General features: G+C 41.4%; 9 protein-coding genes, 1 long non-coding RNA gene, 1 other non-coding gene and 1 pseudogene across 36 annotated transcripts; 7 read left to right on the top strand and 5 right to left on the bottom strand.

Moving 5' to 3' along the window:
• Nucleotides 1-129,777: 129,777 nt before the first annotated feature.
• Nucleotides 129,778-263,812, top strand: STAB2 (stabilin 2). 3 transcript variants are annotated; one of them, XM_074375157.1, is made up of 69 exons: nt 129,819-130,194; nt 132,586-132,719; nt 134,662-134,777; nt 147,642-147,727; nt 148,561-148,630; nt 153,622-153,717; nt 157,648-157,773; nt 158,608-158,804; nt 160,027-160,160; nt 164,248-164,381; nt 165,462-165,544; nt 166,774-166,923; nt 168,878-169,021; nt 169,590-169,646; nt 169,771-169,896; nt 173,673-173,726; nt 173,990-174,070; nt 176,324-176,476; nt 178,301-178,363; nt 181,231-181,317; nt 182,061-182,147; nt 183,276-183,387; nt 185,813-185,993; nt 187,750-187,843; nt 189,075-189,233; nt 193,088-193,183; nt 194,803-194,898; nt 197,989-198,036; nt 199,476-199,612; nt 200,038-200,152; nt 202,681-202,758; nt 204,840-204,938; nt 205,026-205,133; nt 208,151-208,282; nt 211,010-211,138; nt 212,554-212,607; nt 213,666-213,761; nt 215,478-215,673; nt 217,070-217,165; nt 221,063-221,108; nt 221,982-222,058; nt 223,289-223,414; nt 225,320-225,393; nt 227,799-227,870; nt 230,799-230,918; nt 231,857-231,904; nt 232,725-232,808; nt 234,076-234,222; nt 234,999-235,139; nt 236,205-236,264; nt 237,235-237,411; nt 238,011-238,100; nt 238,845-238,991; nt 240,315-240,371; nt 241,470-241,596; nt 242,939-243,088; nt 244,800-244,904; nt 246,203-246,310; nt 247,940-248,133; nt 249,218-249,359; nt 252,010-252,143; nt 253,865-254,030; nt 254,176-254,282; nt 256,262-256,381; nt 257,170-257,310; nt 258,603-258,710; nt 259,581-259,709; nt 260,781-260,897; nt 263,309-263,812. In XM_074375157.1, the coding sequence occupies exons 1-69, from the start codon at nt 130,117-130,119 to the stop codon at nt 263,357-263,359; spliced, it is 7,647 nt and encodes a 2,548-aa protein (XP_074231258.1). In that variant the 5' UTR covers nt 129,819-130,116; the 3' UTR covers nt 263,360-263,812. The 3 variants fall into 3 exon arrangements, 2 of the variants coding, with proteins under 2 accessions (XP_074231258.1, XP_074231259.1); XM_074375158.1 differs by lacking the exon at nt 173,673-173,726; XR_012510696.1 differs by lacking the exons at nt 247,940-248,133; nt 253,865-254,030; nt 254,176-254,282; ... (4 more) ...; nt 260,781-260,897; nt 263,309-263,812 and having other exon boundaries at nt 129,778-130,194.
• Nucleotides 263,813-265,652: 1,840 nt separating this feature from the next.
• On the bottom strand, nt 265,653-321,570 carry NT5DC3 (5'-nucleotidase domain containing 3). Its single transcript, XM_010970440.3, has 14 exons — nt 320,932-321,570; nt 297,990-298,174; nt 290,192-290,266; nt 289,676-289,731; nt 287,436-287,526; nt 286,168-286,305; nt 284,566-284,626; nt 284,035-284,137; nt 283,790-283,891; nt 281,564-281,645; nt 280,407-280,493; nt 275,820-275,960; nt 271,982-272,046; nt 265,653-270,134 (listed from the first exon to the last, which is right to left on the bottom strand). The coding sequence occupies exons 1-14, from the start codon at nt 321,392-321,394 to the stop codon at nt 269,882-269,884; spliced, it is 1,902 nt and encodes a 633-aa protein (XP_010968742.2). The 5' UTR covers nt 321,395-321,570; the 3' UTR covers nt 265,653-269,881.
• Nucleotides 321,571-322,685: 1,115 nt separating this feature from the next.
• LOC123612963 (putative tetratricopeptide repeat protein 41) lies at nt 322,686-390,189 on the bottom strand. Its single transcript, XM_074375166.1, is given in 21 exon segments — nt 322,686-323,433; nt 323,436-323,635; nt 323,731-323,860; nt 336,052-336,185; nt 340,143-340,227; nt 340,230-340,291; nt 340,850-340,997; nt 344,317-344,488; nt 349,624-349,763; nt 352,895-352,911; nt 356,820-356,889; nt 356,892-356,992; nt 357,839-358,058; nt 362,290-362,440; nt 362,443-362,507; nt 365,030-365,468; nt 367,467-367,627; nt 375,883-376,109; nt 379,028-379,202; nt 382,667-383,671; nt 390,095-390,189. Coding segments are annotated over 20 exon segments (3,948 nt in total). The 5' UTR covers nt 383,454-383,671; nt 390,095-390,189; the 3' UTR covers nt 322,686-322,969.
• On the top strand, nt 336,921-336,993 carry TRNAN-AUU (transfer RNA asparagine (anticodon AUU)). Its single transcript has one exon. It is a non-coding gene; the product is annotated as a tRNA-Asn (tRNA).
• Nucleotides 390,190-390,815: 626 nt separating the features above from the next.
• HSP90B1 (heat shock protein 90 beta family member 1) lies at nt 390,816-407,005 on the top strand. Its single transcript, XM_010970442.3, has 18 exons — nt 390,816-390,983; nt 391,934-392,036; nt 392,646-392,787; nt 393,333-393,449; nt 394,470-394,801; nt 398,672-398,783; nt 398,995-399,114; nt 399,906-400,022; nt 401,556-401,693; nt 401,778-401,855; nt 401,979-402,044; nt 402,511-402,780; nt 403,063-403,308; nt 403,811-403,947; nt 405,525-405,603; nt 405,695-405,850; nt 406,108-406,230; nt 406,708-407,005. Exons 1-18 carry the CDS (start codon nt 390,935-390,937, stop codon nt 406,735-406,737), a joined length of 2,415 nt encoding a protein of 804 aa, XP_010968744.1. The 5' UTR covers nt 390,816-390,934; the 3' UTR covers nt 406,738-407,005.
• A 1,672-nt stretch (nt 407,006-408,677) lies between these two features.
• UQCC6 (ubiquinol-cytochrome c reductase complex assembly factor 6) lies at nt 408,678-421,738 on the bottom strand. Of its 9 annotated transcripts, none has more exons than XM_074375164.1 (4): nt 418,443-418,852; nt 418,060-418,182; nt 410,578-410,770; nt 408,678-408,873 (listed from the first exon to the last, which is right to left on the bottom strand). In XM_074375164.1, exons 2-4 carry the CDS (start codon nt 418,165-418,167, stop codon nt 408,851-408,853), a joined length of 324 nt encoding a protein of 107 aa, XP_074231265.1. In that variant the 5' UTR covers nt 418,168-418,182; nt 418,443-418,852; the 3' UTR covers nt 408,678-408,850. The 9 variants fall into 9 exon arrangements, with proteins under 9 accessions (XP_074231265.1, XP_074231264.1, XP_074231266.1 ...); XM_045507001.2 differs by lacking the exons at nt 408,678-408,873; nt 410,578-410,770; nt 418,443-418,852 and adding exons at nt 411,464-411,611; nt 418,885-419,012; nt 421,639-421,738; XM_074375163.1 differs by lacking the exons at nt 408,678-408,873; nt 418,443-418,852 and adding an exon at nt 418,282-418,415 and having other exon boundaries at nt 408,887-410,770.
• Nucleotides 421,739-421,827: 89 nt separating this feature from the next.
• On the top strand, nt 421,828-438,549 carry TDG (thymine DNA glycosylase). 2 transcript variants are annotated; one of them, XM_074375160.1, is made up of 10 exons: nt 421,828-422,039; nt 427,486-427,628; nt 429,650-429,891; nt 431,210-431,279; nt 432,396-432,531; nt 432,731-432,813; nt 432,893-432,987; nt 435,474-435,645; nt 436,046-436,120; nt 436,572-438,549. In XM_074375160.1, exons 1-10 carry the CDS (start codon nt 422,017-422,019, stop codon nt 436,631-436,633), a joined length of 1,101 nt encoding a protein of 366 aa, XP_074231261.1. In that variant the 5' UTR covers nt 421,828-422,016; the 3' UTR covers nt 436,634-438,549. The 2 variants fall into 2 exon arrangements, with proteins under 2 accessions (XP_074231261.1, XP_074231260.1); XM_074375159.1 differs by having other exon boundaries at nt 421,831-422,039; nt 436,046-436,171.
• A 122-nt stretch (nt 438,550-438,671) lies between these two features.
• On the bottom strand, nt 438,672-476,505 carry GLT8D2 (glycosyltransferase 8 domain containing 2). 3 transcript variants are annotated; one of them, XM_074375161.1, is made up of 13 exons: nt 476,364-476,505; nt 472,135-473,704; nt 468,088-468,223; nt 465,365-465,843; nt 454,062-454,108; nt 451,415-451,507; nt 450,339-450,510; nt 446,565-446,682; nt 445,261-445,345; nt 444,550-444,662; nt 441,652-441,818; nt 440,744-440,856; nt 438,672-439,282 (listed from the first exon to the last, which is right to left on the bottom strand). In XM_074375161.1, exons 5-13 carry the CDS (start codon nt 454,078-454,080, stop codon nt 439,110-439,112), a joined length of 1,053 nt encoding a protein of 350 aa, XP_074231262.1. In that variant the 5' UTR covers nt 454,081-454,108; nt 465,365-465,843; nt 468,088-468,223; nt 472,135-473,704; nt 476,364-476,505; the 3' UTR covers nt 438,672-439,109. The 3 variants fall into 3 exon arrangements, with proteins under 3 accessions (XP_074231262.1, XP_074231263.1, XP_010968747.2); XM_074375162.1 differs by having other exon boundaries at nt 465,365-465,765; XM_010970445.3 differs by having other exon boundaries at nt 465,365-465,736.
• On the top strand, nt 451,443-469,828 carry LOC141579414 (uncharacterized). 5 transcript variants are annotated; one of them, XR_012510702.1, is made up of 6 exons: nt 451,443-451,580; nt 452,608-456,259; nt 456,352-456,489; nt 457,341-457,432; nt 467,844-467,988; nt 469,690-469,828. It is a non-coding gene; the product is annotated as an uncharacterized LOC141579414 (long non-coding RNA). The 5 variants fall into 5 exon arrangements; XR_012510700.1 differs by lacking the exon at nt 451,443-451,580 and having other exon boundaries at nt 454,092-456,259; nt 467,920-467,988; XR_012510703.1 differs by lacking the exons at nt 451,443-451,580; nt 467,844-467,988; nt 469,690-469,828 and adding an exon at nt 463,615-464,087 and having other exon boundaries at nt 454,093-456,259.
• Nucleotides 476,506-476,660: 155 nt separating the features above from the next.
• HCFC2 (host cell factor C2) lies at nt 476,661-518,382 on the top strand. Of its 2 annotated transcripts, XM_010970446.3 has the most exons (15): nt 476,661-476,862; nt 478,318-478,466; nt 479,589-479,749; nt 488,502-488,710; nt 489,471-489,555; nt 491,056-491,162; nt 491,269-491,457; nt 496,024-496,191; nt 496,737-496,789; nt 500,732-500,909; nt 504,233-504,436; nt 505,000-505,073; nt 506,985-507,122; nt 508,848-509,033; nt 509,727-518,382. In XM_010970446.3, exons 1-15 carry the CDS (start codon nt 476,700-476,702, stop codon nt 510,039-510,041), a joined length of 2,379 nt encoding a protein of 792 aa, XP_010968748.2. In that variant the 5' UTR covers nt 476,661-476,699; the 3' UTR covers nt 510,042-518,382. The 2 variants fall into 2 exon arrangements, with proteins under 2 accessions (XP_010968748.2, XP_045362961.2); XM_045507005.2 differs by lacking the exons at nt 508,848-509,033; nt 509,727-518,382 and having other exon boundaries at nt 504,233-504,339.
• Nucleotides 483,245-483,421, top strand: LOC123612991 (U1 spliceosomal RNA; annotated as a pseudogene).
• Nucleotides 518,383-525,184: 6,802 nt separating the features above from the next.
• On the bottom strand, nt 525,185-541,015 carry NFYB (nuclear transcription factor Y subunit beta). 8 transcript variants are annotated; one of them, XM_074375154.1, is made up of 8 exons: nt 540,866-541,015; nt 538,212-538,302; nt 531,888-531,981; nt 530,480-530,610; nt 528,436-528,633; nt 527,061-527,142; nt 526,225-526,304; nt 525,185-525,623 (listed from the first exon to the last, which is right to left on the bottom strand). In XM_074375154.1, the coding sequence occupies exons 2-8, from the start codon at nt 538,215-538,217 to the stop codon at nt 525,591-525,593; spliced, it is 624 nt and encodes a 207-aa protein (XP_074231255.1). In that variant the 5' UTR covers nt 538,218-538,302; nt 540,866-541,015; the 3' UTR covers nt 525,185-525,590. The 8 variants fall into 8 exon arrangements, with proteins under 8 accessions (XP_074231255.1, XP_010968751.1, XP_010968749.1 ...); XM_010970449.3 differs by lacking the exon at nt 540,866-541,015 and adding an exon at nt 540,022-540,695; XM_010970447.3 differs by lacking the exon at nt 540,866-541,015 and adding an exon at nt 540,053-540,695.
• Between the last annotated feature and the right edge of the window lie 35,701 nt (nt 541,016-576,716).

Genomic DNA, 576,716 nt, shown 5'->3' with positions numbered 1-576,716 from the left:
TCCTTTATTCAGGCCCTTCTTTATGTTCTTAAGTAGTGTTCTGTACTTTTCTTCATAAATGTCTTACAAATGTTTTGTTAGATTTAGTCTGAGCTAACTAATAGTTTTGGTTTCAATAATTTATAAGTTTTAATAATTTGGAGATAGTTTTCAAGGTAAATCATCAATATTGTCCTTTTCCCCCAATTCTTGTGGTTCTTCTTTTTTTTCCTTATATTTCATTGCTTTGTACCCCCAGGACACTATTGAACAGAAGCAACAATAGTAGACATTCTGGTTTTCCCTACTTTAATAGAAATGTGTTCAAAGGCTCACTCTTAAGTCTGATTCTTTTTTCTGTAAGATTTTTACACATTTTTTTTTCAGGTTAAGGAAGTTTCTTTCTATTCCCAGTTTTCTAAAATGTTTTGCTCTCCCATGAATTACTGTTGAAATGTTTATTGGGATGCTTGTATGATTTTACTCCCTTAATCTATTAATGTACATTTCATGAATTGATTTCTTTTATATTAAGCTATTCTTGCATCCCTAGAATAAGCCCTACTGGATTATGATGCATTTTATTGTCTACATTGCTGAATTTTATTTTGCTTGTAGTTAATTTAATATTTTCCATAAATGAAATTGATCCATAGTTTGTCCCACTTTATTCTCAGAGTTTTACTAACTTCAGAAAATGACTTCGGTAGCTTTTTCTTTTTCTCTATAGAAGGATTATCTGACATTCAAAGTTTTGCTAAAGCTCAGCTACAACACTCCCCAGGCATGCTATTTTTGAGGAAGTGAAAATTTCTGAATGTTGATTCAATAGTGTTTTTAATTTGTTCATATAAGTTACTCATAGTATTGACTCTTAATATTCTAAGTGTCCATTGTATTTGTAGTTACAATTCTTTTTTCATTCATAATGTTGTTTCTCCTTTATTTTTCTTAATCACCGTTGTTAGGCTTGACTATTTTATTCACTCCTTCCAATAATAAGCTTTTGGCTTTGTTGATTTTCACTAATTTCGCTATTTTTGTTTTCTATTTTGAAGATTTCTTATCTTAATATGATGAATTCCTTCTTTTTGCTTCCTTTGAATTTATTCTGTGTCTTGAATAATTCACCATGTTGAATGCTTAGCTCTTTAATTTTTGACCTTTATTTTTCTCTAATATGAGATTCAGGCATAAATTCACCTCCAGTAACCACATTAGGTGCATCTTTGTTGCTGTTTTTGTCATTTAATTCTGAGTATTTTTTTCCTTTTTATCATTAATTCTACTTTGACCCAGTAGTCAGTTTGAAGTAATTTTCTGGCAACTATACTTTGGATAATATTTTTGCTAATGATTTCTGTGGCAGAGATGTTTAGTCCCCTACCCCAACCTCCTCCATTCTCTTCATTCTTTATCAGAGAACCCTGAGTTTGAGGTCACAATGTGCCCAGGTAATGGACATTTCCCAGCCTCTCCTGCAGCTGGGTCTGATTGTAAGACCAAGTTCTGACTAATGAGATGTTAAGTATAAAGCGTTTCAAACTTAACATTCTCTCAACACAACTGTTAATGATCGCCACCAAAATCTATCCTCAAAGTCCCCACCAACTCCACCATTATCCATTCTAGTTGTTTTTTAAGCCAAAACCTTCTTGATTGCGTTTTTCTTCATACATCACATCCAATCCATTACCATGTCCTATCAGCTCTGTCTCCGAGATGTTTCTGAAATCTGACCACCTCCCACTCACTCAACTGCTATGAACCTAGTCTTAGCACCATCTTCCCTCATTGGAATATTCTAATAACTTTTTAAAGGGACTCAAGGCCTCTCAACTTCCCCCAAAATTCATCCTGCATAAGCAGCCAGTGAACCTCTTACAGAGTAAATCAGATCACTGCACCCCCTGCCATAAAATAAACTGTCGTACGGCCTCTGCCTTGCAACCAGAACAAAAGACAAACTCCTTTCATTGTCTGCCACTGGTCACCCAAGGCCCTGTTTGATCTGGCCCCTGTCCACTGCTCTGTCCAGTCCTGTGCTCTCCATTCCCGCTGCGCCTACCTTCTGTCAGTTCGCAGACCTGCAAAGCCCAGCCTGCCTCAGGATGCTCTTTCTGCTTGGAGCAGTCTGCCTCCTAGAACGTTCTGCCAACCAGAACTTTACTTGGGTGCTTCCTCACAGTTATGGACTTAAATGTCACCTCTTCAGAAAGGTCTTCCCGGGACACCCCACTCTAGCTAAAGCAGCAACCTCCTCACCACTCCCTGTCACCCTCAACCTCACTACCCCAATTTACCATCTTTACAACACTGCAGTTCTCATTAACTGCCATCACTTTTTTTTTTCCCTTATTTTCCACTATTTATTTTCCTCCCTATATGACAGGCTCCTAGAAGGCAAAGATTTTTTTCTTTTCAGTTGCTTTTGAAACAGCCCTCTGGCCACCACTGTTGGTCAGTTAATACAATATATAATGTCTAATATTGGAATATACACACACACCATATGATTTTGATGTATAATACATGGTCACATATTATATATGATGTCTAACATATAAAATATATTCTATATAATATATAATGTACCATGTATAATATACAATGTAAAATATATACTATGTAACAAAGTGTATAGTAGTAAATAAACTATAAACAATGACAATAATACAAAAGTCTCTCAAAGACACACATCTTAACATTTTTTAGTCCTACTTCTGTAACTCCACCAGCCATACAAACACACAGAGAAATAGACAGAAAGAAGAAGAAAGGGGGAAACATGAAAAAGGAGATGGGGGAAACATGAAAAAGAAGAAAGGGGGAAACATGAAAAAGGAGATAAAACCATTTGAAAGAGGATCCAGCTGATGCCAAGGAGTGGCAGGTACCCAAGTGGCACTCGTCTGTAAGTCTGAGAGGCATTATATGGCTGTAGCACAAGCTAATTAGCATCGTATGATTCTCACCATCACCTGCATCACTCTTGCCAAGTGAATGGACCTGTCGTCCCCCATCAAGAAGCATCGTGTTACTATATATAGAAAACCCTAAAAGGTCCACACAAAAGCTACTAGAGCTGATTGAAGAATTCAGCAAGGTAGCAGGTTACAAAATTAACATTCAAAAATCAGTTGCATTTCTTTACACTAACGATAAATCAACAGAAGAAGAAGGTAAAGAAACAATCCCCTTTAAAATAGCACCCAAAGTAATAAAATATCTGGGAATAAATCTAACCAAGGAGGTGAAAGAATTATACACAGAAAACTGTAAACCATTGATGAAGGAAATTAAAGAAGACTTTAAAAAATGGAAAGCTATTCCATGCTCTTGGATTGGAAGAATCAATATTGTTAAAATGGTCACACTGCCCAAGGCAATCTACAGATTTAATGCAATCCCTATCCAATTACCCAGGACATATTTCACAGAACTAGAAAAAATCATAATAAAATTCATATGGAACCATCAAAGACCTAGAATTGCCAAAGCATTACTGAAGAGAAAGAAAGAGGCTGGAGGAATAACTCTCCCAGACTTCAGACAATACTATAGAGCTACAGTCATCAAGACAGCATGGTATTGGTACCAAAACAGACATATAGACCAATGGAACAGAATAGAGAGCCCAGAAATGAACCCACAAACTTTTGGTCAACTCATCTTTGACAAAGGAGGCAAGAATATACATTGGAATAAAGACAGTCTCTTCAGCAAATGGTGTTGGGAAAACTGGACAGCAGCATGTAAAACAATGAAGCTAGAACACTCCCTTACACCATATACAAAAATCAACTCAAAATGGATTAAAGACTTAAACATAAGACAAGATACAATAAACCTCCTAGAGGAAAACATAGGCAAAACATAGTATCTGACATACATCTCAAAAATTTTCTCCTAGAAGAAATAAAAGCAAGAATAAACAAATGGGACCTAATGAAACTTACAAGCTTCTGCACAGCAAAGGAAACCAGAAATAAAACAAGAAGAAAACCTACAGAATGGGAGAAAATTTTTGCAAGTGAAACCGACAAAGGCTTGATCTCCAGAATATATAAGCAGCTCATAAGACTCAATAAGAAAAAAATAAACAACCCAATCCAAAAATGGGCAGAAGACCTAAACAAGCAATTCTCCAAGGAAGACATACAAATGATCAAAAAGCACATGAAAAAATGCTCAATATCACTAATTATCAGAGAATTGCAAATCAAAACTACAATGAGGTATCACCTCACACCAGTCAGAATGGCCGTCATTCAAAAATCCACAAATGACAAATGCTGGAGAGGCTGTGGAGAAAGGGGAACCCTCCTACACTGCTGGTGGGAATGCAGTTTGGTACAGCCACTATGGAAAACAGTGTGGAGATTCCTCAAAAGACTAGGAATAGACTTACCATATGACCCAGGAATCCCACTCCTGGGCTTGTATCCAGAAGGAAATCTACTTCAGGATGACACCTGCACCCCAGTGTTCATAGCAGCACTATTTACAATAGCCAAAACATAGAAACAGCCTAAATGTCCATCAACAGGTGACTGGATAAAGAAGAGGTGGTATATTTATACAATGGAATACTACTCAGCCATAAAAACCAACAACATAACGCCATTTGCAGCAACATGGATGCTCCTGGAGAATGTCATTCTAAATGAAGTAAGCCAGAAAGAGAAAGAAAAATACCATATGAAATCGCTCATATGTGGAATCTAAACAAAAACAAAAACAAACAAACAAACAAAAACAAAGCGTAAATAAAGGACAGAAATAGACTCACGGACAGAGAATACAGACTTGTGGTTACCAGGGGGGTGGAGGGTGGGAAGGGATAGACTGGGATTTCAAAATTGTAGAACAGACTACACTGTATAGCACAGGGAAATATACACAAAATGTTATGATAACTCACAGAGAAAAAATTGTGACAATGAGTGTGTATATGTCCATGAATAACTGAAAAATTGTGCTGAACACTGGAATTTGACACAACATTGTAAAATGATTATAAATCAATAAAAAATGTTAAAAAAATAAATAAATAAAATAAAATAAATACCTTAATAGAAAAAAAAAAAAAAAGAAGCATCAGCTTCTCAGGGCCTTCGTGTACGAATGGTGGAACAGCAGCAACAAGGGGACTTGGTTGGAGTCTGTTTCCTCCACAACACAATCCATGCTGGGAGTCATGGAATCCCTTAGTTGCAAGGATTCTTAAGAGATCAATTACTTGAAGTCCAAATGGAAAAATAACTAATGGAACAGTATATCATAGATGCCTTATTTAGACATATTTCGGGGCTTTAGTGATATAAGAACAGCTAGAAAACCAGGTCATCATTTTCATCTTCCCACAGTGGCCTTTTTCTTTCATCTTAACATGTGATTTTCTGCATCTCTTGATTTCTACTCTTGAATTCTATTTCCAGTCACCATATGCTACTTTTCAGTAAGCAGCAATCTGAAGCAATTCTGCCCACCAATTTTGGAAAGTCAAGACTATAGAAGAGAAAATGAGAAGTGCCCCCTCCCCGTGTGCTTGGGACTTTCTGATTTCATCAGTGTCACTGAGCTCTGTGGTCCTCTCTAAAGGACAGTGCCATTCTCTTCATGGTAAATAGGAAGGAAATGAAGGCAGTTAGAGCCCTTAGGATATAAATTTCAGTGTTGGCTGAAAGATTCTTTTTTTCCAAATCCTGCTTCTTAAACAAAGCCCTGGTGGGACTAAACCTGGGAAGCTACCACAGCTCCATGACAACCGGATGGGCCAGCCATGGCGACCATCTCCATGTGCACATCACAATCATTCACAGACATGCATACGCGCTGCAGGATAAACATCCACTTCGGCTCTCACAAACAGGAGAGTATTAACAATCAGTGAGTAGAAAGGTGGGCAGGGGAAGAATATCACTAACACATCAGCCTTTCACTTGATGAACTCAATTGTTTGTTTTTATTGATTATACTAGGATGAAATTATTGTCCTCTTTTCTGTATACTGGGCCACATATAAGCACTGCCCTTCTATTCTTGCTCACCAGATTAATAATATATTTTTCCCAGTGTACATATCTGTGTGTAAAGGAGAAGAGGGAAGTATGATTCTCAAGCAGGGGTCCTAAAGTTCTTCTAGCATTCTCCTTATTTTGAAATTTAAAAAATAAATCTACCAGTTATAAATTTTTTAAAATGAGGGGGAAATCTTCTATTAAGCAACTGACCCCAAAATTACACAATGGACCCAGTCCTACACAGTCACAGTCTGCTTACTCACATTTGCATGGGATATCCTTCTCTCCCACAGGGATGCACTTTTCACAATGGGAATATAGCAGGAGGACTTCTGAAAGATTTGAAACAAGGCATTTAGTATCACTTCAATAATTCTCACAAAGATGTATTTCCATTCCTGAGATGATCTGGGGGCAGATCCGAATCTAATTTCCTTCTTTTTTATGGAATATTACTCAGTCATAAAAAAGAATGAACTTCTTACATTTGTAGCAACATGGATGGACCTACAGAATATTACGCTTAATGAAACAAGTCCTACAGACAAAGGCAAATACTGTATGATATCACTTGTATGTGGGATCTAAAAAATAATACAAATGAATGTATATAGCAAAACAGAAATAGATTCACAGATATAGAAAACAAACTAGTGGTTACTATGAGAAGGGGGAGGGGTAAATTATGGGTAGGAGGTCAAGAAATACAACCTACTATGTATAAAATAGATAAGCAACAAGGATATACTGTATAGCATAGGGAATTATAGCCATCCGCTTGTAATAACTTTAAATGAAGTATAATCTGTAAACACACTGAATCACTGTGCTGTATAATATAGTATTGTAAATCAATTATTCTTCAATTTAAAAATTTTTCAAACAATGGCTGTTCATTCACTGAGTGCCTGATATTGTCAGGACACTGTCCCAGGTGCTAGGGGAAAAATAATAAGGCCAGACATATACAGTTCCTACCATCAAGAGTCCAGAGAAAGACACGGGTAGCAACTATAGAATTATACAAATAAACGTAAAATTTCAACTGTGACAAAAGTTACAAATGACAAAGACAAAGATTTTGAGAACACTGTGATATATTAGAATGAAATGGAATTAAACATTTATACTCTGAAAAGTGCCTTTGAGGTATCATTCACTGGAGTAAATGAAGTTTGTTTCTTTGTCCCACTGATGCTAAGCCAGGCTCCATGATTTGCTCTGACCAATGACATGTTCGCAGACATGACATGAGCAGAGGTTTCAAATGTATATGAAAAGTCTGGCTTTGAGACAGGAGGGAAGGGGGCAGGGCACAACCATTAAAAGAATGACACAGCAACTAGCACCAAGATGGCAAAAGATTCAACTCCCAGTAGAGCTTGAGTTTCATTATATGCTCACTGTAATACATTAACATGCTAAATGGCACTCCAACAGGTGCCATGACAGTTCCTAGGCTGGCCATAAAAGGTTAAAAAAAGTGGGTGATGGCCCAACTCCTGAGAATCCAAGCCGCTTCCCCAAAGTAGTTGGCATAATCCTACCATTTGTTAGCAAGTGAAGTTACCATTATCGAGCCCATAAAAACTAACAACCCCACACCCCACAGCCTCTCTCTCACTCACTCTCTCACCCTCAGAGATAGCCCAAGCTCTGTCTATGGAGTGTGTATCTCTCTTAGTAAATCTACCTTCAACCTACTATGGCTCGCTCTTGAATTCTTTCCTGCGTGAAGCCAAGGACCCTCACTTGATGGGGTGTGTCCCTGGGACTCGCCTGGGACCTGGGACATGGACACCCTCTCACGCCCCATTTTCCTGTATCAGCTTGACCTCTTGCATTTCTGTCTTAGAAAAAAAAATGCCCGAGGCAGCTACTGGTCCTAAAATGAAGAGACACATATAACAGACAAACCTAACCCACAGCCTCAAGCCAACCCAGCAGAGCCCAGCAGACTCATAGGCAATCCAAAGACTTCAGAAAAAGAATAAAAAATGAATACTGCTGGTGGAAAGCCACTGATTTTGAAATTGTTTGTTACACAGAACTATGAAAGAATCTTGACTGACTCAAATATATAATATATACAGTAGATCCATTCAGGGAGGACAGGAAAGGCACCCCTGAGGATGTGACAATGGTAGGGAGCCTTGTAATTTTACTTAAAATAGCAAACCTTAATAAGACAGCATCAGGATTTATTTTCATACTTTTGCTTTTCAATTTGATGGTTTTTATTTGTTTGCTTAGTCATGGTCCTCAAGGTCCCTGACTTTTTGTTGGTCAATATTTGCTAATATAGAGCCTCAACATTTATTAGCCTGGCTAGCCTGGTGTCAAGAAGGAGGGACCCCAGAAGGGCTATGACCAGGACTTGAGCATATGTCTACATACCTAAGAAACAATGTGAGTCCACTACTTTCTTTCCTTAAAGTGATCAGAATCCAAAGCAGGAGATAGTAATCAAAGAATCACACAAACAAAGGCAACATTTCAATGATAGTAAATGTTATGTAAAAGAGATCCATAGGGTCCAGGAATACGCAGAGACAGGTGTATGCATTATGTAGACTTGGCCAGAACTGGAAGAAGGGACAACGGCATCTCTGAAATCAAAGCACCAAGACTGAAGGAAGGTGACAAGAGACATAGAAGGAAATTACAGGTGGAAGAAGAAAGGTAAAATTACTGGAATCTGGAGGAAACCACTGGGGGGCCTAAAACCTTTCAGAGCACTGAAATTGAGTGGTGCTGTAAATGTAGCACACTGGTACTGCCTGGCAGGCACAGCTGGGGGCACGTGGGCCACACCTCTTCATCTTCCCATGAAGTCGGGAAATGTGTCTTTTACACAGTTGAAAAGAGAAGCTACTTTTTACAAAGCAAAAGAAGAATCAGGGATTGGAGTTTTCTGATCCCTGACATCAGCTTTGTGGCGGGCACCTGGTAAGCATCCAGTCAATGTGTTTAAGGAATATAGATGGACTCTGCCAGGATCCTAAAAGGAGTCACACAGTATAAGAACTGAAAGGAATCCTAAATCACCAACATTCTCATTGAGCAGATGAGGAATCGGCTCAAGATCACACAAGCATATAATGACAAGCCAGTCATCAGATTTCAGAGTCTGGACTCCAAGGTCCACCCCATAACCCTATATCCAGTTATCAGCATACATGGTCTTCAAAAATCTAGCTATCAGGTTTGCTTGGAAAAGCAAGCCCATGTCTTCAAGGAGGAGAAGGAGTCTCATTTACAAAGCAAGAATCACCAGATGGAGAGTCAGGCTCACCTCCAAAACCTGCATCTCAGTTCTCCTCAGTGGACTTCCTGCCACTTACTCCAACAATGTCACCTCACACATGTGCCTGTCTTTTGAGCAGGTAACCCTTGCCTAGCATGGTCAGCACCAAGCAGTGAACGCTGTCCTGAACCCAAAATGCTCTGACACATTTCTTATTTCACTGGGGATTTCTCAGCACCACTGCTCAGAGTTATGCTTGATGTGGATGGAACAACTGGATGATATCAGTCACAGAATGCAAGACCAACAATGCCCCCTAAGGTTGTTCAGTGAGTCACTCAAACATCTGTAAGCAGCAGTCTTGAGATTTCTGCTCTCCAAACAACAAGCCGTCATGGTAGCCAGTAGTCTGAGGGACTCATGTGCTTTCTGACTGTTTCATCTTAATAGGAGACGCTTTCTAAAGGGTAAAGGCTCCTGCAAGAAGAAAGAAGAATCAGGGTTGGGGTTATCTGACACCTTAGGAAAGCTCTATCTTGAACTTTTAAAGCAAGCATAGAATGCAGGTAGACTTTTTTTTTTGTAACAAAAAAGCTATTGTAATCAACAAGCAAAAAAAAAAAAGGCTTGAAAGAATAAAGTAGCTGGGATATTCATTGCCAGTCATTAACCTGATTTTCTGATGAATATGGCATTAGGCATTCATTAACAATCATTTGTGTTTATGTTGAACAGTGGATGTATAATGAAGGTTGGTAAATGAAAGCAAAATTAAACCAGGGAATTTTGGACACTTATAAAGCAAGTAACTTGTTTGGCAGTAATTACACATTGAAAGCTAAATCAAGTGCATTTAGAAAGCCACAAGAGTCGCCACATAAACCAGAGGTGCTTTGCTCTAAAATAATGGAAGAACCTCTCTTTCTTTCAAAATGAAAGAGAAAGGCAAAAGTATGGTGTAAATGACAAATAATGCCCAGGTCTAATGAAAAGAAATACGGTTCCAGCCCATTCGTAAGAGAAGAGGCAAGTTACTGAAAAATAGGACAGCTCAGCTAAATTAAAAAAAGAAAGAATTAAAAAAAAAAAAAAAACCTTTTGTAACCACAATGATGTGAAAACAGGTGGTTTGTGGCCGAGAGTTCAAGTTTTTGTTCGTTTGTGCACACAGGCATGCACACATGTGCACACACACACAGGCTACATACTTGAACTACCTCTTAGATGTTGAAGAGTAAAAACTGAATCCACAATCAGGTCCTTGGCCAGCCGCTGCTGCATCCCAGTATGTAGTTACCAGGTCTCTGTCACCGACAATTCTGTAACTTGATTCTGTAAACCAGTGATTGACTACAGCCTTTTTCACTCAAGTCAGCACATGGCATGGACGTCGGTCGTGAAATGCATTCATGGGCTCCTTTGGAAAAGGAGGAGGGAGAGAAATGCGGTGGCAGGGAAAACGGAACTGGTGAGAGAGCAAAGGGAAGGCAACCCAACATTCCATGCAGCCCCAGCCTTTGTAAACAAAAACTTGGCTCCAAAAATACATTCAAAATCCAATGAAGCTTTCAAAATGAGAGGTGAATTTTTTTTTTCAGAATTTTCAATCCAACAACAGTCATCCAAGAAATATTACAGAGGTGCTGGTTGGGTGTATTTCTTTTATTGTTTTGCTTTCCTTGGGCTGCAGTAGGATGCCTGAGTCTTCAGATGAACCCAAAGGTCTGAGCAGGGAACAAAGTTTTCCAAACAAGAGTCTTGAGCATCCTCCTCAAGAAGGATTGAAGACCCACGAGCCCTCCCCACCCGACAAATAGCTCTGCAAACAGAGGCTGTCGGTGCTTGAGGGTTGGTAACCAAAAGAAAGGTTCCCAAGGGGACCCCGGAAAGGGCAGCTGGCTTTGTGGAAACATTTGCGAAGTGCTTGGGTATCCACTATGGTAAAAGCAAATACTTGCTTTGCCTCAGGATTGGAACAGAAAACAGAAACCAGGAGATGGCTTTTGAAATCCTTACACAGGTCATTTATCTGCGACCAAATAAAAAATCTGTTTGCCACGACAGGGTGTGTGAGTTTCTTTCGAGACATGCGGTCTTTTAAGATGATAAATATTTTATTTCCAAGCAGAGGATCAAGACATGAAGCTGAAAAACTCATTTCTAACTTGTTTGAAACCATTTTAAATATGTAGGTCATCTATCTAGTTCTAATCCAACATGGACTGTTTCACTTGAGATTTTTCTCGGTAAGAAAATTACTCCCTGATTTTGACCAAGAACTCATCAATATTTCATTCTCTTTGCAACAGTCTCAACACTGTTTTCTGAGTCTTCATAGACAAATACATTTATATATCAAGAAATTCAGGGAATACAGTATTCTTAAAGGCACCTGCTACCAATTCAGTACTTCTTACATTTTATAGTGCATTTGAATCACCAGGGAAACTAGTTAGAATGCAGAGCCTGATTCCGAAGGTCTGGAGTGGGGCCTGAGATTTAGCTATTATATAACCAGCTCCCAGTCAACACGCTGATTTCCATACAGCAATGTAGTGATCTACTGATCCTTGTAGTAGGCAGCTGGTTTTAAAATTTGTAAGATCAGGACTAGAGGTACAAGGAAGTCTTGGAAATAGATCAGCTCCTCTCCAAAAAGAAACCTGGAGAGTGTGACGGGCCAGAAATTAAGCAATAGAGGAATGAATGCCCATTAGAAATGAAATATAAAAGGGAAGTGGTGTCATCACTACTACTCTTTAATGTGCACTTCCCAGAGGCCAGAGCTCTTTGTCCCTTTCTCCAATTGTTGAAATCTAGACAATTCAGTTTACCAAATAATTACTGATGTGCCATGGGCTATGTTAGGCATCGAGGATGTAAAAACAAATGTTACAATCCCCACAATGCTCCCCCGGTATGGTTACAAGACAGCAGGATAAAAGGACGCATAAGGTACCAGGGGTTGCTCCTGACCCAGAGCTAAGGAGAAGAATGCTCACACGAATTAAAAGTTATCAGGAAACACTTCTTGGAAGAGATGCCAGCTGAGCTGAATATGGAAGCAAGAGCAAAAAAAAATATCCATTTGAAGAAGACTAAGTGTCCTGAGCAGAGGATCAGCATGGAAAAAAATGTCTAGACTGGCAAGACACAGGACATTCTGACCCCAAATAAAACAGTAGGTGTGTCCTGGCAGTAACTCCCTGAATCCTCTACCAAAGGACTCCTGAGAAGCAACTGGTTCTATCATAATTTTGCAGATGAGAAATCTGAAGCCCGGAGAATTCAGTGGCAGCCCAAGGCGAAATCACCAAATAAGTGGTGCAGTTGAGATTCTAGCATGAACCTGCCTAGTTGCAAAGCCTGTGTTAGTTCACTATGTTCTGGGTTCTGACCTAAGTATGTCAGTGTGACTGGACTGTGGGATGTGAGGCTGCGAGTGATCAGAGACTGATACTGCATTTTCCATAAGGATTCCAGCCTTGATTTTTCCTTCCCTCAACTAATATTTTGCTAAATAAACCAAAAAGTAATTCATACCAATCCTATGGTGCTTTAAGATTTTAACAGCCTTGGGTAGACACAGGCTGGCAAAGAATTGTGGACCCTTAAAACACTAATGATTCCACTCTTGATCGCATGCTTATCTATTGTCTTTTAAAAGGTCAAGATTTTGAAGAATAAGATAGGATAGCAAAGGCTGAGACTGGATCAAGGAAACTGTTGACAAAGCCACAGCTAGCCCTATGAAGCCTTTGGGCAAAGTACAAAAAACAAACAAGCAAAAAAGCCGCCCCTCTCTAGACAGATGCAGCCCCAAGACAGGGCTTGGTTTGAGCAGCAAATGAGTCTGAAGTTCAGCTTCCACTTACCCTCTCTGTCTGGAGCCCTTGTGCAGGGTACACCCTTCCAACCTGACATGGTGACCCTGATGCTGATAACTTCAGCTGGGGTACACAGCACATGGCACAGGGGTGGACACAAAAACTAGATTCCAGAAAGACAGTGAAGTGGAGACAAAAGCTGTGTAGTACACATGCTACTTTTAGGAGTTTAACCGTGAATAGAAAACAAGAGCTGAGACAGAAGCCAGACAGGGCAACAGGGTCAAGTGTTGACTTTTTTTGTCCCCCTAAATAATTAGAGAAACCTGGGAAAGCTTAGAAACAGAGGAAGGGGGTGTGGAGGTGAGGAAGAAGGCTTAACACACACAATAGTTAACTTTGAATTCAAAAGCATCAATTCCTTATTCTAATCCTCTCTTCAAGGAAAACAGAGTCATCTCAGGATTAAATGATTCTTTGAACTAAGAAGATGTAAACCTAATTCCCTCCAAAAACAAGCACTAAGACTCAGGCTTGAATAAAATAACTTATTCTTTCTGTGTGTCATGACTATAAAATTGATTCCTCAATTTCTAATGGTCAGCTGCTGATTTCAGAAGCCCAAGAGTAACAATAGGAAAATGGGTTTCTAATCCACTTATTTATGCAGTGATTGCTTTTTATTAAAGTGTAACTTATAGGCCAGCTTCTTATTTAACAATTAACAGACATAATAATAAACTGTCCATAACCCAAAACTGTATATTCTTTGTCAACACCTGTTGTAACAGTTTCCTGACACATAGCACTAAAAATAAATCTGCTGGCAGTTCTCTTCCTCTGCTGAGCAGTGAATCCAGGAGATGGACAAGCTGTATTTTGTGTGGCCAAATACTAGTCACCTCATTCTAAATCTATGATGAGAATTTTTATTTGAGTATAAGTAAAAGTAGTAAACGGTTTAAAATATGAGCCTAAACAGGAACAAGAAGAATTAGGGTTGTAGTTAGTCACATGTTTCATCTTTCATTGTCGTCACCATTTCAGAAGGCTCATTGAATTTTTAGGAACCTGCCAGTCTAGCCAAAAGAAATCACAAATCCTTAACTAACGTATGCTAACTTTTCTTTGAGGAACAAAAGAAGCATCTTTGTTTGTTCCTCACCAGCAAACACCAAGCCGTCTAAAAGGAGTCCTTTCAGTGGCAATGTTAGCAGGGAAATTCAATTGTATTTAATTAAGTTCTTCCCCCCAAAACTGCACACAGAAGCACCAAAGAGGTTATCAGAGGTCAGATGCCTGTCATGACTTTCTGACCCTCCCAAAATGCAAAATAAAAGATAATGGTATCCCTGCTGGTAAGATGGGCTTCCACATTTGTGTCTCTCCCTTTCTGCTTTAATTTAATAGCAATCAGCACAATATATCTGCTTTTTTCAGAACAATAGGACAGGCAGAAGTTAGATTTACAGCACGTCAAGGGGAAGGTGGGAGGCAAGAGAGGCTTACTATGGCTTTTAAGCTTCAATGAGAACATCACTTTGATACCCATAAAAAAAACTTGAAAATCTACTTAACATTCATTGTTGTCAGAAGTAAACATATGTGCACTCTCGAAATTTTGTATTCTAGAATTATTTCAAATTGTTAATTTTCTTATAGAGCCTTTTAAAAAGGATATTCAGATGAATAAGATTTCTTTCCTACCAAAAAATATATACATGATTATCTGTCCAAGCATTTAGGAGTGCCCTGACTTTTTAAATATTAGGTATTTAAGTAGCAATCCTTATTTTCCAAATTTCACAATTTTCACAAGTCTACTAATAACCTTATAATGAGCACATGTACTGAAATGGTCAGAAGTATTGAACCAGACAAAAGTTGCTTAACCAAAATGTTATCTACAGTCTTGAATGTCTAATTACAAATGAGCACCAGACATGGAATTTACTTCCTGAGACATTTGACGTTTTAGAAATTGCATCCTTAAGTGACACTGTGAGGAGAATCTTAGAATCAGAAGCCCAGAAGACATCGTAAGGATGACTGACTCCAACATCCCAGCTGATGTTTGAATGCCCTGGTAACACTCCACCCCACTGTCATCCAAGCTGCGGTTGGGTAATTCCACAAAGGCTTCAAACTCACTGTTACCTGCAGCCAACCCATTTCCAGAGAGACAACCCTTTAATGAGCAAAAACTGAAAACCAGATGAAAAAGAGCCTTAAATTTGAGGTCAAGAGCCCCAGATTTTAATCCTGGTCCTACAACCAAATTAGGATCTTGAGCAACTTATTTAATGTCTCTGTGCTTACGTGAAAAAGAAGGTAAAAATATCTGTATAAGCCTCTTTAAGTCAAGATCTTTGTCTTGAAATTTGTATGTTGTGAATTTTTTTCCTGCAGGGCTCTTAGATCAGGATAGAGAATCAGCTTCAACTTGAACACCAGCTCAGATCCATTGGTAGTGGCTACCTGGATGCTACATTTAAAAGGACATTGAGACTTCCAGGCTTCCTGGGAAAAAGCAGCATGACTGACTGCATGACCATCACAGGAACAAGCAAGTATCAGAGTAGAAGGGAAACACACGTCTGTATTTACCATCTTTGCTGTAGGTAATGCCTAGGAAAGAACTAGAAGAAGGACACTTGGGACTGTCCCAACTTTGTTCCAGCAAGAACAGCTGGGAGACAGGGATGGGTAAGGACACAGGAGTTATTTCCAGAGTGGTTCTGGTCTTGGGGATCAGAGCAGCCAAATCTCTGTGCTTTCAGCAAATTAGGTTAAAAGTAGAAGACACTGTATGTTCAGGTTCACTCACTCTCTTGAAAGTCAAGCACCAGGGTCAGGAGAAAGAGGGATCAGCATTGTCGAGCACGTCTCATCACCTCTGGAAAGTAGGTTGTGTTGGTCTCTAGTCAGATGAGAAACGCTGCCTGGAAGATTAGACGACAGTCCCAAGGACACTCAGCTACTAAACAACGGGGACTGGAATTCAGGTCTGTCCCCAAATGCCTCCAAATACACCCCAATAATTTTTTCTACTGTTCTAGTTGCCTTCAAAACAGGAGTACAGAAAAAAAGGCTATGCTGCAGTGGTTTCCATTCTCCCCTGTCCGTTCTAGTGCCATGCACACCTGCGAGTCACTTAGCTTCACCCATCATAGCAAGCCAACAGGCAGCTGATTAATTTGACATATATACATATATATATGTATATATATATATAAACTAATTAATCTTTTATAGTAATAACACTATTCTAATAGGGTTATATATTTAATCCTATTAACCTTTCCTAATATGTGAAAGTTTTAAAAGAAATAAAGATCACAGAGGACTTGGTGTCAATTTTATTATGAAAAACTATACCAACCTATTCTTTCCAGAACCCTTTCTCTTTCTTCCATTTGCTATAGTATCATTGGGTATTATAAAATATAGTTATTATCCAAAAGTAAAAGCACAGGAAGTAAATTTGTAATAGGGACAATTAGAGAGAGAGAGACTTAAAACCGATCATTTGAATTCTGCACCCCATTCCTACTCTAAATATAAATCATAAGGAGCCCAGTGTTGTTTCCCTGGTAACACTGAGTGATGGATGCAGTGAGCACTTGCAACTAACTCCCGCACTCAGAGTTTGTAGACATAATTAAATAGACTCTGCATACACACAGGTGCCACATCTGGACTTGTTACCAAGGCAGCGCAACACCATCTGATACCCCGGCATTAAGCATATGTTCTGGAACTCTTCCTGCTAACTAACATTTTAACTGGGTCCAAAGTTTTAACCTTTGAATCAGCACAAGTGAAATGTCAGATTTCAGAATCGAAACGAGAAATACGTTGAACACCCGGCCCTTTTTTATTGAACAGCCTTTCAACTAAACACTAAGATAATTTTGCCTCACCTAAACAGTAATAACCAAATAGTATTGTAATACAAAGGCACACTGCAGTGTTTATGGGATGAACTGGAATAAAATTTGAGAGCAACTTGTCCCCCATATCAGAGAGTGAACTTGGATTTCCTTTTCACGTGGAAGGATGTGCTGTGCAAGGCGGTTAACACATGGGCTCTGGAGCCTGAGCTGCTGCATTCATCTCTTCCTCCCTCTGCTAAATAATAACAAGAGTAATCACTTATCAAACATGCACGTGTTTACCTGCCAGGCATCTTACACGTGTTAGCTCTTTTAACTGCAGTCCGATTACGTAGATATTAGAGATGTAGATATTACCACTTGAATTAGTAGTAAGTAAAATGTACAATGATATATATAAATAGGATCAAGTTAAAGTTGTATTTTGCAAATAAACCATTTTAACCATCGGAGGAAAAGCCAACCTTCTCCAAACATAAGAACAAAATATACAAGGACAGTGGAAACCTATGACTGTCAGTTTACCACCAAATGGGCCTTTTAAGGTGTAATGGAATTAAGTGAACGATGGTTGCATGATTCTGACCACAGAAAACATGCATAACAGAGCTGTGTGTTCTTGGTTACAGCCAAGACAGGACTGTGTGGCCAGCGATGAAGATGTCGTAGGGTACCAAGATGATACAGGTATAAAGGTGGCAATGGATATGCCCACTTTGGCCAAAGAGTTAAACAGCCCTGCGAGCTTCCCCTGAATGTGTGGCAGGGCTCCCCAAAGAAAAGTACCTCGTGGGAATCAAAAAAAAGCAATAAAGGAAGTAAACATTTAAAGGGGAGTAACTTGTTTGAACTGTCAATGTGAGCACGTGTGTGTGAACACTTCTAGGTATCAGAGACCTCTTTCTTTTCTTGTGGATTCTGGTCAAGTCAATGAAATTAATAAATCATATAACTACACTTCGCACCATCTCACCTGTCCATCCAACTACTCAACCCTCAAACTGCTACTGGGAGAAAGCCATAGCCTGACACACCAGAGCCCTACAAAAGGCAGCCTGCTCTTAATGGTCTCCCCTTCTCCCAGCACCGTCCAAGAGCGGGGGGCCTGCCAGAGGAGGCCCAGCCAAAGCAGCTCTTGCTTGCATTTTCTGGACAGTGACACAGGTCCTCCATCAGGTCAGCTCTGGCATCTGGTAAGAGGTGATGCCATGGGTTCTAATCCTCGACCCCTTGAATACAAAGCGCATGCCTCTCCCACCGCAATCCCCTAATGCTGTCCCACAGATCAGCCAATACAGCCTCCACCACCTGATAAGCATTTAGTAGCTGGAGCCCTCTGCTTCTTAATTTTTAAAACAGCTGCTGAATAATCTGCCAAATACCATGACAGTCTGCGATGCAGGCTTTACAATAACATATGCTTTCGGAGTTTCATTTGATTTTGAACAGAACTGAAAGTACTGAAAGTCAGGCTGCAAGATATTCCTAATGAGGGACAGAACACAATAGTCACCTTACGTGAAGAGCAATTATTTAACATGAATTCACGAATTGCTTCATGGTGTTTTCTTGTGGAGACGGGCACAGCTGCCACGCTGAGAAAGTGCCAAATTGTATGCATTTTCTCCCCCTGTATCCAGGAAGAGAACTCCTTTGCCTTCTTTTGCACCTCCTCATTCTCCTGACATGCGACAACATCAGTTAGCAGTGATGGCTGAGGCACCTTTGTCTGGGTTTCAAACTGTTTCTTACTGGCCTTTCCTCAACTGAATGTGTGTGCTGGTGTGGAGTGAGGTGTCATTTTGGTTGCTTGTCTTTATTATAATTAAAATGGATGTTATTCAATGGGGGCATCTGCATTTATATAAAATAATACAGACGTTGATTGAAAAGAAATGTAGAAAACAAGAGTTTTGACTCCCAGAGTTGTTCAGTTGACCTGAAGAAGTGAAGCCCTCAGAAACTGAGAAAGGAGCCGAGACTCAAAAAGTTTACTGCATTACAGGGGATGGGGAGACATGGGTGGCATGTGGCACTGGGCAGAGCTCAACATACTGGGAAAACAGGCACATTTTCTTGGGCGATCAGAAATCCAGTGGTAGCTAGAGAACATTTCTCTAACGAAGTTTTAGGTTGGTTGTTTTCAACAGGGCACCGCAGGAATGATACATTGCTAGGGACGAGACATTCCCTTGACACTGAAGAAATCATCAAAGCAGCACATTCCTCCAAAAGGAGTGAGTTTATTCACATCTGTGCTCTGTTTACTGCTGTACACAGGCAGTGAAAACAGAGATTGCTTCAGAAACAGCAAAGCTATTTTTGCCCTGAAGTAACAACTTAACACTCTATCTACTCAGTAAAAAAAGACTCTACTGGTCCATACTTTGCATGATTCTCATTTTGTTTTCTTTGAAATCGGGAACCTTGAGAATTGAACCGGAATTTTTCACCTCTATTTTAGCCTTTCATACCCCAAGCATTGGTTTCAAAGCAGGCTACATCACTAATGAGTCAAATACTTGTTTTCACAGTAGTTACACAAAAGATACTACAACCAGTATGTGTAAGACAAAGGAGTGGTTCTCATGTTGCTGTTATTTTACCAAGAGAAAGGGCCTCTTTTTCTCCTCGCTCTCAAACTTGGACTCTGATAACTGTGTCTTTCCCCTAAGCTTTCATATGTCACTACAACAAAAGCTATCTGAATGTTCTGCTTAAGAACTGTTCTTTTGAATGTACAAATCACCCTCCTCAATGTTTAGAAGAAAATCAGCATTGAGCATAAACCAAAAAGAGTAACATAAACGTAACTTCTTTCTTCTATTCCTGAAACACGACCAGTGCCTGAGTAGTTTTAATAGGAAAGTCCCCTAACTTAACTGTGGCCCCGTCCCTGTGTTGTAAGTGACCCAAATCAGAGTACACCTAATTATCTTGAAGCACTAACCGGTCTTCTCTGCTTCTTCTCTCTCTCTTATCCTTCTCCTCCAATCAATCTCCCAAATTGACCTGGATTGAGCTCCCTAAAGAATAGTTAATTTTATGCTATTTTCCCTGATCAGAAATCACCAAAAGTTCTCTACACTCCTTTGTATGAAATGTAAGAACTTCTGCTCCTTTATCCAAACCACCTCTCTAGCCAGAGCCACCAATCTCCCCCAGACAAATCTCAGCACCCATACCACGAACCTCACACTGTCCCGGCTGCACGGGATCATCATGTTCTGTCTTCTTCCTTGGCACTCTTCTCTTCTTATCCGTATCTGGCTCTCAGTTTTAATGATCTAAGAGACAGCTGGTAACCTTTAAGGACTTTGAGAAGAGAGATGTCCTGCTTATTTTTGAAGCCCTTCAGCAACTAAGAATGCCTTGTACTGGGGAGATGCTTACACAAGATTTACTGGGTAGATAAGTGGATGGATGGATGCACAGATAGGTAGGAGAAGAAATGTTTGGATTGATGGGTGGTTGAGAGGAAGATGAATGAATAGGTAAGTGGATAAAATGGATGGATGATTCAATGGCTGGATGAATGAACTACTGAAGTGTATCTTATTACACGAGATTCAAGTAGAGAAACAACAACTCAGTTGACACTAAAAAATTTCTGGAAAGGATCACCAGTTAAACTCCGATTCTAATCTAATTCAACTGCATTCACAAAGACATTTTTAAAGGCTAACATTGGGACTCAGTCCTACAGCCAAGACCTATTTAGAATAGCTGTTTATTTCTTGTGTGTGTGTGTGTGTGTGTATATATATATTTTTATTGAAGTATAGTCATTTTACAATGTTGTGTCAATTTCTGGTGTACAGCACAATGCTTCAGTCATACACGAACATTTAATTTCATTTTCATTAGTTACTGCAAGATATTGAATATAGTTCCCTGTGCTATACAGTATGAACTTGTTTATCTATTTTATACATATATTACTATCTGCAAATCTCAAACTCTCAATTTATCTTTTCCCATCCCCTTCCCCCACTGGTAACCACAGTTTGTTTTCTATGTTTGTCGGTCTGTTTCTGTTTTTTAAATAAGTAAGTTTGTCTTTTTTTTAGATTCCACATATAAGTAATATATGGTATTTTTCTTTCTCTTCCTGGTTTACTTCACTTAGAATGACAGTCTCCAGGAACATCCATGTTGCTGCAAATGGCATTATTTTATTCTTTTTTTATAGTATTCTACTGTATAAATATACCACAACTTCTTTATCTAGTCATGTCAATGAACATTTTGGTTGTTTCCATGTCTTGGCTATTTATTGTAAATAGTGCTGCTATGAATATTGGGGTGCATGTATCTTTTTGAATTAAGGTTACTTCTGGATGTATGCCCAAAAATGGGATTGCTAGATCATATGGTAAGTCTATTTTTAGTTTTTTGAGGAATCTCCATACTGTTTTCCACAGTGGCTGCACCAAACTATATTCCTACCAGCAGTGTAGGGAGGCTTCCTTTTCTCTACACCCTCTCCAGCATTTATCATTTGTGGACTTTTGAATTATGGCCATTCTGGCTGGTGTGAGGTGATACTTCATTGTAGTTTTGATTTGCATTTCTCTGATAATTAGCGATCTTGAGCATTTTTTCATGTGTCATTGGCCATTTGTATGTCTTCATTGGAGAATTGCTTGTTTAGGGCTTCTGCCCATTTTTGGATTGAGTTGTTTACTTTTTTATTATTAAGTTGTATGAGCTGTTTATATATTCTGGAAGTTAAGCCCTTGTCAGTCTCGTCTTTTGCAAATATTTTCTCCCATTCCGTAGGTTGTCATTCTGTTTTGCTTATGATTTCCTTTGCTGTGCAAAAGCTTTTAAGTTTAATTAGGTCCCATTTGTTTATTTTTGCTTTTATTTCTATTGCCTGGGTAGACTGCCCTAGGAGAACACTGCTGAGATTTATGGCAGATAGTGTTTTCCCTATGTTTTCTTCGAAGAGGTTTATAGTGTCTTATCTTATGTTTAACTCTTTAAGCCATTTTGAGTTAATTTTTGTGCATGATGTGAGGGAGTATTCTAACTTCACTGATTTACATGCAGCTGTCCAATTTTCCCAACACCATTTGCTGAAGAGACTGTCTTTACTCCATTGTATGTTCTTGCCTCCTTTGTCAAAGATTAATTGATCAAAAGTTTGTGGGTTTATTTCTGGGCTCTCTATTCTATTCCATTGGTATATATGTGTGTTTTTGTACCAATACCATGCTGTTTTGATTACTGTAGCTCTGTAGTATTTTCTGGAGTCTGGGAGGGTTATTCCTCTAGTTTCATTCTTTTTCTTCACTATCGCTTTGGCAATTTTGGATCTTTTGGTGATTCCATATACATTTTAAGATTATTTGTTTTATTTCTGTGAAAAATGTCCTTGGTAATTTGATAGGGATTACATTAAATCTGTAGATTGCTTTGGGTAGTATGGCCATTTTAACAATATTAATTCTTCCAGTCAAAGAGCATGGGATATCTTTCCATTTATTTAAGTCACCTTTAATTTCCTTAGTCCATGTTTTGTAATTATAAGCCTTTTACTTCCTTGGTCAGATTTATTCCTAAGTTTTGGTGTTTTTTTTTTTTTTTTTTTTTTGGATGCAACTTTAAAAGGGATTGTTTCCTTACTTTCTTTTTCTGGTATTTCATTGTTAGTGTAGAGAAATGAAACTTATTTTTGTATGTTAATCTTGTATCCTGCTACCTTTCCAAATTCTTTTATCAGCTCTAGTAGTTTTTGTGTGGAGCCTTTAGGATTTTCTATATATAGTATCATGTCATCCTCAATATAATGACAATTTTACCTCTTCTTTTCCAATTTGGATCCCTTTTATTTCTTTTTCTTGTCTAATACTATGGCTAGGACTTCCAATACTATATTGAATAGAAGTGGTGAGAGTCGGCATCCTTGTCTTGTTCCAGATTTTAGGGGAAGGCTTTCAACTTTTTACTTTTGAGTATTTGCTGGTTATAGGTTTGTGATAAGCAGCTTTTATTATGTTGAGACATGTTCCCTCTATACCCACTTTGGTTAGAGTTTTTATCATAAATGGGTGTTGAATTTTATCCAATGTTTTTTCTGCATCTATTGAGATGATTATGTGATTTTTGCCCTTTTCCCTGTTTGATGTGGTGTATCCCATTGATTGATTTACATATGTTGAACCATAGAATAGCTGTTTACTTCTACAGCAAGCATGGGAATGGTATTTAAATTAATCTCAACCCAGATCTATTTCTAAAATACTACCTAACCAAATCTTCCAGTCACTGACTGGGAAAATATCTTGTTTTCTCAATAATCATCACATCTGAAAAATTCAGGTTTCTGGATCCATCAACATCTAGACACAGGTCTCTGAGATTTCAAAACAAGGACAAAGCCCGATACCAGCAGCCATATGCTTCTCCTAGTGTGCAGTCATCTCTGAAAACCTACAGATTCTTATATAATACACAGTGCTACCAAGATAACCTGAGCTCCAACCAGCAGCAGATTGCAAGCAGCTACTTGGATACAGTAAGATGGTCTGGCATAGACCAGTGTGTTTACTGCAATAAATGCTAACAATGAGTAGACAATTGCTAAGCAGGGCACAGGAAAACTGTCTTAATAAGCTCATTTTTCACACGCAAAAGTCCATTAAGTTTTTTGTTTTCTATTGTGTGTGTTTGGGGGCATGCTTTTGTTTGTTTGTTTGTTTGTTTTGGTAGCCATATTCTACAGCTTACTTATATTTTCTCAACTATCAACAAAAGTCTGGTGTCCTTTCCACACGTGCTTCCAGTTCTCTGAGGCAATCAGTGAATCAGAGAATTAAACAGGTGAGTCCCAAACAGTTACACTAGAAAAAGCCATCTAATGCAGTCCTGGGTTATCACGGGAAGCTTCCGAATAAAAATGCTGTCCAAACTTAGCCCTGAATGGAGGATGAGAAAGAAGGTAGCACATACAACAGACAGAAAGATGGTGCCATATTCAGAGAACTGCACGTAGTTTAGAGAGATGGCAGCAGAGGGAAGAAAGGAAGTTGAGTGGCAGATAAAAGCTGGAGAGGAAACAGGGTTTAGATGGCAAAGAGCCTTATAAATTTGTAAAGGAATTTGGAATTTGTTCTGGAGGCAATGGAGAGAGAGGTGTTAGGAGGTTTTAAGCCAAGGTGTGACTTTTCCAGCAAAGATACATTTTAGAAAGGTCACCTTGGCTCCGAGTTGGAGGTCATATGGGTTAAAATAGACCAGAAGCAGAGTGCTGACAGGGGACCACACCACTGACAGCAGTAAGGATCCCAGAAAAGTCCAAATGACCCCTGCCAGGAGTCCTCCAGGCTGGACTCCCAAACCCTCAATTCTGCTCAGTGCACACACCAGTCCTTCAGGCCTGCCCGTGTCCATTCCTTTAAGTGAACTTGGGCTCTCCAATTTGGCCTTTGCACTTTCAGGGAAACTTAGCCAAGACCCACTCTTTGGTTCTTTCCATTCCTGGCCCTCTCTGGGGACACCTTGCTCTGCCTCCTGGGACCCAAACCTGCTATCAGTTCCCTCCAGTGTCCCCTGAGCAGAGGTTTTCTGCCACAAAAGTGAATTTGTACAGAGAGTTTTCTCCAACAGAAATTTCTATAATTATTATTAATTGTACAAAATTATACATATATATATATATATATATATGTCATACAATACTGCATTTTTAGAATCCAAAGGAAATATAAGAAAGGGGGCAAATTGCACTGTTCTTCCCATGCATACCTTTTGCATGGTCGTTATCACCGTAAACATACACTTAGAGGCACAGAGGGAAAAATCCCCAGAGACTTAGAAGAAATGAGAAAAAGAGAGAAGGAAGAAAGAGAATGCAGAAGCGAGATAAAGAGACAAGAAGAGTGAGACCGAATAAATGTAAACTTAGAAATACTGCAGCAAATAAAATGTACTGCTAATCAACATGACCTGTGAGCCAGAAGTAGCAAAAAATCTAACTGAACAAAACTTGATGGAACTAATTTTACGCCATCTCAACACTGTTGCTGGAAAACCACTGTTCCAGTACACACCCTTGGCTCTAACTCACTCTAATAACCGAAGGGTGCAGTACTGCCTGAGGTCTACAAAAGCATTTCTGCAAAAGGTACAAATGAATTGCTAAAACTGTCATGATAACAGCCTTCCAGAAGGAATGATCAATTGCAAAATCCCTTCAGTCCCATTCTCTGGCCCCATACACCTGGTCCATTCATCTGCCAAAAAGGGCAATAAGGTGGTCAGAAATTATGCCATTTGTATCTGAAATATATTCATTGGAGCCAGAGGAATAAATTTATGTATAATGAAGTATTGCACTTGATTAGATTTGGTGTTGAATTATTAAATCATTTCTTAAATAAAGCAAAAAAAAAAAAAACAGAGGTGTTGCTGTGAAGGGCAAGAATGGAACAAATCTGAGTGAAAGCTCTGTTTTTGAACAACCCCTTGTTCTATTCAAATCTCTTTAAATTCACTGAAATGAATTTGAGGCCGGTAAAGGTCATGACTCAAAAAAGAAAAACCCAAAATTGATTTAAAGGGGCTAATCAAGACGGAGATTTGCAGTACTTTCAAGAAACAACCTTCTGAAATGGAAGAGAATTGGCCAACAATTCCATTTACTGAGCCACATGTTAATATAACAGCATTTTATTGTTCAACAAAAGCAATATCCCAATTCATTCTCTTTCACAAGATAACAACTCTGGTCTGTGAGTTGAGAAAATAAAATGATGAACTAGACACACGCCACAGAGGAAAAGTGTGGGGTAGGATTTGGAGCTTTTTACTGGATGCAGTACATTTCATTAGAGTTTCTGAGTCTCCCGCTGGGCTCTTATTTCTAAGCCTTTTGTGTGGGATTTTCCTTTTAAAATGATACCTCAATGCAAACGTCCACATTAGTGTAAGAAAGCACTTAGCACACGCCTAAGAAACCTGTAGAATGGTCATGGAAAGCATGGACATTTTTTAAAGCAAAAATAAAGGGAATAAAGTGGAATATTTTAGGACATCCTGGCAGGTGGGTATTTGGTGGTTATAAAACCTGCTCCAAAACAAGAAGGACTGTAACTGCAGCAAGAGAAAAAAGGACACTTGTTCCAATAATCCCAACAAAACTAAATTGCAGACCTGGGAACATTTTAAACACACACACACACACACACACACACACACACACACACAACACCCTTCAAAAGGAAAATAAAACAATGCTCCCAAAATAGGCCCGATTACGTGGGTCACTGCATACTGTGTATTTCCCCTGTAGCATTTTATCGTGGTTACTGTTGCCAGGGGACACTTGATGTTCTCATTATATATGTTTGTCTTTCACATCAGAGCCAGGCTTTTCCTTTGGATGCTCCCAGAACTGTAACAAAAATAAAAATAAGGAATGGACTCCATTATTACACAAATACCTACAAAGCAGAGGGAGTGACCCCTGTGGGTCACCATGCTGTCCCTAGCAGCATTGATGCCCTTGCCCCAGGGGCCCCCAGCCTTTTGTCACCAGGTCAAAGCCAGGACCTCGGCTGAGTATCCTCTGTGAAGAATTAACAAGTGTGACAATTTGTGGGCCCTCCCCCCTCGGCCCCTGGTCCGGCCTGCCTGAATGCTGTAAATAGAGACATCTGGATAGAGCCCTTTCACTGCAGTAATTGAAAATGAACACGGATCAAGTTCTGGCCTGTTGTATTCATAAATCTTGAGGCTTAATTACATTAAAGGAAAATCTAGGGCCCAGCGCTATGGAAACTGCAGATTCTATCAGGCGTCTGAATCATGAATCTTTAAGATAAGTGGGTTTTCTCTCCCCACCCTACCCCCCAACTCTTTAGTAGGGCTGAATGGGAAATTTTCAAATCAAGCCTTCCAGTATTAATGCACCCAGAAAGTTCTGGGAAGATTTTGTGCTCCACGATTTGTACATGTGCTTCTGCTGCGGGCTCACTGGGTGACATGTGTGGCATCCCTCCGAGAGGATCAGCATTTTGAGGCTTACAATTAGGCACATTTCCATGAGTAATGATGATGGACTTGACAGATATTTAAACTATGTCTTTCCCCCAAGTTGAGCAGAAAGAGTGTGCATCTAGTTAAAAGTTAATGAGTTTCAAAAAAAGCATTACAGCAAGTGAACATTACAAAGTCAAAACTCTCAGCATCCCTTTTAAAGAAACAAGTTGAAAAGTTGAAAATTATGTTCCTGCGTAATTCTACTGAAATATACATATATATGTAAAATATGAAATTTTGTATATGCTAAATATAAAAGTTCACTTAACTTTATTCACTGAGGATTCTGAAAGGAAGGGCATGGCACTGGTAGGTTTGTTTGGATTACGTTTTCGTTATCATTTTATGGATTGTATGACCTTTGGGCCACTTTGGCAAATGGATGGCTGGAAAGCACTGGCACTTAACTTAGTAGAAATACATCTACCCCACATGTGACTCCGGCTTGCCCTGCAGACAGTGCCTTTCCCGGTTTCTCACACACAGTGGGCACAAAATAAATGTTGTTGGGACGGGCTTCTAAATGAATCTACAAACTGAATCTGTATGTCTCAGGTCAGCTGGGATGATGGAACCTGTTACTGCGCCCTCTTTGTCTTCATTCCTTTGTGGTAGCCTCAAATAAGAAAAATCACTGAGTATAAAAACATGTGAAGGGCCGTGAGGACAATGGAATAGTAGCTATCATTTATCTAGAATCTGATCTTTCAATTGTGCTAGGGTCTCCATATACAGTCTCTCAAATGTTCATAATAATCCATCAAGTCACATATCATTATTTCCATTTTCTAGGTTGGGAAGCTGTGGCTCAGAGGAACTAGAAGCCCAAGACCACACAGCTAGGAGTGATGGAGTTGAAAATTAAAAGGCCATTTTGACCCTAGAGTCCAAGCTATAGCCACCAAAGTGCATTAATATCTAACCTTTTATGGTAACCTATCATTTATAAAACACTTTCCCAAATATGGTGGGCAGCATAATATTGTGGTAAAATGCTGAGCTCTGGGTTCAAATCCTGCATCCTACATTTAGTTGTAGAAATGCTTTATCCTTCTTTTCCTGTGGTCCAGGGTAACCAAATAGTTGATGAAAGAAAGTTCTTCTTTATAGGAATATTATAGCTAACAAATATAACAGGAGTGATAAAATTAGGCTTTGCCATCTTGTTATCCTTTAATGCAAAAATCAATCTATGCTGATTACCTTAATACTTAATTCTAAAATTATTAAAAATGGATGTTAAAATTATTAGTGAACGGTTGATGGGGAATTTGTAATGAAAGGATCATGCTGACACCATCTGTGTTCACTGATCAATCTTAAGATACCTAAAAAGAGGATGGCTAGATACCTCACGATGTGATACAACAAGAAGGACATAGTACCAGCTTTGAACGATCCTCCCTAAAAAAACTGTACCAGTGTCAAACTGAATCTCTAGATCTAACTACCTACTTACAAAAATATAGGGGTTAGAATAACAAGTTAAAAGACACATCAATGAAGCAATCTGCAAAATCCAGAATGTGGGACATTTTACAAAGAAATGACCTACTTTCTCTAACAAAACAGTAGCACGGGTTGGGGAAAAGAGGAGAGAAAGAATGTCACAAAATTAAAGTGAACTTTAAAAAGGACACAAATGAACTTACTGACAAAACAGAAAGAGACTCACAGACAGAAAACAATCTTATGGTTATGGGGGGAAGGGAAGGAAGGAATAAACTGGGAGTTTGGGATTGGCAGATACAAACTACTATGTACAGAACAGATAAACAACAAGGTCCTACTGTACAGCACAGGGAATTATATTCAATGACTTGTAATAACTTGTAATGAAAAAGGATATGAAAAAGGATATGCATATATAGGTATAAGTGAATCACTGTGCTGTGGACCAGAAACTAATACAATATTGTAAATCAACTATACTGCAATAAAAAAAAATGGGGGAAAAGGAAAAAAATATGACAACATATGCAGAATGTCCAATTTGTTTGAATCTTGATTCAATCCTATCAAACCTAAAAGTGGCATTTTCGAGACAATCTGGGGGAGAGTAACGTGGACTAACATTCCACTGTGTTGATGAATGTTAAGTTTGTTATGTATAATAATAGCATGGTCTATATGTGCAAATATAGAGAGATGTAAATTTAGGTGTGGATATAGACACCCTTATCAATTAACAAGGCACACTGAAGAATTTGTGGATGAAATAGCATGATGCTCGAGGATTTCCATACTAACTCGATTCTCATAATGCTCCATGAAAGAGGGTAGATTTTGTTGTTGCTATTGTTTTTTAAGGTGAAGACACTGGGAGCTCAATTCTCTTGGTTAAGAGGTTTGCCAAGGTTACTCAGTCAGGAAGTGGCAGGACCTGCTTCTTTTAAGTCCTACTCGGGTGTGTATATTTCACTATAGATCCCCAACTACAAAATAAGGAATAAAGGTGTAAATTTTAAATTCACATTTATTCTTCTGCAATAACCTTGCTGGGTGTTTTATTTGCATTATCTCATTGACATTCACCACAAAACCAATGAGTGTGTGCTATTCGACCCATTTGGCAGATAAGCTCAAAGAAGTTATGTGATTTGCACAGAGTGGCCCAGGATTCCAACCCAGGTCTGTGTGACTCCACATCAAATGAGGAATGCAGGTCCTAGGCCTTAAGGTCAAATTAGTGTGGCAATCACCACACACCACAGCTTCCTTCTTTGTGAGCTGCAACCAGACGTGGAACAGAGAAACTTTTTTACGCTGAGCATCTGTTAGCCTCACATGTGTCCACAGAACACACCTTGAGAAGCACTCCATTACTCCATGTTACCAACATGGGAAATCTTACTATATTGCCAGCATTTTTGAATTTAAGAATATAGATGCATACTATTAAATGGGAAAGGAATAAACCCATCTATTTAGCAAGTAGTCAATTGTATGTGACCAGCATCATTTTTCACTGATAAGCAACTATCTTTACTCTGTCAAAAGCAATATTATTTCCTTCCAAGTGTTTAGGCTCCAAAGTATCATACTTTCTAAAAAGCTCATGAGGTCTAGGATCCCTTCCTTAACCCAAGATCATTTCCTAGAATAGTGAACAGAAGAGGGAGAGGAAATTCCCATTTTTCAAGATGCCCTCACATCTTGATGTCACTTAATACAAGTTGAAGGCTTTTGGCTAAGTTTTACCGAAATGTGTTTGCTAATTTTTTTTCTTCACATGTGAAACCTTTGATCTAAAACTTGATCATGAAAAGAAAAAGGAAAAGTGGGGCAATGACTTCAAACCAGGCTGTTTTAAGAAATGCTTTCTACACATAACCAAAAATGTATCACCTCTTCCTCCCCCATCTCTATGTCCCAGGTTTTCATATATCTCAGTACTCAGACATCCATGCAGACCTGCCACTTGGGAGCACCAGCTTCTGAGGCTGTGAGCAGCCCCTGATGGTGCCTCAGTCAGGTGTAAATATTGACGCCTATCATGGAAAAGTCCTCAGAAGCAATAGCTGTGGGGTGAGGGCTGGGCGCTATGTAAAGTACACCATCTTCAGGGTGTGCACAGCAGTATCCTTTATCTTTCAGGCCTGATACAATTTTCAGATGGGCAACTGTGAACTAGGAAAGTCTTCTCTAAAGAAAAACAGAAGCTTCTGTTGAGAAAGGCAGAAATGTCATTCCACTTTAAAGGAAATCCAATCATTAAAGATAAATTCTTCCCTCTCGAAAATCAAGAATCTGCATCGTAAATTTTAAAACTGCCACTCAAATTTTCACATGTTGATTTTCGTCCACTTTCACAACTTTCCTCTCACTTCTTTTCATATTATAAAATCTGGTGTATATCTATTCCCTAGATTTTTACAAGAAGATAATGCAGCCACTAGCCATAACAAATGTGCACACACACTGCCATTTCTTCAAAAAAGCAAAGAGGAAAGTGACTGATGGTCTCATATCTGCTTTTTCAGTCTCAGAGTCACTCAGGATGACAGCTGTGGGAGCAATGACGTTTGCGAGCACTGGACAGCACAGGGGGGGCAAGTCAACAGATTGCTGGTTTGGGCACCCAAGACCTTCAGCAGACTGAAGATAAGGTGGTTCCCCTTGGGAAGCCCTACTGTTGACATTCCACCCTGGTGGATGGTGCCCTAGACTGCTCCAACCCAGCTCCTCCCTGCTGGAATCTAAATCAGCCCTCCATTCAGCCAGTAACCGCATTTCCAGGTGAAAACTTTTCCATTCCCATCCTTATGTATACTGAATTTTCATTTCTTAACAAATCATCAAATCACAGTTTTCTGTGATTAGAACAATAAAGATCAATTTCTTGAATGAACAAATAAATTAAATACCTTCTGTGTGCCAGAGACTTTTCTATAGGCTTTCCATGTGTTACAAATGATATTTTTAAAAGAAAAAGAGAAATGAATTAAAGAATACTGGATATATTCAAGAGTGAAAAACAAATTTTTCATACTATTTGAAATGGAGATTGCCTTGGAAATTATATGTACACTGTTTCTCTCTCATATATATTTATATAATTATATATTTAATTATATATTTAGATTATATATAACATATAGTATAAATATATGGTATATATTATATTGAAAATTTACCTAATTATAGATGTTTGATTATATATTATAGTTATATACGTATAATTATCTATCTATATATAATTAGCACCTTCTCTCATATAATTTTTCATTCAACAAATATGTACTTACTGCCATGTAGATGCCATGAGGTGCTCTAGGTGCTGAGAACAGAGGAGTAAACAGGGCAGGTGTTAAACCTGCCTAAAAGGAGTTAGTCTGACGGAGAGAGCTGCCAAGAAAAGATGGGAGGCTGTAAAAAGAAACTGAAGTTTTGAGTTTGCAGGGTAGAGAGGAGGGGCTGGCTAGCAACTTCTGCACGTTAGAATGAGCTGACAGCACAAGGTTCATTTTTCAAATACGTAAGCAGAGGAGGTTAGGCATCACTGAATATTTTGTCAGGATAATTGGATTGCTCCTCTTGTTTCTATGACTAAATAACAGGAGTCTATTTTATACAACAGAAAAAAAAGAACAACAGAAGCTAAAAGAGGAAGCTGGTACGTTACTGAGCACCTCAACTCTGCTAGAAGTTTCCACGTTCATTATTTTAGTCAATGCCCGCTAACCTTATCACTTTATAACCTTAATATCTTCTCTACTCTGCAAATAGAGAAGACCGACAAGCTCTGGAGTTTAGGTAATTTTCTCAAAACAACCCTGCTGGTGATGCAGAGTTGGGGTAAGAGTGAGGACTGCAGGAAATGGAAGAGCACAGGCCCCATCTAATCCTGAACCATATCAGAAATCTGGGTTTTTAACTGAAATCTCTTGATTTTTTTTAATTGGCAAAAATTCAAAAAAAAACGTAACACATACACAGGCACACAAAATGCATCTGTAATTAAATGTTGATGTCCATTTGAAATCATCCATTAGGAACCCCTGCTCACCAACATTTTGCTCAGCTGAAATTACCCAGCTGACCTGGGGACAGAGATGCCATAAAGACCACTAAGGCAGCATAAGAAGAAGTCACATTAACTCCTACAGGGAAATACGGGCAGCCATAAAAAAAAGAATGAAATTTTGCCATCTGCAACAACATGGATGGACTTGGAGGGTATTATGCTAAATGAAATAAGTCAGACAGAGAAAGACAAATACTGTATGCTATCACTTATATGTGAAATCTAAAAAGTACAACAAACTAGTGAATATAACAAAAAAGAAACAGACTCTCAGATACAGAGAACAAACTAGTGATTACCAATGGGGAGAGGGAAGAGGTGAGGAAATATAGGGATAGGGGATTAAGAGGTACAAACTTTCAAGCATAGAATAAGCTACAAGGATAAATTGTATAACACGGGAGTATAGCCAATATTTTATAATAACTATAAATGGAGTATAACCTTTAAAAATTGTGAATCACTATACTGTACACCTGTAACTTATATAACATTGTACAGCAACTATATTTCAAGAAAGAAAGAAAGATGGGGAGAGAGAGACAGAGGAATGAAGGAAGGAAGGAAGGAAGGAAGGAAGGACGGACATCATGTTGAGTTGGCATCAGTCCAAGCTTATTCTCTTCAGTGGGTTAGAATGGGACAAAGAGATGCTACACACTTCATAGGCAATATCAAATTAAGGAGGTGTGGCTAAGTCCCTGAAATGTAAGACTGAAATGTCAATTACCTATTTACAGATTTAATGTTGCACATCTTTTTAACATTTTAGTATTTCCAAATCTGTGTATTTTACAATGTCAAACCAAAAACTCTTTATCTATGCCATTTCTCTTTTGCCTTTATTATATATGCCAAAGGTTTATTTTACTGTTCATTGCAGAAGTTTTGGTTTTATGGTTCAACTTTACTAATTTTTTGTTTCCCACTGGAATAATTTCTACTTTTATCTTCACTAACTGTAATTATTAGGGTTGACATTGTTATTCATTGGCTAGCTTCTTAAGTTGAAAGCTTGATCCTTTTTTTTTTAATAAAATGCCATTCAAAGCTACACATTTTTCCCTCGGTGATCATCAATAGGTTTCGACATAAGGGTTGTCATTCATTAATATCTCTTAGTTTATAACTTACAAATTAAAAATTTAGAGTAAAATTAGAAGCATTGTCTAAATTTCTATTGCATAATTTTTGTCATCAGTCAATGTGGCCTCTGATATTAAATTTCTGAAATTTTGTTGAGCATTCCTATGTTCCTTAAATACACAAGCATTAAGTACTTTGTAAATTTTCCAAATATGTTTTAAAATGCTGTTAACTATTTGTATTCATATATGCACACAAACACATATATGTATGCATATATTTGTCAGTTGTGACTCTTATATCCTCTAGGGACATACTCATTTCTGTTTACTTGATTCATTTATTTCTCTCCTGAATACCCATCTACATTTTATATTGGTCAGTTCCTCCTTATGGGTGTTTCAATTACACAAATAATGTACCAATTTTCTCCTCTATCAGTTTTTGGTGTGCACATACACACATATAGATTACGTTGTGTATGTGTATATAATACATCTTAAGTGACTGATCCTTTTATTAATATCCAAATTCTTCTCCTTCTCCTTTTAAATGTCTTTTGCACTGAAATCTGTTTTGTCTGAAATTAATAATTAGTACCCATGCTTCCTCTGTTATGTTACCAAATATATTCTTTTCTACCATTTAAATATTTTTGAAATGTATATATACGATATATAGAGAAGAACATATATAGTCATGCATTAAATCAGCAGGCACACAATAAATACATGTGAATCACAATTCTCATTATAAATTTACCAATAATTTTGACACTTCTAGTCTGTTCCTTGCCGATCCCAGCTCATCTCCTATACCACCCACCCAAGGGAAAAACATTCTGTGAATTTAGTGTTTATCATTCTCTTGATGCTAAAAAAAAAAAAAAAAAAGTCTTACCAAGTGTATCTATAACCCTTACAATATGTTGTTTGGTTCCACTTTGTGCTTTATGTTAGTGGACTAATACTTCATGTTCTTCCATGACTTGTTCTGTTTCAATCTCATGTAACATATTTTTAAGAATCATTAAATGTTGTTTTATGTGGCTGTAATTAATTCACTTTACTGTGATACAATATTCTGTTGTGTGAATATTTCACAATTTTTAATACATTTCCTTAAAGTGCATATCTGGACTCTTCCCAGTTCTTAGTTGTTTTGTTTGTTCACTTTTGCAATTACAAGCAATGCTACAATAAGCATTCATAAACATAATCTCCTCATATGTATGTGCAAGTTTCTCATCTAGGGCATATAGTTGGGAGTAGAACTGATGGGTCATAAAGTCTGCATATATTCAAACTTACCAGAGAATACAAAATTGTGTTTTTCAAACTCGTTGTAGAAATTTGTATTGTTTCTGATTGCTTCAGGTTCTCACCAACATTCTAAATCTTTTCCTTTCAGGGGGAGGTGGGAGAAGGGGGGGACCACTGTATTAGTTTGCTAGGACCGCCATAAAAAGTACCACAGAATGGGTGGCTTAAATAATAGGAATTTATTTTCCCAGTTCTGGAGGCTAGAAGTCCAAAATCAAGGTGTCAGCAGGGTTGAGTTTCTTCCGAGGCCTCTCTTGGCTTGCAGACCACTGTTTCTCGTGTCTTTGTATGGTCTTTCCTCTGTGCACACACATCCTGGATGTCTATGCATCCAAATTTTTTCTTCTTCTAAGTACACCAGTCAGACTGGATTAGGACCCAACCATATGACCTCTTTACCTTAATTTCCTCCTTGAAAGTCCTATCTCCAAATACAGTCACATTCTGAGGTACAAGGGGTCAGGATTTCAACGTATGATCTTGGGGGAACACAATTCAGCCCATAATGTTCAACTACTGCAATCTCATTTTGAACTTAATTTGCATTTTCTTGATTTACTGATGAGAATGGGCCCCTTCATATTCTGACTGGCCATTAACATAGGCCAGTAGGTAAAAATGCTTGTGCAAGTTTTTTGCCCACTTTTCTATTGTAGTGTTTGCTCTTTAAAATCAAATGCTTATAAAGAGTTACTTACATATCCTGGCTATTACTACTTAGATTCTGGATTATGTATATTGCAAATAAACTTCCCCCATTTTGCAGGTTATTTCATTTTCTTTACGGTGCCTAAATGAACAGAAAAATTTTACATGTATTTTGCTTATCAAGACTTTCCTTTTATGGCTAATACTGTTTTGTCTTCTTTATGAAAGTGTTCCCTAGCTCAGGGTCATGAAGGTGTTCTTCCATACTGTTTAAGTTTATAGGTTTGCCTTTTATATTTAGGTCTCTAATATGTCTGTAATTGATTCTTGTATATGAGTCAAATTTCTTTTTTTTCTCTAGGGATAATCAGTTGTCCCAGCATCATCTGTTGACAAGTCCATAGTTTCATTACCAAATGCAGTAATAATAATAACCATCCCAATCTGTTTTCCTTCTTTCTGGAACTCCTCCCTGCAGTTAGGACAGCACTTGAATACAACTATTATTAGTAATAGTTGTAGAAGTATAGGTATTAACATGTAAGTCTTTCTTGTCCTGTGTCATTAGCTCTCAGAGGGAAGGACTCTGTCTGTCTCATCTCTGCATCCTTCAGGCTGCACAGCAAAGAGGCTAGGTAGAGAACAGTGTAAAAGGAAGTCATGGAGACGTCCCTTTCAAGATGATGAACCGAGTACCTGCTGCAGTCTCCCACACCTACAAATGTTTCTTGAATTGACTTCATCTGAATTACTTGTATAAAGCTTATAGAGCAATGGCTCTTAAATTCCAGCTCCAGAGTGACATACATTTTACAAAAAGGTGGCATAAGCAGAAATGTCTATATTTATAACCCTTTCCAAATTTTAAGAGAGTACAAAAATGTGGCCCAAAACAATGTTTATTAAAGATGTCCTACCTTCAGATATAGAGAGCAAACTAGTGGTTACCTGTGGGGAGAGTGGAGGGAAGTAAGAGGTACAAACTATTACGTGTAATGTAAGGTGCAAGGACACCATACAGCACAGGGAATACAGCCGACGTTTTATAGTAACTAGAAGTGCAGGGTAAACTTTAAAAATTGTGAATCCCTGTATTGCACACCTGTAACTTATATAATATTGTACATCAATTATACTTCAATAAAAAAATTTTTTAATATCCTACCTTTTCTAGTCTCCTAGAAGTCTTCTGTACTCCTTCAGATAAGCTCTCATCTGCACCGGCCTGGTCTGCCACTTCCTCTGCTCCTCCCAACACTGAGAAGTGTCATCTCTCTACCACATGTTCCCTAAAGGTGTGAGGTTCCTCTTCTACTTTCACTGATTTTCCTCGTAAAAATAAACCCTTCTTTGTCCTTTTCTCTCCTTAGAGAGGAGAAGATGTGAGCCCACATGTTAATTTTGACCCTGTCAGGCTCAGAATTAGTATTTATGAGTTAAATTGGAGACATTTAAAACACTTACTTGTACAATATTCCTTCTTGCTCTATCCAGGATAATTTCACTTACTAAGAATCCCAGGCCTACATATTCTTCTTTGTCTGCTTGATGTTGGTTGTCAGTGATGTTTCTAGAACAGACCCCTTTGACTATGAAGGCTTTTGACATTTATAGGACACTTTCTGGAAACAAAAGGGGTTTTTCAAACCTTGTCAAAGGTCGGTATAAAGATCTTTCATCCCTGCCTTAGTTCACTAATGTTTGGACTCAAAACTCCAGTTTCAGAACTGCTATATTCATTATGCCAGGAAAAGTGGACTTTCAACTCAGTAGCCTCCATTCTTGTTATGCAAATAACAGAAACATAGCACACATGAGAAAAGAACCAAGAGCAAAACATAAAATAAGCATTTGGAAATTGAACATTGAGTATTTCCTCTGATGTCTGCTTGGTTACACAGTACAGCATACATTTTCATAAAAATCAATTGTAGCTTAAAGGCTGAGGTTTATCAGGAGACCTTTGAAATTTGGTTGTATTTTCCCTCTTCAATCTGAATCCACCCACACTCTTTCTTTTAGAAACTCCTCCCAATTCAAGGCTGTTTCTTACGTATTATTTTATCAGGTAAATTAACAATCTAGGAAAAATCTTTTATGCAGTCATTTGTTATTTATGTTTTCTTTGTCTGATTTTCAAAGTGAAATAATCTGCTTTGAAAAGTTCATCAGAATGATGAAAAGACTTTGCAAAGAGAGAGATTATCTGGTCCAACTATCTGGTCCTGAAAATGCAATTTCTAAAAAGCCTAAATAGTCCATGTGTAACACAGAGGGAAAGAACACCTGAGCCTGATGCTTCCTCTCCCATTTGTGACCTTCCCTCCATCAACTTGTTCACCCGTATGTACTGAAGAACTACTATCGATGCTCACAGAATCTCAGCCTCGTGGCTTTAAGTCACTAGGAACTTGTATTTATTTTCTACTGTGAAACTAATGCATATAATGACAGGGGAATGATTCTGGGAGTCTGCAGTTCTAAATGAATGTATAGATCAGACTGAATCTCTACATCATTTTCCCTCCCAAAAGGTCACTTTTAAAATAGTTGGTAAAAGAAGCCACTGGCAGGGGATATCCTGGTGTTTCTCTAAGGACATTCACTTTTCTCGTTTCAGTGTTTGTGCCCCAGAAATGGTTCCTACATCTGTGGCTTACAGGCACAGAAAAGATGAAGCCAGTGGTACCGTTGTGCTTGTGCAGCAGGAGGGCTGTAAGCTTCACCCAGCTGACCATCTCCCTGAAAGCAATGAGAAAATGACAGCGTGGCGCGAAGGCTGCTCTCCTGGCTGAAGCTATGGTTTCTTAACTACATTCCTTTCTGTAATCCCTCCAGTTGTCACAGCAATGTCTTACTCTGGTGTCAGTCAGGTCAGCTGAATGGGGATCTACATGTGTCTGTTTTTGAAATATTTTTAGTTCCCATACTTAGAAAAACATCTAGTTAAGTTGCCTAAATAGCTTGGTCTTTCAAGCTTTTAAATCAGTTGCCATGGTAACTGATGTTCCAGACAGAAACCCACAATTTTATATGAAACTATGTTTTCCTCAACTTGCCACAAGATTCACATTTACATGCTCTACCTTGGGAGGGGGGTGGGGGTGGGGGTCTGTAGGGTGGAAAAGGCACAAGGAAAATTCAACCTTTGTTTCCCTCTTACAGTATACTTTTTTTAAATAAAAAATTTCATGTTGCACTCAAAAAATTGGCCATAACATAATGGTATTTCATACCACTCTTGGTGTTCAATAAGATCTGAAAACATTAAATATTAGTCATAGTAACTAAGAAGGAGAAGGGGGGAAAAGCATTAGGCTCTGTTGCCTGTTCTCCAACTACACTTCAGATAAAATTAAAACTACACAACTCCATTGACTGGTCATCTTGAAACAAAGAACAAAAGCTTAATCACAGATCTAGACAGGGCAATTAAAGTCAAGACCACAGAAATCTAATTCTCCAAGCACATCCATGCATAATAACCACTTTTGGAAATGTGGTCTATACTGAAAAGCCTCTGTGTCTGTATAGATTCTGTAATTCTAAATTATGAGACATTTCACATAACGAAGACATTGTGGGTGGGGTAGGCAAATCCAATAAACCAAGGAAGGAGGCTTTTCCTTCTCTACAGACTCTGAAACTAGTAGGTTTCTAGCACCAGCTTGTAAGGAAAAAAAAGGAAAAAGAAAGAAACCAGACAGTGCTTTTCCAAGAATTCACTGCAAAACTGCTCTCTGAAAAGGTCTGTGGCCAAGTAGTGAGAATATGATGGTTATGGAACAGAGAAGATCTGGGTTCAAACATCAGCTCTGCCTCTTATCACATGCGTGATGCTGGGCAGATTACTTTCTCTCTCTGAACCTTACCTCACCTTTGGGATAAATATATCTACCTGAAATGGATTTTCATTTAATAATCCAATGAGAGCCCAAATGGAAAACATCCAGTTTAGCAAGCTCTTAGTGAAACCTTTAGTTCATCCTTTTCTCTTTAACTATGTCCATCAGGAATCCTTGAGTTTAAAAGCAAGAAATTATCTTTCCCAGTGGCTCTTGCAACTTGATTATCTCATGTCTTGGATGGACCACAGGGCTCTCTGGAGCCACAGCTTACCCAAGATGCCATGTACAGCCCAAGGGCAAAGGCTCATGTTCTGCAGTGGAATCTCACCTAGTCAAGGAACTAGATGAGATCACCACGGGTCCCTCACCTTTTAAGAGAACTGATCCCTTTTTACACTTCCAACAGAAAGATTAGAATGATTTCAAGGTTAAGGTCAGATCCTCTGAGTAGGGAACATCACAACAGATTAGACATGCAAGATATTTATTTAAGGAAGTATCTGTGGGGGGGGAAATGGATAGGGACAAGTCTGACCCTGAGGGAAAGAGAGAGAAAAGGGAAGAAAGAAGTTCAAGCAGAAGCTTTCTAGACTGTCATGCAATCAAGTAAAGTGTATTCAGAACTTTAGGGAGTCCTCAAGCCAAAGTCATCCTTTGGAGAGGAATCTTATCCCTGAGGGTGGGCCTCCATAATCCTACCAAGCATGGCATCATGACAGATCTGAGAAGTGAATTCTTACAGCTGCCACAGCTTCCTAATTAGGTTTCACATTTTCTCCAGCTGTAGACACAGCCTTAAATTAAAACTTGGATGTTTCCAAAAGGATCACTTAGATATATAAAGCCAATCTCCCAATTAATAAGATAGTTATATGCACAAGCAGAAATGTGGATGACACTGCCTTCTGTCTGCCTGGAGCCCTTCCCATGGCTGGAAGACACTCTTTAATGGCTGAACCAACATCTACTACTAGGACCCTCATACTCCTGCCCTTCTCCATATCGGTGCTGTAAAGCCTTCCTCCTCAGCTACCTTCAGAGCTCCCTGTACCCTGATCCTCCTCCCTGGTTGCCATCCCATCTTTCTGAAAAGTTTAGACCAAAGTGGCTTAAGCCCAAAGACACAAAACTTATAAGGAGTGTAAGTTCATGCTTGCTGATATGATAGATCAATTCCCTAAGCTCAGTAGCTTCACATACTTCAAATTTATTTTTTGTATATCCAACAACCCATACACGTATGTAGCAGGCAGCTTTCGACACAATGAGTCAGGGATATCTGCTTGGTCAGGCCCTAGGGACTGAGGATCTTCTCTTCCAAACAGTGGACAGAAAATAATAGAATGTAGGAATCCCTGGGGGAGATTTTCATGGGCAAAGGCTGGACAGGGAATCTATCACTTCCATACATGTTTGTTGACAAGAACAAACTCCAGGGTTACATCCAGCTGCAAAGGAGGCTGGGAATTGTGGTCCAGCTGTACCCTCCAGAGCAAGAATAATAAGATCTGGTTAGCACCTAGCCATTTCTGGCTAAGAAGGGTCCAGTTCTGGGGCCTGAGAACTGGGTTCTCAGTTAACTGACTTACTATCTCTCTGTGCAGTGTGAGCTGTTTTAAAAGGTTTTGCTTTGAAAGGTTTGTGAAGTTGGCTTCAGCACCTAACCAAAAGACTGTGAACTGCTTGAAGGTTCAGCTTTAGACACTTATTAAATGGTTTTGGGTGGAAATTTTCTACAAGGAAAATGTATTTTGAGTTATAAAAAACCTACTTATAGACAGGCTTCAGTAAGAAAGTCCATCTGTAAATTTGGAGCTAAATGTGTGAGAATAAGTGTATATGTCAAATGTGAATTTGGGTATCAGATCACTGACAACTGGTTCCCATCCTCTAACAAGCTTAAATTCTTATCATCAGATGAGTGGATCAGAGACATGATAGGAAATGACTGTCTGAGATCATTTGGGGATTTTCTCGTGCAATATACAGTCTGTTGAAAACACCACTATGTTGATCTTTACCTCTGTGGTCTTTGGGACACAGCAGACTGACTAAAAATACTGTCTTCCATGAACTTCCAATGAAGCAACATGTTTTATGAGGATAAAATGCTTGGACCTCATTTATTGCATTATGGTGAGATTTTTACATTCTTACACATATGTAAATATGCCTTTCTGAACATATGCATGGAGAGAATGCAAAAGACTTCTGGCAATCTAGCCACTTAGACAATGAACAATAGTATCTTTTTTTAAAGCTGCATCAGAGCTTCCTCTTACTTTGAAGATGACAAATAGCTCTTCATAATCCCCTAACAACCTAATCCTGCATGGCATTGCCCATTTTAGAGGACAGACAATATCGTGTGCTTACAAATTAAAGTCAGGAAATTTTAGATCTGCTAAGAAGTTGAACAATACATTCCTGATTAAAGAAATATGCAAAGACTCCCTTCCAGATGCACTTTGCATTTATAAAATATTTCCATAACACTTACAGACACGTGGACATAAATGATATCATATTTGCCATGTCTGCATTTATGCTCATGAAACTGGATCAGATACCAGAGTGTGGTAGGAAGAGCTCTGATACAGGAGTCCAGAGACTTGAATTCTTGACTCAGCTCTGCATTTACTAGCTGTGTAACCTTGAGAAAGTCATCTAACGTCTCTAGGCTTTGGTTCCCTCCTGTGTAAAGGCTTTGGTTCCCTCCTGTGTAAAACTGATATTTTGATCAAACGACTACACCCACAACCAGTATGCTATATATCTTTCAACTTTCTGAGTCTCCATTTCCACAAACAGAAAAACTCTTCATAAAACTATCTACCCCTTTTTCATGCTACGGGTCTCTCAAGGATTAGATGAAAAAACATATGGAAAAGAGCTTTGGAAATTAAAAAGAGCTATGAAAATGTAGGATGTTTTAAAGAAAAATAATCACATTCATATGTCCAAATCTTTTGCATGTTTATTTAGTCTGTACCTAAGGGTAGATACAGTGGAATTTAAGATTCAGCTATGGTGATCCATCTAAACGTCATGTAGAAACTGAAAGTTATTTCCATTTTTGACAAGCTGTGGAAGATAGACTAAAGTTCAGACAAAGAAACATTGTTCACAGCCAGAAAGTGAAGCATCCTCATGTCACAATATATAATCAGTTGCTGCTATTAAGCTGCCTTCTTTAGCAGCTCAAACTCAAATGTCCCCTAAAAGCCACACACAAAACATGTGCATACAAAGACTAAAACTACAGGACGGTAAACTCTTTATGTAAAAGTAAAGCAGTAATGCTGTTAAAAAACACATTAATTACTATGAGACAACTGGTATGGCATTTTTCACATAACTAGAACAAAGAACCCTAAAATCGGTGGAGAACCACAAAAAAAATTCCCAAATACACAAAGCAATCTTAGGAAAGAAGAACAAAGTTCAAGGTATTACATGCCCTGATTTCAAACTATAATACAAAGCTACAGTAATCAAAACAATGGTACTGGCAAAAAACATACACACAGATCAATGGAATACAATAAAGTGCCCACAAAGACATGCTTATATGGTCAACTAATCTACAACAATGGAAGAATATACAATGGGTAAAAGCCAGCCTCTTCAAAAAATGGGAAAACTGTAGAGCTACATACGAGGAAGGAAGGAAGGAAGGAAGGAAGGAAGGAAGGAAGGGAGGGAGGGAGGGAGGGAGGAAGGAAGGAAGGAAGGAAGGAAGAAAGAAAGAAAGAAAGAAAGAAAGAAAGAAAGAAAGAAAGAAAGAAAGAAAGAAAGAAAGAAAGAAAGAAAGAAAGAAAGAAAGAAAGAAAGAAAGAAAGAAAGAAAGAAAGAAAGAAACTGGACCACTTTCTCACACTATATACAAAACAAACTCAAAACAGGTTAAAGACTTAAATGGAAGACCTAAAACCATAAAACTTCTGGAAGAAAACATAGGCAGTACGTTCTTTGACATCAGTCTTAGCAATATACTTTTGGATCTGAAATCTTAGGCAAGAGAAACAAAAGCAGAATGAAACAAATGGGACCACATCAAACTAAAAAAGCTTTTGCACAGTGAAGGAAACCATCAACAAAACAAAAAGGCAGCCTACTGAATGGGAGAAGATATTTGCAAACAACGTATCCAATGAAGATTAATATCCAAAATATACAAAGAATTCATATAACTGAATATCAAAAAAAAATCTGATTTAAAAATGGGCAGAGGACCTGACCAGGCATTTTTCCAAAGAAGACATACAGATGGCCAACAGACACATGAAAAGATGCTCGACATCACTTATCATCAGGGAAATGCAAATCAAAAACCACAATGAGATATCATCTCACAACTATCAGAATGGCTATAACAAATAACAATTGTTTGTGAAGATGCATAGAAAGGGGGAAGCCTTGTGCACTATTGGTGAGAATGTAAATTGGTGCAGCCACTTTGGAAAAACAGTATGGAGGCTCCTCAAATAAATCAAAAATAGAACTATTATATGATCCAGCAATTCCACTTCTGGATATTTACCTGAAGAAAATAAAAACACTAATTCAGAAAGATATAACACCCCAATGTTTATTGCTGCATCATTTACTATAGTCAAGATATGGAAGCAACCCAAGCATCCATTGATAGATGGATAAAACAGTGTGATATATATATATATATATATACACAATGGCATATTTCTCAGTCATAAAAAAGAATGAAATCCTGCCATTTCCAACATAAATGGACCTAGAGGGTATTATGCTAAGTGAAATAAATCAGACAAAGACAAATACCATATGATCTCACTTATATGTGGAATATAAAAAACATAACAAACTAACAAAATGGAATGAAATCAGATTCATAGTTACAGAGAACAGACGGGTGGCTGCCAGACAGGAGTGGGTGGGGGAATGGGAAAAGTAGTTGAAGGGAATTAGGTACAGACTTCCAGTTAGAAAGTAAATAAGTCATGAGGATATATTATACAGCATAAGGAATATCATCAATAATACTGTAATAATTTTGTATGGGGACAGATGGTTACTAGACTTATCGTTACTAGACTTACTAGTAATCATTCATAATGTATTTAAATGTTAAATTACCACATTATAGACTTGAAACTAACATAATATTGTATATCGACTATACGTCAATAAAAACGAAACTAAAATAATGGAATTCTAACTCAGCCTCAAGGAGAAAAAATGTGTAGAAAAACAATTAATTCTCAAAAACGCAAAATAAATCATATGACATTTCAAAATGTTGCCCCATGTGGTAGGCTGCATTAACAGCCTGTTATTCACCCTTCCCTGTATCCACTCCCCTCTGACATACCATTTTGTCATAACTCCCACTCTGAATCTGGGCTCAGCCATGTGATTTGCTTTGGCTAATGAGATGCTAGCAAATACAAACACAAGCATAGCCTTTAAGGGGTCACACTTTTGGACTTGCCCACTCTTGCCCTCTGTCGTTACCATGAGGGTATGTCCAGGCTATGCTGCTGCAGGTCAAAAGACACATGGGCCAGAGCCAAGTCACCCAGTCAAGGCCATTCTAGATCAGCCAACAGCCAACCCTCAGTCAAAATCAGCAGAGTTGCCTCGCTGACTCACAGCTGACCAGATATGTGAGGGAGCCATGCTGAGATCAGCCAGACCAAGACCACATCAGATGAACCCCTCAAACACCCAAGCAAAATAAATATTTACTATGGTCAATCATTTGTTAAATATTAAATAAAATGATGTTAGGAAGTATTTTCCCTTTAAATGTATATCACTAATGAGATCCTATATATTTACTAGAATTTTATTTATAAAATTAAGTAGAATTTATTATTTACTAGAATTATGAAATATGCACATATAAACCTAATCATTATGTAACCACTGTATACTACAACCTGGAATAGCCATCACTGTATTATTGGGGAGGGTGGGGGTGGAGACACTCCCTAAAAGGAGATTTCTGCTAAATGATCTGATGTATACAAATTTCTGCACCACACAGTGCATTCCAAGACTGCGCTTCATCTCTGAATATAATCAGAGGAAGGCACTAACATCTCCAAGTCAAGCAGCTGGGATCACCATGGAGGATTTCTCCCTATTCTCCAAAGACACTGGCTTGTCCTGGCTGAGAAGTAAACGTGCTTTGCCCTTCTTCCCTCGGAAGGAGTAGTTATGGGGGCCCCCCTCCCATGATCAAGGGGCAAAGACTGGATTGAGAAAGCATCTTTCAGCACAGCTGCTCTTTTCTGCAACCAAGGGACCATAAGCCTGCAGAGTTCCAGTGGTAGGAGATCCACTGTATTTCCTTTGGGCCACTGCACCTCAATAAATGGCCTCTGTTCTAAGAGTCCAGATGTCAAAAGGACTTAAGCTCACCTGCCTTACTTGGGCAAGACCAAACATCTATTTTTGTGGATTTCTGTTTATTTGGGGGAAAACAGGGAAGATTGCTGTTTTTCTGTCTACTTTGCTGGTTTTCAAAGCATGTATTTAACCCACATGTGAGGTAAGCTATCTATACACAGATTAGAAAAAACCCAAGGAAAGCTAGATTTTTTTTTTCTACCTGGGCCTCTCGGACTGCCCTAGCCAGGTTCATCTATTTTAAAATGGAAACAATCTATACCAACAGCAAACTTTAATTAATAAAATCAAAATAGGTAAAGTTTCATACAATGTGCCTTAGAAAAATAAGTTATTTCTGAATGTGACTGCATTACAAGAACAAAACTCTCAACTGGTAATACAAGTTCAGCCTATAAATATTTATGTTGAATACTATTATTATTTAATAAACTTGCTAACCACCCTTCTGATTTTATTCAGCCTGCTTTTAAAGTTTAACTAGGCATAGTGTTCAAACAGAAAATGCTAGACTTCAAAGAGCTGTCAATGGATAAAGTATAGTATTCTTCCTCACAAAGGGGGCCTGCGCTTCTGAATCCCAAACTCAGCCTGTATGCAGTTTCTCAGGAATCACTGGGTTAAGAAAGGTATTTGTTGTCCAAGGAACTACAAACACAATGCATGTGATAGTTATATTCATAGTTTTGTTATGTCATTTTATTAACCAGAAGCTTGAACATCAGAATGCAAACTGCATACAAATTGTAACCTGCGGTTGCTTCCTGTATCAGACTTTTAAAGGTGAAATCCTCATTATTCTTAATTCAGACCTCTTTCACTCTTGACTGAGAGGCAATCTCAGTGTTTAACAGGAGGCAGCAATTTAGGAATTCCCTCCCATTTCAAGTGCCCACAGAACTGCGCCTGCCGTTTACAAAAGTTGTACATGAGCCTGGATACAAAACAAACTCTATGGGAAAAACAGGTCCAGTGAATTCACCCAAAGTGCAAATTACCTCGAGATTCAGTCTTTCCTTTTCTGCACAACTAACAAGTGAATCTTAGGAGTCTGGACAAAAAAAAATACCCCAGTGAAGTGAGCCTTTGAGAGACATTTGTGCTGATCATGACAGCATTTTCATGGTAATTTGTCAATGTCCTTGCAAAGCTGTGGTAATTTACTCCAGGAAAATCCAGCTAATAGCCTTGTAGAGTTGAGGCCTTCTTCAAGGAGGCCACATGCGTGCCAGCCTGCTGCCTAGTGCTTGCAGGTCCCCATAGCCACTCAAAGATCCCAAGCTAGCCTCTGTTCTGGCTGGACCCCTGGATCCTCCCTGCCTGCTTTCCCCATGGTCACAATCTCAAAGCCAGTGACAGGTATGGGAGGCCCAACTTGTATTAGGGGGAGTGGGGATTTGGGGAAGCATGGGGCAGAAGGCACAGTATCAATGGGAGTCAAACTTCGAGAGGCCTTAATCTGACAGCTTTCTCTTCCTGGGCAGTCTATGAGAAACAAGACCAAAAACAAAAACAATGTGTAGAAGGCATTTCCCTTTCTGATTATAAAGAAAATACATATTCAGTACAGATTTCGGAAGAACAGAAAGACCCCAAAAGAGATAAAATCATCAATAATTTTACCCAGATACCATGATTCAGTTCTTTCCAGTTTTTCTCTACATAGATTATAATTACTGCATGCAACATTATTCTGTATGAACACTTTTTTTGAAAATACAATTCTTGTAGCCATATATTATCATTCATTGTCTTTATGCACCTGTAAGTTACAGAATGGTCCTATATCTGGACAACATAATTGGCTTCAATTACTGTATACATAAACATAACATTGGAGCGACCATCTTTGTATAGAAATATTGGCCTCACACTCTCATTATTTTTCTAAGGTAGATTCTCAGAAGGGATGAGTGGTATCGACAGATACGGATGTTTCAGCATACTTGATACATAAAATCGAGTTAAACTGCTTTCCAGAAAAGCTACAGCAGTTTGACAGGACGTTCTGCAGCAAAATAAGAGTCTCACATTAATGTACTTTCACCAACGAGTTTTTAATCTGTGCTAATTAAAGATGGAAAGTCACTCTTGTAGTTCATGCATACAAAATGGCTTGGCTTGCTATAAAATTAACATATTTGGCCCATTTGGAAAGCCACAGAATCAGTCATTGGAAACTGAAAGTGACCTCAAAGAGCATATGATATACCGAAAGCGAAGGAGTTTGTCCCGGGTCATCCGACCCTCTAATGATGAATTCAGAACAAAAAAACCAAAAATTCTTCCAATTCCCAACCCAGTTCCTAAGTAGTAGGGATTTTCAGTAAAAATATAACCCATTTTAAAATGTGGAGAGAATAGAGGGATGGGGAGACTTTTAACTGTTGTTTGGTAAATAAACATTTTCCCCAATAATTTTTCACATCTTTACAGCACTGTCCCAGGCTAGCACTCCTGCCACCCTCCAGTTCATAAATTATTACCTTCCATCTCTCAGAGGGGATCATTTGGGAGAAGAAGAGTCACAAATGCAAATACTTATTAGGATTCAGAATTAACCAGAGTAGTGTTATTAGGAAGCCCAGTCCATCCTTAAGATGTCTCAAGTGACAAACTAAAATCAAATACAAGTAAGTCCTCCCTGCCTCTCTGTACCTAATCCCAAATTGTCTGTGTCTCATGTATGCTGAGAACATGACAGCAAAGGCCACAACTGAAGACCTTCTTTGATATCTCCCTTCACATCTCAAACCTCCCTCTAATTTTTGCATTCAAACCTCTTCTCCATGTGACCCTGTTGTGGCTTTAGAATATAGCCACAAATTCTTCCTGATGAGAAGTCTGTGTCCCCTTCTTCTGAATCTGGATGGGCTTGTGACTGCTTCAACCAACAGAGTGCAAGAGAATTGATACTATGTGACTCACAGGCTTAGTGATAAAAGACTATGCAGCCTCCTTCTTGCCCCTGGGAACACCTGTTCTTCGAGCCACAAGCCATCAGGTAAGAAGTCTGACCACACTGAGCCCAGCATATGATAAGGAGGTCCACATCACGTGCAAAGTCCCCAGGTAGATGCCCTGACTGACAGTTCCAGATGAACCCAGACTACAAGTCAGCCCAGGCACCAGACATGTGAGTGAGGAAACCTCCAGACCATTCCAGTCCCCAACGATGTAAGTCAACTGCAGCCTTCAGGACTTCCCACTAACGCTCCACACGTTGTGGAGCAGAAGCAAGCCATCCCTGCTGTGCTCCAACTGGATTCCTGACTCTAACAATTCACAAGCATGATAAAATGATTGCTGCTTTGTTCACTCTGTTCACAGCATTCACTGTGCAACAATAAGTAGCTGGAATACCCCTCCTCCGTCCCATCCCACTGCATTACTGCTGTGGTCTGATTGCTTGTGTCCCCCACCCACCCACCCCTGGCCCCAGTTCATATATTAAAAATCCTAATGCCCAATATGTTGGTTTGAGGAGGTGAGGTCTTTGGGGCTGGTTAGGTCACAAGGACAGAGCCTCATGAACAGCATTACTGCTCTTATAAAAGAGGCCCCAGAGAGGTCCCCTTCCACCATGTGGGGACACAGCAAGAAGTCAGCAGTCAACAACCTGGAAGAGGGTCTTCACCAGAACCTGGCCATGATGGCACCCTCATCTCAGACCTTCAGCCTTTAGGACTGTGAGAAGTAAGTTTCTGTTGTTTACAAGCCTCTCAGTCTGTGGGACTCTGTTTAGCACCCCAAATGCACTAAGACAATTAGTCTCCATCTTTTCCTTCTGCAGCCCATAATCTATCAGTTTTCTCATCTTCCTTTCAAAAATCTCTGAGGATTGGATCAGGGCACTCATATCAATATTGAATATTAATATTTTTGCTGGTTGCACTGAAAAAGAGACTTGAAAGTCACCTGGGGTACATGGGACGACCTAGAAAAGGACTTTCCAGTTGACATTAAAATGTCCACGATGTTTTCTCTGCTCTTCACTACTTGTCATCTATTTCCTATCCCAGTTGCTGATGTCTATCCACATCCTGAATGTAAAGAATGTTCAGAAACTGTCATTACTCCATCAAGTAAAAGGTTAACAGATGTCAATGTGACTTAAAGTAATAAAATAAGCTACCGTTTGTTGAGTGCTGTGCTAAGAACTTTCTCCACATTATCTGAGCATCATAATTATATGTCTTATTAAACCCATTTTATTGAAGGGTAAACTACGGCTTAAATTAATTCAGCCAGGATTTGAATCCAGGGTCATAAGACCGCAAACCCAGTTCTTAACCACAACATCAATAGCTTTCAAGCCTTTTGGCCACATCACACAGTAAGAAATGCATCTCACATCATGGTCAATGAACACCCACACACATAACTGAAATAAAATTGTCAAGAAACAATAAATACCTTACCAGGTACATGGCACATTGCTCTTCTCTATTCTTTTTGGGCTAGCCCTCATTTTTCAAATGTAGTTAGTAATCCATTCGAGTGATTGCACTAGCTTCTGCTAACCAATCATAACACAGAGACTAAGAAAATCACTGCACCACCTTCTCCAATTTGACTTGAAATCATTACCCCAAGACCCTGTTCTACTTTTAAACTAAAGATTACTACCCACAGGGCTAAAAACAAAAAGTTTTAATACAATCTTTTTTTTTAATTAGAAACAAACCTTAAAATTTCTATCAACTTCGTCTCTTTTTAATGTGAAACTAGGTAACAGAAAGCCCTATTTGGTAAATTTAACAAAGAGTAAAATTGATCCCTCAGTTAACATACCTGCCTAGTTGCTGGACAGGATTCAAGATATAGAAAGATGTTCATCCTGAGTTTGCCCTACTTTACTCAAATACCTTCCTGGGAGAGCAGCTGGCCACAACCCCTACCAGACCCCATGGCATAGGACACATGGCTTCCCTTCCTCACTCCAGCTGTTTGGAACGTCAGTGGACTAGAGAATGGTGATGCATCGTGGCATGAGGAAATTGGCTGGGCCAATGTCAGCAATCAGAATGAGAATGATGGGGAAGGAACCCAAAGAATCAGGAGAGTAGACGCTAAAGGTCATGAGGCAGCACTGGGATTGGAGAGGCCACGCTGACCACGGACAAGCCACACAATAAAGAAACTGAAGAGGCCCCCCTGTAGGGAGAGGAGGATGGAGGGCACATGAAGAGAAGTGGGGAGAGGCTCTGCGCCCCTAGACAGAGTCAAAGAGAAGCTGGTCCCTCTAATGGCGGCAAGTCCCACTGGCTTTCTGGTTCCAACTCCAGTAGAATGTACACTCAACATAAAGGTCTTTCTTTCTGGAGATGTGAAAAGCTTTTAATTCTTTATAATCCAAAGGTCCTTAATCAAAATGAATTCCCCAAATATTCTCATAGCAAGAATCTAAGAGAAAGGCAGGGTGGGACAGACAGAGTCACAGATAAGAGACAACTTCATAGAGGACCATTCCTATGCATTTGCCTCTTGGAATATTAAAAATATTCATTACATGCCTTTTATTTGAATAATATAGTACTTTATAGTCCCCGAAAAAAGTTGATTACACATAATGATTACAAATAATAATTGTACCTGCTTCAAATTTTTGTTGTGGAGGTGAAATGAGAAAACACATGTAAAATCTTTAAACTAGTACCTCCGACATAGTAGATGCTCAATAAACAGGACTTGAGCCTATGATAATACTATGGCATGGGCAGGTGTTATATCTGATAGGTGAAGACACAGGCACTCAGAGAAACCCCAGCCCATGCTAAAGGTTACACAGCCAATAAGTGGTAACAAAGGTCTTTGGACTTGGTGTCATCCATAAATATTCCACAGACGTTTATAGAGTCCAGGATCAGTGCCAGGTTCACATCATATCCAGTGACTAGAACCGATGCAATTCGTGCATCCACCACACATATAGTGGAATGTTTCTTCCCCAAGTCTTACCACATTTGTAAAATACAGGCAACAACTAGATAGCTGTTCTTTTTTTATGTCCTGCAAATGGGATTAAATTAAGCCATAATAAAAAGACCAAGACCAGAAAGGCATGCATCTTCTGGTATCTAGAGAAATTAGAGTTGGTGTCTCCTCTGTGGCTGTGGCTGGCTGTACAGCTTCATAGAGCCACCGCACCATGGCGCTGGGCACACTGTACTGTATTTCTTTGCATCATTATCTGTCCCCATCCTTCCACCCAAGACTATCAGCTCCCTGAGGACAGGAACTATCCTCAGAGTAACAAGAGTAGGTGCTAAATAAATATTGCTTGATTTTAATTGAATAAGAGGGCTCTTATCATATCAGTGCAGGTGCCTTGATTTTTCTTAATACTCAAGTTGGTCCTCATTTTTAGTGTCACTGAGAAGTTTCTATTCCTTGGGTTTTTTAAAGTGTTTGTTTGTTTGTTTGTTTGTGTTTTTTCCTCCCAGGGTAGTTTTTCAGGTTAGGAAGTGCATGAGGCTCAATGAGACCTGGAGGAAGTACCCAGGAACTAAAATGGTTTCCACCACAACTACCAATAACAAATCAGTACATTTTCTAATTAATTATATATTTATTTATTAATACAATACACTATTTGTTTTATATATTAGAGAAACAGAGAGAGATCAAGAAAGATTTGTAAAATCTTAGTGTAGGACCCTTTGAAGTCTTCTATTAGAGGTAAATCCCATTCTAAAAGAACTAGGATAACTGCAAATATAAAGTCCATGGTGTTCAAAGAAATTGCGGTCAAGGAAAATTATCCACCAAAAAACAGACAGTTCTCACTTTTAAACCACTTTGAGTTGATTAAACCTTCCCCAAAGTGGGCTTATCTTCATTATTAGCATATTTCATTCCTATCAATTCAGAGTACAGCAATTTTGAGATCAAAATAGCTTCCCACTAAAGCCAGAGTTTACAAAATCAACAGTGCTAAATGTTAATGGATTCCAACCTCATGAATCAGGGGTATGGGAATGTGGCTAGACCATTTTGAAAGGTCATAAAAACTTCATAAATATCAAATACTGGGAATTAGCTATGAAGAGGTGAAGGTTTAGAGACCCTCAAGATAAACTTCCCAAAGTTAGGCTTCTCTCCTGGTTCGCCTAAGTCAATGGAGTCTCTGGGGAATACAGTAAATTTGAACTTTTGTGTGGCCTTTGTATTTGTATGTGTGTGTTTTAGCAAGCACCCTGGAATGGCAAAGGCTTCCTCGTCAGTGGAACCATGTAGGTTCAGAAAATGCCATCTTCCATTGAGAAAACAATTGTTTTCTATAGAGACAAGAAACAAATGCCTGTGACCCAGGTCACCCCGTCCCAGCAGGCTTTTGCTGCGGCTTCCTCTGAGCAAACACAACAAAGTCCGGGGCAGTCAATCCTGCTGCCCCACACTGGGCCCCTGCAGTTGTGCTCTGCTATTTACCCTTCCTATTAATCTGTCAATGTTCTAGTCAAACATGCAAAACAATATGGTAGGCGCATAGTTTGATTGACCATTGCTAAGTAACTTGGGCCAAAGATGAAGAAATGGAACTTCCAACCAACAAAATGTGAGGCCCAATTTGATTGTTAGAAAATGTTCAACAATACTGGCGCATGACAATTTTTCAGGGTGGCTGTGATTTAGCATCCCTCTCACCAGAAGAGAGTGGTCCCATTAATGACATTCAGTTCTAGAATCTAAATTCAAGTCATGTCACTGTTCCTATCATTGTGGGACAGGACTGTCTGGGTATTTTGTAGAGGAAGGTGTTCCATGTAAGATCCCATCATCCTGTTAATGAAGGGACTATTGGATTTGGTTTGGCACACAGGTAAGCCCCTAGCTAAGAAATGAAACAATCTTTGAACGAAAAACCATTGTCCTTTGATTCATTGATTGAAACCATTGATTCAACACTCCTTGAATGATAAAATGTTATAGGCTCCCCAACTCCAAAATGTAAAACAAATTATCAAACCTTTTGAGCAAATTTAGTAGCTTGTTTCCTCACTCCATTTTTCTCCTCTTCTGCTAGCCCAGAGTAAACTTCAGAATCCTTCTCAATACAAAGATCTAGTAGCCATTTCTAATCATCTGGAATTAGAACAAAAGATAGAGCCCTGGAGTCATTCTAGCCCTGGAGTCTCAAGTAAACAAATTCATTGGAATTTAAGATGAATAGATGATCAAGAACTGTCCAAGACATTTCCTGCTAGTGATACAGAGCATGAATTTCCCTGCTGTGTTTTTAGAAATCACGCACAATGGGACGAATAGGTAGAGCTAATAGATGAATCTGAGAGGCCAGGACATAGTACAACAAAGTAAAAGAAAATATGGATACTGAAGTCAGGCTGACTTGGGGCTCAAATTCCCCCCTTTACTATTTACTAGCCACTCAACCTCTGGCAAGTAAAGAAGTCTGTTCTAAGTTTTTTCATTTGTAAAATGGAGAGAACAAGACAGTATAATGTATAAATCAGCACTTTTTGACTCCTGTCCCTGGTCCATTGTTTCCAGCTATATACTTCTCCATAGACCTTATGCAGTTTTGGGTTCATATCCTTGCAGTTTTTGACCCAAGAGGAAAAGGAACCTTCTCTTCCCAGCTTGAGTTTAAAAATGGAGAAAAAGAATTCTGATTGGCTTAACTGAGGTTGTGTCACTCACTGGACTCCCCCGAGGGAGGCAGGCTCTGATTGGTCCACACTGGGTCACATGCCCATTCACAGCTAAGGTGCTGTGCCCAGTCCCCAGAACCACCTGGTGGGAGTAAATAGGAGTGATTTCCCAAAAGAGGTGCTAAGCTGAGGGGAATACTTTCCTAGGATAGACAAAACAGTAAATTTGGGCTCTATAACCACATGGAGTGGGAATAATAAGATAATACATGTTTAAACCCTTTAGGGCTTAGCAACTGGCACATAGTAAGTATTTCATAGATGGTAGCAAAGATTATGGTAATTATTATTATCATTATTATCATCAATCTCTAGTCTTAAAAGTTACAATCAATAGGAGGGGTAGTCACAGAAAGATACTTGATGCTTCACATTGAGTTCATCACTTCCTGATGTCAGTTTTAAATCTGGCTACTCAGATTATAGCACTCTCAGTGAAATAACTAAGTGCAATGCTCATACTTTTCATACTTCAATTAAAATTCAGCTCAAAAGTCAAATCATAAAGATTTCACTTTGGCCCAGATTGCTAAAGAAAATGTAATGCTAAAGGACACAATTAAGGATTTGATTGATTTGTGCATTTACTTCAGCTCCTATGTGCCAGGCACTGGGCTAGATGCTGGGTGACACAAGGGAGCAAAACTGACCAAGTCTCTGCCCTTAGGGAGCTTACTTTCCAGCAGGAGAGCCAGAGAGTAGTGAGAAGCACCATGGAGAAAAAACAAGCATGGTAAAAGGTTAAAAAGTACAGAATGGATTTTAAATAGAGGCAGGCTTTCTGAAAAGCAGCATCTGGGCAGAGATATGAACAAAGTAAAGGAGCCATGAAAATCCCTGGGGGATGGCATTCTACACTGAGGGAACAGTGAGTCCTGAGTCTGGAATGGAGCAGTGTGGCCAGAGCAGAGCGAGCAGGGTGAAGGGACAGGAAGTGATGGTAGACAGCTTACCCACCCTCCAAGTTGTCCATGTCCTGATGCCCAGACCCATGTTACCTTACATGGCCAAGGGACTTTGCAGACGTGATTAACTTAAAGACCTTGAGTTGAGGGCATTATCCTAGATTATCTAGGTGGGCCCAGTGTAATTACAGGGGCCCTTAAAAATTGAAGAGGGAGGTAGAAGAGGAGGTCAAAGGGATGCACTATGAGAAACAGTCAACCTGAGGTTGCTGGCTTTGAAGATGGATTAAAGGTGACAGGAGCCAAGGAAAGCAGGCAGTTCCAGTGTCTGGAAAAGTCAAGGAAACAGAACCTCCTCTAAAGTCTCCAGAAATGAATGCAACCCTGCCAAGACCTTGATTTTAATCCAATGAGACCCATGTCAGACTTATGATCTGCAGAACTGAAAAATAATAAATTTGTGTTGTTTTAAGCCACTAAGTTTGTGGTAATTTGATAAAGCAGCAATAGAAAACTAATACAGTATCATTCTTAAAATTACTAAACGTGATGTGTCAGTGAAAAGTCTCTGTCTTCCATTGAAAGCCTTGACTCATGCAACTTCTCAGGAATACCACCAGCTGCTTTAAAGTAAGGACATAAGTCCCACCCTAAGTGTCAGGAGTCACCTTATAAACACACAAAAGAATGGCAAAGGAAACTGGGGCTGTGTCTGCAGGTTTTCCTAGCAGAGATGTAATGTGTCCCCAGGGTGGCAAAAAATTTATTTTATGAAGGCATATAGAAATATGCTATAATTTACAATGATGTGGATAAATACAGAAACTAAGAGGACGTTCCAAAATATAAGACCAACAGCACTGAATCAAGTATCAAAATTATTGGCTGAAATGGAGCAAACCTACTGACCTAAAAAATATGTAAGAAATTGCATTATCGGAGTGGGGAAGGTATAGCTCAAATAGTAGAGCATATGCTTATTTAGCATGCACAAAGTCCTGGGTTCAATCCTCAGTGCTACCATTAAAAATAATAATTTAAATAAAGAAACCTAATTATCTTCCCCCAAGAAAAAACATTTTTTCAAAAGAAGATGCATTATCTCTCATACACTACCTGCATCCTAATTGCAAAGAGTCTGATTTGTAGCCAGTGAAAATGCTGCTTCTCCCATTGCTCCATACAAATCACGTTAGACATCCACCAGATGAGTTCAACTCCCTGTAAACGGTGGTTGGAGAAAGAAGAGCAGATTTACAATGCAACAATGCAGGGAAAAGGCATTTTTAAGATACTGAATCATCCTAACTATGAACATACTGCTTTCCAAGGTTTGGCAATAAAATTTTATACTTTTCTACATAAAGTTTTGACCATCTTTTGTTAAGATGTAATCCTAGGTAGTGCTGGGGGGTTTTGTTTGGTTGCTTTTGGTTGTTTTGCATTATAACTGGTATCTTTTTAAATTACATTTTTTTCTAACTATGTACAGAGTATAAAAATGTGATTTAATTTTATACATTGTTTTAAAACAGCAAGTTAGCTAGATTCTCATATTAATTTTGAAATATACATCTATAGATTATTTGGGATTTTGATGTGAATAATTGTACCACCTGCTAATAGTGTTCCTTCCTTTTAATTTTTTGTCTAATGCACTAGCTTACCTTTCTAAAATAGCACTAAACAGTTGTGGTGGTAGTGGGCATCCATGTTTTTCCCCCAAACGTATTTACTGTTCATACTACACTGAAGAAAATTAGGCTTGCTTGCACACTCCCCTGTGAATTCTAGGAATTACTAGGATTTGCACAGCATTCTAGGTAGAGAGGGGAAACCTAGAGAAATTGGAAAGCACTTCTGATAAACTGCTTTAAAAAGTCTCAAAATGACAAAACTAAACACACTATTACCGTAAGACCCAGCAACCGCGCTCCTTGGTATTCACCCAAAGGAGTTGAAAACATGTCCATACAAAAAAACCCTGCACATCAATGGATGCTTAAAGCAGCTTTATTCATAATTACCAAAACTTAGAAGCAGGCATCAATTACAACATTTGCTGCTTGTTGTTTATTTATTCTTTGTAGGTTGCTCTAAACAAGATTTCAAGTTAAACAAGTTCTATTTCTAGTTTGTAAAAGTTTTGGGGTTTTGGTGGGGGGATGTTTTTAATTAGGAAGAGATATGAATTCTATTGAATATCTTCTCTACATCTATCAATATGATCAAAATATGATCCCTTCTAATCTGTTAAAACCGATGTTACATTATTCAAATTTCCAATATTAAACCAACCAGGCATTCGTGGAATGAAAACAATTTGGTCATAATGTATTTTCTTTTTAGTATATTGCTGGATTTCATTTGCTAATATTTTGTTTAGTCTTATTTCTTCAATGATCATGATCGAAACTGACTTTTTCCCCTTTATAATGTTCTTGCCTTGCTTTGGTACCAAATTATTCAGGCCTCATTAAATGACTTGGAGAATATTCTCTTTCTCTAATTGCTGATAAAGTTTGTATAGGATTGAAATTAGCTGTTCCTTAAATATTTTAATGACTGTTTTGGTAAAACTATCTTACTCTGATGCTTCCTTTGTGGGAAAATTTTTAACTACTGATTCAATTTATCTAATGGTTATGGGGCTATTTATGTTTTCTATTTGTTTTGAGTCATTTTTTAATTGTGTTTTTCTAGGAAATTATTACTTTATTTTCCAGTTTTCTAAATTTGCCATTAAAGTTTATGCTATCCACTTACATTTTTAATTTATTCATATGAGTATCTGTTCCTGTTTTAATTCTTAATATATTTCTATTGCATTTCTCTCGTCTTTTTTGACAAATCTTGCCAAAGGCTTATAAATTTTATTAAGTCTTTTCAAAGAACCAACTTTTACCTTTGTTAATCCTTTTCATATGTTCTTTTGCTTATTTATTAGTTTTTATTGTATGCTTTTTTAATTATTGTTTTTCTTATACATTTTTGGAGTTTATTCTGCTGTTCTCAACTCACTGATACTCAGTTTTTGAAATATTTTATCCAGCATTATTGTTTTGTCAATTTAGAGTCATATAGGAGAATTAGTCTGCAAATCCCTTAGAAATAGAAAAATCCCCATTGTAGTTTCTAATTTATCTTTATTAATATTTTTAAATTATTAAATTTTGCACTTGTATTGAGCATCAATTAACTTACTCAACATGATCATTTTTCCATTGATTTTTCTCGGATTTTATTGGTGAGCAATAGGTTATCTGCAATGAGTGATCTTTTTCTTCTTTTCAACTAACTATTCTTATTTCTGCTTCATGTTCTATTTAATTTCCTAGAACATTCGGAATAATCTAAAATAATAGTAACACTGTAGGTATCCTTGTCTTATTTGCAATTTAAAAGTCCTCCAGTGTTTTTTATTCAGAACAATAATGACTCCTACATTAAGATGGGTTCTTTATATTAAATTAGTATCTGTCTCTAATTTATAAAAATTATACAAAGAATACTTGTATGTTATCAAAATGTCTAAATGTCTAGCATTTAAAAACATTCTCATATGATTCTTCTTGTCCAATCAACTATTGTGATATATTTGGTTCCCATAATTCCTAATGCTAAAATTACCCTCAAATAACTGGCACATTGTAAACTGACTATACTTCAATAAAAAAATACAGAAAAAAACCTATCATGAAAAAATATTTACTGGGTACATAAGATATGATGTTGATATTAACTATATATTTATATAAAATAATAAATTTTATGTACAGTGATGAATTCAATGTGTTCACAGGGATTTTAGGATACTGGCATCCATTATTCACAAGTAAAATATTTTGCTCACTTTGTTTTATTTCACTACCTTTGTCTAATTGGCTATCAAATGCATTTTTTAAATTTCACTAGTTTTTATGTCTGATAACAATTTCTGCAATGTGGAGCTCTAGTTCTTTAAAACATTGAAAGAACTTAACTTGTAAAACTGCCTGGCTTTGGAGCCTTTTTTGGAGTTAATTATTTGAAAGCATCTTTCATCTTTGTCATGACTACTGTTCTAGTTAGGTCTTCCATCTCTCTTTGAGTTAATTTCAACTATTTTTGCACATTAATATGATCATTTTGTTGAGGCTCTTAAATGTTTCATCATAAAATCCTACACAGTGGTTTCTTATATTTTAAATATATGTACTAAAGCAAGAGGAAACTGATTCATTCTTTCTATTTCCTTGAAATTATAGGTATAGTAGCTTCTGTTCCACTCCTCAGGAGAAAATATTTAAACAAACACATCTCCCCCCAAGAGGTAACTGGTGAGACTGGAGAAAGGCTTATATCTATTGAGCTAAATTTACCAGGAGTTACACTACTAAAAAGGTAATAAGGGTATATCTCTCACTCTGTTTTTATCTTGCTGCTTCTTCTGCCTTCCTGTGCCCAGACACAGCAGGCCTGGTTTCTACATGGCAAGTCCTGGTGTCTACATGACAAGAAGACCTCACAGACCTTGCAATAGGCCTGCCAATCACTATTTTATGTACTTAGCTTCTCCACTGTGACTTTTAAGTTCTCTTCAGTCAATTCAGATTGGAGAGAGTGGGAAATTCATTCTGGCTTAAGAGTCAAGCCTCAATCCCCAATTTATCTCTATCAGGGAGCCCTTTACTAAGAGAGTAATTTGGCCTACATTAGTACAGTTGCTCAGTCAATGCAAAACAGAGCTTTATTCTATGAAGCAGGACTCTGAAAAGGATGAAGAAATTATTCACTTTCCAAACATCATCCCTAACTTAATTAGACACACTTCTTCTCATTCTCAATTTTATTTCATTTATATTTTTTGATTTATATTTTTTCTTAAATCAACTTTCCAGCATTTTGCATGTCACTGTTATTTCACAGTCTAAAATAGGAAATTCAGTCTGTGTCAAAAGTGACTGTAAAGACCCCAACTGCACAACTTTACACATTTTCACTCTAATGTGACTCTTGGAACATGGCACCATTTCCTTAGAGAAACTTACTTCTCTCTGCCACTTTCTCTTCTCTCTAACCAGTAATTTCCTCCCCTTTGACTATGTTTCATACCTTCTGCTTATTCATGTCATTCATTTGATCATGATCTTTAATGGTTCTTTCTCCAGCTCATGACTTTTCAGTACCTCCTCTGATGCTCAGGATTTCCAGTTCAGATTCAGGAAGTAGGGAATCTTCCTAGCCCAGCTCATGCCTTCATGCCAAACCACATTACAGAGCCCAAGGAACCTAGGGAATGACTAGATCCTAGTGCCTGTAAAGTATCTGTCCCATCAAGTCTGTCCCTAAGCCTACCATCTTCAACTGACATCAACAATAGCTCCAAATTAACATGTTGAAACAGAAATCTCGATTCACATCCTTATTCAAACCCATCTCCCATCTTTGTTCTCATTTCCACCCCCATAATGTGACCACTCTCTGCCAGACCATCAGACCTACACCCTCTCCTTAGTTCCTCCTTTTCTCTCTTCCACTCACTCATGTGTTCCCATTCATCAAGTCTCATCATTCTTTGTCTAAAGTAGATCTCAAAGTCATCCATTCTCTTCATTTCCATCAACATTAGTTTAATCCAGGACACCATTATTTCTAATCTCTATTATTACAACAGCCTCCCAAGCAGGTCCCTAACCAGTCACTATACTCCCGACTCTTTCCATCATTCTCTCCATACTCCACACAGCAGCAGTAATGACCTTCTTAAAATATAAATTCAATCATGTAGCTCCTTCAGTAGCTCCCTATTTCTCTTAGAATCAAATAACAGTCTTTTCCCATGCCTGACACAGCTTTCCATGATCTGATCCTGGCTAATCTCTCCACCTTATCTCACAGTATGCTCCCCCAACTTACAGTGCTCCAGCCATACTACCTTCTTCCAGTGACCCAGGATCCTCAAAGCTCTTTCCTGCCCTAGGGCCTCTACACACACACACACACACACACACACACACATACACACACACACGTCTGCTTGCTTGATCTTTCTTTTCTCCTTCACTTGCTTTAGATATCCAGTCTTCTCCAAGTGTCTCTACTTGGTCACCCTATCCAAAGGAATTTTCTCCCAACTTGTCATTCTTTATTTTATTGCCTTACTTTTTTTTGTTTGTTTGTTTGTTTGCCTTTCTTCCTAAATTATTGGGAAAGAAACTACAAAGAGCAGAGAAAAAGCAAAGCCAAAAAGGGAAGCAAAAAACTTTTTTCAAAAGAAAAATGGGGAAAAGGAAAGAAATTAAAAGGAAATAAGTGTAAAATTAGTAATCTTCCTGGAGAAAAAAGTTGATAGAATGTTTAGATAAATGCAAAGACTGTATGTGCCTCAAGTGAACATTCTAACCACTTTTTCCCTAAGTCTTCTGTAATAGTTTCTAACTTTCCTTCCTTCAAAATTTATGTAAGTTGATTTTCCTTGAATTCTGGCAACTATAATATTCTCTAGTTGGAGAATTTATCAAAATGAAGGCTCAGAATGAGTTAGAGGCATTTGAAAAAGTCATTATGAGCCACTAGAAAAGTCTAATGCTTCTTTTCTCATTGTAAGTTTGCATAGCAAGCATCCAAGACAAGTTTTAAAATAAAACAACCCTCTCTTAGGGCCCTGGGTACATGAGGCATCATTCCCCAACAATAGACTGACTCTCTCGCCTCCCTTTTTCCTTTGCAACGCCTCTTTGTAAATCACAGGTGTTTGTGGGCATAAAGCCCATCAGAAGTGAGTTTATTGTGAAGAGTTCTTTCTTTGCCACTTGTTCTGAACCTGTTCAGAAAGTGCTTCATGCCTTAGACCAAAGCTCCATAAAAATCAAGAAACAAGAAGTTTTCTGTACTCCTGCCCAACAGCCGCACTATGACATCGGTCCGACAGTTCTGTGACCCTGCATTGTCCCAATTTTATTCACTACCGTTTTTTTCTTTCTCCCTCCGTTCCTCTTTTTAAGCTTTTAGTGGCATTTTTTAATCTACTGTAAAGTGAAAAGGAGGAGGATGGTTTTTTGTTGTTTTTTAAGCACCCTATGGTGGCAGCTAGAAAAAGCTATCTGCAGTTACTGTAGTAATCGTTTCAAAAAACACCTGCAAATCAAAGAAAGACACCGTAACACTGTCTTCAGATTTTTTTTCTTCCCCCTAAGTTCCTTCTTGGCCATTATAGAGTAGGCTTGGGAATGAATTTATGTGACAGCTATGAAGTTACTATTAAAATTGTGAATAGTGCCTAGCAGTTTTCATGCCCTTACTATAAGATCGCCTCAATTTGCCACACAGCAGTGAATAGGGTAAAGGGGAGGGGGGTGTCAAATGAATGGGAGGAGGAGGGTCTGTGAATGGGAGGGTTTCCCTTGAGGGAGCAGCACGGTAATCACAGGAGAAGAGTGATTTATTTTTGAAATTTCAGAAAGAAAGGCCTAAAAGTCCTGAAGCACGGGGCTGAGGGATGTGAGATAAATAATACCTCTGTATGCATTTAGCAAGTGTCAACGCCAACTCAAGAAGCAGGGACTGGGCGCGGGGTTGGGAGTGGGGGTTGAGATGGTAAATCCATTCCTCTGGTCCTCCAAGACTGAATATTAAATGCCAGCAGGGAGCAGATGTGGGTAGGGGCTGCAGAATGGGGGTAAGGGGCATGGAAGGAGGGGGTTAAGCGTTTATCTCAATGGAAATTAACCACTTGGAGAGAATTAGAAGTGAGCTGGAGCGGGCTGGGCGGGAGAGAATGTCTCTTCTGGTGCGGGCATTGGGGAAGGCATTCAGAAAAATGAGGTGAGCCGGGCTGCGAAGAGCAAGGCAGGGCGTGCCCTCCGTCGCCCCCGTGGCCCCGCCCCCGCGGCACCCCCACTCCCCCCACCCAACCATTAGCATGCGAGCCGCAGCGGGCAGGCCAGGCGGGGGAGGGCGGCAGTGGGATCGCCGCGCGGGGCTCATTGTGGGCCGCGCTCGCCTCCGCTGGGGACCATCTGCTCGCTGTCAATGCATCACCTGCTCGTCTGGGCCGTCGCCGGGGCAACGGGGGGCGGGGGATTAAGGAGCGTGTGCGTCCCGGTTCCTGGCTGCGGCAGCAGCGGCGGGGGCGAGGGCGGGGCAGAGCGCTCCGCGGCCGCCCCCAGCCCCGGGACAGGTCCGCCGGGCTAAGGGGCCCGGCGACTACCGTGCCGGTAGCCGCGGATCGCGGCTGCCCCTCTGGCTTTGAAAAGGCACCAAAGCCGCCTTCACTCGCTGCGGTGGAGGGAAACCCGAGGAGGAGCAGAGAGCAAAATGACCCGCCCCTCGAGCCCACCCGGAGGGCGAGAACTGCGACCCCCGCGTCTACCTGGAGCTGCGTGGGCCAGGTCCCAGGCGCGCGGCCCGCAGCCTCCTGCAGGAGAGCTGGCCCTCACAGCCCGGGCCCTGGGGCTCGGCGCAGCGTGGTTCTGAGCGCCCGCAGTCACTGGGCAACCACAGTGGGGTCAGCATTGCGCGTAGAACCTCCCCAGCTCCTGCGTGCCATCCGAGTCGCAGATAATTTCCACACCTATCCGCTGACATTCTGATCTGCCGCCCATCGCCAAGACTAGAGAAGCCTTGGACATCAGAATATGAATGACACCTGCTCTTTGAGTTTATCCAACCGGGTTGATTTTCCACAGAGGGTGTAGTTCTGGGGATAAAAACCCCCGAAATCCTGAAATCCCCCTCCCACCTATTTCTCTTCCTTGCACTCCACGTAATTTTGAACGGAGAAGAGCAGTGAGTGATGCAGCCAACAGCAGGGGGCAGAGCTAGGCTGCAATGGGAGCGTGTCCACTTTGGGATTACATTTGATCTAAAGTCATGCTCTCTGGTTAGAAATTTCCAGGAAAATGTCTTCTGCCCTTGCCCATCTCCACCCCAGCCCCCAATTGGCCAAGGACACTAGCTGCATCAACAGAGGTTAGTCATATCTGTCAGAGGAGTCCATACCCCTAAACAAAGAGGGAAGAGTTAACGCCCCCACAGAAACTCCAAAGACTACACAGAACCAAGGAGTTGTTCAGCTTTAATAACAACTCATAATATATCTTTTTTTCTTTCTGGGCTGGTTAATTACATTTATTCCTTTCCAGAATAATAGAAGCCACCGAAAGTTGAGATTCACTGAGTTCCAGGCTGGACCCACTTTCCCGGCCCCGACCCTAGACCCACATCTAAAACATTTCCAGCCCAGTAAAGTCCCAGCTTGTTTCTAAAGATCTCTGAGTCAAGAAAGCCCCAATCTTTTCTTGTTAGATCTCATTCCAGGGTCTGGCAACTCTTGAGGAACCAACAGTCTTTCTTTGACTAACTTATTACTGAAACCCATTTTCTGCAGTTCTACTCTCTGAAGAAATGAAATCAGCCATTTGTTTTGAGGAAATTATTAAATTATCCATTAATCATCTCAAATTTTCTCCTTTTACTACATTTTTCTTTTCTTTAACAAAACCTTTAAAGTTACACCAAATCAAATTTGTGATACTGACCCTATGTGTCCTCTCCAACAAAAATCTCATAATCATCAAATAATTTCTCCCATACTTTTATGATTTCTAGATATGAGCTCCATGAATTGGACTAATTATATGACTAAAATGAAAATTTTTAAATTCACTATTATCATCACTTTAGTTTCCTCTCACTTAATGCAAGAGAAAAAAGTCAACTATAAAAATAGTAGCTATGTGCTCTGACATAAGAGATGAAGGGGAAAAAAAAGTGTGTAATGTATATATTTGCTCAAAAGATAAAGAAAATTTTACCCATCCAAAATTGCTTTTCTGATTTTCAAGAATTAACGTTGGGAGTTCTCAGAAAGCATGCTGATTCACAAGGAACTTCCAAATACAGTCATGGCATCATTCCCACTTAAAGGGGATGAGTGTGAGTCCAACCATCCTGTCTCTAGAAAACGTAACTGAAACCGAAAGACAGACTAGACCAAGACCGCTATAGACAGTGGCTGGGGATGCTCAAGGCATCTTCGAGCCCACTAACCTCCCAGAGGAGCAGCTTTCAACACCACGAACACCTCAAAATGCCCTTAATCCAGTCTATTCCCCCTCCTATAGCTACAGGCTTCACAGCAGAGATGAGACCTCTTCACCAATTCAACACAGTCTTTGAACACCTGTCACATGTAAGGCAAACTAGACAAAGATCCTACCCTCATGGTGCTTACTGTTCAGTAAGGGCAAATAGATTTTTTTAACTCTTTAGTCATTTACCCAATAAAATTTTCCTGAGCACTGAATCAACAACTATAATGGGGGAGATATATTCACAAATAAGATATGGGTATCATCCTCAAAAAAAGAAAAATACCACACCAAAAATCATAGCCTAATGTAGTTAATTAGAAAATAATATCACCACAACAAAGTACCATGGAAATATAGAGGAGGCATCAGATGATTTTGTCTGGGTGGTGCCACAGAGAGTGTCATCAACTGGGCTGTGAAGAATTCATAGGAGTCCCCAGCCCCTAAAACAGGGCCTGGAAAGTAGCATATGCTCAACAAACAATTGTTAAATGAATGATGTATTTTCCAAGTGGTCAAAGGAAAGACATTCCAGGTAAAGAAATCACAGTATGAGCAAAGGCTCCAGGACATATTGTTTAAGGAATGATGAATGAGCAATTCACTGGGAGCAAAACAATACAAAGAAGAGGAAAGAGGAAGATGGAATGCTGGTGTGGAGGCATGTGGAGAAGGGAGTTAAATGTCAAGCCAAGAATGTGGACTTTGTCTTGAAGACCAATAGTTTTTCAAGAGCAGAATACTTGTCTTAAACAGAATCTTCCAAGAAACTCAAATATAATAAAACTGATCAAAATAGAACAGCCTACAAATGCTAAATGCTGGAGAGGTTGTGGAGAAAAGGGAACCCTCCTACACTGCTGGTGGGAATGTAGTTTTGTGCAGCCATTATGGAAAACAGTATGGAGATTCCTCAAAAAACTAAAAACAGACTTAGCATATGATCCAGCAGCCCCACTCCTGGGCATATATACAGAGGGAACTCTAATTAGAAAAGATACATGCACCACAATGTTCACAGCAGCAGTATATACAATAGTCAAGACATGGAAGCAACCTAAATGTCTATCAACAGATGACTGGATAAAGAAATTTTGGGATGTTTATACAATGGAATACTACTAGGCCATAAAAAAGAATAAAATAATGCCATTTGCCGCAAAATGCACAGACCTGGAGATTGTCATTCTAAGTGAAGTAAGCCAGAAAGAGAAAGAAAAATACCATATGATATCACTCATATGTGAAATCTAAAAAAAAAGAAAGACAAAAAACAAGAGGACACAAATGAACTCATCTACAAAACAGAAACAGACTAACAGACATAGTAAACAATTTTATGGTTACACGGGGAAAGGGGGTGGGAAGGGATAAATTTGGGAGTTTGAGATTTGCAAATGTTAACCACTATATATAAAAATAGGTAACACATTTGTTCTGTATAGCACAGGGAACTTTATTCAATATCTTATAATAACATTTCATGAAAATGAATATATGTATACATATGCATGACTGGGACATTGTGCTGTACACCAGAAATTGACACATTGTAACTGACTGTACTTCAATTAAAAAAAAAAAAAACAAGGAAACAAAAAAAATAGACTGGCCTTAGTTGAAACAGGAATAGGGTCTGATACTCTGCTCCCTGGCTACAACCTCACCCTCTAGACACTCCTGGGGAACGCTACTATTCCCCTTGGGACCCTGTTTAAAAACCAGGGCCATGGGCAATGAGCTATCACTGAACACCATTAGACATGAGTGTGTGAGTCTGGGTGGGAAAGAGTCTAGGAAAGCAGTTAGGTTGCTACTGAGATTGTCCAGGCACAAAATAATGAGTATTTAAACTAGATCAGTGACACAGTGAAATGGAAAATAAAGAGATTTTGAAAATGGACTCCTTAATATGTGTGGTCTTTCTGCTTCAGGGAAAATAATTTCACCTGTAGTACATCTGAATTTGGATATTTTAAAATGATAATATATAACAAACTGTGCATCCTAACCGTTACTGTAGCCAACACATTCCCACACTTGCAAAAGTTTTGGAAACAAAACAAATTCCTTTGTAGTAACAGCTGAAAATGTGGCTCATATGTCAGAATATAGATTTTGGGATCCTAAGATGAACAAATGGAAGATTTGTAAATATAACCAAAAGAGGGCATAGATGAGAGATATCTAATGCTCCTTTAATTTAGTAATCAGAGGAACCAATTTCTAAGCAATGATCAAGGTTACAGAGCATGGTGACCCCTCCCTGCACCCCTTCAAATGTAAGCATTCAAGTGTTTTTCTTAAAAGCCACATAAAATTCATCACTGTTCACTTACATCTAGATACAATTACCCATTAAAAGCCCCTCATGGGTAGAAAGCTTGTGATTTAAGGAATCCACAACACTCTTGGACTGGCTAAAACAAAAATGTGTGTTCATGCAAATCAACTAATGGAAGAGAGGCAGCAAAGGGGAGCTGGGAAGCCAAAGAAATTCACAGGATGAAGATAGCTGGCATTTGGCCAAAAGTGAAAACTATAAATATTAATCAGATGAGAATCAGTGTCACTTTACTGCAAGAATGTTCTGTAATTAAAAGGGTGGGTATTGTGTTGTGCATGTTAGCACAATTGCCGCCAATAATATTGGATGCCAGCAGCTCCTGAGTGCTGGAGAGAACACGGATTCCTAAGGATGTCACCTAGCAGAAAGTTTACTACATAAGCATCAGCCATTTGCACCAAATTCAAATAATACCCTAAAATAAAGGGAGAAGAAATACCAGGGTTTCAAAATTGTGTTTCCGTCTGTAAGAGAAAAGGCCAGGAAAGAAACACTTGTTGGGCACCTATGCCAGGCATTTACTATGCGCTTTCCGTACATCACTTAATCCTTACTTCAAACCTGCAGAAAAGGTGTCATAATCACATTTCAAAGACAACAGTTCCTACACTGGCATTGCAGTCCAGGGTGTGGCTGTGGGTGAGTGTGTCTGAAGTGGAGCAGAGGTGAAGTGGGGCTAACGTTGGTGAAGTTGCAAGATCTAACTTAAGAATGCTCAGTGGATCATCCACATAAGCGTCGAGTCTCCTGGGAAGCTGATAACCCTAGAGGGTTGGGAAGGGTGGGAGGGAGGCACCAAAGCTCTCATTTGGGGAAATCAACAGTAACTCAACTCAACTGTCACACAAAGGATGTTTGAGCAGTATACCAAGTGTGTCAAAGAAGAAGGGATTGTTGGAGATCAGAAGAGGAATGGCTGAAAGAGGCAAAGGGGGACAAAAGTATCTTGTTCCTTTCTTTCTTCTGTGTCTGGACGTGGATAAGTGAGCATGAACAGCTTCCACTCCAGAGGGTGCAAAGGAAGTCACTTTTTCACAGGAAAACAGTTTTAGTCAGGTCAGAAGTGGCGGGACCTTTGAATAAAGAAGCCAGGAATGCAGAAGAGTTCTGACTAGGTCACTCTCGTCCCCCTTGCCTACAGTCTAAATTCAAATCCTTAAAGGTTATTGAAGTCCTCCATGATATGACCTTGTCCAGTGGTGCCCTGGTTAATGTTTAACAATCATCTCTTTGGGAGTTTGAGAAAGTCCTGATTTGTAGCATTTGCCAGTTTCCCTGGTGTCAATACTCCTATCATGATTGATTTCAAGCTTCCAATGTGACATTAGTGAGGGCAGAGTTGGGAAAGATGTGCACAATCAGCTTTAATGAATCAGTGTTAGTTGACTCAAACACACCACTGCCCTTGACTATTTCATATTTTCCTGTCACTTCTTCCCACCCTGTATTCTTGTACTAAGAGAGGGCTGCTAATGTAGAAACTCGGCATTGCACAGCTCCAGTAGTGCCATGTTCATCACAGTCCTTGCTGATGTGTCTATGTAATATGACAGTTTTCCTTCAGATGACTGGACGCCTTTCCATACTTTTCACAAAGGCATCATTTGGTGGTTGTGCTGCTCAAAGATCACATACAAGTCACAAGCCAAATCCAGCCTACCAACATGAGGGGCTTAAAAATGTTTTTTTTTTTTAACTACCTTGCCAACATTTAAACATAAGGAAAGAAAAACCCAAATTTCTAGGAACTCTTGGAAAAATCAGAGCAGGCTACATTATTAACATATGGAAAGTGCCAATGCCTACAGCAAGATCATCACTCAAAAGATGTCAGTATCCTTCAGTCCACCCTGGCTGATGTTTTATACTCCATAATTCATGCAATCCATGCTACCTGAACTCCACCTGCCTCTGCAGCTCCTCTCTCACCTTCTATCAGTTTCTAGAATAGTCTTTCTACCTCAACATCTTGTACCAGCCATTCTTCCTGAAACACTTCGCTCTCCACCCCTTTCACTTGGCCAACTCCTACTCAACCTTCCAGAGGCAGAGGGTACAGCTCAGTGGATAGAGTGCATGCCTAGCATTCATAAGGTCCTGGGTTCAATCCCCAGTACCTCCCAGCAAAAGTAAGTAAATAAATAAATCTAATTACCCCCTACCCCCGCCCAAAAAAAACCTATTCATCCTTTCATTCCAACTTAGACATAATCTCCACCATCAGTTCCCACCATGACTCCCTAATAGCCTCCAAATTGTTCATACGCATGCCCTGAGCCACAGAGCCCTCAGAGTGACGTTTTTAAACTGTAAATCATGGCACAGGGCAATTATGGTGAAACACAAACTCCTTAAAATGACCTTAAAAGAGCTCTGTGATGTGGACGCTCTCTTCATTCCGCAGCCACACTGCTTCCCTTTCTCCTTCACAAACACACCACAGTTATGCTCTTGTTCCTTCTGCCTGGAATTCTCCTTCCCAGGTCTTCATAGAGCCCACACCTTTGTGTCATTCAAGTCGAGCGCAAATCGACTGCACAGCCTCAGAGATGCCTTCCCCGGCCATCGGTGTAAAATAGCAGCCCTTCTCCCCACCAGCCTCCCTGCAACCACTATCACACCCCTTTGTGACATATCCTGGATTCCCCCGCCTCACCCCTATGCCTCCAAGCCAGAATTCCTGGTGGTGGGACTGTCAATCTGTACTCTATTAAGCTACCCTTGAGGATTCTGATGTGCACCAACTTAGGATGCCCGGGCTATAGCACAATGGGTGAGGAGAGAATAGTACACATGGTAAGGAGTGCCGTGGTTCATCGTCAGTGTTTTGTTCCTTCTGCGTTTTTGTAGTTCACTACTGCGGTGATAGTGTATGATACCGCAAACCTGCCATAATTTTGAAGCAATCAATTACTAGCAGTTCCCTGCCTGTTTATTAGTGATTCCTTAAAGCCTTAGACATCAAAATTCTAGAGAACCTGTTAGAAATAAAACTAAAAATTCCTCAAATCCCCATGAAGAACAGTTGTGATCATACTAATGAAAGGCTGAGTGAAGGATAGACACGTAGAGGTGAATCCAGCCAACTCACAGAATGAAAAAAAAAAAAAAGAACACAGACACATATTAAAAAGAAAGCTGGAATATTTATGGCTTAAGAATCGTTGGGAAAATAACGTCATGAAGAACTGTAAGATTAAAATCTTACTTAATGGTGATGAAAATACAAAGAATAAAGGAAAATAAATGGAAAGTGGCCACACAATCAGCAAAGGTTAATAAATCTTGTGAGAAGAGGGATTGTTTTCCAGCCAGGGTGAATCTGAGAATCATGGAGAAATTACTTCTCAGCAGCTTTGCAAGCTTTTGAATTTGTCTTGGCAAAATTGAAGCCATTTGGGATGTCATTTCCATGGTAGGCTTCCAATTTTTACACTTAAATTGGAAAAGTGTCCCAAGTCAAATGTGAAAGCCCACAACCAATAACTGGAAATGCAATTCAGTAAATACAAGACTGACAGTATTGCTGCTGTGCATACCCCTGCTAAGAAGAAATATCACTCATCTCCGAAACATCCCTCGTCTCCCCATTTGACAGAATCTCTCCTAGGACTTTTTTTTCCTGGAAATTACAGTTTTTTATATATATATAGATAGAGATATAATCTTCCCTTCTCCACTGTAAGTCCCTGTAGGGCAACATGATATAAAGTAATAAGCCTAAGCATTGGAGATAGAGACACCTGATGTCAAATCCTGGCATGGCCACTTGCCAACTACATGACCTTTCACAAATTATTTGACCTCTCCAAGTGTCAATTCCCTCCTCTATAAGAAGGGGGTCATCATTTAAGAAATAACCATAATAAATAATATTTATAAATGCTTATGTGCCAGGTAAGTGCTAAGTGTTCTAAGCGTTTGACATGCAATATTTTAGTCAATCCTCACAAGAACCCTTGGAGGTAGCTACAGTATTTTCCCCATTTTATATATGAGGCGAACTGAGGCTTAAGGATGTTAAATAACTTGCTCAAGGTCACACAGTCTACAAGGGATTGAGTTGCTAATTAAACATAGCCCATCGGATGCCAGAAAGACATAGCTCCTATAAAGCACTCGGCACAGCAGTTGTATGCTTAAGAGTGATCTTTTCACACCAGGGTTTCCTCATGCCCCTTTCCTTCTGTGCCATTTGGTAGGTAGGTATTAATCCTAAACTACCTTACGTTTCAGTCATGCAATGTTTGTTGCTAAAGAATTGGGAGGAGGGGATGGAAATATAAGAGTAAGTATATCAAGTATCTCACTCCTTCTGAAGTTAATCACCACCCAACCAAGAAGCTCAAGGAAGAACCATTTTCCCGGAACATTTCCAAATCTATCATTTTCAAAAGAAAAAAATAAATAAATCTCAGCCCCTCAGCCAAGACTGAACACAGATAGACAAGCCTTGAACATGCAATTTAAACAACAACCAAAAAAGCATCCCTGTATAAAATACAGATGATACTGCCAAAGAAAAGAAAATGGTAAATCAAAGTGGGTTTCCAAGCCTGAACCAATTTAGCATCACTTCTGAGCAGAGCAAGTACTGGATATTATACATTGGCAACACTGACCCTAACCAACTCACGTTTTTATTCTAAATTTCTGTTTTGAGCAGTACAACCCAGCTAGCTTTCAGAGGTCACACCCGTATACAGTATATAATAAATCCTAACAGAGAAGCTTTCTCTTTTCTTCCCTAAACACATAACAACAATTTCCATGACCTGTTTCATCTTAGACCTTTAGACTTTCTGAACCCAGGCAGTTCTCATATGGAGATATAGTTTTCTTTAAATCCCCCTGAAGCAACTTTTCATTTGTGATAAAATTATAGTATCACAATCCCACTCTGGGCTCCCTTCGTCTGTGCTGTCGGCTCAAGAGAAGCCAGGTCATAGGCATTCAAAACGTGAAATCAATAATGTGATGTTTTGCCCCTTCTCTAATGGCTGCAGCTTGATTCCTGGCCCATCCTTGATCCCAGTTGCACTTCTCACACAGCAATTCTCTTCCGTATCCTGTCTGTGCACATCAGGTCCAGCCTCCTCTTCTACCAGGAGACTGCACATTGTTGGATGTTCCCAAGCCAGTAAGTGCAAGATATTACCCGGCCACTTCAGAGAGTTGTCAAGGGTCCCTTCCATGAGGCCGGGGGACAGGACTGACCACCCTAGCTCTCAAGAGGCTCCCAGATGAAGCTCTAATTTTTAAAGCCCCCAAAGAAATGGAGGTGGATAGGAACACCTTTGAGAAGAGAACAGAATTTCATTCACCCAAGACACTAGTCTCATTATGACCTTCAGCTAGATCTGAGTGATGTTTAAAAAGTATAAATAAAAGAGCCCCAAAATAAATGTTACATATATTTAATGTATATTGAGTAGAATTATATTTTATATAATTCATATTATAATAGTATACATTTATATAACACATACATAATAAAATCATGTCTGTATATATAATATATGTGTGTATATATTCATATATATATATATGAAATATATCAAATATTGTCACACTATAAAAACACCTTTTAACCCTCACTTGGGGGTATAAAGTATTTCAAGATGGTTCACTCCATCACTCAACTCTCCTTTTTCTTCTTTCTCCTAAACTGACTCTCACACTTTCTAGAGACATATATAAATACATTCAATTACTCAAAAGAGCCAATGACATGTTAATGCATCTTCAAAACGTTAGTACAACTAAAAGCAGGCACAAGTAGACATCCATTCCTTGGCCTCCAAACTGGACAATAAAGTAACATCCTTGGTAAGATTGGTAATGCTCTGATGCCTTTCCAGCTACTGTTCTTTAAATATTTAAATGTCTTACACTCCTTTACATTACAATAAGTCTTTAAACGTATAAATATACTTTTTAAACTTAGATGTTTAAAGCCCTCACTTCACTGTATGACTTGGAAAGTTACACTCTTGCCTCAAATGTGCTTTAATCTACTCTGCAAAACAGAAGCCATGGAGGCACCCTGACTGGTCTCCTTTGACAGCAGTGTGGGAAATGAGTGCTCAGATTTAAGCCCGCTCCTTGGGAGTCCTGGCCCCTTCCCAAGTGGACTAGCCATATTTCCATTCATATCATTACCATCCTCTCCATGAAAGGAACCAAAATATCACTCAAACTTTGGGAACCTTTACAGATGGTTGCTGTTGGGGGTGAGGGAAAGCTAGTCTCAACAGCGTGGCAGACACCTATTGCTCTGTCTGCTCAGCATTCACTCCTGTTTCTTCAAGTAAGAGTTTGCTAATATTCCTTTGGGAAGCTTGTGTAGAATTGCCAAGGGACAACATCTCTCAGCTTCTGTCCTTGCCCCCCACTACCTCCTACCTATTTCCTGTAGAGCAACTATTTGATTGCTCCTCCACTCTCAGTTCATGTGTCCAGTGGGCACATGTCTCAGAAATGGCACAGGAACCAGTTCAGAGGACATATGACCCCAACCAGGCCAAGGAGAGTCAGGATGTTTGCATGAAGCTTAAGGAAACAGGAACTCTCTTTCCATGGAGCTTGGTAAGACAGTAGAGGAAAAACACTGGGCCACTTCCTGCTGTCATATGAAAAGGAGAATGAAGTCACAGGGAGGGAGACAGATCCAAAAAAGAAAATTCCTGAGGACAAGATTTCAACTTCATAACTGATGTAGCCATACCTAAAGCCAGTTATGACCCTGAATTTCAATTACATGAGCAAATACCTTCTCCTCCTTGCTTAAGCCTATCTGTATTAGGTTTTTGTTTTGTTTGTTTTGTTTTGTTTATCCTTTGCAACTGAAAAAGTCCTGATTATAAAATCGGGTTCTATCATCAGCCTTTCCCTCAATAACAATAACAAAAAAAAATTTTTTTTAAGGTTTTACCTTGAGATTAGGAAATGAGCTCTTCATCTGAGGATGGATGGTAGTTCATCACTGGATCTGGAGGACTCTAATTTGGGAAGAAACCAAAACCCATTTAAACTAACTTTATTAATAGAAAGAACCTTCAATCTTTTAACAAGCATTTACTGAGCACCACGTGCATGCTGGACGAATCACTGTGCCAGGCAGCATCTGCCTCCTGAGGCTTACACTCTGGCAGAGGAAACCAGCAAATAAGCAGGTAAGTACTGTACCATGTGGTGACCCATGTTTTGGAGAAAAATAAAGCAGGATGAGGGGGATAGGGAATAGGGGAATGGGTTGATAGGAAAGGCTGCTCATCTGAGCAGAAACCAGAAGTATGAGAGGGACCCATACAGCTCCCAGAGGGAAAGGTGTTCCCAGCAGTGGGCAGGGCACATGCAAAAGCCCTGAGGTGGGAATTTCTGGGCAGGGCCAAGGAAAGCCCAGGAGACTGGTGGGGCTGGGGCCAGTGAGGAAGGATCCAGAGGAGGGAAAATCAGAGTCAGGAGAGAGGCAAGATCCTAGAGGGCTCCCCAGGCATTGTAAGGACTTGACTTTGACGCTGAGTGAGGCGGGAACCATCAGAGGGTTTTGAAAACAGGAGAGATCCAATCTGACATCATTTAAGGGACCAAATAGTTGCTCTATAAGAAACAGGTAGGAGGTAGTGGGGGGCAAGGACACAAGCTGAGAGATGTTGTCCCTTGGCAATTCTACACAAGTTTTTGGATGGAAATAGTATAAAAATCTGTAAATCCGAATAGTCTGTTGGAAGTCTACTGTATGCTCTAAAAGGAAGAACTGGGTACTATCGAAAACAACTGTCAATTATACCTGTAGAGAAAGAGTTGAAAACCATAGTGCATAAGTAATTATCATTTGAGTCCCTCATATTTCTAGACCAGTGGTCTTCAATCAGGGGACATTTGGCAGTATCTGGAGACCTTTGGAGCTGTGACGACTGACAGCAGGGAAGGAAGGGAGAGAGTACTCCTGTCTCGTGGATAGAGGCCAGGGAGGCTGCTAAACACGTACAATGCACAAACAGCTCCCCACAACAAAGAACCATCCATCCCTGAATATAAATAGAGCCGAGGTTGAAAAACCCACATCTAGAGAACGCAAAGACTCATTGTTCTTAGTTTTTGTGTGAGTGACTCTTAAACTTGCAATAAATATAAAATCAGAGAAGCACAAAATGAATTTGACTATTTTCCTCATTGGATGATCATTTGAAAGGCAAAGACTGTCATTGCTGTTTTACATTTAAGAACCACTAATTGGGGGAAAAAATGAATAGTGGCCTATGTTCTCGAATAGATCATCACAGGAAAAGTGACATAAGAATATTCCTAAGTTTACAATGGAAGAAAACTTAATTTTTAAAAATATGAAAATGTCATTGCAGGGAAACAAAAGTACCTGGCACAGATTTTGCTTTGGGGAGGAAAATGCCTTTGAAAACCCAACTCGTTGTATAATTAAGTGATAATGAATGCAGAGCTGTACTTTGTATTCCATTCCAGCACACTGGAGTTGAATCTGAGCTTGAAAAGCTAAATCCCTCAGTGTTCTGGCCCCTCATCAGTGAAGTGCAAATCAAGGCAGGCCTTTAACTGCTACAGAAAGGGTGGCTCCAAAAAAAGTGTGAACTACAAATATTATGTTTTCAAACTGCCTGCTTTCTAATGATATGCTAACTGTATTTAATAAAAAGAAATGTTTCATTGGAATAAGAAAGCAAACCATCATATGTGATGTTTTATGCACAATGGAGCAAGGATCTATTTTAAAAAAAAGAGAAAAAGGCTATTAATTTCCATTTTATATGGAGAATAGAAATACTTTCTGGATTTTTAACTTACGGATGACTTCGCTTAGAGAAAAATGAAGTAATATTTTATGTGTGCTCTAGCTAACATCATGTATAAGACAGATGTGTGAGAGTGTTGGAATGAGCTTTTTGCTTAGTTATAAACACACAATATAGTACAGTTAGTCAGTTCTTGGAAATTTGTTTAAAAGAAAGTTGGAGAAACTTTAATAAAGGACCTGCAAACATAAGAAATTTGCAACTTGATGAACTATTTCATATTCTTTCACTATAATTAAAGATCGTAATATACCGACCTGTGGATAGGTAATCATTCAAAGAAGCCACTATCATTTGATGTTTTTATCTTTATGTTTAAAAGACAAACAAAAAGAAAGTTGGAAGAGATGGCAATTTGGTTTTGTTTCTATACAAACTGGTATTTTCACAAAGAGAGACGATAAAAAAAAATTCCACATACAAAGAATTTAGGAGGTAAGCCTGACAGGTAGCCAAACAGACAACCTAATGCATATTCAAGTTCAAGTAGAGTTTTTTTAAATAGGTAAGCTTAAACACCGGAAGAGAAACAGGGCTCTACAACAGGAGGGTAAACAAATGACAAAGGCTGTGAGAATACATACTTATCAGTTTAACAACAACTGGTATCTACCAGATTTAGTAGAGAACCCAGGTTCTCACTTAACTTTGGAGCACGCCATGGGGCATGCTCCCTTGGAGGAGAACCAACCAGCCACAGGTCTGCTAAGGGGGCCAGGCCAGCAGGTAGACAAAGCTGCCCAGACCATGCTGTCCAATCAGTCCATTCCCTGCAGTGGTGACGTGATAACAGAAGGAAGAAGTTTGGGAAAACCAGGTTGGTAACACAGTAAGACAGATCCAATAGATGTTTCCCTTCTGTAAATATACATCCATCTAAGTCTGTCTGCTCGAGAACTTTCTGGATGAGACAAGCAAGTAGCTTCTTCTGCTGGCTCTGGTCAAGCCAGTAGAATTAATTAATGATGGAGCTGCATATGCACGCTGCCCTGCCTTCACTGCAAGTCGACATCCCTGAACCAACAGAACTGTGGACTGGGAAGCTGGCAGCCTGCAGCAAGAGATTCTGGTAGAAGCAGTCAAGGCCACAGCCCCGAGAGCAGGGTGTGAAGGAGGTCTTTGGGATGCCTTTGCTGATGCTGAACACGAAATGTAGTCAGCCTGAATGAAGTTCCAGAGTTGCACCATCCACCGATGGATGGCTTACAGATTAAACAGACCATTTCAGGTGAGTAGTTGGAGAGTTAGATGAGCTAAAACTTATTTTCTGATTAAAAGGTGCCCACAAGACAGCCCAGTGGCACAAGAGAGGCTGGTCACTGGGAAATGTATTACTTGAGCTATGTTTCGAATCATTGATTTTAATAAGGGTATCTTTTCTCTCAAACTGCATTATATATTTCTTACATTTCTCTGTTATCAATCTCCCATCCCTACCATTTAGCTTTTAAAGATAGTCTTTAGCAAGGCCCTGGTCAGAATAAAGAATAAAGAATAAATAGAGGACATTTTTAAAATTTGAAAGAAAATTCGTTGAAAATAATTTTAAATAGTTTCTTGTGAAAGAAGATGTAAAATAATGGTGTGTTTGTGGATTATACTTTCATATTTTTTCCTTTTTTATCATTATAAATCAGAAAGAAAAAAAATGTTTGAGCAATATTCCAAAGGCAATAGAAATACTTCAATGTCTTTGAAGGCCCAGCAGAAATTAGAACACTTCTGTCAGGATATAAAGGTTAAAGAAGCTGTGACTTACGAGAAAGATGCACAGATGTTTCTTAGGACTCTCTCAGTCATAAATCGGCTCACAGGCTTGCCGCAGTCCAATGCTGTATCCATCAGAGTTCTTAGTGACAAACAACAGAATCCACTTCAGCTGGTTCAGCAGAGAGGGGTTTATTAGAAGTTACATAAAGTAGCTCACAGAATCTTCGAGAGGAGCAAGGCTTTAGCACCAAAGCCATTTGGTCAGGAATCCCAGCCACTGCATGAGATTCTCTAGCAAATCGTCACTGCCACCTCTGTTCAGCATCCTTTGCTTGGGAACAGACACCAGAAGCTTGCACTGCTGCCCTAAATGAATTGGACACCACTGGCCCATCACACCCAGAAGACTGACCTTCCCCCGCGTGGGGCCAATTCCTCCCACTACTGTCCTCTGAATACAGTCTCGAGTCTAGTATAGAAGGGCTCAACTGACAGAACCTGTCACACACAGGCATCCCAGGTGCCAGAGAGCCCAGGGACATGGACTTACAAGGTGAGAAAGTATCAAAATGTACAGAGAATGTTCAAAGACAGCAGGCAACCGCAAATGACAGAAGTCCAATATGAATCCCAACCTACCTTTTTCATCCATAGTTCTCCTCCCCAAGCCCCTCGTCCTAGGCACCCTGATCTCTTCATTATTCCCTGTACATCCTACTTCCCAGCTTTACAATATGAGGCGTCTTTTAGTAGCTTACTCAAGAGTGCACAACTACAAAGAAGTAAAAATTTGGATTTGAACCCAAGTCTATTCTGACTAATCTAGAGTCTGCATCTCAGTCATGTGTTGAGAGTAAATTTAAAGCCTACCCTTCACACTGTCCCCAAGCACCAAGTTCTCTGTACTAGCTACTTAGTACCAGGTACTAAGCAGACAGTAATTTAATTCACTTCCACAGTTGCTGTTTTTTAATGCTTAGAATGGAGTCTTAGATCAGCCACCCAGAAATCATGTAATGTTGGGCAAATTACTTAACCCTCTGAGTCTGTTTCCTCATCCACAAAATGTAAATGATGAGTTTCTCAGAGTTGATGTGATGACATTTTTGGAAATGGGCCACAAGCCTGGGCTGGAAGAGACACACAATAACCATCAGGTCCACACATCAAGGAGCACAAGAATAGGCCTTAGGCTTTAATGGAGTGAGCAGGTGCCTAGCAAGGTCCCAGGAAGCCCTCCCAGCCCTCCCAGCCCTCACCCAGGTCTCCTCCCCACCACACACACAGACTGTTCACTGATGACTGAAGTCGGGGAGATGCTGGGATCCAGTCATGGGAAATGAGGTCGACGAGATCATGGGTTTGAATAACCCACTTTTAGAAACAGAAGTGAGGGTTAACAGGTCCCATTCTGAGAGCAGTTCTACAGGAAGAGGAGGGAAGAAGGGGAAGGATGCTGGACCGTCTAGGGGTGGCAGGAGATGGGTACCACAGAGGGCCAACCAGAAGTGAAAAGGGATGAGGCGGCCACCAGTGTGGAGAGTGAGCAGTGAATATCAAGGATCCACAAGACCCAGGATAGGGATCCCAGAAGACCAGAAAACTATGGATTCTGACATGCCTTTATTGCCCTATAAGGGGAACAAACTACCCACAACTCCTGGGCACAGGTAGTGCTAAGTAGAGGCTGGGGGAGCAGAAGAGATTTCACTCTATTTGGACCTCAGGGGCAGAGAGTTGAGTTCATCATCTCTGGCCTATGCAAACCCATCCTATGTGTACTCCCTGATATCCTATGTGTCACCTTACAATAAACACCCCTCCACAAGAACCCTCTATTTCTTCTGATCAAAAGCAAAACAACCAATAAAACCTAACTAAAATAGTGGCCTGAGCCAGGAATCCTTGAGAGAAAGAATGGGGCTTTCCCAAACCACACAGGCTCTTCCATCTCTCTCCGTCCTTGTGTGAATGCCCTTCATCTCTGCCACCACCAGGGAGACTCCTACGTATCCTTCAAGACACAGCTTCATTACTTATTGCCTTCTCTATGAAGCCTTCCCCCAGGACCACAGAGGAAATAGTCACTCCCTTCCCAGTTGCAAGAGGCTTTTATGCTTCCATCTGCTCCATGCTTGCCTGTCTCCCATTCTAAGCAGGAAACTCTTCATTTTACCATGTCATATTTCTCTATGTCCCATGGATTGTAGGCTATGACATGCACTGTGCTCCATTAAACTTTCTAACTCCAGTAGCAAACACAACATATGGTACAAAGACAATGCCCAACAGGCGCTGGTGGAGTGACCAGCACTGACCTCGGTTCTGTTTCCCTCTTTGTTGTGCCTTGTCTCATGGGTTGGGTATCTCTTGAGCTCCACCTCCCACTTTCTTGGTTCATTTTTGTTGACCCAGCCTTTGCTGTGGTGCCAGCTGTGTCCAGGAATTACATGGCAATCTTGTACATCATACACACTCACATCTCTCACATTTCTCCATCACATCCCCATCCAGCCATCTTGACACAAGAGCAAACATAAAAGAAAAAGGGAATGAACACCCCATGGGGCAACCCTTGACCATCAACCATCAGAAGATGGGAGCTGGTAAAAAAAAATGTCCCACTCTTCTGTGTCTCAGGGGATTTCAAGGTGCCTTCTACACAGTTCTTCAAAGGTCCCAACTTGCGTTACAGTTGCCCTCATCAGTAACCAGCTAATAATTCACCCTTCCGTTGGCTTTCCAACCTTCCCAATTTCACTGTCTCACCACCATCCTCCACATCCCTTACTTCCTGGACCACGTCACCTTTGATTTATTTGAAATACGTTATTCGCTGAGTACATGTATTTGTCACAATGGCTCTGGTTGTTTCCTGACAGGATGTCTTGTGATGAATGGCTGCTCAGGAGAAGGACGAACAGAAGTGCTGTACCCAGATCCATCAACAGATAGAACGTGGGTGAAAAGTAAGTGCCAAGAGAGTTGTAGGACATCTCCAGGAAATATTTCAGGGACACCTAGGATGGCACAGTGACGAGAAGCTCAGCACTGCAGTATCTGCATCTGGTTTTGATCAGTGTTGTTTCCTCCTGAGTCCAAGGAATGACAAAACACACCTGATCCAGTTGCTCAACTAACTTAACTACTGGATCTATTAGATTGGGGTTCTTGAGTCTTAAAGGAGCTATGTGGCAAATGCTCTTTGACCTAGCAATTCAGCTCCTTGAGGAGTTTATCTTAATGCATGCAAAGATTTGGCTGCAAAGATGTTCATCACAGTGTGATGATGGTGATGATGATAATGATGGAAGAACAAGCCTGGCACTAGTCTACACACTTCACATCTATTAACTCAGTTTATTTTCATAACAACCCCATCAGGTAAGTGCTATTATTGTTACCACTTTACAAATGAGGAAACTGAAACATCAGTTAATTAATTTCTCAATATCACACAGCCAGTAAAAGGCATGTGGCCTTGGCAGTCTGACCTTAGAGACTGCTCTCTTAACCATGCTACTTGCCAGATGCTGGGCACTCTAGTGTGTTTCATCTTTGAACTATGCAGAACTTTTCATTTTACACCTTATAGTCCTCAACAAAGAACGACAGAGAATCCATAATAATATTCTTGTAACAGAATTACCAAGGTACCTTTGAGAAGAAATAATATATTATCTTCAGGTAGAATAAAACACAATTTGCTTTTTTTTTTCTTTTCAAGTATATTTAAGCTACTCTGGCTTCCTGGCTTGCAGTAGCCACCTTCGTGCTGTATGTTCACATGGTGGAGGGGCATATCAACACTTTCATGTCTCTTCTTCTAAGCGCACTAATTCCATTCTCAAGAGCGTCACACTCATGACCTAATCACCTCCCAAAAGCCCCACCTCTCCAACTACTACTGCATAAAGATTTAGGTCTTCAATATATGAATGTTAAGGGGACACAACATTCAGTCCATAGCAACAGGACTCAGAGAAGTTAAGAAATGTGTTCAAAGTTACATGCTAATGAGTGGTAGAGCCAAAATTCAAATGTTGTGAACCCCAAACTCAACATTCCTCCTAGCATGTATGTTTCTAAAAAAGATTATGAGAGTTTGTACCTTAAAAAAAATAAAGCACCAATGCAAACTAAATTTAATATTTCATCCCATGGTCTTATGAAGACCAATAAATGTCTATCCTCCAAGTACCTGAGAGTTTCCATGAAGGACATGACTTAAAAAGAGAGATGATTCATGTCCCTTACCTGCATCTCATCTCAACTAATCCCAATAAAAAGTAGCTTGAGATCCCAAACTTTGCATCCACTTATTTCACTCTTCTCTTTACCACTATTCATGGCCACAAATATTAAGTTCTAGTGAATCCCCCATGATTTCTTTTGCTAAACAAGGACATAACTCATAGGTGGATTTTCTCAGAATGTAAAATCTGTAATGCTAGATGTTGTTGATGTATTCATGGAAATGCTGTGATGACTTTCGCGGTTAATGAACTGTTTCAAATGTGCCTCAGTGCACCCTCCATTCTCGGGATATTCATTGCCAGGTAAACACTCCATTCTGGAACAATACCACCTCATAAACAAACCGCACTGAGTTAGCACCGTAACCCACGGGTCTGGGCTGGTGGCAGGAGACAGGCAGGGATGGGGGATTTGAGAATGTGAGCTCTACAGACTGTTCTCTACAGTGCTGAGTGGCATGAATTCTGCTCTTCAGAACCCTAGCAGCTGTAATAAGTGCATGTCCACTGAATATTCCAACCTGCAGTTTGCAAAAATCCAACTCCCTTTAGGATGTTTGGCTATTTCAGCGGTGGGGCAATAACAGCCCTCCACTTGGACACTAAAGTCCCATCTCTTTTAAACTTCTGCTTTCCACCCCCACCCTCACACACACCCTGAAAAGCTATTACCCAAATTTTCCTTCATGGTCACCTTTTGTCCTCATTCTTCATTTGATCGCATTACCCCTCTGACACTGTCAAAATTCTCCCCAGAGACCCAGAGAATGGGTCTTAGAAATGTATTTGTACAACCACCCTGTATTGGTTTTGCTGCAATCAGTATGCTGAGGGCAACAAGTTACTCAAAAGTGTATTACTGACTTGACTTTAGGCTTTGAAAGTACAAAGAAGGCTTCTCTTGACACAGCCAGTACAGACGCTGAAAATAATAAAGCCAGGGATGGGAAAATGTCTATCATCCTTTTCAGAGCTTCAGAAGGTAAACGGTGCCAGGCAATCCAAGTAATCGGGCCGTGTGTGCGCAGTTTTCCTGGAGGCCATTCCCTTCTGGAATCCAAACTGTCACCAGCACATGGAGGCCGGCTGACTTATGAAGGGTGGGATGTGGCGGGCGCGTCTGGTATTCTGCAAAGGCAGTGGTGTGCGTTGGGGGCCCCGGGCGTGCTGGCGACTCTGGGGTCTGCCAGGCTTTCACTCTCTCCAGATCGCCCCTGCCTCCCAGCGGGGGCGACCCAGGCTTGGAAGAGGTTAACTAGCACAAACAGCCATCATTTGTGCCGAGTGGGAAAGCCCCATGTGTTGCCCCAGCTTCTCTTTATGTGGCATGCGGGGTGGGTTTTCTCTGTTGTTCAGCCGCTTGGCACAAGGTAGGTACACAGCGTGCTTCTGCTTTAGGAACGGGAAGGGCCTGTCTCCAGGCGAGTGTGCGGGAGGCAGAGAAAGGAAGCCGTCGGAAACCCTCCCACTTCTAAACCCGGGGGAGGTGAGGGGTGAAGGGGGTCGGGAGAGAAGTTGGGGTGGGGTGGGGGGCGGTGCAGAATAGCTCTTTAGTGTGCGCTGAATAAATGCGTTCACCTCGACCTAATCGGTTCAAACGCTCTGTTTTCAGACCCCATCTGCTTATCTCAAGGAAAGTTTGGGGAGCAGCTCCCGTCCCATTGTGATCCCATCATTTTGCAAATCTATTCCCATTATCACAGATGTCAGCGGAGGAATCTGAGCTGTCGGGACCGCCAACCACGAAAAGGAGGGGCCCGGCGCGGAGGAGCCGACAAACAAAACAGACCACCACTCCCCGCCCCAATGTAAACAGGCCTGTTTGTCACAATATTTTCCCACATTGCCCAACAATTCCAGGGGACTTATTTTGAAAAGAAAAGGGAAAAAACATAATCACTGTAACACTGAAGAGGCAGAATACCTCAAGTTCATGTCCTCCAAGTGGAAGGATTTGTAGCCTATTCCAGAAATCATCTTTCTCTGGGACAAAAAATTGACACTATGTTTATTTCCTACAGGAGAGTTTCTTGCTAAAGTTAAAAATGGTGCACTGGCTAACTCTTAGCCTGGGCAGCCATCGATGTAAAGAGTTTAAATTCTTTTTTTTTTCTTTTTTTTTTTTTAAATAAACCTTGCCTCACCCCGGGTTGTGATTAGCAGGAGCCCTAACATTCTGCACATTGTAGGAAGAAGGGTACAGTTTCTTGCCAGCCCTGCCGTCCTGTCCAAACGTCAGGACAACCCCGTGGGATAACCCAGGAGGCTGCCTGTAGCAGGAGGGCATGGTTAAGGGCTGCTTACCTTGGGACTAGTTTGCCTAAACAGGGTCTCCCGTTATCAAAGGAAAAGCAAAGTTGGATTTTCAACTAGAAATACTGAGGGATCTAGGTTTCCCCACTGTGCACGATTTCAGTGGTTAGAGAGCCAAATTTTTCTCACTACATTTTAGGTTATAAGAATATTAACCTGGGAACTATTAAACATTAGCATTCATTAAAACTTACTAATTCCTGGACCCTGAGAGACTTCCTGAATTCCCACCCAATATCAAAGTCCACCCGTGATTTTGTTGGAAGACTGAAGCCCTCACCGTATCTGCAAACAAGCGCTTGAGTCAGTCACACCAGTTCTTTGTTGAAAAGAAGACAAATCCATAAAAAGCAATGGTTCCTTAAACGTTTGATTTTAATCAAAACTTTAGAAGCTACATTAGGAGGAACTGTGGGATTAATATCTTGACACAACTTCAGTTGTGACGTTTGATTGGCTTGTTTTTCTATTTTTAAGACCAAGTTATTAAGGCAGACTCCAGGGCTCAGACCCACCTGGGAAGCGTTACCCGCACGTCCCACAAACCGGCCTGTAGAGAGGAAGCCTGCACCCTCCAACCCCGTCCTGTGCTTCACAGCAACTCACTTCACTGCCATGGCAACATTCCAAGGCAGCCAGGCACACGCTAGCACTCCCATTTTGTACCTGCGGAAACTGAGGCCCTCGAAGAGCGAAGGTTTAAATATGTGTTTAAACCTCTACACCCTATGTGTGAAAAGCCCCAGCAATTTCCACACCCATCTGCATCATGGAGTACCAGACAGACAGAAAAGACACACACACACACACACACACAAAACAGGTAAGAGGTGACTATTTATCAAGATAATAAAATATTTACAACAAAGTGAGAAAAAGCCTGATGCCAAAAGTGTATATAATATGATGCCAATTTGTTTTATAAATGGATTGATACCTAGGTTAGAAACATGTACCAAAACATTCCTGTGGTTGTCACTAAATGGTAGAGAATTTTACTTTCTTTTCCACAGTCACTTTGCATTTAAAACATTTTCTATCATAATTGTGTAAAATAGCTATTTTGTCTGTTGGGGGGGTGCAAAGTACATATTTGTTCTCAATGAGAGAAAATTTGACAGGAAGGGAAAATAGCTCTGTTTTATTTTGTTCAATTCTCCACGAACTCCTGACACAATGACACAGAAACTTCTTGACTTTCAGATCTACGACCTCCATGGCAAAATCAAAGATTGTCATCTGCCGTTTGACTGATATGCTTATTAAATTATCATTAGTATGTGTGACCTACTAACTATGTGACAGAATGCAGAAAAATGAGGACGACCGCTGTCACTGTTCCAGTGGTCTCCAGGCTTGCCAGCCTCCTCTTAACAACAGGGTGAGGCACGGCATTGAGTCTTCAAAGGGGCCACATCAAACCACTCTTGCCCCACAGGCAAGGTGAAGCACAGATCACAGGGACAACAGGGAATTGTGTGTCTGCTGGCAGGACTGGAACCAATGCCAACCAAACAGAAGCTCAACCTACAGTTCAGTCCCCAACAAGATGCGATTCCTTTCAGACTGACTCAACCAACAGAGTGAGCTTCTGAATATTCTCTGGCTGCATTTCATAACGCTAATGATGTAAATGAATATTTAGCCTCGGATATTAACTTGGAGCAACAACGCTGGTTATGTCCTCTAACTCAGTAATTACTGGGCTTATTGAATACTATGGTGATTTGTCATTGCTGAAAATGGCAAATTCGTTTTGGGGAACTTGAATTTTCTTAAATTGTGCCTTCAGATTTCTAGTCAGGAATTCATTCTGACAGTGCAAAGTTTAATATTTGTAATAGCCCAGAAGATGATTTGGCTAATCTGATGTTCACTAGCTCAGTGTTTTCAACGGCTGCTGTCTTCTTCATTAGTGCTCTTTTCCACTGTGCTTTTTGGTCCTTATAGGTCTTAGTGAAGAAACATCCTCTCCCTGGTCCCCATTTTCTATGAAAAAGTCCCCTGGATGACCTCAGGATCAAGGTGAATAATAAAAATGTGGTGCCAGTGGTCTGGGGAACCAAAGCACATCCTGTACTTAGAATATTGAATGATTCTGAAGCTACTTTTTGAAAACAACATTTTCTGAGATGTTTACAACACATAGTTGAGGTGGAAATGTATGAAAGTGACATTTTTTGTAGGGCAAAAAGGCTCAAAGATCAGCAATTTGATTTTATTCAAGCACACAATACTTGTCAAGCTACAAATTTTCAAGTCATAGGATGAGATAATGATCCACTGAAACACATAAAATAGGCTAATATTCTACCACTCTCCTCAGTAAATGATAACCCTCCAACACTAGCACTTTATGGCCAGAGATGCTTTGCGTGGAGTCACGCCTAGGTCTGAACACTAGCCCAGCACCTGCTAACAGCAATGGTCACAGGCGAGTCTTAATCTCTCTAAGGCCTCAGTTTCCTAGTCAGCTTACTGGGGTTAATATAGGGTTACTGTGCAAATTAAATGAAGTATATTAAGTGCTTCACTTCATGCCTAGTCCCTTGCCTGGGCATAGAGTGAGCACTCAATACATTTAATTCTTTAATTCAATCAGCAAAAATGTATTAAGAACCTATTATCTCCAAAAACACCCTCATGGAGCTTCCATTCTGGGGGATGTTACTGTTTTATAAACATTATTTGGGGACTATTTAAAGATTCTTCTTGTACCAGAAATATCTGCCAGTCACCAGCCTTGAGATAGCGTTAAATTTCAAATAAATATCACAGCAATTATCCTGAGACTCTGTATACCAAACTTACATGCTCTGGAAGAGGAAAAAGGAGGAGAAGAGGAGAACTCATAATCACCATCATCTTTCTATTCCTAAAATTATGCTCCCAAATACTTGCCCAAATGTGACCCAGAGAATCCTTGACCCATTAGGAGAACCCTCAGCGTAGCTTCCCAGGTACTGCTCTAGCCTTAGCTAAGAAGAGCTGGACATGGAGCATCAGTTCCAAGTTTGTGTCACAAGTAGAACTGAGGGTGTTCATTCATTCATTCATTCCACAAACATTTACTTCACATATACTATGCTCTAGTCTCTGTCCCAGGGATAAAGCAATGGAAAGAAACTGTAGTCTCCCCTCAAGAAACTTTTAGTACAGCTAGAGAAAATGTCAAATCAGCAAGCAATTACAGTAAGCTGTAATAAATGGTATGAGACAAATTCTCCATAGCTCTCTCAAATTTCTGAATGTCTTATGAGCAGAAACATTAACTGCCCTTTTGTTCAGACTATCTTTTCAAGAATGTTTGCAGAGCAAACAGCCTGGGAAGATAGAAATAGTATTTCCCTCCAAAGAAAGGGCAAGGTTTTTTACCGTCCAGTATAATTAAGATAAAGGCTCTCCTTGGGGTGAATTTCAATCAGGTTTGCTTGCAACCCATTATAGAAGATTCAGGCTGTCTGAGTCCAGGGTTCCCCCCCTATAATACAACCCACTGCACGTGCTAGTGTCACCCAGCCCCCGTTACCTCACCCTGTGGAACCTGAACTCAGGGAACCAGTGCAAGAAAATGATGATATTCTGGCAGCTGCTGTTTCTGTGAGTGATCAGCCCTCCTTTGTCTTTGACCCAGGAGTCTTGCGTCCTCTGCCAGAAGTTAGGATACTGGGGCAGGCTAACATTTTAGAGAAACCTTCCCAGGAGTAGGGATTGAAAAGTCAAATCCTGAAGGCTTCGTAGAGTTCACTTATCAAAGGGGAAGGAAAGTTGCCTCAGATGGAAAGAATGGATGTGGATACTCTGTTTTCCTGAAAGCTCTAAATAGCTTTCCTGACCTTCACCCATCCCCACACCCAGCCCTTCAAACAGTTCTGTGAGCCTCCAATTCCCTGTAATCTTTCCCTCATTGCTTGAAATACCTATAGTGGTTTCTGTTTTCCTGGCCCAAACCTTACTGATACAAAGAGATTGGAGAAGCAAGAGAGGACAGGCCAGTTTATGGAATGAGGACATGGAGATAGTGGGTATGAGGATGGGATCCAGAGTTTGAGTGAAGGAGTCGGCGTCAAAGAGGTAGAGGAATCCTTCATTAATTATCTCTGAAGGGAAAGAAACAAGGATGAGCATGAATAAATCAAAGTGAAAGGACAGGGCACCAAAAGGTCTTTTCTGTCTCAGAAGCAATAATAATAATTGCTAACATGTATTGATCCCCTAGTACATGTCAAACAATGATCTAAGGACTGTCAATGTATTAGCTCCTTCAGTGTTCACCATGATGTAATAAGATACATGTAATGTATTAGCTCCTTCAGTGTTCACCATGATGTAATAAGATACGTGCAATTATTATATCTCCATATTACACAGTAGGGAACTGAGGTGCAGCCAGATTGAGTGCAGAGCCAGCATTTTAATTTGGGCAGTCCATCTCCAGACACATACACATAAAGAGAGAGAAATACAGGTATCGATACAGTTACACAGAACTGAATTTAAATTACCCTTGGTTCTTGTTTATTTATTACTTTAATAAGGAAAAATCACTTGTCTACCCATCACCCAATACATGAACTAGAATATGGACAAGTTACATTTACCTATGTGCTTCCCCAGTTCTGTTCTCCTGCCTCTCCCCATCTGAAATGATCATTACACTGAATCTTGTCATCATCACACCTTTACTTTTCTTTGTGTTATTGAACTATAGTTGATTTACAATATCATGTTAGTTTCAAGTATACAGCAAAGGGATTCAGTTATATACATATATTCTTTTCTATATATTTTATTCTATATGTATACAAAGGATATATATTCTTTTTCAGATTATTTTCCATTATAGGTTATGAGAAGATATTGAATAGAATTCCTGTGTTACACCTTTACTTCCTGAATATAGTCTTAAGACATACATGTGCATTCATAAAAATTGTAGGATTAATTTTTCTTAACTTTAATAAAAAGGTGACATGCTAAACATAATCTGAAACAATTTTTCAGTTTATACTTCATTAAACATGAGATCATGTATATTCTTTTCACTTTTCCAACTCTTTTGTACTAATTATTGATAGTTTTATCTACTTCATCTATCGACTACTGAGGAAGACTTGTTAAAATCTCCCTAGTTTGCTGTTAGATTTGTCAGTTGTTCTTTGTAGTTAATTTTGGTTTTATGCATTTTGAGAGTGGGTTGCTAGGCAAAGGCATCTTCAAAAATTTTATATCTTTCTAATAAATTGAACCTTTTCTTATTATGTAGTAACCTTCATTATTCTCATAGTGTCCTTTGCCTTAAAGTCTAAAGTTATTAATATTGCTACACCAGCTTTCTTATGACTAGCATTTACCAGCTGTAACATTTTCCATTATTCTAATTTTTCTGTATCTAATGTTTTAAATTTGTCTCTTTTAAACAGCATATGGCTATATTTCTCAAAGCCCAGTCTGACAATTTTTGTTTTTTAAGTGGAATATTTATAATTTTTAATTTTTTTGCAATGACAAATACACTTGGGTTTACTTTTACCAACTTATTTTGTACTTTCTTTTTAACCTCACTTTTGTGCTTAATTTTTCTTCTTTCTTGCCTTCTTTTGGATTGATTTTTTCTTATTCCACTGTCTCTTCTAATGATTTAGAATTTATCCTCAATCAGCCACTTCCAATTTGCACAGTATTGTTGTTCCATGTATTTAATTCTGTCTTGGCTCATCACCATCAGTGTATTATACAATTGACGTTTGTTTTGGATTTATACACAGATTTCCAACTTTTTCACTAGTCTCTCCTTCCTGCATCTAATAACCTTCCATCTGGGAATACTTTTATTATTCTTAAAGCATATCCTTTTAGAATTCTCCATAGTAAGAGTCTGTCGGTAGCAAACTTTCTCAGTTTTTATTCTTCCTGAAAATGTCTTTATTTCACCTTGACTATTAGATATTTTGCTGGGTTATACAAGGTTGACAGTTGTTTTCTCTGTACATTCACAAAATTCTGCTTTCTTCTGGCTTTCCTTGTTGCTGTTTAGAAGTCAGTTGTATTCAACTGCCATTCTTTTGTTTAGGTAGTCTTTTTTTTCTCATCAGTAATAGCTTTAAAAATATTATCTTTCTTTGGGGATTCTAAAGTTTGACTGTGAAGTTTCCAGGTATGTGTTTCTTATTATTTGTCCTGAATGAAATGGATTAGATTCCTAAACATGAAGACTGATGCTCTTCATTGGTTCTGAAAAACACTTAGCCATTATCTCTTCAAACATTTCCTCTCCCTCATATATCACTTTTCTTCTTTTGAGACCCCAAATATTAGACCATCTCACTCTGTCCTTGTGTCTCCTCTTTAAACTGTTTTTCATAGCTTTATTTCTTTGTGCTTCATCCTGGGTATTATCTTCAGATTTAGTATTCAAGTCATTAATTCTCTTTTTCATTATGTTTAATCTACTGTTAAAATCCATCCATTGATTATTTTATCTAGTACCAAGTTTCAAGGCAGACCATTTTCCTTGCTGTTCCCTACTGGTGGGGGGTGCTGGCAGCTTTATTTTGTTTACTCTTACATACTCAGCCTGTATGGGCTTATGGGATTCCAGCTATAGTGGGGGTCTCCCTTATGCTTCCCACTTTGGGTGGAATCTAGTTTTTCCCCTTTCTCCCATCCATGAGGTCATTACAATCAAAACCCAACTTCACCGGGGTTTCAGCAAGTGTCCTCAGAATTAAAGTGTCTTAGTAATCTGTTTACCTCTTTGGATTGGTTTCTTCCTAACAGATTGTAAATGCATTTTAGGATTTTTTTAAATTTTATTCTGCATTTGAGGATTTCACTGGGAGGGTAAGTCAGAGTGTATTATCTACTATTCTTCCAGAAATAAAAAACTTGTTGTTTTCAACTGGGAATAAGAACAGACACCAAATCTAGCATATATTCTAAGTTTTTTCCTGAGTGATTCAAGCAGATGTTGGATACACATGATGTGTGAAAAGCAAGTGGTAAGTAAACATGAAGAGTATAACACAATTTTTAATTAAAAATAAATTTTAAGTAAAAATAAATATTTTAAATCCTTCAAATATATATATATATATATATATATATATATATTTGCATATGTGTATGAGCACGGAGAAAGAAAGGGCTACACACAAATTGTTTTGATTAATTCAGAATGGCTAAGATAGGGTGTGAGAAAATAAGGGAAAATATCCAAGTCTTTAAAATATACAACAAAATATCTTCCAAATATGTAAAAATTAATAAGCCTAAGAACAAGGACTGAAAGGTAACATGGACAAATGTCTCAATGATGTAGACATTATTTTGGCCAACCATAAAGGGATTGACCAGATGATCTTGACATAATCCTTTGAAATGCCACTTAAGCAGTCCTGAATTAAAATGGACCCACAGAATTCTCTTCTCTTCCCCAGATTCAGTTCTGGACTACTTCCCTTGCCTTTTTCTATACTTAAATTCCAGACCATCCAGAGTACCCACCATGGCCTACTTGTGACCTTGTAATTATTTTGTCTGTTTACAATTTTGCCTTGATTCTTAAACTCAAAGCTCAATATTAATGAATTTCACTATGGCTTAGATTCTCCATCTGGATAGAGTGCCTCTGGATAGGTGTCCCTCTAGGGACAATTAGTATTTCTTGAGCACTTACTATGCGTCAGGCACTAAATACGTCTTACTGCACATTACTTTAATTGTCTTTACAACAACCCTGTGAGGAGAGGTGCAAATGCTGAAAGAAAGCATCCTAGGGAAATATGATTATTGAGGGAGATTAGCAAAGTCATTCTGAGAAGGTAATGATGAAGCTAAGTCCTAAAGAATGGGTAGGAGTCAGACCAGTGACTGCATATCCAAGAAACTGAATCCACGAAACTCAGCATGTAATGACTCCATACTAACCTTTTAACTGGCAAAGGAAACTATATAGATTTTTTTTAAGACCAAATTACAATTTTGCCCCTAAAGAGAAGCCAACACTTGAAGTCCCAATGAACTTGAGGTTTTGACCAAAGAGTGGTGTCAGTGCCCTGACTTCCTCTGGAAGGACCCAGGGCACATCTTCCCTAAGGGAATGATAAGATCAATTCTATTTCTAAATGACCACTGTTTTCCTGGTTGCTTTTAGGATCTTTGTAAGTTTGTTGTTTAGATGATGGGTTGAACAAAATAAACACTTGAGGGAAGGAATACTTCCCAGAGATCTTAAGGGATACAGGAGAATGGGGAAAAAAATGGAACAGTCACCTGATGGTGAGGTAGTACGGAACGGCAAGGTGTTTTGAAGGAGATCACGACAGGAGAAATGAAGAATGTTGAAGTTTGAAGCTACTACGTGTAATAAGTTATCATCTAGGTTTTCAGTGCTGTCCAATGTGTAGCTGCTAGCCACATACAGCTATTTAAACTTAAATTAAATTAAATTAAAGATTAAATTCCTCAGTCTCACTAGCCATATTTCAAGAGCTCAGTAGATATTTGTGGCCAACAGCTAGTACATTGGAAAGCTCAGATATAGAACATTTCTATTATTGTAGAAAGTTCTATTTGAAGTAAGAACGGTAGTTCAGAAAGGGACATCTCTCTCTAGTGCCCTAGTACACATTTACAGATACAATTTTCAGTGCAGGTTGTGATTGTCTAAAGTTAAATGTCTTATGTGGAAATTCTATCAACCTCAGTAAACATTTATTAAGCACCTTCTAGATACAAGACACTGAACCAACCACTTGGAGTGGAGGGAATTTTAAAAAAAAGCAAATTAGATACGGCCACCGTCTTCAAGAAGTTCATTACCTAGAGAGGAAGAAAGATATGCAACCTGCTTCAGGGGCTGGAAGAACTCAGGAAATTTTTCCTTAAGCACAACTTTTCCTAAAGCTGGAATTGCCAAAAGTACCACATTCCAAATTCCCCAATTTTAGTGTTCAAATGAAGGTTTCTGGACCTTTGGGGACAATGGAACAAGATTTGCACACTGTGAAAACAAAGGTCTCTAACAGAGAATCCAAGATCGAGACTTTTTAAAGCTTTCTCCCCTGCCCACTTTCAAGGTAGCATGAAACTTGTCAGGACAGTATCACCTGGTGCAGTGTAGTTTGCTGCTGTGTGATACTAAATTTTCACGTTCCTCCAAAGAAGGAATGTAAATAGGCTTGTCTCCACCTATTTCCTCATCTGTGAAATGAGCAAGCTGGATGAGACCATCCATTGCAGCCACAAAAAGACCATGTTCAAACGACTAATATTTATGTTCATCTGAAAATACGAGAAAGACGGTTTCACTAACCTGGACTGACACAAGGCCCTCACGTGAGGGCTGTGCCAGAAGGTCTGTGACACATAGAGTATATGAGGAATCCCGAGGGGAAAGCTAGAGCTCCACAGCCTGGCGGCCCTGCAGCCCTCTGCCTTGAACATATGGTGGCATTTTGCAGTTCAGGACCCAGTTTGTAGACTTAAATGCGACATTAACCAGATAATCAATTCTTCCAAGGGGGACAGGTAGTTAAAATTCTGCCAAAGAAAATGCAGACTGAAGATAATGCAAATGATCCAGCTCTAGGTTAAACCACATGAAATTGCCGATATCTGCTCCGTTTTCACATAAGAAAAATGCAATTTAATGCCTGAAAACAACAAGGAAATGGCACTATTCCTGGTGCCAGCCAATCAGCCACATTATTAGGCAAAAACAATGACCATCTAATGAGACTTTACAGAATGTGAACTCAAAGGTGAAATTATCAAGATCATTTGAAATATGAACATATATTTACTCGCCTTAATTATGAACTTCCCTGTAAATATATACTCTGCCTTAAGATATTAACTAACAATAGAATGACGATATCAAAGTGGCTTATTTATTTCACCTTTACATCATTTTTAAATTCTCTTTGGTGGTACATTTTATAATGTATATAATATGTCAGTGTAACAGTACAGGTTGGGCTACACAATTAAAACCACATGGAAATGACTCCATGACCACCAACCACAGGGCCTCAGCGGGAACTCTGTTGGGGATGGCTTATGTTCTACTGCCATCTCGTGGCAAGCAAACTGGGAACATGCCTTTGGGAACAATGGGGAGAAATGGTTTGGACTAGTGAACTCCAAACTTCTGGGGATCTTAGAGCCCAAAGAAAAGAATCTCATGCATGTCACTGCCACAACACATGGAAAATTTCACAACCTAAACCAATCTTACATGGGGATCCTGCAACCTTAGCAGGTAACCTCACTTCTTTGGACCCCGCTTTCTTTATCTGTAACATTGACAGTTTTCTAACTCTGGATGAACAGCAGAAACACCTCCAGTTCTAAAATGTCTATGATATTTATCGTGTCATATGCCATATTTTTATTTTACTAGCTTCCAAATTATTTCTTTACTTTCATTCTTTACTCCATAAAGAGCTGTACAAACTCATAGTTGGTGCCTCTTTTCTGTTTCTGCCACATTATGTATGCATCTGTCTCTCACAGTACTTACTAGTTTTTTTGTTTGTTTTGGTGGAGGTGGTGGTTGGGTTTGGTTCAATTTTACTTTCTATTTTGATATACCTGTAGAGTCACAGGAAGGTGGGCGGGGGTGTACGGGGAGGACCTGTGCATACTTCTCAACCTCCACCAATGGTAACATTTTACAACTATCACACATGAGCAAAACCAAGAAACTGACTTTAGTGCAATCCACAGAATTTTATTCAAATTTCACCAGTTTTATATGCACTTATGTGTGTATGTGTGTGTGTGTGTGTGTGTGAGTTGTTTTTATGTAGTCTGTTATTTTAGAGTTTCTGGCTCCTAGTACACTGCCTGACAGATAGATGACTCTCCTATGTGGGTGAAGGGAGGCAGAGAGGAAGAAAGGAAAGAAGGATGAGGGGAAGGAAGGGAAGAAGGGACTCCTGTCAATTAATAAAGTAAATTAAGCAATCCATAAAGAAATAGCAGTGCTTAACTAAATTTTTCTGACATAACATGGTAGATTAATGTTAAAACCCAGCTTCTCACTCAGAATTTTCTTTTTCTACAAATATTAACTAACAGATCATTTGATAATCCAATCCGCAAGACAACCACGCAAATTACAGACTCTCTTGGCGCTTTCAGTGGCTGTTCAGGTGGCTAATAAGGCCCTAACATGCACCTTCTCTTGTTCTTTTCTTTTTTTTTAAGCCATTTCTAAAAATGCTGCTGAAGGCTTGTTTTGCTGTAGACAGCGACTTCACTCTGAAACTCAGTTTTTACATCTGAACAGTGGCAAGTGTCCCTCTCAGAAATGATATCCAAGTAATTCTGTGGTTCCAAGAGATCAGGCTTTCTTTTTAGAACTACTCTTTTTATTACATAAGAATGTAATAAATATTTGCTTGTAACAAAAATGCCCCAAAAAAGTACTGAAAAAGAAAATCAAATCCCCTATAATCTCATCCACTGATGATACAGTATTAATATTTTTATTGGTTATCTTTGATATCAGTCCTTTCTATACCGGCATTTCATTTTATGTATATATGTGTGTATACACACACACACAAACACACACACACACACACACACACACACACACACACGAATACCTACAGAAAAAGAATATATTTATTTAACTGGGAATCAAGCTGCACTTGGAAGTTCTGGGGCTCCAGGATCCCCAGAAGTTTTAAGCCGTGTGTCTCTATTTATCCTGAAGGTACTGCCTCAGATCATGAAAGTCTTCCAAGTATTTGTAGAGGATTCCCTGATTCTGACATATTGTTAATATATTTAATCCATTTCCATATTGTTATTTATTCCCCCCTTTTTTCCTATTATGAATAAACCTGATATGAACATGCTTGTATGATTATATAAGGTGTATTAATTTCTTTAAGACTCTTGATACAAGACTATACTGAATAATTATATTCCAAAAAGGTAGTTACAACTTACATTTTGCTAAGTACAAGTTCATACATTCATTACGCCTTTGCTAAAATAAATATTTTTAAAACTTTGCCTAAAATTTTATATATAGAAAATTCTCTCCTTGTTTTTACTTATATTTCTTTAATAGCTAATAAAGTCAAACTTCTGTGTGTTTATCAAATAACATCATATTTGTCAAATAGCATAATTTGTCAAATACCATGCTATTTGCAAATTCTCTGTTTTTTGCCTCACATTTCTATTAGGTTAGTATTTTCTTATTAATATCATATTAATATATACATTGTAAACATTTGTTACATTTGTTGTTCAATCTTTGCCCTTAATATTTATGACAACTATCTACAATTTTCTTAACATTTCTTTCATTTTCTTAGTCTCAAAAATCCATTCTCTAGAACTACTTAAATATTTATGTACATTTTTTTCTTTCACTTACGGTTTTATTTTTTATATTCAAATTTTAATACCCAAGAACTTATTATGGTATGAGGTGAGCTGCTATAGTTTTTTTTTTTTCCAAACAGTTCCTCTTCTCAAGAATTTAGGAATCCATCTCTTGTTTCTTTCTGTCATTGTGGCCTGGAACGACACCAATGACCTTCCTGGGCCTCCAGCGGACAGCAGATTATGGGACTTCTCAGCCTCCGTAACTGCATGAGCCAATCCCTCACAATCAGTCTCCTTCTATATATCTATATAGATTCTGTTAGTTCTGTGCCTTCTCTGGAGAACGCGGACTAGTAAAGTAGAGAAGACAAATAATTGCCCTAGAGTGTGATCAGTGCCACAAAAGAGGGAAGTACTTGTTATAAGAGAAGAGTGAGAAGATGTCTCTACAGGGATCAGATGAGATTGGGGAAGGTATCACAGAAGACACAGTGCTCGAGGTAGGAATCCTGGGCATTCAGTACAAAATACTGGGTCCACTCACACCCTCAAAAATGTTGCTAGTTAGCACCTGGGTCTCGACCAGGGTTTCTCAACCTCAGCACTTCTGCTACTGGAGGCTGTGTAACTCCATGGTGGGTGCTGTCCTGTGCATCGCAAGGTGTTCAGCAGCATCCCCGGCCCCCACCCACTAGGTGCTAGTAGCACCTGCTCCCATACACAGCTATGACAACCAAACGTGTCTCCAGACCCTGCCAGACATCCCTAACGGTGGGGGGGGGGGGCACAAAGCACCCCAGATTGACAACGACTCATCTAATCTCTCTCTTCACTTTCTGAGAGCAAAAATGAACATTTAGATAATGTAAGAAAGCACAGGACTCCCAGGCTTTGATTGCTAATCCCTCCTCCCTAGAAAGAGTATAAACAACTGCAGTCCTTAAAACAAAGAAAAGCTTCTTTAATCAACACAGCCTGCAAGGAAGAATTGCATGAAGGAAGGGTTGTCCCATACTCCTGAAAGATTCAGAAACAATTACAATATCAGCTCCTTCACCAGAAGCACAACATAAATAAAAAATGTCTGCACAAAATGTGTGTATCCATAGAAGAAATCCATTTTGTTGAGTTATTTGTAGCATCATGGTGTTCTACTACCAAAAGTTCGTTGGAAATTGATTTGGTCAGTGGTTCCTAAGCTCCCGTGCAGCTTTGGGAATCTGTTTTTGGTAAGTGCCCCCGGTGGCTCTTCTGATCAGGGAAATTTAAACAACACTGATCTAGGGCAGCCCTTCATTTCCCCAGAGGAGACAGCTGAACTGTAAGGAAGTGATTTTCCCAGGATCCCCCAGGTGGCAAGTGACAGACCCAGGACTCTGAGTCCAGAGCTCTTTCCCTAACACCAACCTGAGGCCAGCAGGTCAAATTCCTCAGGAAGAAGGCATAGAAAAGGGCTATCTCAGGTGGGGGTGGCAGGAGGGTTGAGACGTAAGTTAAGCAAATCACCTGTTTTTATGTAGGTTGGGGGTTGGCAAACTTTCCCTACAAAGGACCTGAGAGGAAAGAGTTTCGACTTTACAGGTCATGGGATCTCTGTCTCTTAGTGGATGTCGGTCAAAAGCAGTATAGACAATACGTAGACAAACGGGCATGTCTGGGTTCCCAAAAACACTGTGTTTATCAAAACATAGGGTACCACGGTTTTTGCACGCCTGATATAAATGACATTAGGCCAAGAAAGGAAAACACACACACATCAAGAGTAGCCTTGAAAGGAAAGGGAGGAAAAGGAATAGTAAGGAAGGAATGAACGGCTGAAGTCTGTCCAGTAGTCCAAGAATTGCAAAAAAAAAAAAAAAAAAGTTTGGTGCTACTCAGCTAAAGGTATCTTAAATGATCTTCAACAGGATAAAAAGTCAGTAATTGAGCAAACTAGATAAACTGCTAGCCTTCTTTGAGTTCTCCAGAAGGCAACCCTGAGACCAGGACTGAAGTGCAAACAGTCCATTGGGGAGGTAGTGGGAAATACCCTTAGGGAATTAGGGACATGAGACAGAGAAGGGCCATCAGGTACTGCTGGGCTCCTTTCAAGCTACCACCGTAGGCTTAACCCTGCTGGGAAACAGAAAAGTAGTGCAAAGCAGTGCTTCTCACACTTCAGTGGGCATCAGAATTACCTGGCAGGCTTCATAAACTATGAGTAGCTGGGTCCCACCCCTCAGAGATCCTAATTCAGTAGGTCTGTGGTGGGAGCCCAGGAATCAGCATTTTTAGCAAGCCCTCAGGACCTGCCAATGCTGCAGGTGGCGGGACCACACTTTGAGCAGCTCTGATGGAAAGCAGACTAGTAGCACTGACATCACCTGGGAGCAGGTTAGAACCATCCAATCTTAGGTCCCACCTCGAAGAGCAGAGCAGCCTTTGGCAAAGTGATGCAGGCAAGGGCCACTGGAAGTCAGCCCTCACCACTGAAGTAGTGAGGTCCAGAGATGTGGGTGGGGTACCAGCAGGAATTGCCACTTCCCTTGAAAGACACTAACACAGTGTCCTGTACTGCCCTGAGACACAGCATGTACTGGCAGGAAGAACGAAGCTTTGGAGTCAATCAGGTCTGAGTTCAAGCCTGTGTCACATATCAGAATGCTATGTTAGAGTTTACTTGACCTGAGTTTTTTTTTCCCCATGAAATAAAATGATAGATAGATATCTCACATCTTCTTTATTCACTCATCAATGGACACAGGCTGTTCCCACAGCTTAGGTATAAATAATTCTGCAGTGAACATAGGGGTATGTGTGTATATATATATATATATGTACACACATATATATATATACACACACACATATATATACATATCTTTTCAAGTTAGTGTTTTTGTTTTCTTCAGGTAAATATACAGGAGTAGACTTTGCTGGAACATGTGGTAGTTCTATTTTTAATTTTTGTGAGGAAACATCATACAGTTTTCCTTAGTGGCTGCATCAATTTACATTCCCACTAACAATGCACAAGGGTTTCCTTTATTCCACATCCTCACCAACACTTGTTTCTTGTCTTTTTGATGATAGCCATTCTGATTTTGTGTGTGTGATTTTGATTATTCATTGTAGTTTTGTGAAAAAATGCCATTGGTATTTTGATAAGGATTGCATTGAATCTGTAGATTGCCTTGGGCAGCACGAACATTCCAATATTAATTCTTCCAGTCCGTAAGCATGCTGTACCATTCCATTTAGTTGTGTCTTCTTCAATTTCTTTTATCAATGTCATCGTTTTCAGAGTACAGCTCTTTCACCTCCTTGGTTAAATTTATTCCTAGGTATTTTTTTTAATCATCAGTATATAAAAATGCAACCCACTTGGTATATTAATTTTGTATCCTGCAACATTACTGAATAAATTGCACTTAATTATGGTGTATGATCCTTTTAATGTATTATTAAACTGGTTTGCTAGTATTTTGTTAAGGACTTTTGCATCTATATTCACCAGTGATATTGGTCTGTAATTTTCTCTCTTTTTTTTTTTTCTGGCATCTTTGTCTGGTTTTGGTGTCAGGGTGATCCTGTCTTTGTAGAACGAATTTGGAAGCATTCCTTCCTCTTCGATTTTTTGGATTAATTTGAGAAGGATAGGCATTTGCTAGAATTTACCTGTGAAGCTGTCTGGTCCTGGACTTTTGTTTGTTGTGAGTCTTTAAATTACTGATTTAATTTCATTACTAGTAATCAGTCTATTCAAATTTCTATTTCCTCATGATTCAGACTGTGTGTTTCTAGAAATTTATCAGTTTCTTCTAAGTTTTCCTATTTGTTGGTATATAATTTTTTCATAGTAGTTTCTTATGACCTTTTGTATTTTTGTGGTACAAGTTGTAACTTCTCTTTCATTCCTCATTTTATTTATTTGGGCCCTCTTTTTTTGATGAGTATGGCTAAAGTTTTATCAGTTTTGTTTATCTTTTCAAACAATCAGCTCTTAGTCTCATTGATCTTCTCAATTGCTTTTTAACCTCCATTTATTTCCACTCTGATTTTTATTATTTCCACTCTGATTTTTATTATTTCTCTTATTTTACTAACTGTAGGTTTTGTTTGTTCTTGTTTTTATAGTTCCTTTAGGTATAGAGCTAGATTGAGGTTTTTCTAGTTTCTTGAGCTAGGCCTGTATTGTTATAAACTTCCCTCTTAGAATTGTTTTTGCTGCATCCCATGGATTTTGGAAAGTTGTGTTTCCATTTTTTTGTCTCAAAATATATTTTATTTCCTCTTTCTTTGTTGACTAATTGACTGTTTAGTAGCATATTGTTTAGTCTTCACATGATTGGGATTTTTCCAGTTTTCTTCTTATAATTGATTCTCTAGTGTCATACCACTGTAGATGGAAAAGACACTTGATATGATTTAAATCTTCTTAAATTTATTGAAACTTGTTTTGTGGCCTAACATGTGATCTATCCTGGAGAATGTTTATGTGCATGTGAAAAGAATGTGTATGTTGCAGTTTGGGGATGGAATAGTCTGTATATATCTATTAAAACTACCCACTCTAATGTGTGATTTAAGACCAATGTTTCCTTATTGATTTTCTGTCTGGATGATCTATCCATTGATGTATGTCATGTATTAAAGTCCCTTTACTGTTGTATTATTGTCAATATCTCCCTAATGCCTATTAATATTTGCTTTACATATTTAGGTGCTCCTATGTTGAGTGCACAAATATTTACAAATGAGATATCTTCTTGTTGGATTGACCCCTTTATCATTATGCAATACTCTTCTTTGTCTTTTGTTACAATCATTGTTTTAAAGTCTATTTTATCTGATATAATATTGCTACTCGAGCTTTCTTTTTGTCTCCATGTGCATGGAATCTTTTTCCATCCCTTCACTTTACATCTGAAGTGAGTCTTTTATAGGCAGTATATAGGTAGGTCTTCTTTCTTTATCCATTCAGCCACTCTATGTCTTTTGATTGAAGAATCTCATTTAGCACCTAATCTCAAGCTGACTGGAAGCCAGACCCTTGGGTAGCCACTGTTGAAGTATGCATATATATAGAGTCCTGTGGGGCCACACTTGTAATGCCTGCTGGCCTCCATACCAGGAGATCTGGAGGTGTTTCCTAGATCACAGCTGCAAAAATTGAACCTCCTGATGAGGTTGTATTATCCTTTCTGGGGAGTCTCACTGCACTGTGCTAAGGTCAAGGCGGTGCACAAAGATAGTGTTTCCCTTCTTCTTTCATTCCCTGGGGGCACCTCCTTAGCCTTAGATGTGTGGAAAACATGAAGCCTGTCTCTCAAGGTGAAGCTGCAGGCTAATTAAATAGGATTTTTTTTCATTAAAAGACTGGGATTGTGTTTCAATCTGCTGTTAATGCAGTGCTTTGGGGATGATGACCTGCCAAGAATCATCTTCCTGAGTATTACAACCCCATGCTCAGAAAGGTCAGCCTCCTTGACCACAAAGTTCAAGCAATCAAGGGGTGTACCCTGGGTGGACTGCACATAACCACTGGCTTTAGCCAGGCACCTGGGGAGTCCAGCACATAGGACTGGCTCTCTTGCTTCAGAAAGGCATCAGGAAATGACTTGACTGCATGCACCCATGGGTTTCAGCAATGCAGCACTCTCAGAAGAGTGCCTTGTCTGCACATGTATAGGCTTTAACACCAGCCCCAGCTAGGGAGTTGGGGAATACTACAACCAACAGAGATTTCTGGCTTTAGCAAGGCAGCAGATTAATGCTGCAACTGCTCACCCACGTCAGAGCTCTCTCACCTGTGCTAGCAGGTTAGATGAGAACAGTGGTGTCCACCAGTGCCCCCATCTCCAGGGACCATCTCTACCATTTCCCTCCCATCCAGCCAATGCTTTTAGCTTCACAAAAGACTCTCCTTCATGTACTGTCTCGGCACTTTTCAGACTGCTGCTTTTAAGCTGGGTCTCTGGGTGAGTGAGACTGCAGACAAACCCTTGAAGAGTGAAGTCTCAGTTTTCTGTAGCACCTTGGGATCCTTGGCTATCAGCCTCATTGGTTTTCTAAGCCAGATGTTTTGAGGGCTCATCTCTCCAGTGTAGATTCCAGAGGACAGGGTCCCTGAAGTGGAATGCCAACCCCTCAGTCATCCAGGAGAAGCACCTGTCTGGTGAGATCCCCCTCTATCATGTGCCATCACATCAGGGGTGGGATTTTGGTGAGAGCACTTCTCTGATCTCCTACCTGTCTCAATATGGTCCTTTTGATCCTTTGTTGTGGAACAGGTGTTTAGTTAGTTCTCAGGTTCTTTTCAGAGGGAACTGATCCATATGTAGCTGTATATTTGTTGTATTCATGGGAGGGGGAAGTTCAGATTCATCCTGTGCCTCCATCTTGAACTGCCCCCCTCTAAGGTTTAGTCTTCATCTGTAAATGGGGATATTTAAACCTTCCTTGATTCCTTACTGTCAGGAACATCATAAGCACTCAAAAACAATATCTATTATTATCATTTTATTAATTCTGCCAAGCTATGAACCTCTCAACACTGAAATCACATAGACTGAAAATCAGGACTTAGTCATAATGAATATCTGGGGTAAGAACTCAGAAAACCATGAGTATTAGTCAGGTATCTCAAGGGAAACAGAATTAGCTAGATAAAGAGATATAAAAACAGGTTGATAGGGAGGGATTGGTTCATATGATTATCGAGGCTGAGAAGTCCCACAGTCTGTAAGCTGGAGGTATAGTCCCAGCTCAAACTGAAGGCCTAGGAACCAGGAGAGCTGATTGTGTGAGTCCCAGCCCAAGTTCAAAGGGCCCAAGAACCAGCACCACTGATGTCCAAGGGCAGGAGATAGATGTCCCAGCTCAAGTAGAAAGCAAATTTGCCCTTCCTCCACCTTTTTGTTCTATTCTAGCCCTTAACAGATTGGATGGTGCCCACCCACATTGGTGAGAGCGATTTACTCAGTCTATCAATTCAAATGCTAGTATCTTCCAGAAACATTCTCACAGAGATTTCCAGAAATAATATTTCACCAGCTATCTGGGCATCCCTTAGCCCAGTCAAGTTGACACATAAAGTTAACATCACACCAACCTCCAAGAGGTTAGTTTTGAGTGTTACTTTACCAGAGGCTTCCTCTTCTGCTGGGAAAGCGCCCACCTACATTTTGAGGAAGAGCAAAGGAGCAGTAGCCTAACGGAGTTAAACTGGTGTTGGAGAGGTTATGCAAACGCATCTTGAAAAATATGCATTACCTACCTGTAGGTGAGAACTTTTGGCCCATGTGAACATCAGAGAGTTTAAACTAACAAACCTCACAGGGTCTGTAGGAGGTTATACAGCAGCCTCCCAAAAGAAGTATCCATGTCCTAATCCTCAGAGCCTGTGAACGAGACCTTGTTTGGACAAAGAGTCTTTGCAGATGTAATTAATCTAATGGTCTTAAGACGAAATCATTCTTGATTATCCAGATGGGTCCTCAATCCAACGACAAGTGTTGTTCTAAGAGGCACAGGGAGGAGAGACAGGGAGATCAGAGGAGACAGCCAGGTAAAGATGGGGCAGAGATTGGAGTTATACAGCTATAAGCAGAGGAATGCCTGGAAGAAATAAAGAAGGAATCCCCCCACCCCACCCACAGCCTTCTTAGGGAGTGTGGCCTCAAGAACTAAGAGAAGATAAATTTGTATGGCTATAAGTTACCCAGTTGGTGGCAATCTGTTATGACAATCCTAGGAAACTAATACAGCATCCAAGAGCAAAAGAAACAGTATTTAATTCCAAGAAACCATCTCAATCCTCAAGCTTGCTCAATCAGATGTAATCACTTGGATAATACAATTACAGCAAGACAGTCAAAACACGAGGGGAAAAAATTATCCTAAAGTATTTCAAGCTTCAACTGAAGTTTGCAGATAATTTCCCAAAAGTATTGCCGTAACACATGAAAAATGTAGAATTTATCCTCAGGATGGACTTTGAACTTGCACAATAATTAAAGTCTTTTGTAACTTTCTACTGATTTAAGTAGCATTGGTCACTACTGTCCCCATTTTATAGATGAGAAACTAAAGGTTTCTACTTTGTCCACAATCACAGGCAAATTAGTGGCAGAGCAAAGATTATCCTTCTGGACTCCTAAGTGCTCTTGAAACTGAATTTATTACCTTCGGAGAAGAGGAGGCTGGAGGAGAAGAAAGAAGCTGAGGCCTTGGGTAAGGTGAGGCTCTGACACTCACCAGCTGAGCAACACAAGACAGGTCCATTAACCTTGCCAAGCCTCATGTCCTCCTCTATTAAATAGGAATATTCAAATCTATCCTAAAGCTTCAGTCCTTACTCTGGGGGTTATAGACTTCTAGGGGTCCTTGGATGAACTTCCAGACCCCATGAAACTGTAAGCAAAATTGAAGTTCAAGCTCATGCATACATTTTACTGGTGCTAGGAGGCATACATAGCTTTCATTAGACTCTCAGAGCAGTCTCTGACTCCAAACTGGTGAAGAACATCCAGGATCTGTTTGCATGGTCAGTCACCAACAGGACAAGGAATGGTTGTGTGCAGGTTCTGGAGTGTGACTGGCTTGGAATTCAGCTGAGCTATTACTAGTTATTTCCTGAAGTCTGTGGCTCAGTTTTCTCATCTTTAAAATGGGGGTGAAAGAGGAAAGGCCTCACGGAGTCACCGTGAGGATTCGACAAGATAATGCCTGTAAAGTGGACGGCATACGGCACCATCTCAATGAATGTTAGCTCCTGTCAGACAAGATGAGGTTACCAAAGGGGAAAGGGGTGGGGGGAGGGATAGATCAGGAGTTTGGGATTAACAGATACATACTAGCATATATAAAATAGATGAACAAGGACCTACTGTATAGCACAGGGAACTATAGTCAATATCTTGTAATAACCTAGAATAGAAAAGAATCTGAAAAAGTATGTATATATAACTAAATCACTTTGCTGTACACCTAAAACTAACACAACATTGTAAATCAATTATACTTTGAAAAAAAAAAATGTTAGCTCCTGTCACTGTTCCCACAAGTTATCCAACATAGAAATCTGGGGGGTCATTGTGATCACCTTTCTCCCTCACCCACAGCGTTCAGTCAACAACTATGACTGATTTTCAGTCTGAAACTCCTCAATTCATTCACCTCATTTTCATCCCAAACTTCATTTCTTTAATGCAGGCCCCAGCCTGTCTTCCTTGCCCTTGAATCCTCCCTCCACTGGGGTGATCAGGAGGCATGAAAATTCTAACATGACTTAAGACCCTAAGACCTTGGCCTGAAGCAGGCTCCTCACACCGTGCTTCAATGGGGCCTCTTGAGTGGCCGTGGGGAGGTGAGGCCCCTGCCATCCTTACTTGAGCCAAGCAAGCCAAGTGCATGGGTTCTGTATGCTGGGCTTCCTTCCAGTGTGAAGAAAGGGCTGCACTGCTTAAAACTCACAAAACAAAGAGACAAAATAAAAGACAAAAACAAATAACCAAACCCACCCTCTTTTGAAAAATGGAATACAAGGCCCTAGACACTACTGTAGCATGGCCCCGCTGCATCTCTGCCTTTATCTTTATTTCCACATCACCCCCTACCGCCCACATCATTGATCTAGATGATCCAGGACAGTACTTTTCTAGTTTTCGGGCCTCAGGACCCCTTTCTACTTTTTTAAAAGTGTTGAACCTCAGGATTAGTTTCCTATTAATACTGAAATTACCACAAATTCAGTGCCTTTAAAGCAACATGAATTTATTATCTTATAGTTCTAGCCATCAGAAGTCCAAAATGGGCCAGCAGGGCTGCATTCTTTCTGAAGGCTCTAAAGCAAGTAATTATGGTGTGTTCTGATGCAGGAGATCCCTGAGTCAGGCTTTGCAAAACCAATTTATTAAACTAAAAGCCCCATTTTGCATTTTCTGATATAAATCTTAGCAATGCTCTCCTAGAGCAGTCTACCCAGGCAATAGAAATAAAAGTAAAAATAAACAAATGGGACCTAATTAAACTTATAAGCTTTTACACAGCAAAGGAAACCATAAGCAAAACAAAAAGACAACCTACAGAATGGGAGAAAATATTTGCAAAAGGTGAGACTGACAAGGGCTTAAGTTCCAGAATATAGAAACAGCTTCACACAACTTAATAACAAAACAACAAACCACCCAATCAAAAAATGGGCAGAAGACCTAAACAAGCAATTCTCCAATGAAGACATACCAATGGTCAAAAGGCACATGAAAAAAACATTCAATGTCGCTAATTATCAGAGAAATGCAAATCAAAACTACAGTGAGGTGTCACCTCACACCAGGCAGAATGGCCATCATTAAAAAGTCCGTAAGTGATAAATACTAGAGGGTATGGAGAAAAGGGAATCCTCCTACGCTGTTGGTGGGAATGTAGTTTGGTGCAGCCACTGTGGAAAACAGTATGGAGATTTCTCAAAAAACTAAAAATAGACTTACCATATGATCCAGCAATCCCACTCCTGGGCATATATCTGGAAGGAACTCTAATTCAAAAAGATACATGCACCCAGTGTTCATAGCAGCACTACATATAATAATAGCCAAGACATGGAAACAACCTCAATGTCCATCAACAGATGACTGGATAAAGAAGTTGTGATATATTTATACAATGGAATACTACTCAGCCATAAAAAATAATAAAATAATGGCATTTGCAGCAACATGGATGGACCTGGAGATTATCATTCTAAGTGAAGTAAGTCAGAAGGGAAAGAAAAGTACCATATGATATAACTTCTATGTGGAATCTAAAAAAAGACACAAATGAACTTATTTTCAAAACAGAAAGAGACTCACAGACACAGAAAACAAACTTATGGTTACTGGGAGAAAGGGGATGGGAAAGGATAAACTGGGACTTTGAGATTAGCAGATACTAACTAGTATATAAAAAATAGATAAACAAGTTTCTACTGTATAGCACAGGGAACTATATTCAATATCTTGTAGTAACCTATAACGAAAAAGAATATGAAAAGGAATGTATGTATGTATGTATATGTATGACTGAAACATTATGCTGTATACCAGAAGTTGACACAACATTATAAACTGATTATACCTCAATTTTTTTAAAATATGGGAGAAAAGCCCCCGTTTCGGGGAGTTCTAAGTACTTAATATTAATTTTCACCTTTTTCAACTTACCCAAGTATCTCACTGCCACTGATACTCAACTGCTGACACTAGAGTATCCGTCCCAAGTAGGGCTGCTGTATTCTCTCCCCTTTCTCACTCTGGCTGTTGGATGTACCAAAATCTTACACCTCAGAACTGACGCTAAAGTCATTAGATTTTCTGGCAGTTGGAATCTGGAAATGATTTCCATCTGTCAAGCATTTCCTGTGTACCCAGCATTGTTTTAGGCATCCTGTGCTTTATCTCCTTCAGTCTTCACCACAACACTTTGCCAGAGGAATGCTCATTTGTCCTCATTGGACCAGAGAAAGGGGACATTCAGAGGAGTCATGTGACTTTCCCGCTTATAGTGAGATCACAGGTTTCACTGATTTGGACAACAGAACCTGTTCACCACCACGCAGCTGACTGTCTCTACCAGCGTGACTCAATCCCACCACACTGGGCACCAACATGACTTCACTTGTTCAGAGATGTCTTGTCCAGGAAGGTGAAGACCCAAATCACTCTACTGTTTGTTCCAGGAACTTTCTGAAAATTTGCTATCCAAACTATAAACTCCTTACCTAGCCCACAGCGGGATGAACAGGCTCTTTCTCAGAACTCTCAACTGGGGCCATCAAACCACGGCTGACTCTTCAAAGCTCACTTCCAAACCTCACCACACAAATGTGCAGCAATCCCACAACGTTACATTTCAAAGTGTGTCCCTTCTCAGTCAAGCCCCTGTTTTGAAAGACCCACGTGAACCAGACCTCTAAAACACTATAAGTTCCCTGCCTTTGACACACCACTCCCTCTTCTGTGATGTTACTACCACTGGCAATGAAGTGGTCCCCCTGCAGCAATAAGCAAAGCATTTGCCTGATTAACAAGTTATTCTGACAGTCTCTTCTGAGAGTCAGCAGTCAATCCTTGCTTTCCACGTATCATCTGTGTGTTCCCAATGTGTATCTGTATTCTCTTCAGGTCCATCAAGCAAGTAAACCTTCATAGGCACCTCGTCCAAAAAAGCAGTTAAGTCACTGACAACACATCTCTGGGAATCCTGCCTCCAGGTCAGTCTGGCTCTGGCCCAGCCCTAGAAGTGTATGTCCTAAACTAATCCCATTTATCCTCTGGTCCCCTTGTCAATTTCCATAGTACACTACAGCCAGTTAGAATCTATCCAAGAAAAGATCCAGAATTGCCTCAGAGTTTCCCGTTACACTAAGAACAGAACTGGAATTTAAGGGCTGGGACAGAAATGAAATTCCCTGGGTCCGTATGTCAGTAAGTTTTCACTGCATAACAAATAACCACAATACTTCATTGTCTTACAACAGTAGGCATTTGCGTTTGAGCTCAGCTGGGGTCTGGCCTGGGGGCTCTCCTACCTGTTTCAACTCACACATCCACGAGTCGGCTGACTGACAGCTGATCTAGACTGGCTGAGGCTACTGGGGAGACTCAGCTCTGCTCTACAAGTCCCTCCCCCTCCAGCAGGCCACCCCTAGCATGGTGTCAGGGCCAAGGCAGAGAATCAGGAGATCAAGACCTAGTGTTCAGGGCAATTTCAGGCCTCTGTTTATGTCACATCTGCTAACATCCCATTGGCCAAGGCAAGTCTCAGGCCTGAGCTCGGAATCAAGCAGGGAGGGTACTACAGAGTTCCCTGGCAAAAGGCACAGGTATGACAGGTGAAGAGCAGGCACCAGATGGGGGCTTCTCCTCCAGACTTCCACCTCACAACACCTGCTTCTGTACAGCTCCCCATGAGTTTTAATCCCTGGGTTCTGATTTTATAAACAATTTGTATAACAAATCAGTACAAGAGAGCAGATCCTCTTGCATCGTTCAAGATTTCTTACTCCTGCCAAATGGGTTCCATATTGTTTTTGTCCCTTACTTACCACTTGTTTGTCCTCTCTACAAGAACCATAAGATATAAAAACACAGAACGGGGCCCTGCAGGGGGAAGACACACTGGCAGGAGTCTTCCTTAGCACATGTGATGTTATTCTCCCCTTCTAAGTCATTACCTTGGAGAGCACCCCTCTGATTTCCCCTAGCATGCCCCTAGCTCTTTCTCCCAACACTGGCTCCTCTCAAGTACGAGTTCTCTTCAACATGCCCTGTGGGATTCCAAGCTCACCCCTCACAACCCCCAGGCTACTAGACATCCTTTCACCCAAAGCAGGTGGACTCAGAATGGGAAAGGCCTGCTTCTCTAGAGGTAGGCTTGCCAGATAAAAGAGAAGCTTCCCAGTTAAATGTACATTTCACATAAACAACAATTAGTTTTTTAGTATAAGTACATCCTAAATATTGCGTGATATGAACTTATACTAAAAAAACTATTTGCTGTTTACCTGAAATTTATTTTTTAATTGAAATAGAGCTGATGTGCAGCATTATGTTAGTTTCAGGTGTACTGCATAGTGATTTGACATTTGTGTACATTGTGAAGTGATCACCATGATAAGTCTAGTAACCATCTGTCCCCATACAAATTTATTACCATGTTACTGACCATTATTTCCTATGCTGTATATTACACCCCTGTGGCTTATTTATTTTATAACTAGAGGTTTGTACCTCTTAATCCCCTTCACTTCTTTTGCCCAATTCCCCACTCACCTCCCCTCTGACAACCACCCATTTGTTCTCTGAGCCTGTTTTTGTTGAGTTTGTTCATCTGTTTTGTTTTCTATATTCTGCATGATCATATGGCATTTGTCTTCTCTGTCTGACTTGTTTCACTTAGCATCATGCAAAAGAATGAAACTGGATTACTTTCTCACACCATACACAAAAATAAACTCAAAATGGAAAAAAAAATACAAGACCTGAAACCATAAAATTCTTAGAAGAAAACATAGGCAGTGTGCTCTTTGATATCAGTCTTAGCAATAGTCTTTTAATCTGTCTCCTCAGGCAAAGCAAACAAAAGCAAAAATAAGCAAATGGGACTATATTAAACCTTTGCACAGTGAAGGAAACCATCAACAAAATGAAAAGGCAGCCTACTGAGTGGGAGAAGATATTTGCAAACAATATATCTTATAAGGGGTTAATCTCCAAAATATACAAAGAACTCAAATAACTCAACATCAAAAACAAAAACAACCCAATTAAAAAATGGATAGAGAACCTGAATATACATTTTTCCAGAGAATTTGTGCAGACGGCCAGCAGACACATGAAAAGATGCTCAGCATCACTGATCATCAGGGAAACGCAAGTCAAAACCACAATGGGAAATCACTTCATACCTGTCAGAATGGTTATTATCAAAAAGATAACAAATGACATGTGTTAGCCAGGATGTGGAGACAAGGAGAACCCTGCTGCACTGTTGGTGGGAAAGTAAACTGGTGCAGCCACTATGGAAAATATTATGAAGGTTCCTCAAAAAATTAAAAATAAAGCTACCATAAGAGCCAACAATCCAACTTCTGGGTATTTACTGGAAGGAAACAAAAAAATTTGAAAAGACATATGCACTCTACTGTTTACTGCAGCATTATTTACAATAGCCAAAATACGGAAGCAACCTAAGTGTTTATCAAGATGACTGGATGAAGAAGATGTAGTATATGTACATAACAGAATATTAGTTAGCCATAAAAAAGAATGGAACTTTGCCATTGGCAGCAACATGGATGAATCTAGGGAGTATTATGCTCAGTGAAATAAGTCAGACTGAGAAAGACAAATACCATATGATCTCACTTACATGTGGAAATTTTAATGTAACTGGGTGTCCTGTATTTTTATTTGCTAAATATGGCTACTGTAACCTGAGGAAAAATGAAAATACTCTTCATAAGAGAAGGAGAATGCACACTGGACTACACACACACACACACACACAAAAGAAACAGATCCACTACTGAGAAAAATTGGTTTTAGTTCCATCTCACGTTCCCACTCCTATCCTGAGATTTACAGGCATTTTCAATCCACAGATCTCGCTAGGCATAGGGAGGTATGCTTTCTTTTCCTCTCCCATTCTGATTGCTCTGTGGCAATACATAAAACAATAAAGAATTTTTCCAAGGTTATTTACATGGAGCCATCACATTTTCGAACCAGGAGGGAATTTAAAAGGCATCTCTGTCAACCCCATTATGTGACAGATAAAGGTGCCAGGACCCAAACAGCTGAAAAGACTGATCCAAGGTTACACAGTTCTGTGGAACAGAACTGAGTCCCAAGTTCAGATTTTCTAAAACCTAGGTATTGTAATTTCCACTATTTCTCTGATAACCTTTGCCATAGCACCCAGAAAAAAAGTCATGTGGGACTGACACAGGAACACATTAAATTGAGTTGAGAGAGAAATCTTTCTCATCACACCTAATACAAGCTCTGTGCTCCCCTAGAAAGAGGCACTGCAGCCCAAAAGCAATTTGCTACCCTAGAAGCCAGGGATTTCCTCCAAACATGCACATGACCCAGGGCAACCCTAATTTGCAAAATCAAGGAGAATGTGACCTCTCAAATTCACACTCAGCATCCATCTTAGGTCTAGCCCACTTGGTTCAGCGTGCCTTCCGAGGCAGCCTGCCCAGCTCCTGTTCCTTTTGTTGACAGCAGTCGCACCAGCTGAGCAACTCTTTTGAGCTACACAGCAAAAAGATGCCAAAAGAGGCAGCTTTCAAGATCTAATCTACGGGTAAGACCACCCCTCCCCAGACCAGTGGGGTGGCTGTCAGCTGTCAGGAGCAGGGCCACATTCCAGGGTGGAGTGGCAGCCTGTGTGCCCTCTGCCCAGAGCCACCCCAGCTTGGCCTGATAAACGCCTGGCTCATCACAAGCAACATTCCTCCACAGAGCAGCTGCACTGAGGCTGTAACACGTCCCATTGTGCTGTCGATGTAATGGGGCCTCCTGGGCGCTGTGTTTGTAAATGACAATCATCATAAGGCTAAAGCCAAGGGGACACAAACCATCCTGTGTTCTGCCGTCTCAAAGCTTGCACCAAGAAAGGAAAATGTTTTTAATTCAAAAATAAAACGCAATCATAGTAAAATCCACATGACTGTCTGGAATTTATTAATTTATTAATTCTCCTCTAGTCCAAGCAAGTCGTTATAGCAACATGGTGAAGAACATAAGCTTTGGAGATGGAAACGAGCCCCACTCAATTCATACTTGCTCGATGGCACAAGTTGTTAAACCACATGGAGCTCCAATTTTCTCGGTTGTGAATGGATGTCAAAATTCTACCTTCCTCCCCTCCTGCTGGTGGGAATGTAAATTGGTGCAGCCATTATGGAGGACAGTATGGAGGTTCCTTAAAAAACTAAAAATAGAGTTACCATATGACACAGCAATCCCACTCCTGGGCATGTATCTGGAGAAAACTGTAATTTGAAAAGACACATGCACCCCAATGTTCATAGCAGCACTATATATAATAGCCAAGACATGAAAGCAACCTAAATGTCCATCGACAGCTGACTCGATTAAGAAGATGTGGTATATTTATGCAATGGAATATTATTCAGCCATAAAAAAGAATGAACTAATGCCATTTGCAGCAACATGGATGGACCTAGAGATTATCATACTAAGAGAAGTAAGTCAGAGAAAGACAAATATATGATATCACTTATATGTAGAATCTGAAACAAAAAAGATACAAAATCTATTTACAAGCCCAAAACAGACTCACATACCTAGAAAACAAACTATGGTTACCAAAGGGGAAAGGGCAGGGAGGGACAAATTAGGGGTTGGGTATTAACAGACTCATATTATATATATATAAAATAGATAAGCAACAAGGACCTACTGTATAGCACAGGGAACTGTATTCAATTTCTTGTAATAATATATAATGGAAAAAAAATATATATATATAATGGAAAAGAACCTGAAAAGAAAAAATATGTATGTATGCATATGTATAACTGAATTACTTTGCTGTATACCTGAAACTAACATTATAAATCAACTACACTTCAATAAAAAAAACTTTTTTTAATTCTACCTTCCACAAAGGGCTACTAGGAGGCTGAGGGAGATAATTCATGGATGACACTTAGCCTGACATCTAGTGTTTTATAAGATCTCAACAAGTATTTACACTATATATATACACACACACACATAAACATAAGTGTATATAATGTATCTCACCAAAATACACATGATATTGGAAAACAAGAGCCAAAAATAAGTATACGTGCATACGTATACATACCACTATCAACTAAACCTCCTCCTTACGACGTCTTGATCCCTTTCTCTACCAAATTAGAGAAAATGAATTACTATTCAAAAAGTGATCACAAAGTGACTACAAGCAATGATAAGTGCTGTGGTAACTGTCAGCTGTTACCGCTGTTGTTGTTGATTACATTGTTATTATTATGAACAAGAAATAAACTACAGAGCCCTGGAACTGGAACTCAACCTGACCCACTGATTAACTAATGGGTTTCTTTGCTCTACAGTTTTGGGAGACAAAGGAAGATGAACTCTTATAAAGGATGGAGATGGTCGATGGGTAGAATTAGCCTAGAGCAGGGGCCAAAAAACCACAAGGCAAATCCAGGCCACTGACTGCTTTGGTGAATAAAGTTTTATTGAAACACAGCCCCATTAGTTTATATATTGTCTACGGCTGCTTTTGCATTACAATGGAAGAGGTGAGTAGTTGCCAGAGAGATCTGATGATGTACAAAGCCTAAAATATTTACTCTCTGGCCCTTTACATAGAAAATTTGCTGACCCCTGGGCTAGAAAGAAGGGACCAGGCCTACAAGAGCATTTGGCATATAGTAGGTCATCAGTACATATATTTGTTGGGAAAAAATGAACTGAATAAATGAAAGGCAGGAAGCAGATGATCTATTGTTGGTCTTGACCTATGAAGGTCTTCGTGAAGTCACAACCACTTCATATTGATGTGTCAGCTCTATTCCCATACCGGGGAACTGCTTGAGCCATTGTTGGGAATGAAGAGGGCATAAATATCACTTGTAAATCAGACACAACAGTCCTGGGTCCCTGCCAGTGGGCTCCAAGTGTTCTACCCTCTATTAAAGCAGGAGGGGAGAGGAAGCTGGTAATAGCAGACAATTGAACTTACACTTAGATAACGTAGAGGACAGAGAGCAAAGGGGACAGACTCTGTAACAGGGCATTTTCTCTCTAGTTGTAGCAAAGGAAAAGGATGCAGCTGACTCCCAAACCTGCTAAACTCTACAGAGAGCAGTAAGCTAAGGAGACCTCGATATTCAGAGAGACCCACGAGCAAAGTCATTTTCAAAACAAAAACAACATAAAAACCTGAGTTTAGATTTGGCTAAGGCTTGGGCTGGACTCGATTATTTGGACACAATTGTCTGCTCAAACTTCTATTAAAGTTCCTAGCTGAAATGTGAGCACCAGGTCTTCCCCCTCCTCTGGAATAGGGGCTCTGCACAGGCCCAGGCTCACCTTTGATCTCTGTTTCCACCCACAGAGCTCAGCACCTTGCCCCGTGCAGAGGGGCCTCACCTGTGGGGCCTGAGCAACACCAGAGGAATGAAGAACTGAAGCAGGTCCTTGAAGAAGTGGTAGATCAGCTGTTCCAGAGGGCTGCTGGACAGTAAGATCAACCTCTGAGGACACCCTTGCTTAAGAGATCTGGAGTTGGACTTCTGGCTCCAGAGTTTGTCCCAAGATTTTGTCATTGGCTCAGCATCTCCCTCACCTTCAAGTATCCGTAACCTGAATTTCCTCGAGGAAACTACTCCTTCCCCATTCTCAGCCCTGTAGTTTACCTGCTGACCCCTTTCCCAATCCCAGGGATGGATCCTAATTTATTTATATATATCACATCCCTCTAGCCATGTTGGCAAGCTATTTTATAAGAAAAACACCAAAATCTCCATGGCTTTAATATAATAGGGGTTTATTTTTTGCTCATATGAATAGAGTCCTAATTGGTGGGTGACCTTCCTCCACGCAGTGCTTCAGGGACCCAGGCTCTTTCTGTTTGGTTGATCAGCCCACCTTAACCACATGGCTCCAAGGTCACCCTGAGGGTCATCTCCACTCCATCAGCCAGAAAGGAAAGAAAAGTATCAGGATCACATCACTCTAGCCACCTGTATCAGCCAGAATTCTGTCATGCAGCCACATCTAACTAGGAAGGAGGTTGGGAAATGGAGTCTAGCTGTTTACACAAAGAGAAGTTCTATTTGGTAAACAGTGAGTTTGTCTCTGCCACAGATGCACTTGATCAGAGGCAATGAGGTATGAGAATAGGTTTTCTGGGAATTTGGGGGGAGGGGAAGATACTCTCCTTTCCCATTGCTTGGATGGAGGTAGGAGGAGTGTGCCTGAAATCCTGGGACTATTAAGCTGTCCCTGAGAACGGAGCCAGCCTGGAAAAAGCAGAGCGGAGACAAGGGTACTAAGTCATCATTTGAATCCCGAATCAAGCAATGCCTGAAGCCAAGTCTGTCTTTAGGCTTTTCACCTGTGAGAACCAATACACTCCTTTTTGGTTTAAGCAGTTTGATTTGGATTTTCTTTCACTTGCTACTAAAATTATCTAAGTTTTACCATTATTGTTGGCTATCAACAGACTCTGCCTCTTCTTCTCAGTTCTGGGGAAGGCAAAGAGGCAGCAAAAATAGAGGTTAAGAGTTCAGAATCTGTAGCCAACTGCCTGGATTTGAACCCCAAACTTGCCCTTGGGCACATTACATCTTTGTGCCTCAGTGACCTCACCAATAAATGACAGGTAACAGTACATACCTCGTAAGACTGAAGATTCGTGAGGTATTTTATGTGAATGCTGAGAATACATGATAATGCTTGATAAGACTGTTATAAGACTTGGATTATTACGTGGCGATGTGCCAGACCTCTGCTGTTCCCTTTGCCCTCACCTCCAAAAAGCCATCACCCTCCCAGCTATCTGATGCTTCCCCCAGCCTCTCCCCTCCTTCTCTCTTCCCTCCACAGCCCTCTCTTCCCCACCCTCACCTCTCCTACTCTCTTAATTGGCATGGATTGGGGGGGGGGGAATTATTTTACCACCCCAAACAGATCCCACTAGCTCACCCTGCATGAAATAGACTCTCTGGACCCTACAGGTGTCATATATTAGTAACTAGTGATACACAGAAGCCAAAACTATCAAAGATAAAAATCTGTATGTGACTGAAAATCCTTCCTTGGAAGGTGGCAGGAAGGGACCCAAGTACAAAGTTCAAAATGCCACTTTTACTCTTCAAACGTAAGGGACATGAACTGCTTCATGAACCAGAGGCGACAGTTTATTTTCTCAAGTTATTTGAGAGCTTTATTCTACATGAAATCTAGGAACTCTTTCTAGAAGATTCCACCCCACCCCATCTCCCCCTAGTGCACAAACACCAGGGGATTGCACCGTCCTAAATTGCGGCTCACAGGGCTCCCACATCCAGACCTGGAGAAGATTGGCGTCTCGGGACCTGTCATTGCGCCGTGCCGCCACACGGGGTCACTGTTAAAGACCGAGGCAGCCGCGGCGCGCTCCCCGCCCCGACTGTCCTGAACTGACTCCCGAGGGAAGTATGTCCTCACCCCTGTTTCAAGTGCAGCAAACGGGCCTGCGGCGCTGCCCGAATTACCGCTTTTAGGGATCGGCTCTTTCAGTTCACACGCCGAGCCGCCTTCTAGAACATCAGCTAACTCCAAGCTCGCAGAATCAGGATCCCTTCTAGCATCGTTCTCAAGGACAGAGTCTCCTTCCGCCGTTTCCAATACAACTCAACTATTTTTTCAAAGCGGTCACATTACGCCTCTTTTCTTTCTGAGACCTTCCTGCGTGGCTCCCAGGTGCCGTGCGTTTAGAAGGGGAACTGCCCGCTGGGATTCCAGGAGACACCTCCCTCATGACAGAAACGGGCACCCGACACATTTAAAACCAGGGAGCGCATCCTGCGAAGGGACAAAGTCGGTCTCTTGCAGACTCCTCTTGGGCAGGAAGGGAAGCGCCAAGGAAGGGAACTTGAGTTACGTGCAGGTCCACCTCTGCCCCTCAACCTCGCCAGGGTTTTTGTGGGCTCTCACTTTAAGAGATTGCTTGCCCTGCGTCTCCTTCCGTTATTTTTATTAAATCTACATGACACGGAAGAAAACATAAATGTTGTGTTTATCTTGGCTAAAATCCTTTTGACTCTCCTTTTTGGACCGTTTTGGATTGTGGACTATCGCGGGGTGGCTCATATGCCTTTAGAGCAGACCCACAAGGGACCACAAAGTAAGCTACGACTGAAGGACATGAGATTTTTTTTAACTTTTGCTTTTTTACCTAATCTGCATCCCAAAGCATGTAGCGATTTTTTCATTATAATGTTTTCAGTAACCTCGATGCATACAAAATTTAATCATTAAAATATACACTGTAATATAACAAATGCTAGTAGTGGGTGTGTTTTTTAAGAACAAGATTAATAAATCAGATCTTTGGTTTTTCAACTACCCGAGGTTTCTTTTACTTGTTTTCCCTTCACCTTCTCCTCTGTCTTCCTCATTGTCTCACACTTTTGCCCTCTTGATATTTCAATTTTTCGCTCCCATGACTGTTGGCCATATCCAACTGAAATGTTTTAATCAATGTATTTACTGAATAAAATGTAATATTCCCTGTTCTTTAAGAAATAGCTTTAGTGAAACTTATTTTCCTATGTCCAAGACACAAACATACTAAATTATGAAAATGTTAAGGGCTAAAACTATAAGAAGCTTTCTGAAAAAAAACATAGGGGAAAAGTTTCATGACTGATTTTGCAATGATTTGTTGGGTATTACCCAAAGCAGAGCCAACAAGAGAAAAAAAAAGACAAATTGGACTTCATCAAAATTTAAAACCATCTGTGCCTCAACGGACACTATCAACAGAGTGAAAAGGCTACCTATGGAATTGGGAGAAAATGTTTTTAAGTTGTATATACGACAAGGGATTAATATCCAGAATATGTAAAAAGCTACAACTAGAATCAACCCCCCAAAAAACAACTGGATTTAAAAGTAAAGGACTTGCACAGACATTTCTCTACACAAATGTTCAATAAGCACATAAAGAGATGTTCAACATCATTAATCATTAGGAAAATGCAAATCAAAATCACAATGAGATACCACTTCACACCCATTAGGATGGTTTCTATGAAAAAATTAAAAATAACAAGTATTGGCAAGGATGTGGAGAAACTGAAACACTTGCGCGTGCTCTGGGAAATACAAAATGGTATACAGCTGCTGTGGAAAACAGTATAGTAGCTCCTGAAAAAATTAAATGGAATTACCAGATGACCCAACAGTAGGAGGAGGTCATCCAGAGGATGTTGACCACTCAGTGACCTGGGAGCTGGACCTTGGAGATCGGAAGCTGCTCACCCTCTCCCCTGTCCTTGGAAAGTGCATTCCGCTTGCCTTCCCAGAACTCGAAGCTGCCCCAAGGACACAGCCTTGAGATAGCAAGATGTTGCCGAGACAATCTGGACAGTATAAGTGACTGAACCCTGTTAAGGCTTCTATATAAACTTTTAAGATTCTGGCAGGCAGGCGTAGAGATCTATTCATCTTGCAGCCTCTGTGACAAGCCTCATAGGTAAGTTCCCATGCTTATTAAAACTGCCACTTACCAATCTGGCATGATCTGCCTCTTTCTTTGGTCTCTCTTTGCCCTTCATGTACAGAGGCGGGTTTCAGATTACACCTGCAGAAGCTCTCGAAGTTATGAGTCTACACCAACAGTTCGACTCTCAAGAATGTGAGAGGATTTTGATCTAAAATGGACCCGGAGGACACAAAATGGAGAATCTCACGCATGTGTCCTTGGAAGACGAGAACTTGAGAACTGAGACTGATTTCCAAGAGACTGACCAGTCAACATCCGCCAAGAATCTCTCCCCATCTTCAAGCCACCAAACTCGCTGCTTGGACTCTGGCTGGACTCCCCACTCTTTGCACTCTTTGCTGGTAAATACAACCCGCCCCAAATCCTCAACAGACTCACCTGTGGCTTGTACAGCATGCATTTCCCGAATTGCAATTCCTCTGCTATTCCTGAAAAAACAATTTCTGCTCATTTGAGCTTGCCTCAGTTTACCTCTTTATTTAAGTTGATAGATGTATATCCAAAAGAATTGACAACAGGGACTCAAACAGGTATCTGTAGACCCATTATTCTTCACAATAGCCAACAATCAACCCAAGTGCCCATCAGAGGATGAATCGATAAACAGAATGTGCTATCTACATACAATGGATAATTATTCAGCCTTAAAAAGGAAGGAATCTCTGTCACATTCTTCTACAGGGAAGAACCTCGAAGACATTCTGTTCAGTGAAATAATCCAGACACAAAAGGACAAGTATTGTGATTCCATTTATATTCAGCCCCTAGAAGAGTCAAATTCACAGAGGCAGATAGTAGGATGGTAGTTGCCAGGGGCTGGGGGATGGAGGGAAGGGGGAATTAATATTTAATGGGTATGGAGTTTTGCTTTAGGTTGAAATGAGGAAAAAGTTCTGGAGATGAATAATGATGCCCAGGCCTCCCTCTCTGGAAGTCCAGGCTTATTTATTCATTTGTTCCTTAACATCTCCAATTGGATATCTAATAGTCATCTTAAACGTACAATATCCAAAACTGAATTCCTCAATAGTCCCTTGCAAAATCCTGCTTTACTCACCGCACCCCCCACCCTGCCTCAGAGCATAGCAACTTTAATCTTTGAATTTCTCAGGCCAAAAACATCGGAGTCATCCTTGACTCCTTCCTTTCTCACTCACCATCCCCATGCAAACTACTGACAAGTTTTGCTGGCCCTCTTTGTGAAACAGATCAAGAATCTGACTCCTTCCTCACCACTTCCATGCTCTCACCATGGTTCTAGCCTGGTTTGTTGCAATAGCCTGTTGAGAAGTCCTTTCACTTACTCCTCCAAGGTCTGTTAGCACAGCAGCTGGGATGATGGTTTCCCAATAAAAGCCAGATCACATCTTTCCTCTACTCAGAACCCTCCAATATTTCCCAGAATCCTCACCAAGGCTCTTTACCATCCATCTCCCATTACCACTCCCACCGAAGGGCCTTTGCTCTTTCTGTTCCCTCTGCTGGAAATACTTCTCTTGGATGCCACTCAGCAAATCCCCTCGCCAACTTTGAGACTTTCTCGTATTTCACCTCTGCAGGAAGGATTACCTTGACTGCCCTACTCAGCCTGCCTCTCCTCGCTCTCCAAACCTCTTCACTCAGCCCTGCCATCTCTGTCTTAAAATTCTTAACAATTTTTTTCACAAAGGGCCCTGCATTTTTGTTTTGCACTAGGCCCTGCAAGTTATGTAGCCAGCCTTCCTTAAAGATCTCCACTTGCCTCTGTCTTTTTGATTTGTAAAACAAGGAAAATAATAGTAACTTTCCCATAAGAATTTTGAGAGGATTAGATAATACATGTCAAGTACCTGGCACATTAATGCTTATAAATTCATTCAACATAATCTACTGTTTATTGACTGGAGATCAGACACTGTTCTGGGCAGTGGAGGAATGCCTAGGAAAAATTGCTCTCACAGAACTTGCATTCCAGGGTGGGAAGAAAGCCAGTAACAAACAAGATACTATCATATGGGATAAGCACCACGTGGAGAACTAAAACGGGGTGTGTGATGGTGGCTGGAGGACCACATTTGCTTACGTGATCGGGGCAGCTTCTCTCTGAAGTGACATTTAAGTGAGAACTGATGGCAAGAAAAAAAAAAATCAACTGTGCAAAAATCAGAGGGGAGAGCATTCCAGACAGGGGGAAAGAGCCAAAGATGGAAACTAACTTGAGGTGTGGGAGACACAGTAGAGAGGGAGGATGGGATCTGAGTGCCTTAGGGAGTGCTTCAGGATGAGGCCAGAGAGGAGACCAGAGCCCGCATCAGGTGGTACCCAGAGCCACAGAGACGAGTTGGTGCTTGGTTAAAAGTGTGACGGCAAATCATTCAAGAGTTTTAGGCTGGGAACACGTGGTCTCATTCGTATGTTTAAAAAGTAACTCTGCTGTTTGAAAAACAGTTTTGGGGGGCAAAGGTGGAAGGAGGGAAGTCAAGCAGAACACTACGATGTTACTATAATAATAAGCAAGAGATGATGGTGGCTTGAATCAAGGTGATGGTAGTAGGGATGGAGATAGTGGTCAGATTCTTGACAGGATTCTTCCCAAAGGGGGAATCAATAGGATTTGCTGGTGCTACTGGTGGAGGAAAAGAAAAGAAACAAAAATGACTCGAGCAACTGGGTGGATAAACGTTCAGGATGATAAAGTAAATACCAAAAAGCATTATGTAAATACCAGACAACTACTACCAGCTATTAATTAGTTGATTCATAATTAATCCTAATTAAGAATTAGGATGTTATCCGGAAATAACAGCTTAACCAGAAAGGTGCCCTGAGGATGATGAGTGCCCAGGAAAGGTTGGTTGATGGAATGAATGAACTGGGTAGGAGGGAGATTGCGGATAGGGAGGTAGAGAGAGAAGCAAATAGAAACTGTGCCTACTTGACAATTTTGCCTAAAGCAGGACCTGCTGACTGGTCTCCACAAAAAGGAAAAACAAAATCACAAAAAAAGAAAGTTCGCTGCATGGAAAGATTTAACCTAACAAAGGAAAAGGAAAGGGCCAGGAGGACAGGAATACATGTGTTTGGATACATCCCCTGCTTGGGAGAGCTGACTCCTGAAAGGGCCAGGATCTGATGAGTATGCAGGAAACCCTTTTGCCCTGTCAGTTCCTAGTAACAACCGGGTGCATTCATTTACTCCCTCAAAGCACGACAAAGAGGAACCAGGACGGGTGTTCAGGGCCAGGTGAAGGCATGGACGTTTATTTATCCGTTTGTTCAGCAGAATGGAGAGGCAATGCTGTGACCCTGGGGTATGTGCTACCTGGACACACAGCATTTCAACAAAACTGACAGTCTCTTGAACCCTGGTATCTTATAATCACAAGAATAAACCTTCCTGTAAATTCAGCCCCTGAGGAATAGTAATGGACTAAGAGGGTGCCTCTCAATGAAGATTAAAGTTTAAAATATTTTCTAATCATAATTAGTGCTAGCCAAGTACATGTAGGGCACACTAGGTGAAGTTGCCAGTATTAGTCCATTTTTGACCTAAAAGAGTGGCATTTCATATAGCTCATCCTGATATTTGCCTCTGTAAGCTGATGAGATAGTTTAGGCAAAATACCACCATGACAATAAATATTTGCCTAATTATATCCCCACTCCCCTCTCCTCAAAATCCTTGAATGCTTCTTTTTCCTTTGAGAAAGTAATGTTGAGGGATTTAAGCAATTACAGATTACTTGGAGGAGAAAGTAATTTACCTATATTCCCATGAGATGCAGCCAGAATTCAAGTCAAGCACCAAACATGTTCAAGACTTAAAGAAATTTGGAGGGAGAGATATCTCCTCAGGGTGAGAAATGTGAAAAGAAATACTTCACAATCCTGTAAATGTGGAGAAGCAGAGTGAATACCCTGTCATCCAACCCCCTTGTTTTATCGTAGAAGCTAAAGGGCTTGCTCAAGGTCAGGGTGAGTGGCCTGGGGCAGGACTGGAACAGGATCCTTGTATGTACTGAACCAACCCTCTTTTCTTAACCAATACTCATAACATATGGTAAAAGTCTGGGACTTTGTGGATGAAAACCACTTTGTTTGTAAGAAATACAAAGCTATTTAACCCAAGTTACAAGCATTTGATTTCCCAGATATTCAAGTAATAATCCAACAGAGTAAGATGTGGAAAAACTCACCAAGACACAGGACATTTTAGAATAACTCCTTCAGAGGAGGATGCGATAGCAGAGCTGAGTGTGGCATCAGGAGCAGAAATAACTGACTTGGGCTCAGGGAATGTAAAGAAAGAAGAGTATGTTTAATAACGGTTTTCAGGGGTGTGGTACTTTACTTGAATTATCCAGCCTGTTTATCTCTGCAGCTGAGAAACTTTCACTTCCGGGAGTTATTCTGCCAGGTAACTGCACTGAGTGCTCACTCATGTTAAGCACTCCTTCAGATGTTTGAGATACATCAGTTTAGTAAACAGACAATAGTCCCTGCCCTAAATGAGCATATATTTAAATCAGGGAGATAGGCAGCAAACAATAAACATAACAGAGAATTGTATGGTGATGTGGAAAGTGATATGTGCAGGGGAAAAGAAAGAGATCAGGGTAAGAAGAAACAGGAGGGCTGGGGTGGGAGTTTTCAGCAGAGTAGTCTGCACAGGTCTCAGGAGAGGGTGGATTTGAACAAGGGCTGGAAGGAAATGGAGTTAATCAAATGGCTCTTTAGGAAAAGATCGTTCCAGGCCTAGACTAAGTCACTAAGGTAGAGGCGTGCCTGGCAGATGTGTGATTCATCATGTGCCCTGTAGAGCTTGTGTGATACCTGTTCCTGGAGCATGGCTAAGTCCTTCATACACAAGAGGAAGCCTCCATCCATTCAATTTGTCCATGTCATGCTATGCCATGGACAACAAGACCAGTAGATCATGCAATGGACCATTGGAAATTGGTGACAATTTCGATTCTGGCCCAAGTGTGCCTGGGGTTGTATGCATCTCAACCATATTCTTTATATTTTCTCTTCAGAACTTCTGTGGTCATGGCCTTGTCTCATGTGACAACAAACAGGACTCAATTCAGTTCAGCATTTTAATGATCAAATTAGATGAACCACAGATAATCCATTCATTAGCTTAAGCATCAGATACCAGAATGGTGGTCTATCTTAACAGGCAAAGCATATAATTAGAGGAGGATTACCTGGCATCTACTAGCTCATGCTAACTTACTGACACTGAACAAATCCCTCAACTCCTTTATACCTCCATTTTCACATCTACCAAATCAAGACAGTACATTTTTCCCAGTCTTATTTCACAAGGTTGTAATAAAGTTTAACCAAGATAAGTGCAAAAGTATGATAAAAGTTATAATGCACAATGCAAGGTGACTTACCCACTCCCATGTCCTCAGAGCCCAGTACAGTGCTTGACATTCCATAAATGTCTGTTGAATGAATGAATAAGTGTGAGGGCAACCAAAAAAAAAATTAATCATCCTATTAGATGTGACTTATGTCTACACATCAAGGTATGTGGGAGTATTTGGGACAACTAGCTACCTAAATCAGGCCAAATAAAATAATATTTACACTTGAAGACTTTCTATACAGAACTTATTTCAAAATGTGATATTAAACTATAGACTACTCCCAGTTTAGCTTGTTAAGTCCTTTGACTTAGAAAAGTGAAAGATATTTTTATCCAAAGCAGGGAAGAAAGAAGGGCAAAGAAAAAAAGAATTCAGTATTTCTCAGCAGATGGGTACAAGAAAGAGTTTTTTAAAAAATCAAGAGGAATCTGGCTTTCTTTCTAACAATTTCTATATGTGGAGTTAAATAGCTGTTGAATTGTTTCATTGTTGCACTAACACGTGAAAGAGAGAAGAAAATATTTTGTACTCTGGCCAAGATGTTTCACATGCCAAGAATTCTACCCAGTAAGAGTAAGTACACACACAAAAATATCCAGCAGAATCAACAGCAAGCCATTCACCTAATAAAATTGGGTTTCACTGAAAATGCCTACTCAGTATTAAATCCACGAGCTAAGGCAAAAAAATACATCTCTTCTCCTGGGAGACTACCTTTAATACTACTTGACATTGTGAACTGAGATTTTTAAAGTCTGCTTTGTTAGTTCTGTTGGCTCCACCTAGGCCAGAATTTAAATTTTATTAAGGACTACATTAGGCTTAGAGGGGTCTGAGTAGGGGGTGAGAGGCATTTCCAAATAGTTCCCACTGATTTTGAGACCACCAGTAATCATTAGTTAAATCCATTTCACTTATAACCTACCTTCACGGTACTTTTAACCGGGGCTACAAAAGACTCACCTGTCCTCCAAGCCGCAGATACCCTAAATAATAAGAAGTTCGCCCTGGTTGTTTTCCATCAACTTGGAGTCAGCTGCCTCTAGTATGAGTTAAACTGGATAAGACCGGATAGGACCGCCAACCCTCCAATTGGGCATGCGCGAGCGTCCACCTCGTGACCTTTCCTGCGTGCAGAAGCTGCGTAGCTGAGTTACACCTGCGCAGAAGGACGATTATTACACTTTTCTCCAATCACGTTTCCCCACGCCCGCCACGCCCTGCCACGCCCGCCACGCCCGCCAGGGCTCAGATTACCTTGCTGCTTTAGGCGTTATCCTATAAACACCCGGGGCCCGTTGCCTTCCAAGAGGTGGAGTTGAGGTTTGTTCCCCGGTTTTCTTGCTTGGTTGCCTTGCGAATAAACTTTTTTTTTTTTCCCCTGCAAAACTCAGCATCTCAGCATTTTGGCTTGCTGTGGGTCGGGCAAAATGAACCTGGTTCGGTAACGACTTCTCATATCGGAAGTTTTCAGGGGTTTATTGTTTTCCCTTTTCTATGTGTTTACTTCCCAAAGTACCGCTTTTAATTTGGGAAAATTCTAGGACTTCTGGGATTTGTTGAAACTACATGAAGCAAATTTTTCAATTTTCTAGATAGCTGCTCAGGAAAAACCAACACCTAGCTGGTGTTCTGAGATCTTTTCTTCAGTCTAGCAGAAACTGCAGAAGAAATCTTAACCCGAAAACTAACCTCAGATCCCCGTTTCTAGCCTTTCTCTCTTCAAACAGGTTTGTTCTACTTCAGAAGCATAGGCTCTAACCCTGTTGGCATCTTACAAGGTCTGCAAAGGAGGTGAGTATCAATCGAGGAGGACATGAGGAAGCAGTGAGAGGGAAGAGGAAAGCCATTCCAAGGTCATAGTAACTGCCAACAGCACGGGAGGGGTTATTGCAGTGAACAAACCACCTGCAAATGTTGTTGATTAAAAACTTGTCTTAAAAGAACTTTGAATGGTTATAGACAATACCTGAAGAGAAATACGGACCACAGTAAAGAAAATGATATCTCAGCCCATGAGGGACACACAGATCAGCAAAATTGGCTTAACGCACGACAGAGGAAATCCAGACCCTCCTCACAGCTACACTGCACTAAGAGTAGAGATTTGTGTAGCTGTTGTATATGACATTAGCATAGTTTAATGATATAATGGTTAAGAATGAGCACCCATGATGTGCTAGGCACATTTTAGACACATGTTCATTGCAGCTGCATTGCGGGGAGGCAGAGGTAGGGATTTGGAATAACTTGAAGGACCTTTGTTCATAGTAATCAAACAAGTCTAACAGAAATTTATAGAACTATTAAATTTCTAAACAAAGACATGTTTAAAAATGTGTTTCTAATGCAAATAATTGATAAAGTGTATGAACAGGTCCTGGACCACAGAATCCCCATGGCCTCTGGTAAGCTAGCTTATGCATCCTACCAATTTAAAAATAATCAACCTGCTAAAGTCTAGAAAGGGCAATAGAACATAGATCTGGAGGTGCTGAGGTTAGTTTGCAAAGGGAAAGTATCTCGTGGCCTAAAAATTTTGGAAATTACTGCTTTAAGCAAAGTTGAACTGTTTTTGTTTGGTTATGTTCCCTAATATTTTGCTACAGGACTTCTCAGAACCTTTAATGAGCTAATAAGTATAGTCAATTCATAAGAAAGAGACATTAGAGACAAGGTTTTTCCAAATTATCTACTAGAATTCTTCCCCAGCAGCCCCTGCAGCATCTTCCACAGCTATTTAGGAAGTGCAAATAGGGGTTCACTTTTTTCCCCCAGGAATCTAACCCATTCCAAGGCCCAGATATCATCCATGTTCTTCAGAGAGAAAAGAATCAGCTTCCAACTTCTTTCACTTGTGTATTAGTTAAGGTAACACAGCTGCTATAACAGATAAGCCTCAAAGTCTCATTGACTCCACAGAATAATTTTCCCTTAAGCAACGGTCATCCATGAAAGTGGAATCACCTAGGAAGCTTAGAAAAATAGTACTTCTGTGCCTCACACCCCAGATGTTCTGACTCATTGTTCTGGAGTAGGGCAGACATTGGAAAAAATTTTTAAGCTCCTCCAAGATTCCAAATCAGATTGAAATCCACTGAACCAAAGGATTATAAGAATTTAATCATCTGGCATCTTCTCATTCAGGCCTCTGGGTTAGCCTCTGAAAAACATATCTGTACTAGAAGCTTCTTAGGTTATTGGTCAATGTTATGTAATGTTTCAAAAATTCAAAGAGAAAGATGTTTCAGAGAAAGGATTATTTAACCAAAGCAAGCCACTGTAACTGCATGAGTCTCCCAGTGTCATGAGATGTACCCTTATAATCCTGTCTTGTTGATAAGCCCAGACTTCATCCCTTGTGGTGCTCGGCCTGACACTTTTCCATCATGTCAATGGGGCCAGAGAGCCACCTGCTACTTACTAAATATTGTTTAGGGTAGTGAAGGTAGTGGTTAACAGTACTGGCTCTGGAACCCTCCAGTTTAAAAACTAGATTCCCCACCTACTAGCTGTGTGACCTTAGAAAAGTTGCCTAACCTCTCTGATGCAGTTTCTGCATCTATAAAATGGGGAAAACAATCCTATTTCACCAAGCATTATGAGAATTATGCAAGTTAATCCATGGAGAAGTCTAGAATAGTGACTAGCACATAGTAAGTTTTCAACAAAGGTTAGCTATTGTTATTTTTCTTATTTTCAAATGTAAGTCTCTGCTCTAGGCTGCCGAGAGTACAGAGAAGATGAAGGCTAGCCCACCCCCTCCTCAAGATATGCACAATTGGATATGAGACAGATAAACATTACCAGCGAATAATGATAGATGTGACTTTTGTAGCATGGTGTGCTGCGGGGGGGGGGGGTCCTCCAAGGAGTAGAATAGGAAGCCTTCCTGGAAGAGGTGCTATTAGATCTGAGCTTTGAAGGGTAGGACAGGAATCCTTCCTGGAAGAGGTGCCATTAGATCCAAGCCTTGAAGGGTAAGGTAAGACCTTTAGACTGTTATTTGCTGGTGAAGTGACCTGGAAGAGGGCAAAGGATGAGTTGAAAACCCAACTATTAGCATCTGCAAAGAAACATTTCTTTGTGGTAGGGTTTGCCACCACCCTCCTCCAAGTCATGACCCAGGCATTCTACAACATCCTCTCCCTGTGTGGAATTATGCCCATTCCTGGGCATGCTCACATATACTGCTGGATGGCAAGCTTGGACCTTTGCTTTCAGAGAAAGAGGCCTGTGCTTTTCCTTGGTATGGTTGTGTAAATGTTGGCAGGGCCTGGGTCCGGGGGTAGGCAGGACCAGAGGCGGGATGGGCAGAGCACTGGGAGGCAGGAGCTTTTTCTTGGGAGTTTCACAAGGCACAAAAATTCCAGACCGTGCCTCAGCCTCTTCAGGATATCCTGTCATTCAGTGAGCACATGTATACGGTTGAGAGTGGCCAATTTCACCACGACCCCTAGGTGGGCCATTTTTCCTGTCTAGAGGCAGCTCTCACATATCATCTGCCTCAGTCTAGGAAAAGAAGGGGAAAAGATTTAAAAGCAAACACTGAAATGAGAAAGAATTCACTGGTAATTCATCAAACTAAGTTAAAGTAGCTAAATAGTTCTGACAGGTGCCTGACGTGGAGAAGGAGAAAATATTTCCTCACCATGCTACAAAATTTTATGCTCTTCTTTTTCGGATTGGTGGTACAAAATCTCTGTTCCCCGCCTGAAACTACGGAGCAGGTAAGATGAAACTTGCATTTAAAAAAAAAAATGTGTTAATTTTCATGATTGTGTTCAAAAGCTTTTTGCTTTCCTATGCTGTCATGGGCAAAGAGCTATCTGGGCTTCACAAAATAAAGCAAGCTTGTGGGAGTAGGGTCCTAATGGTGATCTGTCTGAAGATGGCCCAGTGGTTTCTATTCCTGTGTTAAAACGCCAATGCTGGGATGTCTGATTTAGTGCTAACTTTCCTCTATCCGTTGCGGATTTTGCTATGCCTTTTTTTTTTTTTTTTTTTTTTTTTGGTGTGTTTTAATAGTCTCATCACTCTGAATACCTCCTGCTGCATCACTGTAAATGTAGAAAACAACAATGGCTGTAGAGCTGAGTGGGGAGACACTCTAGGGAATTCCAGGTTGGGTGATGCCTGACTGAGAAACACCGTGTTACAAAGTGCAGGAGGAATTCACCCCTCTACCTACCACAAGCCATAGTAAGAGCGCCAGGTGCAGCCGAATCGGTAGCCCTTGTCAAGTACACCAGCACACCTGCCTGTCCAGCAGGCTCACATGAGTTGTCATCATGGAGCAAGTTCAGTACCAGCTCAGCAGCAAGTCCAGACTAAAGGACGGTAGGTGAGCAGCAATGTGGGTAGTTTATTTAAAACGCATTTCACAGTGTAGGATTTCTGCCCCACTAGTACTAACATGTAGGTATGATTCTGCATCTGTGCCAGGCCAGTTTTTATCAATGCTAGTTTTACTCCAGTTGGCTGTCCTCCGATAATGTTTTTCACTAAAACTTTGGAAGATGGTATAACAATTAACTGCTCCTGCTCTGAGGTTAGATAGGGGTGAGTCTAAACTGGGGCTTTTCCTTAACAGCTATCTCTGAGGACCAGTCACTGGGCTCCACAGTCCCTCTGAGCTTCAGTTTCTCCCCTCCCGGTGCTCCACAAACAGCAGTAATCCTCATCCTTATCATCACCACTGAGTGCTCGCTCCAGTACAGAAGTCAGGCCTTGACTGATGTTTAGAGCTGAGTTTACTTTTCAAGTGGGACTGTATGAGAGAGACACTGAGCTGTCCCATTTGAAAAGGATAATTTTAAAGGTCAAGGGGATTTCCTGAAAGGAGAGAATTCTGACCTAAGAAAGAAAACACAAAGCAATGTCACTCCATATACATATCCAAATGGGAAATCCTGCTTTTAAAAAAGGTAGAGGTGCCCTGACCATTACAGGGAGTTAATTCAAATTCTATCTAAGAATGGCTTTTATTATATCACAAATAACATTCCAGTGCTATTTTGATTCATAACGATCACCCAATGAAAACTGCCAGAAAAGACAGATTTTATTTTCTACATACCACACTGTACAGGGTGCAGGGAAGAGCAATAGCTGACCAAGGAATCAGAAGGCCACTAACTTACAGGTGACCTTGGGCAAGTCACCAAACCTCCCCTCACCTCAGTTTTCTCCCCCTAAAATGAGGATAATGGAAAAAAAATAAGGAATTCATTCGAGATTGTGCACTTAGCAAGATACAGAGCTTGATTCCAAGCTCAGGTCTTTTTGAGTCCCAAGTTCAATGTTTCTTCATGATGCAAAGCTGCTGCTTGGTGGGAGAGGAAGGAAACTTGGGAGAAAAATCCATGAAGGATCAGTGCCAGCATCATGAACAGAGGGATCCCAAGACAAGGCCAAAGTGTGTCTGCATTATTCATTTTAGCAGCTAATTCTCTGCTACCTGATGTTGCTAAGTGACTATTTCTAGTGTGTCTGTGTGATTTCCCACCAGTCATTCATTCAATCAGCAAATATTTACTAAGTACTACTATGTGCTAGACACTATTCCAAGTACTTAGGGAAATGCAGTGGACAAGACAGAAGATCGCTGCCCTCATGCCCACATTCTAACTGGATTGTAATCAAAAGATTGCAAACATCTTTGGAGCAGGAACTGTATGTTCCATGGCATTTAGCACCCAGACTAGACTATTCCTATGGAATCAATGCTGAAAGAATATTCCTGAGACCTAATGACCTATGAGCAATTGATGTCAAACAACCTGTTTACAGTTTACCAATTTGAAAAGTGTACCCTGCAGTAGACCTCAGGTTTCCCATTTGGATATGTGTAGTGACGTGACCTTACTTTGCTGGACTTCAGAGTTTGGACCAGTATGGCAAACAGGTGTTACGAGCAGCTCCTTTCCTCAGCCCACCCCCCACAGACATTGCTTGTTGATCCCAGCACTCTTTGCAGATAATTTGGAAAGATGCACCAGTCATTGCCAGTCAGCCTCATTGCCATCCCTGTCGTTTCATTGGTGTGAAGCCAATGGAGAAGTTTAGTCAATTCAGGCTCTGCTAATGGGACTTGATTTCTTTTTTTAATGTTTTCACAGGCAAAAAGATGTGATAAGAAGTCTCTCCTTACAATTAGGACTGAGTGCCAATCCTGCTCACTCAACTTTGGAATTAAGTGCCCAGATGGTTACACCAAGATTACCAATGGCACCGTAGGGATCCGAGACTGCAGGTACTCATTATGAGAAGATATGTGTGCTACTCAAAGGATTGTGAATCCAAATTGAAACTTCTCAACTCTAAAACTACAAAGCATTTCCATGGTTTTCTCTTACGCTAAGGTCACATTGAGCCCAAACTTCAATAACTCACAACTATGACCTTGAGCCTACAAAATATATTATGATTCACATTTTAATACAAAATTGATTACTTTGCATTGCACAAAAATACTCTCCCTTCATCTTCCCCTTTATTTTGAAAAATCTGGGTTTTGTTTCTTTTGGTTCTAGTCCAAGCATGTTAAAAAGCCTCGGATCTGATAGTCACCTTACTAACTAGCTATGCACCCTGATGCTAATTAGAACCCGAATTAAGGAGACAAATGAATTACAGCTTTGCATTTTATGTGAGTTGTTGCATTCTTGAAGATCTCTTATGATTCAAAGCTCTCATAGTATAAGGCTAATCCTTGCAGAGGGTAACAAGCAGTTCTGCCCACCAGCTCGTGGGTTCAACTATGCAGCTCAAATGCAAACACAATTTTTAACTTGCTTAGTCTAATTTAAGAATTAGACAGTACTCAATAACTTTGTTTTTAATTCGGAGATGGAAGATTAGAAGACGCGTATAAGATGAAAATTTAAATACTGCTATATCACACTATTTTAAATTCACATTTGCTTCATGCAACTGCATGGTATTTTAAAACCCAAAATTATCATTTTTAATAGAAGTTTCCCATCCATTAACTGGACTGTAATTAGGAACCACATGCAGCAGTTGGCCACTCAGTTACACATATTTGCAACCAGATTCTCTGAGAAAGTGCATCAGAAAGCTTTAGGGTTCAAGGTTAAAATTATATAGGGACTTTACTGAGAACTTTTTTATACTGCTTTCTTGTTTTCACAGCCAGGTAGGCACTTGGTTATGTGTCCCCCACCCCACTGTGCCCCTTCCAACACACACACACAGGATAAGATAATTGCCCTCATGCTGTTTGTTTTAGAATTGAAGACTTTGATCTGTTATTCAATGATGCTGAAATAAACCCAAGACTGTTTCTCAATGGGACATTTGGTTCTGTCTTTGGCTCTCCCTTAACTTTTGTTTGTGAAGAGATGCCCCTGCCTGTATGCTCAACCTTTCAAAGCAATCATCAACTCTATCTCCAGCTCGACTGCCCATAAAGCCAGCAGCCCTGCAGTTAATCAGCTACATTCCAGGGACTGGTTTAGGAGTACAAACCTGAACTTACCATCTCACTCTTCTTAACAGCCTGATTGAAAAATGATATTCTTGGAGGAATGGCTCTAGATACACTGGAGCCAAATCCTGGAATAAGCCATCCATACAGAGATCCTTATAAATAGAAAAGGGTTTAACCTCCATAGAATAGCTATTCCAGAATTTTTCCTCAGCTGGTGCAAAAATTGTTCTAAGGAACTTATTGTATCTTGAGGAAACCATGACAAATATTGCTCACTACTTCATAGCACTTCTCACAGAAATTTTCTCTCTATGGTATCTGCCAAAAAAAAAAAAATGCACAAATCCTGAACAGTTTATTTTAAATGTACAGATACTGTGCATCACATAACTCTTGATCTTTCCCTTCTTGCATCGGCTGCTAGGACACTCATTGGCAAGTTTGAAGCCCATCTCTAGCATGTACCTAACATCATTTCTTTCATCTACTAACTTCACTTCTAACGTTTTAGGTATTTCACCATTATTTTCATTGTTCCCTGGTTTTTTTCCATCCATTTCTTACAGTTAAAGGTGATTCATGACTAAGCTTTATTTTTACCTAGAAGACAAAATGTGTCCTATCTATGCATTTTTTAATTATAGGCAAGTATAAAGACCTAAATAAAAATCTGGGGCAACCTCACTGCCCAGAGTTAACTGCATTGCTCTAATCATGTGTTAACATCTCTTTACCCTCCAAGGTACACCTTTGAGGTAAGAACATACTCGCTGTCTCTCCCTGGATGCCGCCATATCTGCAGGAAGGACTATCTCCAGCCTCAGTGCTGTCCCGGCCACTGGGGCCCAGACTGCATGGGTAAGTGGCACAACACTTTTCCTAACTTTAATATTTGCTTCTCAGTGTCTCATTTTACAGAAAATTGAAAGGAAGGAGGCCTGATAAGAGAATGTTAACATCTTTTTCAGCTGAAATTTCCATTTCAGTCTATGTGTAGAAAATCTTTCTTCCCTGTCAGCTTTTATATAGATATCTGCTTTCTTCCATTTAGAGATCTATCTTTAAGAGAATTCCTTTACAAGTCAGAAAAAGGGACAATTGAAAGGATATCTATTTTTATTTTTTAAAAAAAAAAGGTTATTGACAATAGAGAGGAAGAATGCTGGGCTATTGCAACCCCAATACAATTTTCGTTAAGAAGACACTTTATTACAATATCTCAGAGACTGTAGTTCCTGTTTGGCAAACAGAATAATCATTAGCTCTTCTAAAAATTTAAGTCTTAGGATGCAACATCAAACTCTATAATGACTAGGTTCCAATGTAAGAAAAACCACTATCCAAATCTCAGTCAGTGATATAGACTCCTGTGGTCAAGTGTAGTATTTGTTAGCTGAAACTGAACGTCTATCATGGTTAAAGATGTTAACAGTCAAGTAGTGACTAAGTCCTTGACATGACATGCAAGTAATGTCAGAGCCACCCACCCTTTTTTTTTTTTTGACAGTGAAAATCGGGCATTTTAATTCATGAATTTACCATTTGTGTTCCATCTTCTACGATGTAATGCAAATATCTCCTTAAGGATCTACTTAAAGAGATTTGTTCTCTTTGGCTTTGTTTTTTCTCATTAAAATAATATAAGCACATTATACACAGCTTGGAAACTTTAGAAAGGTATAAAGAAAGAAAAAAATAGCAACTAGTATTCTGTCACACAGAGGAAATTCTAAGTAGTTTGGCTGATTTCCTTGGTCTTTTTTTTTTTTTTTCTCCCCATATGGCTTCTAAATAGTTGAGCTCATATTACATGCATAACGTTCCCTCCTCTTTTTTAAACTACTGATTAAATGAATAATAGCTTCCATTTACTCCAAATGGCTGACATTAGGTACTAGAGAAGTAGTTGGCCTATATAATCTGAATTAATTCTTAAATCTTGAGTTAGACATTTTAACCCCATTTTGCCTATGAGGAATCAGCTTTGAGTGTTATCTCTTGCCTGCCTCCTTTGGGGTGGTAAGTGATGAAGCAAGTTCAAGTTCAGGGCTGCCTGGCACCAAAGCCTTCTCTCTTTCTATGCTGTCCCACTGCCTGAAGCAGAACTTGTCAAAAGGAAAAAAGAGAGATGTCCCCAATGTGTTTCTAATTTCTCTTTTTTTTTCTATAAATATTTTTTTATTTTATTTTTCCCATGTTTTTCTTTAATTGAAGTATAGTTGATGTACAATAGTATGTTACAAGTATACAATACAATATAGTGATTCACAATTTTTAAAGATTATGCTCCCTTTATAGTTATAAAATGCTGGCTATACTCCCTGTATTGTACAGTATATCCTTGTGGCTATCCTTGTAGCTTATTTTAAACCTAATAGTTTGTATCTCCTACCCCTATCTGGCCCCTTCCCCATTCCCTCTCCCCACTGGTAACCACTAATTTGTTCTCTGCATCTGTGAGGTTGCTTCTTTTTTTGTTGCATTCACTAGTTTGTTGTATTTTTTTAAATTCTACATATAAGTGACATCATACTGTAGTCATCTTTCTCTGACTTATTTCATTTAGTATAATATCCTCCAAGTTCATCCATGTTGTTGCAAATGGCAAAATTTCATTCTTTTTTATGTCTGAGTAGTATTCCATTGTATGTATGTATGTGTGTGTGTGTGTGTGTGTATATACACACACACATGCATATATATGTTTTCTTTATCTGGTCACCTGTTGATGGACCCTTAGGTTGCTTCCATATCTTGTAAATAATGCTGCTATGAACATTAGGGTGTATATATCTTTTTGAATTAGTGTTTATGTTTTTTTCGATTATATATCCAGTAGTGGAATTGCTGAATTATATGGTAGCTCTATTTTTAGTTTTTTGAGGAATCTCCATACTGTTTTCCACAATGGCCGCACCAATTCACATTCCCACCGATAGTATAGGAGGGTTCCCTTTTCTCCACATCCTCGCCAAAATTTGTTATTTGTGTTCTTTTGATAATAGCCATTCTGATATGTATGAGGTGTGAGGTGGTATCTCATTGTGGTTTTGATTTGCATTTCCCTGATGATTAGTGACATTGAGCATGCTAATTTCTCTTTTGATTGGTAGGTCCCTTCAGCCCTCCCAGTCAATGCCTGAATCATTCTCCTTACCCTGGAAAGGTCAAGGTTTGGACCTTAGGATACCCTCTTTATAAACTGCTCTCCTCTGTTTCACCCCAGCATGTCAGCACTGTGTGTTTCTGAGTTTTTCAAATCAGAATCAAGCAAATAGCCTAGACTTCCAGATTTCAAGAACTTGTTTTTTAGCACCAAATAGGGTCATGGTCACATCTAGTTCACGTAGCCATCCTGATTAAATTAATTTGCTGTTCTCTTTCTAACCCACGAAAGCTAATGTGATTCTAAGCTAATTAATCAGACACACCACAGGGAAAGAAAAGGCTTTGTCTAAGATGCAGTAGCGAAGATTAGCAGGTCTAACATAATGACAGACCACAGCCCAGAAAGCAAAAGAACATTGAGTCAGCTACCAGAAAGTTTTAGATTTGAGCCTATTTCCACCATCACTGGTTTGGGCAAATGACTTGCCTCTTCTCCCCCAGTCTTTCTAGCTGTCAAATGTAGAGGTAAAAAGTCTTACTTTACAAAACTCTAGTAGGGATTTTAAAACATCCATACAGAGGAAAGTACCTGGCAGAGTCTATGACACAAAGAAGTCACTTTGTAAACATTTTAGAGATAAATGAATGAGCAAAACAGGCAAAACAGACTTCTGATAATGAAAGGCAAATAAAATGACTCCCTTTCTCTGGGCCCTTTTTAAATAGCAGGTAGGTAATTAAACAGACCCAGCCAACAGGATTCAGTATCTTCTGTGGGTTTCATGTATCCCACTGGGCTATGCGAAAACTGGCAATACTCAAACACCCACAGTCAAAGGAGTCTGAAGGCTCCACTGAATGTTCCTCCTTTCCCTGTGATCAGTCTCAAGGCCAGAGCAGCCAAATGTGAAAACCAGGACATTTCTTTCTGCTGTCTTCTCACTGGGGCAAAAGGGCACTTCCCCTTAACTTTGTCTTCCAAACATACGAAATGTCTCAAAAGGCTTCCTTCCTTTGGCTCAGGAAAGAGATAAGTTCTCTACGTGGCTGTGTATTTCACCTTTCCCAGTTTGTGGTGATGACAAGCAAGATCTTGACAATCCCTTCACACTTCTGCCAAGATAAGACCATTTCAGAGCTGCTGACATGTGTGCATCCTTCTTTTTGAGGAAGCACAAGCCTTCCTCAATAGCCTTCTTTCCAAGGCAAGCGTGGCACCCACTTCCACAGGTACATTCACACTCATCACCTCTGGTTGCCTTTTAAAATTATTTTAATAGTACCTTATTCAAATTTAGAAAATGCTATAATCGATTCTGAAAACTTAGACAACATAGGAAAACACAGTGAAAAAAAAGACTCATCATCTTCCAAAATTAGGAATATGGCACGAATTCTCACCTGGGGGAAAATATGTCCTTGTGACATAAGGAAGGTGGGTCTACCCACATGTAACTTGCTTCTCCCTCGTTAAAACTTGCACTGCTTTATCAAATCTGTGTATGGGAGTCTCTTCTCACTAGCGCAAAAACATATTTTTACCTTGAAACTTAATCACATTTGAACACCCAATAATCTATTGAGAGGAAAGAGGTTTTTTGATTTGAACATCCCAGCTCTTTTTTATCCCACTGTGAACATGAATGGATTTGCCCAGAAACTCTGAGTAATGGAAAAATATTGTGGGCATAGGGTTGCACAGAAACTCAGCTATGGCCAAAGCAGTCCAATTATTTCAAAGGGAAGTGGTCTTGATTCTTTGTGAGGTCAATGTCATCAAATTATGCACGGTTTTTTTTTTGTATCGAGTTATTTGCATCTTCAGACCTCTTTCTGTTTCCTGTTATATGTTCCCTGCCATTTGCTGCACAGGTTGCAAATAATGGACTATGTGGATTTGAAACCACTCTGTTAGGCATGCCCTTTTAGCTCTGAGTGACTAACACTGAGTTCACATGAGGATCCTATTTCACATCAGTTTCTCAGGCCGACCATTCCAGCTGGAGCTATAAATGGAATATTTACCATTTATAAAAACCAGGACATATTCTCTGCCTAGCACTATACATCAAGCTTTTAAACAAAAGTAGTGGCATGAGGGGCCACCTCTGGAGTTCCTCCAGAGATAAAGTTACAGGGAGGTCCCTGGCCTCTTGCTGGGCAGGAAGTTCATTATCTTCCTTTAAAGAACAGAATAGCTGATGATTTGCTGACAGCTTGTCATGGGTACGCCTTCTGCGTGAGCAAAGTCACAATGCAAGAGACCACCAGAGTAGCAGCGAGCAAAGGGAAATGTGATAATGACTGAAAATAGCCTTATCACTGCTTGGCCCTCCACAAGGCCTCAGTAATGTGCCCTTAGAGCACACTCTGTAATAGTTCTTTCAAGCGTTGACTGCTGAGAATGTGATTTTTACCATCTCTTTTCCTTAATGGGGGCCTGAGGTGATAGAAAATGATTTGAGAAACAGGAAGAAGTTTTCCACTTTTACCCTAAAAAATTTTATTTTAGAAGGGAACAAGTTGTGTTCATAAATTGGTAAACTTAAAGCGTTTGATTTAGGACATAAAATGTGGACTCTGTATACTCTCACACACCTGCTATCTTTTTTCCAAAGTTCCTTCCAGGGTTGGCCAACTCCTAAAAATCAAGCATTTTTTGAGACATTCTATATGCTACACATAGTCACTTCCATAATAAGCCACTCCCTACCCCAAGGGTCTCACCAATTGATGAAGGCGAGGGACACAAAAGCAGATAAGGAAAAGCAATCATGCCTGAGAGTCCAGGTGAGGGCCCTGGGGCTTTGAGGGGGTTTGCAGCTCAACCAAAGAGAGCAGCTCAGAAGTGCAGAGCAGACTAGGAAACGAGCTGTCTCACTGCAGAGCCCCAGCTCCCATCCACTGCTGTCTCCTTACCCAAATGCCTGCTATGTTGGCAAGTCAACTGCTGGGAAGGCAGCCTGCCCCCCCCCCCCCCACTAGCCTGCTGCTGGGAAATCTTGCTTCCACCATTACCTGAGTGCCTGTCACTGCCTGGAGTTGATTCCATGAACTGAGTTCCCCCTAGTTCCCACACATGCAGAGAGGCAGTGTGGCTTTACAATAAGATTATCAACTCTGAAGTTAGCCTGCCTGGCTTCCATTCCCAGCTTTACCCCCTTCTCCTTCGGAGACCTTCCAAGTGACTTACCCTCCCTGTAGGGCTGCCAGATTTAGCAAATACCAATAGAGGACCCCTTGTTAAATCAATTGCAGATAAACAACAAATTGCATACAATACTTGGGACACACTTATTCTAAAAAATTATCCATTGTTTATCTGCAGTTGAAATTGAACTGGCATCCTATATTTTATCTGGGAAACTGATCCTTCAGCCTCAGTTTTCTCATTTATAAAATGGAGATGGTGATGCTAACATGTCTACCTCCAAAGGTGATGCTGGGAGTTAAGTGAGCTGGTACATATAAAGTCCCTAGGATGTGCCTAGCAGATGTAGGCATTCAGAATATGCTAGTTATCTTTTCTGTCTTTTATGGTTCTCAGATTAGTGGCTGGCCTCTTTATTTCAGGAGGTGTGTTTTGGTTTGATTTTCTATTCTAAGGTACTGATCTGTGTACTTTGGCTTAGTGGTTAAGCACTCAATCTTGAATCAAGCCTGATTGTAATGCCAGTTCCAACACTTACTAACCATGTAATCTCCAAGTTACTTACCTCTGTGAGCTTCAGTTTTCTTATCTATAACCTGGGGAGAAAGAGGAGGAAAAGGATGATAACATTCTATACACCTGTTGCAAGAATGAGACCATGTGTATAAAGTACTTAGCAATTAAATGCTTAACAAATTCTATTCATCTATTATTGAGCGATAACTATTTTCCTGCTCACATTTTATGTGGCTTATGGTCCCTTGAGTTTATTATTTTTCTTCCCACCATTGTCATCCTTTCTGTGGAACCCATGAATCACCCTGATGTCTCAGGTCAAAGGAAAGGCCTGCCCTTCAGGAATGTGGGCACAGTAGGTGGCTTTGTCTACGCAAGCTGCTGTAACAGAACACTGTTAACAACAGATGTCTATTTCCCATAGTTCTGAGGGCTGGGAAGTCCAAGATCAAGGAGCCAGCAGATTTGATGAGGGCCTTCTCCCTGGCTTGCAGGCAGCCTCCTTCTCTCTGTGTCCTTGCGTGGCAGAGTGGGAGCTCTCGTCCCTCTTTCTCTTTTTATAAGGGTACTAATCCAATCATGGGATCCTCACTCTCATGATCTCATTTAAACCTGATGATCTCCCAGAGGCCTCACCTCCAGATGTCATCACGTGGGAGGTTAGGTCTTTAACCTACGAAGTTGGAGGGCACAGATATTCATTTTGCCCTTTATCCCTCTGAGTCACAAGCCACTGGCAGAGAGGGCTGACCAGGATGACAAATGTGCTACAGAGAAAGCCTCGTGTCCCCTGCAGAATATGTGATGTTGAGGCTCAGGAAGACCCCAGGAGACAGCAAATTCCCAACTAGCAGATGCCCTCACCCTTAGCGCAGCCATAAGCAGACACTTGATGGGCCCTGAATGGAGCAGCTGCTCATTTCCGAGAAGGAGGCATTGGGGCCCCTCTTCAGAAATAAGCCGGCAGCACAGAGGCTGCCTCAGCGGCCCCTTCCTGTCCACAGCAAGAGGCACACGGGCCCCTCTCTGCCCCGACTAAACCTCCTTCCCTTTCTTGTGAAGACACAGAGAAAACATTACCAGCTTTGAAGATAATTGTAGGCAATTAATGAATGTTGAATTAATTAATTAAATGAATAGCTGGTAAAAACGTTTATGCCATGTAAAATAATTATAAGCAATCCATACACAGAAGCCCAACTACAGCCTTTAAGGTCAGATGGGGCGGGGTGGGAATCATTCTCTCTGACCTAATGGCCGTGTAACCTCATTACCCATCCTCTGCCTCAGTATCCTTGTAGATAAAATGCTGCAAATAACCACTTTCCAGGGTGAAGATTCACAGTTCAGAGCTGTAAAGATTAAATACACTGAGATAATATACATAATGCGCTTGGCATTCCACCCTGGTCCTAGGCTGCTAATAACAAGAAGAAGAAGAAACAAGGATAAACACAAAAAGGAAACATGGTCAAGTTGGTCTTTCTAAGACCAACCTCTGGCCCAGTGGCTTGCTAAATGGTTCTCTGGAGCTGAAGAAATGCTTCCTGGACATTGATTTTCTTACAACTACACTAAAGTATTCAAATGAAAAGATTTAGAGACTGAAGGTAGGAGATTGTAAACGCACTATGTGTTTAAAAATAGCCCTTTCTGATTCTAGTGCCTTGGTTTGTTTTCCTTTCCAGTGAGTATAAACTATAGTAAGGACACCTCTGAGATCTAAATAGAAATAAAGATTCATTAATTAATTTTAGGGACATTGTTTGAAATCTATCATTAAGGCATGTGATCTGCTTATGGATTTTTTCTTTTTTTTTGTTTTTTAACATTTTTTATTGATTTATAATCATTTTACAGTGTTGTGTCAAATTCCAATGTAGAGCACAATTTTTCAGTTATACATGAACATATATATGCTTATGGATTTTTTCATTTACTCCCAAGTCATAAATTATATGCAGTAAAATTCGCCCTTTTTTGGTACACGGTTCTATGAGCTTTGACAAACCTCAGTAGTTGTGTGACAAGCACCATGATTAAGATGGAGAACAGTTAGGTCATCCTCCAAATTTCCTTTGTGGTCAAGTCCTCCCCCAACTCCTAATCCTTGGCAAATACTGATCTATTTTCTGTGCCTCTAATTGTGCCTTTATGTTGTATAATTGAAATCATAGTGTAAGTACCTCTGTGAGACTGGCTTCTCTCACTTAGCATGATGCTTTCGAGGTTTGTCCATGTTGTTATGAATATCAGCAGTTCGTTCCTTTATAATATTTCATAGTCTGCTGTTAGATGTCTCTACTCAAGTTTATCTCTTTACCAGCTAAAAGATATTTGGGCTTCCAGTTCTGTGCAACTAAGGATAAAGCTGATGTGAACATTCATGTACAGGTTTTCATGTGAGTGTAAGTTTTCATTTCACTTGAGTAAATACTTGGAAGTGGGAGTCCTGGATTGTACATTGAATGTATTTTAACCTTATATGAAACTTTGAAACTGTTTTCAAAAATGTCTGCATCATCTTTTTTCATGCCTACCAACAATGTATGAAAGTTCCAATTGCTTGGTAGCAATTAGTGTAATCAGATTTTTTTTTTCTTTTAGCTATTCTCATAGGTGCATGGTGAGTGGCATTTCACTGCAGCCCATTTTAATTTGCATGATTCATGTGTTTATTTGCTATTCGTATATTGTTCAGGTTGTTTTCTTACTATTGAGAGTTCTTTATAAACAGTTGAGAATACATGTCCTTGATTTGATACGTGAATCAAATATTTGTAAATATTTTCTCACAGTCTGTGGCTTGTCTTTTCACTCTCAACTGCCTTTTGAAGAGCAAACATTCTTAATTTTAGTGAGGCCAAATATTTCCGTTATTCTTTTGTAGATATTGCTTTTGAATCATATCTAGAACTCTTTGCCTAACCTAATGTCACAAAGATTTTCTTCTGTACTTTCTTCTAGCAGCTTTATAGTTTTAGGCATTATTTTTAGGTCTCACCATCAAGCTAATTTTTGTATGTGACTCGGTGTGGATCAAGATTCATTTCTTTACATTCAGGTCCAATTCCAGTCTCATTTCATGAAAAGACTGTGCTTTCTCCATTGAGTTGCCCTTGGATCATTGTAGAAAATAAATTGACAGTTGATTTGTGGGTCTATTTCTGGACTCTATTCTGTTCCAATTGATCTGTATGCCTGTCCCTTCACACTGACAGTACCACACTATCACGATTACTGTAGCTTTATAGTAAGTCTTGAAATCGGGTAGTCTAAGTCCTCCAACTTGGTCATTTTCAAAATGATCTTGGTTAATCTAGTTCTTTAGCTTTACACTCTGCGAGGGGCATTTCATGGCTTCTGTTCCTGGCAAAGAGAACCTTAGGAATCTGCCCCTTCCAGGTGATTAGAAACAGCTAGTCCAGTGAATCACCCTTAAGGGACCTCTTGCCTAAATTTTTAAAAAGAAAGGATTGCTGATTATCCCCTGCAGAAAAAGGAGGCCCAGACTTTCTGGACACAGTGTCACAGTCTTGGGAGCTAGGATGGGGAAAATCTCCCCAATTCCTCTGTGATCAGCCTGTAGCTAGAATCTGGCTGTATTTACAATAGATGACTCTGCCCCATTTTCTGCTCTGTATGTTATTACAAGGCATGAGCCCAGTGGAGGGGACACCCAGAGGATGATAGAGTTGACTCTACCTCAAAGACAGGGTCCAGGAGAGTAACTTTGAGGGTAGGAAAGGCATAGGCCAGGTGTGACAGGGAGGGCACTCTGGGGCAGCATGTGGTGGTCTTCTGGGGCTGGACAGAACGGATGGGAGGGGAGTTGGCTCAGTGCATGGAGGAGACCATTTGGTGGAATATGAGTGTGGGAGCCTGGGACTCTGGCATCATTGCTGGCAAAAGTGAAAATGCCTGGGAGAGCACTTCTGCAAGGTGGCACTGATGGGCAGCACTCTTGGTGTAGAGGAGGCCAGGTGCACTTCTGAGCCAGCCCAGGAGGCAAGCTGGGGTCATCCAGAGAGCAGGTTGCAACCTAACTCCAGGGAGAGGCACAAGGTCAAGAGAGGGAAATGGTGATGGAGCTGTCATTTCTACAGTGGTTCTGCCCAGAGTCAGGCCTGACCCCCAAAATACCATCTTCTTCCAAGAAGGGCCTCATATCAAAAGGAAATGGGAGAAGAACTATTTGATAGCCCATGATCTCAGGAAACCCTCTCTTGGCTCCCCTTGCTTGGTATTGTGAACTCAGGTGGTTCAGTTGGTTTTCAGATGAGCTTCAAAGGCATATCTGGTACCTGCTTGATTAGACCCTCTCCCTCCTCTTCATCCTTGCCTCCTACTGCTTTTTTTAAGATAAAGAACACACTCTTTAACCAGGCCCTTCCTTAATGATCTAGTTGTTGCCCTGCTGAGAGCAGATCTAAGTGACCTGGTCTCTGCAGGATTAGTAGTTTGGGGTCAGTCTTGGTGACCTCCAGTAGGTGGAGTGATCAGAGCTCTAGGTTTCTTCCCTGGACAACCTCTATCACAGTCTGTAAACCAGTATTTACCTGATTGTCTGTCAATCCATGACTCTTTCCACATGGGACTGGCAGGACCGTGGAAATAGAGACCAGGTCTGTGTGCTCACCTTGTACACTCAGGACTTTCTGTGGTCCTGATTCAAACAAGTGCCCAATAATTTCTCTCCTGAGTGTTGTTACCTATTACATTGCCAATCTGAAAGAACAGAAACTGGAGAGGTTGCAGAGAAGCCACTCCAACAATAACCACCACCACTTATTGGGCACCTAATATTTACAGTCCCTACCACAACCTGCCAGGAAGACAACTGAGCCAAGTCTCAGAGCCAGGCATTGATTTTCTCAAAGGGATACAGCTAGCAAAGAGTTGGGCTGGAGTTCGAACATTCTGCTTGCAAAGTCTGGGCTTTCTCATGACACCACTGCATCTTGTGTAGCCACTGCCCTAGCTGGTGAGAGCAGCCCAAACCAATGAACTGGTTTTCAAGATGATTTGCAAGCAGTAGCTACTTGTGCGTCTTCTCCTTTGCTCACCTCATGGACATACCTGTTATTGGTGCTGCGACTCTGGTACAGAGCAGTCCTGGATGAGTGAAGAGCTCAGCAATGACAGTGTAGCCGACTCTGGAGCACCTGCCAGGGTTTGAAGCCACGCTTGGCCACTGTTGTGGCAAGAAAGACCACAGGTTCAAACTGTGTGATGTGGACCCTGGAGCTAAGATTCTGCACGCAGGAAAGAAACAGAGGAGCCAGAAAGAACACAGTCTACAGGTGTGCATCTTGACCTTCTCACCTTCCCGTTCCTGCCAGTTATAAATGTTCTTTTAAAGAACTAGCCTCTTAACTCAGGTGAGCCATCAGGGTCTCCTTGGTAGAACTGCTGCTCCCCGAGGTTAGACGTCTCTTTTTCCAAGAACTGCTTTTTCATTTTCTACGGATGCTGATTTCTTGGAGGATATATGAGCAGAGCAAGCTTGTGGCCCAGGAGAGCTTTGGACAAGGTCTTTGTCAATAGGGGTAGAGGAGGAGGAAGGGCAGGAAGGTGGAGACATCCAGTAGAGCAAGGGTAAGTGAGTCTGTCATTATCCTTGCTGGCTGGATGACCTTGGGCAAGTCTCTCTGCTACTCTGTGCATCGGTTTGCTCATCTGGAAAATGGAACTAAAAATAGGACTAAACTTCAGGGTATCGCTTTGAATTCTTCATTATTACCTAGAACTCCATATCATTATTTTGTGGAAGGCATTTGCCTTACTAACTTTAATTTGGGGTAACATTTGATCCTGCCTCAGTCATCCTGCCTCACAATTCATGGCCAGTGCATGATTTCTGCTTAGTGTTTGCTAGTCCAGATCCCTCATTTTAACAGTCAAAACTCACCCAAATTGGCTTTAAATCCATTCAACTAGCACTCCAAGTGTAGAACAGCAAATATAAAAAGTTAACATTTTTCCATCCTCATTATATCAGTACCTGAGCATCTATTACTTACCATTATTTTAAATCTTGTATTTGTTGGACATTTAATATCTAGCTAGCTAAATGTCCCTCCACCCCAACATGTAATATAATGCTTGGCATGTAGTACATACTCCCTGAATGTATAGTGAATGACTGTGAAATCCTCTAATAAATGTCTGTAAAAGCTCTGATTCAGGGTTTCACAGCCCAGAAGTGCAAAATGCATGCTTGTGTGGAATCTAAATTCCTTTGCTTTGCATACAAAGCACTTCATTAATTGGCCCCAACCATCCTACTATTCCTCATCAACTACCACTTTTCCTATACCCCAGCTTCCAAGTTCCAGCCTCACCAAACTTCCTATCATTCCCTTTTACAACTCTCAGACTTTGTACTTGCCCTTCCATTTTAAGCATAACCAACTCCTACTGAACCCTTAAAACCCCAGCTTTAGTGACTCCTCTTGGGGGATGTCTCCCCAAAGAAGCATAAGTAGCTCCCTTCCCTGGGCTCCCTCAATACCCTGTCTAGCACACTGATTAAGAAGCCTGGTTTTGAAGTCATGCTAAGGGCTGAGCTAAATTCCCAGCTTTGCAACTTATAACGTGTAAGACCTTGGGTGAGTTCTGTGACCTCTCTGAACCTGTCTCGTCATTTGCCAACCAGCACCAATAGCAACCTCTGAGAGTTGTAATGGGAATGTTCTAATGAGATGGTTGTGAAGTGTATAGAAAATGCTCAAGAAATGGTAGTCTGATGCATCCTAGTGGAGCCGCTGACTGCATTGTGATTCACTTGCCTCCCCTGTGTAAGCCTAGATGACACCAGCAGGGTCTTCAGTTATTTCTCATCCCTTGCAACTAGCACACTACGTGGCACGCAGTAGATAGTTAATGCATCCTTGCAGAAAGCTTGCAAGCTGTCACCAACGAGTGAATTTACCCTTTGATCTTAGAGTGCCCCGGAGGAGCGAGGTCCCCCTGCAGCGGCAGGGGCAGTTGTGCTGAAGGCATGGATGGAAACGGAAGCTGCTCCTGCCAAGTGAGTTCAAAAATGTCTTCTCCTCCCTGACTCTGTTCTTTGTCCTTATGTGTTGTCCCTCTACACACACTGGGTAGAGACTCCCAAAAGTAGCGATATTAGTAAGAAGAGTATGTCGTCTACAACAAAATGACCTCTTAGAGGCTGTGGACCTTGAGTGAGTCAGTTAACTGCTCAGCTTTAAGCGTATCCACCTGTAAAATGGGTTTGATAATAATACCTATGCAGTTACACTTGTTGAAAAAGTGAGATGAGATCATATATTAAAAATACTTTGTGAAACGATGCCGGACTATAGAAATTGTGTCATTGTTACTGTTAAAAATCACCACGATTAGCAGACTAGTCTTTGGTGCTGTCCTCAACCCCCATACTCAAGCACTGGGCCTGCCAATTAAGGAATTTCTTTGTAATCCCATGAAAGAGACTCTTTGCAAGCTTCAAGCCTTAGATGATTAAAATACAAAGAAATCCTTCTGAAGAGGATGGAGCACAACTGTCTTCAGAAATGCAAAACAGAGAGAGTTTGCATTTCACCCTTGGGTGAAATTAGATATGGCTGTTAGTACTTGCTCCCTGTTTATATCCTCTGACTGACAAAGCAGCTTGCTTCTGAAGGGCTCCAGACTCTTAGTAAAAACTGATGCAGGGATGAATGTCCAAATTATAACACAAAAACAGCCAAGAAAGAGAAAGAAGGAGCTTCAGGATGGGCACAGAGGGAAGACACATTTGAGAACAAATGCTGCCCAGGCTGTCAGGTACAAATGCGAGGGCTTCCCGGGTAGCGGATATCACCTGGGTCTAATGTCATATCCCTGGGTGTTCCGCAGGAGGGGTTTGGTGGAACAGCCTGTGAAGCCTGTGCTGATGACAACTTATTTGGACCCAGCTGTTCAGCAGGTATGTCTGATTTTTGTGTAATCAAATGGATTTGTAAAGGTTGAAAGTCAGACATGGTTTATATAGCTCAAGACCCCAGAAAGAAAGTTCTTTGAGGGGAAAAGCATGAAACATTTACATGTAACAAATCTACACAGGCAAAGCAAAGAGCTGACAACAAATCTGGTAAAATGCAGTCTTTGAAAGGAGAAATAGCCTTTCTGTGGTTTTCACACTTACCAGAAATGCTGTCTGGCAAACTCAGGGGTGTGGAATTCCCTCTCTCCAGGCTCCCAACATCCACCTGTTCCTTAACTGTTCAGCTTCTCCCTCATGTCCTTCCAAACCCTGGTCTCAGCACTGATCTTCTCCCCAGGGGCCTCTCCTTCCCCAACAGGTCCCACCACATTCTAATCTGTCCTTGCCTTTTGGGAATTCACAAGTAAGTACCTGAGGTGATCAGAGGTTTTTGGTTCCATTTTGCAGATTAAACAAACCAACCAACCTGACACAGGCTTATCCAGATTTTTGTTTTTAGTTCAACTCAGAAGTAGACCCTGAAACAAGGATTCTAGTACAAATAGCAAGTTTGAGAGGTGACCCAGGGAAACAGTAAGAAAATGGCACAGAAGAAGTAAAGGGTGTATTATCAAGCCAGAAACCATGTGGATGACCGAGCTTAATCCCCTGGGGAACTCTGGAGCCCATGTAGAACACTCACCATGGGGTTATCTTACCTGAGGGGAGAGGGAGCCGTGGCAGAATAATGGCCCACAAAATGTCCACATTCTACTCCCATGGACCTAGGAATATGTTGCCTTCCATGGCAAGAGAGAATTAAAGTAACAGGTGGAATTAAGTTTGCTAATCATCTGACCTTCCAATAAGGAGAGTACCCAGGATTATCCAAGTGACCCAATGTAAACTCAAAGGTCCTTAAATGTGAAGGCATTAGGCAGAGGCAGAAGATGCAGTGTCAGAGTGATGAGATGGGAGAAAGATGGAAGTCCTTACTGGCTTTGAAGATGGAAGGAGGCCACAAGAAAAGCAACATAGTCAGCTTCTAGAGGTCAGAAGAGGCAGTAAAAGGGATTCTCCGTCCAGTAATGAACACAGCCACCAGCACCTTGGTCTTGGTAAAGTAATGTTGGATTTCTGACCTCTAGAAATGTAAGACCAAAATTGGTGTTGTTTTAAGATGCTAGGTTTGTGGCAATTTGTTACTGCAGCAATGGGAAACTAACACATGCAGTCATCCCAGGGAGTTGTTCATTTCCTGGGACTTCCAGTCCCCAATGAGCACCTAAGCGAAGCAGCCTTCCTATGAAGTGTTTACAGGCTACTGGAAGTAGCTGAATGCATGGGATTGGTAGGGGCTTGAGAACATGGACATGATGGGGACAGTGTCTGCCAGATACACAGTCTCCCAAAAAGGGTAGGTGAGGTGTCCTTTCTCCAGCACCACTTCAGATCTGGCTTTCATGGAAGAATCACATTTGGTAGGCGCTGCATTGATTCAAATATTTTTTGCAAGAAAAACACGCACACACAGACATCCTACCCACCTAAGTTTGCACACTCTGTAATAGGTTTCACCCATAACAGCAAAGACATTATCTCATTCTAATCCATGGGGTCCTTGATGGCAGATGCTGTTATGCCTCTTTATCTCCAGTACCTGCCACAGTGCTGCCTGCACGGTAGACGCACACTACACTTTTGTTGGCTGGATGAATACATGAGTGAATGAGTGAATGATCTAATTCACTCCAGCCCTATCGTCCTAACCTAGAAGCATGGTATTGGGAGGCACTGTGTAGACGTGGTTAGAGCTCCAGCTCTACACTCAGACTGGGTTTCAGCCACAGGGCTGCTACAGATTGTGGGAACCCTAAGTTTACTGAGCACACGCTCTGTCTGTCTTCATCTGTAATAACAGAAATAATACTGCCTCCTTTAGAATTACTATGAAGACCTAATGAGGTAATCAGTGCACAACGAATGTTAGCAATTATTATTGTTATTATTAATACTTGTTATTCCTTAGTATCCCCCAATCTTAGGTTTTTCTTCATTCACCACTTTATGAAAGATTATTTCAAAAGAGTGTTAGCAAAAGCAAATTTAAAACAAATGTTAGTATTCTAAGTGTTTTTAACATTATACATTGTGTTAAAGGACAGTAAACTAAAATATAATTAATTGTTCATAAAGAACATCTCTCTCATATTGGCCCTTCCCTACCGTAATACTAGAATTTAAGTCACATTTTAAATAAATATTGAAATGGGGAGGGAAGATAGCATCCAACATTGCTTACTTACTAAGAAAGAATCTGCAGGTAATTGCAGATGAAAATTTAGAAAGATGAGCTCGTGTTGCCCCCAAGAAACTGATGTTGGTTGCCAATGAGCACAGATGTACTTGGAAATTCCAAACATTTCTAAATAAAGTGGCCTCCCTTCACATTTGTTTGTGCCATGGAGAAAGGGCAAGTGAAAGGCCGAGAGATGTTTTGGAAACCTAAATTTTTAAGTTAAGAAAATTGGAGACCTAAACTGAGGCTTGGGAGAAAAAGTTCCCAGTTCTAGGCTCCAACAGAACTTTGTGAGATGATGGAATGTCCTATAGTGCACCATGTAACATGGCAGCCACTATGTACATGTGGCCACTGAGCATCTGAAATGTGGCTTGTCCAAATGAGAAACTGAATTTTAAATTTTAGTTTGTTACTTACTTTAAACTTAAATAGCCCCACGTGGCTAGTGGCTACCGTATTGGATAGCACAGCTGTAGAACACAGTGGCTAAGAGAGAGCAGGCTTCAAGTCAGACTGGCCTGAGTTTTAAACCAAGCCCAGTTGCTGTGTGACCTGGGGCAAGCTATTAACATCTCTAAGCCCTCTTCATCTATAAAACAGGAATAATAGTATTCCTTGTGGGTCTGACTCATAGCAAAACTCCTAGCAGCAAGTCAAAAGCACTCAAGGGAAGCAAGTATTAAGCGAGGATAAAAGTTAAGTGAACGTTCATTCACCTGTGAAGGAATGATGGCTCAGTGATGGCTGGTCACTTCCCATTGGCAAAAACTAGGGGAACTTGGAAGCCTTTTCAGCCGGGCATCCACTGGGTGCCAGTGTTGTTTCACCCAGGAAGGCTCTGGTTGTTCGTGGTGGCAATTCTGTAAGTAGGACAACACTATGAGTTGCAGTTATTTTTAACACTGACTTTAACCTGCTGCTGGAGCATTCTCCCACCTGACTCTTGATTCCTTTAGAGATGATTTAGTGCTGCATTGGCCAAGGCCAATGGTTCATCTCAGCTGCCAAGGCCCTGGCCCACTTGGTGCCTCGCACCCAGAGAGGGCAAAAGGCAAAGCCCATTTTCTCAAACATGACCCCAAATCAATCCCACAATCATGTCTTGTTAATAACAGTAGCTAGCTTTTGCTGAGTTCCTCCTGGGCACCAGGCAGTGCACGAGGCTTGGCATGTAGAATCTCCTTGGGACAATTCTGCAAGCTGGGTTCCTCGTTTTATGGGTGAAGAAGCAGAGAGGTTACTCAAGGTCACGCAGCCATTACGGGGACAGAGGCAGGATTTGACCCCAAGTGTCTGACTTCAGAACCTGGTCACCCAACCACTGCACCCTTCAGCCCCTGGTGGGCATCCATCCACCATGCATTAGATGGGTAATGGGCATCCAAAGGGGAGAGATTAGGTCCCCACCCCAAGGAGCTGGAAACTGGGTGACAAATATGATCCAGTGTGCACAGCACACATAGGATGCTACATGAGCACGAGAGAGGGCAGCTCACTCTGCCAAGGGGCACGGCACAGGGGGCTTTATGCTCTGTCCCTCTGACCTGGATGGACCTGGCTTTGGCCACTTTGAAGTCATACATCCCAAGTTTCACATATCTCTGGAGATTTGCTGAGGCTGCTTCAACAAATACCCGGGGCTCTTTAAATGACATTTGGGAATCCCTCTGCCACTCACGTCTCCTTCCCAAGGACACTTTCTTGGCAGTGCTTGGTGGCCCTGCAATGTATTTCAGAGGCTCCCAGAAGCTCTCCATGCCAGATCAGTTAATCCAGTACAGAGGCTGTGCTGGAAGACAGGACACAGGGAGAGGCTCGTGCCTGGGAGGGAAGCTTAGCGGGAGGATAGCCCTTGCAGTTAGCATCTAAGCTGGGAACAGGGGCCTAGCCACAGTCGACTGCCTGCTCCCACTCCCTCAGCCTCTTCCTTGGTTGCATGACAACACTTAGGACACCCACGGTCATTGTATCTCTTAGAATCTGGCTGCCCCACTACACTGTAAGCAACTTGAATTTAGGTATCGTGAATAACTCATTTGTATACCTAATCCAGTGCCTGCCATTAGGTAGGGGCTGGGTAGATATTTTTCAGTCGAGTTAAATTGAGCCTTCTCTGCTGAGCACATTTGGAACTTGACTGTTTCAAAAGCTACAGCCACAGGTGGCTGTCGAAGTGCTTTGTTAACATAGAAACAACAGCAGATCAGTTTCTGAAGGGAGGATGAAAATTGCAAATCCACTTGAATTCAGTTATTTAAGTGAGGACTGGAGCTATTTTTCATTGTAACGTTGGAGAGGGCTTTGTTCGCCAAACAGAGGAATTTAGATTTCATTTGGTTAGCCATTGGGAGTCTCTGAGACATTTGAGGGGAAGATCATCTTGATGCCATTACTGATCAGAGGAACCTCAGCGCATGCGATACGCCTAGTGTGCCTTATATACATTATCGCATGTAACTGTATAGAAATCCCAAGGGATAGGCATCATTATTCATTATAGATAAATGAATTGAAGCTCATAAAAGGAAACAGAAGCCAAGATTCAAACTAGGGTCTCTAGGACTTCAAGCCCATAATCTTCCCCCTTCATCACACAGAATCTCAGTAAACACTGCCTGAAAACAGTGTCCTTCCAGAATCTTCAGAAGACGTTTATATCAGGTAATGAAGAAGCCCCATTTTCTGTCTACAGTGTGCACCTGTGTGCATGGCGTGTGCCGCAGTGGAATTGATGGTGACGGGACCTGTGAGTGCTACTCTGCATACACCGGCCCCAATTGTGACAAACGTGAGTACTTCTAGTTTCCTTAATGCCGCACTCAACCAGTGCACTTGTATGCATTTCAGTTGTGTATTCACATACTGGGGCTGTACATGGGTGAGGTGCCATCAGATGTTTTGCTGGAAGCTTTGCAAAAATTGAAAGGAGAAGGGGGGAACAGAGAGGAGGGGGAAGGGGAGAAGCGAGGGGAAGAAAGGATAATATAGAGGACTGAAAGTCACAGAAGATTTGGGAACAATGCAGTGACATGGCTTCAGTTATATTTTAGAAAGGTCAAGCTGGTGGCAGTACGAGGGCATGATGGAGAGGAAGACATTGGGGCTGGGAAACCAGTTGTCACTGCAATGAGTTAGCCACCTGGTAAGGGAGATGAGGTATGTTCTCAATTACAGGTCTCAAAAACAGCATATTAACAGGAAATGGAGGCTCAGCAAGGCAAAATGACTCACCAAAGTCCACAAAATAGTAAATGGGAGAGCTGGGACTCAGTTCATTGGCTTTCCTCACACGGTCTATCACACTGAGTTCAATCAAGAGATAGAAACCACAGGGTGATTGCAACAAGAGAAGTTTAATGTAAAGAATTAGTAAGCTATGATAGGAGAGCGGTTATAAAAATGCCAAGTGAAGTTTGGGGCCAGTGGAGCATAACAAAGGACAGACAAAGTTGGAAGGGGATGGCTGCCCCCAAGGCTGGGTTCAGATCTTGTTGGAGAAAGGTGGTGTGGCAGCCCACTTAATAGAGGAGAGGTTTGTTGGTTTGTCCAAGTCACCAAGGGGGCACAGTGACCTAGCAGGCAGGCTACAACCCTCTAGGGCACAGATTAGCTGATGCTGAGGGGCAAGAGCACAGAGGGAGCTGGGGCACTGTGGATGCTAAATCTGGAACCTACAGTGTCTGTGTATGGGGAGGGCTGTTGGAAGGAGGACACTGGGTCCAGGCCAAGGATGCAAGGTTACTAATGGACTGTGCACTCTTAAGTGCACAGGTTTGGCAAAACATCACTGTGTCCTCACACACCCACACCACTGACAGACCATGCAGCAGCAGTAGCAAACACAGCAGAAGCACAGCAGAGCCAGGAAGAGGCTCCCCTTCCTCCTGCAGCGGCCCTCCAACACCCTCTACTGGCCAACCGTAACATCATTATAAAGGAGAAATGTTCAGAGTCCTGCACATTATCACAGAGCAGGTGCGGAAGGGTGAATTGGAGCTTCACTGTTAAGAAATTGGACATTCTGCCTGTAACAGTAGCCTAATTTATCCTCCTGGTCTGTAAAGTGAAGGGATTACACAAGGTTCAAATTTCACAAATTCAGACTCACTTTATTCAAAGTCACTGAGGAGCTATGAGTAGTGGTAGTAAGGAGGGTGAATGAAAAAGGAGACAGACATGCAAACACCAATCTGGATCAACAGCAGAATGAAACTCAGGTGGAGAGGACAACCTCTTCAGACCTCAGTCAGCCTCATTCCCCGGCCACTCCTGTCACCGCCAAATGGATTCAGGAGCAAAACAAAACAAAAAACTTCTTAATAAGATAGGAGACCCACTCAGAAGCCAGAAGCCAGCCTAATGGAGAACATGGATAAATTTGCCTCCAAAAGACAAAATAATTCTGTTGAGTCAAAAGATAACCAGTAGACTGGGACAAAAATACTTGGCAATCCACATGGCAGAAATGTTTTTATAATAATATAAAGTCCATGAACCCACTTTTAAAATTGGCCAAGGAGCAGCTAATTCTCAGGAGAAGAAATGAAGACTGCCACCACCAAGCATAGAAAAGGTGCTTAACCCCACGAGGAATCACAGGAAAGCAAATTAAAACCATAATGAAGTAGCATTTTGGAGTTTGGGAAGTTTTGGTTTGGTTGTGGTTTTTTGCCTGCTAGTTACACAGATTGAAAAGCTAGATAATATCTGTCTGTAAGTGAGAAAAATTACAGTCCTGTCCATGGGGATATGAATTGCTATAACCTGTGAGGGAAATGTATCTATTAAATGTTAAGGGAGGCTCAGCATTTGCTGCTGCAGCCCCAATTATAGGAATTTACCTGGAGTAGGTAAGAATATATGTACAGAGAAATTCTTGATAGTATTGTCTGTAAGAACAAAACAAGCTGGGAACAACTTGAGTGTCCATCAGTAAGAGGTGTTGAGTAAAGAGTGGTATATCCTGTTCTAGTTGGAAGAATGCTAGCTGCTGAAAGAAATCAACACAAAAATCCAAGGACTGAACACTGTTGTTCCAAAACTGCCCTAAGATATCCCAAAGTACCCTCATTGACCTCACAGGGCTGCTATGGGATATTTTAAATATTTGAGGGAAACAGTGATACATCTGTAGAATATGGTACAAAATGCTAACGAGTTAGTACACAATTTCAACATTAGGTAGCACTTTTTTTTTTTCGATGACATATCTTTACAAAGCTGCATTTCCAGTGGTTGCTGTGATGAAAAGCAATTCAGGTACAAAAATAATTTTGACTGGACCAAGGGTGGTGGTTTCCAATCTGATTCCAAGGTTTAAGAAGTTGTGAAGCCTCCAGCAAGCTCACAGTTCCCCTTAATAAGTAAATGTGGTTGTTCAAGAATGAAATAAAGTACGTTTCTACTAATCCCATTACTTTTCAAATGGCTACTAGGGTATCATGACATAGTTACTGGATTCTTTGGTTCTAACGACTAAATAAATGGACCTAGTAGATAATTTCTTTTGGACTGGGGCATCTTGAAAAAAAAATTGAGACACTTAAATTACCTGAGAATTTGGGGAATCTCTGGCTTAACACAGCAGAGGTGTACTTCTTACTCGTGTAACAATCTGGTGCGGGTGTTCCTGGCTGACACCAGCTTCCCACCAAGTGGAAGTCCTAAGGTTTGGCACCTCCATGTGGATGATCCTCCCTTGAGTCCGAGAGGAAAGATTTTCAGCAAGTCTCACCACTGAACCCTTCAGCAACTTCGCCACCATATAGTGACCAAGACCCTGTCCTTTCCAGTGACATCTGGATCTCAGCTCTAGAGGGAGGAGGACTGACTCTTATCTTAACCCTAGGGTAGTGGTTGCTCTTTATTTTTCTTCTGTTCCTTCATTCTTTAGAATTTTTTTTAACTCACAGGGGCCAATTCCCTGTCATTCCAAATCACTGTTCATGATTCTTTACACTAGAACTCTCCCTGTTCAAATTCAAATAACTGTGTGGTTTCGTCTCTTGCCTGGGCCCTAACTAATATATAGCCTATTATTTTTTAAAAAAAGAAAAAGAAAACCCTTAGTTTCCCTATACCTGGGGCTCCTCTTCTGCAATGACCTCCGCTGCCTGCTCAGGTCTCAATCTGGCCCTCTTTACATTGCGCCCAGGGAGCTGGAGCTGGAGGAACTGGTACAAAAGTGCCAGCCCTCTGGCCACTGCTCCTGATGTGAGTGATGAACTCTCCTTTACCTCTGACCCAGGCATCTCGTATCTCCTAGCAGCGCCTGTGACATTGTTTCAGCCCAGCTTGTTGGCTTTGCAAGTTGGCTAATACGTCAGACACTACAGTTTTTAACAGCCATCTTAAGCCCCATCTATATTATAAAATATAGTGGTTATTAGAGATTAAAGTACATCCATAAATACCTCCATAATAATATTGTTAAATTAAATCAAGTTCCTACAGATTTTAACTGGATTCCATTTTGTGTTAAAAAAAAAAATCTTGTACATAAATGTATTATATTGGTTGTTGACACTGGTTATTTTGAGAGTGGGATGGGAGAGTGAGAATAAAAAGACAGCTAATTTTTGCTTTACCCAGTCTGTATTTGTTGAATTGTTACAGTGAAACTTTTTACTTTTTTAATAATAGGAAATACTACGTTTGTTGAGTTTTGTAGAACTGGTTGTTCTACTAATGCAGTTACCTCCACCATCTTCCTTTGCAGCCATCCCTGAATGTGCAACCTTGCTCTGCCCAGAAAATTCCAGATGCTCCCCTTCCAGCGAAGATGAAACGAAACTAGAATGCAAATGCCTCCCCGATTACAAAAGTGATGGCAGATACTGCGAGCGTGAGTACACCTTAGATCCTGCTGGTTTATTCATTAAAATACTTAGATTACTCAACAGAAAAAAAACAAAACAAAACAAAACTCACAAGCTTCCTAATATTAACACAATGACCATGTCTGTTTCTCTCCATGAAGCTGAATGAAATCTATAAAAATTTCTAAACAAAGTGCTCATCATGTGGTGGCTCTTCAATAAATGTCAGTTTCTCTGGTTATCAGAGCATGTATGTAGGTTTTTACACATTTTTGTTTTATATCACCCAAATCAATGTTAAGGTGAGATGTAATTCCTTCCTTCCTCCCTTTCACATTCATTCACTTCAGGAGGTTGTGTATTGGTTGTGAACATGATATTGGAGCCAGACTGCCTGGGAGTAAATCCCAGATCTGCTGGTTATTAACTACATGATCTTGGACAAATTCTTTAACTTGCCTTTGCTTCCATTTATGAAATGGGGATAATAGTGGTAACTACCTTAGAGGAGTGAGGATTTACTGAGTTCATGTGTGGCAAATGCTTAGAACAGGATCCAGGACACATAAATTCTATAAACATCAGTGCTTTCTCTCATGCTGTTTTATATTTAAATCCATACATAGCAAGACATAATAATATCTCAACCCAGTATTTGTGGTTATAATTTCTGATGGCTGTGTACAAGTCTGGTAGGTGCGGGTGATCAGGTAGGGTAAGACACAGTGTTTCTTTCTCTCTCTCCTGAAACTTGAATTGCCTTTGTGGCTTTGATGGGCTATAATTTGCAGTCCCTTCACAGTAGGTTCTCCTTCCCTGAGTGTGATAATTGCCCTTTTTTTTGGTCATTGCTTCTCAAGCCATCAATCCATGTTTGCAAAATATCTGCCACCCTCACGCTCGGTGCACATACCTGGGACCAAATCGGCACAGCTGCACATGCCAAGAAGGCTACCGCGGGGACGGCCAAGTGTGCTTACCCGTGGACCCCTGCCAGGTGAACTTCGGGAACTGCCCTACAGCGTCTACAGTGTGCAGATATGATGGGCCTGGACAGGTGAGCTAAGGGTGCCTTAGAACCAAAAATACTCTATCCCAAAGGGGAGATAAGATGCCAGGCAGCACGGACAGATTTATTCAGAGCAGTGAAGATATTCTGGAGTGAGACACATGTGATTCTTTAAATCACATCATGACCTTGACCGGTAAAATTCAGCCTGATCAGGAGACCTTTGCTGTGGAGTCCAGGTGAAAGAGCCCTCTCCCCCAGTATCTCACTCACCCACCAAAAATTCCATGAGTCCCAACTGCATCCATAACTGCTTGTCAAGTGTCCAGCGGAGGGAAATACATCCGTGCAGAAGGCTGCTGCTGCCTTGGGAGGAGGAAAGTCTTCAGCACTTGACCAGACAGAGTCATGGGTCCCTGGTAGTCTAGTCAGCACCCATGGGAACGCTCCTGGAGTTCACTGCAGAGAATCCACCTGATCTCGTCTCCAAGAAAAACAGTACATCATATGACATTTCTCCTATTAATTTCTGAGGCAGGTTTGAAAGAAATTCAAAGGGCTGCCTTCCCATCCTCTAAGTGAGGTCCCTTATGGGAAAAGTCATGTTACACCATGAAATGAGGTCCCAGGACCTTGGGAGTGAGGTAAAAAATATACTTTGTCCCTTAAAAAAATAGGTCGCAGGGCATATTTTTAAGTCCTAGAAAGCCTCCACTGTTCACACAAAAGCAGTGCATTCATTATCAAAAGAGGGTTCCTTAACCTGACGTGATTAACACGTTAGACCTGATCGATTATTCTTTGTTGTAGGGGGTGTTCTGTATGTTATAGGATGTTTAGCAGCATCCCTGGCCTCTCGTGGCACTGTCCCCCTCTCCTATCATGACAATCAAAAGTGTCTCCAGACACTGCTCAGTGTCCATTAAGCATCACGGTTGAAAATCACTCTTCTGGAGAAATAATACCTCCCATCTGGACCTCAGTCTTCTCTCACATGTAGACATTCTAGAATCAGGAGGTGTGGTGCCAGGGAGGCCCCAGGTCAGCAAACAAGAAAACTGAAAAGGTGGACTACCAATAAGGTATATGAGATTCCAAACAGACAAGATGTAAACATGATTTCCAATTCTAGATAAGTTCACAAATTTTAATTTTAGATCACTTTAGATCTCCCCAAGTTAATTTTTTGTGGCAGAATAAAGATGCGAGTTTAAGAAGAATGTCAGGCTGACTAACAAGAGCCCTCTTTTTCCCTTCCTATCTGCTGAAGTCACACTGCGAGTGCAAGGAACATTACCGCAACTTCGTACCTGGGGTGGGGTGCAGTATGACCGACGTCTGTGAATCTCACAACCCCTGTCACAGGAATGCAGGCTGCACCACCATTGCACCAGGCCAAACCAAGTAAGTCTTTGCAGTTCCACCACCATCCTTCCAAGTGGCGGCCAGTCAATGCTGAAAGTTCTTGAAGGGCAGGAAATGCATCTTATTCAGCCTTGCAACCTTCCTCACCCCCACATAGCACAGTGCAAGGAACAAAGTAGGGGGAACTCGATACATCTTTGTAGAATCAATGAATCATTCAATAATTGCTTCCTTTATAATTGACCTTGCCTGAAAGCATGGTGTTAAGTGGCCAGAGCATGGGGAAAGGAAACCACTGTCGCTGGGAAAACAAATGTCTGTTATGATTACAGGGGTTTGACCTCTGTAATGTATATGCCTGTTTCCTCATCTATGACATACTGCTTGTTAGTGGTGCAAAACAAGACCTGGGGAAAGTGAATGCATACTAGGCGGTGTTTCCTGGATTCCACGTTTCAAAAGAAGGGATTTACCATGAGTGAAAATATTTATGTGACAATTCCTGAGGCAGAGGCAGCTTGCATGGTGGGAAGATGGTATTCAGAGTTTAAAGACTTGGGTTTGAGTCTTAGTACAGGTATCTGTCAGATTCATGACCTTGAGAAAGTGACTCCATCCCTCTGGCCTCAGTTTCTTCATGATTCAAACGAGTACAGTGAAGTCTACTTCATACTGCTGTGGTGAGGACTCATCAGAGAATGTTCCTGAAAGTGCTCTACAGATGTGTTACATTTTTATTAGTGGGTGGACCAAGGCTGGAACCCAAGTCTTTTGGCTCCCAAATCAAGGCTTCCATCTCAATGCCGCTTTCCTTGTCACAGCATCTACAAAGAACCTATTCTGCTGTTACGCGCTGTGCGTCTGCCTTAGCCCAGCCAAGTCGGAAAATGGTCTCACCAAGTCTCAGACTTTGGACCAAGATTTCAAATTTAAAAAAAGATTTTTTAATTAGGGGGAAGGGTATAGCTCAGTGGTAGAGCACATGCTTAGCATGCACAAAGTCCTGGGTTCAATCCCCAGTACCTCCATTTAAAAAAACAAAAAGAAAAAAAAATTGTTGAAAAACAACAATAACAACAAAATGTATGTCTCGTATATTCCATTCAGCACTGAGGCCATTAAAATACAATTCTCCTGTATCGTTAGGAAAGACAAGTCAAGTCTCTTTACACAAAACAGATCATTGTCTTCATAACAACTTAGGGAACTTTTAGAGAGAGACATAAAAAGTAACGTATAAAAGTTAATTGTCTTGCTGTTAACTTCAAATGAAACTTACATAATTTAGAGTTGGATTGATTTCCAACAATGACTATTATATCACTTCCAAGGATTACCAGCCTCCCTCTTTGCCTTCTTAAATACACTGTCTTGAGCACAGTACTTATAGAGGAGGTTGATGTTTAAGTAGGAAACTGTTATTTGATTGCATTAAGTAAGCTATTGCTTCATGGTTGGATCTACTGTAGTGATTCCTTATAACAAGGTTTCTCAGTCCCGGCGTGGTTGGCCTTTGGGGCCAGATCACTCTTTGTTGTAGGATCTCTCCTGTGCATTGTAGGATGGTCAGCAGCATGCCTGGCCTCTACCCACTAGATTCCAGTAGCACCTTCACCCCAACCGTGACAACCAAAAATGTCTCCAGACGTTGCCCAGTGTCCCCTAGGGGGCAAAATTGCCCCTGGTTGAGAGCAACTGCTCTGTAAAAGCCTTGAAAGCTGAACCCGTAAATGATCTCCCAATCATTGGTCTTTCTGGGAAACTTACATGCATCCTTCTATAATTAGCGTAAATGTCACTTTCTCCTAGAACCTGTTCCATACTTCTCCAGGCAGAGTTAGTCCCTCCATACCCCCTCTCATCCTGTTCAATCTTCTGTCACGGTGCTTCCTATGGAATGTAAATCATCTGTTTATGGACATGTCCTGCTCCATCCCAGCCCCTCCTTATTACCGTTGTTGTTACCATCACCGTCTCCATCATCATCATCATCTGCCAAGTGTTGAGCTTTTTCTATGTGTCTGTCACTGTGCCAGCTGTTTTTCATGCATTGTCTCTTCCAACAACAACCCTAAAGGTATTGGTAAACCCATTTCATAGATGAGGAGACTGGAATTCAAAGAGGTTAAGTGGCCTTATCATGTTGCCATAAATTATTTGTTTCAGGTCTTTCTCCAGTATGTGAGATGCTAAAAGTGAAGAGTATCTGTTATCATCCTTTTTATAGGCCTCTTATGTAGCTCAGTTCCTAGAATTAAGCAGGTATTTAGAAAATAATCAACTCAACAATGAGGCACTGACCCAAGTGCTGGGTGGGATAGAATGAGAAATAAGATGAGATACAGGTTCTACGAGAGCTTCCCAGCGAGCAGAAGGGACAACACATCAGGAGGTCATTTTGGTGAGAAGGGTTGTGGTGGAGGTGCCGACAGAATGCTCCTGTCGGGGTTGAGTGAGGAGGTCAAATAAGGCTGCCTAGAGCAGGTCACATGGCCAGAGGAGTGCACAGCAATCTAGAAAAAATCAGTTTGGTGTTGCTGGAATTTGCAAGGAAGGAGACATAAGTGAGAACCCCCCACTTTGAAGCCTTGCATGTATGCTAAGCCCTTACACTGTATCCTGTAGACAAAAGGGATTCCTGAGAGTCTTAAGCACACGTCAGATTTCTCTTTGGGAGAGACCATTCAGGGCTTGTGTGATAGACTGATCTGAGGGGAGGAAAACTAAGGGCAGAAAAACCAGTTAGGGAGTCATCGCAGCGATCCAAGCAAGGGGTGAGGAGACCCTAAAACATTTGTTCAACCAACTTGTTGAAAATATATCTGTTTGCAATGGGACTGGTTTAGAAACACAAGTGAATTAGTGAGTGTAGAATTGTTCTTTGGAATCTTCTCCTAAACATGAGCCCTGCTTGTAGTATGCATGACCACAGCATCCCTTCATCTCTCCTCTCTGAAATGCTTTCCTCCTGTCTCATGTTTGGTTCTTCACTTATCTCCAGGGTGCTGGTGAATGTCGCCTTCCTAAGCATCTTGCCAGTTTCAGCCAGCTGTCAACCAGTCTTTTCCAGGTAGCGGTGGTTTGACAGGCGCCAGGGCTTACCGATTCGTAAGAGTTAATGATTAAATTTTCAGGAATTTCGTCGACTGATTAGTGTCATGGTAGTTTGTAATTGGCCAAGGTGGGAATATGAGCCATGGAAGTTGGCAAATACTGCAAATTAGGGCTATTTTTCCCCCCTGATTCTTTAACATCTACCAGCACATCACTGCTAGTGCATCTTAACTACCTCTTTAACACTCTTTGTCTTTTATGAACCTAAACTATTACATAGGATTCTGTTGTTTTCATTGTTTGTATAGTTCTTTTAACTCAGTTACTACTTATTTTACAACTATTAAGTAGCTACTGTGGACCAAGCCCTGTACCAGATCTTGGGGTTATAAGAATGAATGAATACACACACAGCCCTTGTCCTCATACTTCTCAAATTAGATGGGGAAGCAACTCTTAATCAAATAACCACACAGGTTGGGATAAAATTACAACCGGGACCGGTGCTGCAGAGAAGAGCTACAGGGTCCCGTGAGCTACAAGCACACCAAGGGGGGCCCGATCTAGTGTTGGAGAGGGTGGAAAATCAAGGAAGGTTTCCCTAAAGAGGGGACAGTTAAGCAGAGATCTCAGGAAGGAAGGGGAGGAATCTTCCAAGCAGATCCATGGCTCTGAATCTTTGCTTGAGGCTGGCTGCAGCAGTTTATGCTGACTCAGTGGTTCTGCAGTGGGAGCCGAGACCGAACATGTGCAGTAAGTGCTCCGAGGGCTTCTGATATACATGGTCTCTTGCTCATACTTTGAAAAAGTACTGAGACAAAGAGCATATGGAGATATCCAGTGTTCACATATACACATGTCATTTATTGAATATCCATTTCTTTGGGGCTGCTCTGTGTCGGGCACTGCACTGGGCATGTTCACTGGGTTTGTGCCTCTCCTCTCCTGGCCTTGTTCCATTCCGCTCTGGGCAGCGTTTTTCCCATCTGCACAATGAGGGATTTGGACTGTGTGATCTCAACATTCTGTATGGCTTTGAGACCCTGAAAATGTGCTCTCACTCTCTCTGTAGATGCACTTGCAGGAAAGGTTACACAGGCGATGGCTCAACGTGTTACGGAAACATCATGGAGCGACTCAGAGAATTAAACACTGAACCCAGAGGAAAATGGCAAGGAAGGTTGACCTCTTTCATCTCGCTCCTGGGTATGCAGCCACGGGTGCAGACTTCCACAGAGAGGGCTGCCCTCTTACAGGCAAGGGCATCAGCAAGACACAATCATTCAGAAAGGGGTGTGCAGGCTAGGCAAGTTTTGTCTCTGGGGATCAGCCCTTTGAGAAGGGGCCGTGCAGATGGGAGGAAAAGGACAGGCAGCTGTTCCAAGGAGACAGGACTTAGTGCCAAGAGATCCACCAGTGCAACAGCTGAGGATAGGGTTCTGGGCAGAGAAGTGCTCTGCATGGGTCAGTGCTGTGTTTTCAGCATAAATCTTAATGTGTATCCAACACAGATGTCCTGCTCTTTGCAAGACACCCCGCAGGGGATCAGGCATTACTGGCATGCCTCAGGGCTCTCCTGCCTTCTTCTACGTGCTGTTAAAATAGCAAGTGAGAGCAGACAGGGGTGACAATGTCCTTCACAGGCTGGACCCTCGAAGGTTTCCCTAGACAAATTCCAGTCACCCTTTCATCTGCCTAATTTATGAGATGCTGGGATACATTGCCTCTTGTGTGATAGCACAGAGCCCATCCAGCTGTCTCATCCTCACAAGGGGCATGGAAACAAGACCAGCTACAAAACTTGCAGGGCCCATTGCAAAATGAAAAAGGCAAGAGTCCTTTGTTCAAAAATGATTAAGCATTTCATAAAGGCCACAGCAGAGTGTTAAACCAAGCGTGAGGCTCTTCTGGCCTTCGATGGAGCAAAGGCTGCATCTTTGCTCACGGAGGTGGTGACAGCTTGGAAAGTTGGGCACAGGGGCAGGGACTGTCTGAGGATTTTGTCACATGACCCTCACGGAACCTCTCATCCCAGGGTATCTTTGAGCTAAGACTGTGGCTGCAGGGGGAAATCACACAGTTGTGAGGGATGTTTGGGGGCCATATGTCATGGTGCCTCATGTTCTTAGCTTCCCTGTTTGCTGAGGCTTGCACATAGCAGTTACAACAGAGAAGCTTGGGAGTCAGAGGATCTAAATGGACCACAAGGGCCATTGCTTGATTTTGCTCCTCATGTACCACTGACCGATTTGGTGTTTTCTTTCTTTGTGTATTTTGACTCCTAAGACAAAGTATATGCCTGGCCACTAAGTAACCTGGGAACGTTTACCATGCTGTTGCCAACAGACAAGGGACTGAAAGGATTCAATGTAAGTATTTAAAATAACATTATTTATTTTATGAATAGGGACTAATGCAAAAAATAAAAAACCTTAGTAGACAGTATCCTCTTTATTTAAAGTGGGAAACTCCCATTAAAAATAAACCTACTGATGATAAGGATGGCAAATTTTTGTAAATGTTTTTTAGCAAAATATAACATCCTTACAGATAGTATACAGATTGTAAGTCCACAACTCAATGAACTGTCACAAAGTGCATGTACTTGTGTATCTGGCAAGACCATTTCTAGCTCCTTACAACACCCCCAGGGTCCCCTTCCGGTCACTACCCCTCACGGGTTTAGTAGTCTTAGCCTCAGTAGTCTTCATTGTGAGCAGATATTGTCCAAGATAATGTCAGCCAATAGAAATGAAATACATATGCCCAGTGGAGGTGTCCCATCATGATGGTATCAGTGCAATAATTAGATTTAGTTTAATGTAGGTGGTAGACACATTGCTTTGTATGTAATTGGTTTATCTAAATCCAAGATATTTTGTGATCATAATTTTTGCTGCATTAAATTAACACCCAGTAAGTTTCAGACTGTCTCACCCTAATAGGCCACTACCATTCATCTGTCCAAGACTAATCTGTCATTAATCTTCAGAGATGCATTCACATCTCTCCTGTTAAGAAGGAGAACTGATAAGTATTGAAGGCTTCTGGGCTGGACACCTTGCCTGTGGTCTCTTGATTAATATACAGATTGAATTTACACAGAGTTAAAAAAAAGTTTCTGTTGATGACAATAGAATATTGACACAATGTAGATTTGGTCTGATGGATTTCAAAAATCTTAATTTTGCTATTCAAAACTCCATCGGTCCACTCTACCGGCTCTTTTCACGTAACTTCATATTTCATTCCCATCTGCTTCCTGGGCTTGAGATGATTGATTCCTCAGCACCCGCTACCTTCCTTAGTCCTCCTGGTCCCAGCGTTCTGCTCTCCCCAGGATGACCTGTCCCCTGCTAGAGCACCTCCCGTGGTTTGCGAGTACACTGTGCCTCATGTCCCACTCCCCAGATTTCTGCCCACTTTAAGGCCTTGTCATCTGTGCTCCAGGAAAGCCATCTGTGTCCCAAAGAGCCCAAACTCAACTTAGGATGTACTAGCTTTGATGTCTTTGATGCTGAACAAGTCATGAATCACGAACCTCATTTTCCCTGTCAAATGATGGCAGACACAGAAGGAACCAGCTTTCTTTTCTCAGATTAAAGAGCTGTTGATGGATAACGAAGCTGCTCAGTACTTTGTGAAACTCCACATAATTGCTGGGCAGATGAACACTGAGCAAATGAGTAACACAGACACATTCTACACCTTGACTGGAAAGGCAGGGGAAATCTTCAGTGGTGATAAGGTAAGGGTTTCTGACTTTCCCTCCCATGAGTCAGTGGCCACAGCAGGCTCTCTCTTGGTGTCGCGGGTTGTGAAAGGTTATGAAGCACTTCTTTGCTCCTTTGTCAGAGCACTTGCCTATGTAGGGAAAAGTGGAGAGAGCAACATGGGACAGGGTCAGGTAGGCGGGGGCGGACTGTTACGGAAGGGGGATTATAAAGTGATTCTGCTACAGTCTGAATTAGTTTTCAAGGCAACCATCATTCAGCTGCCAGCCAGCAGGAAAGAGGAATTTTACAGTAAACCTGTTTCCTGGAAGCATCAGCACAAAAGCCACATCAGCACTCCTTGTAGGAAAGGAAATGGATTGTTTATGCATCCTCCCCAACTCAACATTCCATCTCTCCTAATGCCATGAATTCTGTTTTGTTTTTAAATAAAACTGTCTTCCTCTTCTTCCTCAAATTAACTCTTTTTAAGACTTTACGGGGCTGAAGGGCACATAATCAACAGAATGGGAGAGAGTGGGAGGGCTATGCTGTTGCATTTCACCAAATATCAGTAGTTGATAGATTAATGAGTACTTACCACGTGCAAAGTACTGGGGTAAATCTGCATTTATAGTATATAAAGCTCACAACAACTCGTGAAGGTTTTTCCTGTGGGAAAACAGAGGTCACAAAGTAAGGACCAGAGCCAGGATTCAAAAGCAGATCTGCCTGCTGGAGAGGCTATGGAGAAAAGGGAACCCTCCTTCACTGCTGGTGGGAATGCAGTTTGGTTCAGCCACTGTGGAAAACAGTATGGAGATTCCTCAAAAGACTAGGAATAGACTTACCATATGACCCAGGAATCCCGCTCCTGGGCATACATTCAGAAGGAACCCTACTTCAGGATGACACCTGCACCCCAATGTTCATAGCAGCACTATTTACAATAGCCAAGACATGGAAATGGCCTAAATGTCCATCAACAGACGACTGGATAAAGAAGATGTGGTATATTTATACAATGGAATACTACTCAGCCATAAAAACCGACAACATAACGCCATTTGCAGCAACGTGGATGCTCTTGGAGAATGTCATTCTAAGTGAAATAAGCCAGAAAGAGAAAGAAAAATACCATATGAGATCGCTCATATGTGGAATCTGAAAAAAAAAAAAAAGCATAAATACAAAACAGAAATAGACTCACAGACATAGAATATAAACTTGTGATTGCCAAGGGGGCAGGGGGTGGGAAGAGATAGACTGGGATTTCAAAATTGTAGAATAGATAAACAAGATTATACTGTATAGCACAGGGAAATATATACAAGATCTTGTAGTAGCTCACAGAGAAAAAAATGTGACAATGAATATATATACATGTTCATGTATAACTGAAAAATTGTGCTCTACACTGGAATTTGACACGACATTGTAAAATTATAAATCAATAAAAAAAAAAAAAGTTAAAAAAAAAAAAAAAGCAGGTCTGCCTGATCCCAAAGCCTGTATCCTTAACCACTGTGTTGTACTGTGTGTGAGGATGAATAGATGGACAGAGGAAGAGGTGGCTTCCTTTCTTACAAGGACATGCATTCATTCATTTATCTGTTTATTCAACAAATATTTTCTATTGTGTGACTTTTCTGTATAAAACACTGAAGTAGGTGATAAATTTACAATAAATTGAATAGTGTTTGGCCTTTCTGTAGCTTGCAGTCTATTGGGAGAGACTTATGCCTGATTCACATTTAGCAATCACTGATAGTCGGTAGTGATTTCATCTGTTATCTCATTTGATTGTAATGAAAGGCCTGTGAACTCAATTGAGCAGATAGTATCATTGTCCCTGTTTTAGGTTAAGTGACTTATCTAAGATTACATGGCCAATACATGGCAGAACCCAAGGATTCAGGACTTCTAAGCCAGTGCTCCATTTTTCAAGGGCACACATTAACTTGGTTTTGTTTTTCCTTGGTGTTTTAGGACAATCAACTAAAGCTTAAACTCTATGGAGGCAAAAAGAAGGTAAAAATTATACAGGGGAACATAGTCGCTTCCAACGGGCTCCTGCACATTCTCGACAGAGCCATGGACAGGGTGGCACCCACATTTGAGAGCAATACTGAGGTGAGATATTTCAGTGAAAATGCGGTCAACTCAAATCCATCCTCCTCTGTCCCCCACAGAGAGTCACGCCCAAGAAGAAAACACATGCTGGCACTATGTGCTCGTCTTTCATTTGTCCTAGGTCTCCAACCATAGGGAAGACAGGATAATTTCTGTTTTCAGTAGAATTCTGGGCACCTCTGCACAGAGAAAGAAAAGCATGCAGTAGGGTTAGGAAGGATGTTGATGACGTGACCTCTTTTATAGCCACACCTGACAACTCAGACCAGTGCCTAGTTGTCAAGAAAATTTCTCCCTCATGCTTTATGGAAGAGGGCAGTCCTCACTGCAAGAAAGTTCATTCCGTCTGCTCTGTTTGAGGGCCAAAGACTATATCAGAACATGCAGATCTCAACTACTGTTTAAATAATGGCAGGAAACTTCTGTACAATGTCTTGTGGTCCACCAGTTCCTTTTATTGCTCTCTACACATACGTGTGAACTCAGTCATCAGTCTTTTAATATTAGCATGTTTATTTCCTAAACCATGTTTTTTTTAATGATTTTTAAGCAAAGTATCTCTTTTTAGCAAACCATAATGACAATGCTACAACCAAGATACAGCAAGTTCAGATCTTTGTTAGAGGTATGTACTGTTCCTGAAAAATGTTTTATGTCTAAGCCTTTATAAAACTGGCAGGCAGAGGTACTGATTATATATATGTTACTTCAGATAGCTTCAGATAGAAATTTTCATTTCTCCAATGCAGGAAACCAATGTGGGACATGTCTTAGATGAGGATGCTGTTGGTGGCCCACACACCATTTTTGTTCCAAGTAATGAAGCACTGAATAATATGAAGGATGGCACTCTCGATTATCTCCTTTCTTCAGAGGTATTGTACCCTACTTACTCTAATTGTGTCCTATCAGCATCACTCCTTCAGTCTGTGTCCATATAGTCTTTTCTAAACTAGGGATGACAAATAAGTAGCACATGTATCACCACCTTCCCTTCCACAACCAAGGCAGACATCATTAATCAATCACAGTACTCTGGAACTAAGCCTAGATGTGGCTCCGATCTCTTCAGTAGAGTTCCAAGCAGCTATAAGGCCAGTCAATCAGACTGGGCACAGGAAATAAAATCTACTTGCAACCCCAGATCTAAATGGTGGGCTTGATTTGTCTGGGCTCTTCTAATATTTCCCAACAGCAAAATCACTGTCTTAAGTGTCCTACAACTCTAAAACCATCCAGAAAACGAAGCCTAACATAGGCCGTTCTGGGCCAGGTCTAAGCTAAACTTAAAAGGAATAAAAGTTAGTTTTAGGCACTCCAGACTTTCCTTTCTGTAGCTTTCATCTGTCTCCACAATAACCCTCTCCTTGTATACCATTAGACTTCAATTCTCTCACATTCTTCTTGAGGAAGGAGATTTTGTATTCCTTCACACTAGGGTATAAATGACTGAAACCATTTAATGTGTTTCCTCTCCCAAAAATAACAAACTTAAACTGAAAAGGATAGCTAATTATGGGTTTTGTTTTGTTTTGTTTTTTCATTAGAAACTCAAATAGTGGAATTGGCCACAAGCTTTCTTCCAGCACCCTGAGGTCATGCCACCATCTTGGCAATGAGGCAAGACTGCCTATGACCTCATGTAGATCAGTATGGATTATACAGAATTGGGAGTCTGAATCTCTTAGAGTGGGATTCCCAAACTTTAGTATACATAAGAATTACGCATGGAGCTTGTTAAGCACACAGATTCCAGAAGCTCATTCCAAACATTCTGACTTAATGGTACTGGAATGAGGCCTGAAGATAGACATTTTGGTAAGCACCAACTTTCTAACTCAGCGATCCCAGGTCATGCTGCTTTTGACACTCAGAAACGTTTCCTAAATGATTTAGAGGTTCACATGGATCATCCCTTTCTAGAATACCTTCAGGCACCTACAAGGATATCTTTCATTCAGAATACTTGGGATTAAAAATTTAGGTATCGAGGAGATAAGTCAGAAGGTAATCTCTTACACTACAGATCGATTTTATTAAAAGATTTGCTACAGGTTTCCATTTAAAAAGCCAGATCTCCCAGTGCTTTTAAAATAGGATGTTATTTTACAAATATGATTCACATTCAAGGTTCCTGAAACCTAGTTGTTGCAGAAAAAGTAGTATTCCTCTCTTCTGAACTCACACTCACAATTTTAAAGCCAAAGAAGTAGTGTTGCTCCCCTAGGAAATCATTAAGATTCTGAGGTTATATGGCCTCTCTGAGCATATAGCTTCTAATTTGATTCAGGTATTTTAAAAATGATAACAAAGGACTTCTCAACAGATTACTAGAAGAGTAGTTTGGGAATGCCATGTTTCTTTCCAGTGTATCTTTGCTTCTCCCTGAAGCGAAATTTCAGTACTGAACCATCCCATCCCTGCAAAGACCGTGGCTGCTGACTACAAGCCCCAGTTTATGACTTCATTACTGAACTAGATAGAAATCAAAGCAGAGGGAGCAACAGACTCACAAAGACCTTGCAAGTAAAATGGAACAAAGGGAGGTGAATTTACAGAGTTCAAGGTCATAGTCACAATTTGGTCGAAAAACTCCCTTTCTGTCTCTGGCACCAAAAGGCTCGGTTTTTGTTGTTGTTGTTTGTTTTCACCTAAAACAGCAGGTAGGAAGTGAGTGTCCTCAGTGGAAAGAATGCACTACACTGAAAGGCTTATCAACAGCCGCACCTGTGAGCTCATCCTGTTGATCTGAGCGGTACTGGATTAAGTCTAACTGAATGATGGCCCCTGGCCAGAGAAGGTGGCAGGCACATGCAGTGGCAGAGGGATGCTGATCAATTCCTTTATCCCTTTCATTCTTCTGTTTCTTAGAAAAAGGATCCAACACCAGTTAATTCTTGAGGCTTTAGAAGTGGATTATCCTGTTGATAAAGTCTTTGCTAGAGAATCAGAGGGCTGGAAGGAGTCCATATCAAGCTGACTACAGGGGCTAAGTGGCTTGCTTAGCAGAAGCAGAACCAGCGTTAAACTCAGGTTCCCAAGGTCCAGCTCGGTGTCCTTCCCAGGACTCCTCCCCTCATCCTTTTAACTTACTGGCACAAATATTTATGCAGGGCCTGCCATGTGCCCCATACTATGCTGAGTGGGGACACAATGATTAATAAGGCAGACAGACCCAGTTCCTGCCTTCTAGGAGTTTGCAGTCTACTTTGATCTGACATTTTCCAGTGGTTCACAGTTTTTCCCACCCCTTCTGCCATTGAGCATCCAAGGTTATAATGGCATTGGTTCTACCTGCACGTCCTTACTTCTGGGTACCATAAAGGAGCTGCAAAGAGGAGTTAATGCACAGAGACTAAGTGACTTGCTCAAGGTGACCTAGTAACAGAACCAGGGCTTCAGATAGCATCACTTCCAGGGCTGGCCACCTGGCAGTCAACTTCAGTGTTCTGATTGGTAACCCTGCCCTGCACATAATGCCATTGACTTATAGTCATGGGGCCTTAACAATTTGTTGTCCACACCAGGACACTTTTAAGATGAATGGGGCTTCCAGGATGATAGGAATAAACCAGGGTTGTACTTGACAAACTAGGATATGTGGTCACTGTTTGCAGGTAATTCCCTGGGCTTGGGGACCAACGCCAAATGCAGAGAAGGGTCTGGTTGAAAGGGACTCAGTTTTGGCAGGGCTTTCTTTCAGCCTGGGACTTCGTGCTGTTGGAACACGTCCTTAGAATGGCCAGTCTCTTGGAGGTTATTATTATCTCGATTTGTGATCCTTTACCTTTCCAAGACAAAGCGCCTATGGCTATGCCACTTAAGTAGCAGAACTCAAGGGCTTCGCAGCTCGTGAGCCCCAGTTCTGACTCAACTGGGAGACTGCAGACACGCTGCAGCAGACCCCGCTGCTTCTTTCCACAAAGAGGGTGGTCCTTGTACTCCACCCCGATAGCTTCTCTCCAAGGCTCCCCTGTGGGTTCCCATCCTGCTTCAAGTCCCAAGACTTTGTTTTTCCCTCCACTGCTGCTTCAGTTTTCTGAAGCATGAGAAATCTGGGAAAGGACCTTGAAGGAGAGATGAGCGTGTACCATGAGAATGCAGGAGAAAAGATCCTGGCCAGATACTCCAAACAAGGACTGACTGCATAGTCCTAAATAACCAGTACATGGTCTGACGAGCACACGGTTATTTATAGACAGAGTGAAACAGAATCATAAACTGAGGCTGTCTTAGAAAATCCAGGATGTAGCCTTAGCCATTCAGAGAGGTGTGGAGCAGAGACCAAGAGCCTGCGTTAATTCTTCGGCTTCTATCTTCAGTTAATGTCATGACCTTGGACATGGCTTTAAAACTCAGTGTTATCACACATAAAATGAGTCAATAGCATCCCTAGCTCACAGGGTTGTTGGAGGATTAAAAGAGATGGGCATACAGTGTTTTCCAAACATCTCCTGGCACAAAGTAAAAATTCAGTGAATGTTAGCTATTTGGAGGATGGGGTTTTTCTCACTCTGGACTTCCAATAAGGAGATTAGGGGTCACTTATTTTCCTTGGCTAAGTGTCCAGAGTCATTTGAGGAAGTTTGCATAAGAGAGGGAAATCAGTCTTTTCCTCAATGACTGAAGAAGTATTTTGATTTCTTTGCAGGGATCTCGGAAACTTCTGGAACTCGTCAGATACCACATTGTCCCATTTACCCAGGTCAGCCTCAGTTTCCTGCCCTATTTTTTCCCCTGCTTTCAAGGTATCTGAAATGTGCTAGAGAATGTGTGACAGTTGTTCCTTATCTGTAGCTTCGAGCACAAGCTTAGCAGTAAATGAGCCCAATATCAAAGAAATCTTCAAAGCCACAAAAACTCATGACATCAAAGCTCCCATCATTCATTTCATAAGCTTTCAGACCATTTTTTTTCCGGGGGGACTTTGTGTGTTGCTCTCTGTCACTTGTCCTCTTGTCCTTGCAGCTTGAAGTGGCCACCCTCATTTCAACCCCTCACATTAGGAGCATGGCCAACCAGATTATACAGTTTAACACAACCGACAACGTAAGTGAAAATTCTACCACTGGTGTCATTGCTCATATGCATTTTTTCCTCTGCTTGTGATTGGGTTACCCGACCTTGACACTCACCTACAGGTTTAAAATCTTTGATTATTTCATTCCTTTGTTATGTCTTTCAGCAAATATTTGCTGAGCAACTACATGTGTGAGACCCTGAACTAGAAGCTGAGGATAAAGCAGTGAAAAAGACAGGCTTGCATCCCAGCAAGGAAAACAGACTTTAAACAACTACTTAGCGACCAGTTAATTATTTAATTACAATAATAAGAAGTGCCACCAAGAGGAAGTTAAGAGGGCTGTGAGAGCTCACAGCAGGAGGAGACTGAGCAAGTCTGGGGATCTAGAAGTCCTCATTCAGGAGATGATGCTTTGGCCAAGCTTCAGAGGATAAGTAGATTGAACTTGTGCAGAGATGAGTAGGAGAGGGTTCTAGACAAAAGAGAGAGCAAGTGCAAAGGCCCTGAGATGAGAGGGAACATGACTTACTTAAGAAACTCAAAGAAGGCAATACTATTTAGCTAACTCCCCAGAGTTGTAATATCAACAGAAATCTGGCAGCATAGAGATTATATCTCCTGTTGATTCACTGTTAATAGTGGTGACAGTGCCCCCTCATCCTTTGAACAAATTTCTATTGAGTGCCAAGTATGTGCCAGACACCATTGTAGGTCCTGAAGGTAGATCAGTGAGCAAACAGACTGAAGTCCCTGGTTGCACAGAACTTTCATTCTAGTAAATAGGAGGATAGACAATAAAACAAATAAGTAAAATAAATCATATATTAGAGAGTAGTAAGTGCTAAAGTAAAAAATAGCCAAGCAAGGCAGTGGAATAGGAAGTGGGTATGGGGGCTGATGTCTGAGATAAAGGTCTGAGAGATCCTCACAGAGAAGAAAATATACGAACAAAGACCTGATGGAAATGAAGGAGCAAGCAATGTAACTACCTGGGGAAAGAGCATTCCAGGGAGTGGCGAAAGCTTAGCGGTAGAGCACATGCTTAGCATGCACGAGGTCCTGGGTTCAAGTCTCAGTACTTCCATTTAAACAAAACAAGCAGAGAACATTCCAGAGAGAGGAAACGGCAACTGCAAAGGCAGGAAGCAGAGAGCGTGCTGACCTGGTTGAGGCACAGCAAGGGCCTCGTGGCCAGAACAGAGGAGAAAAGGGGGAGAGAGGCGAGGAGGTCAGGGTGATAAGAAGGAGAAGCAGAGGTGTGGTCAAGTCACATGTGGCCAAGAACTCAGGGCAAGGATGTTGCCTCTTACTTTGAATGAGAGAAAAAGCCATTAGAGGATTTTGAGCAGTGGAATGGCATGATCAGTTGTGCGTTTGGGGAGACTGGTTAGGGGACAATTGCAATAACTCAGAGTGATGGTGACTGGTGGGGGGAGGGGCAACATGGGGTGAAGGAATAGGAGAGGAGGTATAAACTGTTGGGTGTAAGATAAGCTAAAAGGATGTATTGGACAACATGGGAAATATAGCCAATATTTTGTAACAACTATAATTGGAAAGTAACCTTTAAAAATTGTATAAAAATTTTTTAATTAAAAAAAAAAGAATGTTGGTGACTCAGAGCAGGGTAGTAGCAGAGACATGGTAAGAAGTGGTTGAATTCTAAATATATTTTAAGTAGATCAACAGAATTTGCTGATGGATTGGATAGGGAGTGAAGAGACAGGAAGCCAAAGGTGACTCTTGAGCTTCTGACTGGGGCCACCAGAAGGATGGAGCTGCCATTGACACTGCAGGTGGAAGAGGTCTGGGGGCAGAGCAGAGCTCGGAATTCTCTGCTAATTTGTTCATCTTCTGCTCCCTCCCCTACAACATAAGCAGGAACTTGTATGGGGTTGTTCACTGATGTCTCCCCAGGAACTAATGTAGAGTCTAACATGAGGCCAATAAATGTATGTGGGATCCCCATTTCCCCACAGAGAGGTAAAACCATTTGCCCAAGGTCTCATAGCAATATATATCACTGAGCTAGAATAGTTACACCTGTTCCCTGGACTGGCACCTGTAAGGACATCCTTGCCTGGAATCAGTCAAGAATTCAATCAACAGATTTATCTTTCCCTGTCAGCCAAGCCCTTCTAATAGCAATCTTCCACTCAGGCGAAGGTTCAGTGAAGTTGAAGCCTCTTTTAAGAGGTCGCCATCATTCAGATCTGCCTGGGGCTTGGCTGGCGTTCCCACTGTGCAGAAAGATGAAACATGTCATTGCTTCCTTTCAGGGACGAATTCTAGCAAATGATGTGGCAATGGAAGAAATTGAGGTTGTTGCCAAAAATGGTCGAATTTACACACTGACTGGGGTCCTCATTCCTCCTTCCATTGTCCCAATCCTGCCCCACCGATGTGATGAAGCAAAGAGAGAACTGAAATTGGTAAGAAAACTAGGAAAATAAATAAGGACACTGGAGAGCCCCTGCAGAGCAGACGCTACTCTCCTCATTTCTGAGGGAGCTGAGTTTCACCACAGGAGCCTGCTTCTGAAGGCATTTCTCCCTTCTTGAAGAGGCTGGGGGGCCTGAGGTCCTGTCTCATCAGATGTGAACCCAAGTTCCTGGGGGAGTTTCCACATTGATAGATGCTACCCTGGTATATCAGTTTCTAGAGCTGCCAATATAAGTTATCACAAACTAAGTGGCTTAAAGCACCAAAAATTTATCTGCTCACTGTTGTGGAGGCCAGAAGTCCAAAACCAAGGTCTCATGTTTCCACTGCAGCTTTTTGGCTCAGCCACTTTTCATCGGAGCACCCCAAATTTCAACAAGCTTTCAAACAACCTGGAACAGAGCAACCCTGAAACAAGGCAGAGAGTTAGGACCACCCTCGTCCCTCCACAGACTTCCCTCCCTTAACCCGAACGGCAGCTGCTTGGGGTGAACAAGTCTAATTACTGACTCCTATTGAGTCTTTTCTGCAAGTTGTTCAAGAACTTACTCCCCGTCTTCCCAAGCAATCAAGATGTGGGTTGGAGCTGCATCACAAAGAATTTTAATTAAATAAGGAAAAGGACTTCCCAATAGCTGCCTTAGAATGAAGTCTTTTACTGTTTTCTCTGGGTTTAAAGTCAAATGAGTCTGCTCTGTGTGGTTTACAGTGATTTTTGATTAGGCCTATTAAAAGTATAAATGCATTGTCTGGAAAATACGGAGGGCCAGTAAACAACGGGAGCAGATGGTACCTTCTAGAAGCCTCAGTTTTCACCAGGCTGAACCCATAGCAGCCTTTGGGCATGTATGTTTGGATTTTAGAGGCTTAATTAATAACAGTCTGTACTAGTTAACATCCCTGCAGGAAACAGAATTTATCCCAATGGTTCACACAAAGAGACTTGAATGAAGAAGCTACTACAGCGGGGGCGGGCAGGGCTGAGGATACAAGCAAGTGATGCTGGGGCATCCAAGAAGAGGCAATGGCAGGAAACCATTACCACCACAGTCAAGGGTGGAGAGGGGTTGGAGTTATCTGAGCCCAGTGAGAGTGGGAGGAATGGAAAAAGAGATATCCATCAGGAGCTGCAGGGATGGTGCCCGAGCAGAGAGGGAGCAGGGAAGAAACACCTTGACCTTGCTCTCCTCCTACCCACCAGTATCCTGCTGGTGCCTCACATTGGCCAGGTGGGAACTGGTGAGGGAGCCCAAGAGACCAACCTTCAAGGTTTAGCTGCTGGAGCACAGAGCCCAGTGGAGAAGGTCAGAGAATGGATCTGGAGAGATTTGGAGAAACACACTCCTTCCTTCCTCCTGAACTCAGAACTGATGGAGGAAGAAGCCCAGGAGACTGAAAGGCAGAGATTCAGTGTTCAGCCTCGTTACTGCTAAGTGAATTGGAGAACAGGGACTTAAGTGTGTAGCTAGCGCTAATACTTCCTCCCTGGCACAGGTGAGCAACTGTAGTGTATTCTCAAGGGAAGATGCCTCTCTACACAGCAGAGGGTCAACCAGAAGCCTGTGGCTAGTCTGACCCTGAAAGAGGATGAAGAAGGGGCTGCTCTGAGCAGGCTTGGCTCCTTCTAAACCGCCCCTCCACCTCACAGGGACTTCACTCCATCTCTCTGGGGAGGAGGCAGCAGGGGGCGGGGAGAGAGGCCAAGAGGGTTATGCTAGTGGAGCCCCCTTCACAGGGAGGAGCATGAACCAGACAGGGGGTCTGTGCTCCCTCTTATAGCAACGCCTGTACTAACCCATGGTCCGTCCTTCTAGGGCACTTGTGTGAGCTGTTCCCTTGTGTATTTGAGCAAATGTCCTGCCAACTCCGAGCCCACGGTGAGTGTGACAGCTTCTGGGAACCACACATCTCCCGAGCAACCCCACTGGTGTGGTTTCTCATCCTTTCTACCTTCCTTCTTAAAAGATACTCACTCTAACTGGGATAATATCAGGTTAGCTCTTAGCCTCCAATCTACGGGGGGAGGTGAAAAGACAACCCACCGATCTGTATTTGAATCCTTGCGCGTTTATCCAAGGTAAGTTGCTTGACATTTTTACTCTAATTTTCTTACCTGCAAATAATAGCAACAGCAGGATTAGCATAGATAAAAACCCAAGCACAATGCCTAAATCAAATAGCCACTCAGTGAACATTGCCTCTCTACTTTCCCTCTTAAGTAAAACCCAGTGTTTATGTAAGAGAGGGAACACTTGACCTCCACCCTGTTGGGGTCTCTGGCTGATCCTGAGAATTAAGTTGACATAAGACAAATTAACAGGAGAAAAACATACAGATTTTTACACGTACACAGGAGCCTCTCTTGGAGAATGAAGACCCAGAGAAATAGCAAAACCCAAGTGTGTATGTAGTAGATTGAACAAAGACAGATAACTGTGGAAAAGTAACTAAAGTGTTTAGGGAAGTGATGGTGTGTTGACTAAACTGACTGATCATCATTTCACAATATACACCTACATCAAATCATTATCACCGTGTTGTACGTCTTAAACTTACAGTGTTACCTCTGTAAGTTTCATCTAAGATGAAGTTACATCAGTAAAGCTGAAAAAAGTAAAAATTAAAATGTACAGGGAAGGTAAATTTCCTATATTCTTCTAAAGGAAGAAAAAGAGTTATTTTAACAAGGTCTGTTTGTACAGATTTTTCTCTGCTTCAGCTCCTGTCTCTGGTGACAAGATGTCTCTTTTCTCTTGGTACAGGGAGGGCACCTTTCACATGGGGGTTTTACGCCCTGTTTTCAGAAAGAAAAGGGGAGCTCAGAGTGTTACGGGTTTTTTGTATCTGTATTTTTCAAGTGCCTTTACTCAAAATAATCCATATGCCTGGGGCGGGGGTAAGGGATATTCTGCTGCCCTTCATTCGTATCTGCTCTTCCCAAGCATCATTCTGGAGAGAAATATAAGAAATACCAAGAAAGTGACCCTAGGGACCATCAAAACCTTGTCAAGTTTGAATTCTGAGCACATCTATTGAGAATTACAGGGCTGGTTCAGGGGGCATACAATGAGTAAGATTTTGTTTTATTTTGTTCTTGTCTTGAGAAGCTCTAATCTAAAAAAGAACAGACTGTTGTACAACAATCCGTAACTCATATGCCGAGTAAGTACTCCACTGGTAGCAAAAGCAAAATGTTCTCAGATAAAATAGATGATAGAAATTTCTGCCTCTAACTTCGTCCTAAGAAAGAACTTCCCAGATAGAAAGTTCATTCTGCACTAGAATAGATCACATGGGAAGGTGATGAGCTCTTTAATTCAGTCCTATTGTGGAGCATTTCATAAAGAAAAGCATGAAAATGAAACAAGCACAGGTGTTCCAATACTTATTTTGCGCAATGAAGCCACCCGCCTGAGCCCTGCAGGATGCTGTCAGCTAGGGGATGCAGAGAGGGAGGAGGCAAGAGGAGAACATGGAGACTAGCACCAGTCGTTGCTGTGTGCCAGACATTGTCCTGAATGCTTCATGCGTCAAATCTCTGAAGGAGACACGTTATCATTATAACCACAGTGTAATCTGGAAACTGAGGTGAGGAAATATAAAATCCCTCACACAAGGTTCGCCTGGTACCCGGCAGACCGTGATCCTACATCGCCTCAACCCAAGGGAGGAGGTGGAGGGAGAAAGGAAAGAAAGAATTGAGACACATGGGTCAGGGCCAAGACAGCTCCCAAACTGACCCTCCCAGGCTCCCATGGTCTATACTTGGTTAATTCTCCTGAAGCCAACAAGAGGGTTGAATATTCCTTCCTCAGTGACCTCAGAATTCCTTTATACATCTAAGGTTTTAGGATTTCACTGCCTGTGAAGCATTTTCATTGCTCTCTTCTTGAGTAAGAGCCTAAGACGAAGGGGTGCCTCAGCATCAACTTGCATCTAACATGAAATTTGAGCCGGGGACCAAATGTTCAGGATGAAACTTGAGATCAGCATTATTGTCCCATTTCACAGGTAGGGCAGCTGAGCCCCACAGAGGCTACATGACTTGCCCCTGAGATCCTAAAGTTAGTAGACGTTAGGACCCATTCTCTCGATCTGCCACTTACTAGCAGTATTCCTCTGAAAACTGATTTAACATGTCTGGGCCTCCGTTTCCTCACCTGTAAAAAAAGGAATAAGAAATATCCACATGGAATTGAAGATTGATGGCCTCATATGAGTGCTGTGTCTGGCCCCAGTAGGTTCTCAGTAAATGGTAGTTATCAATAATTGGGCATCAGGGATTAGAGAATGGAAGGAAATCTGCCTCTCCCCCGACACCACACCTTAAAGAAAAACTCAGACTATTGCTCTTTTGTTTGGTGGATCTTTCCACAAAGTAGAGAAAACTCTCTACTAGCTCCAGAATTTCTATATAGGAGGAGGTTAGGGATGACTACTAATTGGAGGGGGAGGCTAAGCCAGTCCTGGAGTGAACAGGACCCTGTTCCCTGATCAGTGAGCAGTGTCTGCCATGGCCTGAGGGGAGGGAGGGAGACATGTGCCCTATGTCATGTAAACCCTGCTCTGTGTTCTTCCAACAAGGACACGGGGCCTAACGAGGGTGTGCTGTGTGCTCTAGTGCTCTCTCCTGGCTCTGATGACAGAACGGAAGTAGACTGTCTAGTGTGTACAGAAGCCCGGTCATGCCCAGAGGACCCCAGGATGCAGACTGCAATGCCTTTTCTCCTCGGCTTTCTTCCAGACACTCTTCACACACAAGTGCGTCTACACGGGCAGAACCAGAAGCCTGAAGAGCGGCTGTGCCAGATACTGTAACACCACCGTGAAGGTGAGGCATGTGCGTGGCCAGGGTCCTCATCCAGGCCACCAGGTCCCAAACAGAAGCCAGCAGGCTGGGCAGCTCTTGGGCCCCAGAGTCCGTGTGGTCACAGGTTGCCTGTGGGGCCTTGGCAGTGTCTTCCTGCCGGGGGCTCCTCTGCCTGGCAGCCAGGTCACCCCTCCCTGTGTCCATCCATCCCATGGTTCCCTATTGCTCTTAGTATAGAGCTCACCCTCTGCAGTGTCTCCAGCTGGTCTCTTGCCCTCATGCCCACCTCAGAGTGTACTCCTTGGCCATTCCCTACTTGGAATTTTCTTCCAGGTTTGCTGGGGGCTGATTCATCTTTCAAGTCTCCATACAGCTGTCACCGCCTCAAGTGGCCTCCCCATCTCCCCTGCCTCTGCCCCCACGTTTGTCTTCCCAGCACTTACCACTCTCAGAAATCTTCGTATTTTTGTCTAGTTCATTGTCTCTTCCCTGACTAGACAGAACACAGGCTCCATGGGCACAAGCCTTTGTCTGTCTTGCTTTCATGGTCCCACAGCTGGCTGCCGGGGTCGGCCCTCAGGAGATCTGTGGTGAGCAGCAGGCTGCGCACAGCCCTGCCGGCGTCTGCAGAGGAGAAGTCACGCTTGTGAGGGAGGGAGGGGCTGATGCTGTTTATGATCATAATGGGAGGTGGAATGTCTTTCCTTTGAGGAACTGGCACTCTGCTTGGGATTTCAAAAGGTGACATGTGTTTTGTTTCTCAGATACCAAAGTGCTGCAAAGGCTTCTATGGGCCCGACTGCAACCAGTGTCCAGGAGGCTTCTCAGACCCGTGCTCCGGGAACGGACAGGTGATAAGGACTGAGGCTTTTCCACCAATGCCAAAGTTGACCTGTTTAAGTTGAAAAAATAATTTAAAACCACTAAACCAAGAAATGATACACTGCCAATCACTGATCCCAAGGAGTGAAAGAAACAGATCAGTTGCTAAAAGAGCAGAAGGTGTTTGCAGGAGAAGGAGTCTTGCCTGGTGGAGTGGCAGGGGGCTGGGTGTCCAGTGATGTTGCTTCTGATTTCCCTTCCTAGTGCTGACTGCATGACCTTGAGCAACTCAGCAAGGCTCCCACATTCCTCCTATGGGAGATAGCAGGGTTGGCCTGCATTGATCTCCAAGAATTTTTTAGGGGCCAAAATTTTGATTCTTTAAAAAAGAAAAAAATAAAACTGCCCAGTGAATGCTTTTTTTTTTTTAACCCATCTGCAAAACCTAGTGAAGTCTAAGGGCCAAAACTTAACTGTCCCAGCTTGGAGGCCAGAGCTAAACAAACAATGGTAAAAGTGGCTGTAATTCCTAGAGGAAATTGTAGATCTGCACATTTAAGAAATCCACATTGAAAATATGCCTCTTTCAAGGGGAAGGAAAAACTGTGTGACCACCAGGTGGGGACACCACACAGGCAAGGGGAACAGAGCGAAGCTGGTACAAATTAACTACTGTAGCAGGTGGTCAGGTCAGGACCCATGCCCAATTCTGATGTATGTCAATCAATACAAATCTACCCTTGAAATAGCCAAGGACCTGCGGGGCAAGATGCTCACACTGAAGAGAGAAACACTGCAGCTTGGAGTCCCAGAGCCGAGCACGTGAGCATCTGGAGAGAAAGGTGGCCTTCATTTTGAAGGCCAGTGGCTGATCAGGCCATCCCTTAAGCATTGTTTAGACATTTTAGTTCACCATTGTGACCCCCGCCCCCATGACTTCCCGTAAAGCTCTGAATCCTGGCTCAGGACCCCCGTATGTCACTGTCTTAGCTTCCTACCTGATGCCCATGACTCCATTTTCCACAAGGGGTCCCAAAGAGTCATTTAAGGCAGAATTAAATTTGAGGCAAAGAAGCAGGCCAGGAAAGGAAAGCGTCTGGGACTCCTTTCCAGGGCCTGTGTTGGCCTAATGGACAGGGCCCGTCCTTTGCTCACAGTGCGCTGACGGCCACGACGGCAACGGGACTTGCATCTGCCAGGAGGGCTTCCAAGGCTCCCAGTGTCAGTTCTGCTCGGACCCCGATAAATACGGACCTCAGTGTGACAAAAGTAAGTGTCGCTTTCAGACCCACCTTCTGCTGCTTAGTGGAGGTCCCTGTAGCAAGCCGGCGGGGCAGGCCTGCATCGGGTGCCCCTCAGCTTGGTGGATGCGCTCATCACCAGGCGTTTCTTAAGCACTTGGGTCCCAGATGGGAGCACGTGTCACACTGCTGGGCCCCACTCATAGAGTTTGTGCCACAGCAGACCTGGGTGGTAGCTGAGGATTTGCATTTCTAACAAGTCCCCTGGGGTGCCTACGCTGCTGGCCCAGACCATGCTTTGAAAACCAGTCCCATAAGGTTTCCCCACATACCTGAAGTGAGCATGGGTTCTATACCAAGAAACAGACTCACTCCCCATCTTTCAAGCAGTCCTTTTCCATCAGCTCCTCCCTTTGTAAAATGTGTGACCTTGGGCTGGTTACTACACCTCCCTAGGCCTCAATTTCCTCATCTATAAAATGGGGTAACAGTAGTAACTACCCCGTAAGGTTAATACAAGTTTTAAGTGGAAAGCACTTGCCTAGAACAGCGCCAGTCACCTAGTATGTGCTCCCAGTATGCTGGCCGCTGTCACTATTATTTTTACTGTTGCTATTATTCTAAGTTCAGTGACATAAATGTCAAGAAGCTCATAGAACATGTAGAAAGTTCCACAACACTAGGCCCTGAAAAACATGCAGTTATATAATCTTAGAAAATACATTATGTTCTTAAAAATAACATCGTGTGAATGTTTAAGTGTTTCGATAGACATATACATCTGTTTCTTTATCTAAGCTTAGAATTTGATAGGAAAAAAAAATTAATAGATCAGAGCTTGCTGTAGAGTCAGACCAACCTGGAGTTAAATCCCTACTCTGCAAGTTACTGGCTGTATGACCTTAGAAAGTCTCTCATTGAAACTCAGTTTCCCCATTTATAGAATGAAGACAATACTGGTACCCACTTCACAGGCTGTTGATTAAGTTAGATTATAATTTAGAACTTTAGCCCAGAGAAGACACCTAGCAAGTAATCAGTAAATGAAGTCATTCTTATTACTATCACTGCTAACTCCTCTCATAACACACCATGCCTCTCCTCTCTGACTTCGTCTGATCTGCACAACTACCTCTCAAGACAGATGGGACACCAGAGCCCAGCAGAATCAAGGCTGCCGATCCTAGTCCAGTGCGCTTTTCACCAAATAAGGTTTCCCAGGAAAAAAAAAATAGGGGTTTATTCCAAAGCCGGATGACATTGGCATTTTTGCGAGGCCAGAGTGCCACGGCGAGGGCCAGAGAGGTAGGCTTCCTGCTCCAGCACCTCTGGTCTGGGTCTGGGGCTGCCCACGTCTCATGCAGGGGATCCTCTGCTTTGTTCTGGGGTCGTCTTCCTTGCAAACTGACTTGCTTTAAAGTCTATGAAAGGTCTTTTTTGTTTTAAATCTAGCTGTGCTTTTCCAGCCCCACCCTCCCTCACTGTTTCTCTTTCCTGGATGTTGGCTCCAAGCCCCCCACCCCACTAATTCCTCTCTTGTCAGCTCTTTCTGGGGCAAAACCAGATTCTGTTGTTTCCAGTCATACTCTAGCCCCCAACTCCTTACCACCTGCCTTTGAAAATCTCCAGAGTGTTGTTTTTACTCCTGTGTACAGAGGAACCTGCCTCTGATAAGCTGGCTCACGTTGCAGTTTTTAAATACTTGTAATCAAAAGCAAAGTTAGCAGCTGAAGTTTGAGATGGTTAACAGGCCGGTGGAAATGCCAGTGTTACTTGTGGTCACTAACAAAAAGGAATTTGAAGGCCTGAGTTCAAGTCCCTGTTTGGGAACTTACCAGTTTGACAAGTTAGGCAATTTGCTTCACCTCTCTGGGCCTCAGTTTCCTACTCTGGAAAATGGGGGTGATAAAAGAACCTTCCTCTGAGGCTGGTGACTGTTAATAAGAGGATAGAAGTTAAAGGCTGGCCCAAGGCTAGAGCAAGGTCAGTGTGCAGATACTGGCCATGGGTTATCACTGGTTTGCTGTGTTAGAGTGAAGAACAAGTATGTAAGCCACACAACAGAGGCTGTGCTGGCAGGAGAAATCACTTCTGTTTATTCCAGAATGTCTTCATGAAAAGGTGAGAAGTTTCCAGACTAAACTCTCCTACCACGAAGTAGATGAAAATTGAGCCCCTTGGCCTCCTTCACACCACCACAAGCCACCCTCGCCCCTGCACCCCACGTACAGACCTGTGAAGCAGCCCAGAGACCAAGCTCTTCTCACTGAGGGTTGTCCCCAACACACGGGGAAAGGTGCTGAGATATAGCGTCCAGAGCCTTCCCGGGCTCAGCTCCAGATTATCCTCTGACAGGAGTGAGTAGGGGGGAGGACCCTGTCCTCCATGACTCCTGAGCCCCACTGCTGAGCTTGTCCCCCATGCCCTGAATGTCCCTCGTCCTTCCCTTTCAGAATGTCTGTGCATTTTTGGAACCTGTGACAACAGGATTGACAGTGACGGGACCTGCCTCGCCGGCACTTGCAGGGGCGGCTCCACTGGGAGGTTCTGCCACAAGCAGACCTCAGCCTGCGGGCCCTACATGCAGTTCTGTCACATTCACGCCACCTGTGAATTCAGCAATGGGACAGCAAGGTAGGCTTTTGGGGATGGGGGGGGTGCCGCCCTTAACCACCCATGGCCACTTTGTTACCTATAGACAGACCTAACCCATATCTGTAGTCTTTGTCAATTGAGGCTGCCAACGTGGCTTTTGTGGAGAAAACTTCAGACTGAGCTGGGGCCAAGTTGCATCACTCCCTGCTTTGAGACATACCAGCTGTGTGACCTTGGGCAGTTACTGAACCTCTCTGAGCCTCACTCTCCTCATCAGTATAGTAAAGACAATGCTGCCTACCTAGCAGGGCAGTAATGGAGATTAGAAAAACTGAATACCAATGTACCCAGCACCGGGGCAAGCACATCATAGGTATTCAGTCGTGGAAACTACAATTACTATCATCACTCACGTGAAGGAAATGAAAGTTTGCCCGCCAACTTTCCAACTGTTTAAAAGTGGCTTTACCTTCAAGGCCATGAATAATAACTGCCCTGTTAAAGGCATCTTACAGGAAATTGGGTCTCTGCTCCCTGGATCGCCATTTGTTTTCTTAATCCTGTCTAACATATGCAGTGGGCTTGGAGGGGAAATGTCAGAGGAGATTTTCTTCTCTAGAAATATCTAGTTCAAAGGCAGTAACCATGCAAAAAAAAAAAAAATCCTGGGAAATGCAGGTAAACATGTGGAATTCTTGGCCTTATTTTTGCAGCACTTTTCTTAATGTGTCATTCCCTGCTTATTTGCTTACCTGTTCAAGGTCTGTCTCCCCCTCTGGTCTGCAGGTGGCATGCAGCAGAGACTGACTGTGCCCTTCTGTGGTGGTACAATAGAAATGCATCTTCCCAGGGAGTTAGTATATACATCAGTGCATAAGGCAAAGTCACAGGTCGTCAAAATTGCCCTTAAAACCTCTTAGATCACCCACAAAGGACTATCAACAAGGGTCTTATTTACTATATAAACTTAAGTAAATCATTGTTGGAACAGAGCAGTCTGTTTCTTCATTTGGGGACCAGCTGAAGTACTTAGTTCCTCTAGGATTCTTGATACATGAAAAATAATTTTATTTAGATTTTTGTGAAGCCCACATGACTGAATTTCCAGTGAGAGTGACGTGGGATTATGATGGAACCACAGGGTGTCCCCGCACAGTCACAAGGCACTCAGTAAATATTGGTTGAATGAGCCTGCAGACTCTGTGGGCGCATGGCATCAGGCACCTGAGAATGTTGGGCTCTGAAAAGAAGACATCTGAGGGACCAGAAAAGGGACAGAGGGGAGGTCTCACTTGATTGGCACATTCAAATAGTTAGAAAACTTGCACAAAACAGTAGAGTCGTTCTCTGCTGAACCAAAGATAGTAACGTGAGGTATAAAGGGCAACCCAACAAGAGCAGAGAAGCCACCTGATGTCCAGCCCTAGAAGATGCAGGTGGGAGCAAGGGCCCTGCTGACCGCTCCTCATGTGTTAGCTCATCACGATGTACCACAGCTGCAGGAAGGAGACATTAGACCCATTTTCCAGATGAGGAAACAGTCTCCCAGAGGTTAAGGAACTCACCCAGGTCACACAGCTGCTAAGAGACAGGGACTAGATTCTCACCCACGTGTTTCTGACCGCAGAGCCAGACGTGCCTGTGACCACCATGGCACCTGGTTCCCGCAACGAGGGCAAAACATCCAGCCACCTGTCCATGAACCCATTCATCCCTAGCTGGCTGGTCTTGGGAGGGAGGGGTCTCGGTGCTTGCATTTCTGGGGCTGACTTTGTGTACTCACTGTTCTTTGCAGGTGTGTATGCAAAGCAGGATATGAAGGGGACGGAATCCTCTGTTCAGAGATGGACCCTTGTTTGGGATTAACCTCGGGGGGCTGTAGCCGAAATGTGAGTGTTGGTCTTTTGTTTCCAAACTGCCAGGTATTTTAGGGAATCCTGAACCCTTCTGAAGTGTCAGGTGACTTTTCACCACATGAGGCACATTTGCTTCAACCCTGTGTCTTAAAGGCGGCGCCAGGTGCCTTCTGTGAGCCTCCGCTCCCTAAATCCACATGTCTGAGGGAAGTGGTGGGTCCACGTTTACAAAGGCCTTGGGCTTTCAGAAGCACAGCCTGAGAGTCAGATACTGGAGATCATTAGTAATAAACTTTTGGTTCAGACGTTACGGCTTACAGGCAGCTTGAATGTGCATGATCTCATTTGATCCTCTCACCTCCCAAAGAAGCAGATGTTTAATCCTATTTTACCAATTAGAAAACTGAGGCTCAGGATGTTAAGTGACTTGCCCTGAGTTCTTTTAGTGTCAGGTATAGCCCAAACCTACCTTTGCTTTCACTAATGTCTTTTAAATGCCACCACCACCACCTGGCCAAGGTCACCTCCGTTCCTTACTCAGCTTAATAGCTGCTCTCCCTGCTACTTCTCTTGCCTATACTCACAGCCAGAGTGGCTTGAAATGGATCAGGTCATGTTTCCCCCATGCTGAAACCCCTTCTGGAACTCCCCCTGGCTCTGAGAATGAAATCAGATGCACGTGCCTTGCCCTGCCCACCAGACCCCCCCCCCTCATCCTTGGGCCAGCCCCACCCATGCAGTCTCATCTCAACAACTTATCTTGCATTTCACTCCCTACCAACCTGTCCTGCAGCCTCCCACTGTGATCATCCTGAGAGGCCTGGAGCTAGCACAGTTAGGAGCTTGGGCTTCAGCATCATCTAGACCTGGGTTCATGCCTTCTTGTAGCTGTGTGAACTTGGGCAAGTTACTTAACTCCTTTGAGCCTCAGTTTCCTTACCTGTAAAATAGAAATAATAAGAGTACCATCCTCAGGATGATGGCTTAACACCTACACAACATTAAGTACAGTCCCTGGATCAGTAAATGTCAGTAATGTTAGTGGTGGTGGCCAGTAGCTGGCCAACAACAAGCAAATTTGCTCTTAAAATCACCTCCCCTCGTTTCCCATTGATCTCAATGCAATTGTGCATTTTAATCCCTTCCATTGCATTCCATGCAAATTTATGTTTCTATAATGTGCTTCTGGAACCCTTTTTTTGCATTTGGAATCATGTGGCTGGATTAAGGTTTCAGAAGTTACACTGCTTCTTTCCTGCTGCAGGCAGAATGCATCAGAACTGGCAGGGGGACCCACACCTGCGTGTGCCATCAGGGGTGGACCGGGGATGGAAGAGATTGCTCAGAGATCAACAACTGCCTTCTGCCCCGAGCTGGCGGCTGCCACCGCAACGCAACCTGCCTGTACATCGGCCCCGGGCAGGTAGGTGCACCGAGGTGGAGAGCACAGAGGAAGCAGGAATGCTGCAGTGACTTCTCCCCCCTAGACACAGAAGTGCTTTGGCTAGAACTTACTGCAGCTTTTTTTATCATTTGTAGTAATGGGAAGGGGTTAATTGTCATAGCAAACCTCTGACATTGCTACTATTTTTTTTTCACCTTTTGACCCCATTCACCCTCATCCCTGCCTCTGGCAACCACCAATCTGCTCTCTGCATCTATAAGCTTGATTTTGTTTGTTTGTTTTTAGATTCCCCATATAAGTGAGGTTATATAGTATTTGTCTTTCTCTGACCTCATTCTCTTAACATATTGCCCTCAAGGTCCATCCATGTTGTTGCCAATGGCAAGATTTCATTCTTTTTATGACTGAATAATATTCTAATGCATATATCCACCACATCTTCTTTATCCACTCATCTGTTGATGAGCACTTAGGTTGCTTCCACATCTTGGCTATTGTAAATAATGCTGTGATGAACATGGGAGTGCATATATCTTTTCAAGTTACTGTTTTTATTTTCTTCAGATAAGTACCCAGAAGCAGAATAGCTGGATCACATGGTAGTTCTATTATTAGTTTTTTCAGGAACCTGTATACTATTTTCCATAAGGGTTGTACCAATTTACATTCACACCAACAGTGCACAGGTGTTCCCTTTTCTCTACATCCTTCCCAAAACATTTCGTGCCTTTTTGATGATTGCCATTCTAACAGGTGTGGGGTGATATCGCATTGTGGTTTTGATTTGCATTTCCCTGATGATTAGTGATGTTGAGCATCTTTTCATGTACCTGTTGGTTATATGTATGTCTTTGGAAAAGTGTCTATTCAGATCTTCTGCCTATTTTTAAAGTTGGACTGTTTGGTTTTGTGCTGTGAGTTGTGGGTCCTTTATGTATTTTGGATATTAACCCCTTATCATATACATGATTTATAAGTATTTTCTCCCATTCCTTAGGTTGCCTTTTATTTTGTTGATGGTTTCCTTTGCTATACAGAAGCTTTTCAGTTTGATGTAGTCCCACTTGTTTGTTTCTGCTTTTGTTGCCACTTAGGTACTATTATTATTCCATCTTATAAAAGAGGAAATTGAGGCATGGAGAGGCTAAATACTTCACTTGTATTGCACAGAACCCAAGTCATGATGTGAGATTCACCAGTCTGGAGTCAGACTGTCTCCAGAACTGCCCTCTTGGTCACCACCCTTGACCACACTCTATATTTCTGTGCCACTCTACCATTTGTTGATCACTTTCACTTAACCTCATTTAAAGGAGACTGAGGCAGAGAACACTTTCTAAGGAATTAATGAGCTCCAGAGGAGGTGATGACAGCTGTATTAGGATTGTAGCCATGTAAAAGTCCTAATCATGAAAGAACTCCCTGCATTCTTATGTCTCGCCAAGCATTTGGCCAACAATTCCATTAATTTTTGACTCACCTGAGTTGCCAGCTTGCATTTGAGAAAGAAAAACAATTTCTTGGTCCAGTGTTAGTTTGCTAAGGCTGCTGTCAACAAAGTGTCACCATCTGGGTGTCATGGAACCACACAGCACTGTATCGTCTCACAGTACTGAAAGCTAGAGGTCCAAGCTCAAGTGTCAGCAGGTTTGGTTCCTTCTAAGGGCTGTGATGACACATCTGTTCCATGCCTCTCTCCCAGCTCTGGGTGGTTTGCTGACAGTCCTGGGCATTCTTTGGCTTATGCATGCATCACCCTGATCTCTGCCTTCATGTTTGCACAACATTCTCCCTGTGTGTATGTCTGTGTCCAAATCTTCCCTTTTTATCAGGACACCAGTCATATTGGATTAGGGACCCACCCTACTGCAGTTTGACCTTAACTTATTACATGTTAACAATCCTATTTCCAAATAAGGTCACGTTCTGAGGTACTGGGGGTCAGGACTTCAGCATGTGAAAGAGATGGGCACAATTCAACCCGTAATAGCATCTATTCCCTCTCTGCTCTAACTTCCTTTCTGCAGACAAATTTGAAAAGCCTTCTGATGGGGGAGATGGAGGAAGAGCAAGGCCTTTTATATAGTGTTATATGAGAAATAAAACAGACCACATCTAGGATTGCCCTTAGTAGTTACCAGTTAGCTTGAAAACTTGTAGATATTCCAAATAGGCACAAATTCTAATTACCATGAATATTTACCTTAAAAGACAGACCAGGTTTGGGTTAGTATGGCAGGAAGTTGTCAAGGTTGCGGGTGCAGGGAGGTGCTACCCCATCCAAGTAGAGAAGATTAAACATCCTGGTTTATAAGGTCTTGCCCTCCCACATAAAGATGTATACATGTGCTTCTGTATGCATGTATTTGTATATAAGATACCCAATTTACCTTATAAGGCATACATAGCAAATAATACTTATACTCTTAAAGATAAAAATTCATAAATAGAAGTTCTGTTCACTTTTTCCCACAACTTAATGGGTTGTCTTATATCACTTGGATCCACTCTCTAGACCAGTCCCTCAGTAATCCTCCTCCAATCAAATGCTCCTGCTTTCCCACCTCTGTTCATGTCTCTGACAAATGCCCTCAGCTTGCATGAATTCCCCACTCCTCCTGCCCTCTGTCAGGGTCCAGCCATGTCCCACTTCCCAGAAGAACATGCCCAGCTCATCCCCGCCTCCTCTGAAAAGGCGCATCCTTTCAGAGATTTTTCCATCATTCTTCCTCATCACAGAAGCATCTCATGTTCCAGTTCATCCATAAGACTTACAACAACTCTTGTTTTCCAGTGTTTCTTAACATTGGACTCTTCTTATTTACTTTGTATGCTTTGTCTTCCTCTCCTGAGTGAAAACAGCTTAAAGGTTCATCACTGTTTCTGTAATAGTTACTCAATTCCTTTGTTATCTGTTGAAGAGATTACTCCTTTCTAAATTATGTTTTGCATTTCAAAATAATGTTTAATAATGGAAGACATTTTGGAAAATAAAAAAGTAGAGAAAAAATTTAAACCATTTGCAGTGTCCCCCACAATTACCATTTGATATATTTTTTCCTTCTGCTCTTTTTCATACATAAGTTCTTATTTGCTGCTACATTGTTGCAGTTCACTGCAGTTTTGTTTGGTTCCTATACTATACTTAGCACAAACATTTCCCCATTTTGTCATATAACCCATCATCATCATCATATTTAATAGCTGCATGACCAAGGCCACTGCTTCTGGGGTGTAGTTTGTGATCCACATGAAGGACCCAGCCTGTGGGGCAAGCAGGGCCAGAAACCCAGCCTGCACCCTGCTCACCAAGGTATGTACCCCAGAAGGAGGACGTTTTTGTTGTGTGATGTTAATGTCTACCTGCTGAGCCACATGCCATGGGTTGTCCATGGCATCTCAACATGAATTGAGGTGGTTCCTTACTCAGATTTGTTTGCTCAGAGGGGATGCCTGTTCTAAATTACACAATGCACCTTATAGACTCGCAGTGGTCCTGTGCTTGGATCTCCACCAAGTGGATGCCCCATGACTTACTTAATCTTCCCCTCTTAGATGGATGGGCCAGTTTTTAAATGTGATGCTCTTTAGGGTCTAAGTTCTCTCTGAGACAAATCCCCATATGGCCCCTCTAGGGTAATGAATTCAAAAATTAAGTACCGAGGAACTATCAGACTGGGAAATGCAATGTAGGATGTGGAGACCAGTAGCTTTGGAATCCGAAGTGTAACAAAAGAAAGACATTAACGGTGTTCTCTGCAAGGAACAAACAGCTATGTTTTCCATAGTTCATTTCTCAGTGCCATGTGAGGGCAAGACATGGAAGGCAGTCATTTTCAATAATCCCTTTGACTTTGCTCTTGGAATTACAGAATGAGTGTGAGTGCAAGAAAGGATTTCGAGGCAATGGGATTGACTGTGAACCAATAACTTCATGTTTGGAACACACTGGGAAATGTCATCCACTGGTGAGTTACTTGAGTTTTTTTTCAGCCCTAAAAAAAAAAATACTTAGAAGGATGGGCTATTTTAACTCTGGGCTTAACAATGAACAAAACCTCTCTTACCCGCAAAGGGAATCCCTAAGCAGAATGTGAATAATTATTGCAACTTTTTCACCCCATTCCAAAGCTGGGAAGAATCAACATACAATTGCCAGATAAAATACTAGATTTCCAGGTAAATCTGTATTTCAGATAAATGACAATCCTTCAGCACAAGTTTGTCCCAAATATTACACAGGACAAATTTATACTAAAAATTATTCATAACGTATCTAAAATTCATATTTAACCTGGTATTTTTATTTGCTAAATCTGGCGATTCTAAATCAACTGGATGGTTTAAAGGGTAACTAGACTCCCATTGTGAATGTCACGGCACAGTTTTACCCAAGGTATTGCCCATTCAAGGGTAGATTGAGCCTTGTGTCTAAATTGTGGAGGAGCTGGTCATGTCCATGTATGTAAAGGAACACCGTTAAGCATGCAGCATCAGAACCAGTGAAGACGACACCTTACTCACAGCGCTCCTGGTTATAGGTAACAGGATCCACGCAAATCAACTTAAGCAAAAAGGGAATTTGTTGGATGTACACCTTCCCCCACCCCAGCATAGCTCCATTGGCAGGAATTACAACGACCTCCCAAGGGCTTAGAATCCAGATCAAGGCAGCTTCTTCCCTCAATCCTCTGAGAACATGTAACTTCTCACTTTACTTCTCCCTGTGCTTTTACTTTCTTTCTATCTGCCTCTCTGTCTCCCAACTTTAAATGCCGTTCTGTGCATCTTGGGACACGTGACTCCTTGTTCTTAGAGGGACATCAACCCCCACTACCAGTGATGCCCACTAACTTACCGGCAGCCCATGTCCCAGTTCCAACTCATAGGAGAAAGAATCTGACCAGCCCAGCTGGGTCCAGGTGTCCACATAGCCTGTCAGTGATGGCCAGGGGATGGGGTGGCATATGAACAGGACTTCCAGGCCCACCCCTCGTATGTGTTGGGGGCAGTAATTTTCAAAGAAAAGTGGGGGCACATGCTCCTAAAGTATCTGTCATCCAAGAATCAGGCAGGAGAGTACTTCATAAAGCTGAAAAAGCTCCAACACTCTTGCTTCATTTAAGCCTAACCAAGCCCTGACATTCCAAATGTGAGAGGAATTATTACAACTTTCACTTCTTTCCGAAGTGTGGAAGAACCAACATAGAGTTGTCAGATAAAGTGCAGGCCACCCAGTTACATTTGAGTTTCAGATTACAGTGAATCCTTTTCCAGCACAAGTGTGCCCCCAAATATTCCATGAGACATACTCATACAAAAACCTCTTCATTCATCTGAAATTCACATTAACTGGTGTCCTGATTTCTGCTTGCTAAATATGGCAGGAATGAAAAGAAAGAATTTAATTGTGATTACGTAAGAGCTGCACTAAACCTGCAGACAGGACTGCCAGTTACTTCCACCATCTTTCAGCCCCGAATTTGCAGCTCTCACTGTAGACGGACCCTGAGGCCTCACGGATGTACCTCATATCTAATGCTTTAGTTAGGAAAGCAAACCATACCTCTCATCTTCTTTGTATCAGGCAACCTGTCAGTTTACTTCTTCTGGCGTCTGGAGCTGTGTTTGCCAAGAGGGCTATGAAGGAGACGGCCTTCTTTGCTATGGAAATGCTGCAGTGGTAAGTCCTCTGAGTGGAACTCCAGTATAGAATAATAAAGGCAAAACTCTTTCAGTTAAAAAAAAAAAAAAAGCTCTTAGTTAGGATGCTGTTAAAGTGCTCTACCAATCATTTGCTCCAGGAGACTATCTGAAAAAAAGCTGTAAATGGCCTTTGTGCGCTGTGGGTCACAAATTTTCTACAGGTTGAAGGAAAGTAACCTTTATTTTGAAAGTAACCTTTATTCTGTGTACCAAGCAGTCTTGGCTTTCCTTTCTTTCCATTCTGCCTCTTTCCAGTCCCACGTTTCCCAAATAAGCAAATAACTGGCACCTCCTGAGCTCTCTGAGTGATCTTGTCTGGGTTGTGTGGCCACTATAGGTACCCAGGCACCCCGGGTTACCCCGTCTGTGTGTGTGTGTGTGCGCATACATCTTCTGTGTACCAGGCATCTTACTAAGTCCTTAACATGCAAAACCTCATTTAAACCTCAGCCCAACCCTCTGGGCTGTGCTATTATTATGCCCATTTTATAGAGGAGGAAACTGAGAGCTAAGCAGACTTCACCCAAGGTTACTCAGCTGTCTATGTGCAGAGCCCGAGCACTTGGTGGCCAGGATGTTCGTCAGCAGAGCACGTGTCCCACCCAGTTGTCTGTCTCCCCACTGTCACCTGGGACTGTCAGCTCTCGATGACAGGTCTTGGTCTGGCTTCCTACTTCACTGCTACTGTTTATAAAGATGTGTTGAAATGAGAGATGAAATAAATTGGTGATTTTTCTCATTGCTTACTTTTTGTTCAGCTCACTGGAGTTTGGTTCCTGCCCCTCCTCTCAATGGCAACCACTAGCCTAACAATCCCAGGACAACCCCTGCCCTCATGTGCTCCTTGGTGGCTGCAGCCCCTGACCTTGGCCTCCCTGCCTGTCAGAGTCCTCCCCACCCTTCACCACGCACCGTTTTTTCTACTCATCCCATCCAGCCCATCTCCTGACACCCAGACCATGGAGCGTGCGCCAAACATTCTCTCTGAAATGTCCAGGCCACATTTCCTAAAACCCTAAAACCCTGCTTTCACGGGGTCCCTCTCTTGCAACAGAAAAAAGGTAAAGTCCAAACTGTCAGTCTGGTGCTCCAACATCTTCACAGGAACTCAACTCACTTTCCTCCCAACCATCTTGGCTGAGCTGTCACCTGCCCAGCTCAGAGCTGGCTCCATTCCCCTCCCCGCCAGCCTCAGGTCTTTCTACCCAGCTGTACCCTCCTCTCCTTTAAAGCAGCCCCGTGAAGGGATTTACCAAGTGTCTCAGCTCTTGTACTCATCCATTTACTAACTTATTTACTTTCCTGTTGTTGTTGAAAAATAGTTGATTTACAATGTTGTGTTAGTTTCTGGTGTGCACATAGTGATTCAGTTACACATATATACGTGTATATTTATATTCTTTTTCATTCTAGGTTATTACAATATATTGAATATAGGTCCCTGTGCTATACAGTTGGGCCTTGTTATTTATCTGTTTTACATGTAGTAGTTAGTATCTGCTAATCCTAAACTCCTGATTTATCCCTCCTCCTCTTTCCCCTTTGGTAACCATAAGTTAGTTTTCTGTCTGTGAGTCTGTTTTTGTTCTGTAAATAAGTTCATCTGTGTCCATTTTTAGATTCTACATATAAGAGATATCATATGGTTTTTTTCTTTCTCTTTCTGCCTTACTTCACTTAGAGTGACGATCTCCAGGTCCATCCATGTTACAGTAAATGGCATTATTTCATTTCATGGCTGAATAGTATTCGATTGTGTAAATATACCACATCTTCTTGTCATCTGTCAATGGACATTTAGGTTGTTTCCATGTCTTGGCTATTGTAAATAGTGCTGCTGTGAACATTGGGTGCATGTATCTTTTTGAATTAGAGTTTTCTCCGGGTATTAATTGACTTTTTAACCAGTATTTACTAACTTACTCAGTAACCTCAACTACTCCCAAAAAGGAATTGAAACAGCTCTGAGATTTATTGCCTTTTGGTAAATTTGCACATAATAATTGTTACTGCCATTTTCATGGTGTTTAATAGTTTTACAAATGTTTTTATTTACATTAATGAATGTAATACTCATAATCCCAGGAGCAAGGCATCATCATTTTCATTTTTCAGGTGAGCACTTGGGTTCTCAGAGATTTTAAGTGACTTTCCTAAAATCACACAGCTGGTAAATGGCAGACCCAGGAATTGAATCCAGTCTTTTTTAACTCAAAGTCCAGAGCTTTGTTTACTCTATCACCCCTTCAGACATCACTGATCTACTGGCACTGTTGGCTATCTTTTCGAATATTAACTTCCCCAAAATAACCATAAATTGCATGAGATCAGGGGCCATCTTTTCTTTTTCATATCTGATATCCTCCTTCACTCCAACCTGGTGCCAGCTGTGGTGGTTCAATATATATGTTCATTAATAAATCCCATGATGGATAAATTTAAAATATCAGTGGCTGATACTTACTGAGCATGTCATGCACTCCAGCCTCTATTTTGAGCACTTTAAAAACATTAACTCCTCTAATTTCCACCTCAGCCCTATCAGTTGGAGCTTTTATCATCCCCATTTTACAGCTGGGAACCATGAAACCCAGAGAGATTAAGTAACTTGCCTGAAGAACTAGGAAATGGCTGAACTAGAAAGGAAACCCAGGTGGTTTAGGCTGAGTCCCAAGCCCTTGCTCAACGCTGGCTCTGAGAGCAGGCAGTTTACCGAGCTCTGTGACCCTCTGTAGGGTTGGATGGCCATGGTCTTACAACCTAAATTCTAATTTGGAAGAACTTCAAGTTGTTGTTTGTTTCGCTTGAAGTTTCTGGAATTATTTCCTTACCTTGAATATAGAGGCTAATTCGAGCCATTAAGCAGGAAGTAAATGCATGGGTCTGGCTACGTGGGGATTCATCTGGCCCGGGGACCGTTCATGTTGGCGGGAGGCTGGCAGGGAAGACAAGCTGTTCCTGGGGAGGCTAAGTGCGGCTGCCCCGAGATGTGCTGTGGTTATACTTCTCACTGATCCTCCTCTGTGTTCTTTCCTCTCTTCTCCCTCCCTTGCACTAAATGAATAAGGAATTGTCCTTCCTCTCTGCAGCAGCTGTATTTAACGAGTGGATAAATGTGAGTACCTTTGTTGGAATTAGTTAGGATTGGGAATGTATGTCATTTTAGAAATTTGGAATGCATATTATAGAAAACGCAGCTGGTGAGGGGAAGGGCACATGTCTAAAGCAGTGGTTCTCAGCCCTGACTCCACTTTAGAACCCTTTGGAACACATTGTTTTCAATGGCCGTGCCTAGGTTCCTACCCCTAGACCCTCTGATGTGATTGAGCAGAGGTTTGACCCAGGTATCAGTGTATTTTAAAACTTTACCAGCTGGTTCTAACACACAACCAGGGCTAAGAACTTCTGGCCTAGGATAAGCTGGGGGAGCCAATTCTTCAATTAATCCAAATATACAAGGATAGCTCATTCACCACAGAGGTCTTTTTTAAAAATCAGCGTAGTTCATCATCATAATTCACCAAGTTAGATTTGGGATTCATAGTTGTAATACTATAATATTTCATGTGTGTTTCGCTCTCAGCCCAATGTGTCCAGAGGAACTCTTCCCTCTCCCTTGGAGAGTTCTGTAACAAAGAATCCAGTCCCCACCCTCCCCAATTGTCTGAATCTCTGTCATCTTTGCCCAAGTGACCCCAGGTGGCAGGTTCAGCCAGCCATCATGACAGATGGTTTGTCCCCTTCAAGAAGACAGGTGCCCAGATATGTGGTGTCTGGCCAGCACCCACTCCAGGACAGCTTCCTGTTGCTTCTGTGTGGGACCTCTCTGACCCCACCACAAGGAAGAGCAGGGAGGGTCCTGTTTTGTGTGCTGATTTCCATATGAGCTGACCCCACACGCATCAGCTTGCTCAGTGGTGTGCTGGACCCAGTTCATTCTAGCTCATGAGAGCACGTCTTTCCCAGCCCCACTCTCAACACTGTCGTGGTGGTACTTGATCAGCCATGGTGGGAGTACTTACACCACAGGAATCAGTGAAACTACAAACCAGTTGCTAAGTATAAGCCCATCACTTCTTTTACCCAGAACTAGCTGTGGGTGAGTAGATAAAGTTTGATTTCAGGCCTCCAGTCTCTGTTTTATGCGGAAACTGTTCTGTAATCATCTATCATCCTTATTCCAAAAGCATCCAAAGATTCTCAAGATTCTCTGCACATATGCACACATACATATGCACACACATGCATGATTCTATCAAAACTGTTCTCTGCCTTTTCATTTAGACTAAAGGGTAAATGATAATGACTCGAAGTGTGACCTGATCAGGAAAATTTGCCTTTTGACAAGGTTCACACATTTAAATAAAAGGAGTGAGTCTCAGAAGGGAGAATGAGGCATCAGCCGGTAGGTGGGATGCATTTGGGAAAGGGGTCCCTGGGACCTTTCCAGTATCTGTGAAACTGTATCACATGGGAAATTATCATCTCTGTGTTGTCAGCCCTATTTGTCCTCTAACATGAGTCAGGCCACTTTGTTTTCCTTCTGTGATTCAGAATGCTTCCCTCCAACCCATGCTATCAGCTGCCTCAAACCTCACTGTCCTGGTACCTTCCCAGCAAGCTATTGAGGACATGGACCAAGATGAGAAAGCCTTTTGGTTGACCAAGAGCAACATTCCCACCCTAATAAAGTAGGCATCATGTATTTTATTTCTCATGGTAACTTAATGGCATCAATGTGAATGAAGTTCAGTGGAAGGAAGCCACGTGGTCCTTCAGGTCTGTGGGACTGAACATATTCTAGGATCTTTCACCTCCGTCCCCCATTATGGAAGCAGTCAATTTTATTGACAGCCAGCTCTGTGCTAACTGCTTTACAGACAACTTAGTGAATCCTCCCAACCACCCCATGAAATAGATATTATAATTATTCCCATTTTACAGATGTGGAAACTGAGGCACAGGGTAATTAACTCACCCAAGGTGCCATGGCTGATCATTGCAGGGGGAGATTTTGAATCTGGTGTTCTGGCTTCAGAACCTATTCTCTTAATTCAAAATGCCACTGCCTCAAGCACTGATATCTCACGAGAGCCCTCATGGACTGTTGTTTTAGATACCACACGCTACTAGGCACATACGGAGTGGCAGACCTGCAGGCCTTGTCACCTTTGGACATGCTGGCAACGTCTTTGCAGGGCAACTTCCTCCACTTGGCAAAGTCAGATGGGGTAAGAGACCACCATATTTTTTTTTGTTTTGTGGAAACGTGACCTATGTTCACATTGTACTTTTAAATTTTTTCTGTTATGGACATTTCCAAACCTGAGCAAAAATAGACCTAGAATAAAACCTCCATGTAGGTATCAACAATTATCAACATGGGAAAAAAATGAAATAAAAAGAAGAGGAATAGATCAAACAGAGGCCCCTTTACCTGTATAAATATGGAAGAATATGTAAAGAATTTTGATTGTTCCAACACAAATCTAGAGTGACTTTTAAAAATCTGTATCCCCAGATAACTTGTATACAGAAATTTTAAAGTTCACAAATAAAATTAGAAACCGGAGACTTTGAAAATAAAAAAAAAAAACAATATCAACATGTATTGATACACACACACACAGTTACTCTGTAGCAGGGATCCTATAAAATCTGGCTCTCTGCCCACTGGTTGGCCACAGGCTCTTCATGACAGACCACAGACTGATCCAGAAAGACAAATCTTTCAGTTCTTCTGGGTGAAAGCTGTGCAGTTTCACAACGTTGATTTTTGTGGTTTCCTCTCCTCTTCTCCCACCACTGCCCTTTATTTGAAATTCCTCCAGGAACCCTGGGTGCAGAGGGGGACTTGCATCACCCTGAACATTGTGGTTGGGAGCTGGTTACTGGCAACCTTCTAACTAAGTTGTTACAGATTACTACAGTTTCATATTAAGTTAGAGTCGGTCAACATATATCCTTTGAACACCTACTATGCGCCAGGAACTGATCTGAGTGCTGGAGACAGGACAATGCACAAGGAGGAGCAGGGTACAGAAGCTCACCTTGTGGCACTTACTTCAGTGTGTCAGGGACTTGGATTCGGTCTTCCGGGAGGAAGCTGGCTGCCCTGCTGCATGTGGTGGTGTTTCACAGCTCCTTCTCTGAATCTCACAAGATGAAAATGAAGACTGCTGGGAAGGGAGAACTGCCACTTCAGTGGAGCATGTGCCACAGTCAGAATGTTTTAGAATTGCTGCTCTGAAGCATTTCTGCCTTCCTCCTCATCAGTGATGGCGCTGTGAAAAGGCTTGATGCCTAGACTTACCCAAATGTATGTGCTTTATCAGAGCATTCCTTTTAGAAAGCGGAAAAGAGTTACATACAGTTGCAGGGACTTGTGACATCTTATGATCATTCTAGAGCATCGCATACATATATCAGACAATGGCTGGTTTTCCACTGGTGTTTTAAATCATTGATTCTATTAGCAAGCATTAACCGAACACCCACCCTGGTCAGGCTCATCCCAACTTCTGTAGTTTCAAAGGTAAGTCAACCAAGACCTCTGACCTGGAGGAGCTAACCGTCAAAGACACAGTTGTAATGAGTCCTTTTTTTTTTAATTCTTATTTTTTATTGAAGCATAGTTGATTTACAATGTTAGTTTCAGGTGTACAGCCAAGCGATTCAGTTATACATATATGTACATTTTTTTTTCGGATTTGTCCCATTACATCTTATAATGAGTCTTTTATTATGCCTGATATAAATGTCCCCTGTAACCAAAAGAGATGGGCAAGGTGGCCAGGAATGTTTGCTTCAGAGCTTCTGCTGATGTGCTCAGGGTGAGGCAAGTCCCCTCTGCACCCAGGGTTCCCAGGAGGAATTCCAAACAAAGGGCAGTGGTGGGAGGAGAGGAGAGGAGACCAGAGAGAGTGGAGCCCAGTTTTGTCATGGTTGGTGGGTGGCTGTGCGAGTGGGCAGGTTAGGTGTTCTTAGCTCCATTCCCTCATGTAATTAATATTCCTGAAAAGTCAGTAACTGTCTGTATTAGTTTGCTAATGCTGCTATAACAAAGAATGACAGACTGGGTGGCTTAAACAGCAGAAATTTTTGTCTCACCATTCTGAAGGCTGGAAGGCCAAGGACAAGGTGTGGGCAGGGTTGGTTGGGTCTGAAGGCTGTGGGGGCAGCAGCTTTCCCAGGCTCTCATCTTGCCTTGTAAGTGGCTGTCCTCGTATTCACAGGGTGTTCTCCCACAGAGCTGTCTGTGTCCACATGTCCTCTTCTTATAAGGACACCAGTTTTACAGGACTAGGGCTCACCCTGCTGACCTCATTTTAACTTGATGGCCTCTGTAAAGCCCTTGTTTCAAATAAGGTCCCATTCTGAGGCTCTAGTGGTTAGGGCCCCAACATATGAAGCCGGGGGACACAATTCAACCCACAACACTATCTACAGTGTTTTTCCAACTGCAGGGTCACCTTAGTGAGCCTCAGCCACCACTTTTTTTAATGAGGTAGAGTGAAGTGGAAGAGAATCAATGACCAGGTATCTCCCACATGGTGGAGGAAAGTATTGTTTCATTTCAATTTTGTATGTGTATGTGTGTGTAATGTCAAATGGCTCACAATTTTAAAATATTTCTGTGTGTCATGGTCCAAACGTGTGACGGTCACTACTGCTCAAAAAGTGGAACACCCAGAAATAATTTCAGTCCCTAGGTATGCCCTATAAGAACTCACCTTCCCACTGTGGTTTGCATTTACAGAACATCACAATTGAGGGAGCGTCCGTCATTGATGGTGACAACGCAGCCACAAACGGAGTGATACACATCATCAACAAGGTACAGAATCACACCCTCCCACACAGATAGCCCGTCCCCTCCCTGTGTTACTTATCCTCCTGCACAGCATCTTTTGGGGGAAGAAATACTCAGCCTCAATATAAAAGTAACCTGTATTATACTTTATTACTTTTATTTTAAAACCATTTAGAGGCTCTACTCAGTAAGACTCAGTTACTGTTTACTTAGCCTGTATCCTCCAATGGGTCCTATTTAAAGTGTGGCCACATGCATTATATTACTTATTTATGAGAACATCTTACAAGAACCTTAGTATAGGGAAGTCATACATCCTGATGGGATATAATCAAGAACTAGAGGAGAGGTCGCTGGTTATGCATCACTTCTCCTCTCCCCCATCTGCATTAGTGTGCCCTAGAAAAAAATGGGAAAGGGTAGAAAAAGTATTGAGAAATTTGTAAATTTCTTCTAAGATGTGATTCAATAGTATGCAAAGGTATGAAATAGGATAAAAGTTTAATGGGAAGTGAGATTTTAAACTACCCTATAATTTTCAGTTACTATATTAAGATCTTCATTTAAAATTAAAGGAGAATTTAGGATAAATTGGGAAATTCTGAAAAGTGGAAGAATAAAAAAGATAATTAACTAATTTCATTTTAAATAAAATTATTCTCACTTGGCACTTATATACTCACTTTTTTAAGTTACAGAAAACATTAACTATTTCTGTCCAGAAAAGAGGCTTTTTGTAAGACTTCTGAGTGCAATACTTTGTAAAGACATTGCGATTCTCTTGTCTTACCGAAAGGCTCTAGAGAATACAACACTTTTTTGAGTAAGTTATATGTCACTTGCAGGGAACTATGCTGGGCTTATAGCTTCATTTATCAAAAGGCAACAATCCTTATCAGTACTTTTCTCCTCCAATACTGGCTTTCCAAAATACTAAAAAAAAAAAATAAATAAAAAAAAAAAGCTTTTTTTTTTTCCTTTTTCAATCTAAAAAAAAAACTTTTTAGAAAAAACATAAAGTTATGTTTTCTTCTTCTTACATTTACATTTTTGATGATCACAACCTCATTAGTAAAATGGTACCTCAACCCATCTCCTATACGGAGCGTTACTATCACGGGAGCCAGCCCCAGACCCATCTCCTCCAGGAAGCCTTCCCTGATCCCCACAGCCCCTATCACCAAGGTTGACATAGTGCCAAGAGGGTAAGTTCTAGGATCATACAGAATGTGGGTTCAGGCACAGCTGTGTAACTTCGGGCAAGTTACATAAGTTCTCTGAACCTCATTTTTCTTCCCCTGTGAGGATGAAACAACACCTTCTCTCTGAATGTCTACTGCCTAGTGAGACCTCAGTAAATGTTGTTTTTATTCCCTCTTCCTTCCTCTGAAATCCTGTGGGATTTCTTGATCTGGAACTCATTTGGCTGGCATAACTGTGCTCGTTTGGACAGTTGCTCTTTATGGACTGGGTGGTGAGCCCCTGTATGATGGCATGTCCTAGAGGGGTGGAGCCGCATCTTCTCCGAGTCCCTCAGCAGCATTACCACCTCGCCTTGTGTACAGTAATATTGGAACGATTGACAGCCTGCTAGGGCCAGGCATTGTGCCAAGTACCATGCATCGCATTATCTCATTTGATTTTTACAACAGCCCTAATAAAGTACGTGCCATTCTCCTCACTTCTCAACTGAGGGTCCTCTTGGTTAAGTAACTGGATTGAGGAAGAAGTTTATGTGAACACAGAGATTCATGGATGTGTGTCAACTGCTCTGGGTTGCACTGGCTCCCTAAGCAACTCCTTCTGTACCTGTCCATTGGACATTGTGTTCACCCTCATCAGGGCCACCATGAACAGTTGTGCGGGGTTTGCCCTGCCTAGAGGTGTCTGGTCTAAGGGTGGTGTGGGGCTGAAGTCCAACCCACTTCATTCCCCAAGCTACACACCCCTGTTTGGTCTTGCAAACTATCAGAGAAAAGGGTATGATTTGTAAATTTTCAGAGACCCTCATAATCGCATATTGTGATGTGACTTGAACCTGTGTGTTGGAGAGCAGCAAATCCTACCAACATAGGCTAACAGAATTTTGGGGTTTTCTCTCCCAGGTCCTAGTTCCCCAGAGAGGTCTAACTGGCTCCTTACCAAACCTGCTAACACGGCTGGACCAGATGCCTGACTATTCCATCTTCCGGGGCTACATCATTGCAAGTATCATGTTCTCTGCATGGCCCTCTGCTCAGGTTACCTGGGAACGGGAGTCCCTCACACAGTCCTGCCTCTTTCCTTCACAGCAATACAACCTGGCAAGTGTGATCGAGGCTGCTGACGCTTACACAGTGTTTGCTCCAAACAATGATGCCATTGAGAGTTACATTCAGGAGAAGAAGGTCGCAACTCTGGTAGGTATTAGCAACAATACCCTGGGAAATTATTTCCTAGAAATTCAAACACGTAACATTTTTCAGTCGATCAACCATGTACATTTTACTCTTTCATCAAAACTTCTTTGTCAAATCCAGATATTTAACATAAACTTGTGCAGAGACTCTGTGTACGCAAACCTTCCCCAGGCTAGAGCTGCTCATATATTTAGTTCGTACCCCTGGAAGCACACACTCAGGCTGTATACACAAGGAGGCAGGTGTCCCAGGGACCTAGAAGCATCTTCATGGCTGCCCCTCCTCCCGTCCCTGGCTTCTCCCTGGTCTCGCGCAGCAAGCTGTCAGCAGCTGGGACCTAGTGGGAGTGGACTGTCTCTGTCGTCCTCCTATTCTGCCCTCCTCTATCTTCCCTGGTTCCTAACATCTGGGGGTAAACGTCAAAATTTATCAAAGGATTTTGTGAAATAATAAAAAGCTCAGTCCTGCCACTCTGGTTCAGAACCCTTGGAGGGATCTCCATTTTCTGAATGACTAAGTCTAAACTACCTCCCCAGGTACTTAGGGCCTCCAAAGCTCGCCATAATTACCTTCTATTCAGTGCTGACTCCAGAATTTCCATTTAGAAGGATCCCAGGGGTTGTCCCACCCCTAGCCCATAGTGAGAGGACAAGTTTCAAACTGTGTTTGCACAGCTCTATTTAGGGTGACTGAGATGAGGATGCTAAAAAGATGTGGGCTGATACTTGAAGTCCCCCTAAGCCACCCTTGGGCTCACTGATGTCTCCCACCCATTCTCTGCAGAAACCATATGGTCTAACCAGAGTGATATATAGACCCTAAAGAAGGCAAAGGTGTGTTTGGTGCCTTTGCTCCTATGTACACACACATGCACACACATATAGACACACACACCCTCAGGAAGGCTGCCCTTCCTCCTCCTCCACCTCCTGACTCCTCCCTACCCATTCTTCCAGTCCAGTCTCACCTCCTCCGGGAAGCAGGCTCTAGACACTGGAGCTGCAGACAGTCTCTCCTGACTCTGACTTCAGACTGTTGGTACACCTTTCAGCACGTAGACACCCTGGTGTAAGGAATTGTCTTTTCAGCTGGGTGGGTCTTAGCTCTCTAATTAGATTACAAGTCTTTGAAGGGAGGAACGGTCTCTTCGATTTCTGTAACTGGCATGTTGAACAAGCAGAACTCCTGGGATAGAATTGAAAATCATCTTTACTGTGTCTCCCCATCCCTTTGAACCTGTTCTGTGGGGAATATTCTTTTCCTGCCCTGGGATAAAACCTCAGGCAATCCCACAGTCTTTCTGCTTCCCCCAAAAGTTGCAAACACACTCTCACTTAAGTTAAAAAAAAAAAATCCAGCTCCTTGTATTAGTCAACATTTTGAATTAGATTTAAAATTAAATCTTCTTCCCTCACTGTTCCATGCTCAGGCTTTATCCAGACAGTAAACTAGAGGGGGCTTGGTCCTTGAATCGATCAGGGTCCATCAGGAGACAGAAAATGTACCAGGGAGAGTTTAATATTATGAATTGTTTATTGGGTATAAAGCTATATAAGTATAGTTGAAAGGTTAAAAAAAAAGAGATATCACGGAACCATCTATGACCCCAAAGGCTGGGAGATCAGAGGGAAGAGGTCAGGATAACTAAAGCTTAGAAACATAGGGGAGCCCCCAAGGAGCTGTAACTCAGACCTCAGAGGACGGGGTGCCATTCAGCTGGTGTCTCTGACCTTGGAGGAGGGTCCAAGACCCAGGCCTCTAGGATGGGGCATTGCCCAGCGAGTGCTGGCATCTTGGAAGAGGGAGGGACATGATAAATCCAGTCTGGGAGTGACAGGCATCAGCTACCACTGCCTTGGTGAAGAAGTAGGCTGGGGGATGCCCATAGGACCAGAAAGCACAGAGGAAGCAGAAATCCTGCTCCCCACTTCTGCTCCAATGGGCCTCACAGTCTCCTCTAGCACTTAGCGCTGGCAGAACCTAGCAGGAGCACTGGCAAATGGGGAGGGCAGACTGTGGTCCCAGCCCCAGCCGCAGAAACGAGGTAAAGGGTAGCTTGGAGCTGAGAGACAGTAACTTAATTTACCTTCTCTCTTTCCCCATATGAGGCTTCTAGTCCCTTTCCTGATCTCACTGAACTCAGTTTTAGCCTCACCAGGTTTGCAGTGGAGGGGCAGGACCTGTTAGTGATCAGGAGTAGACATTAAGAGGGTAGGAAGGTTGTTACCTCACTGGTACCATCTTGAGATGCCATTGCTCTCTGGGCCTGGTAAGTGTCTCAAAGCTCCCTCGCTCGCTCTCTCTCTCAGGTTCTTTGGAGGCCACCACCATCCCTGGTGGTCTCATACTGTACCTGAGTGCCTGCATCTGTTCCTTCAGCCACTTATTTCCTTTCTTCTGGGGAGGCCTGTCTGCCCTCCTAGACAGCCATCTATAGGATAAGACCTAAGGCACCAGCTGTCTCAGACACAGCCACCCATCTGGTCCATGCACGCCCTCATCCCAGGTCAATGCTGGGGCTGCAGGGCTGTCCCAGGGTGGTGACAGCCTTCCTGCTCCACTGGGGATCAACCCACCGGGAGTCCCTGGCCCAAGACTGCTCAGGCCTGAGCAAGACCCCACAGACCACCCTCTCTGCAGGGGACACAGCTCTAGCCCTTGGCATCATCCCATCAACCCTCCTCTCATGACCCCTGAGATGAAAGGCAGGATGGGGTGGAGACTCTTCACAGCAGTTCTCACCAGAGAAACCAACTTTAAAATCCTGTCCTCGGTCTGGGTTTTAGGGTCACATAATTAGTTCTTCACCATCCGACATGGAAAGTTTGCGAGTCCTGCAAGGTGCTCTGTCTCAGGTTTAGTATTTATTATCCATTGTGCCCTGATGCCTCAGTCAGAACTTCCAGATCAACTGGCTACTGCTCTTGCAACCCCCACAGTGCCCAGCACAGCGGCGTAGCCCAGCTAGTGCCCGGGGCCTGGCCTGTGGTTGACTTTCTATCCTATGTGTCGTCCAGGAGGAGGATGTACTCAGGTACCACGTGGTCTTGGAGGAGAAACTGCTGAAGAATGACCTGCATAATGGCATGCACCGGAACACTATGCTGGGCTCCTCCTACCCGCTCGGCTTCTTCCTCCGGAACGACCAGGTGCGGTCCTCTCCCTGAAACCGGGCGTGGGTGTCTCCCGTCATTTGCACTCACTTCTGAATCGGGCACTCCCACCAGCACTTCTTAAGCCTTGTCAAGGGAAGATAGTTGTCTGTGTCTCGCTGGAAAGCACTGACTCAGCCAGGCCGTGAGGCTCCCCCCAACTCCCCCTGTCGCCAGCCCCCGGATAATCAGTGTGGCCCGACAGATGGCAGAAATGGATCCCAGCAGTCACAGGTGCCCTTCTCATACCAATTCCCAGCAAACCGACAGACAGTCCCCTAGCAGTCTCCCAGATGGACGGGAGCCTGGCAGCAAAGGTTACCTCCCAGGAAGTGCCATTGACTCCAGGGTCTGAGGAGAATGACATACAAACGACCCAACAGCCAGATGGATGAATGTTGTTCTCTCTGCTTTATACATTTGACACCACGTCAATGCAGCACAGACTGCAGTCCTAGGGCCAAACGACCCCCACACCTGTACGCCAGCACTTCTCTCACACGGCCGCTTAGCGCTTAAGATGTTCAGAACCCATAAAAAGGAAGTAGGGAGATTATATAAAAGTCTATTTAATTATTTCAGACATCATGTGGGAGGATCAATCTATGAAAACCCAACAAGAAACAATGTAAATCTAGTAAATTCTTATAAGAAAAATTAATAAAAACTGTTTAATGTAAACTAAACGCTAGATGAAAGTGAATAAAATTTAATTACACATTTTCAAGCTATAATATTCTTTATAAAAATGCAGTTTAAAAACCAATTTTCTCAGTGGTATCGTCATTGAATCACAAGTAAATTTTGTGTACAGTTTTTTTTTAACATGCTTGAGTTAAAAATAAGTCTGGTTCTTCATTACTTAGGGAATAATCTAACTCCAAATATTTTCCTCTGATGCCTGCAAATATCTTACCTATTGTGTCATAATTTTGAGAAGATCCTTTTAAATACATTTTATTATTTTTCCAGGTAAGGCAGGTTTTTGTTTATAAAGATCTTACATTTTTGTTTTTGTTTTTATGTGTATCATCTTTAATTTCACCATGTAGAAATGAATATTCCCATGCAGATACTTGAATCAATTTCAATTCTATCATGTTTATTTTCCATTTGTTTGGAAAGCCTTTGATCTAGAGTTTGTTGGGTTTTTTTTTTTTTTAACAACAGAGGCTTTATCTTACAATAGACAAGTAGTTCAAAGTTACAATATACAGACAACAATAGAAGTTTAGCTTTTACTGATACTCATTTACTCTCTCTTAGGACAATGGAGATATAGAAAAATGCTCTCTAAATGAGTGGACTTGTGTTCAGTTCAAACTTTTAATGCAGCTCGTAATTCTCCAGATACATCTTGCAATAAGAACAATTCAGACTTTTTTTTTAATGCCAAGTTAATAGTATTACTGCATCAGAAGTTCTGCTATTTTGATATTTTGAAATAGCTCAGCATATTGGAATTCTACAGATTTGTGTTGCACTTACCATTTGACACCAGGAATGGCTCCCTGCTTCTTGTCCAAATCTACACAGACCCTGGACCCTTCTGTGGACCTGAGCCATGATTTATCCCAACATCCAATGGAAGTTCATTTGACTCCAAGTAAATCATAAGGGACTTTAACATTCAGTGGAAGTTCAAGTTTAAAACACTTAGGAAGAGTCACTTTAATCTTGATGCAGTGGGGAGTTTGGGGGATGTTGTTAATTATTTTTAAACCCTTGTTAGATATAAACTTGACATCGGTTTAGTACCATAAAGAATACCCCTGTCTCCCAACCTCAGCCCTGGCTGCACCTACACATGCACACACAGCCCCAATTTTTCAAAGAACCATATGTTTTCAGTTATATTAGTTACATTAATGAATTAGTGGCTTTAATAATTTTGCATTAAGCAATCATTAAGACATCCTCCCACGAAAAATCAAAACAAAACAAATTACAACTCAAAGTTGATTTTGAGTTAGCAACATTTAGATACTGACTTAGTCCCTGTGTCTTGGATGCTTACAGACACAATAGGTAGAGACAATACAAACATACCATGAACCTCAAAGAAGCCCGAAGGGAAACATGGGGTAATTGTGACCTCTGAGCAGTCTCCACACACAGGAAAATGATGCGAGCTGGTGGAACACTTTTTACAAACCCTGAAACACTTCAATATGCTAGTTATTTTTATTCTGATGTAACAATCACTTCACCTTACTGAGTGGTGCTTGCCAGTTAACCAAGAAGTAGAGAGATGCTGAAAGGACACTGAGTTTCATTCTCCACGTCTTGGTTTTGGGAGGCTTCCACACCTCCAGGACCGCCAGTGACCAGCGCCGTCAAGCACATCCATGGAGCCATTTTTCCAAGGGCACTCACATCATGATCATGAGTCAGAATTTCTTAACAAAAACCAATCATCTGAAGGAGAGAGAGAAACCTTAGAGATTACCTGGAACAATCTCTTCCTTTTGCAAAAGAGGAAATTGAGATTCAGAGAGGAAAAGCAGCTGGCGCAAGCTCACACAGCTAGAAGGCGCCAGATGCAGGGCTGTTACTCAGACTCCCTTCTCCTGGGCCAGAGCTCTTCCCACTGCAGTATGCCACCTTCCAGGTGAATACTAGAGTACCTCCTAGGCTGTTGTCATACTGATACCCATCCCCATCTTCCCTATTTCCCTTAAAATGACTATAAGAAAAACTTAGAATTAATCCTCTTGTTCACAGCTCTACGTAAATGAGGCCCCGATAAACTACACCAATGCAGCCACTGACAAGGGAGTGATCCATGGCTTGGGGAAAGTTCTGGAAATTCAGAAGAACAGATGTGATATTAATGACACAACTGTCATCCGAGTAAGTTATAGCCAAGGCCAATGATGCAACTGAAGAGTGCTGGCTTCTTGTTTTATAATTTTGAAAGCACAGGACTCATGTCATAGAGTGTCATAGGGTGAATATCCTTGAAAGCTGAGGTGTGTATTCAGCCGTGGCTCTGCAAAAATAAGTGAGACTAGTGCCCTGCATGTCTGGGAAAGGCTGCCCGCAGGGCTGTGTTGAGCAGGATTCTGAAGCTGTGGTCTTCCTCGAAGGAAAGTATGCCAGGCCTGGCAGGAAGGGGGCACGGTGCACCCATGGAAGGTTTTAGCCAAGCCTAGTCTAGTTGGAGTGAAAAGATGGAAATGGATCCTTTCAGTATAATACAGGATGCAGTAATGGAGACTTTTATCTCCATGGGATAGTGTAGGATCTTTCAGTGACATTTATTGGGCACTGTTTACATGCCAAGCACTGCTCTAAGCATTTTACGAGTATTAACCCATATAGTCCTCACAACACCCTACAGAGAAGGTACTATTACTATACCCATTTTGCAGATGGGGAAAATGAGCCACAGAGAAGTTAAGTAACATACCCAGGATCACAGAGCTAGCAAGTGTCAGAGAAGGAGTTTAAGTTCAGGCAGTCTGGCCCCAAAGCCAGAACTGTGAATGACCACACTCTCCCGTCCCATAGGTGCCAAGCTAAGAACTAGTCACATTGGCTTCCCCCTGTTTTAGGAGCAGGTCACACTCGAAAATGTCTGTCATTCTCATCTTGTGCTCTTTGTTTTATAATAGTGTATGTTATCTCCACGCTGAACCCTCAGCTGGACCATGTGCTCCCAAGGCTGAGCACTGTGTGTGATGCATCATTTACTCTCAGAATCTGGCCCGATTCACTAAAAAGTGGGTTTTCAGTAAATGAGGATTGTTGTTAAAGGGATTAGGACTTAAATGAGAGAAGACCTTGACAGATTACAGGATTATTAGCATCAGAAGTATATAGTGGAAGGGGAGGAGGGAACAATTAGGAGTTTGGGATTAGCAGATACAAACTGCTATATATAAAATGAACAACAAAGTCCTACTGTATAGCACAGGGAACTATATTCAATATCTTATAATAACCTATATTGAAAAAGAATATGAAAAAGAATATTTGTGTGTATAGATATGTATGACTGAATCACTATGCTGTACAATGTAAATCGGCTATACTTCAGATTTTTACAAAAGTGTATAGTGAAGACAGCAACGTGCCAACATCCAGGACTGGGAGTAGTTGAAGTGCTTGTCTCAAAGGACATTAAAAGAATTGATCAGATGGGCTTCTGATTTTCAATTCTATACCTTAAAACCTTCAGCTTGGAGGTCTGGAAAATATTTGCAGCCTTGTTTGGAATAATGATAATAACTATGAAATGTTCACTTTGCCTCTGTTTTAACAAGGGAAAGTGTGGGAAGTGTCCTCAGCCAATCTGCCCATTTGGAACTAAACCACTAGTAAGTATTTTGCCTGCTTCAATGTAATAGTTTACAGATCCCAGGGAGGTCCAAATTAGAAAATAAATCTCAAGCATATCTCATTTCTTTGCCCTCATTCCTTCACTGGGTTTTAATTTAATTTTACTTTCTATATCGTATGCATCTTTCTGAAGTCTTGAATCCATTTTTTTGGACCAAAGTAAAATTTTCATTAATAAATAAACAGAAACAGCATTCATTTCAACCAATGCACACGCAGGAAGGGATTTTTCACCCTCTATGTCTTTCATATCTCAGTAGCCAGTTGAGCACTGGAGCAGGAGATCTTATCAGAGGAGGCAGACTTCACATCCACACCATATTCAGCCAGGATGAATTCCACCAGCCTGACTCCCTTTTACAGTGGAAGTTACAACTAACTTGCTCTAAGAAACACGTGACAGACTTGGGGGGAGGTATATGTCTTTGAATTAATTACCCAAGAATAGTGTTTTTTGTAGCTATTTATTGTGAAAGCTACTTCTTTTACATGAATTTACTGGACGATGCCCCAACCATTACAAAGAATAAACGCTCACGCACCCTCCACAGCATGACAGTAATTTACAACAGTAAAAACACTGTCTCTCACTTGAGTTTTCATTTAATCTTGAATATTGTGAGTCTTTGTAAACAGCCTTAATCTTTTCTGAGGCCAAGGCAGAATATCAATCAATCAATCAATAGAAACCAAGCCTCAGCTCAATCAATGTGTGGTGTTAGAAGGACATTTTTATCAGGTTTACACTAGGATTCTATCTGGCTTGAGTTCATCTTCTAGAGAAAAGTTCTTTTTACAGATTACCCCCCAAAGGTATAATTATTTTATATTTTGCCACCTGGTGTTCTGGCAGCCAACATTGTGTTTTGTGTTTTCTGTCTTATGAAGCAACTCCAAGAAGCCAGCCCCCTCCCTTCCCAGAACATTTCAGTTAGCGAGACAGCAATGTATCACCCACCTACTTGCTTTTAGAAACTGAAAAACTTTTTCCTAACTGAGGAATATAATAAATAATATAATCATTCTTATTTCATAGGGTGAAGAGACAAGGAGATGTCTGTATACCATTTATTTCATGGGCAAGCGATCCCTGTTCATTGGGTGCCAGCCAAAATGTGTGAAAACTGTCATCGTGAGTATAATGATTTAGTCAGCCTTGTAATTATTGCGGCAGCATTGAGAAATTTAATGTTGTACTTTGCAAAGTGCCTTTGCCCGTATCCTTTCTGCCATCTCCTCTTCTTCCTCCTCATTATCTTCATTACCATTGTCATTCAAAGTAGCAGTAGTGGTAGCACTGAAAGTCAGGACAGCTCTCTAAATCAGCACATTGGTGAAAGCTGCAGTATTCCATTGCGTGATGAGGAGATCGAGGGACTGAGAGGCTAAGAGGATTTCCCTGTTCTTACAGCAGGGTGAAATGCCCTGTGTGCATGCTTGTAAGCAAAAGAGAAAAGAAATGGGCAACTCCTTAAGGAAAGAGAACATGCATTTAGAAAGTGGGACCCCAGAGCTAGGTACCTCTGAGCTGTTGCTTTGCAATCTGCAGGAAAATTCCTTATGACATCCTGCCCTTCTTTCCCAGATTAGACATAGCCCCTGCTTACCATATAGAGGCAAGGTGGTTTGGCTCTTAAGGTGTGGATCTTGGGGCTGACAGGAGATTTTGCCTGTTAATCCACTCAAGGATAAAGGCAGGCTCCCAGAGCTACCTAGGGGGATGACAGACAGTAAACAAGGAAGTAAACAAGGGTTTTATTTCAAATCAAGGTGAGATCCATGAAAGTAACGTTCTTTAGGTTGAGGGGAATCTAAAGGAATGTTTCTCCAAAGAAGCTGAGATCTGGAGAGGGAGAAGGAATTAGCCTGTTAAGCACAGGGAAGAGAGTCCCAGGAGGAAGGGGAGCTGTATGAAGACCCAAACAGCTGGACGTGTTCAGGGCTGGAGGACCAGTGTGGCAGGAACCTGGTGAGCAGTGAAGCCTTCCTTGATGGGAGACATAGGCAGGCTCATGCCATGTAATACCGGGGAGACCATTTGCTTTTGAGAGGTGTAGCAATTATGAGGATGACTATGCTTTAGATAGATACTACCAAGTTGAGAATTCCTTTAAATAAAAATGGAGTATTCGTGGAAGCATTTTTAAATAGGCCATCTAGCATCGTGCTAAACAGGATCTTCGTTAATACACTTACACATATTAAGATTATGGACCAAGTGGATGTTGCTAGTATCTCTGGGAAATGAGAATATTTTTTATACCTTGCTGTATCGAGTAAATCTTTTATAACTAGTATTTACTGATTTTTAATCAGAAACGCAATAAAACCTGGTTTTCCTTTTGAAAGAAAAAAAAAAAAAAAAAGAACAAAGGCAGGCCCAAGGGCTTCCCTGAACTACAAGAAAGTCATTCACAGAATGTCAGAGGGCTCACCCACCTGGGCCTCCCACCTTCAGCACCAGATGAAATAACATACAACGCAAAGGGTCCGAGTTTGGGGACGGCGAGGGCCCCTCTGGCATTTCTTGGCTTACTCTTTACTTTGTTCCTGCTGCCTCTCCTTTCTCACTTTTATTCATCCTCTACTCCTGCTTGCCTTTTTCCTTCCCCTCCTTCCCACCTCCTCGGCAGAAGCCTCCATGCTGTTCCTGGCACCCTTGGGAATTGCATAGCCTCACCTGGTTCTCAGGGGACTCTGTCCCCAGTCCTCACAATCCCCTCCATGTGGGGTCAAAGCTACAGGCACACATCTAGTCCCACCTGCTGGAGTTGTGCACCTCAGCTGGATGAAACCAGAGGGTGGAAGGGTAGCCCTGTCCCAGTCCAGCCCGGTCCTTCCGTTCCAGACGAGAGAATGCTGTGCGGGCTACTTTGGCCCCCAGTGCCAGCCCTGCCCAGGGAGAGCTGAGAACGTCTGCTTTGGGAACGGGATCTGCTTGGATGGAATCAATGGCACGGGCGTGTGTGAGTGTGGAGAGGGCTTCAACGGGACGGCCTGCGAGACCTGCGCGGAGGGCAAGTACGGCATCCACTGCGACCAAGGTGTGATCCCTCGCCCCACCCACCCAGGCGGGCTCCCACAACCAGCCAGATGTGCAGGAGAAAAGAGTGACTCTGCATGCGCTCCCTAACCGCTGGCCTCCAGGGCAGGCTGGGATCCCCTGTTATCACATGAATCACAGGAGCTTCTGTGTTGTGTAATCTGCATTGGCAGGGATTCCACACAGTTTCAGCCACTAACCTGGACCTGCCAACCCACCCACATTTCTGCATTTGCCTGCCTGCACTGGTCCTCATGGGTATACTCTCAGTTTTGGACATCACTCGATAGTTTGAAAAGCAGCTCTGTGCACATTAATTCATCTAATACACACAGAAACTGTATATACTTGAGTAGTCTGATCTCTGTTTTACAGATGAGGATCTTAAGGAAAAGAGGTTGAATGGCTTCCCCCAGGGTCACACCTGATGAAATGTGAATGCATGCTTGCTTCACTCAAAGCCTTGTTCTTGAATCATGTTCTTTGCATGAAGATCAATCTGTTGATTCATCCTCAGCCAGCCACATGCTCTAAGTTTGTTTTCACAAAAATCGTGATCTAGTTTAGCTGAGTCATCTGCATTCTCTCATCCTGACTTTTTTGTGCCCAGGGACAAACACCTATGAGAGGGTTGACTTGGGAGAAGGGGTTTCGTAATTCATGAGAAAACAAAGTATTTTTTCTACCTTATAGTAAAAACCATACCATTAACCTGGCTATCACTGTTTTCTCATTAGTTAGTCAAAGCCAGACAAAGTCAGTATGTAACTGAATCATTGTAATCAGGCCCTATATTATATAATTGGCATTGTAGTGCTGATTTTTTCTATGTTATATGGAAGAATTATCTACCTACACTTATGCAGGATTTCCTCACCTAGGATCCATAGATGACCCTCACAGGGTCCAGCAAACCCCCAAGGCTGAATGCTTTTTCCTAAGGAAGGTGTCCTTCGCTTTCACTCATGACACTGCTGAGTAACAAAAATCAGCATTTCTGTGTTGAAGAAGGCAGTGCCATGCTGGGTTTATAGAAACTACTAGACATTTTTCTGAAGTCTACTCTTAGGGAACAAACATGGTTCCATCCCCAGGGGTCCCACATAACCTCAGCCAAGGATACAATCACACTGCTTGGGTCATTGCCCCACAGTGCTATATGTTCCCCAAGTGGTGGTTTTGGTTGAAGCATGACCTGGTTCACATATTAGCCCTCTCTATTCTGCCTCCTATGCCCCTGCCCTTCCTGAGAATCCAGCCCTCCCAGTAACAACAGCGACCACCTGGGAGCAGATTGAAGAATTAAGTGCACCAAAGTGAACCTTTGTATTAAGTGATAAATGAGTTGTTGAACACAGGTCAGAAGTCTGACAATGTGTGGGTGTTTTTCCATTTAGCATGTACTTGTGTCCATGGGAGATGCAATCAAGGACCTTCCGGGGATGGCTCCTGTGACTGTGACGTGGGCTGGCGAGGAGTGAAATGTGATAGTGGTAAGAGCCAGCCTTTCGACACTTACGATCTGTTCTTAGCCTCCCTTCTCAGCAGCTACATATTCTTCCTCTAAAATAGAAATGACATCTTTATGTCTTCCTTTGGCAATAAAGTAATTCCTGCTTGCAGCAAAAAAGTTTATAAAATAGAAGCAGAAAGAAGAAAACAAAAATTACTCATACTCCCAAGACAGGGAAAAAACTAGTCTTAGTGTTTTGTTTTAGCCTTGCAACCTTTTTCTAGGCATATAGATGTGTGCGTGGGGCTGTATTCTACACAGTTTTGTAACCTACTTTTTCGCTTCACAATATAAAATCAATATCTTTCCATGTGAATAAAAATAGAGAAATATTTTTTCTTAATTTCTGCATAATATCCCATTATCTGACTACCATACTGCTTAAAATCAATTTTCTGCTATCGCAAACAGTGCTGCAATGAGCATCATATATACGTGTATGTGTGTGTGTGTGTGTATAAATATACATGTATATATTTGTATTTGTCTTATTAAATAATTTTGTTAAATTCCTTCAGATGGGATTTCTGAGTTAGAAGTTTGCACTTTGGGGGAAAAGTTTGCTGCTTATTGCCAAGTTTTCCAAAGATTATATCAATTTGTTTTTTCACCATTGGGGTCTGAGCAGGCCCATTTCCCCCACCCCCACTTCTCTGATGGTTCCTAATGTGCTCCAGGTTAGAGTGATGAGAAGGAAGAGAGTTTTAGGCTGAAAGGAACTCCTGGAATAGTACAAAGAAGTGGGAAAGCTCTGCACATTTACAGAATCCAAAGACTGCAGAGTGAGAGGAATATAGGGAAAAAGAGGGAAGTCAGATGAGGACAGGCTAGAGGTATAGGTGAGAGTCAGATCCCCAAAGGCTAAGGATGGTGGACCTTCTGCTAAAGCCAACGAAAAGCCTGTCAAGGGTTTTGAACAGGGCAGCAATCTGATCTGATCTGTTCTGCATTTTAGAAACATCATTCTGACACTAGTTGGAGAGAGTACCGTCTGGAAGCAGGTATCAGAGTCCCCCTCTTCCGGAGTAGGGGCTGGGGATGAGTCTCAGATGCCTGCCAGCCCAATGAGGGCTCCAGGGATGTGGGGTTGTCAGAGGGAGTGCTTTTGCCCAAAGCCCAAGGTGATGCTAAAATCAAGGGAACACAGATTTGACTGAAACACTCAAGTCAGAGATGCAAATGGCCCCAAGACAAGGAGACATTCTGGAGCAGATATGTCTGGGGTGCAGAGCCAGGGTTTAAGAGGGCCTGGGAAAGGGGATTAGGAAGCAATGGGCTCACATAAACAGGAAGACAGCCTGGGAGAATCCCTAGAATAGATCAACGCATCAGTGACAGCCAGGGATAATCTGGAATAATGTATCATAAATTACCCTTGGCTATCATTTATATGCTGATAAAAGCATGGTGCATGGGAGAACCAACCACATTTAAAGGGACAGGGAACAGCCTGGAGGCTGTGACAGGTTTTCAGGAGGCAGTTAATCAGTCTGAACTAACACAGTGGCCTGACCATGGCAGGGAAAATGAAGGCACTTCATTGTCAGATGAAGTAGAATCAGGAGCACATGGCGACTGGAGCTGCAGAAGAAAGGAAGAGGGAGGGAGGGGTCAACTGTGTGGATGGTGGATCGATTTAGGAAGAGAAAGTTGGGAGGTAGTGCTGTTTGGGGGTGGTTGGGTTTGAGGTGCCAGAGAACATCTGGGTGGAGATGCCCAGGAGGTGTTAGCTCATTCATTCATTCATACATCAGGTACTTGCTGAGCTGGCATTCATCAGAGGCTGGCGGTACACTAAGGACTCTGCACTGAGCAGGGTGTGGTCCCTGCCCCAGTAGTTTGGAGTCTGGGGAAGATGCTGACAGGTCCCAAATGCTGTCACTGTACAGCAGGCAGTTGGATTTGTGGGTGTAAGACTCAGGAGTGAGGTTGAGGCTAGAGATATAAATGTCAGTAAGGAGACAGACATGTATAACTTTGCACCATGAAGGGGAAGAAAGCAGGGCCAAGGACAGGCCACCAGACTGCCGCCCCTTCCTGTTTTCTCTATTGTGAAAGCAGACCCCAGCCCGCCCCCAGCTGCTCACCCTCTCAGCCTCCCCCTCCCTCTCCCTACTACCAGATGTAAATTATTCCAGCCCTCCGCACCCCCACTCCTGCTGCTCCCCTCACCAGTAGCCTTGTGATCCATCTCTTCCACCTGTCCTATTTCCCTCCATTCCAAACTCCATGTTGCTGCCAGACAGAACTTTCTAAAACATAGGCATCTTAGTCCGTTATGGCTGCTATAACAGAGGACCACAGACAGGGTGGCTTATAAACAATGGGAAGTCATTTCTTACAGTTCTGAGGCTAGAAGTCTGAGATCAGGGTGCCAGTGTGGCTGGATTCTGGTGAGGTCTCTTCTGGGTTGCAGACAGTCATGTTCTCATGTTCTGGCAGGAGTGATAAGGGCACTCTCCAGGGTCCCTTTTCTAAGGGCACTAATCCCATTTGTGAGGACTCCACCCTCGTGATCTAATCACCTATCTAAGTCCCCAGCTCCTAATACCAGCACATGCAGTTTCAACAGATGGATTGGGGGGTGAAGGGGTGGAACACAACCATTTGGACTATAGCAGTATTGTTTTCCACCCTCTCCCCAGGACTTGACAACCTGCTATGAGTCTTCATTGCCTCCAGGAGAAATACCTTAGCAGGGTGCAGTACAAAGCAATTCACCAGCTGGCACTCACCCAGTTTTCTAGCCTGGTCTCCAGTGCACACCCTGTACTAGGAGCTTCTGCTCTAGTAATGGAAGTAAATGTTCAGTTGTGTTCCAGAAATTGTGGTATAGGAGTGCAAAGCAAAGTGCTTCTAGACCAGACTAGACAAACTTGTCCACTTACAAACTCAGTCCCAAGCCATGTCAGACATCACTAATTAATCATTGCACTCCTCCGTCTGAGGCCAGCCTAGGGCCACCAACTCCATCCTTCTCAAAAGAGTGTATTACATAGTTACTATCAATTAACTGAAGTTGGCTCACAGGTTTAGAGCAGGTTTCAGAGAGGAGAATCTAAAAAATGACTGGAATTTCAGAGACAGAGAATGGAGAGAGGTTTCCAGTTTCAAGGACTAGCACACATAAAAGCAGAGAATTGCTTTGCACCTACTCTAGCCCATTGGAGCCTGTAAATGTTCCCTCTGACACAAAACAGACCACTTTTGCAGCCAGGTCTCTGTTTTTGGACTTGCTCTGCAACTTGGCCAGACCTAATATTTCTTTTTCAAAAGCTCTTAGCCTGAGCAACCTGTCCAAAGGGTGCTTTTTCCTCATCTCTTAACTATTTCTTTCTGGATCCTTCCCTGCCAGGAAGTATCCATTAGCTGGGCATCCAAGAGCAAGAACCTAATGCTGCTCCAGGAAACTTAGGAATTAATTCAGCAGATAGGTAGTGAATACTTGCTGTATGCCAGGCTCTGAGCTATTTCTGCACATGTAAAAAAATTTTTTTCATATTATAATTAGGTGTTTGCTTATTTGTATCACTTCATAACAAAATGATGACAGACTAGAAAGGAAAAAGAACATAGAAAGTATAAATAAAATAGAAAATCAAGCCCGAGAATGGGTGGTGCATCCTCACCACCTAGCATGGGTCCTGGTACACAGAGGACACTCCATCGGACATTTGACCTACACATTTGGTTCTGAGCTTCCTGGAAGCCCAGGTTAAAAAAGGTTGACGTGGTCACATACATAGTTTTACATAGTTCACATGATGCATGACCTTCTGAGGAAGTAAATCTTTTTCTAGCACCAAGTACTAAAAGAAAGCTCTCTAGTGGGGTTTAGTAAAGGAGGGCTGACACACTACCTGGTTCTCTTTCTCAGAGATCACAAAAGATGACTGCAAGGGGACCTGCCACACCAGCGCCAAGTAGGTACCTTCTGGGCCCCCTTTGGGGGTGATGCAAAGGGGATTTTTTCCTGAGTGTCCACTCAGGCCCTGTCCTTAAGGGAGTTGTTTCCTGAGACCATTTCTGAGGATTTATGGTATATTTAAGTACGAAATGAATAATAAGGCCACTGTCAGCTTGCTAGATCCAGGCTTTTGAGCAAGTTGCCACCTGAATTGCCTGGCATGTTGGCCAAGTACCAATTGTTACTCAAGCTCAAGCCAGAAGGACTCTCTCACAGAAGCACAGGGAGCCCAGTGGGCCTTAATTTTATCAAACCTTACTCGTGATTCACAGCCTAGCCTTATTTCTTTATACTTCAACTGCGTACTCCTGACTCCCAGAGAGGCTTAGTGGACTAATTAATTATGAGCCCAGCAGCTGGAGTTAGACCTGAATTCAGATCAGCCTCTGTTATGTCCATAGACTGCATGACCTTGAGTCAAGTATTTAATGCCTCTAAGCCTTGGCTGCTTCATCTGTAAAATGGGAATAATGATAATACCTACTTGTTAGGGCTATGGGGTATTGTGTGGGTTACATGAAGGAATGTGTGAAGCACAGCTCAGAGCACATAGGAAGCTCTCTAAAGATGGGTAACTACTGTCCTTACACTTGGGCAGGTGCCCACCTACAAACACACGCTCTGCATTTTGCCTGATCGATGACTGCAGCTTTAGCTGCCCTTGGCGGGGCTGTGCTAGGTATAGATTCTCCTCCTAAGCCTTCAGTGAGACCTGTGAGTGCGTCCCAGGGGCAGGAGCTGGGATGCTGGGGATGAAGGGGTATTGTGAGCCCCATGGTGGGGTGGGGTGCATTTTTGTACAAACACCACCTGCCCTTTATCATTGCAGCTGCCTTCTCAATCCGGATGGCACAACCTCATGTAAATGCGCAGCAGGGTTCCAAGGGAACGGGACAGTCTGCACAGGCAAGTGAAGAAGGAATTTGCTGGGAGAAGTGTAGCGTGAGCTGTTGAGAGATCTGTGCTCCTGCAGGCTGCATGGGCAGCTGCTGCCAACAGTTGATACGAAACTGGATGTAGCAGGGCAGCTGCTGGTCTTTCCATTGTTTGGGTCAGCTTTTATTTCTTTCAACGTTTGTAGTTTCCAGATTGTAAGTTTTATACTTTGTTAAATGTATTCCACAGCATTTTATTCTTTTTGATGCTATTGCACTGGGAATTGTTTTCTTAATTTCATTTTCAGTTTGCTTGTTGCTGCTGTATAGAAATACAATTGATTTTTGTCTGTTGATCCTAAATCTTGCAACCTTGTTGAACTTGTGTATTAGTTCTAATTGTTTTTAGTGGATTCCTCAGGATTTTCCATGGCAAGATCATATCGTCTGCAAATAGAAATTGTTTTACTTCTTTTTCAACCTGGATGCCTTTTATCTCTTTCTTGCCTAATTGCCCTGGCCAGAACCTTTAGTGCAGTGTAGAACGGAAGTGGCAAGAGCAGGCATCCTTGTCTTATTCTTGATCCTGGGAGAAAGCATTTGGTCTTTCACCATTAAGTATGATTTTAGCTGTGGATTTTTCACAAATGTCCTTTATCAGGTGAAGGAAGTTCCCTTCTACTCCTAGTCTGTTGAGTGTTCTTATGATTAATGGTCTTGAACTTTGTCAAATGCTTTTGCTCCCTCTATAGAGATGATTATGTTTTTGTCTCTAATTCTGTTGATTTACTATATTACAGTAATGATTTGGGGATATTAAATCACCTTGTGTTCCTGATAAATCCCACTTGGTTATGGTGTATAATCCTATTTATATATTGCTTAGTTTGATTTGCAAGTATTTTCTTGAGCATTTTGCATCCATATCCATAAAGGATATTAGTCTGTAGTTTGCTTGTAATGGCTTTGTCTGGTTTTGGTATCAGGATAATATTGGTCTCAGAATAAACTGGGAAATCTTCCCTTCTCTTCCACTTGTTAGAAGAGTTAGTGAAATTTTGGTATTTATTCTTCGTTAAGTATTTGGTATAATTCACCAATGGAGACATCTGGTGCTTTGCATTCTTTTGAATTGTCCATATTTAATCCAATCCCTGCCATTTTGAAATATCTTCCATTTCTCAATGATTCAAGTAAAAATGCATCAATTTTTCCCCCTCTTCCCCCATCCTGTGCTCTGAATCATCTCTCTCTTCTGTAGCGATCAATGCCTGTGAGATCAGCAATGGAGGCTGCTCTGCCAAGGCTGTCTGTAAAAGAACCACCCCAGGAAGACGGGTGTGTGTGTGCAAGGCAGGCTATGCCGGCGATGGCATCGTGTGCCGAGGTAAGGACCATCCCTCACCCGTCAAGAGCCGTGATTTAAGAGTAGGAGCCCTGTTAAATGATCCTAATACTTGGGCGCTTATTATTAGGACATGTCACTGCTGGGATCATTGTCTGGGTGCGAAGGTTGGAAGGTGTGGAAATGTGATGTGTGATGGTGTGTGATATCCAAAAATCACTTTGAAAGGAAAGAAAGGGGAAACTTTTTCCAATTAATTACGGTGGTGACTGAACTTCTAAATATTTATTTAGTTCTTCTTTTATACAAGTAGCACATTTTCACTAGAAAAATTACAGAATACATATATACTGGGGAGGGGGGTTCTGGAAATACCACTCACCTATTGTTTTATCTCATTTTGCTATATATACACACGTATTTTTTTTAAACAAAAAATTGTATCTCATGCTGCGTAGTGTTTACTGTGCTTAGCAACATAAAAGAACAACTCTACCTAAAAACGTGTACTTCCAGATCATGATTTTAATGGCTATATACTGTTCTAATGTAAAGATATGCCATAGTAAGTTATCTGAATTATAACTTTCTGGTTGTGAAAAAAAATTTACACAGATGTGCAAGAATAGTACAAAAAAAGACCACTTGCTCTTCACCCAGATTCCCTTACTGTTAACTTTTTGCCTCATTTGCTTTTATCATTTTCTGTCTTTAATATGTATATATACACACATTTTTCCTAACTATTTGGGAGTAAGCCATACATATATATGTGTGTGTATGTGTGTGTGTGTGTGTGTATCTCACATTCCCTTTATCCTTAAGTACTTGAGTGTATTTGAGAATAAGGATAGATTCTTACATAACCACAGCACAGTTATCAACTTCAGGAAATTTATTATTGGTATAATAGTTTTATCTAATTACCATTTGCATTCTAATTTTGTCAGTTGACCCAATAATGTCCTTTTTTGACAGTTTTTCCTCCAGTGCAGGATCCAGTTTGGGGCTGGCTGTTGCATTTAGATGCCATGCCTCTTTAGTTTCCCTAAATCTGGGGTGGTTCCTCAGCCTTATTTTGTCCTTTATGATGCTGATGTCTTAGAATAGTATAGTCCACACCCCAATTTGTTTTTATTGAAGCACAGTCAGTTGCGATGTGTCAGTTTCTGGTGCACAGCACAGTGTCTCAATCATGAATATACATACATATTTTCATTTTCATATTCTTCGCCCCAATTTTTTTTGATAGCATGTCCTTCATTCTGAGTTTGTCTGATGTTTTTTTTTTCATGATTACACCCAGATTTTGCATTCCAAGTCACATGAATGATACTGCACCCTTCCCAGGCTGTCACACTGGAGGCTCGGGATTTCCAGGTGCCTCCGTGTGTAGTGTGAAGTTTGACCATTGGTCAAGGTGCTGTCTGATTTCTCCACTGTACAGTTACTTTTTTCCTTTTAGCTACTAATAAAGAGTCAGCCAGGAGGCACTTTAATAGCAAGCCAACATCCTGCTCCTCATCAAAATATCCTCTTAAATTTAGTATCTACTGATGAATCTTCTCTGAACCAATTACATTGTGATGTTACAAATGCTTTTTTTTTAATTCCTACATATCTTCATTCATAGCATGTTGGATTGGACTCCAAAATTCTATTCAAGTCCTTAACTGCAAAAACGTATTTTCATTCAGTAGAGGGACAGAGTCAAGCCCGCAGACATGCTTCTGCTGACACAGTCTTGTCCCAGATGAGTCGATTTTGAGAAACCATATCTGGTACCCACCTGTCAGGTTATTTCTGCTTCAGAGTTGTCAGAAAACTGAATCACACCTGACATCTGCTCCCCTCGGTCAGTTAGCCATCCTGGCTGGTCCCTCAAGATGTCTTTATTTGAAAATGAGGTTTGGTTCTCATGCCACGTGTTGGCTTTTTGTTTTAAAGAGATCAACCCATGTTTGGAGAACAATGGTGGTTGTCACAAGTACGCAGAGTGCACGCAGACGGGACCCAACCAGGTGAGCTCTGCCTCCCCGGGGACCTCAGCTTTCCTAAGAGCAAATTCCTGGGTGTTTAGACCCAGGCCTGAGGGAGAGGAGCTGAGAACAGACCTCTAGGGAACACCAGCATGAAATCAATACATTAGAGGAAATTATGGAAGAATTCCCCTAGAGGCTATTCTTTGGGAATGAAGAGAAATGGCAGGAAGGGGAGGCAGGGGGTAGATGGGGGTGCGGGACAAAAGGTTCTTAGGAGAAGGGACTTCCCTAGAGTGAGGAGAAGTGGGCATCTGCAAATACCACATGGTTCTAGAAGCCCCGAGGCCTCCAGCAATATCTCGTTCCTTTCAGCTTTCTGATGCCCAGAATCTTACAATTTTTCTTTGGCTTGAGGCTCTGAAATGTGTGCAGCACAGCAGCAGATAATGTTTTTTAAGCTGCTGTCATATATTCCCTTGTTGTGGAAAAACGTGTTACAGCTCAGTTGTGACAGCAACCTGGATCCAGGTGAGAAGACCAAGCAGCACTCGGATAGTTGGAGAACTCAGGTTTATTACTCCAGCAGGCCCAAAGGAGTTAACACTCCAAGCTCTGGACTCTGTAGGTCTACACAGGCCTTTATAGGCTGCCAGTTTTACACTTTGCAACATCATATGCAAATAAAGTGTAACAAGTTGACCAATCAGGAACAAGCTTTGTAGAAATAGACCAATCAGGAGTGAGAGAAATAACTAATCAGGAGTGAGCTCCATGCAAATACAGTACTACAAATGGACCAATCATAAGTTAGGGAAGTGGACCAATCCGAAGTGAGAGTAATAACCAATCAGGAGTGAAGGAAATAACCAATCAGAAGTGAGCTCAGGGAGCCAATAGAATTTTAGGGGTAAGCAAGCTGTTTCAGAGGGGAAAAGTGAGATAGAGCCTCTGGGCCAGGGAACCGGATGGTGCGGGCAGGAGAGTAGTGGCTCTGCTTGGGGGCCCTGCCGGTTTTTTTATGGGGCTTCCCGCCTCACCCTAACTGTGGCCCTTGCAGCGCCTCCCTGGGGAGCATGTCTGGGGAGGTGGGAGACACGTGAGGGCTTCAGCACAAGGGAGGGAGAGCTCGAGGGGTGAAAAGACTCAGGTGGGGAAGCTGGAGGCTCAGGGACCCAGGCTTTGCCTCCCTCACTCTCTGTCATGTTGTGAACAAGCAGGAAATTACAAACATCAGAAACTGGGTGATGATGTAAAGCTCCCAGTGAATGTTCTGTTGACTTTGTTGAGCCATTCGGAGACCTCAGTGCCAGGTCTCTGGACAGCAAGTACCTAAGGCGTGCTCCCCCCCCCAAAAAAATGTGTTTTGAAATAATTGTCTCTATGTGTTTACAGACACAGTCATGGGGAAAACCAGAATAGTTGATGTTGGGCTAACTTATACAGATTTGGGGGTTCAGGAGAGTCCTTACTGCAAAGTGCATATGCAGTGGGGGAAACCTGTAAGCTTTCTGGTGCTCAGAGCCTCTAGATTTGGAAGGCAGTGGGTTGGAGTCAATCTCTGAGACAGGACCTTAACCCAGAAAGGACAGCTAGTGGGTGTCCTGTGGGCGACTTGGTAAAGGGTTGAGCAGATATCTGGACCCATAATGAAGGGAGAGGAAGTGGAAACCTGCCGCTTGGCCCTGGCTGACCCTGCCCTGCCCACAAGCTCAGGTTCTTACAGGTAGACATCAGAGCAGAGCCACGGCTTCTGTGTAGGGGGCTTTGGTGTGGGTTAGAAAAACTGCCCCTTGGGTGGACACATCAGGAGCAGGTGCCCCTTATCTGGGCACCTGGCTTGGTGACTAGAGCATAGCTGGGTTTCAGCCCTGCTCATCCTCACGCCCAGGTGGTCCTGAGTAGAGTGCATGTGATGCAGGGGTGAACTAGACAGTCCCCAGCTTCTTCCAGACAGTGTTCCCTCCTTCAACGTGAAGCCCCCCCACTCACTTTCTCAGCCAAACAGTGGGTTTTTTGATTGTTTTCATGGCTGATTCAGCTCCAAAGCCGCCTCCTAGCTTCTCAGAGCACTGGGGCCTCTGGGCTGAGCACAGGCGGAGTGGGAGTGGACCATGGCTTAGCTTCCTTGCACCTGGACCTTTACCAACCAAAGAGAGAAAAGAGGTGGGCACAAGAAGGCAAGGGACCAAATAAGGTGACCAAGTTAAAAAATAAAATTAAGTCCCTTGGCAGCAAAGGTGGGGTGTGTAGGTGAACCCAGTGCGAGTGTAAAGGGGGCCTAATGTGCTAAAATAAGATAACGATTCTCAGTCTAGAGCAGGTATTACCAATACCAAATAGAGGACCTTCTAACATGAGTTACAGAGTTACCATTGTAGAATTCCAGCAGGAGAGCCAGCAGAATGTATCTGTGAAATGACCCATTTTCCTCTCCTCCTGGACAGGCCGTCTGTAACTGTTTATTGAAATACACTGGAGACGGGAAGGTCTGCACACTCATCGACGTCTGCTTAACTGTGAGTGCTCCCTTCACCGCGTCTAGCGTGTGGGGTGTTGAGGTGGCCTCTGGCAGAGCTGCTTCTGGGCCACTTCTCCCTCACATCCCAGTTGCAATGTTGGAGAAACTCCAGTCTCTGCCTTCAGGTGGCCCTCACCTCTGTGTCTGTCTTCTCTTCTAGTGAGTACATTTACCAACCTAAGTTCCCCCAGGTTAGCCCAGGATGATCTCATCTTGAGATCCTTAATTGCATCAGCAAAGACTCTTTCTCTAAACAAGGTGACATTCACAGATACCAGGGCTTATGACTTGGACCTTTAGGGGCTGGGTGGGCACAATTCTACCTACCACAGACCAGGAGGAGTTCAGGTCCCTAACCAAGACCACAGCTCAAGCACACGGTGTGGCCCACATCTGTCTGACTCAGAGGCTGGGCCCTTGACCACTTCTTGTGGTGCTGGTTCCTCCCACAAGGCACTGGTCCCCAGCAGAGGCCGTGTCCACACACCTTCCTTCCTTGTTCATGTCACTGCCCGCCCCGAGCCTCCTGCTGTGAGTACAAAGACGACACAGACACCCCAGAAGTAAAGCCCTTCCTCTTCAAGTGAGGTCCCTACCATCCCCCGTGTTGTCTCCCAGGTTTCTCAGGGGAATGTACCCCGTGTGACATGTCTGTGTAGGAAGAACGAGGAAGAAGCTACAGGGCAGGGAGCTGTGGTGGAGAGCTGAGGAGAGAGGTGAAGGTGGGAAGCATCTTCTCCAGAGAGAAATGAAATGTCCTGGAAGAGTAGAGAAGCGTTGATGTTTGTGTGCAGAACTTTGAAGGGGTCCAGACAGCACACAATCATGAATTTCTCCAGCAATGCTCCGCCCGTCAGGGTGAGCCCAGGGGCGGCAGAGTCTAGCCCAGGTGGGCTGAGGGGAGAAAGGAGCGAGGTGGGGTTTGCAGTGTGCTGCCCGCTGTCTGGGCTGTGCTGAGACAGAGGGCAAGGAGGTGAGCAGGACTGTGGGTGAGAAAGGAGGAGGTGGCCCAGAGGGAGGGGAGGTCCCTGCAGGTCAAAGGAGATTGGAGCCACAGTGTTATAAAAGGTGAATGGAAAGGATAGAAATTGGTGGTCAGAGAGAGCAGGAGGCTTGAAATAGAGCTTTCAGGAGCAGTCCACTTTAATGTGGAACCAAGTCAAGGATGGGTAAGGAGGTGATGACAGGGATAGAGCAGGGGTAGGTTGGCAGGGAATAGGGGCAGGTGCAGAAGACGTCAGAGACAGAGATGTTGGTGCCACCAAGGATGACAACAGGCATGGAGAGAAAGCCAGTGATCCAGGCGCACTGCGCAGACAGAGGAAGAGGAATGGGAGCGTATAGATTCCACGTGCTCTGAGGGAGCTGGCATTTGTAGAAGACGAGGGAATAGAAGTGGTTGGAAGGGACGATGTGCAGTAAGAAAGATGCTATCCCAGCCCCAGCCACGAAGTGCAGGGTAAGGGAGGAAGAGCTTCGCTTGAGGGGCGTAGGGGAGCAGCGTTTGCAGCAGATGGGCACCTCTTAAGTAAGAGGCAAAGAGGGCTTTCTGGGGACAGGAGGAGACTGGGAGTTTGCTACCTGTGAGTCTCAGAAGGCACAAGGTAGGGCCTGTGAGGGCAGGAAGGGTGGGATATGAGGTCAGATCAAAAGTGTATAGAGCAACATGCTGGGGAGAGTCCGAGCAGTGGGAGGGAACCCTGGCCGCCTGAACCCCCGCTTTGACTGAGATGAACTGGACGGTGGGACAGAGGGGATTCATCCTGATGGTCTTAGAGCAGGCTGGGCATCGAGACAGTAAAATCTAGGGTATTTAGCTGCAACATCCAGGGCCCCTAGGAGATGGTTAATGGTTGTGCAGGACTCAGCTTTTTTGCACAGCTAACTGAGCTGCGTCAGCTTGAGGCAGGAATCTGGTGCAGTAAGTCTCTCCTGGGCCGAAATACCATGTTCCATCAATACTTTTGGAGTTGGGGCTGGGAAGGAGGGGAGACTGTACAACTGGCCTTTAAGACTGCTGACCTCCTTCTCTGCTCAACCCCACTGGATTCCTTTTTCCTGAGCTTTATATCCTTTCCCCACTCAGGAACTTGGCTTAGGCTACAGAGCCCTTCTCGGTGTTCTGGTGGGTGTTGGCTTTGAACTATACTTTGCTTTGTTTATATTTTAGGGCTCTGCTCCATCTCCCACAGTTTATAAACTTTCTGCAGATGGTAACAAAGTTCTGCTTTATACTGACTGCCTTCTAGATGATGACTGTTGCCTTTGCTATGTTGGGATTAGAGTTTAGCCTAAAGCTGGGAAATGTCCAACGAGATTGGTGCCTTACTAGCTAACTCCCAGGTGCCAAGACATTCCCCATTTGGCAGCTCTGGGCTGATCTGTATGGGGCTGGAGATCTTCTGGGATGGACCTGCCATCTCAGGATACGGGCATACCTTGGAGATATTGTAGGTTTGGTTCCAGACCATTGAAATAAAGCGAGTATCGCAGTAAAACAAGTCACAAGAATTTTTTGGTTTCCCAGTGCATATAAAAGTTATGTTTACACTATATTGTGGTCTATTAAGTGTACAATAACATAATGTCTTAAAAACATATATACCTTAATTTAAAAAATACTTTATTGCTAAAAAAAAATTGCTAACCATCATCGGACAATGCAGGGTTGCCACAAACTTCCAATTTATAAAAAAAACACAATATCTGCACAGCGCAGTGAAATGAGGTATGCCCGTGTAAGGCTGAGTGAGTCAGATGGCCCTTACAATTGTAAGGAATTGGGGAAGGGCAAATAATGCAAACCAGCCAAGCAGAGAGTGAGACCAAAAGTAAACTTCAGTACAGAATTGCTTTGTGAACATTGGCAGAGCTGGAAACGAACTGGTCTGACTCCTACCCCCCCACTCCTTGGGAATTTTACCAGAAAAACGGCGGCTGTAGTGAATTTGCTGTCTGCAGTCACACTGGACAAGGCGAAAGGACGTGTACTTGCAAACCCAACTACGTCGGGGATGGGTTTACCTGCCGTGGCAACATTCATCAGGTAACGCGAGGCATTTTTCAGTAAAGTAAACTCCACTTTCCTCCCTGTGCAGAATCCAGGAAGCTAAGGAATGTGCAAGAGTTCTCTTATGCACAGAACTCTAGAAAAATGCGAAAGACTGCTTTCATATAAATCAGCAACGAAAAGAAATGTTATCTACCCATGGGAATTCACTTGACCTGGAACGCAGTGATTCCAATCAACAGTTCTAGAGTCAGAAACATCGGGGTTTGAATTCAGGTGTGCCAATTAGTAATGTGACTTTGGGCAGATTACATCACCTCTTGGTGCATCAGTTTTCCAGCCTGTAAAAGAAAATAATAATGGTACCAACCCCAGCAGGTTGTTATAAGGTTTAAATGAGATGATGTGTCTCAGGCACAGAGCACACAGAAACTCGGAGGCATTATCATGATGTGGATTGTTGTTGGAGTGTGTGTTTGCATGACTGCCCATGAGAATCTGTACTGGACGTAGAGGATGAGGCATCGTGATACTTGTTGATTTCTCCTATTAGAAAGTGAACATTCTGTTATTTGGTTTAAAGAAGAACTTAGAGCATACTGGCTGATCAAATACTCTTGTTACTAGAGAAACTAAATCTACCATAAACTTGTAACTGATAATTGATTTTTTTTTTTTAATATTTGAACTACTAAAAATTCTCTTAAAGCTCAGGTGCTTCTGGAAATGGCTGAACCTTTCTGTGGTAAATCAGATGGTGACTCCAGCAAGGTTTTGGAACTCACAGTATGTCCCTGTAGTCATTCTGAACATCAGTTTTAAGCCTATAAATGGGGCTTGAAATTAGCCCAGATTTCCAGCTGAAATCATGGTAGATACTCTAGATCTTAGAGACATCGTCATGCGGTAACCCTGCATTGTTCTTGTGTATAATTCCCAGGCATTAAGTGAACCTTTCCTGTCTTTGTTTCCAGGAGCTTCCCAAGAACCCAAAAACGTCACAATATTATTTCCAGTTGCTGGTAAGAATGTGTGTGTCTGTCTAGCTAGAAGAGTTGGGTCTCAAGCCAGATAGGAGATAAATCTGTAACCCCCGGAGTAGGTGAGGGTAGAAGACAGCCTGGGAGCCTTGATTTCTGAAACAGTCTCTGTGTTGGTCATTTGTGCACATCTCAGGCCTCAGGTAAGCAGCATAGCAGAGTGGCATAAATGCTGCTCTGTTCTGCTGTACACGTGAGAATGTAGTATATGAAACACTGCTTTCAGACAGTGGATGCAAGAAGCATTACTGGGGCCATCGGCTAACTCTTTGGGTGAACATATTAAGTTGGATCTTTCTGCACCTCATACATCTGAATAAGTTCCAGAGATGATACTGAAGAATAAAAAAGTCCAGAAGAATAAAATCATAAACTCTAGAAGGAAATATAAGTAACCGTAGGCTCTTAGCATTGGCAAGAAGACAATTGGAACAGTTAAGTAAATCATCTTATTACTTGTATTTGTATTATTGTCCCAATCATGTAAAACCCATAGTATGTGGAAGAGACACTGGAAAAAAATTTATCTGGAAATAATGGGTTTCTCTGAGGTGTGGGTTATTTTCTTTATGCTGTATTTTTAAATCTTTAATACAGTCAGCATAATGTTATTTTTATAACCAGATAAAAATAAACATTATTTCAATGACAAAAAATCTGAATGAATTTGAATCTGACTAAATAAACCCAGATGTCCCTATCCGGTTTTCACTCCCTCTGCCACTATGTGCTCTCTCTGCTGTTTGTTTGAGCCCCTGCCTGTATTAAGTATGTCAATCTGACCCTCCCCCTCTTTCCACAGGAGCATTCTGTACAAGACCTGATTGGCCCAGGCCCTTTCACTGTTCTTGCACCTTTATCTGCAGCCTTTGATGAGGAACCCAGGGTAAGCATGAAGTGAGAGGCATGTGGAAGAGGTTTGGGACTGGAACACAGTCTTTGGGCATCACCCTGAACCAGCACTAGAGACGTTTCTGGGCAGAAGATTTAGGATCAGTTGGAGCAGACCAGCAATGGAAGGGGCTGCCTCTCAGCATAGGAACCTCTGTCAGGGGAAGCGAATTAGTGGGTTTGGGGTAACCACTGGCCAGAGACTTTCTAAAGGACATTCCTGAATAGGGTAGGAGGTTGGAAAAGAACAACAATTCTTAAAATAATTCTAGCATCATGTAGACCCCACTCCCCGAAAAAGGAATGAAGAGGAATATTGGATTAACAGTATATGAATAGGTTCTTTTCATGCAGGACTTATCAGAGCCTTTACCATCTAACATTCACTCCGACTCTTCATGCTGGATTATTCATTAATATATAATAATGTAGCAAACATTTATTGAATGTGCCAGACATTGTTTCTAGTGCCTGGCTTAGATTAACTCGTTTAGTCTTCATGACAACCCTGTGAGCTGAATGCTATTATCATCCCCATTTTACAGTTGAAGACGTTAAGAAAAGTAACTTCCCCCAGGTCACATGACTTGCAAAATGTGGAGCAAGGACTCAAACATGACTCCAGAACCTGTATTCCTAACCACTGCACATGCTGCTTCTCTCTACATTTATTTTGGACACTAGTAAAGCAGGAACACAAAAATTTTTGAAAAACTTTGACATCTGATGTTTTTTAAAAAGCATCAAAAGAGTTATCATGAAATATTGATAACTTTGTGGGCTTTCTTATGACACTGACTTTGTGGTTAATGTTTTTGTTTTGACCTACAAGTGAAGAAGCATGGTGGTCTCTTCCATACTAAAGTTATAAATCAGCCCAGGCACCCCTGCAAGAGAGGGGCATACTGTGTGGTGTCATCCAGCATTTTGCACAAGAAAACACTTTTTTCAAGTAGCAGCTCGCAGGACTTGGGTGGGGTCCTTGACATGTGTGCTGTGAAATGCTGGACCAGAGGGACTCCAGGTTCCTTCCATGCTGAGATCCTACAGTGGAAGCAGAAGAGGAGCTATAACCACTTTCTCCCTCTTGCCTATACAGTCTCCATCCTGTGTCCCTGACTCCAAGCCAACCCTGACTGCCTGCTCCCCAGGGTCTGGGTGGGGACAGACGTGCGGGAGGGAGTCTGGAGGAGGGGACAGCAAAAGGAAAAGTTGGAGCAGAAGGCTTCTGGCTCTGGGTACAACCCTCTGACCTATTACAGGTTAAAGCCTGGGACGAACAGGGGCTAATGGCCCAGGTTCTTCGGTATCATGTAATTGCCTGCCACCAGCTGCTTCTGGAAAACCTGAAACTGACCCCAAATGCTACTTCTCTCCAAGGGGAGTCAATTGCTATCTCTGTCTCTCAGGTAAGAGAGGCCACTTCAGACTCCCCTCTTCCTTAGAGTGATAATAATGATAACGACTAATGCATGTGGAGGGATTTCTCTGTGCCGGGTACTAGCCTAAGTATCTGATGTGCACTAACTGATTCAATCCTCAAAATAATCCCATAATATACTGTTATTTTTCTCCAATTTGCAAATTAGGAAACTGCGCTCAGAGAGGTTTAGTAACTTGTCCACGGTCGCACAGCAAGTAAATATTAGAGCTCAAATTTTGAAACTCAGGGGGCAAAGCAGCTGCAGGTGGTCAGCAGAACAGCAGCATTGGTCAGAAGCTGAAGGGGGATGAAAGTTTTTGATCAAAGCCACTTGATCATGCTCATCTCCCTCCCCACAAAGAGAAACCAATGGTGTCTGTAGAATTCATTGCATAGGGGAAATACATGCAGTGGGGTCAAAAAGCAGAGGGGTGGTGGGTGGTGTGGAGAACACATGTGAAAAAGAAGCCAATTTGGATCTGCTTGCTGTTTCATTTTTGAGAATCATGGTGAAATGACTGTTTTGGTTGATTATTTGCTATTAACTTCTCCGTGAAAATGACATTCTTTTCTGTTTTCTTTTTATAATCATCATTAAAAATGTGCTCAAGTAACTTGGATCTTCAGAATTTGCCCACAGCTCCACTTAAACATTTACCCTCATGATGATTTAACATGACGGCAGGGCATTCTGAAGGAAGTGATTTTTGTGTCTATTTCTCTTTGTGCTTATTTCTTTTTTCCTTTTTTGGTTAATTTCAGGACACAGTGTTTATAAATAACAAAGCTAAGATCATATCCAGTGACATCATCAGTACCAACGGAATCATCCACATCATAGACAAACTGCTGTCTCCCCAAAACTTGCTTATCACCCCTAAAGATGCTTCTGGAAGGATTCTGGTGGGTACTCACTGTTAGACTCAGCACAGAGTGACTCATAGTACCCATAACTGATTATCTCAATTCTGATTCTGAGGCATTGTTCCAAGACATTTTAATTTTACTGCTTCAGTCTCAAGCTACTATTAAAAGCTTAGTGAATGTTATTCTTAGTAAGAAGTAAGTAGGTAAAAGTCTATTTTAAATAGTCAAGTGGATTTTTATAAGTTTTTCTTCAGTGTCCACAAAGGCAGGTGGTCTTGGATAGATTTGGAAGGTGCAGAAATTACATAGATGGATGATAGATAGATAGGAAGGGAGGAAGAAAGATCTGATGGATAGATTGATGATAGATGATGGATAGATAGACAGGTGATAGATAAATGATAGATAGACAATTATCACTAAAACTAAATCGGGGGTAAAACACCTCAATTGACAGAAAAGACAGTTTCAACTTTTGTTGTTATTTATTAGCATTGGGTTCTTAGCTGGAGACAACAGAATCCACTCTATCTCACTTAAAGAAAAAGGAGTTTAAGATATTATGTATATCACCAAATCTCTTGGAAAGCTAGAGAGCCTAATTCAGATTCTGCACAGCTGGGAATAAAATAAAGCAGCCTGGGGATACCCGCAAAGGAAGGACCCCTGACTTCACCACAGGGCTGCTCTGTGCCAGCTCTGCCAGTGCTGCCTGTCTCCATCACCTAGGACATCAGGGTCTGGACACCAGATGTCTCCACCCTTGTGCTTGTCAGGAGATCTGATATCCGTGCTGGCAGCCACTGCCACCTCATGTTGTTTCTTTCCACCAGTGTCTTGCACAAGCCCTTCTGCTTGGGGGATCCCATATCGCATATGGGGCTCTAGCTGCAGGGCAGTCTGGGAAAATGCAGAGTTTAGCCACCCAACTTCTGTAAAGCAGAAAGACTCGGGTACAAGGGAACTGTGGTGGGTTCTGACAAGCCAGTCTACAGCACCTGCCACGTTATCTTCCTCTCATTTGAGTGACCAAGCTTCTGTGAAAGTGCTTTGTGGGCTGTATAAGGAACAGCTTCATTCCTATTCTTATTATCTTTGCAGCAAAATCTTACGACAGTGGCAATAAACCATGGCTACATCAAATTTAGCAACTTAATACAGGTAAAAACCTAGAAGAAACGTTGCTTCAGGGGAATGTATATCTCAAGGGTTATAACCTACCTAAAGAGGCTTATTTTTTGACAGGTTTTTTGTTTGTTGTGTGGTTTTGTTTGTTTCACTAGCCAGCTGTTGTGGGATCTTTAAGGAAGTCCTAACTTTCTGGATAACAGTCATTCTCTGCCTCTCCGTTCCCAAAATCTTGCATGGCTTATTCCTTGGCTGAGTTAGGAATTGAAGTATTTGAGGCCAGAGCTAGGGAAAGGAATTAGTATGTGCCAGTTCCTGAACTAGGTGCTTCATACCTGGAATTATCACCCCCACAACAGAGATGGGGTAGCCAAAAGGCAGACCTGGGGAATCTCTGCCCATGAGACAGGCAGAAATTGTACCTAAAATCACATCCTTCTTGCTTCAGAGACAGCTCCCACAAATTGAGTAGAGAAACTTCCTGTTAAAACAGAGATTCCAGAGGAGAATCAGGGAGGAGCAGGGTCCTCCAAGGCCCCCCTCTCCTCCATGTATCACAAGCAGTAGGGAAATTTTCTTAGGAAAATTACAAGAAAAAAATGTATATGATGCACCCAGGCTGTAGAAAGTTCTCAAAATGATTCTTCCCCATTCATCTGGCTTTTTTTTTTTTTACGTCTTTGTGATCTCAAAATCTTCTAAATATACAGGAGTATCTTAATATTGTATAGGTTTCACTTTTTAAATGAAATATGAAAAAAAAGATGCCAAGTGGGCCTTCCAGAAATTAAAATACTTGCTTTCTGAGAAAATGAGGATCAGAACGGCTGGAGTGTGATGAGTCTCGAGTTTCGAGCTGTGTCACCCTTGAACCAGCCAGAGTCCCAGTGAGCCCTGGGGTGGGCCTGGAGGGGACCCCTGACTGGCTGGTGTTGGTCCTCCGAGAGACTGTACCTCTTGGCTGGACTGTACCTGTGCATGTGACCGGTTCCCTGCATTTCAGGACACGGGCTTGCTGAGCGTTATCACTGACCCAATCCACACTCCAGTCACTCTCTTCTGGCCTAGCGACCAAGCCCTCCAAGCCCTACCTCCTGAACAACAGGCTTTCCTGTTCAACGAGGACAACAAGGACAAGTTGAAGGAGTATTTGAAGTTCCACGTGATTCGAGATTCCAAGGTATTTTGTTTTCGCACAAACGTGAGATGCAGGGATGCCCCGGGGTGATGGTATCCAGGAATTGTCGGTGTGTCTCCACCTCCCAGCACCAAGGAGGCCTGACCATCCCTGTCCCGCTGTGCCCTCCTCTGACTGGCTGTGGTGAACTGGCCCCTGCAGCTTAGCATATCTGGTTCTGTTTCTCCCACCTGCCATCGGTTTTTTTTCTTGGTTTTGTCCTAACTTTAACCGACACCCAAGAGCATTCTTCCCCTCTTTTTACTTAGAAGGGATACAGTCCAGCCCATAACAGCACCCTATGCCATTTCCCACGGGCTGCATACACCAACACAGCATCCTCCATGGACTGCCAAGTATAGATGGGTACGGACGGGTGATTGACACCAGCTGGAAGAGACTTTCCCCACAGAAAAAACTTCCACTTTCCTAGAGACCCCATGGTTATTCTTCCTTTTGATTACATCTACTGTCATTTTAAAGCTGGAATTAATAGGACTCTTAGAGGAACTTGTATCTGGATTTGGTTTGATGGCAGAGCGCCTTTGGGCCCTTCTTCAGCCCAGACTTGGGGTATTCATGTGGCGCCATCACTCCTACAGATTTTGGCCGTGGATCTCCCCAGATCTGCTACCTGGAAGACCCTGCAAGGCTCTGAGCTGAGTGTGAAGTGTGGAGCTGGCAGTGACATCGTGAGTGTTGTCACCACGTGGGGGTTGGGAGCATATTAACGCACTCCCCAGCCACTGCCCCTTCAAGGAGATGTTCAGTTTTTTCCACATTGAGGAGAAGCTCTTTTCTCTCATTGCCTTCATCGCTATTTCCCCTGAGTAAGTGGATATGAAAAGCCTGATAAATCCTGGCTAGCCCAAACCCTTACCAGGTATCAGCCCCATTGCACTTGTGGAGAGCAGCTTTGGATTGATTTTTTTAGAACTTATTTTCCAGTGTGAGACCCTTACCTGAAGCAAGAAAGTACACTGTCATTCCTTTCCCTTCCTTCCCAGCCCCACTGCAGCCTCACCTCCAGCCCTCTCTCAGCAGTCAGAGCCAGCTCTGGGCTATACCCACCTAGATCAACCCACAGAGAGAAAGTTTGTGATTTTCACCTTCCTTGGCTAGTTCCTGAACAACATTACCTTCCTGTAATTCCATGTGATGAATGGGTCTGATGGGATAATAGTAGCTACATCCTGGGGTTGTTGTGAGGATTAAAAGAATTTGCGCAGATAAAGCACGTAGGACATTACTTGGCACATAATACATACTGAGTGTTTGAGATATCAATATAGACATTGATATCGATATTTATCAGTTCTTTCTGACTAGCAGGTGCTGGTCACATTACATGACCTGGAAAAAGGAGTCTGAGGATTGCTGACTGTTCTCTCCCTCCCTCTCTCTCTGTCTTCCTCCCATTCCCCCTTCTCTCACAGGGCGAGCTCTTCCTGAATGGCCAAACTTGTAGAATTGTGCAGCGGGAGCTTTTATTTGACCTGGGTGTGGCCTATGGCATCGACTGTCTTCTAATTGATCCCACCCTGGGGGGCCGCTGTGACGCTTTTACAGCTTTCGATGTCTCGGTCAGTCTTAAAAATGCTACTCTAGTAAGAGAACCTTGGGCCAGTGAACAGCCCTCATGATCCAGCGTGGACCCTACTGTGAAGCCACTGAGGACTGGTCCTCAGTGAACACAGGACCCGAGCGATCAGAGAACCACAGGACAGCATTCTTTGGGTTCAGAATCAACAGGCATCTACTTCATCCTAGACAAGCCTCACACTATCTCATTTATCCACCCCTTCCCCAATCCATTCATTCCCTCGCGATTAAGGAAACAGTTGATGGAGACAATCTATGTGCCAGCTTTCTGCCAGTCACTTTTAAACCCATCTGTCCATTCAGTCACTCGTTTATTCATTCAACAAACATTTTTTGAGCTTCTGACAGATTAAACTGTTTGAAACTGCCATTTTGACAGGGTATAACTATAAAAATAGCAGTTTCATATGGTTCAATCTAATATATGTCACCCATACCTCCAGTCATGTGCTCACTCATTAATACTTGTTGCACTTCTGTCCTGGGGCCTGCACAATGTGAGGCTTTTGCACATTTCACACTCATTCCTCCATCCAGTACCACTTACTGAGTATGACCTTTGAGCCTGCTATTTGGCTCAATGCTCACATTACCCTTACAATTATCTGATAATAGAAGTAGCTATCATCAACTCTATTATGTAGATTTGGAAACTTGAGTCTCAAAGAGGTGAAGTGACTTACTCAGCAAAGTCTGTCACCAGTTGATTTTAGTACCTGGCAACTTATAGGCATTCACTAAACATCCCAAATTATTAGGATGCCAGTCAGCCAAAGTAGGAGGTGAAAAAACAGTTGTTCTTTCTGCTGCAGAGGTCGTGGCCTTCTTAACTTCCAAAGTACATATACACACATTTTTTCCAGTTGAGCGTTTTCCCTCACCAATCCCCTGAAGATCAAACCGCACCGAGAATTACCATCCCTATTTTATAGATCAGAAAACTGAGAATCAAAGAATGTGATTGGCTAAATTATCACAGTGGATATGTAACAGAACTGAACGTGCACCCACGTTTCCCATGACCACCGCATCATGTGCCTGTGTGACCCTGTCCTGCTCCACCTCCATCTAACAGGGAAATTTTCATCTCAGAGAACTAACCCCAGGAGTTGAGGTACAAGACAGACCTTTGGAATTCTCCATGGCAAAATTGCAGGTGTTTGCTTTTATGTTCCTGATTGTGGCCAGAATCTTAATCAAGATTAATTAAGTTTGAGATCAGCTAATCAAGGCATTAACCAGGGTCATTTTCTTGTGTTTCTTAATACTCTTGACTTACAAGTGCTTCTTTTCTTGCGTACTAGGGGAATTGTGGGAGCTGTGTCAATACGCCCAGCTGCCCCACGTGGACCAAACCAAAGGTAATTATGCACACAGTGATAATGTTTGGAGAGCGGTAGGTTTGTTTCCCTATCAGACCCCAGTCTTCTGTTCGGGGTGAGTATGTATGCATAAGCGTGCATCTGTGGGTATGTTATAACTCTGTGTAACCGTAATTTATGTCTGTCTGTCAACAATCAGGCCAAGGGGTTGAGATGAACATTCTTATCCCAGGCAACCTGTCAACCCACTATCCGTCTTCTAGGAACAGTCTAGAAAATCATGGGATTATGGGCCTAGACAGGGTGGCAAAGAAAATTATAATTATAAAAAATAATAGTTGCATTTTGTTGGCTGCTATGTCCCTGGCTCTGTGCTGGACCCTTTATTTATACATTATCCCTATTCCTCATTATAATACTCATAGGAAGCTATATTACCTCCACTTATGAAAAATGAGTCTCAGAGAGGGTAGGCAGGCAGCCCAAGGCCACACAGCTAGTAAGAAGCAAAGCTAAGATTACAGCCCAAAATGCAACATAAGAGTGATGGTTTAGCCAATGAAATTTGGAGTCCAAGGATATGGGGTCAAATTCTAATGGGTGATCTTTGGCAAGTTACTTAACCTATACGTTTTTGCCTCCATAAAATGGAGCTAATAACAATTCTGTTTGTGGTAATTAGAAAAAGTAAGTTTTAAAATGTGGGTATTTATTCCAAAGCCAGTTTCTTTCTGCTCTACTCTACTAGTAACCCCTCTAACAAAACAGAACAAAATGTAACTCTGTACCTTCTCCTCTGATGATCTTGGCACCTTGCCACAGAACCCTCCCCTGACAGAAAGCTGCTTCTTCCCCACCTCCTCCCCAGGCAGCCAGACCTTTTGCAAACAGCTCTAAGGGTCAGAAAGTCCTTCCTCTTAAGACTGGAGAGAAATCTTTCTGTTGACCAGCTCTGCCCCCTGCCCCATTCATTTGCCACCCTACGCCCCTAAGAATTCCCCATCCAGGGGTCATGGCCCTTGAGTCCCACTTTCGACTTGGGCAGTACCCGAGATCCTCCACTGGAGGCAGACTAGAGCCCACGAGCCCAAGTATGGGTGGTGGAAGGCAGAGGGATGATTTGATCTCTTCCTTTAGGGCAAGAAGCAGAAGTGTCTGTACGACTTGCCCTACAGGAGGAACCTGGAAGGCTGCAAGCAGCAGTGCACCCTGGTGATACAGCTCCCCAAGTGCTGCAAGGGCTACTTCTGGCCAGACTGTCAGGGTGAGGGCACCTCTTACTGCCTCGCAATTCTGAAAGGATTGTACAATCACTGTGGAGCATCTAGAAGTATTGAAAGTATAAAGTGTGTGTGTGTGTGTGTGTGTGTGTGTGTGGTTGGGGAGGGGAAGGCGGTACATCGTGCCTAATGACTCCGGTTGTGTAGTTTCTTTCTCCTTTTTTTTCATTGCCATGTTTTGTTTTTTACAGAGTTGATTCTATCGTGCAAAGATTGTAAATTGTGTACCATGCTTTTGTGCTTAACAATATAGCATTAGACTTTTCCCATAGTGCTAAAAACACCATATTTCCCTGCTGATGCCAGTCCATGACAGTGCTAAGCACTCTAGTTTAAATGCATCTAATTGAATTCTGCCTTGGCAGGTGCTATACCAATATGATATGTGTGAGCCTTTATTTCCTGGGGGGAGAGGGGACCTGCTATAGGATGTGTAACATCACCTTCCCTCCCTTCAGAGGAGGGCTCCTGAAACCCCTGGTTCTTGACACAACTTCTAGCCAATAATGCAGCAGCAACAGCATCACAGATACCGTGGCACTTCCCGTCTGCCATGCATTAAGCAAGCACATTTACTGAGTGCTACTTCGCATGTATGGTAATACATTTAAACCTCAAAACAACCCCTAAGAAGTAGTTCCATTGTCATGCCCATTTCACAGGTAAGGAAATGGAGGCACAGACTGGATAAGAAGCAAAGCCCAAGGTCTCACATTGTGTCTCCAGAAGCCATGGTTTTAAGTACCATGCATACTTCATCACAGTCCAGCTGAGAAAAATCTGGGCTGGGAGTCCGTACAATCACTCAGCCTCCATTCCACTCCTTATCACTAAAGGGTAGACCATTCACAAGTCAGTGCCATCCCTTGTATTTGTTTGGTTTAGTGCTTCATACTCTCAAACGCTCTGTTACAGTACTTCATTTGATCCTCATAGTCACAATGTGGTACAGGCCCACTGGGCACCAGGTCCTCCCCCTCCCCCTCCCCCCCCCTCCTCCCCCCTCCTCCCCGAGAACTGAAGATCAGAGCAAGTTGCTCAGCCCAGGTCAACACAAATCCAGGTCTCCTGACCCCTAAGTACAATGCACAGTGCAGTGTAACGCCCTGACAATCCTATCAGATACGTCTACATTCACTTCCCATAGGCCAGTGGCTTGCCCTAAACATCCAGTGACACTATGTGGGTGTGTCCCCAGGGCCACGGGCCCCTGGGCTAATGGAGTGGAAACCCACAGCTGCGGACGGGCTAGCAGCATGTTCACAAAGGTGCTGAGCTGCTCTGGGTCTGGGGAGACTTGAGTCGCTGCTGTTTTATCTCTTCCAGCCTGCCCTGGAGGACCAGATACCCCGTGTAATAACCGGGGTGTCTGCCTCGATTACTACTCAGCCACGGGACAGTGTAAATGCAACAACGGCTTCAACGGGACAGCGTGTGAGCTGTGTTGGCCAGGGAGATTCGGGCCTGATTGTCAGCGTACGTGGCACCCACTCCCCTGTGCTTTTGCCCGTCATTCGGTTGTGTGCTCCCTGTCCTCATCCACACCATCTGCCTGACCTGGAAGCATCCTTCCCCTTTTTCCTGGCCACCCACCTCCCATCTGCCTGCCCTCACATGCTTGTTTCCTCTTTGGATATACTCCCAGTTTCCATCCACTGAAAGAGCTTCATCTCTAGAAGTGAAACTCACATCCCTGGCAGCCACTAAGGTAAGCTGTGGCCGGCCAACACTCACTCATTCAGTTGTTCAGCTACCATGTATATACCGAGTCCTTACTAACAGTGATAGCTAACGTGTATGGAGTGCCTACTATGTGCCAGGCAGGTATGTTGTACCATTTAATCCTCACAAGAACCCTTTGAGGTAGGGACTGTTATCATCCCCACTTAGCAAATGAGGAAACTGAGGCTCTAAGAGGCTAAGTGACTTGCTCAAAAGCCAGGAACTATTCTAAGTGATAGGGATACAGTGTGGGGAGGGAGGCAAAATCCCTGCTCTCAAGAAGTGTACATTCAAAGGGAGGAAACAAAAATGACATAAACAAAAATAGACATAAAGGTACAAAGAAAAAGCAGCAGGTGAAAGGGAACAGGAAGGAAAGGAGGCACTGTTCTAGAAGCCATCTCACGAAATATTTGAGTAGAGACCTCACAGAGGTGAGGGGGCTGGGCAAGGGGATATCAGCATCTCTGTCCAGTCGAATTTCAGTGATGCTGGAAATGTGCTATAATTCTGCCATCAGGAATGGTAGCCACTAGCCACATGTGGATGTTGAGTACTCAAAATCTATGACTAAGGAACTGATTTTTTAAAATTAGTTTACTTTTAAATAGCCACGTGTGGTGCGAACCTGCTCTACTGGACAGTGCAGACTAGAGGACTGGCTTTCCTGGAAGAGAGATGTGCAAGTGCAGAGGCCCTGAGGCAGGAGTGGGTTTGGCAGGCAAGGAACAACAAAGATGGCTGAGCAGAGTGAGCAAAGAGGAAGAGAGGGAGGAAATGAAATCTGCAGGTCACTAGAGGCCAGATAACACATGAGCTTCTTGGCAGAGACAAGTCTTCAGCATCTAGTCTAAGTGTGATGGCAGCCAGTGGAGGATTGTGAATGGAGCGGTGTCCTGAGGAGATTAGAAAGGACCACCCCAGCTGCCTTGTGGGGGGTACACTGTGGGGCAGCACAAGCAGAAGCAGCGGCAACTTTGGGGTGAGAGTTGGGGTGCCTTGGGCCAGGGTGTTGGTGCTGGAGGTGGCAAGCGGCGTGAGGGTTGGTACACGTCTTGAAGGTTTTACTGTTAAATAGATTTCTCTGTTAGGAGACTTGGATAAGGATTCCCTCCCCCTTTTATTCTAGTACATACTCCATGACACCCTCTGCTCCTGTGTTACAACACGCAGCGTATTTATAATATTCTATTGCCAGTTACTCCTAGGCTGTAAGCTCCACGAGAAAAGGCACCTGGGTCTAAAGTTTCCCCTGTAATCTCGTTGCCTAGTAGTGCCTGCATCATGATAGCCACTGAGTATGTTATTTTTTTTTAAAGAATAATGAATAATGAATGAATGAATGAGTGACTGTCACATCAGCATAGTGCCTCCCATGCTGGCAACGCAGCCAATGGGTGTCCAGTGAGCTGACTGATTGGATTTCAGTCCCTGATCTCTGATCACACTCCAACTTGCTTTCCAGCCTGTGGCTGCTCGGACCACGGACACTGCGATGACGGGATCACGGGCTCCGGGCAGTGCGTCTGTGAATTGGGGTGGACGGGCCGCCTCTGTGACAAGCAGACAGGTCTGTCGTGGGAGTGGTCAGTCACCGGCAACCCCGTGCTACCACAGACCCTGCCAGGAGCACCCAACTGGGGGTGGGGGGTCTGAGCAACACCTGGAAAAAACCAACAAAGCAGAGGTTCCCTTTTCCACAAGGAAAATACAACGCCCCAGGCCCCAGGAGGACTGGTGACTTGAAGGAAACTTGATGAAAAGATTTAACTCAAGCTCATGAAACCAGCACACAATCCTATCAATCATGGAAAGTCCCACCTCAAGCAGAGGATACAGGATTGGGCAGGAATGATCTCCGGGGATCATGGTCATGGTCCGGGCCCAGATGTGTGCAGACACGGAGGTGGAGGGTTTCACAGAAAACGCACAGTTCTGTGGAGTCCAGGGTCTGAACTCTGACTCCGCTCCTTACTAGACAAACGCCCTCAGCTGAGCCACCCTCCTGAGTCCTGATGCGCTCGTCCCTGAAAAGAGCCTTTGCTCTGTTTGTAGGAGAGGATTGTTATGAGGGTTGGGGTCATATTTTTGAAGCGCCCAGCACTCAGTAGCTGCCATTGTCAATCATCCACCACTGTCGTCGTCATGACCTTGATCCTCGTGGAGATGTCAGTTTTCTGAGGCCTCCCTAAAACCCCAAGCCCTATGTTCCTGTCAAAGGTCTGAGGTGTGAAGGATGAATTAGCCCATGTGCATCACTGTGACTTCATCTTCCCCGAGGGCAGAAGGGCAGGACCAAGCTCTTCCTCTGGGCGTCAGCAACCTGATGTTCCAGAATTCCATCAGTCCCCTAACTTCAGTTCTTCCTCCTCCTCACCCCGCCCCTCCCCCCCACCCCATGGCTTCATGCTGCCTCTTGATAACTGCAGTCCCTTCCAATCACCAAAGCTCCAGACTTCTCCCACGCTTAGCAGAGTCCTCAGAAGGCCGTGGAATTTCTCCTCCAATTTAATTAACCACCTCCTTCTGGAACCCCATATTCTTTGGTCAAAGAGCTAATCTGCCAGATTCAGCCTTGCTAGCAAATTTTGAGGTATAAAGTTTTAATTGGTTCCCCTAAAGGTAACATTATTCACATTTTAATCTGGATAATGTTCCAGAGAGAGTGTCTAGATACAAAGGAATGATTCTGGAATCTCAGAATCTCCAGGCTGGGAGGGACCTGAGCAAATCACCCCATCCTCCTGCTGTGAGGGGTCACTTTTGAAACACAGTGACAGGCCAGATCGAGTCTGGGGAAGACGCCTTAGGTGGGGCCCAACACCTCACACCACAGTGCAGGATGAATGGTGGCCTCTTTCTTTACAGTTTTGCCCCCAGTGTGCACACCTCCTTGTTCTGCTCATGCCACCTGTAAGGAAAACAACACGTGTGAGTGTAACCTGAATTATGAAGGGGACGGAATAACGTGTACAGGTAGGTCCCGTTGGTGCATGTGCGAGAGAGCAGCGAGGGGCCTTCTGCTCCGTCCCGGCCCTTCTGCTTCCTGCCTGGGCTGCTTTGGCAATACCTCCCCTCTTTGCGACTCAGTTTCCTCAGTGGGTTTGCTCATCCCTGACCGGCCCACTTCCCAGGGCATGGTGCTGAAATTGCTTTGCAAACAAATGCACTTTGTTTTATAATATGTTTATAACTTCACAGACAACTCAGTCTTCAAAAATTCAGAAAATACAATACTTTAAAAACAACAGTTAAACCTACATATACTCTCAGCACTTGGTGAGAACCACTTTGAACACTGCAATGTCTCTGTCATTAGTAGTGAGAATATGGGTTCAGCTACAGAGACCCAAATGAACACTGGCATAAACAAAGCAGATGTTTAGATGTTCATTTCTGTCTCATGTAGCAGTTTGGATGGAGGGATCCAGGGCTAACCTAGGGTTTCGCTCTGAGAGGTCATCTAGGGGCCCAGACTCCTGTCTTGTTGCTTTGCCGTCACTCACTTGCCTGGCCCGAGGTGGCCACTATCATAAGCATATCCCAGGCCGCAGGATGGAGAGGAAGTAGGCAGACCTCCTTCCCTTTAAGGACACACCTAGAAGTGGCTGAAGTCCTTTCTGCTCTGATCCCATTGGCTGGAACCTCATTATTGGTCACACAGGGAGCCTGGGAAATGTACTCTTCAGTTGGGCAACCACGAGCCCGCTAAGACTCTGCTTCTATGGAGAAAGGAAACAATAGGTTCAGGGAGAGCTCCCCATCTCAGACACGTGGACTCACTCATTTTTTCACTCAATATTCACATAGAGATGCAGAGCTTCCTTCCAGAAATGAGACCATGTTGTGCCTGCTGCTCTGAATCTGCCACAAGGCAGTGCAGAGGTGGGCCAGCAGCAGTGGTGGCGAAGACCCATGCTACTTCTGCTCCACCATTCTTGGGGTGAGGCCTTTTGTCCTCATGTTCCTCCTCTCTGGGTCTCAAGCAGCTGCCACGACTCCAGCCAGGAAATCAGGCGGGAGAAATCTGAGGGCTTTTCAGCTACTCCAGAGGCTAGAGCTAATCTCTTATTATGTTGAAATTTGGGGGGTTGTGAAAACAAAGGTCCTTTAGAAGCAGCACAACACAGTGGGGAAATTACGGGCTTTGGAGTCAACCCAACCTGGGTTTAAATCCCAGCCCCACCACCAGCTGGAGCTGGTTTGCCTTTGTCAAGTTCAGTTTGTTCATCTGTAGAGTGAGGGTAATGATGTCTGTCTCACAAGGTGCTCAGTAGTGCACTAACTCTCCACACACAAAACACTGTCCTAACATTAAAGACCTGAACTCATTCAGAAAGCTACCAAAATGGAACCTAGAGGTATGTGACAAGGGAGGGCAGAGGTGGACAGAGGTCACCAGGCCTGGTCTAGGAGGGTACTAGCCATAGGACACTAGTGTTGGTGAAGGCCAGCACAGAGGCCACCGGGGATGGGAAGGGAAGGGCATGTTGGGACCCATTTTCTCCCCCCACATCACTAGTCCTGGGGAGACCCACATCCCTGATCTGAAGCCCCCTTTACACAGATGGTGCTTCACTGAGCCCCCCTCTTCTGCTCTTGCAGTTGTGGATTTCTGCAAACAGAACAATGGGGGGTGTGCGAAGGTCGCCAAGTGCTCCCAGAAGGGCACAGAGGTCTCTTGTAGCTGTCAGAAGGGCTACCAGGGGGACGGCCACAGTTGCACGGAGATAGACCTTTGTGCGGACGGCCTCAACGGCAGGTGTCATGAGCACGCCACCTGCCAGATGACTGGCCCGGTGAGTCTCTCCTCTCCAAGGAAGTGGGGAGCAGCTATGGTGCCTCGCTCATCCTTGCTTCTCCACTCTGGCCTCTTCTAAGCTTTCTTCCCGCCTGAGTCTATTTCTTGTTAAGTCAGCAGGCTAAATGCAAAGTGGTATCTTAAGCAGAAAAAGACCTTACTGGAAAAAGTGGTGAAATCCACAGAAAGTCTCATTCAGTTGATAGTAAGGCATCAACACTAATTTTTTAGTTTTGACCATGAACTCTGGTTGTGTAAGATGTTAACATTCAGGAGAACTGGGTGGAGAATATATGGGGACTCTCTCTGCTATCTTTGCAACTTTTCTATAAATCTAAAATTATTCAAAATAAAATGCTTATTAAAACAAAAACATTGGTGAGAAGTGGCAGGAGAAGTGCTGTCTGCACACTCACTCAGGTCTTTCTAGAGTGGAATCTGTGCCCTGTGGCCCCATGTCTCTGGGGGGAAGAGAAGACGATGATGTCCATTATGGTTATAAACTTGAACTTAGGGTCAGGTGGCCTTTGAGTCTTGAATCCTGGACTGATGCACTGGGTGTTTTGGGTCTGGTTGCTTAATCTCTCTGAGCCTTATTTTCCTTATTCACAAAGTGGGCCTGATAATACAGACCTCATAGAATTGTTGTGGTGATTAAATGAGATCATTTATTGGTTCAACAAATGTTCGTCAAGCACCTGCTATGTGCTGTTACAGGTGCCAGGGATGTAGCAGTCAAGAGCTTACATATGAATAGAGGGGGAAGGCAACGCCCAGTACAGAAAGGAATGCACAAGATACTTCTAGAGAATGCCAAGAGTCAGGAAGAACAAAAATCAGGCCAATAGAAGGGACTGGAGTCAGGGAGGGTCTCTCCGAGGAAGTGGCATTTGATCTGAGATGTAAAGGAGGATAAGCCTGTACAAAAACAAGCTGGAGCAGCAACTCAGTGACCAGCAGACAGGAAAGGCATGCTTCTTGGTCCTTCTGAGCCTCTCCTACCCCGGAGGGCGACCTGCAGAGCACGTGGGGATCTGGGGACTTAGAGAGGGGCTTTTCCTTCTTTCCCACCCTCCCTGCAGGGCAAGCACAAGTGTAAATGTAAAGCTCACTACGTGGGAGACGGGCTGGACTGTGAGCCAGAGCAGCTGCCCCTTGACCGCTGCCTACAGGACAACGGGCAGTGCCACGCCAACGCCGACTGTGTCGACCTCCACTTCCAAGGTCAGTGTTGCCCAACACATCTGCCCTTCTGGCTTGGGGCAGGGACTGCTGCAAGAGCAAAAGGCAAAAATACTTAAAACCGGGACCAAGCTGCCTGTGCATTGCCCTGGAGCCAGTGGAGGCAGTGGGCCCCTGCAGTCGAGGGGTGAGGGGTGAGGGGCGGGGGAAACTCAGAACTGGACTCTGAGCTTAGAACCCAGAGGGAGCTCCAACGTCAGCTATCATAGATTTTCCTGGCACTTGCTCTTCCCCGGTTGCTTGGTAACACTTGCAGTTGAATTGAATCGGAACCGAATCTGAGGAGCACAGTTTAGGGCACTAAATAACAAAGAGCAAGCGCCTGCCACCAGCAGAAGCAATTTCTTAGCAGTTGTTTTAATAATAGCACATTGATTGGCATACATTCCGTTCACTTCCAAGGATGATTTGAGTGGCTTATCATACACCCACAGGTATAATAAAACTAAGAATTATACCACACAATAAAGTAAAGCCCAAGAGAAGGGCAGAGCTGCAGGTGGTAGGGCATCTTGAAACCTGACGGAGGAAGACCATGGAGGACCCACAAATGCAGTTCTGAGCCAGGACAAAGGAGGACTTCAGTTGGTCAGAAGGCAATTCAGGGCACCGAGCATTATGGACAATCAGAACTTATTGGCTGTCTTTGGCTAGGCTGAGTTTGTTTAGCAGACATGGTAATTTTATTATTTTTTATTATTTTTTTAATTGAAATATGTTGATTTACAATGTTGTGTTCCTGGTGTACAGCATAGTGATTCACTCATGCATATACGTATACATTGTTTTTCCTGTTGTTTCATTATAGGCTATTACAAGCTATTGAAATAGTTCCCTGTGCTATACAGTAGGACCTTGCTGGTTATCTGTTTTATATATAGTAGTTTACATCTGCTACTCTCAAACTTCCAATTTACCCCTACACCTCCCCCATTTCCCCGTAACCGTAAATTTGTTTTCTGTGTCTTTGAGTCTGTTTCTGTTTTGTGAATAAGTTCATTTGTCTCATTTTTTTTAGATTCCACATGTAAGTGATACATGGTATTTGTCTTTCTCCATCTGACTGACTTCACTTAGTATGATAATCTCTAGGTCCATCCATGTTGCTGTAAATGACATTATATTAATTTTTATGTCTGAATAGTATTCCATTGTTTTATATATAGATATATATCTCACATCTTCTTTATCCAGTCATCTGTTGATGGACATTTAGGCTGTTTCCATGTCTTGGCTATTGTAAATAGTGCTGCTGTGAACACTGGGGTGCAGGTGTCTTTTCAAATTGGAGTTTTCTCCAGATGTATGCCCAGGAGTGGGATTGTTGGATCATAGGGTAAGTCTTTTTTTAAGGAATCTCCACACTGTTTTCCATGGTGGCTGCACAGACATGGTGATTTCAGTGAGGCGGTCTGTATACATCTCGATGATAACTATTTGACACCTGCTACTTACTGGCCTAGTCTGTCCGGGTGGCTGCAACACAGACTGTGTGGCTTAGGAATGTCAGGAGTTTCTCACAGCTCTGGAGGCTGGAAGCCCGAGATCAGGGTGCCAGCCTGGTCGGGCTCTGATGAGGACTGTCTTCCGGGTGGCAGACACCAACTTCTTGTGTCCTCACACAGTGGAAGGAACAAGGGAGCTCGCTGGGTCCTGTTCATAAGGGCTCTGCCCATTCGTGGTGGCTCCAACCTCGTGACCTACTTACCTCCCAAAGGCCTGCCTCCTGATATCATCACATTGGTGGGGGTTGGGATTTCAACACACAAGTTGAGGGGGGAAACACAAATATTCAGTCCATAACATGATGTCCTAAGACACCTCAAATCCATTTGAGGGATGAAGCAGGATATATAAACAGGGAAAATACATTGGATATATGACTATATGTGACACTGTCTCTTCTTGGAAGAAGATTCCCAGTGTAGTTGAGGAAATTTTTTTAATTCATAAGGCCAAGGGGAAAAAAGTACTAAGACAGAAGACAGCAATTTATCTCATGCTGTTGGTGCAGCTGAAGTGAGAGAGCGAAACTAGTCAGAGAAAACTTGAAGGCAGGGACTCAAAACAGATGTTTGTACACCCATGTTCACAGCAGCAGCATTCTCAACAGCCAAAGGGTGGAAACAACTGAATCCAACAAACGAGTGGACAAAGCATAGCATATCTGTACGGCGGGGTATCATTCAGCCTATGAAAGGGAGGAAATTCTGACACATGCTACTGCATGAATGAACCCCGAACACGTTATGCTACGTGAAAGAAGCCAGACCCAGGACAGATACTGTACCACTCCACACGTTTAAGGTACCTGTAAGAGGCAAACTCAGAGACTGAAAAAAGAACAGAGGTTACTAGGGGCTGGGGAGAGGGAGTCATTCTTTAATGTGTACAAAGTTTCTGTTTGGGCTGATGTCTTTTATGTATGGCCCAGATTTCTACAGTGAGCACATGCTACTTTCATAGATAGAAAAGAAACAAGTATTTTAAAGGATAGGCTTCCACACATCTCGAAGGGGAGAGGCATCCCAGGAAACCCTGGGATACAACTGGCTTTCCACTTTGAAAGTCCTCCGATGGAGGCGCTGCCAAACGGGGTCTGACCTGGGTGCTCCCTTTCCTTCCCTTCCAGATACCACTGTAGGAGTGTTCCACCTGCGCTCCCCACTGGGCCAGTACAAGCTGACCTTTGACAAAGCCAAAGAGGCCTGTGCCAAGGAAGCTGCCACCATTGCAACCTACAACCAGCTCTCCTACGCCCAGAAGGTGGGTCCCCAGTGAGTGGGCACCATGCAGGCAGGGTCTTCAGGGGAGGAGGTGCAGCTTCCTCTTACAACAGGGGAGGCTGAGGCTGTTGCCTTCCTGGAGAGGAGTGCAGGGAGCTCCAGGAGCAGTAACAGTTTGTCATGTCCATTGGGCGTCTGCTGTGTGTCAGGCACAGTGTGGGGTGTGTCACTGACGTTACTGTCCTTTCTTACATCCCTGGAGGTGGGTGTTCCTACTGCCATTTTACACACAGGGCAACTGAGGCTCTGAAAGGGAATGTGCCCTAAGTCATTGCCCTAACCAAGACGTGGCAGATCCAGTGTTGAAATGTACCCTGACTCCCAAAGTCTGTTCTCAGTTATGACGTTCAACCACCAAGGCAGAGGCACAAGCTGGGAGTGTGCACCTCTCGGCTGGAAACCAGAAAGAGATGGACAACTGCAAGCCCAGGATCTCCCTGAACCCACAGAGCAGTTGAGTGTCTCCGGAATAGCTCAGGCTCTCTGTGTCTGGAGGGGCTGTGAAGGGAGTCAGTGGGAATGGTCCCAGCTCTCAGCCACCAGCAGGTAGGGAATGGAGCTCTGGCCTGGGCTACTTTCTTGGCCTCTAAAGCCAGAGCCTTGCCCATTTGTTACCTGCCAGTGATTGCTTGCTGGGAATAGGGGCGATCACTGCCTACCAGTGTAATTCTACAGCTCCGACTTCCATCACAGCCAGACCTTCAGACCTGAAATTTCTTTACCAAGGAGCAAAAGCCTTTCGTGCCAGGACCCAGCAACTGGGAGGGTCGGAATTTTTCTCTCCTGCTGGCTGGTTGTATGGCCTGGAACAGGCCATTGAAACCTCCGTCCTATCTGGCATGTTTGTATAGCACTAAAGGTAATACAGCACAGTGACTGGCACACAGTAGGAACTCAGTTTTTAAGATTAAGAGCTCTGGAGTAGACTGTATGGGTTTGAATCTCAGCTCTGCTATTTGCTGGCTATATGACTTTGAGCAAGTTCCTTAACCCCTCTTTGCCTCAATTTTCTCAATTGTATGGTAGAGTTTTTTTTTTTAATGTTTCTATCTCAAAGGGTTGATGTGTTAGAGGTGTTGATACATGAAAAGCCCTTGCAACAGAACCCTGCCCCAGAATAAGCTCTCAGTAAGTGTCACAGTGAGGGTGGCAATGGTGATATCTGATGATGGTGCTGATGGTGCTGATGGTAGCAAAGACTGTGATGATGATGGGGAGGATTATGATGGTTATGATGATATTGGTTACAATGGTAATGATGAGGATGGTGTCTTGGCGATGATGTTGAGGATTATGATGGTAGTGATGATAGTGATGGTGATGGTAATAATAGTGTGGTAATGATGGTAAGGATGGTGATGATGATCAATTGGAGTTCTATTAAACCATCAGCAGAAGAATTTGCACCCAAGGGTAAATAACTGACAGCAAATCCTTTCTCAAGAGCAAAAGGAAGAGAAGAGAGTGTGAAGGACTTGGGCACCTAAAAGAAAGACACCACTTTCATCCATCCAGTGGTTCAGTCAACAGAATCTGGTGAACACCTACTGTGTTCCACGCACAGGGATATGATGGGCAAGATGAGCCATAACCCCGAATTCCATGGAGTTTACAGTCTGATGGGGGAATCAGACATTTGCCAAAGAACCTCACAACAAATGTGAAGTTACAGCTGACCCATGTCCATGTCTGTCCCCACAGGCCAAGTACCACCTCTGCTCGGCAGGCTGGCTGGACAGTGGGCGAGTAGCCTACCCCACATCCTACGCCTCCCAGAGCTGTGGCTCTGGGGTTGTTGGGATAGTGGACTACGGGACGAGAAGCAACAAGAATGAAATGTGGGATGTCTTCTGCTACCGGATGAAAGGTAACGGCCCCAACTCCACGTCAGATTCCAGGCTGTGCGGCTGCTGAGCGGTCCTCAGCCTGGCCAGCCAGTCTCCAAGGGTGAGACGGGGCAGCCCAGGCCCCTGCCTCACTGGCGTGGGACCTGGTGTGCTCCTGCCTTCCAGATGTGAACTGCACCTGCAAGGCGGGCTACGTGGGAGATGGCTTCTCATGCAGTGGGAATCTGTTGCAGGTCCTGATGTCCTTCCCCTCACTCACAAACTTCCTGACGGTATGTACCACATCTGCTTGCTTTCACCTGGGGGAGGAGGGGATGCCTCAGAGCAGGTATTAGAGGTGAGTCCTTGAAAGAAGGCAGAGAGGGGCTCACAATCGCGGTTAAGAGCATGGACGCTGAACTGCATTGCCTGAATTTGAAGCTGGGGCTTCCCCCTTACTTGTTGCATCACCTTGAATGAATTACTTTCCCCTCTGAGCCTCAGTTTCCTCCTCTGTAAAATGGGGATGATGATAGCACCCAACTCACAGGGTCATTTTGATAAATAGATGAGTTCATATTTGTAAAGTACTTAGACCTGTAGCCAGCAGATAGAAAACTCTGTGTTGGTGCTGGCTGGTGGTCTTATCTCTGTTGACAACTATAGTAGCTGAACAGTCCGATCTGCGGGAATGAGCTGCTCGTTGTCTTCACAGACAGGGTCGGGCACAGTTAGCTAAGTGGTGATCACCCAGTGAGCCAAATGATCAACATAGAGTCAGCTTGCATTTTACACTGCACATAAAGTCACTTTAATATTCCATAAGTCATGTCCAATGAAGAGAAAGCCCCAATTGGAGAAAGAATTGGTGTTGACTGAGCAAAGAACTGAGCTAATAATAACAACAAGAATAAGAATAGCTAACATTTCTTGAGCATTTCCTTTGCACTAGCTGTTTCACAGCACTTTTCACACTCACTCAGTCCACAGAACATAAGCTCCATGAGGGATCGGATGCTCTCTGCCTTGTGCTAGCATACAGTAGGTGCTCAACAAATACTTGTTAGAAGGAATAAATCCTTATGCAACCTGCTGAAGTCACTTCTGCTGTTATTCCCATTTTGTAGATAAGGAAACTGAGGCTTAGCAATGTCAGGGACACAGCGAAGGAGGGGAGACCGAGCATAAGTATGGGGCTTACAGGATCAGGGCAGAAGCTAGACTAAGGACCCCAAAGTGGTGAGTCTTTGTCCACAGACCAAAGTAGCCACCCAACTGGTCTAAAAATCAGGGTTACTGTAAATACTCTAAAGAACTTAAGAGTATCTACACCCAAACCAGTGTTTCTGCTGCATGGGAGCTTGGCTTGTGACAGCAGTGTCAGAACAAAACCCACTGGCCGTGTGCCCTTCAGCAAAGTAATGAACTTCTCTGGGCATCAGCAGTCCTGTATGCCCAAGGATAAAGTTGAACTGGGTAGTGTGATTTCTTAAAATTTGTTCCATGAGTATTTACTGAGCACTTTCAGTGTGCTTTAAGATGTGTCAATGAACAAAACAGACAAACAACAGAATAAACAAGTAAACAGTATTAAATGCTAGGTGATCTATACCATGGGGGGAAAAGGAGAGCGGTGGGGAGGGGAAGCACCGGGTTCCCATTTTGCACAGAGTGATGAGGGAAGGCCTCAGTGAGAAGGTAACATTTGAGTCATGTGTGAACAGAGGAGAGGGAGTTGGCCATGCAGATTCAGAGGAAGAATATTCCAGGTGGAAGGAATAGCCAAGCAAAGGCTGACAGGCAGGAGCGTGCTGGGCAAGCTGGCGGAACATCCAGGAGGCCCGTGTGGCCAGAGACTCGGGAGCGAGAGGACAGCTGGGCGTGGGCTCAGAGGAGCAGCAGCGCCAGACGGTTTGGGCCTGACGGGCCATTGTAAGGACTTTGGCTTTTCCTCTGAGTGAAGTGGGGGCCCTTGCAGGGTTTTGACAAGAGGAAACTCAAGATTTCACTTCACATTTTAAAGAACTGTGCAGCCTACCATGTTGAGAATGGTCTGTGATGTGGCTGTGACTTGGGACAGTAGGGTTCATTAAGGAAAGGAAAAATCCTAAGGCTTTCCCAAGGAGCAGTCAGGAAAAAGAGCAGATGCATGGCAGCCTGAGTTAGGGCTCCCATCAGGGATACTCCCAGAGGAGTGATGCCACCCTCTCCCGCCACCCCGGTGCCTGCACCCCAGGGCTGACCCATCTGACCACCTCCGTCCTCTCCCCAGGAAGTGCTGGCCTATTCCAACAGCTCAGCCAGAGGCCGAGCGTTTCTGAAACATCTGACTGACCTGTCAATCCGAAGCACCCTCTTTGTGCCACAGAACAGCGGGCTGGGGGAAAATGAGGTGAGTTGGGTTCCTGGTGTCTGTGCCTCAGACTAGTGCTTCTAGATAGTATCAGTTATCTACCACCACAGTAATACCACAATAATGCACTGCCGCAGAGTGCAGGGGCTACACATTTATTTGGCTTACACATCTGCAGATCAGCTGGCGGTTCTTCTGGGCTTGGCCCGGCATGCTCACATGTCTGAGCTGGGCTGGCCTGGCTGGGGCTCTGCTCCACAGGGCTCTCCTCCTCTAGCAGGCTAGCCTGGGCATGTTCCTACAACGATGGCGGAAAGTGGTGAGAGCAAGCCCAGGCCTGCCAGCACTTTTCAAGCCCCTGTCCCGTCATTTGTTATGCCACTGCCCCAGCAGGTCACATGGTTGAGCCCCAAGTCAGAGGAGGCGGCCCTCAGACTTACATGGCAAAGGGCAAGGATACAGGGAGGGGTGAAGAACCAGGGCCACTGATGCAACTGATCCACATCAAATTTCTTCCTGTCACGGCACACACAGGAGCTCGCAGTGTTTGTTCAGCACCCCCACAAGCTCTGACAGCCCCAGGAGCTACCCCTCCTCAGGGCTGAGAGGAGCAATCCCTCTGCTCACATGTTACCCACTCAAGACCCGCTCTTCCCAGGACACCACTGGGAAGCTCTACTTAGACCATAAAAATGACTTTCAAAGTGGAGGCAGAAAAGGCAGGTCCTTGAGAGGTGATTTTTTTTTCAGTGTCATTCTTATTGTTAAAAAGAAAAAATACTGCTTGGCCTTTAAAGACCGTTCTTGTGTCTCTCCCTTCCTCTCAGACTCTGTCTGGGCAGGACATCGAGCACCACCTCTCCAATGTCAGCATCTTTTTTTACAATGACCTTGTCAACGGCACCATCCTGAACACCAGGCTGGGAAGCCGGCTGCTCATCACCTCCAGCCAGGACCAGCACCAAGTGGTATGAAAAGTCTTCTGGGCTAACTGGGAGGACTGGAGATAACACATGGAAAGCTCCTAGCAGACAGTAGGTGCTTAATAGATAGAAACTCAAAATGTGAAAGTAAACGCTAAACCTACAATCAGGGGATGGTATTAGCTGTGCACCCTAACACATCGCACTGACCGTTAGGCAGCCCCTAGCCCTTGGGAAATAAGCCATTAATGACCTCCAGCCTCAGAAGCTGGTAATGAGGAACTGTAAGTGAAACTATTTTAAAACAGTCTGATTCTAGGCCTTTATTTCTGTCAGATTGTCAGCCTATCCTAGGTCTTAACACGTGAGCCTTGAAGTCAAATGACCCTAGTATGAAATCCTGTTCTGCCACTTGCTAGCTCTGGAAACTCAGAGAAGTCATCCAGGCTCTTTGTGTCCTCATTTCCTCCTCTGAAAAATAGGGATGACGACAGTCATGGTGGCGGTGGCGGTGATGGTGGTAGTAACAGTGACATTATTTTTGATGATGATAATGGTGGTGGGGATGGCAGGGATGATGATGGCAGTTGTGTTATTAGAAGTGGTGGTAGTGGTGGTGGTAATGTGACCATGACAACCACAATGATCAAATCATAGGCTTTTATGGAGATTCAGTGAGATTCAAGGCTTGTGATGTGGAGTAACAGGGCCTGTCATATAGCAAGGGCTAAATGAATGTTTTTAATTTTTACCTAATAAATGATCTTTGTTAATGAAGATCAGTAGTTTAGACCACTGCTTCTCAAACTTTAACAGGCACTTGAATCACCTGCAGGTTTGCTAAAATGCACCTTGTAATTCAGCAGGTGCTTTGTGGGACCAGGTTCTGCATTTCTAATGATCTCTCAGGTGACTGCCCACACAAGCCAGTGGCTCACAAGATTAGCAAGGAATTACATCACTTAAAATCCCTTTCTAACAGTGTGGTGTGATGTTCCCAGCAGTGGATCTGGAGTCCAGAGGCATGGGGTTTGCCACTTACGACCTGGGTGATCTTGGACACACTGTTTTCCTTTTGAACCCTCATCTGTTAAACAAGGGGCAGGACAGAAGGACCCCTTAGGTTCTCTGCAGCTCTTAGATCAGCTTGTTGGCCCAAGGGCTACTAATGTGTTCCGAGCTGTCCGGACAGTGAACAGCTGTGAGGATTGGCCTAAAACTCAGGCTCCAGGACCTTGGGGAAATGGAACAACTTTCCTCCATGAAGGGGTTGCCTACATGGAGAAAAAGAGTCAGATGGTCAGAGATCCCCACCAGCCCTCTTTTCATTTCCCTAGGAGACCAGGTTTGTCAATGGAAGAGCCATTCTGCAGTGGGACATCTTTGCCTCCAATGGGATCATTCATGTCATTTCCAGGCCTTTAAAAGCACCTTCCACCCCAGTGGTAAGTATCCAGGGGTCCTGGTGAGGGGCCAGGAGGAGCCCCAATGTTCACCCGCCATGAAGCAAACTACTACTGGAAGCCAGGTCCACCCCCTCCCTCCTCTTGAATACTGGAGGAGCCTTTCCATCTGTGGCATCTGACCTCAGGGATGCCTGGCCCTGCTATATCCCACCCCTGCTCCAGTGCATTAGCAACAGAACACCTGTCATCATCAGTATTTGTTGAACGAAAGGGGCAGGCTGGGCCAATGGAGAAACCACTGGAAGGGGAGAGAGCAATCCTGAGCCCCTCCACTTCATAACCGTGTGACCTTAGACAAGTCCCAGAACGTCACCAAGCCATTTTTCTCATCTGCAAAACAGGTCAGAATGCCTTCCTCCCTGAGTTCTTGGGGGACTACTGAGTTAATGTAAAATAATGAAGATGGTCTCCGGCACATAGTATATGCTGTATGAGAGTTGGTTGCTGGTGGTAGTGTTAGTATTCTTTGTTCTGAAAGTGTGAGCGAGAGATGAGCACAGTTGGCTGCTGAGCGGTTCCACAGCACAGGGGTTGAGCACAGAAGCTCCAAAGCCAGGCTGTGTGATCTTGGGCAAGTGCTTAGCCTCTCTGTGTCTCCACTCCCCCATATAAAAATGGAAACAATAAAAACTGCCCTTATCTCTTTGTGTTACTATGCATTTAAGTGGATTATTTCATGTAAGGGAGCTTAGAACAGACCCTGGAAGTAGTAAGGGCTAGATGTATGTTTTTATCCCAACTGGCACCAGGATGCCTCAAGCCAGCAAGGATGGGGCAGGCTCCAGAAAGTAAACCTCTTTGGGGAAGTCACTAGTTTTGAGTACCAACCCCTCTCCTTTCTATGTTCAGGCTTCAAGCCACACTGGCTTGGGAACAGGGGTCTCCTTTGCCATCATCCTGGTCATTGGAGCCATCATTTTGGCAGCATATTCTTACTTGCGACTAAACCGGAGAACAACTGGCTTCCAGCGTTTTGAGGTAAGACAGGGGAAAAGGGGAACCTGGTGATGAGGGTCCTCTCTGAAATGCAGCTCCTGGCTCTGGGCTACTGTACCAGCTGAGTGGCTGCTTCAGAGAGCTGGCCAGCACTTGGATGCTCGGCACATACTTCCTGTCTCCTGGGTGGGGTCTGTACCCGAGATGAACAGCAGCAGCAGCTCCAAGGCCCTCTTCCTGGCAGGTGGGGTGTGGTGAGGACTGCGGTGGTGGCCAGTAGCCCTTTGTACCAGGGGTTTGGCTTGGAGGCCGTTCACCTGGGAGGAGTCACAAGACAAACACCCAGCATGATTGATTTGGGCTTCCAGTCTGACTCTAAGAGTGGGGGAACAGGGTGGGGGACCTGCAAAGCCAGAGGCCTCACGCCAAAGCCTGCATAACGCATTTGGCCCTATCTGAACCGATGAGCCCACATCCAGGTCAGCGGGTCTTGGCTGACCATGGGGTGACCCTGCAGAGGCACTGGGGCCCGGGTTCGGCAGCAGCACAGCAGCCGAGCACCCTCCCTTCTGTGCTTCCTACTCCTCCCTAGCCCACCCTCTCCTGCTGCTGCCTCTCCCAGACATGTCTGGTGGAGATGTACAGAGCCTTCAAGCAGTATGTCACTGCCTTCTGGCAGATAACCTGCAAATTCCTAAGCACCATGTACATGTGATCTAGAAGAGATCGCATTGAGCAAAAGTGCACATGCTGTACGATGCCTTTCATATTAAGTTCAAGGACAGGCAAAACCACTCCTGGTGATCAAAGTCAGAAGAGCAGTTACCTACATGGGACTGCATATGGTGGTCAAGGAGCATGAGGGCACTTTTTCCAGGGGGATGGAAATGCTATATGCTGATCACACCGGGGTGGACATATTAAGAAGTCATTGGGCAGAACACTTAAGACTGGTGCATGATATTATATGTAAATCAGATCCCAATAAAATAAAAAGGATAAGCTCCCGGAGGTGGGGGCAGGGCTTGCTTTACCTGCCAACTTGGATGAGATGCTCTGCTCCCACCTTGGGGACATCGTGGTGCTCAGCCCTGCACTTGTCTTTCTGAGCAGTCGGATGAGGATATTGACGTTGCAGCTCTTGGCAAGCAGCAGCCTGAGGATATCTCGAACCCCATGTACGAGAGCACGACTTCGGCAACCCCAGAACCTTCCTACAACCCCTTCACGGTGAGTTTGCATTTTTATCTAGGAACAGGTTCAGTCAGGGTGCAAGGGAATGATGTCTTTTAGCAAATCTCAGTGGAAACCTTTGTATCAAGAAATCTCACTTCTAGAACGTGTCTCCAGGCAGCAAGCCTAAAAATGAGTGACACAAGCTGGGTGAAACTGTGCGGTTGTTCAATGCTCCTGCGCTCTTTGGGGTGGATGGCATCCAACAGAGGTAGAAGAGAATTAGGGATTGCCCAGCCCCAACCTCGTGACCAGGTGAGAGGTCACAAGGAGAAGAAATCTGGGGCTGAATTCTGCCACAAACATCGATGAGGTAGCAGGTGCAAAGTAGGACATACAACTGCTTTAACTTGTATCCACACTGTTGCCCAGGATTCCACCGCATTTAGTCAGAGCTGCTTCTTGCTTTAGGAGCTACGTTTCTTTGATGAGGTCTTTTAGGTCTAGAGCACATGTTTTGCTCTGGTCTTCCAGGAAAGGACCATTTATTTGTTTCTAGAGTTAGTGACCCTTGGGCTTAGATGGAGCCTCCACTGGGGTGAGGAGGAGGACCCCGTGGCAGGGCAGGCACCTATTGACACTGAATGTGGAAGATACACCCTGCCTGTCATTTAGTACCAGGTCTGGACTGAGAAGCTGGACGTGAGATAATAGAAAATACACAGTGGTCTCTGCCCAGGTTCCTGGCACAGAGCTCCCAAAACCCTTAGAATTTCCTAAGTGATAAGAACACCAGGAGCATCTTTTGTTCTAATGGGGAGATTCTGGGTGGGCTCCCTGAGTGTCTCCTGGTCACCAGAAAGGCCAAGCCATTACTATCCTGTGGTTCTCAGTGCCTGTGGTAGCAGATTTCATGTTTGCAACAGACTAAAAATTAACTGGATCATAAATCCTGTTTTGTTTTTTAATCAAACCCAGGTAACAGTTTCCAGTCCAGATGGCAAGGGCAAGTTCAGCTAAACTGCATTTACTGATAGTCTGCTTCTGTAAGCATCGTTATGTTGAAATCAACCTCATTTAAAAAGCAGGGGGGTAGGAAATGACACATCCAGTTCAAGGCTCTCCATGCCTTCCCAGCTTTCTGACCTCTTCTCAGGGCTCCATCAGCACTGTGCATGAAAGACTCATCTGAGGCAGGTCACAGTATCCTAGATGCAGGATTCAGCTAAAGCCTTCTAATTGGACCAGATGGCAAACGTGTTCCAGTCACAGGAATCCTAAGCTGAGAGTGCCAGCCCAAAATGTGCTAGATTCTTATGCTTTTGATATGAAAGGTGCAGGTGTTGCTTTCAGACTGTCTGGAGCCACCCTAGACCTCTTGAATAGCCGTTATGCTAATTAACAAAGCTTTGGTGCTGATCAGAGCCAAAGACAGTGAGAAGGGTCGGGGTGGCTGCCTCTAGAGCGTGGCTTCTGGTTAGACCTTCTCAAATGCTCGGGCGTCTCTCCCAGTTAGTATGAATTTTCAAACTGAAAGGACCCTTTCGTAGTCATAGGAAAAGCCACCTTTAGTAAGGTACTTTTACCTTAATGTTGTGTCTGATTTAATCCTTGCACCTCCCCGTCAAGTAAATATCATCAGGACCCTTTACAGATGAGGAAATTACAGCAAAGTTGAAAAGACTTGTCCGGGGCCACACACCTTCAAACAGCAGCGACTGCACCCAGAATGGGGGCCCCAACGTCCATACCGCCCCACCGCCCAGCGTGAGACACGGGACAGCAGCAGACAGAAGCCACACATGTAGTTCACAGGGCACTCGGGGAAGAACTGTGTTTTAGGCTATAGGGAAGGAAAAGGTTTTCCTCAGCTCTCATAGGATGCTGGGCTGAGTCTGAAAAGTAAACTGACCGAGACAGACACAAGAGAAAATATTCATCTTACTGAATGTTGACATGTACGTGGGAGTCTTCACGAGAGAACACAGACCCCAAGAGGTGACCAGAGCAGGAAGCTTTTGTACCTTTTAGACAATAAATTTAAGAATTGACAAGCGAAAGAGGTTTGGGCCTAGGGGTACTGACTAGTGAAGAAATAACTAGGAAGATAACAGTTAGTTAACAAGGTTGGTACAGATTTCCTGGCCCCCGAACTCCCCACCTCTGGTGCTAAGTGTCCTCTTTCCTCCTGGTACAGGGAGGGCACCTTGCCCGTAGGAATGTTATTACCTGTTTTAGGGAGGAAGGGCAAGGGGGCAGCGTGGGTCAGAGTGACCTTCCTGCTTCTGCCATTTTTTAAAAATTCCTTCAGCTGAAGATATTTAATGCACCAAGGTGTCATATTTGAGGGTAGCGCATCCAAACTCCACCAAGGCCTCAGACCAGTAGCCAAAAAGAACGCGAATCGTGGCAGGATTCCCAAGCAGAACGTCCTGGCCTCTGCGCATTTCACAGACCTCTCTTTTCAGGACCCTGATGACCAGCCGCTGGGGAGCAGTGACCCCCTTGGGGCGCTGTGAGGCCGGACCTGCCCCCACCCGATGGCACCGCGGCCCTCTGGGCCCCTAGAACCTGAGGGGCTCTCAGCTGTGAATCCTCAGCCCGGCGCCTACTGGGAGCGTAAGATCCTTTAACATTTCACAGTGTGAAACCCTCAAGCCATACCTCACCTTTTGGGTTGATCCTGGAGATTATTTTGTTCCTGTGGGTGAGAGACCGTGTGTTAAGTCCACCCACCAACCAGGAGGTCTGCTCCCCTCTCTGACCCTCTGCTGTCCTTCTTTCAAGTGGCTCTTACCACTTCCCACCCCCCAACTCTAGCGGCCCTGTCTTACTTCCCTGTTAGACTGCAAGCTCCTGAGGGCAAGACCTTCCCTCGTTCGTCTTTGTATCTCTGCACCCAGCACAGGGTCTGGCCCGTGAAATGTGCTCAACTATTGGTTATGGAACAGAAATAAAGTCAGTGGAACAAATTCAGTGTTTTGGGAAACAAAACTACTGTTCACCGCCAGAGGGGTCAAACGTTGACGGTAAGGTCAGCTTACCAGGGCCTTTTCAAATCACCAACATCTGCCTTTTAAGTGCCTCTTTCTTAATTCTGTTTTGTTTGCTTGTCTGTGCATTTAAGACAGGAGAACCACAATGGGACACCACTTCACATCCCCTAGGTTGGTTACCATCAAAGGCAGACAATAGCAAGTACTGGCGAGGATACAGGAAAACCGGAGCCCTACTTCTCTGTGGGTAGGATTGTAAAATGGTGCCACCACAGCATGGCGGGTCTTCTAAAAGCTAGACATACAGCTACCATACGATCCAGAAATTCCACTCCTAGGGATAGACCCGAGAGAAATGAAACAATGTCCAGACAAAAACTTACAGATGTAGGTTCACAGCAGCATTACTCATAACGGCCAAAATGTCAAAACCACTCCAAATGTCCACCACTTACAGATGCATAACCAAAGCGTCTGTCCATACAGTGAAGTATCACTCACCTTACAAGGGACGGAAGGACTGATACCTGCAACATCATGGATGAACCTTGCAAACATGCTCAGTGAAAGCAGCCAGACACAAAAGACCATGTACTGTATGATTCCATTTATATGAAATGTCCAGAATAGGCAAATTCATAGAGACCAAAAGATTAGTGGCTGCCAGGGAGGAACTGGGGAAGGGCAGAATGGAGTTACTGCTAAGAGACACGAGGCTTCTTTTAGGTGATAAAAATGTTCTGGAACTTTACATTGGTGATGTGTAGGGCCAGTTCTCCACTGTGCAGGACTCCCCAAGCAAGGCAGGATGCCCACCACACCCTCAAAAGGCCCGCAGGGGCCTCTGCATCACTGACAGCTGGGCACCCTCCAGCCCGCCCACCACCATTTCCAAACTGTCCCCAGGGGTGCACTGGCCAGGCTTGGGAGTCCCTGCTGCGGACAGAGGAGTGAAAGGCTGAGTGGAGCACATCTCAGCCTCTCCTCTCTGTCACTCTCATGGCCCAAATAACTTTGCTCCACATCATCAGAGTTTCTGCTCCCCCAAGTCCAAAGTTCTAGAAGCCTGAGTCTCATAAGTTTCCTCACCACTCCAGGAAAGGAAGGAAGCCCAGTTTCAGGCAGAAGAACAACTTACCACCTCCGCTCAGATGACGTGCCACGATGGCAGCAATACCAGGTTTCCAGGAAATTGCTCCCCAGAAGGAAGGCGGACAGATTCACTAGAGAGCCCACCCACGCCACCACCGCAGGCACAAAAAGGCGAGCGACTCAGAGGAGGGCCAGCAGGCCACCCGCAGGAGAAGTGAATGAGATGACATTCCTGGCACAGTGAGAGGTCAAGGATTAAGTTTAAACACACACACAATTAAACAGTTAAAATAGCTCTTCAAAATATTCACAGATTTATCCAAAACCCAGCAGTCACTTGACATCAAAACATGCACTCCTAATTCAGTATTATTTTCCCTTCAAACGCTTCCAGTTTCCAACTTACCTGGTAATTTGACTGCAAACAGGTCACTGTCTTCCTCCTTGTTCTCGAAGAAGGAACTGTCTGTGAGGGATGGAAGTTCCAGGTGGGTTACTGGCTGCCCGCCTAAGACCACGTTCACACCAGTTTTCTGTCCGTGGCTTAACTTCACGGTCTTCAAGCTCTGAAAACAGGCGGCAGTGCTTTGCTGGGGGTGTGGGGACGAGGGCAGTGAGGAGTACACCATAAATCTTTTGCTGCCTCCTCTCAGGGATGTGCATTTTGGGGTGCATTAGAATGTGGTATTTTGCCACTAAAGCACATAAACCAGATGACTTAAAATAAACTGGACAATTCAAAATTTTATTTGGCAATAAGTTCAACGTCGTATGACATAAAATCAACAATTAGAATAAATAGCAAATTCACATTCAGAATAAATAGCAAGTCTACCTAATTTGCATTCATTGTGTCTGAAATTAAACGATCTGTCATTCTACTAAATAATTAGAAAACGGTTTCCTAGGAGTTGAAGCCTGCAGTATAGAAAAGTACAGAGCACAGTTGTGGGTCGGGTTCCCCAGAAAGCAAACACAGATATGGAGGTTCTCATGCAGGACGTTTTCAGGGGATTGTTCTTGGGATCAACACCTGGGAAGGGGAGCAGGGGTGAAAAGGGAAGGAAGCCAGGCCGGTGGGGCAGGAGCTGGGCGGCAGTACAGACACGAGGAGGCCCCAGCTGCGCACCTGCCCCCCAGCTCTGGGGCTGGATGGGCCTTTGAGGCTCCAGGAAGGGAGCCGGGCCACACCCTCGCCCGAGGCAGGACTTTTCAGCAAGGGAAGCTCCCACAGAGGATGGGCAGCTGCAGACTGTGAGCCAGCAGTCAGGAGAGTAAGTCCTTGGGTCCTGAAGGGGATCCTGGGCAGCCAAGCCCACCACACACTACAAGCACAATCACAGACTACTGCGATGAGAGGTATATTCAGTGAGTGCCGAGCCTGGCAGCTCAATTACACAACGAGAGTCATGCCATGTGCTGGAAACACAGTACTTTACCACTGGCCACATGAGGAAATATGCCCAGAGAGGAGCTCATGGGGGAATCTGGCACACTTGCCTACGGACCTCCTAGCTGCACCTGACCGTGAGCGGGTTTGTCTGCACGCCTCCAGCAAGGTGACCTTGCCCCTGCCACCAACACATCCATCAGAGCAGGGGCCAGCACACCGTGCACGGCCCAAGGGCCAAATCCAGACTGCAGGTGGTTCTCATAGACCAAGCTGTAATGGAACACAGGCGTGCCCAGTCGTACAGGAAGGGCCACAGAAGAGGCCCACAAAGTAGACAGTATTTATTGTCTGGCCCTTTATAGAAAAAGCTTGTTGGGCCCTGCATTAGAGAAATTTCACTCTTTCTTTTCCTTAACCCATCAGGGTATTAAAAGTTAGCTGAACTTGGGACCAACCTCCCATATGCTAACAGAAAAAAAGGAGGTTGGGAGGAAATTGGTACTAAAGGAAATCAGTATTAAGCAGGCAAATCATAGGCTTCCTAACACTTGAATAGAGCAATCAAGGGACTGTGCCTCTGGCCAAATTTACTCTGAGAGCATATTTGAGACAAGGGCCCCAGAGTGGGTCTTTGGCAGCTCACGAACATTCTGCAGAGTGGAAACCAATTCCAGTATTTACCGCACACACTACTGCTTCAAAGGCCTTTGGGGAGGAAAAGAAAGGGAAAGCGATTTAGTTCACCCAAAGCTAAATTAGCTCGGAGGAAAAATTATTTTTCATTTCTCCTTTGCAGTAATTAAGAGGACCAGTGCATTCAGAGCAACAAGAAATTCGGTCTGAAATGTGCCTGAATCAGAAACAGGTGGTTTATGTTACGTGGCTTCAAGGGAGCTGAAGAGAATTTTAAAAAGGAAAAAGAAGGCCATATACGTTAGGAGGAAAGTGGGAGCTGTAAGCCAAACTCCTAAAATATTTTAAAAGCCAGATTTTATCTACAGAAGCAACTCTGGAAAAACCAGCTGTGCAGGTCCCCTCCAGAACAACCTGCTACAGGTACGGTGAGCCTCGCTCAACCGTCACACCTGGCAGGGACTGCCCCGGACCATGAATTTTTGTTCACGTCATTCTGAGAAAATCTGTCTAATGGATGCTAAAAAGAGAAAATACTTTTCAGAGTGCAAACTAATTTTATTCTGTGCACTTCCCAAATCGATGTTTTACATGGTAGAGAATAGACTCCCTTCCTCTGTAACCAATACACATTCATCAGCTTGCACCCCAGGGAACGCACCAGAAAGAACAAAACACAGTGCAGCCTGCTGAATCCCAGCCGAGTCATGACAGTGGCAAGTTAAAATCGATCCCAACTGAGCATAGACAAGGAGCAGGCCTGTCCTTCCTACAGAGACGGCTGCCCAGATCTGTGCGCCCGCCCCGGCATGGGCTTGCAGCCCGCCAGGCGTACGCTCGGTGGGCTCTGCTCAGACAGAGGCCACGTGCTGCTGCCCGGCAGATCTCAACACCGCCATGTTCAACAGCCTAGAGACTGAAACCTTAATTGGTAGTAAATCATAAAATTCACTTTTCATACCCAGAAAATGTATTTCTTCCCCTAGGCTTGGGTCACCTAACCTAGACATACATAAAAGCGGGTTTTAAAAATAGTTGTACTTCATTCTGGAGTAAACAAAACACTCTATAACTGGCACATAAGAGCCATCCAATGAATACTTGATGAGATAAAAACTAAGACAAAGTTTTAAAATAACACTTAACTTCCTTACTCAGCTTCTCAAAAGCAGAAACTATCAGCCAAAGGTACCAGCACATCCTTGGAGAACCCCAACACCAAGCGGTTCTGGGCATCTACCTGTACCCCTTCAATGCCAGCCTCCAACACTCTGATGCTCAGAAGTCCCAGGTACTGACAAACAGCGAACCAAATGCCTACTGCATTCCGAGAAAGGAATGGACTAACTGTGTTTATAATAAAATTTAGAAGAAAAAAAGGGGCTAATTGGGCCTAGGAGGTCTAGAGTCCCCTTCACTATTTTAAACATATTGAAAACATCACAAGTACACGCCAATTACAACAGGCAGCATGAGAGCATGCTACAGAACCCATCTAATTTCTGCATCCAGGCAGGTAGCCTGGGAAGGCCAAGCCAGCATCTCATCAACAACTGGCTCCCATACATGAAAAAATTAAAAATACTGAATAAGCAAGTACTCTCTCCACAAGCCCCTCCTGTCCCAGCATCCCTTCGGTTTAAGGATGCATGTCACTTGCCTTGTTCTCGGAAAGAAATGAGAACACTCAGTAGCTAGGTCATTGCCAGCTGTTTCTCTTAGCTTCAATGGTCTTGATCCTCTCCCACATTAAACACAGACACCTAAAGAAAACCACCCAAACTCCCAAAACAGCCACACAAACGTGGCAGGAAAGCAGTCTAAGGGGAGGAGGGGGTGGGAGATGGTAAGCAGTGAGGCCACCTCCCTCCCCTCCTGCTGGATTCAAGCCCCTTTCCTTGGCTGACCAGTCAGGACAGAGACAGGCACCTGCTCACTGCCCTCCAGACAAGGAGGGTTTCTGGAAATGCACACGTTCGCGACAAGACACACACCTGGTGGGGGTCACGGCATGGCGCCTCTGTACAAGGACATTTTCTGGTTTCATTTTTCTCCAGTAAGCACATTCAACCAACACTTGGGGGAGTGAGGGTTCAGGTGTAACGGGCGCCTGGGAGATCCACTGCAGATGCACTGGCTATTCTCACCTGTTTGTTTCTCGCTGCCTTATTCAACCAACCTGTTCTGTTGTCTGGAAATTTAACCAGAAGCTCTTTTCTCCTCACCCTTCTCTTCTGGGAAAATGAAAGACTGCTCGTCACTTGGGGCACCATTTGTCCCTCCCCTGCACAGGGCAGGACACAGGAAACGGGTGCGGAGGACAACCAAAGCCAAGGACTTGCGACTTCTCTCATTCTTTCTCACATCAGGCTTCCGGGGAGGCCAAGTCTGCTTTCAGGTGACGCACCAGAGCACTGAAGCCGTGGAACCAAGCGATTCAGGGAGCGGCTGCTGTCCAGGGCCCGTCCCTGCCGCTGACTGCCGTGTGTGCCACCGCGGGGCTCACGGATACCCAGCATTCTGCCAGCAGTTCACCCCGGCACCACCTGTGAACGTCCAGTGCATTCTTGGTGCAAGAGTCAAGAGGAGTTTCACAACATCACCTGCTGGAATACAGAGGGGGCATGGAGAAGCCCCGCTCCCAGGAAGGCTGGCATGGGCTACAGGACCTCGGTAAACAAGGCCGATCTCCGAGGGTCAACAGGAAGCAGCTGCCGTCCCCACGTGTCCAGGAGGGCAGCCGCAAGAGCTACGCGCTTCCGTCTTCACGAGTGGGGGTACTGTCCATAATGTATAAAAGAAACATCACAAGGCATACCTTATGGTTTCTGAGAGGGACACTCACTCAGATCCACGCCAAGTCTTCCCAGTGTAGGGCCATTGCTGGTTCCAGCCTTGTTTCTTTCTGGGCCGGGGCGGGCCCCTGGCTACTTAGCCTGGGCCTCCTGTAGGAGGGGGAGCCTGGAGAAGGGGGGCTGGGCGGCCCAGGCGGGGAGCTCATGCTGCAGCGGGGTCCTCCGGGGGTAGAACGTGTGGCTGACGTCATAGTTGAGGAGGCAGCTCAGGGACGCCATGTAGATGTCAGCAAATCGTGACAGGCGTCTCAGGAAGTACGTCGGGTTCTGGTCTGTGCGGAACAAGCTTCCAAACTGGGCATTGAAGAAGCCTTTGGTCATTTCTCTGAAGCAGCAAAAGAAGCAACAGAGGATGATTCCAAAAAGGTCTGTCTTTTAAGTTACTGAAATCCACATCGCCGTTTCTTATTTATAGGACTCAAATTAGCCTAGAGCAGCCCCGACTTCTAATTGGGAAAACCAGTCTGTCTGTCCATCCATCAAAACAACTCTGACCACATTCCCCACACAGGCCAGCTGGAGACGGCACTGCTGGAGGCTCCCCTAAATGTGCAACCCCACCATTTCCCAAACACAAAGGGTGCGGGAGCTTCTGAAGGTCCACAGACATGCAGAATGTTCTCAGAGTCTCCAAACGCCCCTTGTCTGCAGAATGGGATCAAGGCCCCGTTTTTATGAGGTTATAGAGAGAAGTAAGAGAAATTAAAAAGCATATTGCAAACTTGAAAGTACTTTATGTCTAAGAGATTAAGGCATAGTTTATAGAGATGAAAATACATCTCCACCATCCATTACAGGGCTTCAAACGCCTCCTCAGAGCTTGGGTTACAGGCAGATACCTGTAATCTTGCAAGGCTGTTCACTCCACCCCAGGCTCTAAGGCCCTCAATACCCGCCTCTGTGCATAAATCCACACCCCATCACACATTCACAGGATATGCACACCATCCAGTCTGGTAGCTGGGACCCCTACACAGAGACCGTTCCAGCAGAATGGATAAACACCATTTGACTGTTAGTAAATCAGTTATAAACACAGCAGAAAACATAATCTTTTATACAAATGTGTGATAAAAGCTACTAGTCTGTCTTCATAAGGTGACAGATGCTACAAGTAGAAGAAAATTAAAAGACCTCAATTAAGTCTGCAGGTGGAGCAACATAAATGGCTTTTAAACTTTTACTGAAAAATCTCATTGAGATGTGAGGTTGTTAGAGATTTGAATTCAAAACAAAATCTCTGACAGGTGAAATAAATCCATTCTCTAATAGTGTGAGGTCCCTGGAGTGTAGGGCTCAGATTTGGCCTTCAGCGGGGAGGGGCCCAGAGTCTAACAGATCATATGCCCATCACCCTCTCACCAATATTTTTATACCCACATGAGAGCAACAACCATGTCAGAATAAGCTCCCAAGAGACACACTGAGAGGGAGAGGGAGGACTGATTCAATACAGCAGAGGCTTCCGCAGCCCCGGGGGATGGACTCTGCTCCCTCTGCACGCACATCGCCCACGTCAGGTGGCCATCTTCTGCTTAGAGGCCAGAACCCAGGCAGTCAGCGCTACTTCCAGACCTTAACACAGCTGCGCCCGTGGCGGGGGAGGGAGGGGACACGGCAGCCACAAGAGCAGAAACAGTCACGTCCACAGTGTCCACAGACACAGCATCCTCTGAGGGATGCACGCCTGTCCACGCGGCCTCTGATGAATAACCGTTCCCTCAGATGCACACCCACTGAACTCCCCTGACAGCAGAAGGGCTTTCTGCGCCAATAAACACAGTGATGCTGATGCACACACGCTCCTGAAACAGCCGTGGCTACAAATAAGCACCGGGGTGGTAGGAGCCCCAAGAGTTCACTGTGGTTCAGAGCTGCCTCCAGTGCTGCCCGCATTACCAACAACTGGGCCACCAGCCACCCAAACGGGAAAGTTAAGTGGCCTGGGAGGAGGGAAGGGAGAGAGGTGTGAGGGGCTCACCGCTGCCTCGAAGAGATGACATTCATCACTAATGGCAGACGGCTGGGTCTGGGTACTGGGGGTCACAGTGACCCCTGGCAGCTAAAACCGGCTGTTCTGAGTCAGCCTCAGGCAGGCCCTGGGGAAGGTGTGCGGCTGAGTGAGCGCAGCCTGGGGCCCGATTCGTGATATTCGAAACAGGCCACTCTTACCTCATCTCCTTCCTCTCCTTCTTCCACTCCTGCAAAACCAGCTGGGACTCCGCGTCTCTGTGAACCTGCAGGACACAAGCTAGTTATTGAGCCGGTTCTCGTTGTGAATAAACTCACCCGGCCGTGAGAATTTTTTAACGGGCAGCTTTTCTTGGAGGAATTTTAGTCAACCCTGAGACAGACACTTGCATGAAATAAAACATTTTCAAACTTCCCAGCTGCAAACTGCCCTTCATCAAATTAACATGGAATATTATGAAGCTATTAAGTAAGGCCCCTATAAACTCAAGATATTAAAGTGTTATTAAAGGCTGTGTATAATGCATATGTATCCACATAAAATACACATGTATATTGTGTGTGTAATGTATCCATCACATGCATGCAACACCCATATAAACATACTTAATACATTCCTATTATACAAGTAAACATGTATACACATTAAAATGGCAGTTAAGTGGAAACAGCCAGTATAACAGCACACCCACGAACTACAAAAATGTAAAAATATGTGCATGTATTTGGAAACTAACATGGAAATTTTTCTTTAATTTGTGCAAGAGTAGTAGAATTATAATTGGCTTTAATTTTTTTCCCTTAGTATTATATTAACTTTTAAAGTGTTTAAAAGGGAAAACAGTTGTTTTTGTAAAACACAAGAAGGCAGAGCACCTCAACCAGATGGAAAAGCAGAGAATTTTCTGGGTGGGCTGAAATGAGAGCAAAAGGCAAAGAGAAAATGACCACTGCCCAGCCCTAACCAATGGAATCCCTCAAGTCTGTCTCCAAGGCTCTTGTGACTAAACAGGAACTCTGGCCAGAGTCAGAGGTGCACATGACCGCAGGGGACAGGTGGGGCTCCCCGCAATTCGCGGTCACAGGAGCAGCCTCAGATCCTGGAGGAAAATACCAAACAGGCAGACCATCTGCTTCGATGAGGCAGCCAAGGCCCCTCTGTTGATCACATCTGCCCAGATCAAGGGATTGACTGAGTCACCCGCTTAGGGTCTCGGCCACCAGACAAAACCCTGAGCTTGTAACGTGGAGTTCCTGCCCGGCGCCGCTGCCTACCCCACCAGGAAGCAGCCACCACTGCGCGACCCCCGGCTGTGTGTTACCGGAGCACCCGAAGACTGACCGGCCCAGCACTGCTGCGGACGCTGATGTAGGTTCTAGGAACATGTTTCAGTTAACTTCCACACTTTAACAAATTACTCGCTACAGAATTTAGGCTTACAAAGTATGTGACTAGATCAAAGCTCTGTAGGATGCCACAAGGAACTGATTCATATCTGTAGATACACACATACACACAAGCACACACACATATACAAGCACATACACACGCGTATGCACATACACACATACAGCTGTGCACACACACACATACACACATATGCGTATTTATATTCAGCACCTACCATGTGGCAAGCACAGTGCTAGATGCTGAAGACACGAGAGCAGACAGACAGAGGCCCAGGTGAGTGAGGGCAGAGCCAGGGAACCAGACCACGAAAACACGATGTGCTACTGCCCAGAATGCGCTCCAAATGACACTGCTGGCCCCAAAAAGAGCACACCCAACCTCAGGAGACAAATCTCTCTCCTCAGAGAATAGTCTATGTGCTCTAAAAGGGGAGAGTTCTAGGAACATGTGACACAGGATCACTGGAATAATGTAGAGCTTTCCAGGCAAACATGGGGGCAGGAGAATGGGAAGGAAACGGAGAGGACAGTGAGAAATGACACTCATCTGGATATTTTTTAAAGTATCAGCCACCCTCCTCTGTGTCCTAGTGAACCCACCCGGACAGCCTGCCATAAAGTGGCCAAAGCCGAGGCGATACGGCACAGAGGTGGGGGTTCTGGGGCCGGTCGTCCCGGTTTGCGGCCCAGCACCACCCCTTACTATGAGCAAGATGGTTTCTCTCTGTGCCTCAGGCTCTTTGTCTGTAAAATGGGGATGATGCCACTGCCCACTTCAAAGAGTTGTTGTGAGAATGAAACGAACGTAAAGCCCCTGGTGCCTGGACCATAGTAAGCTCTTGTTTCTAAATAGCTTGATTCTGCTGTTCACTAACTTTTCTGGAACAGTTACTTACCTCTCAGCCACAGTTTCCACTCCTATAAAATGGGACAGCAATGTCAATGTCAACTCCCTTATCTTCCTTCCCTAACCACACACCTTACAGAATTAACTCTATAAGTCACAGAAATCTTTCCAGCACTTCTATTCTCTAAAACACACACCCCTTATTCACTGAACTTTTTATACAGGTCAGAGAGAGGAAGACAAAAAAACAAAACACAAACAAAAACCGTCCTCAAAGCTAAAATGCAGTGACATCATCTACACGCAGGTTGCATTTCTGTATCTGACAGCTGCCCACATCACAGAGACCGCACCCAAGGCAAGAGGTCCGGCTACCCTCGAGCTCTTGAAACTGCACAGCCAGGAAACACGTCAGTGCAGCGCTTAACAGCACAGACTTGGGCACCACACAGCCCAGGTTCACGTTCTTGCTTTGTCATTTTATGACCCAGGACACATTACCTAACCTCTTAAATACCCCGTTTCCTTCTTCTAAAGCGGCCTAAGCTACCCACACAGGACAGCCGGGACGATGAGTGAACGATGCGGAGCAAGCACTCAGCACAACGCCCGGCGCGTAACGAGTAACCATCAGTACTGCCGCGACCTATGCACAGACTCGAAACTACATTAACCCAGAACTGATGCCTTTTATTTTTAGACAATTATTTCACCAACAAGCACAGTAAGGGAAACAGAACCAGTCCTCGCCAGAGATGAACCAAAGAGCACTGGAGCCAGAATGCACTGGAAGCAAGGCCTGGGGGACGTGCAGGGCCCCATGTTCTGGAATGTGTGCGCCCTGGAGGAAGGACCTGGCCTGCCACTCCCCACAGCCCTGCCTGAGCTCGCTGCCAGCTGGGCCAGGCAAGACAGCTCCCTGCCCATTTCCAAAGCAGGCTGGAAGGCCGTGGGCAGCAGGCCACGGCCAGAGGCTGCAGGTGTGTCAGCCAAGAGGGCAGCCATCCACGCCCCTTATCCTAAAAGAGTCGGCACGCACACTGAGACGGCCGTGGGCCAGGCCAGCAGAACCAGCGAGATGCCCCATGAGATAGGGGAGAAGGTCCCAGCTGCAACCAGGGGCAGCTGCCACAGGCCAGGAGATCACCACCAGAACAACATTCCTCACTAACTGCCCCCAACAGTCTATACAACTGACAGAAAAAACTGCCACAGAACTCCAGTGAACCAGCAAACTGCAGGTATTATCTTCAAAATCAGATGGAGGCTGTACACGAGGATCTTGACTCTTACCTTGAGACTCTTTCCAGTAAGCTGTGGTGCCCAGCCTGAAGTGTTGATCCCATTTTACAGATGGGGAAACTGAGACCCAGAATGGAGCAGTCCCACAGCAAGTTAAAGGCAGAAGCAGGATTGGACCCAAACACTGACAGAGGTTCTCAAATCCCACTACCCACAGAATCTCCCGATGGGCTTCAGTGGGGAAGTGAGGACACTGCATTTCAACAGACACGGGGACATAAGCAAACACTCGTGCTGACACGGGCCCCACAAAGCTCTTTCTCTAGACGGCTTTGTTGGGGAAGGGGGAGACATTTTTAAAGTTCTCTTCAGGGAAAATGGCAGAACTCTTTCAGGGGCAAAATAACCCCAGTAGTTATTCTACAGGATGACTTATACCTCATAGCTTAGAACCACAATTAAACCACAATTAAAATAACTGTGACCAGTGGACTAATCTCAAGCTTAAAGGAAAAAGTAGGAGAGAAAAAAATCCCAAACCTGCATCTGCTCCAATAACCCGGTCAGGGTTTGCAGCCAGGTCATAGTTTGAACATACTGCTCTGTGTTCATGATTTTGAGCTCAGATCTTAATTCTGGGATAATTGCACCAGTTCGCCAGCCGTGCTTCAGAGTCAAGTCCTGATTGCAAAGATCACAAAAAGTCAACATTAATCTCAACAGAACTTAAACCATTTCACTACCTTTCCCAGATGCAACAGGCATTCATTGGATTACTCTTTAATTGTAATGGTTAGTTATTAACCAAGCTGAATTCAACAAATTACATCTAACTAAAGCCAATTTAGCCCCAGGCTTTGACCATTTCACCCTAAGAAAGTTTCTGTAACAGAAATAACTGCTATGAATCCCAGCCCCTACAGAAACACAGGATCTGGCATCGTTAACCATAGTCTGTAAAACTACATTAGGTCAGGGACAGAAAAAAGCTCAGCTGAGATGTTCCTGAAGGTCTTCACTCAGTTCGTCCACAGAGCGCTGGGGGACACCCACTGCGTGCCAGGCCTTGTGAGTTATGGGGAACCACAGAATCTCAGACTTGGAATGGTCACACAATGTCAACATACATGATCGTGTTTTCATTCCAAACATGGCAATCCCACGATTTGACAATAGGCCAGTATACCCAATATCAGTGATGTCCCAGGAAATCTAAGCTATACAATCATCATACTAAATGGTCATTAATGTTCTCACTTGGCAAACATTTACCAAATATTACAACTTGCCAGGCCCTGGCCAAATACTGAGGATAAAATAGTGAACAAAACTAACAAATCCCTGCTCTCATGGGAAATACAGACAAAAAATAAGCAAGTAAATACACAGTGCAGGTGGTGATAAACACAATGGACAAAAATCCAGCAGAATAAGAGGGAAAGGAGTTACCATTTTATACAGCGTGGTTAGGAAGACCAGGCTGATAAAGAGAGATGGGATTAGAGACCTGAAGGGAAGGAAAGTAAAAGTATGCAAATACATGGGAGGAGAAAAATTTTGGCTGGAAAAACAGCAAGTACAAAGGCCCTGGGGCAGGAACATGCTGGGAGTGGGATGGGTTAAGAAATAGCAAGGCCCAGGGGTTGGGGGGGGCAGAGTAGGAGAGAGGGCAGAGGCAGGAGGTGCCTTCAGAGGGAGGCTGGGGAAAGAGATCAAGCAGAGCCTTGAGGACAGCTGTAAGAAATTAAGCTTTTACTCTGAGGGAGAAAGGGATGTTTTTAAGAAAAGAGATTTTAAGGGTTTTAAGGAGAAGACTGGTATATGGTTTACTATTTTGAAAGTTCACTCTGGCTACTCACCTCAAGCTAGAATCCCGGCTCTGTAAGTCCTAAGAGTGTCTACCTTCTCCAGTGGTTGAATTTCTTTAAACCTTTCAATAGTTCTCTCTGTCCTATAATATATGAAACCCTACACACAGCACACTCTTTTAAATAGTCCCAATGGTGGCAAACTTTTGAAGGTGGACCTTATTTCTGAAAATAAGTACAAAGTCCTCTGGAGCATTCCTAAGACTAAAGTACATGGTAATAAATTAATAATAATAAAACTCATTTTCTCCTTTGCCCCAAACCGGCTCTCAAATCTATTCCAAAGAGGGCACCAAAATGCATTTTGAGAAACAGCAGCAACACTGAATGTAGCAACATTCCTAAGGTCATCCCCTTGAAGGGTAACAATCTTCACTGTCCACATAATTTCTGACAAGTTGATGAATTAGTCTTACCACTTTAAAACAGTGGTTTCCAAACTTTAGCATGGCATCCAACTATATGCTGTCTACAAGACACTTATTTTAGATCTAAGGACACACACAAGCTGAAAGTGAAAAGATTAGAAAAGAAATTCCACGCACAGAGTAACCAAAAGAAAACAGAGGTGGCTATACTGATATCAGACGAAACAGATTTTAGGTCAAAAACTTACAAGACACAAAGAATGACATTATACAATGATAAAGGGGTCAGTTCACCAAAACTATATAACAACTATATGTGCACCGAACAGCAGAGTTCCAAAATATATGAAGCAAACATTAACAGAACTGTAGGGAGAATAGACTGCTCTACGGTAACAGCAGGAGACTTCAATACCCACTTTATATAGTGAATAAAACCACCAGACAGAAGATCAAACGGGAAGTACAGGACTCAAGCAACACTAAAACCCAATCAGACCTAACAGACACAGAGAACTCCACCGAACAAAAGCAGGATACACATTTTTCTCAAGTGCTCACAGAACATTCTCCAGGATAGACTGTATGTTAGGCCACAAAACAAGTCTTAATTTTAAAAGACTAAAATCATACAAAGTATCTTTTCTGATCACTAGGAATGAAACTAGACATCAACAGCTGAAGAAAAAACCGAAAAATTCAGAAACGTGGAACTTAAACACCACATTCTTAAACAACCAGTGGGTCAAAGAAGAAATTAGGAAATACCTTGAGACAAATTAAAGTGCAAACACAACCTACCCAAACTTCTGGGATGCAACAAAAGCAGTGCTAAGAGGGAAATTTATAGGTACACCAACAATAAAAATAGAAGAAAGCTCTCAAATCAAAAACTTAACTTTATACTTCAAAGGATCTAGAAAAAGAGGAATAAACTAAACTGAAAGCTAGCAGGACAAAGGAAATAACAGAGACCAGAGCAGAGATAAATAAAATAGAGAATACAAAAACAACAAAGAAAATCAACAAAACCAACAGTTGGTTCTTCAAAAAGATCAACAAAATTAAGCTTGACTAAGAAAAAAAGAAGACTCAAATTATTAAAATCAGAAATGTAAGTGGTGACACTACCAATTCGACAGAAATAAAAAGGATTACTAAAGAAAAGTACTGTGAACTATTGTATGCTAACAACCTGGATAAAATAGATGAAATGGAAAAATTCTCATGAACACACAACCTACCAAGACTAAATCATGAAGAAACAGAAAATCTGAACAGACCTCTAACTAGTAAGGAGATTGAATCAGCAAGCAAAACCTTTCCATCAATGAAATGCTGAGGACCAGATGGCTTCACCAATGAACTCTACCAAACATATAAAGAAGAATTAACACCAATCCTTCTCAAAGTCTTCCAAAAACTAAAGAAGGAGGAACACTTCCTAACTCATCCTATGAGGCCAGCATTACCTGATATCAAACGTAAGTGTGAAAGACTGCTGAGAAAAGACAGCTCGACCCCACCCCGAGAGCTCCTCAGCAGGTCTGGGGTGAGGCTGACCATTTGCGTTTCCAACTAGTTCCCAGGTGATGCTGATGTCACCGGGACCGCACTTGACGAACTACTGCTTTGTGAGCACTTCTCACAGTGCTAAGACCTGTATGTGCGTGTCACCTCAGGGCCACGTACCCATGTGCCTCAAGGGTGGCACACAGTGAGCCACCCCCTCAGAGCCTGCAGACCACACAGCAAGAGGTCAATGCTTGTGATGTTGCATTGCCTGGCTGGACTCTGGGGGTGCCAACATCCTAAGAGGAGCACTTTATATTCCTACTTTACTACGCACTTTTGTATACATTACCTTATTTCACTCTCCTTACAAACGAGGACATCAGGGCTTGAGGGAGGTGCCCAAGGTCACAGAGATAATGACCAGCAGAGATGGGATGAAAACCTCAGTTTCCTAAGTCTGAGCCCACGATTCCTCCCACTAGGCCTCCAGCCACTGGACAGACAGGATTTTGCGGCGTGTGTGCCAGAGTCCCCTGGGAAGAAGGTCACTAGACACAGGCACTGGGATCGCCCTCTACCTCCACCACCTTTGCAAATTCGGGCTCCGTGGCCCTCAGAGGGGCTCGGGCACGTGTGCTCTGGCCGACAGTCAGCAGAACCAGAGGAACACAGACGTGCACAGATGGGGCAGGTCCTGTGTGCACCAAAATTCTCGGAAATATCAACAGTGGAGTCTGACAGCCAGACACAACCTGACCCCTGTCACTCCCGTGACACTGAGCTTCACTCAGACTTTGCGAGACGTGTCCTGTGCAAGCTTGCTTGGAATCATTTACAAACATAAATTCGTTCCATAAGGAACCAAGTGTGGTTAGAAATGTGACTAACTCAATCTTGCTCCAGTTACAGACTAAATCATAATTCAAGTCCTGAGACACTCGTCATTCCAAGGGGCATGAAAAGCCTTGTTTTCACATAATAGCTATTTCCTGGAAATGCCATTTTGTGCTCTTTCAAAATGACTGGCTGGAAAAACCCTGAATGATGTTTATGAGCTTTTATGGTGCATTTGTATGTTTCTGAAGCTTAATAATAAAAGGAAAAGGAAAGAACATTGGCATTATTTCTTACCATTACTCAAATGGAAAGATTTTTTTTTCTGATAAACTCAGTAAATTGCTAATGTCACCATTTCCAAAAAAGTTTATCTTTTTCATGACTGATCAGTAAAATATGAGACATTAAAAAAAAAAAAGTGGCCCACTCCTTGGCTTTTTTGAAAGCATGAAAATGGTCTTAAACAAAAGATAATTTCCTAATAAGTGGGCCTAACAGTATCTGTCCCCAGTAAAGAAACAGGAAGAGAAGTTCCTCACCGCCAGGTCACTGTATATATGGTCACCAAAATACAAGACTTTAGATCCCCTCCATCCAGTAAGCTTCAAAAATTCATATAAATTGCCCTGCAATAACAGAAAAAATATAGGTATATGATAGTAAGACAGAGACTTGTATAATCCATGGCCCAGAACATCTACTTTTTTAAACTTAAAAAAAAAAAAAAGGTTTTTGCTTTTAATTTCAAATATCAAAATATTAACATAAAAAACACCTTTATGTGAAATATTTCAGACCTTTCTTCTAAGTCAAATGTCCTTTTCAAAAAGAATTCATACTATATATACCTCTTTGTAACTAACTTTTTTTTACATTTAACATTCTGTGACCATGTCAATATTCACCTGCTACCTAAATTTAGCAGCTGAGAACCACCATGATTCATTTTACCAATTCTCTGATGTTGGACACTTACCTGGTTATCTATTTTGTAACTTCATGATAAATATTCTTACAGCAAAGTTTTAGCTACATCTTAATAATTTTGTGAGGCTCACTTCCCAGAAGTGGAGTGGCTGTATCAAAGCTGATCTTTCAAGGCTAAGAAAGAACACTTTGTGCCAAATCCAGAAATGTATCAGTATTAAAAAAAAAATTGTACAGTATTGAATAGTACTGTTTTCTATAATTTTATGTTATAAATATTACACAAATATAACAATTTTTAAAGAATGAGATAAAAAAAACAGTAACTTCAGTAACACAATAATGGTCCGCAATTCAATCATTTACTCAAACAATGAGAGCATTCTATGATACCAAAATATATCAAAACTGAACATAAAACACAACTATCAGGAAATTATTACTAATTTGAATGAAATGCCATGTGATCAAATGCTTCTAAAGAGAAATTTTCAAGGCTTACTACTGGCATCTTAAATTTTGTATCTTATGGAAAAAATGCATTGAATTTTGTTTTTAAAAACTGTTCCATTCTGAGTTAATTCAGACAAAGCCCACTGAAAATACATTGACTTAAGCTTAAATTCCGCCACCAAGCTATAACCAGTCAGTTCCGGCAGAGCACTGAGAACCACGCCTGGCACACAGACAGCCTCAGCCAACGCCAGCTGTTACCATCGTAACTGATCACCGAGCACAGCGACAAAAGGACAGATTGGTCATGAGATACCTGTTTGTAAATCTGGCCTTTCTGCAACTTGTGGATTTTATCCCAGAGTAAGACGCCTTTCTCATTCACCTTTCGGAAAGGTCTACCAACAGAAACAGGAAACATTAAGACATGCAGGAGCTGTGCAGGCTGTGGGCTGTATGAGAAACTACACAGTTACCCCCCAAAAACGGAAAGGAGCATCACAAACCAAAACCAAAACCAAAACCCTGCCACCCGTTCCCTGGCCTCATGCAATACACCCCAAACTGTGGACCCCGCTATACAAAGGAGTTTAGTGAAAAAAGAACTCCAGGGTCAAATAAATTTGGAAAACACTACGCACTATACATGTCCCTCTTTAAAAGTTACTGATGGTTCCAAAAAGCCTGCTTATAAAGAAACTTCCTTTAACCCAGAGTTCCCAAGCTGGTTTGACCATGCACAAAAAAAGCTTATGGAAATAAAGCTTAGTACATTTATCTAGCTTTGCACTTGAAATTCAAGCATTCTAGATATAAACCACATCAGAGAACCGGGCATTTTATTTTACGATGGGGTGTAAGACTAAAGGCCTCGTTTCTCACCCTGGAGGTACTAATCCAAAAAAACAAGGTTTGTTTGTCCTTTTTCATTTTAAGGCAACATTTATTTGGATTGCATTTCTGGTTAGAAAAATACAAACTCACTGCAAAAAATTCTGGAAAATACAGAAAAATAAGATGAAGAAAAGGAAAATCACCCATAATTCCAGTACCCAGGTAGAAACACCATTTCCGTGGCTTTCAGTCTTTATGTATCTGTTATCTTTCTCTTTTCTATGAATTAAAATGAGGATCAGTTGTGACATATATCTTCTTTCCTCCAATGCTGTGAGCAACTTCCCCTGTGATTAGGGGGTCTTCATACATCACTTTTTACAGTCATAAAACAATTCCGTTGCATTTTTTTTCAAATACCATACTCTTAATAACTGCATAATATCCCCTCATTAGGAAGTTCCTTTAAGTTGTCTCCACCCTTCATCATTATAAATAACACCAGGATGAACACAGGTGGAGGATTCTTAACCCAGGCACCTCGAGTGAGGGAGAGAGCTGTGCTGGGACCCCCGGGGAAAATAATCTAGGACACTGCTCTGCCACTGTTACAAACATGACAAAGTGGAGGAGGTTGTGGTGAAAGGAGAGATGTGGCCCTTCCCCTGACCACCCCCTGGAATCTAACAAGAAAACGCAGCAGAGCGTTTTATCAGTGACCAAGCAGCAAGCCAGTGTTCACAGCTGGTTTTGATCAACACTCTAGCTTTCCCTGCATTCTCTTGAATTCTCAGTCTCTGCACACAGTTCTTGGGTTTGCCTCCTCTTCCAGGAGTAACTGTGACACTTGGAAAAGTGGAATTTAGCATCACAAGAGGAATTTAGCCCACTCAACACTAACTACAAGGCACCAAATTATGATGCTTTTAATCACCTAGCAAAGAGGAGGGGAAAGCTGCATGACTACCAACTGCAAAATAGAGAAATGAGAGGCAAAAGCGTTTCAAAAGCAGGCCATTATTAAACAAATACGAATTATTCTTATAATTCTAGTGCAGTAACTCTCAATACTATTGCCATTTGGCGGGGATGAACTCTTGGTGAACTGGTCTGTCCCACAGGTTAAAAGACATTTTAGGACCCCTGACCCCAAGTCACTGTACGCTAAGAGCACACCCAGTTACCATCACAACCCAAACTTCCCCATTCCTCTATTTCCCAAGGCTACTATGGCAGAAAGACTTCATCAAAGTTTTGGAGAGTACTTGATGCAAAACCTGTGTTGCAGAGAAGTTTTGCAAAATCCAACCGCAATCGTCAATGAACCATTCAGAGCTCTATTTAAAGAGATACGCACGGGGGGGGGGGGGGGTGCTTGTTGCTGTTGTTTTGTTATGCTTCACAGTGTGTCTGCATCATGAGATCTAATTTACTGTGTTGGTAATTAAGTTTGGATTTTTCATTGCTGTCGATCGTTTTCTTAAAGCTGAACTCCCTGAAGCAGCCTGTGTTGAATTACACCATTTCAATAGGCACAAGCTGTCTGCTATGTACTAATCCCACCTTCCTTGCAATTACTTGCTCGAAGGGTTAAAAATCAAAAGCTATGTTAGGTGCTTGTGATTTTCCAGTTGGATTTCATCTAGACAAATAAGTATTCACAGCAGCAAATGAAGAAAATCTAGACCCTAGAAAGACAGACACTTACCTCCGCTTATCATTAAAGAAGTTTGGCTTCTCGGCCTGCACAATGACCACATCAAACAGGTCCCTCCAGTCTTTTCCAACAATATACCTCATCCCTTTGTCCCTAGAACAACATGCCAGCCGGTTAGTCTAAGGTTAAAGGGGTTAACCATTCTTGTGACTTTTTCTTCCAAATTTCTAGCTTCTAAAATACACAGAATATAGGAAGTGAGCCCGAAGCCAGTAAGTAAACGCAGAAGAACTTACACAAAGCTGCTGGGGCTATTGGTGATGAGAAACATCTTCTTGCCGTGATCAGCCAGCTTGGCCAACACCGCGCGGGTCTGCTCGGCATAGCAGACGTACTTATCTAAGAGCAAGAGAAAAATGAACACTCAGATCCAGGGTGAAATCAGTCCGTGTGCAAGTGCTTCCTAAGTGGGGCAGGCGGGTCCAGCACCGTCTGCGGCAGCTGGGGGAAGAAAAGCCTTCAGGAACTTGATTCAGAGCGGTGTATTGGTACCCAGTGCATCCGTAACCAAGACCCTGTTCTCCTTACTCTAAGTGGAAAAACCTAAGTGGCTGCAGCTGCCAGCTCCTCTCCTTTTGAGTTGGGATTATGTCAAGTTCTGAGACAAAGGGGAGGGAGACAACTGAGATACAAGGATGCAAAGTCCTTGCACTGTACTCAGAAGAGGTCCTGCAGCCCCTGCTCAGCGCGTGGAGTGAGAGTAAAATGCCTGCAGGATGACCCAGCAAAGGGAAAGGCTGGTCTTCACGATAACGTCGGGTACATACCAATGTCTGCTTCGATTGCCCTGTACATGATTCCTTTGATGTGCACGTCCCGAATTGCATCCTGTCAAGAGAGACATTTTCAATCAGTCAGAGAACAGCTAAGATCGCCTGAGTGCAAGTGAAACGGCATTTGGGATAACGTCTGTCGGCTGAAGGCAGACAATCCGAGCACTAAATGAAATCCAAATTCCGGTCCATTTATCAGAGGCAGCCCCTTGGGAAGAAACTTAAGTTTCCATGGTGATAGCAGCAGTTTCCAAAGCAACTTTCAAGAGTCACTTAGAGGAGAATTGGTGTGAACAATTCTGAAAAGAGCCCCACAGGATAAACAGTAATTTATATGCAGTATCACAAACAAATGATTCCAGGTCATGCGGACAAAGGGAATTATTGCTCTTTGCATCTTTGCACCCTTCTCTAGACCCCAACAGCAGGTTCTGTGATCTAGAAAAAGAGGCAGAGGCCAATGATGGGAGCCTCCTCTCAGTGCTACCAGAGAGGCAAGGAACTGTTAAGGAGCTTTCAAGTCAGGCTGAGATGCGGTCCAGCTGGCAGACGCAGGGAAGTGCCCAGGGATGCAGCAGCCAGACGCCTGGCAGATATCAGAGCACAGCCCCTCTCAGGTGGCTCTGAGAAGGCGGGAACTCCTGGAGGCCCAAGGAAACTTTCTGGCGCCTGTAGCAAAGGACAGGGCTGCAGGAAAATCTGGGCCATAAGCCTTCAGAAATTAGCAGAAGCTTACTGTCAGGAATGAGCACCTTTGCACTGGAAGCTCACCCTCCATTACCTGCCAGCACAGGCCTGTTTCAACTTCACATCAGCAGAAGGCAGAGGTTAAGAGCAAGCCAGAGCCCAACTTTCAGGTCTGGAATCCAAGCTCTGCTCTGTACTAGCTTGTATGCTCTTGGGCAAGTTACTCAACCTCTCTGTGCCTCAATTTCTTTATCTGTGTAAAATGAGCATGACACTACCTCAGGGCATGATTGTGAGAATTTCATTAGTTAGTATGGATAAACGATTCAGAAAAGTTGTGCCAGGAACACAGGAAACTACATGAGTTCGCTATTAGTGGTAATAATACTTAAAGTAAAAACTGAACTTTCTAGGAAACGTCTTTCCTCATGAATGCAAAGGGTTATTACATAACTACAAGTGATTCTTAGAGACGAAGTATTTGTGTGAGCAAAAAGAACAGAAACTAAATATTTAAATAGAGTTCAAATAACAACAGACTGATATTGAGAAACTATAATTCATCCTATATCTTCCTAAAACCCATGATTCAGGGCAGTCAATATTTAAAATGAGTCTTAAATACATAATAAAAACATTGTAGTTTGTAAATATGGATCTTTTTATATTACATGTAAATAGATGCTTAAATATATATATATATTAGAAATAAATGAGAATATCCACAAACACATGTGAACATGAATGCAAATTTTAAAACATACACAAAGTTGTATAAGTGGTGTGTGTATATACGCACATGGAAATTCAGATGACAGTACAAGTAACCTCTTCTTTTAACAACAAATTTGACTGATGTCCAGTTCTCCTAACATAACACAGCATCACGACCCCCACTGTCGACCCCACCTTGACATCTTTGTACAGGTGAACAGGCTCGTAGTCAATGTTGTTCTTGAGAAAGTACTCGTTCACACAGGACAGCAGGGTCATCTCGGGCAGGGAGAAGATGTCCATGAACTGCTTCATGGTATTCCCATGAGAACTCTGCGGGCAGGGCGGGACACGTCAGCACCAGAGGCAACTCCGCAGCAGGTGGAGGTGGCGACTGAACCTGCACCCGGGGTGCTGGTTGTCAACCCGGCTCCCTCCCCCAAGAATGGGAAAATTCTAGCAATAAAAAGCTAACAGTGTTCGCCTTGTTTCTTGTCATTCACGGCAGAGCTGACTCTCTCCAGGCATAGCTGAAATAGCCAAGCCCTGACTCTCCCCAGAGTCTAACCACCCTTCGTTTCCACACTCCTCCATCCCACTTCCAGACCACACTCTTTCATCAAGCACAGAGGAAAGCTGGCACATTGATTCTTGGACATGGAATGGCATAAAAAGCCACTGAACTCTCCTGAATGTGAGCCCCCCACAGACAGCCCACATGGGAGCTTAGAAAAGAGTCTTTCTCTGAATGCCTTCGACTTACACTGAGTTTACCAGCTGACTAGGCATCTTCCTTGCTATCTGACAATGCAAACAAGACAGCACATCTAATAGGATAAGAAACAAAAATTCTGAGAGCAAAGAGGACCACAGAATTTAGAAAGGGAGAGTATAGCACAGGGAAATATATACGAGATCTTATGGTAGCTCACAGTGAAAAAAAATGTGACAATGAATATATATATGTTCATGTATAACTGAAAAATTGCGCTCTAAACTGGAATTTGACACAACATTGTAAAATGACTATAACACAATAAAAAGATGTTTAAAAAAAAAATTAGAAAGGGAGAGGTTTCCCTGAGGCACAGGGTACCTGCCGCCCTTAATCTCAGGAGAGGCGACAGCTGCCACGCTGACGACCCCCAGTGACTTAATCCAGAAGGTGGAGACACACCAAGGGAGGTGGCAGCAAACGGGTGGGTCTGATGAAGGTGTGAGAAGCCTTCATCAGTTAGGGACAAAGGGCTGCAAAACAAGCACTTTCATGAATGAACCCAGAGGCGACCAACAGACTAATTTCTCCCAAATCGAGGGTCTCTCAAAACACAGTCCCAAATTCTCTTGTCAATTCCCTATGAGCAGCCAGAGAGTCAAGCAGTTCAAGATCCAAAAGCTCCCAGGCCAAGTTTTGAGAAGGAAAAAGACAGGCTGCTTTAAATAAATAAGTAACGTCTCAGTACCTTTCCGTAGAAGTCGCTCATCTGCTCCAGAGGCACGTGGGAGCCCTCGTACATCTCAATGACTTCTTCATCGGGGACCACACTCAGGCCTCTGGGAAAACCACAGGCGGGGCGGTTAGCGTCAACCAGAGAGAGCAATGGTGAGACTTCCAGCAACGGCTGGGATTTCTCAACTGGGGTGCGAGACACTGTTGTCACAAGGAGGTGGGATGTGCCACCATGGTACCTGCTACGAATAGCAGGTGAGGTGCTGCTATGATGATTACTACCATTCTGCGGGTAAGCCAAGCAGGGGAAAGGGTAGCTGATGCCGCGCGGCACCTGCCGGTGCAGACAGGAAGGCCACACAGTCATTCACGTCACTCTCGGCAGTCCTTGGAGGGAGCCACTATCATTCTTCCCATTTTCCAGCAGAAGCAACCGAGGCACAGAAAGGTCATGACCTTGCCTGCGGTCACCGAAGCAGAAAGTGGTGGGTCAGGACTGGATCCCAGGCCTCCTGGCTCTTCAAAATCCCCACATCACACTGTCTCCTTCCGCAAGGTGCAAGGCCTCCTAACGCCTTGCCTTGGGTGGGTTTTTGAGGGGTTTTTTTTTGATGTTTTTAATACATCAGGGAGAGAAAGGCTTTTTCTGTCTCCATCATCCTCCTGCTTCTGACACTCTACTCTAAGGTCAGTAATGAGGTAGAAAAGGTCATGCACCAGGCTCAGGTGGACTAAACCCCGTGACGCAGGCAGGACGCCTGCCACTGCCTCTGGGATGAATGGCCGCACGTGCATGGAAGGCCAGTTTCCCCGTCCGTAAGGAGTCAGGGTAACATCCACCACCTGCCTGCCTCCAGGAGCTGCAGCAGAATCCACAGCAGAACCTGCAAATGAATCCAGCTCCTCCACACACAGGGAAAAAAAGAAGGCTGGAGTCTGAGTGGCCTGGCTTCTACCCTTGCCTCTGCCACCAGCGCTGTGAGCAGGTACTTCCACCTGGACCTTGACGGTCTCGGATTTCCTCACCTGGAACCGCCCCTCTAGAATCTTATGAAGGGAGATGTCTGTTCCCCCACTCACTTCTCTAGAGGAGAAGGCACCTAAGAAACAGGCACCAGGGGTGAGGGAACCACAAAACGAATAGTGGGAACACCATGCTGTACTACGGCAGGACTGTAAATAATACAAACAGGCTGCTTATACAAAATCTCTTGGCCAAGATTAAAATACATATAAAATAAAATTTATGTTTGACACGTAGCTTTAATGAAAGTATCATTTCAGCCTTCTCCTTCTCCACCCTTATCTTACTTTGAAAACTATCTAAGGGGATTCACTGAGGTTTTGCCCCCGACCTTGATTAACCTGTAACAACTACTGGCCTTTGAAAACAACACAGCACTGAACTTCCCTTTGTCTCTGCTCCAGAAATCAGACACCAAGACTAAACCAGATCATTCAAGACAGTGACCTTGGAAAAAAGCTCTTGCTACAGTAGCAGCAGTCAGGGGTGAACACCCCTACGACTCTAACCCTTAGAAAGAGGATATAAAAATCAAAGGGATTCTGCTGGGTGAGTTACTTTTCTGCCCCCAGACTAGGCACTGCCTAGTCCTTGGGAAGCCATGCTACCTCTAAGACATATCCACAGGCACGTGGCCACAAGAGCTGCGTCGTTAAGACCGAAGTAAACAAATGTCAGCAGCTCAAGAGACACGGTGAGCTCAGTGGGTCACAGTCAGCTGAATTCTGCAAGAGGCTGTGCCCACAGCACACGGAACTGCTAGAGACAGGCTCGGGCAGACAACGCATCTGAATGCAGCCTCAACCAGCGCTGAAATCAAAACAAAAATTATCTTACACGACCCTGTGTGCTTATGAGGGATAGCACTAAGCAGGCTGGCCATCACCTCCAGAGCCGAGAGCCCTCCAGAGAGCTCCCTTACGGTCTGGGCACACGTCCATCGTCTCCTGGGTCACTCTGCAAGGCGCTTACTGATGAGTTTACTTGGGTGGCTTCCCACCTACACCCCAAGTTCCTTGAGGACATCCGTACAAGCCAAAGCATTAGCATCTAACATGGTAATAGGCCTGATAAATACTCTTGAAAGAGGGAAGAATGGGTAAATGAATGAATGATTCACAGATACAAACACTGCAACCCTCCCCCATCCCTAAACAGTCAGTGGGTTTTGAAACTCAAAGCCACTTGGTTACTTTGGGTGAATCAAATTTACCTCCTCTTACTCTTACCTGTAAACAGTTCCTAGCTGGATGTAATGAAAAGCATCGATCTTCATCAACACCGCCTTCAAAGACATAAGCACATCCACAGATAAATAATGCACAACAATTCGCATATTTAATGAGAATTCCAGGTGTCACTGTAAATCCTACCAACATTAAGTTGTCGTAAACAAAGAAGCTCACTGTATGATTCTGAAAGGTTTGCTTGCTGATTTAAGAACTGTGCAACTCATTAAGGAAATGGCTTGTCTGCAAAAAAAAGATATGACAACCAGCTCCTCCTCAAAACATCAAAAATGGCTACTGGGAATAAGCCGTATTTCCCAGGGGCTAAACGCCTTCATGCTCTTCCAGTACAGTCTCTCAAAAAAGACTTCACCCAAAGATGTTTTGGATAATTTAGTTCTGCAGCCCCAAAGAACATAATTTAAAATCCATTACATGTTCAGCAAGGAAAAGCACCAGAGTACATTTTATTCCCAAACAAGTGAAACTGTAGAAAAACATGAGAATCAAACCTACCCGCTGCACGTCATAATGAAGTCCACGAATTGCAAAGTTTGGGTCATACTCATACTTCCTGATTTCCACGGGATACTAGGAAGGAAGAAAGGAAGGAACACGTTGCAGCTAACGATGTACTAAGTTCAAGACAGCGTCCACATCTGGCCCTTGTATGAAGGCCGAGGTGGCTGGTGCACTCTGATGGAAGCTGGGGTCAGAAGGGACAGACCACAGCTCGCCCCTCTACTTCCAGACCAAGTGCCTCCTGGCCGCAGAGCCCTCCCTCCTGCCCACCCCACTCCCTGTTTATCTGCCCCTGCACAGGTGAGGCCTCACCCCCCCAACTTTTCCAGCCTTAACTGCCCCCTGCCCTCAGCAATCAGTACAGCCTCCCTCCCACTCAGGTCTAGAGACACCCTCTCTCAGTGCATGGCTCCCAGTTACAGCTCCAAGGCTGTTTCAGAACACAGCTTGGCTTCCCCGCTATTTTCTAGTCCTGTCCCTCTTCCTACACAAAAATCCCAGCCTCCTCCTTATTCACTGCAGCAGGCATCAAAGTCCTTCCCTTTCTCCCCAAATCCCAGAATTAGAACACCAGTAACCCACTGATAGCACCAGTGTACCGAGCTGCACAGCAGGACCCACCAAGCCCATTTTACAGATGGGACACCAGAGGCTCCAGACGAAACAACCTGGCCTGGGCCACACAGCGCGGGTGCAGTGGGGCAGGCAGTCAGGTCCCCCCACCCCCCTCTGTCCTCAGAGCACAGACCTGAGGACAGAACATCCACTCCTGAGTCTGGGGAGGCTGCATCCCCGGGATCTTCCAGTCACGATGTAAACTGCTCACCTAAAATCCTAGACAACTAACCACTGATGCAGGAAACCTCTCCGTGTGGCTGCCCTGCTAACTCCTCAGGCACGGCCAGGGTCACGTGTGTGCCAGAACACTTCCTGGGCCCACCAGGCTGAACCACACGCAGCAAGTTTTCAAGCTAAGCTGCAGGAAGCACTGAGTCAAATGTCACATTTGGGCTCTTTTATCTATCACCTGCCATGTGTGCCAAGAAATCATTCAGTGCTATTTTCACTCCTGGGTACTTCCAAGAATTCTGCACACTGTGGATGGTCCTGTATTTTTACCAACATACATCACACACACACACCACCAACACACAGCACCACAGTCCTGTTTCCTTGAGTGAGGTTAAGGAACTTCCCACCTCTAGAATCTCCTTTTAAACTCAGGAGTGATGAATAAGGGGTAGGACAGGAGGAAGAAATTTAAAATGAGGCGCGAGAGAGAGGCATTCTGCCTGAGCCATGGCCACGTGCCACATACTGTCCCAGGTGCATTACGGGACTTTACTTCCTGCTCACAACAGCAACACGAAGCCGAATGATCACAGGAGTCGAGTCGAGGAATTTGCCTGGGCTCACAAAGATAAATAATGGTCGGGTCAGTACTTGAGCCCAGGTCCATATCACACCCACATCCACCTCTAACCACCCTGTAATTAATTCTGAACACATCCCGAGCCCCACACAACATGCTCTTCGCTTCTGCGACAGCAGGTGCTGAGTTTGCGGGAAGGATTCCCAGGCACCGGGGAGCTGGCTGGTTCAGCTGAGAGACGGGGCGTGAATACGAGGAACAGCACCCATCTCTGCACGGGGACCGCTAGGAAGTCTGGCAGCTCCTTTCCAAACAAGGCTCATCCGGACTCCCCAGCAGGACACAGATGACACAAGGAGATATGGCCCCGCTCCCACTCACGTACCCTGCCTGTCACTCTCCCTGTGTGTTCTCAGGGGGCCACTCCTGACGGATCCACCATGTTTTTCAAACAGTCCAGAGACTAGAGAGGACGACCCGGAGAACTGACAGAAGCAGCCAGAAGAGCCTTGACAGGACAAAGTGGTGATGAAGAAACAGGCGCCGGTGCTGAAGGACCAGGTGTCAAATCCTAGTCCTACCATGTGCTGGCCAGGTGATCTTGGGCAAGGTCATCTGTCTCTCTGAGCCCCGGTTTTCTCATCTCCAAAGTAAGGACAACAAGAGCCCTAACGATGTGGACGCTGAGAGGATTAAGGCAAAAGACGCACCCGAGGAGTCGGGCAGCGCCCAGCACACGGCAAACGCCCCACAAGGCCGAGCTGCTCTGCTGGACCGGGAACTGGGAGGCCTGGGCTTTGGACCCACTCTCCCGCCTTTGCTCCTCCCCTGGTGGGCTTCGTGAGAGTCACTGAACCTCCAGGCCTCTTCCTTCATATGGAAAGTAAAATGGTCGGACTGGAGTGATTTCTATGCACCACTCCCGCCCGTAAGTTGTGATTCTCCATCACACACCCAGTCCTCATGATGGCCCCTTCCCAGCGCGCACACACGGCAACTCTGGTCGGAATACCGCCAACAGCACCATCCGGTCAAGGAAGCCACAGGCTCCCACATCAGCCAGGAGGTAACATGTGTCTCCAATGACCTATGGCTAGACTTTCTGGACTCCTCATAGTTTAGAAACTTCCCACCAGCCAGAAGAACATGACTCACCCAATGTGTCACGAAAATACCAGTGTCTCTAAAAGCAGGAAGAAATATAAACAATAAAAGACCTTTACTCGGGATTTGTATTAAAAATCTGATTTAGGCGTAGTCTGGTTTCCTTCAGTACCTGGATCTGTTCCAGTTCCAAGTGCAATCTGGACAGGCTAGTGTGTGTAGGCAAAGAAAAATCAAGGTTTCTCCCTTAAATTGCTACAGACATGTTCTTTACAGCTTCAAGCAAAGTTAATACTTAAATACTGCAGAGAACCAAGGAATTCCCCGAGAATTCTGCAGCTTGGCCACATGGCCCCTTCCCAGATAACTACAGAGCTCTGGATAGAGCTCGTAACCTCTACATTACAACACTGCCCGTGAGTTCCCAGGGGCCAGATGCCTGTAAATATATCCATTTTTCAGAGGTCTCAGCTGGACATTGAAAGTAACCTAAATTATGACTCTAACTAGAGGCAGGTCAGAAGGGTATAAAAACAAAGCTCTCCAAAACCCACACAAAATATGAAGCCAGGGCAAAATGGCCTGCATCAGAGTGGCAAGTCCCCAAGAACGATACTCTAACTCATGGTGGAACGCAATGAATATGTCAAGTATTTACTGAGCATGTACTTGTGACCAGGCCTGGGCACATGGCAGTGAACAAAACTGACACTGTCTCTACCCCTAAGAAGTCCCATTCTATGGTGGGCAGGCCAACCATAAAGAAATAAACATGTGGTACAGTGGCACACAGTGACAAGTCCTACAGAAAGAATGCAGCACAGGGGTCCAGAGAGCTGGAAAAAAAAAAGAGGAGCAAGGCTTCGGGCTGCCCGGAGCCAGGCGGGATGTTCCACACCAGAGGAACTGGCAAGTGCACGGGCCGGAAGGCAGGAGCATGCACGGCGGTTCACGGAGAACAAGGCGGCTGGTGTGGCCGGAGCAGAGCGAGGGCAGGTGGCAGGAGGCTGGGAGACCGGAGCACAGGAGGCCATCTACGTCACCCAGGTGTGATGGGAAGGCCGGAGGGGGCTCTGGGTCCAGGAGTGAGATGACTCATGTTTAAATAAAGGTTCCCTGTTGCTGCCAAATGGAGAATGGATGAAGGGGCAAGAAGAGAAGCCAGGGGACCAGCCAGGAGGCTCCTGCACCATCAGTGGCAGGTGATGGTGGCTTGGAGCAGGGTGGTGGCAGCAGGGGAGGTGAGAAGTGGATGGAGACAGGACACATTTCGAATGAGTGAAAAGAGAGCTCGCAGCTGTGCAGTGACTTCCCCCCCAGAAAGTCCAGCACAGACAGGAAGAAAAGCCTAACCTCACAGTGGAGAGACCTGGCGAACACCACCTCTGCCAGATGATCACGGCCAGCATTGTGGGGGAAAGCCGGGCCAGGGGTTGCACCCTTGGTACCACGTGGTGACGATGACACCCCACGTCGGTGCTCCTCCTCCCCAAGTCCACAACCCCAGCCTCAACATGAGAGAACATCAGAAGAATCCCAAGAAAGCAGCAGCCTAAGAAGCACCCAACTAGTTAGTACTCCTCAAACCTATCAAGCGTGCCAAAAATAAGGAGCTTGTGAGAAACTCTCACAGCCCAGAGAAGCCCAAGGAGACAGGACATCTAAGTGCAGTGTGATGTCCGGGATGGGATCCTGGAAACAGACATTAGGTTAAAAACTAAAAAAACCTGAATCAAGTACAGGCTTTAGGCAGTAACAATTTATTAATATTGGTCCTTCAGTGGTGATAAAGGCACCACAGTAATGTAAAATGTTACCATTCGGGGAAACCAGGCGTGGGGTATACTCTCTGCATTACCTTTGCAACTTCTCTGTAAACCTGACCCTCTTCTAAAAGGAAAGGTTTATTTTAAAAAAGAGAGAAAGAATCCGTAGCATTTGCTGAGAGATCAGAGGTAGAACAGAGGAGAGCGGGAAGGGTCAGAGCTGGTTGCTAGGCTTTGGATTTGAAAACCTGGGTGAACATCAGTGCCCACTAACAATTAGGAACGCTGATGAGTGTGAGAATCCAGGCGATAAAATCAAGAACTCCCCTAACACCCCCTTTCTACCCCTTGCTAGACGTATGAAGTGAATACACAGATACAGTTATTACCCGATACTTATTTCCATTTTTGTAAACACTTGTTCTTGTGGAAAAAAAAAGAGAAAGGGTAATTATGAAGGGGTTGGAACTTTTACATTTCCTTTTGGGGAAGATGCTAAATTGGAAACTTACTGCTCTATTACTGTGCATCTCAAAAGCAGATGCCTTTCATCTCTACAAGTACTTGCAGTCTTTGGCAGGAAAAAATGGCACTAGACTCAATGCTTCCAACAGCGTCTTGGAAGAATTATTTTCAAATCCAAAACAAGAGAAAAATCGCATAAGCATAATTGCTTCCATTTATATGCCTGATATAATTAGTGTTATGACATATTTCTTTCATCAAAGCAACAGACATAATGGGAATGAAATTTCAATGACCTTAAATATAGAAGCTTTTCTAATCATAGAGATTGCACCTTTTTTCCATCTATTTCAACTCTTTCCTCCCAAATTTCATAAACTTTTCATCTTCATGAATATTTTATCTTCATATGAATAATAAACCCATAGGGTAGGAAGAAAAGGTGTTATTAATCCCACAAGCGGCAACGCAATTAAAGGAGAAAGCATCTCTGCCATGGAAATAGACAAATCTAAGTCAAATCCTGGTTCTGCCTCCTACTGGGCTTGTGGCCTTGACCTACCAGCTGAACTCCATAAGCCTCAGTTTGCTCAGCTATAAAACAGACAATATCTATTTGCAGGGTTGCCACACAGATTAGAAATAATAGTAGCAATAGCTAACATTTTGAGTGTCTTCTACATGCCAGGCAATTCACATAAATTAACTCCTTTAATTATCACAATAACATTGTCAGAAAAGTACTATTACTGTGCCCATTTCACGGAGGAAGAAACCGAGGCCCAGAGCCATCAGGTCAGTTGCTCAAGACTACCTAAGAAATAAGAGGTGAAAGCCAGGACTCAAACACCTGCAGTCAGGCCCTAGAACCTGAGCTTTTGGCACCGAGCAGACAACCAACCTACGGTGCTATTAGTACAATAAGCTTCATTTTACAAGTGATTGTCAGTCACAGCAAATGCTGCCAACAACCTGGGACTAGAATGCCAGCACGAGTGACACACCCCTTCAGCTGACGCTCTGGGGGGAGATGGGGTACACCGGCGTACAGGAGAGCAAGGGCAGGACCACCTCACTCTTCCTAACTGTTTCCACCCTCAAAGTCCAGGGGAAAGACTGTGTGTTGCCTGGAAGAGAAGAGGCTCTTGAACACAAATGGACAAGCGCAGCTGGATGGCAAGCGGCTAGATGGGTTTACCTCTTATAAAGCGGTCATAACTAAAGAAAGTTTGGTGGCTGAAGGCAATGTTATTTTTGGCAAATTTCTGCATTTTTGAATAAGGACAAATGAGTTTCTTATTAAATCCACTGATAACCAAAAGCTGAGGGGATCAGGAGATAATACTGCATCAAACAGTGAGGATCAAAACTTGTGAAACTTTAGCAGCATTAATAAAAGAATGACACCCAGAACCAGGGAGATGATGGTTTCCCTCTCATCTAAACTAGTCAGACCCCACCTTCAGGAACATCTTCAGTCCAAAGCCTCACATTTGAGAGGGATAAGCCAGAGCACACACAAAGGAAGGTGACCAAGACAATGAAAAGACTAGGAGAGAGGCCGAATGAGGACCGTTGGAAAAACCAGGAATGATCCAACTGGGGAAAGAGAAGTCTTAGAGCGCATAACAGCTGGTCCATATAATACCCAGCCAGTAGCTCAAATAGTCAAGTATAAAACATCAGTTTCCATGATTTAGGTTTCTAGGTGACAACTGCCCCCTTGCCCACCCGCACTGATAAACTCCTTCAAGATTCCTCTGAAATATCACCCTCTTCTTGCTTCCTCAATTCCCCCAGGCAGAGAAAGTTGTTCCAACCATCCTCTGCACACATAGAGCTCTCTGTTCAGATGTCCATGAGGCCTCCAGCAGGTGGCTTCATAATTTACCTGCCTATAGGGTGGAGTCCCCCCTGGACTGTTGGTTCTCCAAGGCCAGCACCTGTGTCCTACTCACCTCCATCCTCCCTGCCTCTGCTCTAGGGCTCAGCACAGAGGAAGCACTCAGTAAAGGGTGAAGGAATGTGTGAAGGAATAAATGAAGAAAAGAGAAGGTATCAGTAGTAAAAGCTGCATGAGGGCAGAACTGTTCAGCCCATGGAAGAATCTCCCCACATCAGAGCACCGCTTGGAGTGATGCCCTCTGGTCACACATCTCAGGACTCCTGTCGGCGGCACTCAAAGGGCACTGGTCCAGGTGACCTCTGAGGAGGTGTCTCATCCTAGTTCCTGGGATACGTACTCAAATTAGACTAGGAAAAACCATGTTTGGTTTTGAGTGTTTCTTTTTTTTACCTCCTTATTATAAGCTCTCAATAATACTACACATCAGAAGATATTAGAATATTCTTTAACTAAGAACACAATTCAGCTCAGTGATGAGGGTAAAATACTGCCTATGTCTTGAAGAATTCTACCAGAACTCAGCAGGCTGCCACTTCACCTGGCTTTGGGAGAAATCATGTCACTGCTCTGTGAGAAAGACAAACGTCAAAAGCTGAATCTCCTCTAACAAGTACACTGGGACAGGTCTTTTGTCAAAGAGACATCTAAAGTTTTTTTTAAACAACTATCTTCCAGGTACAAAGTTTCAGTTAGACAAGATAAGTAAGTTTTGGAGACCTACTATAGAGCCTTGTACCTATAGCTAATAATATCATACTGTATGCTTAAACTTTGATTAAGTGGGTAGATCTTATGTTAAGCGTTCTTACTATACACACACACATCATCCACACAAATAACAATAATGATAATAAAAGAGGCAGGGGGAACCTTTGGGAGGTGATGGATAGTTTATGACCTTGATGGTGGTAATGGTTTCATATACTTGTCCCCAAACTCGCTGAGTTATATACATTAAATATGTACAGCTTTTCACATGTTAACCATACCTCACCAAAGTGTTATTTTAAAAAACTACCTTCCAGATAGAGTCATTTGGAATGGAACCAAATCTACTCATTCATTCAGCAACACTTTACTAAGCGACGCCTACTGCGCCAGGCAGGCGCCAGGTCAGCCCAAGGCTGGTCCCCAAACGCCGACAGGGGTGGGGGGACTGTGCCGTCCCCGCGCTCTTACCCGGTGTTCGTTGATGAGAAGGTCCCGAGCAGCATTAAATATCAGTGTGTGGAGGTGCTTTGAATAAAACACCAAGGTGTAATCATAATCAAAGCCGTAGATTTCAATGTCCGACAGGCTCATCTCATTGTTTGAGAAGATGGCATCTGGATTCAACAAGTTACTCATAATCGAAGGAACTAATTCTAGAAGTAAAGGGAAAAAATACATTATACCACATGACAAATAAAGGTTAGTATGATTCCTGAAAAAAATGAGTAAAGTGCAAGAGTGATGAGCTCTATCTACCTTGACAACACTGTGCAAAATGAAAGACGCCAGTCACAAAGGACTACGTGTTGTATCATTTGGTTTATATGCAATGTCTAGAATAAGCAAATCCATAGAGATGTAAAGTAGACTGATGGTTGCCTAGAACTGGGGGGGACAGGGAGAAACGGAGTGACTGCTAAGGGGCACAGAATTTCTTTTTGAGGTGACGAAAATGTTCTAAAATTGATTAGTGATGGTTGAACAGCTATTCTGAATAATAAAAACCACTGGGAAACTTTAAAGGGGTAAAGATATACACATACAATATCTTAATAAAAATATATTTTATTTATATGTTACAAAAAATATATTTGCTTTGACATCATAAAGATTTGTTTTGTTTAAGAAAGAATACATGCCAGTTACAGATTTTAGAAGATAAACACGTAGATAATTAAATTTAAATATCACCCATCATGTCATCACCTAGGAAAAAAACTATTAACATTCTATGTGTTTACTGCCAATAATGTACTATGTATATAGTGTACACGGTTGACTTCACACTGTATATACAGCTTTGTATGACACTCTAAATATAATGATCTACCATAATGTATTCTATCATTATATACTTTCTGAGGATATGACTTTAAACCATTCTATAAAATTCTGGTATATAATAGGTACATCAATCTGTAACCTACTCTACGTTACCCATTCAGGTTTTTTCCTATTTAAAAAAAAACACTGCAATAAGTATCTTCAGATATCAGTCTTTGTCTTTCAGATTATTTCCTTCAGATGGTTTATAAGAAGCGTGACTAATCCCAGCACACCGTCCAATGTTAGTTTGAGTTTCTTTTTTGAGTTCTATTTATAAGGATTGCTATTTCATGAATTTTATTTTTTTTTCCTTGGAGGTTTTCCAAAACTCATTCTACCTTACAACTTCCATGAGTCCACTGGACTCTTTCAAAACTCTAAGATGCAGTACAGGATGTTAGTGATCTTATTTTCCCAACATCTTGAAACATTTTGCTATTTTATCACTGCAGAAATTATTTCATCGTTACCTATCAATTATTCCCACCTATGATAAAAAAAAAAAAAAGGCTAAGTTAAGAAAGCAGGAGAATGACAGAAGATTGCCCAAGAGCTTAACAACAGTGAAATAAATCATCAGTGCACTGCTCTTCAGTTTCCTCACTGCACTGCCCAAATACATCATTTTCAGGAGGGCATTTAAAGAAGTCTGAAGATACCATTCTTGCAGTCATATTTTTACTTTCATGGAACATAGTTGAAAATTTGTAACTTTCTATTTTCCACCCATAATGGCAAAAAGCATAAAACTGACAGAATAAATTTCACAATTACTAGATGAGTCAGAAGATGAATGCAAAGAGAGAGAAAGCAGCTCACTAGAGTCTAGTATCCAGAGAAATTGATCACATGAGAGAAATCTCAGACTATGGGTCTTCAATGACCATATTATCCCAGATGAAAATTAGAATCAAAGAGGGCACAATATATTTCTAAAGAGAAAAAGGAAATACGATATTCTCATCCAGTCATTGCACAGGAAGTCATTTAACACAAAGAACCTCATCATGCAGCATTTTGTGACAAGAACACAGACCTTCCCATTTTGATAAAAGGATATGTGACAGCATTCTTTCACCTTTTATGATGTTTAGGTACCAAAATTGACCCAAAACAGCTCATCAGTAGACAAATGCTGAAGGCAGTCAAAACCACCAACACACACACACACACACACACACACACACACACACACAAAGTGAGCTGTCCATATCTTACTACTAATATTGAACTGTCTCTATTTTACTACTCTTTACATTACTAAGGACACCTCCTGGCTCCATCGTCAGAGCTAATGTTTATTAAGCCCTGGCTACGCACTACGTGCTCAGAAGTACTTTGTATCACCCCGTTCGATCCTCACGACAACCTAATGAGGCAAATGCTCTATTATCCCCATTTTAGGTATGAGGATGCTAGAGGCACACGGAAATGATGTAATTTGCTGAAGGACACACAACCACTAACTGGCAGAGCTGGGATTTGAACCTGGGAAGTCTGGCTTCAGAATCTATGCTCTTAACAGTCCTCCTGAGGATTATGGGAATGAACAAGCATTTCAGAAGGGTGCGGTTATTTTCTAAATAAAAGGGAGTCAATCCTTCCACATTCCAACACTTAACAGAGTCTACAGGGCTTCTCCTTCCCTCCTGCCCACTTCTCTCTCACTAGGCCCACATTAGCCACTTCTAAGGGGCCACCTGACATATTCCAAAAGTACTACATCTCACAGGGTGACAGCTCCAGGCAGAGGACTGTGCCAGCCACAACGAGGTGTTCTGAGCGTTTCAGAAGGCTCCTTACAGCTCTGGAGCATGGATCCGTTTGAGAAGTTCACAGAGGCCATGAAGAATCCTCTCCCCTCCCCAAAATATACATACAAATTTTGAAGAAAACTTCAGGGAGGTTGACCCCTGAAACCTATTCATAGTCAGCAGGCAAGATGCCATGTTACACTAACTTAAAACCGAGCCTTTACATCCCCACACAGAACGTCCAGAGGAGGCAAATGTATGCATGTATGTATGAATGAATGAATGAATTTCTCTCTCCCACTGACAACCTAGGTATGACTTGAGTCCACTGAAAATCCAAATAGTTGAGATTCACCAAATATTCCATTTCACTAGTTTCTTTCTGTCAAAATCAATGAGATAATAACCTTGGCTTTCATTTGTTTGTTTTGCAAACAACCTCCATCTGAGAATAGGAAATACAGCAGCATTCTAAGAAACTTGAAGGCAGACAGTCACAAGAACTAGCCATGAGGAAGGAAGAACCCGGCAGTCCTGAGCTCTTCAGCACCCACCACCGAAGTCCTTGGGGCCTTACATCATCAATGGGCCAATGCGGATGATGTCATTGTCCAGACAGGACCACAGAGCATTGTCCGTATGAAGTAAGCAAGGCAGGATCACTTACAGGGTGACCAAAAGCTCCACTTTCACAGATGACCTTTCCAAGCGAAGCTCTCACAAGCTGTTCACATGAGAACTTCCATTTAGAAACAGTGCTGGCAATCAAGTGTATCTCCCTTTCTGCTATCTGAGAATATGCGAAGCCCTCAAGGAAACATGACCCTGAAGGCACATGGTGCTAACAGTCAGCACATCTCCAAAAGCTGCCCAGGAATTAATACCCCACTGGAATGAAAGCTCAAGGTGTATCTATCACATGAACATCACTACCGGAAAGCTCAGATGTTTAATTTGTCATCACTCAAAATACACACGAGGAACACCAGCAGCTTAAAAGGATCTCGGCACCCCATGCAACCACTTTAAAAAAGTGCTAAGGATAAAAGCAAGTCATTACAAGGCAAAAGAAAAGAATGCCAACCACTCAGAGAGAGAAACGGTCTGTCTAAACCATGGACTCTAGAGTGTAAACAGAAGGGCCCTTGACCAGTCAGTTACATACTGACCCAAAGCAGAGACAAGAGTGGGTTCGAATGTGGAGAGCAATTCCTTTTGCGCCTAATGGATGATGACAGCAAGACTACACAAGGAGGACAGAGACGCGGAGAGACAGCTCTGCTGCTCTACCCAAAGCTCTGACCAGAGCCGGGCTGCAGGGCAGCCACCCTGAGCCGGGAGGTGCACGCCCTCCCTGGGACAGCGTGGCAGACTGGGCACCACGGCACACACACCAGCGTCCGGTCACCCACCTGCTTACCCCACGGAGTGCTGGGGACCAGGCGGAGACCACTCACAGAAATAATCTGGAAGCATTCTGGGGTTTTGTGTTTATTTCTCTTGTGGTAGGTAAAACATGCAAAACATAAAATTTACCATCTTGACCATTTTAAGTGTACGGTGCAGTGGCATTAAAGTTATTCACATTGCTGTGTCACGGTCATCACCATCCATCTCCAGAATGCTTTTCATCTTGCAAAACTGCAACTCTGTACCCAATAAACACTAGCTCCCCATTCCCTTTCCACCAGCCCCTGGCAACCATCATTCTACTTTCTGTCTCTATGAATCTGACTCATACAAGGAGAATCATACAGTACTGGTCTTTTATGAATGGTTTTATTTAGCACAATGTCTTCAGGGTTCACCCAAGTTGCAGCATATGCCAGAATTTCCTTCCTTTTTAAGACTAAATAATATTCCATTGTATGTATATCCACACTTGGTTTACCCACTCACCTGTGATGACATATGGATACCTGGGTTGCTTTCACCTGTGGGCTCCTGTGAGCGACGCTGCTAAGCACGTGGGTGAGCCCCTCTCCCACTTCTTCGGGGCACACACCCAGGAGTGGGATTCCTGGGTCATACGCTAACCTGATTTTTAATTCTTTGAGGACCCACCATACTGTTTTCTATAGCTGCTGCACCACTTTCTGTTCTTTGGGGCTTTTTTCTTTTTTTCTTTTTTTGTGAGGTCGCCACAGAACTCCTTCCTTGCCTTAATTTTATCTTTACTACCGACAGAGACTATGAATGAAATCAGAACTTAGGTATGGAAGTCAGATAGTTTCCACTTATTTAAGGAAAGATTTTTAGACCATGTAAAGCTCTGAGTTTGGGAAATACAACTCTTGCCAAATACTTCATGCCCCATAATGTTCAGAAAAGCACAACTCTCCCTTAATGAAGGCCTGAAGCCTCAAAGAGCAGCGTGTGGGGACAGTGCCGGTAGAAATCCACGGCCTGGATCGTGTCGAGGAATATTCCTAACGTCCTCAGAAAGGCAACATGACTGTCACTCAGCCCCTGGGGACACAGCACTGGGAAGCTCTAAAGGAACACATCCCTTGCTTGCAGCACTGCCCCAGGAGCAAGTCAGACAAAGACAGGAGGGGCGAGAGGGATGGGCCCGACCAACCGGGGGCCTCGGGGAGCCTGTGGTAAACGGTGACTGTGCGCACCAGCTGCTCACCTTCTCTCCTTCCCGGCACCCACGAAGGATTACAACTCTCCCTTCACCCCCACTCCGGCTCAGACTGTGGGCCGAAGTGACACGCGTCACCTCCAGACCAAACCAGAGCACACTCCCTTTCCCTGCGGTGTCTGTCACAGAAACCTGTGCTATGGGGACACCGCAACATGGAGAAGCCTGGAAGGCTAGGCCACCACACAGAGGGCAACTGCCCCGGAGAGCTGCCTGAGGCCCCAGCAGACTTTGCATGAGTGAGAAATAAACTGTGGTATAGTTGCTATACTAAGCCACTGAGATGGGGGGTGGGGGTGGGCTGGCACTGCCGCATAACCTAGCCTAACCTGACTGATACTCCTTCTGCTTCTCCAGTGTGCTGAACTTCTCTGGGAGACCTCTCCTCCCCAAAACTCAGACTGTACAGTCCTGGGGAAGTTCCATCCCTAACTCCAGGAGGAGAGCACGTGACACAGACTTGGCCGGAGAGAACCCCTGAATTCCCTCACCAACCCAGGTCAGTCTGGGGGTGGGCACGTGCCACCCTCCCGATAATCACCACCACATGTCCCTGCAGCCACAGTGAACTGGTGAGTCCAATCAAGGAAATGTATGGATTTGTAGGAGAATTTCAAGGAGGAGACATTCTTTTCTTCTAAACTTGGACCTAAGAGGATACAAATCTGGAGACATGAGGGGCCACCTCTAAGAACCTGAAAAAGAGGCTGTGGGGAAGAGAGCAAGGTTAAGAGACAGAGAGAAGCCACCCAGCGACACCATCTGAACTTGGGTCAAGTCCTGCCGGAAGCTGGTACCACTTCTGGGTCTCTCAACTGCACAAGTCCATAACATTTCTTTTAAATTTTTTGCTTAAATTAAATCAGTTTGACTTGGGTTTTCTATTTTTATTGCTTGCAGCTAAAGGACTCCTAACTAAAATGAACTAAAGGTTCATTTCAAGGATATCCAACCACTCAAAATTCTTACTGTCTACAAATTTCAACTTTTAACATGCATCAAAGGCAGTCCCCACTTAGACTCTATTCTGTCTTCTCAATGTTAAATTCTCCTTCATATGCCCTAATTTCAACAAGACGGGCAATGTGCTACTCTGTGTTCTTCAGAATATACTGTAGTTGAATAATGACGAATAAAAGTCGATTGGAATATTCTCTTTCCTTGTTTAAGTAAATAAACACTGCTTAGCTATGTGGAAGGAATGTAAGTATAACTGAATCGCTTTGCTATACACTTGAAACTAATATTGTAAATCAACTACACTTCAATAGAAAATAAAATTTAAATAAAAGCATAGAATAAATCACAAAAGAAAAATATCAACAGGTTTATAATATAAAAATTCTAAACATCTGTGTATCAAAAACTCATGAATTTTGGAGGGAAGAGTTATATTAGACAAAAGATAAACAGCAAAAGTTTAATATCCTTAACATTAAAAAAAAGCCATACAAATCCAACAAATAAAAAGATAAAGGCTATATCTCACAAGAAAGGAAATTAAATGGATAAAAAAAATAAATGTTCAACCATTCTAATTATTTTTTAAAAAGTAAATTAAAACAATTAGACAGTTAAGAGTAGCTTTCGCTGAAAGGTGGGAGTACAAATGGTTTTACTGGCTTTACTTCACTTACATTTTTTTCTATGATAAGCATGTGTCACTTGGCTAAGAAGCCATTTTTCTCCTGAGACTGCAGTGGTATTTTTGTTGCTATTGTTGTTATTTGTAAGAGGCTTTTTAGGGGGTGGGGTTTCCCCCCTTTCTGTTGTTAATGGCAGAACACAGAGCTGGTGCTGCTGTTGGGACCGGGCAGCTCTTGGCTGTTTAAGAGTACAAATCAGTTTTGAGTTTCTGTAGAGCAGGTTGGCCATAGGAAACAAGGGCCTTTTAAAAATATTCATGCCTTTTGACCTAGTAATTCTCCTAGGAATGTATACTAAGGAAATATTCAGAGATGTGGATAAAGATTTATATACAAAGATTTCACTACAGTTATATTAAAAAGCAAAACCTGGGGGACAACCTACTCCAACTGGATGCCCAAACACATCTCAGATATGTGAACTCAGGGACCAAACATGGTAAAAGGAAAATGATCAAATGGAAAAGCTGGAATGCACCTGAAAATCCTTGAAGTTCAATTTTTTGAACTTAATCCCAGAGACATTAAGATGACATTTTTCTTTATTTAACTAGCTAGAATTTTTCTTTTCGGCATATGCCCTAGACTTCAAGCTCTTGTCCTAGATAAAAAAGAATATGAAGGTACGAAGCCCCTGAAGAAGAAAAGAGGAGAAAAATGGGGAAAAGAAACTTTTTTTCCCAGAGAATTTCAGAGCTTCAAAAACAGAATAAAAGCCTCCATTTTTCCCCATCTACAGTCAGTCCTCCATATCTGTGGTTTACACATCCACATCTACAAATTTAACCAACTGCAGACTGAAAATATTTTTTAAAAATAGATTTTCCATAAAGTTCCAAAAAGCAAAGCTTGAATTTGCCGCATACAAGCAACTATTTATACAGCACTTACACTGTATTTACAGTTATTTACACAGCATTTACATTTATTAAGTACTGTAAGTAATCTAGAGATGACTTAAAGGGTACAGGAGGATGTGCTTAGGTTAGATGCAAACACTACACCATTTTACATAAATGACTTGAGCATCCGGTGTTCTCGGGCTCCTGGAGCCAATCCCCTGCAGACCAAGGAATGCCTGTACCAATCACCACCAACCCTTCTGTGAATCTTCCCAGCACTCAGTGGACCAACATGCATTTTAGTGGCTAGGAAGTATGTGCATGTGCTGTGTGCCAGGCACCGTACAAAGCGATGCACATGGACCCCACTTAACATGAGACACCAGTTACTATCCACCTTTACAGGAGGAAAATGAAGATGAGGCAAGCCTACCAGCTCGGGGTCACCTTCCTTTGCTCAAAGCATGTTTCTATGTTCCTACATCAACAAAAGTTAGAGCAGATTTTAAATATTTATTTCCCCTAATTTGACCAAATCTTAACTCCTGTTTCTATTTCATAATATTCATGTATTTCATATTGATGAAATATTCATGTATTTCATGAATATTCATAAATATTCAAAATACTTTATGAACTAGTTCATATTTACTTAACATGGCTTCAAATTCTCTTTTTAAAGTCAATATGGATAAGTTTCAATACATAGACTGAAAACAATATTTCAAAATTTCTTTTAAAAGTATACCTATAGACTGAAAATACATGAGAAAATAAAAGTGTAAGGACCTTTTGTTTCTAAGGTAAAGCAGTGTTTGCATCTCCCCCACTGTTTCCACAAGTGAACTCAAGGCTCCATATCTAAGTTTTAAACCCTTAAACTGCTCATCTAAAACTGCCAATTCAAACAACAACAACAACAACAAAGACAACCCCCACTACAGATGATTTTCTCTTAGCAAACTGCACCCCATTACAACTTTCTTCTGTCAAGTAAGACCCGGGCAAAGTCCAGTCACTTACTGCTACTGATAATTCCACATTCTCTGAAAAAAACGTGAATTTGCTCTGGTGCAACTGACATGCTAAGGAGCAATCTGACCATAACACAGGTTTCACATGTATCTTTAGAATGTTGTTTGGTGCCAACAAGTGTTACTTGATGTGATTGTGTCCACTTAATATCCTTTCAGCTGATAATTAGTTACAGTCAGGGAAATAAAATTGAGTAGCAAGTGTGACTTAGAATCAAACAATTCATAAGAGCATGCTACTGTTAGACCTTAGAGATTTTAAAACAACTATTTTTAGCCAGAAACTGTTTTCTCCAGTATCTCCAAGAACGATTCACTTGTAAATCACTTTTACAACAGCCCAATAAAAGATGCCAAGGTGAAACAAAGTGTCCTAGGCATCCTTTTCCCTACAAAGTGAACGTCTATGGGGCTACCTGCCCAGCAACCCCAACCCTTAGATAAGAAATGACCTTTCCCCATGGGTAAACACACACATTCTGGGCTCTTCCAGGACTCCACCCGACCTTCCCACCACAGCTGTTTCAGACGAGAACACCGGACTTGCACTGGGCCACCTCCAGTGTCCCACCTCCACGGGTGGGGACCAGCCTCAAGCCAGGCTAAATCGTAGCCCTTCCCTTATTTCTTTGTCTTTACGATGTAAGATTTATTCACATACAAATGATATATAATAAATTGCACATAGAGCATACAGGTGGATGAGGTTTGACATACACACACACCTATGAAGCCATCCTCAAAATAAAGACACTGAGCACATCTAACATCTCCAAATAGTTCCTCACAATTCTTTGAATCCCACCCGTCTCCGTCCCTCCATCCCTGCCCATCCCCACGCAACTGCTGTTCTTTGGGTCAGAATCATTTACATTTTATAGAATTTTATATAAACGGGATCATACAACAAGCAATATTTTTGTAAGTTGGTCTTCCCACTCACTAAAGTCTCAGGAATTTTTTCAGTAAGCACTTACTGCACACCCACTATGTGCCAGACACTGTACAGGACATTGTGCAAGGATTACGAAAAAAATAAGTAATAAAGCACAGGCCCTGCAGTGAGCAACATCACAAGCAGTGGGCGAGATCAAGAAACACTACACCACCAGGTGGGCGTGCCCCCAGAGGGGGACAATTCAGAAGTCACTTTATTGCATCTATTCATCTCAAAAGCAGCTTTCACTTTTCCATTACTTTAGATATTTTGCACCCTCTCCAGGGAAAAGCAATCCATGACAAATAGAATTACTCATCTGAATAATTAATAATACAGATGACATTTATACTACTCCAGCTAGAAGTTAAAATTATCTCTCTTATTACTTTGTAAGTAATAGCTGTAATTCTGACGGCTCCACAGAAATCCATCATACTTCCTAAAGTTCCAAAAATAAAATTATATGCAATTACATTTGAAATAAAATTATATGTAGTAATGGTTTAATGATAACCTAATCTTTAAGTCATTTAATAAAAAAACAAACAACTGCTCAAGAGACGTACATTTGTTTCAAGGGAAAAAATCTTAGAAAATTTAGTCACATCAAAGGATCAAGTACTAGGCAAACTATCAAGAAATCTTCATCAAATATCATAGAAGAATATTATGAAAAACTATATGGAGCCAAAATGGATAACCTAGAGGAGATGGACAAATTTCTGGAAACACACAGTCCACCAAGACTGAACCAAGAAGAAACTGACCACCTTAACAAACTGATCACTAGAAATGAAATCGAATCAGCAATAAAAAACTTCCCTACAAATAAAAGTCCAGGACCGGACGGCTTCACTGGGGAATTCTACCAAACATGCAAAGAACTCATATTAGTCCTTCTGAAACTCTTCCAGAAGACTGAGAAGGAGGGCATACTTCCAAACTCATTCTATGAAGCCACCATCACCCTGATACCAAAACCAGGCAAAGACACTACAAAAAAAGAGAATTATAGGCCAATATCACTGATGAACATAGATGCAAAAATCCTCACCAAAATATTAACAAATAGAATCCAACAGCACATAAAAAAGATTATATACACCATGACCAAGTGGCGTTCATCCCAGGGACACAAGGGTGGTTCAACATACACAAATCAATCAATGTAATACATCACATCAACAAGAGAAAGGACAAAAACCACATGATCTCAATCGATGCAGAAAAAGAATCTGATAAAATTCAATACCCATTTATGATAAAAAAAACTCTCACCAAAGTGGGTATAGAGGGAAACATATCTCAAATCATAAAAGCTATATATGACAAACCTACAGCCAGCATAGTACTCAATGGTGAAAAACTCAAGTTTCCCACTAAAATCTGGGACAAGACAAGGATGCCTACTATCACCACTCCTATTCAACATAGTCTTGGAAGTCCTAGCCACAGCAATCAGGCAAGAGAGAAATAAAAGGGATCCAAATTGGAAAAGAAGAGGTAAAAGTGTCACTATATGCCCACAACATGTTACTATATATAGAAAACCCTATAAGGTCCACACAAAAACTACTAGAGCTGATTGAAGAATTCAGCAAGGTAGCAGGTTACAAAATTAACGTTCAAAAATCAGTTGCATTTCTTTACACTAATGATGAATCAACAGAAAAAGAAAGTAAAGAAACAATCCCCTTTAAAATAGCATCCAAAGTAATAAAATACCTAGGAATAAATCTAACCAAGGAGGTGAAAGACTTATACACAGAAAACTATAAACCATTGATGAACGAAATTAAAGACGACTTTAAAAAATGGAAAGATATCCCATGCTCTTGGAATGGAAGAATCAATATTGTTAAAACAGTCACACTGCCCAAGGCAATCTACAGACTTAATGCAATCCCTATCAAATTACCCAGAACATATTTCACAGAACTAGAACAAATCATAATAAAATTTATATGGAACCATCAAAGACCTAGAATTGCCAAAGCATTACTGAAGAAAAGAAAGAGGCTGGAGGAATAACTCTCCCAGACTCCAGACAATACTACAGAGCTACAGCCATCAAGACAGCATGGTATTGGTACAAAAACAGACATATAGATCAATGGAACAGAATAGAGAGCCCAGAAATGAACCCACAAACTTTTGGTCAACTAATCTTCGACAAAGGAGGCAAGAACGTACAATGGAATAAAGACAGTCTCTTCAGCAAATGGTGTTGGGAAAACTGGACAGCAGCATGTAAAGCAATGAAACTAGAACACTCCCTTACACCATACACAAAAATAAACTCAAAATGGATCAAAGACTTAAACATAAGACAAAATACAATAAACCTCCTAAGAGAAAATATAGGCAAAACATTATCTGACATACATCTCAAAAATTTTCTCCTAGAACAGTCTACTCAAGCAATAGAAATAAAAGCAAGAATAAACAAATGGGACCTAATGAAACTTACAAGCTTCTGCACAGCAAAGGAAACCATAGGTCAAACAAAAAGACAACCTATGGAATGGGAGGAAATTTTTGCAAATGAAATCAACAAAGGCTTGATCTCCAGAATATATAAGCACCTCATACGACTTAATAAGAAAAAAACAAACAACCCAATCCAAAAATGGGCAGAAGACCTAAACAAGCAATTCTCCAAGGAAGACATACAAATGATCAATAGGCACATGAAAAAATGCTCAATATCACTAATTATCAGAGAAATGCAAATCAAAACTACAATGAGGTATCACCTCACACCAGTCAGAATGGCCATCATTCAAAAATCCACAAATGACAAATGCTGGAGAGGCTGTGGAGAAAAGGGAACCTTCCTACACTGCTGGTGGGAATGTTGTTTGGTGCAGCCACTGTGGAAAACAGTATGGAGATACCTCAAAAGACTAGAAATAGACTTACCATATGACCCAGGAATCCTGCTCCTAGGTGTATATCCAGAAGGAACCCTACTCCAAAATGACACCTGCACCCCAATGTTCATAGCAGCACTATTTACAATAGCCAAGACATGGAAACAGCCTAAATGTCCATCAACAGATGACTGGATAAAGATGTGGTATATTTATACCATGGAATACTATTCAGCCATAAAAACCGACAACATAACGCCATTTGCAGCAACATGGATGCTCCTGGAGAATGTCATTCTAAGTGAAGTAAGCCAGAAAGAGAAAGAAAAATATCATATGAGATCACTCATATGTGGAATCTAAAATTAAAAACAAAGAAACAAACAAAACATAAATACAAAACAGAAATAGACATAGAACACAAACTTGTGGTTGCTAAGGGGGCGGGGGGTAGGAAGGGATAGACTGGGATTTCAAAATGTAGAATAGATAAACAAGATTATACTGTATAGCAAAGGGAAATATATATAAGATCTTATGGTAGCTCACAGAGAAAAAAATGTGACAATGAATATATATATGTTCATGTATAACTGAAAAATTGTGTTCCACACTGGAATTTGACACAACATTGTAAAATGATTATAAATCAATAAAAAATGTTTAAAAAAAATTCTTCATCAAAGTATAGAGGAAGTAGAAAAGAATAAATATGCCTTCCATATGCTATGCATGGGGCACCTCTCATTCGTTATCTCAATTAACGACATGAGAGCTCCATGAGATAAATACTGCTGCCCCCAGTTTGCAGATAAGAAAATAAAGCTGAGAAGTTAAGTAACTGGCCCAAAGTTGCACGATTAACAAACAATAAAATATAAGTCGAAGGCCTGGCAGAGCACTCAGCACACAGTACGTGCTCCATAAATGTCGATCCCTTCTCCTTTTTTCTACTCATCCATTCAATGAATATTCCTCCCAGATCAGCATCATCTGGAAACTCACCCCCACACATGGCTCTTGCAGGGAATCTCAGATCAAACCTATTTTTTATAATAATACTTAAATGTGGTAAGCAGAATAGTGGCTTTCAAAGACCTCTACATCCAAACCCCTGGAAGCTATGAATGTGTGTTACCCAACATGACAAGGGGGAATTAAGGCTGCAGACAAAATTAGGGCTATTTATCAGTAACTCTGAGATAAAGAATATCCTGGATTGTCCTGTTGGACCCCATGTAATCACAAGGGTCCTTACGTGAAGGCAGACGTCTCAGTGTCAAAGTGATGTGATGTGGGAAAGACGGACAGCCACTGCTGGCTTTGAAACTGGAAGGGGCCATAAACCAGAGAAATGAGGGAAGCCTCTAGAGACTGGAAGGGCAAGGAAAACTCCTCCACTAGCTGTCCTGCCAACACCTTGATTTTAGCCCAGTGAGACCCGTTTCAGACTGCTGACCCCTAGAGCTGTAAGATAATAAATCCGTGTTCTTTTAAGTCACTAATCTGTGGTGCTTTGGTACAGGACAGATAAGAATTTAATACAGAGATTGGCTGTCTTTTTCACTCCTGTTCTCTCTCCAATGTACAGGGGAGCTTCCTGGAGGCTACGTGACGTCTGATAGTGCAGAAAAATGAACGCCGAATCAGATCTGAGAAGCTGTCTTCTATCAATCCAGACATTACGAAGTTTTGCAAAATTGTGAAACCATCACATTCTTTTGGTTTTATTTTGGAAAATAGTCACTTTTCATAAAAAGTATGTCACTTATGTTAACAAGGAACAGATGTATTGCTGTTATTTTAAATTAATCAATAAGTGCATATTTTTTAAATCTCTCGGTTTTGACTTCTAATACTCACCACCAGTATAACCTATATAAACAAAAGCTTTGGGATCTTCAATAATTTTAAGTGTGTAAAAGAGATCTGAGAGCAAGAACTTTGAAAACTGTAACCCTAGCTATACGCCTGCTTGTTCACTAACAGCTAAAGTAACCAGCACATTGATGGTGCTCAAAAAATACTTGTTAAATAAATGGATACTCAAACAACATTCTGATATTCTGGTATTAATCATGTTTTTCAAGTAGATTTTCCTGCTCCAAAGAGAGCAGAAAAAAAACACTCCAATCTACTTGGAGAGTTACATTTCTAAATACAAATTAAAAATTTATCCAGGTTTACATAACAGTATCTTGTAAGTTCACTTACTATAAAACAATTCCTCAGAACCCTAGCAAACCGAAAGACGAGTTTCTCAATGTTAAGGTCCAACCCATTATAGGACAAAAATTTCCTAAAGAGTCCAGCCTGAGCAATCAGCTAGCCTCCCTCTGCACCATCTCAACTACATAACATGCAGTACCTAACTTTGAAAAGGAGTTTAAAAAAAAAAAGAAAAAAAAAAAAGAGGTGAAAGACTTATACATGGAGAACTATAAAACACTAATTAAGGAAATTAAAAGTGATTTAAAGAAATGAAAAGGGATTCCTTCTTCCAGCAGAGGACTGGACTCCATGACCTCTAGGGGCCCCTGAGGTTCTCTCCTATTTTAGGAATTTCTTTTCCTATCTGAAAATCTCAAAATTATTGTGTGGCATGTTTCTCCCTTAAGGCCTTTTGCTGTTTTATTTCCTGTGGCCACAGAATTACCAATATCACACACCTAAACAAAAAAAAAAAATGATTTCTAAAGAATGTGTCATGACACCCACGTCCCCACCATGCAGCTTAGCAGTTACACCCTGTAAGCCCTCACCTGCATTCTCCTCCTGCCAAGGAGGTAACCACCTCCCCAGTGTTGGTGTTTATCATTCTTCCTGCATTTCTTTACTTTGACCACATACATGTGTATCCCTACAAGTGATCTATAGCATCTTTTACGTGTTTTCAAATCTTTTACAATCGGTTTACGTCTGCAACTTGCTTTTTTTCCCACTCAGTATTATTTTTGCAAGAATCATCCATGTTGATACATAAGCAGAGCTTTAGTTCAGGAGTCAACATACACTTTCTACCAAGGACCAGTCAGTAAGCGTGGTGGGCTGTACAACATGGTCTCTGTTGCACCTGCTCAACTGATGTCACAGCACAGAAGGACACAAAATATACATACATGGAAATAGACGGATGAGGTTCTGTTCCAACAAAACTTAATAAAACAGACAGGAGGCTAGATCCGGCCCATGAACAGTAATTTATGACTCTTGCTATATAATCATCATTTCCTTTCAATGCCATTTCAGCAGCTGTCTGATATTCATACCTGCTGATATTCTTTGGTTAGCATTTGCCCAAGACATCATCTCCCATTCCATTAACTTCAACCTTTTCTACCTCTTTGTTCTGGAGTGTATCTCTTATTAACCGCATCTAGCTAGACTGTGTTTCTTATATCTGATCTGATGATCTTTTAATCTGAGTTTATCATGATCACTGATCTGTTTGGAATTATTTCCACCATCATCTTTTATGGTATTTCCTGCTTTTTTCTATTTTTCACCTCCTCGCCTGCTCTCCTTCCGACTGATTCCTATATGGTCAATATGTTTAGATTTACTCAAACTCCTACCAATTTCTTTCAAATTCTTCCTTTGGGCCTGGGTCAAAGGTCTATTCATCCAGGAAGAATGTGCATTTGCTTCTGTCAGGAAACCCAGGATGCTATCACCCTGGGACCACTTCTGGTTCACTTCTCATCTTGAGATTACAGAAGCAGACCATGCAAGCAGAATAAATTCAAGCCCAAACCCCTGTGAGAACTAGCCTACGATTACAAGGTCATGGGGAGACTTCTTCCAACCTCCCCAATCTTACAGGAAAAAGTCTAGAGCAGAGACCAAGAGTGACACACTGTCCTGTTGTCCCTGCATGGAAGGCAGCCCTCTGTAGGTCCCAGATATACAGGGTAGTCTCAGACTGTGTGTGTGTGGCCCCTCCCAAGAGGCAGCAGGCACCGCCAATAAGACCCAGCAAATGCTCCCAAGACCATAGAGCCTTCAGGGCTGCTCACCAGTCTTGATTTTTAGTCCCTGAGATTTCTCTTCAGTTTCTCAGAGCTCAGCTACACATGCAAATAATGTCTGTATTTTTCATCCACACGTAGAGTGTCCTTAACAAAAAGGTTTCCTGACTATCTACCAAACTGCTGGAAGCCAAAATCCAAAAGAACTTTAAAATACAGAGCATGTCTGTGTTTCCACATGTCTTCAAGAGTTCAACAAAGTACTGGTTTCCAAACCCAGCGTTACTGAGTGTTGTAAAACGCAGCCTGTAGAAGCCTGTAAAAATACAGATTCCTAGGCCCTGGCTCCATGCCTCATGAACCAAAATCTCCAGAGTTAGGGCCTCAAAATCACTTTTAAACAAGCTCCCAGGTGATTCCGACGTGCTCAAGTTTCAGAACTCTCGAAAAAATATATACTTTTAATTCTACTTACCTTCAAAGACTGGCAACAAAATCATCTTTTAATCTCCTTTCTGTATCTCCTTTCACTTCCTCTTTATGCTACTCAGGATACACAGCAAAAGAGGAAAAAAATTCTAGATTTCAACCTCTCACTCTCTGCCGGTAGGTCACCCCACAACCTCCACAGCAGTTACAGAAAACCTCAAACATGCCATTATTCCAGACAGACTGCTGGATGTTACATGCAAATTTTGATCTCGAAAACAGTCCGCATGCTGAGTTCTGCCTCCATAAGCACCCCAACCCAGTCAGTCATTCACACTTTTCTTGCAGGATAACAAAGGGAATAAAGGAGCTCCGAGTTCACCAGATAAGACAGACGCTCCTGAATTATATCCAAAATAGTCTGTGTGTGCTGTGTGTGTGCCTGTGTTATGTATAATGATGCAAATGTTTGTGTTTTTCTAAAAACAGAATACACAGCTTTCTCCAGATTCTCAAAGGGTCCCTATTACTCTCTCTGCTGCACAGAAAAAGCACATTTCTGGTTATACAGTTAAGTATCTTTGGGCATTATTAATATACATTCTTATTATACATATTCTTAGAACCTCCCGAAGTATTCTTCAGAATCTCTGTTTTGAGCTATTACCTCAAAAAAAGGGGCTCCATGGTCAAATTTCTTTGGGAAGTACCATGCCTACATCCTCCCTCTCAGAGAGTCGTGTATTTTACTAGCTCTAATAAGCCTATCTGTAAAGAAGCTTCTTTAACATATATTTTCCATATTTCTTTAACCAAATCTCTCACAAGATAGAACACAGTCCTGAGAAACGCTAGTCTAATTCTTAAATTATCTCACAGGTATCCCTCGGACTGAGGGAAGGGTTTGCATCTTACCCTTATTCTCTGCACACTACGTTGTGTACACACAGCCCTTACTGAACATCAGTCGAGAACTCTAAGTAAATCCGTCACCACCCTATAAAAGCTGTTTCTAACAATTCGCACTAAACCCCATACTTCCTTCCACAACTCAATTTACTTCAGAGCTCCAGCCAAGGAGTCAAATGTTCTAAAAGGACCAGGCTCTGAGACGACTTCTGAAGTGGGGGGAATCCACCAGGCTACCCAAGTGTGTGACTGGAGCAACTTCTCCTGAAGAGACAGGAATGTTCCACTCTGCATGTAACAGGACAGGATGATTATCTGATGAGCACACAGGGAAGGCCAGGGATTAAGTGCAAAGAAGATGTGCACAAAGATAAAGCACAACAGAGAATACAGACCCCACACAAATACATCCAGCCCTTAAAATTATAATCACTCACTGTCCCAGCCAAGAGGAGCCCGAGGAGACATGACAACTAAGTAAATGCAGTGCGCTATTCTGGATGGGATCCAGGAGTAGAAAAGACACCAGGTTAAAAACTAAGGAATTCTGAATTAAATATGGGCTTTGGTTAATACTGACACTTGTTATCAATATTGGTTAATTGTGACAAATGTATCTAAAGGGTTCTGTATCCAATTCCAAAGTGAGTTCTTCCCCACATAGACAATTCCTGGACACAGCAGGGTGTCCTTCGATACAATTCAATTCTGACACCTCCTGGGAAGAGCATCAGACCCTACAGGTTAAGGGCTTGGTCCTACAAGACTGTCCCCAGCCCAACTTCAATTTCAAGTCCAGGTTGTCACCTGTGCCTCTGACAGACCAGCTACAGATTGCAGGTTCCAATAACCCCCTCCTCAGGTTCAATTAATTTACTAGAGTGGCTCACAGAACTCAGAGAAACACTTCACTTTCTAGATCACGAGTTTACCATAAAAGGAGGTAACTCAGGAACAGCCAGAAGAAAGAAATGCATAAAGCAAGGAGTTTCCGTGTCCTCCCAGGGCGCACCACTCTCCCAGAATCAATCTCCACATGTTCAGAAGATTGGAAGCACTTGGAACCCCACCCTTCTGGGTTTTTACGGAGGCATTTATAGGACCTTCATCACACAGGCATTTATGAAGCCCCCATTACGCAAGCAATGATTAAATCATTGGTGGCTGGCAACTGATTCCATCTCCAGCCCCTCTCCACACTCCAGAGCGGGTTGGGGTGCGAAGACACAAAGTTCTAACTCTCTAATCAAAAGATTGGGTCTCCAGCACCCAGGCCCCAACCTTTGGTTGCCTAGGGCTACTCCAAAAGTCACCTAATTAACATAACCAAAGACACTCTATCCATCTTAGGAAATTCTAAGGGTCTCAGGATCTCTGTGCCATATTTCTTATTGTAAATCACTACCACCATCCCATCATCACGTGGGAGGTTAGTAATAGGAGAAATTGCATATAGGGTTTATAGAAGAATGCAATTTTCCTGAAATCTAAAAATGATCTAAAAAATACAATTTTTTTAAGTTTTAAAAAGTTAAAAAAAAAAAAAAAGGTGGAAGAGAAAGGGTAAAACAAAGAGTAAAAATCATCTCTTGCCTGAGCTGGCTTCCTTCTGGTAGCCTCTTCAAAGAGAAAACACCTGAACGGATTGTTTGGTTTAAGGCAAGAGATAAAACACCAGAAAGCAATTATCAGGGAGATTACAAAATTCTTTTGTTCTCTTGTAAACTGGGGGGAAAATTAAAACTGTATGTTTTGGTATGAATATCAGTATTTCTTCTGAGCTCTCACTCCTACAGACACAGTTCGAGGGTCAGCCTCCAGCCTCCGAGAGCCTTTCTGCATCCCCAGCACTTCCCAGCAGTGATCTGCTCTGGTGTCAGCATCCCCGTCTCCAGTCCCAGGGGCTGATGTTTATCTACCCTAAGCTGAACTGTCACTTCTCTGTTTAGCCACCTCCCTCCCCATCTGGTCAACTGGGGTCTCACGCTTGGCAGGGGCAGGTGCTCAACGACTGTGGGCCCTTCCTTCTCAGACACATCCATCTGTGAATCAACAGCCTTCAAGCCTGCTGCAAGGTGCTTCATAAATGCTTGGTGAACGAATGCAAGTTGGGCATGTGTACTCACATAGACTTCAGCTAAAGGACGGTAGGGGTGGTGCAGCCCCAGGCAGGGTGGAGGAGGAAAGTCCCTGTGTTCTCAGGGGTGAAACAGGAACCACGTGGGTAAGTGCTGGGGGCGTGAAGATGGCATGGGGTACCCCGAATACTGATTCACAGACATGCAACACTTGAAAAGGCTCACACAGTTAGTCCAGTGGCTTCATTCTACAGAGAGAACCCAAAGCCTCGAGAGGCTAGGTGGCTTATTCAAAAGCCACATATGGTGCTGCCCTAAGCTAAAGGAGACCCAGACCCTAGAGCTAACTACCCCATCTCCACTGCTTACTAAGCCTGTCTAAGACCGGAAGAGTTATTTAATAACCAGCCACAATAGCTACTAGCAGCTGAGCACCTGTGCCTGGCGCCAAGCCCACACTAGAAATCCTCACTTCATCCCCACATTACAGTTGAGAAAACTGAGGTCAGAGACAAAAGCAACTTGCCACCAAAGTCGCAGTGCTAATAAGTTCAAAATCTCTCTCAAGCTGTCCTACTCCAAGACCCCTCTGGCATTATCCCACACCAAAGCCCAACTCGGGCCCAAAGCTGATCTTTATTACCCAACCCTTCAGCTGTCTCATCTGCCAGGCACTATTCTAAACACCTTTCGTGGATGGACTCACTCAGTCCTTGCCACAACCCCACGACGCTGGTACCACAAGCATCCATCTGCATTTTACAGATGAGGATACTGGGGCTTTGTGACATCCCCAGAGTCTCACAAACTGCAGCAGCAAATCTGGCCCATAAAATTGAAATGGCAAAAATTTTGCCTGTAAACTAAACACACAATTACCATTCAGCCAAGCAATGGCATTCAGGGAAATGAAAAAACATGTTCACACAAAACCTGTACACAAATGTTTATAGCAGCTTTATTTGTAACGGTCAAAAACTGGGGAGCAACCAAGACGTCCTTCCACAAGTGAAGTATGATTGATCATTTCACTGTGGTTAAACAGTGGTTAAACTTTGATATATATGAGCCATGGAATACTAAGCAATAGAAAGGAATGCACTATTGATATACAATGCATGCAACAATTTGGATAAATCTCCAGGAAATCATGCCAGTTCCAATAAAGCCAATTCCAAAAGGTCACATACTGTATGAGTCCATACATATAACATTTTGAAGTGACAAAACCTGGAGAACAGATAGTGCCCCAGGACTCAGGGAGAGCATCAGGAAGGAGGTGGTTGTGGTTATAAAGATAATATGAGGAGTCTTTGCAGTGAATTGTTCAGTATCTTGACTGTGGTGCTGGACACACAAACCAACATGTAATAAAACTGTACAGAGCTAAACACACACATAAGTAAAACCAGGGGATTCTGAGTAAGATCTGTGGGTTGTGCCAATGTCAGTATACTGTTTGTGATACTGTACTACTGCTTTCCAAAATGCTGCCATTGAGAGAAACTGGTAAAAGGTTATGCTGTACCTCCCTGTATCAATTCTTACAACTGCATGTCATACAATTATCTCAATTTAAAATTTCATCTAAAAAAAAAAGGCTTGCCAGCCCAAAAGCTGAGCTAGATGATCTTTTACATTTCTTTCACCTGAGATCTGCAATTCCCAAAGTCTCCAAAGCCAATCCTCTTGCCACCACACAGTACTTCAAACACCGATGCGAAGTTAAACTCTGAGCAACAGAAAACTACGACACCAACCCCTATTTCACAGAATTCTGCACAGCTAGCCATTTTGAGTTCCCTTAGAAAATTATTCCAATTACCGAAAATAAGCCTCCTGCATTCTTTCATTAAACTGACTTCTGGTCAAAAGATGGAAAATGTGATTCTACAGGATGTTCTCTCCACCAAATAGTCTCTCCCTATCTCTCTGTGCCATCCCCTCCCCCCAAATAAAGTCTGTGTGAAAATTTCTGTTCTAAATCTTCCCTGAAAGAAGCAGCACCAATGAATTATCACTGGCTCTTTACTCCAGTTCCCAAATGGCCAGCTGCTACCGCAAGGCAATGAGGAAATAAGATAATGGGTTAGGGGCTGAGACAGACCCCAGGTCAAGCTGTGACCTTGGCCAGGTTCCTTAAACTTGAGTCTGGCTTCTCTTACTCATAGGATGGGGATGTGGCACCTCTTTCATAGGTATGGGGAAGAATTCAGGGAGACAATTTATGTGTCTGACATTAGTATTTACTCGGTGCTCTTTCGTCCCTCTCCGTTTCCCTTACCAACAACCAAAACAAGCTGATTTTATGTTCATCTGGCCACAAAGCGATCACTCCCTGGAATCCCTTCCGCGCTGAGGTTAGTGGATAACTCGGAACACTCCCAAAATGGACCCATCCTATTCCAAGCACAGCAAATCCTACCCTATCCCCTAAGACAAAGAAGGAAAATAAATCAGCCTCCAAACGCTGCCACCTGCCCCGCAGCCGGAATCCAAGGTAACCCGCCGCCTGCCGGACTCCGGCTGTTACTATTATATCGCTCATTAATAACAATACCTAACGGTGCGTGGGGGTGACCATCTCCCAAACGATGTCTGTGGAACCCTCGGGAGAGCCTAAATCTCATCCAATTCAGATTTCTGGCTAAAAATCTCAAGAATTTACAAAACGGCTTTCCCGATAGGAGAAAAGCAAGAGTTGTAAAGTTTCTGGAGGCGCATTTTTCTGCGTTTCCCGGAATCGCACTGCAGAGGCGATGCCGCCCGCGGTTGGGGTTGAGGACCACCGAGGGTCACGATGGGGGCGGGGGGAGCGGCTCTGGAGGTCACCAGCGGACCCGCGTGGGTCCGACGGTGCCGCCTTCCCCGCTGACCGCGTGGCAGGGGGCCTGGTGCCCCAGTCCGGGGGGAGGAGACCCCCAAGTACTGGAGGTTCAGGGTGGGGGGCGCCGCCGCACTCACCGTCCGTGCTCCTCTTCGCCTCCCGGTAGCGCTCCCACAGGTAGTGCTTCATGCCCGGGGCGGTCCCAGGTGCTGTGCACAAGGGCCGCGCGGAAGCCGCGCGCGACCGGCCCCGGGCCGCAGTTTCGCAGCCGCCCCGCAGGGCCGCCGCCGCCGCCCTCGCACCGGCCCCACGAGCCGCCGCCGCCGCCGCCGCCGCCGCCGCCGCCGCCGCCGCCGCCGTGGCCATGCCTGCCACCGCCCCGCTGCGAGTGGCGCGCCAGGGCCGGTGCTCTGCCCGCGCTCTGCCCGGTGGGCGGGCGGGTCCCTGCGTCGGAGCACGTGGCGGCGCGGCCCGCCCCTCCGGCCGCCGCGGGGGCGGGGCCTGGCCCGCCCCGAGTATGGGCGGGGCCGCGGGAGCCAAGAGAGGAGTCTGCAGCAACCGCTTCTTGACCGTGTGACTGTGCGAAAGCGAACGTCTCATGGAATAAAATGACTCCTCGCGGGCCCTGGTCCACGAGACATGACTCCGGCGCCGCCCGCCGAGCTCCACAGCACATTCCTCCGGCAGCCTGTGACTGCCCCCCAACTCTGGCTGCACGGACAGTGTGCTTCTGGCCCCACCTCCAGGAATTGACCTCTCCACACTAATGGCCTCTGACGTCTGGACCTCCCCTGGATCGCGGGGGCGGGTCTAGGACGTCCCCGCCCCACGCCGCCCCTATCTTGGATCCTTCTAGTCCCACCGGTGAGCGGGCAGCTGGACCCGGCGTCCACACGTGGGCTGATATGCCTGAAGGGCACCCCCATTGCACAGCCTGGAAGGCCAGTGCCCTCCCGAGATTTCTGCCTCGAGAGGAAGGTCTCTGGGGACAGCACTCCGCCTGCTCCTGCCCATAGTGCACCTTTCTTCTTTCAGACCTGCGAGGCTGCACCGGTGCGGTGCATTGTGGTCCCACCAAAGCCAAATAAACAGTAAACGTCACCACGCGACATTTCTGTGTGGACTGAGTCAGACTTAGCTCCTGCAGGAAAGGTCTGATGCGGCCCACCCAGAACCTTTGCCAGTGCACCTCAAGGACTTGCCAAGCTACCCAGTGGTTAGGGTTGAGCAGAGGCCGAAGTGCAAATAACCCTCAAGGCTGACACTCTGCCTGGGAAACTACGCTGCCATGTGTGAAACAGGTGGAGCACGATTTAAGACTAATCAGCCAAAGCATTAGTGTACGCTTAAGTTGTGGGCTGGAGGGGTCCGGAGATGTTTTCATGGGGAAAGGTGGCCTCGGGATTTGACCATGACAGACAACAGCTACTATTTATTGAAAGCTTGCTGTGTGCGTTTTCTCAGACAATCCTTTCAGTAATCCTGAAAAGTAGGCACCACAGTTTCTCCCATTTTACAAATAATGAAACTAAGACTAAGAGAAATAAAATAGCAGTCTTAAAGTCACACAGCTGAGCCCATTTTTCCATTTGGATTCCTAATGTAGTAGATAGGATTTGGTTGGGTGATGAGGAAGAAGGAAGCCAAGAAGTAATCCTTAACAGTGAATAGGTAATATCTTACAGATCACTGATAAAATGAAAGGCAATTAAACTGTTTACAACTGATATCAAATCCATGGACTCTAATACTTTAAAATTACTTTATGGTTTTAGTTTATTCCAATTTATATCTTTTTCTTATTCATGCTACCTAAAAAAGATTTGATGATAGCAAATGCAAGTTTTGTTTATATGAGCATTAATAAGTTCATAGATACACAATAGCAATATAAAATAACACGATTAGAACTTTAATAACATTGGTTCAGTGTACTTTTAGATAAGGAACCCTGTGAGATCAGCATTTTTCTACCTACCATAGAAATGTGAATCACTTAAAAATTGTTCTTTTTAGCTACAATCTGTTACAATATTTTAAGGGGCTAAAAAAAATAAAATCCCCAGAACTTGATCATCACCACTCCTAAGAGTTTTACAAGAAAATATCTCGTCAGAGTTCTAAATAAAGACAAGTAGAAAAAAATTACAGACACAAAAGAGCCCATGATAATTTTTATTCTTTCTTAGTATCATTTGAGGTCTTCATCAGTTTTGTTTCAAACTGAGATCTTCTCTGAGAAAAACACTTCTGAGAAATTGAACTGTAATCTAGGCTATGAAAAAGCCACTTTTCTGAGATGATCTCAGATACAGATTCCCAGGGGCTATTTGTGCTAAGAGACTCTAGCGGGAGATGCTGGTAAATTGTGGTAATTTGGCCTTATTCACTTCCACTTTTAGCTGACAAAATCCTTTGCCATGAAAGCTTTACTATGCCATCCGTTTTACCCAAAGATAAAATCTAAGAGGAATAATCTTTCTTTTTCTTTGTTGCTTCTTTTTCTGGGTGATTCCGTATTTTAACATTACTTTGTCTCTTCTGTCGGGTCTTTTCCTCAGGAAAAATGGAAATAATGGGTCTCAAGACCTTTTTCCCTCTTCCAGATGCACATTTTGATTTATCTGAAATTGTATGAAGTGCCTTTTAGCTCCCTGCAGCTTATCTGCATCTGGGCACATTGCAGAGCTCACTGTGTTAGAATTCTGAGCGCTATGGTAGTTTAATTTAAGTAAGTGCTCCCATAATGAGGCACCATTCCTAAGACCCTCAGAATATTGCTGGCTCATGAATTGAGGCCAACATCTCCTACCCCGGATACGCTCAATTTCCCTTAGGAGGCTGAAAAAGATCAAAAGTTGCCAAGAGGTCATTTATATAACATGAATAGCCTGCAGCATATATATATATATTTGAGACATAAAACAGAAACTTACTGCAGGATTCCATGGATCGATGAATGAGAAGATGTCAGGTAGGTTGCCCTTAAATCAAGTGACCTGTACAAATAGTCCACAGCCTCCATCATAACTTGATGACAGGAGTCACTTATCAACAATTGACCTGCTGGATATTTGAAAATAAGAATATTAGAATTTTTAAAGGACTTCTGGCTTCACACATTTAAAAAAGAAAGATGAAAATATAAAAGGCAGCATTGGAACATCACCTATTGCAGTATTCCTGCCAAAGATGTTTAACCTGAGTCTAATTATCAGAAAACAATCAGATACAAATTGAAGGACATTGGGGCAGGAAGGGTAGGGCAGAACCTGACGTAGGCTCTTCAAAAATGGCAGTGTCATGAAAGGCAAAATAAGCCTACTTAAATGTTCTAGACCAAAGGAGGCAACCAAGTGCGCTGGAAGAGCCTCAACAGGACTCTGGATCCAAAAGTAAACACCTGGAAAGAACATTTACTAGGACACCTGGGGATATTTGCATGTGGATTGTACATTAATCGTCTTTCATAATGGGTAAACTTCCTGAGTTTGATCATTGTACTGTGGTTATGTAGGGGAATGTCCTTGTTCTCATATGATACATGCTGAAATATTTAGAGATAGAAGTGTCCTATCTACAATTTTCAAATAGTCAAAAAAAAAACCTATATATGTGTGTGTGTGTGTGTGTATACACACATGTATATATATGTATATGAATCTGTTGTGTTTGTGTGTGAAATTGAACTGTAATCTGGGCTATGAAAAAGCCACTTTTCTGTGATGAGCTCAGATGGATTTCCAGGGATTATTTATGCTAAGAGACCCTAGCAGGGGATGCTGGTAAATTGTGGTAATTTGGCCTTTGGTAATTTGGTTTGAAAGAGAGAAAGAACACAAATGTGACCAAAATGTTAACAACTGGTGACTATAGAGGAAAGGTACACAGGTGTCCATAATATAACACCAGGTGCCATTGTCAACAATGCAATTCTCTAAAATATATGAAAAGTGAAAAAAAAATATTACAGTCAACTTATAAGTGGTACTCGTTTAATTCATTTTACCCACTTATAAGGCTGCTTTTAAGGGGCTGAATTTAGACCATTGATTATAAACATAATGGAAGGCTGGTGCATGTAGAGAGTAATCTGGGTATGTGATAAGAGACTGCTGGGTATTTAAGGTTTAAAAAAAAAAAAACTTGACAGATGACCCAACCAGCATCCCCAAATTAATATTAATAATAAAAACTGCAATTATGTAAGTAATTACCATCTATCAGGCCTGTGTAATCCTGTAAGGTATAAACTATCATCACTTGTCTCTGTCTTTGTAATTTGTTCTTTTTAATAAGACATACATCCACATGGTTCAAAAATGAAAATGGATAAAGACATGAAGTAAAAAGTATCCTCCCATCCTAGTACCTATCTGTGCCGTCTTCTCCTAAAACAAGTGCCCTTTCAGACAATTTTTTGTGCATGTCCATTGACTTTTAAAAACGGGAAACCCGAAGGAGGTTAAGTAACTTGCTCCAGTTTGTGGTGGAACGATCTTGGGTCGCGTCACCCACAAGCCCTTGTCCTTGACTGCTACACTAGGCTGCTTCTTTCCCTGTGCTGGGTTGTCCTGAGTGTCCACCATGGCTTCTATCTGCAGAGATGTTCTCTCTGAGCTCCATTTCATGGGTCATGTCCCAGATCTCATATTGCCCGCAGGTTGTGCTGAAAATCTGATAGGGATTTTCAGCTGTTGGCTCTGCTTAGCAATCTATGGCTGTTTTCCTTCTTTTTGAATTATTTCCATGACTCCCTATGAGGTTCCCAGTTGCCCCAGTCGAGCTCAGCAGAAGGCACTTGTGAAATACCCTGCTCAGGATGGCCACGTTGCATTGGCCTCAACAGGCTTTAAAAAGTAAAGTGGAGAATAGAGCCAGAATGTCTCATGTGGTGGCTGAGCAAGAACTCATTCTGAGATCCTCTGGATGCTGATAACCAGATCCCACAGACTGTTCATCCTGCCTGAGGCCCTTTAAGAGGTTCTGACTTGCTGGGGGATTAAGATGTCACACACACCCGCTGCTGGTGGCCCTGACACACACCACTGCATGCTTGTGCCCCCTACTCCTTGTTGGCCACCACATTGGCTCCTTAGGTCCCTTTACCCTCATGACCCCTTCTGGACCTGTACCTATAGCTTTGACCTCATAACTTTCTTGAACACAATCTGATTATCTCTTTCTAGCAGCAAATATAGTAGTTGTCGGGAAAAGACATGGGGCCAACCCCAGTCCACGCCATCCTCCCTCAGGCTCGGGACTACCTGGGCCGTACTATCCAGCCTGGTCAGTTCTTTCAGCTGAGGCAAGAGGAAAGACCTGGATGGGTTCATTCAAATTAAAGCGAGGAGCCTCCTCCCACTTCAAATCTTCATTCCAGATGAGGAAGGAACTTAACACTTAATTGTAGACTCTGTTTGTAGTTTTAAATACAGCATCTCATTAAATCCTCAGGATAACCGTATAGGTAGAGATTCCTATCCTCTTTTGGTTGATAAGAAAATTGAGACTCAGAGAGTTTATGTCCATAAGCCAGAAAATAGCAGAACTGGGATTTAACTCCAGGTGCCTAGATCCTAGGACCGTAACTTCCAGAAGTGGAAAAAGAGAACACCATTCTCCCTTTTGCATTGGTTCCTTAAGAGATTTTCCATGGAATAGGAACCATCAGTTACCTTTTCCATTTTGTACATCTGGACAGCCACATTCACCTTAAGTCTGATAGAGTTTGAACTGGGGGCGGGAATGAGGAGAGGTCACACTAACTTGCTTGAAAATCTGTTCTCAGATTTTAAATGGTACATTTTCCTATTCCCCCCCAACCCCCTTTTTTTTTCAGTGCTTAGGATTAAAAATAAAGTGGTATCTTTATTATTTCCTCTGGAAAAAGAAAGATATTTTATCAAAGATAGTCCTCTGTCCTCTTAAGTAATCTAAAGTACAACTTTTTTTAGTCTTTATTCTACTGAAATTTAAGCCTATTACTCTTGCTTCATATAATATTTACTGTTACCTAATGGGTAGATTTTTACAATGCCAGTCCTGTGTTTACTTCCTCCCCAGACCCACACCTGTAATTCAGGTGGTTGTCACCAGGTATCAAGGAAAATCACAGGTGTTGGTGGAGAGCCTCAGGAAGTTTCTCTGAATGAGCCCAGACTCTGCGGACACTGCCCAACAGATAATGAGCTTCCCCACTGTGCTGGGTTAAAAAGTGGAGACAATTACAGGCTGTCCTCTCCAGCCAGGAGACAGGCTGAAAATGTGTCATGAGATAGGGGAATATGCAGTATTTACAGGTTCTTTGTTGAAAGTTTCTTTTTGTTTGATAAGTATGCTATGTCTAAAGTTTCCTTGTCAGGAGTCTTTCAGTTTGAGAAATTGAACTTGTTGGCTCATTCTTTCAATAACTGTCTGTTTATAAACAGATTGGGGAGGGAGATAGCTGTTCATCACTGTCCCAAAAGAAGCAAAAGGTTACAACTGGATATCTCCTTTGGCCTTTGATTTCTACCCTAAAGAAAACAATAAAAACCAGGGGGAATGGCTTTTTACTCCATTGCCTCCACTGAGACCACTGGCTATTCTGCTCAGAGGGACTGGCTGCAGATGGCAGGCAGCCAGCTCTGTCTTCTGCCCCCAGTGCGGCAGGAGCTCACTCGACCAACTCAAGGGGCTGAGCCTCTGCAGAGGCCTTTTTTTGGGCAGAGGGAACAGATTCATCGTTCTCTTACACAGGCCTTTGTCCCTACCATTCCACCTAAATTGATGGTTCCCCATGATCATTTGTTGCTAAATGCAATGGTCTGTTCTCCATCTGGTGGTCAGTTCTCAGCCCTTTCCTTTCTTGGCTTGCATGATTTTACTGATTCTCAGCCTACTTCTAGAGTTATTCTTCATCTTTTGCTACAACTCTTTCCTCTGCTCACCCCTTACAGCATTCTCCCAAGTTCTGTCTCCTGCCATCTTCTTGTCTTGTATTCTTCTTGGCTGTTTGAACTGTTCTACAGGGTTGGGCCACCAATTGTACACTAAGGACTCTCAAATATTCTTCTCCAGCTCAGTCTTCTAGCTACTAAGCATATATTCTTCTGCCTACTGAGTGTCTCCACTTAGGTGAGAAATTCAAACTCAACACGCCCCCAGTTAGCTCATCATGGTTCCCACCCCAACCACTTAACGTGTGCTTCCTACCTTGGAATCCACCCTGTTGCCCTGGCCTTGGGTATAGCCATAAACTGAGGAATGCCTCTGACTCATCCCTTTCCCCCACCTTCCATACTCAGTCAAGCACCAAACCCCGTTGGATTTAACTACTAACTCGCAAATACTACCCCTTTCTCTCTATTTCTGCTGTCCCTATCTTAGTTAACACAGGAGAGTCTCCAGTCTCCCCTCAACCAATTCCATCCTCTATTCAGCCACGAGAGTGTTGTATCCAAAATACAAATCTACCTGTGACCCTCCGTGCTAGAAATCCTACAGCATCTCCAATGCCGAACTCTTTAACGTGGTAGACAAGATTTTCCATGCCCTAAATCTTGCTGATTTGTCCAACATCAGCTCCCAAGCCTCCCCATTCCAGAGGTTCCACCACCCTGATTCACTCTTTCTGGCCTTTGCTCATGCTAGTCTTTTTGCTTGAAGTGCTCTTCCTCACGTTCTTCACCAGACAAACACCTGCCAGGACACACAGCCAGCTCACTTTCTCTGGAATGTCTTACTTGTTGCCCCTTTCCGGTGCTTCCCCACACCCTCTGCCCACGTCTGTCACTGCACATATCACAGTAGATCTCAGTTCTTTTTTATGTGCTTATCTTCCCAACAAGACCACAAACTCCGGGAGCCCACAAACAGTAGAGTGAGTGCAGGATTTAGGGTCAGAGGACTGGATTCCAGATCCTAAATCTACCACTTAGTCTCGGTCTTTCTGAGCCTCAGTGATTCCCATATTTAATTGATAGAATTGAGGTAAGTCATATGGCATATCTGCTATTTCCTCAGCTTGAAAATAGCTGGGTACTGTAGACAAAAACAAACAAACAAACAAACATTGCCTGCCATTTCAGTAAAAAAAAAAGAATGTTGCCCACGCATTGAGCCATTGGCCACTGCAGCCGCCCTGGATGATGTTCCCCGAAGAAAATTCAGGAGGGAGAAAAACAGGATACTGGCCCTAGATAGTCAAGACACATATTAAAGGAATAATTTCAATGAGCCCGGTCTCTTCTACCTACCTATACATAGAAAAGCCCTAAATTCACTAACTTGAGAAGTCAGTTTTTGTAATTAGCAGTAATCTTTTGACATTCAACTACATGGTTTGTTTTTTGGTTTGTTTTGTTTCAGCAAAAACTCCTATATATCCTGGCTCCTCCGTTACTTCTTTGAAACAGTTCCTCAGAGCTATCAGAAAGGCTGTATCCGGGGATATATAGTCCTCAATAATGTCCCCAAAATAAAACTTAATCCTTAACTTTTAGGTTATGCTTTTTCCTTTTTTCAGTCGACAGTCATTTCGAGTCCCTTCCAGGCTTAAAAGTTTTCTAAGCTTATGAGGGCTATTTGACATTCCTGCAACCAAGAGCATTTACAAATTTATAACCTATTAAAAAGTATTAAACATACACAACAAGTGAAAAGGAAGCTCTGCTAACAGACAGAGTTGGATTGCTCAGTTAACCAGGGCCCTCTCTTTCCTCTGCAGAACTTTCCACCTGATGCCCAGGGCAAACTAAATGCCTGCAGCTACCACACTCATCTCCCCACTGTGCTGGCATGCTTCTGTTCCTAACCATTGGGTTCTAGCCTGACCAAGAGTCAAATGGTTTCGTTTAGTCTAATTTTGGTCATTAAATTAAGTATATACAAACTGATATAAGAGTGCAAGGAAAAAGTTGTTTTCTATGAAAAATAGGCTGAATGCTTTGGAATTCTTTCAAATGATGAGTGGACAAGAAAACGGTAAAAGACTGACGGGGAGGCAGAAGGATCTTGTCCAGAAGCATCACAATTGTCTAAGTTCTTGCCCTACAGACATCAAAACTAGAAAGTGGGTGATGCATTTTGAAAAAGTTGACATCTAATTCCAATCAGAAGATTCATTAAAAAAAAAAAGACCTTGACTCTAAATGTTAAAGTTCAGGTAAAGGGTTACATTTACATGTTGAGGTTAAAATTAAAATGTAAAGTTTGTATCACTTACCTGACTTTGTGGATTAAGGGACCTCCTGCCACAGACAGGAGGACTCTGGGTAAATCAAGCATTTAAAAAAAAAGACTGACTCACCCACTGAAAGTCACCCACTTGAGCCTTTGTTTAATTTCTTCCTTCTAAATGTGACTGAGATGCTTGGCGTTTCTTCTGTAAAAGAATCCCAGGGAGAGGGAAGTATCATAACGTTCACCTACCATACTTCATCCAAAATAAACACTTCAGTATAGAACACTCAGCTTGACATCGTGGAATATGAGAAACCATATTTCTGTTTTTTCCTCCCACTGAAATGACTTCTCAATAGGCGGATTTAAACACTTATCAGGGAAGGAGAACAAAAAAAATTGGACTGTTCCAGAGGCAGCATGGAACATAAATCACAAAAACCCTCTTTTTATATCAGGATTAGTACTAAAATCTCTATAGTTTTGTTAGGTTAAGATTTGATTTTGAAGCTGGATTGAAGTTGAGAGGAGAAGAGCTGCAAAGGAAATACTGAATCGAAAGAGATCTCATTTTTTATTAAGTGCCTCACAAAAATGTGATCAGAAGAAACAAACTTTAAGACTATCTCCCTCTCACAAATCCATCATTTTAATACATATTTACCATAATCTCCTGCAAAAAAAAATGTTGTGAGTATAACCAAAATCTGAATGATCATTACTGGAAGCCCACTATTTTCATGCCCCTTGGAAGATGACACCTTTCCCCTATTGCAATAGTCCCGAATAAAACCTGTTTTTAATGCTTTAAGGTGTAGTAAAAATTTGTTGAATGAATTTATAAACAAATGACTGTAATTAAGATTAAAATACCCTTAATAATCAATACTTGCTTTTCTAAAGTGGAAGGGTAAATCTGAACCAGCAAAGACATTTCCTCCATCCTACATTCATTCACTCAGCAACGTTTTATGGAGCACCTACTATGTGCCAGCCACTGTTCTAGGAGCTGGGCATACAATGGTGGAGAAGACAGATCAAGTCCCTTCTTTTAACAAGAAAGCATGTTTTTAAAAAAATGAATACACAAATACATAATTTTAGGTAGTGCCAAGTGCTATGAAAAAAAAGAGAGTTGAGTGAAGAGGTAATGAGGATGGGGGTTAATTTTACACAGGATGGACAGGGAATTCACTTCACCCCAAAATTGTAGACAGAATTTAGACAGCCTTGATGAGTTCTAAATAATTCTAAACAGTTTCCAAAAAAAATCTTCTAAATAGAATAAGCCCATCAGAGGATCACTGCAGCCTTCAGTCTTAAACCTCCACTTGCCCACAGGCAGGACTGCCTTCAAATCAGTGCACCGCCCAGGTTCTCCCACCACTGCCTGTTTTCTTACTTCTTCACTTATTGTCTCACCCTTTCTCATAGCCCTTCTGACAGCTCCTGGTCAGTCTCTTTCACATCTTTGTTTATTCCTACCTTTGTCCATGCAGATCCCCTGCCCAGACATGCCCTCTTCTCTGCCAATTCACACCCTCCATCTTCCTTAAGCGTCCCTCCAAAGAGGCTCTCCCTGGGAAACCTCCGGCTACTGGTCACTGCCTCCCTTAAAAGTAGACATGGAGTAGTAACCCTGCAGAGGGCCTCCCAGAGTGCTACACCCTTATGTCACAGATGGGGCCCAGAGACACACCTGGGCCAGAGCACGTGTGACTTGGCAAAGGTCACATAACTGATTACAGCCAGGCTAAAACTAAAACCCAGTTCAATCTCCTCCAACCAGGCTATGCTTTAAATCTTTCATGTGCTCTATATTTTATTGTAGGTTTGTTTTGCCTCCTAACAAAATAAGAATTTGCTCAAAGGCAGAAGTTGTCTTCTTTTGTTTTTGTACCCCCCAGCTACAAAACCTAGGGCAGTGCTTCCAGCACAGGGAATCTAGTTCCCATCTATGTGCTTGTCTGTTACCACATTCAGAAAAGATCAAGACAGATTGTCATTTGAATTGAAATGGCCATATGGCATTCATAAAGTTCATCTTGAGGGACCTCGGGGACCATTTCAAAGTGGTAAGCAGCCCATGCAGACCACACAAGGGAGACAAACTGCAGACAAAGGAAGCAGTTTCCTACAAGAGCCTCCAATCCAGAGTCACAAACACAGATGCAAACAATGACTTGCAATTGAGCTGCCACTCACACAGGCAGCTTTATGCTGAATGCTCCAGGGGGAGCTCCAAGGTAGGAGGCTTGTCGTCTTAACACAGTGAATGACTCTCCCAGACCACCCCAGATCTACAAACTAGTCAGGTTAAGATAACACATCCTTACGATTCTGTCATGCATTACAGTGTATAAAGCACTTAAACCCTTACTGAGTAGATGCAGTGTAAGCTTCACATCCCATAGTCCTTTTTCTTCCTCAGTGCAGCAATACATAGTGTAGACTTTTAAGAGGATGGCTTTGATGACCAGTGCTTGGTAATGCTTTCACTACAGAGGCCCCAAGACTTCCTTAAAAATGACTAACGATCAGTCCCAACTCCATGTTGCTGTAGCTCCCTTCACAGTGCGTGGAGTCCACACGGGCACACTCCATCTAGAGAGACATTTTCCATCACAGGCAGGTAAAGGGGATCATGACACGTCACCCCGAAGCAGGCCACACTGACATGAGGATTACTATGAGCTGAGGCATTTGAGTTCCTGAAACCCCTTCTGTGCCTAATAGCAGAGCCTCCCTCAAAGGATTCAAGTGTTATAAATCCCCTCCCTGGGAGGACAGGGAGCCAGCACCACACCCAGACACTGTCACAAACTATCATATCATCTTTTCTCCTAAGGGCCTATCTATCCTTCCAAAAAGTCACGTGCTTCTCCATGAACACCTGTCCTCCCCCTCCCTTTCCCCTGCTGAGTTAGTATCCAGACCCCAAGTTCAAGCCGCCCCTTGGTGTTGCTCCTCACTAAGTAAGTGTGAAGCACATGCTAATAAACCTCTGTTTGGTTTTTCTCTTGTTAATCAGTCTTTTCTTAGGCTAACTTTATAGGGCCCCAGCAGGACAACCGAGGAGGAGGGGGGGTGATTTTTTTTTCTCCCCAACAGTTTTGGTGACAAAAGTGGGAATTCCATCATCAAGGACACCTTGCTTGGTCCAGAAGCTGCAGTTAAGAGATCCTGGGCCTCAGACAAAAAGCCACAGAAGATCAAACTTCTTGCCAAAGTCAGCCTCCGGGATTTCTGCCCACAGGGTCAGGTGGAATGAGGGTGGTGAAAGGCTGTCTTTTCAATTTAATTTTCAGGCTCAGCAAGGGACCCCAAGAGGACAGAGGACAAGTTTTTCCATCCCTATGCAGGAAAACTGAAAACATTTCTTACATGTTGAGGAATACTGACCCGGAGGTCTCCATAAACGTAGCCTACTTCCCCTGACACGCTCGTCCTCCTGCGCTGACGTCCCAGCCCCACATGGCTCTGGCAGCCACGTCGCACACCGACGCCTGGGCCCTGCTTGTTACTCTCCCGCCACAGCCCTTACAGCTGTCTACAGCACTTGCATTTACTATAGCGTTCGCATTTTGAAGATAGCCGTCAGCTCTCACCACCATGGGCTGAAACAAAAGCACAAGCATCCTGCCTTGACAGCTGCACTAACCATCCACAATGTTCCTGTGAGCCTGGAGCGGGCCTTCTGTTACAGGAACCAGCGTCAATCACCAGCAGGACAGAAAAGCAATAAAGCGGTGGCAAGAAGGTGCTTCTTACAGAAAAATACTTGATCATAACCACTTCGAAAATTGACTGCAAAATTGAACTGTACCACAAAGACTTCTTTAAGAAGTCACAACACACTGCCGTGGCCGTTACAGATGCCTTCTTACTGGAAAAAAAATGAATATGTTACACTTGCATCATGTATTAGACAATTCACCAGAACTGGTAACAAAAAATTAATATGAAGCAACCAGATCAGGGGTACTAGTTCCTTTTCCATAAATGTTCTCTAGATTTGCATCTGCGTTTTCTGTTTATAAACAAAATCTTTCATGCATTTAGCCTGGAAACGCTTACTGAAAATAAATGTACACGTGTACACACACAAACACACTCCTAAATCTAGAGTGAAAATGGAAAATACCTTTTCCCCGCAGTTATCAAGTATTTTAAACCTTTTTCCTCAGCAAATAACTAGGCTGAAAGCAATTATGTTTCATTGTAAAAAGGACAACAAGCATACATGCTGGAAAGAGTGGTTGGTTTGGGTCAGGATTTCTCAGCCTTGGCACTACTGACATTTAGGGATGGACAATTTTCTCCTGTGAGGAGGGGGTGCTTTCCTGGACATTGTTAGGTGTTTGGTAGACTCCCAGGTCTCCACCCCCACCCCCAGCCATCATAATCAAATGTTTCTCCAGACTTTTTGTCCTGAGGGCCAAAATCATCCTGGGTTGAAAACAACTCTTTGAGGTTGAAGTAGATTATGCCCTATGGCAATGAGACTTCAGGAACCCTTACCGGGTTTTTTTCCCCCAAATTTTTCTAGTTGTGGTATTTACAAAAAATGACATTTCTAGGTAGCCTACTGGAAGAAATAAACAAAGCTGCCCAAGGGCTGAGAGCTCTCTGTTTGACACATTGGGTGGGAACCCAGTTACTGGAGGCGCAAAGGTTGGGAAGTGGTGTCCGTGGGAATCATGTCCCTGACTGTCCCCACCCCACCTTCCAGCTGAAGCCTGTCTCTGGCTCATGGATCAAGCATTACTTGCAATCTTCAATTCTCATCAATTCCCGAGCTTGGCAGCAACGCTCCGGGCAAATGACAGAACCCATTGTAGGGCTGCTATTTGCAGAACAAGCTATTGGGCTGCTGAGAACTGAGGCAGTGAAAGGTGAGGTCCTGTCACCTTGGTCCTTGGAAATAGCACAGCCTTGAAAGCAGAACCTTCTCTCAGGAGGCCTCTGAGCGCTTCAGGGGTGACCCTGCAGCACCGCCCTTAAAACATGAGTAAATTCCACCTGGCTGGGATAGTGCCAAGGACAAAGAGACTCAATAGTCGCTAGAAGCCACAGGTAATAATACCGACATTCTGGTGGAAGAAACGCAGAGAAAGTATCGGAACTCACCCCATGAAGGGGAGCAAAAGAATCACAGCAGAAGCAACAAGAGACACCGGCGGGCCCAACCCCATCCCTCCTGGTAAGATTTAAGGCCAAATTTTTAATTTCAACTTGTAAGTTTTATTTAAGTTTTAAATGTTTCTCTTTAATCAGAAAATGCCTTCAAACCCCTGGGCCAGATCTGGGACACTGAGTTCTATGCCCTACAAGTAAAACCAAAAGCAGGCCTATGTGAAAAACCATCTTGCTATTTCTGGTTACGTGTTACTTTCGTATCACAGGAATAGGAAAGAATGAAAATGCTCTTCTATACAAACAGCATCTTAAAACAGAGTTGGAAGGAAGAAGGGAACCTACACTGATGGGACAGGGGTGTGGTTGGGCGTGGTGCTCTGCCTATGGAAGAATGAGAAATGGGATGGAAAAGACTTCTTAAAATTATCTTCCTGTTATGGACTGAAGTTTGTATCACCCCTAAAACTCTTCTGTTGAAACCCTAACCCCCAAGATGATGGTACCAGGAGGTAGGGCCTTTGAGAGGTGATAAGGCCATGAAGGTGGAGCCCTCTTGAATGGGATTAATGCCCTTACAAGTGAGAACCCAGAGAGCTCCCAGCCCCTTTCCTCCACCATGTGAGACACAGTGAGAAAACCACTGTCTTTAAACCAGGAGATGGGCCCTCCCCAGACACTGGCACCTTGACCTTGGACTTCCCAGCCTCAGAACTGTGAGAAATAAAATTCTGTTGTTTCAGCCACCCAGTCTACGGTATTCTGTTATAGCAGCCCGAACAGACTAAGACGCTTACTTAATGAGGGAAGATAAACAAGCAGCAAAAAAAGTTGAATGTACATGGAATAGGAGTCGCTTGCTTCAAAAATGAAGATTGTTTTTAAAATAAGCAAAGTATGCAGGTGAAACAGAGAAAAGTCATCTGCTTCTAATAGAAATACATCAAAGCAGTTACCTAATTTATACAAGGTATCGCTTAGGCTGAAGCTCAGCTCCTTCCAGGCGAGGGAGGAATTGGCCAGAGTGCCTGCATTTTCCTTTATTTTTATCACTTGTTTGTAATATTCAATTGCTTGCTTCCTTTGGAATCTAGAAAAGAGAAATTTAGTTAAAGTTTTGCATCAAAGAAGCATGGCATTCATTTATTTATTCAACAAACATTCACTGAATGCTGCTAGGGCTCAGGTGCAAAGATGGATAGGACTAATCCTTGTCCTTGGAGAATTCCCCGAGGTAGGAGGGGAGGCTGGAGAGTGAAGTGGAGGACCGACCACTCATGAAGGGCATTGAGTGCAAACCCCAGAGTTCTGACTTTAATACTGAAGGGTTTTCCTTAGGAGAATGATGTGATCCAATTTGCATTTTAGAAAGTTCACCCGGGTGCAAGTGCAGAGGATAAACTGAAGCGGGAGAGGCTATAGGTGGGGAGATCAGTTAGTCTAGGGAAGAATGATGAGGGTCTGAGCTAATGCAGTGGCTACAGATGTAAAAGGAGACCTGCTAAGTCTTGGCATTACATTGAATGTTGTGGTTCCAGTGCTGGGAGCGCTGGGCTTCCACACATGCAGTTGAATGACGAGATTTGGGGCTGGAGCTCTGAAATCAGACTCCCCGGGTGCTAATCCTGGCTCTACCACTTAAAAGCTCGGCAAGCATCCTAATCTCCTAAACCTCGGTTTTTTCATGTTCAAAATGAGGATAACAATTTTGCCTTAAGGATTAAACAACAACAACAACAAAAAATGTATGGATTGGATTTAGAATGGTGACTGATAATAAATATCATAACAATATCATGTATTGTTAAGATGATGCCATGGTTGGGGAGGGTATAGTTCAGTGGTAGAATGCCTGCTTATTGTGCAAAAGGTCCTGGGTTCAATTCCCAGTACTTCCATTAAAAATAATAATAATTTTTAAATAATTAAATAAACCTAATTATCTCCCCCCAAAACAAAAACAAACAAAAGCAAAAACAGAAAAAAAAAAAAGATGATGTGATGGTGTTTGCACTGGGAGAGACAGGAGGAAATGTATTTTGTCAGGGAGAGGGGTGGATGTTCTCATTCTTGGAACGTTGACTCTGAACCGCCTGAATACCTTGAATACCCACACAGAGACGCCCCATAGGCAGGCGGGGCACATGTGTGCAGCTGATGAGAGAAGCCTGAGAAGGCGACGAAGACGAGAAGCCATCACCTCAGAGAATGATGACTGAAGCCCTAGGCACCGGCGAGGTTGGGGCACTGAGGCTAAGATGAGCAGGGAGTCCAAGAACTGAATGCAAGAGAACACCACTGTTTGGAAAAGAGTCAGGGAGAGAAAGAGGAAACTCACGAAAGAAACTGAGAAGGCATAATCAGAGAAGACAGCCACAATGGAGTATCTGGGACGCCAGGAGAGTATGGTTTCAGGAAGGGAGCCATCGGCAGTGTCGCATTCTCCAGTAGGAGAGGACCAGTAAGACCAAAGTGCAAAGAGACACGGTTAGGATGGTGTTCATAGGAGGAGCTGAAGTGGAGCTGACGTCGAATGAGGTCAGTGGGAAGTGAGGCAGCAGAGAGACACGTCTGTGGGGGAGACACTGACGACAGGACAGCTGCTGATGAATGGATACGAAGTTGAGAAAGAGCGATGACATTTATTTCACTGAGAACATACCACTGTTCCTCTTAAGACAGTTTGTTGGTTCTTTTCTGTCCCGGGGGAGGGAGGGAGGTTTACTTTTACTTTTGCAACTTGACCTCATGTATCCATCCCTACCTATCCCCACTCTCCAAAGCCCTCAGGACCCCTCGGATTGTTTCTGGAGTGCATGAGAGCTGTCTGAGGGCCCCTGGCCACCAGGACAAAGGATTGCCACAGGTTTGAGAGGTGAGGTGAATTGCACAGCAAAATAGCTCCTGGTCTCAACCAGCGTGGAGGATGTGGTCACCTCAGGACAAACTTTAACAAGGAAAAAGTCTTCCCTGGTCTTTCAGAAGTTGACTGTTGACAGTGAGGTCTGAGGAAAAGGCATCCGCGTACAGTCAGGTCCTCTGACATAGAGGCCACGTTGTGGAACGAACGGCTGCAAGATTGTGTCTCGTGAGTCACACCCTGCCGGCTCTGGATTTGTGGAGGGGCAGCCAGGGCCCAGAGATGACTCAGTCAGTGGGCTGTGTGTTTAGATTTCTCTCTTACAAGGCAATGGTTCTACTGTCAAGCTTTCTGCTCCCCTAAAGAAAGTCCTGTTCTCTGCTCACAGTGCTGGTCTTAAGAGGAACAAAGGGAGGTTTATATGGCGTCAAGGGCCTCAAAAATTACCTTCTGGGGAGCAAAGTAATCACACTAAGAACTCAATTTACCAGCTCTGCCAGTGCGCCAGGCATTCTGCTTAGCACTGTAAACACAGGCGCTCCAGTCCTCACAGTCACCCTGTGAGGAAGATACCATTACCGCACTCATTCTCCCAGCCAGGACATGAATGAGACGCCAACATGTTAAGTATGTGCCCAGGTTCTCACTGTTACCAAGTGGCAGTAACAAAATTTGAACCCAGGCCATTGGACCCCAGAGCCCACCATCTCGGCACTATATAGCACCAGTAATTTTACCCTTAGATGCTCCTTTATTTGGGTGACTCTTTTAAAGGTACATATTCTTGGAAAGGTTTGATATTGATCTGCAGTTAAGTGTTAGAAATGATCCACATCACGTTCTTCCTGGGAGCAAAAGCCGGAAGAGGTCACCTTCCCGATGAGAGGAAAGTTCTCTCAAGGACAGTGGAAAGCAGAAAGTGAAGGGCAGGACAGGGAGCAGGGGGGGAAGGGAGAGGAGCTGCAAGTAAAGCCTCACAACCTTAGAGTCTCACCTAGAGCGTCCCCGGCCCTTCAGGCAGCTGAACTGGCTGTGAAAGGCTGCAGGCCAGGCCCAAGGAAGGGGGTGGTGGACTCTCTGTGTGTGTGGACCCACAGAGAACCTTCTCCCATAGCAACCCATCAAGAGAAGCAGGCGAGCTTGGCAGACCCAACACTGATGCAATCCGGAGGGTAATACCTACAACCATCTTTAAAACGCAGGCGCTGACAAGAGTCCCTCCTTTACCAAACTCTCCTCAGGTTCTTCTGAGCAATTTTCAACTATTCCTCAACTTTTGGACATCCGTGTTCATCTCTGCATTGTCCAATTTCAGCAAGAATCTGGCTAAGTCAGTTTATCCATCCTTGGTATCTGATCACCCTTCATACCTACTCCGATTGCCCAACCCCCACCCCCCAGGTGATGTCTGATCACCCTGGCCTGCCTTCAGCAAGAAGCCTGTTAGGTCCGTTTAGCCAGAATCCCCGCAGACCCCTGATGTTTCCTCTTAGTAATTTTCCATCCACTCACCCCCACACCTCGCCTTTCCTTATATTCGGACCTGAGTCCAATCTGTCTCTCCCACCGCAGACCCCACTGCCGTGGTCCCTACACCTAACACGAGGGCCTGAATAAAGTCTGTCTTACCTTTCTTTAACAAGTGTCACAAATACCTTTTTCTTTAACAGCTTTAGCGATGCTTTGTGCAGGAGGCTGAGAAAAGCCCCACGTATAGCAAGAGAGCGAGAGGACTTCCCCAGCGAGGAGCAGGGGCAGGAAAGCACGGCCGAGGCACTGCAGGCTCGGGCCTAGGTCTTGCAGAAGACAGACCAGTGGGGTGTGCACTGCAGACACATGCTCCACAGAGGCCTGAAATACATACATCTTCCTCACACAACCTGTGATGCTGAGAGACACTCACGAAGGTGTCGTACTCCTTTGTCACTTTCCTCCTGCCAAAACCTCTACACAGCTTGTGGGCCAAGAGCTCCTGTCAAATATATTATGTTCGGTGTCCTGACAGATAGATCAGGACAGAACTTGCAGGCATGGTGAGTCCCTCCAGTATCTGGACAAGGCTGCAGCCAAAAAGTAAGATGCCCCGATAAGTGACCCCCAATCTCCCTGCCACTGGTGGGGTTTTTTGGGGGAGGGTGGGGGGTGGGGAAACGAGACACCCTACTTGAAACATTTCCTAAAACTAACCTTTCACTATGTCTCAGTGGAAAAAATTGTAAATCTGCTAAAAATTCCAGAATTTCTCTAACTAGGATGCTTTTCTCACCAAACTTCTCCTGATATTTAAGCATTCTTGAAATTTCATTTTTGCAAGAGAAGCATTTCCAGCAGCAAATCTGAAAATAAAATGCTTGTGTGCTACTTACAGGGCACTATACATGTTGGCACCTTCATGGTACTATCGAAAGTAATTCTCATAAACATCCTTTTTCTATACAGGAAGATACAAAACAGCAGAGCAGTTTATATTAGCAGAGATTCAAGACCTTCAAAGTGATTTATAAGATGCATGTACATCTTTATAAGAAACTCAGGCACTATTCCCAACCTCAGCACTGCTGACATTGGGGGCTGGACAGTTTGTTGTGGAGGGTCCTGTGCAGTAGGTAGTGTTTAGCATCATCCCTGACCCCTCCCCACTGCATGCCAATAGCAAAGCCCCTAGGTACCATAGGCAAACATATCTCCAGACATCACCAGAAGTCCCATGGGGGGAAGAGTGTCCCCGCTTGAGAACCACTGGACCAAAGAACGGAAAGGCTAAAATTCAGCATTTCTTAACCCTATCAGTGAGGCAGGAAATGGATGAATGAGTACGGGTTAAGTATAGTAATCATAACAATAACAGTGAGTACAAAAAACAAAAAATTTTCAAGAAGAAAGTACTTGTTTACATCAGAACACCTTCCGTGTATTTCATGGTAGCCTGGTTGCAAAGGTTGTTGTCCAGTAAGCTGGAAATTTCAGCAGCACATGGTAAAATGTGATTTTCTTTCAAGTACTCATCAGATGTTGACTTGGCCAGGTTGCTCAGCACTCTGCCTGGAGGGAATAAACGTTGGCAAAGAAGAGGACGCTCAAGGCTTTTTTTCCACCGAAGAATTAAGACATCAGTAGGCAGAGCATTTAGTGTCATTTCTTCATCACTGCCCAAAGCTGGGTTTTTTCTTAGAAAATCAGTTACTGACCTACATTGCGTGGGAGTTGGTTTTCATATGACAAATTTGTGTGTGTACCACAGTTACAGGGCCAAGGAGCTAAGACAATAGATTGAAACCAAATTCAAGTCTGCTTTGCAAATGAATGGGGTCAGAAACAGAGTGAGAATACCGCTGTAGTGAAACCAGCTGTCACTGTGGTAGCTGAGCCCTGCAGAGGGCAGCCAGTACAGTCTTGCAACGAGAAACAATAAAATGATACAGCCTTACAACAGGAGACATGTGAATAAGCCCCATAAACCTAATTAGCAAATTATGGGCTGTACCTGGATACACACCGCCTTGGGAATGTATCCTTCTCAAAGGCCTAACATTTCGCTAGTTTATTGAGACTTAGATATCCTAACGGTAGCAAGTGTTTTCTAAGCCATACTTTGTTACGTGAAGAGAAAAAACCATAATGATGATCCCAGAAGGCACTATTAGAGTATTGCTGGTAGTAAACAAAGCAGATTTAACTACCTGTGCCATGGAATTCCATCTTGGTTATAAAGGATTACATTAAATTATCAAAAAGCATCTTTCCCACCATCAGTAGCATCCATTCATTACCTAGTGCCCACTGCACTGCCCCCCGACTCCCATCCAGAGCCTCATGCCTTGCATCTGGACATCAGGGATGGCCAGCCACGTACCTGATCTCCCTACGTCCACACTTACCCACCACACAATCCATTCTCTATACAGCAGCAAACGTGATCTGAAATAGAGATCAGGTGATGTCATCCCCAGCCCAATTTACAAAAGGCTTCCCCTCGCACTGAAAATAAAATCCAAATGCCTCCCGAGGCCCTGCAGGATCTGAGCCCAGCTGCCTCCTGTCCTTTGCTTACAAAGGCTTCTTTCCACTGCTAGGATACGCCAAGCCCTTTCGCACCTCAGGCTCTGAATGTGCTGTTCCCTCTGCCAGGACTGGCCCCTCCTCACACCATATGTAGCTCCTGTATCTGTCAAGTCTCAGCTTAAATGTCCCCTCCTGGGAGGCCCCCTGACCATCCTTTTGCAAGTGGTCCCTCCCTGGCTTATGCTCTTCCTCCATCTCTTTGTGTCTCTGCCTGCGTTTAGCACAACCTGTAATTATTGCATTTGTCAGCTTCCTTGTGTGTTGTGGGTCACCTCCCTTAGTAGGCAGCATTGGCGACTCTGTCCTGTCCACCCTGCGGGACGCAGCACAGTGCCTGATACGCAGCAGGTGCTCAGTAAACAGTCTTTGAATGTGTGAGCCTTGGTCAGCCTGGAATCCTCGCCCCGCCCCCTTGATATGTCTGCCTGGGCCCTGAATCCCCACCTGACCCTTGTCAGGAGACCGGAAATAGTGTGCTCCCATCAAAGCTGTTGCTAATGACATTTATCTACCTCTGATCCTCTCTGTTCACCCAGACTCCACTCCACCTGCTGGTTTTGCATTTGGAGAACCACCCTTGTCTGTACCAAGCCAAGGTCTGCCAAACTCCTTGGAACTCTGCACTTTGGCCTGCCCAGCTGGCGCTAGAGGACCAGTCCCAGAACCTACAGAAGTGTCCCTGGTTCCCACAGTGGCTTCTTCTGCTCGCCAAGGCCCCAGCATGTCCATGACCAGCCCTGCATTAGGACGATGACTTGGAAGCTAGACTCTCTGTATGGAGGGTTAGGGCTTCATATGTACCAACACTAGAAGAGATTCTGCACAGCAGGGAGTTATGCGGACAGGCGTTAGGATCAGGTGAACCTGGCTTGGACTCCCAGCTCCAGACGTGCTAGTTGTGGGTGCTGACATAGTTTATTTAATCTCTCTGACCTTCAGTTTCCTCATCTGTCGGGGGGGGGGGTAACAATAACACACCATATGAGGTGTCTCTCACAGTAAAAGACATTGCGAGTATAAAGGGCCTTGTACATAGTAAGTGTATGGCGAATGATAACTGTGACAATAAAAGTGGATTTATAGATGGAATGTATAAGGAGCTTGCCCAAGATGACCTTTGATCTCATAGCCATGGTGGTGGACTCTAAAAACAGCTGTAATTCTCCACGCCAAGCTGTACCCAACTCTCCTTTGCAATGCCACTCTCCACCTCCTCCCATCCAGAGGTCAGAGTCTCTTTCTCCACCCTCAAATGGAGCCTAGTTACTTGTTTTGACCAATCGAATGCAGCGGAAGGGGGTGTTATGTCAGTTCTGAGCCTAGGCGTAACCTTCTGCTCTCTCTCTTGGAATTCTGTGAGCCACCAAGTGAACAGGCCTGGGCTATCTTCCTGAAAGAGGAGGAACACATGCCCAGCCTCCTCAGTCACCCAGCCAGACAACCACCAGACATCTGAGTGGAGCCCTCTTAGACCAGCCAGCCCCACTGGCCCTGCCAGCTGGTCACAGATGCCTGCATGAGCCCGTCCCAAATCTGCTGAGCCCTCCCCGGACCAGGGAGATCCCCTAGCCAGCCTGTAGACCCATGGGCAATAATAAGTGGCTGTTGGTTTTAATCTGTTGAGTTTTGGGGTGGTTTGTCATGCAACGAAAGCTAATTGATACAGCCATTTAAATATGACAGAAGGCTAGTGTCCTTAATTTAGTCTTAGTGTAAATCAGTGGGTCAAAAATGCTTAGTAGCTGCATTTACTGAACATTCTTTGTCTCTGTTCTATTAGTGGTACCAGAGCAGACTCGGGCATCAGATGTCGGAGAATAAAATAACGGCTGCACTCATGAGCCCTTAACTACGTGCCAGGCCCCGTTCTGTGTGCTTTATGGTCCCCCAAGAACGCTTGTAGTCTCACAACAATGTGCAATGTAGACACTATTTTTACTTCTCTCTTACAAACATGAAGACTGTGACGCAGAAAGGCTGTCACGTGTCTGAATGCAAAGAGCCAGTAAGCGGAGAGGCAGGATTTGAACCCAGAAAGTCTGGCCTCGGAGTCAAGCTCTGAATGCCCCCCTAACTGCTCAAAGCCTCCTTTTTGGAGGCACATCGCAACAGCCTTCAACATTCTGAAAGGGTGGTCTGTCACAGGAGGAGTGCTCACGGTCAACCTTCTCACTTCTGCCAGCCCACCAAAAACATCAAGCTAACAAAACACACATATCCATTTCCCGTTCTTCATGGGTGGGAACAGGAGTCTGGCTCTGAAACACAGAGGTCATGCCCCTTCACATGCCCACCATACCTTTTTGCTTCACTAAGGCCTGGCTGTCTTTTAAGTCGCTGGGTGAAAATTCCATCAGGTTTGACCACGCTCTCTGGAAATACTGGAGCCCTTCCTGAGTCATCCGTATCTCAAGACGGAGCTCTCCGACTGCATTCTGGACTTTGAAAAGCACTTCCATCATGGACTGACTCTATACAAAATGAAAGAGAACGCTCTCTCGATGGGACACAGCACTACCTCAGGCACAGCTACCAGACACCTGCCCAAGAAAGGTTCATTTCATAATGGTCTTGCAAAAGATTGCATGCTGTATAGCATTTCTCTGAGAATTCTAAATACTTATAAAATGATGGTTATGGTGAAACATTTATTGAGAGACACTGCAAACTAAAAATAAATTTTGGAAACTGTTTTTCACAGGTTATTAGTTAATGACAATAAAACTTTTTGAAGACAAGAATAACATGACGATGTCTTGCATCTGGTAAAGTTCCCTGAGGAGGTTATTATCTAAAATCCAAATGAACACCTAAAAGCACTGTCTATGTGGCCCCTGAATTCAAGTGTGGCCAGAGATCTGCTAGCTTAATTAACGTTTTACACATTTTTGCTTAGAGACTTGGATTTCAATTTCCTTTCCTGGTTTAGCATACTAATTTCAAAGGTGCTTAAACTTCATTACCTTAAAAACCTTATCAATGCATAAGAATACACTAGTTGGTTATACACTTTTAAATGTCCAGTGCAAGAAATGAGAGCTAGTGACGAGGTGTCTTACAATTACTATCTCATCTCAGAAAACTTAAATATTAACAAGCATGCATGTGAACATGTTTGGTAACTAATAAAGCTTATTCAATGGACAGCATTACCATCATCATTGGTCATGTAATACTTGACGTGGTACCGAACTTTTGCCCAGGACAGGACCGACTGAGCCTGGCTCCCTGGTGTGAACTCTTTCTGCTCTCCTGCACCTACTGAAAGCGCTCTTCCATGTCAAACTGACCTTCCGCTTGAGCCAGAGCTTTCCAATAAGTGTCCTGCAAACAGGTTACACCTACTCTGAGACACTGATCTCAGTCCGGGAGGCAGCTGGGTGTGGTGTGGAATCCCTGGGCCCATAGGCCTTTCACAGCTCACAGGTGTCTTTAAAAGTGCCCCCTTCCCAGCAGTTATCCCAGACCTCACCCCGAGTACTCACCCTGCCTATCTCCACTGCGAGATGGCCTCTGTCTAGACTTCCCGGAAACCAAACCTACTCTGAAAGATTACCTTCTGATGTTGGTTAGGATCGTGATTAGCTTCAAGTAACAGAAAACCCAAATTAACACTGGGTGATTTCTCTCTCGTGCAAAAGTCAGGAAGTGGGTGGCCCAGGGCTATAGACACAATGTCAGAGGCTCTGGTTCTTTTATCTTGTTTTGAACCTTGTCTGACCTCCATTCCCAAGGATAACTCTTGGTCTAAAATGGCTGTTCCACTTCCAGCCATCACATTCACAATCCAACCAGTAAGAAAGGATGAAAGAGAAGAGGGAGGGCACACCCTTCACTTCGTGGAAGCTTCTCAGACGTTAGCCACATCACCTCCATCTACATCCCATCAGCCAAAACTTAGGCATGAGCTCAGATCTGGCTTCATGGAAAGTGGGGGGCTCTAGTCTTCTTTCCAAACAGTCACTACTTACCATGAAAGGGGTAACAGATACTGGGAAAGCACGGTCTCTGGTACACCTCACTTACCCTTTCCTTTAAATTTAAAATTGGTAGTGTTCTCACCCATTTTCTTCCCTTCTGCTTATCCCAAAGAAAGAGATGCCCAAACTCCTTACCAAGGATCCACCCCTTCCCAATCTTAGAGTCCTGTCTTCCTCACAGAGTCCCCACCAGCATCTCCAACCTGCCCCTCTCCCTGGCTCGTTTCCTGCTCCACACAAACACATAGATCCTGGCTCGAACCTAACCTGAACCTGACACTATCCTGACTTTTCTTCTTTCTCCTTTTATTGACACATTTCTCAAACAGGTACCAACACATGCACTTCTCTGTTTCATTATCACACACTCACCTCTTAAAGCCCTGCAGTTTGGCTCCTCCTACACACACTCCCTTCCATCTCAGGGGTTACCACTGACCTCCGCTCACCAGACCCAGGAGCCTCCTTTCAGTCCCCATCTGTCCAGACCTCTAGGCAGCAATCGATGCTGTTAGCCCCTCCCTCCTTGATTTAGGGAAACTAGGACATCCTGATTCTATTCTAATCTCTCACTTCTGTACAAGCTCTTTTCCTTCCCTCGTTTTCAGGGGAAGTAATTTCCCAATAATCAGTTCTAGCTGTCATTCAGAGATCCTGTTTCCTCTTGTGGCTTCAGCATCATATGTAGGTAGATGTTTCCCCGCTCTGTCTCCAGAGTCTCAGTCCTGCATTTCCCTACCTGGCTGGATACTCCACTTGGATGTTTATCCTGAGTTGCAAATTCAGCAGTTTAAATGTTAAAAATTCATCAGCCTCCCTCCAACTCCAGCTTCCTCTTTGAATTTCCCCACTTCCATCAATCAGACTCAAATCCTCAGGGATGCCTTGCTTTCTCCCCATATCACTGCCATGTTTCCAGTCAGTCTGAGTGGGACAGAATCCCCTTTAATGGGGAGGCTGACAGCTCCCAACCCACCACTGGGCCATAGTGGTCCTTCCACACTTGAGTCTCATTGCTGGAAATACTAATCGACATGTCAAATGCAATCATATAGTGTCAGCTTCCTCTTTACAAAGACACATCTTTTATTCTCCTCTTACTCCAGACTATCTGCTTCTTGAGGGCAGAGCCCACCACCAAGATCCAAGCATTGAGCTTTGTGCTCCGTGGGTATTCAGTAAATAATGGTCGATATGCACAGTGATTGCGAAGCATGGATACACTTTCATTTTTAGGTCACGGTCTGAGCTGACCACCAACTATGGAGCTAACCTCCTGCCATGCGTGACCTCAGTGAATATTTACAGGAACCCCAGGAAATAGGGATTATCGTTCCTCTATTTCAGGTGGGAAAACTGAGGCTTGACAGTGTAAATTAAATCACCCAAGCTCACATAGCTATCAAGTAGGAGAACAAGACTGTCCAGCCAGACCGGCCTGTCTCTAGCGCTCTGCTCTGCACACTGTCTTAACAAGTGAGCCTCTGATGCACAAACAGAGGCCCCTTCACAAAAGTATCCTTGGGTCTTCCTGCTGCCTGGCGCACCTGCTGTGAAATACAGAGAGTCATGAGACTTACTTTTTTTCAACAAGCATACTACTTTAAATCCGGGACGCCCAGCCTCAGCGCTGTTGACTCCTGTGCCATATAACATTTGATGTGGGGGCTGCCCTGTGCAGTATAGGATGTTTCCAGCATCCCTGGCCTCTGCCGACTAGATGCCACTAGCAACCTCCCCCCACCCCAAGTTGAGACAAACCAAAATGTCCCTCTAACATTGCTAAATGTTCCTTGAGAAACAAAATTGCCTCCCAGTTGAAAACCACTGCAACGAAAATTTAAATAACCTAATCTGAAGAAATTGTAAAAGTGGTTTGGTGCAGAAAGCATACAGCATGAACAACAAGCTCTTTCCCCTCAAGAGCATTAGGCACATAGTTCAAAGGCGTTGTTATTGCCCAAAATAGCTTTAGAACTTCTCTTTTGGCAGTGCCTTCAGAGCCCAAAGAAAATTCTTTTAATAGTCTCCATGGTGGCTAGCCCCAAAGAACTGTGGCAAAAATATTTTGAGAATAAATAAAATCATAAGATTGGTACCTCCAGGAGTGCTCTGAAGTGGGAATCCTCTCTAACGGCCCAGTTTGCGCACACCTCCTGCGCAGCCACCTTCTCCCTTCACCCCACCGGCCCCACAGGGTACGCTTCATCACTGACGGAGACGTTGGCAGTGACTTCAAGCTAGACTTGGAGCTTCATGAGGGCAGAAACTGTGCTGAGAGAATGAGTGAATGGCTGAGTAAGTGATGAATGAATGAACGCAAGAATGACTGAGTGGATGGCTGCGATCAGGCGCTCAGTGATTACCTAACAAATGCTTGGTGCTTCCTAGAGACACACATCAGTGATGGAAATCTGGACCCCTTGGGTGCAGGGGGAAATTCCACAATCAAAATAAGATATCAGAGAGTCACTGGGCTCTAGGAAGATGAAAGAGAGGTCAAAATAGTTTAAATCAAACTCCTATTATTTCTACTTTATAACTCACCGGCAGTAATAACACAACGGCTGAGGCTTTCAATATGTGCCACTCGTTGTGTGAAGTGCCCTGTGCACCTCCTCACGTCACCCTGTTAACAGCCCCATGAGAGACAGACATCAGAATCCTCAACAATGAGAACTCACTGAGTCAGAGGTTCAAATTCTTGCCAAAGGCTCACAGCAGTCAGTGCCAAAGCACTTTAAATCTGGGTCAGCCTGTAAATAGCCCAGGCCCCATGCACTGCTCCACACTACCTTCTAAGGACACAGAGTATTTGCGAATTCAAACTGATTCATTGATTCATTCATCACACTTATTAAGGACCCAAGGGTTGCCATGAAGGATACAAAAAATGGTAAATGAGCATATTCTCTGCCATAAAGGGACATGCAAATCTTGAGTCTTGCAAATCTCTTTAGACAGAATTCTTTCTAGAAAGATCTATGCTGATGGGGCAGAGACAGAGTCTTACAAAAATCTGAAGGTTTTTGTTTTACAACAAAAACAGCTTTGTCTTGGATTATACTAGGTCCACAAACTCTACTGAAACTGGGAAAAATGCATGATTTTTTAAAGGGTAGTTAAATGCCATCCTAAGAATAGTTACAGTTATATGTTAAGAGTGAAAGTTTCATTGTATTCAACAATCCCAAAAGTTCATATTTCAAAAAAATGTTTATATTTCAGAAAAGTAAGATAATCTGTCAACCTTTCCCAACATCTTTATGAAAATTATAACCAAGTCTTCAACCAGTCTGTGTTAGTTTACTTCACTCCACAACTCTCTTTCCCATTTTGTTTTATGAACATTCTTTTCCCCCAAAATGACATCTACTGATATTCAGTCATTCAGTCATAACCCCCGTCTACTTACTGCTCGTCATCTCTAATACACAGATTGGGGCATGGATTAAAGTCAAAGCTTCCTCACTGATGGACATAAGCAATGATTGTTTACTATTCATTATGCATTAGTTCCTCTGCTTGTGGACTAAATTACTCATTAACAAAGGTAAATGATATCTGAAAATACCTTACACAAATTGAATAACGTGTGAAGGATTTAAAATTATTTCCCAATGTACCTGCACTAACATGTTCTCAACAGTCAAGAAAAACTCTTCTGCTTCACTGGTCTTTTCCAGAAGCTTCAGAAATCTCGCAATTAAAAACACTCATCGGCATTTGTCCGCTGCGGTAACCTCAAAAAGCCTGCACTCCAGCACTAGAATGGAAAGAAAAGTAAATAATCCTAAAGTGTATTTGGAAAGAAACAAAGAGTGCCTATCACTTCATCTTGATACAGGAGTTAAATATTAAATATATTACCTATACTTCACTGTTTCTCTCTTAAGGGATCAACACTTTGCTTTTATTAAACTTTACATATATTACCAAGTATCTTAAACTACAACATGAAATTAACTCTAAGACTTTTAAATAATCTTGGTATGTAAATGTTGAAAACCAGAGAGTCAAAAAAAAAAAAGAGTATTTCTATACTCAATCCCTATATTGCTGTAATTTATATTAGGGGGTGATTTTCAGGCAAGACATAAAAGGTATTTAAATTTCTTACACAATTCTGCCCTCTGTAGCAACTGTCTTGAATTACTGGCTTTAAGAGAAAGAATAAAATGTTAAAAGAACAAAACAGGGAGCATTTTTACGTGTGTGTGTGTGTGTGTGTGTGTGTGTGTGTGTGTGTGTGTGTGTAGTTATACCTTACCATACACAAATGAAAATATATAGAATTTTTGAACTTGAAGACTCAAATACATGGTACCTCAAAGTCATCATTTCCAGAATTTCTCTTTCCAAACATTCCAGTATCTACACATCTACATTTGTCCATTTGTTACGTTTCAAACAGTTACACCTACTATGCCCGACACAAATATCTTCCCTGTTCCTCATCTGTCCCTTTATGCATGCTGTAGGCTACCCAGACCTTGGACACCCTCCTGCTTTCTTTCTGCCGACTTTCCATGGATCACCATTCATGAATGGAAGAAATGTTTATTGAGCATCGATATGTCAGGCAGCATTCCAGGCTCTGAACACCAAGCACAGCAGAGAAGGGTGCAGCCCCCAGATCAGGGAGGCTGCTGGGAGCCTCTGAACCATAGCTACGGTGCCTCAGGTTGGAGAGCAAGATCTAAACAGAGCTGGGAGGGAGCGTGCTGAAGGTCAGAGTCCAACAAGTGTGTCCACAGTGGCCGTCTGAGCAAAGAGGCCTGAGGTGTGTAAGAGAACTGAGGGGGTCGAACCAAGCAATGGGCTACCCTAAGAACCAGATGCAGCTGCTCAGAGCACGCGAACAAGGGCAATCTGGACACACAGCCAAGGAATGGGCTCCTGCCCAGAGGTGGGGCTTTTGCACATTCCAAGGGGAATACTGAGTCCAGATTCCTGTCAAGAGCTCAGGTTTGGACGGATGGTGTCCACCACCAAGGGGCCATTCAGCACCCACACCATGCCTGTGCTGTTCCAGGCACCAGGGATGCAGCAGTGAACACGAGAGGCAGGGTCCTGCTCTCAAGGAGCTTATTTTCTAGCAGCTGGGAGGGTGGGAGGCAGGGGCGAGGGGAGCAGAGGTGGACAATTTTTTTAAGAAAGGAAACAAGACAAAGTCGGGTAGCAGGAAGAGCTATGCAAAGAAATAAAACACACAGACAGGACAGAGAATGACTACATACAATGTTGGATTGGGGAGGCCACCCTGAGAGAGAAGCACTTGGGCTGAGACCTAAACAACCAGGAAAGAGCCGGTACTGCAATGAGCGGGAAGAACATTCCTGGCAGAGGGAACAGCTGGCACCAAGGCTCAAAGGCAAAGTGTACTCATACATGTTCCTACAGTTTTCTTAATATAAAATTTCACTTTCTTATATTTAACTCTAATCCCTCTGGAATTTATTTTGGTGTAATGTTTCAGGTAACTTCAATAACTTTACCAAATAGTACATCATTACCACTATTTATTCCATAGTGCATCTAATTTGAAAAGCTTCTATCATTTACTAATTTCTTATACCTGTACCTGGGTCTGTCTGAGCTTTCTATTTTGTTCCTCTGAGCTATTTTTGCTCCCAGCAGTACTTTTTAAATTATTATTATTGCGTCATAATATGTGTAAATAACTTGACATTCAAATTGCCCTCGTTATCTGAAACTCTTATTGTCACATAGTTTTTTTCTCAAAGAACCCTGGAATCATTCTGAAAATTTAGAAATGTTTTCATCCCTTTGGGATTCCAGTTAGAATTGTCTGTGTCTAGCAATCAACTGGAGAAGAACTGATAGCTTTACAACACTTAGTTGCCCATCCTGGAATACAGTATGTAGCCCTACGTGCTGCAATTTTATTTTCTGTAATTCTCAGTATTTTTTCAAATAAAAATAAAGATTCTGCACATTTCTTGTTAAATCTATTCTTAGATATTTCATATTTTCTGTGGCCATAGCAAATTGTATCTTCTATTCTCTTAATTTTTCTGTAGGGCTGTTTTTTTTTTACTTTTTAATGAAACACTTCGTCCCATTTATCCAAAATACTTAGAAGTTCTGAAGGTATCAAGGGCAAAGCTTCATACATTAGTCATGAAAAGCTGGTATTGTCCCATTTACTGCAACCTTCTGACAAGATCCTGTAATGTAATGCATTTACCCTTTGCCCCAGTAAGAAAGCCTGCTCCTTAAACACAAGATGGTTCTCCCCACCCTACAATGTCCACCACTGGGAAGTGGTCAAGATGGAGGCACGCTGGGGCCCAGTTTTCTACCACATCTTCCTCTCACCTTTGACACAGTCCAAAAATGCGACTGCAGCCACATCTTCACCTTGATGTGACCCAGGGCTCCAGCCAAAAACAAGAGTATCATGTTGATAAACAGATGGAAAGATATACCATGTTTTTGGATGGGAAGAATCAATATTGTTAAAGTAGCCTTAATACCCAAGGCAATATACAGGTTCAATGCAATCCCTATCAAAGTACCAATGACATTTTTCACAGAGCTGGAACAAAAAATGTTGAAGTTTGTATGGAAACACAAAAGACCCCAAATAGCAAAAACAGTCTTGAAAGGAGGAATCATGCTCCCTGACTTCAGGCTATATTACAAATCTACAGTAATGAAAACAATATGGCACAAAAACAGATCAATGGAACAGGACAGAAAGTCCAGAAATAAACCCATGAACTTATGGTCAATTAATCTTCAACAAAGGAGGCAAGAATATACAGTGCTGAGAAAACTGGACAGCTACCTGTAAAAGACTGAAATTAGAACGTTCTCTAATACCATATACAAAAATAAACTCAAAATAGGTTAAAGACCTAAACATAAGACCAGATACTATAGAACTCCTGGCGGAAAATATAGGCAGAACATTCATTGATATAAATCACAGCAATATTTTTGAACCAGCTCCTAGAGTAATGGAAGTAAAAGCAAAAATAAACAAATTGGACCTAATTAAACTCAAAAGCTTTTGCACAGCTAAGGATACCATCAACAAAACAAAAAAACAACCTACAGAATGGGAGAAAATATTTGCAAATGATGTGACTGACAAGGAACTAATTTCCAAAATATACAAACAGCTCATACAGCTTTATATCAAAAAAACGAAGTAACCCAATCAAAAGATGGGCAGAAGACCTATATAGACATCTCTCCAAAGAAGACATCCAAATGGCCAACAAGCACATGAAAAGATGCTCAGCATCACTAATTGTTAGAGAAATGCAAATCAAAACTACAATGACCTATCATCTCACATCAGTCAGAATGGCCATCATTAAAAAGTCCACAAATGATAAATGCTAGAGACAGTGTGGGGGAAAAGGAACCCTCCTACACTGTTGGTGGGAATGTAATTTGGTGCAGCCACTGTGGAGGACAGTATGGAAGTTCCTTAAAAAGCTAAAAATAAACTTACCACATGATCCAGAAATCCCACTCCTGGGCATTTATCCAGAGAAAACTATAATTCAAAAAGATACATGCACCCCAATGTTCACAGCAGCACTATTTACAACAGCCAGGACATGGAAACAACCTAAATTTCCATCGACAGGTGACTGGATAAAGAAGATGTGGTATATTTATACAATGGAATACTACTCAGCCATAAAAAGAACAAAATAATGTCATTTGCAGCAACATGGATGGACCTGGAGATCGTCATTCTAAGTGAAGCCAGAAAGAGAAAGAAAAACACCATATGATATCATTTATATGTGGAATCTTTAAAAAAGACACAAATGAACTTATTTACAGAAACAGACTTATAGACATAGAGAACAGATTTATGGCTACCCGGGGGTGAAGAGGGTGGGAAGGGATAAATTGGGAGTTAGAAATTTGCGCCTCTTGAGTGATGGAAATGTTAGCTATCTTGATTGTGATAATGGTTTCGTAAGTGTAAACAGCTATCAAAATTAATCAAATCGTACATCTGAAATATGTGTAGTTTACTCTACAGAAATTATACCACAATAAAATGTTTTTTTTAAAAAGAGTATCATGTCAAAGAGAATCTATAAAAACTGACCCGACCATAAAAGTTATCTTCTTGACTCAAAGACCTCTCTAGTGGCCTATCAGAGATGCAGCTTCCCCAGCCCAGCGCTGCTGGGTAGGAAGGCAAGTCAGGAAGCACCGGGGAGAAGCGAGTCCCAAACACAGAATTGCTCACCATTCCATCAATCCAAGAAGTTAGGCATGTTGTTCTCATCACAGCCACCAGAGGGAGCCAAACCACACCAGAAGGAGAACGAAGACGCTGGGCGTCCACGCCTTCCTTACCAGAGCAACAGCCTGGAGGAGCCAGGGGAGAGAGAGTCTCTTCCACTTTCACTCCTCAATCAAACGAATGACACTGGGCACCCTTAGATAACTCTCCATTTTAAAGGAATCTTCCAGAAACAGGTAGAAATCAAAAGTATAAGTAGACTATTTACCTTTCAGAACAGAATGGAGATAATGAAGAATGAGCCTCAAAAAGATAATTCCTTTTTTGTGGGGGGTAAATAGGTCTATTTATTTAATTAATTTATTTATTATTTTAATAAAGGTACTGGGAATTGAACCCAGGATCCCGTGCATGCTAAGCATGCACTCTACCCCTGAGCTATACCCTCCCCAACAAAAAGAGAATTCTTAATCACCTCCGGGATGGGAAGGGAGGCAGGCACTGTGGTTGGGAGGATGCTCTGGTGGTCCCCAGGAGTCAGGGCTTTCTTTCTACTTGAAATGTGCTTATCTGGAAAGCTCCCCTCCACCCACCTGGCCCTCCGCTCTTAAAGTCACTTCTCCCTGCTAGTGGATTTGGGGAAAGGAATTTCTGTCTTATATCCACTTCCCAACTGAGCCAGTCCTGCTTATCCAGTGACTCCTGGCTCCACCTGTGCTCTAGGCCCTAAACTCCTGTGCCTGCCTGGGCCCCTCATCCCACCTGGGCTTGTGCTTCCGGAATGTGGTGGCTTCCTGAGGCTACTTGTCGTGCCCTGACCCACACTGCCTTAAATGTGGAACATGATGGAGTCTCCCTCGTGCTCCTGAACAACTTGTAACAGGGGCATCGGAGGAGGGTTTCAACACAGCACAGAGAAGAAAATCATTTAAAATGGAATATTAGACATTTAATAAAGTGCATTTAATTGATGTCCAACCTCACTTTGGAAATTTCTAACTCTTTAGTTTCCTCCAACCTCTCTAACCCCACCTTCTTGTCTCCTTGCTGCATCCTCTTCCTCTGCTCACCCTCAGAGCTTTGTCCTAGGGCTGCCTCTCTTCTTCCTGTCCCTGGATGCTCTCATTCCCTCTCCTGGCTTCAATCCCCACCATATGCATGTACCCCTGGCCCGGCTCTCTTTCTCTGAGCCCAGAGAATATCTCCTCCCGGCATTCCACAGTCATTCCAAACTCAACACGGCTTCCATCTCCTAAAGCTGCTCCTTTGGGCGTGTTTCCTGCTTTGGTGGATGGTAATGTCACCCACCTAATCGATCCAGTCAGAACCACGGGAGTCACCTTTGACAGCTCCATCTCCTGGACACCCCTGATGAGCAAATCCTGTGGATTCTAAGTCCCAACCTTCCCCTGTGTCCCCATTGCCACCCCTTCATTGGAGCCAATACTGCCTGTCATCTGCTGCCAGCAGATGTCCGGGAAGCCATGCTTGTACCTTTTCATTTCATTCTTCACACCACACCCAGAATGACCTTTTAAAACCAAACCTGTCACCATCTTGCTTAAATCCTTGATGGCTTCCTACCGCTCTTAGGATCAGTGCCAGGGCCTTAGCTTGACCTTCCGTACTTAGACTCCTGCCTCTGCAGCCGTGGGACTCCCCCCTCGCCCACCCTCTCCTGTGCCCATACTGGCCTTTCTCAGTCCTTTGGGCTTACCACTCTCCCTCTCAACTCTGGCTCTCCAACCACGCTGCTCCCTCTGCCCTTCATCTGATTAGCTCTCACTCATCCTCCAAGTCTCAGATGAAATGTCATTACTACGGGTGATGCCCATGGTTCCCAAGACCAGGCCACACCTCCCCGATCCAGGCTCTGTGCCACCCCACGTACCACTCCTCTCAGCCAAACGGCAACACAGCTGCTTATCTTTTACAACCCACCATACGCTCCACGCAGGCAGGAACCATGTTTGTCCTATCCATCGCTCTATCCCTGGCATCCAGCACCCTGCTTGGTACAACGCAGGCACTCAGTAAATTCTGCTGAATTAACTCAGAGGAGTGGCAGCATTTGCCCAGACCTCTTAGTAAAGAGGGCAGCTCTCCTGAGAGCACAGACCATAAAACAGGATTTCTGGAAAAACTCTTTGAAAGACTATTCCAGTTAAGGGACTTTCCTTCAGCAGCACTCAGACTGTCGCAGGGCTACATGAGGCTGTAAAACCATGGCAGAAAAAGAAATGTTTGAGGAGACCCAGCCAGCCAGCCAGGCCACTGCAACGCCTTCTGTGGCCATTACGCAGGATTCCTGCTATAACTAAGCCTTGTTCTGATGAATCTAAGACATCTTCTTATTGCACAGGTGACGAGTACTTGGCCTTGGGGAAGATGACAAAGAGGGGTCATCTCAAATTTACCAGTGACATTGCCTGTCTTCAGAAATCATTGGTTCCAGTTATGGGGAGGAAGACGCAGCAGCAAGGGTTGCTGGATCAACCAGATGACGTGTGGAAAGAGAACAGCAACACCGGCCACTCTATATCCAGCAAAATGGACGGCGGGAACGTCACGGCTCACGGTTCCTGAGAGTGTGCATCTCCTCCTCATCTTCTGTCTTTGATCTTGGCCACTGTGAGCAGATAGGCCCCGCAGCATCATATCCAGCCTCTGATAAGACATTCCAGTAGTGGATGAGGCGCAGCCTCGTCCAGAAGCTCAGGCTTTGGGTCTTTGATATGAAGTCTGTGATACTTGTAACACAATGTATTGTTGGTGGTCATTTTAGCATTTTATGCCTTGACAATAGCTATTCAGTTTACCACATCCCATTAGCCTCTTCATAAACTTCTTCTTCGCTAACATGACTTTAGAAGGTCGTCAAATAAATACGAGTCTGTCACTCTTCCGCAGTGAAAGCCCATGCCACTCCTCTGTCCCAGAGGCCCCTCCTCTGAGCAGCCTCCCTGAATCTGCAAGCTCCTCCCTCTTGCTATCTGAGCTAGGTCTGTGTCGTTGCTCTAGTGAAGCATTTACCACCGTGGATAGCAACTCTGGCTCCACCATTCCCCACTAGATGGCAGGCACCTAAGGCTTGGGGCCATACCTCATTCACTCCTGCATCCCCAGGGCCCAGAACAGGGCAGGAGACAGAGTAGGTCAAGAAGAGATGTTTTTCTGAATGAATGCACAAGAGACAAGACAGAGGGGGAAGGAAGGGCAGGGAGAGAGGAGGGGGAGAAGAAAAGGAAAAAGGGAAGGAAAAAGGGAAGGAGGCAGGAGTCTCTACTAGGAGAACATGGCCACTCCTGTATCCCTGCACAAATGCAAGTTCTCCTCTCTCCAGAAGGCCTCTTGACTTTGAGAGGACTCTGTGGGGAGTCAGGAAAGGAAAAGAACACTCTGCAGAGCCAGATGATCCAACGGAACTACCTGGGGATCCATTGGCCATTGAAGCCGATGCCAAATGATGGTCCCCATCCAAATGAATGAACTGAATGGATGTGTCTTGTTCAAGGGAACCACGGGTACCTAAATGCAGCACTCAGCAAAAGGAAAAGCAAAATCTGCCAACACGATATAAAAATGATGAGACTGACCTAGGACTTGAGAGAAAGCTGCACAGATCCTCCCAGCAGCCGCTCATCTTCATGTGCCAAGGCAGTTCCTCATACACTCTCTGGAAAGCCGTTTGCCGTTGGAAGAATCTGATCAAGATTCGGTGGAAATGTGTTTTCTTTTGATTCATGGGGTCCTGAGAGGCATATGCACCGATTTCTCTGACGGGAGTGATTACACCTATTTAAAAATCAGTTACAGCTGAATGCATCTGACTTTTTAGTCTATGGAAACACTATAGCAAACAGACAACAGCTCCGTGGCCACAGAGACAAAGTCAAGGTAGCTTGAAAAAAAAACCAGAAATATTAAAAATGTATCTTTTTTACCAGTAAAATAAAATTTTATTTTGTAGTTATTTCCAAAGTTGACAGAGAAAAAAATGTATCTTCTTATAAGGCAGTCTGAATTTACCAAAGAATTAATTACAGCTATGATCACTGACCTATATTTTGAGAAACTTGTGAGCATGTTGATTTTTCATGTTAAGTCCTCTCCTTCCCCCAAGGAAATGTTTGTAACCTACTTTTCCGTTTCAAATTTACACCACGGTTACTGCTTAAATAAGCACTTTGAAACAGTTGAGGGCAAGCATTTTGGAGAAGTTAATCATCTGCCTGCATCTCATATGGGGCAAGGGGGAGCCGAGGAAATTGATGGTTTCGACTGAAATAAAATCACACAACGTGAAAGTTGTGGGTTAAGTTTTATTTGGGGCAAAATGAGGACTATAGCCCAGGAGACAGCATCCCAGAAAGCTCTGAGAAACTGTTCCAAGGAGGCAGGGGACAACTCAGTATTACATGTGATTTCAGTGAAGGGGTTTGTATGTGCAGTCAAGCACACACCTAGGCAGAGGCTTGCTGCCAGTCGTGAGTAGCAGTTGTCACCGTTGATGAATTTAGTGTTTTTCTAGATAGGAGGAGACACAAGAATCTGGGCTCATAAAATCTTCTCCTGAAATTATCTAACTGTCTGAAGGCCTGTTCAGCCAGTTTTCCCACAGCACAGAGCGCCTCATTCCTGACCTCCATCGTGAACTCCTTTCAGGGCATGCTGGAGGTCAGTGGCTGCAGCAGCTCATGATTTAATCCACGCAGTTAGATGGCAAGTACCAATGTGTTCCAATCCTTGTAGAGGCAGAAGGCAAGTGCTGATTTTTAGTTAGCAATGGCGAATTGGATGTTGGAGCCAAGATTACTATATGGGATTTCCAAAGAGACATGGTTCCAGTAGATCACACTATCCAGAAACCAGCTTATCAGAAACAAAAGGGTTTGGTTTAACTCAGTCTTGGTGATATATATCCTTGAAAAGTGAAATAGAAGTTTGTTTCTTTTTAAAGGGGTTTCTTTTTTAATTTTACTGAAGTATAGTTGATTTATAATGTTGTGTTAGTTTCTGGTGTACGCCAAAGTGATTCAGTTTTATATATATATATTTTTTAATATTTTCATTTTAGGGTATTACAAGTATTTTTAATTTCCTGCTTGACACTTTTTCTTGCAAGATGAATGGGATGCACAGCTGGATAACACACCAAGCCCAGCTCTTCATAAGAACAGTAACAAAAAGAGAGTACACTGTTCAAATTACCATTCTGCATTTCTGCTCAAATGGTTTGCAGGTCATCTGCCCATTTGGAGAGATGCCGTGCTAGCTGGTCTGAAGTGTGCAGATTTGCCCAGATGGCATGTGTGGTGCCTGAGACCCCGGGAAGAAAAAGACAAGTCCCCACCCCTGCTATGTGTGGTAAAGGCATTTTGGTGGGCAGTAAAATTGGGAAAGTGGAGTGGAGAATGAGAGAAAAAGAGAACTGGGACAAACATCACCTTGAGTCCAAGATGTGGAGGGTTAAATGCAATGCTTAAAGGGTAAAAAAACATTTTCATATCAAACACTGCATTTACTTTTTATCTTTTTAGAAAATAACTTCTTGAAGAGGATATGGAAAACCCTGTGGTGGTTAATTTTACGTGTTCATTGCCTGCTCAAAATTCTCTCTGGGTGTGTCTGTGAGGGTGTATCTGGAAAAGATTAGCATTTGAGCATTAGCATTGGCCGACTGAATAAAAAAGATTGCCAGCCCTCACCAATGCAAGTGGGCTGAGGGCCTGAAGAGAAAAAAAAAAAAAAAGGCAGAGGACATTTGCTCTCTACTCAAGCTGGAACATTTATCTCCTCCTGTCCTTAGACAGCAACACTCTGGTTCTCAGACTTTCAGCCTCAGACTGGGACTTACACCACTGACTTCTCTGGTTCTCAGGGCTTTGGACTTGGACTAGAACTGTATGCACTACGGGCTTTCTTGGGCTTCCAGCTTGCAAGTGGTAGATCCCAGGACTCCTCAGTCTTCATAATTGCGTGAGCCAACCCCTCATATTAAATCTCTTTCTATAAACCTCTCTCTCTCTCTCTCTTCCCCCTATTGGTTCTGTTTCTCTGGAGAACCCTGGCTAATAAAATCCCCCTATGACAAATAAAATCTACTTAAAATCAGAGCGACCAAGTGGCTTGTCCCTGGCCAGCACATGACCTGTAAGTGTAGAAGCAGGAGTCAGACTTTCTGTCTTAATTCCAGTGCTCCTGCACTTACACGTGGGGTGTGAGGAGTGGCTCGGGCACGGCATCATCTGTGCACACAAAGCTCAGCACAGTTCTCATGGACAGACTTACTGACCCTAATATAGTGCTATTACCTCTCATGACAGGCAAGACTAGGCCGTGGGGACAAACAACCCCCAAATCTCAGTGTCTTAAAACAACTGAGGTGTATCATGTTCATCACATGCTGGCCAGACCTCCAAATCCAGGTCTCCTCACTCCCGGACTGATGGGGCAGCCATCACCCTGAAAGACACCACCTTGAATGCTACCGTGTTAGTCACCACTCACAACTCATTGGACAGAGTCAAAAGGCACCACCCAACAAGGGAACAGAGTATTAATTTCAAAGGGAAGAAGCATGCAGATGAATGTGGCTAAGAGACCAGTGTGCCTCAAAATGACTGATGTGACATCTGGACAAAAGATGTCAAAGGTAGCCCTTAACCAAAAAATGTCACAGAAGCCTTGAAGTCCTCTAGCCCTAGCTTTGGCATCTTTTTCATTCTTGTGAGATGGGCTCACTTCTCATGCCCAGGCCACGTGGAAGTGAATTACCGTATTTACAATTCCTGCTGCCTCTAGCAAGGACTGGGATTCACAACTTGATTCTGCAGCATGGATTTTTTTTTCTGACAATAGTGAATAATGCCAGCAGCATTTTATCTGGGGGCTCACAGTACAGAGAAAAGGTGCAACATGAACTCAGAATTTTAATAGCCACAGGGACCCTTTAGTCCCTGCACCTCCAAGAGTGTGATTGTTCTTTGACAAGTGGAGAAACTGAGTGCAGTGCAAACCATCATAGACCAAGTGAACAGAAGAGCGGACATTATATCTAAGAACGTTCTCATTCCTCACCCTGTTCTTCTCTGCATTATTTAAGAGGTGGTGGGAATGATTATGATGTGGGAGGGAAATAGTAAAAAGGATTTATCCTTAAAAAAAAAAAAAGAAGTAAAAGGGAACATAGTAAACTTACAAGGACATTTGCACAGAGTTTAGATTCTCCCCAGAGGCTATGATTTAAAGATTTTTAAAGTCCTTAGACCTGAAGTCCTCTGTGTAAGTAACTGTCAGAGAGATCTCTGTTTCCAGGTTGGGTGCCTGTGATTGTCATTTCTCTGATTCAGACCTGCAGTCTTTTTCAGAAAGGGGTAAGAATTTGATTTTAGAACTAGAGCAGAGACTTCCAATTCCTACCCAATATCCATTTCCTTCATCTTTGTTAGTGACAGATCCCCACCTTGGTTTAGGGAAGCAACACACCCAGGTGAAACCTCTAGTCCCCAAATTCCCTTGTAACTAGCTGTGGCCAAAAGACGAAATTCTAGGTCAAAGAGACATAAGTGGAAATGTTGGTAGAAAACTTCTGGGAAAACTCCTTAAAAGGAAGTGCAAGCCCTTCTTCCTCTCTTCTTCCTTCTTCTTGCCTGAAATGTGATGGCTGGAGCACCAGCAGCCATGCTATTTCCAGTAGTCATGAACATGAGATAACCTTGAGAATGCAAACCAGTGGAGCAGACATAGAAGGAGATGGGTCCCAGATGACTTTGTGGAACCAACAGAGCAGCCCTGGAGTGTCAACCTCCAGAAGTCTTTCATATGAGAGAATAAACCCTGGGATATTGAGCACTTGAAGTCAAGTCTCCATTATAGCCAAGTATAAGTCTTACTTACATAACCATTTTAATACATGTTAATAGACTCATTACTACTTGAGAAATCCCAGCTACAAGCTTTCCCTTGGATGGGCCTCTCACCTCCCCTTAACCAGCACGTGTCTGCACAGAGTCACGCCTTACCAAGAAGCTTGGCTCCACAGCACTTTGCAGGGATTGGTGCCAAAAGTACAGGAGGCTGTCAGGCTCCTCCTGGACCCACTGTTTGGTGGCATTGCAGAAAGCAGCCCAGTGCGACGTGGTCACTTTGTAATGGTCCTTGTAGCCCAGCATGTCCAGAAGCTGGATTATCTCATCTACTCAGCCAAACGACAAAGTGAGGCGCTCAACAAGCACACGGTGTCGGCCACCCAACTGTCCAGCCCTGTGCAGACAACAGAATGACGATGACAACAACGGAGAGCTCACATGTGCCAGGCAGCATTCGAGATGTTTTATATGACTAACCAATTATTTCTTTCAGTCATCCTATAGGTAGATCATATTACTGCTCTTGCCTCACAAATGAGAAAACGAAGCACAGAGAAGTTAAATGACTCACCCCAGGTCACACAGAAATCAGTGCAGAATTGGGATTTGGAATGCAGACAGCCTGGTTTCAGAACCCATACTCTTAACTGTTATCACCTACATTGTCACAACATCCACGTCACTTGTGCTTACAAACTAGCAAGCTTGCCGATTATTACACTGAGCATTTCTGCTGAACGTTTTTACTAAGATTTCCAAACATCCAATTTGCACAGATGGGTGTGAGTGGGTTTCCTGTATGACGGCTGTCCTGCCTCACCTTCACAGGCACCATATGAACCAGCTACTCATTACTCACCCAGCACTTAGGTGTCTCCACCGTAGCTGGATTTCCCACTGGCTTTATGATCAACCAACTCTAAAGAGATGCTTAAGACCACAGAGAGAAATGGCAGCAAGGTCTCCCATTCTAAATGGATTTCTTATGCTAGGATTGGGCAATGAGCCCCAAATACTTACAACCTTCAAGCAGAGGCAGCTGTTCAGACCCAGCTATACAAGCTTCCTCTGAGGTTTACCCCAGTTTAACCAAGCTCTTCCTGTACCTGTGGTTGAGCCTGAGTGGGGCAGCGCTGGGAGCAGGAAAATCACCTGGAAAAGGAGCAGTCCCTGGGAGGGGAGGACCTGGGCTTCCCTGCACAGTCCTGGAGATGTGGGGATAGCCAAGGGCATGGCCATGGGAGTTTTTGCCTGAGTGATTCTTTATGGGGCACAGAGACCTTGTTTCCACCTCCTTGCAGGTGGGGGAGGACATACTAAATTTGAGGTTAATTTTCTTTGAAGAAATGTAAACTCTCAAGCAAAAAACGGGACAGAACACTATGTTGCAGGACCAAACAATGTGTCTTTCATTCCTAGTATTCTCTGCTTCTCTCTCCATACACTCACTTCCCCATCCCTGCTCCATTTTAAATTCACTGCCCTTAAGAGATGGTTGTTACAGCAGAAATGAAGAGAGAAAAATTCAAGTTTCAAGAGACTTTTGAAGCTCGTCATTAGCAGAGCCAACGGCTTTTGAGAACAACTTTGACTCTCATAAGCCTGATTGTTGCGTATCAGAAGACAAATTCCTAGACAACTCCTGAAAAAACATTTTTTTCACCACAAATAACAGACTCAGACAATTACAGGATGATATAAAGAGAACGTTTTCTTTTCCACCCAGGAAGTAAAGCGATTTTGCTGAACTGAGAAAGGTGGAGGAGTGAGTTGAGAAAAGAGCAATGAAGATGCTCAAGTGGGTTTCTGAAAAAGGGCCTACGTCCTCCCCCAAACCCAAGCGAGCTTGGGGCCGGGAGACATCGACCTCCAGATGCACCCGGGGGCCCAACAGTAGGCAGGACCTGAGCTTGGCTTCCCACTGGAAGCCTGGAAGGCAGCAGCTTTGCAGATTTTGCAATGCCACCAGGAAGAGAAATGGCGGTGGGGACAACAAGGGGGACCTCTAGGGCCTGGGCCTCCAAGTGGCGCAGTGAGAGGTGACATTCTCTATGGGGAATGGGGAATGCCTACAGGGCTGTGGGCTCAAAAAGAGTGCAGAAGTTAACTGAGGGATGCACGTTAGGATGAAGGAATGTGGCAGCAGATGGTGGCATAGATGGAACAACCCAAGAACAGATGGGAACACAGGCATCCTAGAGGATGCCAAAAATGGGGAGCATCAGTGTCTGTGGACCATCTGGGGCCATGACCACCTCAGTGGAAGCTAGCAGGGACAGATGACAACCAAGGACACCCAGCACCAAGGCCCTCAGATCTAAGCTCAACCCAACAGGGACACAGCAAGGACACAAATCCTCACTTGACTGAAAGAAATCCCAAATCGACTGAAAACAAACTACACTGATGAGATTAACCTGGATTAACCTAGTTTCCATCATCAGTGGGACTGTAGGCTCAAAAGAGAGATTAAAATTAATTCTAGAAATAACAAAGGCTCATTTCTTAGATCCCTAAGAAATGTGACTGCAATTTGTGCCTAAAACATTTCCTGTTACAGTCAACACACAGAGTTCCCCAGGTACAGGGTTGCCAGATTTAGCAAATAAAAATATAGAGCATCCAACTAAATCTGAATTTCAGATAAACAAGAAATTAATTTTTGGTTTAAGGATGTCCCATGCAATATTTGGGATATATTTATACAAAAAATTATCTGTTATTTATCTGTAGTTTAATATCTGAGATACGCATGCTAAAAGATTACTTGTCATTTACTGAAATTCAGATTTAACTGGGCATCTTGTACTTTCTCTGACAATCATTTCTCTAGGCCCTCCTCCCTGGGGTGGGGTCCACCACACATCTTTCTCCCTGCGGACTTGTACCAGGTAGTCAATACTAGCCAAAGCCTACCTTCTTCTAAAGCCACAGTGTCTGAATTTGCCTTTTTTTGTTTCAAAGTCCAACTATAGTCTTCAATCCAGCGTTTCAGAATCAATTCCCAGAGCTCCTGAACAGAGGCCACTCCCAAGTACTGCTTCAGACACTGAAACTCGTTTCAGTAGATTCTGCATTCTCTCAATTCGTTTGCCAAGATTGTGAGTTTTAAAGGACTCAAGTTTGTTTTTTTCCTCAAAGTATGTCTGCTCTGTCGGAAGGGATCTTTGTGGGGAAGGGAGAGACACTGTCTAAAGATGTATAGTTTCACCTCTTCATCTCCGGTGCTAACGAGTTCCACCATCCTCACATCGGGGCGGGCACACAGCAACTTGTAGGACCGGCTGGAGGAGATGGTGCCCATGATAAATTTGCAACGAGGAGACAGCGAGCCTGGCAGCCAAAAGTCTCTTGCCTGATGGAGAGAGTCAAAGACAATTGAAAACTTTATCAACTTTAAAGATACTTTGCGGATGGTTTTTAAACTTAGAGTAGGTGGAATATAGGGAGTAAGTATACGGTAAGTGTTGGGGTTACAGTTAGCAGCTTGGATTGTAAGCAACACGGTGGTAAGAACCAACCAGTTCACACTTCGTAGAACCATACTGATTGACATACTTATCCGTCATGAATGTGACAGTACAAATGTGGACTAGAGGCTCCTACAAGCAGGTACTTGAACAAAATCATCACCAAAGAATGACCTACAGTGATAGACAGAGTAAAACTAAGAGAGAGCAAATCGAAACATTCAACTGAAAACAAAGACACTGTTTTAGGCTGGAGAACTGTCACTCTGGGCAGCAATCCCATCACAAGTTAAATGGTTTTATTTTGAATAAAATAGATACCTAGTAAGCTCTCTCTAGATTCCTTTCACAGCCTCTCCCAGCCCTCCATGCTAACAGCAGCAGCTACCATAGTCCGACTGCCTAGGCTGAGCCACGCACTGCATTGTGGATTGTCAGGTACTAACTGTATTAGTTATGTATTTTTATTTTCTGTATCTTACATTATTTTGACATCTCTTGGGGGGCCTTACAGATCTGGAGACAGACTACTTCTCCTAAGCTGATTCCTAGGACACACTAGCCAATCCACGGCCACACCCAACCCCCACCTTCTTATCTAACTCTCACTCACTATGCCAGTACTTGCCCTGCCCTAAATCATCTACCTCAGGGCCAGGTACCAGACAACTAGGGAGAGCCCCTGTGCCCCAAAGCCCACCAGAGTTATTCACCAAGGGTCCGGCTCCAGAGGCAGGCTCCCAACCACTGCACTGATGCCTCTGGTCCCCCCTCCTCCTGCAGAGCTCCGCTTCTGGCCCTTCTTCCAGGAAGCCTTCCCCTAAGGCAACATGACTTCATTAGAGGCCCTCCCAACGCTACCTACTGATCCTTGGCAGCACTCATCACAGTTGTAATTTTATACTTATTTGTGTGATGATATTAATATCTGCCATTCCCTGCTAGAGTGAAAGCTCCATTTTCTTTGCAGGGACCACATCTGTCTCTGCTTACAGCAATTTTCTCATAGTAAGTGATTGACAATTATTTGTTGAATGTATGGAGGTTATCATGTATTAGATTAAAAAGCAGTTTACAAAATAGTATGACATGTTACTTCATTTATATAAGCACATATATGTGTATATAGATATCTACAAGGAAAAAGAAAGCTTAACAGTAGTCAGGCTGTGAGTATATCTAATTTTCTGTTTTATTCTTCTTTATCATATTTTGTGTGAGAAATATACATTACATACATGATGTATAATTCTGCATGTATAAATTCCAGAGAAAATGCTTCACAAAGTAAGGGCTGATACTAAGAGATATTAGAGGTTTGTTCCACTGATCCTTTATCACTTCAAACAGGAGAAAAACTAAAGAAAGCAATCCATCAATGGGATTTGGTATGTGCAAAATCAGTGTAGATAAGGCAGGTCAAAATAAACAACATAAAAAACATAGTAGGGGCCCAGTAAATGCCTGCTCCAAGTATAAAATAGGGGGGCAGAACCACACAGGAGTAAAGGCCACCGTCTCTAGAACCAGGCTGCCCAAGTCTGAACTCCGAGTCCAGCACCATCTTAGGACCTTCACCAAGCCATCTAGCATCTCCAGCTTCAGTCCCTCTGGGTGAACAGGGGGAAGATCACAGTCTCTCTTTTACAGGGTTATTGTGAGAATTAAATGTTAATATTTCTAAAGTTCCTAGAATGGTGCCTGTCCCATTGTAAGTATTATATAAGTATTTGTTCAACAAAATATTCAGCAGTAACTACAAGCAATGCTGGCTGTCACTGTAGATATACAATGCCATGGAAAGGTGTTATGTACATCCTAAATAATGGGGGTTTCTTTTATTAAATAGTAACAAAATGGGTATTATTTTAAAAAGAGATTACCTTCTGTCCTGAAATCCCATAAATGCCAACCAATTCTTCAGTTTCATCTAGTGCAAGTATACATGGCTTTAAACTGCTGGAAGTAATGAACACTTCTACAAGAAGTGAAAAGGCCAAGACATTTGAGTCTTCGTCGAGAATACCAGTTTCAAGCTGAGTACCTACAGTTCAGAAATGTGCTCAAATTAGGTGAAAATGTTCCCATTATTGCTAAAATATGTTAACGGGCTGGGGAAGCAGAAGGGATTGGGAACACTGACTGAGTGCTACTCACAGCTGTACAGCTGACACATATATTGTATATGTGTGATTAGCAGCCTCAGAATATTCACCCCAAAAGGGGTAATGACTTTTCCCACCAGATGCCTCTCATCTGTTTTCAGGATTTTATATAAAAAAATTTTGTATGAACCAAAACATTACTGTCATTTTCCAAAATGCAAAAATTGATCATGTTACAAAGAGTTGGATGGGAAGAAAGAGAAGTCAGGCTATGTGATCCGTGAAGTTTCTGCATCTCCTTAATAACAGGTGCCTGTTAGGGGTCACGGCCACCACCCTGGGTCGGTGGTCTTACAGTGCATACATACAGCATCTCCCACCCACTGCCCAGTTTCTTTGGCTCTAGCCCATATTAAATCTAACATATATGATCCTAGATTACTCTACTCACAGTATTGGAACTCAGCCCTCAGATTCTGGAAATTACAAGGGAGAATTACGTTATGAACCAGCAGAAGGAAAAAGAAAGTAATCTGAGAGGACCAGCTTGCAGACTACGATTAAGTGACACAGTTGCAGCAACCCAAGATTGTAATCAACTACCTAATATTCTCAGAGCATTTTAGTACATGCAACTTCTGTCTTGCTTTTATTTTTCAAAAGCAGTATTTTCTGTAGAAATTTAGGCATGTTAGGATCTAGAAAATCAAGTTATGCAAAGAAGCTTTAATGGATTACGTATCTCAGAGGCATGAAGATTCTGTCAAAGTCATCAAGAATAATTATGTTTAACAAATATTTATTGGTTGCCTGATATGTACAAGGTTCTGTGCTAGATGCCTGGGAGATAGAGGAGATAAAATTATCTATAATATAAAGTCAAGGAGTTAAGGGGAGTGGAAGTGGGTTCTGAACACAAATAATTATATTTCAAGGCCAAATATGAGTCTGAAGGCTACAGGAGTTTGAGGCAGATTCATCACAATAAAGAAAAGCTTCATAGAGAAGACATTTGGGGTGAGCCTTGGAGAATGCACAGACAGAGCTGAGGGCAAGGGCCTATCAAACAAGATGAGGCACAAGTGAAGGCCTGGAGGTAGGAAAGCCCACGGACATTCGAAAACCAGTTGTTTAGGAAAGTGGTACTCAACAGGGGTGTTCAGGGATTCCAGACTTCCAGCAGCACAGGACAGTCACACACAGTGATGCTCTTTCCCTGGGGTCTACCTGACTTTCAAATGTTCTGTCAGATAGCCACAGAAACGAGGTTGGGGGGGTACTTTATAATTACTAACCAAGAAACCAACTCCATTGTACACGTAAATGCAAAGTACTTCTCACATGGGTTTAAAACATGTTGAATCCTCTAAGAATGCAACTACCATGTAAACTGACGGAAGATTATACATTGTTTCATCTAAAATGATACCAAGATTTGTTCACCATTTCAGAAAATCACAACCCTGAGAGCAATATTGCTGGTGATGTTTGTACCTCGAAATACAACACACTCACGTCAGTCTAGGCCATAGCAATTGCTTTCATCCACGAAGAGGTAGGCACTGGCCTTCTCCACTGAGTCTTCTGTTGGAATCACATCTGAGCATTTACGTGTTGAAATCATATTATTTTTATAATAAATCATTTTATCTTTGTTTTTTGTATTATAGTAGCAGGTCATATTGATATTTTTATTGAGGTATAATTGACATATAACATTATATCAGTTTCAGGTGTACAACCTAGTGATTCAACATTTATATTCATTGGGAAATTGTCACCACATCCATCACCATACATAGTTACAAACATCTTTTTCTTACGATGAGAACTTTTAAGATCCATTCTCTTAGTAATTTTCAAACAGGCACTACAACACAATTAACTATAGTCACCACACTTTACATGACATCTCCAGGACTTATAATTGTTGTACTGATTTTTAAAGATATTTTTGTATCAGAAAATGCCCATAAAATCAATGACTTGAAAGCTCTATATAAATGTAAGACACTAAGAAGGAGAAGGTATAAAAAAAGAGTTTGAGCTTGTGCCACACAGTAAAAAATATTTTTCAATGATGGTAAGAGAAAAATTAATCTTTTAAAAAATATTTTTATTGAAGTATAGTCAGTTTACAATATTGTGTCAATTTCTGGTGTACAATACTTCAGTCATATAGGAACAAATATTCATTTTCATATTCCTTTTTATATAAGCTACTACAAGATACTGAATATAGTTACCTGTGCTATACAGTATAAACTTGTTTATCTATTTTATATATAGTAGTTAATATCTGCAAATCTCGAACTCCCAATTTATCCCTTCCGAACCTCTCCTCCCCCCACCCCCACCCCGGTAACCATAAGTTTGTTTTCTATGTCTGTGAGTTTGTCTCTATTTTGTAAATGTTTGCTTTTTTTTTTTTTTTTTTAAGATTCCACATATAAGTGATATCATATGGTATTTTCCTCTTTCTGGCTTACTTCACTTAGTAAGACAATCTCCAGTTCCATCCATGTTACTGCAAATAGCATGATTTTATTATTTTTTATGGCTGAGTGGTATTCCATTGTATATATATACCACATCTTCTTTATCCAGTCATCTGTTGATGGACATTTAGGTCGTTTCCATGTCTTGGCTATTGTAAATAGTGCTGCTGTGAACATTGAGGTGCATGTATCTTTTTGAATTAAGGTTCCCTCTGGATACATGTCCAGGAGTGGGATTGTTGGATCATATATTGTTTCTTTTTGGTCTTTTGAGGACTCCATACTGTTTTCCATAATGGCTGCACCAAACTACATTCCCACCAACAGTGCAGGAGGGTTCCCTTTTTCTCACATCCTCTCCAGCATTTATTGTTTGTGGACCTTTGAATGATGGCCATTCTGACTGGTGTGAGGTGATACCTCATTGTAGTTTTGATTCGCATTTCTCTGATAATTAGCGATACTGAGCATTTTTTCATGTGCCTATTGGCCATTTGTATGTCTTTATTGGAGAATTTCTTGTTTAGGTCTTCTGCCCATTTTTGGATTGGGTTGTTTGTTTTTTTCTTATTAAGTTGTACGAGCTGTTTGTATATTCTGGAAATTAAGCCCTTGTCAATCTCATCTTTTGCAAATATTTTCTCCCATTCTGTAGGTTGTCTTTTGTTTTGCTTATGGATTCCTCTGCTGTGCAAAAGCTTGTAAGTTTAATTAGGTCCCATTTGTTTATTTTTGCTTTTGTTTCCATTGCTTGGGTAGACTGCCCTAGGAGAACACTGCTGAGATTTATGTTGGATAATGTTTTGCCTAGGTGAGAAAAATTAATCTTGATACTACATCCTTTGAGGCTTTTTCTTAAATCTTGAAAATATGGACAATGTTGAGATTCCAGGCCTCACTGACAGAATTTTAGAACAGAAGGGGTTCTTGGAGGTCATCCAGTCTCATCCAAACCCCTCATGTTACAGATGAGGACACTGAGGCCTGGACAGGTGAAGGGCCTTGAACACACAGATCATCAGGAGCCTTGGAATCATTTACTTTTCCTAACCGTTTTTCTTCAAATAACAAGCAATCATGTAAAGACTACTCCATTTGAATTTTCAAGCTGTGTAGTTCATTAGCAGTCATGTATGGATGGCATGGATTGACCATCTCTTTCACAAGGCTGGTGTAGAAGTTAAATGGCCAAATGGAGGCAAATGAACCTCAAAAAGTACACACAGCCTGACAATCATAATATCACCAATAATAATCAGCAAAAAAAGGGGGGGTGAGTATAGCTCAGTGGTAGAGCACATGAGGTCCTGGTAGCATACATGAGGTCCTGGGTTCAATCCCCAGTACCTACATTTAAAAAAAAAATCAATATTTAAGAAAAAACTTTAAAATATAATCAGCAAATATATAATCTAAGGAAAAAAAATACTCAAGGATGATGCTTGTGGATTTATATCCTTGTATATGAAGGAAAGCATCTGGTTAGTGTTTATAAAATCATTCTTTGGGTAATTAGAATTATTTTCCCTTAAAATGATGTTGAAGGTAAAGTCAGCGTTACTAATATTGGGAAATGACCCTAAATATTTCTCTTTATTCTGATAGGACCAAATTATCCCTACTAGATGACAACAGCCTTTCACCTAATTTACATCTCAAGTGTTTACTCAGTGGGGCTAAGTAGACTTATGGGGAGAGAAAAACACTAACTGATACAATTCCATGATATTTTGTAACAAAATGGCTTAGTGGTTGACTAACTTTTTCACTTTGGGGTGGTATTGTCTCTCATGATTCAACACAGATTTACTGAGAACCTTCAATGTGTCAGGCTGTGTCAGGAGTAAGCGTGACAAGAGCCAAATAAAATAGACAGGGTCCCTGCACTCACAGGACCATAGAGGGAGACAATAAAATGTATAATGACAGGACCATGCGTGAGTCACCTGAGGGCCCAGGAAGGCAAGCGCAGTACTGGCAGGGAGACACCCACGTAAACTAGAACACACTGGGACTGGGGCTATCCTTGTCACCTGGCCAGAGTTGGGGGTGAGGGAGAGAGGCAGCCATCAGCCCCCCTTCTGGAGAGGGTGACCTTTAAACAGGGCCTTAATGGATGAGAAGGAATTCTCTGACCTGAGAAAAGGGAGGGGCATTCCAGAAGGGAACTGAGTGAACAGACATGGAGGGAAGATGTGACTGGCTTTTCCAAGGAGGCCATCTCCTTGGAGTAAAGGGCAAGAGATGAGGTTGGAGAAGTAAGCTGGGCCCTGGGTGCGAGGCTAGGCAAGTATAGCTGAGGATTCCTGCCAGTATTCCCACCTGTCCCACATCACTGACTTGAGTGCAGATTTTCTTGATAACCGATGCTGGGAGAGGACCCCGATGGAAATCATCCAAAAGGGAGAAGTGTCCCTCTTTGGGCTCAAAGGGGCAAGAGAGTGCAGTAATGAGGACTCAGGCTTTGAACTCAACAAAGAACAGAGTCTGATCTCCCCGCTCTGCCCACATGCTGCTGTGTGACCCAGCCATCCTGAGCCTCAGTCTTCTTATCTGGGACGATAATGCTATTGAGGACTTGCTGAGAGCATTAAATGAGATGTCAATATTTTATGGTATGGGACACTTGACAGTACAGTAAACTTCACTGACTAGCATTTTTCCTCTTAAAAATTAAGAGCCTGGCTATGGACTATATATATAGCATGGCTTGCAATGTTATGCCTGCGTGATAATTTAGAATGGGAAATTTACACTTTGCTCTCCAAAAGCTTAGTTGGAATTTTTTTTCTTGATCTGGTTTGTGTAATGCAGAATAATGATGTTAGTTTTATAGCCTCATAGATCCTCACATTTATGTATTTTTATTTTCATATGGTTCAGTAATACTACTTTCAATTATTAAATAGGCTGTTTTATCAAACACAGTTGAGTTGGCTCTAATTATTGAATTGTCCGTGCACTGCCTGTAGAAAGCTTTTTTAATCTATTGTGTGAAAGCAGAACGGGTAACTATTACACAGAAATCTAATAGTGCTATTATTTCAAGAAAGACCTCTTGGGAAAAAAATGAGATGCTGATGAAGCCCTTAGCACAGCACTTGGCACTCAGAAAACTTTTAATAAATGGAACTCCTTGTGAGGCAGGGCTACCACCAGGGTCGGGGTAGCAGAGCGAGGAAACATGGAAGTCGGAACAGGGAAGTCAGAAAGGCAGGGGTGCTACCCGCCTGTGAAGCCTGTCGCTGGAGGGCATCAGCAGGGCAGGCGAGGGCGTGGGAATGGCGAGAGCTGGTCACGGGCAGGCGGTCAGCTCTCCTCTGCTAGATCCATTTATTCTGGTGCGCAGAGGAGAGGAGCAGAAGTGTTAGCTTTACACGGAGGCGTTTTGGTGTCTCCACTGGGGAGGACCCCGGGCTCACGGCCCACGCAGGAGATGCAGCTGCGGACAGTTGAGACGGGCACAGGAAAATGCTCTCTGCTAAGAAGCTGACTCTGCTTTTGACCTCTCAAACCCAGCTGTGCTCTCAGCAGCAGCTCCTCCTCCTCTGCCCACATCCACCTCCCCCAAGTGAAACCCAGCTTCCCTGCCGACCTGGGGCCAGCCAGCCATGCTCTCCTCAGCTTCCTCCTGGGCTGCAGTATAGCTACAGCTGCAAACTCCCTTGCGTTGCCGTCCTTGCCGCCCTAGTCTAACTAATGAATAGGAGTTTCTTGTTTCCCTCTGTAGACCCCTATTCCTGCCTCTTTCTCCAGCTCAGTGAGGGATAAGAACAGCAACAATAATAATAATGGCAACTGTGTGCCAGGTACTCTTTTAAGTTTTTTACATGTATTATCTGTTAACCTTCATACGGTGTCATGGAGGTACTGTTAATCCTGTCCCCACTTTAAAGATGAGAAACTGAGGCACAGATTGCTCAAGTAAACTGTCAGAGATCACACAGCTAATAAGTAGTGGAGCCAGAACTGAAAATGCAGACAGGCCAAGTCCAGAACCACAGCCCGTCCCCTCCTCCTCCTGCTATTAACAAGGAGAGGGATCACCTAGCTGTCAAGTTCTCACAAGCCGTTCCTGAATTTATTCTGTTTCGTCAGCTTAAATATGTTTGGAAGAAAGCAGCTGTTTTTATTAGGAGCTTTCAGCACCTAAAAAAGACTCATTAAAATAATAATTCACTTTGGGAATAAAATCATAATTGGGCATGTGCAACTGAATTTGTATCATTAGCCTGGCCAGACTGAACACCACTGGGACATGCCTGAGTGGGATTAGTCACTTTCTTTTAGAACCTGTCACACCTGCTGCTACTGATTTTTTTAAAGGATTTTTTTTTATTGAAGTATAGTTGATTTACAATGCTGTGTTAGTTTCTGGTATACAGCATAGTGATTCAGTTATACGAATATATTTTCTTTTTTATTATGTGTTATAAGATATTAAATGTAGTTCCCTGTGCTCTACAGAAGGACCTTGTTGTTTGCTGCTATTGATTTTGATATTACCCACTTTATATATGCTTTGGGAAATGCAACCATTGAGAACTCAGCCCACATGTTCACTTTATTTACTCACAGGCAACCCCCCTCCCCAACACACACAGAAGGAAGCTCAAATATCTGTCCGTTCATAAAGAGATGATATACATCAAAACTCACCCGGGCCCCACACATTCACTCAATACCCAGAGGCACACATGGGTTCAAGCCACAGGTGAGAAGGGATGAATTCCCAAAAGCAGGCAGTCAGACACATACAAACATTTAAAAACACAGAAGCCACCTAATAATAATAATAATAATATCTAATATTTATTGGTGCTTAACATATGCCAAGCACTTAAGTGACTTTTTTATACTTTATTTCTCAACTACCTATAAAACGTGCTTTTTTTTCTTATTATCCACATTTTACAAATGGGAAAACTGAGCCACAGAGAGTTAAAATAACTTGCCCAAGGTCATACAGCTAAGAAATGGTAGGGCTCCCCAACTGCTCCTAGGAAAGAAGTAGATCCCACAGGATTGTTCTCTCCCCATACATACCTTGTACCTTAAACACCTCATGTCCAAAGCAGAACTCTTGATTCCCCTCAAAGCCTGCTGCCCCACCCCACCAATGTTGTCCCACTTCAGTGTACAGCCCTCACCGTCCATCTAGTTTCCTTAAGCCAAAGACCAGAAGGCATCCTCAGTCCCTCCCTTTCCTTCACTGGCTCATTCAATTCCTCAGCAAATTCTCAATCCATCCAGAGCCCTCCCCTTCTGCTGCTACTGCCCTCCTCCAAGCCACCACCTCTTGCTTGGACCATTGCGATAGCCTCTAACAAGTGTCACCGCCTCCGTGCTTACTTCTCCACCTCTATTTTCCACACATTAGACCGATTTTGATCTTTGAAAAATATCAATCAAATCACATCAGTCCCTGCTTAAAATCCTCCACTGGACTCCCTCTGCACTCAGTAGGATCCAAGGAAGGAAGGAAGGAAGGAAGGAAGGAAGGAAGGAAGGAAGGAAGGAAGGAAGGAAGGAAGGAGACTGAATTCTGTGAAGGGAAGAGGTGAGTAGATAGGTAGGTGAGACAACACAGGGTTTAGACTGGAACAAGAGAAAAATGACCCAAAATGAGCAAAAGACAGAATGATTACTTTCTAACAAAATTTTCCTGAATGAAGGTAACAGTTTGATTCTATTACCATAGTTTCTGGACTGTAATTCTGTGGTGAAGTAATGTATCATGGACATAATGTCACTGCTCTCACAGGTGCTGCCCACAAAATGAGGGATCATCATGTTCAGATGTTTCTTTCTGAAATAGCTCACCCAGCTGGCAATCAGAGTGGACTTCCCACAACCACGTTCCCCAGATAAGAGCAGAATAGACTTGTAAGTTGGAAGAGGATTTATTCTGAAAAATAAAGGAGGGGAATGTAGTCAAGAGTAATTACAAAGGAAGGGAGGGAGGGAAATTTTTCCTGCAGACATTTGTCTCTAAGAGAGGTGAAATTCTAGTCTCTTAACTGTGACCCCAGTTGGCTCCAAACCATTTGCCCTCTGGGCTTAGGCTTTGTCCTGTGTAAAATTAGGAGAGTGGAAAGATGGTAACCTTGGAAGGCTCTTCCAGCTGCCACAGACTCTAGGGTCCAACATGAACCTGGGGTTACATCAAGAGCCCAACCTGCCCAAAGGCCCAGAAGGGAGACTCTACCTCAGACTCACCAGGAGAGAAGAAAAAACTGAGACACTCATGTGCCAAGGATGCCCAGCAATCCTAATGGCCGTGACGTTAGAGAATCAACAAAATGACCGTAACTGTCAGTGGCTCAGAAGTAGCCTGCTGCTCTACGGGGGTGTCATGGCTTATAGTAATGCAGAAATATGATTTCTGTGAACTGGTGTAAGCACAGTATACCCTTTCCCATTGCTTACTTTAGTGAAAAGCTTCTGGAAATGCAGAGGATTCCCAGGTCCATAAGTGTCACTGCATTTAGAGTCTAGCCCTATTCCTCACACATACATAATTTAATAAACATGTGTCTACTGATTTTACATTGATGGAAGTCCCAGGTAGTTACCAGGCTTATCCTAATCACTCCTGGATAGTTAGTGACTGGCATAGTACCTGATCGTGAATTGCTGATTGACTGAATGAAATAAATAAACCTGACATTCAGGTTCAGCAAAGCAAGAGGATCAGCCTGAAAATCCATTAAAATAGAAAACCTAAAGCAGGATCATTAAATAGTAGTTATTCCATAAGAATTCCGTCTCCATTGATATGAGTTAGGAATCAATGCCCTATTGCTTTAGTCATTTCACCATCAAATTAGAACGGATTTGATTTTATGTCCCATTTCCACCTTTGCCCTCTTTCAGTCTATCCTCAGCCAAGCCGCCAGAGTGAGCTTGTCAAATACGTCATATAGGTCATTGCTCTGCTTAAAAGCAGTAAAAGCCCAAGTCCTTACAATGATGCAAGAGACCAACGAAGACCCACACACACACCCTCCTTTAATCCATTACATCTCCAACCTCACCACTGCCACCCTCCCAACAGCTCTGACTTCCTTCCAGCTGCCTGCCATTCCTCCAGCCTCGCGACCTCTGTATTTGCGGTTCCTTCTGTCTAGAATGCTCTCCCAACTCATATTTGCATAGCTTGCTCCCTCATCTACTCCCAGCAGTTATCCAAATGCCATGTTCTCTCCTACCCGATAGCCTATTCCCTTTCAAGCTTTCACTGTGCTCCACAGCACTTAAAGGCATCTAACCTACTACATATTTTCCATATCATGTTGGTTGCCTGTCTCATTAGTGTAAGCTCCACAGAGGCAGGATCCTTGTCTCTTTTGTCTCAGCTGTATCCCCTGTGTCTAGAACACTTCTTAGCACTTAGCAGGTAAAATCAATGAAGGAAAAATACCAATATAACACACCTACATAATTAAGCTAGGGTCTTAATGACTTCTTTTCAAGAACAAATAGAAAATGAAAACATTGCCAAGCAATCTGTGGCTCCCTTCAAAAGAGAAAGAGAAAAAAAGAATGCTATTGGTCTAGGTGGTTGGTTATTAAGACAATGCTTTGAAACTTCAAAAGAATACCTTTTTCTGTTACTTGCACACACCATTCAGGAACTTATAGTGCAAAGCCCTGTTTCCACACAGCTAAGCTCAAAGGACTTAATTGCTGTGTTTTCACTGGACACAATTGGCATTGTTTAATTGCAATAAAATTCCAGACCATTTTCAAGAACCCAGAAAGAAACTCCAGACCTATTAGGGAACATTTTCCTGGTTCCCCTCTTCTCTCATCCCCCCACAGCCCCTAACTTATGTTTGTATCTCTATGGGTTTGCCTATTCAAACCTAAGATAGCCTATATATTTCACACTCTTCTAGTTTTAAAAACATTGACTGAGCACCATGTTGTTTTAACCCAATAAATTATGTTCTTCTTAGCATGGGTTCCCAGAACCACAAGAATACTGGTAGATCTGTACCTGGTGGTGGATGCTGACACTGGGGCAGAGATGGTGGAGGACAGCCCTGAGCCATCCCAGCCACTGTGGGTTTATTTCCAATCCCCAACTCTACCAGAATAAATGAGATCTGTGGTAAGAACTGGAGGATGAAGATGGAAAAAATACAATGATCCCAAGAACCTCCTATTTCTAAGGTTGATATTGGGAAGGACCACAGATAAACCTAGTTCTTTCTTCACAGCCCTGCCTCTTCATGCCTGTGGGTGGTGAACACAGTACATCACCCCCCAGAGAGGGGAAAGATATGGGGGTCTGAATGAGAAGAACTGGACAAAACAGTGAAGGAGTGCAAACTTTGGGTAAGGTAACTCGATTCCTTACACACAAACACAAATAATGATATGGCCCATGGTAAGCATTTAATAAGTGTTAGCTGAATATCTTAATGTAATTAATAATGAGCTGATGATGTATGTGGAAATTCTTTGTAAAATATACAGTTCCGTACAGATGCATTATTCTTATTTCCTAATCCAATTTCTTCTCAAAATCATTCCATCATTGTCAAGAATTACTTAGACCAACTTTGATCTTGGGGAGAAAAAAAGAAGGCAAGCCCTCTGCCCTCCAGGGCTTACAATCTTCTTGAGGATACTGGAAAAAATAGTGAAATAGTCAGGAAAACTTGGCAGTTTCAAAGTGATATCTGATAAGGAAATTTTAACTCAGGGGTGGCTTTTAGGGAGCCTCTCTTGCAGGAAGGGGTGCACAGGAAGGGAAGACATTCCAAATTTGGGGGATCATATTCACTGAAGGCAGGTTGTTTTGCTTGGTATTTCTTGACATCTGACATGAGAACACAGTCTAACCTGGAACCTGCTGCAGTGTTGTTAACATCAAATTTCACATCCTTTAAGGCAAATCTTTCCAAGATTGCAAAGGTTCTATTTGACTCCTTGGAAATAACAAACACTTCCTCGTACTTTTCAGTGAACTCTTCATGATAAAAACGTTCAAAGTTGTGCTTGTAGTCTTTACAGACAAAGAGAGATGTTTCACTGTCTTAGATTTGCAGTTTCCATTACACTCGGTTATTGTAAATGCCCAAGAAAGTACCTCCCCTTCTGTATCTGTATCACCTTCTTTCCATGTTAGTGCCATATTTCATGGCCCATTCTAAAATCTAATGAAAGGAAACTAGGCAAGCAATTTAATCTTCTTAATGCTATTCATACATGAAATCCTACTTAGGATTCCAAGTTATTTCATGACCTCAGAATGATGAGGGTAAAAAAAAAATTGCATTTGCTACATTTGTCCTTTCATCTTTTTAGATTTTTAGGTAAGTATGAAGTTCCCTAATTGAATCTCGTGGCATATGTGTGTGTTTCTAAGCATTGCAATGGTTTGGAGAGCGGGGTGTGTTTCCAGGATAAGATGCCATAATACAATGACAACCATGGGTACAGTTGCAACTCTGCCATTTTGTCCCTTAAACACTCAGGTAAAATAAGTGGCAAGGCCAGACAACTGGATCTCTGAGATTCCTTCCAGTTTCAATTTACTGTGGTACTAAACTCATTGCCTAATTAAAGTCAGGGTGTTCTGGACGGCCAAAATATCCTCCTGTCTCTGGTGACACCTATATCTCCCCGTTTTGGGGGGTTTGTTGTTTTTTCTAATGGGGTAGGGAAGGAAAATGAACATCAGATAGTTTAACCTGGTAAGATCACAGGGTAAGGCTGCCCTGTGATTCAGGTTAGGGCCAGAATAGAGCTGGACCAACAGATCAGGCTAGGTCAGCCTCAAATTTCAAGATCTTAGACAGACTTAGAGATGATCCCACCTGAACCTCTCCCACTAGTCTTAGGTATCTCCAAGGACCTCAGAAGTGCTTCTAAAAGTCAGGAGTATGAACTGACAGCTCTACATTGCCTTATGATAACCATTAGCTACCCAAATGGCTGATTGCTACCCCAGCTGTGAGATTTTGGAACTACCTAGGTGATAAAGGTTATTGAAGATCCAAAAGAAAAATAATTTAGCCCTTCTTTCTGAAGTTTTTTTAAAATAATAATCCATACTGTCTCTAATGCAGACATGTAGTCCATATATTATATATCCAAAACTAAAGTCTAACACAAGCTAATCTTTCAATAATAACCAAAATCAAAGACTAAAGAGAATATTTTGGAGAAATGATCTGTCTCTAACCCAAATACACAGAAAGGCTTGATCCTTGAACATGTTAGTAAATTTTAATCAATGGATGCAGTTCAGATTGAGATCAGTCAAAGAATACCACTATTAACCATATTTCAGGCTTTAGCCAAATATATACTATATTTTCTCAGGACTCATTTTTTGTTATTTATTCTCATTAGCTTACTATGTGTCAGGCACTGTTTTTACGTGCTTTACATGCATTATTACTCTCAAAGTGATTATTGTTAACCCATTATATAGAAGAAGAAAGCTAGGCTTACCAATATGTCATTTTCTCAAGGTCACATAGTTAGGAACTGAAAAATCTGGGCTCTGAGAACATATCTGTCCTTAGATATTCTAAAACTCCAAGCCTGTAGCAAATATTCAAGATATTCTGGGACTGCTCAATATCCATTCATCCTACCTTAATTTCAGTAACAATCCCAGATTATTTTTGGGGATCCCACCTCGTCCCAACTCTCAGTTCATGTTACTGTGGTGGATATGACTTCCTCTAGGCTCCAGAGGTGTGATACAACGCAGGATTAGCCAATCAGAGCATCACACTCTCTTGGCTCCAGTGATTGAGTCATATACAAGTTTATGGTCCAAGTCTGGCTAATCAGAGACAGAAAGACTCAGTGCCAGGGCTTCGAGCCATGTCTGCAGAACTTGAACCTGGAGCTGCTATAGCCATTTTCCTTCCATAATGGAGGAACCAAGGAGTTGAGGTAACATCAGGACAGCAGAACCACGCAGAAAAACAATGAGAAACCAGGGCCTGGTAACATCATTTGAACCACAATATAAAGTCTGACCTGAAAGTTATATTAACTTATATATCCCCTTTTTGTTGAAGCCAGTTTGAGTCATTTGCAACTCAAAGAGTAATGATTGATACAATATTCTTTTCTAGGACTCCAAAATGATTTGGCTTGTAGGCAGAGTTTTGTTTGACCAGCACAGGTGGGATTTCATGCCCCACCAGAAACAATGAATGTGAATGATTTTTGGTGGGTCAACTCCCTCCCGTTCAGTTGACCACAGATCCATCTGCTCCCTATCATATTACAAGGACTATGCCTGCCTAGTCCCTGAAAGCATTTGAGAATGCACCACCTGCATTTTGCATTCCCACATTAATTGGACCCTTAAAATAGTAATTCATAGTCTTTTTGGGGTCACTGAACCTTTTGAGTCTGATCAAAGACAGAGGCCAGCTTCCCATCTCCCAAAACACACATATGCATGTAAACATCCTATTTTTCATATAATTTGAAGGGCGCCATAGATCCCTCCCAAAGTCTGTCCAGGTAAAGAATCTCTGCCCTATTCTGATATTTTCTTCCCTTTTTAATCCATACATATTCACGAGACACTATTTTCAAAATAAACGTAATCATTTCATTTAGAGGCAAGATGATGTCAGGTGATACTTCTCAAACTTCCATGCATGCAACTCATCTGGTCTTTATTAAAATGCAAATTCTAATTCACTAGACCTGGACTGCATTTCCAGCAAGTTCCTAGGTGATGCCAAGCCTACTGGTCCATAGATTACTCTTTCAGTAGTAAGGATGAAGGCAAAAGAGCATGGATTTTGGAGTCAAAAGGACCTGGGTTCAGTCCTGGAACGATCTCTCACTGATGATGTGACATTAGATTAAGTCACTTAATTGCTATACAGCAGCTTTCATTTGTTTATCTGTGAAATAGGAATTACAGCACTTACCTTGCAGGGCTAAACCTTGAAGATTACATGTGACAAGACACAAAAAGGACTTGACGATTAAGAAAAGTTCTCTTCCCTTTAGATCAGAGTTTCTCAACCTTGGCATTATTGACATTTGGGGTTGGAAAACTCCTTATTATGGGGGGGCAGTCTGTGCAATGTAGGATGTTTAGCCATATCCCTCACCTCCACCTGTTAGATGCCAGAAGCATACCCCCAACTGTGGCACCAAAAATATCTTCAAACGTGGCCAAAAGTCCCTTGGGGCCAAAAATCAGCCCTGGTTGAGAACCTCTGCTCTGGATCTACATGTTAGCTGCCAGATATTTTATCTTCTCAGAGCTCCTTGACTTCCTAAATCATATTCCATAGCTCACTATTTGCTCTTATTCTCAGTTTCAAAAACCTTCAAATGAAGAAGTGCATGTTACAAGCATATGGTAACCATTTTAAATGCTTCAGGAATATTTTCAGTCATTTAAAATTTTCTTTCACAAGAAGACATACAGAACACTTGAGCCTATGACAACAGACAGCTATCTCCATATGTACTCACCTATATTTTCCATCATTAAAGTGGCTGGTGAAAGTGTTTCTATCACAACCGACCAGTCCTGGAGAGCCAGCTCACCCAACTCATGGAGATCTCTATAAAATCTGACAGGGAGCCCTTTGCTAATAATCTTGGCCTTAAGCTTCCCCATCTTTAATTTTAACTCGTCATTTGTCAGAAAACCTGAGGATATTATCTCCTCCTTTTCCTCATCCAAAGTCTTCAGCAGCATGATTTCTGTCTTAAAGTAAAAATACTGAAATTGAGGCTCATTCAGAAATGCTGCTTGGATGACCTCTAATTCCATCAGACTGCAGTTGGCATTCTCCAGGACCCAAGGATAACTGTTTTTTGCAGCAACATAGAGATTCTGTTCCACTATGGATAAAGTTGACAAGTCAGTTGCCTCGGAGAACAGGACTGGCGAGTAGTCAGGGACAAAGTCCCCATATGTCTGACCCAGCAAGTAGATAAAAAAGGGAAAGCAGCTGTTCATGTAGTCGAGACAGAGCTTCAGACGTTGCAAGTGGAGACAAAAATGCTGTCTAAACAGGCTGGAGGGTAAGGGTGCCTGGGCCTTCAACGCTGACCACCTCAGGTCCACAGCTTTGAAGTACGTGCCCCAGGAATTGCAGAGTTCATTCAGCTGAGGGAAGATGTAGTTTGCCAAAAAGTTTCTCTCTTCTTGAAAATCATTCAGAGTCGAGCAGAGGTAAGGCTGAACGGGTTTCTGGGGCTGTAAAAGGAATTGGGCATTCCTGTCTACATTCTCATTTGCCTTCTGGCTCATTTCACTTTGCTCAGAGATGACATCACCCTTAAAACAAAACAATTTTCATCCTGGTGCAGCCACTGACCTCTACTGCTTCTGGGACTTCCTCCTAATTATGTCTGCTATAAACAGACTGGAATCCTTGTCCAAAATTTCTTCCCTATAGATATTTGAAGGTGAGTGATGCCAACCAAGGGACAGATCAGAGTTGAAAAACAATCTAGTTTAAGTAAGGACTGAAAAAGAAAAAAACACATTCTTTTTAGGATTACAGGAAGTCCACATCTCCCCGGTTTCCCCAAAGCTTTTGCTGAAGAGCTGAGAACCACAGATGGTGAACAGGCACTGGACACAAGGCCCTCCCTCTTTTCCTCAGCCCCCCATTCCACCTTCCCAGTGTTCCTTCAGCCACCTGCTACTTCTGCCTCCCTGTGAATTTGGAAACTAGGCAAGGGGACTTGCTGAGAGTGTGAAAAGGAAGACTAATGCAGGAAAGGAGCCTAATAAATCTAGGAGCAGAATAAGCCAAGGCCCATGACTGTGACTGGAAGCAAAACTGAAAATAGGTACGAAGTTGAAGTCAGGACAAGAGGAACAAATCAAAATATAATAAGACCCAAGACCAGTAATGCACCTGCCATCTGAGAGGCAAGGAAGTTTGGATCTAAGAACTTGATGGAGTTCTGTGATTATTTTTATCTTAAGCTGTGCAAGCTCATACAACATTCCATTCACCTACACGTGCTGGGAATTCAGTTCCACTGAGCTAGTGGAAAAACACATGCCCTGCAACAATGAGGTAGATATGTTTGCATCTTGTTCAGAAGCAAAAAATCAAATGGAAACTACGTAGTTTTATGAACTTTATCTTAGATGCAACTCATTTCTGTATCAGATGTTGCTTTTTTGATTCTGTTTGTTGCTTTCATCTATGGAGAAACATACCACGTTGTCATGAATAGGGCAATTTTTCATCAAGAGCACCTGACAAGAATATAATCATGCAGTACCTTTTTAAAAAGTGTTAACCCTTTTGCATTTCACTGTCACAATAATCCTATGATAGATAGATAATATCACCACCCTACTTTATTGCTGAAGAAACAAAAGTTCAGACGGGATAAGCAACGCATCCAAAGTCACTTGGCTAGTAAGTGAAGAGCCAGGATCTGAACATAGGTCAGCCTGACTCTAGAACACGTACATTCTACTACCTCCATATCATAGAGATAAGACACTAGGTCTTGAAGATACCGCAAGTCAACAGGTAGGAAACACAAAGCAATACATGACATTACAATAAATAGGTGACAGTTTGAAAAAATTAATTCAAACCATAATCTCACACCACTGTACCAAAAATAAAATCCAGAAGATGACAGAATAGGTATCATGGGCACTTTATTAATGGACTTTTCACCTATCATGTAGAAGGTGAGAATTAGATTATCAGCCCTTGAAAATATCCACTTTCTCCTATTCCCAAGTGATCAGAGGTAATTTCTATCTTGGTCTCTTTCATGTCCCCAACACTTAGTATAAGGACTGGCTCAAAGTAGGTGATAGGTGAATATTTGCTTAATGAAAGAATTTAATATAATTTTTAAATGAAAATAAAACATAATTAAATATTTATCAAACTTGGAAAGGACTTCTAAAACTTATAAGCTGTAGAAGAAATCACAAAAGAGAAGATGGACAGATAATAATTACATTTTTAAAAGACTTAACGGCAAACAACAGACTGTAAAAAATATTTGCCACAAATAAATTTATCTTTATTCTAAGAAAAATACTGACATCCTAGTAGACACATAAGCAAAAGATACAAATAAATAAAAAGAAAAATAACAAGCACAGTAATACACATAAAAGCATATTTACCTTTTCTAGAATTCAAGGAAATTTAAAAGTAAGAAATAATATAGTTTTTTTTTAAGTATAGTTTTCTAAATATTGGCACAACTTATATCTCACATATAGCTATGGAATTTTAAATTGGTAATTTTGGAAAGCTATATCTGGAGAGTAAATGGCAATATACTTCAAAATATATTAAAGTGCTTTTAAATTTTGACTCAATGATTCTACTTTCTGGGAATCATTCCAAGGAACTATTCAAAAGAGTGAAAAACTAGAACCATTAAGATCTTCATTGCATTGTTTATGATAAAAAAAATAATAAAAGAAAGAAAGCAAACTAAATGGTCTCCATGAAAGACATAATTAAGAGGATAAAAGCATAGCCACTGATGGCAGGTGGTATACATATTAAAAAAACACTTATGGACTTCTGCTTTGAGCCATGATAAAATAACAGGGAACAGACCTACCTACCCTCTTCAAAAAACCAGAAAACTGGACAAAATATATGAATTACCTATTTTCAGATATTATACATCAGGCAGCACAGAAGTGTGATCCCTGAGAGAAGTAAACTAGAGGAGTTATATTATTATCAGAAAAAGGAGACTTTAGAACAAGTGTCACTAGGAATAGAAAGTGACATTACATAATGACAAAGTAGTCAATCCACCAAGAAGACATAATAGTTCTAAGTGTATATGTACCTAACAACAGAGCTGCAAAATACACAAAGCAACACTGGTAGAAATGAAAGGAGAAACAGATAAATCCTTAATATGGTTAGAGATTTCAACATTCCTCTCTTAGTGATTGATTAAGTAGACAGATAATCAGCAAAGAAATAGAAGATCTGAAACAACTGATTTTTGAACATTCTACCCAATAATAGCAGAAAACAGATTCTTCTCATCTGCACACATAATACCAAGATATACTGTGTTCTAGGCCAGGGGTCAACAAGCTACAACCTAAAGGCTAAGACCCAGCTATTGCCTGTTTTTATAAAGAACATTTCCTTGGAACACAGCCACTTCTATTCATATTAAATATTTCATATTACAACAACAGAGTTGAGTTGTGACAGAGATCATGTGGCCCACAAAGCCGGAAAGATTTTCTATCTGGCCCTTTAAGTAACAAGTTTGCTGACCTCAATTCTAGGCCTTAAACCAAAACTCAACAAATCAGAAAGAACTGAAATCATATAAAGTATGTTCTCTAACTACATACAGTTAAATTTGAAACTGATAGCAGAAAGATACCTGAAAAATTCACAAATTTTAGAAATTAAATATTACATTTCCAAATAACTCATGGGACGAAGAGGAAGGCAAAAAAAAATTGAAAGGTGACAGAAAGCAGATCATTAGTTGCCTGGTAGAGGGTGAGAAGGAAAAAACTGGGAAGGATCACAAGGGAACTCTTTAGGGCAAGAGGAAAGTTTTATATCATAATCATAGTGATAGTGAGGGGTAGTTATTCATCAAAACCTACCACCTGAACACTTAAAATGGGTGCATTTTATTATATGTAAAGTAGACCAAAATTAAGCTGATTTTTTTAAAGCTGAGAACTTCACAGCAAGAGGAAAAGGTTTATAAGAAAGACTTAACGAAAAAGGAAAAAAGTAAGTATAAATCATAATAACAACAGTGGTAATAAAACATGGCTAAATACGGGAAACAGCACATACAGAGGTGAAAGGTCCTGACTATAGACACTATGTGAGATAATAAATGTTTATTGTTTTAAACTACATGATTTTGGGGTAATCTGTTACGCAGCAATAGCTAGTGCACAGGGTATGGCACCAGACTCAAGTTCTCCATCTATTTTATACCCTTCAATAAGATTTTATAGTTTTCTTCATGTTGGAGCTATATCTTCCCTGACAAGTTTATTCCTAAGCATTTTATGGTTTTTGTCTTTAATATGAAAGAAATTTAAAATTTTCCCATTTCTATGTTTTTTGCAAGACTAGAGCAAGTCCATTGACGTTTATACATTTCTTATAGTCAAAAAAAATTTCCCCCTAACTAGAGTCTCTGGGATATGTAATAAATTCACCAGTAAGAAGGAATCTCAAAATAAAAGACCTCAACTTTTCTAAAATTAATGCCAATTACTTCCTTTTCTGTCTTAGTGTTAAACCCTCCTAAACAGCGTGGGGCAATACTGATAATAGCGGGCATCTCTGTCTGGTTCCTGCTTCCTACTGAAATGAGTTTTAGTGAGTTTTTGTTTAAATTAATAGTTTAATAGTTGCTAAACAATACAAATTTTATTATAGAAACCAGAAATAGACTCACAGACAGAGAAAACAAACTACAGTTACCAAAGGGGTAAAGGGAAGAGAGATAAATTAGGAATTTGGGATTAACAGATACACATTACAATATACAAATTAGATAAACAACAAGGACCTACTGTATAGCACAGGGAACTATATTCAATTTCTTATAATAACACATAATGGAAAAGAATCTGAAAAAAATGTATATGTATGTATAACTGAGTCGCTTTGCTGTACACCTAAAACTAACATTGTAAATCAACACTTCAATAAAAAATTAAAAATTTTAAAAGTTGCTATTAGTTTTTTGATTGAAGTAAAATTTACATATGACAAAATTCACTCTTTTTGAAGTATATAGTTTGGGTTTTACCCACCACAAAATCAAAATCAAGAGATTTCTGTCACCCCAAAAAGTTCCCTCTCATTCTTACAGTCTTTCTTTTATATCCCTGCTTCAGTTTAGAGACACATGCACTTAAGATGCAACTGCACTATTACTACTGGTTCAAGCTCTGCACAGAGACCGTATCAATATTGCTCACCCCTGTATTGCCGGCACCTTGCGTAATACCTGGCACATACCAGGTCCTGAACACATGCTGAATGAATGAATGAATGAATGAACCAATCAACCAACCAACAAATTCACCTTGGTGCTCAGCCCCTTTCCTCAGTGCTCTCTGATGCCAACTGCTTTCCTGCCTTGATCTCCCTAACTCCTCACTGCTGGACTATACCTGTCTACCAGATAAGCTCTCTATCCTTCCTAACAGCATCCCTTTGCCTGTTTGATTTTTTTCTCTAAGTTCAACTACAAAGGCAGGTCTCATGGGGCTACCTCTGCTCAAGAAAAAGCTTAACAACAACAAAAACAAAAACAGCAAAGGGAGCTGTTTCCAGTAGTGTTCCTGGACATAGAGTATCAAAAGGGAAAAACTAAAATTAGGAAGCAAGGGGGTCGATCCAAAGGTCGGGAGGTTAATAACAGTCTGGAGTGTAAGTTCTGGAGGAGCTTAACCAAGACAGGAACTGTGTATCAATAACGGGTCAAAAGTCAGAAGAGGTGGAGACTACAGGGGAGAAAGAGTGAGGCTAGGAACTGAGTAAGCTGCCCACTCCTTTTACAGGGTGCACAGCCAGGGATCCTGTCTTAAAAGGGCAGAGTTGAGCCCGAGAACAGCCAGCCATCTTTTTCTACCAGTCTATTGTCTTGTGTTCTGCCTGCCTCATACATTCCCACCATCATCTGCAGAAACATCTAGCTACAAGCAATGGATCTATTTTGGAGGGCTTGTCTGATTCTCAGTTCCCTCCAGGTGCAGCACAAACTACCCACCACTGACCAGTTAAGATGGAATCTGCAGTTTCAGAACTGGTTGCTTACTTGTTCGGAACTAGAGAAAAAGGTGAAGAAATTTTGTGAAATGCAGAAAAGTGAAGGAACTCATCTTTTTCTAAAAACAAAAAATAAGAATTAAAACATACAAAAATGCAATTACTTGACATTCCTTAATGAATTTCACACCGTAGAAAACTCAAAAAAAATAAAGATGCAAGAACAGAAGCATAACAAAAGCTTTGTAAGCTACCCTTTGGTTACTAATAAATACAGGTAATTTGGACAGATGTAAATAAGGCATCACCACAATGAGTAAACGCCAACCACAGAATTAATACTGGCAAACCTAAATAGGGAAGCTATAAATATATGTGATAGACTGTCACTGAAAAGCTTGTCTTCAGGAATTCCGATGATTATCTGAAAACGAATTCGAAGTTCATTTAACCTGTAGGAAGCAGTAAGGAAGGCAGTGTCTCTGTTGGAAATGAGGTGAGGGTTGGGGTTGGGGGCGGCGGGTGGGGGTGGTGAGGATGAGGTAAACACTAGGTTAAAGAGACATTGAAAATATTTCCAAAGGTGCAAGCTTAGTATGAGGGACTTCCCTCACAGGAAAGACACCTGGTGTTGCACGTGTCTTTCTGTATTTCTATGAAGTTACAAAGCTGCACTCCCCCTCTCATTTGCAGCCCCACAGGTTTTGCTTTCAAATATCTGCAGGTGTATCCTCCTACACCCGTCAAATTGAGAAGTTTTTTTTCCCCCTGTGCTACACTGCTCTCCACCTGACGTACAGCAGGAACTCTGGGGCCACTGGGTCACAGCACAGCCTTTGAACTTCATGAAGGAGTCGCGGGTATTAAAGTTGCTCGTAATTTCCCTCGAAGAGAAGAGGGGGAAAGCCCCACTACCTTCCTCCGTAAACCGAATCAGGCCTGCAGACTCCGGCCGCGAAAAGCGCAGAGGCTGTAAGTGCTCCTGCTGGCCAAGTGACACAAGAGAAGCCAGATTCGGAAAGGCGCGTTCACGAACCGGAGGCGGGGCCCAGACTCAGAGGCCGACTCCCAGAACACAGAGCGGCCTCGGCCAAGGCGTGGCAGCTTTCTAGGTCCCCTTCTGAAGACTATGTACACTGGAGACACTGGAATAGCTACAAACCTCTACAGCAATGGGGACGAGACGAACATTCTAAACCACGCAGCGCAGAGTTGCCCCAGAGACAAGCTGGGAAAGTGCGGAAAGGCCAAACTACGCAGCTGACCAAGGACTACAATTCCCAGCACTCACTGCAGCGTTCCCCCTAATAAGTTGCATGCCGGGAACTGTAGTTCCTCACTACCTCCATCGAAAAGCTCTCTAGGGGATTTTGGACCTCTCATGTGTCTCTTTTCTGAGAAGCACTGCCAATAAAAAGTTGACTGCGAGAAGTCGCGCTGGAATCATCTAAAGTGACCTCACGCGTGGACAGGTAAGGCGAAGAACGCGTTGCCATGGCTACCGCTTGCCCTTGTGACGCAATAAATGCGTTCTAAGATCCGGAAGTGGTTCCACGCGACCTCTCCACAAGGAGGGATAAGTTCTGCGCTGACGTTCATTGGAAGGTTTCCCTTAGAGGCGACAGCATCCCAGGCAAAGGGGCGGTCCTGCGTGAGAGGGGACCGCGGAACCATTTGATTGGAGAAAACGGGCTAGGACTGGCCAATCGGAAGGAGCCACGCTTCGGGCATTGGGCACCGGACCTGGACAGCTCTGATTGGTGGGCTGCGGTCCCCCCAGCGAGTCCCCATTGGGTGCAGGAGGTGCGTGGTGCGGCACGATTGGTGGGTTCGTGTTTCCCGTCCCCCGCCCGCGAGAAGTGGGGGTGAAAAGCCGCCGGACCTGCTTGCGGGTAGTGGGCGGATCGCACGGCTTGAGGTGTGAGGATCTGAGCTCAGTGGTGGGAGGGTGGAGGCGGCTCCTGCGAACAGAAGGGACTTGAGACTCTCACCGCCGCGCGACATGAAGGCCCTGTGGGTGCTGGGCCTCTGCTGCGTTTTGCTGACCTTCGGTGAGTGATCCTAGAGGAGCGGACACCCTCCCTCCTCAAACGCGGCCTCTTCTCGAAGGTTCTGGGGACGTTGAGCCTGGGAGAGAGTAACGGCCTGCGCTGGGACGACAGGGTGATCATCGATTTTCCTCGAAAGAGGTTCAGGGGATTTCGATTACTCTATCGTTCCTCTGAAAAGAGGAAAGGAGAACGGAGTCGTTTAAATCCCTTACATATCTCCTAGTATCCGCTCCTACAGGTCTCAACCTCCTCCTCGGTCTCGCGGCCCCCGCATTGAGATACCGCTTCCGGAAAACTTTTGTCAGATGCGGCAACCTTTGGCCATCTCAGTTTGAGGACCCCCGCCCCCAGGCTTCCGATTCCTAGCCAACGCGAGTTTCATTTCTTAGGTGCCGGGCTGTGCAGCATGGGGCCCTGGGGCAGAGGGCCAGGGGTGTCAGCGTGTTCGACTCACTTTTTACTCGAGCTTCTTAACGTCTTCAAATCTCTTAACGTCTCTTCCCTTTCTCAGGCCCCTGGGCCCAATTTCAGTTCCTCTCTCTAGAGGTTGCACGAATCCTATTTGTATTCTGACCTGTGATATTGAAGGCCTCAGTTTTGGCATGGTCAGTTTGGAGGCCTGCGCGCAGCACGTGTGAATATAAAAGGGGCCTGGTTATCAAATCTGAACAGTTTTTGAAGGATCCCAGCGCCATCCCCTTAGAAGTGATGGCTGCCTCGGTATTTCAGAATCTATTGGGGGACTTAAGTATCTGAACTTAGATAAGAAATATGCTGACATGGGTTTACATGGATATTTAAACCAGTGGGTGCTTTCTTCTTTCCCCACCTCTCATATTTACCGACTGAATTTTGCAACCCCTACCCTTGACCTCTTTGATCATGTTTCTTCTGAGAAGTACATGAAGCAACGATGTTTAAGAGTTTTCTGACGTTAAACCTTCCTTCAGGGTCAGTCCGAGCTGAGGATGAAGTCGATGTGGATGGTACAGTGGAAGAAGATTTGGGTAAAAGTAGAGAAGGCTCCAGGACAGATGATGAAGTAGTACAGAGGTTTGTGTTCTTCTGAAACTACACACATAAGCCCTTGGGAACCCTGGAATACTGTAGCTTCTTTTGTATCTCTTCTTCAGAGGTGCAGATGATGTTTAAGCCTCCAAATTGAAATATGTAAAAAACAGAGAAAACATTAGGTGTAACAAGTGTGTGCACACATAGATCTCCTAATTTGCTTGTAAGAATGGCTGGTCAAAATGGAATGAATTCCTTTGAAAACTGTTTTTATAACTAGATTTTTGTCAGTTGAGCAGTGTTTTCATTCGGCCTCTTAGGACATTAAATTTTGGAGACTTGTGGAAGCCAGAGTTTACCAGGCAGAGGGACAGCCCCATGTGAGGGAACAGAAGGGTGACTTTGGTTTTTTAGTAAGGGGAGATTGGGTTCATTTTTCTGACAATTTTAAGCACAGAGTATTTCCAGCTTGGTGTTAAAGGTAACCTACTACTGTGGTAAAATAATAATGAGATGGTAGAGTAGTAATATTTTATTAAGGTTTCCATTTTACCCATTAACCCTTAAGAAACCACGGTGGTCTCATCACAGATTTGTATTTTTGGAGGGAACTAAGCAATGCATATTAGTTTATCAAATTTATTTCCTTAGAGAGGAAGAAGCTATTCAGTTGGATGGATTAAATGCATCCCAAATAAGAGAACTTAGAGAGAAATCAGAAAAGTTTGCCTTCCAAGCTGAAGTTAACAGAATGATGAAACTTATCATCAATTCATTGTATAAAAACAAAGAGGTAAGCAACATGATTATCATACTGTTATTTTGCTTCTGTATGCTAGCATACTTGTTTACTTTCATAGTAAATGTGCTTAGACAGTAATTCCAGGCAAGTAGTTGGTGAAGTTTAAAAACTCATTATGTGCAAGAATGGCTACTAGATACCTATGTGTGTGTGCTTTGGTGGGGGTGGAGGATGATATTTCCCCTATTTTCTTTTTCCCTTTACCCTCTAATTATGTTAATGGCCTGCAAATAGTTGTGAGTCTCAAAGGCAGTCACAAACTAAGGCTCACATATTGCAAACATATACATCACTAGGAGGAAAATAGAACATTACTGCTCTTACCAGTGCAGGTGTCCCTTATAGTTGCTTTGTGTAAAGAGCCGTACCTCCTTTTACCAAGAGAGTAAAGCCACCTCTGTACCATAAGAAGTCTAGTTCTTAAAGAGTGCTTTTTCAGAGTACAGAGGATAAATAAAGTAAGTTAGACATTAAATTTTATGTCTCATATATCTTGAGGTTAATCTAAGTGTGTGTTAAATCTGGCTTCCATTTAGATTTTCCTGAGAGAACTGATTTCAAATGCTTCTGACGCTTTAGATAAGATAAGGCTGATATCACTGACTGATGAAAATGCTCTTGCTGGAAATGAGGAATTAACAGTCAAAATTAAGGTAAGCTTAGAACAATTTTCTTTTAAAGTAGAAATAATCCTTAGAAATAGAGAATCCATATCAGTCAAGATAGGCTAGGTTATGAGGCAGTAACAATTAATTCCCAAGTGTTACGGACTTAAATCAGTGGTCAGCAGAGTATGGCCTGGGGTCAAATCCAACCTGCTGCCTGATTTTATAAATAAAGTTTTATTGGAACATAGCCATGCCTGTTTGTGTATTATCTGTGACAGATTTTGAGAGAGACCGTATGGCCTGTAAAGCCTAAAATACTCTCTGGCCCTTTTCCATAAAAAGTTTGCCAACCCCTGGCTTAAATCATTAATCACAGGCTGCCTGTGGCCTTTGGTTTGCATCATCCTCACTCTAGGACACAGGCTGATTGAGCAGCCGCCATCTGGAGTGTAGCTGGTTGCCATGGTGCAGAGAAAGCTTGGAGGGTCTCACATCAATTAAAGGCTCCAGCCTGAAAGCCACACTCCTGACTCCTTCTTGCAACTAGTGACATGGCCTTATCCAACCGTAAGTGGAGGAAGTATGTGCCTTCTGTATTTCTGGAAGGCAGAGGGCGGGGAGTATTTAGTGAATGAACATTGATCACAGATTCCAAAGACAGAAGTCATTCAAGTTTTGAACCCTTTTATTTTCAATCAAAGATACAGGCAAAACATAAAATTTTATTTTTCTTTAATTTTTTTTTGTAAATAACTTGTTTTGTTTCGGTCTGTCTCTGCTCTTCAACTTTTAGACCAGTATCTGTCCTCTTTATGTTGATACTTGATCAAATACACTGAACTTAAAAATTATTCTCTATAAAGAAAGATGCTTGTACTTTAGATGTGCACTTTCTGAAAAGGCCATAACATACTGTATGGAGGAAAATAACTCAGTTTTGTTTTCTGTATTGGAATTGATGTGACCCAAAGCTTAGTAGTTTCTCAACCAGTATTTATTTTTTCGTATTTACTTTACATACCATGAGTATTAAGCATAACTATCTTGTTCTTATCTTGGTTTTAGTGTGACAAGGAGAAGAACCTGCTCCATGTCACAGACACTGGTGTAGGAATGACCCGGGAAGAGTTGGTTAAGAACCTTGGTACCATAGCCAAATCTGGGACAAGCGAGTTTTTAAACAAAATGACTGAGGCACAAGAAGATGGCCAGTCAACTTCGGAATTGATCGGCCAGTTTGGTGTCGGTTTCTATTCTGCCTTCCTTGTAGCAGATAAGGTTATTGTCACATCGAAACACAACAACGACACCCAGCACATCTGGGAGTCCGACTCCAATGAATTTTCTGTAATTGCTGACCCCAGAGGAAACACTCTAGGACGGGGAACGACAATTACGTGAGTATTACTTATTCCTAATCAGAATGATTCCTAATGAAAATTAATAGTTGTAGTGAGAATCTTGACTCTCCAGTTCTGATTCTGAGCGAACTGCTTATCCTGGGCCTTAATTTCTTTGCCTGTAAAATGAGGAAATTGAACAGTTCTCATTACCTGAAGAAATATTCAGAGGACCAGACCCAGAATTATGATGACTGCTATCCAGGGAGGGCGTAAAGTAGGAAGGGTTGGCTCTTCCAGGGAGAGGGCAAATTGAAGGCCTCACAGAGAGGTTGCTTGGTCCAGGTTTTCCAGGTAAGCAAGACTTAGAAACGTAGTGTCAGTCTGTGAAGTATCATGGATAAAGGCATGGAGGCACAGCATGTTTACAGGGTGAAAGGAATTCCTTTCAGATGGTGGCAGTTACTGCCAGAATTTTTAATTAACTTTTCTAAGATTTTCTGAAGGTGGTGTGGAGCATGGCAGGACTGGATAAGAAGAGACTCTGGGTAACTGTTGAATAGAATCAAGATAGTAACCAGAGTTGGGGGCAGCTTGGAGAGATCAGGTACAGATAAAAGGACTCAAAGTTATGAAAGTTCTTTGGAAGAAAATGTCTTATTGAAGGATAGTTATAAGTTACTGAATTTGAAATGGAATTTGTTTTAAGCCAGTAACTTGTTGGTGTAGATAGGTGGATCTTCGGCCCAGTATCTCCTGGTGCTTATAGCACCGTGAAGTGTGAAGTGGACAGGGCGACAGGGCGGCTTTCTGCCTCTCCACGGCCACCCCCACCCCCCCCCATCTTAGAGATGAGGAAATTCTAATTTAGAAGTCAGTTTCCCAGTTCTGCCAAGTGAAAATGTGCCTACAGCCTCAATATTTTTCTTAATTTTGTTTAAAATTTTCTCAACATTAAGGATTTTTAAATATTCAAGTAGAAAACAAGCATATATATCATTTTGACCAATTTTCATCTCAGAAGACATTTCTTGTCTACATTGTCACAGATGTTCCTTTAATGAAAACTAATTAGATAACTGCATTTTAGTACTTTCACTAATTTACTGTTCCAAATTTACCTTTCTCTACCTTTGTTGTTAACATTCACATCTCCTGACCTCTTTAGCAGGCATCGGTAATAGTTATACCCTAGTGCCCTCTGTGTTAGGTGGTAGAATACAGGTAAATCACACCTTAACTAAAAAGAGAGAGAAAACAATGTCCCAGGAGGTGCTGATGTCTTAGGTTGCTAAGAGACAGGTGAGGTATCTAGATGTAAGCTCCATGAGAGCAGACACTTTGTTGACTACTCCATTCCTGTAGCCTAACGCTTGACTGGCAGATGTTTGTGTGAATGAATAAGGGTCATCAGGATGGTTTAATGCAGTAGCGTGGATCCCTCAATGAAACCGTACAACAGGTTCTCCTTTCTTTGGGCAAAATTGCATTTTTTCTCCAACCCCTTTTTGGCCACCATTCACTCACCAGATAGTCATTTGCGTGCCTCTTACCTGCTAGGGTTTAGGCAGTGGAGAATAAGACAGGTGCTGTCCCTGCTTTCACATGGCTCATTCTACTAAGGAAGAAAAACATGAAATAATTGCAGAGTGGCAAATGCCAGAAAGAAAGCTAGGGGCCACTTCCCTTGTTAGGTCTTTCTGAAATGGTGATAAGTTAGGTTCAGATATTCTAGGCAGCCAGCATGGCATGTTGGAAGTTCCAGAGGCAAGAGGCCCATTTGAGAAACTGCAAGTCTGGAGTGGCTAAAGGGAAAAGCAGTGGGAAGGCAAGGAAATGACACGGTCCAGATCTTGCCCTACATACATAAGACTTCATCTTATATTTGTCCAATAAAGTAGAAGCCATCAGGCAATTTAGTTTCCTACCTGCTTCTTCTATTTGTACTCCTAAATTAGCCACCACTGTACCCATCTGAGAGATTTTTGTGAGGATTAAGTGAGATGATGAAATTAGCATCCTGTAAATGCTATGTGATAAAATTGCTTCTGTTCCTCCTAATACCATGAGGGAGTGTTCACAATTCTCTCTACAGCTAGTCTCTGTTTCTCATCTGTTGTCTTTCATGCTGTCTCCTCAGAGACTAAGCATAAATTAATTCCTACCGCATCTTTTAAAGTCAGCCTTTCCCGAGTACCTTCCTCTTTCCCATCGAAGTGTAATGTGTTGGAGTCAGTCTGGGAGGAGAGGCAGGTATGCCATGCCTGTTTCTAAGCTGTCAGGCACACACTCATTTTCTCTCCCCTCTACAGTTGAGCCTCTCAAAAAAGCACACTTGCCTTTGCTGTTACTTCACCTTCTGTTCACACCTTAGCCCACTGTATTTTGACTTTATCTACCACCTTTCCATGAAATAAGTTACCAGTAATCCTAGTTGCTAAATCCAGTGGATTCAGATTTATTTTAATTGGCATTGCTCCCAGCAATAGATTCTCCTTTTTTCATAGTTTTCCTTTTGTGTTTTCTACAGTTTGCTTTCTACTGCTCACTCCTTAAAACAATCCACTCAGTACCTAGCTTCTGTGACCCTGCATATCTTTTTTTAATTTTCTTTGCCTATTTCTTAAATATTGATGTTTTCTTTCTTCAGAAGTTGAGTTTCAGCCCTTTCTCTTTATCATGTGTTCCTTGTACAGTCTTAACCATGGTCATGGATTCAGGTTCCAGCTCCTCCTCAGGGTTCTCTAATCTATATTCTTAGTCTAGACCAGGAGTCAGCACACTTTTTCTTAAAGGGCCAGCTAGTAAATGGTTTAAGCTTGTAGATCTGTCAGATGTCACAACTCCTAATCTACCTTGAAAGCAGCTGTAAACAATATATGATGAGGTTGTATCCCAATAAAATTTCTTATGGGTGCTAGCCAGAGTTTGCCAACCCCTGGTCTAGATCTCTGCTGGGCTCTGTGCTCATGTGTCTAATTGCCTCTTAAACACCTCTAAGATGTCTAACCATCAGCTTCAATTTGCATCCAAAACTGATACAACTCTCCACCAAATCCACCAACCCTGGACCACTAATATGTATGCACCAAGACCAGCGATTTAGTCACCTCAGTAGGCTGTGTCATCATGTACTATCTACTCGTTGGCAAGTGCTGTTGAACTATAAGCTTTTTGAGGCAGGGAGGGAACCATGGATACAACATTCCCCATATTTACTGGGAGCAAAAACATCAAGATATGGGCTATGTTGTGATTTTGGTATTGTAGTTATCTAAGCCAGTGCTGTCCAGGAGAACTCACTCTGGTAGAAATGTCCTACTGCTGCTCTGTCCAGTCTGGCAGCCACTAGCCACATGTGACTGTCGACTTGGAATGTGACAGTGCAACCAAAGAACTGACTTTGACTTTTATCTGAAGTCACAAGTGACTAGTGACTGCTGTTTTGGATAATGTGGATATAAACAATAGTTCAGATTAATTTTCTATCTATTTTTAAGGTACTTTTTTTTAGGGGTTTGCTGTCTACAATAATCATTTGATTTCTAGAGTAGGTATCAGAGTACATATGATTCCACTTTTCTCCACAATATTTTAGTGATTTCCCATCTTGAGCTATCTTAAGATTTCAATTCTTCAAATGAAAAAAAAAACCCAACACATTCAGATTGTTGGGAACATTTTCATTTTCTACTTGGAACTAAAGTTACTTTCCCCTTGAAGTGCAAGGAAGATTCTTCCTTTCACCATACTCATATTTGGTATATTTAGCTCACAAACCTTTACTGGTAATGAGTTCTTCATATGAAAAATGGGGACATTGTGGGTTATATACAGAACTGCTATTAGTGTCATGTAGGTATTTAGACAAATTTACAATCAGATCTTTTAAACCATGTCTCTCTAAACGTCTTATTTTCCTTACAGCCTTGTTTTAAAAGAAGAAGCATCTGATTACCTTGAATTGGATACAATTAAAAATCTCGTGAAAAAATATTCACAGTTCATAAACTTTCCTATTTATGTATGGAGCAGCAAGGTAAAACTATATGAATAAAATAAATATTACTTTGGCATATATTTAAGTACTTAACACTCAAAGAATCAAGGTTAAATGTGGTTCTTTCAGTACAGGATACTCTCAGGGTTTTCTTACTGAGGACCAACTTTTTGAGCTGTAATTTTGTTTCATATTCTGTAGATGAAATCAGCATTATTAAATGAATTTAACCATAATTCTACTTTAATAGACTGAAACTGTTGAGGAACCCATGGAAGAAGAAGAAGCAGCAAAGGAAGAAAAAGAAGAATCAGATGATGAAGCTGCAGTAGAAGAAGAAGAAGAAGAAAAGAAACCGAAAACTAAAAAAGTAAGTCTGGTTCATTTTCCTACTTAAAATATTATTTAGGATTTGTTAGAGAAAACAGAAAACCCAAGTATGCATCGAGTTTTCGAGGTAAGCTTCAGTCCATAGCGGTCTTTTTTTAAGTAGTGAGTCCGTAGGCCCAACTTTTTAAAACGAAGGACTCTGTGCGTGTGTGTGTGTGTTTTCTCTCTAAAGTTTTAAGTAGCAAATGCAGGTCGTTTTTATGAACAGTTTTCTGACTTCTATATATTACCCAGGACTGGTAGCTTATGATATGTTTTGAATTTTAAAATCTTAAAAAGCTTTTTTGCATTTTCTTTTGTCATATAAGTATTAATATAAAATTAGTTCTCTGGCCTGCTCAGGTAGCAGAGAAGATAGAAGGAATGGTGGTGGGTTTTGAGGATTATTTATTATAAGATGTTGGATTTCTGTAAGTCATGAAATAGGAATATATAATATGTGTATCCTTCTAACATCAGCAGGTATTTTCAAGAAATAACATTTTAGCTAGTTAAAAAATAACTTGAAAAAACCTTAATTGGATTTTTATCCATTATAATGATGACCATTTGCCTTTATTGTATTAAATATCAGTCTTAAGTGTTGCGAGAGATACTATTTTGAAAATTTTTGATCCAATTGGCAGGAATCATACTATAATAGAAGTTCCGTTTGGCACTTCATATATTAATTTATTTTGAAATATTCTAAAGCTATGGTTACCACTAGTATAAGTATTGATACCACCAGTATAACTGCTAGGAAAGACTAAATAAATACTGTAACTTCAGGTTGAAAAAACTGTCTGGGACTGGGAACTTATGAATGATATCAAACCAATATGGCAGAGACCATCAAAAGAAGTAGAAGATGATGAATACAAAGCTTTCTACAAATCATTTTCAAAGGTAAATATTACTTTAGAATAATATGACCATGAAACATTATTAAGTCAAATATGTTTTAAAAGTTTTATAACTATTTCAACACAACTGGTTTTCTTTTTAACCCTGTATATTTTATAGTATGGATAAAAAAATTTTGTTCTGAGAAGGAATCTGTAGGCTTCACCAGATCGCATAGGGGTCTGTGCTACAAAAAAAGATTAAGAATTACCTACATAGGTAGATGCTTGATTTCCACTACAGGACCTGTAGGACATAAAGTTATTATTATGAATGATGATTATTCTTTATTATAATAGCCAGGTTATTGAGTGGCTTTTAACATAAACTTAAAGAGCTTGTTTACAACATCAAACGTCTATTTTGAGGTCATATGCTTAGGAATAATTACTTAATCTGTTTCCTTGCCTGGTTTTTTTTCCTTCTTTTACTGCTCTCTTGTAACTCTTAGGATCCAAAACTAGCATTGACTAAATTGTTTGAAGTTAATATTTTCCCAAACAGCATTTTGTACAAAGTAGAACAGTTTAATGGACATAGCATGGCTAAATGAAACTTAATATTCTTTGATTGTATGTTCTTTACTCTTTATTCCATATGTTGATTTGTTACTTAACCACTTTTATTTTCCTTACATGAACATCCAGCCATCTTTTAAGCTTTACCTCTAAAAACTTTCCCTTAGTTCTGTCTCTACTTTTATACATATGAACTCTGAAGTCCTAATGTATATAAAAGGTACTTTCATCTAGGGCAGCTATATTAGAAATATAGTGAGAACAATGTATAATTTTAAGTCTTTTTGAAGCCACATTTTTTTTTAAAGTTCAAACAGGTGAAGGTTAGCTTTTAATAATGTTTTATTTAACCCAGCATACCCAATAGTATTGTTTCCACATGTAACCAGTATAAAAAATTAATAGAGTTGTTTTCTTTTTGTTTTTATTATTTGGTTGGGTGTTTGTTTTTGTACTGTGTCTTCAGAGTCTGGTGTGTATTTTACATTCACAAGCACATTTCAGGTGGACTAGCTACATCTCACGTGCTCAGGAGCCACATGTGGATACAGTAATGGCTATTGCAGAAATTTCTGTTCTTATGCTTTGTAGCTGTTTACTTAACATACCTCTTTTTATCAGCTGCTGCAGTCCAAATTTCATGGAAGAAGTCTGTTCCTGAGTACTTTTTCGGTTGAACAATACACTCGGGGGGTGTTGTATATTATTTTGTCATTTGGACAGGATGGTGGTTTTTCTGTCTTGCTCTCTCACATGTGTGGAACCTAGAATCATCCATTCTTCCTCAAGTTTAGGAAGTAGAATAATATTATTGACAGTCATCATCAAAACAACCATGGTCAGTCAGTTAGAACAGTCAGAAGTGCAACCAGTCATTCTACCCCACTCCCCCTTTTTGGTAAGGCAGCTCTTTTGTTAGTTAAATGTTAAACTGAATGTGTACCAAGGGATAAATTGCTTAGCCTTTGCATTGCCTTCCTCCTGTGTCTTGTTAATGACTAAGATAACAACTTTCTAGGAAAGTGATGACCCCATGGCATATATCCACTTTACTGCTGAAGGAGAAGTTACCTTCAAATCAATTTTATTCGTACCTACATCAGCTCCACGTGGTCTGTTTGATGAATATGGATCCAAGAAGAGCGATTACATTAAGGTGAGTTTTTAAATAATATAAATTGAGTTTAAAATTTGAAAGTAAAATTTCTAGAAAGTAACCTTTTCTTTTTTGGTCTCCTAGCTATATGTGCGCCGAGTGTTCATCACAGACGACTTCCATGATATGATGCCCAAGTACCTTAATTTTGTCAAGGGTGTTGTAAGTATCTGGAGATTATTGGTTGGGGGGCGGTCTGGAAGGGATCTTTTGATTTATTTGATTGGTTAGTTTTGTTTTTCCCTAGTTTCTATTGCTCACTGAACTGTCTTTTGCCATCTGAAGGTGGACTCAGATGATCTCCCCTTGAATGTTTCCCGTGAGACTCTTCAGCAACATAAACTGCTTAAGGTGAGTCTGGGAAGAGACTGGCCACTTTGCTTTTTGATTGGGCTTCAGAGGACAGGCTGCATTAGTGGAGTCACCAGGTTTTGAGACTAGTCCTTGGCTCTTCTAATGAAGAACTTAATTTTACTCTGGAATGATCAAATCCTTAGAATCTGATTCTTTTTACAACATTTTATAATAAAAATTTTTGAACATACAGAAAAGTTGAAAGAATTTGTGTGGTGAAAACCCATATACCCACTACCTGGTCTAAAGTTAGAAGATAAACATTAAAGCAATCTTGTGACTGTTTCCACTGACAACTTAAGTTTCTGCTCAGTCTCATACAGGAATGCTCACTGTTCCTACCCCTTAGTAAATGCCAACGTCGTCGTATCTTTCACTACTGCTCCCCTGCTACCTTACATATTGTAGGTTCTCAAAAGTTTGAGATAAAGTTCTCTAATCAGTTATTCTTTAATTTTGTTAGGTGATTAGAAAGAAGCTTGTCCGTAAAACTCTGGACATGATCAAGAAGATTGCTGATGAGAAATACAATGATACTTTTTGGAAAGAATTTGGTACAAACATCAAGCTTGGTGTGATTGAAGACCACTCAAATCGGACACGTCTTGCTAAACTTCTCAGATTCCAGTCTTCTCATCATCCAAGTGATATTACTAGTCTAGACCAATACGTGGAAAGAATGAAGGAGAAGCAGGACAAAATCTACTTCATGGCTGGGTCCAGCAGAAAAGAGGTGAGGTGAACTTGACCTAGTTCTGGTATGCAGCTGGGGATTTATAGCCAGCTCTTGAGGGAAAAAAAGGAAAACTTAATTGTAATTATAAGCTGAAGTAGTTGAGGCCTAGTCAGTCACTGGCAGGAAAAAAGTCATTTGTATTCTCTGCACCTCTTAATTCTCCACTTGTAAGATGGGGTTGCTAGTGTACACACACACCCCCACACCCACACCCCTACTAGGAAGAACAGGTATACCAAGGCCGGCTTGGAAATTTTTGTACTTCTCTTAATTTTATAGGCTGAATCTTCTCCATTTGTTGAGCGACTTCTGAAAAAGGGCTATGAAGTGATCTATCTCACAGAACCTGTGGACGAATACTGCATTCAGGCTCTTCCTGAGTTTGATGGGAAGAGGTTCCAGAATGTTGCCAAGGAAGGAGTGAAGTTTGATGAAAGTGAGAAAAGTAAGGAGAGTCGTGAAGCAATTGAGAAAGAATTTGAGCCTCTGCTCAGTTGGATGAAAGATAAAGCCCTCAAGGACAAGGTACTCCAGAAATTAGAAGTAGTGAACATTTTAGCAGCTACATTTTAAAAAATTGTTTGTCAGCAAATTAAGCTTTACAACTGGTTACTTTTGTAACCATTAAAAGTTGTACAGAATAACACTTAATGTTGTGGTTAAATTATTGGGAGGACAAACTTCAAGTTTACGAACTACAATGAATTAAAAGGATAGTAGCGATTATTCTGTAGGTGGGTATTATTTTTGAAAGTTTTCTTTGACTTAATATTGCTTTTGTAATAGTTTAAATTTTTACAGGTTAAATTCAAGTTTTATGTTTTTAAAAGTTGATGTTTATTTTTTTCTGACTGAAAAAATCAGATTATTAAATGACAGTTTCCTAGAAATCTGAATGAGAGGTACTTTTATGATCTGCCTGTTTATGCTCTTAAGTGAGGAGTCTTTAAGGAGTTGACGTGCAATTACTTACTGGCCTTAACTATTGATATTTATATATACCTAACTTTTGCTTTCTTATTCTAAGATTGAAAAGGCTGTGGTATCTCAGCGCCTGACAGAGTCTCCTTGTGCTCTTGTCGCCAGCCAGTACGGGTGGTCTGGCAACATGGAGAGAATCATGAAAGCTCAAGCATACCAAACGGGCAAGGACATCTCTACAAAGTAAGCACCCTGGCGAAAGTCCCTGCCAGCATGGTAGCTCTTGTCCAGCCTCCTTTACATAATGCCAGCTTCTGTACAAAGAACTGATGCGGTTCAAGTGTCTACCACTGCCTACTACTGTTTACAAAGGGATTCCTCCTACGTTAGATTGCTAAAGAAAAGGTCTTGGACTTGGGATTTATTTTATAGTAGTTTATATACAGATGGAAATTTTCTTAATCTGTTACACATATTGTCTTTAAGTATTAGATTGTATGCTTGCCTTGGTATCTGGACTTCTTTTACATTTTTAGATAATGGTTACAGATGAAGGTAATGACAATTATATTTCTCAAATGAGTTAAATACTTTTTAACTACCTCTCCCAACGCCAACCTGTATGCTCCATGAAGTAAAGGGTAAAGGATGCTCAAGTTAACAAGTATTTGAACTTGAGGGCTAAGTACTAGAGGTACACTAGGTCTTCAGTACCCTTTATTTAAAAAATAAATATATATATATTTCAAGTTTATATTTTAATATAACAGCAATGGCTTTGAAAATGACTTCTTTGTTGCTTTTATTCTCTTCTACCTGGAATATCTCCGTACAGCTACCTAATCATCATACTTTTTTTTCCCCCAGGCCTAGCTTAAGAGTTCTTCTCATAATTGTAGTTTCTATCACCACAATCCCAAAACTCCATTTAAAAATACATCTGTAATATACTTCATAATGAACATGACTCATCAGTGTGTAATATTTATAAAATAAAATGCTGAAATGCTGTCTTACATGTCTTGTCCCCTGACTAGATGATAATGTCAGGTGGAAAACGGGTTTCTGCTTATATCCCACTGTGACACTATAGTGGCCATTTAAGTAATGTCCATATATTTCAGTCATTTATTAATAGAAAGTTACCTTCTAAACATCTGAGCACCTACTGTGTGTGTATACTGGTGCTCTAAAGTAGACGTCGCTGCTGTCCTTTGTGACATTCAGACTAGTCAGGATGGTCATAATCCTCTAAGCCCTGCATGTATAGCAGGTCTATCAAGATAATAGGGAGAGCTGGTCCTCCTCTCTGTCCTTGGCATGTAGCTGTAGGAGGGAGAACAGTCACAACTGACGGTAGAATGCTAAAGATGAGGAAGGTATACTCAGAATGCATTGGGAACTGAGCTCAGAGGAAAGAAGCAATTTTTCTCAGAACCATATAGGTTAAGGCAGCACAAAGAAGGTGTGATTTGAGCAGCACCCAGAGGCTGCCTAGAAGTTGCAGAACTATGGGAGACACAGCTGCAGTTAAGATAGTGAACACATTTAGAGGGATAAACAAGACATTAACTCAGTTCATCCACTCAACAAAGGCCCTGGGATTCATTAGTAAATAAAAGATTTCTCTTTATTATCCTCTTTCATCTAACCATGCACATTTCCCTTTAAAAGCGAAAGCCTGATGTAACAATATATAATCATGTCTTAATTTTTCGAAGAATTGTTCTCTGTAATTATGAAAGTTAGTAACAATATGGGAAATGTATGGACCTTAAAATTTGGTATATTTGTTAATGTTCATTTTTACTTCTTAACAGTTATTATGCCAGCCAGAAGAAAACATTTGAAATTAACCCCAGACATCCACTGATCAGAGACATGCTTCGACGAGTTAAGGTGAGCACTGTCACAGCCATACTCCTTTGTCTTTTAATTTGAACACTTTGGACCCTTTAATATTAATCAAGTGTGACATCTTCCATTTCAGGAAGATGAAGATGATAAAACAGTTTCGGATCTTGCTGTAGTTTTGTTTGAAACAGCAACACTGCGGTCAGGATACCTTTTACCAGACACTAAAGCGTATGGAGATAGAATAGAAAGAATGCTTCGTCTCAGCTTAAACATTGATCCTGATGCAAAGGTTTGAAATAATTTATTGAATGTTTGAATCCCCAGCGTCACACACTATGCTAGAAATTGAGAAATTCCCTTTTACTTCCTTTTTTTCGGTCTGTCTCCCTTTGTTAGCTTGACTGCTAACTCTAATTAGAGGATTTACTCTGCAGCTCTGGATAAACAGGAGTGAAGTTAAATACGATCTTACACATTTAAGTGAGCAAAGTGAAAATAGATCCAAAGCATCTGATGCGTTAATGGGCTCGTAAATGTTGCCCTTAGGTGGAAGAAGAACCCGAAGAAGAACCTGAAGAAACAGCAGAGGACACCACAGAAGACACAGAGCAAGATGATGAGGAAGAAGTGGATGCAGGAATGGATGAAGAAGAACGAGAAACAGCAGAGGTAGAGCAAACCACCAATGGGACTTGCATTTTTAGTTCCTGCAAATTTAAGACTGTTACTGAAGTCAGATTTACAGAAATCTGCCAAGAGATAGGCATATGATATCAAATTCAAAAGCTGGAGCAAATCACTTTTTTCTTTAAATTGTGTTTTATTCCTAGTTTAGCCATCCATTCTTGAGATGCTTTTAAACAGATGTTCCTTAGCTCATGGTGCTTCCATGTTCTTTGTGCTTCTGCCCTAACTATAAGTACGTTAGAGGATATTTTAAGTTTTTGATTGTTTGTGTTCAGGCACTACTGGTCTTGGTGGGTTCTAAGTTATTTTGCAGATTAGCAAAGTGAGGTTCTAGCCTACAGCTCAAGTAATGGAACCGGGCTGAGCCCATTTCAGTTGTTTTTTCCGTACATGAACCTTCTGTGAGCTAAGGTTTACTGTGCTAGTTTTTAATGTCTTCTGATTTTTCTGTTTTCACAGAAATCTACAGCTGAAAAAGATGAACTGTAAATTATACTGTCACCATTTGGATCCCGTGTGGAGAAGGAATGTGAAATTTAAGTCATTTCTTTTGGGAGAGACTTGTTTTGGATGCTCCCTGCCAGCCCCCTTCTCCCCTGCACTGTAAAACGTTGGGATTGTGGGTCACAGGAAGACGTGGGTTTTTTTAGTTGAATTTTTTTTAACATTCCTCATGAATGTAAATTTGTACTATTTAACTGACTATTCTTGGTGTAAAATCTTGTCATGTGTATAAAAATAAAAAAGATCCCAAATACTCAGTGTCTTGCCTATCTTCATTATTCATTTTAGAACTACCTGATAATTTTTTTCTTCCAGTTTTGTTGTAATAATTGACCTTCAGCACTGTTCAAGGTGTAAAGCATAATGACTTGACTTGCATACATCATGAAATGATTACCACAATAAGTAGTGAACATCTGCCATCTCATATAGACATAAAATAAAAGAAAATATATATATGTATGTTTTTTTAAATCATGTGTCTTGGATATTCCTCCTTACAAAAGAAATTCATACTTAAAAATGGTTTGTTTTTGTTTTTTAGTTATTTTTAAAAATCACCCATAGAAGGAAGAGATACTCTTCCTTACATGAGAATTTCAAATAGTACCTGTAGATGCTTCCCCTTCTAGGAGGTGGAACTTAATCCTCCTTTCCTTTTTGAATGTAGGCTGGATTTGATGACTGTCTAGAAGGGGAAAACAGTGGCTATAGCAGAGAAATCTGGCAGATGCTACCTTAATAACCAAGTGATCAAGGTTAGTATTACCAGTGATGTTACGTACCCCCTGATGTGATGAGGAGGGTACTTCACCCTGGTGTTCTTTTTAAAAAACTCATAACCTCAACCTAGAGTATGTGAAGAGTACTCTTCAAGTTTTTCAAGGTCAAAACCAAAGAGAGTCCCAGACTGGAGGAGACTGGAGACACAGCAACTAATTGCAATGCTGGTAACCTGGGTTAAAGCTTGTGAAATCCATTCTGAGGTATAGCTCACTGGTTTCTTAGCTCTGGCATATGTAATATGGTCAAGTAAGATGACAGCGTTTATGGGATCAGGGATACAGGAATTCTGCTGACTTTGCAGTTTCCCTGTAAGTCTAAATTTATTGCAAAATCAAAAGGCTATCTTAAAAGTCAGCTATAATCCTACCACAGATAAAACTATAGATACTGAGTGAGGATCCTCATTGAGCTGTTGTTTACTTTGTTTTGAAATGTGTTATTTATGGGAGAAACAGTTTCTCTAATTTCACTAATAGCCATCTGAAATGGGGTTTCTGCGTTTTTTTTTAAATGGCTAGGGAGAGAAAATCTTAGTTGCATATTCAAAGGTCATGGTATGTAATAAAGTTCTATGGAACCTAATTTTAAGTACTATAGAGTTGTCGGGCACTTCAAAATTTTCTTGATAATTTAGGACCCTTTCTGGGCATCTCATAATTTTTGTTCACTATGTACTTCCTATCCCTCCCCACCAAACTCTAGGATTAGGTTGTAATAATCCCTTTGAAACTTCTAGATATCTACCCTACTTGACTGTGTGTCTTTTTAACAATCTGTGCTGCTGCTTTTCCCTTTTAAGAGAATGGGAGCTCATTCATAGAGAAACATGCTATTAATTAAGGTACAGTTTCCTTTCATGATCCAGTGTTATTAGTTATTAACTAGCTATTGTAGCATTCGTTTCCAATTTTTTGGCCACTGTAAATGACTACTTTTAATGAAAATTGTTACTATATAAAAGTTAAAGCTATTGGGTTGCATTAAACTTGTGACATCCATCTAAAACTTTTGCTGCTCAGAATCTTCCAGTTACAAATTCTAAATTTCCACTGTTACCATGAGGGAGCATAAAAAGCATCATACTCCCTCAGGTTGTGGTCAAAACAAGCAGCTATTCCACACACACCTTACACCGTCACTGTTTAACCGGTCTGATTTAATTAGCAAACAGGTTGCAACTGGTCTATCTTGGACTTTTTCCCCCCACAGCTTCATTAAGGAATAATATTGGACTACTTTTAATATTTGGTTTTTGTTACAGATTTGGTTCCCCAGGAAGCACTGAGATGGAGTTCCATATGGAGGCTGCTTATTAAGGAGTGCCCATGAATCCACCTGTGGAAGGAAGAGAAATGGAACTGAGCAGAAGGAGAAGCTGAGCTGTAATGCAGGTACAAATAGCCTGTCAACCTTGAGGGAAGCTGAGCTAAAATGAGTCCCCTCAGAGTGGCCCAGTATGTCTGCATTGTGCTGAGTGGGCTGGACGCATAGCTCTAAGCAAGGCTGTGCTAGCTGAGGCCGTCCCCACAGGAGCTGGCAACTGAAGGAAGCTCAATGATAAGCACTCAGCCCTAGGGTGACATGCCTTTCCTTGGGAATCCAGATGCTACATTTCCACACCCACCACAATGTTTATTTTTCACAGTGAGGCTCAACTTTAAAAAAAGAAAAGAAATACACATCTTGGTTAAAATTACTTAGAATTAACATTTACTGAAATGATGGCATTTTTACTTTTGGTGCATTTTTATTTTAATAGCTATAAAGTTAATTTTTCACCTTCATGAAGGTGGGTTCAAATCAATAGCCAGACCACTCTACTTGTAAAAGGAAGGTATAGGGATGCTTTTATAGTATGGTCCACTGCATTCATCCATGGTATGAGGGTCCTCTCCTTGTGCACAAGCTAACCTCAAGGGGCAGGTCCTTTCTTCAAGCAAAGGGTGAACAGTGTCCCCAAGCCTTCATTCTGGAAAGTAATAAAGGGTTCCTCACTGGTATCTACAAAATGTGTATCAAAGCTCACCTATTTGGTGTTCATGTACTAAAGTTAATGGAGAACTAGAATTAGTAAATGTCCATTTAACAAGAAGAAAAACTCCACCTTCCAAATTCAATTGATAAAATTAGTTTGGAGTTAAAAAACAATGTTATTGTTGATTTATAGTAAATCAAGTACCCTTCCTGAAGCCTTTGAGAATTCCAACTCCTCGAGGAAGTTAGGCAACTGGATGAGAATTACTGAATTAATGCTTAAGAAAACATTTTTTAATTCTTTTAATTTAAAAGTCAAAATTTTTCTAGTTTGATATAAAGTCCTTGCAATGACAGCTGTGGCAAGCTTCACCATTTGTGAAGTATACAATTTTTTTCATGAAAAAAGTATACAGTTAATGGCAACTATGGAATTTGATCCAGAGAAGGTAAGTCTCATGCATAAGGTCACAATAAATTAAGTTTCAGCAAACAGCAATCAGTCTGAACTAAAAATTCCATCTTCTACCTCAGAATCCCAGGCCTTTTCCCCCTAGGGTGGGCTACAGCTCAGCTGTCACTAACAAAACTGAAGATCCACTTTGTGCTGGGAGCATGTGATAAGGTACCAAATGACATGCAGTGGAAAAGAAAAATCTTGATTATGAGGTTGGAAATAAACCATTTTGTTTAGTTGCTTTATACTGTTAAACTGAAAGGGGCATTGACTGTGGAGAATAAAACAAAAGCATTTTGTTTGCATTTAGGAATTTAGTATTTAAGATTTTAACACTGACCCTAAAGATCAATGTCATGTAGCAATTTGCTAACTGGCTAAGAAGTAATAGGCTTAGACATGATCTTTAAGAATGCAGAATTCCGAAAAACTTCTTTTGGAAAAATAGCCCTGAATACAAAGCTGAGTGCTTTATAAATTACTCTTGTCCTGCTTTTATAAACTCAGCAAAGGGCTAAAACGTTTGTATTAGTTTCCCAGGGCTGCTTTATGGTTATCCAAGTACCACTGTAACTAGATGGCTTAAAACAATAGAAATTTATTCTCACAGTTCTGGAGGCCAAAAGTCTGAAGTCCAGGTGTTGGCAGCGCCATGCTCTGAGACTCTCGGGAGAACCCTTCCTTGCCTCTTCCTAGCTTCTGGTGGTGACCACTGGCTTGTGGCTGCTCACTCCAATCTTTGCCTCTGTTGTCATCTGGCATTCTCCCTGTGTGTCTGTCTTTCCGTGGCATATTCCTCTTCTTATAAAAAGACACCATTTACACTGGATTAGGGTTCAGCCTAGTGACCTTATCTTTACTTAGCTACATTTGAAAAAACCCTATTTCCAAATACACATTCACAGGTACCAGGAGTTAGGACTTTAAGATCTTTTGGAGGGATACAGTTCAACTCATAATAATACTCATTTATCAGTTATTTTAAAATATATTTTATAAGAAATTAAATGCCAAAATGGTTTCTCAAATTAGGGGTAAAGAACTTGTCACAGTCCAAGTCACAATTGTTAATTTTGTTACATACACAATTCCAAAAGAAATTCAAATTTAAATATTTCAACTGAATTCAGTTTAGTATAAATAGTACTTTCCAATATTTAGAGAAATATTAACTTCACACCATAAGCATTCATGGTCAATGTCACTTTTACTATAGTTAATTTATAATTCCCCTTCGCTGTTATAGTCAAGCTTATTCAGAGAAATAAACCAGAATCATAAGGGCAGGAGACACTGCAAATAGTCTATCTCATATGATCTTCAAGACTAAGTATCAGACCACATTCAGGAAGCTGATATATAAGCTTTGGCAGTTTTTAAGAAACACTGGTCAAACCATAATTAAATCTCAATATGGATTAGTGAACATCTACTGAGCACCTCCTCTTGCAGTTAGCATTGTACTAGTTGCTTAAAAACAAGGAATTTGACTCATTAAATTTTTTAAATATGTATTTAATTCTCATAATATTATTCACAAAGTTCTTGGCAGAGTTGGATTTTGAGGTTCATGCTGTCTCTTTTTCAGTCCCAAAAGCTCTGTTTTGAGTTCTCCAGGCTTTGGTGGAATTTCAGGTATTGTCTATTAAAACAAAAACAAAAACAAAAACACACAAAAAAATAGATACCAGTGCTTTCTTTGACTATAATTAAATGTGACTTGAAAAACATCGAAGTAAAAAGTTAAAAAGAACAAAAAGTCCTCTGATACTCAATGATACATCTTTACTATGAGAACCCATAGCTGATCTAAGTCCCTTTCTAGCCCTATATTTATATGCCTCTATTATCCAGGCTATACCTTAAGTACTAGAGGAGTCAAAGAGGGAAACTTTGCATCAATATTAATGGACAACAAACCTACAGCCAGCATAATACTCAACAGTGAAAAGCTGAAAGCCTTCCACTAAAATCTGGAACAAGACAAAGAAATTAAAGATGACTTAAAGAAATGGAAAGATATCCCATACTCTTGGACTGGAAGAATTAATATTGTTAAAATGGCCATACTACCCAAAGCAATCTACAGATTTAATGCAATCCCTATCAAATTACCCAAGACATTTTTCACAAAAGTAGAACAAATAATCCTAAAATGTATATGGAAAAAGACCCAGAATTACCAAAGCAATATTGAAGAAAAAGAACGAGGCTGGAGGAATAACCCTCCCAGACTTCAGACAATACTACAGAGCTACAGTAATCAAACAGCATGGTACTGGCACAAAAACAGACATATGGATCAATGGAACAGAACAGAGAGTCATAAATAAACCCACAGACTTAACAGTCAATCTTCGACAAAAGAGGCAAGAAAATACAATAGAAAAAAGACAGTCTCTTTAGAGTGGCATTGGGAAAACCGGACAGTCGCATGTAAATTAATGAAGTTAGAACACACAGATCACAAATTTGAATAAGGGTTTCCTCACTGGAAAATTCATTCCTGCGCTATCCTGACTCTCCACCATGTGCCTGGCACAGAAGACAGTTACTAGGAATAAACTCATTTATTCAACAACATTAAGTGCCTATTACGTGGAAAGCATAAAGCTGTGGGCAAAAAAATACAAAACTGCCTTCAAAAAGGTGATCAGGAAAAGCCTGAGAAGGTGACCTTTTTTTTTTTTTTTAATTTGTAACAGCTTTAGTGAGATATAATTCACATACCATACCATTCATCTATTTAAATATTCAAGGGCTTTTGGTATACTCACAAAGTTGCACATCCATCACTACAATAAATTTTAGAACATTTTCATCACCCCAAAAAGAAACCCTAAACCCATTAGTCACCCCCATTTCCATACAATACCCTCCCCCACCACCCTGATCACCAAGCCACTGCCGTGTCTCCATAGACTTGCCTACTCTAGACATTTCATATAAAGGGTATCAAACAATATGTGGTCTTTTACGACTGGTGTCTTTCATTTAGCAGATTTCCAAAGTTCATCCATGTGGTCACATATATCAATATTTCATGCCCTTTTAGGACCAAATAATATTTCATTATAGGACATACCATATTTTATTTGTATAAATAAATATTTTATTTTATTGATTCTATTTATTATTCATCAGTTGATGGATATTTGGATTGTTTCCACTTTTTGGCTCTAATGAATAATACTTCTATGGACATTCATGTACAGGTTTTTGTGCAGATGTTTGTTTTCATTTATCTCGGGTATAACCTTAGAAGTGGAATTGCTGGGTCATATGGTCACTCTATGTTTGAGGAACTTCCAGATTGTTTTCCATAGAAGCTGTACCATTTTACATCCCTAACACCACTGTACGAGGGTTCTAATTTCTCCACATCCTCACCAATACTTGTCATTCACTGTTTTTTTTTTTAATTATAGCCATCATAGTGGTTATAAAGTGGTACCTTATTGTGGTTTTGATTTGCATTTCCCTGAGGGCTAATGATGCTGAGCATCTTTTCATGTGCTTATTTTCTAAAAAGGTGACTTCTGAACAAAAGACATGGAGGGGGATGAGAAAGCAGCCATAGAACTATCAGGAGTGTTTCAGGCAGATGGAACCACAGAAGTGGAAAACCTAAGGCAGCAATGTGCCCTTGTGTTCAAGGAAAAGCAAGGTGGTCAGCACAGCTGGTCCAAGTACTCAGCGAGGGGTTAGGAAGAGACAAGGACAGAGGGGAAAAGGGGCTGCAGAGATGGGAAGTCACTGGAGGGTTTTGAGCAGAAGAGTGACACGACCTGACTTAAGTAAAAAGATGGTGGTTTTGTTGAGAAGAGGCTGTCAGGGTGCAAGTGTGGAAGGCAGGAGATAGGACTGGAAGCTACGGCAATAACTGTGGGAGAGATGACCGACAGTGGCTTGAACTGAGTGGTAGCAATGGAGGTGGTGAAAAGTGGTGAGATTCTGGATATGCTTTCCAGATTAAGCCAGAGAGACTTGCTGTTACGTGCAGTATGAGAGGAGTTAAAGATGACTCCCAGGTTTTGGCCTAAACAACTAGAAGAATGGAGTCACCACCTACTGGGACAGAGCAGACTTCCAAAGAAGAGCAGGCAGAAAGCCAGGAGCCCAGCTGTAAACGTGTTCACCCACTGCACACCCAAGTGGAATTGTCAAGTGTGCAATTAATAACTCAACTGTACACTCACGGGAGAGGTCGAGGCTGAAGGTATAATTTTAGTATACAAGAAATAACTTATGCTTTGAGATAAGACGGGTTCACGGAAGTGAATACAGACAGAGAAAAAAAGTCAAGTACTGAGCCCTGAGGCCCACCAATGTTGGGAGATAAGGAGATGAAGAGGAAATAGCAAAGACTAAGAAACAGTGACCAAAGAGACAGAAGAAACAGGAGTGGAGCCCACAAGCCAATAGAAGTGTGAAAGGAGAGAATATTCCACTGTGTCGATAGATGCTGACGGGTTCAACGACAAAGTCTGCTAAAAAAGACCACAGGATTTAACAACATGGAGGTTGCTGGTGACCTTTAGAGGCATTTCAGTAAGTATCACATGCCTCCATCTCCCAACCTTCATGTGGCCTGTTCTCTCCTCCCTCTACACAGCCCCTCATACTGGCACTACCAAAATTCTTCTCATTGCCCAAGGCTCAAGTGACAAGGAAGATGACATGATTCCCTCCCACAATGCCTTTCCCACCACTGTTCACCCATCTCTGATCAGAATTAACCCAAAGGCCCCATATCATAATGATTTAGAGGCATATCTGTAGCCATCGGCTATCAGCTTATACTGTAAGGTCCCTGAGGAAAGGGACCACATCTTAATCTCCACCTTATTTCTTACAATGCTATGAGAATATCCCTCATAGCAAGAAGCAGTCAAAAAATGTGCTGAATGAAAAAAATCAACAGACTTTGCTCTAGACTCTTACAAGCTCATAAGATTAGAGAAATAAAATCTTTACCCAAATTACTTTACACAAAACTGCAAGATTATTCTGGCATAATTCCAATTATATCAGAAAACATCAATAGCTTTTCAATGCCTAAAGTTCAAAACCTTTGTCCTGGGCTCATTTTATTCTTTTTTTTCCCCCCCTAACAGTTAATTAATCCTACAGAAACACAATAGTTTAGGAAAGGATGTGGGGTTTGGGGATGTGGGGATGCTGGGTTAGGGTAATAGCAGAAGTAGGAAGGTAAAAGATATGCTGCCTAGCACCATTCTCATTTTGAAGTGAAAATGACTTTCTAAAAAGTTCAGTGATAGGAAATGAAATAAAAGCTAGAGTAACTTGTCTGATGATTTCCTCTCTTAAAACCAGTCCTAGGATTTGATATTCCAATCCCTTCACTTCATACAAAGAATGTAGCTTGTTTCATGTTCGTTAAACAGTGGAAACTAATTAATTTAGAAGGGCTATTTTTCCCTTAAGTTACAAAAGCAAAATTTATGCGACGTCACAAAGCCCTATAAAATATAATATCATGTTTCCAGTTTCTACAAAGTATTCTTAACCACCTACTTACGCACAAACACAGGCACACATTTGTAGTTAACCTGAATTGCCAGTATATAGTATAAAGCTAAATGACAATTTGACTTCGATTAAAAAAAAGATGGCACTTCTTATTTACATACTAACTATAAAATCAATTTTTAAAAGACTAGTCAGTGTTTGTTATAAATAGTTACCAATGTCAGCAGAGTTTCTAAGTAGCAGTTTGTGTGTACATGGGTATGTCTGGAGACAACCAAAAATAAGCGCTTTAAAATGAGTCCATAGACTGTGTCCTTTGACCTACTATGTCTCCAATAATAAGTACATTATAAATTAAGGAAAATAGAACAAGTAAAGTAATGAAAAAGTAAAAGGAAGCGCAAAAGGGAAGCTCCAGCAAAAAGCACACTCTATTCCAGGATAGAGCATCTGCTTTGAGTCTGCCTCCTCTCCTACTCTGATGAGCTGTTCTGGATAACTAGAAAAAAGTGCCCTTAAAGCTTCTCCCTTAAGACAGCACTGAGCACAAGCCCTAGGAAGCCCTCAGGGTCTCCTGTGAGACCTTCTAGCTGTATGGACTAAAAGACTCCTGCAAAGGCCTGTGGCTCTTACAACAGCAACAGTAATTACTGGAACAGTACCAATAGACATAGGTGAAGAACATAAATTCCTTAAATGTTAGTAAAGCTTACAGCCTCCTCCACACAGCCAGCCAGCATGGCCTGCAAGTCCCTACAGAGGTGCCCTACTGTCGATGCCACCACCTAATCAGGATGAGGTGGTCTAAGACACTCTGGTGTGCCCTTTCTGGAGATTCTGGCTTCATGCTGCCTTCCCCCAAGGTCCAGGTAGCTGCTGGTAACAACCCTTGCACATTCTCGCTTATGAGATGGGCGAACGAAAGGTCAGTTTCCTGGGGTCAAATCAGAGGCATTCCTTTCTTGGTAAAGCCTGTCTGATGTCTACTCCTGAACAAGCTAGAGACCAAACTGCATTTCTGTGGAAGGTTCTTACCTCTTCTTATCTCCACTATGTACCCTTGATGCTTCCCTAGAATTCAAGAGAAGCAGTCTAAAGTGGCAGGAAAGAGCTACGGCAGCATTGTTTGTACAAAAACTAGATGCCACCTAAACGTCAATAAGGAATTGATTAAATAATATATGGAATATCCATATCATGAAATACTATTAAAATGACCAGAAAGAAAACAGGCTATTAATATAAACAGATCTATTTATTTGGATGTTAACCAAACAAGCAAGTTGCAGCGAAATGTGTAGAACTCCTATTTACATGGGAAAAACACCCCCCACAAATTCTGTGTGTGTGTGTGTCTATTCAACAACAGTAAAAATCTGGAAGGATACACCAGCCAACAAATGGCAGTTGGGAGCAGAAGGGAGCAGACTGGAGAAAGGGAGTCATCAGTGGGGGATTTTCACTTTTACTCCACATGCTTGAATTCAATTTGGATGTTTTACAAGGGTGTTGTATCATTTTATTAATGGGGTCAAAAAAGGGAAACACTAAACAGAAAGCTTGGGCTTCAAATCCTCATTAAGCTATGTAACTTCAGGAAATCACCCACATCCTTCTGAACCTATTTCCTCATCTGAAAGCAAGAATAAACACCTCCAAAACTGTAGTACTAATTCACTGAAATTAGAAACAAACAAATGGCTGGTTCTCTGTAGTGTTACCTGTCCAGAGACCAGACAGAAACGACTGTTCCCTACACTGTGCTCCAAACCACTCTATATATTCATGGCAATCGCACAACACCCAGCACATTCTTGTAGTTATTTGCACTGTTTCCTTACATCCACCTCCCCAATGCCATAACTCCTCCAAAGAACCTCTAATTCCAAGTTCCAGTTTAGGGAGTGCTTATCAAAATTAATCTAAATTTCTCTCTTTTGAATGCCTATATTCACTCATTCTTCATTCAACAAATACTTATTGATCATCTACTACAATCTAAGCTCTTTTCATGGTGACTTAGATACAACAGCGAACCACTCGGGGAAAGTCCCTTCCTGGAGGTTACATTCTAGTGGAGGAAACAAAAGAACAAGTAAAAAGACAAATGAATAAAATAATTGCAAATTGTGACAAGTTCCAAGGGAAAGCAAGGACTAGGACAGAACAGCAGAGGAGGAATCCTTTAGGAGCTGTCCAAAGGCCCCTCACTGCTGGAGGAGACATTTGAGCAGACACTTGAAATTTTGAAGAAAAAAGTCAAGCCAAGATCTGAGAGAAGCATTCCAAGAAGAGAAGCATGACCTTGAGGTGGGGACAGGCTTGATGAGATTGCGAAACATCAAGGAAGCAGGTTGCAACAGAGGTGAACAAAGGGCAAAAGGTGGAAGATAAAATTCAGTAGGAGGTAGACCGTGTAAAACCTTAAAAACGTGTAACACTGTGTAAGAGCAGGGCATGCATTCCTCTAAATGCAGTTGGATGCCATCCCAAGGCTTTAGAACCCGGGGAGACGTGCTCCTAATTTTAAGAGTACTTTGGCTTCTTTGAGAATGGAGTGGTCCAGGAGTGAGGCACGAGGACCCTCCTGCACTCACCAGGTCCGGCTGATAGTACCTGTGCACCGCTTGGGCGCCGGCGCACATGGCCAGGAGGCTGGCGGCGAACATTTTCAGGTAGGAGGTCCAGGACACGCCCGCAGGCATGGTCGGCAGGCTGGACTGGAAGGGAAAGCGGGCGGTGTTAGAAGGTGCCCAGGTCCGGGCTAAGCTGTGCGGGGAAACAAGCCCCTAAGCAGCGCAGGGGCGGAGTCAGAACACCTGGGTCCTCTTTTGCGAAACGAGGGCGCCGAGCGTACGAACGCCCTTTGAAGGCGGAAGACCAGCCTTCGTTGGGTTCTTAGTGTGCGGGCTCGGCCTTCGGAGTTTAAAGACAGCACCAGCGGAGCGAGAGGAAGGGCGCACCGGACGGTTTCCCGCACCTCGTCAACTCTGGGAGGAAGGGGACTGCAGACCGCACTGCCTGGCCTAGAGGCGCGCCCCGGGGAAGACTGTACCGCAGGCTGTACCGGCGCTGGGCAGCGGGTCAGAAGACGGAGGAACGGCGCTCGGTAAACCGAGCCGGCAGCCGACCGGACAGACCGGAAGTGCAGGGGATGCTGTCCGCGTCGGACCGGAAATGGGGATGTCACTGCGGCGCGGATACGTGACCGGGGGAAGTGGGGCTTTGATCCAGAGCTGGAGTCTTTTCTTTCTTTTTTTTCTTTTTGAACAAATTCCCAGAACTTTCCCAGCCCCAGGCTTTCTGCACCCTCATCACGCTCCCTCTAGTTGGATTTTCCTGGCAGATGTTGAGTCTCGGGTCGGCTCTGGCTGTATTCTTCCATTATTTGTCCTTTCGCACGCATAAAGGAAGTTACTCACGTTTACCGCCTTTTAGGAGCGGGTGGAGACTAGCACACTGAGCCGGCCCGCTGGTGCTTAGGTGAGGGCACTGTGGAGTGAGGTTAAAAACACTCTTGGTCGTAGTGCCCAGCGCGTCCTTTTATAACCTGAAACAGAGCCACACCCAGACAGATATGACCTTGTGCTGTGGTGCTACTGGAAAAGAAGAATGAAATCGACATTATTTAATCTACGCGTTTTTAAGATTGTGCTTTGATTATGGATTGCTTTTTGTTTAGCCAAAGGTTAATGCAGGACAGTTTTGAAGAATTAATCTTGTATGTATAAAGTGTATCATGGTACATTCACATTTTTAAACAGTTTTCTGGAGGTACATTTGACATTCAGTAAACTGCACGTATTTTAAGTATACAGTTGGATGAAGTCTGACATATCTTACACCTGTGAAACCATTACAATCAAGATTATGAACTCCTCACCCTTAAGTTTCTTTGCGTCCCTTTTTAATTCCTCCCACACAGCCTCATTCCCTAAGCAACTTTTGATCGTTTTCTGTCACTACAGATTAGTTTGCATTTTCCAGCATGTTAAAGAAATTGAGTCATACAGTATGTACTATTTTTGGTCTGGCTTATTTCATGCAGCACAATTATTTTGAGATTTGTGCACATTGTTGTATGTATCAGTAGTTCACTTTTGCTGAGTATGCTTATACCACAGCTGGCTTATCCACTCACCTTTAGTGGACATTTTGATTGTTTCCAGTTTTTGGCTAATGCAAATACAACTACTATGAACAGTGAAGAGAAGCAGAAAGACGTGTATACAGGTCAATGAATACATGCTTCCATTTCATTTGGGTACATTCCTAGGAGTAGAATGGCTGTAGCATATGGTAGGTATATATCAAACTTTTAAATAAATTGCCAAACTGTTTTCCAAACTAGTTGTACAACTGTACATTCCCACCAGCAGTATTAGAGTTCTAGTTTCTCCACATCTTAACACTTTGATCAGTCTTTTTAATTTTAGCCATCCTAATAGGTGGATGGCATATCATGACTAATCATGTTGAGAATTGTGTTTATATTTTCTTTGGTAAAGTATCTACTCAATTCCTTTACACATTTTTAATTGTTTTTTTTTAATGTGTTTCGAATTTTCTTTACATATTATGGGTATGGATACAAGTCCTTTATCAGATAGATTTGATCTACAAATATTTTCTCCTGGTCTATAACTTCTTTTTCTTAAAAATCTTTTGAAGAGCAGAAGTTTTTAATTTTAATGAAGTCCAGTTTTCATTTTTCTCTTTTGTGAGTCATGCTTTGGTGTTATACCTAAGAAATCTAACCCAGGGTCACAGATTCTCTTGGTTTTTCTTCTAGAAGTTTTATAGATATAGGTCTTACGGTTAAGTTTGTGATCTATTTTGAGCTAAACTTTTTGTATGGTATGAGGTGTGAGTCCAAGTTTTGTTTTGTTTGCAGCTGGCTATCCAATTGTTCAAAAAACTTATGCTTTTGTTGAAAAAATTATGCTTTCTCCACTGAATTGCCTTTGTACCTTTGTGGAAATCTGCTGATTGTCTATATGTTATGTATCTATTTCTAGACTTTATTATTTTCCATTGATGTATTTTTATCTATCAAAATGCCAATACTACATTGTTTTAATTACTGTAGCCTTATAATCAGGTAGTGTTGGTCCTCCAATTTTTTTTTCTTTTTTTTTTTGTTATATTCACTAGCTCTATTTTTTAGGTTCCACATATAAGTGATAGCATACTATTATTTCTTTTTAAAGAGTTGTTTTGGCTATTCTAGATCTTTGCATTTCCATATGACTTTTAGAATCATCTTGTCAATTTCTACAAAAAGTCTACTGGGATTTTGATTGCCATAATATTCAATCTATTCAATCTACAGACATCTTGACAATATTCTGGTGCATTTATCTCTCTACTTTTTTAGTTCTTAATATATCTTAGTAATCTTTTGTAGTTTTCAGGAAATATCAAGTTTATCCCTAAGTATTTCATATTTTTTGATGCTATTGTGAATGGTGTTTTTTCTGATTTGTTGGTAGTATATAGAATACAACTGATTTTTTATCTTGCAACTTTGCTAAACTTATTCTAGTACATTTTTTTGTAGGTTTCATAAGATTCTCTACATTAAACCATAAAGTAAACTGAATAAATACAGTAACTTTTTTATAGACATCATCTATCAAGCTGAGGAAGTTCCCTTCTGTTCCTAGATTGCTTAAAGTTTTTATCAGAAATGGATGTTGGATTTCATGGAATCCTTAATCTGTACTATTGAGGTAATCATACGGATTTTTGAAAAAACCATATGCCTGAATGCCATCTACTATATAGACTTCAAACTTTGGTATTTTTACATAACCAAAGTAAAGCAAAGAACAGTTTATGTAAAAAGCCATTTTACAATCACCCTCATTTTACAGATTAGGAAACTGAGGCCCAGTATGATACAGTGCCCAGGACCCACAGGTTTTTTTATTCCGAAGTCTCTTCTCTCCCCTACACCCCAGTAATTACTTGATAATTAATGCAAATTGCTCTTTCTAGTCAGAATAAAACGTTGGGTGGAAAGGCCGGGATAGTTCTGGAAAGCATAACCGCCTACCTACACAGTGACCACAGAGGACATCAGACAGACAAACAGACACACACACACACGCGGGCGCGCGCGCGCCCGCCTACACACACACACCACCGAAAAGTCGGGGCCCACAAAAGCTTACGTCAGCGAAGCACTCCCCCTCCCAGCCTTTTTGTCCTCCACCCTTCCCGAAAGGCCAAGTGGCCAGCAGAACCAACGAGGGAAGCGCGAACGTGATTGGACTGTCCTGTGTCACGTGACGACAGTGACGCCCGCAAGGCGTGAGATTTAGCTCAGAGTAGACGGAAGTAGGGCGCCGAGGGTGGGACTGGCATGGGGGGTAGGGGTAGGGGAACCTAGAAGCTTGGGGGAGGAGCTTGAGGGCCATCCGCTGTCCCAGTTCTGCCAGCAATCGTGTCCAAGTGACTGGTTATTATCGTGCCGCCGTGGGTGCGCCGCGGTATTGCAGAGGCCAGTCGCTCGCTTCCCTGGCAGGAGCAGCCGCGCCCGCCAGCAGGGAATGGAAGCGGAAAACACCGGCAGGTAAGGCCGGGGCGGGGCGCCGCCCCTCCCCCCGCGCCCCTCGCGGCGGGGCCGGCCGCGGACGCGCGCACGCACGCACGCACGTACGTAGGGGGTCTTTAAGGTCTTTAAGGCCGCGGCCCGAGTACAAAGGCCGGGGTCGCGCGTGCGTATTGGCTGCCCGGTCCGGCTGTTCCTTATCCCGGCGGCTCGAACCTGGTGCCACCTGCCTCCGGGCCCCTCCTCAGCCCTTCCCAGCACCTAACTGGCTTTGAAATGCAGTAAGCAGCCAGCAGTCTCCGGTTAGTATTTCTTTCTGGTTGCCATTCTTAGCTGCATTTCTCTTCTCTCTCCATTATCATGCCGAGCTGTAAAGGTGGAATATCACACCTATCACTCCAGGAGTTTCTATTTTAGAGTTGCTGTGGCTTCCTTCCCCAAAAGTTTACGCCAGGGGCTCAAGGTAGATAACATTGCCATACCAGAGCTCTTGAATTCTGGGACTATGAGTAACAATCCCAAGGAGTCATCTAAAATTGTGTTCTGGTGGTCTTAGGGACGATCATAAGAATTTACTTGTAATATGTCCTTTAGGGAGTTAGATACGTGGAGAGTTTTGCAAAAGCAGAGACTTCGCAATTTGAATTCCTGACGGAAAGCCATATGAAAAACTGAATATGGTAACAGAGTCTTTAAAAAGAAAAAATAAATGGTTTACTTTCGAATACTATACTGTTAGACCTAATGAAGAATTATCCTGACTGTGGCTGTTGGGCCCTGAACTTGGGTGAGACGCTAAGTTTCTCTACCCTGTTCATGTCTGTAAAATAGGGCGTCTCTGGAATCCAGTTGTGACATGCTGTGAATCAGTGTTATGTGGAAGGGGCATGCTTAAGTAATTAACATGAATTGTCTTAGGGTTTAGGGAAGGAGATATATGTAAGTGAAGTTCAGACTTACCCTGACGTTGTGGATCAAATTCTGAAATAAAGTATTCCACTTCTTTCCCTGAAAAACTTAACTAGTAAAATGAATTCACCAGGACTTGTGGAAATCGCTGTCACTTTTGTGATCTTCAGATTGGAATTGAAACCTGGGTAAAGCCTACCATCAAATAAATTACAGTCATCCCTCGGTATCCGTGGAAGATTTGTTCCAGGACCCTCACGGATACTGAAATCCATGGATGCTTAAGGCCCTTATGTAAAATGGGCAGAGTCCAGCTAGTAAATGGCAGAGCTGAAATTTGAACCCAGGCAGTATAGCTTCAGAGCCCACCTCCCTAATATCTGTGCCATACCTCTGCATTTTGTGGGCAAGATGAGGATTGACTGGTGGCAGTCCTATTAGGTGACATCAGAACTACTTTACTACTGGGAGAATCAAGGACAGGCTGAAGAGAGGTCTGTACTGATTTGCCATGTAGTCATACCCCAACTTTTCAGTTTTAACAGCTTTAAAGTGCTGATGGCATGCTGATAAAATAGTTGAGTGACTCAACTCTGAGGGGTTTGTGAAATTGATAGATTGAATCAGAATCCAAGTCAGTCCCAACTGGCTACAATGTGAATCATCTTTTACCAAAAAACGGCACAGTCCTGTGCTTAGGTGTAGAAAAATCAATGATACAAGTGTGAGATGAAGGAGAGGCCATAAAAGGACAGTTTTCATTTGATGATAAATGCAATATGAATCAACAGTATAATGTGAGTGCCAGTAAAGTTAATGTAATGGTTCTGTAATATGTCTCCCAAATGCTCAGTTTCAGGATGATGAAGGCTAAGGAGTATTTTTATTTTTATTTTCTTTTATTCTGAGCACCACATAAATGACCAAATAGTGAGGAAACTTGAAATGATGCTATATGAAGAATAGTTAAATGAACTGGGGGTTCTGGCTCATTCTAAATTTTTGTGTTTACAGTTTCTAGTAGACTGTGTACACTTAAGTATCCAGTGATGCATGATGAATGCACACACTTCCACTTAGCAATATTGAATGTAGACTTTAAATAGTTATGATGGTATTCCATCATAGTTTATGTAACTAGTCCTTTTTAGTTAAGCATTTGGGTTACTTAGCATTGATTGTTATTTTGTAAGCATTCAGTGTTATATATGCTTATTTAAATGAAAGTTGCTGTAGAGTGAATGTGTCTTTCCAAAATTCATATTGAAACCTAACCCCCAATGTGGATGTTTGGCGGTGGGGCCTTTGGGAGGTGATTAGGACATGAGGGCTGAGCCCTCCTACATGGCATTAGTGCCTTTATAAAAGAGATCCCAGAGAGATCCCTCACCCCTTCCGCCATGTGAGGACAGAGTAATGCAGCAGCCTAAAATGGACCAGAAAGCAGGCGCTCACCAGACACTAAGTCTGCCGGCACTTTGCACTTGAACTTTCCAACCTCCAAAACTGTGAGAAATAAATATTTGTTGTTTATAAACCACTCAGTCAACAGTGTTTTGTATAGCAACCTGAACAGACTAAGACAATGTATTTAGAAAAAAGAAACTTACATCTTTAAAGTAGTGGAAAATAACTGGGGATTAAAGTTGGAATTGTTCATCTTTGAGAAGCCTTAAAGAGTTAGTTTTTTGAAATACAGCAAAATCTGAATTAACTGGACTCCTTAGTCAACTCTGTGTGTGTGTATGTGTGCACGTGCAGGTGTGCACACTCATGTATGTTTTGAAAAAGTCAGTCAGAAAATACGCAGTTCATCAATTTCAGACGGCTGTAAAAACCAGTCCTTGACAGCTACATGTGAAAAAATGAAATTAGAACATTCTTTAACACCATATACAAAGAGAACTCAAAAGGAGTTAAAGATTTAAATATAAGACCAAATACTGTAAAACTTCTAGAGGAAAACATAGGCAGAACACTCTTTAACATAAATTGCAGCAATATTATTTTCGATCCATCTCTGAGAGTAATGGAAATAAAAGCAAAAATAAGCAAATGGAACCTAATTAAACTTAAAAACTTTCCCACAGCAAGGGAAACCATAAATAAAATGAAAAGACACCTTACAGAAAAGGAGAAAATATTTGCAAATGATGAGACCAATAAGGGATTAATTTCCAAAATATGCAAATAGCTCATACAGCTTAATATAAAAAAAAAAACCCTAAACAGTCAAAAAATGTGCAGAAGACCTAAATAGACATTTCTGCAAAGACATACAGATTTGCCAACTTACATATTTTTAAGTTTGGATTTTTATGAATTGCTCAAAAATGGGACAGATCTGTGAAACTCTGAGAGCAGTAACAAGAAACACAGAGAGTGGTACGTTGCCTTCCTGACAGTGCAACAGACTAAGAACAGACCTTCCTGGATTCTTTTGGCCACTTATGTACTGTGACCACATGTGTTTACTCATATATTCAAGCTGAACGGGGGTGTTACCATCTCAGAAGATGCCACTGACTATAATCAAAAGTTACAGTGCATCTTACTAGAATTTCTTACTAGTTACTAGAAGGTGACTGCACGAGATCTCTCGAGTAACCTAGCTATAGCCAACTCCTCAGAGTATCTAAATCATAAACACTGAACAGCCAGTGTTTTGACAATTTATCCAAAAACGCCATGAAAAAGTGCTTTTTATTAAAGTGTGGAAACAGAAGGACACTGGACTTTGTGCCAGGCACAGTTTAAGCCTTTTTCATTTTTCCACCCATCTTCTAGTCCTTGTCTACATATTTTCTCCACGTGCAGCCTTAGCTCACAATGCTATTTTGTATTCTTTTCCACATTAAAATATAAACATTTGCTGTGTTTTTACATATCAATAAATTAATTTTCTGTAGCTGCACAGAATTCTCACAATAATTTAGTACTATTGTTTACTAAATCATTGTATTGTCTTTTTTATAATTTGAAAACAATATACTTAAAGAAATAAAATGCTTAAGATATAGTTTAATATCTTTCTCACTAGTTCTTCACCTTTTCTGTACCATCTTACCCTTAAAGATAGCTTGAAGCTAAAGTGCTTCTCCGGTGGTTTGTCCACAGATATCTTTGAGTATCAAATATTCTAGCCTAGTCACCCACAGGTGGTCTGTTACCCTGTGTCTGCTTGGGCCATTTAAGTTTATCCTGGGAAATGTGTTAGTTTGCCATTTTATTAAGATATGATTTACATACTGTAAAGCTCACCCATTTAAAGTGGACTTGTTTGCCTTTTTAACCTCTATTTTCTTTCTCCACACATCACAGAAAAAGAAAACTATTAAGTAGAGTAGCTTGCCACAGAAAACATGGCTTTTTTTCTCTCCAAATGGTAAATGATTCTTATCCATTTTATTTCCTAGTGTTTTTCTTCCTTCTGCATATTCAGTATCATTATTTGGCATTAGTTGTAACTCAAGTTTCATAAAATACATGTTTGCTTCCCTAGCTTTGTACTGATAGCAACAGCTTGAGGTAGTGGTTTACAGTAATCAAAAATATTTTGTTAGCGGTTTTCTGTGAAGGCCTGTGTTCTTTACACTGAACAGAACACTTTGAACAGAGTTTAATTCAGGTTCAGAAGAGTGGTTTAGCGTGGCATTTTCCATAAATTCACAGATATTTATAAAAGATCCATTTCTAGTCCTCACTTAGTGGCAAAAAACCAGCAACAATTAAAAAACAGATCTGATGAGTAAATGAGTAAATGAGTAAACAGGCAAATAAACCAAAAGAGAACTCTAAGTTAGATTGGACGGGGGTGGGAAGAGGGAGATGATGATCAAAGGGCACAAATTTCGAGTAATAAGATGAACACGTTCTGGGGGGTCTAAGTACAGCATGGTGATTATGGCTAATATTACTGAAGGATATACTTGAAAGTTGGGAAGAGAATAGATCTTAAATGCTCTTACCACAAAAACGGTAATTAGGTACTGTGATGGAGATGTTAGCTAAGGCAATGGTGGTAATCATTTTGCAGTATTTGTGTATCAAATCAACACTGTTGTATGCCTTAAACTTACACAATGTTACATGTCAACTGTATCTCAATAAAGCTGGGGGAAAAAAGGGTTAGATTTAGATTGCAGGGACTCTTTGTGACCAGAGCATTGAAGGTACGAACGCAATTTATTTTTGTGGCTATTTCAACCCTGTATGAGCTGGTGGGCCTTTCAAGTCTTTCTAGGAGAAAAATTCCCACGGTCTCATTTCAGGGAAAGTGCAGGCTGACCTGACAGGACTGGTAAGTTTTATTGATGACACATCTTGTCATTAAACAGTGTGAGTAAATTATAGTTGGTTAGTAGGCACTCACTAAAGGTTGGGTGAATGTGTACGTATGGGAATAGATCTTCCTCTTCTCTTTTCCCTGTTGTTAGCTCTAAATTAACACTACAGTCTGGTTACAAGTATTTGGATCCTGAGAATTTTTTAGAGCTGATCATTTAAACTTAACTTGGATAATTTGTCCTCTTTTTTTTATACTTAATTGTACTTTCAGCTACTCCCTTCAGCAAACTCAAGCTTTTTACACATTTCCACTCCAACAAGTGATGGCGGAAGTTCCTAATGTGACAGTTATGAATGAACAAGAAATACCAGCAGACGTTCCAGCCCCAGCTCCTGCTCAGGAACCCATACCAGGTAGTTTTCACCCACATAACTTAGAAAATTAGCCATTGCCTTAGCCAACTTACTTAAGAAAGGGTTTCATGATGAATTTTAGCTCTCTTTTTGTGTTAAAAAATTTAATCTGCTTTTTAAATACTTAGTGTGTGCCAGGCACTGTAACAGGTTTTAGAGAGTGAAAGAATGTAGATCTTGCCCTCAAATGTCTTATAATATAGTAGGAGAAAATTAAAACATGTGACTCCTCAGCATGCTAAGTGGTGAGAAGGTGCACAGGATGCTCTAGGAGCTCATGGGGCTGGCACCTGACTTGGACTGAGGCTCAGAGGAAGCTTCCCAGAGCTCTGAAAGTCAAAGGTGAGGGAGTAGCACGTGAAGGGTGGTTTGGGGAAAATTTCAGGCCGAGGGTGCAGCGTGCACCAAAACACAGGCATGGAGAAGCAGGACATCATTGGAGTCTGGGGTATAACAAAGAAATGGTGAGAGATGAGGCTGGATAGGAGGCAGTTGAGGCTTGTTGTTTCAACTAATGAATGAATCTTGAAGGCAATAGGAAGCTGATGAGAGGGTGACTTAAATAGGTTGACATTTTACTATTATGGATATAGTAGAGTTATATAATATGTATCTAATTTTATATATATATAAATATATAGTATGAATACACACACACACACACACACACACACACACACTATACTATAAAATAGTATTGTAGAGAGCAAGACAGAACTTGGAGGCAAGGCCATGACTAATGGATTTCATGTGGGGGAATGAGGGAGAAAGAGGAGCCTAGAAGTAACTCCCAGGCAGTTGGATGAAGGAGATACCATTCACCAAGACAGAGAATCAGAAAAGAGGAGAATAGGTTTGGGGGTTGGGGTGGAGAGGGTAGCAGTTTTCTCTAATGTAGCAGTATGGAATGAGAAATGTGCTCAGAGTTTCATTTTACGATTGCAGGGACACATCTCACTCCACTACGTTGGAGATACCGTCTGCCCTTGACTCTCCTCTGTGTTTCTGGGCAGGGAGCACTAGGACTTTTCCTGGCCACAAAGCCAGTGGAGGTGGATCTCTTGGCACAGGGAGTGGCTAAAGCAGTGTGAGGTAGAAGGAAGGATGGGAGACTCAGTTGAGTAAATGCAAATAGTAGTAGGGTGGTATAGGGGCCCAAGAAGGAAAGAGATTTTTAAAGAATTACAGGTAACAAAACCGAGGCTTCCTGTTGGGTACTTTCATGTCATTGGTTCTTGTCCAGGGGTAGTTTTTCCCCAAGGAGCATGTGGCATTGCCTGGAGATAATTTTGATTGTCATGACGGGCAGGTGCTAGGGTGTCTAGTGGGTAGAGGCCAAGCTTGCTGTTACACATTCTTTAATGTACAGGACAGGCCCCCGCAAACCACAGTTATCCAGCCTAAAATGTCAGTAATGCCAAGGTTGAGAAACTGCTTGAGGCCTTGAGATCAGAGCTATAGTCTTATCTTTTGAAAAATACTGCCAGCCCAGAGATTTCATCCCCAGCATTTCTGAATTCACCTCTTCGTCTGTGTGGGGAACAGAATATACACTCAGTCTCTAAAACGAGCCCACAAGCCATTTGAGGTTTTCTTCTGCTGCAAATTATGGAGAAATTGAGTTAAAATGTTTCCCTTCCTCCCTGTTTTTCTGTTTATTCTTGCATTTGTTTACTTAACTATCTATGTATTTACATTCAGAATTCTTATAAAATGGTACACAGATACTTGTATCCCTGGGGAGGCTAAGATGCCAGACAAGATTGTGTGGAAAATCAATCTATGATTGTTACGGACATTTCTTCCCAAGAACTTGCGTGCTAGCCCAGGAAGGAAGGTGGGCCACATGAAGCCAGTTCTAGGGTGAAGGAAGGGGGCGATATTGCAGAGGAGACTGATGTTGGGAAATAGAAGAGGAAGGTAAAAAAGAATGTTAATAGGGTGACTTTCCTGGGAAAGCTACATAAAATTTGTAAGTTAAGATTTTCTGCATCTACATCCTGGAAATCATTGTGTTTCAGAGACTCCAAAAGGAAGGAAAAGAAAACCCAGAACAACAGAACCAAAAAAACCAGTGGAACCCAAAAAACCGGCTGAGGCCAAAAAGTCTGGCAAGTCCACAAAATCAAAAGAGAAGCAAGAGAAAATTACAGACACGTTTAAAGTGAAAAGAAAAGTAGACCGCTTCAATGGTGTTTCGGAAGCTGAACTTTTGACCAAGACTCTCCCAGACATTTTGACCTTCAATCTGGACATTGTGATTGTAAGGATTTTTGTCCTGGTTTGGCTTTATAAATAGCATTGGTAGATTAACTTTAAACATGTCCTTACAAATAGCATTTTGCTGGAAAGAACCATTTCTAAGAATCCTTTTGGGAGTAAATGGTATAACCTTCTTGAGGTTGTATTAAATGGATGTGTTAAGAGGGTGGACTCCAGAGCAGGGCTGTCTGGTTTCAGATCCTGCCACGTGAGTATGACCATGGACAAGCCTTAACATTCCTAAACACCAGTTTCTTCATTGGTTAAGTAGGGGTGATAGTAAGATGGAGGTGGATCCCCTGGCATAGGGATTGCAATTAAATGAAATAATCCATGTGAATCACTTAAGTTGTATGACATCTGTGGGTTCTCTGTAAGTGATAACACCTTTCTTTCTTTCTTTCTTTCGTTCTTTCTTTCTTTCTGTTCTTTTGTTCTTTCTCTTTCTTTTGTTCTTTCTTTCTGTATGATTGGTTTACAATGTTGTGTTAGTTTTGGGTGTATAGCAAAGTGATTCAGTTATGATATGTATCGATGTGTGTGTGTGTGTATATATATATATGTGTATTCTTTTTCTTAATTCTTTTCCATTCCAGATTATTACAAGAAATTGAATACGGTTCCCTATACTATACAGTAAATCCTTGTTTATCTATTTTGTATATGGTAGTATGTATCTGTTAATCCCATAATCCTAATTTATCCCTCCCACGCTTCCCTTTTGGTAACCATAAATTTGTTTTCTATGTCTGTAAGTCTGTTTTTGTTTTGTAATTAAATAAGTTCATTTGTACTATTTTTTAGATTCCACATATACATGCTACCATGTATTTGTCTTTCTCTGTCTGACTTCCTTCACTTAGTATGATAATCTCTAGGTCCATGATAACACTGAATTTGAACTTTGATTTTTGTCAGTAACTGTAAGAAACATCAGCTTGTAAACAACTGTGTAGATGATGTGGAATAAGCTGCTTGTTGGGAGCTGAGAAGCAGACTTGTGGCCGGACACAGGCTCAGATTGATTGATTGCTCCAGGACCTCTCTCTTTGCAGCCCAGCTGGGGGTGAGGGTACTGGGGATATGAGGAAGTCAAACTGGTTTTTAAAAACAACAGCAAAACTGTTAATATAAAGGAAATCTCTTTCCTCAAAATGGAATACTTTGTTCAGGTCAAGAGTAGATAATTGATAAAGATATTGCTTAAAATGCTGGATTAAATTTTTATCAATGTAATTTTGTCCATCACTTCTCCACAGAAGCCCTAAGGCTTAAACCTACTTTTCAAGGCTAAAACGTATAAACATGTTGTTTTGTAGATTGGCATAAACCCAGGACTAATGGCTGCTTACAAAGGGCATCATTACCCTGGACCTGGAAACCATTTTTGTAAGTGACTACTTTTGTTATATTTTACTTTTAAACTAGTTATCTTTGTTAATAGTTTGGGTTTTGTTTTTTAAACCAAATTTTGTTCTAAAAAGAGACTGTATGTTTGAGTAAATACACATACATCTTTTCTGTGTGTGCATACACAAAAATAAAAGGTTTAGAATGATCTGGGACTGTTAACATTTTGGCATGTAAGAGTGGAGGAGCATGAAAAGGAGTACTTTCTTTTTCGTTTGAATTGTTCTTAATGAGTTTCACTACCTTTTTTAAATTTTTTTTTTCAGTTGTTATCTACAGACATAGTAACAATGGTACATCATTGTGCCAGTGCAGACAGAATCCTTACTCTCCAGCTTTCTACTAATCTTATTTCCTAGGAGAAATGAAATGCATTGGCAAATAAGTTGTAATAGCTAAGAAATGCTCTGATTGGGGACATTCTCCACAGATACTTTGTATCCTGCAGGAAATAGTATTAAAGACCTTCATACTTACAGAGTGAGCTTTAAGATCAATCTCCCTGCTGCTGTATTGTCCTATATATAGATCATCTTATCTAACACTGCCTAATAGAACAAGGCATGCAGTAGACAATCAGGAAATACTACTTGGTTATCTAAGAGCAACATTAAAAATTTTTAGGACAAATGATAGTAATGTGGTTTTGGAACCAATAACATATTATCTCTATTAAAGTGTTTGAATGTTCTCAGTCCATTGGTGTATGAGGTATCTGTTTGAGGTATCCCAGGGGCAGGTAGTGGTACTTCCAGTTACTAAAAAGCAAAACAGTTTCAGAGTTTCGTACCCTGACTAGCTGTGTACTCAACAAGCATTTACCTTGACCTCCTGTAAAAAGGAGAAAAGTAATAATAGTATCTCATAAGATAGTTATGATGATTTAATGAGATAATCCATGTGAAGGACTTAGCATAGTATCTAGCATATAGTAACTGCTTGACACAGTAGTTGACTTATGGTATAATTTTTAAAATATCCTAAATTTTTTTTTTTTTTTAATTTCAAGAATAGACTGTAGACAACCACATTAATTCATGGGGCAGAAAAACCTTTGGCCTTTTACAGAAATAAACTGAACTCTCTTTTTCACAGGGAAGTGTCTATTTATGTCAGGGCTGAGTGAGGTCCAGCTGAGTCACATGGATGATCACACTTTACCAGGGAAGTATGGTATTGGATTTACCAATATGGTGGAAAGGACAACACCAGGCAGCAAGGATCTCTCCAGGTGATTACATAACATTTATTTTTACAGTTGGAACCTTGACCATGATGTTGCCTCATGTACCCCAGGAACATCCTGTGGCTCTGGTTCAAGCTGAGCTTAACAAATGTGCGATTTGATCTTTTATTGAAAGCTATCTGAATTTAGCATATTATAAATATTGCCATATTTATGTTTTGACTACTTTTTAATTCAATTTTAGTAAAGAATTTCGTGAAGGAGGACGTATTCTAGTGCAGAAATTACAGAAATATCAGCCGCGAATAGCAGTGTTTAATGGAAAATGTAAGATTTACTTTTAAATTTTATCTTTTTTCTTTGCTAACATTATGGGCAATGTAAATATGTCTGTATTTCATTTTAGGTATTTATGAAATTTTTAGTAAGGAAGTTTTTGGAGTAAAGGTTAAGAATTTAGAATTTGGACTTCAACCCCATAAGATCCCAGACACAGAAACTGTAAGTCCTTACAATTACATTTGTAAATCAACTAAATATGAATTTTTTTCTAGCTAGTGTCCCGTTTTATTTGTCCTATCCATTGTAATTTATACCATTAAAAAACACTGTATTTTATTGAATAATATCTATATATCAACTTGAACTAAAAGTTGCAAGTTAATTCAGATAGTGTTACAGTTTTATTAGAAAAGAAACATTTATCAAATAAATATCTTTATGATGTTATGTTATTTGGCTAAAATATTGAGAGGAACTGGTTCACATGCTATATTCAAGATATATTTAATGGCATATTCTTGTCAAATGCAAGTGGGTTAGCCCGTATTCATATGTGAAACAAGTTAATATAGACATGAGCCTGATTAGTGAAATTGCTAATCACTCCCTTTTTATATATCTCAGCCCAGTCTCATTTTAGAGCAATATAAACAGCACAGCCCAGTTGTAGACAGGCATCTGGCCAACCTGACTGGCATTTGGTACTATTATCTTTATACATAAAGGCATGATGAAATAACACATTGGTTTTCAAACTCTATAATTTCTGTGGAGTCTCTTCTGGTATTTCGTCTAAATTTTGCTTCTTAAATAGTTTTGAATTTTGTTTACAACTTCTAAAATAAAAATACACATGCACAGACTTCTGTGTTATAGATAATATTCTAAATGATGAGAAGCCAGTGTGCCAACAAGTTGTTGTGGAGACCTCAGAATAAAGTTTCTGCCATCGATATATATTTTAACTTATTTTAAAATCTCTTCTTTTTTTTTAAGTTGAAGGAAAAGTTTATTAGGGGTATGCTGCCACAGATGACAGCAGGCCACACAGACTAGAAGGTGCCTGTGTGAGCCAAAACTTCTTCTGTTTTTAACTTCTTATGAATAAGTGATTGATAAAGTAGGTTGTAGCACTGGTCTTTCTTTAAATTGAGGCCTACCCTTGTCTACTTGGGTGAAACTATACGGAAGGGTTCACCACTTCCTATAGATCACTACATTATTGTCCCTTCAGTGCCAGATGAGGAGGCTCAGGTACATCTCCTGGATATGTGATCATAGCTATGCAATAATAAGTGACCTTGAATCATATCCAGACAGGTAGTTTCAGCTCTTACAATGATCTGTGAGTGCATTTATCTTAATAAATTTATTCCTTATCTTGAAATATTCACACATATTGATGATATTAATGATTCAGCTTTGAAAAAAATACTTTTTCAAGTTTATGGATCACTTTAATTGAAGGATATCTTGAGATTTGAAAATGTGCTATTACAAAACTTGGTAGCATTTGCACCTACATATTTTTATGAATCAGGATTTTCTAAATACTGTATAAACAAAGCAAAATAAGTGAATAATGGTTTGGGTTTTTTCTGTAATACATAGTTTGGAGACCAATTTAAAAATTGCAACAGAAACAGACTCACAGACATGGTAAAGAGGGGAAAGGAGGTGGGAAGGGATAAATTGGGAATTCGAGATTTGCAAATACTAACTACTGTACATAAAATAGATAAAAAACAAATTTCTTCTGTATATCACAGGGAATTATATCCAATACCTTATATTAACCTATAATGAAAAATAATATTAAAAAAAGTATGTATATGTATGACTGAAACATTATGCTGTACACCAGAAATTGACACATTGTAAACTGATTATATTTCAATTTTTAAAAATTACCAAAAGAAAATGCAACTCTAAAGTTCATAATTCAGCAGCCTCACTCTTTTATTGATAAGATATATGTCCTTACATATTTTGTTATGCTCTATGAAGGATAGTTTGTCTCCATTATCCAAAATGGTATATGCAAATGTATTTCTTCCTAGCGATTCCACTTCTAGGAATTTATCCAACAGATGAACTCATACATATTTGAAATTAAATATGTACAAAGTTTTTCACTACAACTTGTAATATTAAAAGATTGGAAACTAAATGGCAACAGGTGACTGGTTAAATAAGTTGTGGAAGTACTACACAGCTACGAAAAAGGAAGCTGTAACTCTGATATAGATATCTGATACAGAATTATCTCTGAGATACAGTTGTTGAGTAAAAAAAGCAAAGTGCACAACAGGGGATACAGAGTGTGCTTTTTAAAGGGGCGAGGGAGAGTACATGTATCAGACACTTGATTGTATATTCATGGAGTACCTCTGGAACTTGCCCTTGGTAAAGAGAGCTAGGTGGATAGAAACAGAATTAGGAGGGAAGACTTTTTGTTGTATACTTATATGCCCTTTTTGTATGAATACTGGGGGATAAAAGCCTCATTGTTTTTGGTTTGTTGACTTCGTCATAAGTAAATATTACAAATTTGAATTTCAGCACAACTACTGTTAATTGATTTTGATATACTGATATGTGATAAGTATCAAGTTATTAACCCAAAGATAAATTTTCTGATGTCAATATGAGTGGATTCAATAGAATTGTAAGATTTTTGTAACTGTAAGATTTTATGATTCTAGCTCTGCTATGTTATGCCATCATCCAGTGCGAGATGTGCACAGTTTCCTCGAGCCCAGGATAAAGTTCATTACTACATTAAGCTGAAGGACTTAAGAGATCAGTTGAAAGGCATTGAACGAAACACAGATGTTCAAGAGGTGCAATATACCTTTGACCTACAGCTAGCCCAAGGTATGTTGCCATTATCACTCCTGTCATGTATATATATGTTACAGAAAGCATGTTGTGGATTTAAACGCAGGAGAAAACAAAACAATTTCATTTGCAGCCATAGTGCTCTGATAACAGATGTTAGTCACTGCTAAAATCTCCATTTACCAAGGACTTCCAGTCTATTCCTACAGATATTGAGGAGCTAAGAAACATTATGGCTCACCTAAAATTAAACCTAATAGGTTTTTACAGTTCTTATGAGTTAATTTGGTATATGTTACAAAGAGTTTAAAGCAAAAGCTGTATCTCAGTATATGTGAAATTCAAGAAAAAGATTTGTTCATGATAATTTCTGAATAAAGCTTTTTCCAAAATTGGTATACAAGTCAGTTTTAAATCCCTTTTACCCTCCTCACAGAGGATGCAAAGAAGATGGCTGTGAAAGAAGAAAAATACGATCCGGGTTATGAAGCAGCATATGGTGGTGCCTATGGTGAAAATCCGTGCAATAGTGAACCTTGCAGCTTCCTTGCAAATGGGCTGAGTATGTCTCTTCCATCTGTTTGTTCCTTTCAAAGACTTGGTTTTTAGAGAGAACAAATCACTGATGAATGGGAATGAAAATATAAAAATCTATTTAGTGACTTAGAGTGAAAATTTGATGGTTATTTGCTGTTTAACTATATAAGCTTTTACAGCTCATTTTCTTTAAGCCACTGACTCTAAGTCATCTTGGTACATTTTCCTCCTTGAATAACAAATGAGGATTTATCAGTCCTATGTCTTAAAACAGAACAGAAACTTTTAATTGTATTCAGGAAGCTTGCTTAACTATTTTAATATCAGTTCTCCTTCACTGGACTGTTAAAATTTCCTAATTTGATCATTTAAAGCTTTTAAATAGAATAAACTAACATTCTCCCCCCCCCCCCCCCGACACCCAGCCCCCCACCCAGCAGCTGACAATGGAGAATCAACTTTCAATGACATTCCAAATGGGCACTGAATGACCCAGTCGTTTACAGACCGGATTCCTTCCTTTAATAATCACTGGGACGCAAGAACAGGAAGAAGGAAACCATGCTTAAGAATGGTGCTTCTCAGCCCTGCTTAAATGCTGCAGTTTTAATGCAGCTGTCAAGAAATGGCCCTCAGTTTGCTAACTGAAGTATTTTATTCGTATTTTACTATGGTGATGTAATCATGGTACAGCAGAATCAACTGTACAAATCTTAAGTAGTTTGGAAAGAAAAGGTAGGGTTTTTTGTATATGAGTTTTTGTATTTGAATTAACCATCATTCCAGCTTTTTATAAACTATATTTCATTTACGAAGAAATTGATTTTCTTTTAGGAGTCACTTTTAATCTATAATTAATTTAAAATGCAACAGTCTGAATATTTATATTTGATTACTGTGCATAACCCTTGATACACCATTATCCCTTTTGTGCCTAAGAAAGGCATGCTAATAGTAAGAATTACCATTGGCGAAGAGGCACATATGTTGATTTTCATCTATGAGGTTAACCCTCAGTGGAGTCATTCATTTGGTAGTTTTTAGCCACATTTAATGGGCTTCCTGAGTTGTATTCACACTCAGACCTCCTTGCTTTATCAGTGGCAAGCGTATGTGAGAGTTGCCTGGTAGTAGAAATGTATGTACAGCCTTGCAGCAGCAAGGCTGACCTGGCCTTACCCGTCAGGGCAGTGAGCCCTGGCTTTGGCCCTCTCACCCCCATGTGCTAACCCTCTAGTAGGCAGAAACTATTCTGCTGGTATGGTAAGTTTTAGAGACTGCAGAAGACCTTTCACATTTTCTTACTTCATCTGTGTTTTACTTGAGAGACATACATTTGATAGGGAAGGAACTGAATATCTCAATATCTATCACCATTCTAATTTTATCCTCCTTCACTTTAAGCATGTAACATGGAAGTGATGAGAAATGAACTTTCAGGTTGAATAACAAGATGCTGTAGATGTTTGATAATCTTATTTAAACTGGTGCTTTATGTACATGAGATGTACTAAAATAAATAATGTAGGATTTTTCTTGCTAGGTAAATCAAATAAGCCAGTCATTTAAAAAAATTCGTTCTCTGCATCATTGCTATTTGTTACTGTGGACTAAGTGAACCTCATGGCAAGGTTAGTTTGAAGTAATGTACCTTTGTGATTTTCTAATGCATTTTTCCATGGTGCTACAAATAGTCCAGACTACTAGGCCTGGTAGATATTAAAGCTGGGTATTCAGAAATGCCGTTTGCATTTACTCCTGATCACTTCTGAATATTCTGATTTCATACCTACCCAGGGAGCATGCTGTTTTTCAATATGAAAATATTTATTAGGTTTTGGGATTTTTTTTCTAAAAGGTTTTACGGCCTGTTCTTTTTATAATAAGAGAAACAAATTCTTGTTGTGAATCTTAACAGACTTTTTAACTGTGGCTATGATGGATTTTATTTTTCCTTTAGTCTAGGTCAAGCTTTGTAAAAGTCACTGATGTTATTTAAATCATGTACTGTACTGCTGTTTACATGGATGTTTTATGCGGGTGCTTTGAAGTGCCTTGCATCAGGGATTAGGAACAATTTAATTATTTTTTCATGGGATTATGTAAAGCATGTAACTAGGTAGTGCTCTGGTTTTTAACAACTATAGCCTTACAGTAGATTTTTTTTTTGAGTGGAGAAAATCCCCTTTAAACTACAGTGGACACTCACTAGAGAATGGGTTTGAGGAATTTTCCAAACATACAATAATGGTGTTTTTCATTAAATACAACAGATGAATAATAAATGTTGATATATCCTATAAGTGACAATATGAGGCTTTTTCATTAAATAATATTGAAAAAGTTTTTAAATTCATTTGAAAGTCTGATGGGTTTTACAATAAAAAATAATAAGAATGGTTATCCTTAAGTTGCAGCGTTTTCTGTAGCAAGACTTACTGGTGTTCCTTCCCCTTGTCAACCTGAGATCAGTTTACTTTCTATTAACATACAGAATAATGTATAAATATAAATGATGAAAATCATTAAAAATCTATGAATATTTTATTTTTTTCAGGCATTTATGCTTTAAATGTACATGAATCTATAAAAATCTACAAAACACAAGATTGGCAATTGGCAACCTGTTTAAAAATATCTACATGTGAAAAATATATTTAGAAACGTTTTTAATTTGTGGATATAACTCATTCAGAGTTAAGCAAATTGTTGAAATCTACATGGGTTTAATTCCTTACAGTAATACATTTCACTCACATAATCCTTTATAATTGCCACTTGTACTTAAGGAAGTAAATCAGAATCTATATGATCCAAGGTACTATTTGCACAAAGTGGGTTTTTTTTTTAAATTGTGGATCATATGTATCAAAGGTACTGTTCAGAAAGAACAGTGTTATAGTAGGCTACAAATGGACAATTGCATATATTTATAGAGGAAGTATTTAGAATGTCAAGTTATATCAGCTGTTGGGGTGATTGAGTTTAAATATCCCTGCAGGGTCAGGCACGAACCAGCTCTCCCATAGGTCATTGTGAACACTGGGGAAATCCCAAGGTTTATGTCTTCCGTTCCAGTGGAGTAGTTTTGCTTCCTGCAGAAAATGCTCTGAATATCTGGTATCTGGATTCCAGCCTTCATTGTGTTTAGAGGAAAATAAGAGGCTTGTTAGAAAATAAAAATTTTATATTAAAAATAGAATACAAGTTTATTATAAAAAAAGAAATTGGACAAATTAAAGGGTATACAATGAAGAATTTACCATCTACCCTAAATCTCCAAAATAACCACTGTTAAAGAGTTTCTCATGAAATTCTTCCCAGTAATGTTCTACCTATACACCAGTTATGTGTGTGTGGATTTTTTTTTTTCACCTTGCCTTTTAAAATTACTGTCTTGGGAAGCTTTCCACAGCAGCACATGTGAATTTACTGAATCAATTTTTTTAAGTGCTTAATCATTTAGTTTATAGCTTTTTTTAAATTGAGTTACAGTACTGAATCATTTGTAATGACTACAAAGAATGGATATATGATTACTTAGTAAGTTCCTTATTAAGGATATTTAGGCTGTTTCTATGCCTTCACAAGCAAAAAGAGTGCTACAATGAATAGTCTAGGTGACAGACCATCTGCAGGATTGTTCTGAGAGCTGGAAGTAATGTTCACCTCTATCACCAGAGCCTAGCCCAGCGCGTGGCAGTGTATGGGCACCTAGTAAATTTAAGTCCGCAATCCATTGTCTCTAATTATAAAATAATCAATCCCCAAATGTCTGAAAACATAAAGATTTGTAATAACTTCCTCAGCAGCAAGATCTGGAACCCACCCAGGGTACTGCATAACATAAGCGTGTGCACACCTTACATTTTTAAACTTCAAAACCTTTCTAAATTTCTAAACAAATCCACTCCAGTGGTTTTGGCTAACAGACTGTGGCCATGTGTTTGAACAAATGTGAATGTCTTCTGTGCCAGGCTGTTCCGAGCAATTTACACGTATTAGGTAACTTATTCCTTATAAAAACTTATTCTACTAGCTTCAGTTTACAAGTGAAGAAACTAAGGCACAGAGAGCTTGAGTAACTTGCCCGAAATCATAGATAATAGCAGAGCTGAGATTCCAGTCCACACCCCAGAGCCCACACTCCTGTAGTGAAGAGTGAATAAAAGACCTGAGGGACTCACATAGTACACATCAGTAAACAACTCGTTTTTAAAAGACAGTTTGCAAGCTATCCAGAGTCATCATGAACTGTTATGCTAATTCACTTGGTTTTGTCCACTGTAGGCTGTTGCAAGAGGGCAACAAAGGCATTTTAAAAGTTTTGATAGTGAAAGTTCTATCTTAACAATAGTTAATGTTTATCAAGGACATACATATGCTAAGCATGAGGCTAACTGCTTTTCAGGAATTCCGAGAAACACACCTCCCAGGTCATTTTTATAGGCTGCATTTGCAGAATCTGAGCAAGGAGGGTTAAACAATGTGTCCAAGGTGACCTCCAAGGTCACCTGGAGGATCTAATTGAGGAAGCTGCTGCAGTAGCACACTCTCCTCACCTTGGTGCTCCCTGGTGTTCTTCTAAAACACTTACCCAGGTGCCTTATGTGCCACAGGGGGTTGATGGTGGAGTACTTCCCGTGAAACACAATCAGCATCGGGGAGGTGGCCACCCCTCCTCCCAGGGAGCTGCTGTACAGATTCTCCCTAAGAAATAGAAAAGTCCCACAGACTCAGGGGAAGCAGAAGCTAATAATTTTAAAAGGTGTAAGTCTCTCACTATATAATAAGACTATGGTCTTTCATTTTTCTCCAACTTTATATTTTGAAAATTCTCAACTCTACACTAAATTGTAAGAAGTATAGGATGAACTCCCATATACTTCACCTCAATTCAGTGTTAAAATTTTGCTGTTTTACTTCTCAGGCTTTTTTATGGCAAATAGAAGGTCAAATTCTGATCCTACATTTAGAATAACCTTACTCACAAGTTCAAGGTTATGGTAGTATTAAAATATCCAGATAAAAAAGATGGACAGGAAATACAATGACGCAGTAGTAGTGGCTGTGTTAGAGCTATTTTCACTTTCTCATAAAACTTCGATAATGGAAAATGATAAATTAAAAAATTCAATCTTAAAAAAGTTGACTTTATAAAATAATTCTTAAAATCTGTGTAAGAAGGAGAAACTTGACTAAGATAAATGATTTTCAGTTGAAAAGGTTCACTAGAATTCTGGGAGAAGATTTAAAATCACGTTATTAAACAATTTATTAGAAAAATGTTTGTATAAAAGAGAATCCACAGGATCTCACTTCCTCTGGGATATCATTTGAGAATAGATTTTTCATCCACTGCCTTCTTTTTTCTCAATAGTGCTTCTGTAAGAAAATCTGACCTCAGATGTCTGTGAAATATTTCTAACCTTTAAGCTATGCATAGAAAATTAATGGAATAATTTTGTTCCCAAGCATGGAAAAAATGGTAGAGTCTGCACATACTCCACATTTTTTTGCATCCATTTCTCCAGTTGCTTGGTGATGCGCTGGTGCTTCCATTCTGTCATGTTGGCAACAATCACACCAGGATTGAAAGAGCAAGTGCTGGGGCTTATGCCCAGGTCTTTTATGGTCTTCTTCCGGTAGTCCAGATAGCCCATATATGTATTCTGTAAAGGAACGGGGTATGCATGCTTTTGACCAGCGAATCTTGTTTCTGGAAAATAGTCACTTTCTTGAAACCTCTGTGTGTATCCCTGGGTTTCCTCCTATGTCACTGGCCACTTCCTGGAGTCCTTTTCCAGTTTTCTCTTTTGTTTCCCCAACCTCTAAAAGCTGAGTGCCGCTAGTCTCATTTCCAGCACCTGTTCCTGTCCGGAGCGTGAATTCCCTAGACAGCCTCATCTAGTCCCATGGCTCTAAATCTATTCATGCAGACAGCCCTGACCTCTCCTCTGGATTTCCAACTCCACTGCATCTGCCAACTCAGTGTCTCCTTCTGGATGCTTAATAAAGGCAGCTCTACTTACATCCCAAAACTGATCCCAATCCTATTCCACACCTGCTTTCCCACAACCAGCCCTGCATCAGTTAGAGGCAACTCCATCCTTCCAGTTAGAAAACCTAGGGTCCTTAGGTCATCCTAGACCCTTTCTCCTCCCTCACCTTTCATCCAAATCTCTGCAAATCCTGTCAGTCCCATCTTCCAAAATATACTCAGAAACCAGCCACTCCTCAGTGTCTCCACTGCTTCCTTCTTGGTCCAGACCATAATTACCACTCTCTGGATTTCTATAAGCCCCTCCCAAGCTGTGTCCCTGCCTCCACCCTTCTCAACCCCATGCTGTCTCAGTGTTGCTCATCTGCTCAAGGCCCCTCAGTGACTTCCCGCTCATTCAGAGTAAAAGCCAGCCTTCCTAGAATGCCTGCCATGCCCTGCACCATCTGCCCACCCCATTACCTCTCTAACTTCTGTTCTCCCCCTTGAGCCCTCTGCCACACTGACCTCCGTGTTCCCTTAACACACCAAACACACCCCTGCCTCGACACCTCTGCAGTTGCTCTTACCCCTTCTGGAATGCGTTTCCCCTAACTACCTGCTTAGGTAGCTCCCTCCGTTCTTTCTGGTGCAGGTTCAGTGGTACCATCTCAGTGGAGCCTTCCCTGATCACCCAATTGAGTGAAGCACCACCAAGTCCTTTGAGTTTTAAGCTATTGCCAGTAGTGCCCTGGCAAGTGATATTGCTAGAATTATTTGGGTTTAAGGCTAAGCATAGTGGGGTATCTAATCCCAGTATGGACCTTAGCTATCGTGCATTCAGAGACAGTTAGGGTCACTTTCATGGCTCATTTTTATTTTGGCTGTTGCTTTTTACAGCTTAGCTAAAACTTAACTCTATTTTTTATCGTTCTTGAATGCTCTTTGGGCTGAGTTTCTATTAGTTTGGGTTAATCGTATGACCGCAGTGGCTGGCATGAAATTTACCAACCCTAAATAACGTAACTTAGTCAAACTTTTGTTTATGGCTTAATTTTTATCACTGTTGTCTCCCATAGGAGTGTGGCTAAACAAGGCATTATTAAGTAGCTTTGTGTACTTGATACCAGCTCCTTTTAATCTTTCATGATTCAGAGGGCATTTCATTGGGATGCAGATACTTGCATGTGTAATTTTATTAAAAACTAATAGAATGGCTGGGATCAAACCTATGGGTTTATGGAGCTGTAACTCATCTAGAGTTTACAAACTCCAACCCCACTTCCACCCTGATCCTCTGTTCAATATTTTGTTTACACACTGTCTCTTCCCAATAGAAGGTAAACTACACAAAGGCAGGGATTTTAGTTTTGTTGACTGTGTTACTAGTGCCTAAAATAGTGTCAGGCACGTAGTAAGCCCTAAATGGGTGGTACTGAGTGAATGTAGAGTGAGGCAGACACATCGTTCCACCTACATAGGCTGCCACAGTCCACCTCATGTGATGCTCGAGTATGACATGGACTGTTGTAATAGGTCAACTTGAGCATGTTTCCATGTGTGGGTGCTGCTCTAAGAACGTTACACACACTACCTCGTTAACTGCATGCAATAATTTTACATGTATTAACCAATTTAATTCTTGAGTAACCTGAGAGTGAAGTACTATTATTACCTCTATCTGACAAATGAGGGAGAAAATGACTGGTTAAGTAACTTGACCAAGGTCACAAAGCTACTAAGTGATGAAGCCAAGCTTTTGACAGTCAGGTCTGGCCCCAGGGCCTCAGCCTTAAAGTGTGTCATATCTTAAATGTGACACATACAAAATTATTTCCTGAAACTTTTTTTGAAGAAGAGCACTTGATTCTGAATAGCATCTTGTATTCTAAAGCCTTTTTTTTGGTTTCAGTATTGCATATAGGTTCAACTTTCTTCATTTCTATCAGGGTAAGGAACTCCTTACCTTTGAACAAAATTAATATTTTCCTCTACTGAAAGGGGCAGGGGAGGGAGGAGAAGCAATGGTCAAAACTGAAAGTAGAACCAAAGTTTCAGTGAGTCTCTTTTACAGAATACACTATCTCTGACCTAGAGTGTGGTTATAAGCGACCTACATAACATTTCTGGAGCATTTACCGGACACTTTGACATCATGTTATTTCATCACAACTCACAAAAACATAACAAAATAGATACTATTCTTGCTATGTTTCAGATAAGGGAAGTGGGACCTGCAGGGTTAAGTAACTTGCTCCAGAGTCAGTGAGGAGCAGGGCCGGGATGGGAATCAGAAACCAGGCCCTGTGCTGTTTGTCTCCCCGCTGTCCAGACTGTCTGGCTTCTCCAAGGTGTGGATGGCACTCATTCTGAGGTGCAGGGAAGAGATGGGAGAGAGGGTAGGGTCTCCAAGACGTGCTCACCTGCAGCCCCACAAGTCTGTGTATGTCCTGAGAGGCAGGCAAGTCGCAGTCATCTGAGAAAGCTGCTGCATGGCCCAGGGCCAAGGTGGTGTCGTACAATTCTTGGATGTCCCCTGAATTTGGAAACACCAGGAGTTACAATATTACAGCATTCATTTTAGGGCTAGATAGAGCATTAGAGCTTAAACAATCCTCGATTTTGCTGTGGGGGGAAAGTACATGGTCCCTGATTTCAAGTGGTTTGGCAATTTGCCTGATAAGAATAGCTCATGTCAATTTTAAAAGGCACTTGATAAAAGCTCAGATCAGCAGTGGTCAAATTTCTTTATTTTTGTTGCTCTGTAGGTACCACACTAATGCTCATCTTATCTGCATGTGGGCAACATTTAAACACCAAAACTTAGCTTGTTTCTAAGAATGTCATCAGTGAGGCTTTATCCCCCTATGTTTTAGGGGTGCAGAGAAAGGAAAGGCTACAAGCTAGCTAGTTCTTACAGACTTTGACACTCAGAGAGTTGCTCTCAAAAAGTCAACTGGATTGTCCTGGAGAGTGAGTATCAACCCTTGTTTTCAAAATATTCTCCAAGTTACAACAACACTGTACTCCCAACTTGAATAAGCAGTCAAAATCACTGGGTGAGAATGAAGAGAGAGTCATTCCACTTATCAGCTGCTCCTTTTCGGAGTGTTCTTGGCAGTCGATGAGCATACCTTGTACGATTATGTCATCGTCCAAATAGATGACTTTCTCATGTTGGTGGATAAGCAGAGGGAGATAAAATCGAACAAAATTCAGCTGTTAAAACAACAAAAGAAGTGATGGTGGGGAAGAGGCACAAGGCTCAGTGTCTAATAGGGGTGCTGGAGGGCCGGTTTTGACTGTGACCTCAGCTTAGCTCTGGGTTTGAAGGAGAATAAAACAGAGGCTGCAAAGAGGCCTCATCAGAGCTTCCTGGTGCCCAATTTCCCTGGGCCCTGGGACTGAAACCAGCACTGGTCAGTGGTTCTTCAAGATCCAAACCCCCCACTGCTAAGACTGTCACCACCTTCACCCTCTGTGAACTGCTGCTGGGGGCGTCACAGAGGCTATCACTATTTTATACCACAAAATGCCTGCCTTCCTCTGTCCACGGTAATCTGATCTCTGTCAACTAAAACAGCCTTAAACACACACACACACACACACACACGCACGCGCGCGCGCATTGTCCCCACCACAAGCTCAACCTCTTAGCAACTTGGGCCAGAGAAAAGCCAGAGAAGCATGGGCTGAGGATGGGGATCTTAATGCTTTAATAGTCACAATACTGTATAATCCAAAGTCCCAACTCAGCTAGAATGCTTGATAATAAATATCTGGAACAGGGAAAAGATCACGTCATTAGATGAAGGGCTTCAAATTTAGTCAATGTTCAAGGATGGATTTAAGTAACAATCATACATAGAAGGTGGCTTCATTTTCTGTAAACCTGCCATCAAAAATACCACTCTGTGCAGGAGAGCGTCCCTTTTGTAAAGAATTCTTGCAGTAAAACACCTTAAGATTCCCAATGCTAGGGGTAAAGTTGGTGTCTCCTGAAAATATCAGCCGATTCTACAAAGTATGTAATCAATCCATCATGTTACCGCCTTTCCTTAGCTGCTGGACTACTCTGAGCTAAATGCAACGTCCAGTCACTGTGCACACAAATGCCTGTGGGCGGGGAGTATTTTTTTCCTGGCCTCACTACTTGGCCTCCCCCACCCCCCCCTCCCCAGGCATATTCACACACTTAAATGCATCCTACATTCTCTTATGCTTCATTTCTTCTTTCATTGCTTCATTATGTTTATGTAAACCATCTTAAATCCTTTCTGAAGCAGGTGGCTTATAAATTATAAATAAGCAGAATCTGGTGGAGATCCAACACTGGGAGGCTTCAAAAACATTCCGTCTGCATCCCAGTGGCGGGCGCTCCACAATGAACAACGGTCTCACCAAGAACGTTTCCCCAACTTGCGCGATCCCTACTCACAGGCTGGAGCAGTTCCGGTCTCGAGGAGTCTGGTCTGATCTTCCCTTTGAGGACCATAGGGTTGAATTCCACAATTTTAAAGTTTATTTCTCTCAGTTTAGAATGTTCAATCCATTTTCTAGAGAAATGACCAAAACAACAATAACAACAACAAATATAAAAAAACTCCTCTAGCACACAACTCCAACCTTTCCTCAATTTGCCTATTGCCTCAGGATCAATCTGTTGTCTCCTTAGAAAGTTAAAAATAAAATGTGTGTAACCTTAGTAGAATTTAGTCTGTAAATCTTTCTGATTTTTTTCCTCATCTGGTTTGGCTTCAAATCTCCTTTTTTTTTTCCATTCACATAACTCTTTCCACAAAGGAAATGAAGCAAAATAGTAATAACCAAATATCTCTCCAGATCCACATAATCTCCACAGGAAACTGGAAGAACAAAAAGTGTCCCTTCTTTCTTCTAAAGCAGCGTCTGTGACTGCCTGTACGCTCTCCACCATAGGCTAACAGCTCTGTAATGAAGCAGGACGTTCTGAACCTGCCACTCGGAATCATGTTTGCTCTGCTGTTTTGACCCCAATGATGATTTGCATTTACCATTGCCTCTTTGTCTCTCAATCTTCTGTCCTCACTCCTCACCTTTCCCTCCTCCTCCTCTCTACCCTCTTATCTTATGTTTTCTCAGCCTTGCAGAACTTCTGATTATTTTTTATCCAATTCATCATCAGATTCTTGGTAGAAATCATCTCAAAATTAAATTTCCAATTTTATTTTCATGCGCCACACATTTTAAAGCCACACATGGTAGCGTTTAGGTTGATTAAAAATCAACAAAAGAATTCAGTCTTCCAAACTAAATTTAGATCTTTAAAATCCAAACCATAAAAAATCAGTCATTTATACAATATTGTAGGTCAATTATATCTCAATAGAGCTAGGGAGGAAAAACAGTCTCATCAACAAGAAAAAGAGACAGCCAACAGAAAAATAAGCAAGACACTTGTCCAAATGGGAATTAGGACCAAAAAAAAGTGTTCAATCTCATTAGAAATAAAGGAACATCAAATTAAAACCACTATTCGATACCCCCAGACACCCATCAGATTGGCAAAGTTAAGAAGACTGCCCATGCCAGGTGTTGGTGTGGTGGTTACAGGGTGTGTTTACTTTGGGAGGATCACTAAGCTGTACATGGGATTTATACAATTTCCTGTTTCTGTATTATACTTCAAAGAAAAGAGTTGTAAAAATATTTTAAAACAGGGTGGTGGATGAGACAACCAAGAACTAGGAAACAGTCCCTGTTCAAACGTCCTGAAGTCCTGCAGCTCATGCCTCTTGTTCAAGTACAAACCTTCACTCATATTACACACCATTCTTTTGGGTTTGGTTATCTGGTTTTCATACCCACAGATAATTAAAGGGCTGTTAATAGCAGGCTACGTGAACAATCTGCAACAATAATTGATAAGGCTGGGAAACGAGACAGACAAACCCACAGTGGCCAAGGACCATTTAGATTAGGAGCGAATGTCTTTCATATCTCAGTACCTCCTAATGGTGCTGTTACCAAAATAGCCAATGATGAAAGTCGTACATAAATACCTTGAAATACCTTGAACTTCCCTTCATCACTGCTTTCTCCACTTCCTCCATCCTCCCTAGAGACAGTCTCTGTTAATGTTCAGAGATCTTTCTGGGTCTTTTTCTTTACAGAAACACATATATGTACATGGACATATTTATAGTTTGGGGGGTTAGATTTTCATTGTTACAGACTGAATGTTGTGTCCCTGACATCGTATGTTGAAACCTAATTCCCAATGGGATGGTACTTGGAGGTGTAGCTTTTAGGGGGTGATTAGGTCATGAATGTGGAGCACTCATGAATGGGATTAGTGCCCTTATAAAAGAGGCCCTAGTGAACTCCCTTACCCCTTCCGCCGTGTGAGAACACAGCGAGAAGGCAGCCCACTGTGAACCAGGAAGTGGGCTCTTACCAGACATGGAACTGCTGGCATCTAGATCTCCCCAGCTTCCAGAATTTGAGAAATAAAATTCCCTTGTTGATAAGCCAAGCCACCTAGACTGTGGCATTCTGTTACAGCAGCCCAAATGGATTAAGACATTCATAAAGTGGATCATACTATATGAGGTGTACTGCAACTTGGATTTTCCACTTAATAATATTCCTTGGGGATCACCTATGCTTGCTTTCTTTTTAATAGTTGTATTGTATTCCATAGTTCATTTAAATATTCTTCCATTGATGGACCTTTGAGCACTTTGCACTTTTTTTTTTTTTTTTTTACCATTTCACATAATACTGAAATTAATACTGTTGTACATAGATTTTGGTAATATGTAACAGAATTTCTGTAGCGTGGATTCCCCCAGCAGGGGAACATGGAATGTCTTTTCACATTTGCTGGCCGTTCATAGTTTCTCTTCTGTGAATTATCTGTATTCTGTGCTCATTTTTCTACTATATGCTTGTATTTTAAAAAAAAATTGGTAAGAATTCTATATACATTTTGGGTGGTAATCCTCTGTCTATAATACATGTTGAAAATATCTTGCCTAATCTGTTGTGTGATCAATTTCACCTATAGTGTTTTTAAACATTTAAAACTTCTTAAAGGTTAGCAGTCAAATCTGTCAGTTTTTCCCTTATGATTTTGGGCTCAGGGAGTCACTCTCCATACCAAAATTATACAATTATCCCCATTTTAATAATACATTTAGAATTTTATTTTCTGTTTATCTCTTCTAAATCCAACTCCAATTTATGTTTTAGTGTGGTGTGTGATAGGAAAGTGATCACTTTGCAATTCAAAAATAATAATTAGTGATGATTTAGAGCCATGTTAAAATGATTATAGTATATTAATAGTCTCTCAGGTTAAGAAAGCAGAGAAAAGAGAAACCATTTTAGAAATAAAGACTTTTATATAAAATGCTTGAGGACTGGGGTGCCTTCATTCACTGGGCAATTCATTTCTGCAGAATGCCTGGTGCAGACTGCCCTACCAGGCTAATGAGGCTTTGCTGAAATTTCCTTAGCTAGGCAACACATTTATCAGGCCATCAAGTAAACCTCAGGCCATTCCCTCATTAATTTGAATGACATCTATCAAACCAAAGAAAGAAGAGAATCCACTTAAGGAAAATCTTTAAGGAAGATTAAAAGAAAGTAGAATAGCCAAGACAGGGAAGCAACCTAAATGCGTATCGACAGATGACTAGATAAAGAAGTTGTGGTAGATTTGTACAATGGAAAACACCCAGCCATAAAAAAGAATAAAATAATGCCCTTTGCAGCAACATGGATGGAACTGGAGATCGTCATACTAAGTAAGTCAGAAAGAGAAAGAAAAATACCATATGATATCACTTATATGTGGAATCTAAAAAAGGGCAGAAATGAATTTATTTACAAAACAGAAACAGACTCACAGACTTAAAAAGCCAACTTATGGTTACCAGGGGAGACAGAGGATGAGGAGGGATAAATTGGGAGTTTGGGATTCACACAAACTAACTACTATATAAAAAACAGATAAACAACAAGGACCTACTACACAGAACAGGGAACTATACTCAGTACCTCATAATATAGCCTATAATGAAAAAGAATATGAAAAGGAATATATATATACATATATATAACTGAACCACTATGCTGTACACCAGAAATTAACACAACATTGTAAATCAACCATACTTCAATTTAAAAAAAAGTAAGAAAACCCCAAAGTCTACAGCACACAAATTACCGTATTCGGGACAGAGTGTTCCGGAGTCCAACTACATAGAACAAAATGTTGGCGTCGGTGTTGCTGTAGATGCTGTTGATGGCAGCCATAGCAGCACCCATCCTCCCTGCTGCTGCACAAATCACCACGGGGATCTCATCTTCCATTTCCTCAGCAGCCTCAGAGTCATCACCTGGAAACATCAAAATCAGTGTCCTGGAACATGAAGGCATTTCACTACAGCAGAGCCAGTCTAACTTGCCTTCCACACTCCTGGGAGAAGACAGCAGAGTGTGGAAGAGACTGCCAACTGTTCTCCAACATCCAGTTCTTCTTCTCTTAGAAACAGAACATTGGGACTTTAGCTGGCACACAGCCAACCAAATATCCATAGAATATTCTTTCCGACTCCCTTGCAGCCTCTTTGTGATCAAGTTCTGACCAAAGGGATGCTTGTGCCAGTGTATGTGCAACTACTGGGTTTGCCTTTAAAAGGAATTTGCTTGCCCTCCCCTTTTCTTTTCCCCCTTCCCATTGGCTGGATTATGTTTTAACAAGCCCTCCGTGTGATTCTTGTATGTGCTGAGGTTTGAGTAGCGCTGATCATTCTAGAACACAACTGATAAGCTGATGCTGGGTGGATGTTCTATAAGCAGGTCCTTGGAAGCTGACTAAATTTTCACTTGTCTCTGAAGCCAGCTATTGAGAGGATACAAACTGTGTTCCTAGGTATCTCCTCTTGATGGACCACATGCCTGCTTACTTGCTTCATTCTTTTTTAAAAAAATTTTTATTGTGGTAAAATACACAGCAAAAATTTACCATCATAACCATTTTCAAGTGTACAGTTCAGTGGTCCTAAGTACATTCACAGTCGTACACAGCCGTCACCATCATCCAGCCCCATAACTTTTCATCTTGTGAAACTGAAACTCTATACCCATTAAACAAGAGCTCCCATTTCCCCTCCCCTCCCAGACCCTGGAAACCATCATTATATGTCCTGTCTTTATGAATTTGACTACTCTAAGTATCTCATATTAATGGAATCATACAGTATTTATGTTTTTACGACTGGCTTGTATCACTTGGCATACCTGTTTCATTCCTGAGCACAGTCCCCTTATGAACTTTCTTATACAGAATCCCACAGAGGGTCACAATCAGAAGGAACAGCAACACCTGATTAACTGGAATAAAAACAGAAACACGTTCAAGTATAAATTATCAAACTGAAATTGTGGAAAAGTCTGGAACAGCCATGTGAGTAGATCCCCCCTTATCCCAACACACCCAGGAGTAGAGACCTAGCACCTTTCTCTAAGCAGAGAGCATGTGGAATAAAGAGTTCACCTGTGAGACTACTGATGCCCAAGGATACATAGATGTAGTTTAAGAAGGATCCAGGGCTAAACCCAGGTAGTCTTCATGGTGGAGGCTACAACCTTGATGACTACATGATGCTGTTTTTGGAGCCACTTTCTGTGCATGAATGCTTTGCTTTATATAATATCCAACACTCATATAACACATATGACAAGCCAGTACTTATTATGAGTACATGTTCTTAGCCATTATAACACAGCTACTTCTCAGTTAATTCAACAAGTGGTCAAGGATGACATACAGAAAATTCTTGCCCTGAGGAAGAGGTTAGAAGACCCCAACACCTCCTCTAGTTGTAAGCCTCCAGGGCCATCCATTCCAGAACAGTGACACTTGCCCTTGGAATCTACTGAGAAGTAGAGTGGTGTAGGCAGTATTCTCCTATTGAGGGAGCACATACCACTGGTTGTTCACGGGATGGTTTATGAGGCTCATGTTCATAGCATTAAGTAACATTAAATCACAGTATGAGAAATCAGATACAGGCAGGCAACAAAAGCCACCTAGAATTGAATAACAGTATCCTAATTATATATATTTGTACAATAAACTTCTTTTTATTTTATTTTTTTAAACATTTTTTATTGATTTATAGTCATTTTACAATGTTGTGTCAAATTCCAGTGTAGATCACAACTTTTCAGTTATACATGAACATACATATATTCATTGTCATATTTTTTTCGCTGTGAGCTACCACAAGATCTTGTATATATTTCCCTGTGCTATACAGTATAATCTTGTTTATCTATTCTGCATAAGCCTATCAGTATCTACAAATTTTGAAATCCCAGTCTGTCCCTTCCCACCCCCCGTCCCCTTGACAACCACAAGTTTTTATTCTATGTCTATGAGTCTGTTTCTGTTTTGTATTTATGTTTTTTTGTTTTTGTTTTTGTTTTAGATTCCACATATGAGCAATCTCATATGGTATTTTTCTTTCTCTTTCTGGCTTACTTCACTTAGAATGACATTCTCCAGGGACATCCATGTTGCTGCAAATGGCGAATAACCTTCTTTTTATGATAGTGATAACTGCTATTCTATTTACAGAAAGGAAATATACTTTATATTACAAAATACACTTATAATTTAAAAATAAGTCAAGTCAGTCATACACAGGACAGAAGGAACACAGATGATGAAAAATTGAGAAGATGGTACATTGCCATATGTGGTGCACAAATGCCTGCAGTTTGGTAAACACTGGTAGAAAGGGAAGGGGCTGGAATTTGAAGCCAGACTCAAATCTCACTTTTACCACCTCCTAGCTGTGTGGCCTTGGACAGGTTACTTATCCTCTCTGAGCCTCAGTTTGCTCATCTGCTAAACGAAGATTGTAATAATAATTATGACCTTTCAGGGGTGTTTTGAGAGTTAACAAAGGCAATGTGGGCCCAATAAAGCCTTTAAAATTGTTAAGCATTATTATTTACTATTTTTGTGCATCAAGATATTTATACTTGTTGACCTCATACTGATCTATTTTCTGGCCCCAAGGCCTTTGTCTTCACATCTGTAAAAGTAAGGAGTTGGGCAGTCTCCACAGATGCTGTGTTCTGAGGCTCAATGGTTCTACCGTCCTGACATGTATCTCCCCTCTGCCTTTCTGGGTTGTCAGATTCAGCCTGAGACAACCAGATACCAGACTCAGTTTAAAATAAAACTACACAGAAGCAGAAGACAAGGGACAAAGTTCTATAGTTTATCAATACAACTGATTAACATTCACTTCCCACAGCCAGTTCGGGGAAGCAGCCCAATGTCTATTACCATCTGACCCTTTTTTAGTAAAAGTATGTCCCATGCAATATTTGGGATATACCTAATACTAAAAAATTATTCATAGTTTACTAGAAATTCAAATCTAACTGAATGTAGCAGATGTCTTTTGATCTGCTACATTAGGCTCCTCTACCCTGAGGGTAATAGTAATACAGTTAGGTTATTATTTGTCCCCTAGATTCACAAACAACTGGATATAAAATCAGATGCAAATCCAGATTTTGATGGGGTCTGAAGATGACATAACTTGAGATGATTCTTTAAGAATAAGAACACAAAATTACAAATGCTAAATGAGACAGAAACATGAATATTTATTTACAATGAAAAAATAAATCATATTTACAACTCTTATGGAAGCATCTGACTCCTCTCACGAAAAATTCACTCTGAACAAAACACTTAACAACTTTCTATGGGAATCATCCTAATGTGCCAATGCCAAGAACTGTCTGTGGGAAAACTATCCATGAAGAGCAAAGAAGATCTGAAAAAAACCCCAAGACCCAGCATCAAAACAATCCTCCAAAATGTCTATTTTTAATCGTAATTTTCAAAAGTTTATAATCTTACTTTTTCGTAATAAAGCCATGTGTGTTCACGTGGATAAAAACTGTGACCTGTGGATAAAGAATAAAATTATGTTTAAAAGAGAATCAACCCAAAAGTCATAATACAATTACTAAGGACGATGCCTTTGACCATTTGATACGTGGCCAATTTTACAATTATTCTTAACTTTCTGAATCTAGAGTTTTGGTAACTAGATAGTTCTTGAATGTAGAGCTCACCATTTCAAATTGATTTCTCCAGCTGTACAAAGCACACAAAGGCCCCCAAAGGGTCATCTTTTGCCTTCTCTAGAAACAGCCCTGTCAACCCTCTGGGTTAGTTGATCAGATGGCACTAACTGGAGGAAATGTCACACAAGAAGGGTTCCTTGATCTAAAATACCAATCCCTTGCCTTTTTTCCTGCTATCATAACTTCATTCCTTTGATAAGGAAGCTTCTACATCTTTAGGAATCCCTTGTGAAAATAAAACCACCCTGAGAAGGGCACAGCTTACATTCCATTCAATCATCCATTTGGTAAATATTTATTGAGATCCTACTAAAAGCCCAGCACTGTGCTATGCACTGGGGATGCACCAATGAACAAATCAGTCCCAGTCCCTATCTCCATGGAGCTGTTTTCAGTGGGGAGAACAGACATTAAAATGTAAGCAATAAAATAATTAGATTATGGTAAGTGATACGAAGGAAACAGCAGAGATGTTGGGACAAAGGTGAACAGAGATAGAAAGGTATCTTAAAGAGACATCAGGAAAAGCCTCACTGAAGAGACAGCATTCAATCAGAAGAAAGAGCAGGAGCCAGTGGAGAGAACGCAGAAAAGCATCCCAGGCAAAGGGAGCAGCAAGTGCAAAGGCCCTGAGGCTGAGGATTCTAAGTACCGCAGTAAGTTCAATGTGGCTGGAACACAGTAGACTAAGGGAGAGACTGGCTGGAGGAGGTAGAGACAAACTGCGGTGTCTCCAAGGAGTAAAGGAGCATGGATTTTATTTTAAATGCATGTAACCTCCTCCATCAGCCTTTGTCTTCATTTAAGTAACAACTGCAATGTAATATGGAAACATCTGATTTCTACTGATGATGAAGTCACAGGTACCACCATTACTTCTGTGATTTGTTGCCACAATTGAAGGAAATGCTCAAATTCAATTAGAGGTTAGTAAAAATCAAGATGTGATTTTTTTCTTATCGAAGTGCATGAGAAAATGAAATGTATCCGTCGATGTCTGGAGTGCCTGTGCACCCTACGTTAAAGATCAGAATCCTGGGGGTAGGTTGATTCAACTTACATCTGGGTTATGATGGCATAGAAAAGTGATGTTTTACCATCTGGAAAAACTGCTGCTTTGGGAAGATCTGCCACGTTTGTGCTGTGGCTTTTCACAGCCCCAGGCCTCTGGTGTGATTCCTCAGGGGACTGAACTACACAATGAACAACTGGTCCCACACAAATAGTGAGAGAGGAGCAGGCTGACTCTCAAGGTGACTGCCAGGGGTGAGGAGCACAAATGGAAAAGAAAGCCCTCACAGGAAGGCTGGAGAGATGCCAGAGACAGAATTGGGGTAAGATTTTCCTGTTTTGTATTGCTATCCACTGCCGGAAGTGATTAAAATACCCATATTTCACAACTTTATGCAGACCAGGTTGAAAAGCCGTTCTTCTTCTATATTAAACATTAAAAAAATAAGAAAAGGGTCCAGGACACAAAACGGAGGGGGACTTGTCACTTGATATTCTTACAGGACTTATACTGGACGTATTTAGTAACCAGTATGGCTCTCAGCATCAATCAACTGAAACAGGGATGACTGGTGTCCCACGAGTGTGTTCTGACTAGTAAACAGCAGCCTTGGTGCCCACAGAATGTCAAGTCATGTGCATGTATTATCTATTCAAACAAATAAACCGTTGAGCACAGGAGATTCTAAACACACACACACACACACACACGGCACATTATATTCTGATAAGCAACAAGAGTTACTGTCACACCATCAGCCATTCTCATCTTCTACCAGACCAACTTTTTACCTTTTTTGCCCGAGACAAAGTCAGAGCAAACTCCAAGAGGCCTACCAACTAGACGTGTCCCAGGAACATCTCTCCACGGAGGAGGCCCACTACTTCGTCAGAGAATAAAGAACTGGCCTCATGACAACTATTTTTCTGCCAAGACATCTGATACATGTTGACAAGGTAATTTCCTCTTAGTGTCCTGGATTTCCATAAATTTCTTATTGTGAACTTCTATAATTAGAAAGTGCTTTAATGTTTCATTCCAATTTCAGGGCATCCAAAGGGAGACTTCTGATTTATCAAAGAGTTTGAATGTAGAGAATGATGTGTATCCCAAAGAAGGTTTTAGATTCTCTCCTCCACCTTCTACAAGAAGAATTATAAATCTGGATAGCAAGCAGTAGCAAAAAGTAAGTTATATTATCAAATAAAGATTCAGCAATGTTCTCAAAGTAGCACCAGGCTTAAGGAGGCAAGAAAAGGGCTGATATGACATGAAAAAGTTTCAACCAAACATTTCCCCAAATTCAAATCTTTCACAATATTCTGCAGTATTCAATTAGTGCTCTGAAAATCCAAGAGAGCTAACAAACTGTCTGTTCTCAAAATGTATCTGTTATAGCTGTTACCTGGTTGTTGTCCCAGCTTATAATTTATCCATATGCCTATCACAATACCTTATATATTTATTAGAAGAAGCAGTGGGCATTAAGAGAAGGATAGGAAAATTGGGCAAGTTTAATGACAAAATGAAGTTTAACCATTACAAACGAATTTTAGGTTACAAAATTCATTTTAGTTTGGAAATCTAAAATTAAATTTTTTCACATATTCATTCACTTCTTTGAGGCATTTTGACAATCACCCCAGGAGCAGGAAACCGATTTCTTTTATCTTTAAAAAAAAAAAGTTAATTTGCCATTAATAATAATCTGTCTTGAGAACTCAAAGTTTATTTTAAAATTAAATTGATCCTTCTTAATTGCAGTCCTTCAAAGGTACTTCTCAACTTGACTTCTGACCAGAGGCAGCAGTTAGCAAACAGAGAAAAATAACCTTTAGAAATTAGCAACATGACAGAGACAGCCCAGAGGATGCAATCAGGAAAGGCAGCATATCATAGTACCCCAGGGTCTCTTTATGAACCAAAGTGTTGGAGAACGTGTTGGCAGTGATCTAGGGAAATTCTTCAACCGGGACTTGATTCAAGCCTTTAACTCATTGTAAACAACCAGCTACAATGTCCCTTTCATTTTCCCAGGATATAGACTGCATACCCAGGAGCTCTGAGCGCATCTGCAATGGCCCTTCTCCTTTTCCCCTCCTGCACTTGGGAAAGAATTGAGTCAAAAAGTAAGTAATGTTATGGTCCTTCTGAGATTGGTTTCAGGTACTTTTTTGTCCCTTTGCTATTTTAGATGATACGCATTCAGCTAACTTTTGGGGGTGATGCCAGCCTAGAATGGTCTTTGGCCACATGTCTGCTCCCTTCCAAAGACTATCTAGTACTACAGGAGAGAATGAGGGGAAGACCGGGAGGCTCTGAGCTCCAAGTCTCAGAGGCCAGTTCCTCCCTGGAGATCCCAGTCAGCCACGCCAATAAATTCCTCTCTTTTCCTTAAACTGCTTTGAAATGAGGTTCAATTTCTTGAAAACAAGAGTCCTTACAAATACATTCCTTATGGCCAGAATGGTGTGCACATATAGGGAAAAGTTTGCACAGGGCTAGGTAATAATAATAGCTACCATTTATTGATAGCTTAATTTGCATTCAGCTCTATGCTGACCATTTAGGTACCTTATCTTCTTTAATTCTTACAACAAACACCTTTCAAATGGATATACTACTATCTCAATTTTTCAAATGAGGAAATTGCAGCTCAGAGAGGATCAGTAATTTGCTCAAAATCACACAGCTAGTAAATGGGAGAGCAAGGATTTGATGTTAGGGCTCTCAGATTTCAAAACTGATGCTCTTTAACCACAAGGTTCTGGAGCTCTTGAAGGGCCAATCTGGCTACCCCAGAGGCAGGTGAGGTGGGCTGCAGGTCATAGATGTCACTGTATGCTGATGAAATTTCACAACTCCTGGGGAAGCTGCTCTCCCCTCTAGTACTTGGTTACTCTAACTGCTGAGATCATGCCAGAATCAGAGAAATGTAAGTGCTGCCTCATCTGAGAAGGAGGCTCATCTCTGCCCTGCCCAGCAGGTTGCCAACCCTAAAGTCTCTTTAAGATAATATAAGATGCTCCAGGAAGCAAATATGGCACATGGAGTTGTAAGGTACAGCAGTGGTGAGCCAGGAGTGAAATTCCTAAAGCAGATTCTTGTAGGTAACCTCCTAAGGCGCTTTTAGAATACAAGGCAAAGAGGAGTCCTTGAGAAGCATGCACTTCTAACAGAGAGCCTGTTTTACCTCCTTTTTCTTTTTTTAAATTTGAAACCGTATAAAGATTCAGCATGCCTGACTGGCATCCTTCTCATCCTCTTCACAATTTCATCTCACCTCTGATGGTGGCACTTCCTCTTAAAGCGGCTGTAAATTGGTGTTTCCAGCACTTGCAGCCAAAAGCATTCTGATGGATTGAGTAGGTGCACAAGAAACACCTGCAGCTTCTAGATGGGAGCTGATTGTGTGGATCTGGTAGAGGGATCAGGGCTGGAAAGGGGTAGAATAGTGATGGAGGAAGGCGGGGATGAGAGCTGGAGGGAATGGCTGCAGGATATCTTAAGAACACACAGAATAAGAAGCGGAGATGTGGGGCCGAGGGCAACTGGACCGTCTAGAGCAGAGTCAGGAAGAGCATCTTCTGGGTTAACGTGGTTCTGGCCTGCGAGGAAATGCACCACAGGACTCACTGCTGTGAGGGCAAGGCCTGGGCCCATGAGAGGTGCAGACCACCTGCCGGCTCTCTCCTGTGCACGTGGCCTGTGGGGCTCCACGCTCACCTGCTTCCCCACCACCTTTGTGACTGTTCACCTCAGTCTCTTTGGCTGCTGCCCCTTCTCTGGAACTTCTAAATGGCATAACACTTCAGGACTCAGTTCTTGATTTCTCTTCTCTCTCTAAACTCTCTCCTTACTAGGTCTCCTTCTGTCTCATGGCGTAAAACACCATTTCAATGCCAACAACTCCCGAATTACTGTCTCCAACCCAGATCTCTCATGTGGACTCCAGACTCCTAAAGCCAACTGTCCACTTAGTGTCTCCACTTGAAGGCATCATTTGTCCAAAACTGAGCTCCTGACATTTTCCCCCAAACAGGCACCTCCTATCATCTTCCCTGACTCAGTTAATGGCAACCCCATTTTTCTAACTGCTTTGGCAAAAATAAACTTGGTGTTATCCTTGACCCCTCTCTGTTTCATTTCCTACAGATGAACTGACAACAAACCTTGTCAGCTCCACCTTCAACACATATCCAGAATTTTCGCCACCTGTACAGCCTCTACCCTGGCCTGATCACCATCATCCTTTGCCTGGATGATTCTGCCTGTCTCCTTTTAGCTGACTTTCAACAAAGCAGTCAGAGAGAGCCTGTTAAGACAGGAGTCAGAGTATGTTGTTTTCTGTTCAGAATTCCCCAAGGCCTCCCTATTTCTCTCAGAGTAAAAGCCAAAGTCCTTTTTGTGTCCTACAAGATCTCGCCCGATCACACTGGCCTCCCTGCCAGACATTCTCCTGCCTCAGAGCCTTTTACACTTGTTCCCTTCCCCTGGAATGCTGTTCCCTTCACCTGGAACAGTCCCACCAGATATCTATGTGGCTCGCTCCTTCACTTCCCTGGACTCAGTCAAAACCCCCTAGCCCCAGCAATACATCTACTACTTTTCCTCAGCAATGACCACCACCCCACATACTGCCCATTTCTCTGGTTTTCCTGTACCCTCCCAGTGATAGACTATAAGCTCCATGAAGGCAGGGAATTTTGTCTGTTTTGTTCATTGCCAAATAGCCAGCACAAGTACCTGGAGATAGAAACCCTCAAAAATATTTACAGACTAGAGGGATGAACACGTGACCTTCTCCTCCAGGAAGCTGCACAAGCACCTCAAACCTCATCTGTTCACAACTGAAATCAGCACCTGCCCCACAGAAATCCCTCTTCAGTGTTCTCTGAGCATCCTCTTCAGTTGCTTCCTCCCAGCCCCTCATCCAGTCAGTCACTGATTCACACAGTTTCTCCTCCTAAGTGTTTCCTTTTTAACTTTTTTTAATTGAAGTATAGTTATTTCAGGTATACAGCAAAGTGATTCAGTTATACATATATGTATCCATTCTTTTTCAGATTCTCCATTATAGGTTATTACAGGATATTGAATATAGTTCCCTGTGCTATACAGTAGGTCCGTGTGTGTGTGTGTGTGTGTGTGTGTGTGTGTGTGTGTGTGTGTGTATGTTAATCCCAAATTCCTTATTTATCCCTCCCCTCCTTTCCCCTTTGGTAATCATACGTTTGTTTCCTATGTCTGTGAGTCTGTTTCTGGTTTGTAAATAAATTCATTTTTATCTTTTTTTTTTTTTTTTTTTTTTTTTAGATTCCACGTATAAGTGATATCATATGATATTTGTCTTTCTCTGTCTGACTTCCTTCACTTAATGTGATCATCTTTAGGTCCATCTAAGTGTTTGTTAATCCACCTCCTTTCTACCTTGCCTCATCTCATTCAATAACGTCCCACATGGCCTTCCTGCCTCTAGGATTCAAATTCCCCCATTATTCCAACATTGTTTTCTATAGTTTGGTTGTCATAGCTTTAGTTTCTTTTACTCTTGATCAGTCCCACCCTACCCACACTGCCTTTTTATTTTTCATGAAAATTTTTTGGAAGAACACAAGCCAATTGTCTTGTAGAATTCTAATGACTGATTTAAAACACTACTCTGAGTGTCCTTTTCCCCTCTAAAGCCCTTCACTGGGAAATCCAGTACCAAAAGGTTAAGGCTGGAGCTTAAGATTCCCATGGGCCCTCTGGGCCATGCCTTCTGTCCAAGCTCTACTGCTTGAAGGTTCGTCTCCAGCCCTCCGCTGTCCTCCACACCCAAGACTATGCTTTTCTTGTCTCTGGACTTCAGTTTAAGCAGTCCCCTCTGCCTGGGATGTCCTTTCCCCTGCTCTTTCCCCAGCAAATTGCTCCTTGTGCTTTAAGGACTCCTCCTCCTCCTTCAGGAAGCCTTACGTAACTACCTTGCCTGGGTTCTCCTCTGATCTCCACTGCGATGCCTATCCCCGCACTCAAAACACTGGGTTCTAATATGGCTGTGGCTGTCTCTTCCACTAAACCATGAGATGACAGAGGACAGGGACTGTGGCTTGCCCACCCTGTGTGCCTCAATAAATGTGTGTGGAATGAATGACGGAGAAACAGGAGAGAGGGAGAAAGGGCTCCTGTTGCTCTGTTCTTCAATCCCAGGAAAAAAGGGGTCAGCATACCTTCAATAAGGAAGAAAGCCAGAAGGAGGGGAAAGCCAGGTTGATGGTCCCACTCCAGGAATGAAGACAGAGGGCTCTGTTTTCTTATTGGCCTTTCTCTTAACATAACAACAAGGAGAATTGTGTCCCCTACACCTCTGTAAGCTTTCCTAGGCTGAATGATTTCTGTGTTGTGCTTTTCCTGTAATAAATAATCAAGCCTTTAGCATTAAGAGCCCATAGGCCTAGGGAGGAGGGTATAGCCCAGTGGTAGAGCACATGCTTAGCATGCACAAGGTCCTGGATTCAATCCCCAGTACCTCCATTTAAATAAATAAATAAACCTAATTACCCCCCTGAAAAAAATTAAATAAACTAAAACTAAAATAAAATATTTTTTAAAAAGAGCCCATAGGAGCTGGGGGAGGGGGGGCTCACCTAGCAGCCAGTGTTGGAAAGAGGAAATCCCTAAGCAGGGCAACGGATGGAGGGAGCCTCAAAGAGGAGTGGTCCTAAGGCCTGTGACTGGAAGAAAAGGAGAGCTTAGAGAGTTGGTCTGGACCAGAGAAGTGTCCGCTAGGTTTTAAAAAAGGCCCCTGAAGACCTTGCATGAGGAGCTGTTTTACCAAATGCCAAAGAGTTTGGGCCTGTGCCCAAATCTGGAAAGAATGTCTTAAGACCTGGCAGCGGCTAAGGGAATTAGCTCTGCCTTGGAAGAAAAGACAAAAGTGGGAAGGACTCCAGAAAAGTATTCTAAAAATCAGCCCCTAAGATTTATTTTACATGCCAACTCTAATCAGTTGGTAGGAGCTTTCAGTACTGCTAAACTGAGAAGGAGTCGAAAACCACCACCAGACTCGAAAGAAAGAAAGATAGGAAGGAAGAAAGAAAGAAAGAAAGAAATGTAATTGTAATTGATTAATCATGTCTGCCATGGGATCAGGTAAGGAGGAACAAGAAAGAACCTGGGAATTCAAAGGAAGATAAAAGAGAGGGCTCCCAAAAAGTACCGTTGAATGACTTAAATCTGGAAATATGGGGTTTGCCACTGGACAGAATTGACTTTGAAACCTTGTTCTGCCTCATTTCTTACTGTGTAATCTTGGGCAATTTACAAAACCCGATCTGTAAAATGGGATTGTTCTGCAGATTAAATTAAATGCTATATTACAATGATAATAGGAAACACTTACACTGTAACTTCTATGAGCCATTTTTCTAAGAACTTTATATATATATATAAATTAATTAATTTGATATGCACAACAAACCTATCAGATTATTATCCCCAATATACTGATGAAGAAACTGAAGTTCAGAAAGGTTAAAAGACCTGCCAAGAGTGACACACCTAGTGAGTGGCAGAGGCAGAATGCACACCCAGGCAGTCTGGCTCTGAGATCATGCTCTTGATCACCCTACAAGCTACTATAGCCACCTACTTTCCACTGCTGATTGTTCTCATGATGGTCAAGCAACTGACAGAAGCTCTATGATTTCACATAACTCTGTAAGACTTGCAGCCTGAAGTTCACACATGCGTAACACACATTTAATAGAGCACTTCATCTTCAACCAGGCAGGAGAGAGTCATGAACAGGACAGGAGCATAGGGTCACTTGACAATAAGAGAAAGAAGAACAAAACCAGGACTCAGGAATTTAGCCTCCAACAAAACACCTCTGGCCTTTTTACTTTTTGCTCTAGCATGGAAAAGGCTTACTCCAGATTCACTAGAATACACAGGACAGGGAAGCTGAGGGAGGGTGTCTTCTGTTTGTGGAGGATCCATCTTGCTTTCTCCTGTGTGGGACTGAGGTGTTCTTTCACAACATGGCTGTAGACCAGGTGTCAACTAACCATGGCCAACTCCTGCACCAAAGGTTTTTATAAACAAAGTTTTGTAGGAACATAGCCAGGCTTATTCTTTGATGTTTTTTCCATGGTCATATCTACTCTACTTCAGCAGATCTGAATTGTTGCAATGAAGACCATATGGCCTGCAAAGCCATGTATCTGGCCCTTTGTAGGAAATGTTTGCTGATCCCTGCTGTTCACCTTAGGCCAGACTTTCTACATATCAATATGGCACACATGATCAATTCTCTGTTCTTAACTAGGGAAGGAAGAAGATGTCCTCTTGGGTGTTTGCCAGGGAAGATATGAAGTAGGATGTCCATAAGAAGAAACAGTATGAAAATAGACGTGGCCAAAATAGGATATTGCAGAGTGATATCATATGTTAATCTGTGTGATGTGATAACATGGCTCGATAACATGGCTCAGGGGTCAACTGGGAACCACTGGGTTAAACAAACAAGCAGATTTTGCTTCTGCGGGACTTCTCAGGACCTTTAAAAAGCCATCAAGCCTTGAGAGGGCTGCGAGAGAGACAGGGCTTAGAGAATGTCTTTTGTCTATGGAGCTATCTTCTTCAGAACATTCTTTGACAAATGCTGAAACAAAAGAAGTCTTTAGAATCATGCTCCCTGGGAACCAGGAATGAAAACTGTGAGCGCTATGGCTGCATGAGCATGCTTTTTCTCGACAAGGAAAGAGGCAGAACAGAGAAGAACTAAAGAGTAGAAAAAAGAAAGAGGTGTGTGAAGAGGAGAAGGAAGGAAGCAGGGCCCTGGAGAGACAACTTGTAAGGATGTGAGGAACACTTACACAATTGGACTGTCGGAGGGAACAGCATGTCAAAAGCTGGGCTGGATGTGTGGTCACTTTCACCATTACTATTGTCATCGTCCGCACCACCAGAGAAGCTTACCTTCCCTGAGGGTCTGACTACTTGGCAGATCCTGCATTATATCCTTTAGACACATGATGTCACTTAATTCCCATTTTACAGATGAGGATGTAGAGTCACAGACAAGTTAAATAACTTACCCAGAGTCAAAGCTTATAAAGATTATAAGTGGCAGTGCATAAATTCACCTTTGTGAGTTGGACCCCAGAGCCCATGTTCCCAGCACTGCCCTGCCCTACTTCTAGCTGAGTAAGATGGAGTCCTGGCATTCCATTGCACGACACACAAAGGATATTGTATACAAATGCAACACCAAAACATTCCGAGGAAAAGACAAAACAAATAAAACAATGCCACTTGGGATATTTGGCTGCACAGGGCCAAACAGCTAGAGGACCGCCTTTTTTTTGCAGCACATTCAGATGTTTAAGTATCATATTTTCTTCCCCTCTGTCTTTTTACTTTTAAACTATCCCCTCTTAACTTAAGTCATAAGTTATATATCAGGCTGTATCAGGCTTATCCAGTGTATTACACTTGCTCATAAAGTGAACATAAGAAGACATTTTTGAATGTTAAAAAGCATTTTCAACCCAAACACTATGACTACTGTATTTACAATAAGCTTCATTTAGATTTCATACAACTGCCAGTTCTTTTTGGGGGAATTGGGGCCCTCAGAACAGCTACCTAGGACAGATTCCGAAAACATGAATCACAGCTCAATTAAATATTTCATGGCTCAGAAACATGCCTGCGTTAAATGCTCACATTTATCCAGTCTGAGCTAACCGCTGATTTCCATACTTAAAATATGATGAAAATAGAAAATCACACTACCTGGGGGTTGGGGGAGGGGAGAAATGATCCCAGGTCTGGAAAAGCAATCCAGGATGTGAAAAATTTGCGCATTGAGTATTCTGGATTTGCTACAAGGGGAAAAAAAAAGATGGTTCCGCTGACATGCTACAAAAATCAGCTGTGGGCTCCTGAAGGCAGTTTGTGTGGGACTGACCACCTCTGATTTACTTTCTTGAGTCTATAGCAAATAAAGGACAGCTGCAGGCGGGCCAGAGTGAAATAGAAAGGCTGTCACACTGTTGTAAATTTCTGTTTACCTGGTAAGCGGTGAGGGCACGTCTCTGGGCTCCTTGGTCCAGAAGAGCTGCAGGGCAGAGCGTTCAAATCGTGGCTGCTGCCCTTCACGCTGCTCCAGCTGCTTCTAAGATCCCATTGGAAATCCCAAAGGGCTGGAGAGCCTCAAGGCCAATATTACGTTTCCAAAAGTCTTTCTCCCCCACCAGACCCTCCCCCCCACCTTGCTTGCGTCGACTTTGGAGCGGCTCAGGTTTCTTCCACCCCTGCTCCAAGCAGCTGGGAATCCAGGCGTTATGCTGGCCAAGTGAGGCGGCCCCTGAAACCACTTCCAGATGTGCTTGGCAGGCGGGCTCCAAAGGGCCAGACTTCCTCTTGCGTCCTCCTCTGGCAGCCTGCAAATCATTTCGAAAACAAGGCTGCTCTGGAAGAAAAGATTCAAAACTGGAGAAAAGCAAATTCTTGGAGGGTGTATTTCTATCACACGTTGGGTCCAGGTAAACTTTGAAAGAGCAGAAGTGAAAAAAATTAAGTTCATACTGATTTTAAGAAAATCTTCATGGCCACTAGCTTCTCCTGAAATGCCCTAGTCATTAAAATGCTGTTGTCCCCAAATCACAATCCACGTAAGAGCCATTGTCTCATTCTACCAAGGCAGTGATAGAGGTTTCAAGATGGTGTGTTTTGTGCCTGAACGTGGAAAGGAATCACGCGGAGAATCAACCCCACCCAGCTCTGGGCTGTTCTGTGTCTCTGCCATTGATTCTCAGAAACCCAGGAAATGGTGCCAGCACCCTGCCAGGGATCATGAAATTTATTCCTGCAACAGCCTCTCTCCCTAGATCCTATAAGGAAATGAGTTTGCCTCTACTCACTGCCACCTTCTAAAGTGGTACTCCCCAAAAGAAATACAATGCAAACCACATTGTAATTTAAAGTTAGATAGGAGTCACTTTAAGTACAAAGAGGTAAATTAATTTTAATGATATATATTTTATTTAAACCAATATATATAAAAATAATATTTCAACATGTAATCAATATAAAACATTATTAACAAGACATTTTATACTTTTTTTGGTACGAACTCTTTAAAATCTGGCATATACTTTACACTTGCAGCACATCTCAATTTCAACACTAAATTTCATCAGGAACAATTGATATGTATTTAGGTTTCATAAAATTTGCATTTTAAAAAGTAGATTCGCATACTCAAGTTGCTCCAAACATTCTGCAATTTTCCAATAACCGAACTGCAAGTCAGTTTTACAATTCAGTTTAAACTGATTAAGTAAAACATAAAATTCAGTTCCTCAGTGGCACTAGGCACACTTTAAGTTCTCACAGCCAGTGTGGCTAGTGGGTGTGGCTAGTGGCTCCTGTACTGAACAGTGCGGCTCTGAAGAATCTGGTGGAAGTTTTTCAGACTTGAACTTGGAGGGTGGGAGTATCCCGAACAGCTTCCATTTGTATAGAACTTTGAACACCGACAAGGAATTTTTTCACATCTTTTATTGTGTTTTATTCGCACAATATTCCCATTAGGTAAGTCGAGAAGATGTTTTTGCCCCAATTTGCAAAGGAGCACATGGAGGCTTTGAGCAAGTTAGTGATGAAGCCAGGACTGGAATTCCTGTTTGGTGCTTTAAAACTGTTTCTTACCTCAGGCGAGTCTCAAATACTAGGATTTTTGGCCGCAACTCTAGGGTTAAATTGTATCCACTGTTATATCTTCGCTTGGTCATCCTTCAGCATTCAGGCACTGTATAGAATTACTGGAAGCTCTAGCAGCATTCTTATATACTCCCATCCTAAAGCCCTCACACCATTCAGCACGTATGTCATTTTTATTTGGAGCAGACTCGACATTACGCTATTCCTCTTCTCCCTTGGCTCCCAGTGAGCTGTTTTAAATCACAACTCTACTCAGTTTTTTAGCTAACAGACATGGCTGTAAAATGTTTCTCTTTGGTTGTGGCAAAGATACATTTTATACATTGATTACATGCAGGAAGTCAGAAGGTTTGGTGGCAGCACAGGGTACTGTGCACTAAGTATTCCTGCACCAGTCCTCACTGTACCCACATAAGCAAAAATAGCAACGTTTCCTGGCTCAGGGCTTGACACTGCCCTTCCAGAATTATGTGCTGTCAGGAGCAACGGGACAGTCCCTCAGACATGTCCCAAGGCACCATGTTGGAAAGCACTCTAAACTGACTCCTGCCAGTCCAGTTTCCTTGAAAGATTGGGTTTTCTCCTCCTTTGCATCTCTCATCCACTTAGCAGAATGACTGACCCAGGGTAAGAGCTGGTAAATAAGGAAGTTCAGAGGGTATGACAATCAAAGCACACCAGAAGGGGACTTAGAATTGAAATAATAAAGACGTTGTTTTCATAGATCCCACTTGCTATTCATATTAACTTCCATATGGACCGAAATCTCTCTGTCATTGCTCTTTGTACACATTCTCCCTGACCCCCTACTGTCTCCAACTCCAGATTCTCCTGTATTTCTGCTGGGCCATGTACTGAGGATGCAAGAGGCTTATTTCTATGACTTTGATTCCTACTTTAGATGCACAGATTCTCTCCCCTGGAGAAGAAATGAAACCAGAAAGAGACACAGGATAAAAGGGGCACTCTGGTAAGTGCAGTGGCTATTGGCATGGGCTCTGAGAAAGACAGACAGACAGACCTAGGTGTTAGCTCATATGTTATACTTACACACTACTGAAAATCTCACCTTCAGTTTCCTCATCTGTAAAGTGGGGCAGCCTCTTGGGGATTAAAAGACATCATGCACATAAAGCACTCGGTAAGGGCTCTGTACATGGAAGTTATTATTATTGTTGTTGCATGAAGACATCCCAAGGTATGAACTAGACAAAGAAATTGTAACAGTAAGTTACTGGTAACTTCTTTTTAAAAAGTCCAAGTGAGTTATATGATGTTGCAAACACTGCTGGTAGCCTATTTAATAACCTCTCTGCTCCTTCCCTTCAAATAGAAACACTTTTTCATTTGAGGTAGCAAATGCCCAGTTAAAAATACCTTCTCAGAGGGTCTGCAGCTAGAGTGGCATGTGAGTAGAAGTCGGCTGTCTGCGACTTCCTAGAAAGCTGTTGTTTTCCTGGCAAAGAGCTGTTGGTGCCTTTTGCCCTTTCCGCCTGTCTGAAATCCAACGCGAATGCCTGGAGGTAGAGTAGCCATCTCGCAGCTCTGTGGATAAAAGGCCCACACTGTGTGGCTGCATATGGCTACACGGGCTGTGTGCAGGGACTACAGTGTAAAATCAGTTAGGGTCCTGGCAGGACGCAGATGGCTCACTCCAATGGGCTGATGGTGGAGACTGAAAAAAGGCACCATCCGGAAAGGTGTAGTCAGTACTAGGGAAACACGATTAAGAGATGGTGCAGTATCCTGGGGTTAGTAACTGCAGGGGGCTATTACCACTTCCAGTCCTGAGGACAAGAGTATGGAGTGGTTACCAGGACTGGGAGACAGTAGCTGCATGGACAAGTCCGCCTAACAGGAGCAGCCTCTGCTGACCCCCACAAAAGGGACGGGGGTTCTTACTCCAACCTTATAATCTCCTGTTGGTGGTGCTTCCCATTGGCCAAACCCAACTGGAAGTCAGACAGCAGGAGAGCTCACGTGATGTAATACATCTAGGTCAGCTTCAGGGCACTGAACAAGTTAAAGAAGAGGAGGGAATAGATCCGAATAAGCCAAAGGAAATTATCCTTGTACAATGTGGCTAGGGTTCTCTGGCATTGTGTGATTCAGCAGCCCTGCACATGTTAATGTTAAGGAGGGCAGAGCAAGGACATAGGAAAAACCCAAGTCCCTGGTGGCACTGGGAGTCACCACAGCAGCCCTGAACTGACCACTTTTGGAACATCTTACGTGAGGAAAGTAAACCTGGATGTGGCTAAGTCACTGTGGTCGGGTTTCAGTGATACGCCCAAATGCAGTCCTATGTGAACTATACGCATTTTTGATTTGTAGTAGCAGTAGTCAACACAACGTATGTCTGAATCATTATTATTCCATTTTATTTCTTATTAGTTGAAAGTCAAACGTTCAGCATTTCTTACCCAATGGGCCTGCCTTGGCTGAGTGTACTACCTTGTAGATAAAGTCTTAGATAAAATCTCCTAAGGCTGATGAATGTGACTGGAAGGGAAGGAAGCAGCATTATGTGGCAGCAGTGAATCACTGCACTGGGTCAGGCTGATAAGCCTCTACTTATTGCCTTGATCAACTAGGGCTGGGCTCCAAGATCACCCACACAGGGCAGGAAATCCTAATACAGGAGTCTCAATTCCCTTTCTTTGTCTCGTAGGGCTCAATGACAGGTCATCTTCTTGTTCGAAGCTGAGGTGCTCTGGCTCTTCCCTGGAGCCCCTGAGGTCCAGCAATTACTCCTGCACCTGACTCTCTGCACTTGGGGTCCCTTTCTCCCAGATGACATGACTGGTTTCCTTCCTTGACTCTTGCACCAGTTCCTTGCTCTGGTAACTTGTATAGGCTCTACCTGGCTTGGAGTCCTGCCTGGCTCTTGCCAGCTACCCTCTCCACACCTTGGCCACAGCTCTAGCCATGGCCGGAGCCCGGCGATCTGGGAACAGACCTCTCAGACACCATCTGCTCTCTTCATCTCGGGAACGGTGCCTGCCTAGGCTCTCTGCTGTTGTGCTCTGCCCACCTGCTGGCACTCCTCAAAACCCCTTCTTAGACTGCTGCCAATAACCCCTTGGCCCAAGTCCTCAACTGAGATTAAGGTATCCCTTGGACAAGGCGATTTACACTCTTGGCTGAAAACACAGCACTGTCTGCCACCTCTCAGCTCCAGTCCCTCCCTCTCAGACTGACTCCCCAGTGGCCTATAGCTTAGGAGGAGCAGAAACAGTAGTAATATAATGAAAATGATGACAATTATAGAAGTAAAACAATCTACTACTTACTAAATGCTAACTACATGCCGGGCAATGCATAAGCAAAGCCCAGTACTTTTGTGTTTTTTTTGCCTTTTGTGCACAGAATCAGAACAAATTTCAGTTACCACAGTTTAGTTTAGTAACATCAGTTCCCCAACAATACAGTTCAAATCTGTTACCATAGTATATCAACTATGAGTAACTAGATAGTTACAAACTTCACTGCCGGGTTTTCAGTCCACAAACTGACTAAGCAGATAACAGATCCACATCATGATCAGGGATCAATCGTGTCACTTCTCTGACTGTCTGTGTTTGGTCACTGGATAGCTGTTACTCAGCTTATGTACAGACAGAAGAGCATGTCGTTGTGTTGTTTCCTTAATTCCTGGTGATAAACCCATGTGATATTTACAAAAATAGATAATAGAACTGGCCAACAAAGATAAAAGTATAGCATTGGGGATCTGAATAAGAAGATGCCACAGCAGGAGGTGCAGACTAGATGTCTAACCTGGGAACTCACAAGGATCCCTGTAAATGCCAATAAAGGATAAAAACATGCTGGAAAAAAAAAAAGAAAAGTGTAGCAAAGGAACGAAAAGTGACAATGGTGGGAGTGAAGTTCAAATCAAAAATAAACGGAGGTAGAGAAGAAACAGCTGGCAGTGGGACGACACTGTCACTATTCAACTCTAGCTATACAGCCAGAGAAATCTAGGAAAGGTGACTTTCTGAACATAAATAAGGAAAGTGGTTGTGATGAGAAGGATGAAGATGCTCCAGAGGAAGTGACATGGGCAAAAAATTCACATTAAAGCAACTCTCAAAGATATTTCACGATGTTGAAAGTGCAAAGGATAAACTATGGGAAGCTGATCCAAACTCAGAAAGGAGCATGACAATTTGCCAAGGCACATAACAGAGGCTCACTCCTTGAAGGAAGTTTTGTGACAAGAAGATAAGCACTCAGATACTCTTCGTGAGTTGTATTAAAAAACAAAACAAAACAAAATCCTAAATATTTAATTTTCTATGCTTCCAATGTTTTAAATTACAGTATAACAAATAAATATTAGGTCTACTATTTTTTTTCATTTCTTAATATATTTAAAACCAACAGTCTATATTCAATGTCTTATAATAAACTATAATGAAAAAGAATCTAAAAAGAATGTGTATGTATAACTGAATCGCTTTGCTGTACACCTGAAACTAACATTGTAAATCAACTACACTTCAATAAAAAATAAAATTAAAAAAAAACAACAGTAAGAGAGTTTTAAATATATTAACAAAACATTTTAATGATTGCAAACAGAACAGCAGCAATTTTCTGATTGAGAATTAAGATCGCGTCACAGGGTTTCAACTTTCATGGTCATTTTCATAGAACAGCACTCCCATGCAAAGCAAGGACTGCCTATACTTTACATACATGATCTCATTTGATCTTCAAAATAACCCTAAGAAATAGATGCTATTATCAGCCCCATTTTATAGACAAAGAATCTGAGGCTCAAAGGAAATAAATAATTGGACCAAGACCACATAGCTCATAAATGGCTATGCATACTGAATTCTAAATCGCATGGTCTGAACCCCAAGGCTATACTGTGAGCCCAGGTATGTACTGATGGGTGTTTGATATGTGGGGACAGGAGTAAACGAGAGAAAGAGGTGAGAGATGAAGGTACCTTCTCTAATATAACTTCCAGGGGCTAGAGCAGCATTGTCCAATAGAGGTTTCTGTTTTCTATTATATTTTTATAGAAGATAAATATTTATGTAATCTATAATATAGAAATAGAATATATTGAACCCTAGTACACATGTAAATCTACACGTACCTCTGAATCCATCCTTTCTTGATCCTCCAGGATCCTGCTCCATTAAATTTCAACTCTCCCTGAAGCAGGCCTACTTGATTAACTCAACCAACTCTCATTTTCAACCTTCTCCCTTGCTTGCTTCTCATTAGTGAGGCTGAAAACAAACAAACAAACAAACAAACAAACAAACAAACACTTTCCTGGACTCCTATCACCACCTGCCTGCAAGATGACCTCTTGTTTTCCTCTGTAACAGAACCTTGACAATTAGCTAGCTGGGCACTTGGTCATTCTAAATAAAAACCACATTTCTCAAACTTCCTTCAACTGGTTGTGGCCTTCTGACTAAATATTGGCTTATGAGATGTAAGAAATAATAGGTACAATTCCAAAATGTGTTCTGGAGAGAGGAACATTCCCTTACTCTTTCCTGCTGGCTAAAATGCAGATACAGTAGCTAGAGCTGGGGTAGCCATCTTGTGTCATGCGCTGGAAAGAGGAATTCCAATCCACAAAGCCTACAAATGCTTGAAGACTTGGCGAAACAGACCTGCCACTTTGGCTTTAGATGGTCGCTTCCAAAATTCATTTACCTGAAAGAAATATAAACTTTTAAAGCCATTATTATCTTGGTACTTCATCTCTAGAGCTAATGTAACCTTAATACACCAACTGTCCGATTCTGACCAGCAAAACCTAAGGGCAAGTGTGCTGGGTGTCTTCTGGGGAAAATGCTTTTCCTCCCTGTAAAAGGAGAGTTCTATTTCCCCATCCTGCCCATCTTCCTGCTTCATGCCTTTGGGCGTGTTTGTGTGAGGATACAATGTCCAGAGCTGCAACAGCTTTCTTTCGACCACAAAGGAAGGGTCAAGAGAAATTCAGAGTCACTAATTGGAACCCTGACACCACTGAATTGCTGAACTAACTCTGGACCTACCTACTTTAAATTTATTTTGCAAGATAATTAAGAGCCTTACAATCTAGCCACTTTGTGTTGGATATTCTGCTACTCATGACAGAAAGCGTTTCCAAATGAAATATTGTCCTGCTCTGATCTAAATGTTTGTGTCCACCCCCGACCAAATTTGTATGTTGAAATCCTCCCCAACAATGTGATGGTGTTAGGAGGTAGGGCCTCTGGTATTTTGGTGCTTAGGTCATGCGAGTGGAGCCCTCATGAACGGGATTAGTGCCCTAACAAAAGAGAACCTAGGGAGCTGCCTCATCCCTTCCACCAGGTAAGGAAACAGCCAGAAGTCAGTGGTCTGCAACCTGTAAGAGGGTCTTCATCAGAACCCAACTATGCTGGGACTCTCATCTTGGACTCCCAGCCTCCAGAGCTGTGATAAATAAATGTATGTGGGTTATTAGCTGCTTAGTCTGTAGCTAATAACAGCAGCTAATAATTACAGCAGCCCAGACTAAGACATCTCTATTCCTCCTTCAGTCTTACCTTTTCAACTGGATCTTTCTTCTGGGCCCTCAGTCAAGCTCAAGTCTCATCCATGAACAATAGTAGGAACAGCTTGTCCTGTACCCATTTTTCTTCTCCAGCCACTGTTCTTTCTTTCCTTTCGTGGGCGAGTCTCTGTAAAAAGTAGACTACACATGTTATCTGTGCTGCCTTGCTTGTTGTTCATTCTTCGATCTTCTGTGGCTTCCCTCCTCCCACTCCTCTGAGTATTTTAATCTAGGCCATTAATAACCTCCTAGTTTGCAAATCCAGCAGACACTGCTTCTTCTTCTTATCTGACCTCTTTATGGCTTTTGGCTGTGATAACCACTTCCTCTCTGTGAAAGCTCCTTCACTCAGGGCTTCTTTGACATTGATCTCACCTAGTTCCCTTTTGACTGCTCTGGCTATTCGTTCCCCATTTCGTTCATGAGTGCCTCCTTCTGTCTTTGCCTCTTAAATACTGGCTTCTTCAGGGCGCTATTCTGCCTCCCTCTTCTCTGCCCTTTCTCCACTCTCCTCCTAGGTGGTAACTTCCATTCCAAAGTTTCAAAGATTGAAGGTAGCTTTCTTAAGAATTGGGGACCTATTTTAGACTCCTCACTTAAGCAAAGTTGAATCAAAGCTGCTCTGGTAAAATATCTTTCCTATTGGATTAAGCATCTTGTCATGGATCAAACTGTGTCCCCCCAAAAGACATGCTGAATCTTAATGCCCAATACCTGTGAATGTGACTTTATTTGAACATAAGGTGTTTGCAGGTGTAATCAAATTAAGATGAGGTTCTAGGATGGGCCCTAATCCAATGTGACTGCTGAACTTAGAAGAGAAACAAACACACAGGGACTACGCCATGTGATGACTGAAGCAGAGGTTGGAGTGATGCAGCTACAAAGAAGGTCAAGGATTGATGGTCACCACCTTAAGCTAGAAAGAGGCAAGGAAGCATCCTCCCCTACAGGTTTCAGAGGGTTATGTCCCTGCTGACACCTTTTTTGAATTTCTAGCCTCTAGAACTAAAGGTGAGACAACAAATTTCTGTAGTTTTAAGCCATCAGTTTTGTGATACTTTGTTACAGCAGTCCAAGAAAACAAATACAGACTTTCACCACTGTGCTGAAGCTCCTGATCTAAGCAGCCAGTTATAACTTGTAATCTCTTTCGCTTAATAATTTGCCTTCATCTTTTCCTTGGTTCAGAGGTTTTCAGCCTTTCGAATACCATGCACCAGTTTTGCTTTGTTTTTTAATTTGAATATCAACACTGGGGTTGCAACTTTTAATTCTGTCATTGGTCTTTTGCTATAGGACATCAAAAAAAAAAAAAAAAGGTACGGGGAGAGTATAGTTCAGTGTTAGAGTGCATGCTTAGCACGCATGAAGTCCTGGGTTCAATCCCCAGTACCTCCAATAAAACAAACAACAACCATCTACTTACAGCCTCATTCATAAAAGTTAAGACATTTTAACACTAAACTCTCAGAATAAAGCCGAGTTCTTTAAATATTTTAAGTTTTATGAAAAACTCATTATTCTATACCAACTTTTCCAGTGTTGTTTCAGATACATAAAAATTTTATAACCAAAATATTTAAGAGCCCATGTTATGTATATGACCAAGAAAAATATCAATACACACATGCTCACAGCCTTCTTTGTTCCCAGTCATCTTCCCATTCCCTTTCCAAATTCTCTCTGACCATATTATGAAATTGGGGCGTTAATCAGTGAGAGTAAGAACTTGAGGAGCAGGAGCTGGAAAGAATAGTAAGAATTTCTTTTAAAAAGGGAGAGAATTACCTCTCAAAAGGAAGTTTAGATGAATGAGAAGGTGGGAGAGGCATGCTTGGGTTTGAGAGAGTTAGGGGAGGGGGGATGAGCTAGGCACATGAGAGAAATTGAAAACAGTAAGATGGAGAAAAATAAACTTTAGAAAACTTGGTCTACATTATGTGTATTTGGTCTTTGATACCTTCTTCAGAGAGTGAGATAGGGATTTAAATTGTTTTCTTTTTTTCTTTTCCTTTTCCTGCTGGACTTGTAACTCTTGAGTGTGATTCTGTGTAGGACCAGATCATAAGGCAGCACGGGTTACTTAAGACTGATCAGAGTAAGTATGCTCTAGTGGTTAGAGGCTGGGGCTCTGGAATCAGAAATTCTACGTTTGAATCCTGACCCAATCCTTTTCTGCTGTGTGCCCGTGAGAGTATTACTTTACTTTTCCGTGCCTCATTTCCCCATCCACGAAAGGGAGATAAAAGTACCCACTTCACTGGATCGTTGGGAGAAACATAAAATTAAGGTAAGGAGGAAACTGCTTGCCAATGAAAGACCCTCAAAGGTTAGAGAGTAATAAAACAGAAATCTATATATAATCTCCCACCTGCCTAAACAAAACAACTTTCGCGGCTCACCGTTCCTAAACTTCTTGTCATGGCACCCCGCCCCCAACCTGATCTGCCCTATTTGCCTTTGCAGGCTTAGCGCCAATCTTCCCTCGGGTGTTCTTAGCGGCTGCGGGCACTCAGCGCTCGCGGCAGCTCGGTCGTGGTCCAGACTCCCTCCCTCCCTCCCGCCCTCCCGCCCGCCTAGGCGGGCATCCTTAACGCCTCCGCGCCTCGGGGCTCACGTCACCCCCTATGCAGAGACAGACTTCCTTCTCCTCTCCCCGCGCTCCTGGCACTTCAAAACCTCTACGTGAGCTTTTCTCCCGCTGTTATCATTGTTCACAGGGTTTGACTCGCCCGCACGCCCTAGATGCTCAATTAAAGTGGTCTTAAAGGAAAACGCTGTACCTTTTCCCGCAAATACAAAACGGGGGGCTCTGGGTGGGGAGGGGAGACTTGGTCGGTAAGCAATGTCCTTCCACCCTTAAATCCGTTGCCCCGAGTGCCGGGGCCAGCCACGTCGCCCAGGGGTCTGGGCGGGGGCGGGGCTCCCTCGCCAGGACTCCTCTGCTCTACGCGGACCTCCAGACTTGCCCTGGACGCCGGCGGTCACGGGGCCGTCGCGCACCACGCAGCACCCCCAACCCCCGCGCACAGCTGGAGACGGGTCCCCGCCCTTCCCCCGGAGCGGCGGCGCCGGAGCGGGCGCGGTGCATTGTGGGCAGAGGGGCGGGGGTTGGGAAGATGGCGGCTCCCAGCCTCCTCAACTGGAGGCGAGTTTCCTCCTTCACGGGGCCGGTCCCCCGCGCCCGGCACGGACACCGGGCGGTGGCCATCCGGGAGTTGATGATCATCTTTGGAGGGGGCAACGAGGGCATCGCGGACGAGCTGCACGTCTACAACACGGGTAGGCGCGGCGACGGTTCTTCGGCCCCGCCTGTGGGAGCCGCGGAGGGGGAGGGGAGGCGAGGCGGTGGCCGCGGCCCTGACAGCTGTCACCGCCGGGTCACTGCCTCCACTGGCGGGTGGCGGGGAGCGCGGCTCGGCCGGGCGGCCCCGTTCCCGCAGTGTCCTGGGCGGGAGCTCCATTTCCCCGGGATCCGCGGGGCAGAACTGGCCCTGAGCGGGGCGCGCCGGCCCTCGGGCAGGCGGTCCCGGACCCCCCCGCTCCGGCCCTGCTGGCGGACGTAGGCTAGAGAGACTGTTTCCACCCTCCTGGGCCTCTTCCCCAAGTCTCGCCCACTCCGGGGCCCCGAAATCCCGCCCCTGTCAAAAACCAAGTCCAAACCAAAGCTCTTCTGGGCCTTTCCTGTCTTTGCCTTCCTTCCTTCCTTCCGTGGGAGGAAGAGAATATAGTGGGAATGAGGAGGAAAAGCGAGAGGCCTTCTAGTACTTAAACCACAAATACAACCCGGTATCTGGCAGGTGCAGTCAAGATTTTTACCCCATTGGTAGCCCTCTTAACTGACGGCGAAGTGGTTCATGGGTGAGACCCGCGCCTGTCTTTGCATGACTGAGTGTGTGTGCCCAAGCTCATCAGTGCAGCGCTCGCTCGGAAAGAGTACTGTCAGCTTGAGTGCCGCTGCAAATCAGCAATGCCCCCAGCCAGGGAAGCCCTGCTTTTGAGTACCTCCGTGGAATAGAAAGGAGGTTGGGATTTCATTTTTTTTCACTTATAAATGCGCCAGCTATCATGAGAAAGCTGTTTGCTTGGTGTAAGTTTAATTAATGAATTTTGGGTCTATGTCATGATCAGTAACTTTTCTTTGACCAAACAACTTAATCTTAGTGTCATTTAAAAATTAATAAAATGGTGATGTAGAGGGAATTTTATTTTTTCACCTTCTCCTCCTCCTGACACCCCAGCATAAAAAGTTTAAAAGTTAGTTAATAATTTAGTGTCATGTAAAAACCTTGGCTTTGGAATAAGTTAGACCTGGTTTGAATTTTGCTTTGCCAGTTGCCCAGAATCAGCGCTAAAGTTAGTAAACCTAGGTGTCAGATTTTTCGCTTGTAGACTGGAGAGGATGATACTCACCAAGTAGGATTTTTGTGAGAAATTAAATTATATAGATCGGGGTTTTTCAACAGCAGCACTATCAACACTTGAAAGGGAGACTTCTTTGTTGTAGGGGGCTGCACTGTATTCACAAAGATGTTTGACAGCATCCCTAGCATCTACCCACCAGTTTCCAGTAGCTTCCCCCCCCCACCAGATATGACACCAAAATTTTTTTGTTTGTCCCTTGGGGCAAAATTATTCCCAATAACCACTGATATAGATGATACATATAAAAGTACATACTTATAGTTTGTTATAACTGTTTTTTATAATTGGTTTTAATTTTATTTTGGCAACTAGTTACAAATCAGTGGTTCCTACCAGCTGTTAGAGGAGACATCCCTCCAGGCTGCGCTGCCCATGGATTTGTCTGTGATGGTACCAGAATATTAGTGTTTGGGGGAATGGTTGAATATGGAAGATACAGCAATGAGTTATATGAGTTACAAGTAAGTGTCTTTCAAGTTTATTATCTCAAGCTGAAGCTTTATTAACGATTGTGTTCATAATTCTTTGAAATTCTTTGCAAAATATTTCATTAACATACTTAAAATAGTGTGAGCTTCACATTTTATAGCATCAAAGAAAACTTTTTTTAGCCAAAGTTTCTAATGTAAGTCTTTTTCCAGTATCCAGTGCAACATTTGTAACGTTAAGATACCTGTTACTTAGCATCAATTGTACGTGTTATATGTTTGGCCTTTTGTATCTTAGTGCAGTGTTTTTCAACTTTAGCCCGCAGCAGAAGCACCTGGAGGGTTTGTGAAAACACAGATTGCTGGCCCCTGCCCTCAGAGTTTCTGAATCAAGATTCTCTGTAGTAGGGCCTCACAACTTGCGTCTCACCAAATTCCCACCTAATGCTCTTGGTCTCCAGACCATCCTTTGAAAACTTCTGTCTTAGTTATAGAAATTGTTACCCTCACATTAATAATCACTTTTTTTTTCTTTTCTGGCAAAACATACAAAAGGGGTAACAATTTCAAATAGCCTTTCTGAATTTGACTCTCTAATAAACCAGACTCAGAGACTTCTGTGACAGCTCTGAACTTTTATTCCTGAACTGTGCATATATTCCTGGGGCTATAATCATGAGGGTATCTGGTAGTTGGCAGACGTAGGTGGATTATGTCTATTTACAAGCAGTTCATTTAAAATTTTTTAAAAAATAGTTTCAGATAATCTTTATTGCTTATTTAAAGGTTAAAATAAATACCATTCATGGATTACCTAATTTCAAAAAGTGAGAGTACATAAATTACATTTAATCTTAAAGCTGTAAATAATGTTGAATTTTTCATTTCAACAAATATTTTAGAACTGCTAGTGTTTATTTTTATAAGCTTAGCTTGCCATTGTGGAAAGCTGTGAATATGAATGACTAGACTGAATTTCTATTGCAACATTCATTTTGATTCCAGAAGTTATCTGCTTACTTGTCATTTGTCCCCAAAGTACCTTTTTGAAACCTGACTGGATTCGGATTAAAATGTATTGGTATGATGTTACACTATTGACTATATAGGAATACTTTCCTGATTTTGTCTGAGTTTATTTATGCTCTTTTTTAGGCAAGTCGTTGGTTATGGAAAAAAGTGAAACCCCATCCCCCTTCTTCTGGTTTACCTCCTTGTCCTCGGCTTGGACATAGCTTCTCTTTATATGGTAACAAATGCTATTTGTTTGGTGGCTTAGCAAATGAAAGTGAAGATTCAAACAATAATGTTCCCAGGTATGCCGACATTTTTTCAGACCAAATGTTTATTTTATGATTTAGATTAAGAATGTTTTATTTCCCACATTTAATTATTAAAAGGGATGAAGCTTAGTCGTTTGCATTTAAACCTAACAGTGAATAAATTTGTTTCCATTTGTGTTTTTCTTAGTCCTAAAATATATCTGTTTTCAAAATTATGCCTTTTCTAATCAGAAATCATCTTATTAAGTTGTTATTAATATAACTGCTTGTAGCAGTATATTTGTAGATGTTAAGCCATAAAGTAATTTAGTTGTCGTAAGTGGTAATGAAAAGTAACATGGTTATTTTCAAATTAGATTTCTCTGGGAATTTGGTGACAAAAATCTGACTATAAATGAAGGCCAATATGTTTCTTATGTAGGAAGCTGTTAGAGTGTCTTACACATGCTAATAATTTTTGAACCAATCCTCTCCCAGTTTTTGCAAACAGAATTAATCACTGCCTCCTTTCTTTTTGTATAGTGTTTTGATCACATGGTCATTATAGGATGTGAGATTTGGAGATTTAGTGTCTAAAAGGCTCTTTTCTAATTCATTGCTTACCGTGTATGTCCTTTAAAGGAAGTAATCTAAGCCTGTTTTCCTTCACTGTGAAATGGGAGTGATTAAATACCTACTTTTCAGTGCCACTGTGACCGCTAAATAAGATCATTGGCATAATTTTAAAAGCACTTTCAAGTTACCATCAACATCAGTAGTTATCATCACCACAATGTCTTTTTACCAATGTTAGATTCATTAGTTTGATACCAGAATCTTAGCTTTTTTTCCCCTCAAACTTTAAAAAATAACATATAGTAAAACATCATGGAAAATTTGGAAACTGTAGAAAAGGAAAAAAAATTATCCCATCACATGAATCCAGATACTTTTAGCACATCTTTTTTCAATTTTCCATTTAACAGATTTTTTTAGATACAGACTCATAAAATTCAAGAAATTAGAAAGTATACAAAGTTATTTCTCTTAGTATCACTGTTCTCAACATAGGCAAACACACATAATTCAACTCCATGTGTATCTTCTGGGACCTTTTTCATGTAACACATTATATTAATCAGCTTTCAGTTGTGTTAAGGGCAAACTTCTCAAGTTTATGCTGCTTGAGGGAGCAACTAGATACATGTGATGCTTTTTAAAGCCTCTTATTAAAGCTAGCAAGTTCATTTCTCTTGACATTCCATTGGTCAAAGCAAGCCATAAGGCTAAGACCTGAGTCGATGATGCAAGGATGTTTATTGTGGTTGTTAGGAGAGGAGAGTGGGGAACATTAATCTGATCCTACACAGACATGTATTTTCCTTTATAAAAGTGGGATCATTCTTTTTGCTTTATGACTTTGGATGTTTACTTGTTTGGTTTTTTGTTTGTTTGCTTTTACCTTTAACAGTATATGTTGGAGATATTTACATGAAAGTAGATATGGATTGACCTTATTTTTTTTTAAAGGCTGAAAAGTAGTCAGTTATGCAAATTATTTAACCATTCCTCTACAGATGGACATTTAAATATTTCCATTATTTTGCTATTACAGTTTTTGCACATGTATTAATATTTTTTATAGGATTGATACTTATATAAGTGGAATTGAGAGGGTGGTCAAAGGGTACATTTAAGTTTGTTAGGTACTCCTGAAACAACCTCCAAAGAGACAGCTATTTTATATTCCCAATAGTGGTGTATAAGAGTGCCTACACCCTTGGCAATACTGAATCGTCTCACTCTTCTTAGTTTTTCCTAACACAATCAATGAAATACATTTCATGGGATTATTTTGATTTATTTATTTATTTTTAAACTAGGAATGAGCTTGATTAACAATGCTTTTGGACATTTACAATTCCTTTTCTGAAATTGTTCAAATCTTTATTTTTCTTTTTTAAAAAGAATTGAAGTATAAATTATATACCATTAAATCCATCCTTTTAATATGTACAATTCAATGATTTTTAGCAATTTACAGTGTTGTGTAACCATTACCACAATCCAGTTTAAGAACATTTCCATCAATCCAAAAAGAAACTTCTTACTCATTTGCAGTCAGTGCCTATTCCCATCATGATTCCTGGACAACTGCCAGTCTACTTTCTGTCTCCATAGGTTAACCTTTTCTGAACATTCCATATAAATGTGATTTTCTGCATTTATCTTCTTTCACTTAGCATAATGTTCTTGAGGTTCAGCCATGTTGTAGCATATGTCAAATATCTCTTCCTTTTTATTGCTGAGTTGTGTTGATACATCACATTTTGTCTATCTGTTCATCAGTTGACAGACATTTGGATTGTTTCTAGTTTTTGGCTTTTATGAATAATGCTGCTTTGATAATTTGCATGCAAAAGTCTTTGTATATATATGTATTCATTTTTCTTGGTTAGTAGTAGCAATTCTACTAGTAGAATTGCTGGGTCATATAGTAAATTTAGGTTTAATTTCTTAAGCACTAAGACTGTTTTCTGAAGTGACTACCATCTTACATTCGCAATGTATGAGTGTTTCAAATTTTCTACATCCTTGCTAACACTTGTTACCATCTATCTTTTTTGATTGTGGCCAGCCTAGTGGGTATAAGGTGGTGTCTCGTTGTGGTTTTAATTTGCATTTCCCTAATGACTAATGATGCTGAGCATCTTTTCATAGGCTTTTTAGCCACTTGTATATGTTATTTGGTGAAATTTCTTTTTTCTTTTCTTTTTTCTTTTTTTTGGTGCTCAGTAAAGGTTTATTACGTTAAAAATACATCATCGGACATCAGGCACTCAGGTCAGACCTGTGTCTTTGGTGAAATTTCTATTCAAATCTTTGTTCATTTTAAAGTTAAGTTGTTTGTATTCGTATTATTGAATTGTAAGAGTTCTTTATATATTCTAGATGCAAGTTTGCTTTTTAAAAAATCAGATACATGATTTGCAAATATTTTCTTCCAGTCTGTAGCCTGTCGTTTCATTTTCTTAATGGTATCTTTTGAAGCATAAAGTTTTTACTTTTGGTAAGTTCTGTTTATCCATTTTTTCTCTTATGGATTATGCTTTTAGCATCCTTTTTAAGAATTCTTTGCCAGTCTCAAGGTTATGAAGATTTGTTCCTCTGTTTTCTCCTTAGAGTTCTATAGTTTTAGCTCTTACATTTTTTATCTGTGATTCATTTTGAGGTAATTCTTATGCCTGGGGTAAAGTGAGTATCTAATAAATTCATCTTTTTACATGTGGCTATCCAGTTGTCCCAATACTGTTTGTTAAAAAGATTATCCTTTTCCCACTGTATTGCTTTGGCATCTTTGTTGAAAATCAGTTCGCCATAAATGCAAGGGTTTATTTCTGGACTCTCAATTCTTTTCCACTGATCTGTATATCTGGCCTTATGCCAGTACCATACTGTCTTGATTATGATACCTTTGTAGTAAGTTTTGAAATAGGAAGATGTTAAGTTCTCAAATTTTATTATCTTTTTCAAGAGTGTTTTGTCTGTACACTTACCTAGCAGGGGAGATACCATGATCACAAAGGTGGTTTTCCCAGGGCAAGGATTATCCATTGCACTTCAGATGTGCTGACCCCTGCAATTTCCCCAAATGTGGGAGACTGGACTGTATAATTTGTAGCAGTGGGAGAAGGAAAAAAAAAAAAGAGTGTTTTGTCTATCCTGAATCCTTCGCATTTCTGGGTAAATTGTAGGATCAGCTTGCCAATTTCTGCGAAAAGTTCTGCTGGGATTTTGATAGGGATAGTGTTGAATATATAGATCAATTTGTGGAAAGTTACTGTCTTATTGAGTCTTCCAGCAATATTTTGAGGTTTTCAATGTACAAATCTTGCTCTTATTTTGTTAAATTTATTGCTAAGTTTTTATTCTTTTGAATGACATTGTGAATAGACTTGTTTTCTTAATTTCATTTTTGAATTGTTCATTGCTAGGATGTAGAAATACAGTTTGTCTTTGTAGATTGATCTTGTATCCTGTAACCTTGCTGAATTTATTTATTATTTCTGATCATATTTTCATGGATTTCAGTTTTTATTTTTATTATTGATTCTTAGGAGTTCTGTCTATATTTTATGTTCCAAATATTTTTTCCAAGTCTTCTGTTTGCCTCCCCCCTCCCCCTGCTTTTTAAGGATTTTCATTTTTGTTTCATCAAGTTTGGCAATATATTTTTTTAATGGCTTTCTGGCTTTATATCTTGCTTATTAGGAAATCTCTTCTATCCCAACACTATGAAAATAATTTTTCTATATTTTCTTCTAGTACCTTCACAGCTTTGTTTTTTTGTTTAAAATATTAATACATTTGGAATATATTTTTGTGACTAGTGTAAGGCTCTTTGCTTTTTCTTCAGAATGGGTTTTCAGTTCTCCCACCACCATTTATTTAATAAGCCATCCACCCCCTACACTTTAGAAATCCCATCTCTGTCATATCTGAATTTTCATATAAATGGGTCTTTTTCTAGGTTCTTTAGACCAGGGGTACAAACTACATTATGTAGGCAAAAATCTGGCCTGCTGCCTGTTTCTGCTAGTTAAGTTTCGTTGGAACACAGCCATGTCATTCATTTACATATTGTCTATGGCTGCTTTCGTATTAAAAGAGCAGAATTGAGTAGTTGTGACAGAATTTATGGCCTGTAAAGCCTAAAATATTTACTCTGTGATTCTTTACAGAAGGTTTGTCAACTCTTGTTCTACACTCTATTCTGTTTCATTAATATATTTACCTTTCTATCATCAATTATGATGTTTGCTATAGACTTCTAGCATATGCCTTTAGTCAGATTAAGGAAGTTTTCTTTCTTTAAAATTTATATATATATATATTTTTTTGTTGTTGAATTATACTTACTGTACAATATTATATGTTACAGGTGTACAATGTAGTGATTCACAATTTTTAAAGGTTATATTCCACTTATAGTTATTGTAAAATATTGGCTATATTCCCCATGTTGTACAGTATATCCTTATAGCTTATTTTGTACCTAATAGTTTGTATCTCTTAATCCCTTACTCTTATATTACTGCCCTCCTTCCTTCCCTCTCCCCACTGGTAACCACTAGTTTGTTCTCTATATCTGTGAGTCTGCTTTTTTGTTATATTTACTAGTTTGTTATATATTTTTTTAATTCCACATATATAAGGAAGTTTTCTTAAATCTATAGTTTGCTAATTCATTTTTTTCTCTTTTTTTGACCAAAAATGGATGTTGAAATAGTTCTAATTCATTTCAGGTATGGAAATGAGCTTACTATTTCTTTCCTTTAACCCATTAATTTTGTGAATTATTATGATTAGGTTCTGGAATATGAGCTACCTTTTAATTCCTAGTTAAACCCCACTTTATTACGTTAGTGTTATTTTCACACATTACTGAGTTTACCCTGCTAACATTTACTTATACTATATATAGTTATTTGTTTGTCTACATTGTCTTTATTTCGGGAAGTGAAATATTATTCTCATCTGACTTGAGTGTCAGGATTATGTTACCTCCGGGAGCATAATCAAGGTTATGCTCTGAGATTATGGGAAATTCTCCATCTTTCATTATGCTTAAATAACATTATTTCTTGAATATTTAGTAGAAATTTCCCATAATTGTCTGGTATTGGTATAATTTAGGAGTTTTGACTGCCTTTTCAATATCTCTTATAGTTACTGATCTGTTTACATTTTCTCCCTTTTCTTGAGTCATTTTGGTAATTTATATTTTCCTTGAAAAATCATCTACCTCTAGATTTTTAAATTTATTGAGAAAAACTATAAGACAATTCTCTGTATATCTTTAAAATCTCTGTGTAGTTTTATCTCTTTTCTCATTCTTAAATATATGTATTGTTTTTTCTTTTTTCTAACAGATTTGCTAGTGGTTTGTTATTTTATTGGTGTTTCCAATGAACCATTTTTAGTTTTATTAATGATCTGTTTTTCTTTTTTATTTCCTTAACTCTATTTCACGTCTCTAAATTTTTCCTTTTTCCTAACTTCTTTTAAACTTCTAATAGGTTGAATGCTTTTTCTAACTTTTTTTTCTAAGCTTTTTCTAACTTCTCATAATCTGAATGCTTATTAGTTTATTTATTTTAGTAGTGTTTCCTAATAAATGCTACACATTTTCTTCTGTTTACAGCTTGGACATATTTTATAGGTTTTGATATATAGTGCTCTTCTTGTCATTAATTTCTCTTTTCTCTTTAATCCAAAGGTAATTTGGCATAATTCTCTAAAATTTCCAAATGGAAAGTTTTGTTATTATTGTTAATATCTAGTTTTATTATACTGAGGTCAAAAATTGTAGTCTATTGGGTTTCTCCTTTATAGTAATTGTTTTTGTGGTCTTTTTCACAGTCAGTTTTTATAATTATTCCATAAATGTTCATAAAGATTGTGAGTTCTTGATTGGGTACAAGTTTATTAAGTCAGTGTTTTAAATCATTACTCAAAAAGCTTTTTTATTTTATGGATCTAGGTCATATCAACTTCTGAATGATGTGTTAAAATCTCCCAGTGTGATTGTGAATTTGTGTTTTGTTCCCTGTGTGTCTGATTTCAACCTGTGTATATTATTTTGTTATAGACTTATCTTTTGTAAATAGGACTAACAATTAGCCAGTATAAATTGGTATAGCATACTGGCTGGCATTCATTTTGATCTGTTTAAGTCTATGCCATATCACTTGTTAAATAGTTTTAATATCATCCTTGCTATTAATAGCTTATAGCTGGGTTCCAAGTTCTTTTATTTTGTTTCCCCTGCATACTCCCTACCCCTAAGAGACTTTGTCTTATAGTAAGGAAGTTTTTTCCTGCCCTTGTAATTTTATGTCTTCCATCTACTCTTCTTGCTATTGCTTCCCCACACCCATATTCTTGCATTTGCTAGATTTGTAAAAATTGTGATGAGGTTGAATATTTACGTGTATATGTGTGTTTACATATCTTTTATGTATGTGTATACTCACACATTTAGATAATTTGTATTTCCTGTTCTGTGAGCTGTCTATCTGTATCCTTTTATCTATGTTGTATGATTTATCATTATCTTGGTTTTGTAGGAACTCTTTATATTAAGAAAAATTGATCTCTTTCTGTGATGTGTACCAAATTTGTTTTTAGTTTGTCTTTTCTCCTGACATTGTTTATATAGCATTTTTTTCCTAACCATCTTATTTCCATAGACGATGCTTTGCTTTTTTTTCCCTCTCCTTCCTTTTTCTTGATTTATTGTTTTTCTTTGATTCTTTCTTTCCTTTGAATGATTTGAAAATTACACATGCTGATTCTGTGCTTCTTTTAGTTGCCTGGAAATTATCACACACATTTAAACTGAAGATGCTTTGTCATCTTTGGGAATAGATTACTATGTTTGCCTTTAGCCTTTTTTTGCTTACCCCCTTTTTACATGTGTTTCATACAGTCGTGGATCTTATTCCAGATTACAATAATGTTAAGAAATTAATTTTTGTCAGCCTTTCTTAGTGATTATTTAGACCTCACAGCTACAGTTATCAACATCAATTTAAATTTAATTATAAATTACTATTTTCTTTGCATTACCATTTCTTTTATTCAATGTATTCTTTCTTGGATTTCTTTTTATTTTTCCCAGATGATCTAGAATCATTTTTCCCCCAAACAATTACATGGCTAAGCTTTGAAGTTTTATATATTCTAAATATGTTTAATTTTGCCTTCATACTTGAATAATAATTTGATTACTCAATTCATTAAGGAATAGATTCCTATAAAAGCCATTTTGGTCAAAACATCCATGTCACAGATGAGACATTTAATGCCTATTTCTAAAGTGAAAAAGCTATGTAGGGCATTGCTATGACATTATAGAATGAAAATTTTAAAAGAAAAAAAGAGTTGCAAAGCAACATTGGTAGTATCCCTCATTTATACAAATGTGGATATCCATAGAAATAGGTCTGAAAGGGTATTTACTAACTATTGTCAATAGTGATTGTTCTGGTTATCTAGTACCATGTAATAAACTGCCCCAAAAGTTAGTGATGCACACTAGCAACCATTTTGTTATGCTCATGGATTCTGTGCACTGGGAATTCATGAAGTACACAGCAGCGATGGCTAGGCCATCAGATGAGAAGGCTTGAATGCTCACTCTCATGTCTGATGCCTCAACTGAGATGGCTGGAGGATGAACTCAGCTGGAATTGTCATCCTGTGTGCCCACACATGGCCTCTCCAGATGGTGGTTTTGTGATAGTTGGACTTAAATGGTGGTTTGGGATTTCTGTGAGGAGGCATTCTATAGGAAAGCTGTATTGGCCTTCTGTGACTGAGCCCCAGTAGTCACATAGTGTCATTTCATCATACTCTGTTAGTCAAAGCAGTCACAGCCTGCCCAGTATCAAGGAGAGGGGACATAGACCCTAGCTTCTGATGAGAAGAGTGTCAGAAAATTTGTGGCTATATTTTGAAACCATCATGGTATTGTCATGGATAACAGTGTTGGCTAAATGATGGCAGGAATTTTTAAAATTTCTTCTGTTGTGTACTGATCCCCACAAGAGTGCCTGGTGCACAGTAGTGTTTGATAAATATATGTTGAATGAGTAAGATATGGGATTTCTGTTCTCCTAATGCGTTTCTATACTACCTGCATTTTTCACAGGAAGCATACATTATCTTTATAAATAGAAACTAAAAGTAAATAAAAGGTTTAGACCATGTTAATGTTTTAATTTCTTTCATTACATCCTAGATACTTAAATGATTTCTATGAGTTGGAGCTACAGCATGGTTCTGGTGTTGTGGGTTGGAGCATACCAGTGACTAAAGGGATTGTGCCTTCTCCCAGAGAATCCCACACAGCTGTTATATATTGCAAAAGAGATTCTGGAAGTCCTAAAATGTATGTTTTTGGTGGAATGTGTGGTGCTCGCCTGGATGACCTATGGCAACTTGACTTAGGTAAGCTTCAGTTGATTCAGGCTTAGGAACTGGTTATGACTGATAAAGGCAAATATAAAAATTGCTTTGAAAAATATTTTTGATTACAGTATTTATTGAGTTGTACTTAGATTTGATATGAATGGTTGCTGATCAGTCAGGTTGAACAAATAAATGTTTGATTTATGACAGTAACTCTCCTGTGCTCCCTATAAGTAGGGTCACCGTATGTTCTGGCTTGCCTTGGATGGTCCTGATTTATACTTAATTACTGTCCCATGTAATTATCAGTAGCACCTCCTTTCACTTTGTAGAGTGTTCCAGATGAGGATGGTCGAATTTATGTGGTTACTCTGCCTAGAGGAAATGTGTGTGGCATTAGTAATACTGCTGCTGGCCAGTGAAAACCCTTGCGTAGCTCTTTTAAAGGGATCCTAGGAATGGATGATTGGAGAGTACGAGTGCTCTCACTTATGACTGTCTTCTACACAATGTGTTCTTACTTCAAATGTTAAAATCCCTGATCTTCGTTTTGATTCAAAACCGGTGACACCCTAGGTGCACCTCTCCATTGCATATACTATCATTCAAGTGTAAATAGATTTCTGAGATTGGCAGTTTATGTCAGCTGGAGATGTTTATTTTAAGATGAAATTAAGTAATGGTTTTGAAACATTTTTGCTTCCTTTTGGTAAGTTCTCTTTTTTTTTTTTAATTCTACAAATTGAGGTAATTTGCTGTTATTACATTAAGTTGCTCATATACTTATTTTTACTTTTAGAAACTATGGCATGGTCAAAACCAGAAACTAAAGGGACAGTGCCACTTCCACGAAGTCTTCATACAGCCAGCATTATAGGAAACAAGTATGGTATTTTTTTGGTTTTTGGTCTTACTTTTTTTTTTTCTTTTTAACAAGCTTAAGAAAGATACATACAAAAAAGAGTGATGCTACAAGTTTCTTGAAAATGATTTAATAACGTTTGATTGTGCTTACTGAAACTAAAATAATGTGCCCACAGAAGCTATAGTGCTTACTGTGCCATTTTCTTACCACGCTGCCTCTTTTACCTCTTTACGTTCCTTACTCTGCAGAGAGTAAGTGTTAACATAGTGTAAGCAAAGTGTTATCAAACTGATCTATCCTCCATCGACAGGTTTGACACACCAGCTCTTTCTTTTCACATATTTTTGGTAGTGCTTGATTTGTACTCAGGTATATATTTAGTATGTATGCTCAATGATTATATTTTGAGTTACAATCATTATGATATTATAGTTACAGAGTTGTGGATAGAATGTGGAGTCTGTAACCAGATTGTTAGAATTCACATCTCAGCTTTGATTCTTTGTCCTGTCTGTTCTGGGGCAAGGAAACTTAATTTCCTCAAGTATAAAATGTGGATGATAGTAAAACCTCCTTTACAAGGTTGTCATGAGGATTGAATGGATTAATACATATAAAATGCTTCAAACAGTGCATAGTATGTAAAGCACTCCATAAAGGTTAGCTGTTACTATTATCAACAAGTTCCCTTTTTTGTGCAACATTGGGCCAGGAGTAGGGTTACTGTTTAAATAGAATTTAAGTAAGGAATTTACCTGTGTAGGGACTTCATGTTAAAAGTAATGTTTCGGAAACAATTACTTGTAATTTAGAACCTCATTAATTTCTCTTAAAAATAGCTGTAAACAAAGTCTAATAAGATGTATTTTTTTAAAACAGCAGAATCCTTTTTATAAAAGGTGGTTGTCCATTGGAACTCTCATGTATAAAAGAGGTAAAACACAGAGCTGCTCTGATTGGCTTGAGGCCACATGGCCCTAATCTCCACCTCAGGAGCCTTCTTCAGCAGCCATTAGGCATATCTCAAAACCCCTAGGGCCCCAAGGGACATAGTTTAAAGTTTTTCATTTGAAGATACCAGTGACCAGAGTTACATGAAATTAAATCCTCTTTGGTTAGTGTACACATACAATTCTTAATTTGACTTTGGATGTCACAGATCCCTTGAGTATCTTTCTGACTGAGGTAGCCTTAGTATATTGCATACAATATTGCTTTTCAAATGTATTATAATTGAAATATTTCCCACTTTAAGTGGGAAATAATTTTGCCAGAGAGAAATAATTTTGGTTCTTGTATTGCTTCATAAAATTTTAAACTCTTGAAAGAAGATCACTTTATTCATTATCTTATTTCCATCATTGTGACAGTGATAAGTGAGTTAATAGTCCTAAAGCTTTCAGTCAACAACAAAAAAATTTGTCTATTCTTAGCATTTTAAATCTAAAAAGTAAAATTAAAGCTTTATGAAACAATCAGCTACGTTATGTTTCCTTTTTTTTTTTTTTTTGCTGTTCAGGATGTACATCTTTGGTGGATGGGTTCCACATAAGGGGGAAAATATTGAGACTTCACCTCATGATTGTGAATGGAGATGTACCAGTTCATTTTCTTACCTAAATCTGGGTGAGTCTTTTAAGAGCTACTTATTAAAATAGCATTTATTAAAAAAATAATTTTTGTTATTTTGTCATTTAAGAAAAATAGATTAGTCATGGATATTTCTATTTAGACACAGCAGAGTGGACTACCCTAGTATCAGATTCTCAGGAAGATAAAAAAAATTCAAGACCAAGACCAAGAGCTGGACACTGTGCTGTTGCAATTGGCACTCGATTGTATTTTTGGAGTGGAAGAGATGGCTACAAAAAAGCACTGAATAGTCAGGTTTGCTGCAAGGATCTTTGGTATCTTGATACTGGTAGGTAAGAGTATTTAACAAATACAGTTTTTCCTTTAGATAAATAAATACTTGAATAAACGCCTGTCTTTTAAAACTACTTTAATGCTATTGCCTCTCTTTTTCATAATTAAAAATGAATGGAAGAAATAGTATATGTAGATACTTCTCACTCCAGGAGAGTTTCTTAACTTCCCTCTCCTTGAGTTTAGAATGGATTTAATGACTCCCTTCCAAAGAATAGAGTATGGAAAAGGAGAATGGAAAAGGAGAACTAGTAGCTTTACAGTATAGAAACCTGGCAAACATCACCTTAACTAATCAAGTTCAGTATCGCCAGTGACAAGTCATGTTGATATCATTTACCCCTACCTTCCATATCATGTGATAAGAAGAAATTTCACTTCTGTGGTGCTCTTCCCCAAAATCCATAACACTGTTCTAACTATGAGAACATATCAGACAGACCCAAATTGAGAGACATTCTAGACATTCTACAGAATATGTGAACAGTACTCTTAAAAAGTTTCAAAGTGATGAAAAACAAGGAAAGACTGAGAAGTAGTCACAGATTGGAGGAGATGTGATGACCAAGTGCAACGTGATAAATCAGATCAAATCCTAGAACAAAAAAGACATTACTTGAAAAACTGATGAAATCTGATTGTCTGTGATTTAGTTAATAAATAGTATTACTCCAGTATTAATTTCTTAGTTTTAACAAATGTGTTAGCATTAGGGGATACTGAAGGAAGGGTATATGGGAACTCTGTAATTTTTCTGTAAATCTAAAATTATTCCAAAATAAATTTAAACAAAACTATTATAACACCAAAAAAAATTTTCATATGGAACTTATATCTATAGAGTTTAAATTGTTTTTAAAGCACAATAGTAAGTTATTTATTAGTTTGAAGGAGAGGGGTGTCATGATCTAATGTACATTTTGAAATAATCACTGCACTTGTGTGGAAAATAAATTGTGGAAGGCAAGAAGAACACACAGAGACAAAAAGAGGCTTTTGCAATAGTCAAAGAAGTTTTCCACTCTTGTGTTGACAGTGGAGATGGGGAGAAATGGATAAATTCAGACATATTGTTGGAGTTCTTGTACACAGAACTGACTGATGAATTGGGTGTGGCAGATGACAGAAAGAGGAATGAAGAATGAATTTTTTAGCTTGAATAATTTGGTGCTATTTCCACTTACTGAGATGGGAAAGACTGCAGAGAAAACAGGCTTGTGGAGAAAATTAAAAGTTCCATTTAAACCCTGATAAGTTTGAAATAAGATCAAGTAGGCAGTCAAAGGAATAAAGAAGTCTGAAAGTCAGTAGGGAAATCAGATGTGGAGGTGTAATATATATTGTTATATGAGAAAAGGGGATTATCAAATGTCTATGATTCCAGTTTTTCTTTTAAGTATAAACAGAAAAATCTAGGATACACTGTGTACCAAAGTATTATCTAAGAGGTAAGATTGTATACTCTCATGAAGTTTTTCTCTCTTACCTGTATTTTCTACAGTAGCATGCATTGCTTTTATAATGTAGAAAGTTTAATTTTAAAATTAAGATAATTGAAAAAATAATAAAAGAAACAATAAGATAAGTGTTTTCTGTAGAAGAAGTACATACTCACAAATAGGGAAAAAAAATAGAAAATTCAACTTACTGAAGCTTTGAAATTGGGAATTATTAACTGAAGTCCAAGGATAAACTTCAATCTCTGAGATTAGAAGAAAAATGTGCACTTACAAATTTTTCTCAGTAGCAAATATGTCTAACCAGATTCTCTAAGAGATCTGTGACTTTTAAAAGGTTGAAAATCATGGCTCTGAATGGCCAGTTTTTCCATTAAAGGCTGTAGACACAAATATCTATTGAAAAGTAATTATGGTCACTATCATAAAGGCAAAATTTATGTTTTGCTTTTCCTCTTGTTAAATTGGCATCAGTTTGGATGGGTTGAGGGGGAGAAGGGTTCTTTATCTTGCCTTTTTTCACTCTTAGTTAAGTTTTGTGCATTTGCTAACATTTAAAAGAGTAATATATTTCCATAAGGCTTTAAAAAAATTTTTTTTTAATTGAAGTATAGTCAGTTACAATGTGTCAGCTTCTAGTGTAGAGCACAATGTCCCAGTCATGCATTTACATACATATATTTTCATATTCTTTTTCATTAAAGGTTATTACAAGATACTGAATATAGTTCCTTGTGCTATACAGAAGAAATTTTTAAAATCTATGTTTTTATATATCATAAGACTTTTTAATGAAAAGTAGTGGTCTTTTGCTCCCACTTTCCTCCTGTTTTCCTTGCTTCACAAGTATGTGCTTTCAGCTCTGTTAAACAGTTCTTATGATATTTACTTCCATACCTCCATATAACATGAATTTATTACTTTGACTTTTATTAGTTTAGGCATGATATGCCACTTTCTACTGTGGGACTTAAGGATTTCTCTCTTCTTCTCACAGCTCTTCACCTCTCCTATGTACCTTCCCTATCCCCATTCTCTAAATATGAGTACACCTTAATTTTGTTAGATGAATGTTCAGTGTTCATATTATGACCATATAAACGCTGTTCACAGGTGTGCCATGTAGAATACTGTGAATAGCTTCCTTGCACAATTTTTTATTTGCCATGGATTAATAAACCTCACTTTGATTTCGGTTTGCGTATACTTACCACTAATTCAATCTGTGCTTTTTTATTTGTTTAAATCTTTCATTATGGTGAGATGCATCAGATATTCTATCACATTTCCTCATCTTGAAGAAATTTCTCCTCCTTCAGTCTGGGATGTTTGCCTTCCACAAGTCGAGTACACTTACCATCTTGGAGTCTCTCTTCATCATCTTTCTGAGGATATCTTTTGCCTCTCACCTGTGCTGGACTCCCTGTTTCCTGGATCTCATATTTTCCCTTTCTTAGTTTACTCCCTTATTATTTATAGAACACACCCCAGGAAAAGGATACATAAGTGATAAATTTATTTTGAGATCTTGCATTATGTGAAAATTTATTTAGTCTTCCTACTAAATTAAAGTTTGCATGGATATTGAATTCTATATTAGAAGTCCTTGTCCTTCAGAATTTTTTTTGAAAGTTGTTATATTGTATTCAAGCCTGTAGTGTTTTTCTTGAGAAATCTAAACCACTTCTAATTTTTGTTCCTTTTAAATATGACCTTTCCCCTCATATCTGACAGCTTTTAAGATTTTTTTCTTTGTCCTCCTATTCTTAAATTTTGTGATGATGTGTCTTGTTGTGTGTCTATTTTTAATCTATTGTGTTGAGTACTCAGTGGGTCCTCTCAGTCTAGAAACTCATGTTCTTCAATTGTGGGAATTTTCTTGATTTATTTTGCTGATTTGCACCCTTCTGTTTTCTCTATTCTCGTTTCATGTAACTTCTATTATCTGGGTGGTATACCTCCTGGACTTGTCTTCTTCTTGTCTGCTTTTGTTCAGGTGTGGTTTGCCTTACTTTAGGAAATACAAATAAACTAGATTGTGAATGGGATCATGGAGGAATTCACGTCTGAATAGTTGAAGGAACTAGGCTTAATTATCCCTTTTAGGGATAATTTTAACTCATCAGACTTTCTGTAAAGGCCCAGAGAGTAAATATTTTAAGCTTTGTGGGCCATATGGTGTCTGTTACAACTACTCAGCTCTACTGTTGTACATAAAAGCAATCATAGACAATACATAAACAGATGATCATAGCTGTGTTTCAATAAAACTTTATTTGCAAAAACAGGCACAGACTGGATCTGGCCCATGAGCCACCATTTGCTGACTCCTACTCTAAAAGATACAAAGAGGTAGATATTAGACTTGTTATATAAAGATTAGATTATAGCTTATAGATTTCAACTCATTAAAAGAATGAATTTTCTTATATAACTTATCCAAAGATGTAATGTACTGCCTGGGGATTTGTGAGTTCCCTGATTTGGTAGATAAACAAAAAGAAGACAGGGATATTGTAAAATAATCTTAGGTCCTTTTTTCCAGTTCTGAAAGTCTGTGATTGTTATTTGTTTTAGAAATGTTGGTAATATTTTATGCCAAAATAATTACATGTTTTGGGTAGTACGAGTTTTAATAAGAGAGTATTAACTTCAAAGAAATTATGTTTTTCCAAAATACCATGTCCAAATCATCTTTGCTAACATTAATAGTACTTCTAATATTTATGCTGTTGGATAAAAATTGACTCATAAAATTAAAAACTTGTAAAGAAGATAAAATAATGTAGCTATAACTATAACGTACTTAGTTTTCCCCTTCTAGGATTAAACTTTTTTTTTTAATTTGATGACTCAGCTTGGAACTGGACTATTTTGTTTGGAGATTTATTTGTATAAGGAATTAAGTAAATAAAATCAGAACACCAAATTATTTTCATTTGATCTACTATAGCTATGTTTATCTGAGTAAATTTTCTCCCTCTTAGTAAACAGATGAAGTATTCATTGCTGATGTTTTTAGAACTCCAGGTCCATACAAGCTATGTAGGTAACCTGTTGATATATTTCAAACTTAAATATATAATACCAATATTGTTCTTTAGAGAAACCGCCAGCACCATCACAAGTACAGCTGATCAAAGCCACTACCAACTCTTTTCACGTCAAGTGGGATGAAGTGCCTACAGTGGAGGGCTATCTTTTGCAGTTGAATACAGACTTGCCGTACCAAGCTGCATCATCAGATTCTTCAGCTTCGCCAAATATGCAAGGTAACATAGTTTTCACACTTAAACGTTGTATGCTCATATGCTTAAAAAAAAAGATAATGTAGAAAAACCCTGTGATTAGGCCTGGTTTAAGAAATTTTATGCTCTGATGTTTCCTGCCCAGCAAATCAAATGTATGTTATGTTTCAACTCTAAAACTTGACTATCTTACCGTTATAATGTAGTAGAACACATAGACATGTAGGGTAGAGTATTTTTTCTGTAGTTAATTTTGATGTACTTTCTTAATTTGACAAGCTACTTGACTTCAGGAGATGGTTTTAATTAGCTTTCATAAGTATTTCAGCTGTTTTCAAAAGTATTTTTAATTAACAGGCATTTGGAAAGTAAAGCAAATTTAGTTTTACATGTTCTTCCAAAAAGGATTTCAGCCAACTATTAAGCAGACTATTAAAAAAACAGATAAACTTTGATTAAGATACTATTTTTTAAACCTTTAATATATAACTTTTAAAAATATTTGATTGTAATGTATTTTCTTAAAGCTAATTTAGAGCGTATCAATCTGAACTTTCCCATTCCTACAGGAGTCAGGATGGACCCTCACAGACAAGGCAGTAATAGCATCGTTCCTAACAGTGTAAGTTAAAAAAATGGGTAATGGTAAATGAATGTTTATGATTACAGTCCCAATTTTTATTAGTATTTTTAGTATATTACCCTAGGACAGGGGTTCTCAACCCTAGCTGTATATCAGAATCACCTTTGAGATTAAAAAACAAACACAGATTCCCAAGCCTTTCCCTAGATCTAGAAAAGGAGACTCTTTAAGGTGATGCCCAGGTTAACTCTGCTTTTAAGGAAAGCTCCATAGATCATTGTGACAGTAGCCTGAATTAAGGACCCCTGACCAGGAAATTGAAGTCTCATTACACACAGTATCAGAGGCTAATACACGCATGTGTGCACACACACTCACACACACACACGCTGTATATATATGCATATATATATTTTTAAACAAATTTAGATGATATTGCAAGGTTTATAATGAGGAGCAGAGTTTCCTACTCTGTTCTTGATTCTGCCTCCCTAGAAACAAATACTTTTTTTTTTTTATAACTACTTTTAAATATTTCAGTTTTCTTCTGGTATCTCCTTTTGTGCCGTTAAATCCTTGTGCTGCTGCTTCTTGATGTTCCAGTTTTAGAATAGTTGTTTTCAATAATGAATAATGAAGATTTGATGATCTCTTAAAATACTGCCATTTCTTCCCCTTCCCAAATCCTTTAAATATTTTTAGTTTAATCATTATTTGATGTTTACATTGTGATGGTAATGTATTCATAGCTGAGCTATGTAGTATGCTGTGAGCATTGTTTCTTTTTCATACAATTTTTTGTTTTTCCTGGCATTGTTAACTGCATCACTTTTTCATTTGCTTGGTTTTCTTTTTGCCTGTTATTAATTCATTCTCAGATTCTCCAATAAAATAATAAAACTCCTCTCAAAATACTCAAACATATAAGGTAGTTTCTTTTTCACCCCACCCCCCGCCCCTGGAAACATCCCTCTGAGTCTTGATGCTCTAGTTTACACTGATTCTTCTCTAGGTCTGCTACAGAGCTGTCATCTCAGAACTTCCGTTTGTTCCATATTGGCAGTTTCTTTTATCTTTTTTCTGTGTTAAAAGCCCATGCTTCTTGATCTCATTTCATTCTCTTTCTTAGGGTTCTCCAGTAGTTTTCTGAGAAATGATTTATAAAAGGTAAACTTTTTGAGATCTTGCATTTCGGAAGATGCCTTTTCTCTGTTCACGTTTGATTGGTAGTTTGGCTGAGTTATAGAATTCTGTGTTGGAAATGTTTCCCTCAGAAATTTAAAGGCATTTTCCTACTGTCTTTTAGTATGCAGTGTTGCTGTTGAGAAGTCTGATGCCACTTGGATTCCTGATCACTTATATGTGGCCTAATTTTTTTGTTTTTATCCCCAGTCTTCCAAAATTTCAACAGTTGTGTATTTTAGAGTATGTGTCTTTGGCTCATTCACTGTGCTGTGCACTCAGTGGGCCACGCCATTCTAGAAATTCATGGCTTTCGTTACTGATTATTTCTTCCCTCCATTTTGTCTGTCTGTTTTTCAGTAACTTCTGTTTATTGAATGATGGTCCTCTTGAACTAATCCTCTGATTTTACTTTTTATTTCCTATTTCCTGTTGTCCTGTTTTGCTTTCTGTAAAGTTTCCTCATTTATATTATAAATGTTCTATACAACTTTTAAATATATTCAAATACATTTTTAATTTCTACAAGTCTGCTTTTATTCATTTCTTTTATAGAATCTCATCCTTGCTTCATAAATATATCTTCCCTTATGTCTTCAAGAAGTTATGGTTTTTTAAAAAAATTGGAGTTATATTTTGCTGTCAGCAATATTTCTTTTTTTCATGCTCATTTTTTAAAAAATGTGTCTTGGCCTTGGACATTCATGTTAAAGCAGATGTCTAGTGATGCTTGGCTGTCATGTTTAAACACTTCATGTTTTAAGTGAGGCATTAAAAAAGTAGCTTGAAAGATGTCTTAGTCCATTTGGCCTGCTGTAACAAAATATCATAGCCTGGTTGGTTTATAAACAATAGAAATTCACTTCCTACATTTCTGGAGGCTGGAAGTCTGAAATCAGGGTGCCTGCATGGTCGAGTTCTGGAGAGGAACCTCTTCAGAGTTGCAGACTGTTGATTTCTCACTGTATCCTCACATGGTGGAAGGGACAGAGGGTCTTTCTTGGTCCACTTTTACAAAGGCACTAATCACAGCCCAGGGGCCCTACCTCCTAATACCATCACGTTGGAGGTAGGTTTCATTGTATAAATTTGTGTCAGACACAAACATTCAGACCATAGTAATTCTCTGCATATGGGCATGCATGATTAGGAGACCTTAATGAGGGTTATTTGGTGGGGGGCCACAAATGTCAGTATCTTTTCCCTTGGACCAGTGGCTTTCCCGTGAAAATTCTCCAGCCTCTTGCCTAAGGGTTCTAAGCCTGGCTGTCAGTATTTTGGGAGTTTAATGTGAGCAGGCAGTGTCTGCTCAGCATACAGACTTTCATTTAATCCTCACTTTCAGTATGGGTGCCTCCCCTCCATACTCACCAGAGACACCATACCACAGTCCAAAGCCTCCCATTTCAGTCTTTCTACCTGTCTCCCTTCTTCAGTTAGAATGCGGGAGTGGAACCTGTCTGCCACTGTACGCTGGAAAGGCATAGCTGAGGCCACAGCACTGTTTACATAGTCTTCCATATGATGGTCCTCTGGTGTTTACTTGCACTCTGCACCTTGGCCTCCAATTCTCAAGTCTTTCTGGGCTCTTCAACACAAATGGTTTACCTCTTAGTGACTTTCCACCTACAGCATCTTGGCTTTCAGCTTTTTCTGCTTTATAAAAGCACACTTCAGTTTTATACTTCACTTTATTGTGCTTCCCAGATAGTGTATCATGGAGACTTTGCAGTGAAATGAACTTAGGTTTAGAGTCTAGCTCTGCTACTTACTAGCTGCCTGACCTTGGGTATATTTGTTAAGATCTCTAAGTCTCATTTTTTCCATCTATAAGCTAGGGGTGATATTACCCAGTTTATAAAATTCTTGTGAAGATTAAATGAAATACAGGCTTTGTAAACATGTAGCACGATGCTTGTCACTTGGTACCTGGCTATCATCATCATCATTTGTTAACAGCAGCACAGTCACCATCAGTTAGATGGGAAGTACAGGGCGTGTATGACCAAGTATCCTTAGAGCCCTGAGAGATTATAACTGACATTAAAGGTGGAGACAGAAAAGTGACAACAGGTAACTAAAAAGGGGCAGCAATATTGGGGTATTTGAATAAAGCCAGATCACTTTTATCGTTCAGTAGACCTATGGGTATTGCTGTATAATAACTGATATTCAGATTGATAACTTGAATTACCAAAAAGTTTAAATGTGTTTATTATAGTGTCTTTCAGGAGACAAAGAGAAATGTAATTAGGAAGGTTTCTATCTAAAATGTTTAATGGTGAAGAATATTGATGTGTGTATATATTAAATCTTGACGTCTATATGAAAACAGTCATACAGAATAATTTATGTTTGAAAGTTCATTATAACTGAGATTTTTCTTTCAGGAATTGTAAGATCTAGGTATCCATGTCTGATCTTGTCAAGAAAATTTGACCAAAATGTTAAACTCAGCAGCTTTGTTGTTGTTGCTCATGTTACATATGTATTTACTTGAATACTAACTACTACTTATAAAAGCGTAGATTTTTTTTCTTCCCTCAAAATAACTGTTCCTTTTCCCCTCAGAACTGGTCTTTTGAGAATGGAGATTAAATGAAAAGAAATTTTCTTAAACAATTATAAAATTTAAAGAATAATCCTATACAAATTAAACATATAATTTAAACTGTTTTATATTTTGGTAAATTTATTTTCAAAAACATTTAAGTTGTAAATTATTTTGCTTGTTTTTTTACATGTATTTCTATGTAATTGAACATTGCTTGCTACAATAAACCATTTTATTTCTTGTAGATCAGTGATACAATGAACAGTGCAAAATCTGAGCATACTGCTATGAAAGGAGCTTCGGTGAAAAACAAACCAGATCTCAAAGCATCAACTGATTCTAATGCCATTTTACATTCATCTTTGGCAACTAATGCTTCTAATCATAATAGTTGTGTTGTGGATATGCTAAGGAAAAATGAAGGTATAAAGACAGCATTTTAAATAAAGCTAAAGCTTTTTATAATAAATGGTAGGGAATTTTAGAGTCTTTGAAAAAGTAAATGTTACATGGTTTTGATCCATTTTCAAAATAAAATATATACTTATCATATTGACCCTAATTAGAATGATGTCACGATACTAAGCAAGAACTTACCCGAATGGTAATGATTAGTTATTAGGCGTAGAGTTCTGATGAGACAAGCTCCTGTATAACTTTTGAGGTTGGGCAGTGTGTTCAGTGTCACTGTTCTATTACTCTGTTGTCCTGACGCTTATAATTATCTGAAATTATTTATTTTGGGCCAGATTTTGTCTACCTTGTTCATGTCTATTTCCCTAGCACCCAGATCCATGCCTGGTAAATAGTATTCACTTAATAAATATTTGTTTAACTGGATTATCCTCAGAAAGATAGTTCATTTGTGAGAACTGTTGATTAGCCCATTGAATTCATAGGACAGCGTATAATTTGGTGATCCTTATATTTAAAATAATTTAATTTGAGTATTCTGATGCTGTCCGAAATATATTGTGTTGCCTCTGATTTCAGTATCTAAAATTATTTTATAAATCTCATTCTGATATTTTCCTAGTACAGGAATATGTGACTTTATTTTTAATTTGAAAAAATTGTGATAGTTGATTAAAAAGTTAATTCCTCTTCAGTGAATAACAAGATAATTTTTTATTTCTATTTTTCTTTATGAGTCCATGGTAGATAAAAATATTCAAGCAAAATAATTTCCTGTAATTTTTCTGATTTCATTACTTGTGGAAGAGGAGAGCACTTTTGTTTTGTTTATTTTCTGATGTGAGGGAATCATTTGGTCAAAATTATAAAAGCTTGGTCTTGACCTCAATCTAAATTTTTTTTTTAATAATGATTTTCTGTGTCTATCTTATAAAGAAGTTTATACTCATGAAAACAGATGCAAGCTTTCAGAATTTCAATGCACTTGAAATCCTACTTGTAAGGCAGTTTGGTTAAAATTAACATTAGGCAAATGGGGAAGCAAGAGTGGTTGTACAATGACAGTATCTGGCACATTATAGACATTTAAGTGTGTGACTGAATGGCTACCCAGTCTCAAGTTAACAAGAGGAGATCGGGCGTTTTCTCTGTAGGTTAGAGTAGCTGGTATATTTCAAAGGGAAAGTGTGACATGATTAGTTTTTGTTTGGTTTTTGTTTCAGAAAGGGCATTCTAGCCTCACCAGCAGGAAGAACTATAGTAGGAAATGATTGGGTGACTTGTTAGGAGGTTCTTTAAGGACTCCAAGAGATGCATAAAGACTAAAGCAGTGGGTGGGATGGAGAGGAGAGAATACATAAGTTCAGAGACTTTTAGAAAGTAGCACCTATTAGCCTTAGAAAGTGGGTGAATATGAGAAGTAAAAATGAGTTGAACATGATTCCCAGTTTTCTGGATTGGACACTCATTGCAGGATGATACTCCTCATCAGGATAGGAAAAATAGGAGCAAGAGCAGATTTGGAAGAAAGATAGGTTCAACTTTGAGCTTACTGTTTTTGAGGCCCTTGAGGAACATATTGGTAAAGATTTCTAGTGGGCAGTTAGATACTTAGATCTGGAGTCTAGAAGGCAGTTCTTGGCTGGAAGTATAAATTTAGAAGTTAATAGGATCTGAAATACAGCCTCCATAAGACCAGGGACCTTGCCTGACTTGTTCAGTTCTCAGGACCAGGCTCCATGCCTGGGACATATGTATTTGAGAGATGTATGATTTGTGAATGGTAGTTAAGGCACCAGGAAAATATGTAAAGGGAGAAAAGAAAGGGCTTAGAAATACCTGGATTTAAAGAGTCATTTGAAGAAGAGAAGCCAGCTAAAGAGACTGAAAAGGGGTTCCAAGAAGGTTAGGGAAAAAAACAAAAAGACTGATATATTTTTTTTACCTCCGTAGTGGGCATCACCATTTATGCCTATACATTGATTGTGTATGCATGTTGTCTCTACTAAATGACTGTTAAGTTCATGAGGTATGAACCATGCCTGCTTTGTCTCACCACTATAAAAATGTCTAGTAGATAGTAAGTCTTTAATATTGTGGAATATGAGTCATAGACAGAAATAGCTTCAAAAAGGGGTCTGTGGTCAGCATTGTTTACATTGTAGAAAGGTGAAGTCAATGAAAATTGAAAAGTATCCCTTAGAAATCATTGATGTTTTTCAGAGCTATTTCATTAGAGTGTGCTAGAAATCAAAATTGGGAAGTCAGGGGAGTCTACAGAGACTGTTCTAAAGCAAACTAGCAAGGGGGAATGGTAACTAAAGAAGATTGTAGGGTCAAGGAAGATGCATGCTTGAGAGATTTGATAATGAGACTTGATAATGTTTGTAGACTGAGGGCCAAAACTACTGAAGAATTTGAAAACCCTGAAGAAAAAGGAATGATTGATAAAAGAGGGTCCACACAGACATAGAAAACAAACTTACGGTTACCAGGGAGGGGAAGGGAGTGGGAAGAGATAAATTGGGACTTTGAGATTTACAGATACTAACATATATAAAATAGATAAACAACAAGTTTATTCTATATAACACAGGGAATTATACTCAATATCTTGTAGTAACTTGTGGTGAAAAAGAATATGAAAACAAATATATGTATGTTCATGTATGACTGAAGCATTGTGCTATATACACCAGAAATTGACACAACATTGTAAAGTGACTGTACTTCAATAAAAAAAAAAAAATATATATATATATATATGCACACACACACACAATAAAGGAACCTAAAAAATAAATTTTTTTAATTAAAAAAAAAAAGATAAAAGAGGTTCCCAAAATATGGGAGAAGGAATGGGACCAGGAGCACAAGAGGATAGATTAAACTTCCTTAGGAGAAAGGTCAGCTCGTCTTATGAAATGGAAGAGAAGACAGGGGATGGGCACAATCATAAATACATTTCTAGTTTAGGACAAGAGAAGGCAGAAAACTGATGACATTCATGCCAGATAACCTGTATTTTTTCCCCCTAAAATGGGAAGAAAGGCCATTTGATCTATGATTTATTAGAATTCAAGAACAAAGATTCAGTGTTTAGAATGGAAGAAGGAGCTGAGAAGTTGGACATCCATTATGGATATATTGATTGCACTTTATTTTTCTAAATATTTTATGCCCAACAGTTAATTCATATAAATGACATTTGCAGTGCTCTTGTTTATTATTTTAAAATTGAAAATGCCAAGAATTGTATGAAAAGAACTATAAGATACAACAATTACTTGCAGATACTATGTTAATAATTGATCTTTTCCCTTTAATTTTAGGTCCTCACACTTCAGCAAATATAGGTGTTCTAAGTAGTTGCCTGGATTTAAGAACAGTAATCCCTGAAACTTCTGTATCCAGTACTGTTTCCAGCGCACAAACTATGGTAACCCAGCAGACCATTAAAACTGAATCATCCAGTACAAATGGGGCAGTTGTTAAAGATGAAACTTCACTAACAACATTCAGTACCAAATCTGAAGGTTTGAAATGTGTTTCACATACTGTATTTTGAACCATTTTTGTATATAAATTCATCAAACGTATTTGTTTTAGATGGGAATTGCATTTCATCTTGGATTGAATCAAATGTAAACAGATAAAGCATTTCAGTTGAAATCATTATATAATATATTCTCTGCTACCTTCCATAAAATAGTTAAATTAGCACACACTAAAATACAATCAGAATGTATCTTTCCTACTGTGAATTTATTCAGCAATTTTTTTTCCTTAGAAATGATTAGTTCTATACTGTGGGGTAACAATTCTCCTAGCTTCATTGATTTCTGATTTTGTAAATTCTCATTTTATTCTTTTGCAACAGGAATTGTGTTTCATTTTTGGTAAACATTCTCTGAAGTTCCAGCTAGTCATCAAACCCTTGAAAAATGAGCTTTGTGAACTAGTTCAAGTTAGAGAGTCCACATTTCTAATTATTGTGATTTTCTCCCTCTGGCTATTTTTTGTATATTTATAAATTATATTTTAATGTGTCTGGTAAGTGATTATGTAAATCTTATCTGATGAATTATTTAATTTCTAGTTGATGAAACATGTGCACTGCCTGCAACTAAGATCAGCCGTGTAGAGTCACATGCTGCAGCGATGCCATTTTCTGTAAGTATATGACCTGAAGATGATATGTGTTTACAGATGGCTAAACATGCTTTAAATGCTGAGCAACTTCAACATGAATTCAGGAAAAGGCTCTTGGGTGTACTCTAGTAATGACTTGACATAGACTGAGAAATGAAGGGTTAAATAGGAAAATGTTCACAGTGTAATGTTAAGTGACAAAAGCTGGATGAAAAGTTGTATATATACTGTGTCCTCAATTTCATTAAAAACACACAGAGTGCATACATTCATGCTTCGCATGAGTCCACACACATCTACACTACAATGCTTAGATGGCTTTCTTCAGGTTGTGGGGCCACACATAATTTTTACTTTCTTTATGCTTTCAATATTTTTCTATTATAAAATGTGCTACTTTTATAATCAGAAGTGTGTCTATGTATGTGTAAATTACATTAATGGTTTAAAGAGTAAAAGGACATGTTTTGGAACATAAAACTTGAATGACTTTATTGCTAGCTGCTTAATAGGGGAACAGCAGAAGATTGCAGTATTGAGGTAGACATACCTGTAGAGTATCCCAATAATCTCTGACGTTGGGTGGTTGTGTGGAAGGCCAGAATCAGTCTGCTTGGTACCAAACTTAAAATACTAGGAATGTGCCTCACAAATATACTAAGATTTTCTTAATTTGATAAATACAAGGATAATATGTATGATCTGTGTATTTTTAATTGATTTTTAAATTATCAGTCATTTCAACTTCACTGCTATGAGCAAGAGTTTTTGACCTAAAATTTACCTTTTAGAATCTTCAAGAATAGTCTATAATTTTAGTTTTCATTCAATCATGATTTTTATGGATTTGGTCATATATTTACCTTCATCAGCTTTCACCTTTCCAGAATGTTAAGTCTTACTGTTCTTAGATTCTTCTCAGAGAATTACTAAAATGAACTTTTTCCCTCTTAAATCTATTTTGCAGTGCATCGGCTAGAATGGTATCTGTTATTTCAGTTGGAGCCAGTTGTTTTATAAAAGTTGTTGAAGAGAGTTTTTACAACTTTAAAAATGAAAACAAGTTTAAAGCTATTCCTTTTTTAAAAGAACCTTAGACTCTTCTAGCTAGCTTACTTTGTCATGTGTGATAGCCTAAATGACAAATAAATGTGAATTATAAGCATGTACCTCTGCTGTTATATATTTAAGACAGAAATAAATAACTGAAGTGCACATTTGTTTTGAGCTTCTGGAAACTGTCTCATTTATAAAGAAGATGGCTTAAAAAGGTTAGTTCCAGGGATAAGTATAATTCACTTATCACTAAAAGTAGCTTAAGGTAGAGGAAGTTTATTTGTCTTAAAGCAAAGGTAAAAATGTAAAACTGTTTAATCTACTCCTCTTTAGTATATACTAAATTATATTTAAATTGCATTTTAGTTTTGAACATTTTTTCTCCTTTTAGGTTTGGAGAATCACAGGTATTTCAAGTACAAAGATCACTGAATTTCTGCTAGTTGTTTTTGAATCTAGAAATAAGCCAGCTTGGAATGAATTTTTCCTTATTTGCTCCGTTTGGAGCAAGTTGTAATGTCACACTAAAGGGATTATTACATTTTCTGAGAGATTCTCTGAAATGACAATGTTCTATAAAACAGCTGGCATTTTAACATATCACTGATTGGAAAGCATGCTAACTCCAACTAGGTTGATAGTATAGAGAGCTACTGACTTGGAGAATGCCTGTCACTCCCTATGTTTGAATTGGCATCCCTTTTTCACTTGTCAGTTGACCTAATCTGTTAAGAGTTTATTTACTTATGAGCTATTAATGTTGTGGTGTTTACCCATATACCTACTTATAGATCACTGCATGGACTTATTAAATCTTGAGATTTCTTGTATGTTCAATAAGAATCTTCATACACATTTTTCCTTCTCTGAAATTAGAAAGAGACTCCTTCAAATCCAGTGACTACACTGAAAGCAGGAGAACGACAGTGGTGTGATGTAGGAATTTTTAAAAATAATACAGCTTTGGTGAGCCAGTTTTATCTGCTGCCAAAAGGGAAGCAAAGCATCTCAAAGGTACCTATTAATATATTTTCTACACTGCTAGTTATAAGCCTCAAGAATGAGATTTTTAAAATAATCCAGATTCAGGTCACTTGAATGAGTGAAATTGGGATCTGTTCACAGTTTGTAATTGAGAATTCTATATATCTAGTTATCTTGTATTCTTTTTAAAGCTCTTTTTATAGAATAAATCATAAGCAGTTTACTTTAAAAATCTTATACAATCACTGAGCTGGATTTTCAGTCATAAATAATATAGTCTGGTCAGTACAGATGAAGATTTTTTTTAAATAGTTCTAATTTTGTTACCTGGTGTGTTTAGAGAATAGAACATTTTTTCTTACTGAGAACTTTTTTTCTTCCTAACTTCACAATTTAAAAAATTTAAAAGCCCCTATGCTATTAAAAACAATCTAATTTTCCTTAATTTTGAAGCCCCTTAAAGAGGACCTCATATATATGAGACATTGGCCCTCTAAGAATTATGAAGTAGATAACAGCTCCAAAGCATACTGAACTAATTTTTTTTCTGAAATGGGGGGTTTTAGAGAGGGAGTTGCCAAAGAAATATATTCTGAATCTTCCAAAGATCTTACAAATGGAGAATATGTCATTTATCATTATATTTTAGTTTCTTTAATATTACTGCTGGTGTCCCTCTTTTTCATATTGAATTCTAATTCTTGACAAAAATAGACATCCTGGTTAACAATTTGTTAGCATTATGCCTAACAAAATTTCTGGCTATAGTTTGATTTCACATATATGGAAATACCCATATCTAAGGGCCTAGTAGCTATCTGTTTTTCCCAAAAGTAAAAAAAAAATGTAAAAGCCAGTGAACTTGGGTTTGAATCATTAGTTCCAGCACTCAACAGTGTGACCTTGGACAAATCACTTGTTTAACCTTTCCTGCGACTCGGTTTCCTCATGTGTGAAATGGAGATAACCTAACTCCCTTAAAAATGGAATGATACATAGATACTGACAGGCATATGCAGAATAGATAAACAAGATTTTACTGTATAGCACAGGGAAATATATACAAGATCTTGTGGTAGCTCACAGCGAAAAAGAAGTGACAATTTATGTATGTTCATGTATAACTGAAAAATTATGCTCTACACTGGGATTTGACACAACATTGTAAAATGACTATAACTCAATAAAAAATGTTTTAAAAAAAAAGAATGATACATTGGTGCTACCTATCTCACAGAGATGTAGTGAAACTTAGGGAGAATATGTAAAAATTATTAGCAAGTTGTAGATGTTATTATCTTCCTACCAAGAGCATGAAATTCAGTTATTTAATTTAACATTTATTTAGCATCGGCTGAATATTAATTTTTAAAATGCTCCGTACTACATGCTAGTTGCTCCTTTTCTATTAAACTTGCTTGCCCATGTCCAAAGGGTGTTTTTCCTGGCTAGCCCATTTGACAGTAAATCTTTTGAGATTTCTATCTCTATACTCTTCATGTGCAGAATATCCTTATATTTCTTTTCATAACCAGTGATTCTTGACTGGAAAGGCACTTTTCCTCTGGATAAGAATCACCAGTTTATGGGCTTGGTTATTTTTGTATTGGAGGATTCATTCCATGTATGAAAGAGGAAAATAAATAATGTGAACTACAACCCTGAAATAGAATTCATTCTTTAAAAGTTTTGTTGTTTAATGAAAAAATAATTAATTGCATCTTTTCTTTGACTTTTGCATATATTATATTTTAGATAGGAAATGCAGACGTACCTGACTACAGTTTACTTAAGAAACAAGATCTTGTTCCAGGCACAGGATATAGATTCAGGGTTGCTGCCATCAATGGTTGTGGAATAGGCCCTTTCAGCAAAATCAGTGAATTTAAAACTTGTATTCCCGGTTTCCCTGGAGCTCCTTCTGCAGTCAGGATTTCAAAGGTAAGACATTAGGTCAAGACTTAACGATTTATACACCAGAAGCTAACACAACATGGTAAATCGACCCTACTTCAATAATAAAGACTTAATGGTTTAAATTATTGAAACTTTGTACGTGAAGTAAAACTACCAGTTTAGAGATTTTTGACAGTGTCTGATGAAATGAGCGATAACTAAAAGGGGTGGATTAATAGTTTTGTAAGTATTTGTTGCTAATCATTCGTGATATTTTTAAGGACCAAAATTTCAAGCATAATTACAACATCCAAATTACAAAAAGTCAGTAAAATTTGTGTATGCAGCTTAATATTAACTTTATTCTTGTTGCTATGGAACCAAAAAGTTTGTGCTAGAGAATTTTAAGAGAACACATGAAATTAGATTATATTTTATCCTAAGGTCCTACCTCTATTTAGAGAAGAGAAGTCTACTTTCAGGTAACTATCTTCTTTGGGATAGTATAGGAAGACATTTAAGTCTAGCAGTGTTTTTTAAAAGGCATAAATTAAACAGTGTAGATCCAATTAGGGTAGGTTTTTAAAAATCAGCAATAAAAGTTCTAACACCTAATGCAGTTACTTCAGTGAAAAGCATCTTGTGTTCTAAAGATAGACTCAACATAATAAGTGATATTAGAGAAAACTTTAGAACATTTACCTGTTTGTTTTTTTTTTTTCCCCACCTCTCTTCAAGAATGTTGAGGGTATCCATCTTTCCTGGGAACCTCCCACTTCACCTTCTGGAAATATTTTGGAATATTCAGCGTACTTGGCTATCCGCACAGCACAAATACAAGATAATCCAAGTCAGCTTGTGTTTATGAGGATTTATTGTGGTCTTAAGACATCATGTGTAGTGACCGCTGGGCAGCTTGCAAATGCACATATCGATTATACATCCAGGCCTGCCATTGTGTTCAGGATATCAGCAAAGAATGAGAAGGGGTATGGACCAGCAACACAAGTTCGATGGCTTCAAGGTAACAATAAAAAAGCACCTTTAAATTGAATTTTTTTTTTTTTACTGAAGCTATTGTGATTATTATTTATTAGTAACTGGTTATGAAGATTTGTCATTTAAAAGAGTGTTCTCTGACTGTATTTCTCGTAGTTATGAATTTGAGTTTGTAAGTTGTTATTAAAATGTATTTGCTCAATTCTAGATCCAAATAAAAATAGAAAAGAAGCAAAGCCTCTCTGAAAATTAGTATATGGATTCTTCCTTACAGTTATAGCTCTTTTATAAAGGAAAATAGTAAAATTAAGATGCAAGCTAGAAGGCTTTATTACCCCAATATCTTTTATAAAGGCCATGTAACTCAGTCATCCTAGAGTTATTGAGATGATTCTAGTAACTGGCTGTTGTACACTGTGCTGTCTTATATAGTAAATGTTCTCTACATTGTAAAGGCCCTGTCTTTGAGTATTCCCTCTAACTTTGTTCTATTCAATGAGCAGTGGTCCTCTAACAACTATCTTCTAGTAGATAATATTTGTGATACTAATTTTAGTAGCCATTTGATTCATTTCTTTGTTTATATACAGTTAGCACAGGGCTTAAATTTAAAAAAGAAAGAGGCAAGTTCAGAAGCTCTGCTTTTGAACTTTTGTCATTTTCCAAGAATCATGGCAAAATACAAAAAGATTAATGGGTTTTCTTGATTTATACCAGGTTGATATGTTGGAGTATATTGAATTTTGGCCAAAGCACTTAACTTATCTGGCCCTCAGTTTCCTCGTTGTTAGATGAGACCGTTAAAAGAATTTACCTGTAAGGTCCCTATCAGCACTGAAATTCTGTATTTTCGTCAGAACTGAAGTATATCCCTAAACATTTCAACATCTGTCTTAATGGATCTAACTTTACTTTTGCAGAAATTTAAACATTCATAATTTAAAATTCAGAATTAAAGTATATGTCCTCCTTATTGCAGAAAGAAAGAAGCACCTTAACAGGACACAAGTTTTGAAATAGTGTTTTAAACATTTGTAAGATTTTTGTAAATGCTCTAAATGTTTTATTTTTGCATTGTTTTTACCTCGAAATTGTATAAACTTTTTTACAACTGAAATAGAAGCATTAGACAGCTTACTCAGGTTCCATTACAACCTTAAGGATGAGTATATAGGCATTATGGATACTCTGCTACAGGTAACTTGTTTCAAACCTTTTAGGAATTTCATGGTTCCACTGCCTATTCGAATCTGAAATGAACATACAGAGCAATAATTCCAGAAAAGATATTTCAAACTCAGAGCTGCAATAACTGCAGGGCACAGGTCTATCTTTTTTATACTATGTAACCTTATGCCAGTTTAGGTTGACTGAGTAGCTGTGTCCTCAAACTTCATGTATAATACTCCCAGCAAAGATGGATTTAATTGTGCAGAATTGATATGTATGTATGTTCCAGTTACTAATTTAAAGTGTATAGAATATTTTAATATATAATTTTTGTAAAGAACTGGGATTTTTATACTACAGTATTTGTAATTAATGTCTCACTAATTAAGTTTCTCTTGAAGAAAATATGCAGACTGTTAGACACGTAATGAGTGATTTCCAAACTCTAAAGGTAAAATAAATGCACTACTATGGTGTTGTTAGAATACCTTTTTTTGTGGCTGTATGAATCTATAATCTTTAAATGTGTATTTTACAAACAATGTTTACAAGGAGCTTCTCTGGTTTATTATCCCAGCACCTACCTTGGTGAGAGCTTCATTCTGCTTTTGTTTAACTCATATGCTTTGCTTTTGGCATATGCTTGCTTTTTGCACTAGTAGGATTTTAACTTACCTCATTATTATGTTTGTAATCATCTGTATAGCTTCCATAATATGTCTGATATAGGCTAAAGAAGTACTTAACCAAAGTTAAAATAAATGGTAAGCAATTTTGCACATATTAAATGCTAGGGTTTGTTGTGTATATGTGTGTGTTTAGTTATAAAAAAAGAGTAAGAATGGAGAGTTATAGTTTGTTTCAAGCTCGATTATTTGAATGGTCTGTTTGCTTCATTAGGAAAAGGTTTGACTTTTAACCCCTTATTCTCTGCATTAATTAACAGTTTGCATCTTGAAGCACTTCTCTTAATTACAAGGAATAAGTTGACTTTAAGCAAAGAATAGAATATTTGTTTGAGCGTATACATTTATACCTGATTAGTATTTTGTTTAGTTAACTTTGCTTAAATGCCTCTAGTGTTCTAGACCAGGAGGTGACAATGAACCTGTGGTTCTAAAATATGTCTTATTTTCTAGAGAGAAAGACAGTCTTTCAATACCAAGATATTTGTTAAAATGTTTTTACTTTAAGAATTAGCCAATTCTTTACCATTTTCTGGCATTTGTACATTAAGTACTAGTCACATTTATCTCTCTGATAAATGATTGGTGACTGAAAGATGCCATTGAGAAATCTCTGTGGCTTTGACATTAATAGTTAATAAGAGAACTTTGAGCTATGAGTTTATGAATAGAATGGATTGGGGTAAATAACAAGAAAAGTACATTTACCTTCTTACGATTTGCACATTTTTCTAAGTGAAGATTCCTTTGAGTAGCAGTGGGCTATATAACATGCAGATATCTTTCATAAGAGGATTTACACAGAACCAAATTACTTTATTTACTCCTCCCTGCTGGATAAGCAACTCAGATGTACAAGCCTTTGTGCCACAGTCCTCTTCCTGGACTCTGCAGCTTTGGTTCACATATGTAGTAAAAAGATTTTGATGTTGCATGCTCTTAGAATTAAGTTTTCTAAAATATTGCATTGGCTTCATTTTAGTTTAGTAAACTGTTTGGCAGCTTAACTAGAAATAGAATATTATAAACTCATTTTTATTGCATTTTAAAAAAATGGAAATAATCTGATTGCATGTATGAGGCTCCCTGCCATATAACCCAGTTACATAAATATAATCATCTGTAAGAGGGTGAAACTGTTGATCCATTATTTCAAAGACTTATAGACTAGCAGCAGTTTGTTCTGGTTAGAGATACAGTCTACTATAACTGAAGATATTTTCGTTTTTAAAAATTGCAGCACTTGTAGCATAAAAATAATTTGTAACATTGGATATGAAGAGATTATTAATATTTAAAATTAATGTAGTCATCTGGTCATAAATGAAATAGATTACAAAATAGACTTGGTCTTTGACCATTTAAGGTATAATCGACAGTTAACGTTTTCATGACTGATTTTAGGCAGTTTTATGTATTGTGTACCAATGATATATAAAATAAAGCACCTTTTATACTATAACCAATTACAACTATTATTTATTTTGAACTACATGGAAGAAAAACTAGTGATGGCAGAGGAACTCTGTAGAAATGTTGATTTTATAGCAATCACTTAAAATAATATAGGCAGTCTCATAAAGAATGGATTGTGTCTAAAAACTTGTTTACAAGTTAGTGGATTGTGTTTGGGAGTCATTTTCTGATAGAAATATAAAGCTTATCTAACCTTTATTGCAGCTGACCTAGTATGTTTGAAAGTAAAAAGGCAAATGGCTCCAAGAAAGAGACTTAAACTTGTTGTCACCTTTTTTTGATCTCCTTTTAATTTATGCTTTTCACCCATTTTAGTTCATAGCAGCCTGGCTTCTGTCCATCAGAGTGGCTGTAGCAAAGGTTAGGGATAACTTCTCATTTCCCAAATCTGGTGAATTCTTTCATTGTACTTATTAATCTTGTCATTTGAAACTTTTAACCACTCCCTTGACAGTTTCACATTTTTCTAGGTTCTGTCATAATGTGCTCTCTATGTTTTTTTATGCATCTCCTCTGTCTGCAGTCCCCTTTAACCCACTCACCTGTCTCCATTCGTATTTTCAAGATTAGGTAAATTGCCGACCTGATGAAGCCTTTCCTGACATACTCTATTTCCAGGTAGATTTGACTCCTTTTTCTTGTGCCCCCACTGTCCTTTGTTAAGTCTTCTGTCATAGCAGCTGAAAAGCTGTTGTGCCCTTACTTGTTAGCATTGTTCCTCCTCTTCTGACAGATGGTAGGTCTTTGAGACGGAGACTGAGTCTTTATATCTCTTTCATATCAACCCTTTATTCTGGTACTTAAATATTTTAGCAAATGATTAAAGAAAATTGTCACCTTTACACCTCTCTCCATATTCTCGCTCCCCTTCTAAAATTGGGTCAAAATGGGAGGGAGTCTTTGAAAAGGAAAGAGATTTGAGCAGATTTAATAAGCCTCTGGAGGAAACACAAACCCCAGCTTTGTGTTACCCTACCCTGCTGTTACTTAGGTTCCTAAGAGAAGTCCTGGGATAAATAAGGGATATGTCACATATTTACTAGGCTAAAAGGGATTTAATATGGGTGTGTTTAGATTGCAAGAGGAAGTCTTTGATCTAAAAAGATCTGAGCATTTAGTGAGATTGGTGGGCATTGGTAGATAATGATTTTTAACATTGGATGATCAGGAAAATGAGCTAAAAATATTTCCAAAGTCAGTCTCTCTGATTTCCCTATGGGAAAGCCATGGGCAGTTGTCTAACATTCGAAAAAACTACCTACCTATTTAATATGTTGTAAGCATGGGGAGCTGCTGGAGGACGCAGAACACCAGCATTAGAACCACACTGGAGTCTTATGTGTCAAGTCAGGTCACTCTTGTCACCTCTAAGCTTATAGGACAAAGGACTCTTACATTACTGGAAAACAAGATGATATTGGCACACCTTTCTTCCTAGTTTTCCAGTTACAGTTGGGAGTCCTTATACTTATATATTTCTATAACTCAGATAAAGTCCTTTTTATAATTTAAATCATGCCTGGAAAAACATGAACTACCATATTCTGGGGAGAAACAATAAATTCTATAAACTGAATGATGAAAGAAAAAGCTATACTGGCCTCCTTATTGAAAATAGATTTTGATACCTTATTAGTATTAATTTGCTTCTTTCCTGTCCTCTGGAGAACTAAAATCAGGAACATGTCCACTTGTGGGACTGTTCATCTCAGCAAGGTCATCAAACTGAGTGCAGGTTTCTTTTGTTTCATATTTGGTGTCTTGGATAAGTTGAATCGGGCAAGGGCCTCATACTTTAAGGTCATCAGATTCACAATCTGACTACCACTCCTGCCAGAGCCTCAAATTCGAGTCTTGAGAATTCAGGGTTATGAAGTCTTTGGCTTTGTATAGAGAGAAGACTAGGAAACCATAGCTTTGAGGCTGTGGAGGAACTATTTCCTGACTTGATTTTGTTGGTTCAAAACAAGTTTTTTTCAGAGTCCTCAGAGATGATGGGGAATTTACATATATTCCCTGAAGATAAAAGTGCAAGAAGTAGGAATTGGTGGCATATCAGATATGAAAGCTATAGCAGACAAGGAAATGGCTCTCCATTCTACCCATTCCCCTTTCCTCCTCTCCTTGCCACCCAGAGACAAGAAGCTAAAGGATTCCTCATTCCTCAGCATGAGAATTGGGGAAGGCCCAAGGAGAACCGTTTATGTCTGAGCATGTACAGGGTAAAAATAAAAGGTAGCAGCCAGTGTTTGTTTTGGAACATAAAGTAACTCTGTCTACTAGTAAGGCATGGTCCAACAAATGTCCAACTCTGACCAAGAGGATTATCCATTCCTCCGCCTCTCTGGAGAGAAAGAGTGGGAGTTTCCTAAGAGCTTGAGAAAGTTTCTCTCCTAATTTCTGTTTCTTATTGGAGAAGGAGGAAAAAGCTACAGGCATAATAATTACATCCATTTTAACACAGTTTTGGGTGTGCCACTTAAGGCAGCATAGCATGTTAAGAGAGTGGGCAGAGAGCTCTGGTGGTCCAAGCAACTACTTGATCTGAATCATCCTGCTACCAGTTGCAGTATAGCACCCCCTGGTGGCATTGTCCATTCCAGCTTACATGTGGGTAAGATTTGGGGTCTTGTAGCATTGGATTTTGAAAACAGCTACAGAAATGTCAGGAAATTTCTGAATGTCTGGAACTCAGTTGAGGAAATTGGACCTGAAGATACACTTTCTGTTTCTCCGTTTCCTGGGAATGTGTTGCCAACCATTTGCTGCTGGGCCTGGTCTACCTCTTGTACCAACTCCTAACCCAAGATAATAACTTTAGCCTGTCTTCTGTGGGTACAAGGGATGGATCCAGTGTTTCAAGATCTTTTTTTTTTTTCCAAATTTCTAAATTGTATACCAAAATTCATAGCTAGTCCCCTAATCAGGAGAAATTGCACCTTAACTGCGCCTTGTTTAGTCTGCAAAATGGCACTGCCAGTGATGACATGATTGGCAAAGACATGATTGCAAAATTGTTCTGACATTTGTGTGACCAACCTGGCACCTGTAATTGATCAATGTGGAAAAACAGTCAATAGCCACCATACACTTTCAGTATTTTTAGATTGCTTAACACATAAATGTACTATTAGGAGAATGTGCCAAAGGGAATTTGTACTTTTGAAAGTCAACAGAATTCAGTAAAGAGGCAGTCTTTGGCAGTTTATTTTGAGATTTGCATCACCTATTATTTTATTCTCTGCTTTATACAAATAATTATACCCAGTAAACCAAGTAACCAATTAACCAGAATCATGCCAGTGACTCTGAACCAACTTGGCAGAGCAGTACTATAATACTGCCATCTCGTTGGATCCTGACTCTCTGGGAACCTAGTTAACTTCTGTGAAGAATAGCTCATATTCATTCCTTTTTTCATATTGTTATGTATTTCTTCCTCACCAGTTACCATTATTGGCTGACTTTCAATGCAGAGCAGTGGCTGAAATATCAGATGTTCTCTCTCTTTGTTGATGAAATTATATATTACATAACCTAGAATCTGTTTTCTTTTAAAATGTTGAGAAAAAATGATCATGCATGTACTCAGTCTTCACCTCAAGAGCTAGAATGCCCTCAGATGCTTTGAATTCCTCCCTTTGTCTTCCTTCTACACGCACCACATGAGGTAAACATTTTTCTGGATTTTCTGTTAATAATTCCCATGTTTTTATTTGTGGTTCTACCATCTATGTATGTATCCCTAATAATATATTGTTTAGATTTACCTGTTTTTGAACTTCTGTGTAAATGCTATCATGCTGTATGTATTCTGTGACTTTTTTCTGACATTGTTTTTGAGATTCCCATCCATGTTTATACATGTAACTGTATTTCATTTGCTTTCACTGCTGTATAGTATTCCATTGTATGACTATACTGCAATTTATTTATCTGTTCTTCTGTTCATGGAGATTTGGATTGCTTTCTGTTTTGGGCTTTTCTGAACGATGCTGCTATGAACATTCTGCAAATTATAGTGTAAGCTCCATGTGGGCAGGGATTTTGTCTGTTTTGTCTAATTTTGTCTGTTTAAATATTCATAATGTCTAGAAAAATGCTGGCACATGGTAGATGCTTAATAAATATTTGAGGAGTGAGTAGATTCTTGTACATGTCTCCTGGTGCACGTGTGCAAGCGTTCCTCTAGGGCAATTGTTTTCAAACTGTGGCCCCGGGAGCCTTGAGGGTCCCTGAGACTCTTTTAGGGGAGTCTGTGTGGGCAGAACTATTTTCATAAGAATACTAAGGCATTATTTGTCCTTTTCACTCTCATTTCTCACGTTTAAATATTTTCCAGATATATGACATCATCACTCTGATAGCTCATCAAGTGTGTACCAGTGTATTTTTGTTTTGAAAATGTCTTTTAATTTTTAATATGGTAAATATTGATAAATATAACCCATGTGAACAACAGTTCTTTGAGGTCCTCAATAACTTTTAAGGATGTAAGGAGGTTCTGAGACCAAAATTTTGAGAATTGATGCTCTAAGAAGTGGGTTTTACTTGGTCATGCTTAACTGTTTTTTAAAACATTTATATCAGTACGCTCCCACTGGCAGTGGTTGAGTGTCATTGTTCCATATCCTAGTGAACACTTAATCTTGACTATCTTATTTGCCAATTGGATGGTGATTATATAGTATCTTACTGTGGGTTTAATTTGTATTCTCTGATTGATAATGAAATTGTTTTTTCGTATATGAACGTGTTTCCTCTTCTGTGAAGTACCTATTTGTGTCTTTTGACCATTTTTCTATTGGATGTGTGTCTTTTTTTCATTGATTCATATGATTTCTTTATATATTCTGGATACCAATCCTTTGTCAGTTAAACATGTTATATGTATTTTCTCCCAGTTTGTGTATTATCTTTTGTAATTGTACTGAATCTGTTGATTAGCTTGGAGATAATTGATATCTTTTCAATAAGTCTTCCTAGCCAAAAACATTGTGTATTTCTCCATTTGATTTTCTTTTACTATCTCTCAATAAACTTTAATAATTTTTGTCCATAAAGGCCTTAACGTCTTATATTAGTTTTCTTCCTAGGAGTTTTATATATTTTTAATGCTGTGATAAATTTTTAAAAATTACACTTTCTATTCTAAGTGGTTGCTGCTGATTATAGACACATTGTTGCTATGTGTTGATTTTGGATCCAGTAACCTTGCTAAATTTTTATTCTAATAATGTATCTAGATTTCTTTTTGAGTTTTTTATATAATCGCATCATCTGAAATAGTGGAAGTCTTCTTCCTTTCTGATCCTTGTACCTTTAAAAAATTTCTTCTTACATTTCTGTATTTGCTAGGACATGTAGTACAATGTTGGAAAGAACTGATAGTGAACATCTTTGCTTTAGCTTCAACTTAAAGGGAAGGCTTTCGACATTTCAGTTCGTTTCCCCCCCCCCCCCCATAAATGGTCTTTATCAGGTTCAGGAGACTCTCTTCTATTTCTAGTTTGCTAATAGTTTTTTATGAATGAATGTTGAATTGTTCAATGCTTTTTTTCTCATCTATTTAAATGGTTGAATTGTTTTCTCTTTTAATATTAGTGTATTAGATTTTGATAGTTAACTTTTTAATACTGAACTGATCTAATTCTTAGGATAAACCGAATTTGGCCATGGTGTATGTGTATTTTAATACATTGTTGGACTCAATTTGCCAATATTTATTTAGGATTTTTGCTTCTATGTTCCAGAGTGAAGTCAGCTCACAATTTTCCTTTTTTGTCCTGTCATCTGGTTTCAGTATCAAGGTTACATTACCCTTATTAAATGAGTTTTTCAATTTTCTGGAAGGTTGGAACTAGTCTTTAAAGCCATTTGGTCATTAAGAGAAGATTTTAAACTACTGATTCATTTCTTTAAAGGTTGTAGCATCATTAGGATTTTATATTCTTGAGTCAGTTTTGTTAAATTTAGTAAGTTCTAGGGATTTCTCCACTTCATCTAGCTTAAAATTTTTTAACATGAAGTTATTTGTATTACCTTTATATCATTTTAGTTTCCACAGCATCTGTAGTTATGATTCTTTTTCATTCCTTTTAGTTTATTTGTGCCTTTTCATTTTTTTAATTGTTAATCCTTCCAGAGGTTTGACTGTTTAGCCCGTTAGTTATTTTAAAAGTATGTTTTCAAGTGCTTAGGGGTGGATTGTAGTTGTCTTAATCTGTATTTCTAAGATCATTTTGCCAGAGAACCTGAGCTGTAGGATTTTAATTATCTGAAATTTGAGGCTAGCTTTATGACTTATCCTGTGATCAGTTTTTACACGTACCCCACGTGTACCTGGTGAGTAGGGAATCTCCAGTTGTTGAGTATGGTGTCCGTTAGCTCAGACTTTGTTAGTTGTGCTGTGCGGATCTTCTCCTCACTGATTCACCTCAGACTTGATTCCTTATTTACTAAAGAGGCTCAAGATCTCATTATGGTAAGTAGATTTCTCAATTTCTCTTGAAGTTGTATTTGCTTCTTCTTTTGGCTTTATTTTTAGTTGCATACCAATTTAGAATTTTTCTGTCTTCCTTGGTGAACTGAACTTTCTATATAATTATGTAACGACTCTTTCTATGAGTGCTTGTTGCTTTCATCTTTTTGGCTTTTTATTTACTATAGCAATATTTTGGTTAGTGTTTATCGGAATAGCTTAGATATTTCTTTGGCCTCATATTTTAAGTGTGCAAGAGACACAGTTAAAATATAAGGCCACAGAAAAAAATATGGATAGTTTAGTATGTTTATATCTATTGTGATTACAGTTGTGATTTGGACTTGTTTTTAGGTCCTCATTGTATCACCTCTTTTAAAATTTTTGTCCATTCCTCCCTTCTTGCCTTATCTTTCATTTCTCATTTTCTTCTTTGTTTTTCCCTTCCTTTGTTGGGTTTTTATTTTTAATTATTATGATTTTTTCCTATGAGTTATGTTTGGTTTACAAAAGTACTTGTTTGTTCTGTGTAATCTTTTGCTCCTTATTCATATTTTCTATGCTTCTATTCCTTTATACATCACTAATTTTTCTTGTGTTGCTACCAATATTCTTTGTGGGCAAATCTACTGTGTGTTGTATAAATTGTTTTTTATTGGCGGTGCCATTTCCCCTTGTTTTGTGATATCTTAAACTTATTTTCCTCAGAAAAATAGGAGTTATTTGAAGTATGGAATGAAATTCAGATCCTTAAGAGAATTTGTTGCTCTACAAAACACCAACCTGAGATCACTTTATCAGCTGGAACGTTCTGTGATTTCAGATCACAAACATTGAGAGCTAGCCAGTGATTATGAACTTGAGGGTGATGGCAATTTATCCTCTTCCACCGAGCACCAAAATTGAGACAGGCAAGGTTCCTTGCTGCCCACTTCACTTCTCTGTGGTGGCCTGACTATACTTCAGCCTAAGTGAGCCTCAAGCTTCATGTCCAGTCCCCCCACTACTGGTAGCTTCTGGTCTCCAGAGTTCAACAGAGCCGTCTGGGGAAAAGCAGGCTTTGGTGCTAGCTTACCTCATAGGTTTCCTGTTTCCACTTCACTTTCAGAGTTTTGCAGATGTCTTACACTTTCATGTGAACTCAGTGATACGTTTTAAAAGATACTTTATGTTATTTAATATTAATTTACATTGTTTCTTACATCTTGTTCAACATTTGGTTTTTTAAACCAGGACTTACTGAGGGTATCTAGACTGCCTTATTCTTAGAAAGTCTAAATTAAAATTTGCCCTTGATGTGAGTAGGAAACATAACAGTTTGTAGTCTACACAGAATTATCGGATGCCTAGTTCTCTCCTTTGTACTTTCCTGAAAGACAGCACATTTATGGTATGGGGCTGCGACTTGCAAGGTTGGAAATGTACAGAAAACCTTTTTAAGTAACATTCTTTCTCCACAGTAAGGAATGGTTCCACCATTTCCTTAAATGGCTGTTAGCCCAAATATTACTTGTGTTCTTTGATTAGTGATGGCATTGGTCCAAAAAAAAGGATTTGAATTTGGTTTCTTGTAAACCTAGTATTGGACGTTAGATATGCATGAATGGGCCTTCTTGGCACACCTGTCCTGGTTGAAGGGCACTGTCTACTTGTGACTTGTCTTTGCCTAGCAGCTTGTTTTCAACCAATTACCCAGTGTTTAAGGTTCAGAAGTATCTTTCATTCAGATGTATTCTGAAATTGAGCCCTGTAAATCAGGTGCAAAATACACAAAACTGTTACTGTTTGCTCTTAGAGGATACTCAAGAAAGACCTAAATTATACCTTTTTACAAGAGGCAAAAGTTTACACTAGTGTCAGAATCTTCTCATCTTAGGTATTTTTGTGGAAGATGGAGGAATTACCTATCAACAACTTGTTATTTCCTCCCCTAAAACTAATACAGAGCCAGCACATATTCTACTGACTTTATTTGGCATGCCTGCTGGCATTAACCTTGGCAAAGGAGTTCTTACAATACATTACCTTGCACAGGCATCTATTTAATATGCAAAAGGAAATTGTCTCTGGAGTTGGGAAAGCTGGAACCTTATCATTAGGCAAGCTTACATCTTGAAAGGTGATGCCCAGAAGCCAGAGATATGAATGCACCCCAGTGTCACCTGTGGCCCATGATTTGAAAGGATTCTGCCTTATGGTTTTAAAATCCTTAAAATCAGGTATAAAAAGCAGCACATCTTGAAAGAAATATCCAAGGGGCTATAGCAGCCAGCATGTAGGCTGTTACAAATCTACTCAGTTTTGGGTGGTGCTATTTTCTGTTTTTGGTGATTAGTACAGAGTTTTTATAAGTCTTAAAGGCCTTCCTGATGAAGTTTAAGCTGAGACCTGAAGGATGAGCGGGACTTAGCCAGGCAGAGGAAGAGAAAGAACGTTGTAGGCAGAGGGAAGTATATGTGTTTAAAGCCACGGCACGGTGGGTGGGAAGAGGCAAAGAACATGGTACCAGGAGCCAAGAGACCAGGGTGGCTGGAGCAGGATGAGCCAGAGGAAGCTAAACTTGGTGAAGTTAAGCAAAGTAATATTTCCAGCCCTAAAAGGAGCCATAAATTAAAGCTAAATATTTTTTGGACAGTATAGCACAGCTCCTTGAAAACAAAATTAGAAGGGTTCTATTTTTTTTATTCCTTAGCACGCTATATGACTCAGTATGTTTAATATATAAATTGTCTAATGCAGGCAGACCAAAAATATACACTTAAAATAGACAAGTTTTGGTATAGATCTTACCCAGTATCACTTATTTGAGTAATGTATTTTATCACATAAAACAACAAATATTGTCTTGTTTTGGACTGCTGATAAAATAACCTTCCCTAAGAGGAAATACATTTTCAAAAAAACTCTTGCATTGCAAGATTTCATTCTTGGCAAATGGTAGAAACTATTTTTTTCATTTTTCATGCCTAACTGATACTGCTGTGAAATCCTTTTAGTGGGCCTTCGTGGAGTTAACTGGTATTCCTTTAACCCAGTAAGGCAATCTGGAAAACAGGCAAAAAGGCATGTTTTTGAAGAAAGGAAAATACTGCATTGATACTACCCTCTAAGAGGAAAAGAAATACAAATAGCTTAAAACGTCATCATACCCAAGTATATGACATTAGGAAGGTAGCAAAAAAATTCCCTCTGGACTAAAGCATCTCCGCTATAATGAGTTAGTGAGGGGATAGATAAAAGCTACTTAAGTCCCTTCTTCTATATATGACTTGGTAGTTACTGAAGCCCATTTCTCTCTTAGATACTCATAAAGCAACATGTACAAAATTATTTCTTAAAAAAAAAAAAACTCTTTTAGGTTAATGTAGGAGCTTATATACTGAAGAGGTTCCAGGGAGGAAGAAAGTGTAACATTCAATTCCATGCAACTTAGCCAACACTGCCTCTCATGTGCATAAAAGGAGACTATGGATCTGACACATGCAGAATGCCAATGTTCTTTCCAAGTTTCAAGCTCATTTAACCCAAAGTTGACCTAATTTTACCTACTCTATAGTTTTAGTACTACCACTGGATTATTAAATTTAGAATTTTATCTTGACATATAATGATACAAAACTTTAAGTTCTCTAATTTCTTTTGTTGTTTGTTTGTGTTTTGGGGGGAGGGTAATTAGATTTATTTGTTAAAAAAATTTTTTTAAACGGGGGTCCTGGGGATTGAAACCAGGACCTCATGCATGCTAAACATGCACTCTACACTCTACCACTGAGCTATACACCCCCCTAATTCCTTTTTTTTAATCTTGATTCTTAAATATAGCCCAATCTTTAAACTTTGGAGAAAGAATCTGATAACCAAAGACCAAGTGCTTTTATCAGTTATATAATGACATACTGCCTGGATCAAACGGAAGATATTTCAAAAATACATTTATATATGTATCAAAAGCCTTAAATTTTTGCTTATCTGTTAAACCAACAATTCTAAGAATCTATTTGAAGGAAACACTCATGAATGTACACAAGATTCAGTGAAGTGTTGTTTATAACTGTGAAAAGATGTATATAGTCAAAATGTCCAATAGAGGATTAAATAAATTATGTTTCAGCCATACAACAGAATAATAAACAAATAAAAATAGAAGACTGTATAATGACCTGGGAAAAATGTTCACAATATATTGTTAAGTGAAAAAAGCAGAATACAAAACAGTATGCAAGTATGAGCCCATTTTTATAAAAATATACATATTTAGCAAAGTAAAAGGACAAATGATATTTACCAAAATATTAACATTGGCTGTCGTAACATAGTAGGATGATGGTTGATTTTGCTTAACCACCCTTTTTTGCCTATTTGAATTTTCTGTGATGAAGATTATTTTTTAAATGGGAAGGTAGTGAGGGAGTTACTAACTTCAGATTATCCCAATTGTGTCCCCAAAATTCCTTCTGGCAAAGTAAATGTTTCTGTTCAGCCTATAGCTGGGAAATTGTTTCTCCCTCATAAATTTGAATGTCCTTCCAGGATGACATTCACTTAAGGTGCCTTTTAGGCAAACTATACAAGAGCAATTGTTGATTTAAAAAAACCCCAAATATTCACATTAATTACCACCAAAAAAAAAAGTGAGAAGATACAAATCCTCACTTTAAAAAAGGAACAACCCAAGTACATACTACTAAATTATACAGAGTTATGTTATCTAAGTTTAGTTTATTGCAAAGATCAAGACAGCACACTAGAAGTTGGCGGCTTCTCTTTCACACCATTCGGAGCACTCACTCTGCTCATTTCATTCACTCACCCATGCAGAAAAGGTCTGTGCACACACAATGATGTCTGACGTTTCTTGGTTCCCATAGTATAATAGGAAACTTGACATTTCAATTAGAAAGGTAAAATGAGGACCCTTACCACCAGACTATAAAATTCCTCTTCTGGAAGAGGATACTATATAGGTTTTGAAGATAAGCTTTGGGAAAACCATATACCAAATGAAAGGGGCACCATTTCAAGAGCACTAGAACTACATTAAACTTATTAATGAATTCCAACACTCAATAATTTAACTCAAAAACAAATCTAGTCTTAACAAAAGCTCCAATGAATTAAAACTATCTTAACAGGCATAATGAACAGTGTAAACACTGTTAATGGGCACCAAGTTGAATAGGGCAGACAATATTTGCTTCTGCATTCACACTTAATTTCTCAATTACATTTTTTTAAAAATGGTGTTGCTTAAACTATGAATGTTTTACAAAAAAATTAATTTTAATAAATATGGCAAATGCTAAAAATCTAGCTAGGTTATCATGCAAGATATTATATAACCAAGACAAACTAAAATTTATAATAAAGGCAACTTGCATTCAAAATGAACTCTACCCTTATATTTTATTAAAAGGGCAAACATGAATTAACCCAGCTGCTTACTTGAATTACAAAAGTAACATGATTCAATATGAAAATAAGAAACTGTCTACAAATCTCTGACAGTAATAAATTGCAATATACAATGCATACAGGAGTCATACAGAGCAACAAACTCTTGTACAAAACAAAAATATTTTAATACCTTTAAAATCCAAATTTTTCTTTAAAATCATTCATGAAAAAGATTCTCAAGTCAGAATTAACACCTCAATTAGTCAAGCATTGGGAAGCTACATTACAGCTATTTAATGTACAAAGAGACATCTTTTCACCAGTCATTTCCTTCTAATGTCTCTGTTCTGGAATCATACACTTTTTCTACGCTCTCCATTCCATCATTTCTTCGGATCATGAAAACTGAATTTGTTGAACACCAGAAATCTAAGATTTGAAAGTTCAAATTGAGTAGAATTAAGGAAAAAATAGTTTAAAGCAATATATTATAGACATTCAAAGAATAAAAATAATAGACAATGAAAACCAAGTCTAGTTCCCAACCCAAATCTCCATTCACTCTACCTAAGGGAACTACTTTACTAACTTCTTGTGTATCTTTATAAAAATATTCTATGCAAATACAGTTGTCTCTTCAATATCCATGGGGGATTGGTTTAAAAATGCTCTGTGTATACCAAAATGTGCAGATGCTCAAGTCCCTTTGTTGGCCCTCTGTGTCCTCAGGTTCTGCATCCATCAATTCCACAGCTAAAGATTCAACTACAGATTGAAAACAGCACATGATCCGTTGTCGGCTGAATCCATGGGTGTGGAACCCAGGATACAAAGCACAGACTATATGAACATCTGTGTACATATTTTTAACTGTAAGAGAATACTGTACACAGTTATATTTTAAGAAAACAATTTTAACACCCTTCTTTATCAGATTCTTAATAATAACAGTTAACTACCTGTGATTTTTAAAGAAAAATCAATGAATATAATTTTTTTAAAGAATTTAAATACAAAGAAGGTACTTTACCTGTTGATATGATGTTGTGTAAACCATAACATTTTGTTGCTGACCATCTGCAGTTATTAAGCCAGCTGGTAACTGGTTAGCTAAAAGACAAAAAAAAAAAAAAAAAAAAAGTTAAAGCAGGAAAAGCATCTGCTTTCTTGGCCTAAACCTTAAGGTTGTGTCATTTTTTTCATTTTAAAAAAAGCTCCCTAAAAAGCACCTTTTTTTCCCTATAGCATTTTCTGATTTTCTGAATCTTCATTTCTCTAAAGTGTACTTTATAGTTATTGCCCATGTGCAGAAAAGATTGGATGGAATTTCTGATTCATAAGTAGACCTACACTATAAGGCTGGGCTGGGAGCAAGCCTTACATATCTAAGCAGCATATATTTTAAATATGAGAAATATATATACATATAAATTTTATAAGAAATACCACCATAGACCTTTTATTTCACCAATATGACTTAATTTTTAAGAAATCTTCAATTCAAATTTATTTAAATCCCAAGATTTTATATTATAAACAACAATTTTCAATATTTCTATCTTGTGTGAATCTTAAACCAAAAACTAGGACTACTGAAGTCAGTCTGAACTATTGGTAAAAGATTATAATCTGTGCAGAATTAAAATTTCTATGCTTATCCTTCACCGACTTCAAATATAAGGGCAGGAACTAGTAAGAGTTATTCAAAATAGTGCTATATCAAAACACTCAGTGCTTAAAAAAACAAAAACACAGTGCTACTATTCCAAAAGTTCCACTACTGACATATAGTATTAATCACTTCCAACAATCTACATGATGTGTAAGAACAATTCAGTTGTATACATGTAGCGTAACACTGCTTACTGAATGCCTCCTCCGTAAGCTCTTCACTTAGTCCATCCGTAGCTGTGACTGCTCCACCAATTCCTTTCTCTCCTTTCATAGCCTGGGGAAGGAAAATTAAAAAAGTAATCACTGGTATTCAGTAAAAAAAAACTCCAATAACAGAAGACATGTTTCCTAAATGAGAATACTTATTTCCTAAAATTAGGAGCTCTTATTATTACAAAAGAAAGTACTTATTAACACTTCTGGTTAATAACACAGAAAGAGGCACTTCAAAATGCTAACTTTTTATGTAAGTAGTCATCACAGGTTAGTAATGTTAATAATGACCTAGAAAATCTAAAATACTTATGAGTAAAAGTAAATTATTCTAATTCCACACAACATCAAAAAGAAAACAGAAGTCTACTTACAGATGTAGTCTGCAGAATACTATAATCAGCTATAAATCTACACGTGATCCAAGTTATCATTTAACTATATATACACATACATATGTATACACAAACATATACATATATACATTTAACTATATACATCAGCCAACTACGCAGTGCTGTAGTATCCAGTCTGTAGTTTAAAATTCCTAAATCAAAATTACAGTTTGGATCAAAGAACTACTAGTTTCTGTCTATGCTAAGGTTCTAACGATGCTGAAGATTTGGAAAAGTTCTGTAAAGAACTTACACATTCTCTTCCTACTTTAATCACTCTGTGCAGATATCACTAATTGAATGAGATTCCAACACTATTCCAACACTAAAGATATTATGAAAATATTTTGAAAGCAATGTGAATGTGACACCCAAATTGGAGTGTGGAAATAAGTATGCTGATCTCAACTCATTTTCACAAAATTCATACCACAGGCAAAGAAAAACCAAATAGGAAATGTAGAAAAATTCAATCAATAATAAGAATAGGACATAATTATAATTCCCTTTTCCTTATTTAAAAGGCCCCAAGCTTTGAGATGCTATCTCTTTAAATTAATAACAATAACAGCATGCGCTAACATTATCGAACACTCACTAAATGCCAAGCTAAGTGCTGTATGTGGGTTATTTTACTTAGTCCTCTCAATAACTGTGAGGTAGGTACTATTATATGCCTCACTTTACAGACCAGGAAACCAATGCCAAAAGTACTTAAATAATCTGCTCAGGGTCACAGAGTTCAGCATCCAGGTGGTCTGAATCCAGAATCCATGCTCTTAATCATTAACTATGCTGTCATGAGTAATTGAGAAAAAAGAAAGGACTTACTATTTAATATTTAAGCACAGTAATATAAGTGATTACATACTTCTGAGAAATGAGTAATACATTTAAAAAGTTAAAGTAAACAGAGTACCTCATTTTCTTAAAAGCATAATGGAAGACACTTTACTTACCTCTCTGAACTTCTGAAGGTATAACTTCAGAGGTTCTACATAACTGTCGAAGCCTAAGGTAGACATGGCAAAGAGAATATCTTCTCCATTGATTGTCTTCCGTTTCTCTTGATGGCATCTTTCACTTGCTTCAGATGTAATAAAGCTGATGAACTCACTTACACATTCTTGAACACATTCTTTGGCATCTTTTGCAATCTGAAGAGAAAAATCGTAAGTAAATCTGCAGGGAATATAACCATCACCTTCCTAACAACCTGCAAAAATAAAAGACTATTCAGAATAATAAATTTCAATTTATTACAGTTAACCTTTAATCTTTAATATATATGCTAATAACACAGACACAACATGTGCTATCAAAATTCCAACTCTCAGAGTCAGAGTAAAAACTCAAATATAAGTAAGAGAAGACCTGACAACTATTCACAGAAAACAGATAGACTTTAGGTGTAAAAGCAACCACTGGATGTCCCTACCACCCCAAAAGATAAAACTCTTACTAACCAAGTGCCCTAAGAAAATCAATCCTGTCATGTCTGGAGTGTACTGTGGGCTAGACTTAGGTACCACTTCTCTGCCCTGGCATTTCCCCCAAAGAGGACACCAGAAAATTTTTAAAAACAAACTACACACTGAATTCATGTAAAACTTACAAGGGAGTGACATTTTTATTAATGAAGATACAAAGTGTCAGGTACAGGTTTTGAGTTTACAAAAAAAAAAAAAAAAAAAAAAAGCCTACCAAAAGCAGCATACACCTGCCATCTCATTATAAAAACAATTCTCTTCCTAGGGTTCTAGGGTTTGAAAGTGAAATTCTAGTGGATTACATCATGCAATTCCAAAGCCACTTCTAACAGGAATGACAAAAATCCTTGCTGAAACCTACAGTGTTTCACCTCAAAGCCTATTTTACATCCTGGAGAAAAGTCACAAGAGTTGCATAAATGCAGTCAAGCAAGATGATATAAGGAGAGCTGTATTCATAACTAGATTTTCTAGCAGCTACACTAAAAAAAAACCAGGTGAAATTGTTTTTAATAATATAGTTTGCTTAACCTAATAAATCGAAAATATTATTTAAGCACAGAATTAATTTAAAAATTGAGATATCTTAAATACTGTCAATCAACTAACTATAAACTTCATTTTTTTTTTTTTTAAATTGAGATTTTTTTTCCCCATACTAAGCCTTCAAATTCTGGGGTGTGTTTTACATTTACAGTACATTTTAATTCAGACTGGCCAGCATCTCAAGAGCTTGATATCCACATGTGGCTAGTGGCCACAGTACCAGGCAGCACAGGCCCGGCCCAGGAAGCAACATCAGCACTTGTGCTTCTTCCCTTAAAACATTAGGAGGACCTCTCAGGTGATATATTTTAATAATGTATTTCTTTGTAAGCTTTATTACTTTCCTAAGTATTTTCTGAGCTATAATAAAGTGAGAGAAAAGCTTATTATGCAATATAAAACAACATAAAGTATGGATTTTAGTTCAGACCAAGTGATAAGTAGAGTGACAATGAGTTCTTAAAACCTATTAATACTGTTTATACAGCTATCTCATAAGACAAAACTATTTTTAAAAATCATGCCAGCTGAATTTAAATGTACGTTAATATTTATAACTATATACAGTTTCCAAGTATAAGGATTTTAGGGAAAAATCCTCACTACATCCATATCAGGCTAACATGACCCAATTTTGCTACAACATTATGGAAGTTACAACTTCATATGCCCAAACCTGTCAGTTCTGACAATGCACCTATTTTTAAAGTAATTCTTAATTCTGTTTTATCTGCTTCCAGTAAGGTGGGGAGAGGGGAGCACTGGAGGACATGAGAGAACTGAAACTGGAACACTGCTCAGTAACTAGGTATGTAGAATGGGAATATCTATTTAGCTGAAAGGCTGAATGACTGAAATCAATAGCTAATTATTTTCATGAATTACATTTTCATGTAGTTTTACACCCCCCCGCTTCCCTATCCCCAAGGGAAAAAAAAAACCTAGTCAAATTTCTCCTCTGCATTACCTTTCCCGTTTGAGGTATGGCATTTTTCATTATCCTTGCAACATTTGCAATTGGAAGATATATATCTTGTTCTCTAAAACTTTCTTTTGAACCGTTTGTGTCTTCATGATCATTCATGCTGTCCTCAGTATCTAAAATAAAAATAGCAGTTTAAAGTTTCTCATAATTTGTACTTCAAGATAGAGAAGACTACCTGAAACAATCTAAGAATCATTCTGGTTTATTTCCTAGTCATTTTTAGAGGTTTGGATAGCTGTTTTCACAGTTTTCTTAGGGCCGTAACTGAACCTCTTAATTTCAAACCCACTGCCTAGAATACTTTTATTCTCAACTCTGCCTACTAAATCCTACTTACCCATTCTCCAAAAAGCTCAAATCCATCTCCATAGCACCTTCAGAATTGATCTCTCCTTTCACAAAATATCACAAGTGCTTCTTTGTGTGTTTTCTCTGACATACTTTATGATTCTTATTTCTCATTCCCCCTCTTAGATTTCTACTTGAGGCCAGGGATCAGCTTTGTGTCCTTCCTAGAACTTGGTATAGCACCTTCAACATAGAAGGTGCTCATAAATATCTGTTACATAACTTAGCTATAAGAGACTACACTGAACTATGGCTCCAGGCAAACTGCTAGATTAAGAGGCTGTATGTTTACCCAAAGCCAAGTTTATAAAGAATGGAAAAACTGGACTTGACCATTACTGACCCAGTAATAGTTTTTGAGCAAAGCTATAGCAGTAATCCAATGTTCTTCTGTAAGTAAACTTCTCACTCTTTATTAAATAAAAAAGGTACTTAAGCTGACTCAATTTACACTTTCATATGCTTAAAATGATGTTATCAAAGTTAACTTCAGTACCTGTTTTAGGATGAATAATCACCCACCACCCAGCTGCCTTCTACAAAAATGTATCTTACAGTTTTTTAATCTTACACATCATAATGCCACAAAGTAAATTATTTCTGATAGGTCAATATAATACTGACATTCTAGTACCTGACATAGTTCAAACTCAATAATGAATAAAAAACAAAAATAAGTCTATTCATAATACTAGAAACATAACAGCTGGCCACCTACCCTCTAAAAACTATTCAATTTACTGTATCAATTGAATTAGAATTTGCTATATTTAATGCTTAAATAGGAAATTAGTAACAAAAAATTTTTTAAAGTGTACCAGCTTTAAAAAGGCATACTTTTAAAGAATTCTTTTCTAGAACCCATCATTCTTTTGAAAACTACTTTTAATAAAAAATAGCACAGTATACCTTTTTAGACTATCACTGAACTGTGACACAAGATCACTAATTTTACTGTAAAGACAAAAGTAACCTAAAACATCACATCAATAACATTTCTAATTTGTTTCTACTTGTGAATTTTTTTCTGTGGCTTTCTTACCATCATGAGGCTGTATAACGTAATGACTTCCTCCAATATAGTCTGCAGAAATTCCTAGTTGAGAAGCATCTGTTGTAGAGCTGTCACCATCCATCTGTGAGGAAAAAAGGTTTTCAATACTCTTCAGTTAAACTTGTCTAAAAATTATATAATAGAGTCAATGCTCATAAACTGTCCTAGGATGGATCAATTACATTTTTCATAGCCTTAAGCTTACTAAAAGAAAACATGTATATTTCCTGATTTGGAAACCTTTTGATAACTTGCCAGTGATTCAGGAGTCTCCTATCCACCCTCCATAAGTGATAAGCCTAAGACCAACAGGGAAACAAAACAAGGAAATGAATCTAAAACACACAGCTCTATCTTTTCAATTGCATAATCCTCAAATATCATAGAGGTACCCTGACTTACAACCTAATTTATCCCTGGAATCACAAGTAAAGCCAAAATCAGCTTAGTAGTCCCCTGGAAGTCACCTATATCTACCACCTTCAGCTCTCCTGCTAAAACCTGATATTCCTATGCAAACTCCTTTGCTCTTGCTGCAAACTTTCTTTACTGTCTCACAGAAGTTCCACAATAGACAATGTTTTGGTACAAACTGTTGTTTGGTATAAGAAGCATATGGATTCCTTGCACAGTTCTGTACCCATGCAACCGAAAAGTACACCCACATTTTGCACAAGCTCATCAACTCTTCCCCCCTCTCTCAAACTTTTGAGTCTTTAAAGGAAAAAGAAAAGGAGGGGTCAGGGAGATTAGAGATCTGCATATAAAGATAGGAAAATGAAAACCACACACAAAAAAAGATAGGAATATGATAACCACAAAAATGACCATCTTAAAAGAAGTCTGCTTAATTTTGCTCAGAGGTAAATGAATTCTAAGAGGGAAAATCTGGGGGAAAAGAAAATTGAACCATCAGCCCTGAACTGTCTCTATTTCATTTTACCAACATGGCAAATCCTGGAAGTCTTTCTGTTTTGCAAATAATACTATTCAAAACAATAAGGGACTGACTATTTGTGGATGGAAAAATTCTGAATGCATTACCTGGATAAAAAGTATAGCAAAAATTAAGTGCAATTTTTACATGCTTTCAGGCCAAGTCAAAAAGAGACACTTGATCCTAAATGTTTATCAAGGCCTAGGACACAGCACAAACAATGTTATTAATTGCAATATTTGAATCCTTATGTAACACGTCTTCTTCTCCATCTCTGTTGGTTTAATCTAATACTAAAATACCAAGCTAACGTCCAAGTCTTCAATAATAACGGCGTTTCTTTGATGCATCTATTGACTGTGTTATCAAACTGTAAATAAAGCTACATTTCCATAATTTATATAGCTGTTTTAAAGGAGCAGAGAATAGAATTCATCTACCTTTAATAATCTGTGAAAGTACAGGGTACCTATTTATTGATGCTTTTTAGTAGCCTCTAAGGGGAGGTAAACAACTGTCTGTGAGTTCTGATTTTGACTCTCCTATTGATTCCAGAAAACAAATGTCCCTACTGGTCAAAAGTTATTTCTATATAAAATGGAAATAACAATTTTGCCTTTCCCATCTTAAACAGCTAATATATAAATAAGTATGAAATATTACCCAAATATAAAATGCTATTTTGATCCTAAAATGCTAAAAAGATACCAGTAGAGTAGTCTTTAATAGATATGATGATGGATTTATTAGCCATGAAAGAGAGCTCAATTAGGATGGTTGTGAATTGATCAGTTTTCAGAATGCCCTAGGGGAGATGAAGATGCAGGAGACAGGACTGAGGTGGTTGTCTGAGAGCCTACATCTGGAAACAAATCTAATTTGTTTTTTTGGGAAGGGGAGAGGGGTCAGTAACAAATCCTTTGCTATGTCTACAGGATAGCCTGAGTCTTTTTTAAATTAGCTGATGAGCAGGACACTGTTTAAATAACCATGATCTGAGAGATTAATCAATTTACAAATACAACATAAAAAAGTATTAAAGGCAAATGATTTAAATCACATTATCCTGTCATGCACTGGAATTAGCAGCAAGATTATCATTGGGATTAATAGCATTAATCTCTAAACTTCAGTCTTCTAAAAAATATTTCTGAAAGTATTTCCTAGAGTTGTCAGAATTAAATAAAGAATAGAAACCTGCTAAGGACAATGTTTGGCACACAGTGTACTCAGGAGATGTCAGAGATCTTGTCCTCTCTCCTTTGAAAATAAGCCGCACATCATCTGCTTAGCTGTATGTGTCTTTGGTGCTCTGCAAGTTTTAGCTTTTTTGTCATCTCATTGCACTTTGTCTTCCTCTCCTTTACCTTTCTACCATTAAACTCCTGCCGCATACTTCAATCCCAGTGTTCCTCCATCCTCCAGAACTCTTTCTGATTTATGCAACTCTGCAAACCAAATATTAATGTTCCCATCTTTGAATCCCCAAGGCTCTTAGAATCCTCCATTCAACAAATTAGCCTCATCTTTGATGCTTACAACATGCTAGCTACTCTCCTATATATATAACGATGGGGAAAAACTTGCTAGAGCTATCCCAAAGGTTTTTTTCTAGGTCTAAAACTTATATAAAAATTTACAAAGTAGATTATAGATTGTAACTAAGCCAGTCAATAAATATTTACCAATATTTGCACTTAGTAAGCACTCACTATTTATCAGGTCCGTGCTATGTGCTGACAGCATCACAGGTCAACAACAAAGACAAGGTCTCTGTCCTCATCTTGCAGAGAAGACAAATGTTACGTAAAATGGGGACAGGCGAAAGGGGTGGTGAGCACAGCCTTAGTATTTCCAGGGCACAGGCTCTGGAATCAGATCACCTGGTTTGAATTCCCTGCTACTTACTGGCAACCGAGATGAAACTAGGACTTACCATGTTAAGACATAGCGTAGTACAACAGGAGTACTCACTAAATGTTATATATAGCTATTAAATAATTACAAATAATTAGTTGCTAGTGCTAAGGAAAACAAAGATGTTTTGTTACAGGCTTTAGGAGTTTATCCCGTAAAGGACTCACTAGTCTAAAGAGTCAAGGGAAGGCTATCTTAAGGAAATGACATGTAAGCTGAGACTTGAAAGATGAATAGCAATCAGGCAAAGAAAGAGGGGAAAGAATGTCCCTGGCAAAGGAAACAGAAATAGTCCTGGTGGATTGGAATGAGCTAAGTAGAGGGCGGATGAAGAAGTACCTTGTGGACAAGAGTAAATAAAAGAAGAGTTTTAGCAGAAGAGTGCAAATCAGATTTCTTTTTTAAAAGATCACTTTGGCTGACAATCCAGTGCAGGATATGAACTGGAGGGGAGCAAGAAGGGGGGCAAAAGGCCAATAAGGACCATAATGCTGCATTTAGGGCATGTGTTCAGGCCAGATGATGAACATTCCCAGTATCTGGTCCAGAACAACAGCACTAGAGATCAGGAGAAGCAGAGAGACTACAGAGCTTTTTCACTGGTAAAATCAACAGACTTGGTGACTGACTCAACAGGAGCTAGAGGAAGAACCAAGGATAACACTGGGATTCTTACAGCTGGGCAGACAGATGGCTCTCCCCAGAGAATACAAACGGGAACAGGAGTGTTGAGCGATGCAAAGAGCCTAGATGAAGTTGGTGACCAGGAATGTTTAGTGGGACCAATATGTCCAGTTGTGATACTTACAAGGCCTGATATAAGAACAGAGAAGCTTAAGTGCTGGATTCCATCCAGACAACAAAGAGGGAAGAGCACATAGGATAATGATGGGAATGGGTAAAATGATGAATCATTAGCTCCAAGGGAACTGATAAATATGGACAGAGTAGTTAAATCCCATTAATTTTTTGACTTTTCTAATTATTTAAACTAATAATACTGTTTTCTAAAATATTATGTGAAGTAAATGGTCAGCTGACTAAGCTAATAAATTTCACTCTAACTTTTTTGATGTAGCAATATTTTAACTATACTTGTTTGTATAGTTTTAACAAAAACAATTTGTTGCACAAACCCAGTAAATAGTGACCCCTTTAATATGTTTAGCATTTATTGAACACTTTCTAAATATCTCATGCAATGCTCATGACCCCACGAAGCAGGTGAGAAAATTGAGGTTATATGAGGCTAATGATTTGCCAAAGGTGGCACACTAAATGGGACTGAAGTCCAGAGTCTCAGATCCAAGTACTTTACAGTGTTTGTTCCTGACAGTTTTTCAAATAGTCCTTAAGCGTAAATCTGTAATTTTTCCCCTCTAAATTCTGAATCTACTGATTGTATATTGAAAACATAAGGACAGTATTTGCGAAATGGTAAGAAATGCACCTGATTTCAGGTTAGTCTTACCAGAAGGCTTGACTAGGAGCACTGGCTTAGGACAGACTACCTGGGTTTGAAGTTTGGCTCCGACGTCTAGCTGTGTATCTTCACTTACCATCCTTTCTGTGTTTCAACTTGCCCATTTTTAAAATGAAGTTGCTATGAGAAGTGAAGTTGTGTAAGAAGCACTTAGCACGTGCATGATACACAGTAAGAACTCAGCAAATTTAACCTAGTATTATCACTGTCCCTTCAAATACAATTCTCATTATTCTTCCCAGGTGTAAAGTGTCCTCTCTCACAAAACCCCTTTCACCTGTTCTCTCGAGCAATTCCTTTTTATCTCTCTTTGAAGATAAGAAATAATACAAAGATTCCTTTTTATCTCTCTTTTAAGATAAGAAATAATACAAAGATTCCTCATCTGTAATACCAGCTTCTTCATTCTTCCTTAAACATGCTTAGTCTCCCTAATTAAACACACTTTAGTGCATACAGACATATAAAACCTTAGGTCTGCTCCACACCCTGTCTGGTTATCATTCTCACCCTGACAGTCCTTACATACCTCTTCATTTCCTATGTAGACTCCAAAACATATGCTCCCACCCCAACATGATACTGAAACTGCTCTCAAAATTTGCCAATGATCTTGCCTTCATCCTACTTGACTGTTCTTTGTAGTGCTGGCCACTGCTGACTCCACAGTGATGCCTGGAATTCTTTTCTTCCTGGTTTCCAAAGCAATATTCTTTCCTTCCCACTTCCTAACTGTTAGTTTTATCCAACAATCATTTTCTTTCTTTCTTCCCTTTACTTTCTTAATAAAATCATTAAATGTCACTTCTATGCTCATAAATCCTACATCTACAGCCCTATCTTGACTGCCACTCAAGCAAGTGATGCCTGTAAAATATGTCTGCTATGCCACCACTGCAAACTTAAGTTACTGGAAAATGAAATTCACTTTCTCCATCCCCTGCAAGGAGGCAATGGATAAGAGCTCCTTTTGAACTACTGCAATTCTATTAAGAATAATGCCATCTCTGAACTCTTCCTGGCTAATTATACCAGTGTCATCTTAAGTTCCCCCCCTCCTCCAAGTTCTACCTAATCTATAACCTGTTTTAAAACGTTTTCCGGATATGCCCTTCCTTTTCTATCTCCACTGGATTAATACCCAACCCACCTGGGTACATATTGTTTTAAGACTAAACTCGCTGAAACATTGTTTCTATAGCTCTTGAACCTATAATGGTTCTAAAAGTCTTCCCATCAGATCCAAACCTAGTTTTCATGGCTTTACATGAGTAGTCCCCCTATTTAACCTAAATAAACTGGTTTCCAACTCTTATCTTCAAGGCTGATTTAAAAAAAAAAGGAAAAAAAACTTTTGCTTTATTTAGGGGTCACCAGGTACAGTTCTTTTGTTTTAGGAGTCAGGCAATCATGTCTCAAAGAAGTCGTGACATGCGTGACATCACAGATAGAGTAGCAGATTCAGAACCAAGTATCCAGACAGGCCAAGTGGCATCTCTTCACTAGATTATCCTATGAAATCCCCACCTAGACCATGCAGATCTACTTCTCAACCACTAAACATAAGTCACACACTCCTGCCTTCAGCTTTTGCTTTTGGTGATACCCTCCACCTATCCAACCTTATACACCCTTCAAGACTTAGTTCAAGCCCTATGGCTCCCTCCATAACATTCCCAACTACCCAGGCCAACCCCATCTCTCTTCTTTTCACTTGTGTTACCCTTAGAACCAGCATTTTCCACACATAACTCTCCTCTAAGTATCCAATTTGACTAAAGCCCTACCAGCTCAACAGACAGCCTCTTGAGAGCTGGGACAACACTCAGGGGCCCCGAGGAAACACTTAATACATGCAAGTCACTAAAAAGAGGGAATCTCCAATCAGGAAGCTCCAATATAAATCAGTTATAATTTTGTTTCCCACTAATTACTGTTCAAGCCTGATTAACAACCCAGGGTAAAACATACTTACTGTCATGAAATACTGTGTGAACCGTGTTGTCAGTGGGACTCAAGAACACCTGTCTAAGAAGGGGTCTAATCCTTCCTTGCCCAATTTCAACCTAGAAGACAAACATCTATTAGTAGCCAAAAAGCAAAGCCTATAGGCTTTCTTCCTAGCAAGATTTAAAAAAGCATGAATAATTTTACCTACACTATTTTTATTTAATGGAGTACATGGTTACAAAATGGTGCAAAAAGCAAGCACCCAATAAATGCTGAATTGGAAGACATATTTTGGAGAACTTACAAAAAAGTTAATGCCATCGGGGGGAGGTACTGCTTTTCCAACATAACCCTATATTTAGTCATGTTCATCATAAATATTCATCACAACACATCAAATTATGTAAAATGCAAGAGACCAAAAATTACATATCTAAACTATTTAAAATATCAACACCAAGACACAAGCACCCCACTTACCAACTTAATTTTTTGGTGATGGTTTCCTTAATGTTTTAGAGTGAGATTTAGGGTCCAAAAGCTCAAAAGGGGAGACAAATTTATTTCAGAATACACTGTTTTTAAATTAAATATCTCAGATTGTAGTGGGAAGAAGATACATGTGGTCCAGAGAACATCCAGAGAACACCACCACAATCATGTAAGACCTGTATTTATCATTTTAAAGCACCACCATTTTGGACTAAAACGGCATCTCAATAGCACTTCATTCTCACTATAAGGCATAAACAGCTGAATAAATTGGCATCAGTTACAATGGTACAATTTCCATTTCTCATTTGCTCTTTTCCTTTTTTTCAAGTGAAACAAGGGGGGAGTAAAAACGTTATCTTTTCAGTGTTAATTTTTAAAAGAAAAATTACTGATATGCATTCAAGGATGAAGCCTAGTGAACAGCTGAAAAAACTGTAACCACTGAATTGAATTTTTAAATGCCATTACAAGGGTCCAGCCGGCAAAGACTGGCTGACATTGTCTACTGTGCTATAATCTTAAAAGCAATTTCTAATTTCATTCCAAATATTGTCATCTTTCTAACCCCAAAGCTGCCCAGAAAATTCCTTCCTTGTAGCTATAACTGTTATTTTCTAAAGGGTGTCTCTGGGGAAAAAAATCCTCAGAACCCTTAAAATATAGGAACTATATATATTTATGTATTTTTGCTGGGGGGGGGCGGCGGGGAGTGCCACACTTCACAATCATTCACCCAAGTAGTTGAGTCAGTATGTATTTAGATTCTATATATTAAAGAAAAACACTATCACCTCATATGGCATGTATTTTCTTAAAGGCAGGTTATGATATATGTGAAAACTCAAGGGAATGCATACATCTGTTTAATGTTTAAAGAAATGCAAATTTGTATCCAAGAAAAGCAGCAGACCCTTCCTCCACCCTCCATTCTTTGGCATCCACAACCAGAGTTTTGCATCAATATAATCCTTAAATTAAACTACAGGAGCAGCGCAAGGAGGGAACAATTGCCTTTTAAGGAATTTTGGCTAAACTTTCAATACTTTACAGATAGAACCCCTATTTGTTAATGCCACTTATATTGATCAGTTTACCTCATCACTTTATGTTGTTGATTAGTTTCCATATAAGAGCCGAAACTAACCCTATGAACTGTGGAATCCATGCAGGTTTGTGGGATGCTATTTTTTAAGGTCATACGCTACCTAACCTTGCTTAAATCTTGTTAGAGTACTTCGGGCAAGAACACGACTTGTGGGTGCTCTGTAATTCTTTGTTCTCCGAGACTACTACTCCTAAAGCCCGGTATATCTTCCCCGCCTCCCACCGAAGATTAAAACCTTAGTCTAATCCAGACGGCTTCCTTCCCACCTTCAGGGCAAGTCCAGGGACCGCAAGCCGCCAGATGGCTGCATTCTTTTCGTGTAAACCAGACTGCGGGGAAACCAAATCCATTCCTTCCTCCCGGGGACCTCGCTTCCTCCCCATGAAGGTGCGCGGGCTGGACCCGGCCCCACAGACCGCCGGGCCGACCTGTCAGTCTCGCCCGTGCGGCGCGGACGCCCCTGGCGCGCATCCCCCCGACTCGCCCGGCCCAGGCCCTGGGCCTGCGCCCAACGCCCGCCGCCCGCACGCCGCGCGGCACCCGGGGTGCCGGGGCAGACAAAGCGTTCTGGCCCCGCCATGCCCCCGCGGGCGGGCGGAAGGGGGGCGCTCCCCGGGGACCCCCGCGCCGCGACCAGGCCGGGGGACAGGATCCGGGCCGGGGGTCCGGGCGGCGTCCCCCCGCCTGGCTCTCCGCACAAAATGGAGCCGGCCGGGGTGCCGCCGAGAGAGGAGCCCGACGGTGCCCCGGCGCCCCCTCCTCGGCCTAGGGCCCGGAGCTCGGCGGTGGCGGGCAGGAGGCGGCCTGGCCCGCGTCCCGCCGCTCCTCGGCCCGACGCACAAAGAGCCGCGCCGCGGCCCCGCGCCCGCTCCCCGGCCGGGCCCGCAGCGGGAGCGGCCTCGCAAGCGCCAGCGCGGCCCCGGCCCCGGCCCGGGCGGGAGGGCGGGCGGGAGGGAGGCAAGTGCCCCCGGCCGCGGCGGCGTTGGCGGCGGGGACGGCGCCGGGAGGAGACGGACATTTCATTCGAGCTAAAGTGGAGTCGGTTTAGGAGCGATCATTGGCCGAAGCGAGACACAAACCTCCAATGCAGCCCTGGTTGGCTCCCGTCTCCAATCGGCTGTTTGGTTGGACAGAAAATGGCTGCGAAGGAACCAGTCCCAGCGCGGAGCTCCGCTTCCAGGACTCAGCCTCCCCTCCCTCCGCCGCAGGCCGCTTCCCTCGGCGCGACACCCTCCCTCCGCGCCTCCCGCGCGCCCGCCCGGCCCCGCCCCGCCCCGGCCCCAGCCACGCCCCAGGCCACGCCCGGTGCGCCGAGCGGCCGCAGCTGCGCGCGCCTGCAGAGCGGGCTGCGGTGGGCGCCGGGCAGTCTTTGCGCCGCGGCAGGAGCGGGCCGGCGGCCTCCTTGCTCTGCAGGGGCTTCGTGCTGCCGGGCCCCGGGCGTGATGCTGCTAAGGTCAGTGAGGGCTTGCGTCCCGAGGTGTTTTTCCCGGGCCTTTCGAAGCGTAGTTACTCAGCCCTCCCTCTCTTTTCAATTCCTTCCTCCCCTTCCACGTGAAAGTGCCTCACCCGCCTGTGTGCAGCCTTCCTGCGCCTCGATTTTTAAGAAGGGGAAACCAAGGGCAGAAGCCGCCGGCCAGGGCGACACCCGAGCTACAGGTTGATTTGAACGACGGTTGCCACCTGGAACGCTTTCAGTACCTCGTGTTTGCCTTGTGTCCCTGTTGACGTTGCCACATGCACAAAGCTCCCTCTCACTCGATCACTGAAGTCGGCTGTTCGTTTTTCACATTTCACCTACAGATAAATCCTCTCTTCAGGTTTAACAAGCTGGTCAGTCTAGCCAGCCTTCACCCCAGCTTAAAATGTTGCATATCCTGTCCCCCACCCCCATAATATTTGCAACAAGATACGTGTCTTTTCCCAACTAGATGACATTTGGGCTGCAAGAATCCATGGCCCGTTCTTGCCTCAGTGCAGCCAAGCTCCCTCGCTGTTTTGCCTGACTGCAGGCTGGATCAGACTTCTCTCGGCTGTGACCATCACAAACGGGCGGTGAGCCAGGCATCACTCACGGCAAAGAGGGCAGGATTTTTGCAGCCGGAGCCGGGAATCGGGTTTCTTTTACTTTCACTAAACAAGTGGCCCGGTGCCACATTAAACTTTACAGCTTTAATTAGTGAAAAATATATAGACATGATTTATTTATTAAGCTCCTACTGTTTCTCTGCATGTTTTCACATTTCCGAAGCAAATAAGGAAGCAAAGACAAAAGAAAGCCTCAAAATTATTCCAAGAGGATTAACTAGCAATGCCACCGTGGGATCAGACAACCTGATTTGAATTTGAGTGAGAGCCCCTCCTCTCACTGGCTTGTGACCCTGGCCAAATTTCTTTACCTCTCAGTGATAGTTTTCTCACCTCTAGAATGGGAGTAATACTAGCTACTTCTAAGGATTGTTTAGAATTCACTTACAGTAAATGCACATAGAAAGCCCTAAATGGGGAGGGTGATAGCTCAGTGGTAGAGTGCATGCTTAGCAGATCCTGGGTTCAATCCCCAGTACCTCCATTAAAGAAAAAGGAAAAGCCCTAAAAAAAGTTGGCTAATTAACTTAAGATCTTTGTATCATATGAAAATCAAACTCTTAAACTGTTATTTATTTGCTAAAAAGGAGTAAAGTTGGCCTGCATTTAACGCCTCCCTTTCTCTGTGATTACCCATAAAGTGGAGTTTTAGGAGTGAAATGATGTATTCAAAGGCAGGGTATGTAAAGAAGGAAGTAGTAGAATTGGGAGAAGTATGAGTGGATGATGAACCAAAAGATGCAAAGATGACTGACGATTTTTCCTGAGTTAATACAGTATTATTTCAGTGCCATTGATCTAATCTACATGCTTGTTTCAGAGTCAACAGAAAAGATTGTTTAGTTGCTGCTGTCTACCAGACACTGTGCTAGGAGCTCCAGGGCTATAAAGGTGAATAAAGCACTCTCCTTACCCTGGGAGCTAACTGTGGGAGACAGGGGACCCAGTCCACACGCCCTCTGCAGTTGAATCCCAGGCCAACCTGCCTTGACAACCTGTGTTCCCTGTGCCTTTAATACCTGTATTCAGGAAGCCCCCAATAAACGGTAACCATTTTTCATGATCACATGGTGAGAGAGAGAGATGTGGATCACAACTTAAAGTCTCAGAAAAGACATCATCTAGACTAACCCAGACTTTGTGTTAAAGGTCAGGGGATAGGTGATATCTTTTTTCCTTCCCTAATCTATACACCACAGCTGCCCTTTAATTTATACCACCATATATACGAGTTATAATTTGGCAAACATTAAAACAGAATCCCTGGCACAATGAAAACTTCTCAGTTGGATTTCACTTTATTACTTTAATGAGGCCTCGTAAGTTCCCCTGATGACAGTGTGTATTATTGTATTGTCTCACTTTCCAACTTCCTGCTCCTCTCTTGCCCCTGTCCTCTCCATCCATTCTCTGCACTGAAGGCCTGGAAGGATCGGGCTTCGGCTTCCCTCTCCCACCTAAGCTGTGCCTCTCACCCAACACCCCACCCTCACCACCTTCTAGACACGCTGGCCTCAGCTCTGCTACACACTCCCACCCACATACACACGTAGGCTCTGGCCTTAAGGTCTTAAGGCTCTTTTTCATCTTTGAGGTCTTCTTACCTCTTCAAGGAGGCTTTTCCTGGGGGTGGTGGGGTTGCTCAAGTGATTGAGCACATTCTTAGCATGAATGAGATCCAAGGTTCAATCCCCAGTACCTCCATTTAAAAAGAAAAAGGGGAGAGGGGAAAAGAGGCTTTTCCTGACCCCTCCTAAAGTAACCCCACCCGGGAACTCTATAATGTCATCCAGTCGTATCATAATAAATATTGTTATGTTCACTCCAGTGTACTTAGCCTACTTGGATTATCTTGGGTTTTGGTTGTCTATCAATATATCTAAAACAAGAACACTTCTCATTACGTCCCCTCCACCAGAGCGACTGCAGGGACCTCCCACCTTGTGTCCCTGCTTCCACCCTGGTCTACACAGCAGGCAGAGTGATCCTCTGAAATTGTCAGTCAGACCTTTGGTTCAGAAACCCTCCGGTACTTCCTCATTTTCCTCACAGCAAAAGACAAGAGACTTGACAGTGGCTTCTGCAAGCAAAGAGTAACAAGTCTGTTTATTCCAAGTTGAGCAAAGAAAAAGACTAATAGTTCTTTGGCCATAAAACAAGCAACCACCAGAAACTATTTGAATCAATCAACGACAGCCTCCCAGTCAGGGACATCCCCTTGCTTCAGAAAGTTAGCCAGCCAGCAATAGCAACGCTCCAGTGACCTGCTTCCTTAGCTAAAGGTCAGGCCATCTCTCAGCAGTCCACCTTCTAAAAGTGTGTACCTATTTTATATATAGTAAAATTTGTATCTGCTAATCTCAAACTCCTAATTTATCGCTCCCTCATCCCCTTTCCCCTTTGGTCACTGCAAGTTTGTTTTTATGTCTGTGAGTGTTTCTGTTTTGTAAATAAGTTCATTTGTATAACTTTTTAGATACCACACATAACTGATATCATATGGTGTTTCTCTTTCTCTGTCTGACTTGCTTCACTTAGAATGATAATCTCCAGGTCCATCCATGTTGCTGCAAATGTCGATGTACATTTAAGTTGCTTCCATGTCTTGGCTACTGTAAATAGTGCTGCTATAAACATTGAGGTACATGTATCTTTTTGAATTAGAGTTTGCTCTGGATATATGCTCAGGAGTGGGATTGCTGGATCATAGGATAACTCTTATTTTTAGTTTTTTAAGGAATCTCTATCCTGTTTTCCATAGTGGCTGCACCAAACTACATTCTACTAACAGTGTAGGAGGGTTTCTTTTTCTCCACATCCTTTCCAGCATTTATTGCTTTATTATGCCAGCATTTATTATTTATAGACTTTCTGATGGTGGCCATTCTGACCAGTGTGAGGTGTTACCTCACTGTAGTTTTGATTTGCATTTCTCTGATAAATAGTGATGTTGAGCATCTTTTTATGTGTATGGCCTTCTGTGTGTCTTTGAAGAAGATATTTAGGTCTTCTGCCCATTTTTTGATTGGTTGTTTGGTTTTTTGTTATTGAGTTGTGTGAACTGTGTTGTGTGAAACATTTCTTGATGAGATCTCATGGTGGAGATAGAGAAATGGAAAGTAGTGGATAGATCGGTAATGTATTTTGGAAGCAGAACATTTTGGTGTCAAAAAAGAATAGTGAAGAACTAGTTTTCTCTGGGGTGGTTGGCTTGGGTAGCTTTGGTGAAGGGCTCTAGAGAGAGACTGCTTGGTACAAAGTCCCGGTGTAAGCAACCACCAGCTGAATGACCTTGGGTGCACAGGCTACATAATCTCTGTGCACCCCAGTCTCCTTACCTGAAGCGATTTCCTCATCCATTTTGAAGATAACAACCTAGCTCTTAAGGATGTTGGGAGGTAAGAACTAACATAAAGAGCTTAGAAGAGAGCCTGACACGTTGAAGAATAGCCAAAATTGTTAGCCATTATAGTTGTTGTTATAATTGTTGAGATGGGGGATGACTTGAAAAAGAAATCAAAATTAAGAATGACAGTGAGTACTTAGTAAGTGATGGTTATTAATATTTCTTTATTACAGTGGAATCTTGCCATCATTAAAGGTTATCTAGTTTACCCAGTTATGGGAGTAATTTATATGCTATGTGACCATTAACTCCCATGTCGCTGTGGATTAGAGTTGCCTGGGGGAAGGAATAAAAGGGCAGTAAATTTTAATAGGGATGCTAGGAAGTGGTCCTACTAGAGAGCTGTGATGAGGCAGGCTGAGCCCTGGAGGGGAAGGAACTACTGAGGGGAGAACCTGGAGGAGAGGAAATGGGAGGCCACAGACCTTCTTCCCACCACTCAGTCCAGAACAGCTCCTAAGGATGTTCAGTGGCCCTAAACACCAAAAAGACTATGATGCCATGTCTCCCATATGTAATTCAGGATAAAAAGTGTACCTCACTGCAAAATACATGGACAGAAGTCCCACAGAGTTTTAGCTTTCTCCAAAATGAGTACTCTGATATGTTTTTCAATGTCAAATTCTTTCCCCCAAAATGTTTCCCCCTCATTTTCTGATACCCTTGCTTTGCCTGGTCCCTAAGCACATTCTTGGTTTGCATAAAAGTTAATGCCACCTGGGAAGTTTGGGCAACTGACCTCTCACCCATTGCCATTTGCCTGGCTGATGTTTACAAATCCTTCAGAATTTACTTTAGATATCACCCCCTCCAGGAAGCCCTCCTGATTCTCTTAAGTCCAAACCTTAGAATTATATCCATCTTGTTCACTGAAGCACAACCTCCTGTAGAATGTAGAGTCTGTGAGAGCCAGACCATATCCATCTTATTCATCACTGTGCACTAGAACAGTGCCTGGCTCAAAGCTGAATGAAAGTTTACCAAATGAACAAGTTATCAGATGGGGGACACCCCCCCAACTCCCTCACCGCGAACAAGTCCCTGGACAAAGATAACAGGCCAGCTCTATGGAGGTTACCATGACCTGACACCAAGGCCCTTGAATTTCCCCTGCCTCAGAGTCAGAGAGCCTCCCTCCACCATGCCTTTGACCTGACCCTGATTGAGTTCAGTGAGAACCCAATCCAGTCAAGGGATACAAAATTATAAGCACAGACTGAATTTACACAACTTTATTTTCTGAGCCTAGAGTGATAACATTTTTTAAAAGACATTTATGACCTCACTCTGGGAGGTTGCTGAATTTTATGAAAAGTAAAGAGAAGAATGCCTAGCAAATTCTCCCAACTTAATTATCTCCCACCTTAATTATCCTTGTGAAATTCAGTGTTCCCAACTGGAAAGACTCCTCCCACTTTTGTTTGCTTATAATCAAAGTCACATTTTCATTCGCAGAATTGCTAAGAAATTCTTAAGACCTTCTAACTCAAAAGTTACAAACTCCTACTCAGCCAGTGTGGACTTTGGAGGCAGCACATGTATTTTTATTTCACTTGTATAAGGTTTGGAGTCGGGAGGGAGGAATGTAAGTACTTTGGGGGTGACGGCTTCTTTCACTTGCCCCAGGCCCCAGAACCCCTGGCTTCTACCAGGCTATTTCTCACATTTATGTGACCTGCCTGACCTCTGAAGGCTGATCGGAGTTTTGGCGACTGATGTTGATTCCACCTCCAGCCTATCCCAAATAAGAACCCTTAGCCAGGGCTGCAAACTTGACACCAAGGAGAGCAAGTGTCCGCCTCTCTCTGGCGTCAAAACTGGAGGAGCTGGCCTGGTGGCTGCTGGCTGCCTGGCCCCTAGCCTTGCAGAGAAAGCAAACACACACACACAGAGAAGCAGGGGAGGGTCTCCACAGAGTTCTAGTCTCTGATTCTCCATTTTGTCTACTTTTTGTCAACTTAGTACTAGTTGGGTTTTTGTCCCTTGAAGTTAAGTCCTGAGTAACACATCCTGTGTCTAGTACAGTCCCAGACATAATAACTACAGAGGGAAGGGAATTTTGTTCACTGTGACGCTGCTGGCCATCTCCTTTCATCTGAGTTGATATATGTGCCCCCTCTCCAGCATCCCAGGTGATGTGCAGTGCAAAAGATCATTACAACGCTTATAACTAGGGAGATAGTATCCGAGAGAGAGCCAGGGAGGAGGGGAAGTACAGAGAGACACACAAAAAGAGGAGTCAGAAAAGGGAGACAGTCCGAACTAGACTTTCATTTTTTAAATTTTCGACTGAAGAACATGTCTTTGTGGCACCAGAATCGAACTTTAATGGGCCTAGCGTGATTATTTGGGAAACTATTAGGTAGACTCTCTACCTTATTACCCTACACTAAATTGATTCCAGATGTCCTATTCATGACCCTCTCCTCTGACATCTACCCTGCTGCTCCCCAAAACAGGGCAAGAGTCAGATGCCCCCATTTGTCCCATAGATCACTCTGAGGATCTTAGCACTGTAATCATGGCAGGCATTTTTTTTTAATGCTATATCAATACAGTTAGTAGAGCAGACATCACCTGTGAATACAGCACATCTCTCTGCCCAGCAAGGCTTTCCACCCTTCTTCCAGTAACATCTCTCTTCCCTGCCTCTAGCCATGTGATCTTCCCCCTCTCCAGCCATGTGGTCCACATCAGGTTATGTGGATACTTGACTCATGCTCAGCAGATCATAGTACCTACCTCCACAGCTGCGGTAATTAGCTTGAGGAGTGGGCATGTGACCCAAATCAGGACAGGCCTTTCATGGGGTTTTAAAATCTAGCTCTAGAGGAAGAAGCAGCAAAGAACTTTCCTTTCCTCTTAGATGGTGAAGCCATGATGTGACTGAGAGTTCTCAACAGGCACCTTCCTTGAAGTATAGAAAATACTTGTCCACATAGGAAAAGAAATGCAGAGAGAGAAAGAGAGAATATGAGTTCAGTTTCTGAAATCCCTGAAATGCCCTGTTGTGCTTTCCTGAGGCTGAATTGTCACACTTCACTTCTGAGAACTACTCCGGTATCCAATAAATCACTCCGTCTTCTTTCCCTTTACAATATCTTGAATTCAGTTTCTTTTGCTTGCAAACAAAGGGTCCCAATCAATATATAAATTGTCTGGGATCTATTTTGGATTTGCCTGAGGAGCATTTAGAGAACCCAAATGAAAATCCTGTAGATTGGGAACAAACTTTCAGAATCAACAGTCTTAAAGAGAGCGGTAGAAAAGAACAAGAGAGAAAAAAGCTCCAAATCTGAACATATTTTGTAGCTCCTTATGATAATAATAGCTATCATTACCTAGAAGGTAAGGGGTAGCTGCATTTACAGGTGAGACAACTGGTCCAGCAAAGCTGAATAGGTAGTAATTGACAGGCTTTGAACTCAGGTCCCTGCGATTTCCAAGTTTAATCTTCATTTCACCAGATTAGGGTATGTTCCTGGCATGAAAAGCAAAACTTCCTGTAACCTAACATATTTTCAGGAAAATATTTGAAATCAAAAATTTGCAGCTGGAAATTCCTGCCCCAAATCCCTTCTTAGTGGTTAGTCAGCCACACATGCTTTCTTTCTTGGACATCTATAGGAATTAAAGCAGAGTCCACTGACTCATTCCTTCCCGGTGCACTGAAAGAAGTCCAGATTGCTTATCGGTCAGAAGCCAGAACTGGGGAAAGGCCATTCAAACAGATACATCAAAAGTCTATCTGGAAAAAAAAAATAGTCTATCTGAAGGCAAAATGATGAAAGAATTCTTAAGTGTCTAAGGCAGGGTTTGGCAAACTCTGGCCTCCAGGCCCGCTGCCTGTAATTGTAAATAAAGTTGTATTGGAACACAGCCACACAATCACTTATGTATTGTCATGGCTGCTTTCCCACTACAATGGTAGTTGAGTAGCTATGATGCAAAACTTAAAATATTTACCATCTGTCCCTTTAAGAAAAAGTTTGTTGACCTCTGGTGATGGGCAGTGCTCCAACATAAGAAGTCAGGAGGCTGTGCCACAGTTTTTAGGCCACTTCTGCTCCAAGCTGAATTGCCCCTGGGATCTGCCCATCAGAGAACACCCTACTCAGCCAACAGCCTTACCACACCTAAATCAGCAGTACATGGGGTTCCCACCCCCACCTTCCCCGTTCCTACCCTCCTATTCACCTTAGTTTTTATTTCACTTTGATTTTCCTGGTCCAGAAACAACTCATACATCTTTCCTGTGCCTCCTGCCCGCTAAATCACTTACTCACCTCTGCCCAGCCCTGTTTCCACCACTATCTTCCAGCTGAGGGACTCAAGCTCTCTCCCTGAGTTTGGCCACTGGGGAAGGAAATCAAAGGGAGGAAGATAGTGGGGTTGGGGTATTTATTTCCCTGGTTCCTTTCCTGCTGGAAGCAGTGGGTTTGCTCTACCAAAGGCCATAGTCCTTTTGGGCTGCCCTCTACATTCGGCTCCTCTCCATAGATTCTGAGACTCTTCCCTCCCATTGCTCCTTCATTCCTTATGGTTTCCTGCTCTTGCTAATGCCAGGGAACCGCACGACCTGTCAGTTGACAAACCCTGCTCACATCTTTGGCCATCTGTACGTCTTCTTTGGAAAAATATCTATTCAGACCCTTTCCCCATTTTTCAGTTGGGTTATTTATTTTTTTTAGTGTTGGGTTCCAAGAGTTCCTTATATATTCTGGTTATAAATTCCTTATTAGATGTCTGTTTTGCAAATATCTTCTCCCATTCTATAGGTTGTCTTTTCAGTTTCTTGATAGTGTCCTTTGAAGCACAAAAGCTTTTCATTTTAGTAAAATACAATTATCTATTTTTCACTTTTGTCTCTAGTGCTTTTGGTGTTATATACTTTAAGCTTTGTCTAACCCAAGATTCCAAAAATTTGCTCTTATATTTTCTTCTAAGAATAGCTTTTACATTTAGATCTGTGATCAATTTTGAGTTAATTTTTATGCATGATATAAGGAAAGAATCCAACTTTATTCTTTTACATGTAGATAGTTAGCTGTTCCAGCATCATTTGTTGAAAAGAGTACTATTTCCCCATTAAATCATCTTGGCACCCTTATTGAAAATCAATTTACCATGAATCTGAAGGTTTATTTCTGGACTGTTGATCTATATGTCTTTCTTCATACCAATATCACACTGACTTAGTAACACATTTTTGATGTATTTTGCAAAGGTATCAATTCACAGTGGACTGAAAAAGAAAAACTTTGTTTTTGGGTTTTTTTTTTTTCCAACACCAACAAGCAACTTTCCAATATCAGCTGAGTGTTCTACAATTTAGTTCAATTCTGACAATATCTTCCTGGAAATAGCTTCATATCCTTCAATAGTCAAGGGCTCAGGCCTCCAAGATCCCCACCTTGCTTCAAGACACCAATCGCAAGTCCAGGTTTCACCTGTGCTTCTGACCATGGGCTATAGATTGGAGGTTCCAACGATCCCCTCCTTGGATTCAATTAATTTGCTGGAGTAGCTCATAGAACTCAGAAGCATTTACTTATGTTTACTAGCTTATTGTAAAGAACATCACAAGGAAACAGATGAGCAACTAAATGAAAAGATGCATAGGGCAAGGTGAATGGGGAGGGCTGGGAGCTTCCATGCCCTCTCCAGTGCACTACTCTCCCCAAATCTCCAATTGTTGGCCCACCCAGAAGCTCTTTGAACCCTATTCTGTTGAGTTTTTAATGGAGGCTTCATTATATAGGCATGATTGAATGAATCATTGGCCATCGTTGATTGAACTCAGTTTCCAGCCCCTTTCCCCTCTCTGCAGTGGTGGGTGAGAGGTAGGGAGGGGAGAAGATTGAGAGTTCCAACCCTCTAAACACTCCCCTGGCAACCAGCCCCCATTCTTAGGGGCTTTCCAAAAGTCGCCCCATTGACATACACTCAGGTATAGTTGTAAAGGGGTTGTTATGAATATTAAGACACCTTTATCCTCTTATTAGGAGATTCTAGGAGTTTTAGGAAGACCAAATTGCTGGAGAACACAGTGGGCCGTGTCACGGGTGGTAAAAGAATTTACCAAAGACAAAGGCAAGTTTAAGAAACAAAGGAAAAGTTTAATAGGTACGCTGCTAACAGCGGGCCACACAGATGGGAGGTGCCTGCGTGAGCGCCGAGGGTGAACGCGCAGTGTCATTTATTAGGCAAGGGGCTGTGCACACCAGGGGTAGGGGACTGCGTGATCTGCTCGTGCACAGGTGCCTGACTGGTTACGAGTGAGGTAAGACTTGCCTGGGCTATTCTAAGTAATAGGATTTATGACTCTGGAAAGGGCAGGCTGTGTAGTGAAGCCTGTCCTCCTGGGTTATTGTGAGACTAGCCGTTTCTAGGGGTAGTTAGTTCTGTTAGGGCAAACACGCATCAAGGAAGAATGGTCTTTATCTTCTGGTGAAATAATGCAGGCACACAGAGGGTCCAGGAATGGGGCATTTGGGTTTTATGAACTTCAAAGAGCGCCAGCCAGCCCCTACACAGATATCTGTTTTTTATCATAAATCACAATATCACAAAAGCCAATTGGTTCTTCACCACAAATAGCTTGGGACACCCCGTTCAGGTGAATTCTCCCCATCCCCTCCCAGCTGATCAGACTTCAGTGTGCATGACAGCCTGGAGGGGTGTGAGGCAGGGCCCTGCTGGTTCTGTCACAGAGCCACTGGGTTGTAGGTGTCAGAATGGGCTCTTTAGCTGTCTGTCTCCTTATCTTAACCATGAATTCTTGGAAGGCAAGGGCATATTTTGTTATCCCTAGCATACGAGCCATAAAAACTTCATGTTAGTTAAGTGAATATATTAATGAATAAATACATAAAGTGTTTTTTTTTTTCATGGGTGAAAGACAGCCTCCCAATTTGGATTTGAGAATTGTGACTGGCGCTTGGTTTGCATACATCAAGATGCTCTGGGAAAATGTTTCTTAAGTGTCCATAGAAATGTTATGTTACCTCAGAGGAGAGAGGGACGATCCCCTGCTCAAATGAATTTGAAAATTCTGCGAAGTTAAAGAGATTTTTTTTTTAATTGCAAGGCTACATAGAGCTTGTATTATGTAATATGCATTGTGATTTTCGTGGTTGCTTTGTTTACTATTTTTGGAAAAGCATTTCTCTGGGACTACTGTTCTGTGGTCCATGCTTCAGGAAATGCTCGTCTTTAGATTTGAATTTAAGAGATTGTGGAACCATCCTTTGCTTTGGTGCAGTTCAACAAACATTTGCTGAGTGCCTACTAGGTGCAGGCATTGGGATTACAAATATGAATGAAACAGAGTGTTTCCTGCCTTCAAAAAATGATCTAGCAAAGGAAGCAGTACCTAATTTTTCCAATTTCAGTGTGGTTTGTGCGGTGAAGAAATTGTATTTAGGGGAGAGACGGAATATGGGAGATGATATTTTTAACTCTCTCCAGGGCAGGATTCAGTGTTAGGAAAGTTTCAGGGAGGACAGGGACAATGAAACAGATTCTGAAAATTAAAGAAGCCACCCCTCACTGGATAGACAAATGGGAAAGGAGTACACTGCTGTTTGCCAGGACATTACTCAGCTGAGCTGGTGATGTGATAGCTCCCTCACTCTCCTAGATCCCCAGGGTGGTGCACTGCCCTAGGCCAGGGAGCGCCATTCACTTGGATCCTAATGAGCGATATCCCCTGTGGCTGTGCAACATGGTGGCTCAGCCCAATCCGCACAGCTGTCATACCTTGTCCTCCATTTCAGCTCATCCCCCACCATACCACACCACCACCCTGCTCAGAAAACCCATGCCTGGCACAATCCTGGACTATTTCACGTCACAACTATAGGACACTTAATTTGTGTACACCCCTCTTTTAATTGGAATGATACAAATAGCAACAGAAACAGTCATGAGACTAAATACAGTATGGTTTCCGGTCCTTTTTCTGTTAGCCTTTCAGTGATATCAGGTGTTTCTGGCTCTGAGGCTTATTTGCCTTGGACCAATTTTAAATTTGCTAAACTACATAGGCTCAAACTAGCCAATTCTTTTTTTTTTTTAATTGAAGTACAGTTGGTTTACAATGTTGTGTTAATTTTGGCCAATTCTTGAATTCTAGAGACTTCCAAGGATATAGGGGCAGTGCAGGGACCAATAGAAGCAATTCAACAAGTGACACTTGATTTATTCACTAAGGAAGGATAGAACCAATGCTAGCAAGTCTTAGCCTTTGGAGTTGGCTGTCTGCTTGCACATGAGACCACAAAGCCAAAGCGTTCAGGTTTGCTGCCAATAAAGGCTTTTAAACATATGTTTTGGAGGGAAAACTGACTTGAAAGTTCAAAGTCCTCCTGCCCTTTTGATCTTTGAGTCAGTCTATGCTTATCCTTTTACTTCTTGGTACTTTGCAGAATTCTTATTAAATCATACTTGGAATGCATGCTTATCCTGTGTTCAGAGTTATCTTTAGGGAGGGTTCATAGGTAGTAGCTCTCCAATAGATAAGGGCCCAAGGCAAGTTACACTCTGTTCATTGTTCCTGGTTCAAAACATTCAGGGCAGATTAAGTGACATTAAAATTACTGCAAAGAACAGACTAGAGTGGAAAATAAGACACACAACAAGATGACCGAGGAGCATGCGGGGCCCCAGGGTCCTGTAACCCACCTGCCTCCACTATTGGAAGAGTTCATGGGCTGACTGTGTGCAGGTCTTTTTTTTTTTTTCTATTGCCCAATAGCTAAACTTTTCCCACACCCAGGTGGTCGTCACACAGAAGTTAGATCCAGGGATCCCACTGGATAGAAGCTTTCAAAGTCTTTGAGCATAGATTAAGCTCTATTGGCAGAAATTGGGAAGAACGTTTGAGGCCATGCGCCCTGCCCATCTCACTGCATTTCTTTGGCCCAGATCCTGTGAATTCTGACCAAAAAGTGGCCAGCAGACCCTGTGAGCTGGGGAGAACTGGGAAAGCCAAAACACATTACCTAGGGGCAAATAGATACGAGCTGCTGAAGGTGGAATCAAGGATCAAAATAGCCTGGTATCCACTCAAGAAGATGAGTTCTGGATACACTGAAGGCGGCAGATGGAGACAATCAGGAGGGATGTTTAAAGATGACAAAACCAGGACGAGAGGATCAGGCTTAAGTAACACCTGAGAATTCTGGCTATCAGTTCAGAGGAACACCAGAGAAAGGCATTTTCTGCCCTAGGTCTCAGGCTGTTTTATATGCTGTTCAGGAGAGGCCTTGGGTGGAGGGCCTGTGAGATATTTGGGATCTGCAAAAAAGTAGTCCTCTGAAAGACAAAGAGAAAAATCTCCAAACGTAAGTTAATGAATGTTAAATAACAGTGTATGAAGCATCCTTATGTCAACTTCATTAATTGTTCAATCCAGTTAAAATGTTCTTATATTGGACAGTAATTAACACAGCAGTTCAAAGCATGGACTGTGTAGCCAAATTGCCTGTGTTCAGATCCTGGCTCCTCATTTGCTGTGTGACTTTTAGCAAGTTACACAGTCTCCCTGAGCTTCAGTTTCCTCATCCTCTGTAATCCCAGATATAAGATGGGGATAGTTATAGCACTAACCTCAAAGACTGTTGAAAAGATTAAATGAGCAAAACACTTAGAAGAGCACATGGCACACTCTGAGTACTGGGTGTATATAAATTGTTGTCACTATTACCATTACTTTCTCACTTGGAAAGAATTCCAAACCATGAACTGATTTCTAAGAAACTGCAGCCAAACTAAATGAGTTACTCATACTCAAGTAGTTTTAGAAATCAAAATTGTAAGAACTCTTTTTGAAGAATTTCTTAAAACGTTTCCTCAATGAAACTTTCAAGCAAATACAAATGTAAAGAAAATAGTATAATGAAGCCCAGATACCTTTCACTCAGCTTCATCGATGATCAACTCATGGCCAGTCTTGTTTCATCTCCATCCTTACCCATTTTCCTGCCCTCAAGCCAGGATTATTGTGAAAAAAATTTCAAACATCCTATCATTGTTTGTAAATATTTCAACATTTATTTCTAAAAGATAAGGACTCTTTTAAAAAACATAACCACAAAAACACACACACAAAAAACCCCCAAACCCCATAAATATAAACACAAACATAAATAAAAATAAACAGTAAAATTTTAATATTATCACTATCTAGCCAGTGTTCAAACATGTGAGTTTGTTTATAGCATTGATTTTTTTTTAACAGTTTGTTTGAATCAAGATCCAAATAAAGTCCATTCATTGTAAATGAATATCTCTTGAATGACTTTTAATCTATAGATTTTCCCCCACCATCTCTTTTTCTTCTTATTGACAATTTTTCTGGTTGAATAAATCAGGCTGTTTGTCCTGTGGAGTTTACTGTAGTCTGGATTTTGTTACTTTGTGCCTCTCAGGGTCATTTCACATCTCCTTTCCCTGGTGTTCCTCTGAGCTGGTAATCAGATCAAGCAAGATACTTGATTAGATTTCTGATGGAATTTTTTTTTGGACACCTCCTTCAGAGGTACCTCCATCAGGAGACACACAATGTCTGGTTGTATTTCTTTTTGAGGTATTTGCAGCCAATCATGATCATTGCCTAGATCCATTAATTCATTAAAAGTTATAAAATGGTGATATTCTGATTTTATCATTGCTTCTTTTAGTAGTTGGAGTACTATAAAAAGAAATGTCCCCTCATCAATTAGTTGGCTACCCTGAAGCATAGTTGTATAAAAAAAGGCAAGGTAAATGCTTGATTCTTTATTTACTAGCTTTCAAAACAATGAGTTGGTTCTCCGGGATCCTCCTGTGGTGCCCAGAGAGATGTTTATTATTTTGGTCTTAGTTCTTCACAGTGTGGTTGTACTAACAACTGGTTATACAGTTAACTTTTTTTTTCATTTTTCTTTCAACATTAAATACTGCTTTTTGGCATTTAATTTTACTTTTATAATTATATAAAATATCTCGTGGTTCCTTGAATCTACAAAACAAGGTATATTCAAAGTCTAGCTTTTATTTCTGTTCTTTCCAATCAGTTTCTTCCTCGCCCCTATAGATAACTGTTGATTTTAATGGTGTATTTTTCCATTGTCCTTTTCTCTGCCAAGCGTGTATATTTGCACCTCCCTTTTTAAAATATAAATATTGGCATATTACACCCACTTTTCTCCATCTTGATCAAATAACATCTACAGGAAAAAAAAAACATTTCTTTAATGTGTGATGCTGTTGGGTGTTATTTTAATGTCTGCTATAATATGTAGGCAGGCTTACAGAAGCTCAGAAAAGCGAATCCAGTTGCTTTTATTTTCCCAGCCAGATAAAATCCAACCCTAAGCCAGGCCACTTTGAGGTCGTTAGAGCAACTGAAGTCACCTGACTGGCTGAATGTGGGATGCATCCCGGAAAGGTGAGGAAACAACAGTTCTCGCCAGAATCAGTTCCCAAGAGGATCACGGTGAAGAATTGTCTTCAACATCAGACCTTTGCTATGCACTTAGGCTTTGAGGACCCTGCCACCTCTCAGAAGGTAAGGTGGAGGATCTCGTTAGGTGGACCACATTGGTTGTCTGGGTCTAAAAATAACAGAACCTTAGCGTGAATACTTCCTGCGTTGTTTTGGTTTGTTGTTTTACAAACCCCAACAACCCCAAGCAGAGTAAAGGGAGAGATAGATGGCCAGAGCCAGAGGCCCGCGTTCCGGACATTCAGCACAGGGCCGGGGCGGGTGGAAGGGTGGGCTGGGGTGGGGGCGTCGGGTTGGGAGGGTGTGGGGCTGTGTTGGGGGGGGTGAGGGGTGGAGCCAGGCGGTGGGTGGGGTGGGATGGGGCGGGGCCTAGTGGGATAGGGGCGGGGCTGATGCCTGGCCTGAGAGGGAGCTGCATGCTGGCCACGCTGGGGCCGGGTAGGGTAGGTAGCACCGAGCCCACGGAGCCCAGCCTGCGCAGCTGAGCCTCTTCCAGCAGGATGAGAAGGAGGCGAGGTCGATGGAGTGGAGGAGAGAGGAAGTGGTTAGAGTGGTCTGGATACTCTTCCCTTCTTCCTCACGCAGTCTCGGGCTGCATCTCTGCGACCAGGCCTCACTGGACCAGCGTAGGGGCGGGGCGGGGTCTCGTCTTCTACAGAATGCCTGGCGTCTCTTGTTCCTGAGGCTGATTTATTTGCTCAGACTGCCTTTGGTGTTCATTTAAAAGTATATTTCCGCCTGCATTGAAAGTGGCCCCACTTCTGGGATGGAAAGAGAAAGAACATAGTAATTTGACCTAGGGAAGTCTCTGCCAGTGTCTCTCCACTTTTGTGACTCAGGAAAAGGGCACAACATAAATGGTCATGGATAGAAGCACATTGATGAAGGCACGTCCCTGTATAGAATTCTATGCAGCTGTGAAAAAAAGTGGGGTAGATCTGTAGGTGCTGATGTAGAAGGATGTACATAAAATACTGAAGACTACAAAATAAATCAAGTTGCAAAATGACTTATACATTTGTAAATGTATTGGAAAAGTTTATAGTAAAATATCAGAGGTTTCTTCTAGCAAGTGAGATTGAGGATAATTGTATCCATGAAAATGCTTTTTGCTGCAAGTAAAGAAGACCCCAGCTCAGTGGTTCACACAATAAGGAAATTCATTGCTTTCAAAACAAGAAGTCCCAGGGGTTGATTAACTCAGTAGCTCAGAGCACCACTGGGGACCAAGGTTCTTTCTATTTTTCTGCTTTATGATTTTTGGTAAGCCGGCTTTGTTCTCCTGGGAAAATAGGTGTGGTAGTTTCAGAAGAAACATCCGAACTTAACATTCCTAGCAGAGAAGGCCAAAGGCACATAGCCAAAGTCCCCTCTAACCAAAGTCACCTCTCAGTGGAGTCCCATGTCTCCCAGAAACAAGTCTATTAGTATCCCTGCCACACTCCATCTGCTGGAAGCAGCCCTGAGAAGCTTGGCGTCAGATGCTCAGACACTGTTAGTCAGTGACGTTCTCTGCAGCTGAAGAGCTGAGAAGACATTCTCATGACAGTCACAGGCATGGTCTCTTTTCAAGAACAAATGCCCCAGCAAACATCCCTTTTGTGTCACATGGATCACATGTCCTTGTGTAAACCAATTGAGATAACTATGATTGATTTAAACATAGACCAGTCAGGACCACATCCTCGAGATAGGCTAGTGCCCACCTCCCTGGAAGCATGTGGCTACTGGGGGAGGATGGGAACCTGCAAAAAAAATTCCTTCTGTTAGGAAAAAGAAAGTAGAGAATGAACATCAGGTAAGTAACCAACAGGGCCTGCTGCAATGAAGGATGGGAGCTTTTTATTCTATATATTTCTGTATAGTTTGGGTTCTTATAAGCATGTATTACTTGTATAATAATAGTTATCAATATTTTAGTTAGAGCAGTTAAGAGAATGGGACTGGGCATCAAAAAGAAAAATATTTGATTCCATCTGTATGATTTATAATCTGTAATCTTGGACAAGTAACTTAACATCTTCAAGTTTTTATTTTTAACAAGTTGAAAGTGATTTTCAAGTTGAAACAAAAAGTACAGAAAACATTAAAGAGATGTGGGCTTCTCTTATGTCCTAGGGAACAAATTATTTCCTATCTGTAAAGATTCAGAAACATAAATTATATCACTTTAGTTTTAGTTATTATTCAGTATTTCAAAGAATTGGAAAAATATGGTTCTTCTAGAAGCGCAATGGGAGAAAGTCACAATGATTTAATTGAAGTATAGTTGATTTACAATGTTATGTTAGTTTCTGGTGTACAGCAGTGATTCAGTTATATACGTGTGTGTGTGTATATATATGTGTATATATATATAAATAATTCTTTTTCATACTCTTTTCCATTATGGTTTATTACAGGATATTGAATATAGTTCCCTGTACTATACAGTAAGACCTTGTTATCTTATACATAGTAGTTTGTATCTACTAATCCCAAACTCCTAGTTTATCCCTCCCTCATCCCCTTTCTCTTTGGAAGCCGTAAGTTTGTTTTCTATATCTGTTTGTCTTTGTCTGACTTGCATTACTTAGTATGATGATCTGTACATCCAACCATGTTGCTGCAAATGGCAACATTTCATTCTTTTTATGACTGAGTAATATTCCATTGTGTATATATACTGCATCTTCTTAAACTAATCATCTACTGATGGGTGCTTGGGTTGTTTCCATGTCTTGGCTATTGTAAATAGTGCTACTATGAACATTGGGGTGCATATATCTTTCCAAATTAGAGTTTTCATCTTTTCTGGATGAAATGAATGTATGCCCAGGAATGGGATAGCTGGCTCATAGGGTAAGTCTATTTTTAGTTTCTTAAGGAAACTTCATACTGTTTGTTTTTTTTAAAATCTGTGTACTGGCTTATTTAAGTGATTTACTTACCAATTGTGATTTTCTCTTTCCTATATATTCTTGCTGCTTTTCTATTTAGAGAAGACCTTTCAATATTTCTTTTAGGATAGGTTTAGTATTGCTGTATTCTTTTAGTTTTCACTTGTCTGAGAAATTCTTTATCTCTCCTTCCATTCTAAATGATAATCTTGCTGCATAGAGTATCCTAGGTTGTAGCTTTTTCCCTTTCAGTACTTCAAATATACTCTGGTCCCTCCCTTCTGGCCTGTAATGCTTCTGTAGAGAAATCAGCTGATAGCCATATTGGGGTTCCCTTGTAACCAGCTCTTTGTTTTTCTCTTGCTGTCTTTAGAATCCTCTCTTTAACTTTTGCCATTTTAATTATATGTCTTGGTGTAGGTCTGTTTGGGTTCATATTGTTTTGGACCCTCTGTGCTTCCTGTATCTGGATATCTGTTTCCTTCTTTAGGTTTGGGAAGTTTTCAGCCATAATTTCTTCAAATACATTTTCAATCCCCTTTTCTCTTTCTTCTTCTGAGATCCCTATTATGCATATATTAGCTCACTTTATATTATCCCTTACGTCTCATATATTGTTTTTATTTTTATTTTTTTCATTTGTCTTTCTGTCTGCTGTTCTGATTGGGTGATTTCCATTATTCTAGCCTCCAGATCACTTATTTGTTCTTCTGCATTATTCAGTTTGCTATTTATGGCCTTTAGCTCAGCTTTCATCTAGCAAATGAGTTTTCTAATTTTAATTGGTTCTTTATAGTTTCTAGTTCCTTTTTACAGTGATCTGCATTTCTATTGATAGCCTTTCTTAATTCCTTTAGTATTTTTATTACCTCCTTTTTGAACTCAGGATCTAGTAGACTGGAGAGTTCTGTTTCATTGTTCACTCTTTCAGGGGAATTCTCTTGGCCTTTTAATTGGGAGTGGTTCCTCTCCTTCTTCATTTTACTTATATTTCTCTGATTCTATGAGTTTAGCAGTAACAGTTACCTACTGTGGTCTTGAAGGGCTGTATATGTGGGAGGGCCCCTGTGTAGCCTGTGTGAATCTAATATTTTTGCTGTGAGGGCTGATTTTCATATGCATGGCTGCCATGTCTTTCCTCAATGTGTGCTGGCCGTTATCCCCTTGATGGGAGGTGTGATTGGTGTTGTGGTGACCAGAGCCTGCACTGGATGTTGAGCAGGGCCTCCTCTTTGCACTGTGGTTGTCACAGCCCTGTTGGGGGCAGGGTCTGTTCCCCAATTGTTGGAGTAGATGCCCCCACATCTGTTTCTGAGCTGTGGTGTGAGGTGGGCAGGACTGGAGTGCTCTTGCTGGGAGAGGAGCCACTGAGTATTCCTTCTCAGGAGCTATCCACTGGGAAGTGAGCTCTGTGATGTTGTCTGTTACCCACTGTGTGGGATCACAAAGTACACTGTTGTTGGCATTACTCTCGGCCCCATTTCAGCTGTGGGAAAGCAGGCAATCAGCCAGGTGTCCCTCAGGTGCTGTGCTCACAAAGCCACCAGCACAGACCTGTTTGCACAGATGTCCTGAAGTCAGGCACCTGGACCTGCTGTGGGAGCTACAGGATCAGCCCATACCCTGGCCCTGCCTCCATGTGTGCATGTCCAGCAAAGCCCACAGCTGCTAACACCAGGCCCACCCCAGCCAGTGGGGCACCAGTAACTGCTTAGATGTCCCAAACTTGCTGCGCTTACAAAACCACTAGTGGTGGTGGTGGTATAAATCCACTGATCACAATAGGCAGTAGGACATGGCTCAGATTTCAGGCCTGCCTCCACATGTGTGCATCCCCCCCCACCCCCGGCACTTGTGTGCTCCCAGAGCTCATAGAGGTAGAGTCGTAGCTGCTGTGAGCACGCAGAAAATAAGCACGTTGCTGTGGCGGGGCCCCACCCTTCCCTTCTCATGTGCGTTAACAATGGGGCTTCTACAGTGTTCTGCTCATACTCCAGTCACGGCTTAGACCACACTCCAGCCCCCTTGGGCTGTCTTCTCACAGCCAACCCCAGTCCTCTCTCTGGGTCTGTCTGCTGGACCCGGAGTTTCAGCACCAAGCCCCCACACTCCCCAACAGATGCACATCTTGGGCTGGGGAGTGCAGTGAGGTGGCCAGGACTGTCTGTGCTCGTCTCTCTCTGTCCTGCCTGCCACAACCCAGCTTCTGCACTCTCTTCTAAGTCTCTGAAGCTTCCCTTCTGTCTCGAGTGATCTCCCAGTCAGTGAAGGGTGTCCCCAGGGTAAGAGAACATTTCCTCTTTCACAGCTCCCTTCCAGGGGCACAGGTCCCATCCCGATTCCTTTTTTTTTTTTTTTTTTTCCATTTCATCCTACTTGGTTACATGATGATGCAACTTTGGTTGTATGAGATCTTCTGCCAGTGTTCGGTTTGTATTCTGTGAGAATTGTGCCACGTGCAGATGTATTTTTGATGCATCTGTGGGAGAGGGTGAGCTTTGTGTCCTTTTATTCTGCCATCTTGATCTTCCCCTTGACTCCACAATGATTTCTTTTTAACAAGTTAAGTAGAATGCTCTTTCATCTCCTCTGAATTAATTTGTTGCTTGGAATGACAGAATAATATATTTCCCAGAAGGTTGTGAGTTTTGATTATGAGGTTGTGTGGCTATTTTGAAAATTATCAGTTTAGTTTTGTTTATTCATACAATTATATATAATTTTGGTTCTTAATCACTTAAAATGGAATTAAAGTCCACTATCTTAATATCACTTTAAGATAACTGCTAAGAAAACTGGGAAGTTAAGGAACCATGATTAATTAGTGGGTTTAGGTTTGGATATTTTTCAAGAGATACCGGAATTTGCAGGGATGAAGCGGTGTTTAGAAAAGTCTAGGATGTAAAGTACAAATACAGATCCATCCCCATACTATGATGAGATCTTAGGGTTGGTCATTTATCTTTGCTACTTTTAAGTTTTCTTGCTTATGAACAAAAATAATTAAGCTGTTTGAAGATTACACAGTAACTGTTATCTATTGCTGAATTTAAAAAGTCCTAAAATTCTGTGACTTAAAACAGCAACCCTTTAATTTGCTCAAAACTTCTTTGGGTTAGTAATCTGGACTGAGCTCAGCTAGATGGATTTTCTGCTGGTTATCTGGGGTCACCCCTGTGGTGACAGTCGGCATACAGACTGGTTGAGAGCTGGTTGATCAAGGAAGTCCCAGCTGGGATACACATTTTCCTGTTGGCTAGCTCAGGCTTCCTCACACGGCATTCTCAGGGAGCAAGAGAAGGCAAGCCCAACATTCAAGCACATTTTAATTCTCTGCTTGTATCACATCTCCTAATATTCTGTTTGTCAAAGCAAGTCACATGGCCACACCAAGCGTCAGTGTGGGAGGGGTCTACATAAAAGATTGGATACAGGAAAGGGTGATAGAGTGGGAGCCATTATTGGAACAGTCTACTGCAGGGACATCGCATAAATCAGTCAGCAAATATGGAGAATCATATTGCAAATTTTAAAATACTAGATGAGTTACAGTCATAAAGCCTAAGGGCAAGTAAAGCAAGTTACTCAGAGTACATTTAAAACTGCAAGATACTTGGAGAAAAAAGTGTCTTGTGAACTCAAAATGAATTCTATCAACGTATCAAATATTTTCATTATTTTGACATCTGCTTGACTCAAATGACCTCCCTAGGTGAAAGGCAGTGTGGACAGCCCCACTCAGAACCCAGCCTCATCTTACTACCCATCTTAGGAGGTTCTCTGCTCCCTTCACTTCTTTTCATTGCACCTGGAATCGATTGTCTTCATACATTTAACACAGTTTGTACATTTTAACTATACATACACATGTTTGTTGTCCTTTCCCCCAGTAAAGTATATAGGAAGCTCATGATGGCAGGAATCATGTCTGTTTCACTCCCCAGTTTGTATCTAGCATCTAGCACAGGACTTGGCACATAATGGGACTTAGTACATATTTTTTGAGAAGTGAATGAAGTGAAAATCTACACAAATGCAACACACTCTTCCTGTTGTGTCCCAGAAACAAGCATCTTCTATTCTGAGAATACAGTGAACTTCCCTGTCTCTTAGTGGATGATTAAGTCTGTCAATAACTTGCCAGGGGAGGGCAGTAGCACCTTGCTTCTCCATATACCTCTTCTGTTAGACTATTCTTCCCTAAACTGTGGTAGAAGCAAATCCCACGGGTTCTACCCACGCTCTGCCTCCAGAATCCCACTCTTCCTCCTACCACTGGTTTAGGGGTCTTTTCATTTCTGGCTAGGATTCCCACCTCAGCCTCCAAACTAGGCTCCTTGCCAGCAGTCTTGCCCAGCCCCACCTCACTTCCTGTCAGCTGCCTGAGATATCATTAAATATTTGAAAAATTAATTCAGGGTCAAAGACTTTCTCAAAACTAGAGATAAGATCGAGTCCAAATGTTTTGGTGAGAGGTTCAAGGTGTTTCACAATTTGCCCTGCGCTCCCTCTCCCAGCTCCTCTCTCATCACTGGTCTCTCTTTCTCCCCTGCAGGCACTGCCCCTGCCAAGGGGAATGTTCCAGTGTTGAATGAATATTCCTCCCCTGCCAGGATGCCACAATTTGATGCCAGCTGTCTTTTTTACCTGGCCTGTCTTCACCTCTCCTCACTCCCTTCCCCATCTCCCTCCAGCTCACTGCTCAGACCTGCCTCAAAATTATATTCTCTGGAAGCCCGTCCAGCCTCCATTGTTTATATCTCTATTAAAACCCTCATACGTTATGTTGTAAGCCTGCAGTCCTAGCTCCTGCTGCTGCTGTTCCAGCAAGCAAGAAAGGAGGTTTGTTGGAAGAAATGAAGGAAGAAAGGATGAAAACAAGAAGTTAGAAAAGAAAAAACATTGTGTCGCATAATTGGCACCCCATCCCTGACTTCTTCTGGAAACAGCATTTTTCTTCCCTGTGGGGAAACCTGCCCTATGTAGTTTGATTGGGTTTCTCCCAAGGGATACTCCCATGCCCTTGGACATAATGAATGGTTCAGGGTTGAGCACATGACCCAAACCCAAACAAGACCATTCAAAATCTTCCTTGAGACTTTTCTGCTAATGAGATTTAGGAAGATGCTCTCCTTTCTCTGAGGATACTAAGCTGGTAGGATGTAAGTCTGAGCTGCCAGTGATCATTTATGATCTCCAATAGAGAAAGCCTATTTAGCAGAAAGGGAATACTGATGATCCCATTTGAGCCCCTGGATCAACCTATGCCTGAAGCCAACACACTCTCCTTTCTATGAGTCAATAAACTGTCTTTTCACTTAATCTAGTTGGTTTGGGGTTTCTGCCATTTGCACCTAAAAGAGTCCCCAGCTACTATCATTTTTAAACAAAAATGCTTCATTATTGCCTCACCTTTACTCAGAGGAGATGCAGATTAGACATCAAAAGTAAGGCACTGATCTCACAGCATAGGGCAGGAAACAGGACTGAGAATCTTGGAGTGAGGAAACTATGGGTCTCTCTAGCCCTTTTTGGGTCAGTTTCTCACAGAGCATTCATTGTCTAGATATGTGTCAAGAAATCAAACAAACCCATTTCCAAATGTAAATAGCAAAATGCATTCCTTTGTCCAAGATGTGCTTTTTGGACTTAGTTCTCTTTTGGGTTGTTAAAACTTTTATTTACAGATGCTATCTGTATGGCCCCTTTAAAATGGCTGGCTAAGAAGCCTGGTGCTCCTTTTCCAAGTACCAAAGCCATGGGCATTTCCACATTTTTTTTTCCTCCCAATGATTTCAGGGAACCATCATGTTTTTTCTTATTAATGTTCAGAAAAGCCTAATATAAACACTTACTCCTAGATCCTTCTGTCAATGTCCATCTCAAACACAAAAGATATTTCATGGCAACTAGAAATAATCTGGAACTTGAGAAAGGCCTCATACATTTTTGAGGAACCAGTAGGTGATTAAGGAAGATAAAAAAAGAGAAGCCTAAGAAATGATAGCACTTTTAAGATCTTTCCATATACAGGGCTTCAAAAGACTTTTTGTTTCAAATGGAGAATTCCTCTATTTAGAGGTTCTTAGGGCAAAGCAAAATTATGGGCCATTTTGGGAAAGAGAAACTATAAAAGAGACAGGATTGACAAGAATCAACTAGTACAAAAAAAATCTGCTTTTAAACCACTGTCGGCAGTTCAAAAAAGGCTGGTGAACTCATGGGATGATGTTGAGAGAGGAGCATGGGTGAAATGCCATTGAGAATAAAATCAACTAGAACCTCTTACTTCAGGACAACTTTTCTGAAAGAGTCCATGAGAAGCTGTCATTAGAAACAAGTGTCTGAGAGGCCTGGAGAAAGATGAGCTTAATGTGGTTTGCTCATTGACCGTCCTTCCTTTTGTTCTGTAGCACCTTGAGATCATTACCAAGTCCAAGTAAATAGAACATTTTTTTCTTTCCTTTACTTGCTCATTTGAGAAATGTGAACTGAGCAGTGATTCTGGGCAAGGCACTGATGAGCAGCCCGTGTGGCTCAGAGAGGAACAGGGGAGCTGGGTCATAGGACTCCCGTCCCACTCTGCACTCCTCACCAGCTCTAGCCTGGACTACTCACCAAATTTTGACAATAAATGCATAGTGTCTGCCAGGCACTGAATTAGGCACTGGGGTGCCATAGAACCAGTTATCCCCCCTTGCTGTAATGGTGGCTGGAGGGGTTGATTCCTAAAGAAACCTAATGGGACCTTGAATGACAATGTTGCGAAAAGAGCTATAACACAGCAGCAGCATTAAAGTAAGTTTATGCATAGGAAGCGGTACGGGTCTGCGTCACAACAAAGGGTCTGTCATATGTAGACACCAACTGTCTTCTTTCTGCCTGGATGAATGGAAGCAGTTTTGCCTTTAGACCAGGAACCACCAACACGTGCACTGAACACCTTGGAATCAGTATCCAAAATGGAGTATAGCTGGGTTTCTCATCCCTGCTGGTCACTCAGGATATTCTTGCAATGTAACCACCCCAATGACATAGCCCCTCAGTGGGGGCGACAGGGGAAGGGGTCTCACTGAGACCAGGTGCAAATCATCAGTCTCATAGTTGTTAATAAACAATGCTTACAAGCTGGCAAAAACCGCCCTGAACTTTGCCTTGGATCTGTGGTTACAAAGCAATGCTATTAGTCAGGCATTTTATATCTTGACCAGAGGCCAGTACTATGCAGGTACATCTTTTACTTCAGCTACTAATCTCAGGCCCGTAGGCGTTAACCTGGGAACTCCTCCAATCCATTCTCCACGCTGCATCCAGAGAGTTTTCAAAAAATAAAATGAAACTCAGTCTGAAAAAAACAAAAAATAACAAATGTTGGCAAGGATGTGGAGAAATTGCAACCCTTGTGCACAGTTGGTGGGAATGTAAAATGGTGCAACTTTGACAGAAGACCGTATGGAGGTTCCTCAGAAAATTGAAAATAGAACTTCCTTATGATCCAGCAATCCCACTTTTGGTATCTATCTGAAAGAATTGAAAGCAGGGTCCTGAGAAATATTTGCACACCCATGCTCATTGCAGTCCACAATAGCCAAGAGGTGGAAGCAACCCAAATGTCCATTGACAGCTGAATGGATAAACAAAATATGGCATATACATAAAATGGAATATCATTCAGCTTTTACAAGAAAGGAAATGCAGCAACGGACAGCTAATACACAGACGTACCCCTAGAGTTTTCAGTTCTGTGAGCCTGAATGTTCCTTTTTTAACTTTAGCTAGTTTGAGTTATAGTCACTTGTATTCAACAGATTCCTGACTAATATGATTAGACGTGCATTATCTCATGTATGCCTCATGGCAACCCTGCGAGATAATTTTTTCCTTTTTTAAAAAATTTAGATAAAATTTATAAACAGTGAAAAACATGCAAATCAATACAATTTTCTTATTCAATAGACTTATGAGGTAATTTTTTACTTAGGACATTTTCAGTTGCAGATAATAAATCTGTTTGAAGTGACTTAAGGGAAAAGAGGAGTGGGGGAAATTAGGGTAAAAACAGAGATAAATCTCATGGTACTTGAGGTCTCCATTGCTGTGTAAAGAGTCCCCCCAGTCTTAGCAGCTTGCAACAACACACCCATATATTATCTCACAGACTGATCGCCAGGTATCAGCCAGGCCAAGTTCTTCTCTAGAGGCTCTGTAGAGAAATCTGCTTCCAAACTCATTCTTGCTGTTGACAAATTCAGTTCCTTGTAGTTGTGGGACTGAGATCAGAATTTCCTTTCTGGCTGTGCCACTCTCAGCCCCTAGAGCTCGCTTACAGTTCCTTGCTATGTGGTCTTATAGGTAGTTCACAACAGTACTTCTCAATGGGCAGCCTGGTGATTTTGATTCCCAGGGGACATTTGGCAATGTCTAGACTAATTTTTGGTTGTCATAATTGGGGGACAGGGATGCTACCGATGTCTCATGTGTAGAGGCCAGGATGCTGCTAAATGTCCTACAATGCACAGGACAACCCACCACAATTACCCCAGCCCAAATGACAATAGTGCCAAGGGTGAAAAACCTTCACATAGACTAACACAGGGGATGCTTAAGGAGAATCAGAGCACGGTAACCAGAAGGACAGGGGCCTAGACGTTGGCAAAGGCACAGATTTCACTGCAAGTACAGTGTCTGGACCCGAATAGGTGTGGGGGGCGTTTTTGTTTGTTTGGGTTTTATTTTTAACCTTTAAACTAAATTGTTTATTTAGATATTAGATAGGGACCCCACAGAAACAGTCACCTGTGATCTTACATATCCTAGGGGTGACCCTGGTGAAGGTAGTACCCAAGACTTAGAAGACCTGGGTTCTGCTTACAGGTAGCTTTGACTCAGGCTACACATATGTAATCCAAACATTCGCAATTGTTTCATCTCCCTTGGGGAAGCCTTCCTTTTTCATTCCTTCCATTTTTATTGAGTTATGATTGGCATACAGCACTGTGTAAGTTTAAGGTATACAGCATAATGACTTGACTTACAGACATCATGAAATGATCACCACAATAAGTTTAGTGACTATCCATCATCACAGATACAAAATTAAAGAAATACAAAAATACATGTATTTTTTCCTTGTGATGAGAACTCTTAGGACTTATTCTCTTAACAACTGTCCTATATAAATACAGTAGTGCTAATTATATTTATCATGTTGTATGTTACATCCTTAGTACTTATTTATCTTAACACTGGGAAGGTTTTAATAATTTCCGTTTTCTTTCTTTTTGTTCTTTCTGACTTGTTTTCCCCCTCTACTTCTGACTCCAGCCTCTTCACAGACGTCCTCTTAGAAATAAGCCTTCCCCCTCCACCTGTCCATGAAGGCCAGTTACCACAGTCTCTCCTATAACCTAAAGCCCTCTAGAAATTCCACGTCCCCCTTGAATACTGAGGGGTCACTTTTCTCCCTGACTCCAGGCCACACCCACCTGCCATTCCAAACACATCACAAAGGTAAGAAGTCATGTGGTGGTAAATGGACGGCGTGTCTGTTGAATATGCACACTTCTTCAGCCCCACACGCCCAGATAATCACATATTCTTTTTTGGCCCATTTCTCCTCTAGAGATCAACAATAATAGCAAATTCACGCAAAAGCTGCTTCTCTCTCCTTCCTTTTCTCCCAGCTCTGTGTCCTCTCACCATGACTTAGTCTAGATACAACTTTTTAAAAAAGAGTCTTTCTCTTTTTTAAAAATATGGTTTGCATTCACATGGTTCAAAATTTAAAAGGTACCAAAAGATACATGCCGCCAAAGTCACTCCCACCTCTGTCTCCAGTTCCCTAAACCCTCACAAGAGGCAGTTGTTACTGATTTGTTCGTAAATCCTTACGAGATATTATCTGAATTTACAAGCCAGTATATATATAGGGTCTCCTTCTCTTTCCTTTTTTTTTGTTTTGTTTTAAAAAATAAAATAGTAATATACTATTCATGTGACTATGTACCTTGCTCTGGCTTATTGTATTTAAAAATTGTTTTGGGGATTGTGCACATCATTATATATATAACAGCTTACTCATTCTTTTTGTGGAGGTTTAGCATTCTATTTTATGAATGTGTCATAATTTATTTAACCACTCTTCCTGTGCTGGATGCTGTACACTGAATGTTTGTGTCCCCTCCCCCCTTCCCTACCCTCCTCCAAATTCATGTGTTAAATCCTAACACCCAGTGTGATGAGATCAGGAAGTGGGTCTTTGGGAGGTGATTAGGTCATGAGTGTGGAGCCCTCATGAATGGGATTAGTGTGTTTATTAAAAAGACCCCCATGGAGATCCCTCTCCCTGTTCACCATGTAAGGACACAGCAAGAAGATGGTCCTCTGTGAACCAGGATGGCAGCCTGCACCAGACATCAAAGCTGCTGGCACCTTGATCTTGGATCTTGCAGTCTCCAGAAATGTGAGGAGTAAATTTATGTTGTTTATAAGCCACGCAGTCTATGGTATTTTGTTACAGCATCCCCCAGGGACTAAGACCCTGGACATTTAGATTGTTACTAATCTTTTGTTACAAAAAAAATCCACCCTCACTTTGTATAGGTGTGAATACATCTACAGGGTGTATTTTTAGGAGGGGAAATAGAGGGTCAAAGATGAAGTACATCTGTTGTGTTGGTAACAGTTTCCATTTTGTCTCCATTTTTCTCTCCCACCAACCATGTATGAGAGCAGCCATTTCCACCACCCTGTCACCAACATGGTGACCACTGTGGTCAGATTCACTCCTAGTGGTGTTTGCAGGGAGCAGGGCTAGTGGGGTTCCTATAGAAATAGAGAGAATTGTTGGGCAAAAGTGGTGAAACTCCTGCTCAGGTTGAGCTCAAGGTGGGTAGTTTCTAAGGTACAAAAGAAATGAATGACAATAATGGGAGGTTACTCAGCTGTGAGCATAGTGAAACCACACACCAAAGGAAGTGAGGAAATCAGAATGCATAGAGAACCCGAAAAACAGGGCCTTCTGGTGCTCTGTGCTAAAGAAGTAACTCAAAATATAGGAAAAGCTTTCTGCACTGTCTTGGTCTGCTCAGGATGCCAGACAAAATTCCATAGACTGATAGACTGAGTGACTTAAACAGATGTTTGTTCTTTAACAGCCTGGAGGCTGGAAGTTAGGTCAGAGTGCCGGTGTGGTTGGTTTCTAGTGGGAACCCTCTTCCTGGGTTGCAGGTGGCCGCCTTTTCACTGCATCCACACATAAAAGGGGGGTGTGTGGCCAGGTGCGGGAGATGGGGTGTGGGAGAGCTTGAGAAGGGGAGGCTGGGCACTCTTTGGTTGTCTCCCAATGGCCCTAATCCCACAAGAATCCTTGGGACCTCATCTGACCCTAACGATCTCCCAAAAGCCCCATCTCAACATACCATCACATTGGTGGGGGGGGGGGTGTTAGGCTTCAACATACAAATTTTAGGAGACACAAACATTCAGTTCATAATATGAACAAAATTGTTAATCTAACCTAAATGCCTAGCAAGATGGACATGATTAAGTGCACTGGGTACAGTCCTGAGATGGACGATTATGTATGTTTTATCAAAAACCGAGTTTGCAAAAAAAAAAAAAATAATAATAACAACTTAGGTTTATCATGGTTCTTTGAACATAAACAAAAGAAACTGACTTCAGCCTATTGAAGCAGATGTTGGAAGCTGAGGTCATCCCAAATTAAAATGAGGCTGGAGCCCCAGGAGGCAAGTAGGCAGGGAATAAAGGTAGTTTTGCCCAGAGTCGTGGGCAGTGGATTTCTCCAATGGTCTCACAACAGGGCGGCCCCTGAGAGCACTCCAGGGCAATGAACACCCGGAAGCACTTCCTTCTTCCCTTGCATCTTCCACCCATGGGCTGCCTCCTTCCCGCACAGGGGTGAGAAGATGTAGGATCTGGCCCCTTCAGCTTCTGCAGGTGGAGGGTATCACCTGGATTTACCTTCACATGACCCACTAAGTGGGAAAGGGAATTTGCAAGATGTTGTTTGGAAAATAAATTGATGTAGGTTGACCTCTTCAGTGGAGAAATGTTTATATGGCACTGTTAAATTGAAAAAGTAGGCAATGCAATTGAATATTTGGCACAACTCTGTGGAAAATATACTCATAAAGACTGGAAAGAAAGACAAATTGCTACTAGTTCTTGTCTTTGGGGGGTGGATTATGGGTGTTTCTTCTTTCTACTTTTCCATATTTTCCATTTTTTTCCAAATACACCAGATTCCTGTTTCTTCTTCTTTCTTCGTCTCCCAGTTAATGGTATTTTTAAGTAGGCAGCCTGAGCAGACTAATACACTTACTATATTTTTTGTAAGTGTTTTACATGTATTAACTTGTTTAGGCTTCAACACCCAAGGAAGTAAGTAATATCATTATGACCTCATTCTCCAGATGGGGAAAACCCAAAGCCCAGAAACACTGAGAAACTCACCTAATGTCAACACAGCCAATCTGTGCTGGCCCAGGAGCTGAACCAAGGCAGGCATACCAAGCATTTCTAGGACTACAGACACTTCTGGATTGGTTTCGAACACATGTTTATAGATAACGTTGTATTTAGTCAGGGTTCTCCAGAGAAAGAGAACCATAGGATGTGTCCGTGGCTATGTAGAAAAAGACTTAAGGAATTTATAAGGAATCGGCTTATGTGGTTAAGGAGGCTGGCAGGTCTAAAATCAGATGTGTGGGTCAGCAGGCTCGAGACCCAGAAGAGCTGATGGTGCAGATGAAATCTGAAGTTTTTGCAAAAAGAAAAAAGTTCTCAAGATAGATGGTTGCCCAGAAATGTGAATATACTTAACACCACTGAACAGAACACCTAAAAAGTGATTAAGATGGTAAATGTTATGTGTATTTTACTGTAATTAAAAAATAAACAAATTAACCCAAAAATTTTTTAAAAATCCAACCTTTTATTATATCACTATTTCTGTGGGTCAGAAATTTAAGAGCAGTTTAGCTGGGTGATTCTGGCTGAAGGTCTCATCAGGTTATAGTCAGATGCTGACTGGGGCTGCAGTCATCTAAGACCACAGTCACCTGAATGCTTAACTGGGATTGGAGGATCTGCTTCCAAGATGTCTAGTCACATGGCTGTTGGCTGGAGGCCTCAGTTCCACACTGGTTTTTGGCAGGAAGCCTTAATTTCTCACCACGTGGACTTCTCCATAGGGCTGCTTGAGTGTCCTCAGGACCTGGCAGCCAGCGTCCCCCAAAAGAAGCCACTTCATCTGGGAGAGAAGCACATGTCATTTATGATCTCGCCACAGATGACACACACTCACGTTTGTGCAACATCCTCTTTGTCGTAAATGAGTCACTGAGTCCAGCTCATACTCAGAGACAAGGATAGTAGGCTCCACCTTTTGAAGGAACTAGTGTTAAATAATTTGTAGACATGTTTTAAAACCACTCTAGCATTCAAACTAATGCAGGAACAGATTCTAATAAAAACTACTTAATTTCTCTAAGCTTCTATTTGCTCAAATGACAGTGACCAAAGGGATGAGGTATGTGATTGTTCTGGTCTGGGTTTCCTTGTACTCGCGGTATGGGCTTCTCCCCACCAAAAGGAGGATTCTGTTTCCAGAAGGAGGAGGAGTGGGATGCTGGGCAGTTGAATGTGTCCATATGTCCATGGCACACATCATTTTGGTACAGAAAGTGTCAACATGAGCATAATCCAGTAGAGGTGTTGCCCTATGACCTATCTGAGTCAATACTAGTAGGTTAGAGGAGACAGCATTTTTTCTTTTTAATTTTCCATTTTTAAAAATTGTGATAAAATACATATAACATAAAATTTACCATTTTAACCATTTTTAAGTGTATAATTCAGTGGAATTGAGTACATTCACATTGTGCAACCATCACTATCATTCATCCAGAGTACTCTATTTCATCTTCCCAAACTAAAATTCTGTACCCATTGAAGAATAACTCCTCATTTCTCCCTCCCCACAATCCCTGGTAACCACCATTCTACTCTGTGTCTATGAATTTGTCTATTTTAGATACATCATGTAAGTGGAATCATACTGTATTTGTCGTTTTGCATCTGGCTTATTTCACTTAGCACAATGTCCTTACAGTTCATCTATGTTGTAACATGTATCAGGATTTCCTTCCTTTTTAAGGCTGAATAAAATGTCCCATTGCATATATATACCACACTTTGTTTATCCATTCACCCATCAATGAATGCTTGGGTTGCCTCTACCTTTTTGCTATTGCCAATAATGCTACTGTGAACACAGGTGTGGAGTCTCAGCATTTTATCAGGAGTTCACTTGGAACAATTGAAGACTTTATTCTAGACTTTGGATCCTGAACTCTAAGATTTGCAACCGTGTCAGGGGAAAAGCACACTGAATGTACAGGCAGAAAACGCAGGTTGAAGTCTCCGCTCTGCTGCACATTAGCTACATGCCTTTGGATGAGTCACTTCGCCTCTCTGAACTTCATAGGATTTTCTGGAGATTCAATGGAAATAATAAAAATGGAATGGCTATGCAGCTACTATGGAAAACAGTATGGAGATTCCTCAAAAGGAATTAAAAATAGAACTACCACACTATCCAGCAATTTCACTCCAGGATATTTATTCGAAGAAAATGAAAACACTAATTAGGAAAGATTGCATATGCACCCCATGTTCATTGCAGCACTATTTACAGTAGCCAAGATACGGAAGCAACCTAAGTGCCCACTGATAAATGAATGGATAAAGAAGATATGGTGTATATATGCAATAAAATATTACTCAGCCATAAAAAAGAATGAAATCTTGCTATTGATTATTGACCTAGAGATCTAGAGGGTATTATCCTAAGTAAAATAAGTCAGACAGAAAAAGACAAATACTGTATGATTTCACTTATATATGGAATCTAAAAAAACAAAACAAATGAGCAAGCAACAAAACAGAAACAGAGTCATAGATGCAGAGGACAAACAGGTGGTTGTCAGAGGGGAGGGGGATGAAGGGAGAAGAGAAATAGGTGAGGGAGACTGAGGTACAAACTTCCAGTTGCAAAATAAATGTCATGCATATGACATGTACAGTGTGGAATATAGTCAGTAATAATGTAATACCTTTGCATGGTAATATAACGTAACTAGACTTATCATGGTGATCATTTTGAAATCTATAGAAATATTGAACCACTATGTTTTGTAACAGGAACAAACAGTGTTGTAGGTCAATTATACTTCAAAAACAAACAAACAAACAAACTTATTGAAAAAGAGATCAGATTTGTAGTTACCAGAGGCAGTGGGTGGAGGGAGGAGGAATTGGATGAAAGCAGTCAAAATGTACAAACTTCCTAGATGAATAAGTTCTAGGAATGTACTGTACAGCATGATAAATATAATTAACACTGCTGTATGTTATATATGAATGTTGTTGAGAGTAAATCCTGAGCATTCTCATCGTAAGGAAAAAACTTTTTCTATTTCTTTAATTTTTGTATCTATATGAGATGATAGATGTTCACTAAATGTATTGTGATCATTTCATGGTGTGTATAAGTCAAATCATTATGCTGTACACCTTATACAGTGCGGTGTGCCAATTATATCTCAATAAAACTGGAAGAAAGGGGTGAAAAGAGGCAGGGCCTAGATGCTGATGCAGATGCCTGACGTTCTCTCTGCTACCAGCTCCACTGGGAGAATTTCTTGAGATAGGCTTGCATTTTTTGTAATGTGTGCCAATGCAGCCTTTTATACACAGCAACCCTGAAATAGGTCTGCTGAAATAAACATGTCTATGATGATTAATTCTGTTCTTAGGAACAATGAGTTCGTGCATTCGTATAAGTAGAGGAATAGGTTGGGACATGAGAAAACTGGAGGGATATTTTACAATTTATCATAATAAGTATGACACCCCCATTAAAAATACATAAACACCACCTGAAGTAGGAATAAAAATTATCAGTAACCATTGGTATAAAGTTAAAGATTTTCAAACAGTAACTTCACATAGATGAAATATTGATTCATGTTACTTTGATGAGTTTAATTCACAGAAAGTTAGTTTTTAAAAATGAGGGAAAAAACAGTGAGACTAATGAATATAATATTCACCAAAACACACACCTATGATATCTGTTTTCCCCCCTTTGCATTCAGTATCCCCTCCTCACCCTTGCTTTTTCAGCCCCTCACCTTCCCATCTGACTTTCTGTAGTAGCCAGTCTCCAAGATGGCCTCCAGGCACCCTCACCTTTAGGCATTCCTGTTTTTGTGTAATTCCCTTGCATATTACACAAGGATTGGTTTGTGTGACTGATGGAAGATAAGCCAAAGTGATCGCATGCAGCTCTAAACCTTTGTCGTAGGCGGTATTGCAACTTCCGTCTTGGTTTCCTGGATCACCTGCTCTGGGGGAAATCCAGGGGCCATGCTGTGATACTCAAGCAGCCCTGTGGAGAGGTCCCTGTGGAGAGGAACTGAGGCCTTCCACCAACAGTCACTTCAACTTTCTAGTCACGTGAGTGAACATCTTGGAGGCAGATCCACCTCCAGTCAAACATTCCATGATGGCAACCTTGGCTCACCTCTAACTGCAAACTTTGGAGAGACCCTGAGCCAGAACTTCCCTGACAGTGCACGGTGTGAGATAATAAATGCTTATTGCTATTTTTTAAAAATGGATTGGTTAGAAAGATAGATTAAAAGGGACACAGAAATAATTGTGTAGTTGCTTGACTTCTTTTCCTAGTTCCTGGCATGAGGGAGGCCTGAAATATCATAAGTACTTAATAGATGCCTGCGAGACAAATGAATTTTAGAACCTCTTGTTATATTTGATTCACAGCCATAATCTCCTTGTTTGTGACAGTATCGTTAGACTATGATTACTAGGTTCCACCTGTCTTCTTTTATTACTCTGTACATAAAGGTTCCTCGAGATGACATTTTTCAGATAGCACACAATCTTGTTTTTACATAGGATCCAGTCACAAGAGCATCTTTCCACAGGACACCTGGGTCCAGAAGCTCAGAGCAGAAGCC

The sequence above is a fragment of the Camelus bactrianus genome, chromosome 12, assembly GCF_048773025.1.
Source record: "Camelus bactrianus isolate YW-2024 breed Bactrian camel chromosome 12, ASM4877302v1, whole genome shotgun sequence".
NCBI classification, from domain to species: Eukaryota; Metazoa; Chordata; class Mammalia; order Artiodactyla; family Camelidae; genus Camelus; species Camelus bactrianus.
Note: the sequence above shows the minus strand (reverse complement) of the source record. Positions and strands in the feature narration are given on the sequence as shown.

Bases quoted from the DNA above. Each gene is read 5' to 3' on its own strand.
- UQCC6 (XM_074375165.1), bottom strand. From the start codon at position 418,167: ATGCCTGCGGGCGTGTCCTGGACCTCCTACCTGAAAATGTTCGCCGCC. The intron at 410,771-418,059 runs GTGAGTGCAGGA...TCTTTTTATAAG, and splicing joins GGTACTATCAGCCGGACCTG to AAGAGGAATATGCCACGGAA.
- NT5DC3 (XM_010970440.3), bottom strand. From the start codon at position 321,394: ATGAGACGTTCGCTTTCGCACAGTCACACGGTCAAGAAGCGGTTGCTG. The intron at 272,047-275,819 runs GTTTGGGATTTT...TGTGTCCTGCAG, and splicing joins GGTTATTGGAGCAGATGCAG to GTTCACAGAGACGCGGAGTC. The intron at 270,135-271,981 runs GTAAGAGTGGCC...TTGCTGCTTCAG, and splicing joins AAGGAGAGGAAGGAGATGAG to AGAAATGACCAAAGGCTTCT.
- STAB2 (XM_074375157.1), top strand. From the start codon at position 130,117: ATGCTACAAAATTTTATGCTCTTCTTTTTCGGATTGGTGGTACAAAAT. The intron at 187,844-189,074 runs GTGAGTGTTGGT...TTCCTGCTGCAG, and splicing joins CGGGGGGCTGTAGCCGAAAT to GCAGAATGCATCAGAACTGG. The intron at 252,144-253,864 runs GTGGGTCCCCAG...CTGTCCCCACAG, and splicing joins AGCTCTCCTACGCCCAGAAG to GCCAAGTACCACCTCTGCTC.
- TDG (XM_074375159.1), top strand. From the start codon at position 422,017: ATGGAAGCGGAAAACACCGGCAG. The intron at 429,892-431,209 runs GTAAGGATTTTT...GTTGTTTTGTAG, and splicing joins TCAATCTGGACATTGTGATT to ATTGGCATAAACCCAGGACT. The intron at 431,280-432,395 runs GTAAGTGACTAC...TCTTTTTCACAG, and splicing joins TGGACCTGGAAACCATTTTT to GGAAGTGTCTATTTATGTCA.
- GLT8D2 (XM_074375161.1), bottom strand. The intron at 446,683-450,338 runs GTAATTTGTGTG...TCATTTCTCTAG, and splicing joins AACACTCTGTCCCGAATACG to AAAATGGATTGAACATTCTA. The intron at 444,663-445,260 runs GTATGCTCATCG...TTCCAAATTCAG, and splicing joins CGATGACATAATCGTACAAG to GGGACATCCAAGAATTGTAC.
- NFYB (XM_074375153.1), bottom strand. From the start codon at position 540,804: ATGTCCGTCTCCTCCCGGCGCCGTCCCCGCCGCCAACGCCGCCGCGGC.
- HSP90B1 (XM_010970442.3), top strand. From the start codon at position 390,935: ATGAAGGCCCTGTGGGTGCTGGGCCTCTGCTGCGTTTTGCTGACCTTC. The intron at 393,450-394,469 runs GTAAGCTTAGAA...TCTTGGTTTTAG, and splicing joins AATTAACAGTCAAAATTAAG to TGTGACAAGGAGAAGAACCT. The intron at 401,856-401,978 runs GTAAGTATCTGG...TGCCATCTGAAG, and splicing joins TTAATTTTGTCAAGGGTGTT to GTGGACTCAGATGATCTCCC.
- HCFC2 (XM_010970446.3), top strand. From the start codon at position 476,700: ATGGCGGCTCCCAGCCTCCTCAACTGGAGGCGAGTTTCCTCCTTCACG. The intron at 491,163-491,268 runs GTGAGTCTTTTA...ATTTCTATTTAG, and splicing joins ATTTTCTTACCTAAATCTGG to ACACAGCAGAGTGGACTACC. The intron at 500,910-504,232 runs GTATAAAGACAG...CTTTAATTTTAG, and splicing joins TATGCTAAGGAAAAATGAAG to GTCCTCACACTTCAGCAAAT.